At 42.6% G+C, this 459,639-nt stretch overlaps 1 protein-coding gene across 2 annotated transcripts; it reads left to right on the plus strand.

The window, feature by feature from the left end:
* Positions 1–14,503: 14,503 nt before the first annotated feature.
* LOC140199600 (myosin light chain kinase, smooth muscle-like) lies at positions 14,504–371,428 on the plus strand. 2 transcript variants are annotated; one of them, XM_072261938.1, is made up of 32 exons: positions 14,504–14,618; positions 133,807–133,986; positions 157,132–157,339; positions 174,488–174,530; positions 176,959–177,121; positions 194,234–194,399; positions 197,922–197,943; positions 198,113–199,068; positions 205,283–205,486; positions 213,110–213,244; positions 232,559–232,711; positions 251,910–252,047; positions 255,478–255,675; positions 262,808–263,054; positions 267,049–267,129; positions 267,476–268,275; positions 268,699–268,815; positions 269,318–269,404; positions 287,892–287,942; positions 290,644–290,771; positions 292,107–292,260; positions 325,006–325,305; positions 325,788–325,820; positions 325,902–325,995; positions 326,086–326,289; positions 333,365–333,582; positions 338,330–338,453; positions 348,737–348,889; positions 349,040–349,163; positions 356,920–357,055; positions 363,202–363,333; positions 366,640–371,428. In XM_072261938.1, the coding sequence occupies exons 2-32, from the start codon at positions 133,822–133,824 to the stop codon at positions 366,879–366,881; spliced, it is 5,976 nt and encodes a 1,991-aa protein (XP_072118039.1). In that variant the 5' UTR covers positions 14,504–14,618; positions 133,807–133,821; the 3' UTR covers positions 366,882–371,428. The 2 variants fall into 2 exon arrangements, with proteins under 2 accessions (XP_072118039.1, XP_072118041.1); XM_072261940.1 differs by lacking the exon at positions 14,504–14,618 and adding an exon at positions 15,344–15,361.
* The last annotated feature ends 88,211 nt before the right edge of the window (positions 371,429–459,639 follow it).

The following is a 459,639-nucleotide window of genomic DNA, read 5'->3' on the forward strand; positions in this document are numbered from 1 at the left end:
ATTGTTCCTGTGATGCTGAACAAATCTGCTATGTATAATTCTTATTCTTGAAACTTTTGCTTTCTGTAGCTGTATGAATTCCAGAAAGATATGCTGCCAGTGTTCCAATTTTTATTTTTCAAGCTTACCAGTTTGAGTATTATCTGGACTGAGTTACAGATGTCAATTTTTTTCCCCTTTTTTAAAAGAAAAACATACTAATTATTTTGCTTCCTTTGGCACTTTACAATGAATACCTATGATTACACTGACAGAATTAATAACAGGACAAAATTGAATATTATTCATTTGCTCAGCACTGATAATCCAGTCAATTTAATGGAAGGATTCAAAAATATTTATAGTCCAACTCAATTTTTCATTTGATTGGAATTCCATAGTTTTTACCTAGTTTGGCACTTTCTATTTGTACTTAAATGTGCATTTATTTTCTTTCAGTTATATTACTATTCCCCAATATTTATTGTAACTATTATGGAGAAAATGAATACTTTATCACTGAAAGATGAACACATTGGAATCAGGATTGGTATTATTTAAATAATTTTCTGAGTGATTGACTCTTTTATCCAACAAATAATTATGGATTTTTCTTCGAAACTGGGATCTGGTTGATAAACAGCAATTGTTGCTCTCAAAAGACAGAAAATTACTATTGGGCTAAGTTGTTAATAGAGGATGTTTGTAACAGAATGAAATACTATATTAGACACAATGCGCAAGAACATATTTTACCACCGAGATACTCTGCAAACAAAACAAAGTGGACCTGATTTTATCAACCATTATGGTATGATTTTTAAAAATGTAAACTATGCTGTGCAATCTGTTCTTTTTCAGAAAGGATATGACCAAATGAAGGTGCATTGAAGGAATATCAATCTAGTTATTGTACACCTTTTGAATAAGAATTTTGGTAAACTCCACCACTTTGGTAATGTGGCTATGAATAGACTATATACTGCAATTGGACATCAGGATGTGGCATTAGATGACCAAAATTAATTAACAAGCCTTATTTTTCTGAGAGTGCAAATTAAATTGACAGCCTATTGGTTACATCTGTTAAGCAGAATTTATAAATATGAAGGTAATTAGAATAGACATTACTGATCAAATGCTGCATTCAAATGTTACAATGCTTTCTCCTAAGTGGTCAAATGAGCCTGGTACACTATATTTAATAAGAGTTAGACGGATCTGTGAAACTGTTTCCCTTCTGCAGTTCTAGTTAACCTTTTTTTTTAAAAACCTAGAGATGATTTCTACAGCATATTTGCCCAGGTAATGCCAGTAGAGGAGGAGTAGATTGGTTAATGCATAGATGACCGGGTCAGAGTAAGCATGCCTTGTAACTAATGGACCATGGTTCAGTTTTTGACTTTCAATTATTTTAAGATTTCTGTAATGAGCTAGAGGAGGGGGCAGAGTGTATTGTATCTAAGTTTGCCAATGACATTGAAACAGGAGACACGACATGTAATGACAATATTGCAACACTGCAAAATGATGTGCAGCTAGGTTGAGTGGGTGGACAAGATCTTGGCAAAGTGAGCTTAATGTGGTAAAATGTGAGGTCATACATTAAGTGGAATTTAAAGGCAGATTATTATCTAAATGGAGAAAGATTGCAGATAATGAAAATAAAGACACCTCTATGTTCTTGTCCATCAATTGCGAAACATTAGCTGGAAGCAATGGACTTTAATGCAAAAGGATTTGAATTCAGAAATGGCAAAATATTGTTATAATTATGCTAGGAGTTTTGCATCATCAGAGCATTTTGTGCCTGTTGTTATTGAAGTTGCCACACTGCATTGTATATTGCAATGCTCTTGTTTTCTCAGATATGGTGTTCTTGATTGGAAATGGTAGAATTTCACATTTCTCTAATGTTACTAGTGGCTGTGGCCAGTTCTAGTAACAATTGTCCCCTCTGAACAAACTTATTTATTCCGTGTTTGATCTCAAGATGTGTCCTTTTCTCTTGCTTTAATGATCTTCATTCTTCCCTGTCAACAGTTCAAAAGGAGAGAAGTGGGTTGTCAGTTGCAACTGCAGTCCTTTCTCTTTGCTGTCAAGGTATCAGACAAAATATAGATTTGAATAGTAAAGCTCGCAATTATAAAAAAAAACTTCTAAGTTATGAAATTGAGCTTGGGTATAATTAAAGAAAGCATAATATTATAATCCAAAGTTAAGTAATAATTAATATTAGAAAATGAATTTCAGATCCCAGATCTGCTAACACCATTTACATGGGGGGGATTCTTTTCATGGACCCTGCACCTGGTTACATCTGGTGCATGGTCTAAGATTAGCAATTTAACAGTGATTATAGAACTAAGGATGCAATTGGAGAGAATAAGGAGCACCAGGCACTCGAACACCAGGTTAGGAAGTGGAGAAACAGGAGGTAGGTGTCATGAGCACTAAGAGCAGGCAGGATCAAGGTAATAGACACAAAGAGATCAGTGTGGAGTATGCTAATTTTCTTTGGCATTTCAAGATGAAGAAGGAAGTAGTGTTGTGCTCTCCAAAAAACATAAAGGTGGATTCGTCACCAGGGCTGGCTGGGGTATGCCCCTAAATTATTGAGGTGGGTAAGAGATGAGACTGCTGGGCCTTGCCCAATATTTTCGTGTCCTCTCTAGCCACAGGAAAGGTCACAGGGGAATGGCAAGTAGCTAATGTTATTTCTTTCTTTTTTCCAAGAAAGGAAATGGGGAGAATTCTAGAAACTATGGATTGGAGTGTCTCATATCATTAATAGGGAAGTTACAGGAGGGGATTCATAGAGATAGGATTTATGAGCAATTGTAAAACCATGGCCTAATTACAGATAGTCAGCATAGCTTTGCGCAAGGCAAGTTGTATCTTGTAACTAGTGTATTTATTTTTAAAGGAGGTGACAAAAGTGATGAAGCTGTAAATGTTGTCTACATAAATTTTAGTAAGACATTTGCAAGGTCTCTCATGGGAGGCTCTTTCAAAAGATAAAGATGTGATCTGAGAATGGGTGAATTGGCTATTTAGCTTCAGAATTAGAAGACGGAAGGTAGTGGTTGATGAGACTTACTGCAGCTGAAGGTCTGCGACTAATGGTGTTTCACAGGGGTCTGTACTGGGATGCCTGAAGATGGGTGGTGTTGTGGGTAGCACAGGAGGTTCTCAAAGTAATCACCAAGATGTACATCAGTTGCAGATGTGGGTGGGGAATTAGCAAATGGAACTTAACCTGGTGAAATGTGCAATAGTGCAGTTTGGGGGATCTGTGTAAAGGGATGGGTGGCATCCGTTAGTCTCGCGAGACCATGGATCTGCGCCTGGAAAGTCTTGCTTCAGTCTCTCCAGGACGCAGGCCTGGGCAAGGTTGTATAGAAGACCAGCAGCTGCCCATGCAACAAGTCTCCCCTCTCCACGACACCGATGTTGTCCAAGGGAAGGGCAAGGGCTGATACAACTTGGCATCGGTGACATCACAGGAGTTGCCAGAGCGAGGTTGAAGGCAATGTCGGACTGTCTTAGGGACTCCAGCTCCGGATTTGTCCTCAGGGTTTACTCCCGGAGCCTTTCCCATAAGTGGGTATGGCCGCAAGGCAGCGGAGTTTGAAATCAGAGTTTTTCCTCTCAGATGGACTGCCTTTCCAGGCTGACGAGCTCCATCTACCCGAAGCGCTGCTTTTAAGGCACCAGGACCCGACTTCACCCCTTCTCCTGTCAGTAGAAACAGTTCCACCGGGCTTAGAGGCTAAGCCACAGGAGATGGACTTGGTTGTCAGAGGCTATTTGAGGTGCATGCCGTGAGGAGCACTTTTAGGTAGTGGGAGCTTGTCCCCACTACCACTCCTCGGCTTGACAACCAGAGACAGGACAGAGTTAATTGCTGTGCAGAATGATCTTGGGGTCTAAATCTGTTATGGCCATGCACTTTGGTAGAAGGAATAAAGGTGGACATAGAACATAGATCATAGAACATAGAAAACATATAGCACAATACAGGCCCTTCAGCCCACAAAGCTGTACCAAACATGTCCCTACCTTAGAACTACCTAGGCTTTACCCGCAGCCCTCTATTTTTCTAAGCTCCATGTAGCCATCCAGGAGTCTCTTAAAAGACCCTATCGTTACCACCGCTGCCGGCAGCTCATTCCACGCAGTCACCACTCTCTGCGTTAATAAAAAAAAAACTTACCCCTGACATCTCCTCTGTACCTACTTCCAAGCACCTTAAAACTATGCCCTCTCATGCTAGCCATTTCAGCCCTGGAGAAAAGCCTCTGACTATCTACACGATTAATGCCCCTCATCATCTTATATACCTCTATCAGATCACCTCTCATCCTCCGTCGCTCCAAGGAGAAAAAGCTGAGTTCACTCAACCTATTCTCATAAGGCATGCTCCCCAATCCAGGCAACATGCTTGGAAATCTCCTCTGCACCCTTTCTATGGTTTCCACATTCTTCCTGTAGTGAGGTGACCAGAACTGAGCACAGTACTCCAAGTGGGGTTTCACCAGGGTCCTATATAGCCACAACATTACCTCTCAGCTCTTAAACTCAATCCCACGATTGATGAAGATCAATGCACCGTATGCTGCCTTAACCACAGAGTCAACCTGCCCACACTGCCAAGGAGTCTTACCATTGATACTATATTCTGCCATCATATTTGACCTACCAAAATGAACCACCTCACACTTATCTGGTTTGAACTCTATCTGCCAATTCTCAGCCCAGTTTTGCATTCTATCAATGTCCTGTTGTAACCCCTAACTGCCCTCCACACTATCCACAACACCCCCAACCTTTGTGTCATCAACAAATTTACTAACCCATCCCTCCACTTCCTCATCCAAGTCATTTATAAAAATCACAAAGAGTAGGGGTCCCAGAACAGATCCCTGAGGCACACCACTGGTCACCGGCCTCCATGCAGAATATAACTCATATACAACCACTGTCTGCCTTCTGTGGGCAAGCCAGTTCTGGATCTACAAAGCAATGTCCCCTTGGATCCCATGCCTCCTTACTTTTTCAATAAGCCTTGCATGGGGTATCTTATCAAATGCCTTGCTGAAATCCATATACACTATATCTACTGCTCTTCCTGCATCAATGTGTTTAGTCACACCCTCAAAAAAAAAAAAAAAAAAAAAAAAAAAAAAAAAAAAAATTAAATCAGGCTTGTAAGGCACGACCTGCCTTTGACAAAGCCATGCTGACTATTCCTGATCATATTATGCCTCTCCAAATGTTCATAAATCCTGCCTCTCAGGACCTTCTCCATCAACTTACCAACCACTGTAGTCTATTTTCTAAATGGGGAGGGGGAAATTCAAAAATCAGAGATCTAAAGGGACTTGAGAGGTCTTGTGCAGGATTCCCTAAAGGTTAACTTTTCAGGTTGAGTCAGTGGTAAGGAAGGCAAATGCAATGTTAGCAATCACTTTGAGAGGACTAGAATAAAAGAGCAACAATTTGATGCTTAGGCTTTAAGTTATTGTGAGCAAATTTTTGGGCCCTTTATCTAAGAAAAGGTGTGCTCTCATTGGAGAGGGTCCAGAGGAGCTTCAGGAGAATGGTTCTGGGAATGAAAGGGTTAATGTATCAGGAACTTTTGATCACTCTGGGCTTGTAATAGCTGGATTTTGGAAAAATGGGGGAGGGGAAGAGAGGGGATTTTCATTGAAGCATATTGAAAGGCCTAAACAGAGTGGATATGGAGAGGTTGTTTCCTATAGCAGGTGAGTCTAGGGCTAGAGGGCACAGCCTCAGAACAGAGGGATGCCCATTTAGAACAGAGTTGAAGAAGGCTTCATCTGAGGTAATGCATTTAATTCTGAGTCTCTCCATTATAGGAAGGATGTGGAGACTTTGGAAAGGGTGTAGAAAAGTTTTACCAGGGTGCTATCTGGCATAGACGGTATGTGCTCTTAGGAGAGGTTAGACTAATAGGAGTTGCATAATCTTGAGCAACAGAGGCTGAGGGGAGTGCTGATAGAGGTTTATAGGTTTAGGAGAGGCATAGAGTAGACATCCAGTATCTTAAGGTTGAAATTTCTAATACCAGAGGGGGTATGCATTTATGCATTTAAATCTAAGTCACAACTTTGAATTCTGATGCTCCTTCACTAGTGTTTAAGCATTTTCTGTCTTGATGCTAGCAAACGAGCCTTTTCATTTCTAGACATAACATTAAATCTCTGGTAATCACTAGGAAAATAAAATCAAAAGACAATATAGGAATGATTTGTTCTGTATGAGGGACAGTGCTGAGAATTATTGAGGTTGGGAAACACTGAACATAAGAAGTATTGCTATCTGTTCTTCAAACCAGAGTAGCTAGTCCAGCAAGAGTAATCCTCTAGTCTTTACACAGGATCATTTTCCTTGGGTCCCAGCAGCTTTTGACTTTAATTAGTTTTAATTCTGTGATTTGATCATTCTCTGCCCTTCAAGCCAGTTTCTCACTGTAATGCCCTGAATTGTTTGGCCTTGCTGCATTTACTTCCTTTTTGGTGATCAAAAGCAAAGATTTTGTTCCCACCAAATTGTTTACTAATTTTTGTTTTAGAAATCAGGCCTTGAGAATTAATAATTGCACATTATCACAAAGCAATCTTTTTTCTGATAGAATATAGCAGGTCATGGTCAAGCTGTTATCTCAGGAAACGGAAAGATAATTTTTTTTTCCTGGGACTGATTTAGGTGATTCACCATAACTGAAAGTTCCAAAAGTTGTTTTCTGTCTTCTCCGTATCTCTAATGGCAGAATATCACACTAAGCTTGCCATGTTCTCTCTAATTTCACTGTTATTTGTTTATGCTAGCAGAGGGGTGTTGGAAAAATCAGAAGATTTTGTGTTTTAATTGTCGGAAGTATTAAATTTAGCTGGAAATATAGATGTGACGTTGATTTTCAGTTCCAGGCATGCATTGTGCAATATTTTCAGCTACGATGCTCCTAGATCCAGTACTTGACAAGCCATAGTAAAATGCATGTTTCTGCACTACTTTGTAAATATACAAAATGTGTCTTGATTTGTTAGATATTGGCATGATTACAAATCACTAAAGATAATTTAACTATCAACAATCTTTTTCCTTTAACTAGAGTTAGTTGTACAAGGATTAACATTGTGACACCATAGGAGCTTTGCACTTAGCTCCTATTAATTGTACTTTGTTAAGACCATAAGACATAGGAACAGAATTAGGCCATCTGGCCCATCAAGTCTACTCTGCCATTCAAAAGACAATGTAGGAATGATCATGGCTGATCCTTTTTTTCTATCTCCTTCTCAACCCCAGTTCCCAGTCTTCTCTCCATAACCTTTGATGCCTCGTCCAATCAAGAACCTATCAATCTCTGCCTTAAATACACCCAAAGACCTGGCCTCCACAGCTGCACGTCGCAACAAATTCCACAAATTCACCACCCTTTGGCTAAAGAAATTTCTGCACATCTCTGTTTTGAAAGGGCGTCTCTCTATCCTAAGGCTCTGCCCTCTTGTCCTAGACTCTCCCACCATGGGAAACATCCAAACATCCTTTCCACATCTACTCTGTCTTGGCCTTTCAACATTCAAAAGGTTTCAATGAGATCCCTCCCTTCATTCTTCTAAATTTAGGATCTATTGATACATAAATCTATCAGCCCAAAAGATTCACTGTGGTAATTCAGTGACTGACAGGTTGAGCAAATTATCTTTATCCTCCCTGGTTTATGGAAAACTAATTGGTGAACCATTGAGATGTGAAAATGATGAACACTTTATTTTCTAATTATTTTTAAAATTTTAATGTAGGTTAGATTTGTTTTTAACATTTTGCAAAATATTAGTATTTTGGGTTATCAAGGAATTTTAATTAATCAATTTCATGTCCCCACAACTAAATTAAAACAGTAGTATTAACAAATTACAAAGCAATTCAGCTTTTACAATGATGTTTCTTGGATGAAATATACATTTACTTTATTGTAAAACTGTTAGTGTTTTGTCCCATTCTTCCCCAAGGAAATAATTAATGAATTCAGGAGAGGGAAACCAGAGTCCATGAGCCGGTCCTCATTAGAGGTTGAAAGGTGAAGAGGGTCAGCAGCTTTAAATTCCTAGGTATTGTTATTTCCGAGGACCTGTCCTGGGCCCAGCATTTAAGTGAAATAATGATTGCTTTCTTTCTTGCTGCTGCCATCAAGGAGAAATGTACAAGAGCCTCAGGACTCGCACCACCAGGTTCAGGAACAGTTATTACCCCTCAACCATCAGGCTCTTGAACCAAGGGGGATAATGTCACTTGCCCTATCATTGCAATGTTCCCACAGCCTATGGGCTCACTCTCAAGGAATCTTCATCTCATGTTCTTGATATTTATTGATTATTATTATCATTATTTATCCTTTTTGCATTTGCGCAGTCTTCTGCACTTTAGTTGAATGCCCTAGTTGGCCAGACTTCCATTGATTCTGTTATGGTTAATATTCTACAGGATATTACTCATTTTCTTGTGGGCATACTCAATAAATCTGTCGCTTGAGTAAGCCCACAAGAAGATGAATCTCAGGGGTGTATATGGTGACATACATGAACTTTTTATTTACTCTACTTGCATTTTTCACTCATAAGTTTGGGAAAAAATAGTTTTCCAAAGTATTTCTTTCAGGGAGGGTGGTTAATATTTTCTGGTAAAAATATAATGTTGACTGTTTGTTCATTTCTGTAGATACTGCCTGGCCTGCTGTGTTCCTCCAGCCCTTTGTATGTGTCTTGCTCTGGATTTCCAGCATCTGCAGATTTTCTTGTACAAGGAGAGTGCACAGTAAAGAAAGATAGCAATGGGATAGCTGAGCTAGAGATGGGAGGAGTCAACTGATAGCCCATAGCTTTCAATTGTTGCAGGTTCATCAAAGAATGTTATTTTGTTTTATTGGAGCAGTGGTTACTTTGAAAATATTATGGGTGGGGCATTTGAAGCATCTCGTACAAAACATTGTGTAACAATGCAATTATCAAATTATTTGTTTAAACAGCAGACATTTTGATGTTTGGTGAGGTCTGGAAGAACTTGGTGATACCATTGAACAACTAAAGTGACAACATTAATTTTATAGAGAAAACGTAGAGGAGATTTACAAGGATGTTGCCTGGATTGGAGGATGTACCTTATGAGAATAGGTTGAGTATACTTGGCCTTTTCTCCTTGGAGCAACAGAGGATGAGAGATGACCTGATAGAGGTGTATAAGATGAGAGGCATTGAATGTGTGGATAGCCAGAGGCTTTTTCCCATGGCTGAAGTGGCTAAATGAGGGGGCTTAGTTTTAAGGTGCTTGGAAATGGGTACTGAGGGGATGTCAGGGGTAAATTTTTTCACATAGAGTGGTGGATGTGTGGAATGCACAGCAGGCAGCGGTGGTAGAGGTGGATACAATAAGATCTTTTAAGAGCCTCTTAGATAGGTACATGGAGCTTAGAAAAACAGCACTAGGGAAATTCTAGGCAGTTTCTAGAGTAGGTTACATCCTTGGCACAACATTGAGGGCCGCTAATGTGCTGTAGATTTCTAAGTTCTATATGGGGTCCCAGAGAAAGAACACATTTTTGAAAGCATAATCTGGACCAAAATTTTGGTTTAAGATCTCATCCTGGCCATTATAGAAACTCTTTAGAACCTTGATTAATGGTAGGATTAATGGTAAATGCCATGGCATTTTTTTTTTAAAAAGTTTGGGGGCCCCATGCTTTGGTGCTTGACTGAGCTGATAAATGTTTCACAAAACCCATCAGAATGAAGATTTGTGCTCTGTTCTTTTAAAAAAAAACTCTAGTTTATTCAATCGAATATTGCTGAAAATTGATGCAAGGCCCAGCTGTATTTATGGCTGACACTGAATGTTGCTTCCTCTGCTCGGGCAGCTAAAGTGATGGTATAACTTGTTTTTTTTTAAAAAAAAAAGCAATGGGAGGAACCAAGGTGAATCCAGATATTTGTAGGAAAGAGATTAAGAAGCAGGATCTCAGTGGGAGTAAACTCTGGTAACTGTGATTTACACCAGTGGGTGTAACCTAGGAAAATAAAGCAAGTGACAGCATGGATGGAGAGTTGTTGGAAGGAGGGAGGGCTTTAAATTCCTGGTGCACTGCGACCAGTTCATTGGGAAATGAGCCTTGCATAAGCCAAGCATGATGAATTTCTGTAAAGACTGGACCTGTATTCTGAGGAGTTTGTTTGCTGCTTCTGTTGAAGTAGCTAAAATTAACTTGACAGTGAGATTCAACTCTGAGTTCAGATTAGAAGGGAGAAAAGATGAACTAGAAGTAGAAGGCAGAAAAATAACTTGTTTACTTTGCCTTTCACAAGGATTGGAAAATGGATAGAAATGAAGTCAGCCTGTTATATGCCTAAAAGCAAGGAGATTAATGAAAAGGGAAGATTACTTCATGGCTCTGAAAGACACAGGAAATGTATTTTGACTATGCTTGAAGCATGGCTAAAAGAGGGGCAGGAAAGTTTACATTCCTGGTGACAGGGTTTTCAGATGTAAAAAAAGTGGGAGGGAACAAAGGAGGGGAGTGGTGATATTGTTGAAAGGAACAATTACAGCTGTGAGAAGGGATGATATGTTTGAAGGATCATTGATTGAGCTTGTATGGGTTGGATAAAGAACAAAAAGGGTCTTTCATACCATTGGGAATGTTCAATAGACTTTCAAACAATTAGAGGGTGTCAGAGGATCAAATCAGTGAGCACAAAAACACTTGATCAGTAATAGAGGGGAAATTCATTTACTCTAATATTAACTGGGATACGGTGAGTGGTCAAAGTAAAGAAGGCTCAGAATTCCCAATTATGGAGGAATTTTTTTCAGCCTGATAAGAGGGAGGAATTTTGGATTTAGTTTTTTGAAAGTGAAGCTAAACAGGTGGAAGGGGTATCAAGGGAAAGCATTTTTTGTAATAATAATTTTGTTAGATTCAACAGTCATGAAAAAGATAAATTAGAAACAAATGTTCAATCTAGACTGAATGTGAGGCCAATTTTACTGAAATGAGGAGTGACATTGCAGAAAAGTATATAAAACAGCTAATGTAAGATAAATCTGTCTCGGAGCAAGGAAAGACACGGGGAAGAGTTTCAGATAGTGACTGAGACTGTCAACTTACAGCTGACAAGGTGCACGGAAGGTAAGACAAAGTAAAACAAAATTGTTTGTATGCCACTGAGAACTTGATGAAACAAAGCCTGGAAATGTTTAGCAAAATCTATAGGAGTGAATTGAAAAGGAAAATTATGAAAGCACTATGGAAAAATATTGCCAAGTATAATCGTAGAAAATTCATAATGTAAGGAAGCATTATGGCTTATTACAAAACAGAAAGCTAACCTGAGTTAAAGAATGCAGTTAAGGTTCTGATGAACTTATTGCCTAAAAGTGGTGTTTCACGGGGGTCAGTTTTGGGACCGACTCTTTTTGCATTATGTGTCAATGATTTAGTTGATGGAATTGTATGGCCTTGTTGCAAAGTTTGCAGATGATACACAGATGGGTGGAGAGGCAGGTAGTTTTGAGGAAATAGAGGCTACAGAAGAACTTGGACAGATTAGAAGAATGGGCAAAGAAGTGGCAGATGGAATACAGTGTCACAAAGTGTATGATCTTGCACTTTGGAAGAAATTAAAGGGTTTACTTTTCTAAATGGAGAGAAAATACAAAAATCTGAGGTGCAAATGGATTTGGGAGTCCTTGTGCAGGATTCCCTGAAGGTTAATTTGCAGATTGGGTCTATGGTGAGGAAGGCAAGTGTGATGGTAGCATTCATTTCCAGAGGACTGGAATTTAAAAGCAAGAATGTAATGTTGAGACTTTATAAAGCACTGGTGAGGCCTCATGTGGAGTATTGTGAGCAGTTTTCTGCCCCTTATCTTAGAAAGGATGTGCTGAAACTGGAAAAGGTTTAAAGAAGGTTCACAAAAATGATTCCAGGATTGAATGGCTTGTCATATGAAGACTGATGCCTCTGGGCCTGTATTCACTGGAACTCAGAAGAATGAGGGGTGACCTCATTGAAACCTATCAAATGGTGAAAGGCCTTGACAGAGTGGATGTGGAGAGGTTGGCGGGAGAGTCTCGGACCAGGTGACACAGCCTCAGAATTGAGGGGTGTCCTTTTAGAAAGGAGATGAGGAGGAATTTCTCTTGCCGGAGAGTAGTGAATCTGTGGAATTTGCTGTCACACGCAGCTGTGGAGGCCATTTTTTTGTGCATATTTAAGGCAGAGGTTGATAGATTCTTGATTGGTCAGGGTATGAGGGGATACTGGGGAAGGCAGGAGACTGGGGTTGAGAGGAGAAATGGATCAGTCATGATGAAATGCAGAGCAGACTCAATGGGCCAAGTGGCTGCACTCTGCTCCTAGTCTTGTAGTGTTATTCCCAGAAGAAGGGGATTTTGTTAATATTGTCATTGAAGTGTGAAATATTTGATAAATATAAAAAAGGGAAATTTTCCAAAACATTTTGAAAATGGCAAACATGCAGACAGATGAAAGCCTATTAAAAGGAGAAAATTACAAAGGCTCCAACAACAATTTTTCTATCCTCATTGGTTCCTGGAGTGGTGCAGAGGACAGTACAAGTCCTAATGTTGTACTATTCTTTAATAAAGGCATCCATGAGTCTTGCAAGACCATGGATCTGCATCTGGAAAGTCTTCACTCTCCAGGGCGCAGGCCTGGGCAAGGTTGTATGGAAGACCAGCAGCTGCCCATGCTACAAGTCTCCCCTCTCCACGACACTGATGTTGTCCAAGGGAAGGGCATTAGGACCCATACAGCTTGGCACCAGTGTCGTCGCAGAGCAATGTGTGATTAAGTGCCTTGCTCAAGGACACAACACGTTCCCTCGGCTGGGGCTCCAACTCACGACCTTCAAGTAGCTAGTCCAATGCCTTAACCACTTGGTCACGTCCCCACACCTCCTTTAATAAGCAAGGGTTAATTTAAGTAATTAAAGGCCTTTAGTTAACTTTGGTGCTATCAAAGTAAATGTATCAATTCTGAAGGATAGTAAAAACTTTCATGTAGAAATTCTTGGATCATTTCATAGATGTTCAGTTGCTGCCTGTTGAGTATTCCAAGCATTTTCTATTATATTTCAGATATACAACTTCTGCAGCTTTCTGATGTTTAAATAAGTTAGTGTCAGACTAATGATTGAATTTTTTAAAGGAGATGATGAGGATGGTGGATGAGAGGGGTGTTTTTGATTTGGTCTGACTGGATTTTTTGCAAGGCCTTTGATAAAGTGCCTCATGACAGTCAGTACTCCAGGTTGGCAACCCCTGGCTTAGAGGATACAAGCTAAAATGTGGACAAGTGGAACAAGCTCAGGTAGGAATCGTGGTCAGCCTGGACCATTTGGGTTGAAGGGCCCATTTTGGTGTTGTGTGACTCTGTGGCCAACCAGCATATTTCTCTGGAAGTGAGAGGACACTGACACGCCAGAGGGAAACTTGGGGTCACAGGGGGAACATTGCAGCCTCCACACTGACAGCACCGGATGTCAGCCTTGAATATGTGGCACTGAAATGAGGCAGCAGCACTACCCGCTGCTCCATTTGAGGTACAAGGCAAAGACAAACGTATGCAAGATACTGAGGTGTGAGGGAGCAAAGGGATTCTGAAATGTACTCCATATCTCCATGAATGTAGCAAGGCCAATCACTAATGTGGGTGAAATGCATTGCGGTGCGTTTCTAGATTAGTAGGCAGACTCTACTGAAACTGGAGTGAACATAGCAATTAGTTCTGCTCGCAATATGGCAGGAAAGATGCGATTACCATGAAAAAGGTGCAAAGAAAATATGGACTGGAAATTGTTATTGCAGATCAAGACTGGATAAGCTGGAGAGGTTTTATCTGGAATAACACAGGCGGAGGTGAGACTTGATTACATCAAATAAGATGTACGCATGCACGACCCGCAGACCTGGCGAGTAAAAAGCTGGGTAGCGCATTTGAAACAGCGGGCTGAATGGCCTCTTGCGATGTAACGATTCTACATTCACTTCTGTTAGATGTGATATTTTCCCGTGCACCTCGTGTTTTGATATTCTCAATTAGTTGTATGTTGCGTCGTTTTTCGCGTGCTGGTGGCTGGTGTTCTCTCCCGCTGTCCTTTGCTGTTCGGCTGGTGCTTTGGTGTTTCCTATTGTTTGAGATATCGGGGTTTGATGTCCCCTTCTCTCAGCAGTGCTCTGTTCTGATATCCCCCTTAGACCCTGTGGCTCTGCGTTCCAGTGCAGAAACCTCGTCTTCAGTTTGCCAGACGGTCTGTTTCCTTTGATAGGAAAATACTGTCAAATTCATGTAATTTTTTTTTCCGCTGAAAGTCCGCTGCTTTCCGCAGAAAGAGGACTTGTATTACCTTATAAGGCTGACAGTAGCAAAAACTCGAAGGCGGCCAGAAATATTGTGGGTGCAATAGATCACGGTACTCTGATTCCTTTCTGCATCCCAATTGGACTCCAAGAACACGTTGGGTTAGTTGATCGCGTGTAACTCCTCAGTAAAGCGCAAAGTGTGGACGCTCTCCGCTGGAACCAGCGGTCTCTCGGTAAGTAAAAACTCCTTACTCATTTAACCAGCTATAGCTCATGGACGATGGCTCAGTAATAAACTATTTTAATATTAACAAGTTTGAGTTTGCTTTTTCAAACCAAGGAGACTAGGTATTTCTTTTTCTTAAGAAAACATTGTTTGCGCTCCGCGTTTATTCGAACTCGTGTCAGGAATCGCAGGTGTGGACCTGAGAGTTGTACTGTGCGTGTTCTGATATCCTAGGCTTGAACTGTCAGCTTTAAACATTCAGTAAAGTCGGCAGTTCGATACATTTTCCCCGATTCCAGCTGAAGATTTGTGGAGGTGAACACCGAATGGATCTGGTCGGAACATTGAGATTCCTGATTTGTGTAGAGTACCGCTGCCGGCAGCCCGAGGAGGGGAATTTTGTTTTCTCTCTTGCCCGTTTGTTTCTGGCAGGTCCCGAACTGCTAACCTGTTGCTACCGCAACAAACGCGATCCCGCCGTATTCCACCCACAGTTTTGACCGCAATCGCAAGAACAGTACCGTAGCAGGCAGTGGGTGAAAGTTAGTGTGGCTACTGAACATTGCGTTCTGCACCGGATAGCCAGTCACTGAGAATTTGTGTGTACAGGGGCATCGTGGTGATTAGCGACAGCCAAGGTCAGCCGCCGTCCACTCCCACTGAAATCTTACTGCGCTGGTCTCAAATCTCGGAGCTTTTCGAACCTGCTGGAGTTTCGCGGAGAGGCAGCTGACAGTCAAGAAATTCCTGGTGCGTCCTTCGCTAAAATACAGTGTGTTCAGAGAGGGTTACTGTGTAGCTGAAAGAAAGACCAGGTTTCCTACCAAGTGGCCCTTTCCAGGAAAGTGAGGTTAGCGTTTACTTAAAATGCGGTTTGATAACCGTGAATGTTTCAACAAAGCAGTCGAAACGATTCCATTCGTTTTGTTTATACTTCGCTTGCGGGGGTATAAAACTTCACAGGCTTTATTAAAAGCACATTTGTCAACACTTTGATGGATTCGGTACTCGCTATGAGGGATTTGTCAGTAACTTATTCAGTTCATGGGGGGGTACTAAAGCAGCGCGGACGAATGTAATAGTTTTGTTGGATTTTAACCTTTAATGATACTTGGTAACAATACAACCTCCCTCACCGTCGTTGTTGTAGTGTACTTGCCGCCAGCAAGCCAGAATGGGGTGAATGAAAATCTCATGGAACGTATTAGTCATAGTCATACTTTATTAATCCCGGGGGAAATTGGTCTTCGTTACAGTTGCACCATAAATAATAAATAGTAATAGAACCACAAATAGTTAAATAGTAATAGTATTCTGTTCCCCAAGACAATGAGAGGTTCGGGCGTGCAGAAGGGGCATTAATGTTTCGGAGGATTTTTTAAAAAAAAGTTTTCCCATTTTCCTGTACTAGAGGTTAATACCATCTCGGTTCTTGTACTGAAATTAATAAAGAGACTTAAAAACATTTGAGTCTTCAGCAAAAGAACTTGTATAATCGAATACTGAAGAGATCTTGGATACTGTAAGCAATTGAAAAGCAGTTATGGTGACTGGATTTTTCTTTTCCGACTCGTAGTACTTTTTGAACTTTTCAACATATTTTCGCCTCTCGACTTGACTTCATTCCATTATTCCTTATCTGGGGAGACAGGTGAAGTGCAGTTCCCGGTCTCTCACTCGCTCTCAATCAGCTTCCAAGGGGCGGTCCAGAAACTGGCCGGTCCCCCTCACTGCGAGAGAGCGAATCCTCGCTTGGCCGCTTTCCCGATACAGTATCAGCGTTGCGATCTCGCGCCGGAGCTGTATCCTTCACCCACACGTTTCTGTACTGCATTCTTGCAAAGTCCTTACCTGGGATGTGTATCTGGATTCGGTTTACAGAGAAACGCCCTACTTCTGTGGCAGAACGCATTCTCTTTTGAATTACTATCAGGCAGCTCATTCTTACTGATGGTAAAGGAAGGGTATATTGTTTGTCTTGATGGGCAAATATGAGCAGATTGCTGTTGCAGAGTTCTCAAATGTGAAGATGATAGATACAATTAAGAGGTTATGACGTTTAAGTTGTCGAAAGATCTTGGTTTGGTGATTTTTTTTTTAGGACGGGCTGCTTTAATTCAAAAACACGACGAAGTCTGCAGATGCTGAAAATCCAAAGCAACACACACAATGCAGGAGGAACTCAGCAGGCCAACTTCATATGGATATTAAGTTGGGGCTGGCGACCTTCATGCCCGAGAAGGAAGTGGGAGGACACCAGAATAGAGGTGGGAGGAGGGGAAGCTCTAACTCAAGCTTTTCATTTGTTCATTACCATATTTCAGCTCAGTGCAATTTGTATGTAATACCTCCAACATGTGGATTGGTTATGGATCTGATTTGTGTTCCAAGAAATTACCTGACCAAAATTAGCACAGTGATACAGTTGTCAGGTTTTCCTGGTCCATAAGGCTGAATATTTTAGGAAGTGCTGAGGTCAGGAAAGACAAGCAGTTTTACTTGCAGGTGGACATCTAAGGGTGGAACTGGTTGAAACAGCGACCAAAGCTCTCTCTTTTTAGAGGCACAAGCAGAGTAGGGAAGTCAATAACAATTTACACCTAGTGTAGTGGTGGACATAAATGCAGGGGAAAAGGGATGGAAGGGTTATAGGAGATCACCTGATCACCCTGACTGGAGTCAGACTGTGGCTCTCTTCAGTTGCTTTTGCCTATTTTAGAGTTCTGTTCCAAAAATTCTTTGCTCAATATCAATGCTTTAGGAAGTCATTGTAAACTATAATGGGAAACCTGTACAGTATTCTGGGCCCTACATAAAATTCTCACTTTTGGCAATGTTGTCTGATCATTGACCAGACTTGATAAACCATGTAATATGTGGACAAGACCTCTGCTATGGAGAAACCCATGACCTCACTCTAAAGTATTGGGAGGTTGGGCTGATTCTGTAGAGCAACTGGATGCTAATTTCCCACCGTCATCTTTGGATTCAACACATCGGGGAATTAGATTCAGGCAGATATTTCATAGAGTATTTACTAAGAACCTGTATGTTTGTGGTGTATCTTGTGTTTCAAGACATCTGATAGGCTGCTGAAGAACTTTCCAGATACACTCACTACTTGCAGTGTAGCAAGTGACTGCAGACAAATTTTAGCCTGAAAAGTTAATGCAATAGATGGTTGTGGAAGAAACTCAACTGCAGAAGATATCCAACATTGGTTGAGGAAGAGGTGTTGAACAGGACAATGAGAGGACCTCTTTTTCTCCAGAGTAATGCCTTGCTGCAGTTTGTTTAGCGAAATGAGTGGGTAGTACTTTGGTTTAGTACCTGGCATAGCCATCCCCACAGTAGACTCAGTTTTTCCCATCTCTGGTGGTCTCCCATGCTGCTAATTGGCTATTTTTAAATCATTATTCCTAGCAAAAGGGAAATAGCAAGAAATTGTACAAGGAATGTGCTCGAGGGAATTGCTCCCAAATCACCACATCTTAATCACTGAAGCCACAGCGAAGCATCTATTTCATCACTAACCTTCATAGCTTCTCCAGTTGACCAGCTTCAGCCCCAGCAGGAAACTTCTATCCCTACAAATAAGGTCTGATGCCTGATTGATGGTCACAATATTTCCTCTGGCTGTGATGCATATCTGAATCATTGGTTCAAGATGCTGAAAGTATGTTCCATGCTGAACATGGTAGATAAAAAGCCAGGGCTAAAACATTACCATCATATACTGTACCACATTGCTGAGCAACCAAACAAAAATATCTCTGGAGTCTCCTTAGTCCCTTAAACTATTTGTGACTGCCCCAGGGACGCTTCAATTACAGCTTTCAATTTGGAAGTAGTACATGCAGGGATGTACTTACCTGTTGCTACATGTTAACTACCTCCCTTTTAAAAACCACCGACATGCTCTAATAAACAATAAAGCCCCAACGGGTTTGTACAGTTCCCTTTGCCGAATAGGAAAACAACCAGCTATTAAAAAATAATGTAATCCTTCCAGCAAATTAACTCCATTTAGAGTGATGCAGTTCATACTTCTATGTTAAATGGAATAGAATTTAAGTGCGTGCAGGTAAGTTTCTTTGGGCAAAAATCAGGCTGGAGAAATGACTGAGGTGACAATGGGGGAGTACTTTGTGATCAGTGACCATTGTTCTTCTAGTTTTAACTCTGTTATAGATTGGGACCGATCTAGTCCATGTGTTCATGTTCTAAATAGGGGCAAGGAAAGTGTTGGTTGTATTAGACAGGAACAGGCAAAAGTTGATTGAGAGTGGGTGAGAAAGGGACATTAGGTAATTTGTGGCTTTTAAAAGTGGGATACAAATTCTGGTCCTGCATTTTCCTGTCAGATTGAAGGGAAAGGCTGGTAGAAGTAGGGAGTCCTGGATGATGAGGGATATTGAGTCCCTGGCCAGGGAAAAGGAGGCATGGGTCAGGTACAGGTAGCTGAGAAAACTGAATCCCTGGAGGAGTATAGGGAGTCAGGGATATCTAAGAAGGAAACAAGAAAGGAAGCAGGAAACAGCTTTGGCAGAGAAGATTAAGGAGAATTCAAAGAGATATGTATATCAATGGAAAAAAGAGTAAGTAGGGAGAGAATAGGGCCACTCAAAGACCCAAATGGACAGCTATGTGTGGAACAGCAGGAGGTGGGCAAGGTTCTCAATGAATATTTATACTGTTTTTCTGTGGAGAAGACCAGAGCTTTGAGACAGTTAATAAGGGTGTATTAAAGATCGTCTTCACTGCCATGGAGTAATGCTTGGCATCTTAAAATGTATGAAGGTAGGTAAATCTTCAGGATCTGATCAAGTATATCTCTGAGAACTGTGGAAAGCTGGAGAAAAAAATTGCAACCCTGCCTGAAGTCTGCATCATTATTAGCCACAGTTGAAGTGCCAGAAGACTGGGGAGTGCTTAGTTTGTGTCTTCACTTAAGAAGGGCTTCAAAGAAAAGCCTGAGAACTATAGATCAGTAAACCTTACATCAGTGGTAGGTAGGTTACTAGAAGGGATTCTGAAGAGTAAGATATACATGCACTTAGATGGGTTAATTTTGGATAGTCAGCATGGAATTTGAGTAATCATGAGGGCAGGGTGGTAGACATAGACTATGTGGATTTCAATAAGGTCTTTGACAGTGTTTCACATAGTAGGCTGCTATGAAATACATGGCATCCAAGGAGAGCTTAGATAATTAGATACACATTGACTTAATGGTAGGAAGCAGAGTTTAATGGTGGAAAGTTGTTTTATCACACTGGAGGCCCATGGAAAATGATCTCCATAGATCAGTGCTCGGCCCGTTCTGATTTGTCACCTATATCAAAAATTTGGATGAGATGTACAAAACATGGTTAGCAAGATTGCAAATTACACTAAAATTGGTAACAATGATTATCATGAATTACGGTGGGACCTTGATCAGTGGAATAAATGAGCCAGGGCATCTGAAATGGAATTTACTCCTAAGAAGTGTAAGGTTCTGTTTCTTTTTTTTACAAAGACAAATTAGAGGGACGTGGGAGTACAAGTACAAAATTCTGAAAGTAGTGTCACAGGGAGAGAGGGTGATGAAGAATATGTTTGGCACACTGACCTCCTTCAGTCAGTGTACTAAGTATAGAAGTTGGAATGTTCTGTTCAGTTTTGGTCACCCTGTGACTGGATAGCTGCCAGTAAGTTGGAAAGAGTGCAGAAAATGTTTGAGGATGTTGCCAGAACTTGGAGGATTGAGTTATCGAGAGGTTAAGCAGCCTAGACCTTTATTCATTGGAGCCTAGGAGAATGAAGGATGATCTGTCTATAAAATCATGAAGTCTATTTTTCATAGTTGGAGAGTCGAGGACCAGAGATCATAAGTTCGAGATGGTTGAGGGAAGCACATTTACAACAAATAAAAGGCAGTTAGACAGATGCATGGCTAGGAAAAATTTGGAGAGAGATGTGGGACTAGCCTCGATGGACATTTTGGGCACCATGGACCAGTTACGCCAAAGTGCTTCATACTGAATGTACTTTGACTCTGATTTCACACTGTCATAAGAGAAGAGCACTCATTAGTAACAATTATAATTAGAAATAAGTCTTACAAACTACATAGCATGTTGATGTTTAGGGTTGCTATTAGTCCATTTAATCTCTAATGGGACTTGAGTTTCCATAACCAAAAATTGCATGAAGTTTGTTTCCGGATCCTCATAAGATGCTTGATACCTCTTCCTTCACTTTAAATGTTCAGTTATGTAACTTAGTTTATAGAGTTTCCACAACATAAAGTAGGTTAAAAGGTTGGCACAACATCATGGACTGAAGGGCCTGTAGTGTGCTGTAATGTTCCATGAATCTATGAATTAGGAAGTCTGATGTTTTGCTCAACCTTAATCAATTCTCTTAGAAACAAAAGGCCGATTGTATTCCTCCCCTTCCTATGGGAAAGTAATAACTAAGGTAGCTGATTCAAAGACTTCTCATGATGTACCTAAGCCAAAGAACACTGGAGGTGTTAACTTGCAGTGTTTTACTGGTCAAAATCTGCCCCCACAGGCAAGTATTTTTCAAAGTCTGAGATTGGTTCTGCAAATGTTAATTCTTGATTATGCTGTTGATACTCACTGCGGGACCTGATAGGAAAAGATGGTAGCAGCATGTGTTCTGGCCTGAAGAAGCTTTGAAAAATTCTAATATTCCCTTTGGGACCAGGAAGAATTCCAGGGGTCAAAAGGAAAGCCTATTGTGCTCTTTATTATGGTTGACTCTGGGGGGCGGGGGGGGGGGGGGGGAATGCTCTCTTCACCTTGGTCCAAGATCGCTTGCTGCCCTGTCAGCCTCTTGCCAGTCCCACGGTATCCATCGGACATCAAGCAAGGGAATGATGTTGAAGGATTATAATAGAATAGGCCTCTCATGAATAACCCTTGGGCTTTTCTAAGTCCACATGGCCTGAGTTAAAATCTGTACCTTGACACCATTGTTCTTTTAATCTTGTGTAATAAATAATGTGGAAGTATTACACTTTAATTTTGTGCGTTCTCTTGGAATGTTCGACATTTAACCTGGATGTTATTTGAATGTGACAGTAAAGATATTTGGATTGCACAGATAACATTTTTGGAGCACCTGTGTGGCCATTGATCTATGTGTTGGTATATGGCTGAGTGTGAATGTTGCCCAAAATAAAGATATAATTTCAGGTGCTTTAATTGTTAGAGGATTCTTCAGTTTAATTTCAAGCTACATTCAGATCAATGGTGCATAGATAGGAAAGTTTTGCTCTTGCTAGATATTGAGATAAGAAACATGAATATTAAAGATGCATTTTAAGTTCAAATAGTAGAATACACTTAGCGATTTAGGAATGTGACTGAAAAGATGGGATTTGTTACTAGACCCACAGTGAGAGCCTATTTCACTGACAATCATAAACCTTTTCAAAAAATGTTTACTTGGAATAAAAGGAACAAGTAACTGGATAAGTAACTGTTGACAATTTTTAATGTTGTAATGACTCTACTATGTGGAAAATGAATGCCTTACAAGTTTCCAGGACTTTCCAGTCAATAATTACCATTTACTCACAGTCTACAGACATTAATAAACAAATCTTGTGTAAACATTGACAGTGTTTGTCATTTACAAAGTAATGCAAGGAAATGGGCAATTGTACTCTGCTTAATACACTTACTGATGTATTAGCAAAATAACAGCATTTATTTCATATACCAGTTCCTTATTTAGTTTATATTTAAATTTGGAAAGCACACAACAAATAAATCTGAAACTCGGTCATGAACATAGAAACGTTGTGATCACTGTTGTCAAATTATTTTGTGATCCTTTCCATTTACTAATCACAGATCGCCTACCTGTTAAATTTTTCAAAAGGTTCACTGTTGGTGATAAATATTTTTGAGCAACAGCAAATAAGATGCTGTTCTGTTGTAAATTTCAGTTAGCAATATTCTATTTGCATCTGAGGAAATTTTGTCTATGGCACATGTATAGACTGCAGCACCAATAGAGTCAGCATTCTAGGCAAAAATGCTATAAACTACAGAGCTAATGTTATATTAATTATTTGCAGGATATGCATGTCACTGGCAAGGACAATATACACTTCTAATTGCCCTTGGTAGGGAATTGCCGCCTTGAGCTGCAGTAAACTTCCTGATGAAGCTAATCCCACAGAACTATTGGGCTAGAGGGTTACAGGATACAGATGCAATGATGATGAATAAAGGATGTTAGCCTTCCAATCACAATAGTGTGAACTTGGAAGGCAATTTTCAATTGGCCGTATACCCAAACCCATGTACCTGCTGCCCTAGTCAGTCTTGGTGGTAGATTTCTGAATGGACATTGAACCCATGAATGCTACCTCATTACTTTTTTTTTTGCAGTACTTCAGAATCAGGTTTATACAAAAGTCTGTCAATTTTCCTTCTCTATTATCAAGCATTGCATTGTACTGTTGTTGCAAGGTTGCCATATTTTGCCAGTCCCCCCTCACTGCGAAAGGGGACGACTCGTCACCTTTTGTTAAAGTGAGAGGGGGAGAGAGAGCCTGTGACATGCTGAATTGTAGGCTGAATGATTAGATTGTGTTGTACTGCAGATCATAGTCTTTATCAGGGGCCTCGCTACCGCGTGCATGGTGGGTGCTGATGCTTTTTTTGTGGAGCTGGGGGAGGGTCGTTGCTTTGCTGCTAATTGTGTGGGGGAAAATGGGGCTCTAACATTTTAACTGTCATTTCTTTGAGGCACTCTTCTGTTTTCATGGATGTCTGCAAAGTAAGAGAATTTCAGGATGTATATTGTTTACATTTCCCTGATAATAAATGGAACTAGTGATATTAAAACTGGTTCTGATTCTGATAGAGGTCACAGGTTTGGGAAGTGCAGACATAGCAATCAGGGCAGGTAACTATGGTGCACACCACAACCACTGTGTGCTACTGGTGGAAGAAATAAAGATTTGCTGTGTGGGTGGAATCAAACGGGTTGTGATTTCAAGCTTCTTAAGTGTTGCACTCACACAGGCAAGTGGAAAATGGTCCAAGTGGCTCCTGATTTGGCCTTTTAGACAGGGAAACCTGGAGGTGAGCCACTTGGTACAGAATATGGAACCTTTAATCTGCTCAGCTGTGGTATTATTTAGCTGATGTGGATAAATTTCTGTTGAGTGATATTAATTACCATTCCATCTCCTTCACTCCAGTCTCAGAATGCAAGTGGTGGGAGATTCAGGTTTGACGTTGTCTATGGTAGAACATCAGCAAGACATGGATTAGACTCATAACATTTGGAGATGGTCATTCTTTAGAACTTTTGCAGCATGATATAACTTTTTGTTTATCAATAATATTGCATAGGCTCGGGCAGGTCAAAGGCCTTTTTCTGGTCTCCACTTGGAGGGAATTGTATTGAATTAGCTGGTGATGACTGGGCCAGGATCTGCCCTGAGGAACTCATGCTTAGTCTTGCTGGAGTGTAAGTGATTGACTTCCAACGAAATAGATTTTGATTGCGATAGGATAGCAGTCAATGATGGATTCTTTTGGTTTTCAGCATTCCTTGATGCCCAATTGAATCAAATGTAACCTTGAGTTCAAGGGCAGCTCTTTTTCATCCTAGGCCTTCAGCCTCAAATGTCGACTGTTCGTTCACATCCATAGATGCTGCCTGACCTGCTAAGCTCCTCGAACATATTGTGTGTATTACTCTAGATTTCTGGCATCTACAGTGCCTCTTGTGCCTTTTCAATCTCCATGTGGAGCCCAACCCTTTTAAACACAACTATGTGTTTGGTCTGGACTAGCTATGTATTCTGGGCTGGGGTGGGTCAGGGCATGCTGAGGCATGCTGTGCTGTGCCATCCCAGCTCAGTCCTTTATCGGAGTCAGAATTATTTGTTTAGTATTGCTGCATAGGTCCTCTTCTAGATCAACACTTAGTACCTTCCACCTGTGTAATGTCCTGGTTAAAATTTCTTCTCTTATGCTGTAGATATTTCATTTTAGAATTTCTGTAAAAGCAGTATGTTCTGCTGGTAGACTGTGTTGATTTTTTGGCTAAAAGATCAGGGGCTGTGATATCCAACTTGGGCATGTTGTCAGCCAATCAGGATGTTGGAAATGGGAGAAGGTTCCAGAGAGAACTGGTGGGGGGGGGGGGGTGAGATTTGAGGTGAACAGTGTGGCTCATGGGGTCTGGGGTGGGGGGGAACAAGAGGGAAGATGGCTGAGGATGCCTTGGGAAGGAGTGTTCACCCTTGCACAAAGTGCTTTGTGAAGATGAATGGCTTCAAGGAGGAAGGGCCAATACTCCCGAGAAGGTGGTGTGTGGTTTCATGCAGACCTTGGGTCCAGTGCATGAGTAAAACAACAACTTCAAGATGAGCTCTAACTTATACGTGCATATTCCTACTGGGTTAACTGAAATGGCCCTTTTTTATTTTTTTTTTCCTTTTTCCTACTAACTGGTTGAATTAAAGCTGAAATTTGTAAATATACTTAATAATTTTATGTGGAGTACAATCTCTTATTTCTTGCCGACTGACAATTGTGTATGGGCAGTATTTACACAGCATTCGCTCAAATCGAGGTTTCTTTAATTAGAACATCATGACGGTCCTGACTGGTTGAACCCCAAATCATACCCCAGATGTGTATTGTTTATGCAAGGTGGCTTTCTCACTGTGGAGCCAAGCGGCCGTTAGTAGAGCTGGCTAAAGAGCCAAGTTAGCATACCAGCTCAGTTAGGGGGTTACACCTTGAGCAGATCAAAAGCACATTGGAAATTGTTATATCTACTCAATGATCCAGTCAGATTGGATGTGGTCTTTTTGGTAATGACAGAGTGAGGGAGATGCCAGCCCCTGAGATTAAAGGTTATGATGTCACTTCTGCTCTTGTCCCAGATCGCCTCTTGTACACCAAGATCTGAGCCTATAATAATAAACTTTGTGATGATGATCCTTTGAAAGATTGCTGTTGGGTTGTGGAGTGGGAGGATTACTCCACTTAGTCAGCTCCATCATTAGCAATAGCCTCCTTAGTACCCAGGACATCTTCAAGAGGCAGCATCCAGCATTAAGGACCCCATCATCCAGGTCATGCCTTGTTCTCATTGCTACCATCAGGAAGGAGGTACAGAAACCTGAAGCCACACACTCAATGATTCAGGAACAGCTTCTTCCACTCCTTGAATGGACGTTGAAGCCATGAACACTACCTCATACTTAGTTAATTTCTATTTTTTGCATTCCTTATTTAACTATTAATATATATTTACTGTAATGCAGTTTTTCTTCTACTGTTATGTATTGCATTGTACTTCTGCTGCTGCAAGGTCAACAAATTTCGCAACATTTGCCAGTGATATTAAACCTGATCCTGATTAACATCGTTTTCAGTAGTGGAAGGTTAAACCCAAATGGAGGTCAGAATTTTGAGCTCGAGCAAAGGTGCTGCTCCTTGCAGTCTGGATGTGCTGTTTTGCCTACTTCCTAAGAATGCTTGCACACATGCAAATACATTCACCACTGTGGCAATTGCCTGAATATATGGCAGATTTGTGGCATGCATCTGTTTCGATTTTAATCCCTAATTTGCAACAGGATGGCAGAATTGCTTCCAACACAATTTCAAGGCCGAATTTCATTTGCCTTTTATTTCTGATTTCCTCCAATCAGCTAAAGTCACAGGAAATGGCTGCTGTATTTAAGAATTTTAATATTAATTATACATTACAAATCAAAAATTCTTTTCAATCTTCTTTAAATATGTGTAAGTATATGGAGACTTTTGACAAATCCTTAATCACAGTAAAAAGAGGAAAGACATCAAATCATTTTTCTAAAACATTTCTCAATCCAAGATTGATTCTGATTGTTGAACATGCATTTTAGTTAAGGAAATATTTGTCCTAGAGAAGCAGCCTTGACTGACGTGAATGTGAAGCGACCACACGCATGGTGAAAGATCAATTATCTTATTTTTAATGGGATTTATAACTACAATGCTACAATGTGTGAATTTATGTTTCCATTTGGTGATGCAAGCAAAATAGGTCATTGTGCTGTTTGTATTTGATGTCATTATAACAAAGTGACATGCATCTGTTCCTTTGTTCTACCTCTCCAGCAACCAGAATCTAATGTCTCCTTAATCCTGATTGCTTATTATGCCAAGCATATTTAAATACACTTGATTTCACTGTTGTAAAAGACCACCTGAATTTATAATGTACTGCCTTTATTCTTTTATTTGAATTCTTGCTGGGAAGGAACAGCACTGTGGCCAAGTCTGGAAGAAAAATGACCATTAGTGTTGCTAAATTTCATTGAAGTGTGTAATGTCTGTCTGCATTGTTTCTGCATCACTGTTCCCTTCAGAGACAAATTGCTGATAAATCACTCTGGTGACATCTAACCAACCAACTAGGGTGCTTCAATATTTATTGCAGATTCTTAATCACAGAATTTAGCATCAACATATGTTTGCAACTTTCTATAATGAGCTACAACAAAAAGCTACATTTGGTATGTGACTATTATGATCATTCCTCTCAAGATACTCAGGATAATTTTCTTACCTTCAGAGTGAGTTTAGTAATAATGTGAGTTTAGTAATAATGAACACTTTAAATCAATTAGAATATTGCAATCTAGTGAGTTATTTTTGAAAACTGTCCTAGACAGTTTAGTATGCTATTAACAATTAGCCTAGTAGGTTAGAGAGAGGAAAAACTGTGGAGAAGATGCCATGCCTATTATTAGTTCATAGTTAACCAGATTCAGATAATGCTCTAAATGGAGATCTTCATCACAATCCTGATAAACTTGAAATGAGCCAAATCGATCAGTTTTATTTTTGTAGTATTCATGATATTAATTCTGATCAAGTTGTGACACAACCCTGTGCATTATTGTTGAAACATTTTTCCTGGATGTGACGTTGATCACACGTTTGAATCTCTCCAACGTTTTTATTCAATATCTCTTGTTTTTGTGAAGGGCATTGATTACATTTTTGGGTAAATGCCAGGTACTGAGAGTACTCAAAATCAAAAAGACTTGCAAATGCTGGAAATCGATATAACAGAAAATGCTGGAAATTCTCAGATGATCAATTGAAGGCTATGGGAAGACGCAGTCAACGTTTCAGGCCACAGCTCTCTTCAGTGGATTGGTGGCCTTTCTGTACTTTGCCCTACTGGTCAGTGTCCATGTGAGCAGTCATCATAAGACTATTCTATTCTGAAATGGACTTAGTATAATTTAAGTTTAGATATATCTTAACTCATTCACTTCCAACAAAAGTAGCTCGATAGCTGTAAGGATGGAAAACCATGGCTGTTCTAGTTTTCTTCATAATTTTCAGTGACGGGGTTACAAAAATGAGTCTCTGAAAATGCAAGGAATCGTTCAAAGTAAATTTATTATCAAGATACATATGTCACCATATATATCCCTGAGCTTCATTTTCCTCTGGGCATACTTGGCAAATCTATAGAATAGTAACAACATCAGGATCAATGAAAGATTAACTGGAGTGCAGGTGATGACAAAATAGTAATAAATAATGAGAAGATAAAGAGTCCTTAAAGTGAGATCATTAGTTGTGAGAACATCTCAATCGATGGGCAAGTGAGTGTAGTTACCCCTCCTGTTCAGGAGCCTGAAACCAGTGGTACAGGTCCTGAGGCTCCTGTACTCTCTACCTGATGGGAGCCACAAGAAAAGTGCATGGCCTGGGTGGTGGGAATCTCTAATGACACTGCTTTCCTATGTAGTGTTTCACGTAGATGTGCTCCAGTGGTTGGGAGGGCTTTTCCCATGATGTCCTGCACCAAATCCACTACCTTTTGTAGGACTTTTCTATATGAAGGCATTGGCATTTCCATACCAGACCATGATGCAGCCAGTCAGTACCCTCTCCACAACACATCTATAGAAGTTTGTCAAAGTTTTAGATGTCATACTGAATCTCCGCAGACTCCGAAGGAGGGAGAGGTGCTGCTGTGCTTGCTTCACAATTGCACTTGGATGTTGGGTCCAGGACAAGTCCTCCCAAATAGTAACATCCAGGAATTTAAAATTGCTAACGCTCACCACCTCTGATCCTCTGAGGACTGGCTCAAGGACCTCTGCTTTCTCTCTCCTGACATCTACAATCAGTCCTTTGGTCTTACTGACATTGAGTGAGAGGTTGTTGGTATGACTTCTGTATGCTTTTTTTTGTCACCACATCGGATTTGGCCTCAATGTGATGTCATCACCAAACTCGAACCTGACATTGGAACTGTGCTTAGCTGAAGTCGTAAGTGTAAAGTGAGTAGAGTAGGGGATTAAGCACACAGCCTTGTGGTGCATCTGTTCTGATGGAAATTGTGGAGGGGGTGTTGTTGCCAATCCGATCTGACTGGGGTCAACAACTGAGGAAATCCAGGATCCAATTGCACAAGAAAATATTGAAGCCAAGTTCTTCAAGCTTATTGACTAGCTTTAAGGGGATGATGACTGAGCTGTAGTCAATGAAGAGCATTCTGCTGTATGCATCCTTGCTGTTCAGGGGTTCCAGGGTTGAATGAAGATGACATCTGTAGACCTGTTGCTTTAGTAGGTAAATAGGAACAGATCAAATTTATTCCTCAGGCCGGAACTGAAATGTTTCATCGCCAACCTGTCAAAACATTTCATCACTGTGGGTGTAAGTGCTACTAGGCAATGGTCATTGAGACGAAGCAGGCATATGTCCTTTGAGTCTTTCCTACCATTCAGAAAGATCATAGCTGATGCGGACTTGGCCACTGCTCCATTTTTCTGCCTGTTCCCCTTCACCCTAGACTCCCATATTTATAGTTTTTTGAAAAAAATATCTCAGACTTGGATATCTTCAATGACTCTGTCTCCACAGTTCTCCAGAGAATTCAAAAGATTCATTTTCTTCTAAGAGACAAAATTCCTGCTGATCACATTAAATTTGTGACCTCTATTCCAAAAATACAGGGGGTGGCCCGGTAGTGTAATAGCGAGTGTAAAGTGATGACAGTATCACTGAGCAAGCTCAACTCTGCTGTTGTCAGTTAGAACTGTTTAATACACGGGGACCATGTGGGTTTCTTCCAGATGCTCTGGTTCTGCCCCCCCACCCCACCCTCACCCCTCCCATTCCAAACACTGAGACTGTTAACCTTGGCCGTACTTGTGGGCTGCCCCAGAACATCACAAAATGTTGCAAATTTTGCATTTCACTTTCTCTTTCAATGTACATGCGACAAATAGCACAAATAAACCTTATCTCTATCTTTAATTTTTGAAAGGCTTAGTGTAATTTTTTAAAAAGAAAATGAGCGCAAATGACAATATCATTGTGCTGAAATTCCATGCCGGCTAATTTGCATATCAGCAGAAGACTGAATTGGGCTTATTTTGTTGATTGAGTGCCTTTCAACTGGAATGAAGAAGAAGAAGAAAACATACTGCACAATATAGGCCCTTCGGTGCACAAAGCTGTACCGAGCATGTCCTTGCCTTAGAAATTACCTAGGGTTAACCATAGCCCTCTTATTTTTGTAAGCTCCATGTACCTATCCAGAAGTCTCTTAAAAGACCCTATCATATCCCCCTCCACCACCATCGCCGGCAGCCCATTCCACGCACTCACCGCTCTCTGCGTTTATATGAAAAAAACAACACTTACCCCGACACCTCTTTTCTACCTACTTCCAAGCACCTTAATACTATGCCCTCTCGACTAGCCACTTCAGCCCTGGGAGAAAAAGCCTCTGACTATCCACTTAATCAATGCCTCTCATCATCTTATACGCCTCTATCAGGTCACCTCTCATCCTCTATCACTCCAAGGAAAAAAGGCCAACTTCACTCAACCTATTCTCATAATGCATGCTCCCCAATCCGGGCAACATCCTTGTAAATCTCCTCTGCACCCTTTCTATAGTTGCATAGAATATAGAATAGTACAGCACAGTACAGGCCCTTTGGCCCACAATGTTGTGCTGACCCTCAAACTCTGCCTCCCATAAAACCCCCCATCTTAAATTCCTCCATATAGCTGTCTAGTAGTCTCTTAAACTTCACTAGTGTATCTGCCTCCACCACTGACTCAGGCAGTGCATTCCACACACCAACCACTCTCTGAGTAAAAAACCTTCCTCTAATATCCCCCTTGAACTTCCCACCCCTTACCTTAAAGCCATGTCCTCTTGTATTGAGCAGTGGTGCCCTGGGGAAGAGGCGCTGGCTATCCACTCTATCTATTCCTCTATCATGTACACCTCTATCATGTCTCCTTTCATCCTCCTTCTCTCCAAAGTGTAAAGCCCTAGCTCCCTTAATCTCCGATCATAATGCATACTCTCTAAACCAGGCAGCATCCTGGTAAATCTCCTCTGTACCCTTTCCAATGCTTCCACATCCTTCTTATAATGAGGCGACCAGAACTGGACACAGTACTTCAAGTGTGGCTGAACCAGAGTTTTATAGAGCTGCATCATTACATCGCGACTCTTAAACTCTATCCCTCGACTTATGAAAGCTAACACCCCATAAGCTTTCTTAACTACCCTATCCACCTGTGAGGCAACTTTCAGAGATCTGTAGACTTGTACCCCCACATCCCTCTGCTCCTCCACACTACCAAGTATCCTGCCATTTACTTTGTACTCTGCCTTGGAATTTGTCCTTCCAAAGTGTACCACCTCACACTTCTCCGGGTGGAACTCCATCTGCCACTTCTCAGCCCACTTCTGCATCCTATCAATGTCTCTCTGCAATCTTTGACAATCCTCTACACTATCTACAACACCACCAACCTTTGTGTCGTGTGCAAACTTCCCAACCCACCCTTCTACCCCAACATCCAGGTCATGAATAAAAATCAAAGTAGAGGTCCCAGAACAGATCCTTGTGGGACACCACTAGTCACAATCCTCCAATCTAAATGTACTTCCTCCACCACGACCCTCTGCCTTCTGCAGGCAAGCCTGTTCTGAATCCACCTGGCCAAACTTCCCTGGAACCCATACCTGCTGACTTTCTGAATAAGCCTACTGTGTGGAACCTTGTCAAATGCCTTACTAAAATCCATATAGATCACATCCACTGCACTACCCTCATCTATATGCCTGGTCACCTCCTCAAAGAACTCTATCAGGCTTGTTAGACACAATCTGCCCTTCACAAAGCTATGCTGACTGTCCCTGATCAGACCATGATTCTCTAAATGCCCATAGATCCTATCTCTAAGAATCTTTTCCAACAGCTTTCCCACCACAGACGTAAGGCTCACTGGTCTATAATTACCTGGACTATCCCTACTACCTTTTTTGAACATGGGGACAACATTCGCCTCCCTCCAATCCTCTGGTACCATTCCCATAGACAACGAGGACAGAGGCTCAGCAATCTCCTCCCTCACCTCGTGGAGCAGCCTGGGGAATATTCCGTCAGGCCACGGGGACTTATCCGTCCTAAAGTATTTTAACAACTCCAACACCATCTCTCCCTTAATATCAACATGCTCCAGTACATCAACCTCACTCATATTGTCCTCACCATCATCGTTCCCTCTCATTGATGAATACCGAAGAGAAGTATTCATTGAGGACCTCACTCACTTCCACAGCCTCCAGGCACATCTTCCCACCTTTATCTCTATCGGTCCTACCTTCACTCCTGTTATCCTTTCTTTCTTCACATAATTGAAGAATGCCTTGGGGTTTTCCTTTACCCTACTCGCTAAGGCCTTCTCATGCCCCCTTCGTGCTCTTCTCAGCCCCTTCTTAACCTCCTTTCTTGCTTCCCTATATTCCTCAATAGACCCATCTGATCCTTGCTTCCTAAACCTCATGTATGCTGCCTTCTTCCACCTGACTAGATTTTCCACCTCACTTGTCACCCATGGTTCCTTCACCCTACCATTCTTTATCTTCCTCACTGGGACAAATTTATCCCTAACATCCTGCAAGAGATCTCTAAACATCGCCCACATGTCCATAGTACATTTCCCTGCAAAAGCATCATCCCAATTCACACCCGCAAGTTCTAGCCTTATAGCCTCATAATTTGCCCTTCCCCAATTAAAAATTTTCCTGTCCTCTCTGATTCTATCCTTTTCCATGATAATGCTAAAGGCCAGGGAGTGGTGGTCACTGTCCCCCAGGTGCTCACCCACTGAGAGATCTGTGACCTGACCCGGTTCATTACCTAGTACTAGATCTAGTATGGCAAACCCCCTAGTTGGCCTGTCCACATACTGTGACAGGAATCCATCCTGGACACACTTACAAACTCTGCCCCATCTAAACCCTTGGAACTAATCAGGTGCCAATCAATATTGGGGAAGTTAAAGTCAGCCATGATAACAACCCTGTTATTTTTGCACCTTTCCAAAATCTGCCTCCCAATCTGCTCCTCAGTATCTCTGCTGCTACCAGGGGACCTATACAATACCCCCAGTAGAGTAACTGCTCCCTTCCTGTTCCTGACTTCCACCCATACTGACTCAAAAGAGGATCTTGCTACATTACCCACCCTTTCTGTAGCTGTAATAGTATCCCTGACCAGTAATACCACCCCTCCTCCCCTTTTCCCCCTCTTTCTATCCCTTTTAAAGCACTGAAATCCAGGAATATTAAGAATCCATTCCTGCCCTGGTGCCAGCCAAGTCTCTGTAATGGCCCCTACATCATAATTCCATGTATGTATCCAAGCTCTCAGTTCATCACCTTTGTTCCTGATGCTTCTTGCATTGAGGTACACACACTTCAGCCCTTCTGTTTATTCTGCTTCTCTTTTCTGAAAGCCTTTCTATATGTTAGATCCGGCTTTAGTCCGTGCACTTCTTTCACTGCTCTATCGCTCCGGGTCCCATCCCCCTTGCAAATTAGTTTAAACCCTCCCGGACCATGCTAGCAAACTTCCACATCCTTCCTGTAGTGAGGCGACCTGAAATGAGCACAGTACCCCAAGTGGTGTCTGATCAGGGTCGTATATAGCTGCAACATTACCTCTTAGCTCCTAAACTCAATCCCACGATTGATGAAGGTCAATGCACTGTATGCTTTCTTAACCATGCAATCAACCTGCATAGCAGCTTTGAGTGTCCTATGGACTTGAACCCCAAGATCCCTCTTATCCTCCACACTGCCAAGAGTCTTGCCATTAATACCATACTCTGCCATCATATTTGACCTACCAAAATGAACCACCTCACACTTATCTGGGTTGAACTCAATCTGCCACTTCTCAGTCCAGTTTTACATCCTATCAATGTCCCGCTGTAACCTCTGACAGTCCTCCACACTATCCACAACACACCCAACTTTTCTATCATCAGCAAATTTACTAACCCATCCCTCCACATCCTCAACCAGGCCATTTATAAAAATCACGAAGAGTAGGGGCCCCAGAACAGATCCCTGAGGCACACCACTGGTTACCGACCTCCATGCAGAATATGACCCGTATACAACCACTCTTTGCCTTCTGTGGGCAAGTCAGTTCTGGATCCACAAAGCAATGACCCCTTGGATCCCATGCCTCCTTACTGTCTCAATAAACTTTGTATGGGTACCTTGTCAATTGCCTTGCTGAAATCCATATACACTACATCTACTGCTCTACCTTCATCAATGTGTTTAGTCACATCCTCAAAAAATTCAATCAGGCTCGTAAGGCACAACCTGCCTTTTGACAAAGCCATGCTGACTATTCCTAATCATATTATGCCTCTCCAAATGTTCATAAATCCTGCCTCTCAGGATCTTCTCCATCAACTTACCAACCACTGAAGTAAAATTCACTGGTCTATAATTTTCTGGGCTATCTCTATTCCCTTTCTTGAATAAGGGAGCAACATCTGCAACCCTCCAATCCTCCGTAACCTCTCCCGTCCTCATTGATGATGCAAAGATCATTGCCAGAAGCTCAGCAATCTCCTCCCTCACTTCCCACCGTAGCCTGGGTTACATCTCATCCTGTCCCGGCAACTTATCCAATTTGATGCTTTTCAAAAACTCCAGCACGTCCTCTTTCTTAATATCTACATGCTCAAGCTTTTCAGTCTGCTGTGTCATCCCTACAGTTGCCAAGATCCTTTTCCATAGTGAATACTGAAGCAAAGTATTTATTAAGTACAGCTGCTATCTCCTTCGGTTCCATACACACTTTTCCACTGTCACACTTGATTGGTCCTACTCTCTCACGTCTTATCCTCTTGCTCTTCACATACTTGTAGAATGCCTTGGGGTTTTCCTTAATCCTGTCTGTCAAGGCCTTCTCATGGCCCCTTCTGGCTCTCCTAATTTCCTCCTTAAGATCCTTCCTGCTAGCCTTATCATATTCTAGATCTCTATCATCACCTAGTTTTTTGAACCTTTTGTAAGCTTTTCTTCATGACTAGATTTACAACAGCCTTTGTACACCACGGTTCCTGTACCCTACTATCCTTTCCCTGTCTTATAGGAACATACCTATGTAGAACTCCATGCAAATATCCCCTGAACATTTGCCACATTTCTTCCGTACTTTTCCCTGAGAACATCTGTTCCCAATTTATGCTTCCAAGTTCCTGCCTGAAAGACTCATATTTCCCCTTACTCAAATTAAACGCTTTCCTAACTTGTCTGTTCCTATCCCTCTCCAATGCTATGGTAAAGGAGATAGAATTGTGATCACTATCTCCAAAATGCTCTCCCACTGAGAGATCTGACACCTGACCAGGTTCATTTCCCAATACCACATCAAGTACAGCCTCTCCTCTTATAGGCTTATATACATATTGTGTCAAGGAACCTTCCTGAACACACCTAACAAGCTCCACCCCATCTAAACCACTTGCTCTAGGGAGATGCGAGTTGATATTTGGGTAATTAAAATCTCCCACCACAACAACCCTGTTATTTTTACACCTTTCCAGAATCTGTCTCCCTATCTGCTCCCCGATGTCCCTGTTACTATTGCGTGGTCTATTTAAAAGAAAATAACCGGTAGAATTATTGACCCCTTCCTGTTCCTAACTTCTACCCACAGAGACTCAGTCGACAATCCCTACATGACTTCCTCCTTTTCTGCAGCTGTGACACTATCTCTGATCAACAGTGCCATGCCCCCACCTCTTTTGCCTCCCTCCCTGTCCTTTCTGAAACATCTAAAGCCTGGCACTCAATGTAACCACTCCTGCCCCTGAGCCATCCAAGTCTCTGTAAGGGCCACAACATCATAGCTCCAAGTACTGTCCATGTTCTAAACTCAAACAACAGGAATTCTGCAGATGCTGGAAATTCAAGCAACACACATCAAAGTTGCTGGTGAACACAGCAGGCCAGGCAGCATCTGTAGGAAGAGGTGCAGTCGACGTTTCAGGCCGAGACCCTTCATCAGGACATGTTCTAAACTCATCTGCTTTGTTCATAATACTCCTTGCATTAAAATAGATCCACCTCAAACCATTGGTCTGAGCACGTCCCTTCTCAATCACCTGCCTATCCTCCCTCTCACACTGTCTCCAAGCTTTCTCTATTTGTGAGCCAACCGCCTCTTCAGTCTCTTCAGTTTGGTTCCCACCGCCCCCCCACCACAGCAATTCTAGTTTAAACTCTCCTCAACAGCCTTAGCAAACCTTCCCGCCAGGATATTGGTCCCCCTGGGATTCAAGTGCAACCTGTCCTTTTTGTACAGGTCACACCTGTCCCAAAAGAGGTCCCAATGATCCAGAAATCTGAATCCCTGCCCCCTCCTCCAATTCTTCAGCTATGTGTTTATCCTCCACGTCACTCTATTCCTATACTCACTGTCACGTGGCACAGGCAGTAATCTCAAGATTACTACCTTTGTGGTCCTGCTTCTCAACTTCCTTCCTAACTCCCTGTAGTCTGCTTTCAGGACCTCCTCCCTTTTCCTACCTATGTTGTTGGTATTAATATGTACCATGACCTTCCCACTTCAGGCTATCGTGGATGTGATCATAAACATCCCGGACCCTGGCACCAGGGAGGCAAGCTACCATCTGTGCTTCTTTCCTGTGTCCACAGAATCGCCTGTCTGACCCCCTAACTATACAGTCCCCTATCACTGCTGCCAATCTCTTCTTTTCCCTACCCTTCTGGGTTGGGTATGTGTTGGGCTTTCGAGTAATGGTGTTGTCTGTTTATCTAAGAGGTGTGTCTCACTTTTCTGGTGATTGAGGATTGCTTAATGAGAGTAAGCAAGTTGCCAGCAATGGGTATTCTGCTTAGTCACATTCACCCTTGTAGAAGGGCACAGTATAGAGCAGGGCAGATACTATTCATCGGCTTCTGGGACCACCTTAAAGCAAAGAGCTGGAAATGTAGGAGATGCACATTTCAGCATCAGCAACATTTACTATCCGTATCTAGCTGAAGTTGTGACTCAAGCTCCAAGGAGCTTGAAGTAGACGGAAGCACCAGATTTCTTTCCTGGAGCTGATGTCAGTGGACACATAGGACAGGGGCAGACAATACCTGTGGCAACCATGGTGCCACATTAAATGAATCCCTTCTGCCTGCACCGACATCCAGCGCAGACTCAACATCTAGAAAAGCCCTTCAGGCCAATTCACAACATGTGGAGATCAACAAAGTTCTGTTGTATTGTGTTGATTTGTGCCCAGGTTCAGTAAGTGGTGGTGGCACTTAACCTGACAATGTCAGTGTAGATATTTTAACGGAGACATGTTTTCATCTTATTGATTCTGCTCAGCTAAGTCTTGGCCCACCCAGAAAATCCAAACACAACGGACATCCTATGATAAATTGGTGCTTTCTCCTTGATTTTTATCCTGCTGCCAACTATTTACATGTATTGTAAGTAAAACAAACAATTAATTGGGATTGGATGTAGAGATGAAATGGGACTCGTATGCTCAACAGAATGAATTTATACAATGTGAGAGGCAGAATCAAAATAGAAATGGTTATTGCATGCAGGAGAATGGTGATTTCTTTCACAGACAGGGCTGAATAGCATTTGATCTTTCGATAAAATGATTATGGGTCACAAAGCTTTGGTAGTTGCATTTGAAAAGTTGGATGGTTTGCCTGAGGCCAAGCAAGAGTTAAAATCTCCAGCTGCAAAGAATACTTTTTCAGTAGCCTAATGTTGCCAGAGCCCCAGACAGACCTGGATTACAGCTGGCTATAGGCTCAAATGCCAAGGCTGACAGAATCTGACAAATATTTGGCTGCTACTTGGGATGAATATGCAGATATATTTGGAATATGAGCTGAACTCCTCTATTATTATTTCGACGAGATGTATTTTTACTAAATTTGATTTAAAAAAAAAAGTCCATTTGAAAACAAGCGAAAAATGGTTCAGTCAGTCAGGGATAATGGAGAGGGCATTTTAAATAGGAAGAGTGTGTTCAGCCCTCATGCTGTACAATTCACTTCGATCACAGCTATGTGTTTACCACAATCTCACTTCATTACAAAGAGTGCAGATTTTCTAACTTTATTCGTTTGACTGCGCTGCCCTGCAATCTCCCGATCCAATACTAGTCTAATCACAGGACAATTTACAATTACCAATTAAACTACCAACAGGTATGTTTCTGGACTGTGGGAGGAAACCCACGCCATCATGGGGAGATTGTACAAACTCCTTGCAGGCAGTGGCGGGAATTGAACCTGGGCCACTGGTACTGCTAACCACTATGCAACTGTGCTGCCCCACTTATTTGAAGAAATTCTTTCTGCATGGCCCAGATTTAGTCTTAAGGTTGTTCATATACCCACCTTAAGAAGTTTCTGTTTACTCTATGGTGATTGTAATTAGCTGCAAGAGTTGTAATAATAAATGACTTCAGCTTCCCTTAACTCCCATCAAATAATACATTGATAGCCGTTCAAAAGTTGGGGCAATACTGAACCTTTTACTGGGAAAGGAAACAGTTCAAATGACAGATGTGTCACTGGGGGAATCTGTTAAAGACTAGTGATCATAATTCTATTAGTTTAAAAACAGCTATGGAAGTAGATGTGACTGATCCACGAGTTAAAATCTTAAACTGGGGCAAGACAAATGGTGAAGGTATGAGGCAGAACTTGCAAAGATTCATCAAGAGATGTTTTTTTGTGGGAAAAGTTACTTCTAATAGGTGGGAGGATCTTAAAAGTGAGGTAAGGAAGAGTTCAGGGATAGCACGTTCTTGTTAAAAGTGAAGGGCAATTCTGACAGGATTAGGAAACTCTGGTTGATGAGGGATATTGAGGAACTGATCAGGAAAAAGAATGAGGTGTATAACAGGTATAGGCATGAGGATCAAGTAAATCTTTTGAAGAATATGAGGAATGTAGGGGTATACATGCAGGAGGGCAGAGGAGACCATGAGCTCTGTTTGAGAAGGTGAAGGAGAATCCGAAGAAATTCTCCTTAGTATGTTAAGAGCAAAGGAGTAACTAGAGGGAGAATAGATACCCTGTAGGATTAATGTGATTTTTGTGTAGAGCATGGTTGAGGTTTTGAATGAGTATGTATCATCTGTTATTACTGTAGAAAAGTCATGGAAGATGAGGAATTAAGAGAATGAAAAGCGATATCTTAGATATCCTTATTACAAAAAGTGCTAGTGATCTTCAAATGGTGGAAAAATCTACAGGATCAAGTGTATCCTTGGACATGATAGGAAGCTAGGAGAGAAAGTGCAGGGGCCCATCAAGAGATATCTACATCATTTTTGGCAAGGATGAGATACTGGAAGACTGGAGGAAAGCAAATGTTGTGCCTTTATTTAAAAGAAGCTGCAAGGTCAAGCTAAGGATCTACAGGCCAATGGGCCTAATGTCAGTGGTGGGGAAGGTTACTGTGTGGGTTAACCAGTGAAGTGAAATACTTTTAGGTATTCCAGAATTTTTGAAAGTGACATTTGAGGAATGTATATTATTTAAAGTCAATAGAATTAGACTTAGCATGGGTCTTGAAGATGTTGGTGGTTTGTCAATTTTGGAAGCACTTCAATGAAGCTGAACTAAATTGTTGCAGTCCACAGTTTAGTAGAGGAAGTGAATATTTGTGCTGATAGATGGAGTGCCAGTTATATGGGCCACTTCATCATAAATGGATTCAGACCTTTTCTTTAATATTCATGCTAGTCATAGTCTTCCCATTAGCTCTAAAGACAGAAGAACTCTGCAAGTCAGGAGGTGAATTACTTGCTACCGAATTCCCATCTTCTGAACTGCAATTGGAGCAACAATATTTGTTTGGCTTGTCCGCAAGTTTCTGCTGAGTGGAGATTGCCAGAATGTAGGTGGTGGTGAAGCTAATGATTGTATTGCCTTTGACTGTGAAAGAGAGTACAAGACATTCTAGAATACAGAACATAGGACAGGGGCAGACAATACCTGTGGCAACCATGGCGCCACATTAAATTAATTCCTTCTGCTTGGCACTGGCATCCAGTGCAGACTCAACATCTAGAAAAGTCCTTCAGGCCAATTAGCAACATGTGGAGATCAACAAAGTTCTGTGTCCACACCAAGCTGTACCAGGTCTGTGTTCTGTCCACACTCTTGTATGGGTCAGAATACTGGCACATGACAAAGAGTGACCTTGCCAAGCCATTGTTCCACACCAAAGGATCCTCCATATTTTATGGCCACGGAAGAACTCCAACCATGCCATACTCCTTCAGTATCATGAAGAGGACATGGCAATAATTATCATGAGGAAAAGTTGGAGATGAATTGGGCACACAATGAGAAAAGAGGCCAGCTCTATCAAGACAGCACTTCACTAGATCCCTGTAGGGCAGAGGGAATGCACGAAACCAAAGACAACTTAGTGCCATACCGTAGAGGCAGAAGTAAGGACCCTGAGCTACACCTGAGGTATGATAGAGAAGGTGGTTAAGGACAGACAGAGATGGAGGACCTTCATTGTTGCCTCAACGCCAGCGGCATAACTGGCAGGGAGTAAATAAGTTAGTTCTGCCTGTAGGTGATTTAGTTAGAAACTTCTATTGCCTGCCACTTGCATAGCAAGGAAGTTAGTTGCTACTCAAGAGTTCGAATCTGGATGGTTATTATGAATACAAATTAATATTACCCAAAGTTCAGTGAGCACTTTCATTTCTGACATGATAAATGGAAAGGTTATCAGTTTGGCAGCCGACAATGTTTGGTCCTGATACACTACCTCGAGAAACACCTGAATGTTTCCCCAGTGGTGAAATAAGTGACCTCTGGCAAATTCAACCATCTCTCTTTTGGGGAGGTATGATCCTAATATTTTAATAAATAGAAATACTTTTTTTGTAACAGGATTAACTTGGTGAAATCAGCCAGCCTCCTGTCATGGCTCAAAGCAACCCAGTGAAATGTGTAAAGCTGTGTCCCCATCGTCTTCTCCATTGTGTTTTCTATTTGAGGTTCTCTTGGTATTTCTCTAGGCTCTAGTCTTCAGGGCCTTACTGTGGGAACTGATCAGGTACTTGAGTGAGAATAGTTTACATGGCAATGTGAGGAAAAAGGAGGAGAATGTGACTGATGGGATTGCAGTATTTTGATAGACTGAATGGGCACCTTTGAGTTACGACAACTGTTTTTAGAATTATACAACTGAACAAATGCCATTCTAATCCCAAGATGTCTCTGCGTATTACTGCAAATGACTCCTTACACGATAGATTTGAAGTAATACTCGATGCCACTGATTTTTGACTGAGGCACGTTTAGACCATAAAACATTGGAGCAGAATTAGGCCATTTGGCCCATCAAGTCTACTCTGCCATTTCATTATGGCTGATCCATTTTTCCCATCAGCTCCATTTGTCTGCCTTCTCCCTGTATCCCTTCATGCCCTGACCAGTCAAGAATCTATCAACCTCTGTCTTAAATATACATACAGACTTGTCTGTCTGTGGCAACAAATTCCACATATTCACCACTCTCTGGCAAAAGAAATTCCTTCTAATGTCCATTCTAAGAGGGCCCCCTCTATTCTGAGTATGTGTCCTCTGGTCTTGCTCTCCCACCATAGGAAACTCCTCTCCACATCCACTCAATCAGGGTCTTTCACCATTCAATAGGATTCAATGAGGTCACCCCTCATTCTTCTGAATTCCATTGAATACAGGTCCAGAGCCATCAAGTGCTCCTCATATGACAAGCTGTTCAAACCTGGAATCATTTTCATGAACTTCCTTTGAACCCTCTCCAGTTTCAGCACATCCTTTCTAAGATGAGGGACCCAAACATGCTCACAATACTCCAAGTGAGGCCCCACCAGTGCTTTATAAAGTCTCAACATTTATCTATATGATGTGAATAGCATTGTTCTGAAAATTGATGGCTACACTGAAAAGATCATGATGAGACATGAAAAATGCTGTTCTTGCAAATGCTCATTTTTACCTGCTGAAGTTATCTGTCCCCCTTTTGGCAAATTGGTGAAGATTTTAGAATATCAGAGGCAAGTCCATTAATCTTTTTTCTCATTACCTTTCCTGACGTTGTATTTAATTCTTTTGTAAAACTTTCACACTGAGTATCAGGTGTTTCTAATTGAAATGCTACTAATTGATCCACAATTATCTTAGCTTCACTTTTCTTTGGGTGGCTTTATTTTAAAAGTGAATAATAACACACTTTATAGTGCTGGAAAAACATTAACATTTTTTAAAGCCCAGAATTCTTCAGTTGGATAATCCAAAATGTTCCAAAATAAATCTTGCACCGTCACAGCTTGCTACTTTTTTTCTCTTTGAAGCTGTTTAAATTCTTTACTGAAATTCTTAAATGCTCCAATGATCTCCTATTTGGCACATGTGCTGGCTTATTGACTTCAGTTGCAGCTGCAGTCATCGGGAGTTTGTGTACTAATCCTGTTGTAAATACAGTGGATTCTGATTAATTAGGACACATCAGGACCAATACATTTTGGCCAATTAAGCGGCTGCCCCAATTAGCCAAAGTCTCATGGAGATAATTAAAAGGTATAAAAAAGACATAACCATTTAACTAAGTAACTACTTGTGTATGAAAATGAAATACAGGATATTGTGTTCATTATACGTACCGTGGGTTACTAAGAACAAACCATATTCTGGAAGAATAAGAACTAGAACTTTTATTTACAACAGCAAACAGCAACCATGTTTCTTACAGTCATGCTTTCTAGATCATTCTGTCATTTCTGCACATGCTCAGAACTCTGTCCAATCATGTTCTTACACGTGATATCACCACATCTTCCTTTCCTTAAAAAGAAAAACAATTTGCAACATTGATCAGAACAAATACATAATTTAACGTGTCTCTATCAGTCTCTCTGGGGGTTTACGAACACAAACAGACCTTCTAAGTGCTTCACGCAGTTCTTGTGCTTCGTTGTTATTTTCATGTTTTGTCTAGTCTGCATCAGTTAACGGAAACTCTGAAGTTGGCTCTTTCTTGAGGTCTTTGAGATTTCTTCTTAACACTGCTCCTTCTTCTGTTTGGACCATGTATGATCTGGGTTGTACTTCAAGTACTGTAGTTTTCTGAATTTCTTCCACTTCCGTTTGTAATGAAGTATGAATCTTCTTTTCATCTAATTCATTCATTAACTGTGTAATCTCTTTTTTATGCTGAGACTTCATCGTTTCAATAAAACTTCTCAATTCCTTCACTTGTGCTTTCACTTCTTCAATTGGATCCTGATTCTTGTCACTCTTTGGCTTCAGATCAGTATGCTGCGTACATACATCTATTGATGCTTCTGGACACATCTTCAGTGATGTTCCTGGAATCATCGGGTGTTTCGGGTCTTTCAACATCATACAATCTCCTCCAGGTGACCCAGCCGGTGCTGATCAGACCCCAGCTTGTGTCCAGATGGCTAGCCACTTATGACTCCATGGCTCCCCTCTTTTGAGCCACAGCCATCTTGAGGCCCTCTCTGCCGCATCGGTGGTACTGCGGATGGCTCTCCTCTTCCTCTCTCCCTCGATGCCCAAAATGCTGAAGGCTCTAACTAAAGAATGGGCTACGAATCCCCTACAACCAACCTCCACTGGGAGACACCTCGTTCTCCATCCAGCCTGCTGACAGTTGCTGACCAGTCCTGCGTACTTGGAGAGCTTCCTTTCAAAGGCCTCTTCCAAGCCATCTTCGCATGGGCCTGTCAGCTCCAGCAGTACCACTTGCTTAGTAGACTCAGACACTAGGACAATGTCTGGTCGCAGGGTGGTGGCTGCGATATGGTTGGGGAACTTCAGCTGCCCTTCGAGGTCCACCAACAGCTGCCAATCCCTTGCAGAGGTCAGAATGCCTGCAGATGTTCTTTTGGCAGGTATTGGCTGCTCCGCAGCTCTGACAAAGGCAATGGTCTGCTTGGAGGGTTGGGACCGCTTCGCCCACTCAACTCCTGCGCTGATGGCTTCAGCGATGGTCTTCAGGACCTGATCATGCCTCCACCTGTACCATCCCTCACCAAGTGCCCTTGCACAGCCACTGAGGATGTGCTCCAGGGTTCCTCGCTTGGAGCACAGTGGGCACGCAGATGACTCTGCCTTGCCCCATGTGTGCAGGTTTGATGGGCTTGGAGGCACATCGTACACTGCCTGGATGAGAAATTGGATGCGGTGTGGTTCGGCTTTCCAATGATCAGCCCAGGTCACTTTCCTCTCAACCGCATTCTCCCATCTTGTCCAAGCTCCCTGTTGCTTCATTCCCACCACCTTGCAGGCTCTCATCTCCTCGACCGGCAAGCTTGGCCTCTGTCCTCCTGCAGAGGTGAGACTGTGATGGAACACATGGCCCATTGATGCATGTGCGTTACTTCCAGAGGGCAAAATTGCAACTCCTGGTTTTGGTGGCAATGCTTTGTCAGATGCTGGTAACGAAGGGATGGGTCTGGGAGCTTTCTTTATGACTTCTTTTCCTTTTGCCGCATTAGAATCAAATTCTGTTCTCTCTTGCTCTTTCATCAAGTCACTGTATTCTGACTCTGTGTCACTATCCAGGACTGATACTCTTTTCACCAAATTCAGTCTCTCACAGGCAGATAAACCCAGTATTGACTGTACATTTTTGGCACCACCACAAATGAAAGTGTGTGCACAATATTTTTGTGTGATACTTTTGCCACACATGTTCCTTTAACTGGAATGTCTGCACCTGAATACCCAGTCACTTTTATATTTGTCTTATGTAACTTGGGTCTTGGCTTTAATGCATTAAACTCAGATTCTGCAAGAACATTTACTTGTGCTCCAGTATCAAGTTTAAACAGAAAATTGTTTTGGTTCACTTGCAATGGAATAGTCCAGTCATTCTTACTTTGTTTGTTTTCACAAAAGCACATCTATATAAAACTAATCAAGTTCATTTTCAAGCACAGCATTTACTTGTTTTATTTTCTTTCTACTTCTGCAACAGCGTGAAAAATGATTATTCTTACCGCAGTCTTTGCACATTTTCTGATACGCTGGACACTGTTTTGGCCAGTGTTGCCGCCCACAGCAATCACATAGTTTATTTTTCTTAGATGACGTCTTGTTCTCTGTCGGTTTTGCTGTGGTTTTATTATTTTATCTAATACGGGTTTCCCCCGCCATCCGAAGGTAGAGTGTTCCTATGAAACGTTTCGTAAGCCGGAAGGTCGTAAAGTGAAGATGCAATTACCATTTATTTATATGGGAAAAATTTGTGAGCGTTTGCACACCCAAAATTAACCTACCAAATCATGCCAAATAACACATAAAACCTAAAATAACAGTAACATATAGTAAAAGCAGGAATGATGTGATAAATACAGTCTATATAAAGTAGAAATACTTTTCCACAATCATTGCCTGCACTGTTCTTTGTAGTGAAAATCTCACGCAAGTGCTCTCCAGTAACCTTTAAGCTATGAAGCTGCCAAATAATACCAAATAACACCCTAAAAATACACAGCCTATATAAAGTAGAAATTATGTATGTACAGTGTAGTATCACTTACGGGAATCGGGAAGACATTGAGCACACTGATGATGGTGTGTTAGGCTGAGTCGTCGGAGGTTGGGGTGGTGCAGTGGCCCCCGCCCTCCGGGCCGCCGACCGATACCAATCCGCGGAGAATGCAGCGGTAGCTGGGATGCACCCAACACATCTTTAAGATTGCCGATTGCATCGCCTCTGATCTGGGCCGACAATTACGTGCCGGGCGGCATCTAATTAATTAGCTTGTTTATTTCGGCTTTTCTCTTAAAGATGTGTTGGGTGCCTCCCGGCTACCGCTGCATCCTCCGCGAATCAGTATCTGTCCGCGGCCCGGGGGTTGGGGTGATGGGACACTGGGGTGTCATCTCATCGTCGATCAGGGCAGGCAGGTCATCTTCTATGTCTGCCTGCCTTGATGTCGAAGGCCAAGGTTCGTCGTCTGCTGTGGTTGATTGGAAGGCTTGGTTGACTGCTTAGCCTCACGCATTCTTCTACCATACAGTTCTTTGTAAGCACTCAAACCATCTTGCAAATATGCCCTAAACCGACGTACCTTTTCAAAATTAAAGTCATGCTTTATCATTGAAGCGAAAATCTCATGCAGTTGCTTCATGTTCATTTCCCGGACGACTTCACTTTCTGTCCATTCGCTACAGTATTCGGTTTTGATTGTTATCCTTTCCTCTTTCAATTGCATCAGCTCTTCATCTATCAGTTCTTGGTCATGGGATGCTAAAACCTCTTCAACATCAACTTCATCAACTTCCACAAGCCAAACTCACTTTGTCCTTACTTCGTTCACCACGATCGAAACGCTTCATTATGTCTAGTTTTACGCTAAATGTAACACCCTTACGAGTACTTTTAGGCTTTTCCGATACAGTACCTTAGAACTCATCTTGCTAACGGCTGCTCACAGGCACATGTTTAAGCAATGCCTATGAGAATGCAGTTCCGAATCAGGGGAGAGTGGCTGCTTGGGGCGCGCGCTGCCTTTTTTCGTAACAGTGAAAACACCTTCTGTTAGCGAAAACCGGGAACTAATGTAGGTCTTCCGTAACGGTGAGGTTTTGTAAAGCAAACGTTCGAAAAGCGGGGGATACCTGTATGTTCGCACTTTCCATCTACGCAGCTCTCAATAAAAAGCTCTTTTGCCCGTGACATCACAGCTTCCAAAGCCTTGCATAGCCTCAAAGCTTTTTCCAGGTTGATGTCTTGTTCTCTGAAGTCTTTCTCTCAGACCATTATCCAAAATGCCACAAACAATTCCGTCTCTAATGAGAGAGTCTGTGAGCTCTGCAAACTTGCAAGTTTTACTGTGGTGTCTCAACTCCATAGCAAATTGATCGATCGTTTGACCAGGTCTCTGCCAACGTTTGAAAAACTTGTACTGTTCAGAAGTCACATTGCACTTTGGTATACAAAATGCGTCAAATTTGTCCATTATCACTTTTAGATTCGAGTTATCTCCATTCTCAAAGGTAAAATGGTTATATACCTCAATTGCTTTGTCACCTATTACGTGGAGTAGAATTGCAGCTTTCATTTCTTCCAATTTTTCATCTGCTCCGATCGCTGATAAATAAATTTCAAAAAGCTGTTTAAATCTTTTCCAGTTTTCAGCTACATTTCCAGTCAGCTGAAGCATCGATGGGGGTTGCAAAACTTCCATTTTTAAAATTGTTAGCACACCAAAACAATTCGTGCTCTTTTTTTTTTTGATTATCTTCGCTTCTCCTGTGTTAGCGAAACGTATTATTCTTCCAGACTGACTTCTGACACCATGTTGTGTTCATTATACGTACCGTGGGTTACTAAGAACAAACCATATTCTGGAAGAATAAGAACTGGAACTTTTAGTTACAACAGCAAGCAGCAACCACGTTTTCACCATACAAGTTTCTCGATCATTCTGTCATTTCTGCGCATGCTCAGAACTCTGTCCAATCACGTTCTTACACGTGACACATGATATCACCACACAGGCCAAATTAGAATGCTACCAATACCTTTAAAGTTTTATAAAACATGATTAGTTCCTGGTGGTTATTGACAAACGAATTCATCTGCCATGTTGTTTTGATTGACTGTAAATGATCAAAATCAGTGTAGACACAGAGTGTAGATATTGGACTGCCTTCATACAATGCCTTGGACAGCTGCATCCTCCAAATCTTGATTTTCATTGTAACATTCAAGACGAATGTCAATACCTTCAAATTTCATCATGATTCCTAACTTGTTTAAATTTTGAAATTGTTTCATTTTCACTCCCAGCCATGTCTGGCATCTCCAAGTCTGAATGCTGGAGACAACGGTAAGCAAAACAGTTCCTAATTGTCTTACCGCTTACTTCTTGCCAACTATCAGTGACAAAAATCACTGCTTTTTAAACACAAACACTCACAGCTGACGCTGCTTAAAACCTAATCGCTCTAATTACAGTATAGTGTCTAACGGCCATACAACTGATCCAAGTTAGAAACTGTTCGGCGACAGTCTCCCGCCCCAATTTAGAAGCATAATGTCCTATATAATCAATGGGAAGCCATTTTCTCAATTTAGTTTTTGTTCTTTAAGAGATATCCCAAACAAATGGCTGCCCCGCTTAACCTGATGGCCTAATTAACTGGAATCCACTCTATTTTTTAATTGGCAGGATATTTAATTTCAACTGTCATAGAAAATTATATGGAATCTTATCCTGGAATATTAAATTGTAGAAATCCAATGTGATAAAATTGATTCTGGTTTATGAAATGTATGTGGCAACACACACAGAATGCTTGGGGAACTCAACAGGTCAGGCAGCATTTATTGAAATGAAAGCACAGTTGATGTTGCAGGTCAAGACACTTCATCAGGACTGGAAAAGGAAGGGAGAAGATGGGGGAGTAGGGGGGAGGACAGACTGGATGGTGATAGGTGAAACCAGGTGCGTGGAGGAGAGGGGCGATGTGGAAAGAAGCCGGGATATGATAAGTTGTATAGGCAAAGAGCGTCAGATAGAATAAATCGTGAGAGAAAGGGAAGGAAGTACAGCACCAGGGGGAGGTGATAGGCAGGTGAGGAGATGAGGTAAGGGGCCAGAGGAGGGAGTTGAAAAAGCAGAGAGGGGAAGGTAAGAAATTACCAGAAGTTAAAGAAATTGATGTTCTTGCCATCGGGTTAGAGACTACCTGGATGGAATATGAGGTAATGGTGCTCCTGCAACCTAAGAGTGGCCTCATCATTGCAGAGGAGGAGGAGACCACGGACTGACATGTCAGAACGGGAATGAGGGTAGAGATTGAAATGGTTGGCTACTGGGAAATTCCAGTTTTTGCAGATGAAGCTGAGTCACTCAAGAAAGCGTTCTCCCAATCTGACTTTGTTTTGGGTTTTATGAAGGTCTCTGTAATTTGTACTAGTTGTTGTTAGCGTCAGAGGACCTGAGACATAAATAAAAGCATAATTTCATGATTGCAGTTCCAGAATCTAAATGTTAATATGTAACCAAGACCAACCATCTGCAGAACTAAATAAAGGAAGTGGGAAGTGAAGATGTTAAAGAATATTTGAGGTTAACTGAGGATCATAAATCCCTCTTCAGTGGGACAAAGATCAAAAGTTGGATTAACTTCCATAATGCAGTGAACTATATTTTTATTCTATTTCCTGATGACATTGGATCGGTATTTGTGTTGTAAACTATTTTTACCTTTAAAACAACAATGACCTGTTTTTCTCCCCCTGAAAGCAATGATAAAATGCTAATTTTTATCCACAATTGTTTGAATGCCAAGGAAGCAATAGGACATGGAGCGAATCTATCCTTGCAAGCAATGAATGACATCAACAATGTTTTTAAAGATTACAGCACCATAGGAACATAAACAAACCACAAAATGATTGCATGTTCCACTTGAAGAGGACATCATTCAGCCTGCTATCTGCTGATTATAATGCTAGCACAACATTTGGGACCGTATGAAAACTTTGCAAGTAATAAGTTTATTTCTGTAAAGTTCAAATAGTGTTCTGAAATACTGAACGGAATAACAAGGCTGAGACCAAAGTTCAATGTAAATGTATTATTAGAAGTACATGTACGTCACCATATGCTACCCTGAGATTCATTTTCTTGCAAGTGTTAAGGGGGGGGGTGATGAAATACATTTTCAGAAAAGCTATACATAAACAAAACAGGGAGACACAGGCCCCCCCCCTCCCACCAGGTCAGGCAGCATCTATGGAAATTAATAAACAGTTGGTGTTTCAGGACTGAAGAATTCTGACAAACACCAAGGTGCAAAAGAAGACGAGCTGTGCAAACAAAAATAAGACTGAGAACATGAGTTGTAATGCTTCTTTGAAAGTGGGTCTGTAGGTTGTGGAATCAGTTCAGAGTAGCAGTGAATGAAGTTGTCCACACCAGTTCAGGGGCCTGACAATTCTAGGGTGATAACTGTTCCTAAAGCTGGTTCTGTGGGACCTGAGGCTTCTGTACCTACTGCCTGATGGTAGTAACGAGGAGGGGGTATGATAGGGACTTTGATAGATGCTGCTTTTTTGTGGCAGTGCTCCATGTAATGTACTTAATGGTGGGGAGGGCTTTGCCTGTGATGGACTGGGCTGTATCCACCATGGTGAGGATCTAAGCATCAAGTGACCGCCACTTGGGCCTTATAGTTATGAACTGGTTCTAAACATGAATCTCACTGGAATTTTGAAGATTGAGGGGGGATCTTATTGAAACATATAAAATCCTAAAGGGATTGGACAGGCTAGATGCAGGAAGATTGTTCCCAATGTTGGGGAAGTCCAGAACGAGGGGTCACAGTTTGAGGATAAAGGGGAAACCTTTTAAGACCAAGATTAGGAAAACCTACTTCACACAGAGAGTGGTGAATCTGTGGAATTCTCTGCCACAGGAAACAATTGAGGCCAGTTCATTGGCTATATTTAAGAGGGAGTTAGATATGGCCCTTGTGGCTAAAGGAATCAGGGGGTATGGAGAGAAAGCAGGTATAGGGTTCTGAGTTGGATGATCAGCCATGATCGTACTGAATGCCAGTGCGGACTTGAGGGACCGAATGGCCTACTCCTGCACTTATTTTCTATGTCTATGTCTATGAACTATTTGACATTGTTCCAGCAGTGTCTGGCTTTGGTGATTGCTGCCAAGGTTCATCAGATAAGGTTCAGAGAGCAGTACTTGAAAGTCTTCCTCCTTAGCCTAGCATTATCAAAAAAAAATTAAATGGCATTTACTTTTTAATGTTGCCATGCAGTATGGGATGACTACCTCACAGAGTTCCCATACTCAGTCGAATGCCTATAGAGGCACTATGGAATGATACTATAAATTTTACTTTTATCTGCTGCTTCTATCAAACTTCTTTGATGTTACAGTTCTGAGAAAATGCTGCTTTAAAATTTAGCAACAACTACTTTTATTTCTCGGCTTCCAAATCTCCAAATGAGAGCTCAGGGCAATGAGGTCAAAATTGTATCAGTTTGTTTAAGAACTTTATAGCAATGGCTGTCGGAGCCTTGGGTCTTGAGCAAGGTTTAATCGACGCTCTTTGTGGATTGGATTCGGTAGTTCACGTTATGATGTGTTTCTGGTTTCTCATAGCTCCTTTCTTTCCTGTTGCTATTCTGAGTGATTTTGGTCAGGGCAGCCTGCAGTTAATAACCGACATAGCACTGGATTGAACTGTGCTGAACTGAATGTACCTGGACACTTCTGATGATGATTTTGTGGACTGGTGTCTTGTATTCCTTTTTTTTTATTTTGCAGTTTGCACGATTTGTCTTTTTTGAGCGTGGGGGAGGGGTCTGATGTTTGTCTTTGAACGGGTTCCATGGTTTCTTTGTTTTGTGGCTGTCTGTGGGGGGGAACTAATCTCAGGGTTGTGTACTGCATACATACTTCGATAATAAATGTACTTTCAATCTTTAATAATTCTTGAACTTAGAACTTTAAACTATACAGAGGTCACATGCATGAGTGTTTTTATGCAAAACTGAAAAGAAAGTATGAAAGGTTATCTATTTAAAATTTCCAGTAAAGTTGTTAAGAAAGGGACAGAAAAGCGGGTATGAAATGCAGATGCTGATCTAAATCAACTGAATAACTTAAGTCCCATATAACCACTGCTCAGACCGCAGAAGAATTTGAAGATTAATTTTTCTGGCGTTAATGCCAATCTTCAGGGAAGGATAAGTGGAAGGAAAACATATTTATAAAGAGCTATTTGTACAGCAAAAGGTGTCCAGATGCTTCATTGGAGTGTTACTAAACCTTATAAGGAAATATTGAGATAATGTCTTAATGAGGAAGGAGGTTTTTGAGAAGGAATTTCAAAGCACAGCCTTGGCAAATGAAGACATTGCTTTCAACTGTGGAGCAATTTAAACCCAGTGGTCCAAAAGGACAGAATTAGAGGATTACAGAGGATTTGGAAGATGGAACTGAAGGAGATTGCAGTGACTGGCAGGGACAAGGATAAGAAAATCAAGGTATTTATGAACTGTAGGCAATGCATGATGCAGAACTATGCTAGATGTATTTGTTGGAATTGTGTGAGAGTTGTTAACTGAAATAGGATATTTAATTGGGGGAAATATTTTGCACGGATGGAGAATAGATTAATAGACAGGAAACATAAAGTAGGAATAAACAGATCTTTTTCAAATTGGCAGACTGAATCTTACATGGCACTTCCGAGCTCCGGAAGATTTTAATCTACAGTATATCTGAGACAGATAAACAGAGTATGATGTACCAATTTTGTTGGTGATGCAAAGTTAGGGTTAATGTGAATTCCTAGTTCTTAGGCATAAAAGTTTGCACTATGACGGTGACAGGTTAAATTCTCATGCCCTTAGGCTGCCCAAATAAATGTGTCACACAATAACCCACAAGGTCCTACTGTGTGCCCCTGCTGGCAAATGTAAAAGACAGTTTTGTGCCAGGAGTTTCAATCATAAAACTGTAGAAATTTATAATTTAAAGTTGTAATAATTTAACTATATTATTGTTTTGATATGACTAGAGTAGGACTAGTTAAGATTTAAGTATCTTTAAAATTTCAAGAGCTTTTGAGCTGGTGTTCCAAATATCAGAACAAACAAATCACTAAGAACACATGGGTTAGTTCATTCATTCATTCATCTGCATCTAAATCTACTAACTAATCTGATTTTACTGAAGTGTCGGAGCAGATCATAGACCAGGCTGTTTGGTCTCATGCACAGTGTGTACGAATTGCTGCCTCACTAGCAGAATTTGGACATTGTCCAGTGAAGAAAAAGGTGAAGGAGCAAAGTTTACTTTTCTTGCTATTACATAGGAAGTTTTTCAGAGGTACAGTCGATGTTTTAGACCGAGACCCTTTGTGACGAAGGGTCTCGGCCTGAAACATCGACTGTACCTCTTTCTAGAGATGCTGCCTGGCCTGCTGCGTTCACCAGCGACTTTGATGTGTGTTGCTTGAATTTCCAGCATCTGCAGAATTCCTGTTGTTTGTGGAAGTTATTCAGTATCAGGTTTAATATCACCAACATATGTTGTGAAATTTGTTAACCTTGCCACAGCAGTACAATGCAATACGTGATAATATAGGGAAAAAAACTCTGAATTACTGTATCTCAAGTACTTAAATAAAATAAGTGCAAAAGCAGAAATGAAAAAAGTAGTGAGGTAGGGTTCATGGTTTCAATCTTGATTCAGAAATTGGATGGCAGAGGGGAAGAGGTTGTTCCTGAATCGCTGAGTGTGTGCCTTAAGGCTTCTGTACCTCTGTCCTGATGGTAACAATGAGCAGAGGGCATGTCCTGGGTAGCAGAGGTCCTTAACGAAACACACCACCTTTCTGAGGCACCCTTCCTTGAAGATGTCCTGGATACTACAGAGGCTAGCACCTAACTGTACAACTTTCTGCAGCTTGCTTCCATCCTGTGCAGTAGCCCTCTTCCCCACACTCCCACGCACCCCCCCCCCCATACCAGATAGTGATGCAGCCAGTCAAAATGCTCTCCGTGATACATCTGGAGTGTTTTAGGTGACAAACCAAATTGCCTCAAACTCCTGATACAATATAGCCCCTATCTTGCTGCCTTTATAGATGCATCAATATGAGGTTAGGTCCTCGGAGATCTTGACGCTCAGGATCTTGAAATTGCTCACTCTTTCCACTTCTGATCCCTCCAAGGACTGGTGTGTGTTCCCTCATCTTGCCCTTCCTGAGGTCCACAATCAGCTCTTTCGCCTTGCTATCATTGACTGCAAGGTTGTTGCTACAACACCACTCAATTCGCTGGTACATGTCGCTCATGTACGCCCTCTTGTCACCAACTGTAATTCTGCCAACTGTGGCTTTATCATCAGCAAATTTGTGGATGGCATTTGAGCTATGTCTAGCCACACAGTCATGGGTGTAGAGAGAGTAGAGCAGTGGGCTAAGCACACATCCCTGAGATGCGCCAGTGTTGGTTGTCAGTGAGGTGGAGATGTTATTTCCAGTTCACACAGGTTGTGGTCTTCCAGTTAGACGTCGAACATCCAATTGCAGAGGGCCAGGTTTTGTAGCTTTTCGATCAGGACACTAGGAGTGATGGTGTTATACGCTGATCTATGGTCAATAGACAGCATCTTGACGTAGGTATTTGTATTGTCCAGGTGAGCCAAGGCTGTGTGGAGAGCCATTGAGATTGCCTCTGCCGTAGACCTATTGTGACCATAGGCAAATTGCAGTGAGTCCAGGTACTTGCTGAGGCAGGAGTTGTTTCTAGCCATGACCAACCTCTGAAAGCATTCCAATACCCTAGATGTGGGTGCTATTGGCTGATAGTCGTTAAGGCACACAGTGCCTCTTGGGCATTGATATAATTGTTGCCGTTTTGAAGCAGGTGGGAACTTCTGATGGTAGCAGTGAGAGATTGAAAATGTCCTGGAATCACCCAGCAGTTGGCACAAGTTTTCGGAGCCTTGCCAGGTACTCCATTGGAGCCTGCCGCCTTGCAAGAGTTCACCTTCCTGAAAGACACCCTAACATCAGCCTCCAAGACAGAGATCACTGGGTGCTGCAGGGATCCTTACAGCTGTAGTTTTATTCTCCCTTTCAAAGTGAGCACAAAAAAGCATTGAGCTCGTCTGGTAGTGAAGCATCACTGCCATTCATGATGTTGGGTTTCGCTCTTAAAAACAAGAGAAAATCTGCAGATGTTGGAAATCCAAGCAACACACACCAAATGCTGGAGGAACTCAGCAGGCCAGGCGGCATCTATGGAAAAGAGTACAGTCGACATTTCATGCCAAAACCCTTCAGCAGGACTGGAGGGAAAAAAATGAGTAGAGTTAAAAAGTGGGGGAGGGGAGGGAAAAACACAAGGTGATAGGTGAAACTGGGAGGGGGAGGGGTGGTCAAGAGCTGGGACGTTGATTGGTGAAAGAGATACAGGGCTGAAGAAGGGCAATCTAATAGGAGAGGACAAAGGCTGTGCAAGAAAGAAAAGGGGGAAGAAGCACCAGAGGGAGGCAATGGGCAGGCAAGGAGATAAGGTGAGAGAGGGAAAAGGGGATGGAGAATAGTGAAGGTGGGGGTGGAGCATTACCGGAAGTTCAAGAAATCGACGTTCACTCCATTGGGTTGGAGACTACCCAGCCAGAAAATGAGGTGTTTTTCCTTCAACCTGAGTGTGGCCTCATTGCAACAGCAGAGGGGGGCCATGCATAGACATTTTGGAATGGGAATGGGAAATGGAATTAAAATGGGTGGTCACTGGGAGATACCGCTTTTTCTGGCAGAAAAAGTAGCCACTCATTTTAATTCCAATCTTCTTTCTCCTCCCCCCCCCCCCCCATCTTTTAACTCTACTCCATCTTTTGTAGGGTTTGCCAGTAAAGCCTGCTGGAGTTGACGTACATGCCACGTCGCTTCCAACTTCGCTATGAATTGTTCCTTTGCTCATCAGGTAGCCCTCTGCAAGTCATACCTGGTTTTCTGGAACAGACCTGGATCGCCAGACTTGAATGCTATCGATCTAGCCCTCAGCAGACATTGAAGCTCCTGTTAGAACGAGTGTGGTTTAGACCAGTAAAGCAGTGGCCTTGTGGGAATGATGCTTTCCAAATGTTAAAGGCGAGGATAAATGGTGGATTTCTTATTTATTTATTGAGATACAGCACGGAATTGGCCCTTCGAGCCTTGCCACCCAGTAGTCCTCCAATTTAATCCTAGTCGAATTATGAGACAATTTACAATGACCAATTAACCTACCAACTGTCTTTGGAATGTGGAAGGAAACCGGAGCACCCGGAGGAAACTCACATGGTCACCGCAAGAACGAACAAACTCCGTAGTGGCAGCGGCAGAAATCGAACCTGGGTCACCTGCCCTGTAAAACATTGTGTTAGCCACCATGCCGTCCTGTTTGATGGTGTGTCATGGTGACTTAGTGCTGGAATTGCTGGAAGTGAGGGCAAGGGGAATGCTAACCTTTCCTGGGGTCTGGGACTGAGGAAAAAACATGAGATTAGAAATGCAGGAAATTAGAACAGGCACAGTCAAGTTCCATTAACTATGGTTCTGTTCTGATGAAGGGCCACGACCGGAAATGATAATATTCTCCACAAATTCTCACAAATTTGAGTGTTTCCAGTATTTTGTTTTGGAATCTTACATTTCAAAGTTCAAAGTACGTTTATTATCTTCGGGATTCGACTCCTCACTGCCAGCCACAAAGCAATGAAACCCCAGAGAACCCATTTAAAAAAAATCCATGAACAGCCAATGTGCAGAAAAATAACAAATTGTGCAAGCAATAAAAGTAAGCAAATAACATTCAGAACTGGTGTTCACAAAAGTGAATCCATGGGCACGAAAACAGTCATGGCCAATCTAGGAGCCAGTTAGTTGCAGGTCAAGCCTCAGTTCAGCACAGAGACAAGTAAACCTCACCGAGCAGTGAGCTGAACACCAGCCCGTCCCTCTCTTGTGGCACTGATACCCTGATCTTTTCCATCTGGCCCGATTTGTTTAAATCAGCTAAACAGCAGACAGTTCCTCACTGTCAGACCCAGGCCCTGCTGCTTCAATATGCTCTCAGGACCAAAACTGTCATCGTGATTCAGCCCATGCGTGATCATTCCAATTTGGTCTGGTGCCTAAATTGGTCAGACCTTGGCTGCTTCCTCGCTCTTGTGCTTGGGGCCCCACTTCCTCGACTCTTTCTCACTTTGGTCCTGCTGCTTCGAATTGTCTCCGAGCCCACTCCACCACCCAAACATTGGCTCGTTCCCCACTCTCGGGCTTGAGCCCTGCTGCCTTGGTTTGGTCCGTACACGCCGTGCCACAACCATCCTGCATCTTCAGGACTTCAGTTCACACAGCAAATATGCCAGATTGTTCAGGCGGTTCAAAAGCTCAACTCTGCAAAGGAAGTTACAGGCTATTGATTCCAGTGATAGATTCCAAGGAAGAAGTGTGATTAATTAAGTTGTTAATGGTTGGTCTTGCTGTCAACAAGCCGAAACTGTGCTTCATCAGTCCCATCTTAAACTGGAATCATTTCCAGCAACTGCAGTTTTTTCTCATTGATGGAAAAATGTTGTCATTTTGCAAGCAATGGTTTGGAAGGCAGAGGCACAGACAGGTGAAGGAACTAGGAAGTGAGTTGGGATGAAATGTAGTCAATACAGCTGTGGGAGTCAGTGGGAAGTGAGATTGATTAGTCTAGGTCCTATGTACTGGAGAGAAAGTTTGTAAACTAATGTAACATCACTGAAGTACCCAACAACAGGTTTCCAAATCAGGCACAATTCCAAACTCAAGTTATGGTAAGAAATTAACAAGTGGACAGAGGAATGGTATACACAAAATGCTGGAGGAACTCAGCAGGCCAGGGAGCATATATGGAAAATTCCATAGATGCTGCCCGAACTGCTGAGTTCCTCCAGCATTTTGTGTGTGTTGCTTTGGGTCTCAAGCATCTGCAGGCTTTCTCATGTAGAGGAATGATATAATCTATCCTATAGCACAGAGAAATCCCTCAGACAGAAATCTTAACAAAGTGTTAGAGAAGCAAGGGATAAACTGGCATTTCAATTTAAGACCTTATTCTGGTCATCTAGGTGTTTTTCATCTGAAGAAACTCTTGGGGAAAATTGTATCCTCAAAGTGTCAAGCCCAACTTGAAACATCTGGAAAGAGGCATAACCTTCTGGGCCCTGCCTACTTAGTTTTGAGTCTGTAACAAAAATGAAAAGCTATGTGTCAGAAATGATCATACCCAGTCGCATCTGGATTGAAGTAGAACAAAGTCATTGTCTCAATTAGCTCAAGATGCTTGCATTTTAAATATGGATGATTGGCTGGTTCCCAAAGATCCCCTCTGCACGTTAAAATATTTTTTACTAATATGAGTATTATATAATTTACCAAATATTTTCAAACAGCATGCTATTTCTTTTTGCATCCACTTAAATTAAATTTTGTGACATTTGTAAGTTCCCCTTAAATCTGGTGAAATTCACTGCAGAGACGCCAAAGGTCTGATTGTAGGCCTGTCTGCCACATCTTCTTTCTCCATTGTTCAGTTCCATTGACTTCATATGGTATTGCTGCAGGTATAAAATCTTTGGGCAGAATGTCTGTTGTGCAAATGACATGTTTACCCAAAGAGGCAGAATGGGCATTCTGATATTAAGAGGGAAGATAGCACTGGACATCCTGCAAAAGGACCTTACACATGCAGGATTTTGAAAGTTAATTATTCTTACAACTTGATAAAAATCTGGACAACTTGTTTTCACTGCTGGTTGAGTGGAATGCAAACTCTTTTCATTAAATTACACTGCATTGCTTGCTAGGTATTTTAAAGATGTAAAGGTGCATTACTAGAGACAAAAATCATTTTTATTTTGCCGAAAGCATTTTTTTTTTCTGATTGAGAAAGTTGTGAAGAGGATGGACCTCCAAGAGGCCCACAATCTCGTCATTGTGTTTGGAGGCTTGTGTGCTTCAATGACCCAGAGAGCTATGTTGGCTGGAGTCAGGGCCTTGTGCTTTTGCCCTTGGTAGGGTCACCCATGCCAAACAGGCCAAAGGGTAGAGGCCAGACTAAGAGCGGTCCACAAGTCCTTCAGATTCAGGAGTTGAGCTCAGGGCTAACAACCCTGACTGGTAACAGAAAATCATTACAGAAACGGCAACGAAGAATCTTTCTATGTCTGCAATTGTATTCCTGAGTCTTGCATTACTGACAATAGTGAAAACTGAGAGGAAGCTACTGACATGACGAAGGAAGCCCTGAACACTGCCAGACATGAAGGACCTTCATTGCTGCCCTAAATGCCAGTGTCGTAATGGGCAGCAAGTTAGAGATAAGAGGGTGGAGACACAGTATCACTTCAAAATAATTAAATTTTGGGATTAAATTTGCTCTGTTGCAGGCTGCAAAATGGAATTGAAATTGCTTGTATTCCTCTGGTTCTAAATGCTAAACTGAACTTTGAATTCATTGGGAAACATCTGGTACTATTTAGCAGATACATACAGGATAGTAAATTTTCACAAAATAGATTTACAGTTTGCTTTCTGTTGGCATTGGCGATCTTTGATGCAGGAGTCTAGCTCAAGATGAAAGCAGTGTTGCACGATGTAAACCAGCCTTGTGCAATATTATCAGATTATTTTCGATTGTGGATTGCCAAAATAAATTTGTATTATATAACCTCCAAATCACTTCTGTGCACTTTGGGAGTTTACGGGGGTGGGGGGGAGCATGAAAATTCAATGATGTGAAAATCTGCAGATGCTGGAAATCCAAGCAACACAAACAAAATGCAGGAGGAACTCAGTAGGCCCAGCAGCATCTATAGAGACGAGTTAACAGTCAACGTTTTGGGCTGAGACCATTTCATCAAGGCTCAATTCAAGAAAAATTCAACAGCATTTTGGTAACATTTACCTCTGACTGTCAACATCTGAGTGGTCACCTTGGCTCTACTCCTTGGACAGGAACCGATTTACCCCTCTTTCAATATGCACCCCACCTGGTAAAGTCCCGTGGACACAGAGATGAACTTTCCCTCACATTTTAACAGATTAAAAGTGACACCTTAATAATCTTTGCTTCTGTTTCTGCTCTCATTTACACGAAGCATGAATTTTGTAGTAAAATTGTTTCTTTTTAATTTGCAACAGAAGGCTACGGTAGACAAACCCTGTTTAAATGGATGAAGAATGTTTTTCATAATTGGCTCCTAGTTACAGCACTTAATCCTTTATTTTGTTTCAATTCTGTACTTTGATCTGTTCCAATTAAAAAGCTTCACTGTACAGGAATCATGAATACCTTAAATGAAGTTCAAAGAATTTTGGCAGCAGTTCCACAGAGAATGCCAGCAACATCTGAAAGTCCTTTGCAGATATTTACTGCAGGTTCAGTTTCACATGGAATGAATGACGCATTTGATAACATATAGGAATGCACCATTTCAATACCAGTTTCACTTTCTCTGCATCTAATCTGGTAAATTGAATTGACAGATTCTGAACCAGAATTGGGTTCAGCACTGACATGTGGCATGAAATTTGTTTTGCAGCAGCAGACACAGTGCAATACATAATAACTTGCAATAAGAATATCTAAAAATAAATAGACAAGTAGTGAGGTTGGGTTCGTGGGCCATTCAGAAATCTGATGGCAGATGGGAAGAAGCTTTTCCTCAAACATCGAGTTTGCATCTTCAGGCTCCTGACAGTAATAATGAGTAGAGAGAGGGAAAGGAGAGAGAATGCTTGGGGTGAGTGGGGTCTTTGATTATTCTGACTGCTTTACTGAGGCAGCAAGAAGTCCTTAGAGGGCAGGCTAATTCCTGTGATGTGCTGCATCCACAACTCTCTGCAGTTTCTTGTAGTCACGTGCAGAGCAGATGCTGTACTTACTGTTGTGCATCCAAACAGAATACTTTCTGTGGTGCTCTGGTAAAAATTGGTAAGAGTTGCTGGGGGTCAAGCTCAATTTCTTTAGCCTCCTGAGAAAGTAGAGGCTTGGTGATCTTTCTCTGCATGGTTGGACCAGGACAGATTGATTATTGGTGACGTTCACACCTAGGAACTTGAAGCTTTCAACCTTCTCAACCTCACAAACGTTGCTGGAGACAGGAGCATGTGCACCGCCCCATCCCCTTTCTAATGCCAATGATCAGTTCTTTTGTTGACATGGAGGGAAAGGTTGTTGTCATGATGCCATGTCATTAAGTTGTCTATCTCCTCCTGTGACTCATCATTACTTGAGATGTAGCTCACTACAGTGGCATTATCTGTAACCTTCCAGATCAGGGGTTCCTAACTTGGGGTCCCCGGACCCCTTGCTTAATGGTATTGGTTCATGGCATAATAAAGGTTTGGGAACCCCTGGTCTAGATGGAGTTAGAGCAGAATCTGGCGGTACAGTCATGAGTGTACCAGGAGCTGAATATCTCTTCCTCACTGACAATCAACACTGGCGCACCTCAGGGATCTGTGCCCAGCCCACTGCTCTGCTCTCTTCATATCCATGACTGTGTGGCTGGGGTTTAACTCAAATACCATCTATAAATTTTCTGATGATTCAACCTTTGATGGTAGAATCTCCAATGGAGTTGAGGGGACATAGAAACATAGAAAATAGGTGCAGGAGTAGGCCATTCGGCCCTTTGAGCCTGCACTGCCATTCAGTATGATCATGGCTGATCATCCAACTCAGAACCCTGTACCAGCCTTCCCCCCATACCCCCGATCCCCGTAGCCACAAGGGCCATATCTAACTCCCTCTTAAATATAGCCAATGAACTGGCCTCAACTGTTTCCTGTGGCAGAGAATTCCACAGATTCACCACTCTCTGTGTGAAGAAGTTTTTCCTCATCTCAGTCCTAAGAGGCTTCCCCTTTATCCTCAAACTGTGACCCCTTGTTCTGGACTTCCCCAACATCGGGAATAATCTTTCTGCATCTAGCCTGTCCAATCCCTTTAGGATTTTATACGTTTCAATAAGATCCCCCCTCAATCTTCTAAATTCCAACGAGTATAAGCCTAGTCAATCCAGTCTTTCATCATATGAAAGTCCTGCCATCCCAGGAATCAATCTGGTGAACCTTCTTTGTACTCCCTCTATGGCAAGAATGTCTTTCCTCAGATTAGGGGACCAAAACTGCACACATACAGGAATTGAGTAGTGCTGCAGCAACAAACTTGCACTCAATGTCAGTGGGACAAGAGCTGATAGTGATTATCCTTCAGGAAGGGTAAGACGAGGGAACACATACCAATCCTCATAGGGGGATCAGAAGTGCAGAGAGTAAGCAGCTTCAAGTTCCTGGGTGTCAAGAGCTCTGAGGATATAACCTGGTCCCAACATATCGGCACAGCTATAAAGAAGGTAAGACAGTGGCTATACTTCATGAAGAGATTTGGTTTGTCAACTAAAACACTCAAACTTCTATAGATGTGCCCTGGAGGGCATTATGACGGGCTGCATCACTGTCTGGTATGTGGGGGGGGGGGGAGAGAGGAGTTGGGATGCTACTGCACAGGACCAAAAGAAGCTGCAGAAAATCTTAGGTACTAGTCGCTGTAGTACCCAAGACATCCTCAAAGAGAAGTGCCTCAAAGGTGGGGTCCATTATTTAGAAATCCCATTCACCAAGGAGATGTCCTCTTCTCATTGTTGCCATTGGGAAGGAGGTATAGGAACCTAAAGGCACACACTCAGTGATTCAAGAACGGCTTCTTCCACTCAGCCGTATGATTCCTAAGAGGACTTTGAACCCATGAACACTACCTAACTTTTTTTAAAATATATGTTATTTCTGTTTTTGCACTATTTTAATGTATTCAATTATATATTTACTGTAATTGAGTTATTCATTTCATGTATTCATTATCATGTATTGCATTGAGCTGCTGCTGCAAAGTTAACAAATTTCGCGACACATGCCAGTGATAGTAAATCTAATTCTGTCAATGCAGCTGGTGTTTAGAATAATCGTACCAGAGGTGTTGTTGCTTCTACTTGTTGATTGAGGTCTGTTAGTCAGAAATTCAAGGATCCAGTTGTAGGAGGCGGCATTAACTTGTTGGATACAGAGTTTCATGAGTTTGTTTGGAATTAATTAATTTATCTTTCATACAGCATGGAACAGACCTTTGGGCCCTTTTGAGCCACACCACCCCAGTAACCCCAATTAACCCTAACCTGATCACAAAGACCAATTAACATATCCAGCATGTCTTTAGATTCTGAGAGAAAACTGAAGCACCTGGGGAAAACCCAGGCATTCTGCAGGGAGGACGTACAGAGACTCTTTACAGCGCATGCTGGAATTGAACTCTGGCACGCCCTGAGTTGTAATAGCATCACGCTAACTGCTAAACAACAGTCTGACGTAGGTGTCTTGTTGAAAGAACCTCTTGTGTTGAAACAAACCTGTTATGAAATTGAGTTCCTTTCCCAACCCCTTTTATTTTTGTTGGATTTTACTGGCCCTATCTGCTCCTCTCCCTCAATTAGTCATAGAACGCTGCAGTACTGAAATAGGCCAAAGAGAAGATCCCATGAAGATAAAATGGAAGATCCCTTTGTGTATGCTTGTGTGTGAAGTGTATACCTTGTATGAAGGGCCACTGGTTTCAGTAGATATCCTGCCTGCCCACTCAGGAGGTAGGTAAGCTTTATGGACAGTTTTAACAGGAGAAGAACATGTTGTGTGGGCTAATACAAGCTGTTGATTTGTAATCACTCATACAGGGACAAAGCCCAAGGCTACTCTTCCTGAGATCTTCAGTTCATTCATTCAAACAAGCTTTACTTAAAAAGTTAAAACACCAATTGAATTTTAAATCTTTTGAGTGTTTCTGAACATCTACTTTCAATTAGTATTGGATGACCAGAAATTGGTTCATGAGTGGAATATTTTGAAAGTTAGGAACACAGGACGAATGTTTAAACTGACCGAGGTTCACCAGATGGAGTCTTGCCACAAATCAGTGGAACTGAGGCAGCACTTAATTACTCATGTATCTTTTAATATTCTATTTTCTTTGAAAATACTCCTGACCATGAACTTTTCAGCTGAAATGTTACTTTCAGTGAAATTAAGAGATTTTTATTACATTTTATTACATTTACACCAATCTACCAATCATTAGAGGATAGCAGAGAGAGAATGGAATGCTTCTTTTCTGTTTTTGATTAATACTGTTAACAACCATCTCAGATATTTCAGGGAAAGGGAATTATGCTTTGTAGACTTGCATGCAATAACTTGCAAATAACTTACAAATAGTAACTAAACTGTGGAGGAAATGTTGATATCAGCAACTTGTTCCTTTACAAGTGCTCGAAGGTTCAGAGCATCGAAGCTCACTTTCAGTAAGTGGACACATCAATTAAAGTCCTAAGAAAGTAGCTTAATTTACTTGAGCCTGAAATTCTTTTGATACTCCTCTCTACTGTTGCCTCCTGCCTTAAATCAACATTTTTAAATCTACCTCTTTTAACGAAGCTACGGGCACGGTCTCAAATAGATAAATGTCAGAAAATTACTTAAATATTTTTGTAAAAATATGTCTAACTTGAAGGTATTGCAGAAAGTGTGAGTATGAAAGAGAATATTTATCAATTAATTGTTCAAAAGATATCAATCTATCTTCTTCAAATAAATCCAAAAAAGAATTAACTGTGCTTTTTGGAATAATTCCTCAAAATATTCATGGTATTTCTGTGTCTGACCAACATGTTATTGCATTTGTTGCATTGATAGCTAGGAGGGCCATTTTGTTGAAGTGCAAGGATACATCGGCTCCCATTTTTGTCACAACGGTTCTCTCAAGTTCTATGTCTTAGTTTGGAGAAAATTAGAAGTCTGACTTTTGAACCTTTATTTGATTTTGAGAAAAGATGGGGCTCATTTGCTCATTATTATCATTTGAGTTAACTGATATAATTTTTCCACGATCTAATTGTAAATTTTTTAGTATATTTTCTTTTCTTGCTGGCGGTTTGATGTTTACTTTTAGAAGCTTTTTGTATGACGCATGACTCCTGGGTTTTACACCTAATGGGTTCTTTTTCTTTTCTCACTTTTCTGCTTAGTAGGTTTTGTTTGTAATCACAAAACTTTTTTTCAATCTTTAAGATAATGTCTTTTTTGAGACATTGTAAGTGTTGTTACTTCAATGTACTCATGTTATTTTTCCTGTATAATATAACAATAAGAAGATTTGAAAAGAAAGAAAAGTGTCAGAATTTTTTTTCTAATAATAGTCCTACAATTCACCTTGGGACATGTTGCTGGAGGTGGTGTTATTTTTCTCAGATAATGAAAGTCCAAAGAATTTTGGTTTAATTTGGTTATAGATCAGTGGATACTTGTGCAGTCACCCCCATTGTAGGGAAGAAAAATTTGTAACTAGGAATATCCAAATTGGTGAATTTAAATTTGTTTATTACTGCCACATGCTCCAATGTACAGTGGAAAAACTTTATTTTGTATGTCATCCATAGAGACCATTACATTCAACAGTGCATTGAGGTAATACAATACAAGGAAAGCAATAACAGAATGTTGAAAGAAATCTTACAGTAACGGAGAAAGTGTGGTGCAGGTAGCCAATGGGGTGCAAAGCCATGACGTGGTAGACTGTGAGGAGAAGAGTCAAGGTTATCATACTATGGGACCATTCAATAGTCTTGTAACAGTGGGACAGAAGCTGCCTTTGAGCCTGATGGGTATGCATTTTCAGGTTTTTGTATCTTCTACCTGATGAGGGAGATGAGAGAATATCAAAGTCAAGTTTATTGCCATATGAAAAGGTGCCATGTAAAACTTGTACCACCAAATGCTGTAACTAACATTCACAAAAAAAAAGCATAAATTATACTAAGTTTTACAAGGAAGAGCACAGTTGGAACAATGTAAAACAAAGTCATTTTAGTGCAAATTGATCAATGGTCATAATGTTGCTAACTTGCAGTGTATAGGGTTTTGGCAGTTGGCTCGAGAACCAAATGGTTGAAGGGAAGTTGCTGTTTGCTTGATGGGGTCTTTGATTATGTTGATTGTTTTTCCAGAGCAGTGAGAAATCTGGACAGTACATGGAGAGGACTCTGGTTTCTGTGATATGCTGAGCTGTGTCCACAACTCTCTGCAGGTTCTTCTTGACTCAGGCAGAGCAATTGCTATACCAATCTATGCATCTAGGTAGGATTGGTGAGGTCAAGGGCAGGGCCGGATTTAGTGGGGCTGGAGGCCCTGATGGACCCCTGCTGCTGTACCAAGCAAAAAAAGGCAAGAACAAGAGCAAAGGTTGTACCGGTCTAAATATCAAAGATGTGGACCAAGACATGGGTTTAGTACAATATGTGGGCTATAAACTTACAGGCCTTAAGAGGGAGGACAGAAAGTAATGCAGATTCTTTGTTTGAAGGACAGCATCTAAAGCACTCAAAAATTGACCTAGGCTTAGTTGGCTTAGTAAAGTTATGAGGGAGACGAAGTATGATGTACCCAATCTTAGATCTTTATTTAGCTATTGCTGCACATACCATAGGCCTTATTTCTCAAACAATGCCAAAGCATTTTTATCTCGGTGTTTTTCTCAACCGTGTGTTCTGAGAAAGTAAAGTGGAAATGAGAGACAAAAAGGCCAAGAGAGATGGCAGTATGGCAAACTAGGAAACTTGACAATACTCCAACAATCTTTTTGAAAAATGAGATCTAGCACATACTAACCTATTGCTGTGCTGTGTGGCTTGCAGAGTAAAGACCACTTATTACTTACTTGGTTTGTCACTGGAGCCTCGGATAGCCAGTCCCCTCTCGACCAAAAACTTCACAACTGCCGCCACTCTTCTCAATACATCCGTACAGTAAACACATTCTGACTTGAACTGTTTTTGCAGTTCTGTATCTATTCTTCCACTGTTAGACGCTCAGTGGCATATTTCTAGTCGCTAAAGCCAGTTTTGAAGATGGACTGACGGTTACCATCACTGAAGATGCAGCATGCAAAACAAAACACACAGCCGGTGGTAGGGGAATATAGGAGCCATTGCCTTGATACGTACTCACCATTTACGAGCTTGCGTTTGAAGTGAAATTTGGAGAAAAAACGTCTCTGCTGTTTGTATACTTGTTCCAAAGCTTTGATATCCACATCCTTATTCTGGCAGGACTCCGGCCCTTTCTTAGCCCAGTACACTCGGACTGAATCATCTAATGTTTCCTTTCCCCAGCGAGCAGGATCAGTGCTGTAAGGATCCTCAGTAGCGGTAATGTTAACATTAATGGCGGCCCGAGTTGGTTGTTCAGAGGCCTCTGTGGTCGGGAATCCCGAAGTCATGCCCTCTGCCTCTTCAACGTTAGCTGCTGACTGTGGCAAGGACGGTGGTCCTGTGCTAACGCTGGTGCTAGCACTAGCTGTTGAACAAGTCTCCGTTTGTCCACCGGTCTCAGACTGTGACAAGAGCGATGGTGCTGCTGCATCATCGAGAACAGGTTTAAAAAAATTCTGTCAATTTTAATGTCTTTTTTAATGCTTCTTTCTCACAGTCCTCTTTGTCTTGTTTCTTTTTTCTTTTCTATGCTCCACTCTCATATTTTTTTTGTCTGCCATGATGATAGCTACCTATTTTGGGCCCCTCTGCAGCTCTGGCCCCTGGGCTGCAGCCCAGCCTAGCCCTGCCTAAAGTCCGGCCCTGGTCAAGGGGAATTAGCCTGCTGAAGAAGTAGAGGCACTGCTGCAGTTTTTTGTCTGTGGCATTAACATGTTTGGACCAGGACAGGATGTTCATTCCAAGGAATTTGAAGCTTTTAGCCTTTTGACCTTGGCACATTGATGTAAGCAGGAGAATGTCCCCTTTCCTGAAGTTCATGAACAGTTCTTTAGTTTTGCTGACATTGAGTGTAAGGACAGCTTGTATCCCAAAATAATAAAACACCATATCATTATGACACCGTACCACTCGGCTCAAAATCTCCTTTATGTACTTCAACTTTTGTTATTTGGCACGTGGCCCACTGCCATGGTATCATCTGCACTCTTGTAGATGGAGTTCGAGCAGAATCAGACCAAGTAGTCGTGACTGTATGGGGGACTGAGGGTGCATCCTTGAAAGTCATCACACACAAAGTGAGGGAGGAACTCAGCAGGTCTGGCAGCATCTATGGAAAAGAGTGAATAGTCAATGTTTTGGGCCAAAACCCTCCTTCAGGGCATCAGTGTTAAGGATAATCATGGTGAAGGTGTTGCTACCTATCCTTACTGATCCCATTCTGTTGGTCTGTAAGTCAAATCCAGTTACTTTCATACACAGTTAAAAAGCAGGCCCTGCTAATACACAAAGCATGGTAATAACTCATAAACTGAAATTATATTGTCAAAATGTGTCTTAATTCCAAAACCTTTGAGACCTGGCAGAGAGCAATTAAGCCAAGACAATTGCTTGTATTGGCAGCTTTTCCCTTTAGGAAAAAACACTTCATAAAGAGAGTTGTAAAAATCTGGATCTCTCTTCACTTAAAAGCTATTCTTGAAGCTTAGAACTGTCACGAGTTGCTTTGTTTGTAATAAAAGAAAATGATACATAGATCAGAAGCACCAATAGAAATTGCAGAACATCAGGCTATTTAGCCTGCCTTTGCTTCTCATATGCGGATGTTATGTGTCAATATCTATTTGATTAACAGACTTGCATTGCTATATTATTTAGGATTATTCTAACATCAGTTCTCTGTCTTGCATTCTCAGCAGAAGCATGGTAGATTCACATGTGTATTCAGCTATCCTGGATTGGGTGTAGTATAATGATACAGAATTGATTAGAGAGCTTAAGGTAAAGGAACCCTTAGGAGAAAGTGATCACAATATGACAGAATTCATCCTGTAATTTGAAAAGGAGAAGCTAAAGTCAGATGTATCAGTAATCTCATGGAGTAAAGCCAATTATGGAGGCATGAGAGAGGAGCTGACCAAATCTGAATGGAAAAGAACACTGATAGAGATGATGGTAGAGCAAACTGTGGCTGACAAGAGAAGTTATAGCCAATGTAAAAGCCAAAGGGAAGGTATAATAGTGCAAATATTAGTGGGAAGTTAGAGGATTGGAAAGTTTTCAAAAACCAACAGAAGGCAACTAAAAAAAAATCATAAAGAAGGAAAAGATGGAATATGAAGGTAAGCTAATCAATAATATGAGAGTGGATACCTAAAAGTTTCTTCAGATACATGAAGTGTAAAAGAGAGGCGAAAGTGGATGGCAGACTGCTGGAAAATGATACTGGAGAGGTAGTAATGGGGGACCAGGAAATGGTGGGTGAAGGGAATACGTATTTTGCATTAGTCTTCATTGTGGAAGACATTAGCAGTATGCTGGAAGTTCGAGAGGACCAGGGGACAGAAGTGTGTGAAGTTGCCAATACTAGGGAGAAGGTTCTAGGGAAACTGAAGGTAGATAAGTCACCTGGACCAGGTGGACGTAGAGATTGTGAGGCATTAGTAATGATCTTTCAAGAATCAATTGATCCTGGCATTGTTCCGGAGTAATGGAAAATTGCAAATGATACTCCACTCTTCAAGAAGGGAGAGAGGCAGAAAAAAGGAAACTATAGGCCAGTTAGTCTGACCTCAGTAGTTGGGAAGATGTTGAAGTCGATTGCTCAGGATGTGGTTTCAGGGTACTTGGCAGATGATAATATAGGCCATAGACAGCACGGTTTCCCCAGGGAAAATCTTTTAGCATTTTTTTTAGAGAAATAACAATCAGGATAAACAAAGGAGAATTGGTTGAAGTTGCGCACTTGAATTTTCAGAAGGCCTTTGACAAGGAGCCACACTTGATCCTCCTTAACAAGTTAAGAGCCTATGGTATTACAGGAAAGATACTAGCATGAGTAAAGTATTGGCTGATTGGTAGGAGGCAAGGAGTGAGAATAAAAGGAGCTTTTTCTGGTTGGCTGCCTGTGTTAGGACTGCTTCTTTTTATGTTGTATGTCAATGACATGGATAATGGAATTGTGGCCAAGTTAGCAGACAATATGAAGAAAGGTGGAGGGGCAGGTAGTTTTGAAGAAGTAGAGAGGCTACAGAAGGACTTGGATTAGGAGAATGGGCAAAGAAGTGGCAGATGGGATCCAGTGTCGGGAAGTTTATGTCATGCACTTTGGTATAAGAAATAAAAGCATAGACTATTTTCTAAATGGGGGGGAAATTTTTTTCAAAAACAGATGCAAAGGCACTTGGGTATGCTCGTGCATGATTCCCTAAAGGTTAATTTGCAGGATTGAGTTAGTGGTGAGGAAGGCAAATGCAATGTTAGCATTCATTTCAAGAGGACTAGAATATAAAAGCAAAGATGTAATGTTGAGGCTTTATAAAGTACTGGCAAGACCTCACTTAGAGGATTGTGAGTAATTTTGGGCCCCTTATCTAAGAAAGGATGTGTTGGCATTGGAGAGGGTTTCAAAGAAGGTTCACAAAAATGATTCTGGGATTGAAAGGCTTGTCGTATGAAGAGCATCTGATAGCTCCGGGCCTGTATTCACTAGAATTCAAAAGAATGAGGGGTGACCTCATTGAAACCTATCGAATGGTGAAAAGCCTTGATAGCGTGGGTGTGGAGAGGATGTTTCCTACGGTGGGAGAATTTAGGACTGGAGGACACAGCCTCAGAAGGAGGGGGTGTCCTTTTAGAATGGAGATCATGAGGAATTTCTTCAGCCAGAGCATGGTAAATCTGTGGAATTCATTGCCAAAGGCAGCTGTGGAAGCCAAGTCATTGAGTATATTTATGGCATAGGTTGATAGATTCTTGATTAGTCAGGGCTTGAAGGGATGCAGGGAGAAGGCAGGAGACTAGGGCTGAGAGAGGAAAATGGTTCAGCCATGATGAAAAGGGGGAGCAGACTCGAAGGGCCTAATCCTGCTTGTTTGTCTTGTAGTCTTGTATTAGGAGTGGGAATAGGCCATTCAGCCCCTTGTTCCTGTGGTCCACAAATTAATTAGATTATAACCCATCCTCCACATTCCTACCTTGCCTGAGCAACTGTCCAGCCCTGGTGAACAGATAAAAATGAAGAACTATTCCCTGATGATAATATAGTTGATCTTTTTTTCCCAGTTGAATTACCTTATTAATTTTGGGAGATTCACTATTCATTGTGACATTTTTAGTGCACAAAATATTGGGTCCTTAAAGCAACCTGTTTATTGCTTTATTTTATTCAGCTACAAATTGTTTTCTTGATGCTTAATGATTTCCAGCTGTAAGTAGCTGCAAATATTCTGCTGGCAACTGGGCTTTCAGAGGGCTGAGTGCAGGGATGCTTTGTTCTATTACCCTCCGCTCTCCAAAGTATTTCGATTTCCTGTCAAATAGCAGTAACTATATGGCATAAGAAAGATGGAATTTAAAGGTGGTTCTATTTTAACTGCTTTTATTAAGGCCATGACTTCTTGCAATGACTGAGTGTTGGTTTATTTTCTTTTTGTTCTCAACGATGATGGATTTGCAAGGTAATTTCTGATTCTCCAGTGGGATGTGGCATACATCAGTTGTTTTCACAGCAGTAATTAGGCTGATTCAGTAATTTAAAATTCAATCTGTATAAGCTTTATCTGCTCAGACAAAGGAAAGCAATCAATTCCTGTTCAAAAATTTGACTGATTCTATTTAAAATTTCAACCTACTGAGAGTAAAAGCATTGTCCATGTATGTTCCTGTATCCTTAGGAACCGGCATTAAATAACTAGCATTTGTGGGTAGAAGACTTGCTCCTTCAACTTTGAAAAGGACCTGAAATAATTGAAACCCAATGATAAGCTGCAAAGAACTGAAAACATCTCCATAGTGATTTTTTTTTTCTCTTTTATCTAGTTTGCTAAATGGGAAAGCAGCGAATTAATCCAATTTCTTTAGATACTCAAAAAGACACCTTTTGGGGATGAGATTAGTTTTTTTTTGTGACTTGATTGTTATTCACATTGGAAAAGAAGTGATTGACAAACACTGTTGAGAGTAATATGCTGTTGGATCTTAGTTTTCCCGCTTCACATAGCTGGAACTGGTTTGTATCAAAGCTTCAAAGGAAAATGCGTGTTTGGGGTTTTCTTTCTGGTGAAGTGCCATTGTCTTCCAACCTCATTTGTCTCTATTCAATGGATTTGAGGTGACATCTGAAAACCAAATTTGAGTTGCATTTCAAAGTTGCTTGGTTCTTACTCGTAAACAGTCAGACACTATAGACGTTGAATTGTTGCGCCGAGGAATAACCTATGACATGATCACTTTTCAAACGATGACTGAAGTGATTTATTTGAGCTCAGTCATTATTGGCCGTCATGTTGATTGAATTGCCACTGACATTTCCCTGAAGCAAAGATGCTTTTAGAAAACGCCACTGCCAATTTGAATGCACTTATTTTTGTTGCGCGAGGGTTAGAGCTTTCACCAAATTTTCAAATCGAAAGCATTAAGTTGGGAAATGGAGCACTGGTGTTACTGTGTTTTAAAAGGTGGTAAAACCTGGCCTGCAGGCTTCGCCGTCAGAGCTGCTGGCTGACAGATTGCAGCAAAAGTACAGGCATGCTGACCCTTGAGAAATTAATCAGTGTCATTTTATTGATCTTTTCATGGTATTGATGTGTATTGTCATCCACTAGCGGTGAAGCTTTATGTAAGTAAAAATTACAGGGATGATCTTAACACATAAATCCAATATCTTGCAGGAATGCTTGAGATTATCAGGTTTAATTTCTTTCAGAAGTGCTTACTCCTTGCTGAATTATTTGTTATTAACACAGGTCTTGATTCAATTTTTCTTCAAACACATGGTAAGTTCTGTGGAGGCACAAGAGATTGCAGATGCCGGATTCTGTAGTTCAGTAAATCTGGAATCAGTAAGGGCTATACATCTGGATGGTTTCATATTGTGCTCAAAGTCATAGGAAAATGGCCTTGGTGCTGGAGTAAATTGCAACAAGAAGTGACTTCTCCAGGAAATGTATTGGTCTTGGTTTACTACTGTCACATGTACCACAGTACGGTGAAAAGCTCACCTTGTATACTGTTCATACGGATCAAATCATTACATAGTGCATTGAGGTTGAACAAGTTAAAACAACAATGCAGAATAAAATGTAAAAGCTACAGAGAAAGTGCAGGTAAGCAATAAAGTACAAGATCATAACAAGGTAGGTTGTGAGGTCAAATGTCCACCATATTGTACAAGAGGTCTGTTTGAGAGTCTGATAACAATGGGATAGAAGCTGTCCTTGAGTCTGGTGGTACATGCTTTCAGGCTTTCGTATCTTCCAGTTGACAGTGGAGGGGAGAAGAATGAACGTCCAGGATGGGTGGAGTGTTTGATTATGGTGGCTGCTTTACAGAAGCAGTGAGAACAATAGACATAAAGGGTCAATGGTTCAATTTAATGCAGTATATACAATGTATACAGCCTGAAATTCTCACTCTTCAAACACATCCACGAAACAGTAAAAACCCAAATGACAAAAACATTAGAATCCTAAAGTCCCCCCTTCCACCCCCCCGCCATGCTCAAACAGCAGAAAAAGTGTCAACACTCCCCTTTCCCCACCGGCTCCGGCAAAAGCACCAGTCCACACCCCCACCTGCACCAGGCGAGCAATAGCAAAGCTCCCAAAGAGGGTCCATCAAGCAGCTGTCCATCCCAACACTTTGGCATCTCAGACAGATGCTCTCTCACTCGTGTGTGTGAGATATATATATATAATCTCCTTCAACAAACAAGATCAGGGGACCAGCAGCTCACTGTTTTGATGTTACAATCTGGTGCATCACTTGTCCGAATTGGTGACATCGGCGAGGAACAGGTCATCACAGGGCTGCGCCCCGAAGGTGCACACCTTCCAGGCGACACCTGGAGGTATTGAATTGCCAGGCCACGTAAAGAGTCCGAGAACAGGAACCCACCACCCTGGAGAACCATAGTCTGAGCTGCAGCTGTAGGTCACGGACTCTGACAGGACTCCAGTCACCGTCAGGAGGAAAAGCAAGAAGCGTGAGAAAAGTAAAAGCTGTTTCACAGATGAACTGGAAACAATCGCCCGGGTCTATAAAACCATCTGGTGCCAAAACTGGGAGGTCAGTTTCCGTGATGTGCTGAGCTGTGTCCACAACTCCTCCATTTCTGGCAGTCACATGAAGAGCAGATGACATAGTATGCTATTACGATTGCAGTTAGAACCTTCTCTATGATGTATCAATAAAAAGTGGTAAGGGTCAACTGGGACATGCCAAATTTTATCCTCCAGAGGACGTGGAGGAGCTTTGTTAGCCATGACATCAACACGGTTGGATTAGGACAGGCTATTGATTACACTCTTAGCTACTTGAAACTCTCAACCCTTTCAACCTCAACACCTTAATAAAGACAGGAGCATGTGCACTCCCCCCTTCCTGAATTCAATGTCCAGCTCTTCTGTTGACATTGAGATCATAGAGTCATAGAAAAGCACAACACTGAAACAGGCCCTTCAGCCCATCGAGTCCATGCCAAACCATTTAAACTGCCTGCTTCCATAAAGCCCAGGACCATAGCCCTCCATACCCCTACCATCCATGTAAGTATCCAAACTTCTCTTAACCATTGAAGCCAAGCTCAAATGTACCACCTGTGCTGGCAGCTCATTCCACACTCTCATGATCCTCTGAGTGAAGGAGTTTCCTCTTGTGTTCCGCTTAAACTTTTCATCTTTCACTCAAAGCACAACCCCTGGTTGTAGTCCCACTCAAACTCAGTGGAAAAGACTGTATTTACCCTATCCCCCTCATAATTTTGTATACCCCTGTCAAATTTCCTCTCAATCTTCTATATTCCAAGGAATAAAGTCCTAACCTATTCAATTTTTCCTTATAACTCAGGTCCTCCAGGCCCGGCAACATCCTTTTAAATTTTCTCTGTACTCTCTCAACCTTGTATACATCTTTCCTGTAGGTAGATGACCAGAACTACACACAATACTCCAAATTAAGCCTCACCAACACCTCGTGCAACTTCAACATAACATCCCATCTCCAGCACTCTTATTTTGATTTATGAAGGCCAATGTGACAAAAGCCACTTTTACAAACCTATCTACCTGTGATGCCACTTTCAATGAATTATGGATCTGTATTCCCAAATCCCTCTGTTCTACCACACTCCTCAGTGCCTTACCGTTCACTCTGTAAAACCTACCCTGGTTGGTCCTACTGAAGTGCAACACCTCACATTTGTTGGCATTAAATTCCATCTGCCATCTTTCAGCCCATTTTTCCAGCTGGTCCAGATCCTGCTGTAAGCCATGATAGCCTTCTTCGCTGTCCACTACACCCCAATCTTGGTGTCATCCACAAACTTGCTGATCCAGTTAACTACATTATCACCCAGATCATTGATATAGAAAACAAACAACAACGGACCCAGCACTGATCCCTGTGACAGTCCACTAGTCACAGGCCTCCAGTCAGAGAGGCAACGATTTAGTACCCTTTCTGGCTTCTCCCACAAAGCCAGTGTCTAATCCAATTTACTACCTCCTTTTGAATGCAGTGTGACTGAACCTACTTGACCAACCTCCCATGTGAGACCTTGTCAAACGCTTTGCTAAAGTCCATGTAGACAACATTCACTCACTTGCCTTCATCAACTTTCTTGGTAAATTTTTCAAAACTCTAAGATTGGTTAGACACGACCTACCAGGCACGAAGTCATGCTGATTTCCTCAATCAGTCCACATCCATCCAAATATTCATATATCTGGTCCTTTAGAATACCTTCCAATCATTTTCCCACTACTGATGCCAGGCTCAGTGGCCTGTAATCTCCTGATTTATTTTAGAGCCTTTTTTAAAACAGCAGAACAGCATTGGCTATCCTCCAATCCTCTGGTGCCTCCCCTGTTGCTAAGAATGATTTTAATATTTGTGCTAGGACTCTGGCAATTTCAAAACTTGCCTCCCCCACGGTCTGAGGGAACCCCTGGTCAGGCCCTGGGGATTTGTCCACCCTAATTTTCCTCAAGACAGCAAACTCCTCCTCTGTGATCTATATAGGGCTCATGAAGTTGGTGGCATTTTGTCTTTCTTCTGTAGACTGCGTCCCTCTCTCCTGAGTAATTTCTGGTCTTCCAGATGACCAGTATTGTCCCTTGGGGAGGCATGGTAGTGTAGAGGTTAGAACAATGCTTTACATTACAGGATACCCGGGTTCGATTCCTGCCACTGCCTGTAAGAAATTTGTATGTTCTCCCCATGACCGTATGGGTTTCCTCTGGGTGCTCGGGTACCAGTTGGTAGGTTAATTGGTCATTGTAAATTGTCACGTGATTAGTCTAGGATTAAATTGGGGGATTGCTGGGAGGAAGGAAATGAAGGGATGAAGGGCCTCCTCTCTATACCAGTATCTCAATTAAAAAAAAATTAAATCCTTTAACTTATAACACAGCTGTAGAATCCCTTAGGACCATCTTTTAGACCACCTGATATCTTTCTTGCATGTTCTCTTGCATTTCTTGTACTCCATAAGCACCCCATTTGTTCCTCCCTCCCTAGATCTGCAATGCACCTCTTTTTAGTCTCTTAAACAGCACTTCAACATCTCTTGAAAAATAAGGTACCCTACATCTGTCATCTTTGCCTCTTATTCTGACAGGCACATACAAGCTTTCTTCTCTGAAAATTTCACTTTTGAAGGTTTCCCACTTACCAAATACACCTTTGCCAAAAAACAGCCAGTCCCAATCCACGCTTGCCAGAACATCAACAATATTTGCAAAATCTTTGCTATGCACTATTTATACACACAAATGGTGCAAAAGGATTTTTAAATTATATTCTAGAATTTTGTTTAAATGTTGATGTGGCACGTTCAATCTATCAACAGAGGTGTTTGTTGCCATTTAGTGTTTAATAGATTACTAACTATATTGCAATTTTGCTTAAACGTGTGCCAAGCCAGTGTCTGAGCCCAAAATGGGACAATTCTTTTTAGTAAAATCTTCTTGATTTAAACACTGCCAAGCTCCATATGGAGAACAGTAGTGATCTTCAGTCTTGTGGCTATTCCCAGTTGTTTCAATGGGATATCATTTCTCCTGTCCCTCTCTGGGTCAGATCTAATTGGACCCATGTCAGCCTGGCCTGGAGACTGAGAAAGGAAGAATTTTTCAAGCATAAGAACATAAGAAACAGGAGCAGGAGTCGGCCATCCGGCCCATCGAGCCTGCCCCGCCATTCAATAAGATCCTGGCTGATCTGGCTGTGGACTCATCTCCACCTACCTGCATTTTCCCCATAATCCTTAGTTTCCCTACTATGCAAAAATCTATTCAACCTTTTCTTAAATTTATTTACTAACGTAGCCTCCACTGCTTCGTTGGGCAGAGAATTCCACAGATTCACCACTCTCTCTGAAAAGCAATTCCTCCTCATCTCTGTCCTAAATCTACTCCCGAAAATCTTGAGGCTACGTCCCCTAGTTCTAGTCTCACCTACCAGTGGAAACAACTTTCCTGCCTCTATCTTATCTACCGGGTATCCCCTTCATACTTTTATGATTCTATAACATCTAAAAGTTATTTTATTTTAATTTTGCATTGTTGGTGACTTCAGAAAGTTTTGATATATGCAGGGGGTGGGGCCTTGCTTGGCAGCATAAATCCAGTGGCACATTTTCAGCAAGTTCAGCACCTTGCACCCGTCCTTTCCAGTGGGGATGGATGGGGATTGCAGCACTGGAATGTATCCAGTCCAATGCCTCCTCCATAAATCCCTCTCACATTCAGAGATGTATTCAAAGTACTCTGTACTGTATTCTAATCTCTCACTATTGTAACTCTTTCCTTATTAGTATCATGTGTTTGGATTCCAGTATGGAGCAATGCTACTAATCTCCACTTTTGGTCACTGTCATTGAATCCCTAGTTGCCTGCCAACGTATCACCTGGTTAGTGTTTCATTAGGGTTTTTTCTGCCACCTGAATTACTGGTTATGTTCAGCCAACTGAAACATCACCCAGTTAATACTATCAAAGCCCATACCAAGCCCCCAACCTTGATTAACTATTTTGGAAGGCAGTTCACCAAAATCCATTGGTATCAGAACTTCTGAAGCTTAATGACTAAAAGGAATCCAAATCAGCATTCATTCAGGTTGCATTACACCGGTGACTGCTGTTGTGATGTGGTTGGTAGATGAAGCAGTCTACGCCATTGACGGAGGGGTGAAAGATGGGGTTAGGGGTCGATTAAGCTGATTGCTTTATTGAGGAGGGTGCTGAGCTCTCTGTGTCAGTGCTGTGTTCAACCAGGATTGCCAGCGTGTGGTACATGGAATTAAATAATCCAACAGACAAAAGGCCTCAGTCTTGTCAAATCTATCATGTTTGGTAAAGGATGATTCAACAGGTGTTTGGTACAGTGCTGAGGATTGTGACACATGAGGAACATCTTATGCCATCCCTGAATGAATGCTGACTGAGATTCGTCTTAATTGGAGTTGATTCTGACCCGACCATTATAAAAAAAACCATCCACAGAACAAGGAATATTGTTAAAATGCTGTTGTTTGGTACAGTGCTGAGGATTGTGATTGTTGAACTGAGTGACCACTGAACCTGAAAGGTGTTGAGAGTTTAAAATAAATAAAGAACCAGTTTAATCGCTGAAGCTGCTTTTGTCTGCAGATGGTAGCTTGTGAATTAAGAAGGCAAATAATTTAAACTTTAACAAATTTCAACTTGCACAAGAAAAAAGTGATTGTAAGTGATAGTCAGACTCCCTTTGAGAGTACCCAGAGCTTCTCCACGGCAGACAAGCACCTGATGGAACATGCATTTACTTGCTTGCATGGACTCTCAAAAAAACTCAATGCCATGTGGATCAAGATGTCTCATTACGTGCCTCATGTCACCAGCTTAGAGGCCACTCTTTCCAGCATCAGTGTACAGCAGCTGCAATGTGCATTATATCAACATCATCACTTGCCTTGTCATATGAGATGGGCGATTGTAGACTTTCCATGACCACGATTGTGCTTGTCAAACTTTTCCGCAGAAGTGGTTTGCCGTTGCCTTCACCCGCGCAGTGTCTTTACAAGACAGGTGACCCCAGCCATTATTGATGCTCTTCAGAGATTGTCCATTGTAATCTTTGAGGAGGGAAGCAGCGCCTCCTTTGGAAGAGACGCACCTGCACGCTGTTACTCTGATGCATCAATACTGAATGCATTCCAGTAAAGTGACAAGCCAGCACTGCCAAAGCCCTGTCAAATCAAGGCTGACAGTTGCAAGGGAGCATAACCAATTCCATGGTCTTGCCTGCAACTCAAATGCTGTTCTGAGTCATGCATATTTCTCCATTGCTGTTTGGTGGAAAAATTGCTGTTGTTTAATTACAGTAGTAAGAACCCCAGCCATCTCAAAGGCACCCAAGTTTGTGCAATACATGTTTGTTCTGCTTGTGATGGCTACGCCCTGAGAGAACGGAAAAGAAGAGCAGAAGCGTCTGTATTCATTATTCACCTCACAGATGTTTTAAAGAATCCCTTTTTGGCTCAGTATATTCCACACGAACAGCAGCAGTTCAGGACGATGGCATCATCAACCTTTGCAAGGACAATGAGCAATAAATGCTGGTCTTAATCGTGACACCCATAGCCTATGAATCCTTATAAAGAAATTGTTACTTTAATGTCTAATTCCAAATTTTCCCCTCTATGAAAAGCCTACAGAGAAATTCAATCAAGCTTAAACACTCCTAATGTGTTGTTTTCTTGCTTGAAGGGCACTCTCTTTAGATATTGATTACAGACCTATAAATTGGGATTAGTCCAATGTTTTACTTTGTAGAATGAGGATGTCACAGTAGCGATGCCAGCATTTCTATTTTCCCCTGAGCTAGCAAGATGATTAGGAGTCAACCACGTGATGGGTCTGGAGTCACACATATACCATCAGGATGGTAGAATTGTTTCCCTGAGGAAATTGATGAACCAGCAGAATTGCTACAAAAATCCAAATGCTTTATGGTTACTGTTACCAAAGCTAGCTTTAATTCCAGATGTTTTGCATACTTGTATTGTCCAGCTATCATTGGTAGGATTTAAACTTAGAGCTCTAGAGCCCTGGCTGCCTGTTGAATAATGTAATAACTGTGTAAACATTTGAAGTTATTAGTTAAATCCATGATTAATCCTCAGTCCTTGAGCGTACTCAACCATTTAATAAGATAAATCTTTAAAATTTTCAAAGGATTTGCTTCTACCACCCTTTGAGAATCAGATATTATCACTGTCTAATATGATGTAAAAATTGTTTTCTGGCAGCAGTACAGTGCAAAGACACAAAAGTACTATAAATTACAAAATAAGTGGTCTAAAATAAAAGAATAATGAGGCTGAAGTAATAGTCTTATGGACCATTCAGATATTTGATGGTGGAGAGGAAAAAGTTATATATATATTTGCAAAAGTCTTTGACATTTCAAAGTTCCTCAGACTCCTAATAAAGTAGAGCTGCTGAAGTAGCACATCAATGTATTGAGCCTGGGAGAGATCCCCTGAGATGCTGGCACCCAGCAACCTGATGCTCACACTTTCTACCGAGGACTGGTGTGTTTTCTCCTTTCCTGAAGTCCACAATGAGTTCTCTAGTCTTGCTGTTGTTGAGTGCGAGGTTGTTGTGACACCATTCAAGCAGCCGACCTATCTCACCGCTGTTCATCTCTTTGTCAGCATTTGATATTTTACCAACAGACAGTGGTAAAGCTATCATATTCCCAGATTTCAACGTAATTCTACCTTTCTTGATGAAAGTTGGAAGGCATTATTTTTTACATAAGGTAAACTACATATCAATGTTAAATAAAATAAAATAATTATGATTTTGCTCTTCTTTACAATTTGCTTAATACATACCTTGCTGCATGGGAATAGGCTGCCATGTGTTCTGTTATTACTTGATTTGATTTAAATTTATTTATTTCTCAGTAGTTCTGCCCATGACGAATAAGAGAGAGAATTTTTAAAAGATATTCATGTTCATTATTGGAGCCTAAGCACATAAAGCTATTGTGTGAATATTAACATCTTTGTTGTTACATTTTTGGTCACCGTATTTGACACGTTGCTGACGCCCTTTAATTGGTCATTCCTCAATGCCTATTTTAAACTGTGATGTATAACTCCTTGGAATTTAATCAAAATTACTTGGGAAAACTACCAGCCTGATTATTTTTATCATTCCCTATTGCACGTCCACGTCTCTTTCTTCAGAATAGAAGTCTTTTTTCCAGACCTTTCAAAAGGCATCAATTTCTTGTTCTGATACAGTTCCACAGACAAAATCACTACCCTAGAAACTGAAATCAGTAATGCTGCCACTTTTTTTGCTTAGTTTTCTCCTGTGAATTGGAGGCTGAGGCTTTGAAGCCTCTAATATAGTTCGGAAAAACTAGGGTTGTTTTCTCTGGAGTGCTGGAGGCCGTGGAGAGACTTGATAATAAATTTATAAAATCTCGAGAGGCAGAGATAGTAAATTAGACATTTCCCAGGATTGAAACGTCTAATCGCAGAGAGGATGCGGTTAAGGTGGGGTGGGGGGGGGGGGGAATGGTTGAATAAGATGTGTGGGCAGGCAAGATTTTTACACAAGTAGTGGATGACTGGTATACACTGTCAGGGTTGGTACAGAGATATGAACCATGTGCAGGTAGAAGGGAGTAGCTTAATTGGTATCCTTAGCTTAAAGAGCTCAGTGTAACATTGTTAGCCAAAGAGCCTGTTACTGTGTGTCTTGTTCTATGTACTATGAGTGGGAGTGAGGAGTGGAGGTGGATGATGGAGTCCCTTAACGTCCCTTCTGGACTTTTAATACTTCTGCCACCCCAGCTCCCCAAAACTCTGAATAAACCTTGCCATCCCAAGCTCACTCCAACACCAGAGAGTCAGGATCGGGCCCTGAGTTCCAGGGCCACACGATGTCCTCTCGCTGACCATCCAAATAGCCCTGGCCCCTGATCCAATTTTTTAACTCTGGTAGATAAGATCCTCCCACTACTGCTTAGTAACTTCTTGAATCCAACACCCCCCCTCCCCCAGCCCCAATTAGAGATATTTCTGGAAATGCCTCACACCCAGTCAATGCTGAAGAGCACTGGAGCCTAACCCCTTTCTCTATACTTGCTTGGCCCTCCGCAATTCTCCCCCACAACACACATTGCTCTTCACCCCCACTCCTGCTTAGCATCCTCTCCTGGCCTCTTTCTTTCCTTGGTGACTCAGTTCCAGACATGAATCTTCCTCCCTTGCTGCTAATCTGCCTCGGTTCCAAACCGCGTATTGTATATTCCAATAACATCATTCTTTCAGTAGCACCTGGAGACTTCCTCTTTGACCACAGCCACAACTGAAATTTGCTGATACCTCTGCAACACCAACTTGAGGATATTAGCACTTGGCAAAACAGCTAAGATTATTATTCATGAGTGCATCTTTGGTCCTGAATATTATGATACATTGGGGCAGAATTGGGATGTTTGGCCCTTCGAATCTGCTCTGTCTTCCCATCATAGTTGATTTATTATCCCTCTCAATCCCATTCTCCTGCCTTCTACCAGTAATCTTTGACATAATTACCAATTCAGGAACCTATCAATATTCACTTTAACTATACCCAATGACTTGAACTCCAATGCCTTCTGTGGTAATGAATTCCACAGATTCACCACCCTCTGTCTAAAGAAACTCCCCTGTTCTAAAGGGACGTATTCTGAGGCCGTGCTCTCTAGTCCTAGACCCCTCCCTCCACCCCACTACAGGAAACATCCTCTCCATGTCCAGTCTGTCTAGGCCTTTCACTATTTAATAGGATTCAAAAAGATCCCTCCCTTATTCTTCTAAATTCCAGCATGTTTAGGCCCAGAACCATCAAACGCATCTTGTACATTAACACTTTCATTCCTGGGATCATTCTTGTGAACCTCCTCTGGACCCTCTCAAGGCAGCCAACTTTCCTGATAGCTACTCTGCTTCTTGTGGTCATCAGATTTCCTACAGAAAACACTGCACATAGACCAGCACCAACACTCTTTAATGACTTTCTTTTTCTTGATCTAATTACAGACATCCCACCTCTCCCGGAAGTTCCGGGAGATCTCCGGCATATTGATAGCGGCTCCCTGATGCCTGGAAATTATATGCAATATCCCGGAAATTGATTTTTTTGAGAGGGAAAGCGAGCATCCTGATTGGTCTCTCTTTGTGCTAAGTAGCCCTATCAGTTTTCTCTGTGGGCGGGCTTTACAGTCAACCTCAAAAATAATGACAGTGTTGCTCACTGCACTGTTTGCAACAGTGACTTTTCTATTGCCCATGGTGGGTTAAAATGTAAAAGACATGTTGAGGTGAGTTTAACAGGTGTCATTCGGTCATTAGCATAGCTAACGTTATTTAAACTAGCTGGCTGGCTGCTAAGGAGCTACTCTATTGATGTCCTACATGATGAGGCCAAACTCCCTGCAGACTTAAAGTTGTAATAGAATAAACATGATAATATAATATAAGTACATATTTTAATGTCACATTTTCTGCATATACCCAACCTGGTTTACAGATTAGACAAAATCACTAAACAAAGTATTACATACACCCTTGGAGGTCGACTGGGGGGTAGGGGGGGATATGGGGTTGCGGAGGCCACACGGTGCTACCTCCCTGAAATTAGTTTTTGCAGGTGGGATGTCTGTAATTATAACACCTGTCCTAACTGAATCAGAATTGGATTTAATATCACCAGCATACGTTGTGAAATTTGTTGTCTTTGTGGCAGCAGTACAATGCAATACATAATAGAGCAAAGAAGGAGTTACAGTGAGTGTATATATATATATATATATATATATAAAACACAAAGAAGTAGGGCAAATAAAAAAAAGGAAGTGAGGTGGTGTTCATGGGTTCAATGTCCATTTAGAAATCAGATGGCAGAGGGGAGAAAGCTGTTCCTGAATCATTGAATGTGTGTCTTCAGGTCCTTGTACCTCCTTCCTGATGGTAGCAATGAGAAGAGGGCATATTCTGGGTGGTAGGGGTCCTTAATGATGGATGCTGCCTTTTTGAGGCATTGCTACTTGAAGAGTAGTGAACTCAGCACAGACTGAAAGTCAAACAAGGGGTGTAAGAGTATTCTCATTCGTGTGGCTCATCTGTTGACTAAATCATCAGGAGGCTTTGACTGAGATGTTCCACATTTTTTGTTAGATGCTATACATGGGGAAAACTGAGGACCCTAATATCTTGAGCATGTGTGGGAATTTGAGGATAAGTGTGTGTGTGTGTGTGTGTGTGTGTGTGTGTGTCTGTGTGTGCGCGTGCTCTAATACAAAATGTATTTAAACATTTTTTAAAAATCCAGGATGCAAGATAATTGGAGGTTAAGATTCTGATGCATTTGATATTATTTTCTGATGGAGTGTTAATGATCAGCTCTTCACTAACTTGTCTAATTGTTGATACATGACTCACTCGTGTTTGGTGGAGCTGTTGGTTTTGGATTTTCGGCAGGGGACCTGTCAGTTTTCCTATTCTGGCAATGAACAACAAGAAATGAAGCATGAAGATTGAGAAGGGCAATGCAAAGGACTTTTGTAATGTCACTCATTGTGCAATATAGGAAACATGATTGTCTATTTCAACATAGGTCCCACAGATAGCAAAGGAAAGTGGCAAAATAATCAGATTAACTCATGTTGGTTGATGAATAAATATTACCCAAGGAGCAGAATGTTTCTCTTCCTCAAAAATTGCCAGGTTTTATTTCCACTGGTGGGTTTAGATGGAGCCTTAGATTAATATTTCTTACAAAATTCAGCACCTGTGCCTGAACCTATGCTCTAATCCCTGAGTAGCTCACAAAAATGTCAACGCAAGCCTTTGCAGTGTCAATGTAGAGAGTAAGATGTGACCAATGATACTAAGTCAAGGCTGAAGTCTCTGTCCACTGCTCTGGCAATGTGAACCTATCAGAACAAAATATTTATATATTGCCTTTTATAACCTCGTGGTTCCCCAGAGTATTTTACAGCAAATGAGAATGTAGACATGAAATATTACAGCATAGTACAGGTCTTTCAGCCATGATACTGAGCCAACTTTCAACCTACTCTCAGATCAATCTAGCCCTTCCCTCCTACATAACTCTCCATTTTTCTTCCATCCATGGGCCCGTCTGAGAGTCTCTTAAATGCCCCTTGTACATCTGCCACGACCACTACCCCTGGCAGGGTGTTCCACGACCCACCACTCTCTGGGTAAAGAACTTGCCATTGACCTAACCCTTATACTTTTCTCCAATCTCCAAATGATACCTCCTTGTATTAGCCATTTTGGTCCTTGGAAAAAGTCTCTGGCTACCCACTCTATCTACCCTTCTCATCTTGTACACCTCTATCAAGTCACCTCTCACCCTCCTTTGTTCCAATGAGTAAAACCCTAGCTCACTCATCCTATATATACAAGACTTTCAAGGACTCTTCATCTAATGTTCCTGTTATTGATATTTATTGCTTATTTGTTATTATTTTGTTTGTTTTTGTGTTTGCACAGTATGCTATCTTTTGTACATTAGTTGTTTGTTCACCTTGTCTATGATCTTTTCATTGATTCTATCGTGTTTCTTTGCATGTACTGTGAATGCCCACAAGGAAATAAATCTCAAGGTAGTATATGGTGATATGTATGCACTTTGATAACAAGTTTACCTTGAACTTAGAACATGCTCTGGAGTACAGGCAACATGCTGATAGAACTCTTCTGCACTCTGTTTAAAGCTTCCTGGAATAAGGCGACCAGAACCGAATACAATATTCCAAGTCTGGTCTAAACAGTGCTTTATAGAGCTGTAACATTACCTCACGGCTCTTGAACTTCATCCCCTGACTAATGACATAACATTTCTTAAAAATCCTATCAACTTTTTGCAACTTCAACTGATCTGTGGATGTCAGAATCAGGTTTAATACCACAGGCATATCTCATGAAACTTGTTGTCTTTGTGGCTGCAGTACAATGCAGTACATAATGGGGGGGGGAACATGAATTACAGTAAATATATGTGCAAGAAAATAAAAATAAAAAAAAGTGGTGAGGTAGTGTTCATGGGTTGAATGTCCATTCAGAAATTGGATGGCAGAGGGGAAGAAGCTGTTCCTGATTTGTGGAGTGTGTGCCTCCCTGATGGTGGCAATGAGAGGAGGGCACATCCTGGGTGATGGGAGTCCCTAATGATGTATGTCGCCTTTTTGAGGCGACGCTCCTTGAAGATGTCCTGGATGCTACAGAGGTTACTGTCTTGGAAGGAGCTGACTATTTTTACAACTCTGCAGTTTATTTTAATCCTGTGCTGTAGCACCCCCCGCCCCATCCACATATCACACTGTGATGTAGCCTGCTAGAATGCTCTCTACGGTCAAGGACCCCATCATCCCTCTGTTCCTCCAAACTGCCAGGAATCCTGCCGTTAACCCTGTACTCTGCCTTCAAATTTGACCTTCCAAAATTTGCAGCAATTACTTTTGAAATGTGCGGGTCCTTTCCAGCTTAGGGATGCTCACCCAGTGTATAGCCCGTACGTACAAGCTAATATTTGACCAGCTGTATAGACTGCAGGCCCGCAGGATTCATCTGCCATGTGGGAACTTGGTTTGGAGCCACACTTCTGACTTGTGACCTGTTTGGGATTTAAACAGTTAACAGGAACGGAGCCCTGCCATAACCTGGGGTGTCCTGTAGTGACCGTAGTAACATAGGAAATGAGGGAGTCCACTTCTCATACGAGATACGACAAGCAGCCGTGAGACAATAAGGAATAAATATTGCACAGTGGCAACATCTGCTTCTTTCTTTACTCATGTCATAGTATCCATTACATCCACTGGAGAGATGAGGGAGAATTAGTTGAATGCTCCTTTTGAAAGATGCTACCTCCCTTAGTTCATAATATCCAAGGGACTTCAAGACTTCAAGTCAAGTTTATTGTCATTTTAACTATACCGTCAAACGAGACAACGCTTCCCTGGACCAGAGTGTAAAGCACATTGGTACATATAACACACAATCATTTGGGAAAGTAAGAAATAGCCTGACTGAAATAATCATTGGTACAGAGCATAGGGAAAATAATTGGTGGATCAAAGTCAGAGTGAAATAAGGAAGAAGGAGGAAGGCATCAAAATAGGAATGATGAGTTCCAACCTTGCATTTGGTTCTCAAAAAAATTGCTGCTTAAGTATCTTGATGAGATGCCAGAGGAAATGGAAGTTGCACAGCCAGGAGAAAGGAACAGAGGACTGGATTGCTCCACAAAGAGCCAGTACAGAATACTCAGGCCAAAGAGCATACTTCTGTTTGGAATCATTCTACTATTCTGTGATTCCACTATTTGTATATACAAACTGAAACATAGCTCCAGGAGAAATCAATGGATTTCTGAATCATTGCCTGCAGAAATTGTTTGTATATTTAAATGATTTTAATACTATGAATTGTTTGCATTAATTAATGAAAGCCTCACAGTATTCATACTGATGTTTGAGATACCGCAATTAAAATGATTCAGATTCAGATTCATTTACCGCATGTACGCGTGTCATTTCCATTGACAACCAACATAACCTAAGGACGTGCTAAGATTCACTCTCAATTGTCACCATGTATTCTGGTACCAACATGGCAGAGCACACAAGTAATAACAACTCAACATCAGCTTCAGAACATAGCAATTAAAACACGCAAACCTATTTTCTCCCTACTTTACATACAGACAGGCATCTAACCCCAGCACAGGCTGCCTTCGAACCTCGAACCTGGAGTCCCTGACCCAAGCCTCTGACATCTGGACTTGTCTATTTTAGTCTTTCATCTTCAATCTTCAAGCTTTGGTATCAACCCCGGGACTTGCTAATCACAGGGTTTTGAGCTCCTCTGAGCCCGGGAATAATTGGCATGAGGGTCATTGTGCTTCCTGCTGTCGCTGACCTCTGATGCGGAGACTTGCTGAACTGAGGGTGTCACCAGCCCTCTTTCACAGGCGACCTCGGTCATTGGCCTTGGGGATCATCGGTCTATGTCGGCAACTGCTGAACTGACATCAATCCACAGGGATCACTGGCCTTCTACCGTGGAACACTCTGACTTGAACTTCAGCTCCTGCCCTTGACTCTTCATTTACTGCCCCAGACCTCCAACTCCCCATCCCTGTCCACTAACTCCCAGTGTTGCCACAAAACCGTGCCTATGAGCCGAAGAAACAATCGAGTGAGCCATGACCTTGACAGCCTTCGCAACTCGATGCCATCTTGTCCGGAAGTCTCTGTATTTATAGCTGCAACTTCAGATCATGTGGCTCAGTCCAGTTGTACCTGCTGATGGAATCAACACTTTGAATAATTTTATACAGAACATGAAATACACTTGGCAGTTTTGTGTTTAGATTTGTTTGGTGGCTTATATCTGTATAGTTTAAATACATTCCTTGCTTACTGGGATCCTATTTTTCTGACTCATAAAAAGGAAAATGGTATATTTTGTGCCTAAATTAAGTTTCAAGATTGTTTAATGTATTTTCGGCACTCAAGTATAAAAGAAAATTAAATAATTGTTACTCTAGATCTGATGCAGTCCAAAAAAACTCAAAGATAAAGAACACAATAATAAAAAACACAATAAATATAAATACATAAAATAGCTTATATACATAAATTGATTTTATGTCCATAAAGTGACGTTAAGCACATGAGTGCCTGTACTTAAGATGACTGACAGGAAATGAAGAAGTAGTGGTGGTTGGGGGTGTGGAGCAGTGTTAGAGGGTGACCATATTGATCAGTCTTACTGCTTGGGAAAAGTAGTTATTTTTGAGTTTGATGTTCCTGGCATGGATGCTCCCTCATGGGAGAGGGACAAACAGTCCATTGGCAGTGTGGGTGTGATCCTTCGTGATGTTACTGACCCTCTTCCAGCACCTTTCTGTGTACACATCCTTGACGGCAAGTAGACTGGTGCTAGTGATGCGTTGGGCGGTTTTGACAACCTCGTTGTAGAGACTTCCTGTCTGTCGCAGTGCAGTGATGCAGCTTGTTGAGATGCTCTCCACTGCATATGATGTGAGCATAGACGTGCACAGTCCAGCTCTCTTCAACCTCCTCAGAATAGTGATCTTTTCTGATGGTGTAGAATCTGTTCTGGGACCATGACAGGCTTTGCGAGGTATGAACTCCCAGGAGTTTGAAACTGCTCATTGTTTTCTCTGCTGTGCTGTCGATGTAAAGAGGAGTGTGAGTGGCCTGACTTCTCCTGATGTATATCTTTGAGATTGATTTGTATGTAGTGACATTTACTGTGATTGACTTAAACATGTTAATTTGAGGGTAAAGGACAGTGGTTGATTTCTATCTCGTCTTTGACATAAAACAGCAAATTCTTTTATGTGGATTAATGTGATATTTAATTAGAGAAGCTTAAGAAGCTTAATGGAGTGGATTTCTTTCTCTTTAATCAAATAGTTTGATTAAGAATGGGTTCTATATTCTGATATCCTGAATTCCTCACAGCCTTTTTGCAGATTCAATTCCATTTAATTCAAGTTTAATTGTCTTTTAACTATACATGAACACAGCCAAACAAGACAGTATTACTAGCAACGCACATCAAAGTTGCTGGTGAATGCAGCAGGCCAGGCAGCATCTCTAGGAAGAGGTACAGTCAATGTTTCGGGCCGAGACCCTTCGTCAGGACTAACTGAAGGAAGAGCTAGTAAGAGATTTGAAAGTGGGAGGGGGAGATCCAAAATGATAGGAGAAGACAGGAGGGGGAAGGATGGAGCCAAGAGCTGAACAGGTGATTGGCAAAAGGGGTATGAGAGGATCATGGGACAGGAGGCCCAGGGAGAAAGAAAAGGGGGAGGGGCGGAAAACCCAGAGGATGGGCAAGGGGTATAGTCAGAGGGACAGAAGGAGAAAAAGGGGAGTGAGAGAAAGAATGTGAGTATATAAATAAATAACGGATGGGGTACGAGGGGGAGGTGGGGCATTAGTGCCACCCCCCCCCCCCCGGCTTTCCGCAGAGATCACTCCCTACATTTTAATTCCATGTCCCATTCCCATTCTGATATCTCTATCCACAGCCTCCTCTACTGTAAAGATGAAGCCACACTCAGGTTGGAGGAACAACACCTTATATTCCGTCTGGGTAGCCTCCAACCTGATGGCATGAACATTGACTTCTCAAACTTCCGCTAATGCCCCACCTCCCCCTCGTACCCCATCTGTTATTTATTTATATACAAACATTCTTTTTCTCTCTCTCCTTTTTCTCCCTCTGTCCCTCTCATTATACCCCTTGCCCATCCTCTGGTTCCCCCGCCCCCTTGTCTTTCTTCCCGGACCTCCTGTCCCATGATCCTCTCATATCCCCTTTGCCAATCACCTGTCCAGCTCTTGGCTCCATCCCTCCTCCTCCTATCTTCTCCTATCATTTTGGATCTCCCCCTCCCCCTTCCACTTTCAAATCTCTTACTCACTCTTCCTTCAGTTAGTCCTGACGAAGGGTCTCGGCCCGAAACGTCGATTGTACCTCTTCCTAGAGATGCTGCCTGGCCTGCTGCGTTCACCGGCAACTTTGATGTGTGTTGCTTGGAATTCCAGCATCTGTAGAATTCCTTGTTTGCGTTTTTAAAAAGACAGTATTACTACCGGGTCATGGTGCCAAGACACATTACCAATAGTTACACATAGTAAGCACACTTAAGATCACAATCACGTAATAAGAGACCTGTCCTGCGACACCACCATTTGATGCTCAGTCCTTGCGCATACAAGTCAACAATCTCATTTGGATTATCAGTAAAATACAACAACGCAGAATATACATGTATATAGTCCACACCTTTCCTCCCCTCCCCCCCCACCCCATCCTACTGATATCATCTGTCAACCAGCACCAACACCTGCGAGATGGCACTGGCTTGGAGGTTCAGTCCTCGCATATTCAAACACATATAGAATATTAGTAAAAACACAACCACAGAAATATGTGTATAGTCCAAACCCCTCAGTCCATTTGAAATCTTTAATCACCACAACTGCGCTATGCCAACCCCAGCAGAGAGTCCCCACTCGGACATTCAGCTTCTCCCGGCAGCTGAAAAGCAAGCGATCCCGCAGCTTGAGACCTCGAGTTCATTGGTTCAGCCAAAAAAAAGTGCAGTCCGCCACAACAGAGCTTGTCTTGTGCTGAGTGAAATCCTGGGAGGGCAGCGACGTCCTGCCACACCGCCTCGGTGAAGTGCCAGTGGTTCATCCCCTCATTCTGGGCGGCTGCAAACAGATGGCACCCAGGCTTCAGGCCTAGTCAGCACTACAACCAAGGCCAGGGAGCCCTCCATCCATCCGCCCCTGCGCTCATCTGATAAATCAGCGGCATACCAGATTAACAATATCCAATGGGGTCTTGCAATCACAGGAAAAGCGACCATAATGACCACTCACTATCTGACTGTAAAGGCTGATTTATACTTCTGCGTAGCAGCCTATGCCGTAGCCTACGCAAGTGGCCTACGCCGTTGTGAGCGTTTATACTTGTGCGTTGGTGTGTCTGCATCGCTCTGCAATTCATCGCCAAAACACTAGTTGGCGGTGGGGTTTCTATGCCTCTGTTGAGTTTCTTCGTGTTGAAACTCAACACGAAGAAACCCGAACTTCAAACAATGGCGACTGAAACTGAAGGAGGGTGAATTTTCTGTGCTTGTCCGGCCACTGAGAGGCATGGACGAGGAAATGCATTTCAAATATTTTCGGATGTCGGCAGGTAGATTTGACGATTTGGTTCATCGTCTCCAACCATTTATTTCGCATCAGTGTACGTACAGTATACTTGGAGACCGGCAAGCACCATTCGAGTTTGAGCTTCAGGTGGAAGTCAACAGGCTGTAGCAGCTAGCTACAAGCTGGCATCAAGCACAGGGTCCTCCATAATTTCAGAGGTCTGTAAAGCTTTATGGAAAGCATTGCAGCCAGAGTTCCTTCCCTGCCCTTCAGTCGCCCAATGGGAAGCTATTGCAGTGTAGGAGGAAACGCGATGCTACCAAGCGGACCAATCACATTTGTTGCGGTCTGCGTTGCCGCGTCGCGTAGTTACATTTTTGGGGAGGTGCGCGTCAGGCTACAGCATAGGGTACAGTGTAAGGTACGCGGCTATGCCGTACCTACGGCGTCGATTTGACGCACAAGTATAAATTAGCCTTAAGCCTCCATCGACTCAGGCAGCAGCTCTTTGTGCAGTTCCTTCATTATCTCCGCCAGCGAGCAACTCGCTGATGGTGTAGACCTGCAGTACTTTAAGTTGCTAATGTATAGCAGGCTCTTGCGACCGTTAGAAGTATGTTTAAGTAGAACGGTAGCACCTTCTTTTTGACCCCGTAGAAGCCACTGCGACCAGTCACACTGCCATCTTGCTGGAAGATACAGACATGGAATAAATGCCGGAAGAGAAATGTATGTTAACAGATAATAAGTGCTGGAGGAACTCACTGTATGGCACCTCGGTAGCGTAGCACTGTTACAGCTCGGAGCTCAATCCTGACTTCGCCTGTGAGGAAGTTGTATGTCTTTGCTGTGGAATGTGGGGATTTCCGCCAGGTGCTCTGGTTTCCTCCCACAGTCCAAAGATGTGTTCAGTTAGTAGGTTAATTGGTCATTGTAGATTTCCCTTGATTAGGTTAGGGTTAAATTGGTGGTTTGCTGGTGGCGGGCTTGAAAGGCCAGTAGGGCCTATTCCACGCTGTCTCTCTTAATAAGGGCATAAATTTATGGAAATAAACAGTCATTTTGAACAGCCTTTGGGAGTTCAGGCCCTCTGTGGTCTCTGCTGCTCTCCAACTCTTGCACCATGTGTTCACTTAGAGTCGTGACCACAGCCACGTGCCCTTCCTGGGAAATTGCCTACACTGGCTGACTGCTCATCTTCATAGATGCTGCCTGACCTGCAGAGTTGCTCCAGCACTGTTGTTCCAGATTTTGAGCTTCTGCAGAATCTCCTATGTTTGAGAAATGCATATTGCTGCTTTCACTATCAGTGCACTGAACAGCCTCAACAGAACGAAAGATCTAGCTTCTAGAATGTGTTTATCGGAGACGAATGATTGCAATTCAATCATTCACATTCCGTTTAATATCAAAGAACGTGCACAATATACAAACTAAAATTCTTGTTCTACACAGACATCCACTAAAACAAGAAGAGTGCCCCAAAAGACTTGAGTGACAGTAAAAACGTTAGAACCCCAAAGCCCCTCCGCTCCCACGCACAAGCAGTAGCAAAGCATCGGCCCTCCCCCATCCCAACCCCCTTCCACAAAAAAGCATCAGCACCTTCCACCCGCCAAGCAAGCAATAGTAAAGCTCCCAAGAAAGGCCACGATACCACAAAAACTAATCATTCACCCAACAATTTGACATACCACAGGCTCTCTCTCTCCCTAATAAAGGGGCAGAGAAGAGTCACTTAATAAGAGGGGAAAGATAAACAAAACAACTTGCTTACTTTACGGTGTTATAGTCCGCCATGCCGCTGTCTGCGAGTTTTCCAAATTAGCAACAAACTCTTCCCGTCCAACAAGAGAGAGTGCGATCCGAGCTCAGAGCCTCTGACATCTGATCCACTGTTCCCGATCCATCGCCTTCTCCTGTGACGGTTCAGTCAGTGATACCGGCATAGAATTGGCTCATCCCCATGGCTGCAAACCCTGTGAACCCTGAAGGCGCACTCGTCTTGTAGGCTGCGTCCTTGACATAGCGAGAAATGGCCAGTCGGTGAGCCCCGGCAGTGGGAGCCATCACCGTAAAGAATAAATGTTTGAGTGCAGCTGCAGGTCACGGTCTTCGACAGAACCCCATCCATCTTGAAAAGAGGGGCATCAAAGGTAGAAACAAGCTGTTTCCCCAGATGAGCTCAAAGAAGTCGCTGTCTGGTGCCATCTTAGCTCTTCCCATCAGTTCAAAGGTCATCATTTGAAAGTTGCTCTTGAAGTATCTTTGTCTATTTTATCAGTCCTTTCTTTGTATCATAAAGCTCAGTAAATCTCCTCTTGTGTGCATGATCAGAGTGCAGCTCACAAAGTTCTTCCTCTTCTCTCAAAGTCCAGTTCTCAGGCTGAGCAGAAGTTTCAGAGAAAGAAGACCTCACCCAAACATACACTTAAGTTGAAAGGGAGGAAAAGTACTGCTCAATTTTGTTCTGCAGTTCTTCCAGGTGCTTTTCAATAAGACTCGAGACTTTCTGATCCTTCCTCACTCTCACGCTGAAGCAGCAGTGGAAACATTTCAAGATTTCCTTTTGCAACACAATTCAATTTCCTTTTAAATCCAAGTATTTTGTCACCTGAAGTTAAAGCATCTTCTCCAGGGCCTTGCAGAGACTTGTTCAACTGGTTCATATGATGAAAAATGTCTGCTCAGTAGGCTAGTTACTGCAGCCATTCTTCAACTTCAAAGCACTCACCAAAAGCTGGCCCACTATTTTGTTGAAAGTACTCCTGCAATTCACCTTTCAGCTCAAACATCCTGTTGAGAAATCTTCCTCTGCTAAGCTACCAGATTTCTGAGTGTAGCAGTAGATTGGTGTGCTCTCTGTGCAGGTTCTCATACAGTTTTCCAAACATTTTTGAGTGAACTGGTCTTTGTTTAAGGAAGTTAATCATTTTTTTTTTGTAGCATCATCCAGAACTTTTTTCATTTCATCTCCAAGAGTTTTTGACGTCTGTACCTCTCTGTGAAGAAAGCAGTGTGTTGTGAGGATTTTCTCAGAATTTTCTTTGTTTTACAAGAAAAACAAAACTTCTTATGGAGCCAACCATTGATGGGGCAGCATCAGCACAGATGCCACATAGCTCCTCTAAGACAGACCTCTTATTTCCAGATATGAAGACAAAACATTAAATATATCTTGGCCTTGGTTTATTTCAAGCAGCTGTTTTGCAACAGAAAAAGTTTTCTTGAATTTCACCATCATTTACAAGTCTTATAAATGCTACAACATGACACTTATTGGTGAAATCTGTTGACTCATCAACCTGGATAGAGAAGCTGTTGTTCTTCAGTTTATCATAGAAACATAGAAAACCTACAGCACAATACAGGCCCTTTGGCCCACAAAGCTGTGCCGAACATGTCCTTACTTTAGAACTACCTAGGCTTACCCATAGCCCACTATTTTTCTAAGCTCCATGTACCTATCCAGGATTCTCTTAAAAGACCCTATCATATCCGCCTCCACCACCACCGCTGGCAGCCCATTCCACGCACTCACCACCCTCTGTGTAAAAATACTTAACTGTGACATCTCCTCTGTACCTACTTCCAAACACCTTAAAACTATGCCTTCTCATGCTAGCCATTTCGGCCCTGGGAAAAAGCCTCTGACTACCCACACGATCAATGCCTCTCATTATCTTGTACACCTCTATCAGGTCACCTCTCATCCTCCTTCGCTCCAAGGAGAAAAGGCCAAGTTCACTCAACCTATTCTCATAAGGCATGCTCCCCAATCCAGGTGACATCCTTGTAAATATCCTCTGCACGCTTTCTATGGTTTCCACATCCTTCCTGTAGTGAGGCAACCAGAATTGAGCACAGTACCCCAAGTGGGATCTGACCAGGGTCCTATATAGCGGCAACATTACCTCTCGGCTCTTAAACTCAATCCGACGGTTGATGAAAGCCAATGCACCGTATGCCTTCTTAACCACAGAGTCAACCTGCATCGCAGCTTTGAGTGTTCTATGGACTTGGACCCCAAGATCCCTCTGATCCTCCACACTGCTAAGAGTCTTACCATTAATGCTATATTCTGCCATCATATTTGATCTGCCAAAATGAATCACCTCACACTTATCTGGATTGAACTCAGAACCTCTTCAACATGTGACATGTCATCATAACATCGACTTATCATACTGTTTGAGAGTGGCTGCCTTCTCGCCTGAGCAAATCCATGCGAAAGCCCATTCTTGAGGTACTATGTGTGAACAACTGTACTCTTCTCACGCGTGCAAGGACATGCTGATAGGCTGCAGTCATGGTTCGCCAAGGCTGCAAGGGCTTTCATGTTTGGGTTAACGGTCAGTCTGAAGAAAACAATGCCCCTCCATCAGAAGCCCCCTCGTGGTGTTTACAACCTACTATAAAAGGGTATAAGTCCATTCAATGCTCAAAAAACGCACTTCACACTCCTCATCAGCCTGCCGTCCCCCCTCCATGCAATAGAGCACTCACCAATTATCTATGGCCACTCCTATCTTGTGTCAAAAACTGAGAGTGGACTCAACCAAATAAACACGGTCCTACTGCGCACCGCCAGACTGAGCCGAGACTGCTAACGGGCTGTTCAGTCACTGCCTGCGAAATCCCGGTTGAGAAACCCTGGTCTAAAATAAAGAGAATGACATTTAGAACAGCTGTTTGAGTAGATGTGACGTATTTTCATGTGGTATGGTTAGAATATCAAATTTAGTAATTAATTAATTTAGTTATTTATTGAGATACAGTGCAGAATAGGCCCTTCTGGCCCTTCCAACCACGCTGCCCAGCAATCCTCCAGTTTCAAATCCTAATTTAATCACAGGACAATTTACAACGACCTATTACCTACCAACTGGTACACCTTTGGACTGTGGGAGGAAACCGGAACACACAGAGAAAGCCCACGCGGCCACGGGGAGAACGTACAAACTCCTTACAGGCAGTGACAGGAATTGAACTTTGCTGCCTGGTCTGTAATGTGCTGTGCAAAGCGTATTACCGTTACCAGGTCTCCAAGAATGCGTGGATCAGAGCTGGTTAATCTACTAGAGATAATTAACTAGATAATGGGAGCAAATTGCAGCAGCTTAGAAACAATTTGAAACAGATGCACGTGTTGGCACTCTGTTGGAAATTAGTTTCACTCGGCAACCTCCTGGTATCAGTTAGAAGATGATCAAATTACTCTGAGTCCTTACCAAAGGGTATAATTTTAAAACTGTACATCTGGCAAAATGCCTCATCACCAGACCTCACCGACAGGCACCAAGATCTCGCCTGGCTGGCGGTGAGAGGGGCCTTCCCAGTCAGATCCCTCCTGTATGCCCGGGGCGTTCTCCACACCCCGCTGCCCACGGGAGGACTGCAATGAGGCGAAGTCGGTGACCAACCTCTTCGCACACTGTGGGTTCGCGGAGAAGGTGCGGAGGAGGATGGAAGGGACGGTGTCGAGATTCATCCCCAGCAGCTGCGTAACCGAGGACTCCCTGATTTACGGGCTGCTCCTGGAGACAAACACGGAGACCAATATCCGGTGCTGCTGGCAGATCATCAACTCGGCGAAGGACGCTCTTTGGTCAGCCCGAAACTTGATGGTCTACCAGCACATGGAGATGTCCGTGGCTGAATGCTGTCGGCTGGCACATTCTCGCCTGCAGGAGTACGTGCTGAGAGATGCACTTAAACTTCGTGCAGCCACCACAAAGGCCCGGTGAGGAAGGACCACAGTTTAGGGTTCTTCTCCCATGGGAGTAGGAGGGGTCGAGTGGTGGGGAGTAGACCCCTCAACAATGGTGTGGAAAGGTGAACCAACATAGTGCCACGAGTGGCTGAAAGTGCGGAAAGGTGTAGACCGTAATGGAAACGTTGGTAAAGGAATGAGAATCAACAAATGATTTATTGTAAATAACTCTTTTTTTAATAAGGACTGAGAATCAATAAATAGTTTTTGTAAATAATTTATTTTGGAATATTTCTGAATAAAGTATATTTTTGGAAAAAAAATTAGTGCTGGAATGCGCTTACCCCATTAGCAGTCCCAGGATAGGCTTGCCTGTCCAAAATGTGTTTTAGTAACAACAGAGACAAGACTAAACTTGTGTTTTCATATTTTATGTAAACATAGCTAGTCGCATTGGTTGACCATTCATAAACACCATATTAGCTCTGTTCCTTCAAAGCACTGTTGTTAAATACAAAATATTTAGTTATTATTTAAAACACTCATTTAATATCTACCGAAGAATCAAAGTGTCCTTGGCCTGCCTCATGATATAAATGTCCTTGTCTATAAGGATTATTAGATGAACATCTTTTTGTGATATTTCTGAAAATGTATGATATAATCTGTTTTTGCACTTAATTACAAGCTGCTTGAGCCAACTGCTTTCCTGTTTGTATAATTTCTACAGTAATTTTCTCCATCATACACAGCAATGTTTCCAACTAGGGTGAAGGCATTCACCATTTATCTCCAAGATGGCTGCAGATCCTGGTGTTCCTGCAGAGCAAGCTGGATCAGGCTGCTGTACTAGCATTTCCTGCTACTCTGAGGACTGGAAAACCAGATCCCTCTTGCTAAAGCAGTCGAACTGTCCATGAGTGCCAGGCTCAGGTGTTCAGCAAGAATGCAATGTTTTGCAGCAATGGCAGAGCTAGTTTAAAGGAAGCACTTAGCACCACAGATTTTAAAGGGAGACCCTGCAGACAAATACAATGAGACCCAAAAGAAGGTCTCATTGCAGAAGAATATTCAGAATGTAAGCTAGGGTCAAGATACATCTACTTTGCCAGGTCTCGATTACTACAATTAAAGTTGATGTTTGAAGAGGAAGAGTGGGCTGGTGGGACCATGATTTTCCCTTTTCAGGTCTAGAACATTACCCTAAATGAATGAGAAGGATCCACAAAAATACTAGCGGCTTTTCTCAGTCACATTTTGGAAGGTGCAGGTGCTGGTGGGCACATTTGACGTTCCTTTTCAGGAGAGGAGGAACTACACTGGACTCAGCATAATTTAAACTGTGAATTCTGCAACAGATTCTTGGGAGGGTTTAGTTGGAGTGAGGGTGGGGAGAGTACTCCTTCCCCTCTCCCACACCCACTTCTTTCTCATTCTGGCTTCTTTCCCTTTCCTTTCCAGTCCTGATGAAGGGTTTTGTCCCTGTTGTGTTTTGCAACTCCAGAAACTGATCAAAACAAAAACACAGGAGCCAGCACATTGGTCTACTTAGTGTTTCTTTCCTTTTCTTTGAGTAAGGCACTCACATATGACGTGCTGGCATAGTAACATATGCCATTCACGTACTTCTTGCATATAACCCAAAATGAATTATGTGGACAAAATCTTTAATCCAACAATATATTCATAATATTATACAAAATATTACTATAATAGTAAATATACCACAAAGCCAAAATGTTGACTGTTTATTCCTCTCCATAGATGCTGCCTAACCTACTGAGTTACTCCAGCATTTTGTGTGTGTTATGAACAGATCCTCTAGATTTTTATATGGTCGTTGCCAGAGATCTGACAACTGGCTCCTGATAGAAAGTGATACAAGCCATTTATTCTTTGATTAGACTTTGTGCACAAAAGAGAATAGTAATATCGATTGGTACAACAAAAGTATTATCATTTATAAATGTGTGCAGGAGATATTCTTGCTATGCAGTGATGCCTGTACTACTGGAGTAAGGTAGTCCAAGCATTAGTGTTTTGAATCTTGATTCAGTCAGAGCATTTAGTATCAGAGTTGGGACAACTCTAGTACAAGTTAGTACCAGTTGCATTGTATAAATTATTGGTGAGGCCGTATTTGGAGTACTTTGTACAGTCTTGGTCTCCCAGGCATTGGAAAGACATGGTTAAACAGAAAGTCTGCAGGAAAGATTTATGGGGTCATTGCCAGAACTTGAGGGTCTGAGATATTGTGGAAGGTAAACAAGGTGAGGTTTTATTCCTTGGAATATAGGTAGAATGAGAGCTGCCTTATAGAAATGTTAAAAATTGTGAGAGCCAAGCCTTTTTCCCAGGACAGGGGAGTCCAAAACTAGAGGGCACAGGTTTAGGGTGAGAGGGGAAAGATTTAAAAGGGCCCGTAAGAGGCAGCTTCTTCACAGGGGAGAATATATAGAATGAGTTGCCAGAGGAAGTGGATTCTGATTCTGACAAGGAAGGGAGGGGCTTAGAGGGATATGGGCTGAATGCAGGAAATTATTTTAGCTGGATGGGCGGCGTGGTCAGCATTGACTCATTGGGTTAAGGTGCTGTGTTGCTCAATGACCATATGTATGTTCGTCCATCGTTGACGTCGATGAGGACCTCGACATCATTATGATGGTGTTGAGACTAACACGTAATTTGGATTTAAGTGAGGGAGAGTTGCGCAGCATCAGGCTCACTCTCTCTTCCCAATTCCCATCTGGATCCAGTGGCAAGACAGAGGCGAGATGGCTGGTGATGGGACCAGGTGTAGTGGACGACCAGGACATCTTCGGTGTCTTGTCCTGCTCTACACATTCCATGACACTTGCAGAGACCACCTTCTTGATCTTTGGACCTTCCATTGGTCTAGTCCACTCAATCCGCCGGAGTCTGTCTTCACATGCTGGGATAGACAACTCCCTATCTCACCGAGGGTTTGAGACCCGTCGGCTACCCTCACCTGGTTTAGCCGGCTTGTCGAAGCCGTTGCCCAGGGTGTGGCCGCTGCCGCATGCAGGCAGCTATGGAGAGCCACAGGTGAGAGCTGAGTGCCAGGTGGGGACCAAAGGTGGACTAACCGCCTTGAAAAGGAAGCGACATGTTCCCCCACCAGAGGGGCTACCCCTCCCTGATACCCCATATAACATTTATTCAGTCTCTTCCTTATCCCAATTGAGGATTGTTTTTAGATCCTGATTAGTTATTATGTGTGCAAATAGAACAACTGCAGAACCAAAATGCAATACAGAAGATCTGAATGTTCTACTCATTTCTGTGTTGTTGGTGTATAGGGTGGAGGTGGAGCAGAGGCAAGACAACCAGGAGAATTCCCTGTTCTGTGGGATCTTATACATTAATTAAAGCAGGTAGTCTGGGTGTTTTCTGACTCTGACAAAAAGAAACTTAGTTTTTGGAATAATGCATCATGTTTTATTTCCTTGCCAAGTCTGAATCTATGATCTTCACTCATATAGATGCAATGCCACCAACCAAACCAACATTAGATGTAACTAACTGATTACAATACTCTCAGTTCAGTTGGTAGAATTAGACTGTTGAATTTGCCCAAAACGTTATCATTTGAACTCCCACCTGAGAAAAGCGAGAATGTTTTGAAAATTGACGTCTTTCTTTCCCTTTACTGATCTCACTCACAAGGTGCTTCATGTCTTGGAAGTTGAGTTACATATGAGTGTAAGGAAAAGGAGGAGTGGTATTCCAAAGCTTGGCTAGCCCTTATTCCCATAGTTACAATCATTTACACAGTTTTCAGGAGATGAGGCAAACCAGTTTACTCCCCAGCTAAACATAGGATGTCTGCAGATGCTGGAAATCCAAAGCAACACACACAAAATGCTGGAGGAACTCAGCATTTTGTGTGTGCTGGTTTAACCCCCATTGCTGGAGGGAGGAGAAGATGGCGGCGCGATGCAGTGCGCGTGGCTGCTCCGGAATGATATCTGTATTTGTTAAGTAGGGGACCGTGCACAATTCTGATTTGATGGAGACAGACGTGAGAAGCACGGAGGAACATCTAGAGAAACTTCTGAAGTGCCCGCTTCGCTGCCGCTGCTACTGTGCAATCAAGAATCTCCGGAGGGGAAGGCCCCAAATCCTCGGCTTTGCCTGTTGCTGGCGGCCGGGGCGCTCGGCAGGGATGGTGCCCGGTGCTCGGTGTCGGAGGGCTGGTCGGAGGCTCGAAGTTTTTGGATGACTCAGAGTCTGACTGTGGTTGGGGGTTTCCAGGATGTTGCATCGGCAAGTTTGCGGCGCTGGAAGCTCATGGCAGAGAGAGTTTTCTTCCTTCTACCGTCTGCATGAGATGATGGGACTTTTGATAGACTTTGAGACTTTTTTTTACTGTGCTCGTGCTCTGTTCTTTATCAAATTACTGTATTGCTTGCACTGTTGTAACTATACGTTATAATTGTATGGTTTTTGTCAGTTTTTCAGTCTTGGTCTGTCTTGTGTTTCTGTGATATCACACTGGAGGAACATTGTATCATTTCTTAATGCATGCATTACTAAATGACAATAAATGAGGACTGCGTGTCCTCATTATCTAATCTAAGCCTGTTGCCTGATTCTGCATTGCCTCTCATCAATCAATCCACATCTTCTGCTCATTGCAATGTTGGCCCACGACTGCTATTATCAATCCAGGCAATCCTGCCTTAACATAAACATGATCGATTCTGCAATGCAAGGAATCCAAAGCTGCATACACAAAATGGAAATGAATAAACAGCCCACGTTCTGGGACCCTTCTTCAGGACTGGAAAGGAAGAGAGAAGACAACAGAATAAAAAGGTGGGGGTGGGGCTACTTAAACTGGCCCAGCAGGATTACGGGAATGGCAGGAGGAACAGCGTGCCTAGTATGCAAACAACTACCAATTAATAAAAAGTCAGCACTTAACAGACTCTTTTACTTGGGAGAAAACTCCAAGCCAGTAGGTAGGCTGAGACCTGGTTCCAGCACAAACCATTCGTGGCACAGTCAGGCCAACAGACAGGAGGAGAGCGACTAGAGAGACCAAGCAACCCAGTGTAAATAAATCAGATTCTCATCCTCACATATCTGACCTTGACCTCCAGCTCTTCCCCAGCCCTTATCACCACTCCTAGCTCTTCCAGTCTCTAGCTATTTCCAGCTCCTGATCTTATCTTTTCTTAGGCCTCCTGATCTCAGGCAGCTCACCAATGTCTGTCTCTCCCTTGCCCTTGTGGAATTCTAACTGCCCTCACCTCCCACTCCAATCTCCTGATGCCCTTTGCCCTCTATCACAGACTCCCTCCCTGTCCTTGATCTCCATCTCTCTCCAAGACCTGGGATCAATCCTGACCATGAGTAAAGACTCTGGAGTTTGCACATGCTCCCTGTGAATGCATAGTGCTCTGATGTTTTTGCCACAAACCATGGTGGGTTATTTAGTTACTGCAAATCACCCTTGGTATAGATCAGTGGTAAAAGAATCAAGGGAGAGCTAACAGGAGCCATGCAATTTATTTTTGGTATATCCATCTATGTAATAAGTAAGTCTACATTCCTCCCAATTTTTTTTAATTGAGGAATGACCTTCTGTTTGACTAAGTACTGGGTCAGATTGAAAAGGTCCTGGAGGTGAGAAATGCTTGCTGCCCTGTGAGATTTACTCGTCTCTGCACTGAACTGAGGCAGTGGCCTGCAAGTAACAGGCTTCTGGATCGGCTGTGACTGGCTTTGCGGCTGTGGACTCACTTTCATGAACTTCAGTTCTGAATGTAATTTGAGCAACACACACAAAATGCTGGAGGAACTCGGCAGACCAGGCAGCATCTATGGGGAAAAAAGTACAGTCGACGTTTTCGGGCCGAAGCTCTCGGCAGGACTGGAAGATTTAAATTTCATTCAGGGTAGGCAGCCCTGGAAGAGATTTTGCAGAGTAGTAGTCAAATCACAAATAAGACAAAATCTGCAGATGCTAGAAATCCTGCAGATATGCTGGAGGAACTCGGCAGGCTAGGCAGCATCTATGGAAAAAACTATAGTTGATGTTTTGGGCCAAAACTGGGTCCTGCCAAAAGGTTTTGGCCCGAATCGTCATCTGTACTTTTTTCCATTAATTCTGCCTGGCTTGTGGAGTTCCTCCAGCATTTTGTATATGTTGCTCAGATTTCCAGCATCTGCAGGCAGGTTTTCCCTTGTTTCTGAATGTAAATTGCTTACTTTTAGTGTTTGCATGGTTTTTTTTTCTGCACATTGCATGTTTGATAATCTTCATTTTACTGCGAAGCCTCTTCCAATGATGCCTACACTAAAGAAGTTTAAATCTTCTCTTCGACGGGAGTTCAGTGAAACCACCTCTCACTACTCCCCATCTGTAATTTCTTCGGCTCTTCACCTTTTCGACCACATTTTGACTCAGACTCGCTCCATCCCTCCCCCTCCTGTCTTCTCCTATCATTTTAGATCTCCCCCTCCCCCTCCCCCTCCCACTTTCAAATCTCTTACTAGCTCTTCCTTCAGTTAGTCCTGACAAAGGGTCTGGGCCCAAAATGTCGACGGTACCTCTTCCTAGAGATGCTGCCTGGCCTGCGGCGTTCACCAGCAACTTTGATGTGTGTTGCCTGAAATTCCAGCATCTGCAGATTTCCACGTGTTTGCTCTTTTGGGTTTTCTGATTTTGTTGCTGCTTGTTAGGAGACGAATCTCAAGGTTGTATAATGTATACAAACTTTGATAATAGATGTACTTTGAACTTTTTGAAGAAGGAATTAGCTTCCCATTGGAACAATATCCCCAGGCTAGAAGTAGCATTTTGTAAAGAGAGAGCAGCTGATGAGACTGGAGGGCGTATCTGATTTTGGAAAGTATCTCGAGGGAGTTAATCAATCTTTTGGGTAAAGACAGTACAGTTATCACTATTGTAGAATTGCTAATTTTACTCCATTACCGTATTAGCTTGTGACAATATCTGGAAACAGTGGTGCAATAAGTAAGCATCACTTGGCTGGATAGATATTAAGGAAAGTGTGGCTGTGCTATCTGTTAGATGTATGATCAGAGCTCATTTGTACTGCCATTGAGGTGGGAGAAATTACTTTTATCTTCCAGGTATCCTTTAATTTACAACTCTCCATTATTTCAAATAATTGATCTTGATTGAAGATCCCAATGTGTTTCATGAGAGTTCACATTGGACATTAGTTTCCCAAGCCTTTCTTCTTAGCTCAGCTTTGGACATTTTTTAAAATCATTTGCACAGAATCTAGTCTCAGTGGTTAGGGCCGCAATTCTTAGCCTCCCCCAATCCCTCTTGAGAAGGCAGTGTCTGAAAAGTTCTTATTCGGAATTGCTCATTGTGTTCTTCCTATTCAGAATATCAAAGGTTTAATGTTCTGATGGTTGAAGTAGCATAATACACAGCAGAGCCTGCCCCTGCAACCTCTGTTTACAAAGCTCTGCCTTTCGCCTCTGAACCTGATCCTTAGCCTGATGGACTTGTGTAATTGCTGCATTCATTAGCAGCAGTGATCATCAAGGGAATATCTCTAAATTACGTACTTAAGCCATTGTGTAAGCAGATAGTGGTCAGAAAACATCTCTAAATAGTCAGACAGTTTCATTATGTTAATGTGTCACCAGATTGTGTGAAATTATCTGCAAACTCCATGGACCACATGGATATCAGAAGAGTGATCAAAGCAGGGAAACATTATAGAGGAAGCAGTCGATAATAGGAGATGACAAATTGGGAAAGGGTCATCTAGGAATGAGTATGATGAAAGTTTTAATTATTGAACAGCAGCAAAAAAAATCACAGTGCCCTGGATGTTTTCCACAGATATGAACCAAAGGAAGAGAAATCATGATGCCTTATTACGTCATGAAAGATTTTAACATTGTTGTTGCCAAACAATATTGACTTCATAAGAAGGACACATAGACCTCCCTTACTTTGCATTCTATCCTGGACACCCTTCCAATATCTCAGGGCAGATAATTTATTAAACTCAGTATTGGATATTTATGACTTGCTTCCCCACAAGCCAAGGAGAAAGACAACCAGGTTTCTCCTCTGGGCGGGATCAATGTGTGAGAGGCTTGAACTTAGGACAACATCTCATCTCAATGTGTAGGAGTTAGGACATTCTCAATGTTCGGTCTCGTACTTATTTTTAGTTCTGTCTTCTATCTGAAGCTGACAAGATGGAGTTGTGAGTATTAGTGGAAGCCAGATGCCTCAGATAACCTGAGGAATTGTCAGGGACTAGCAAAGAAAAATGAACTCAAGAACTTAACACAAAGGAAATATTGTTAACTTGTCCTCTTTTGAACCACTCTGGAAGCACTATCCAACCCCACAATATTCCTCTTTGAGTTAACCTGCATTGGGTCCTAAAATTGATAGTTAAATTGACATTGTGATGCTGATGACAGCTTTGAGAGTCAGGTTTGTACTAACTGGCTCCAGTCGGTGCAGATAAAATTTCTCTAGATGACAGCAGTGGCTTCAGGGCAAAGAGAGAATCAAAATTTATTATCACTGACATGTTTGTTGTCTTGCAGTAATTCTACATCTCATGTTCTTTGTTTTTGTTGCTCATTTATTTATTATTACTATTATTATTTTCTTTTTGTATGTGCAAAATGTTGCACATTGGTTGTTTATCTGTCCTGCTGGGTACGGTCTTTCATTGATTCTATTGTGTTTCTTGTACTTACTGTGAATGCCTGCAGGAAAATGAATCTCAGAGTAGCATATGGTGACTTCTTTGTATTTTGATAATAAATTTACTTTGAACTTTGAGCAGTACAGTGCAAAGACATAAGAAAATGTTAAGTTACAAAAATAAATAATCCAAAATAAAGGAATACTGAGGTGGTGTTACAAATTCATGGACCATTCTGAAATCTGCAAGTGGAGAGATAGCTGTTCCTGAATCATTGTGTGTGGATCTTGAGGCTCCTGTACCACCTCCCTGATGGTAGTAACGAGAAGAGGGCATGTCCAAGACGATGAGGGCCCTTCGTGGTGGATACTATCTTCTTGAAGATATCCTCTGGAGAGGAGGATTGTGCCACTGTTGGAGACAGCTGAGTATGTAACCAACTGAAGCCTTTTGTGATCCTGTGTATTCACAGTCTCCATAACAGCTTACAATACAACCAATCAGCATACTCTCCACTGGAGATATTTGTGAGAGTCTTTAGTGACAGACTAAACTTCCTGAAACTCCCAATGAAGTCGAACACTTCATTTTTCCCCCCACCCCCACAACCCACACCTACTTACCTTCTCCCTGACCTGGCTTTACCAATCACCTTCCAGCTTGAATTTCTTCCCCTCCCCCCACCCCCATCCTTTTCTTCTGACCTTTCCCCTTCCTTTCCAGTCTCGGCCCAAAACATTGACTGTTTAATCCTCTCGATTGATACTGCCTGACCTGCTGAGTTTTTCCTGGATTTTATCTGAGTTACTCTGGATTTCCAGTATCTGCAGAATCTCCTGTGTTTAAGAGCAGCTGTCATGTATTTTTCATGATTACATCAATGTACTGGGTCCAGGATCAATCCTCTGAGACGTTGATGCCCAAGTACTTGAAATTGTGATTGAACTTGAAAAGTGGGAGTTGATTGCAATCTTTTGTAAAGCTGTTTTGCATGTTTGATGATTTGATGTGCTGGAGCTTTTGGAAAGCATGAAGTTGGATAAGTCACCGGGACCGGATGAAATGTACCCCAGGCTACTGTGGGAAGCAAGGGAGGAGATTGCTGAGCCTCTGGCAATGATCTTTGCATCATCAATGGGTCGAGAGAGGTCCCGGAGGATTGGAGGGTTGCAGATGTTGTTCCTTTATTCAAGAAAGGGAGTAGAGATAGCCCAGGAAATTATAGACCAGTGAGTCTTACTTCAGTGGTTGGTAAGTTGATGGAGAAGTTCCTGAGAGGCAGGATTTATGAACATTTGGAGAGGTATAATATGATTAGGAATAGTCAGCATGGCTTTGTCAAGGGCATATCATGCCTTACAAGCCTGATTGAATCTTTTGAGGATGTGACTAAACATATCGATGAAGGAAGAGCAGTAGATGTAGTGTATATGGATTTCAGCAAGGCATTTGATAAGAGACCCTATGCCAGGCTTATTGAGAAAGTAAGGAGGCATGGGATCCAAGGGGACATTGCTTTGTGGATCCAGAATTGGCTTGTCCACAGAAGGCAAAGAGTGGTTGCAGACAGGTCATATTCTGCATGGAGGTTGGTGACCAGTGGTGTGCCTTAGGGATCTGTTCTGGGACCCTTGCTCTTTGTGATTTTTATAAATGCCCCTGTAGAAGGTCGTGAGGATTTGGGGGCTCATGCCAAATTTATTCAATTGCCCGAGTAGATATTGGACCGCTGGAAAATAACGTCGAGAGGTAGTAATGGAGGACAAAGACATGGTGGATGAACTGTGATTGAACTTGAAAGTAAGCCAGCAATTCAAGAATGTCAAGGGGTAGAAGTGATTGCAGTTGCTATTAATAAGGAGAAGGTGCTTTGGAGGTTGAAAGGTCTGAAGGTAGATAAGTCACTAGGAGCAGGTGGACTACATCCCAGGGTTCTGAAAGCGATGGCTGAAGAGATTGTGGAGGCATTATTAATAATCTTTCAAGAATCACTAGATTCTGGAATGGTTCCGGAGGACTGGATAATTGCAAATGTCACTCCACTCTTCAAGAAGGGAAAGAGGCAGAAGAAAGGAAATTATGAACCAGTTAGCCTGACTTCGGTGGTTGGGAAGATGTTCATCCATTAAATATGAGGTTTTGAGTTACTTGAAGGTGTATGAGAAAGTAGGCCAAAGCCAGCATGGTTTCCTTCAGGGGAAATCATGCCTGAAAAATCTGTTGGTATTCTTTGAAGAAGTAACAGGCAGGATAGACAAAGAAGAGTCAGTGGCTTTGCTTACTTGTATTCTCAGAAAGTCTTTGTCAAGGTGCCACCCAGGAGACTGATAAGAGCCCATAGTATTTCAGAAAAGATACTAGCATGTATAGACGTTTGGCTGCAGGTGGTGTCATGCAGGGGTCAGTACTGGATTGCTTCTTTTCACATTATATGCCAATGATTTGGATGACGGAATTTATGGCTTTCTGGCCAAGTTTTCAGATGATACAGAGATAGGTAGAGGGCAGGTAGTGTTGAGGATGCAGGGAGTCTGCAGAAGAACTTGGACAGATTGGAACAATGAAAGGGTTGTTGTGTGAGGAGTGTTTGATGACTGGGCCTGTACTCGCTGGAGTTTAGAAGAATGAGGAGGGATCTCACTGGATTATCAAATATTGAAAGGCCTAAATAGAGTGGGTAGCCAGCTGGTGGCGCAGTGACATCAGCGGTGGACTCCGGAGGCGTAGGTTCCCGAGTTCGAATCCAGTCGGTCCGCTCCCGGGCACGCTTTCCATCCGTGCCGGCTTGAGTGTCGAGCTCGCAACTTGGCCTCGTAAAAAAAAACTGCGCTGTGAGAAGGACGTGGGGACCACTCACAGAATCTTTCCTCCAAGACAACCACTTGAAAAGTGGTCACCAAGGCTCTGGCAAGAGTATGGCACACAAAAAAAAGAGTGGGTATTGAGAGCATGATTCCTATAGCAGGTCATTTTAGGTCCAGAGGGCACAACCTTAGAATAGAGGGAAATCTATTTAGCCAAAGGGTAGAATCTGTAGAATTCATTGCCACAGATGGTGTGGAGGCCCAGTCACTGAGTGTATTTAATGTGGAGGTTGATGAGTCAAGGCATCAAAGGTTATTGAGAGAAGGCACTTGGAGGCACATGATAAAATAGGCCATAATCAGCATGGTTTCCTTGAGGGAAAATCTTACCTGACACATCCTTTGGAATTCTTTGAAGAAATAACAAGCAGGATAGACAAAGGAGAATTGATGAATGTTGTGTACTTGGATTTTCAGAAGGCCTTTGTCAAGGTGCCACACATGAGGCTGCTTAACAAACTATGAGCCCATTGTATTACAGGAAAGACTCCAGCATGGATAAAGCATTTGCTGATTGGCAGGAGGGCAAAAATGGGAATAAAGGGAGCCTTGGTTGTAGATGATTAGTACCCAAGTTTGTGGACAATATGAAGATTAGTGGGGGGGCAGGTAGGTTTGAGGAAGTACACAGGCTACAGAAGGATAGACATTTGGAGAATGGGAAAAGAAGCGGCAGATTGAGTACAGTGTCAGGAAGTGTATAGTCATACACTTTGGTAGAAGTAAAGGGAAGACTGTTTTCTAAATGGAGACAAAATTCAAAATTCTGAGGTGCAAATGGACTTGGAAGCCCTTGTGCAGGATTCCCTGAAGGTTAACTTGTAGATTAAGTTTGTGTTAGGGAAGGCAAACACAATGTTAGCATTCATTTTGAGAGGACTAGAATATAAAAGCAAAGATGTGATGCTGAGGCTTTATAAGGCATTTGTCAGACTGCACTTGGAATATTGAGTAGTTTTGGGCTCCTTATCCAAAAGAAAATGTGCTATTATTGGGGGGGATCCAGAAGTGGTTCATGAGAATGATTCTGGGAATGGAAGGGTTAACATATGAGCAGCATTTGGCTCTGAGCCTGTACTTGCTGGAGTTTAGGAGAATGAGGCGGATCTCGTTGAAACCTATCGCATGTTGAAAGGCCCAGATGGAGTAGATGTGGAGAGGATGTTTCCTATAGTGGGAGAGTCTAGGACCAGAAAGCACAGCCTCAGAATAGAGGGATGTCCATTCAGAACAGAGATGAGAGAGAATTTCTTTGGCTAGAGAGTGGTGAATCTGTGAAATTTATTGCCATATATGGCGTTGTGGCCAAATCATTGAGTATATGTTCTGGAGCATGTTGATATTAAGGGAGAGGAGGTGTTGGAGTTGTTAAAATACATTAGGACAGAGAAGTCCCCGTGGCCTGACGGAATATTCCCCAGGCTGCTCCACGAGGTGAGAGAAGAGATTGCTGAGCCTCTGGCTAGGATCTTTATGTCCTCGTTGTCCACGGGAATGGTACCGGAGGACTGGAGGGAGGCGAATGTTTTTCCCTTGTTCAAAAAAGGTAGTAGGGATAGTCCGGGTAATTATAGACCAATGAGCCTTATGTCTGTGGTGGGAAAGCTGTTGGAAAAGATTCTTAGAGATAGGATCTATAGGCATTTAGAGAATCATGGTCTGATCAGGGACAGTCAGCATGGCTTTGTGAAGGGCAGATTGTGTCTAACAAGCCTGATAGAGTTCTTTGAGGAGGTGACCAGGCATATAGATGAGGGTAGTGCAGTGGATGTGATCTATATGGATTTTAGTAAGGCATTTGACAAGATTCCACACGGTAGGCTTATTCAGAAAGTTAGAAGGCATGGGATCCAAGGAAGTTTGGCCCGGTGGATTCAGAATTGGCTTGCCTGCAGAAGGCAGAGGGTGGTGGTGGAGGGAGTACATTCAGATTGGAGGATTGTGACTAGTGGTGTCCCACAAGGATCTGTTCTGGGACCTCTACTTTTCGTGATTTTTATTAATGACTTGGATGTGGGGGTAGAAGGGTGGGTTGGCAAGTTTGCACACGACACAAAGGTTGGTGGTGTTGTAGATAGTGTAGAGGATTGTCAAAGATTGCAGAGAGACATTGATAGGATGCAGAAGTGGGCTGAGAAGTTGCAGATGGAGTTCAACCCGGAGAAGTGTGAGGTGGTACACTTTGAAGGACAAACTCCAAGGCAGAGTACAAAGTAAATGGCAGGATACTTGGTAGTGTGGAGGAGCAGAGGGATGTGGGGGTACAAGTCTACAGATCCCTGAAAGTTGCCTCACAGGTGGATAGGGTAGTTAAGAAAGCTTATGGGGTGTTAGCTTTCATAAGTTGAGGGATAGAGTTTAAGAGTCGCGATGTAATGATGCAGCTCTATAAAACTCTGGTTCAGCCACACTTGGAGTACTGTGTCCAGTTCTGGTCACCTCACTATAGGAAGGATGTGGAAGCATTGGAAAGGATACAGAGGAGATTTACCAGGATGCTGCCTGGTTTAGAAAGTATGCATTATGATCAGAGATTAAGGGAGCTAGGGCTTTACTCTTTGGAGAGAAGGAGGATGAGAGGAGACATGATAGAGGTGTACAAGATAATAAGAGGAATAGATAGAGTGGATAGCCAGCGCCTCTTCCCCAGGGCACCACTGCTCAATACAAGAGGACATGGCTTTAAGGTAAGGGGTGGGAAGTTCAAGGGGGATATTAGAGGAAGGTTTTTTACTCAGAGAGTGGTTGGTGCGTGGAATGCACTGCCTGAGTCAGTGGTGGAGGCAGATACACTAGTGAAGTTTAAGAGACTACTAGACAGGTATATGGAGGAATCTAAGGTGGGGGCTTGTATGGGAGGCAGGGTTTGAGGTTGGCACAACATTGTGGGCCGAATGGCCTGTACTGTGCTGTACTATTCTATGTTCTATATTTAAAGCAGAGTTGATAGGTTCTTGATTAGTCAGCATGCCAAAGGTTACGGGGAGAAGACAGGAGAATGAGCATTCACCACTAAGCACTTCGAAAGAAGAGCATTATCACAGGAAAGCAGCATCCATTGTCAAAGAACCCCACCACTCAGAACATGCTCTCTTCTGACTGCTGTCACCAGGAAGCAGGTACAGGAGTCTCAGGACCCACAACACTAGGTTCAGGAACAATGATTACCCCTCAACCATCAAGCTCCTAAAGCAGAGGGATAACTTCACTTGCCCCATTACTGAGACATTGCCAAAACCTATAGACTCACTTTCAAGGACTCTTCACCTCATATTCTCGATATTTATTTATTTATATTTACACAGGTGGTTGTATTTTGCACATTGGTTGTTTGTCCGTCTGGTTGGGTGTAGCCTTTCTTTGCTTTTTATTGTGTTTCTGGGATTTGCTGTTTATCCCTGTAAGAAAATGAATCTTAAGGTTGTCTATGGTGACAGAAATGTACTTTATTAATAAATTTACTTTGAACTTTGGCATTGCAAGGGATAATAAATCAGCCATGATGGAATGGTGCAGCAGACTCAAGCGGCCGAGAGTCCAAATTCTGCTCCCATGTCTTATAATCTTAACCGCTGAACCAGTCGGGTGCAAACATTCCAGCCTATGTGAATTTCCAATAACAGGAATTAGGAATCCTGTTGATAAGTAAAAATAAAAACAAAATTAAGGTTAACAGCATTTTAAAACATGTTAATTAACTGAAAGATTAATCAGTGCTGTGGAATGGGGTGTTCCAGGAACAAAACACGGGAAATACTTTCCACACATTCTTTTATTCTCAACTCTCCAGTTTCCTTTGTGTACAAAAAAAATGTAATGAAAATGGTGTCAATCAAAATGGAATGATTGGCATGTTGGTTTTAGGGTGGGGGGTTGATGGTGCTGGTATAGGAAACACAAGATAAATTCTAGATATAGAGAGGACAGGAAATTCTCTGGTATTTTGTTTCCTAACAATTTTTCTCAAAGAAATGAAAGGAATTTATTGAAAAATCCTGCAGAATTCTTTTATTTGTTGATGTTTAAGTAGGAATTTTGTTCTGCTTTGTTCACCTCTGCTGCAAAATTGTTATGAACAAAGAAAAGAATTATGGTGCAAAGGTGACCAAAGAAGAGTGTAAAGATTTGGAACCCAATTCATTTTGTGATACTTTAACAGAAAGCACTCACTGGAAGAAGCAAAGACCTTTGACGGCAAGTAGTTAAGTAATTTATCGCCTTAGAATACAACATCACAGGAGGGAGCCCCTTGGCCCTTCATTCCTCTGCTAGTTCTTTGAAAGACCCAAATAAATCAGTCCTGCTTCTCCATTCTGCCCCCTTATCTCCTCTATTTGGTTTCTCATTAGAAAATTACCTTTAAACACGAGATTCTACAGATGCTGGAAATCCAGAGTAACGTACACAAAACACTGGAGGAACTCAGCAGTTCAGGCAGCATTTATGGAAATGAATAAACAGTCGACGTTTCAGGCCAAGACCCTTCTTTAGTAGACAACAGACAATAGGTGCAGGAGTCAGCCATTTGGCCCTTCGAGCCAGCACCGCCATTCACTGTGATCACGGCTGATCATCCACAATCAGTACCCTGTTCCTGCCTTCTCCCCATATCCCTTGACTCCACTATCTTTAAGAGCTCTATCTAACCCTTTCTTGAAAGAATCCAGAGAATTGGCCTCCACTGCCTTCTGAGGCAGAGCATTCCACAGATCCACAACCCTCTGTGTGAAAAACTTTTTCGTCAACTCCGTTCTAAATTGTCTACCCCTTATTCTTAAACTGTGGCCTCTGGTTCTGGTCTCCCCCAACATTGGGAACATGTTTCCTGCCTCTAGCGTTTACAATTCCTTAATGATCTTATATGTTTCAATCAGATCCCCTCTCATCCTTCTAAATTCCAGTGTATACAAGCCCAGTCGCTCCAATCTTTCAACATATGACATTCCCACCATCCCAGGTATTAACCCAGTGAACCTACGTTGCACTCCCTCCATAGTGAGAATGTCCTTCCTCAAATTTGGAGACCAGTACTCCAGGTGGGGTCTCACCAGAGCCTTGTACAACTGCAGAAGGACCTCTGCTCCTATACTTAACTCCCTTTGTTATGAAGGCCAACATGCCATTAGCTTTCTTCACTGCCTGCTGTACCTGTATGCTTACTTTCAGTGACTGATGAACAAGGACACCCAAATCTCGTTGTACTTCCCCTTTTCCTAACTTGACACCATTCAGATAGTAATCTGCCTTCCTGTTCTTGTCACCAAAGTGGATAACCTCATATTTATCCACATTAAACTGCATCTGCCATGCATCTGCCCACTTACCCAACCTGTCCAAGTCGCCCTGCATTCTCATAACATCCACCTCACATTTCACACTGTTACCCAGCTTTGTATCATCTGCAAATTTGCTAATGTTACTTTTAATCCCTTCATCTAAATCATTAATGTATATTGTAAGTAGCTGTGGTTCCAGCACCAAGCCTTGTGGTACACCTGCTATTCCGAAAAGGACCCGTTAATCCCTACTCTTTGTTTCCTGTCTGCCAACCAATTTTCTATCCATGTCAGTATCCTACCCCCAATACCATGTGCTCTAATTTTGCCCAATAACCTCCTATGTAGGACCTTATCAAAGGCTTTCTTGAAGTCCAGGTACACTACATCCACTGGCTTTCCCATGTCCATTTTCAAAGTTACATTCTCAAAAAATTCCAGAAGGTTAGTCAAGAATGATTTCCCCTTCGTAAATCCATGCTGACTCAGACCTATCCTGCTACTGCTATACAAATATGCTGCTATTTCATCTTTTATAATTGACTCCAGCATCTTCCCCATCACTGATGTCAGACTAACTGGTCTATAATTGCCTGTTTTCTTTCTCCCTCCTTTCTTAAAAAGTGGGATAACATTAACTACCCTCTAATCCGCAGGAACTGATCCTGAATCTATAGAACACTGGAAAATGATCACCAATGCGTCCACGACTTCTAGAGCCACCTCAAGTACCCGGGATGCAGACCATCAGGCTCTGGGGATTTATCAGCCTTCAGTCCCATCAGTTTACCCAACACCATTTTCTGTCTAATGTGAATTTCCTTCAGTTCCTCCGTTACCCTAGGTCCTCTGGCCACTATTACATCTGGGACATTGTTTGTGTCTTCCCGAGTGAAGACAGATCCAAAGTACCTGTTCAGCTCATCTGCCATCGGCTCATCGGCTTTGTTTCAGCACCAATTTTTGACTCGCAGACCTGTCCACCTCTCAGATTGGCAATGTCTTCCGTCCCGACAGCTTCCAAGAGGGTGAACCTGTTTTCAAGAGGTACATCCTCTAGGGTCTCCTGTACTCCAAGCATCCATCCCTTCCTCATCGTCGCCCCACCCCGCTTCTCTCTTCTGGTATCTTCGGTGTAACAATCTCGCTGTAGCTACTGTCCAGAAAACTCTCAGTTTCCCGGATGAACCTGGGGTCATCCAGTTGCTTCTCCAGTGCCTCAACATGGTCCTTCAGGAGCTGAACCTGGACACACTTTCCACATTTGTAGCAGCCAGAGGCACCATCAACATCTCTGACCTCCCACATCATGCAAGCGTCACACTGAATCAGTTAACTTGTCATTTCTTCACCACTTCTCACCCTCTCCAACTGTGGCGTAGTCTCCTCCCTCAGCCTCCTCGCTGAAGACTCTCGAGACAGACTCGCACTTTTCTCACAAGGCACTTCCCTCAACAAAGCCGCTCCCCTAGAGCAAATCTTGATTATATTGGTTGATATTTTGACTAATTCTTCAGAACTGGTAAGATGCCAGAATAAAAAGATGGGAAGGAGAGACTAGCTAGAAGTAATGTTTCATTTAATTCATATTTGTTTAGCATTTCAGTGTGTGCATTTCAAATCATAAGAAAGTAACTTGCTAACAAAGATTTCTCATGTATCCACACAGCGTGAAAATTCAACACATTTATTTCATTCCGATCATTTTCTTTAAACTTTCGAGTTTTTCTTATGTCACATAAATCTAACACTTATAATCAGAATATGTCTGAGTAGAATTCCTACATGTTCTACACTGGTAGATCATCAGTCTCATCTCGCCCACCCAGACATATTTTTCTTTAACAAGTCTGAACATTCAACAAGGCCCCTATCTGTTCTAGTCTAATTATCTCTGTGTATCTTTTCAAACATCTTGCACTTCCTGGAAAGGAAAACGTGACTCTTTCAGCTAAGGAGAATTAAGTTGTGACGAGACAGAAAGGCTGGGGACTAGAAAGATTTAAAGAGATAATTCTAAAATTTGGAAGCAAGCTGAAAGTAATATGATTGTCGGTGTTACAACAAACCGAGCAGGGATCTAATTGAGGACTATACCAGATGAGTGAACGGAATGGGCTGGGATCTTATGGAGGACGACGGCAGAAGATTGAAGGGAATAGGCAGGAATCTAATGGAGCACTATGTTAGAAGAGTCGAGGGAATGGGCAGGGAGCTAATGGAGGACTATGTCAGAAGAGTGATGGGTTTTGGCAGGGATCTAATGAGGGACTGTGCCAGAAGAGTGAAGAATTTGTGGGAAATTCGCATAATGGAAGGGTTAATAAAGTTAAGGAAGGACAATACAGCAGGAGATTTACAGTACGATCTGATAATAAAATGAAGTACTTACGGTCACAAGAGAAAATATCTCCTGTTATCATTCCTGGTGTTAGGGTTTGTTCTTTTGTTACATCAGTTTGAACATATTTTGAACAATTATCTACCAATCTAGCTATCAAGTGTATCAGAACGTACTGTCTTTTTACCATGCATATATTTTATTGCAACAGCTAGTTATCTTTTTCCTTTCCATTAATTAATTTTACAGGTAACCGAAAATATGTAGAATTTCACCCTATCCATATCCCTCATAATGTTGTATGCCTCTATAGATCTCCCCCCATACTCCTGCGCTGCTAAGGAATATAGTCCGAACATTTCCCTCAAACTCAAGGCCTGGCAAAACCCTTATAAATTTTCAGATGTTTGGATCATCATTAGCTGCAAACATTCTGTGGAAACTGCAGTATATAACTAGATTAATCTTTTTTGATGACCAATCTAAGGGATTATGCTTGAAGCACTGAAAAAAAATGAATGATGTTATTCTGTAATTTAATCATTTTAATCACTTATTTGTGAGTGGTGAATATTGTTTTATACAGGCCATGTGCATCAATAAAATATGGAGCCTTGTCTCAACAACAACAGGGAAGTTCCACTGATTGTTCCCTGACTCACTTGGAAGTCATCCAAACCTCTGAACATGATAGAATGGTCTGCTTTGTGTCACAGAACATCCTCTACATATTATAAAGATTCTGGTGATTATAGTTTATGATTCAAAAATGTTCTAAGTAAAATCTTCATGCCAAGTTTACAAAGATTATTGCCCTCACGCATTATACTGTTACATAGAGGAAGCACCAAAATAAAACATACTGAATATTGTAAAGTTTCATGTGATTTATCTTCAGTGCACCTTCTGCCTAAGGATGACATCAAATCAAAACTCATAAAATTTAGTTACATGGCAGCAATCTTCTTCCCAGAATGGCCTCGAATGTGCATGTGTAGGTTTGTAGCATGAGTCACCAGGCCACTCCTTTAAATGGAATATGACATTACTGTAATATGCCACATGCTACAGCAATTGGCTGCACTCAGCATTGTTTTGATGTTTTTACTTAGCGCCGAGGAGACGTGCCTTTACTCTTTAATTCCCATAATGTCCAACTGGTTTACAGCGAAACATACCACACTCTTAGTTCTTTAAGACCATAAGACATAGGAGCAGAATTAGCCCATTCAGCCCATCAAGCCACTCCACCATTTGATTGTGGCTGATCCTGGATCCCATTCACCCCTATACACCTGCCCTGCTGGTCCCGGATCCCATTCAACCCCATACACCTCCCCCTTGCCATATCCCTTGATGCCTGACCAATCAGGAATTTATCATATTCCACCTTAAACATACCCATGGACTTGGCCTCAACCACAGTCTGTGGCAGGGCATTCCACAGACTCAGCTCTCTTTGGCTATAAAAATTCCTCCTTACTTCCATTCTAAAAGGTAGCACCTCAATTTTGAGCTGTACCGTCTAGTTCTGGATATCCTCATCCTCTCCATGTCTACCTGATCTAGTCCTTTCAACATTCGGTAGATTTGAATGAGATCCCCATGCATTCTTCTAAATTCCAGTGAGTACAGGCCCAAAGCTGCCAAATGCTCCTCATATGTTAACCCCTTCATTCCTGGAATCATTCTTGTGGACTTCCTCTGGGCTCTCTTCAATGACAGTACATCCTTTCTGAGATAAGGGACCCAAAACTATTGATAGTACTCCAAGTGTGGCCTGACTAGTGTCTTATAAAGTTTAAGCATTATCTCCCTTGATTTTAGGTTCTATTCCCCTTGAAATAAATGACAACATTGCATTTGCCTTCCTTACCACAGCCTCAACCTGTGAATTAACCTCCTGGGAGTCCTGCATAAGGATTCCTAAGTCTCTTTTGCACCTCTGATGTTTGAATTTTCTCCCCATTCAGAAAATGATCTGCTCTATTGTTCCTTTTAGCAAAATGCCTTATCGTTTCCCAACACTATTCCATCTGCCACTTTTTGTCCAGTTTTCCAATTTGTCTAAGTCCTGCTACAATCGCATTGCTTCCTCAGCACTACCTACCCCTCCACCTATCTTCATATCATCCGCAAACTTTGCCACAAAGCCATCAATTCCATTATCCAAATCATTGACAAACAATGTGAAAAGTAGCGGTTCCAATACTGACCCCTGAGGAACACCACTAGTCATCGGCAGCCAACCAGAAATGTCCCCTTTATTCCCACTCACTGCTTCCTGCCTGTTAGCCATTCCTCTATCCATGCCAGTATCTTTCTTGTAATGCCACAGGACTTTATCTTGTTCAGCAGGCTCATGTAAGGCACCTTATCAAATGCCTTCTGAAAATCTAAGTAAATGACGTCCACTGCCTCTCCTTTGTTTCATTTCATTCCAGATGTTTGAGCAAATATGTCAGATCAATATGTATTGACAGCATGACAAGGCCTATCTTTTAAACACCTGGCTTTTGATTTCATTGTTTTGCCCTAAAACCTGAGGGATGTTTGCCATTCCTGAGAATGGTGAGGGTGAGAGCCATTCTAAATGAGGAAGGGTATGAGCATTTTCACTAACAAGGACTTCTCTTGTTGAATCGTACTGATGTAGATTTCAATTCTGGTCATGAACCTCAACGACTCAAAGTACATTTATTATCAAAGTATGTATGCAGTATACAGCCCTGAGATTTGTCTTTCCCGCAGACTGTCATAAAACAGGGAAGAACCATGGAACCGAGCCGTTCAAAGAAAAACATCAAACATCAAACCCTCTTCCCCCCCATGCACAAAAAAATCGTGCAAACGGCAACAAAAAAAATGAGCAAAATCACAGAAGATAAAACATATTTCAGTTCAGTTCAGCTCAGTGTTCATTATCTGTAGGTGCTCTGATTCAAAAATCACCCAAAAGTAGTAACAAAAGAGAGCGACCTGATCTAAAACACATCATAAACCTGAATTAGATTCCAAATCTCCAAACCGTATTGATTAAACCTTGCTCCAGCACCATCTGTCAAATCTCACCATCAGAATGTAGATAACAGGCTCTAACAGTAGCAGCACCATATCTGAGATAAAACTATGATGTAAAAGAAGTTCAAAGAATTGCATGTAAAGCTAACGTCCTTTTTTTCTCTCTCTCCAAATAAGCTACCTGATCTGGTGCCGATTTCCAACAGTTACTCTTATTTTGGCTGTCCGTCAATTCCAGTATTTTATGTATTACAATTGTTTTTTTTTTCTTTCCATTATTCTCTGTTGTCTCCTTGTAGACAGGTTAGCAATAATGAACAAGATTTCACTGCCTTCCCTCCCTCGGTTCCTCTACTGCTCCCACTTTGACATTCACTCTCAGCCTTCGCCATCTCACAGGTCTTCTCTTTATTCTCTCCACCCCTTTCACTTCTCTGAATTTAAAACATTTAGTTCCTAATTTTTGCCATTTCTGATTTTAAAAAAAGTATTTGACCTGAAACCAGCACTGTCTTTCTCTCTCTTCAGAAACTGCATGACCTGCTGAATATTTGCACCAATTTCTGTTTTTACACTCATTAAAATGTTTTCTTGTGATTAATATATCCTATTGAGATTATCTGTGATAGGCAATCATTACAATTTGTGCATCTTTCATGTGAAACTATCTTCTGTAATACTTTTACAAAGGATGAGATCTCCCATCTCCCTTCCCCCAATGATTTCCCACATTCCCGTATATCAATACACTGAATGGCAAAAAAAAAATGAGAGGAGTGAAGATGGTAACCAGAATGGGTCATTGTCCATGTCAGAGATTGACAGTATGAGGGGTGAGCAAAATAGGTTACAGGGATAAGTGAGACACTGTGGTATTAGTACTTTGCGCAATGCTCCAAAAATTGTGGTGACACAGTAGTGTAACAGTTAGCATGAGGCTCTTACAATTTGGGACGTCTGAGTTCGGGGTTCAATTCCTCTGTCCTCTGTAAGAAAGTTTATATGGTCTTCCTGTATACACGTGGGTTTCCTCCGGGTGCTCTGGTTTCCTTCAACAGTCCAAAGACATCCCTGTTAGTAGGTTAATTGGACATTGTAATTTGTCCTGTGATTAGGCTAGGGTTAAATCAGTGAGTTGCTGGGTAGCACGTCTGTTGCCCAGAAGGGCCTGTCCCATGTTGTATCTCTAAACAAATAAATAAATAAGGAACTTTATCTGGCCTCGAGTTCAAAGTTCAAAGTAAATTTATTATTGAAGCACATGTACTGTATGTTACAATATATTGCCTTGAGATTTATTGCCGTGCAGGTATTTACAGGAATAAAAAAAAATGCAATAGCAGAAAAGAAATACACTAGAATTTAATGAAAAATAAACAAAGACTGACAAACACCAACGGGCAAAAAGAAATCAAACTATGCAAATGAAAGTAGTACTGAGAACATGAGTAAATTGTAGAACCAGTTCAGAGCAATGATGAGTCTGATGGTCGTAGGGTAATATCTATTCCTGAACCTCGTGGTTTGGGACCTGAGGCTTCTGCACCACTTACCTGATGGTAGCAGCGAGAAGAGAACGTGGACTGGATGGTGGGTTCCTTGATGATGGATGCCGCTTTCTTGTGACAGTGCTCCATGTAAGTGTACTCAGTGGTTGGGGGAGCTTTGCCTGTGGTGGCCTTGTCTCTGTCCACTACTTTCTGTAGCCTTTTCTGTTTCTGGGCATCAGTGTTTTTGTACCAGGTTGTGATGCAACCAGTTAGGATACTCTCCACTGTGTAATAGATGCTGCTGATGTCTGCATCTTCATTATCCAGGCGTCCCAGAGCTGACTGAATAGCTAATGAAATGCCTCTTGCTGTTAACCTGTTGTGACGGGAGGCAAATTGGAGCAGATTTGTATCACTTCTCAGACAGGATTGATATGCTTCACAACAAACCTCTCAAAGAACTTCTTCACGGTGGGTGCCACTGAATGATAGTCGTTGAGGCAGGATACCACACATTTATTGAGTACTGGGATGATTGAAGCCTGCTTGAAGCAAGTGGCTACCTCAGACAAGCAACATGTTACCAGCTTGATGTCATCACTGAACAGACTATTACAGTACCTTCTGTGGACAGGGTTGCTACCCAGGGGAAGTCCAGTATGTGGCTCCTCAAAAGTAAATCTGTGTGGATAGGAAATAACATTTCCACCTGGCTGACAATCAATGGGTGTGTGCTTAGCCTACTGCTCCACTCTCTCTACACCCATGTCTGTGTGGTTAGACACAGCCCAAAGGCCACCTATAAACTTGCTGAATTTCAGATGGTGACATGAGGGTGTACAGGAGCAAGATACATCAGAGAGTTGAATGGTGTCACTACAACAACCTTGGACTTAACACCAGTAAGACTAAAGAACTGATTGTGGACTTCAAGAAGGGTAAGATGAGGAAACGTACACCAATCTTCACGGAAGGATCAGAAGTGGAAAAAGTGAGCAATTTCAAGTTCCTGGGCGTCAATATCTCTGAGGATCTAACCTGACCCAACATATTGATGCAGCTATAAAGAAAGCACGACAGCGGCGATATTATATTTCATTAGGAGTTTACAGAGAAATGGCATTATTGTTCATTTATGTACTATTTGCTTTTGATTTACCGTACTACAAACAATTCTCAAGATGATGGCAACATTTAAATATGTTCTCTTATACTGCATTTCCCAAATTTAACTGTGCTGGGATAAATCACAAGTGGCATTGCTGACATCGTGGTGGTACTTTACTGCTTTATTCATAAAGGTCGTCAATATGATTTTGAATATGATCAACCCAAGACTGTACTGTGGTAAACAGTGAGTGATGCTTTTCATTAAAAATGACTTTATCGCTGTAGAGGAGTGCACGACTGTGAATTAATTTGATTTATTCCATACAGTGTCTGTTATGTTAATAAGAAATTAATTTATGTCTCTGAGCTTTACTGTGTTATGTAGTTTGCTCTTGTACGTATGACAACATTTGAGACAGGGACTCCTATGAGAGACTGAGGAAAACGAATAACGTGGCAAGGTGAAGTGAAAACTTTGGCCGCTAGGGCAAATAAGGAACCAAAAGCCATTAGCATTATTGTACAGTGAGATAGGATTTATTAATGACCACAAAAACACCTTGAGGTTGCAGCAATTGTAATATAATTGAATTTTATGTTCATTTTGAGGTTAAGAAGAGTGGGTCCAGTCTGTACTAGAGTGGATTTAAATAGACAACTGAGTGGTATTTCAAGTTTAAATAAGAATTAAGGTTAGGGTTATGAGCACATTACAGCAGAGCTAGATAACATGAAATAAAAGATTAAGGGATCAGTCAGTCGTGAAGCAATAGTGGCCTTTTAAGTGAATACACAGACACTGTCCAACAAGAAGCAAAATATCCAAGTGGACCCACCATAAGTGTAATATAAAACTCAAGGAAATAAACTTCTGGCAAGAAAATTGAATCAGAAACATATTACCAAAATAGCCAGATCAAAAATCTCAGAGATGCTGAGGGATATGGGTGCAGCAGGTTACCAAGGAAGCTAGGAAAATATTGTTAATTGCTAAAGAAATGGAAGAAAAGAACACATAGATTAGACTTTTATACAGAGCATTGGTGAGGCAACATCTGGACTTCTGTGTACGAAATTGGTTACTTAAGGAAGGATAATAATGTATTGGAAAGAGTTCTGGAAAAACTTACAAGAATGGTTATCTTATGGGGAAATGTTGGATACGCTGGGGCTGTTTGTCTGGTGTTCTGATGAGTTAGAAGGGACTTAATTGAAACATGTGAGATTCAATGATGTCCTTATAGCTTGAAAATGGAGAGCATGATTTCTCTGTGGGCAAATCTAGAACTAGGGTCATGCTTTAGAAAATTGGAGCTTAAGAAAGATGAGGTAATTTTTTTTCCTTTAGCTAGCCATGAATCTTTGGCTGATGGAAGCAGGTTGTTTGATTATTTTTAAGGCAGACACATTTTTGATGAGCAAGAGGGTAAACGGTTACTGGAAAAAGACCCGAAATGTGAAGCTGAAGTTACAATCAAATTTCAGTGCTTGAGATGCCATTCCCTTCTCTCTGTAATTAAAAAAAAAAGCTGAATTCTTTCCTGTGTGTGTGCACAGAGCTCAGTGATCTCTGTGCTGCCAGGGCCATGTGATATGAATATATAGTTGCTGCGTGGAAAGATCTAGTGACCAGGAAGCTAAGCGTCAGCATTACCTGTACTGTACCTCGACAGAAAGAGAGAGAGATCCACGCATGAGGGCATTTTCAGATGACATTCTGGAAAAATGCTACATATGGTTTACTGTGTTATGTAGTTTGCTCTTGTATGTATGACAACATTTGAGACAGGGACTCCTATGAGAGACTGAGGAAAACGAATAACGTGGCAAGGTGAAGTACATATGCTACACTGATGGTTTTTGGAAACCTCTAAATTAGGGTTTCCCAATCTGGTGTCCATGGACCCTTCGGTTAATAGTAAGCATTTTTGACATAAAAATTGTTGGGAACCCCTGCTCTAGATGAACTGTTTGTAGACAGATACGTCTTGGCTTCCTGTCTGACAGTCCTTGTCCATCCCAGCCACACCTATCATGAAGCCTCTAGGTGCGTAGACTTAGCATTAAGATGCCCATTAAATGAATACTTTATTACCTTCATGCTTGGTGCAAGCACTCTGTCGTACTTGGTGGAGCTTGTGTAGTGTTTGAGCAGTTTGCAGTGCGTTCTGAGGCTGTCCATTGAGCTCCTCCAATGTCAGGAGAGCATCACTTTGAGTAGCAAGAAAAGTAAAAATGTAGTGTGATAAATTATTAGTTCAATTAGACTGTTGGGTGGAGCTGTGATTTGGACGAGGCTGTTGGTGGAGCTGGGATTTGGACGAGGCTGTTGGAGCTGGGATTTGGACGAGGCTGTTGGAGCTGGGATTTGGATGAGGCTGTTGGAGCTGGGATTTGGATGAGGCTGTTGGTGGAGCTGGGATTTGGATGAGGCTGTTGGTGGAGCTGGGATTTAGATGAGGCTATTGCGTGGAGCTGGAATTTGGATGTGGCTGTTGGTGGAGCTGGGATTTGGATGAGGCTGTTGGAGCTGGGATTTGGATGAGGCTGTTGGAGCTGGGATTTGGATGAGGCTGTTGGTGGAGCTGGGATTTGGATGAGGCTGTTGGTGGAGCTGGGATTTAGATGTGGCTGTTGCATGGAGCTGAGAGTTCAATTTTTTCTGTATGGAGAGAAACATGAATTTCAAATTTAGTTGTCCAGTGCAATGAAGAATTTGATGCCAAAATAATTGCTAGCATGATTTATACTAGATATTGTGTGTTTGCTTTTGAAGAGGAGAACACGAGCATTAAAATACATTATAATGTTTTGTAACATTTACTTTCACATTTCAGTGTTTTCAGATCATGTGCTGAAAGAAATTCTAATTTCCCTTTAGTACTTTTGCCAATTATTCTAAGCCTGTTAATGGCGCATTAACAAATAACTTAAATTTCCTTTTTAAGTTTGAAGGGAAAATTGGGTTGGAAAGTTAATAATATGCTACCTCTTTCTGACCTGCTAAGGAAAAGCTGTTTCCACATCTGTCGTGTGATTCAGTAGATGCTCCTGGTTGTTCTTTTTCCTTGCCATATAAAGGGCATACAGGAGTGAAATATACTGGCTAGTTGAATGGTGCCACAGCAACAAACTTGACCAAAGAGCTGTTTGTGGACTTCAGAAAGGGTGGGACGAGGGAACATGAATCAATCCTTGTAGAGGGATCAGAAGTGGAGAGAGTGATTTCAAGTTCCAGGGTGTCAAAATCTCTGAGAACTGAACCTGAACGCAATATATCGATGCAGAAGCCAAGACAGCAGTTATATTTTATTAGGAGTTTGATCAGATTTGATTAGTCAGCTGAAACAGTCAAATTTCTATAGATGTACCATGGAGAGCATTCTGACTGGCTGCACCATGATCTGGTATGTGGGGGTGGTGGGGGCACAGGATTGAAGGATGGTCAAATTAGTCAGCTCCATCATGGGTACTAGTCTCCGTAGTATCCAAGTCTTCAAGGAGCGGTGCCTGAGAAAGTTGGCATCCATTATTAAGGAACCCTATCACCCAGGACATGCCCTCTTCTCTTTGTTACCATCAGGTAGGAGGTAGACAAGCCTGAAGGCACACACTCAGCGATTCAGGAACAGCTTCTTCCCCTCTGCCAACCGAATAGATGGACATTGAACCCGCGAACACGACTTCACTTGTTTATTATTTGTTTTTACACTATTTAAAATTTAAGTATTTAATATACATATACATACTTATTGTTATTTATTTATTTTCTATATTATCACGTATTGCATTGTACCGCTGCTGCTAAATTAACAAATTTCATGACATATGCTGGTTTTGATTCTTCTTCATGAATTATTCAACAATACCTTTGTAATGCAAAGTTCTCTGATATTTTTGAGAAGCTTCTAAACAATCTTTTCCTGCTTTGAAGACATTTCATAAGCCTTTTTTATATTATTCCAGTTGTCTTTTGAACCAAAGTTTATGAAACGCTTTTATTCCAATCTTGAATGCTGTGACCCAGGACTTCAGAGGCTGGGCTCAGTTTGCTGGCAGCTATTTAAGGGGAATCTAATAAAATTCCATGCTTAGCTCCTCATGCAATATTTTGCTCTCCTCGTTACTCATTCAAATATTGCCACTGCCCTGTGGCTGACATGATTTGATGATGTTATGTCATCAGTACTGTAAACCTGTTTCCCATAGCTGTCTCACATCGTGAACATCAATTGTAAATGCTTTACTGAATAAAACCTTATGAATTTATCAATGACAAATTCCAGAAAAAAAAAGCAAGACCATAAAATAAACTCGGTGGCCACTTTATCAGGTGCACCTGTACTCCTGTGTCAGTCAGTCGGTGGGTGCCATTCCAAATCCGGGGTTGATGGCTATGCACCTCCATCTTCTTCGATCTTGCGCTCTTTTTCTGGTCTCAGCGTAACTCAAGAAATTCAGAATTTGAAGAAAATACGAAGTTTAAATTGGTGACAGAATAAATAAGGAGGTATCTTAAGTCTGTAGTTTCAGTGCAAATCTATAGGGAAAATAACAGCTGAATTCCTTTATTAATTCATCATACCCTGTCTTGGATCAGAATGCAGTGGCTTGATGGTACCAACTGCAAGGCTGTTTGCATTCATCATTTTTACTCTGGGGAAGAGGTTCCCAACTCTTTCTATGCCATGGGCCAATGCTGTTATGCAAGGGGTCCATGGATCCCTACTGAGAACCCCTTCTCAAGGAAATTAACAACAGTTCCAGGCTTTAAGGCATTTGGAGTTTTGTCAGAGCTGGTGTTAGTGACTCAGTGCGCTTCACATACCGTTCTGATTTCTGCTTGTGATGTGCTGTCCCATAATTACTGCTGAGCAAACTATCTGGCCATAAAATAAACCAATTTTGTGCAAAGCAATTTCCTCCTTTGAAACCGACAAAATATAGGGGAATTCAAGCTATTTTCTCTCATAGTTTGGCTCCTACTTTAATCGTTTAAGTATGTTCTAATCTCTTTTCACACTCTAATGTTTAGATAGCTAATTACAATTGCACCCTGTCGCATTGCTTGTGTGAATTCTTTGATGTAATTGGTTCCTCAAGGCCTGGTGCCAGGCAAAAGACCTCTTCCTTAATGTCAACAAGACGAAAGGGATGGTTATCAACTTCAGGAGATCTCATATCACTCACCCCTCCCCCCCCCCCATCCCCTTTACATCAGCGACTCAGCGGCAGAACTGCACGCAGTTTCAAACTCCTGGGAGTACATGTCCCAGAACACATCCTACACAGCTCACCGACACTGATATACTCTGAGGTGGCTGGAGAGAGCTGGACATTGCACGTCCATACTCACCTCATTCACGCGATGCACATCACAGCTTGGTACAGAAACTACACTGCGGCATTCCAGAAGGTTCTACCACGGATAGTCAAAACTGCCCAACGCATCACTGGCACCATCCTACCTGCCTTTGTGGACACGCATACAGAAAGGTACCGGAAAAGTGCCAGTAACGTCATGAAGGATCCCACACACCCTGCTCGTGGACTGTTTGTCCCACTCCCTTCAGGAAGGAGGCTGTGTATCATCCATGCCAGGATCACCAGACTCAGAAACAGTTCCTTCCCCCAAGCAGTAAGGCTGATCAACACCCCCATCCACCAACTCCACCACTGTGTTATTATTTCCCGTCAGTCATTTTATTGTGTGTTTTTGTTATTGTGTTCTTTATCTTACAGGGGGTTTTTTGTGCAGCATTAGATCTGGAGTAACAATCATTTCATTCTCCTTACACTTGTGTACAGGAGATGACAAACAATCGTGAAAAAACACATCTCCATGGCGGGATGCCAGAAACCCCTCGAAACTGACACCACACTGTGGCGGGCTTTGGGGAAAAGTTCAGAGGCTGAAAATGCAAGAACCTTGTGGAAGCTTTTATTGAATGTCAGCAGCAATACATTGTTAACTGTAAAATCTGGGTCAATGTACTATTTCCTTCATTCATGTCTGTTTATTTTGCCTTTGCCCCTCTTGACTTTTACATTTTACTTTCTGAAGCAGTTATTTTTTTTGAAATTTAATCTGTAACAGATGGAGTATAAAGGCAGGAATGAGTAACCTGGTCCCAATTCAATGCCAATAATTCATTGGAAGGATTGTGCGAGATTCTGTCAGCTCCTTGCAAATACGTACATTTCTATCAAAGATGAGGTTAAAGACTCTCATTGCTGGAAAAACAGTCCTATGTATTATATATCCATTATAGCTGACAGTTCTAGGTTGCATCTGAGCTTTCAGATCAGCATCAGAAATTGAGGGATTTGCTTTCTGTGTTTCTGTGAAAATTTTCCCTGAATTCTTCAATGAAATATTTATGTGGATTTCCTCTGTGGAATGTGTTTTATTGATTTGCTTAATGGAATATTTTTCTGGAATTTGTTGTTGACATATTCATAAGGTTACATGAATCAGGTTTTCCATATTCTGTTTCTGAAATAACTAACTGGGTTCAGAAAAAGGCCATGCTGCATTAGCATTAGTACAAATTAATGGTCAATGATAATTAATGTTCACATCAGCCCTGGTATTCCAAAATCATCCAGATTCGCACTGAGCACTTGCAACATCTGGCTGGAATTGGGTGTGGGGCCCTCAATAATCAGAAACATAGCTTTACTATTTAAACTTCTCCAATCCAGGTCAGTTGGACAAATTAATAAAATGTAAATGCTTAACCTTTCTGCTAGCACAAAATATGCTTGATACATTGAAGCATAGTTGTCTGTTGTAATTTAATAATACAATAGCAAATATATAAACCACCATCAAATCATAGCAACACACATCAAAGTTGCTGGTGAACGCAGCAGGCCAGGCAGCATCTGTGGGAAGAGGTACAGTCGACGTTTCAGGCCGAGACCCTTCGTCAGGACTAACTGAAGGAAGAGTGAGCAAGGGATTTGAAAGTTGGAGGGGGAGGGGGAGATCCAAAATGATAAGAGAAGACAGGAGGGGGAAGGATAGAGCCAAGAGCTGAACAGGTGATTGGCAATAGGGGATACGAGAGGATCATAGGACAGGAGGTCCGGGAAGAAAGACAAGGGGGGGGGAAATCAAATCATAGGATGTGATTACACTGAGAAATTAGAAACATAGAAAACTTACAGCGCAATACAGGCCTTTCGGCCCTCAAAGTTGTGCCGAACATGACCCTATCTTAGAAATTACTATGCTTACCAATAGCCCTCTATTTTTCTAAGCTCCATGTACCTATCCAAAAGTCTCTTAAAAGACCCTATCGTATCCGCCTCCACCACCATTGCCGGCAGCCCATTCCATGCCCACTCCCTGATTAAAAAACTTACCCTGACATCTCCTCTATACCTACTCCCCAGCACCTTAAACCTGTGTTCTCTTGTGGCAACCATTTCAGCCCTGGGAAAAAGCCTCTGACTATCCACATGATCAATGCCTCCCGTCATCTTATATACCACTATCAGGTCGCCTCTCATCCTCCGTCGCTCCAAGGAGAAAAGGCCGAGTTCACTCAACCTGTTTTCATAAGGCATGCTCCCCAATCCAGGCAACATCCTTGTAAATCTCCTCTGCACCTTTTCTATGGTTTCCACATCCTTCCTGTAGTGAGGCAACCAGAATTGAACACAGTACTGCAAGTGGGGTCTGACCAGGGTCCTATACAGCTGCAACATTACCTCTTGGCTGCTAAATTCAATTCCACGATTGATGAAGGCCAGAACAAACTATGCCATCTTAACCACAGCATCAAACTGCGCAGCTGCTTTGAGCGTCCTATGGACCCGGACCCCAAGGTCCCTCTGATCCTCCACACTGTCAAGAGACTTACCATTAATACAATATTCTGCCATGACCTACCAAATTGCAGAGGAGGTTCACCAAGATGTTGCCTGGATTGAGGACTTTAGCTATGGAGAGGCTGGGCTTCTTTTCCGTGGAGTGAAGGAAGTGTAGGTGTGACCTGGTTGAAGTACGGCAGATTATGAAAGGCATAGATAGTGTAGATTTTTGTACAGAATTGTCGATATCCTGAATGCAGTAGAAGAGGAGTCTGTGGAATCAGATCCAATTACTATGTTTAAAAGATATTTGGACGGGCATTTAAATACACAAAGCAGAGAAAGACAGACTCCTAAAATGGGCAAATTGGATTGCTACAGATGGGCAAAAAGATCAGCATGGATATGGTGAGCTGCTGTACAAATCCATCATGCTGCGATTGTTAAATTAATTCTGAATATTTGATTTAAAATTTCCAGTTCTATGGATGGGTCTGATTTCAAGTATGATTTACTTGTTGTAAAGCATTATGACAGATTATGAAAGAAACTTGATTAGTGATGGTCAAATATGTACTTGAAATTCATCGATCAGATATGGGTCCCATTCTTGTCTCTCATCAGGCTGCCAACTGCTTCCTTCTGAGGTAAAAACCAACCAATCTCACAGCAGGCTAAGACACAAAGACAAACTAGCACAGATCCTTCAGAAGGATTGTGGAATTTTGGCTAAGTTCTCTGCAGTCTGACAGCAGATCTGCACATTGTGTCTTCAAGTCTTCCCGGGCACTATGGAAAACAGATTTTATTACATAAATGAAAAATTGGCTTTTGCTTGTCTACTGGAATCCAAATTAAAAGAGAACAGAAAAGCAGTTACTGAGTGTTTTTCAAGACATTGTTGTTGGACATAAAACGTTGAAAATGGAAGTCAGGCTGACAGTGCTGGGAAAGGCATGTTTGCCAAATCCTGAAGAGTAGATAACTAAGCACTGAAAAGATTATTTTTTGGAATTTCAGCAACTGTATAATAGATTACTGATTGTTTTCCAATACAACTTTCATAGTAAAATATAATGCATAGTATCGTTTCCCACTGTTCCAGAACTGACTTGGGAACAAATCAGCCTCAAACTTGATGAAGATACCCAAGGAAAAAAAAGGAAATTTTGAGAGCTGATAGTCATTGAGCAATTTCCAACATTTTTAATCCATATGATTGCTTTCCTGAATTATTTTAGATACTTTCTATAATTTTTATGCAAGTTTCATTATGAGTTTATGCAACCAAATTCGATTTGAATTTTGTATTGATATATTACAGTAGGAAATTGTTGCATTTTGGCTGAGGAGCATTTCAAAAGGACAGAACAATTCACCTTCTGTAGGATATGCATATGCATTTCACACTCAGAGTTGACCTAATTGTGCAAAGTTTAAAGGGACAGATTTCACTTCCCCTTTATTCTGTTCCTCCTGGAATTTTGATGTTTTCTTTCATGGTTTGAACAAGCAAGATAAAGACAGATGAAAGGATTATTTATGTCTCTTTAATGTGGCAATTTCAATCGCAACAATTTGTTCCTTTGTGTAAAAGTAGGTACTTTACAGTCGTGTGTTCAAATAATAAATAGATATTGAGTCATAAAAAGGAAACATGAAAACTGATAAAAGTTAAGCCAAACACTTGGAATTTAGGGGCTAACTTAAAGGAGAGAGAGTGTGGGAAAGGGAGAGGGAGTTAGAGAGAGGGAGTGAGAGAGTGAGGAGAGAAAGAGGCATCTGCAGATGGAGCACCTCCACTCCATCTGTCAAAAGTAGAAGCTCTCATTACACAGTTGAATTCCGATTCCTGTTCTGACATGTTGATCCATGGCTTCCTCTTGTACCACAATGAAGCCACCCTCTGTGAAGGAGCAACATGTTATATTCTGTCAGGATAGCCTCCAACCAGATGGCATAAGTATGGATTTCTCCTTCCAGTAACATTTTCCTTCCCCCTCCCTCCTCCTTCTATTCTCTGAACCTAGAAACACAGAAAACCTACAGCACAATACAGGCCCTTCGGCCCACAAAGTTGTGCCGAACATGTCACTACCTTAGAAATTACTAGGCTTGCCCATAGCCCTCTGTTCTTCTAAGCTCCACGTACCTCTTAACTCGTACCTCTTCTCACCTGCCTATCAACTCCCTCGGGTGCCACTCGTTCTTCTCTTTCTCCTATGGTCCAATCTCCTCTCCTATCAGATTCCTTCCTCTCCAGTCCTTTATCTTTCTACCCACCTGGCTTCACCTATCACTTTCTAGCTATCCTCCTTCTGCTCCCTCGACCTTTTTATTCTGGTATCTTTCCTCTTCCTTTCCAGTCCTGCAGAAGAATCTCAGCCCAAAACGTTGACCATTTGTTTATCTTCATGGACGCTGCCTGACCTGCTGAGACCTCCAGCATCTTCTGTGTACGTTGATCTCCAGATAAAGTTATCCATGGGCACATAAAGCAGAATAGGCCAAACCTGGAGAAACATAACAATTTCAAGCTATACACATCAAAGTTGCTGGTGAACGCAGCAGGCCAGGCAGCATCTGTAGGAAGAGGTGCAGTCGACGTTTCAGGCCGAGACCCTTCGTCAGGACTAACTGAAGGAAGAGTGAGTAAGGGATTTGAAAGTTGGAGGGGGAGGGGGAGATCCAAAATGATAGGAGAAGACAGGAGGGGGAGGGATAGAGCCAAGAGCTGGACAGGTGATAGGCAAAAGGGGATACGAGAGGATCATGGGACAGGAGGTCCGGGAAGAAAGACAAGGGGGGCGGACCCAGAGGATGGGCAAGAGGTATATTCAGAGGGACAGAGGGAGAAAAAGAAGAGTGAGAGAAAGAATGTGTGCATAAAAATAAGTAACAGATGGGGTACGAGGGGGAGGTGGGGCCTTAGCGGAAGTTAGAGAAGTCGATGTTCATGCCATCAGGTTGGAGGCTACCCAGGCGGAATATAAGGTCTTGTTCCTCCAACCTGAGTGTGGCTTCATCTTTACAGTAGAGGAGGCCGTGGATAGACATGTCAGAATGGGAATGGGATGTGGAATTAAAATGTGTGGCCACTGGGAGATCCTGCTTTCTCTGGTGGACAGAGCATAGATGTTCAGCAAAGCGGTCTCCCAGTCTGCGTCGGGTCTCGCCAATATATAAAAGGCCACATCGGGAGCACCGGACGCAGTATATCACCCCAGTCGACTCACAGGTGAAGTGTTGCCTCACCTGGAAGGACTGTTTGGGGCCCTGAATGGTGGTAAGGGAGGAAGTGTAAGGGCATGTGTAGCACTTGTTTCGCTTACACGGATAAGTGCCAGGAGGGAGGTCAGTGGGGAGGGATGGGAGAGACGAATGGACAAGGGAGTTGCGTAGGGAGCGATCCCTGCGGAATGCAGAGAGAGGTGGGGAAGGAAAGATGCGCTTAGTGGTGGGATCCCGTTGGAGGTGGCGGAAGTTACAGAGAATAATATGTGGGACCCGGAGGCTGGTGGGTTGGTAGGTGAGGACCAGGGGAACCCTATTTGTAGTGGGGTAGCGGGAGGACACATTTGAATATGGCCATGAGAATTTAAAAATCGGGAGCCACTGTAGCTCAGCTGACACAAGGGTTTGGGAATATTGGAGGGACAGAATAGTTTTGGATGAAGACCAGACTCCAATTTATGGAGGTTAAAATATAGCAGATCAGCCAGTAAGTATTGTAGTGGTCAATTTCAGGAGGACTGAGAGCATAGATGAATGTTTTAGCAGTAGCTGAGTTGAGATCTGATATGATTACCATGATGAGTTATAATAATGAAGTGATCTGTGGTAATTAGCACAACATTGGATCAAATAAAAATGGTAGAAGAGAAGGTGTTTATCAACAGTAAGAAAAGATATTTAGTAATTTGCTATTGCAGTATATTATGGTAATTTTAGAACTACTAATTAGCTGAGGCACGTTCTTGTTTATTTTCAGGTGTTTACATATAACATATTAACTAACACCTCTTTCTCATCATCAGATTGTTTAACCAACCATGGGAGATGTTAAGATTTCTCAAACTACCACTCGTATTTCCAAAACAACTCTAACATTGGAAAGACCTCAAGGGGACAACTACCCACCTGAAGTGCCTGTATTCACATTGCCTCCAAGAAATGTTCGTATTCCCATCGGTGGAACAGCCAGATTCGATGGAAAGGTATGTCAGTCTGAGTTATGCTATTGGATTGGTACTTTTAGGTGAATGCACTGTGTTTGTGGCAGAGTCATAGAAAAAGTACAGCATAGAAACAGGCCCTTTGGCCCATCTAGTCCATGCTGAAACATTTTAAACAGCCTACTCCCATTGTCTCCATGCCCCTACCATTCAGGTACCTATCCAAAATTCTCTTAAACATTGAAATCAAACTTGCTTGTGCCATATATGTTGGCAGCTTATTCCACTCTCCCAGGAACCTCTGAATGAGGAAGTTTCCCCTCATGTTCCCCTGAAACTTTTTACCTTTCACCCTTAACCCATGACCTCTAGTTGTAGTCCCATGCAACCACAGTGGAAAAAGCCTGCTTGCAAATACCCCTCATAATTTTGTAGACCTCTATCAAATTTCCTCTCAGTCTTCTACCCTCTAAGGAATAAAGTCCAAACCTATTCAGTCTTTCCTGATAACCTAGGTCCTCCAGACTGGCAACATTGTTGTAAATTTTCTCTGTACTCTTTCAACCTTATTTTCATCTTTCCTGTAGATAGGTGACCACAACCACACACAATACTCTAAATTAGACTTCACCAACGTCTCATACAACTTCAACATAACATCCCATCTCCTGTACTCAATATTTTAGTTTATGAAGACCAGTGTGCCAAAAACTTCCCTTAAACCTTATTTTCCTGTGACATCACTTTCAATGAATATGGACCTGTATTCCCAGATCCCTTACTTGTACCACACTCTTCAGTGCCCTACTGTTCACTGTGTAGGATCTACCCTGGTTGGTCCTGCTGAAGTGCAAGGCCTCACACTTGTCTGCATTAAATTCCATCTGCCATTTTTCAGTCTATAAGATTGGGTAGACATGATCTCCCACACACAAAGCCATGCTGACTATCCTTAATCAATCCATGTTTATCCTAATACTTATATATCCGGTCCTTAGAATATCTTCCAATAACTGTCCACTACTGATGTCAGATTCACAGGCCTATAATTTCTTGATTTATGTTTAGAGCCTTTCTTAAACAGCAGAACAACACTGACAATCCTCCAATCCTTTGGTATCTGTACTGTCGCAAAGGATGATTTAAATGTCTCTGCTAGAGCCCTAGCAATTTCTGTGCTTGTCTCCTGTAGGGTCCAAGAGAACAACTTGTCAGGCACTGGGGATTTCTCCACCCTGATTTGCCTCAGGACAGCAAACATCTCCTCCTTTGTAATCTCTATAGGGTCCATGAAGTCAATGCTGCTTTGCCTCACTTCTATAGACTCAGTGTCTCCTTCACCTTGTCTGCTAGAGCAACTCCATGCCATCTGTTAACCCTCCTGATTTCTTTCTTAAGTGTTTTCTTACCTTTCTTATACTTCGTAAGCACCTCATTTGTTCCCAGTTGCCTGTACCTGCTATGCAGCGCCATTTATTCTTAACCAACGCCTCAATAACTCTTGAAAACCTAGATTCCCAACACTGACGAAGGGTCTCGGCCTGAAACGTCGACTGCACCTCTTCCTACAGACGCTGCCTGGCCTGCTGCGTTCACCAGCAACTTTGATGTGTGTTGTTTGAATTTCCAGCATCTGCAGAATTCCTGTTGTTTGCGTTTAAATTCCCAACACTTGTTACCTTTAACAAACACAAGAAAATCTGCAGATGCTGGAAATCCAAGCAACACACACAAAATGTTGGAGGAACTCAGCAGGCCAGGCAGCATCTATGGAAAATAGTACAGTCGAGGTTTTGGGTGGAAACGTCAACTGTACTTGTTATCTTTCCCTTTTATTCTGAAGGCCACATACAAGTCTTGTACTCGCAAAACTTCACATTTGAAGGCCTCTCCCTTACCAAGTACATGTTTGCCAGAAAACAGCCTGTCTCAATCCACACTTGCCAGATCATTTCTGATACCAAGGTGCACAAAGGGTGTCACTCAGGCAAGGCAAGGGCAATGGATGAGATGGGATGGAGTGGAGAAAAGAAAGATCTCCTGGAAAGAGCCGTGGGAGATGGGGACATTCAGAGCGAGCTTCACCATCAGGGCTGCCTATGATGTCTTGCCGTTTCCCATGAATCTCAGCCAGCGGTATGGAGAGGACCCCACATGCTCCCTCTGCCCGACTTCAGCAACACTAAAACACACTCTGGTGGTCTGCAAGACCAGCCTTACTCAAGGCCGATACACCTGGTGGCACAAGCAGGTGCTACGGTGTCTTGCAGCAGTGCTGGAAAGTCGGCGGATGAGCGTCAACGCTCTTCCTCCCCTTCATCCCGCTGGCCGTTAACAGCATTTGTACGGGAAGGTGAGGGTCAAGCCAGGCTCAATACATCAAGACCAGACACCAGGCGGCTAGGCGGGGCACGTGATTGGAAGATGGTGGCAGACTTAGGCCATAGGCTCTGTTTCCCAACTGAAACTGCGGAAACCAACCTCAGAGCAGACCTTGTGCTATGGTCAGCCTCACTCCATCTCGTTTGCATCATCGAGCTTACAGTGCCCTGGGAGGATGCAGTGGAGGAGGCCTACGAGCGCAGGAAGCTGGGCTTGCAGCCGATGCACAACAACCTGACTGGAAAGCAAGGTCCGACCAGTCGAAGTAGGCTGCAGAGGATTTGTAGCCACATCAACATCAAGGCTACTCCGGGAGTCGGGAGTGTGAGGGAAGACACACCGACAAGCAGTCACAGACCTCTCCAGAGCTGCTGAAAAGGGTAGTCAGTGGGTCTGGATGAAGAGAATTGGTTCCATCTGGGTCCCCAAGTGAGTGAAAGGCATCTAAGGGGTGAGCCTGGGACACTGGGATCCACTGCTGAACCCTCTGGAGGTGTCGTGGGCCTACCAGCGAAACACCGAGGAAAGAGGTCACCCACTTGAAAACCCAGAAGATGCCACCACTCACTGGGCCACCCCACAGAGTCTAGGCAGCAGGTCTCAGGAGTGCACATAACATCTAGTCCTACATAACATAACAACAAAATTGTCCTTTCTCTAATTTAGAATCTCAATCTGCGGCTAGACCTACCCTTTAGCATTTTTGAAACTAATGGCATTGTGATCACTAGATGCAAAATTGTTTCCCTACAGAAATTGCTGTTTCTGCCCTGTCTTGTTCCTTAGCAGCAGATCAAGTATTGCACAATCTCTAGTTGGGACTTCTTTGTACTTTCCTGAACGCATTTGACAACCTCTATAGTCAATATGTGGAAAGTTAAAATTACCTACTATAACAACCTTATGTTTCTTGCAACAGTCTGTGATCTTTACAAATTTACAAGTCTAAGTCCTGGAGACTGTTGGGTGGCCTGTAATACAGCCCCATTAATGTGGTCATACCTTTCTCATTTCTCAGTTCCACCCATAACATCTCACTGCACAAGTTCTGCAGTTTGTCTTGACTGAGCACTGCTGTGACATTTTCCTTGACTAGTAACAGCCCCTCCTCCTCTAATCCCTCCCGCTCTGTCGCATCTGAAACAATGAAACCCTGGAATATTGAGCTGCCAGTCCTGCCCCTCCTGCAATCAAGTCTCCCTAATGGCTACAATATCATAAATCCAGGAGTTGAGTCATGCCCTGAGCACATCCACCTTTCCTACGATACTTCTTGCACTGAAATATACGCAGTTCAGGACGCTAGTCGCACCATGCTTAACCTTTTGTTTAAACTCCACCACTAGCAAACCTTCCCATGAGGATATTTTTTCCCTTCCAGCTCAGGTGCAAACCAACTCTTCTGTACTGGTCCCACCTTCCCTGGAAGAAACCCAATGATCCAAAAATTGTCTGCCCTCCCTCCTGCACCATCCCCTTAGCTACATCTTAAACTGTATAATCTTCCTGTTTCTAGCCTCATGGGTACGTAGCACAGTTAGCAATCCTGGACGTCCTACCCTTTAACTTAAATCCCTGAACTCCCTTTGCAGAACCTCGTCACTCGGCAAAAAGAAAAGAGAATTCCTGCATTTGCCCAACTTCAACAATTCCCAAAAGTGCCATTCAAATCTGGTCTACTTACGAAGCAATCTTCCAGCACATGATCATCTAAATGCTCAATGCTGGTCAGTCCAGTTAAATTATAGAACAAGTAATTATAAAATACAGTAAATTGGACAAAAAGAGACATTATAACTACAATGCATCATTCCATATGACTAATTAAACATTATAACTTAGCTTCTTCACACTTTTTACACATTATTTTGGTTTAAATTACTTGGCTCAGCAATGCCTGAGTAAAAAAGTATACTGCATTTTTTTGTCTACGTGCAATTATGGTTGAATAGGATAATCCCCGAGAAATTCCTGGAGATCACAAATTACTTTCTGGCTTACCTGTCACAGTGTGTTTTTTTGTTCTGAAATGCAGTCTTTTCAAATAGTGGGCATGTAGGCACTTGGCTTATCCAATTTCATCAGTCATGTATGGAAGTTTGCAATGAAAAACATACCAGTACGATTTTTCTTTGTATATGTGACTTATATGCATGCTATCAGACAGCAATTTAGATGTCAAGTTTGAAGAGTTCGATATGGTTTCAGAGAAAGTTTCAGATAATTCTGTAATGGGCTCACATTGAATGTGCTGTTCAGAATCAGAATTCTCAGGTAGTTGTTTCAAATTGATGTCCAGAAACATCTCTCCTAACTTCGACAGAATTACAGCAAGATTCAATGAAGAACAGTATGTTTCACGTCACTAGGGACAAATAATATAATTTTTACTGTATAAAATTACAGTGTATTTAGCTGAGATATTCTAGAAAGTCGATTAATCGCTCTCTTACCCATATAGAGGGCATTCTGTCTTCTTCTTTGTGTTCTACACCTGGAGTTCAATGGCTGTTTATAAGACCCTGTACCATAGTACGTCTCCAATTGCCATAGACATGCATCTACTCAGTCTGACTAGAATTTCTTTCTTTTACTTTATTTTAGCCAATTCTCTTTTAATCTCCTTTTTTTTCTATTGGCTGTTCATTTCTCCGTATTGTATGTCAAAGAGTTGGAGTCTTTGAAAACAGATTTATATTTATGAGCATCCAACAATATTTCTGTGGCCCTGCACCTTAAGAAATGTTTGCAATTTTTCTCAGTTATTTGACATAAAAATGATCAAAAATTGAAATGTGAGTAGGCCACATGGTCCCTCGTTCCTGCTTCACCATGCAATAAGGTCGAAGCCGGGTTTTTATCTTTGCACCGTTTTCCTGCATGAATCACAAAGTCCTTGATTGCTTTGACATATAAAAATCAATTGCTTCCTGAATTTTTCTTGGCATCCATATTTAATATCTTAAATATATTTGCCAGTCTTTAATGAACAAAGCTCTAAACTCTGGAGTAGTTTCCTGTTCTATTATGGATTTAATGTGAATGCCGGCAAGAAAATGAGTCTCAGGGTCATATATAGTGACATATATAAACTTTGATAATAAATTTACTTTGAATTTTGAACTTTGAAGCTTTCCACCTTATCTGTTTCCTTTCCTCTCCTTAAAACCTACATTGTTAATCAATCTTTTGAACATTTGCCCTAGTATCTCCCGGAGTACATTCCTGACTTTTTTTCTCATTTGTCTGATTTTCTGTTCATGTGTATACTTTTACTCTTCAATCAACACACACAAAATGCTGGTGGAGCTCAGCAGATCAGACAGCAACTCTGGAGGGGAGTAAACATTCAACATTTTGAGCAAAGACTCTTGGAACTATGGAGGGACCAAGACCCCTAATCAGAACTGGAAAGGAAAGAGGAAGAAATTAAAGCTGCTGAGTTCCTTTAGCATTTTGTATTTGTTGCTCTGGATTTCCAGCATGTGCAGAACATCTTGTGTTTATGAATTACTTTACAATCTTTCATTGGAATGAAATGGAAAATATGTGTACCAAGTATCTAAAATGAAAGAGATTCCGCAGGTGCTGGAAATCTTGAGCAATGAACACAAAATTCTGGAAGAGTTCAGGAAGTTTGGCAACATCTGTGGAGGGACATACAGTCGATGTTTTGAGCCAAGACCCTCGATCAGGATGAAGAAGGGTCTCAGTCTGAAACATCAGTAGGTGATTTTCCTCCCAAGATGCTGCCTGACTTGTTGAATTCCTTAACCATTTTGTGTGTGTTGCTCCAAATATCAAAACATAATTTAGATTTAGGCTGCTGACTTAAATTGAACTTAGCCCATCAGGAAAGTCAGAAGGAGCAGAGGCATAAAATCAGTTGCCAGAGTCTGGATTGATGTTTGTTGATAGAATAATTTGATAAATACTAATGAAGAGCAGAAATTGACATTCAGAACTGTTGACTGGGTTTGTGGCTTTGCCCTATGTCATAGATTTCCAGAGGCTTATGAATGGGTAGACTTGGATAAGGGACCTGTGGGAGAGTGGGAAATGTGAGCCCTGAGTAGAGTTTGAGAAGTGCAGCTCAGCTGGACATATCAAGCTGATCTGGTGCCTCAGCCGTAACCGCCACCTTGAGGTCAGCGTATGTGCCTTTGTCCTTGACACTCTGGATCTTTGGGCTTGGTAGTGATGACTGGCCCCCAGAAGCTTGATCACCCTGCCATAAACCCGACAGCAGAGCTATGCCTGTCAGAGCAACCACTGACTTTAAATTTACCATTCACCAGCAGGTAAAACATTAAAATTGAAACAAATAATTAAAGAACAAAATACTTAACTTCCAAGAACATTATAAAAGTGCTTAGGATTAATAATAAGTCCACTACTAGACTTGCATAATTATTGAGCTTTAAGGAAATATGTAAACCTGCATGTGAAAGCAAGTTCCAGTTTATCACAGCATGTGCGTGGAAGTCCAAGTCTGCCTGTTTTTTCAAAAGTTCCAATCGGAATTATTGTTTACAACCGACACAACTTTCTCCATAAGAAAACGCTTGATGTGTTCTGGAGCGTGCATAGCAACTTAACTTGTAGGGTTGTGTTAAATATAAGTATTTTGTATTTAATAAGGCACACACTCAGCGATTCAGGAACAGCTTCCTCCCTTCAGCCACCCAAATCCTAAAAGGACATTGAATCCTTGAATACTACCTCACTTTCTTAATATATATTATTTCTGTTTTTGCATGATTTTTAATCTATTCAATATATGTATACTGTAATCAATTTACTTATTTATTATTAATTTTTTTCTTCTATATTATATATTGCATTGAACTGCTGCTGCTAAGTTAACAAATTCCACAACGCATGCTGCTGATTCCGTACGTATATTTAATTAGCTTAATTGGCAGAGAACTTGTTTTCATGCTCTCTCTGCTCCTTCCCATTCCCATCCTCGCCCCTTCAAACATGGGATTTCTTGTTGCTAGACAGCAGGTAGTCCTGATGAAGAGTCCTGGCCTGAAACGTCGACTGTTTATTCTCACTCATAGGTGCTTCCCGACCTGCTGAGCTCCCCCAGCACACAGTGTGTGTATATCTTTTTGCTTTCTCTACTCAGGGTCTCCCACGTAGATTCTAACGGAGCCCGTTCCTCCCCAAGGTTGTGCCACTCAACAGCTGTAGAATTTCAGCCACCATGCACTTCCCCTTTAAGCAATGAGAGTTGGTAAAAGCAGTGTTTCCACTTATTATAGAAACCCACTGGTGAAACAACTAGTCCAGTAGTCATTGCCCGGCAACCTTGAGGTTGCTATGTCATCCACATCCCATTCAATCTCTCTAGGATAAATTACCCCTTTCATTGGGGGTTTAGCCTAGATATGCACCCAAGAGGAAAATAATACTTCTGTTCCTTTAAGTGTGATTTGAATTTTTGCCTTCCTAAAATTCTCTGGAGCTTCCGCCTACAATATTTTCAATTGCTTTTGTACAGCTTTTCCTATTTGTTCACTTCTCTCTTTCATCATACCGACAAAATGGATGTCATTGTTTACCCTGAGGAAAGAAAGGAAGGAAGGACGAATTGCACAAAGATCAGTTTGATTGCTTTATTGAAATTGTCGGTGTTGGGCTCTGGTGTTTGGTGATCTCGAGGCTGAGCGGTATGCTTGGGATGTTGGAAATACAACGTAAAAACAGACTGGATACGTTGCTGATCCTCATTCTGCTCAGAGAAACAGAGCTTACGTTCAGGTTTTCTTGAAGTTTTGACTCTATTTTACTTTCCATTGAAGTGCCCTGAGCAGCTGATTATTTCCATGCAAAATCAAACTGCTGATGGAACTTGGTGGACCAGGCAGCATCTGTGAAGCGAAATGGACAACCGACATTTCAGCACAAAAAGTCAGTTGCATATTTCCCTCCTCAGATTCTGCCTCTGTTTTTTGTTCCAAATTCTAGCATCTGTAGTCTCTTGTGTCTTCTGATTAGTCCAAGTATTTTCCATTTTTATTGCAAAATCACTTTACATAATATTGAAGACACCATAAAACTTGTCTTAATTAAAATGCAGGTTTTATAGGCAGTCCCATATAAGGAAGCACCTTGTTTTTTTGTCTGACTTTTATTTTAATGAACTTGAGGGAATGATTTAAACTCCTATACACTTGTATACTGAAATATTCACATAATGCCAAAAAGATTTAATAATGACCATTGGTAACAAAACCAGTTCTTTGTTTGAATAAATCTTATAATTGGGCCGTTTACTAGTAACATTATCTGGAGTTTGATTAGACACACTTGTCATCTTTAGAATGATGAATAGTGAGGTAAGCGCTTTGATATTCCTCAGCAGTCTGGCAGGATGAGCTGTGTAATCACCACGTTGAACACAACAGTAAATCCTGATGCTCTATAAAACGGTGTAACAGATCTGTTTTGTTCAAGAAAAGGTTTTGTATTCTCATCACGCATGAGAAGTTTTCCACTAAATTAGTTTTAATTGCCTTCATCCATAAAAATATCCATTAATATTTTTAAAAGTGTACAACTGTGTGGGTAAGTCATTAGTAAAATTAACTGATAATTTCTTTGTAAGTTAAGGCATCTTTTCATTAGTCATTTTAGGGTTTATTTTGGTGGAAACCATTGTCACCACATTGAAAAAGTAAATGTGCCCTCTATTTAGCTTGTTTTTTCATGTCTTGTTGATGGAACGGTACAGTGTCAATTTTAATTCTTTCAAATTAGCACTAGTCATTACTCTTAAGTTGTTCTGTTTGCCCTCATTGTTTTGGGCCTCTCCTCAAACCACTTGCTTGTCCATTTGAAACCGAAGGAATACCATGTTCTGAGGAATCAGTTCACCCTTTGATTTTTAATCACGCCTAAGTTCTTCAAAATCAACAGTTGGAAGAAATAGAGAAAAACCATTCAGAGTGCCATATGGGGGAAAGAGCAGAGTTTGCAGGGATCAGGGGTGACTTTGAAGAGTCCGTATTGAGTGCATGTGCAGTCTTTTTGCCCTTCCATGGAGCTGCCGTGCATGCAGAGTTGGGAATGGAAGTGGATGAGGCTACGATCCCAGCTGCTTTGGAGACAGACCAGAATACAAATCTAGAATGATAGAACCTCTCAGGGGCTGCTGCAGGAACATCAGAATGCATCTTATTAATTATTCATTTATGGAATGCACCTTCTACCTGGTCAGAAAATAACAAAAAGCATTTATTTATATGTGTTTGTGCAAATCTTCAAGTCAAGTCAAGTCACTTTTTATTGTCATTTCAACCATAACTGCTGGTACAGTACACAGTAAAAATGAGACAATGTTTTTCAGGACCATGGTGCTACGTGAAACAATACAAAAACTACACTGAACTACGTAAGAAAAGACACAAAAACTACACTAGACTACAGACCTACCCAGGACTGCATAAAGTGCACAAAACAGTGCAGGCATTACAATAAATAATAAACAAGACAATAGGCACAGTAGAGGGCAGTAGGTTGAGGAGTCTGGTGGCTCCTGATGGGGGGGGAAGAAACTGTTACATAGTCTGGTCGTGAGATCCTGAATGCTTCGGTGCCTTTTGCCAGATAGCAGGAGGGAGAAGAGTTTATATGAGGGGTGTGTGGGGTCCTTCATAATGCTGTTTGCTTTGCGGAAGCAGCGTGTGGTGTAAATGTCTGTAATGGCGGGAGGAGAGACCCCGATGATCTTCTCAGCTGACCTCACTATCCGCTGCAAGATCTTGCGATCTGAGATGGTGCAATTTCCAAACCAGGCAGTGATGCAGCTGCTCAGGATGCTCTCAATACAACCTCTGTAGAATGTGGTGAGGATGGGGGGTGGGAGATGGACTTTTCTCAGCCTTCGCAGAAAGTAGAGATGCTGCTGTGCTTTCTTTGCTATGGAGCTGGTGTTGAGGGACCAGGTGAGATTCTCCGCCAAGTGAACACCAAGAAATTTGGTGCCCTTAACCATCTCTAAGGAGGAGTCGTCGATGTTCAGCGGAGAGTGGTCGCTCTGTGTCCTCCTGAAGTCAACATCCTCATTGGCCAAGACCTGCCACAGGGAATCGCAATGTGTACAAAATGGATAATAGACATTTCCACCTCAACTGGTTCCAGGCAAAGAACAATGCTAGCATCACCACTATCAAGGAGCTTCAGTACGTCAAAGACAATGCCATTACCACACACACTGAAGAAGACCTGCAGTTTATCCTGAACACCTTTGCCAAGGCAAATAGGGCCCTGGGTCTTGTCTTGAATTTTAAAAAGACACAGGTCCTATATCAACCATTGCCTAATATATGCAACCCTTCATGAAAGTTGAAAACGTTGATGACTTTCTCTACCTTGGCAGCATTCTCTCCTCAAAGGCAGGCATTGACTCAGAGATCAACCACTGCTGGAGTGGCACTAGTGGAGACAATGCAAGATTAAGGAAAGATTCTTTGAAGATCATGACCTACAGGTCCAAACAAAACTTTTGGTCTATAGGGCAGACATCCTTTCAACATTATAGTATGGAGCCGAATCATGGACCTACAGAAGGTGCCTGAAAGCCCTGGAACAATAACTCCAAAGATCCTTACAAAAGATCAGCTGGAAGGATTAACACCAGCGTGCTGGAAGAGGCCAACATGAATAGTATCTCTACCACGATAAAGCTATAACATTTCTGATGGATTGGTCACGTCATTCGGGATGCCTAACTCGCACCTCCCTAAGCAGATCCTTTGCTGGCGGTCGAAGGAAGGTCAGCGAGCAAAGGAAACATTTCAAAAATGACATCAAAATCAGCCTGACAAAATTCACCATTATTTTTGAAAACTGGAAAGGCATTGCCCCAGGTACACCAGGAGGAAATCTGTCCAAGAGGGTGCTGTGCCACGTGAGAGCAGCCTCTGCTGTGCCGTAGAGAAGTGGCAGCTGCGAGAGGAGAGACTGTTAAAAACCAAAAGACCCAACTGCTGACCACAGCCACCACTTCCTCTGTCCCACACTGCTCCAGAATATGTGGATCCCAGATCAGCCTGAGGACCCACCAACAGGTAATACCTCAGGGGAGCATGATATTCTACTGGAGTGATCGCATGGCTGCTACGAATCATATTTCAAAGTCAGCATCAACTATTTGCTGATGTTCTCCTTTTGGAAAGCAAACTCAGATGTTGCCTTAGTTCATCTTGTAATTTCCCAGTTCCCCTCAATGGGTAAATGCCGTTCTGCCACTGATTCCAGTGCTTTTCCTAAATCCATAAATGTAAGGAAATTCTGTGAATTGGTGCCTGTTTGGTGGTTGTTAAGAATAGATGCTTACTCTCTTTTTCCAGAACTAATTTCTGATGTCCACCCAGTGCAGTAATTGGAGCTTTCTGCCTTTGTACACAGCACCTCTGCTCATTAAAATGAACAAGCAGAAATGTTAAGTTAGGGAGCACAGATTGAAAATCAAGAACCTAACTGTTAAGCTAACACTTATTCTTCTACAGAGTCAAATTTCATTTGAAATGAGTAAAGAAAGGACTGACTACACTGTAAAGTGCAAAAATAGCAGTAACAATTGGACTTTTCTGGAAAATGCTGGTAGTTGGAAGTGCAAATGTTGGCCTTCACCTGCTCGAGGTTTACAAACCCTGGCCTTCTGAGCTTCTGCAGGCAGATTCAGAGGTTCTGAGCGCACTGACAGATTTGGATCAACAGACCTGTTAGTTTGCTCCTCAAATTAAATCCACCATGGCTATTTGTTTATTTATAAATTGATTGATTGGGATACAGGATGGAATAAGCCCTTCAAGCCGTGCTGCCCAGCAACCCCCGATTTAACCCTAGTCTAATTATGACACAATTTACAATGACCAATTAACCTCCCAACCGGTACGTCTTTGGACTATGGGAGGAAACCCAAGCACCCGGAGGAAACCCAGGTGGATGATGTACAAACGCCTGACAGAGCGTGGCGGGACATTTTGCTGACATTCATGCTGAGGAATTGTTTTTTGAATCCTCTGGCAGGTCAGACTTGGCCCAGGATATGACACCTGGACAGGTACACTACCTTTGTGACTCACTGTTCTCAAGTGAGCACGTATGATCAGTGGTGGAGAATTCACTTCACCAAGCACATGCTACAGTCTGCTGAACTTGTGCCCTGGGACCGTTGATAAAAAGAATACTTATTCAGATGGAGCCGAAAATCTGTGATGAAATAGCAGGCCTTCATGGTGGAAGAGACAGTGAAAGAGCCCACTTCAGCCTCTTAGTAGGATGATGCTATGGAGCACTTCAGGATATTGTTCTTGGTCAGACCATGTGACCAACTTCAAGGCTCGTCAAAGTGAATCCTTCACTACATCCATACAAACAGTGGATGGTAATCTGTCCAGTGCCAAGATACGATGACGTGCATCTCAGCTCTGGCCTTGGAGCACATCACTCATCTCTACCAAGCTACTGCCTAAATGAATTGTTAAACTGAATGCAATGAAAAGCTGCATGATTAGGAAGTTCACCATTGTCACAGAGGCAAGTACCCATACATTCTACCCAGCCTACCGCTGCAGGATCGGCTGTGGAGCAAGTCAGCAACTTTAAACTCCAGGGCATTAACGTATTGGAAGACCCGTCCTATGCCTAGCTCATAGATGCAATCACAAGGGAAGTGCCCCAGCATCCGTATTTTTGGGAGGTTAAGGAGGTTCAGCCTGGCAATGAACACTCTAACAAACTTTTGCAGAAGGTGTCCTGACTGCTTGCATCACGGTCTAATGCGGCAATTTGAATGCGCAGGAACGTAAGAAGCTCATGGACTCTACCCATTACATCATGGGCACACCCCTCCCTACCATGGGCAGTATCTACAGAAGGTGTTGCTCCCCGAAGGTAAAATCCATCTGGGCCAAGCCAACAGGCAGGAGATATGGAAGTTTGATGTCCCACACTACCAGGATCAAGGACAATTTCAATCTTCAACCATTCAGTTCTTGAACCAACCAACAGAACCCTAATCAATACACTTTAACAATATTATGAGCATTTAGATCACTTACACCAAAGTGGACAATTTTTTGTTTCAATTGTGTCCTTTCTTGTAAGATTATATATAATTTCAGGTCAGCTTGTTTTTCTTGTATTGCTTCTATGATGCTATGTGCCTATATTACTGCTGTAATGAAGTTCTTCATTACATCCATGCATACATGTACTTGTGCACAGAACAAACTTGACTTTGACTTTGCTTCATCTCAGGGAAGCACTACGCAGCTGAATGTATCTGTCAGTGTCTTTAATATGCTGATATCTTTATTGAACATGCCACTCCACACTAATCTACCAACACTTAACTTCTTCACAGTTAAAAAGATACTAATTAATCATTCCTCCAGCATTGTGCTGATATTCTCCCACATAAGCTACACAGATGTAAAAGAAGATTCCATTTCAGGATCTGAGGGCACTGGTAGAAATAATGAAGGAATATTGCACTGTCAGGAGCGCTGTCACTCAGACAGGAGGTTAAGCCAAGCCTCTACTGTCCCTCTAGGTGCTTGCAACATACTTCATATCAATTGTTGAAGTCATGGTATCATGGGCATAAAAAAAACCCCTGACAGATGCCACAGATTACTTGATTAATTATCGCACGGATATAAACAGGACTTTACTAAAGCTAAAAATCAGTTGTTTTCCTTGAAGAACATTGAATGCACAAGGTGCGGTATAAATATGAGTTTTTTTTTTAACCCTTTGGTTTTGCCTGATAAATAATGCTCCCAGGCTTGGCTCCTGTAGGTTTGGAGTATCAAGCTTCAGATTTCACAGATGAAAATGTTCAGCAAGTGTAAGATCATCAGTTCTGTGCCAAACCTCACCAGTGACAGAGCGAGCATTCTCTCAAATCTGCAAGTGCGTGCAAAACTTTGCGTAAAAGGATTTAGAGACTTCTCCTTACTCAGCATAAACTGCCAGACTAAAAACCCTCTTCCTGAACTCAAAATCCTTTTGTTTTTCTACAGGAGATTGCATTTTACTGTTTTTTTAAGAAAATATTCTGTAGGATGATGTAATTGGGAGAAATGTACATAATTCACAACCACCAACATTGAGTTGGGGTTATGCATTAAGAGCTGGTCTGATGCGATGACGTTGTTACATAAGTGGTTTTAGCGAGCTTTTGTGTGTAGGTTTTGGGAGTTGAATAGAATGTGTTACGGGTTTCATTAAACATAAGACGCCTCACTTCATTTTATTTGTGGACACCTACATTAGTGATCCTGATGCTCTTATTGAACATGTCGGCCAACGCAGTCGCTTTGAAACTGCTGGACGTTTGGGAGCAAAATGCCGTCGCTTGGTTCAACCAAGCAGAGGCCCAGTTAGCTTTGCGAGAAACCTGCGCAGACAACACCAAATTCTACTACGTGGTAGCGTCGCTGAGCGATTCCATGGCTGCGAGGTTGGTGAGGCGGCTTGAACACCCGTCTGAACGTGATAAATACTGATCACTGAAAACTCACTTTTGGACTATCGGAGTCTGAGAGCACCACACTGTTGCTCTCGATGCCCAGCCTCGGCGATGTTAGCCTTCCGAGCTAATGGACCATATACCGTCTCTCCTGGGAAATCAATGTCCGTGTTTTATTTTAAAGAATTCTTCATACAGTAAATGCCTGATCCAGTATGCAGAGCCCTCGCTAATGCACCTGTGATGGACGACAGGGAGCTTGCAAAAAGGCTGATGGTCGACACTCAGCTAGGCAGCAGTGCATCATTCTTCCTCCTTTCTCTACCTCAATAAGCCCAACATAAGTGTGCCCACGGCTGGAAGAAAGACGACGTTGGGCCTGTGTTTTTACCATGCTCACTTCGGTACAAACACTATGAAGTGCCAACCGCCTTGCAGCTTCAACAGCACCGGTATAGCGGGACATCAGAGATCTGTGAACACCATGAGTTCCAGCTGCCAGGGTCGTCTATCACAGACACCCTTTCAGGGCGGTACTTCCTGTGTAACCCGGGTGCTCAAGTAAGTGTGCTGCCAGTATCCCCTATAGATGAGAAGGCAAAGAGCAACGCAATATAGGACCCTGGTCAGTTACAGCTATATAGGACCCTGGTCAGACCTCACTTGGAGTACTGTGCTCAGTTCTGGCCGCCTCACTATAGGAAGGATGTGGAAACTATAGAAAGGGTGCAGAGGAGATTTACAAGGATGTTGCCTGGACTGGGGAGCATGCCTTACGAGAATAAGTTGAGTGAATTCGGCCTTTTTTCCTTGGAGCGACAGAGGATGAGAGGAGTATAAGATGATGAGAGGCATTGATGGTGTGGATAGTCAGAGGCTTTTTCCCAGGGCTGAATGGCTAACAGGAGAGGGCACAGTTTTAAGGTGCTTGGAAGGAGGTACAGAGGAGATATCAGGGGTAAGTTTTTTGTCCATGGAGTGGTGAGTGTGTGGAATGGGCTGCTGGCAATGGTGGTGCAGGCAGATATGATAGGGTTTTTTAAGAGATTCCTGGACAGATACATGGAGCTCAGAAAAATAGAGGGCTATGGGTAACCCTAGTAATTTCTAAGGTAAGGACATGTTCGGCACAGTTCGGCACATGTAGGGTGTGTATTGTGCTGTAGGTTTTCTGTGTTTCTATGGTTCTATGCAATCTCACTGGAGGCTGCCAACGGCAGCAGGATCCATACTTACGGACACGACGAGTGACACTCTGCTTCAGTGGGCAACGTTGCACATGGGAATTTGTCCTGGCTAAAGTAACTAGACCTTGGCTCATTGCAGATTTCCTGTCTGTTCAAGGACTGGTAGTCGATCTTAGAACTGCTGGTTTGTGGATATCAGGGACTTTGGATCGTTACCCTGCTGCCCTGGTAAGTTCACCACAATGACTGTTAAGCGCATGTGAGTTTACTCGACTGCTAAGCGAATTCCCAGACCTCATCAAGCCCATATTCTCCACTGCAGTTGCAAAGCATGGGGTCGAACACCACATTCCCTCAACTGGCCCGCCAGTTAATGCCTGCGTGCGTAGACTGGATCCAGAAAAGCTGGCAACCGTGAAGGCTGAGTTTGCCAACATAGAAAGACTTGGAATTGTACGTCGGTCGAATTGCCCCCGGGCTTCACTCTTCCATATGTTCTCTAAGTGCAGTGGTGGTTGCTGCCCTTGTGGCGATCACCCCCACCTTAATGTGGCCACCACCCTTGATCTTGGCCCACCAAGATTTGGAGTATGTTGCTGCCATGCCCCTCCAGCCATAGAACACAGGACCCAAACCAAACAACTTCCCTGAGCTCCAGTGCCAGATGTAGGGTAACGTAATTGGAAGAAGTGTACATGATTCTCAACCAACCATACTGAGTTGGGGTTCCGCTTTAAAGGGCTGATCTGACATGATGATGTTTTTATGTAAAAGGTTTTAGCGCACTTTTGTGTGTAGGTTTTGGGAGTTCAATAAAATGTGTTATGGGTTCCATTAAACATAAAATGCCTCTCTTCATTTTATTTGTCGAAACCTACAATTGCTACTACAGTTAAAGTGTACTTTTTCTTTCACATGTGGTTCTACTATTGTCGGAGCCTATAATCTACGTTTTGGTGGTGTGTTTTCGGGCTGACTGCAAGGGGGCTCCGTGACGTTTCTGACTAAACAGGTAACCTGGAGGCCAAGGAGCCTGGAGATGGGTTGATTCCATTTCCCGCTGACAGAAGTGTCAAGGAAGATTGAAGTCATCGAGGCAAGAGCGGGAGGCGAGCTGGTGCTCAACAGCATCTACCAGCCTCTCTCTCTCTCTCTCTGCTGCTGGAGGAAGGTGCTGTGTGTGACGGTCTCTCTCTCTCTCTCTCTCTCTCTCTCTCTCTCTCCTTCTCATCCACTGCTCCCAGAGGAAGGTCCCTGCATTCAAATGGTCTCTCTCTCCCTCTTGCTCGATGCTGCTGGCCGATTGTGCCGGAGTCCTGGGTCTTGTGCAAGGTGTAATCGACATGGTTTGTGGATTGCCCTCTGAAGTTCATATTACGGTGTGTTTCTGGTTTCTGTCACTTTTGTTTGGTTGCTATTTTGTGTGGCTTTGATCGGGGCAAACCGACTCTGTGGCCTGAAGTTAACGACTGACAAAGAGGTAGATTGAACTGAAATGAATATGCCTGGACTGGTTTGATGACTTGTGGTTTGGTGTTTTATATTCTGTGTTTTCATTTTTATTTTTGCTGTTTTTGTGATTTGTTCTTGTTTTTTGCCCGTTGGGGGTTTGATATCACTCTTTGAACATTCCATGACTTGCTTTCACCATTCCGTGGCTGTGGGGAAGACGAATTTCAGGTTGTTCATCACATATATCCTTTGATATAAATGTACTTTGAATCTTTGAATTATTGTCCATCCCCACAATTGCCCATGTATTGGTAATTAGACCCGTCAGGAACACCAGGTATTGAACTGATCATTCCATGCAGTTTCCTTTCCAGAGTGAATTGGAATATGACTGGTTTGGAAAATCTGTCTTTCATTTCAATGTTAATTCAGAAAAATTTCACTTCCATCTTAAATAACATATCAAGTAGATGCTATATATATATATATATATATATATCTAGTGTGTGCTTCTGCGTGCCCAGTATATCTACTCAATCAATTCTAAGATAAAAGATATGTCAGTGTATGATAATTGAAGTTAAAACAAAAACACAGGGTCATCTTGGAAATGATACTATTTTTCTGAATCTATTGAGCAATCCAAGAGCATGAGTGTTTTCAATTAAGCGCTCGAGAATATCAGTGGTTATTTTCATGGTACTTAACATAAATATTGAATTATATGTACTAATGCTGTGCAGAACAGTATGATATAAATAGTTTAGTTGTTGAAAGGTTTCGTGTTGGCTGTCTGGGAGGGTGCCAATAATCTTTGAGTAAAACTCACTTTCTGTTGTTTTGAAGTAATTTTGAGTATCTGACAATGAAGAGGAATTTATATCTATGGTGTGAGTTCTAAATAATTACGAACCGGTAGAATAATTGTGCAAAAATGGTAATAGTAATCCTGCTGGTGCCCAGTGCCTATTTTCACATGGGGAATATAAGTAGGCCATCTGGTGGTGGGACCAAAGATTGCAATGTGTTGAAATGTGAAGCAACATCCTGACTTCAGGTACAAGAATTCCTATTGGCTGATGGAAGACTTAAAAGATATTTGAATATTGCAGCAGAAAGGCCATGGATGTTTGTGCAAGATGGACCAAATGGCCTTTTTATGTGCTGTAATGTTCTATAATTATTCTCAGCAGTACACCAAACCTACTCCGAATATGCCCTAACTAAAATCAGTAGACATGCAAGACACTCAGCTGATCAAGCAGCATCAGTAGAAAGAAGCACCACTGGTGTTTCAGATCCAGGACACTTTGGCAGAACTTGGAGAGAAAACAATAGTCTGAAAGTGGGTAATTATTATGTGTAGTATCTGTTTCCTTCAGAATTCAATTACTAAATTCTCATAGGAAAATGCTGACCACCTTTCAGGATAGTCCAATGTGCAGTACAGATAATGAAGTAATTTCCAGGTGCAGCCTTACTCAGCTCATGCAGATCCATGATGTCCAATTTCCAGCGTCGCAAGATTTTTGGCTTACATTTCTGATGGAAATTATCACTGAAGTAAACGAATAAGTCTAACAAATGGGAGATGCTGTTGGATTACTGCTACAACTAGTTACTACTTTGTGCTTGTAAAATAGTATTTCAACAGCTATAGACACATTTTCACCTGCTAAGCAAATCCAGAGAGGTTCTTCAATTGGTTTTGTTCTTCCTGACTTTTCAAAGATTTTCATACTTAACCAATGGCTGTTATTTGTCTGATTTCTGGCACTTCTTCGGTAGGGTAGTTTTGAATGATCATGTTCACACCACGAGAGCCTGCACACCTCGATTAAATGTATGGGTGTTTGGCAGGCAGGATTGTCCGGGAGATGTGGGTAGATAGCCAAGAGAAAATGTCTTCTTCAAACCCCAGCTCCTGGTGGCATGATGGGGAAAAGCACGTAACACTTCTAATAAAATGCTAACGAATAGAAATTCAGGGCACATTTATCTCTGGAATCTGAATTTGTCTGTAAAAATCTGTTGGTTCATGGCTGGACGTATTGCTACAATGAGGCCGCAGTCAGGTTGGAGGAGCAACACGTCGTATTCTGTCTGGCTAGCCTCCAACCTGATGGCAAGTTAGATTTCTCTGACTTCTGTTAATTTCTCACCCTTCCCTCCCTCTTCTTCCATTCCCCACTCTGGCTCCCTCCTACCTCTTCTCTTCTCATCTTCCTATCGCCTCCCTCTGGAGTTCCTGCTCCTCCCCATTCCCCCATGGTCCACTCTCCCCTCCTATCAGATTCCTTCTTCTCAGCCTTTTCCACTTGTTATTTCAATCCCCACCCCACCCACCTGATATGGCTTGATTCCTGATATCACCTGATATAGGTGATATGGCTTCACCTATCACCTTCTGGATCCTACTCCTTCCCCTCCCCCCTCCCCACCTCCTCCTTCTGGCTTCTTCCTCCTTCCTGTCCAGTCCTGATGAAGTGTCTTGGCCTGAAATGGCAACTGTCAGTTCCTTTCCATCGATGTTGTCTGACCTGCTGAGTTCCTCCAGCATTTTGTGTGTGTTGCTGTGGATTTCTAACATCTGCAGAATCTCTTGTGTCACAGGAAATGATGTAGTTTCTAGCCGACAAAAGGAGCATGCAATTGCACCTCAATTATTATCAATTAGAATAGGAATTCCCAACCTTTTTAATGCCATGGGCCCCTCCCATAAACCGAGGGTTCTGTGGGCTGCAGACTGGGAACCTTTGAACTTGAAGGGACTTGGTAGTGTAGGCAATAGAAGATCCGACACTAATTCTAGGGCAATTTCACTTCTAATGTCTGCTACAGAGTACTTGCCAGATAATAGTGGAATTGGAACTTACTCCATTTAACTACCTGAAATGACAATGACTTAAAAAAACCTTATATGGTAAATTTCAGTAGACCTATGAATCATGTTGTTCATCTTATCATTCAATCATAGACCTTCATGAATGATTATCAAGGCCAGGAGTAATTTTGAAGTTATATAGATGTCTGGTGCGCATAGACATCTATTATTATAAATGAACCAAGTTCAGTCAACTTAAGTTTTCTTTTCAAAATTGTAATTAACGTTGCTCAATATAACTGAGTGGAGGATTAGACAAGTCAATGAGTTGGATCAAGTTTAATCAGGCTTGGCACTAGTACGTGCTTTCTTCGGAGCATTCTCTGTGGCTACACTTGCCTTTCTGACTATAGAAGTGACTGCTCTCAAAGTGGGCTTCTGCAGACATCCCGTGAAGCAGAGCTGGCCACAGTCAGAAACTGGTCCCATCCCATAGCTGGCCACAGTCAGAAACTAGGCCTATCCCATAGCTGGCCACAGTCAGAAACTAGGCCCATCCCATAGCTGGCCACAGTCAGAAACTAGGCCCATCCCATAGCTGGCCACAGTCAGAAACTGGTCCCATCCCATAGCTGGCCACAGTCAGAAACTAGGCCCATCCCATAGCTGGCCACAGTCAGAAACTAGGCATCGTGGCAGATCTTGAGGCTCCAAACAGCTATTGACATTCACACAGCCGTTCAGATATATATAATAAGTTCTGTAGAATAGCTTGAGTTACTAGAAATAAATTACAAATGTGAAGGTGAGTTTAAAATGAAGAAGAATAAATAAACCACTTAACCATGCTTACGTTTGAATGGGGATGAAGGACTTCTGCCAGATGTCCTTAATGTCAGGTATAATGTTCACCTGTGCCCTCAGATCGGTACATTTATGCTTCATTCTGGACTCTTTGTTTAATGGTATTGGTTCATGGCATTAAAAAAAGGTTGTAAGTTCCTGATTTGGAGAGAGAGCATAGTAACAGGTCTCTGCAGTCCAACAACCCGCACCACCCAATTACTCCCATGTGACTGATTTATCTGCTAACCCATACACTTTTGAAATGTGGGAGGAAACTGGAGCACCCAGGGAAAACCTACGTGGTCATGGAGAAAACATGCAAGCCTCTTACGGGTAGCAGCAGAAATAAACCTAGGTTGCTGGCACTGTGCTAACAGTAATACTGCCATTCCGCCCTTTTGAGGAGGACATCATCAGCAATCCTCTGTGGAGCTGCTGATGATGGGTGTCCTGAGTATTGGATGTAATGTCCAAAACGATTCCTTTGAACGTAAGTATGATGCCTCTCCAAAAAGTGATCAAAGGACTTCTTTTCCCGTTACTCTTTGTGTTTGAACATGGAACATAGAATAGTATAGCACATTACAGGCCCTTCGGACCACAATATTGTGCTGACCCTCAAACCCTGCCTCCCATATAACCCCCCACCTTAAATTCCTCTATATACCTGTCTAGTAGTATCTCAAACTTCACGAGTGTATCTGCCTCCACTCAGGCAGTGCATTCCACTCACCAACCACTCTCTGAGTAAAAAACCTTCCTCTAATATCCCCCTTGAACTTCCCACCCCTTACCTTAAAACCATGTCCTCTTGTATTGAGCAGTGGTGCCCTGGGGAAGAGGCGCTGGCTGTCCACTCTATCTATTCCTCTTATTATCTTGTACACCTCTATCATGTCTCCTCTCATCCTCCTTCTCTCCAAAGAGTAAAGCTCTAGCTCCCTTAATCTCTGATCATAATGCATACTCTCTAAACCAGGCAGCATCCTGGTAAATCTCTTCTGTACCCTTTCCAATGCTTCCACATCCTTCCTATAGTGAGGCAACCAGAACTGGACACAGTACTCCAAGTGTGGCCTATCTGAAATTGGCCTTATTGTTGTAAGGCCAATCTCAGGTGGTGATGAGGGCATACAGGAGTGAGATATGCCAACTAGTGGAGTGGTGCCACAGCAACAACCTGGCACTCAACATCAGGAAGACGAAAGAGCTGATTGTGGACTTCAGGAAGGGTAAGATGAAGGAACACATACCAATCCTCATAGAGGGATCAGAAGTGGAGAGAGTGAGCAGCTTCAAGTTTCTGGATCTCAGAGGATCTAACCTGGTCCCACCATATTGATGTAGTTATAAAGAAGGGAAGACAGCAGCTATACTTCATTAGGAGTTTGAAGAGATTTGACATGTCAACAAGTACACTCAAAAACTTCTATAGTTGTAGTGTGGAGAGCATTCTGACAGGCTGCATCACTGTTTGGTATGGAGGGGGTACTGCTCAGTACTGAAAAAAGCTGCAGAGGATTGTAAATCTAGTCAGCTCCATCTTGGGCACTAGCCTACAAATTACCCAGGACATCTTCAGGGAGCGGTGTCTCAGAAAGGCAGTGTCCATTATTAAGGACTTCCAGCACACAGGGCATGCCCTTTTCTCACTGTTACCATCAGGTAGGAGATACAGAAGCCTGAAGGCACACACTCAGTGATTCAGGAACAGCTTCTTCCCCTCTGCCATCCGATTCCTAAATGGACATTGAAGCTTTGGACACTACCTCACTTCTTTTTAATATACAGTATTTCAGATTTTGCACGTTTTTAAAAATCTATTCAATATATGTGCTTGATTTATTTATTTATTATTTATTTATTTATTTATTTTCTCCCTGCTAGATTATGTATTGCATTGAACTGCTGGTGCTAAGTTAACAAATTTCACGTCACATGCTGGTGATAATAAACCTGATTCTGATTCTGATCATCACAGTTAATAGCGTTTTTTTTTTCAGGTCAGGGGACATCCAGAGCCTCAAATCACATGGTATAAGAACGGTCAGTGTGTCCCAAAGGATGGCCGGTACATTATAGAACAAAGTCCACGTGGGACTTTTAGCTTTGTCATTAAAGAAGTGCAGAAAGAAGATGCCGGGAAGTTTACTTGTGAAACTGCCAATGTCGCTGGGGTTCGACAAGTAACTGTGGAGTTAACGGTGAACGGTAAGTTTGTTTAATTGATCTGTTGGAAAAGCAATTGTTATTCAAAATAGATCAAAAGCTCTAGCAAGCAACAGTCAGCCCTCTGCAACTTGTGAGCTGCCATGCACAGTTCCTCAGAGCAAGGTTTCATTTTGTTATTCCTTTTGGAGATGTTTTAAACAATAGTACTTCAGCCTAACTTTGCACCTGTACTTCCTGCCCGTTACACCACCGGTGTTTCGGGCAGCAATGAAGGTTCTGACCATGCCATCGCACACAGATGTAGAGGATTCTTCATTGCTGTTTCTGTAACAATTTTGTTTTACCAGTCAGGGTTGTTGGCCCTGAGCTGAACCTTCACACTTGGAGGGCCAGCGGACCACTCCTTTACCCTTTGCTCTGATTGGCATGGGTGACCCTACCGAGAGCCAAAGCACAATGCCGTGACTCCAGCCAACATAGCTCTCCTGTATCATTGGGGCATGCAAGCCTCCAAGGTTGGGGTCCTCTTGAGAGTACCTTGTACCTGTAGGTACTGCATGTTTCAATGGGAATCTTTCAATAAGGGATTAGACAAGATATAAAAGGCAGAAAATAACTGATTTCCGGTTGAAGATGATGTTTTCTCAAATGTATCATAAGTTGAAAATGCAGCAGACAAAAAACCACATCCTTCCTGTTCAACACACAAAAAATGTTGGAGGAACTTGGGGGTGTCAGGCAGCATCGACGGAAATGGACAATGAGGCCCTTCAACACAACTGGAAATGAAGGGGGAGGGTTTCAGGGTAAGGCAGGGGAGGGGAAAAGAGGGCAAGCGAGGAGAAGGTGATAGGTGAAGCCAGGTAGGTGGGGGAGGGTAGATAAAGTAAGAAGCAGGGAGGTGATAGGTGGGAATGCAGAGGGCTGGAGAATAGTGATCGTATAGGAGAGGAGATTAAGAGAAGATAGGACAAGGCATTTTAAATGGGCTGGCATAAAGTAGAAGGGCTGAAGGGTCTGCTTCTGTACTGTACTGTTCTATAACTCTGACTCCAGAAGAGTGGCGCATGGGAGAAAGGGAAGGAGGAGGGGCACTAGGGGAGTTGATATGCAGGTGAGGAGCAGAGGTAAGAGGCCCCCTTTCTGTTTCCCATATTGCTCAAAACAACTATTGGGTTAAGTCACTGAATCACTGTGTGGCAGCCCAATAGTTGTCTTGAGCAGGAAGATAATACTGGATCAGTATGTTCTACTAAATAGACTTTGCAGGAGGGAAGAACTTTCCTCTGCACAATAAGGAGGCAGAGAGCGCATAAAGGTTACAGAAATGGGTCACATGAGAGGAGCCTGAAGCTGGGGGGAAGGGGCTTTGTGTCCAGGGTCAATGATTGGCGATAGCTGGAATGAGTCAGGGGACTGTGATCAACAAGGGTTGAGCGGAGAAATAAAGGGAATCAAGCAACAGCAGCTAATTAAATCCCTCAAGCAATATTCCAAACCACCTTGAGTGACAATGACAATTTATACTGTGGCTGAAGGCAGCAATCAGCTGACTGCAGTGAGGGGAGTCAGTGGGATGTGCATATAGGCAGGGTGGGTGGGAAGTCAGCACTGTGGTGGCGGGCTGGGAGGGTGGCATGATGGACAGCCCTTATGGAAATAACTTAAAGGAGACCCACCCAGGATGGTCCCTCTGAATTACCCAATTACAGAGTCAAAATTGTGACATAAACCTGGGTGGGTTGTGAGTGACCATCGATAGATCCACTTTGGATCAACATGACTTCATTGCTTCGTGTGGTGTTCTTAACAAGTTGCACGCGGGATTTTTGACATTACCTGTATCACCAATGTGGAAAATACTCTACAGTTCAGCCAGGTCTAATCTCAGGATTGATATATTTCACACCACAAGCCATGTAATCATATTGTACTCCAGCCAGTGCCAAGAAAGGAAGCTTCACCCAACCCCCAACAAAAAGAATAATCAGTACCTTCCCATAAAATACCTACATTCTTTTAAAAAAAAGGAACCAAAGCATCCATTTAAAGAAATGTGGGTAAAAAAAAACAGCCAAAGCAGCCATTTAAATCCCTCAAGCAAGTTTTGGACCAACTTGAGTGAGAATGAAATCAACTTATACCTCTTTAGCAACCATACATGGAAGGCATTCCAAGGTGCCTCACAGCAATGTCAGTGAACAAAATTTGAGACAATATTACTTGAGGTCAGGCAACCAACATTCTGGCAAAGTTTTGAGGTACGTCATAAGGGAGGATGGAGAGTTGGCAAGATGGTGGGTCCAGAGGGGGAATTGGCAACTGGGATTCTTGGCTCTATTAAACATAGAAACATAGAAAATAGGTGCAGGAGTAGGCCATTCGGCCCTTCGAGCCTGCTCCGCCATTTATTATGATCATGGCTGATCATCCAACTCAGAACCCCGCCCCAGCCTTCCCTCCATACCCCCTGACCCCCGTAGCCACAAGGGCCATATCTAACTCCCTCTTAAGTACAGCCAATGTACTGGCCTCAACTGCTTCCTGTAGCAGAGAATTCCACAGATTCACCACTCTCTGAGTGAAGAAGTTTTTCCTAATCTCAGTCCGAAAAGGCTTCCCCTTTATCCTCAAACTGTGACCCCTTGTTCTGGACTTCCCCAACATCGGGAATAATCTTCCTGCATCTAGCCTGTCCAATCCCTTTAGGATTTTATACGTTTCAATCAGATCCCCCCTCAATCTTCTAAATTCCAACGAGTACAAGCCCAGTTCATCCAGTCTTTCTTCATATGAAAGTCCTGCCATCCCAGGAATCAATCTGGTGAACCTTCTTTGTACTCCCTCTATGGCAAGCATGTCTTTCCTCAGATTAGGGGACCAAAACTGCACACAATACTCCAGGTGTGGTCTCACCAAGGCCTTGTACAACTGCAGTAGTACCTCCCTGCTCCTGTACTCAAATCCTCTCGCTATAAATGCCAGCATACCATTCGCCTTTTTCACCGCCTGCTGTACCTGCATGCCCACTTTCAATGACTGGTGTATAATGACACCCAGGTCTCGTTGCACCTCCCCTTTTCCTAATCAGCCACCATTCAGATAATAATCTGTTTTCCTATTTTTGCTACCAAAGTGGATAACTTCACATTTATCCACATTAAATTGCATCTGCCATGAATTTGCCCACTCACCCAACCTATCCAAGTCACTCTGCATCCTCTTAGCATCCTCCTCACAGCTAACACTGCCACCCAGCTTCGTGTCATCCGCAAACTTGGAGATGCTGCATTTAATTCCCTCATCCAAGTCATTAATATATATTGTAAACAACTGGGGTCCCAGCACTGAGCCTTGCGGTACCCCACTAGTCATCGCCTGCCATTCTGAAAAGGTCCCGTTTATTCCCACTCTTTACTTCCTGTCTTCTAACCAATTCTCCATCCACATCAATACCTTACCCCCAATACCATGTGCTTTAAGTTTGCACACTAATCTCCTGTGTGGGACATTGTCAAAAGCCTTTTGAAAATCCAAATATACCACATCCACTGGTTCCCCCCTATCCACTCTACTAGTTACATCCTCAAAAAATTCAATGAGATTCGTCAGACATGATTTTCCCTTCACAAATCCATGTTGATTTTGTCTGATGATTTCACCGCTTTCCAAATGTGCTGTTATCACATCTTTGATAACTGACTCCAGCAGTTTCCCCACCATCGACGTTAGGCTAACCGGTCTATAATTCCCCGGTTTCTCTCTCCCTCCTTTTTTAAAAAGTGGGGTTACATTAGCCACCCTCCAATCCTCAGGAACTAGTCCAGAATCTAACGAGTTTTGAAAAATTATCACTAATGCATCCACTATTTCTTGGGCTACTTCCTTAAGCACTCTAGGATGCAGACCATCTGGCCCTGGGGATTTATCTGCCTTCAATCCCTTCAATTTACCTAACACCACTTCCCTACTAACAAGTATTTCGCTCAGTTCCTCCATCTCACTGGACCCTCTGTCCCCTACTATTTCTGGAAGATTATTTATGTCCTCCTTAGTGAAGACAGAACCAATGTAATTATTCAATTGGTCTGCCATGTCCTTGCTCCCCATAATCAATTCACCTGTTTCTGTCTGTAGGGGACCTACATTTGTCTTTACCAGTCTTTTCCTTTTTACATACCTATAAAAGCTTTTACAGTCAGTTTTTATGTTCCCTGCCAGTTTTCTCTCATAATCTTTTTTCCCCTTCCTAATTAAGCCCTTTGTCCTCCTCTGCTGAACTCTGAATTTCTCCCCAATCCTCAGGTGAGCCACTTTCTCTGGCTAATTTGTATGCTGCTTCTTTGGAATTGATACTATCCCTAATTTCTCTTGTCAGCCACGGGTGCACTACCTTCCTTGATTTATTCTTTTGCCAAACTGGGATGAACAATTGTTGTAGTTCATCCATGCAACCTTTAAATGCTTGCCATTGCATATCCACCGTCAATCCTTTAAGTGTCATTTGCCAGTCTATCTTAGCTAATTCACATCTCATACCTTCAAAGTTACCCCTCTTTAAGTTCAGAACCTTTGTTTCTGAATTAACTATGTCACTCTCTATCTTAATGAAGAATTCCACCATATTATGGTCACTCTTACCCAAAGGACCTCTCACGACAAGATTGCTAATTAATCCTTCCTCATTGCTCAAAACCCAGTCCAGAATAGCCTGCTCTCTAGTTGGTTCCTTGACATGTTGGTTCAAAAAACCATCCCGCATACATTCCAAGAAATCCTCTTCCTCAGCACCTTTACCAATTTGGTTCACCCAATCTACATGTAGATTGAAGTCACCCATTATAGCTGCTGTTCCTTTATTGCACACATTTCTAATTTCCTGTTTAATACCATCTCCAACCTCACTACTACTGTTAGGTGGCCTGTACACAACTCCCACCAGCGTCTTCTGCCCCTTAGTGTTACGCAGCTCTACCCATATCGATTCCACATCTTCCTGGCTTATGTCCTTCCTTTCTATTGCGTTAGTCTCTTCTTTAACCAGCAACGCCACCCCACCTCCCCTCCCTTCATGTCTATCCCTCCTGAATATTGAATATCCCTGAACGTTGAGCTCCCATCCTTGGTCACCCTGGAGCCATGTCTCTGTGATCCCAACTATATCATAATCATTAATAACAATCTGCACTTTCAATTCATCCACCTTATTACAAATGCTCCTTGCATTGATACACAAAGCCTTCAGGCGCTCTTTTACAACTCCCTTAGCCCTTATACAATTATGTTGAAAAGTGGCCCTTTTTAATGCTTGCCCTGGATTTGTCGGCCTGCCACTTTTACTCTTCTCCTTTGTACTTTTTGCTTCTACCCTCACTTTACACCCCCCTGTCTCTCTGCACTGGTTCCCATCCCCCTGTTGTGAACTAACCTCCTCATGCCTAGCCTCTTTAATTTGATTCCCACCCCCCAACCGTTCTAGTTTAAAGTCACCTCAGTAGCCCTCGCTAATCTCCCTGCCAGGATATTGGTCCCCCTAGGATTCAAGTGTAACCCGTCCTTTTTGTACAGGTCACGCCTGCGCCAAAAGAGGTCCCAATGATCCAAAAACTTGAATCCCTGCCCCCTGCTCCAATCCCTCAGCCACGCATTTATCCTCCACCTCATCGCATTCCTACTCTCACTGTCGCGTGGCACAGGCAGTAATCCTGAGATTACTACCTTTGCGGTCCTTTTTCTCAACTCCCTTCCTTTCTCCTTTCAGGACCTCCTCCCTTTTCCTACCTATGTCATTGGTACCTATATGTACCACGACCTCTGGCTCCTCACCCTCCCACTTCAGGATATCTTGGACACGATCAGAAATATCCCGGACCCTGGCACCAGGGAGGCAGACTACCATCCGGGTCAGGGAGGCAGACTACCATCCGGGTCTATTGATTCATTCTTTGTGATAATGGCATCAGGAACTGTTCTTGAGAGCAGACAGTGAGCCACCTTCCTGAATGGCTGCTTTCCAGAATGTCTTCTCGATCTGGACTGCCAATAAGTCCTCTATTCATTTCACATTTTAATTAAACGAGCCCTTTTTACACTCACTTTGAAAAAGTACCACAATAATTTGAGATAATTGGTAATTCCTGAAACTATTGCCTTCATAACCATGATCTGCAGCACTGAAATGATTCAACTCCAACTGTTTCTCAAGCATTTTACCAGTACCTAAAATTACCATTGTAACAAACATACAGTATAGTGACAGTTGTTTATAACACTTAAACTTGTGCTTGGAAGTAGTAGTCATACTTTATTGATCCCGGGGGAGATTGGTTTTCGTTACAGTTGCACCATAAATAATAAATAATAATAAACCATAAATAGTTAAATAGTAATATGTAAATTGTGCCAGGAAATAAGTCCAGGACCAGCCTATTGGCTCAGGGTGTCTGACCCTCCAAGGGAGGAGTTGTAAAGTTTGATGGCCACAGGCAGGAATGACTTCCTATGACGCTTTGTGTTGCATCTCGGTGGAATGAGTCTCTGGCTGAATGTACTCCTGTGCCCAACCAGTACATTATGTAGTGGATGGGAGACATTGTCCAAGATGGCATGCAACTTGGACAGCATCCTCTTTTCAGCCACCACCGTCGGAGAGTCCAGTTCCATCCCCACAACATCACTGGCCTTACGAATGAGTTTGTTGATTCTGTTGGTGTCTGCTACCCTCAGCCTGCTGCCCCAGCACACAAAAGCAAACATGATAGTACTGGCCACCACAGACTCGTAGAACATCCTCAGCATCGTCCGGCAGATGTTAAAGGACCCCAGTCTCCTTAGGAAATAGAGACGGCTCTGACCCTTCTTGTAGACAGCCTCAATGTTCTTTGACCAGTCCAGTTTATTGTCAATTCGTATCCCCAGGTATTTGTAATCCTCCACCATGTCCACACTGACTCCCTGGATGGAAACAAGGGTCACCGGTACCTTAGCTCTCCTCAGGTCTACCACCAGCTCCTTAGCCTTTTTCACATTAAGCTGCAGATAATTCTGCTCACACCATGTGACAAAGTTTCCTATCATAGCCCTGTACTCAGCCTCATCTCCCTTGCTGATGCATCCAACTATGGCAGAGTCATCCGAAAACTTCTGAAGATAAGACTCTGTGCAGTAGTTGAAGTCCGAGGTGTAAATGGTGAAGAGAAAGGGAGACAAGACAGTCCCCTGTGGAGCCCCAGTGCTGCTGATCACTCTGTCGGACACACAGTGTTGCAAGCACATGTACTGTGGTCTGCCAGTCAGGTAATCAAGAATCCATGACACCAGGGAAGCATCCATCTGCATCCCTGTCAGCTTCTCCCCCAGCAGAGCAGGGCGGATGGTGTTGAACGCACTGGAGAAGTCAAAAAACATGACCGTCACAGTGCTCGCTGGCTTGTCCAGGTGGGCGTAGACACGGTTCAGCAGGTAGACGGTGGCATCTTCAACTCCTAGTTGAGGAGTTTACAAGCTTACAAGTGAAATTTAACAGGCATTTAGCTCTTCTTAAAATTTTTTTTATTTATTTATTGAGATGCAGTGCAGAATAGGCCCTTCCAGCCCTTTGAGCCGCACCACCCAGCAATCCCTGATTTAATCCTAGCTTAGTCATGGGACATACTTACAATCACCAACCAACCTATTAACTGGTACGTCTTTGGGCTATGGGAAGAAACCGGAACATCAGGAGAAACCCTCAGGAAGGCCATACAGTCTCCTTACTGATGATGTTGGAATTGAACTCTGAACTCCGAACTCTGACACCCCAAGCTGTAATTGTGACATGCTAACGGCTACGTTACCGTGGTGCCCGTACCATACTTTTGGAAGTATGAAACTACTGTTAATGAATGCAAAATATTTACAAATTTGATTCCTAAATCATAATTATGTGAAGATGGTAGCAGAAGAATAGTACAAATTATTATATTTAGAATATGTGAAGTGTGTTGTTAGATAATGCCTTTTAACTAAGACTATATGACTTAAGAGTACAGTTCTACTCATGCCTTTGTGTTTTGCCTGAGCTGTTCCCTCCTCCATCCACATGCTTATGAAGGTTTCTGTCTACTGTTTTCCAATCTACTGCTGCAGTGCTCTCTATTGGTGGATTAATATCATTGAAAACAAACTTGTTTGGACAACAGTTTCCATTTACTTAATAATGTCAGAAACATTGCCATGTGCTTTGGGTGTTAAATTTGGAATAAAGGCTGAGGAAGTTAAGGGATAATAGAGAGCTTGGCTGAAAGGATAACTTTGGGAGCTTTCTGGAGATTTAGTTTCTAATTTTAATTAAAATTTCTGAAGTTTTCTTCAATTTCCTGTGAGCACTAACTTGTGCTATTTCACTCTCTCTAAGTAACCGTTCTCATGCTTAAAGTAATGCCCACAGCTGAATTTGACCTTAACAATATGCCCTCTTTTGCTGGAGTCACCTGCAACAAAAAAATCATTGACTGATTTCCAATTGTTCAGTTGCTTTGGCTACCTTCCTTTAGTCCTTCAGTTTTGTACTTTAATCCTCCTTCATCCCTTGTAATATATTATATAATATTTTGCTATATTGTCACTTTTCAAAAGTATTTATAGTTTTGCTAAACTGTAGTGATTAAGCTTTTGCTGTTCAGTTCAGAAATGAATGGTTGTAGAGTGGTAGCTGATCTTGAACCTTGTGGTTCAGGTTCATGGCAGATGCACGGCAGCTCTGACAGGGTCTGCAAGACATTACTTTCTACAAAGCAAAACCCAATAGCATGAATGGCAGCGATGCTTCACTAGCAGATGAACTCAACGCCTTCTATGCCCACTTTGAAAGGGAGAACACAGCTACAACTACGAAGATCCCTGCTGCACCTGATGACCCTGTCATCTCTGTCTCAGAGGCCGATGTTAGGCTGTCTTTAAAGAGAGTGAACCCTCGCAGGGCAGAAGGTCCCGATGAAGTACCTGGCAAGGCTCTGAAAACCTGTGCCAACCAACTAGCAGGAGTATTCAGGACATTTTCAACCTCTCACTGCTACAGGCAGAAGTTCCCACTTGCTTCAAAAAGGCAACAATTATACCAGTGCCTAAGAAGAATAACGTGGGCTACCTTAATGACTATCACCCGGTAGCACTCACATCGACGGTGATGAAATGCTTTGAGAGGTTGGTCATGACTAGACTGAACTCCTGCCTCAGCAAGGACCTGGACCCATTGCAATTTGCCTATCGTCACAATAGGTCAAAGGCAGAGGCAATCTCAATGGCTCTCCACACGGCTTTAGACCACCTGGACAACATAAACACCTACGTCAGGATACTGTTCATTGACTATAGCTCAGCATTTAATTCCCATCATTCCCACAATCCCGACTGCGAAGTTGCAGAACCTGGGCTTTTGTTCCTCCTTCTGCAACTGGATCCTCGACTTCCTAACTGGAAGACCACAGTCTGTGAGGATTGGTGATAACATCTCCTCCTCGCTGACGATCAACACTGGTGCACCTCAGGGGTGTGTGCTTAGCCCACTGCTCTACTTTCTGTATACACATGACTGTGTGGCTAGGCATAGCTCAGATACCATCTACAAATTTGCTGACGATACAACCATTGTTGGTAGAATCTCAGGTGGTGTCGAAGGAGTGTACAGGAGTGAGATATGCCAATTAGTGGAGTGGTGTCACAGCAACAACCTGGCACTCAAAGTCAGTAAGACGAAAGAGCTGATTGTGGACTTCAGGAAGGGTAAGACGAAGGAACACATACCAATCCTCATACGGGGATCAGAAGTGGAGAGAGTGAGCAGCTTCAAGTTCCTCAGTGTCAAGATCTCTGAGGATCTAACCTGGTCCCAACGTATCGATGTAGTCATAAAGAAGTCAAGACAGCGGCTGTACTTTATTATGAGTTTGAAGAGATTTAACATGTCAACAAATACATTCAAAACTTCTATAGTTGTACCCTGGAGAGCATTCTGACAGGCTGCATCACTGTCTGGTATGGAGAGGCTACTGCACAGGACCGAAAGAAGCTGCAGAAGGTTGTAAATCTTGTCAGCTCCATCTTGGGCACTAGCCTACAAAGTACCCAGGACATCTTCAAGGAGCGGTGTCTCAGAAAGGCAGTGTCCATTATTAAGGACCTCCAGCACCCAGGACATGCCCTTTTCTCACTGTTACCAGCAGGTAGGAGATACAGAAGCCTGAAGGCACACACTCAGTGATTCAGGAACAGCTTCTTTCCCTCTGCTATTCGATTCCTAAATGGACGTTGAATCTTTGGACACTACCTCACTTTTTTAATATACAATATTTCTGTTTTTGCACATTTTTAAAAAAATCTATTCGATATATGTAATTGATTTGCTTGTTTATTTATTATTATGTTTTATTTTATTTATTATTTTTTTTCTCTCTCTCTGCTAGATTATGTATTGCATTGAACTGCTGCTGCTAAGTTAACAAATTTCTCGTCAGATGCCGGTGATAATAAACCTGATTCTGATTGATTCTGGTGTTGGATTCTGGCTTGGACTTAGTGAAACTATATCAGGAGCAGGCTTTGGACTGGTAATTTTCCTCTTGTGCTTGAAGGAATCTCTGACCAATTATCATCAACATGTCACCTGCAGTACCAGAGGTCCCAACACACTCGATCACTGCTACGCAACCTCAGGAATGCCTACCGTTCCATCCCTAGACCTCATTTCAGGAAATCTGAACATCTGGCTGTCCTCCTATCTGCATACACACAGAGGCTAGAAAGCAAGGCTTCAGAAGTAAGGGCAACGAAGAGGTGATCGCGGGTGCTAGAGAAGAGACTATTGGATTGATTTGGGTGGACCTGACTATGTTCAAGGACTTAGGGGATCTGAGTGAATATGACATCATTATCACAGACTTTATAAAGTCAGTTGTGGATGAATCTATCTCCACAAAATCATTTAGAGTCTTCCCCAAACAGAAGACTTGGATGAACCAAGAGATCCACAGTCTGCTGAGGGCTCAATCAGTGACATTCTTTTCTGGAGACCAAGTAAAATATAACAAGGTCCAGGTATGACCTCTGGAAAGCCATCTTACATGTGAAGTAGGATTCTGGACAAAAATTGAATCACAGGAGGATGCTTGACAGATGTGGCCGGGCTTGAATGCTATCACCTCCTGTAAAGTAAAACCAAGCAACATACTGTATAAGACAACAAGGTTTCACTCACAGATGAGCTCAATGCCTGCTCTGCTTGCTTTGACCAACAAAACATGGAGGCATCTTCAAGAACTCCCACAGCCTCCAGCGACCCTGTGTTTTCTTCTGAATTACTGACTAGGATCGAATCCAGTTTGCCTGTCATCACAGTAGGTCTATAGCAAATGCCATTTCATTGGCTCTTCACTCTACCCTGGAACTTCTGGACAATGAAGGTGCATATATCACGTTGCTCTTCAAAGACTAGAGCTCTGCATTTCATTCTATCATCCCCTCAAAATTAATAAGCTTCAAGACCCTGACTTCAATACCTCCTTGTACAACTGGATCCTTGATTTTCCTCACTTGCTCAGTCAGTTCTCCTTCACAATCTTCCTCAGCACAGATGCACCGCAAGGCTGTGTACTTGGCTCCATGCTCTACTCAATTTGTACATATGACAGTGAGGCTAAATGGAGCTCCAGTGCCATGTTCACGTTTGCTGATGACTCCTCTGTTGTTGGCCAAATCGAAGGTAATGACAAGTCAGCATATAGGAGGACTGGCTGAGTGGTACCATAACAATAACCTCTCACTCAATGTGGAAAAACCGAAGAACTGATTATTGACTTCAGTAGGAGGGACCCAGAGGCCCATGAGCCAGTCCTCATTGGGGGATCAGAGGTGGAGAGGGTCAGCAACTGTAAATTCCTCGGTGTTATCATTTCAAAGAATCTCTCCTGGTTCCAGTATGTAAGTGTCATTACAAAGAAGGCAAGATGGTGCCTCTACTTTCTTAGAGGTTTTTGGAGATTCTGCATGTCATCGAAAACTTTGACGAACTTCTCTACACGTGTAGTGGAGAGTGTATTGACTAGTGGCATCATGGCCCCATATGGAAGCACCAACACCTTGAATAAAAAGTGGTGGATACAGCTGAGTCCATCACAGGAAAAGCCGTCCCCACCACTGAGCACACCTACAAGGAGCCCTGCCACAAAAAAGCAGCATCCACCCTCTCGGAACCCCACTATTCAGAGCAGGCCCTCTTCTCACTGCTGCCATCAGGAAAGAGGTACAGGAGCCTTGGGTCCCACATCACCAGGTTCAGGAACAGTTGTCACCCTTCAGCCACCAGGCTTCTGAACCAGTTTGGATAACTTCACTCACCTCAACAATGAACTGATCACTGAACACGACCTATGGACTCACTTCTAAGAACTCTACAACTCCTGTTCTTTGTGTAATTCAATTATCTATATATTATTTATTTTTCATATTTGCACTGTTTGTCTTCTTTTGCACATTGGTTGCTTGTCAGTCTTTATAGTTTTTCATTGATTCTGTTGGATTTCTGTGAATACTTGCAAGAAAATGAATCTCAGGGTAGTATACTCTATAGTGACATATGTTATTAAAAAAGCATTCCAAGATGGTGCTGGTTATACAAGGCGAGGCTTTGCAGACAGCTCACCAAACTTTTAGATATTCTTCTTCTGAACTACATTAGCTGCAATCTGCAGCCTGAGATTTCCCTTTAAATAATGTACTTCTGAACTGTCGAAACAAACCAGTTATTTTAAAATCTCCTGAAGGACTTGGTGGACATGACTCTCAGGAAAGTAGTACAACACCTTTAAGCAGGCAAAGATCAAGTCATCATAATGGCCAGAGAAGGGGAGGACTCCAAGCCAGACTAAAACACTGAGGTGTAAAACTTCCTCTGCGCAGCATCTTGTTACCAAATTTACAGTCAGTGGAAAACAAGAAAGAGGACCTAAGGGCAGGATTGCTGTATCAGAAGGAAATGAGGGATTGCTGCATTCTCTGTTTCACCAAGACATGGCTCACTCTGGACCCACTGGATACAGGTCTCTAACCCAAGGGGTTCTCAATCCACCTGATGGCCAGAAATGCTAATTTAGAGGACGTAACAGTTAGTGGCAGTCTGCCTTTTATGGTGGACAGGTCAGGGTGCTCAGACATACCAGTCTTGTTGCACTCTTCTCCTGATCTGAACGTCTAATAATTAAGTGCCGTCCGTTCTAACAATTGAGAGAGTCTCTTCCATGATCCTGACCACAGTTTACATACTGCCAATGACTAATGGTAATATATTGAGTGCTGCAATTAGCAAACAGAAACATCCTACCCTGACATCTTTCAACTCATTGTCAAGGACTTCAATGAGGCTTGCTTGAAGTGGTCTCTGATCAGTTATCATCAGCAGATCACCTGCTGCACAAGGGGTCCTCTCACACTCAACCACTGCTACACTACCGTAAGGAATGCATACCTTTCCATCCCCAGACAGCATTTCGGGGGATTTGATCATCTGGCTGTTCTTCGCCTACCTGCATACAGACAGAGGCTAACGAGGAAGGCTCCAGAAGTAAGGATAACAAAGAGGTGGCTGCAGGAGGCAGAGGAGGGGGGTACAAGATTGCTTTGACTGGGACTGGGCCATGTTCAAGGACCCATCAGAGGATATGAACAAATACGCCACAGTTGTCATGGACTTCATAAAGTCAGTTGTGGCTGAGAGTGTCCCCACAAAATCATTCAGCCTTCCTCAATCAAATGCTCTGGATTAATCAAGCCATCTACAATCTGTGGATTGCCAGATAAGTGACATTCAGGTCTGGCGACCAAGTAAAATACAAGAGGTCCAGGTACGACCTCTGGAAGACCATCCCACACGTGAAATGGGAATTCTGGACCAAACTTAGATCACAGAAGGATGGTCAACAGCTGTGTGGCAGGGCTTGAATGCTGTCACCTCCTACATAGTGAGACCAAGTGACACGTGTGAACTCAAGGTTTTGCTTTCAGATGAGCTCAGTGCCTTTTATGCTGGCTTTGACCAACAAAGCATTGGAGGAACCTTCACAAACTCCCACAGCCCCCAACGGCCCTGTGATTTCAGTCTGTGAGGCCGACATGACAGCTTCCTTCAGGAGGGTGAACCCAAGGAAAACATCTGGCCAAGACAGTGTAACTGACTGAGTACTGAAGACTTGTGCTAATAAACTTGCCCGAGTGTTCACTGATACGTTTAACCACTTGCTACGAAAGTCTAGGGTACAGTCCTGCTTCAAGCAGACTTCAATTTTACCGGTGTCCAAGAAAAACATGGTAACCTACCTCAATGATTTGCATTCAAAAACACTCCTGCCTGAGGAGTGACTTGGGTTCACTCCAGTTTGTCCACCGTCACAGCTGGTCGACAGCAGATACAATTTCATTGGCTCTTCACTTATCTCTGGAACATCTGGACAGTGAAGATACATACATCAGGATGCTCTTCATTGACTACAGCTCTGTATTCAATACTATCATCCCCTCATAACTAATCAATAAGTGCCAAGACCTAGACCTCAATACTTCCTTGTCCATTTGGATCCTCAATTTCCTCACTTGCAGATCCCTGTCAATTCGGATTGGCAACAACATCTCCTCCGCAATCGCCGTCGGTACAAGCGCACCACAAGGTGGTGTGATTAATCCCCTGCTCTACTCGCTTTGCACTTTTGACTGTGAGGCTAAGCACAGCTCCAATGCCATATTTAAGTTTGCTGAAGATGCCGACATCGTTGGCCAAATCAAAGGTGGTGACAAATCAGCATATAGGAGGGAGATTGAAAACCTGGTTGGGTGGTGCCACAACAACAACCTCTGACCCAGCGTCAGCAAAATCAAAGAGCCGATTATTGACTGCAGGAGGAGGAAACTGGAGGTCCATAAATCAGTCCTTATCAGGGGAACAGAGGAGGAGAGGGTCAGCAACTTTAAATTTCTTAGCATTATCATTTCTGAGGATCTGTCCTGGGTCCAGCATGTAAGTGCATTTGCAAAGAACGCATGGCTGTGCTGTTACTTTCTTCGAAGTGTGCGAAGGTTCAGCATGTCATCCAAAACTCTGACAAATTTCTGGAGGTGCACGGTGGAAAGTATACTGACTGGTTCTGTCATAGCCTGGCACGGAAACACCAACGCCCTTGAATGAAACGTCCTACAAAAAGTAGTGGATATAGTGCAATTCTTCATGGGTAAAGTCCTCCCCACCACTGAGCACATCTACAAGGAGTGTTGTTCCAGGAAAGCAGCATCCATCATCAGAGACCCCCACCACTCAGGCCATGCTCTTTTCTCACTGCTGCCATTTTGAAGGAGGTACAAGAGCCTTGGGTCCCACACCACCAGGTGCAGGAACAGATATCAAATCAAATCAAGTTTAGTTGCCATTCGAACCAAATGAGATAGGGTACCTCAGGGGCCAAGGTGCACAAACATACCTGCACATTCAGAGTCATGAGAAAGAGGAAAAAAGAACATAGTTGCATAAAAAAAAAACAGAAATTTTAGACCAGGTTCCTGAGTTCCAAGTTCCAAGTCCCACAAATTAATGGTTCCCGGCAGTTCAGCCTGTAATTGCAACCCCCAACGGAGCCCGGACACCACTCTACAATGCAAGCTCAGGACTGAGGGCTAGTTCGAGTTACAACTGCAGAGACACTGCCCCCTCACCACCTGACCCCCACAAAACAAGGGAAGCAGGCCTGCAGCAACCAATGTCCAGCAGGCTCTTGCAATTGCTAAAGAAGTGTCCAAGACGGTCACTCAGGGTTTCACTGCACGCCACTTCATGCCAACTCGAAGGCACCAACTCCAGCACCTCCAAGTAGCACGCAGCAGCATGGTCTGCTCTCCCGAACCCAATCCGGTTTCTCCTGCAACCTGACAGGCCAGCTCAAGTCCCCCGGCCCAACAGTCCAATTTGACTTCCTCCCCAGTCCCACGAGCCGATTCAATCCCCTGGCCAGCTGACTTGCCTTCTCCAAACCACCGGCCAGCTCTCACAACACCTTGTTTTCGACTTCAAACAGTGAGCAGCTCACTGATGCGATAGACCTGCTGTACAAGTGGTTATTGGAGTAAAGAATAGTCTTACTATGTACAAAAACACATTTAACAAGGAGAAAAGCACCTTCGGTTGGCCCCCAAGAGGCCACTGTGTGTACACGCGTCACCATCTTACCGGAAGCTATTACCCCTAAACCATCAGGCTCTAGACCCAGAATGGGTAACTTCACTCACCCTAACACTGAACTGATTCCACAACCTGTCCACTCACTTTCAAAGACTCTACAACTCATGTTCTCAGATTTATTTATTTATTTACTTCTTTTTGTTATTGCACGATTTGTTTTCTTTTGCCCATTGGTTGTCCATCTTTGTTGTCCACAGTTCTTCATTGATTCTCTTGTGTTCCTTTGTATTTACTATGAATGCCTACAAGAAAATGAATCTCAGGGTAGTATATAGTAACATATGTACTTTGAACTTTTGAACATGTACATACTTTGATAATAAATTTTCTTTGTACCTTTAAACCTTTGACACAGTCCTTGCGGCTTTTCTCTTCCAATTGCCTCAGGTGGGCCAATTCTAATTTCTTGGTGCAAGTTATGACGCAAGAAACAATGCGTAGTCACTTGCATGCATTTCTGTCATAGCTTAAGTACTAGCAGGGGGTAAAAAGTAACGAAGAGAGAAATCTGTGCAGAATCTTTATAATAAGCTTCCTGTAATGTCGTCAAGTTCTCTCTATTTTGCTTCTGGGGTTTATCAGTGTTTGTCATCACAGATGATAATTTTGCACAGGTGTGATTTATGAACTGAACTCCTGCAGCCAGGACTGTCATGCCCGAACTGATATTTAATATTTAAACTGCTGCTTCCACCTCCACGGTCCTTAACACTCAGGGGAAAAAAGTGAATGAGGTTCCAGTTGAACACAGCTCCTAGCATCCAATTTATTTTGCAACTGAGGGCAATTGATTGTTGAAGATCTAATGTTTCAAATCTTAAATGCGTAATTTTCTTCATTTTTAATTGATTTTTTTTTACAGTAGACTACGATCAAGCTTTGAAAATCTTAATGTCAAGACTTCTTCTTTATAAATGATACTTTCTTTTTAACAGAGGAAACCGGCAGGAAATCCGGATGGTCTTCCAGCATCTCCAGGTATATGATTATTAATGCACTGCCAATTAATATTGAAGAAAGTTGAAGATTGGGGATTGATCTGGGGATCTCCCACTTGACAGGAGTGAGATGGGTGGGACCTCAAAATATCCAGAGACAAATTGGTAATGGCTTTAACGTGATTCCCCAGTACACCCTGATAAAGGTAACCTTAAAATTTGACATATTTGACTATTAACTGATGTTTTATGCTTTTCTGCTAATTTCTTAATAATTTCCAAGTACTTACCCTGAATCTTCACAATTTAAAGCTAAGTTAATTACATGAAGCTTTGCCAAGGGCATTTGGGAAGTACAGTTTTATAATATAAAGACAACCAATGTTAATATTTCATTTTTCATACCAAAAATTATGCAAATTGCTAACATTCCTGTCACCATCTTTACTGCATGTGATATTTGTTAATTTACAAGTACTAATGTGGCATTAGCATTTTTTAAAACATGTCCAGGAAATCAAAGATATCGATCAAAAAAGATTTTCCTCTTCTGTGCTTAGATTAGCAGGTCCCAATTACATTTGTCAATTACATTAAGGTGCAAATTTACATTTGATAACCAATCTCCATATTTTCCATTGGTCTAAAATGTATTGAATGAGTCAGACTTCCTGAATACTTGCACCCAAGTGGTTTGTCTCCATCTGTTATTACATCTCCAGTGTTTAGTAATGCCTTCACAATGATTGTCAGCACTTAAGTTCCTTTAAGGTTTGTGACCGTATTCCCCCATTCTGGTGATTTATGGCCTTGCAGTCTAATTATATAACTTGCATTTGTTATATCTTCTGTGGTTAATTCGCTTTTGAGGAAAATAAGCTGATTATGTCTGCCCTTGTGAATATTTGAGAGAAAATAATACTCTGTTTACTGCCCTGTAATCATATTCTATTTCAAGTCAGTTTTCATCTTCTATTGTCCTGCCTCTGCTTCAATGTAATTAAAACAGAATTAAGTTCTTCATGTTGCACTTTATATCTGTCACTATGACCTTTACTAATTCTTTCTTTCCTCCATTCATTCTTTTTCTTTTCGAAGTGGAGACATAAGAGACTGCAGGTGCTGGAAATCTGGAGCAACACACAAAATGCTGTAGGAACTCAGCAGGTCAGGCAGCACCTATGCAGGGAAATAAAGAGTCGACGTTTCGAGCTGAGACCCTACCTGAATTCTGCCTGAATTGTGGAGTTTCTCCATTGTTTTGTTCAGATTATTCAGATTTACATTGACTCTTTGACCAGTAATTTGTTTATTCATTACTCATAGCTATTTCGGAAATAGTTTTATCTCTAATTATAGAAGTAAATAGCTTTTTTAAGAAAATAAAGGCAAACCAAATTTGTAGTATTTCAAATTTTTATGTTAAAGATGAAGCCAATTGTTAAAATTATTAATGCTGATTAAGTCCATCTTTACAGCATGTTAACTTAACATCCTACCCATTACACCACTGGCATTTAGGGCAGCAATGAAGATCTTTCATCTCTGTCTGTCCATACCGATGCACACAGCTATATAGGATTCTTCATTGCTGTTTCTGCAACAAATTTTTGATCAGTCAGGGTTGTTAGCCCTGAGCTGACCCCCCCAGACCTGGAGGACCAGTGGACCACTCTTAGTCTGGCCTGTTTGGCATTAACCCTACCAAGAGCCATAACACAAGGCCCTGTCTCCAGCCAACATAGCTGCCTGGGTTATTGAGGCACACAAGCCTCCAAACCCTACGACAAGGTTGTGGTCCTCTTGGAGTTTTACAGCATGTGGAGTTTGCTAATCTATTAATAGTAATGTAGCATTAGTATTTTCAAAATTAGATTCTGCAAAGCTGCTGTTTGGACCTTTGAAACGGCAGCAAGTTAACATGACACAGTGGTTTAAGTGGGAGATATTATTGGGAGTGCTCCTGCCAGGACTGTGAGGGAAATTGAAGGTAATGCAGATTCCAACAGTACTTCAGCCATTTTTATGGTATTCCCAGTTTAACGAGCTGTTTCAGGTAATCTTGTGAGGTATATTTAATTATAGGTTCTACTAAAAGCTGTTTTTATTTAAGTTTTACAATTGCTGCTTACACCATTGAATAGAGTTTTAATGAGACTACTGTGGTTGATGGGACTACTGTGGTTGATGAAACTACAAATTTATAAGCTTGCTACATTTCCATTGGAACTTCGATAATTGGTTATGGTCAAGCCAGGAAATAAATTCAAATTAATGCATCACAATTCATTTTTGCTAATTCATAACAGAATGTTGAAACTAAATATTAACTATATTAATCCAAATGACATTTACATCCTCTCAAAAGTTTTTTTTTAAGTTGGAACTTGGTCATATCAAATTACTTGTTTGCCTTGCTACAATTTTGTTTGTAAAAGTTTAAAGTATTGCAAGTATTTTATTTGCAGTCGATATTCTGCACCATCAATTGAAAACAGGCCCAGTATCTGGGGTGAAAGCCCTCCAAAATTTGTCACGAAACCAACACGACAGATTGTCAATGAAGGGCAGAATGGCAAATTCTCCTGTAAGATAACAGGACGGCCTCAACCTCAAGTAACCTGGCTGAAGGTAAACCAAGGTTTTTGTGTCTCCTAAAATATTGAACATTAAGAATATAGTACTGTCCAAAAGTCTTCGGCACTCTTGATTTTTTTAATATGGCTTCCATAAAGCCCTGACTCTCAACATCATTGAGGCTGTCTGGGATTACCCAAAGAGACAGTGAGACAAGTGAGACAGCCAAAGTCTGCAGAAGAACTGTGGCAAGTTCTCCAAGGTGCTTAGAATAACTTACCAGCCGAGTTTTCTTATAAAACTGAGTGTCAGTGTCCCTGAGAGAATTGATGCAGTTTTAAAGGCAAAGGGTGATCATACCAAATATTGATATGATTTATTTTTTAAGACCTTAATATATATGAGCAGAATTAGGCCATTTGGCCCATTGGTACAGCCCTTTTAATGTTTACTGCTCTTTAGCGTAATTTTTTTTGATATTTAGAGACTTTTCATCTCTTTATTTTTGAAAGCACCTTCATTTTACAGATTTTATTTACATGTGTCTAAGACTTTTGCACAGTAGTGTACATCCTTATGAAATAAAATGTGAAATATATTTTTGAAGAATTATATGGTATTTCTGTTCAATCTAACCACTGCTGATATAACAAGGGGGAAAGTGGCAAACACTGAGCAAGCCAGGCATAATCTCTGCAAGAAGAGGCAGTGTTAATGTTTCTGTTTGAGACTCTTCATCAGAAATGAAAAAGTGAGAAAACAACTTTTAGTTGTGGAGAAGTTGGCAAGGAGTGGAAAATACAGGACTGTGCTAAAGTCTTAGGCATATTATATATAGTTAGCGTGTCTAAGACTTTCGCAGAGTACTGTAATTGTCAATGTGGACTGGAGAGTGAGTTTGTAAATCTGGCAAGAGCAAAGGATGTTGGGAATGACGAGTAATCCAGGAGGGTGTGAGACAGGTGGCAGAGAAAGTGTGCCGGGGCGGGTGGTGGCTCGAGTGCAGACACACCCAGCACTGAGGTCATTTGATTCCAAACAGTTGGTTTATTGGAGCCATAGAAAAGTACAGCACAGAAACAGGCCCTTTGGCCCATCTACTCCATGCTAAGCCATTTACACTGCCTATTCCCATTGACCTACACCGGGACTATAGCCCTAGAATCCATGTACCTATCCAAACTTCTCTTAAACTTGAAACTAAGCTCACGTGCATCACTTGCACTGACAGTTCATTCTACACTCTGACAACCCTCCGAGTGAAGAAATTTCCCCTCATGTTCCCTTAAACTTTTCACCTTTCACCCATAACCCAAACTCTAGTTGTAGTCCTACCCAACCTCAGTGGAAAAAACCTGCTTGCATTAACCCTATCTATACCCCCAAAATTTTGCATACCTCTATCAAAACTCCTCTTAATCTTCTACATTCCAAGGAATACAGTCCTAACCTATTCAATCTTTCCATATAACTCAGACCCTCTAGACCCATAAACATCCTTGTAAATTTTCCCCGTACTCTTTCAACCTTATTTACATTTTTCCTGTAGGCAGGTGACCAAAACTGCACACAGTACTCCAAGTATGGTTTTCCATAACACGGACTCAACCTACAAATTGACCTTCAGGGAATCCTGCTCAAGGGCTCCCAAGTCCCTTTGCAACTCTGATTTTTGAACTTTCTGCTTGTTTATAAAATAGTCTATGCCTTTATTCCCGCCACCAAAGTGCATTACCATACACTTCCCTACTCTGTATTCCATCCATGCCTTCTTTGCCCAATTCTCCAATCTTTCTTCGTCCTGCAGACATCCTGCTTCCAAAAAAGTTCAAAAGTAAATTTGTTATCAAGGTACGTATGTGTCACCACACAATGCTGAGATTCATTTCCTTGTGGGCATACTCAACATATCTATAAAATAATAACCATAACTGAATCAATGAAAGGCTGCCCAGCTAGGGCAGTCAACCAGAGCGGAGAAGACAACAAACTGTGCAAATAAGAGAGGAGTAATAATAATAAATAAATAAGTACAAAATATCCAGAACATGAGATGAAGAGTCCTTGAACATGAGCCCATAGGTTGTGGGAACATATCAATGATAAGGCAAGTGAAGTTGACTGACATTATCCCCTTTGATTCAAAGGCCTGATGGTTGAGGGACAGTAACTTCTTATGAAACTGATGGTGTGAGCATTGAGTCTCCTGTACCTTTTTTCTGATGGTAGCAATGAGAAGAGAGCATGTCCTGGGTGGTGGGGGTCCCTAATGATGGATGCTGCTTTTCTGCTACAACGTTTCATGTAGATGTGCTCAGTGGTTGGGAGGGCTTTCCCCGTGATGGACTGGGCCAAATCCACTACTTTTCATTTAATTTTCCGTTCAAGGGCATTGGTGTTTCCATACCAGGCTGCAATGCAACCAGACAATATACTCTCCAATACTCATCTATAGAGGCTGGTCAGAGTTTTAGATGTCATGCCGAATCTCCACAAACTCCTCAGGAGGTACAAACACTACTGTGTTTTCTTCACAATTGTACTACCTGCTCCTCCACAAGTCTGGTTACAAAGCTGTTAATTCCATTATCCAGATCATTGACATACAACATGGAAGAAAGTGGTCACAACACTGCTTAAGGCGATTAACCAAGAAATAACTGAGGCTTGTAAGGAGGCAACGGCAGTTGTCATGGGGGATTTTAACTTCCACATAGATTGGGTGAATCAGGTTGGTCAAGGAAGTCTTGAGGAGGACTTCATAGAATGCATCCGTGATGGCTTTCTTGAGCAGCATGTTAGTGAACCTCCAAGGGAAAATGCTATCTTAGATATAGTCCTGTGCAATGAGACAGGTAAGATTAACGATCTTGTAGTCAGGGGTCCTCTTGGAAAGAGTGATCATAATATGATTGAATTTCACATACAGATGGAGGATGAAATAGATCTAAAGCCAGTGTGTTATGCTTAAACAAGGGAGACTACAACAAGATGAGGGAGGGGTTGGGTAATGTGGATTGGGAGCACAGGCTATTTGGTAGGACAGTTGAGGAACAGTGGAATACTTTCAAAGAGATTTTTCACAATGCTCAACAGAAGTATATTCCAGTCAAAAGTAAGGACAGTAAGTGTGGGGACAGCCAGCCTTGGATAACTAAGAAAATAAAATATAGTATCAAATTAAAAGCTCATGTGTACAAAGTCCCAAAGAGTAATGGGAGACTGGAAGATTGGGAAAACTTTAAAAAGCAACAAAGGACAACTAAACAAGAAATATGGAAAGGGAAGATAGAGTATGAAAGTAAATTAGCACAAAATATAAAAACATAGCAAAAATTTTTATAAATATATAAAGCGGAAGAGGATGGCTAAGGTCAACGTAGGTCCCTTGGAAGACGAGAAGGGGAAATTGATATTGGGTGAGAAGGAAATGGCCGAGGCATTGAATGACTATTTTGTGTTGGTCTTCACGCTGGAGGACACACCTAATATGCCAAAGAATGATGTTATGGATGAAATGGGAGGTGAGGACCTCGATACTAAAGAGATAGTGATAAGCAAACTAGAGGGCCTGAAGGTAGGTAAGTCCCCTGGTCCTGAAGGGATACATCCCAGGGTGCTGAGGGAATTGGCGGAGGTTGTAGTAGACATGTTGGTAATCATTTACCAAAACTCTGGGAAGGTCCCAGCGGACTGGAAGACAGCAAATGTCATGCCACTCTTTAAAAAAGGATGTAGGCAAAAGACTATAGGCCAGTTAGCTTAACTTCTGTAGTCGGGAAAATGCTTGAAGCCGTCATTAAGGAAGAAATAGCGAAACATTTAGAAAGGAATGGTTCCATTAGACAGATGGATTCAGAAAGGGCAGGTCCTGTTTGACAAACTAACTGGAGTTCATTGAGGACATAATGAGTGCAGTGGATAGAGGGGAACAGGTGGATGTCGTCTACTTGGATTTCCAGAAGGCTTTCGATAAGGTGCCGCACAAGAGACTTATAAATAAGATATGGATGCATGGAGTTGGAGGAAGTGTATTGGCATGGATAGTGGATTGGTTAACCGATAGAAGGCAGTGAGTTGGTATAAATGGGTGTTTCTCCGGTTGGCAGTCAGTGGTGAGTGGGGTGCCGCAGGGGTCAGTGCTGGACCCGCAGCTGTTTACCATTTACATTAATGATTTAGAAGAGAGGACTGAGTGTGATGTAGCAAAATTTGCTGATGACACTAAACTGAGTGGAAAAGTAAATTGTACAGAGGATGTGGAGAGTCTGCAGAGGGATATAGATAGGTTAAGTGAGTGGGCCAAGGTCTGGCAGATGGAATACAACTTTGGTAAATGCGAGATCATCCACTTTGGAAGGAATAATAGAAAAGTGGATTATTATTTAAATGGTGAAAGATTGCAGCGTGCTGTTGTGCAGAGGGACTTGGGAGGGCTTGTTCATGAGTCACAAAAAGTTGGCTTGCAAGTACAACAGGTTATTAAGAAGGCGAACGGAATGTTGGCCTTCATTGCTTGAGGGATTGAATTCAACAGCAGGGAGATCATGCTGCAACTATACAGGGTACTGGTGAGGCCGCACCTGGGGTGCTGTGTGCAGTTCTGGTCTCCATATTTGAGGAAGGATATACTGGCTTTGGAGGCAGTGCAGAGGAGGTTCACCAGGTTGATTCCAGGGATGAGGCAAAGACTATGAGGAGAGATTGAGTCGCCTGGGACTATACTCTCTGGAATATAGTAGAATGAGAGGGGATCTTATAGAAACATACAAAATTTTGAAAGGGATAGATAAGATAGAAGTAGGAAAGTTGTTTCCATTGGTAGGTGAGACTAGAACTAGGGGACATTGCCTCATGATTCAGGGGAGAAGATTTAGGATGGAGATGAGGAGAAACTGTTTTTCCCAGAGAGTGGTGAATCTGTGGAATTCTCTGCCCAGGGAAGCAGTTGAGGCTTCTTCACTAAATATATTTAAGATACAGTTAGATAGATTTTTACATAGTAAGGGAATTAAGGGTTATGGGGAAAAGGCAGGTAGTTGTAGCTAAGTTTACGAACAGATCAGCCACGATCTTATTGAATGGCGGGGCAGGCTCGATGGGCCGGATGGCCTACTCCTGCTCCTGTTTCTTATGTTCTTATGACCCCTGCAGAACGCCACTAGTCACTGGCAACCAACTAGAAAAGGCTCCCTTTATTCCCAGTCTTTGCCTCCTGCAAGGAAGCTAATCTATCCATGCTCATATCTTTCCTATAATACCATGGGCTGTTATCTAGCTAAGCAGCCTCTTGAGTGGCTCTTTGTCAAATGCCTCCTGAGAATCCAAGTAAACAACATCCACTGACTCTCCTTTGTCTATCCTGCCTGTTATTTCCTCAAAGAATTCCAACACCTTTGTCGAGCAGGATTTCCCTTTAAGGAAACCATGCTGACTTTGGCCTTTTTTCTATTATGTGCCTCCAAATACCCTGTAATCTCATCCTTAATAATGGACTCTAACATTTTCCCAATCACTGAAGTCAGGCTAACTGACTGCAATTTTGGCCTGTCTTCTGCTTGGCCTTCTTCAGAGTCACGGTATACACTGCATCTACTTGTATACCACTTGCCCCATCCTCGGTATTATCACTCCAGTTCCCAACTACCTGCCAAATTAGTTTAAACCCTCCCCAACAGCTCTAGCAAACCTGTCCGTGAGAATATTGGTCCCCTCGGTTTCAGGTGTAACCCATCCCGTTTGTACAGGTCATAGCTTCCACAGAAGAGATCCCAGTGATCCAGATATCTAAAACCCTGCCCCCTGCACCAATTTCTCGGCCACACATTCATCTGCTGAACCATCCGATTCTCACCCTCAATGGCACGTAGCACAGGCAGAAATTGAGAGATTACTACTGCTTTTTAGCTTTCTATCTAACTCCCTATGTTCTCTCTTTAGGTTCAGCTAGGCAAATTAATGTGTTGGTGGAGAGGTATTCACTGGGCCTATAGGGACATGGATTTGTAAAGCATGGAACAGACCCTTCAACCCAAGTCATCCGTGATGATCAACAATTTCTCTCTGAACCAGTCCCATTTGTCTGGATTTGACTGATATCCCACAGGAGATGGTGTGAGAGCATAAGTGTGGAAAATAGACAAGAAATAAGCAAAGGCTTTGTCAGTTGTGGTAGAGGGAAAGTTTAGTTCCCTTTAACAATCCTACTGTGCAGATTACTTGCATTCCTGAAGTTACTTTAGCCACTATTCATACATGGATGGAATTGATTTCCTTTTCACTGAATAATTGTTATACATCAGTCTGATCACCAGGGGGCACCAGAGTCTTCTAGACTCTAATACATTGCCACCTCTGCCTATTAGTTGCTTATTTTCCTCTGATATTATTTTAGTTTTCAGTGCACCTGTGCCTTGTTTTGTCTCCCTATTTAAGTTGCCTGTTTGTCTTTGCTCAGTCTTGAGTTTACCTTACCATGTGTGAAATGAGTCATTTTGACATTTCTCGAGTCCTAGCCTGTGTTCTAGCCTAGCCTGCTGTACTCACCGTACACCCATGATTGTGTAGCCAAGTTTCCATCAAACTCAATATATAAGTTTGCTGATGACACCACAATTATCTCGGGTAATCTCGGGTAATGATGAGTTTGAGTACAGAGAGGAAATTAAGAACCTGGTGGCATGGTGTGAAGACAATAACCTATCCCTCAACGTCAGCAAGATGAAGGAATTGGTTGTTGATTTCAGAAGGAGTAGCGAACCACACAACCCAATTTACTTCGGTGGTGCGCAAGTGAAACAGGTCAAAAGCTTTAAGTTCCTCGGGGTCAATATCACAAATGACCTGACTTGGTCCAGCCAAGCAGAGTCCACTGCCAAGAAGGCCCACCAGCGCCTTTACTTCCTGAGAAAACTAAAGAAATTTGGCCTGTCCCCTAAAACCCTCACTAATTTTTATCGACACACCATATAAAGCATTCTTCTAGGGTGCATCACAACCTGATATGGAAGTTGTCCTGTCCAAGACCGGAAGAAGCTGCAGAAGATCGTGAACACAGCGCAGCACATCACACAAACCAATCTTCCGTCCTTGGACTCACTTTACACCGCACACTGTCGGAGCAGTGCTGCTAGGATAATCAAGGACACGACCCACCCAGCCAACACACTTTTTGTCCCTCTTCCCTCCGGGGGAAGGCTCAGGAGCTTGAAGACTCGTATGGCCAGATTTAGGAACAGCTTCTTTCCAACTGTGATAAGACTGCTGAACGGATCCTGACCCGGATCTGGGCCATACCCTTTGCACTACCTTACTTTCCATTTTTCTATTTTCTATTTATGATTTATAATTTAAATTTTTAATATTTACCATCAATTTGTAGTCCAGGGAGCGGGAGACGCAGAGTCAAATATCGCTATGATGATTGTACATTCTAGTATCAATTGTTTGGCGACAATAAAGTATAAAGTATTCTCTACAAACCAATCCACAAGAAAGATTCTTTGTTCAACTCCATCCTTGTCCCCAGTCTCCTCTGTGCTTGGGTCCACCTGGTCGAAGCCTCTCCGGAAGATGGGCAACTTCACCATATCAACCCCAGGTCAAACCCAGCCTAGTAACCACCCCTTGTAACAATAATACACAAGTTCTATCCAATTTAGTGTATTAATTGATGTGCCAAGTTTTCCCTTCTCCCTCTGTCCCTCTGACTATATCCCTTGCCCATCTTCTGGGTTTTCCCCCCTCCCCCTTTTCCTTCTCCCTGGACCTCCTGTCCCATGATCCTCTCATATCCCTTTCACCAATCACCTGTCCAGCTCTTGGCTGCATCCCTCCCCCTCCTGTCTTCTATCATTTCGGATCTCCCCCTCCCCCTCCCACTTTCAAATCTCTTACTATCCCTTCCTTCAGTTAGTCCTGACGAAGGGTCTCGGCCCGAAACGCCGACTGTACCTCTTCCTACAGATGCTGCCTGGCCTGCTGCGTTCACCAGCAACTTTGATATATGTTGCTTGAATTTCCAGCATCTGCAGAATTCCTTGTGTTTGTGCCAAGTTTTAATTTGGTTTCTGATGTTTTGACATTTTAAGATAAACTTTTATGGGTTTTATTCATTCCCTACAAGGTTCTGAAAACTTTAGTAAGATCATTATCCAAAGTAAATTTATTATCAAAGTAGTACTGTTTGTGTCACCATATACATTTTCTGAGATCCATTTTCTTGTGCGCATACTCAATAAATCTGCAGAATAATAAACAGAGAAGAATTAATGAAAGGCTGGCCAACTAGAGTGTTCATAATCTCAAATCAAAGAAAACTCTACATTCCAGAACCTTCCATAGCCAGAATCATTGTTGCTTGTTATACTGCCAAGGGCAAACAGTGTTTGATCAATATGATTACATTTTTAAATGAGAGACGATGAGGATTATGCAGTTTGTGGATTTTCAGAAGGCTTCTGATGAGCTCTGCAACTAGTATTTCACTGAGGTTGATAGAATGCATGAGTTATAGTGAATGGTTGTTTTTTGGACAGGAGGAAGGTGAATAATGGCATTTCCTAGGGTTTAGTATTGGGCCTTTGCTTAGTCTGATCTCTATTCATGACTTGTGGCTCCAGGCCACACTCAGTAAATTTGTCAATGACACAAGACAAAGGAGAAGAGAATTAAAAGTGAAACAGGGTTGAATTCTCACTCAGTCTGGAGTCTGCAAATGTGGCGGAGGAGGCAGGTTCTATTGGAGACTACAAGGGACAGAAACTAGTTATATTTTAATGTAATTATATAATAACCCTTATCGTTTGTAAACTGCAAAGGGATAGATAACGACTTACAAACAGTGGGTCAGAGTCTGGGCATCCTGTTGTGAGTAACTCACCAGCAGACATCCCAGTACTTTCCCACCATTTGCAAGGCATAGTTTGGAGTGTGGCAGAACACTCTGCACTTGCTTGTGTGAGTACAACTCCAATAATGTTCAAGACTTTGAAAACATTCAGCCCATTTGATTGGTACTCTGACCAAGTACTGAACACTTATTCCCTCCACCATGAGGACACACTAGTTGCGTTGTGTGCCTGCAGTTGTTCACCTGGGACAGTACCTCTCAGGCTCCCGACCCGTAGCTAAGGTCAAGGTCGGAACCTGTATGTTCCCCTCCTGATCTGGAAATATATGGGAAGAGTTTATTTGAGATGGTGGGGAGATTGTTTAGATTACTGGGTCTGACTCCTGGAATTCCTTGAGGAACAGCATGGCCAAAGTGAAGGACTACTGTGTTTCAAGACAGTTTCTCACCATCACCCTACTTGTTGGGGGCAGTCAAAACCCAGAAAATTATATCAAACGTGACAGGATTCTGAATGGGATCAAACCAAGTGGCTGCTGTGAGAGGAGAAAGAGGTGATAGTGTTTGGGAGTTGGCATCTTGTGTCTTTGTGATTGGTGGTGAAGAATCTACTTGAGGGGGTTGGGGTGGGGGAGGGATTGTTCTGAATTTTGGGCTGCAGAGAAAGGACTGCAGACATATCCGGTGGAAGAAAGCTCCATTCACTATTGCTGTTTTTATTGGTGTTCCTGCAGTGGATCCAAGATATGGGGGTGATGCTTGTGAAGCTGACAATCTCAGCAATCACTCTAAAGATCTGAGCCAATGTATTTATGGAGCCCTTGACATATTTTCCCATCTTACTTTTTCCAGAAGCACTTTCAGGGAGCCAGAATATTTTGGGTTTTAAGTGTGATTCATTATTCACAGTTAATTCCTCCATTAATCCAAGAATAAATCAGCCAAAGGGGAATGCAAACTAAACTAAGAGTTATCTTTCTACTCTGTGCGGACTTCTAAGTCTGCAGAAAAGTGTGTGCTAAATATCAGTGGGTCTCTCGGTAAATCAGCAAATTGGGTGAGAAACCTTGAAGGGAAATTTAAATGAGGCTTGAGAAGTGATATGGCCTGGGTCTCATTTTTTCTGTAGTAGGTTCTATTTCCCTTATTCCTCTCAGATCAAAGCCCACGCAGCGTTAAAACTGGAGCCAAGGGCACTTTCTTAAAATGCTGCATAGTGTTGATATTTACAATTACTGCTCATTGTTGCTGACATGAACGGGAGTATGGAATCTCGGGTCAGGGAATGCCCATTGAATTCCAGACTATTATAAAGATTTTGATGATATTTAAAAGATAATGGATAATGGAGAGTGGGGAACACTTTTTTAAAAAATGGATCCTCCCTTTTGGGAAAAATACTGTGTAACTTTATAAATATTGCTCAAATTTAAACACACATCTTTGAACTGGAAGAAGTCCAGAGAGGCTCAAGATTTAATGTCAGCAATGACTCAAGTGAAAAGCTAGGACAGCAATTTTTAACCAACCTAGGATCTGGATCAAGGTGATCTACATTATTGACCAAAGACTGTAACTCAGTCCAACAGTAGATTGTGATTTTAAAGACCATAAGAAAAAGGAGAAGAATTGGGCTGTTCAGTCTATCGAGTCTACTCCACCACTTCATCATTTTCTTCTCAACTCCATTCTCCTGCCTTCTCCCCATATCCTTTCACACCCTAATCAAGAACCTATCAACCTCTGCCTTAAATGCACCCAGTAACCTAGCCCTAAGCCAAAGAATCCCTGAGATTCATTGATATATTGATCTGAAGTTTCCAGTGGCTATCTTACAGAACAGACCAGGTCATTATAGTTGGTCATTTCATGTAACATTCTTGGAGGGACTTTTTAAATTCACACTTTGTTAATATAAAATAAACTTTGAGCATTCTGCTACACGTTCCTTCCCACTTAACCAACCGTGATAGAAAGTCATGGTTGCTAACCAAGTCTATCTTTCCTTTTCACCTCTGCTATACAGATGTTCTAACCCAAGCAGACATGCCTGTTTAAATGAATAGTGCTGGTTCATTTTAAATTTGATTGCCTCGGTAAAGTACTTCATTTTGGAGGAGAAATGAGGGCTGGTTTTTAAGATGTTGCAGATGTCTGATTGGTTCCATTGTGGAGTACCATGTGTAAGAGGGTGTTTTTTGATGCTAATTCTGTCACCTGCTTTATTGGTGTGCACAGTAAAATCTGTAGAGTTGATGGCTACTGGAAGTTTACAGAGTTGACAGATCATGATATCAGTCGCAGCCTAATTAAACTGAAATGCAACATTCCCACTGAAACTGTGCTTTATGCTTGACTGTCTGCAGAATTCCAGTAACAAGAGAAACTCTTTATCAGTTCTGTTTAAGGGGATCGTTCATGATTGCAAGTTGGCTTCTTATTGATTTTAGCTGGCGGTTGTTAGGATTCTTCAAGGATTTGTTCTGAAATTCATTAGAGCGGCAGAATTCTACCGGGAATGGTATTCTGGTGCTGACAGACTTTGTCTTGATTTAAAACCTTCTACACGTCAATCGCTCCCTGAAATGACTGCAGCAGGAAGCGTTCTTAGTCTGATGAATAGAGTGCAGAAGAGCAGAGCCAGCTTCTGAAATGGATGGTGGGGGGTGGGTGGGGGGGGGGGGGAGAGAGCATAGTAACCAAAGGTGCACAGGGCACAGTATCAGTGATCTGTACAAAAGTTAATCTGTTCAACAAAACAGCAGACCCAGGAAAGGACGCGGCCAGCAATGCCAGTTCTGGGCACCATAAATCTTTCTGCTGGAGAGAGTTAATGTCTGGTAGTTTGCCATTCACTGTTGCATTAATAACACTGTTAAAAGAGCAGCAACTACATGTCATTTTCCCTTGCCAAGGAACACTAGGTAGGATTCAGTGGGTCTGCTTCACTGCTATATTATTCTATAATTGCCATAGGATGAAGATATTATTAGAACATAGAACATTACAGCACAGTACAGGCCCTTCAGCCCATGCTGTCATGCTGACCTTTTAACCTACTCTGAAATCAGTCTAACTCCTCCCTCCCTCTGCTTTTCCTTTTTTTTTGGCGTGTGCGTGCGTATGTGCGTGTACGATGCTGACGGGACGATGTCTTTTTTCATGCCTTTACAAGGCGTGGAGCGAGAGAGAGAGAGAGAGAGAGACTGTGTGGCGTGCCACTCCTCACACAGACATTTTGCAGTATTTCTCCCTTTATTTTACAAGGTCGAGTTGCAATTTCGACGCTCAACCTGGCATGGATGGAAAGCGTACTCGGGAGCGGCCCTGACTGGATTCGAACCCGGGAACCTCCATTCCAGAGTCCGGTGTTGATGTCATCGTGCTACCAGCCGGTCCTCCCTCTGTTTTTCTATCATCTATGTGCCTATCTAAGAGTCCCTTAAATGTCCCCAATATATTTGCCTGTGCCACCACCCCTGTAGGGGTGTTTCATGCACCCATCTCCTTTGTGTAAACAAAACGTACCTGACAACAACCTCCCCCCCCCATACTTTCTTCCAGTCACCTTAAAATTATGCCCCCTGGTTTTAGCCATTGTTGCCTTGGGTAAATGTCTCTGACTGTCCGCTCGATCTATGCCTCTTATCGTCTTGTACATTTGGTTTCTAGGGATTGGGCAGCATTTGAGACCAGTGTTGGAGCTGGGCTGGTGAGATGTTGACAGTGAGTGCACAGATTGTGTCCAGTCTCGAGGTCATTGAATTTCCTGTAGTACTACATCCATGTCTTTGAGGCACAGCTATGGTATCTCCTCAAGTACTGACTCATCCTTCACTCTGTAGGCCTGGAGAGCCTCTTGGCCTTCTCTTGACTCATCTCAGCCTGCAGAAAGCTCTTTAATGCACTGCCAGTAAAGCACAGAGCCTGCTGTCTCCCATATTGTGCCATTCTTCAAATTTCCTAAATAATAGTTCCCAAATGTCTGCCAGTTCCATTTTATATGGTGCAGACAGACCTCAAGTCCTGCTGGTTGTACTTAAACACTGCTGGCCACTTACATAAATGGAAAACTGAGGTGATAACTTAATGGTTAATGCAGGCTGCAGATGGCAGTCATGTGAAACACGTAAAACGGCAGCTGGATGAGATCTGTATTAAAACCAGCAGGCGTGGCATAATTGTGCATTGGGATTATTACTCCTGTTTTCAGTGGCCAACCAAACTAATCCCTATTATGCTTTTTTAATGTGAAACCAAAGCACAAGGCTGATTAACTATTTAATTATATACAATGCTTGTTTTAATGCCTGTGTAAAACTTTATTTTCACATTGTATATTTAGCTGGATGTTGGAATCCCAGCTGTACAGAGTTAACAGATGGCATATTTTCTACAGAGAGGAACTCTATTGTGCGTTTTTTGTTTTCACATCTGTAATAAACATGTTTCAAGACTTACTTAACCTGGAGTACTTCAGGTTAGAGAGAAAACTGTAGATCATGTTCATAAGTCCATAAGATATCTGGGTAGAATTAGGCCACTTGACCCACCGTGGCTCCGCCATTTCATCATGGCTAATCCCACTTTTCCTCTCAGCCCCAATCTCCTGCCTTCTCCCCATATCTCTTCATGGCCTGACCAATCAAGAATCTATCAACCTCTCTCTTAAATGTACTTAAAGACTTGGCCACCACAGCTGCCCATGGCAACAAATTCCACAGACTCGCCACTCTCTGGCTAAGTGAATTCCTCCTCATTTCTAAAAGGATGCCCCCTCTACTCTGAAGCCGTGTTGTCTGGTCCTAGACTCTCCCACTATAGGAAACATCATCTCCACATCCACTCTGTTAAGGACTTTTAATATTCGATATGTGTCAGTAAGGTCACTCCTCATTGTTCCGAATTCCAGTGAATTCAGGCCCAGAACCATCAAACGCTCTTCATATTATAAGGCGTTCAATCCTGGAATCCTTTGTGCGAACCTCTTTGAACCCTCTCCAGGGTCAGCACATTCTTTCTAGGTTAAATGGCCCAAAGCTGCTCATGATACTCCAATACTTCATTAACAAGCAAGACTTGCAATTCATCTATGCAACAAGACAAGGATCTATTTCTGTTAGTTGTGCCAATGCTGTTAACAGATCCATGTGTTCTCTTGCTTGAACAGTGACATAATTTACTGGTTGTCATTGTCCGTGTTCATGGATGTTTTGCTCACTTGTCTGGTGAAGCAAGGTGTTAGTATAACAAAATGGGTGTACAGATAATTTTGTTAGGAGAAGTCTCCATGAGAATCTGTGTTAAATTATCTTCTCCCTCTTTGCCAAGTATGACTTGCCAGAATATTGTGTCTTTTCTGAGTCTGCTTTTGAAGTCCACTGGGAGGGTCAGTTTGTCTTGCTGTGGAATACGGGGCAGATTTTTCAAAGTCAGAAGTTCTTGGCTCCATTCGCAGTTTCCAACGTTGCAGCTCTGTACTGATGATAGCATGCTAGCTTTGTGTTAGAGTGAGCTGGATAATCAGGAGATACTCACTTGCCCCACAGGGAGTATCGCTGAAATGCCGAACAGGCGTATTCTTGATGGTAAAACCATCCCATTAAGGCAGTATTCCTATTCTTGTTTGCCCTTCCCGGCAGGGGTGTACCAGTCACCTTGTCCTGTGAGTTGGTCTTCTCCTGCCATCTTACTCCGAGCGATATTGAGAACAAGACTTCTGAGTTTCTGAATGATGATTGTAGGGTGGCCTCTCGATCTGTCACTGTTGGGATTGCCCGCGGTGGTGCTGACTTTCCAGGTCCCAAACTACATAGAGTTGAAGGTGTCTCTATATAACTTCTTGTAATGCAGGTGCGCATTGCACACTAACCGCCACACAGACTTGAAAGAGCAAAGCTTGATGCAGTCTGAGACTGAAGCCTGAGAAGGCAGGAGATTGAGCTGTGCTGTGAGGACATTAACACACGTGATTAAGAACCAGTCCAAATGGGTGGGCTCTGGTTCAGTTTCCTTTCCCACTTGCTGCCCTCACCTTAACGCCTCCCTGTTCCTTCATTATCCTCCCAACACCCCTCAAACTCTTCTTCTCCATTGTAATCACTCTTTGCTCTGGCTGGCACCCTTCACTTCAGGGCATTCCTTCGCTTGTTCTTCTCAGGCACTCTGCTGTCCACTCTCACCCATATCTCATCCACCCAAATTGGTCCCTGCTCACTCCCCCCCGTCTTCATTCCTGGGAGGAAAAGAAATGTAATTCTCACTGCAAGTATGCTGGGCGTGGGGCAGGGGTGCGGCTTGGCGGATGCTGGTTGAGGGGAACCACGGTAAGAAGCAAATGGAACAAGGGGAAGCATTGTAGGAATAGTGAAAGAGTCAATAAATTTGCAGCTATATTTCTTATTTATTTATTGAGATACATGGAGTAGGCCCTTCTGGCCCTTCAAGTTATGCCGCCCAGCAACCACCCAATTTTAATCCTAGCCCAATCACGGGAGAATTTACAATGACCAATTAACCCACCAACCAGGACGTCTTTGGACTGTGGAGGAAACCGGAGGAATCCATGCACTCATGAGGACAACATACAAACTCCTTCCCGAAAGCGGCAGGAATTGAGCCTGGGTTGCGGGTACTATAAAGCGTTGTGCTAACCACTGTGCTGCCCCATCGATACATGCCTGCTCCATCTGTGCAGCCCGATGCCGCGCTTGTGCCCCCACGTGGCAGGTATCTTCATCTGTTGGAATGACAGGCACCGATCTACAAGAAGAACCATGTTGATCGTCTCCTACCATCCCACAAGGATAGCTCCCCCCTGACGGTGTGCCCACCCCAAGCAGCAGCCGCCAGGGTGTCTGTCACAATGAACATTTGTGAAGAAGCCTTTGGTTTCTCCACCACAAAACACCAAGACTGGTTTGATGAGAATGACCTTCGAGTGCAAGTGCTACTAGAAATGAAAAGTGTTCTTTCTTGGGAAGCAATACCCGATGAAGAGACGATAGATGAAAGAGTGCTGAGATCCAACAGTAGGCTAATGGCCATGACATCAGCACACACAAGTCTGTCTGCAGCCTAATTATAAAGCCAAGAACATACAAAGATAAATAAGAAAGCAATCAGTGCCTTTGAAGTATTTCTTAGAAGGAATACTTCAAAGAACTCCTCATCTGTAACTCAATCCTTGACCTGGGTCTCTTTGATTTAATTCCACAGGCTATCTCAACCAGCCCAGACTGTGATGAAGCCAAAATAGTTCCGCAGAAAATCAACAGTGCTTCATGTAGACTGTCTCCCTGCTGGATTTCTAAAACCTGGCAGAGAGGAGCTTCAGTCACCAATTCACATCCTTGTCTCTTGTATCTGGGAAGAGAAGGAGCCTCAGAGACATCATAGCCATGATCACAGTGACAAATGCAACTCCAGTATCCACAAAAGTGTCTCTCTACTGTGTGAGGAAAGTCTCCTCAACCACCAATAATTATCTGAATTACGGAGTAGATTCCATCATTTGGAGGCTCAATAAATATGTTTATCACAAGTCCACCAAGAGAAATGCAGGAAGTGTTATCAGTCATTATATTTGGGCTCTTCTGACCTGAATAAAGTCTTTGACTGTCAATCAGTACGGGTTATGAAAATCCCTTCTCAGATTTGGCCACCCATAGAAATTCAGTTCCATCTTACATCAGCCATGTGATGCAAGCCATGATCTTAACAAAGGGCCCCACAGCAGATCCAACCTCTGTGCAGACTGGCGATGAGCAAATTGACTGCAGTAGCTCCCTCACTACCCACTCAACCACCAACCCGCCTTGCACAAGATGCCCTACCTGTGGCAGGGTCTGAAGGTCCCACGTAGTCTTGATAACTGAATGACCACCTCCTGTGCCATGACAAAATAAACCTAATAACTTCTAACTTCTGATATCAGTCCGATTCTCATGATTGAACATTTTCTCAGAAGATACATTCAGATTATTTCTGTAATGTCTTTACATTGTGTGTATTGTAGTCTTGGCTATTTAAGATCATGAAAGAAGATAGGAAGTTAAAAATATCCACGGAGTATGCGACAGAGCTCCAGGCAACCCTGTAGTCAAGTAAATGACCATGGAGTAGAAGGATTAAAAAGCTGATAAGGGTTAAATTTGGTTAAATTAAGACATGTTGAAGTAATCCCAACTTTGAACAGTGTGAGGGTAACTCTGGGATAATAGTGCTATTAAATAGATGTTAAATACCTTAAAATAGATGAAGTAATTATTTGGTTAATGTGAAAATACACTTCTTTTGTTTTTTGTTTTCCCTAGAATAATGTGGAGCTGCAACACAGTGACCATTACAACATGTTTGAGAAGTCTGGGATTCACTTTTTGGAGATCTGCGCTGCACAGGCAGAGGATGCTGGGAACTACACGTGTTTAGTGATAAATAGTTCGGGGAAAGCAATGGCCACTATTGAGCTCGTAGTTCAAAGTAGGAATATTTTCAGGCTATTTTTCAAAATATTGTTTTCCTGAGTTGTCATGCTTCAATTTTGAAATCTATCATGTATCTTAAGCATTGATGTTTCAATTGGAAAGACCACCTATATTTATAAATTTGAAATTGCTAAATGCCTTGAAATAAATAATGAATTGTTTCCTCTGACTTTAATATTTCTATCATACCTTAAATCATTGTTAAATAACTTCATTAAGACTTGGATATTAAGGCTTACATTGTAACTGCATTTCACATCTGGAACCAATTCAGAGAATTTTTTTTTCCTTTAATTTTGAATTTTGAAACCTTAAGCTTTCTTAACCTTAACATAAACAAGAGATGTTGCAGATGCTGGAAAGCCAGAGGAACACATAGAAAATGCTCAAAAATTCAGCAGGTCAGGCATCATTTATGAAAGGAATGAAGAGTCGACGTTTCAGGCTGTGACCTTTCATCAGAACTGGAAAGGAAGAGGGAAGAAGCCAGAATACGTGGGTGGGGGAGGGGAAGCTGCCAGGTGAAGGGAAAGGTAGGTAAGTGGGGGTGAGCTGGACGAAGTGAGAAGCTGGGAGGTGATAGGTGGAAATAGTAAAAGGTTAAAGAAGAAGGATAGGAGAAGGAAAGTAGACTTTCTTATTCCTGATGTGCACTAATATGACCTGGACCAAGTGAACAACAAAAAGATATAAATATACATTTGCGCTTTACTGGACTGCATGTGCCCTGAAATAAAAAGCTCCATGCTAACTCTTTTGTTCCTGCCTAGTGTACATTTTGAGTCAGTCATCCAGAAATGCTTGTCCTCATTTCTTGCAATTTCAACACACATTCTGAAATAGTAGATGGTTTCTGCCCTAGAAATAATAATCGGTGGTCTAGATTATTCTCTATAAATCAGAGAAAGTTCTTGTTAAGTCAGTGGGACTAAAGGTCAATAAGTCCACCATAGAACATCAGACACCATAGCATACAGCAGACCATTCTTCCCATCATTGTTCCATCATCTTTGCCAATCTCCATTTTTTTAGAGTTAGATATGGCCCTTGTGAGTTAGATATGGCCCTTGTGGCTACAGGGGTCAGGGGGTATGGAGGGAAGGCTGGGGCGGGGTTCTGAGTTGGATGATCAGCCATGATCATAATGAATGGCGGTGCAGGCTCGAAGGGCCAAATGGCCTACTCCTGCACCTATTTTCTATGTTTCTATGTTTCTATCATGTCTGTGCTGACAGTGGTGCCAGTCCAAATGATTCCCAACTGCCTGTATATGGGCTATATTCCTCGTCTCCTAACTGTTCATGTTCCTGTCTGAAAACCTCTTGAATGTTGCTATCAGGTTTGCTTCCACCATTATCCCTGGTATCAATCACTCTCTTTGAAGAAGAAAACTTGCTTTGTAAATCTCCTTAAATTTTACCCCTCTCACCTTAAAAGTATGCCTTCTAGTATTTGAGATTTCCTCCTGGGAAAAGGATATCAACCTTATCTATACTTCTCACAATGTTATAAGCTTTTATTAGCTCTTCCCTCAGCCAATGACTCTCCAGAAAAGACAATTCAAATTTGCCCTTCTCACCTGACAGTTTGTACTCTCTACAACAACCTGGTGAACCTCTTCTGCACCCTCTCCAAAGCTTCTATCCTAGGATCTCCTTCCCCAGGTCATAATAGATACATTGGTTGTAATCTACCGACATTCCCTCAATTAGCTAGCATCCCAAAGCAACCTAAAACTCCAAATCTATATCACCTGACTGTCCAGCATTTTGTGTGGATTTCCAGCATCTGCAGCGATTCTCATAGTTAATATATAATCCTAGTTGTGGAGAGAGATAGAAAGCAGAAAGTTTTCAGTCAGCATGGCTAATATGTGGTATTGAGGAAATTCTAGAATTTATTTTTGAGGAGGCAATAGCTAAACATCTGGAAAATCAAATGGCAATCAAACATTTTAATGAAATGGTCACAAGATTGATTCCAAGAATGGTATTTGAGGACAAATTGGGCAAGTTTAGATTAACTTCATTGGACAGTGGAAGCCAAAACCAGCTCCACCAAATAGTTGCACCAAGTTGTTAATTTCTAAGACTGAAATTTTAAAATTACAAGATGTTCTACAAATCCATGTATATATACAATTAAATGGTAGATTTAAATATGTGCTTGATTATAATCAGAGAAATCTTTCTGCATGCATTATTATGATTGACCTGAGCTCAGCCAGCTATGAATTTGCTCTTTATTTTGTTTGAAGCTCACTGTGAGAGTTGGCAAATACATTTCAATTGAAAAGAAGAGTAATATTAACAACCATCATCTTCTCCCTCAAGCCCTGCCTTCTCTTGCAATCTTTTCACCTAACTGCTTTCTGAGAGACAGTTCTAAGTTCTCCTAAAGAGAAAATTGAAGTCTCTAGCTTTGTTTTTGTTTCATCTTGATGCTGGTGAAGAAACACTCTCATTTCCATATGCTATTCTATATCCTACTGTGGTCTTTTTGATCACAATTCCTTCAATTTCACATAAGCACTGAAAATTCAGCAGGTCAGGCAGTATCTGTGGAAAAAGAAGTAGAGATGATTATGGTCTTTGATGTGAAGCATAAATTCAGTTATTCCTTTCATTGATACTGCCTGATCTGCTGCCTGTTTCCAGGATTTTCTGTTTTTTTTTCCAGACTTCCAGTACTTTTGTTTTTTTTTTTAAATCCCTCAGTTGTTTCTCTTGGAAATCATCCTGCATTCTTGAGAAGGCTGATTCTTTTTAAACTTACAGCTGCTGTTCTATTGACCAAATACTGCAACTTTCTTTGGTACTTGCTCTGCCATGCATTTTAATCTTTACTTATCAAGATTTTCCAGTATACCTCAGACATTGCAATAGAAATATCAGCTGCAGGTCCAGTCCACAAAACTCTGACATTATTTCAGCTCTAAAGATTAAACCCTCCTTACTCATGACAGCATGATATACTAATCTTTCTAGTAGTTATACGGTTAGATTCAGGTTTTATTTAACATACCAATAAGTATAGTTGTGGCAGGCACAGCTACTGTCTTTAGACTAAAATCAAAAGCCAGTTTTGTTTTGAAATTATGAATTTATTTATCCACCTATTTGAACTGATGCAGTTAACTGAAAGGAGGATGGATCTCCAGTCTTTCTCAGCCAATTTCCTTCAGATAGGTATGCCTGTTTTATCTATAATGAGCTTCATTTTGTAATCAGATCTTCCACGTTTTTCCAAGTAACTCACATTTTAGAGAAAGAACCATACATGGCCACATCTCCCAAACTGCAAGAGCTGGATAAGAAAACAAGAGCCTTGTGACTACAATTTTCCCATAGATATTTGCACTGCTAGAGAAAAAAAAATGCGTCTAACTATGTTAGGAGAATTGTTTTTCTTCTCTGCTTCAGAATGTGTATTTATACATGAACCTCATAATGAAGCAGGCAGACATTTTGCTTCAATAAAATAATGTCCAAGTTAATTTCCATTATTTTCTTTTCAGGTAAAGACTCAGAAGCTAAACCGTAAGTATATTCTAGAGGAAAAAAAACTATTACAAGTTCAAGATGTGTTTGAATAATTGTACATGTCAAAGTCTCTCATAATGCTTAGCATTTATTAAAGAAATAATGTTTTACTCTGAGGGGGAAGAAATACAACAACGAAGTAACAACACTTTGTTTCGATTAATAGTGCATCAGTCCATCCAAGAAGCAATGGAGCTGAGATATTTGAAATTCTGGAATCTAAATGCACAACTTCAAATGGCATCCAGGTGCAAAAGATGGTGAACAAAGTCACTGTTTTACCTAATGAAAGCTTAAAAGTGGCAAAAAGCACAACAGGAGTTTTTGAGAAGGAGAAGCAGAACCTTAAGACTGAAGAGAGGATGGACATAAAGCAGGAAAACAAGTCTCACCCAGAGCCAAACGCAGAAGACAAATATGCCAAGCTGCACCAAAAAGCAATAAATAGCCTAACACTTCAGGAACCGCAAGAAGAAAGAAAGAAATTTTCCATTGAACAGAAAGCCCAGAGCACTACTATAACCCCTAAAGCACAACCATCCCAAAACAGTAAAATAGTGTCCAAATGTCAGACCTCCCAGAGCCTGAGAACAACCCCTGAACAACACATGTCCCAAATTATCACAACAACTAAACAACAGTCATCCTACAGTCTTATAACAACACCTAATGAGCAAATGTCCAAAAGCATTACAACAGTATCCAAAGAACAGATGCCCCAAAGTGTCTCAACAACTCCCACCCAACAGAAAGCTAAATGGACCATAACAGGGCCCACCCAGCAGAAGTCTGAAAGTTTTACAGCGGCTCAAAGTCACCAGAAATCCAAGAGCAGTACATTGCTTCAATCGTGCATGATAGAGGAGCAGCCCGTCGCCAAGACAAAAGATGTTCCAGGAAGGCAGATAGAAGAATGTAAGACCGCTGTTTCACAGATCAACGTAGAGGGTTGCAGAACCATGCAGCATTCACAAAGAGGGACTGGCAAACCTTCCCAACAGGAGGAAAACAAGAAGATCACAGACCGAAAATCACTAATTAGAGAATCACCCCCGGACTTCCTTATTTGTCCTCAAAGCCAGACAACACTAGAGGGTGAAGAATTGAAGTTCAGATGCAAAAGTAAGTGAATTAATGAATGTATTTCTGTGGCCTATCTTGGCAAATAAGAAAGGATAGTTTTCTTTAATTTTGCCAAGTCCGGAATTAAAATTAATTAATTAATTAAATTTGCTATCAATGCAGAGTAGGCCCTCCCAGCCCCTTGAGCCATGCCCCCCAAGCAGCCCTCGGCAAACAAGATTAACCCTATGGGACAATTTACAATGACCAATTAACCTACTCAATGCACATTTAGACTGTGGTGGGGGTGGGGAGGGGTGGAAGATCCTGAGACCCTGAAGAAAAACGCAAGCATTACACAGGGAGGACGTACAGAGACTTTTTACAGAATGGCGCCTTAATTGAACTCTGAACTCCAGAACACCCCAAGGCATAACAGCCTCACACTAACCACTATGTTGCCATGGTACCCAATGTGTTACACACTTATTTTCAGTGATGTTCACATACAAACACGATTTTTAAACTCTCAGATATTGTATATTTCTATCATGTGTGGCCTGTTGGACAAATGGGATGCATACTATCTTCTTGTACAATCTTCAGGGCAATAGCCATGCAGATAAATTTAACCATTGGCCTATTGGCTGTTATTTAAAGCTACCTTTGGCATCATATTTATGTACAGGAAAATACAGTACTGTGAAATAGTCTTGGATAGATATCTTTAGCTAGGGTGCCTAAGACTTTTGCACAATACTATATTTGTCAAAGTGGAGCAGAGAGCACGTTTGTAATTCTGGCAGAAGCAAAAGGTGCTGGGAACGGTGAGGGTGGAGCACCATGGGTGGGGTGTGGAGCACAGGTCAGGGAAGTGGGCAGGGGGTGGTATGGGTGTAGACACAGCCAGCCCTGAGGCAACAGGTAAGGTCACTTGATTGCAAATAATTGGTTTATTGATCATTACAGAGTGTCTCTCTGGTACTTTCCTCTTCCCCCCCATTCCCCTCTCCCTGCCCCCTTCCCATTCCCCTCTCCCTCCTCCTTTCCACTCCCCTCTCCCTGCCCCCTTCCCACTCTCCCTGCTCCCTTCCCACTCTCCCTGCCCACTCCCCTCTCCCTCCCCTTCCCACTCCCCTCTCCCTCCCCTTCCCACTCCCTTCTCCCTGCCCCGTTCCCACTCCCCTCTCCCTGCCCCCTTCCCACTCCCCTCTCCCTGACTCCTTCCCACTCCCGTCTCCCTCCCCCTTCCCACTCCCGTCTCCCTCTCCCTTCCCACTCCCCTCTCCCTCCCCCTTCCCATTCCTCTCTCCCTGCCCCCTTCCCACTCCCCTCTCCCTGCCCCCTTCCCACTCTCCCTGCCCCCTTCCCACTCTCCCTGCCCACTCCCCTCTCCCTCCCCTTCCCACTCCCTTCTCCCTGCCCCGTTCCCACTCCCCTCTCCCTGCCCCCTTCCCACTCCCTTCTCCCTGACTCCTTCCCACTCCCGTCTCCCTCCCCCTTCCCACTCCCGTCTCCCTCTCCCTTCCCACTCCCCTCTCCCTGCCCCCTTCTCACTCTCCCTGCCGCCTTCCCACTCCCCTCTCCCTGCCCCCTTCCCACTCTCCCTGCCGCCTTCCCACGCCCCTCTCCCTGCCCCTTCCCACTCCCCTCTCCCTCCCTCCTTCCCACTCCCCTCTCCCTCCCTCCTTCCCACTCCCCTCTCCCTCCCTCCTTCCCACTCCCCTCTCCCTCCCTCCTTCCCACTCCCCTCTCCCTCCCCCTTCCCACTCCCCTCTCTTCCCCTTCCCACTCCCCTCTCCCTCCCTCCTTCACACTCTCCCTGCCCCCTTCCCACTCCCCTCACCCTCCCCCTTCCCACTCGCCCTGCCCCTTCCCACTCCCCTTTCCCTCCTTCCTTCCCACTCCCCTCTCCCTCCCTCATTCCCACTCTCCTCACCCTGCCCCCTTCCCACTCTCCTCTCCCTCCCCCTTCCCACTCCCCTCTCCCTGCCCCCTTCCCACTCCCGTCTCCCTCCCCCTTCCCACTCTCCTCTCCCTGCCCCCTTCCCACTCTCCTCACCCTGCCCCCTTCCCACTCTCCTCACCCTGCCCCCTTCCCACTCTCCTCACCCTCCCCCTTCCCACTCTTCTCTCCCTTCCCCTTCCCACTCCCCTCTCCCTGACCCCTTCCCACTCCCGTCTCCCTCCCCCCTCCCACTCCCGTCTCCCTCTCCCTTCCCACTCCCCTCTCCCTGCCCCCTTCCCACTCTCCTCTCCCTGCCCCCTTCCCAATCTCCTCTCCCTGCCCCCTTCTCACTCTCCTCTCCCTGCCCCCTTCCCAATCTCCTCTCCCTCCCCCTTCCCACTCCCCTCTCCCTGACCCCTTCCCACTCCCGTCTCCCTCTCCCTTCCCACTCCCCTCTCCCTGCCCCCTTCCCAATCTCCTCTCCCTGCCCCCTTCCCACTCTCCTCTCCCTGCCCCCTTCCCAATCTCCTCTCCCTGCCCCCTTCCCACTCCCCTCTCCCTGCCCCCTTCCCACTCTCCCTGCCCCCTTCCCACTCCCCTCTCCCTCCCTCCTTCCCACTCCCCTCTCCCTGCCCCCTTCCCACTCCCCACTCACTGTTCCCTTCCCACTCCCCTCTCCCTCCCCCTTCCCACTCTCCCTACCCCCTTCCCACTCCCCTCTCCCTCCCTCCTTCCCACTCCCCTCTCCCTCCCTCCTTCCCACTCCCCTCTCCCTCCCTCCTTCCCACTCCCCTCTCCCTCCCTCCTTCTCACTCTCCTCTCCCTGCCCCCTTCCCAATCTCCTCTCCCTCCCCCTTCCCACTCCCCTCTCCCTGACCCCTTCCCACTCCCGTCTCCCTCTCCCTTCCCACTCCCCTCTCCCTGCCCCCTTCCCAATCTCCTCTCCCTGCCCCCTTCCCACTCTCCTCTCCCTGCCCCCTTCCCAATCTCCTCTCCCTGCCCCCTTCCCACTCCCCTCTCCCTGCCCCCTTCCCACTCTCCCTGCCCCCTTCCCACTCCCCTCTCCCTCCCTCCTTCCCACTCCCCTCTCCCTGCCCCCTTCCCACTCCCCACTCACTGTTCCCTTCCCACTCCCCTCTCCCTCCCCCTTCCCACTCTCCCTACCCCCTTCCCACTCCCCTCTCCCTCCCTCCTTCCCACTCCCCTCTCCCTCCCTCCTTCCCACTCCCCTCTCCCTCCCTCCTTCCCACTCCCCTCTCCCTCCCTCCTTCCCACTCCCCTCTCCCTGCCCCCTTCCCACTCCCACTCTCCCTTCCTCCTTCCCACTCCCCTCTCCCTGTCCCCTTCCCACTCTCCCTGCCCCCTTCCCACTCCCCTCTCCCTGCCCCCTTCCCACTCCCCTCTCCCTGCCCCCTTCCCACTCCCCTCTCCCTTCCTCCTTCCCACTCCCCTCTCCCTGTCCCCTTCCCACTCTCCCTGCCCCCTTCCCACTCCCCTCTCCCTCCGTCTTCCCACTCCCCTCTCCCTCCCCCTTCCCATTCCTCTCTCCCTGCCCTCTTCCCACTCCTCTCTCCCTCCCTCCTTCCTACTCCCCTCTCCCTCCCCTTCCCACTCCCCTCTCTCTTCCCAGTCCCACTCCCCAGTCCCACTCCCCTCTCTCTTCCCCTTCCCACTCCCCTCTCCCTCCCTCCTTCCCACTCCCCTCTCTCTTCCCCTTCCCACTCTCCTCTCTCTTCCCTTTCCCACTCCCCTCTCTCTCCCTCCTTCCCACTCCCCTCTCCCTCCCTCCTTCCCACTCCCCTCTCCCTGCCCCCTTTCCACTCCCCACTCACTGTTCCCTTCCCACTCCCCTCTCCCTCCCCCTTCCCACTCTCCCTACCCCCTTCCCACTCCCCTCTCCCTCCCTCCTTCCCACTCCCCTCTCCCTCCCTCCTTCCCACTCCCCTCTCCCTCCCTCCTTCCCACTCCCCTCTCCCTGCCCCCTTCCCCTTCCCACTCTCCCTGCCCCCTTCCCACTCCCCTCTCCCTCCGTCTTCCCACTCCCCTCTCCCTCCCCCTTCCCATTCCTCTCTCCCTGCCCTCTTCCCACTCCCCTCTCCCTCCCTCCTTCCCACTCCCCTCACCCTCCCCCTTCCCACTCTCCCTGCCCCCTTCCCACTCTCCCTGCCCCCTTCCCATTCCCCTCTCCCTTCCTCCTTCCCACTCCCACTCTCCATGCCCCCTTCCCACTCCCCTCTCCCTCCCCCTTCCCACTCCCTTCTCCCTGCCCCCTTCCCACTTCCTTCTCCCTGCCCCCTTCCCACTCTCCCTGCCCCCATTCCCACTCTCCTCTCCCTCCCTCCTTCCCACTCCCCTCTCCCTCCCTCCTTCCCACTCCCCTCTCCCTGCCCCCTTCCCACTCTCCCTGCCCCTTCCCACTCCCCTCTGCCTTCCTCCTTCCCACTCCCACTCTCCATGTCCCCTTCCCACTCCCCTCTCCCTCCCCTTCCCACTCCCTTCTCCCTGCCCCCTTCCCACTCCCCTCTCCTTCCCTCCTTCCCACTCCCCTCTCCCTCCCTCCTTCCCACTTCCCTCTCCCTCCCCCCTTCCTACCCCCTCTCCCTCCCCCTTCCCAACCCCTCTCCTTCCCCCTTCCCACCCCCTCTCCCTTCCCCTTCCCACTCCCCTCTCCCTCCCTCCTTCCCACTCCCCTCTCCCTTCCCACTCCCCTCTCCCTGCCCCCTTCCCACTCCCCTCTCCCTCCCTCCTTCCCACTCCCCTCTCCCTCCCTCCTTCCCACTCTCCTCTCCCTGCCCCCTTCCCACTACCCTCTCCCTCCCTCCTTCCCACTCCCCTCTCCCTTCCCAATCCCCTCTCCCTGCCCCCTTCCCACTCTCAGTCCACAATGGAGACACGTGTCAGGATCAGGCTTATCATCTCTCACTTCTGTCATGAAATTTGCTTTTTTTTTTGCAGTGGCAGTACAGTGCAATCCATAAAATTGCTCCAGTACTGTGCAAAAGCCTTAGGCACACACCCTGGCTATAAACGTGCCTCACACATGCACAGTACTGTATAGTGGATGTTTGTAATGCCATGACTTGCATTTGATAAAGACAACATGACAATTGTTCACGTAGTTTCAGTCCGAAGCAAACACAACTCCCCAGCTTCATAGAAACATAGAAAACCTGCAGCACAATACAGGACTTTGGCCCACAAAGCTGTGTCGAACATGTCCTTACCTTAGAAATTACCTAGGGTTACCCATAGCCCTCTATTTTTCTAAGCTCCATGTCCCTATCCAGGAGTCTCTTAAAAGAACCTATCGTATCTGTGTGTAAGGCTCACTTTTTATTGAAGTAGCTGATGACAAACCAGTGCAAATGTCACAACTGCCAAAAAAGAAGTCGCAGTGTTAGAGTCACAGAGGAATAAAGTTGTAGTCATAGCGATGTACAACAGAGAAATAAGTCCCTTACTTCAATGTGTCTATGTCAACCAACTTCACTTGCCTGCAGTAACTCTATATCGCTCTATGAAATACCTGTCTAGAAGCTCCTTAAATGTTGGTACTGATCCGACTTCCACCATCGCCTGTGGCAGCTCATTCCAGATGACAACGATTCTTTAAAAATTAGTCCTCAGAACTTTAAAATTCTTTCCTTTCACTTTAAGCGTATGCCTTCTAGTTTTGGACTCCCCTACTATATGTCCTCTCCATGCCCGTCATAACTTGATGTACTTCCATCCTGTCACCTCTCAGCCTCCTTTGCTCAGGGCAGAACAGGCAAGTTCTCTTTATCATTTAAGCTAGTGATATGGTCACTATCCTATCCAATAGCTCCATAATCTCAGGACAGTTATATGGTCTTTATCTCCTCAATGCTCCCTTGCTGACCACTCCGCTTGAAGGCCTCATGACAATAAAAAAAACCTGCTTTATTTCCTTTTGAAAGTCAGCTTGAAACCTAATGTAAATGATTATCCAAGACAACTTGAACATAGCTGGTGTTAGAAATCATTATTTATAATTTCACTTGGAACTATAATCTTTGAAATACAAACAGGAAAAGTTGGTAACACTGAGCAGGCGAGGCAGAGAAATTTTAAGCTGTGGCAGCAAAGGATGGAGAGGGGAAAGAAGTCCAGTAGTGATGGGACCAACCGGAGGAAGGAAGTAAATGCCTGGGAACAGAAGGTACCTCTGGAGTCAATGTAAACAAGAAACAAGTTAAATCTGAAATAACCAGAAGTTGTGAGAGATCAAAAAGTGAATGCTGGAACTATGAGATGCAAGACTGGAATAAGTGATTATCTGCTTAATGAGATGTTTGTGTTCTACAGTCACAGGAAGCCCGAAACCAGAAGTAAAATGGGCGAAAAACGGAATCTTACTTCAAGGGAAACCAGGTGTTAAAATATATGAAGAGGATGGAGTTCAGCATCTTTGCTTTAACAATATCAGTGTGTCAGATAGTGGTTCCTACAGCTGTACAGCATCAAACAACAGAGGCCACGTTTCAAGGTGCTGGACTTTGACTGTAAAAGGCAAGTAATTTAGTCCCATGAAAGTAATATGCCTTTTGTTTCAATATAGTTTCTGATGTTGTGTGAGGGATTAATGTTATACTCAATTGGTTGTAGTATTAGAGAGACTGGAAACCCTAAACTTGAGCCCAACGCTGGGAAGTTATTAATGACATTTAAAATCTTTCTGGTAAGTTATCGGCTAAAGGACAAGGACCAAAATATTGCTTCAAGAGGTTCAAGGTTGTGATAAGTGTCTAATGGGTTGATAAACATGTTGTTCCTTCAAACAGACTATAAGAGTTTGCTCTATAAGCTCCTGCATCCCATGTTAAGTACTCGAAGATCAAAGTGGGAGTCCATGTGTAGAGCCAAAAGCGATCGGGGAGGTCTTAAATGCATTTTTTTTTTGCATCTGTTATTTACTCAGGAATGGGTACAGAGTCTATAGAAGTAAGGCAATACAGCTTCAACTTCATGGACTCTATACAGATTACAGAGGAGGAGGTGTTTGCTGTGCTGAGGCAAACTAGGGTAGATAAATCCCCAGGGCCTGACATGGTGTTCCCTTGGACCCCGTGGAAGGCAAGTTCCGAAATTGCTGGGACCATAGCAGACATATTTAAATCATCCTTAGTGACAAGTAAGGTGCCTGAAGGTTGGAGGGCAACCAATGTTGTTTCACGGTATCAGAAAGTCTCTAAAAATAAATCAAGAATTTATGGGCCGGTGAGCCTGTCATCAGTAGTGGGAAAGTTATTGGTAGATATTCTAAGCCATTGGATATATAAGAATTTCGATAGACAAGGAATGATTAAGGATAGCATGGCTTTGTGCATAGTAGGTCATGTCTAACCAAACTGATGGAGTTTTTTGAGGAAGTCACTAGAAAGTTGATGAAGGCAAGTGAGTGGATGTTGTCCACAAGGATTTTAGCAAGACCTTGGACAAAGTCCTGCATGGGAGGTTGATCAAGAAGGTTCAGTTGCTTGGCATTCAAGATGAGGTAGTAAATTAGATTAGACATTGGCTTTGTGGGAAAAGCCAGAGTGATAGTAGATGGTTGCCTCTCTGACTGGAGACTTGTGACTAGTGGAGTACTGCAGGGATCAGTGCTGGGTCCATTGTTGTTTGCCATCTATGTCAATGATCTGGATGATAATATAGTAAACTGGATCAGCAAATTTGCAGATGACAGCAAGACTGGGAGTGTTGTGGACAGTGAGAAAGGCTATCATGGCTTGCAGTGGGACCTGGACCATCTGGAAAATTGGACTGAAAGATAGCAGATGGAACTTAATGCAGACAAGTGTGAAGTTTTGCACTTCAGTAGGACTTACTAGGGTAGGTCTTACACAGTGAATGGTAGGGCTCTGAGGAGTGTGGTGGAGCAAAGAGATTTGGGAATACAGGTCAATAATTCATTGAAAGAGGAATCACAGGTAGATGGGGTCATAAAGAAAGCTCTTGTCTCATTGGCCTTCATAATTCAAAGTATTGAGTGCAGGAGATGGGGTGTTATATTGAAGTTGTAGGAAACATTTGTGAGGCCTAATTTGGAGTGTTGTGTGCAATTTTGATCACCTACCTACAGGAAAGATGTAAATAAGGTTGAAAGAATACAGAGAAAATTTACAAGGATGTTGCAGGGCCTGGAGGATATTGAAAGATTGTAGAGATTAGGACTTTATTCCTTGGAACATAGAAGATGGGACCTCCATCTTCCAGGACGTGCCCACTCCTCATTGTTACTGTCAGGTAGGAGGTACAGAAGCCTGAAGACACACACTCAGCGATTCAGGAACAGCCTCTTCCCCTCTGCCATTTGATTCCTAAATGGACATTGAACCCGTGAACATTACCTCCACATTTTTTCAAACTATTTCTGTTTTTGCACTATTTTGAATTTAGCTATTTAACATACATGTATATATTTACTGTAATTGATTTATTTATTTATTCTATATTGTTGTGTACTGCATTGTACTGCAGTCACAAAGTTACAAATTTCACTACATATGCCGGTGATATTAATACTGATTCTGATTCTGATATTGAGAGGAGATTTGACAGAGGTATACAAAATTATGAGGTGTACAGATAGGTAAATGCAAACAGGCTTTTTCCACTGAAGTTCGGTGGGACTACAACCATAGGTCATGGATTAACGGTGAAAGGTGAAAAGTTTAAGGGGAACGTGAGGTAACTTCTTCACTCAGAGGGCCATGAGAGTGTGGAACGAGCCAATGGCCCTACAACCATAAGGAACTTCCAACTAGTGTTCCCTGGTATTTTCATTAGGTCTGGAATGAGCCGGTAGGCCTCTGCACTTGGAAATTCTTCAGGGATTCCCATCATTCTTCTCATCAATGGTGGGCTCTCTACATCTTAATTTTGTTCTTTGCAATGGTGAGAAGCAAATTGTCCTTTCAGAGAAATGCAGTTCGAACTCCTCAGCTTGAGTGCCAAAAGGATTGTGTTCGATTTAACTAAACATTCAGTGTAACGTCCAAGGATCATTAATGTCTTGTCATGAAATGAAATACCTTTATTGTCATTGCATAGTACAATTTGTCATGCACCAATACAGCGGAAATGAGTTTGCAACTCTCGCACTCAATGCTATAAAACAGCAAATAAAATAAGTAAACAATAAATAAAATCAAGTAACCAGCCAGTATAAGCAACGTCCAGCAAAACAAAAGCACAGCTCAGATGCATGACAGCCGTAAAATCAGTACTAAAGTAGCAATGTAACCAATTTATGGGTGATGCTTGATCGATTGGTTCAGATCAATTATAGCTCTGGGGAAAAAGCTATTTTTCAGTCTGGAAGTGCGGGCATGGAAAATCTTATAATGTCTGCCAGATGAAAGAAGTTCAAACAGATGATTGCATGGGTGTGTATTGTCCTTAAAGATGCTTGTAGCTTTCCTTAGGCAGCGAGAGCTGTAGGTATCCTCCAGGGCTGGGAGCTGTGTCCCGATGATCTTCCGTGCGCTAGAGACGACCTGCTGAAGTGCTTTCCTATCAGCTGCTGTACAACTGAGATACCACACAGAGATGCAGTATGTTAAGATGCTCTCTATGGCGCAGCGGTAAATGGTCACCAGCATCTGTTCAGGCTGACCAGATTTCTTAGAACGGAACAACTCTGGACAGGCCAATTAGCCCATAGTGTTGTGCCGATCTTAATACTGAGTTATACTAAATGTCCTCCTGCTGAGTATCATTGATATCCCTCTATTCCCTACATATTCAGGAGTATCTAAAAGCCTCTTAAATGCCATCAAACTGCCTGTTTCCACTCCTACCCCTGGTAACTCACTCCAGGCTCCTACCACTCTCTGTGTAAATCAAAGTTCAAAGTAAATTTATTATCAAAAAACATATTCTGTACAATGCCATTTCCAACCTTGAGATTCATTTTCCTGCTGGCATACTCAATAAAACTATAGAATAATAACCATAACAGAATCAATGAAAGACCGCTCGACTTGGGCTTTCAACCAGAATGCAGAAGACAACAAACTGTGCAAATACAAAAAGAAAAAAATAATAATAATAAATCAGCAATAAATATCTTGAACATGAGATGAAGAGTCCTTGAAAGGAGTTTATTGATTGTGGGAACGTTTCATTGATGGGGCAAGTAAAGTTGAGTGAATTAACTTGCCCTTCACAATTTAAAAGAGCGTCTTCTGGTGTTTTGTATTTCTACCCTGGGAAAATGATTCTGACTGTCTACCTTAAGTATCTAATAATTGTAAAAAGAACTCCCTCAGATCTCCCATTGGCCTCCAACATCTTAGAAGAACAACTCAATTTTGTCCAACCTCTCCTTATAACTCATACCCTCTAATCCAGACAGCATCCTGGTCGACTGTTTCTGCAGCCTTTCCAAATTTTTGCTCCTTATCTCTTCTGAAGAATATTAAATATTTTAAATGGTTTACCCTGCATTAAAATAGTACAGGAATGTAGCAAGTATGCATTTTCTCCAATATCAGTCGCATCAGTAATTTATGTGCAACAACTACAGTATTGTGCAAAAGTCCGAGGCACATGTATGTTGTACTTATCATTTTTCTTGCCCCTTACAGGTGGTGCGTATGTGTATTTTCCCCTCAATCTCAGGTCCTCTACCAGAGGCCTGGGAGCTTGCGGGTATAGCACAGTATCTTTGCTGTTCCTAGGGTACGCTCTTCTGGACCGAGATCTCAGATGTTGTTCCCAGGATTTGTTGGAGCCTGGTGTTACAGCCAAATGGTCCTATCACCACTGGGATTACTCGAACTTTAACCTTCCAGATTCTTTCTATCCGGTCTTTCAAGCCCTGGTATTTCTCCAGCTTCTAGATAGATAGATAGATATACTTTATTAATCCCGAGGGAAATTGGGTTTTGTTACTGCAGCACCAACCAAGAATAGAGCGTAAATATAGCAATACAAAAACCACAAACAATCAAACAACAAAATGCAAACTATGCCAGATGGAAAATAAGTCCAGGACCAGTCTATTGTCTCAGGGTGTCTGACCCTCCACGGGAGGAGCTGCAAGTTCGATGGCCACAGGCAGGAACGACCTCCCGTGCTGCCCAGTGTTGTATCTCGGTGGAATGTGGCCGAAGTCCAACAGTAATAAGTTCAATATCCGGTCTACAAACACGTTCCTCGATCGTAATATGACCCGGATTGCACCATCTGTTGTTAACCAGAACAGTAAGCACCCAACTCCTTTACGCTTACCGCTCTCAGTGCACTTCCGGTCAGCCAGAACGGTCTGGAAGCCGTCCATGGAAAAGTTTTGATCAGGTATGTCCTCGTGCAGCCACGTTTCAGTAAAACACATAACACTGCACTCTCGAAATGTTCTCTGACTCCTGGCCAGCGCCGTGAACTCGTCCATTTTATTACCCACCAAACTCCTCTTCTCCATAAGTCTCTGTTCTCTCCACCCGGTCCTCTTTCCTCAACTTTGTGATCCCCCTCTGCATCCTCCATGTGTTTTCCTCCAGATTTCAGCAGGGGTGTCCACCGCTCTGCTCGCTAAACCAGCCGGCATTAGCGCAAACAGCTGGTCCCTGGCATACACAATGCGACCTTGCTTCTGTCCCGTGTGTCGGGATGTAACTATTTCCAGTGCTAAAAGCCCAAATAAAACTGTCTCTACCAGGATGTTAGAGAGGGTGCAGCTTCAACGTGTTACCGTGAAAAAAAAATACAGAAAATAACGTAAGTTAAAAAGTAAGAAGAAGAAAGTAAGAATACTCATCCTGATGTTACTGTCATTCAGGACTGCTATTACTATTGCTCTCTTCTGTTCTTTGTCCAATATCACTATGTCTGGTTGTTTGGCCAGTACCTGCTCATCAGTCTGTATTTGGAAGCCCCACAGGATCTTAGCTCTGTCATTCTCCATTACCTTCTCAGGTGTTTCCCATTTGGATTTGGGAATGTCCAATCCATACTCAGTGCAGATGTTCCTGTACATAATTCCTGCAACTTGGCAGTGCCGTTCAGTGTATTCTGCCCCTGCTTGCATCTTGCACCTTGCTACTACGTGCTGGACGGTTTCAGCGGATTCCTTGCAGAGTCTGCATCTCAGGTCTTGTCTGGTGTGATAGACCCCTGCTCTATTGCTCGTGTGCTCAGCGCCTGTTCTGGTGCAGCCATGAGCAGTGTCTCCGTGCTGACTGTCAGCCCTGTCATTTCCAGCCACTGGTTGGATTTTCTTATGTCAGCCGCCTCTGATATCTGGTGATGATACATCCCATGCAGTGTCTTGTCCTGCCGTGGCCTCTGGTCCTCTGGCTCTGCTTCACCCGCTTCCATCTCTATATCCCCTGCCTGCTGTCTGAGGTATTCTCCTAAGAGGTCGTCTTAGGAGTCATCTTCCTGACATACTCATGGATGTTTCAGATTTGTTCCAGGACTGTGGCCTTGACACCTCCAAGTCCTTATTCTGGCGAGAACAGTCGCTCGGCAATGGACTTTGGATGGAATCCTTCATGTATTATTAGTAGTTTCTGGGTCTCGATGTCAGTGGCTTCCAGTTTGTTCATTGGCCAGCAGACTGTTGTGGCTGGGTATCTGATGACTGGTAGGGTGAATGTGTTGATGGCTTTGATCTTGCTCTTCCCATTCAGCTGGCTTTTTAAGACCTATCTCACTCTTTGGAGGTACCTGGATGTTGCAGACTTTCTTGTGTCCTCGTCGTGGCTTCCTGCAGGATCCCCAGGTATTCATAGCTGTCCTGTACATCTGGTATGTGACCTCCAGGTATCTCGCTCCGTCAGTCTTGTTGAGTTTGCCTCTTTTCACTGTCACTCTGCTGCACTTTTCCAGTCCAAATGACTTCCCGATGCCCCTGCTGTACACCCTTGTCAGGTGGATTAATGAGTCAATGTCGCTTTCATTTCTGGCATAGAGCTAGGGTGCCTAATACTCTAACACAGTCCGGTATTTGTTGATGTGGAGCGGAGAGAGAATGTGTAAATCTGGTGGGAGCAAATGATGTTGGGAATGACGAGGGCGGAAGGGAGGGGTGTGTGTGACAGCTGACAGAGAAGAAGTGCCAAGGGCAGGGAGTGGCAGAAACACCCAGCCCAGAGTCACCAGACAAAGCAATTTGATTCCACGCAATTGGTTTATTGACCATTACAGAACATCCTTCTGGTTCTTCCTACACCCTCCCCTCTCTGTTCCTCTTTTCCCAACCATGATTTCCTTCTCCCTGCCTCCTTCCCACTCTCAGTCCACAATAGAGACCCATATCAGAATCGGGTTTATTGTCACTCACGTGTGTCATAAAATATATTTTTTTTTCTTTTGCAGCAGCAGTACAGTCAAGTTTATTGTCATTTAACTATATACATGTATACCATCAAACAAAATAATGTTTCTTCAGACCAGGGTGTAAAGCACAGTAGTACAGATAACACACAGTAACTTAGGAAAGTAAGAATAAAATCTACAAATGAATTACACGTAACTAAACAAAATAAAGCACATAAATTTAAATATTGTAAGGTACAGAACAGATTAACCGGTGACGCTTTGAATTCGATGCAGCAGAGAGTTCAGAAGCCTGATGGCCTGAGGAAACGTTGATTTCCCATCCTGACCATTCTTGTCTTTATGCATCGGAGTCTCCTGCCTGATGGTAGAAAGTTAAAGAGGATGCTGGATGGGTGGGTGGGTCCTTGATAATACTAAGGGCCCTGCGTGCACTGCATTTCTGATAACTGTCCTGGATGGATGGTAGGGAGAATCCCCACGGCTGTTTCACAGTCCTTTGTAGGAACTTCTGCTCGAGTGCTCTCATACCAGATGGTGATGCAGATGTCAGGATGCTTTCAATGGCGATCCTGTAAAAAGTCAATTAAGATGGGGGTGGGGGGTGGGCAAGCTCGCTTGTCTCAATCTCCTCAGGAAGTGAAGGCACTGCTGTGGCGCCCTATCCTCCTTATTCAGGGAGGTGGCACTGAGGGACCAGGTGAAGTAATCCATTCTATATACTGTGCAGTACATAAAACTGTTAGTGTACTGTGCAAAAGTCTTAGCTATATGTACCTATAATTTTTGCATGAAGAAAATTTATACACACCTTAATGATGGATTACTTTGATTAATCAATTCAAGGCTCCAGGGCCAAGGAGATGCCACCAGTTTTCACAAGCAAACTGAAAGATTGCACTGTGAGTGAGGGCCAGGATTTTGTGCTGGAATGCTCTGTGGATAGCAAGTCTCAACCGCGGATCACTTGGCTTGTCAATGGTAAGAGAAACATATTTAGAATAAAATCGAAGCAGTATTTTGTAACCGTTCAGGTCTGAGATTGAAGTTCAAAATCAAAATATGCTTGCTTAGTTTGTGATTTTGTAAAGATGATCACATTCCTCTATGTATGATTGAATTGCCTGATTATAGGTCTATGTTACAGGAAAATAGGTTGACTTTGCATCTGACACTGTTACAACAACTTGGGAAATAATCCTCAAATAGTTGTTAGAGAAGACATGCACCAAATGGACTACTTCTGCACCATAAATTGTGATGATTCTGAATTATTGTTCCTCAAATCATTTGGTGATCTATACCTTATTTAATATTTATTTTTGAGTGCAGTGGCAAGATTGGAATGTGTAATTTTTAAAAATTGACAGAAAATGATTGCATTCTGTTGCAAAAATCTCACCACTTGTAATAATGATCAGAGAGGTACAGAGAATCTGTATTTACCAACAAGTAACTTCTCTTGTTTCAACTAAAAAGCACGTGGGTTCAGAAACTATCTCCCTGTGTGCAACCTACTAGAATTTTCAGACTCTTCACAAACAGTCAATGAAGAGAAAAGGTATTAACCGGGGAAGGAGTCTACGCTGGCCAGGCGATCCTTGTGGTCCCGATCTCCACGTGTCCATGGGGTCCTCCTTATCTGCATTGGTTTGTCTCTGGCTGCTGGAGAGTTAACACCCCTGTGTATTTGGAGCTCCTGAGTCTTATACTGTTTCTCATCAATTGAACTGTTGGATCTCCATCCCATTGGCTGAAGGTCACCTGACCTACCTGGGTCACCTTCTTACTGGTCATTGTACAGGGCTACAACCAACATTGTTTCATGGCTCTGCCCACCCCTGCCTTGTGTATTTGTGCCTTGAACTGACTGGTTTTGACCAGTTAAATGAGGCAAGCCAGACAGTCTAACGAGATTACAGGTTGCTTCTTTGGTAGGTCTGGCAATTTACGTAACAAGTAGATACTCATCCGAGAATGGTCTCCACAGTTGTGTCCGCATTCAATTGCTCTGATTAGATTGTCCCAGAATCAACAATCAGTTCAGAGTCTGCACCTTTTACATAACAAATAGCTACAGTACTTGTTTTGAGAATAGTCTCAGGTTTAGCAGATCATTACCTGAAGCTTCCTGTGTCCACATTCAGTTGCTCTGATTAGATTATCCAAGAGCAAGATTCAGTTCAGAGCCCACAAAATGGGAGAAACAAAGAAAACTGGTTTGTCTACTCCCCCTGTGCTTGCTCAGACTGGCCAACATCTCCCCTCCTCTTAGTCCAAAGATATTTATCTAAGGATCATTATCCTCCTCTCATTCAGTTGACTGCCCAGAGGACTGCCATGGAACCCCAGTAGGTGTGCAACACTTGCATTCTATAAATAATATTACCATTTACTAACTAAATTCACCCACTTTATACTGACAATCATCTCTGCTGTTTCATGAAAGCATTTTCCTCGAGTTTTTTTCCATTATTTCAGCAATATCATGTGTTGGTGGGTTACTTAAGGATATCATGATCTCATGATAATCTCATGATATTTGCCAATGTTATGAACCCTTTTCCAAGAGTAGGTTGAATTATTTCCAGTTGATATACATTGAGCAATACAATTATCAGGGTATATAAAATTGGTATTACAGAAGCATGTGATACTATTCTCACCTATGGATGTATTTGAATATTTGTTCCCAAATTCCAAAACTTAGCCCAAAAGCCCGGGTCACTCAATATTTCATTTGCCTTACTAGCATGTGTTTTAATTACTTTAGTGTGCTTAGTCCATTGATGGATTATCTCCCTTGCCTCCTCCACAACATGTGTCCAGTCTGCAGTCAAGTGAGGAGTTGGTAGCAACTCAGTAACAACATAGTCCCACAGATATTCATCTGCATTAGTGAGTTCGATCTTGAAGATCCCATTCGTTACTGTGTCTCCTGCTGGCTGAGGTAAAGTCATCCCCCAAAGGCCAGGTCTAAAGTCACATTTCCTGTGGGACATTGTGACTTTCCAAAGGGCATTGTTTCCATCCCTTGCTGTAACTGGTGGCCCCTGTTGCTATATAATAGGTCTGTCCCACCGAAGCATATTGTAAGAAAGACTGATTATTCACAGGCAAAATAGGCAAAGAACTATTTTCATAAGTACTGAAAGCACAATTTGTAAGCTTCTACTTTGTCACTTCTTCTAGACAAGACCAGTGGTCTCCCCCTTAATAAATCGATCCCTTTCCCAGTACCATTCATAACAATATCATGTGTTGGTGGGTTACTTAATGATATCCATGTATTCTCATGATATTTGCCAATGTTATTAACTCTTTTCAAAGGGTGGGTTGAATTATTTCCATTCCGGGGAATGCGGAATACTGCTCCAACATAAAACCTTCCTTTACCATCATCCCAGGTACCCAGTACTCTGCTGGTTATTGTAAGGCTTCTAATATGACACAATGGCACCCTTGCCCCAATCCATTCTTTTAGATGCTCATCTGAAACCCAGTTTGGTACTTGATATGCATCCAGCTGCAATAAATTAGTGCAGTCATGGTAAGCAACAATTAGCATATGTAGCACAGATCTCAGTTTTACGCATTTCCTTAGACATCAGGTCTATGCGGTCAATAATCAGATTTGTTGTATCTTGAAGAGGCTTCAGAAATTTAACCACATCCAGAGCTACGTGGGATGCATCTCAACCAGTCTGATTAGTTTGTACCTGATCTTGGTAATTCTCCCCAGTAATATCCCTTATTTTCTGCTGGAGGGACTGTATCTGGGTTTCTAATTCTGCTTATATCTAGGGTGTTGGCCTTGGCTAGCCCCGATGCATAACCTGCTCCCACTAATTCCAATAGTCCTCTTTTCCTTATATTTTTGACTGGCTTAAACTCACTCCTGCTTCGTTGTCTCCCAAGAAAGTGAGTATATAATCATTTAGTTTTAGGTGAGCACCATTCAGACACTGTATTTCAGTTAGGTAAAGATTACCTGCATATTCTGAAACCCTGGTACCAAAGTGACAAGTACCCCTGTATCTTCTAACACTAATCCTACCCCGTTTGTATTACACTGGGTCGCACTACAAGGCAGTGAATACGAGTGTCAAGCTGTGATAGTAAATCATCCCAAGGGTCCATTTGTAAACCAAAAAGGGAGGGGTGGAAGCAGATCAGATAAAGTAATGACTGAGAACAAAGACAACAGGCTTGTCTGTCTTCCCAGTCCTTGATTAGACTTTCTCCTGGCCAACAGTTCTAATGAAGAAAATACCTGAATTTTTTTGCAATAGTGGAAAATGATAAAATTTAAAACTGGTGCATTGTGTGTTTACTTAAGAATGAATGTGTTCAACACAAGATCTTTACCTGTTTATCGTTCTTTCCTGCAGTACAACATAATGTCATAACTTTTCCTTTACATACTGCCACAATCTTAACATGTTAGTTTTGCTTTGAGGTTTAATCAGGGTTCCTTTGATTAAGATTTCATTGATAAATTCATTGGAGGTTCAAATAGAAATGTAAACGAGACAAATTCAAAAAGACCCGTGTCTGTTTTTTTTGCTGTTTTCTTGGCTTTAAGGCAATAATGAACTCCAATGTTCTGATCTGAAACCCTTGACTATAAGAGCAGTAGCTTTTATGAACTTAATGAAGAAATTTCCATTTGGAGTAGTTCTAAAATGATGCCAGTAGACATCTATCGTTCATTGAGAAACTGAGTACTTTAAGGAGGAAACCTTCGTAGTACTGTATCAGAACAAATTACCATTTTATAGTTCATCTCTGTTTTACCGAATTGATTCTTGTATCACACAGACTTGCAGTTCATTGAGACAGTTTGGATGACTGACTTATCAGGTTATTGATTCTTTCACTCTTTCTGCAAGAAGACAACAAACAAAATCCTTGAATTCAGATAAATGCAAAATGTAATGCCATTAGGTGTTAGATTTGCATATTAATTATAAATTTTTTCTCACTAAGATACTTTGCTCAACCAATTTATTTCCAGCTGATAATATCTTGTTGAATATCCTGCAATCATTTTAACTTCTATGTTCCACAATTTCAAACATGAGAGGCCTTCTGGTGTGTAGTTCTTATGATTGCTCATGGCAAGATTGAGGATATGCTGTCAGAGAAAGATGGGAAATTTATCTTGGGTTATGAACAATGTATTTCTACTGTTAAAGAGTAAGTTTACATAGTGTAACTGGTGCTTTCTTCAGGATAACCAAATTCCATTGCTTTGCCACCCAAACTGCATTGAGTAGATCAACTAAAATCACATAGACAAGCAGGTGAGGACAGCATCAGTGGTGGAGGAAAGGAAACCCCATTCTTTTACGACGGAAGGTATCCCTGATGTTCTGGAAAGGAAAGTCTCATCCTGAGAACAGTTGCGGTGGAGACAAAGGAAGTGGGAAAAGGGATAGTACTTTTACCGGATCAAGGTGGGAAGAGGTATAGTCAAGATAGATGTGAGAGTCAGTAGGTTTGTAAAAGATATCAGTAGAAGTTTATTCCCATACATGGAGACAGAGAGATCAAGAAAGGGGAGAGAGGTGTCAGAAATGGACGAAGTGAATTTAAGGGCAGTGTGGAAGTTGAAGGCAGAGTTGATGAAATTAACAAGCTCAGCATGGGTACATGAAGCAACACCAATGTAGTCATCAGAAAGAGTTGTGGGGCATTGCCTATGAAGGCTTGGAACATGGACTGTTCTGCATAGCTATCAAAAAAGTCAGCCATAGCTTAAGTCTGTGCAGGTGTCCATGGCTACACTTTGGGTTTGGAGAAAGTAGGAGAAGCCAAAAGAGAAATTGTTGACTGTGAGGACCAGTTTCACCAGGTGGAGGAGGAGGATGGTGGAGGGGAATTGGTTGGGTCTGGTGTTGAGAAAGAAGCGGATAGCTTTAAGGCCTAGTTGATGTGGACTAGAAGTGTATAGGGACTGGACATTCAATCCAATTCATCTGTTAATGGAAAATGTGTTCTTCCTTTTTATGTAATACTCTACTACAACCTGTATTAAATTTTATAAACAATTCCTTAAGGTACTTCGCCATTTCTAAACTTTGAGAGTGAAGTCTAGGAATAACAATATAATAAACCTCAACCTTGTACTGTGATGCCTCAGAAGAGGCAAAACAAAGTTGGTACTTTTCAATATCCTCAAACAATATAGCACAGGTTAATTGTTCTGCAAGTTTAATACAAATGTCAGGAAGCTTTTCTATGTTGGGATACTGTGAACAGTGCTTGAATGCATTGCCAGAAAGACATCTTGAGGCCAGTGCACTAAAGTAAATTATATAGGGATACAGTTACAGGAAGCTGATAAGGTTAGTAATCTTGAGGAATGAGATCAAATGCCAGTCTTGTGGCTTCGATAGTTGAGCTACACAGTAGCGAAGTGGTTAGCACAACACTTTACAGTACCAGTGTCTGTAAGGAGTTTATATGTTCTCCCTGTGACCAAGTGGGTTTCCTCCGGGTGCTCTGGTTTCCTCCCACAGTCCAAAGACGTACTAGTTGGGAGGTTAATTGGTCATTGTAAGCTGTCCCATAATTAGGCTCGGATTAAATCAGGGGTTGCTGGGCAGTGTGGCTCAAAGGGCCGGAAGTGCCTATTCTGCACTGTATCTCTAAATAAATACATATTAAGTAACAGCTAATTTTCACCCCTTGGTTTTATTGTTCTGAGCCATAGAGCAAATAATAACTCTAGATAGGTAATGAGGGTAAAGTACCATCTCATTCTCTATGCGTAGATGATCAAATTCTGGAAAAGTTGCCAGTACCAGACCAGAAGCTTAAAAGTAATTGGCATCTTAGGGATATGAGAAGAAATTTGGAGACAGGTGTTAGTTTAAATAAAGGCCCCAATTTTAATACTGTTTAGTGAGAGGAAACACGGGCAGTATTAGCTCCTGTAACTGGCTTCCATTTGACTGGCAGTTTTCCCACTCACGTGGGGGGTCAGGCAGGTTGCCAACAGATTGCACACACTTTCCACCAAGCCCCTTGAGCCTTACTTTGAAGTGGAAACATTCTCCTTGAAGAACGGTTGCAATTCCTGCTTGCACTTTTTCATAATCACCTGTAGAACACACTGTGCAGAAAGTCAAATTGAAAATCACACCTGAAGTCTTTGAAATCTTGCTCTGGAGATCCTCATGGAGGCGTTGTTCTTCTGTAGCAATAGGGGAAAACCCACGGTCACTTTGGATGAAGGGGCACTTCAGGGCATGAAGATGGCAAGATGGGGGAGAAGGCAAGAAATTGGGGCTGAGAGGAGAATTGGATCAGCCATGGTGAAATGGTGGAGCAGACCCAATGGGCCGAATGTCCTGATTCTGCTCCTATATCTTATGGTCATATGGCAGGATTAGGTCTGCATCATCAGGTTCGTCCCAGGATTTGGGATTTGGGACTCAGTCAGGAAAAAAATATGATGACTTCACATCAGCAGGAAAGGTATTTGTTCGCCTTTGCCTGACGATCGCTTTTACAATTCTGGAAAATGATTCCTTCCGCTCTATTGTACCGGTTGGAGTAATTCACAAGGGAACACTGTGCCATGCCAATCTTTTTACTTCAAACACATTAACCCACTTCACCGGTAAAATAGGAATACTCCCAACACCAGTACCAGATCATCCTGCATTTGCACAGTCACCTTGCTGACTACAAACCTCCATGTTTCCTACATATTCACCGCTGCCTCCTCCATATTCCAGGTTGTTTTTTCTCATCCCCACAGCAGATGGTCTATGTGCATGGCCCTTGGAAATCTCCAGAGCAGCACATACAAAATGCTGGAGGAACTCAGCAGGTCAGGCAGCTTCCTTGGAAATGAACGGACAGTTGGTGTTTTGGGCCGAGACCCATCTTCAGGACTGGAAAGGGAGGGGGGGGGCAGACGCCAGAATTAAAAGGTGGGGGTAGGGGAAGGAGGCTAGCTGGAAGGTGATAAGTGAAATCAGGTGGGTGGGAAAGGTCAAGGGCATGAGAAGAGGGAATCTGATAGAAGAGGAGAGTGGACAACAGGAGAAAGGGAAGGAGGAGGGGATCCAAGATGAAGTGATATACAGGTGAGAGGGAGGTAAAAGTTATAGTGGTGAATAGAGGGGAGGGGGGAATTAATTTACAGGAACGAAAAATCAATATTCATGCCATCAGGTTGGAGGCCACTAGAGGGAATATTAGATGTTGCTCCTCCACCCAAGGGTGGCCTCACCCACTGTGTTTTGCAATTACCATTCATTAGCTCTCACTGTTGCCTTCTGGAAAGCACAACTGATGTGAGAAGGAAAATCAAGATGAGGGGTAGAATTGTCAGCACCATCTCCCTTGTCCAAGCAGAGCAAGAAACACTCTCAGTGACCAAGTCAGAAATGTAAGTGCTGGTGAAGGTGGGATGACTCATCAGAGTAGTGTATCTGGATTTTATTAACCCTATATTCAGCTCAACAAATATACACTTTACTGTTTTTGAGATACTTTCTTAAAAATTATTTTTTAGCTGTCCAGATTTTATTTTCAAATCTACCTGTTGTCCCTTTTCACACACCAAGAGGTTCATCTGGGGGGAGAGATTCCTTCTGTGGCTCTATCATTGGGCTTTCCCAGTCATCGGCTTGGACACTGGCCCTCCGGGTGCAGAGGAGCATACGTGTGCTGAAATGGCCAGCATGCGTGAATGGATGTAGGAGGTAAAAGCAGCTTAGCGCGAAGCTCCCCGGAGGGCACGGCCTCCTTCCTGCTCCACCAAATGATCATTGGCCCCATCAGGGAAACATAACAAAACATAACATTGCAAATTGAAGAACACAAGCCTTCCTGTAATTGTGCTCAGTGCACCTGTAGGGCATTTTGTATGGAAGTGCATTTAATAAACAGTTTTAAAAATGTATTGTTATATTACTGTTTGGTCTTATCTGGGATGGTGATGTACTGTGACAAAGCAATAAGGAGTTCTTTAATAAGTCTGTACATGGTTTAAGATTGGAAAGAGGCAGTGGTAAACAAATTGAGAGCTGTGAGCAGCCGGCCTTTCATCTACTGTATAGGTCCTTTTGGAGGAGGTTTCAGAGGAGTGTAATCACTGCTTGGAGACCTTGCCTTCCCTAGACTGAGCCAAGTGAGTGTGCCTTGGTCTTTATAGCTTTGTTGGTGAGTCAACCATCAACGAGCAAACTTCCCACTCATTCCACTGTCTTCGGATATATCCATCTTGGTTCCAGCAGTCTGCAAAGCCTACGGTTGCTCCTTATTTTCAAACTGTTACTCTTTCCAAATGAAGCAAGCAATGATAATCCAGTTGTGCTGATAAGCACAGAATGTTTACTGAGAGTGATAAGACAGAAACAAATCGGCAAACTTGGACTCTCTCCCGGAAATCTAATCCACAAAAAAAACCCTACAATTCACAGACCGTTGTGCATATTTTCAATAGCTTGACTAAACACCAGTCCCAGCTTGTTTTACTGGCAAATCGGGAAGGTGTAATAGGCTGGGGGAGTCAAAAAGGAAATCCTGGAACTTGCCAGTAGAGACAAAGATGGACTCTGACAGACCAGTAGTGTTTCCAATGGAAGCGATCAGCTGGTTGCATTGCATTCCCAATGTTCACATCTGTGCACTGCATTTTGGACATCAGGAAGACAGGTGCTGACACATCTGACCCCTCCTCTGCCTTTGTGCTCACCTTTTAAATGTGATGAGAGTTTCTGCCAACACCGCACTGTCAGGGAGTGTGGTTTCAATGCCTACCACTCTTAAGGTGAGAAGTGTTTGATGCTGTATTTCCCCCTCAATGACGCTGAATGTAATGACAGGCTTAGGTAGGGTAAGTGCAAGCAAGCATTTCCCCCTCATGCTGGGTGAGACTAGAACTAGAGGTTACACGGTTAGGGTGAAAGGGGAACCCGAGGGGTAACAATTTCACTCAAGTGTGAAAGGAGCCACCAGCAGAAGTGGGAGATGCAGGTTCAATTGTAATGTTTAAGAAAAATTTGGATAGGTACGTGGATGGGGGAGAGGTTTGGAGGGAAATGGTCCAGGTGCAGGTAGATGGGAAATAGGCAGAAGATCAGGTCAGCATAGAATAGATAGGCTGAAAGGTATGTATCTTTGCTGTAGTATCTTATGACTCTATTTCAGTCCTTAACTGTTGACCCTTCAGCTAAGTTTTCACATTCATATTTCCTTATAACGAAGAGGGAGGCCATTCTGTCCATCTAGTCTATGCTGCCTGCTGCAATCGAATCCATAGGACCATAAGACAGAGGAGCAGAATTAGGCCATCTGGCCCATCAAGTCTGCTCCGCCATTCAGTCCTTGCTGGTCCTTTTTTTTTCTCTCCTCCTCAACCCCAGTTACAGGCCTCCCGGTAACCTTTGATGCCATGTCCAATCAAAAACCTATCAATTTCTGCCTTAAATACGCCCAACGACCTGGCCCCCACAGCTGCATGTGGCAACAAATTCCACAAATTCACCACCCTTTGGCTGAAGATATTTCTCCACATCTCTGTTTTGAAAGGTCACCCCTCTATCCTGAGGCTGTGCCCTCTTGTCCTAGACTCCCCACCCCCATGAGAAACATCCTTTCCGCATCTACTCAGTCAAGGCCTTTCAACATTCGAAAGGTTTCAATGAGATCTCCCCCTCATCCTTCTGAATTCCAGCGAGTACAGACCCAGAGCCATCTAACGTTCCTCGTATGATAACCCTTTCATTCCTGGAATCATCCTTGTGAACCTAATCTGGACCCTCTCCAATGTCAGCACATCATTTCTAAGATGAGGGGCCCAAAACTGTTCACAATACGCAAGGTGAGGCCTCATGAGTGCCCTATAAAGCCTCAGCGTCACATTTTTGCTCTTTATTCTAGACCTCTTGAAATGAATGCTAACGTGGCATTGGTTTTCCTCACCTCCGACCTGACCTGCAAGTTAACCTCTAGGGTGTTCTGCACAAAGACTCCCAAATCCCTTTGCATCTCAAATTTTGGATTTTCTCCTCGTTTAGAAAATAGCCTACACATTTATTTCTACTACCAAAGTGCATGACCATGCATTTTCCAACATTGTATTTCATTTGCCACTTTCTTGCCCATTCTCCCAATCTGTCTAAGTCCTTCAACCATCCTACCTGTTTCCTCAACACTACCTGCCCCTCCAACAATCTTCATATTATCTGCAAACTTGGCAACAAAGCCATCTATTCCATCATCTAAATCATTGATTTACAGCAGTCCCAACACTGACCCCTGTGGAACACCAGTAGTCACTGGCAGCCAACCAGAAAAGGATCCTTTTATTCCCACTGGTGGGCACGTGGCCAAGTGGTTAAGGCATTGGACTAGTGACCTGAAGGTCGTGAGTTCGAGCCCCAGCCAAGGGAACATGTTGTGTCCTTGAGCAAGGCACTTAATCACACATTGCTCTGCGACAACACTGGTGCCAAGCTGTATGGGTCCTAATGCCCTTCCCTTGGACAACATTGGTGTCGTGGAGAGGGGAGACTTGCAGCATGGGCAACTGCCGGTCTTCCATGCAACCTTGCCCAGGCCTGCGCCCTGGAGAGTGAAGACTTTCCAGGCACAGATCCATGGTCCCGCAAGACTAACGGATGCCTTTATTTATTTATTCCCACTCATTGCATCCTACCAATCAGCCAATGATCTAACCATGTAAGTGACTTTCCTGTAATACCATGGGCTCTTAACTTGGTAAGCAGCCTCATGTGTGGCACCTTGTCAAAGGCCTTCTGAAAGTCCAAATATACAACATCCACTACATCTCCTTTATCTATCCTACTTGTAATCTCCTCAAACAATTCCAACAGGTTCATCAGGCAGGATTTTCCCTGAAGGAAACCATGCTGACTTTGTACTATCTTGTCCTGTGTCACCAAGTACTCCATTGCCTTATCTTTAACAATTGACTCTAACATCTTCCCAACCACTGAGGTGAGGCTAACTGCTCTATAATTTCCTTCCTGCTACCTTCCTCCTTTCTTAAAGAGTGGAGTGACATTTGCAATTTTCCAGTCCTCTGGCACCATGCCAGTCCAATGATTTTTGAAAGATCATTTCTAATGCCACCACAATCTCTAACGCTACCTCTTTCAGAACCCTAGGGTGCCGTTCATTTGGTCTGGGTGACTTATGTACCTTTAGGTCTTTCAGTTTTTTAAGCACCTTCCCTCTTGTAAAAGTAACTGCACTCACTTCTCTTCCTTCACACACTACAACATCAGGCATACTGCTAGTGTCTTCCACAGTGAAGACTGATGCAATATACTCATTTAGATCATCAGCCATCTCCTTGTCCCCCGTTATTATTTCTCCTGCCTCATTTTCTCACGGTCCTATATCCACTCTCATTTCTCTTTTATTTTTAAAATACGTGAAAAAACTTTTACTATCCACTTTGATATTATTTGCTAGCTTACTTTCATAATTCACCTTTTCCCTTCTAATAGTTTTTTCAGTTGCTCTGTAAGTTTTTTAAAACTTCCCAATCCTCTATTTTCCCACTAATTTTTGTGTTTTGCTGAATCCCTTTCTCATGCCCACAAACACACCACTGATTGTACCATCAGCCAGTGATAGTTCATAATAATCAATTAATCAAACAGTCACCGTATGCTGAGATCGTGGGAGAACTCCAGAACACTGATGCGAGGTGCATGCAGTTACAAGGAGAATATACAAGCTCTTCAGAGACAGGACCGGCAATCTGAATCAAATCGGGGTTGCTGGAGCTATGTGTCAGCAGCACCCCTGGGCCACTGATGTTCTGCCTTCCTTAATGTTCAAGTTCATCATCATTCAACTGTACACATTATACAGCTAAACGAAACGATGTTCCACTGGGACCAAAGTGCACAACACAGTACATACAGCACATAAAATAATATTAACACAATGGTATTAACAGATAAAAATTATCCTGGGGATGTACAAGTTGACATGGAGTGCATATACAGCTAAATATATAGATGTATATTACTACGTGCACTGTTATAAATAATGTGTACTGGGTAGTAGCAGGGTGCTCAGAAGTCTCACAGCCTGGGGGAAGAAGCTGTTACCTAGCCAGGCGGTCCTTGTTTGTATAGGATGATAGGAAGTCAAAGAGATGGTGGCATGGACGGGAGGGTTCTTTGACAATGCAGAGGGCTCTGTGAAAGCCTGTCCTGGACTGGGGGGGCAGGGGTGAAGAGAGAGACCCTGATGATTCTGTCTGCAGTCCTCACAATCCATTGCATTGTCTTATGGTCAGATGCCTTGCAATTCCCATTCCAGGTGGTGATACAGCTGATCAGGACACTCTCGACGGTGCTGCAGTAGGATGTGGTTAGGTGGGGGCCGGGAGCCTCGTTTGCCTCAATCTCCTCAGGAGGCAGAGGTGCTGCTGTGCTTTCTTGACTAAAGAGGTGGTCTGAGGACCACGAGCAGTCACCTGTGATGTGCACGCCAAGTAACCTGGTGCTCCATGAAGGAGCTGTTGATGTGCAGTCGGGAGTGGTCATCCTGAACCTCCCTGAAGTCCACAATCATCTCTTTAGTCTTGTCCACATTAAGGTTCAAGTTGTTGTGTTCGCACCAGTCCACAGATGTCCTACCTCCTCTCTGTATGGCGACATTTCGCTGTTGCTGATGAGGCCAATGACTTGCGTCATCTGCGAACCTAATGATCTGTTTAGAGCTGGGTCTAGCAGTGAAGTCATGTATCAGCTGCGGCTGAGTATGCAGCCCTGGTGATCACCAGTGCTCGGTGTGAAGGCACCAACACGGAGTGTCTGAGGTCTCTCCATCATGAAGTCCAAGATCTAGTTCCAGAGAAAGGTGTTGAAACCCAACAAGGACAGTTTACCCACCATCATCTGAGGAAAGATCATACTGACTGCTGAACTGAGGTCAAAGAACAGCATTCTGACTTAGGAGGCACCGTTCTCCAGTTAGGACAGAACTGAGTAGAGGACAGAGGCTTCAAGTGCAATTTCCATTAGTCAGTCTTTCAAACCTGTAAGGGATCAAGGTTTCATGGACAAAATCTCTGGGATCTCCACATTAAGCAGATGTTCACTGTTACCTAGTAATAATGCTGCGTGTTGACACCTTTGTTACTTTCAGTGTAGCAAAATCTTGGCTTCATGCTTCGTGCTATTTTAAATACCAAAATATTGACTATTTATTTCCATAGGTGCTGCCTGACTTGCCGTGTTCCTCCAGTATTTAGTGTGTGTTGCTATAAATACATCTGTTTCATTTACTTCAGAAACCTGCCTCTTCTATGTTAAACCACGATATGTAAATTATGCCCCTGTGAAGCTCATCTAACACTGATTTAACCCCTGCAGTTTGATTTCATTCCATTGCAATAAAGGAGTTTTTTCAGGGTGTGCGTTAATTATAGATGAATCCACTTCCACAAGTTCAGTGTAATAAGGATAGATCACAATCAACCAGATTTAAAATGACATTTACTTTTAAATATATTTTTGAAAATTTGTTTAACATTGACCTGCTTTAAAGTTCCATAAATTCTTTTGCCTGAGACGCTATAAAGAAAATTTCCCTTAGGTTCACACGTGAATATCTTCTCTTAGTAATAGGCACCACCAAAAGTAAATTGGATGGTTCCACTACTCAGTACAAGGAGTTACTTTGTAAGGTTTTTGGTTGTCCAGAGACTTGGAAGGAATGCTCGAACTCTTACAGCGCAGGCAGACATTACAGGTCATTTTCAACTACAAACAGGAATACAGAATAGATGCTGGGTAAATGCTAAGTGCTTGAGCTTTAAACTATTTTAAAGACGGAAGGATGAAAGTTCAATTTCTGTTGGGACACCAAAACTATTGAAGCTCAGGTCACTGGCAAAGGAAACCAAGGCGGGGAACGAAGAATCAAAGAGAAGGATGTAGAAAGGTATCGAAAGCCTTGGCTGTTCATTGTTAAGACACAGATTTTTGGAGATGAGTCCTAAGCATCTGGTTAACTGAGCAGGCACTTAAAACTCTAGAGCAGTTCTTTGTCCTCAGAATGTTTGTAGGCCTGGGCTGGATTTTATTTTATTTTTATTTTTATTTTTGTTTCATTGAGATACAGCACAGAATCGGCCCTTCAAACCTTGCCACCCAGCAATCTACCAATTTAACCCTAGCCTAAGCACGGGACAATTTACAATGACCAATTAACCTCCCAACCGGTACGTCTTTGGACTGTGGGAGGAAACTGGAGCACCCGGAGGAAACCCACACTGTCATGGGGAGAACGTACAAACTCCTCACAGGATGTGATGGGAATTGAATCCGAGTCACCTGTACAGTAAAGTGTTGTGCTGCCCTATGAAAGGAAAACCAAATGCCTCATGCTTTCTCACGTGTATAAGTGTAAGCTGACCTGCTGCACACAAACTGGAAGGCAACAGAATTAGGTGTTTTAAATAATGTAAAGTGTATTTAAAATCTAATCGTACTTTTGGATTAGTACCCGAGACTATATGTGAATCTCTGAATAGTGATCGCCAGTATAGACAGACCAAGTCTTTACATAATTGAGACGTTGTTTATCTGACGAGTCTTGAGAAGGGCATGAGGGGTAATGTCACCCACAATTGAGACTTAAATGGCTGTTGAGGTCTAAGTGTAGAAGTTAATTAAAACAAGTCAGAAGGTTAATTAAAATGACAAATAGAATTTTGGCCTTTGTCTCAAAAGGGTTGGAACACAAATGGATAATTTAGCAAGTTAGTAGATAATTATGGACATCTCTCTGAAAGGAAGTTCAGAAGAAACCACGTATGGTTCCATGGGAGGGACAGCTAAATTGAGAGTACTGGACATATAATTGGAGGCAATTTATTGATGTGGTTAAGTAATTAGGGATAATGGGAATTTCCCACAGAGGAGATTAGTCCAAAACATTGAAGCTCATGGGAAGCAGGAAAATTTGATTCAAAATTGGCTTGATGGCAGGAGTTGTTTTTGTAATTTGATGCCTATGACTTGTGGTGTCCCAAAGGAATCAGTGCTCAGATCGTTGCTGATTGCAATGTTCATGAATAATTTAAAATTGAATGTAGGAGGTGTGATCTGTCGGTTCCTGGAGGACACAAAGGCTGACTGTGGACTGAAGCTATAGGGTGATATTGATTTTTTGGTAATACAAGTTCAGGTTCAAGTTTAATTGCCATTCAGCCCCACAGATGAATACCATCCCAATACATAATGGGCGGGTTAATTGGTTGTTGCGAATTGTCCCGTGAATAGGTTAGGGTTAAATCGGGGTTGCAGGCAGTGCAGCACGAAGGGCCGGAAGATCCTATTGTGCTCTGGATCTCTAAATAAATAAAACAAAACTGCGTTCCTCTGGGGCCAAGGTATAAAACAGTACCAATAGTCGCACACAGCACAAAAAAACTCGCGTAATTAAACATGCAGTCGCCAAAAAAAAAACTGTAGCTGAAGTCTCTGAGTGCCATGGGCTGTAGATCGATGGTGCATGAAATGTTGTCCTGGAGCCATGTTTCTGCAAGGACAAAACCAGAACAGTTCCTCATCATGTGCTATCGAGCAACCTGGTAGTGGGGTAGACCTGTAGTACTTGATGATCGTAAAAAGAACATAACAGGCGAACAATAAGACCCTTGTTTGGACCCAGAGAAGCCTCTGGGTCCGAGCACACTGGAAGCTGAGAAATTACAGACATGATATATTCAGATAAATATGTGGTGATGCATGTTGAGAATATCAATGAGGCTAGGACATACAACATACAAGGGTAGGGTCCCAGGTAATATGGAAGAGCAGAGGAATCTTCATGCTTAAGATCTGGAAGGTGGCAGTGGAGGTAAATAACATGGTTAAGAAGGCATCTGGGGAGTTTGGCCTTCGTGAGTGAAGGCATTGAATACAAGAACAAGCAGATTATGCTCCAACTTTGTAAAACATTATTCAGACCTGAGCTGGAATACTGCAGGCAGTTCAGACATCACACTGTAGGAATGATGTGATAGTGTGGTAGAGAGGGAAGGGACAATTCACCAGGATATGGCCTGACAGAGAATGTTTCCATTTTTCAGTGAGACAGGAGAAGTTAGGCCTACTCTTCCCTGAGTGGAGGAGGTTAAGAGAGGACATGATTGAGGCATATAAAATAATAGGTGGTACAGGTATGATAGACAGTGAGAAACCTTTCCCCAGATCAGAGGTTGAAAAAACTAGAATATAGATCTAGGGTAAGGGTGTAAAAGATTGTTCCAGAACTCAGGGAAAGGTGAGTGGCTGGAAAATACTGTCTGAGAGATTGGTGAAAGCAGAGTGGCTGACAGCATCTGAGAGGTGTATGGATAATTGCTTGAATCACCCAGAAGGCTGGTGAGAGTTTGGGGAGAGTTTAAACTAGAGTTGCTGGGGGGTGGGAACCAAACTGAAGAGACGGAGAAAGGGGCAGTTGGCTCACAAATAGAGAAAGCTTGTAGGTAGTTTGAGAGGGAGGATAGACAGGTGATAGAGAAAGGATGCACTCAGGCTGATGGCTTGAGATGTGTCTATTTTAAAAAGGAGTATCATGAACAAAGCAGATAAGCTTAGAGCCTGCATCAGTACTTGGAGCTATGATGTTGTGGTCATTAGAGAGACTTGGGTGGCTCAGGGGCAGGAATGGCTACTTAAACGCTTTCCTAACTTGTCTGTTCCTATCACTCTCCAATGCTGGTAAAGGAGATAGAATTGTGATCGCTGTCTCCAAAATACTTTCCCACTGAGAGACCTGACACCTGCCCAGGTTCATTTCCCAATACCAGATCAAGTACAGCCTCTCCTCTTGTAGGCTTACCTACATATTGAGTCAAGAAACCTTCCTGCCAGGCTTTAGATGTTTCAGGAAGGACAAGGAGGGAGGCAAAAGAGGTGGGGGCATGGCTGCTGATCAGAGATAGTGTCACGGCTGCAGAAAAGGAGGAAGTCATGGAAGGATTGTCAACTGAGTCTCTGTGGGTGGAAGTTAGAAACAGGAAGGGATCAATAACTCAACTGGGTGTTTTTTATAGACCACCCAATAGAAACAGGGACATCGAGGAGCAGATAGGGAGACGGATTCTGGAAAGGTGTAAAAATAACAGGGTTGTCGTGATGGGAGATTTTAATTTCCTAATATTGATTGGCATCTCCCTAGATTGAGGGGTTTAGATGGGGTGGAGTTTGTTAGGTGTGTTCCGGAAGGGTTCCTGACACAGTATGTAGATAAGCCTACAAGAGGAAGGCTGTACTTGATCTGATATTGGGAAATGAACCTGGTCAGGTGTCAGGTCTCTCAATGGGAGAGCATTTTGGAGATAGTGATTACAATTCTATCTCCTTTACCATAGCATTGGAAAGGGATAGGAACAGACAAGTTAGGAAACCGTTTAATTGGAGTAAGGGGAAATATGAGGCTATCAGGCAGGAACTTGGAAGCATAAATTGGGAACAGATGTTCTCAGGGAAATATATAGCAGAAATGTGGTAAATGTTCAGGGGATATTTGTGTGGCATTCTACATAGGTACGTTCTAATGAGACAGGGAAAGGATGGTGTGGTACAGGAACCGTGGCAGTTGAAAATCTAGTGAAGAAGAAAAAAAGGCTTACGAAAGGTTCAAAAATCTAGGCAATGATAGACATCTAGAAAATTATAAGGCTAGTAAGAAGGAGCTTAAGAATGAAATTAGGAGAGCCAGAAGGGGCCATGAGAAGACCTTGGCGAGCAGGCTTAAAGAAAACCCCAAGGTATGTGAAGAGCAAGAGGATAAGGTGTGAGAAAATAGGACCAATCAAGTGTGACAGTTAAAAAGTGTGTATGAAACCAGAGGAGGTAGCAGAGGTACTTAATGAATACTTTGCTTCAGTATTCACTACGGAAAAGGACCTTGGCGATTATGGGGATGACTTACAGCAGACTGCAAAGATTGAGTATGTAGATATTAAGGAAGAGGATGTGCTGGAGCTTTTGGAAAGCATCAAGTTGGATAAGTCACTGGGACCAAACGAGTTATACTCCAGGCTACTGTGTGAAGCAAGGGAGGAGATTGCTGAGCCTCTGGCAATGATCTTTGCATCATCAATGGGAACAGGAGAGAATCTGGAGGATTGGAGGGTTACGGATGTTGTTCCCTTATTCAAGACAGGGAGTAGAGATATCCCAGGAAAATACAGGCCAGTGAGTCTTACTTCGGTGGTTGGTAAGATGATGGAGAAGATCCTGAGAGACAGGATTTATGAACATTTGGAGAGGCATGATATGATTAGGAATAGTCAGCATAGCTTTATCAAAGGCAGGTCATGACTTATAAGCCTGACTGAATTTTTTTGAGGATGTGACTAAACACATTGATGAAGGTAGAGCAGTAGATGTAGTGTATGTGGACTTCAGCAAGGCATTTGATAAGGTACCGCATGCAAGGCTTATTGAGAAAGTAAGGAGGCATGGGATCCAAGGGGACATGGCTTTGTAGATCCAGAACTGGCTTGCCCACAGAAGGCAAAGAGTGGTTGTAGACAGGTCATATTCTGCATGAAGGCCGTTGACCAGTGGTGTGCCTTGGGGATCTGTTCTGGGACCCCCTTCTCTTTGTGATTTTTATAAATGACCTGGATGAGGAAGTGGAGCGAAGTGTTAGTAAATTTGCTGATGACACAAAGGTTGGGGGTGTTGTGGATAGTGTGGAGGGCTGTCAGAAGTTAGAGTAGGACATCAATAGGATGCAAAACTGGGCTGAGAAATGGCAGATGGAGTTCAACCCAGATAATTGTGAGGTGGTTCATTTTGGTAGGTCAAATATGATGGCAGAATATAGTATCGATGGTCAGACTCTTGGCAGTATGGAGGATCAGAGGGATCCTGGGGTCCGAGTCCATAGGACACTCAAAGTTGCTGCGCAGGTTGACTGTGTGGTTAACCTACCTGATCATCTGTCTAACCCTTCCTTTCTGCACAGCCAATAACCCCCCAATTATCTAAGAGTCTCTTATATGTCCCTAAGGAGGTAGATGTTGTTCATTTTTCCAAAAGTGCTTATTCAGTTTGCAAATAATTTAACAGGCTACAGTATCTGTAAGAATGTATTTAAAGAGCAATTGTAGTTGGGTGTAATGGAAGCAGATTTTGTATGGCATTTGAAGGAATATGGGGCTTGAAGTGTTCAGTATGATTCTTTAATAAAACAGCTACATGGTTCCCCTTCAGGTCAGTTTCTGTGCGGTTTCAAATTTCTCTCCTTAATCCACAGACAAACCCATCCAGTACGCGCACAGCACGTTTGAAGGTGGCACAGCAAAATTATCTGTACAAGATGCTTTGCCAGAAGATGACGCTGTTTATACTTGTGTAGCAGAGAACAAATCTGGAAAGATATCTTGCTCGGCTAAAGTGACGGTAAAAGGTAAGGGAATCTGCAAATCCATTTGCTGCAAGATAGGCAAAGATGATAATCTTACAAGTTAAAACTATCTAAGTATTCCATGTAAGAGTAACTAGTCCATCATTCTATTATTCAGTGTTCTTTTTTCATCTTTCCAACATAATTACTTACTCTTCAGAAAGGGGTTTGTTTCAGATGTACATTGGGACAAGACAGTTTCAGTGTTCCCTTTCCAGGGTGGAGATGTTAAAAGGCAGTAACAGAATAAGATCTTCTTCATACTATTAAATAGCAATCCTAACTATCTACAGCAAGTTTAACTGCAAATTGTTATGCAAGTGTAGCAGAGTTTCCACTATAATGAGATAGGACAAATAACCCAGTAACTTGTTATGTGCTATTCCTGGGATATCTCTTGCACATCACAAGTTCCTGGACCATCGCTTGGCAGCGCAGTTGGTGTATCTGCTGTGCAGCTCCGGTCATCCAGATTCAATACTGATCTCTGGTGTTAACTGTGTAGAGTCTGCACATTCTCCCAGTGCCAAATTGGATTTCCCAGCATTCTTTGGTTTCCTATAGATTTCTATGGGAAGGAGAAATTGATATTTCTGCCATCAGATTGGAGGCTACCTAGACAATACGAGTTGATGCTCCTTTAGCTTAAGGGTGGTTCCATTGCGGCAGAAGAGGAGGCCATGGACCAATACGTCAGAATGGGAATCAGGATAGAAATTAAAATGATTGGCCACCAGGAAAGTTTGCTTTTGGCAGATGGAGCAGACTCATTCTAAATCCTAATCAACACCACCTAAATTAGTTACAGTTAATTCTCTTAAATGTGGCATTGACTGTAACAATGGTATTGTTGATTTTGATTTTCTTTTGTGAAAAAAACTTAAATTTCGTTGTTGTTTCTGGAAGGTAAGTGATCAGAAACTGTCTGCAAGGTATGCAACTGACTGACGCAGACCAACTGCTAACAAGCTTATTTGCACAACTTTGTTCCAGCCTTCCTCTTACTCTTCCCTTTCCTTTAATCAAACTAAACATTAAAAATATTTTCAGTAGTCCTTGAATTGCAACAATAGCTTCAAAAAAACTTTCACTTACTCCCAAACATTCCAAAGGCTATATTTGGAGTTGTTTGTATGCTTTAACTTGCTTACAAAGCTTCCTGACTTAATCTGCACTTCAATACAAACTTTCAGAAGACATCCCATGATTGATGTCGGAACTGTAAACTCTCAGAGTGAGATAAAAAACCACCTTGTTTATCATTTTAAACCCCTTTTTGGTAGCTTATTTATAGATATAAGTTTACTTTCAGCCTGATTCTATGTCTGATATGTACAAAGACTTGTCAGAATGCCAGCATTTTTCCACACAATATTTTCCTTTTATGTAGCCACTTCTATCTATTCAGGTTCTTTCAGGATTATTCCTAGACCTCTAACTTGTTGTCCTTCGCTTGCAGCCTCAAATATGTTCCATTTTCCTTCAGAACGAATTCCTTCTCATATACTTTATACCTAATATAATCATGATCATAATATGAGACACCTCAGGATAGTGTCCAAAAGACAGAAGCTGAACAGTGACTAAAATTTGCACTGAGGCAAGGTTCAAAGGTTCATTTTATTATCAAAGTATGTATGCGGAGTACAACTCTGAGATTCGTCTTCTCTAGATAGCCATAAAATGCAGAAAAACCATGCAAGTTGTTGAAGCCCCCCTCCCACATGAAAAAGAAAAAGAAACAAAATTTGAAACCCCAAACCCCCTAACCTCTCCCTCACACTAAATCTAACAGATCGCCATCCAGACACGGCAACTAAAACATCATACCTCTAACCCCCAAACCCCTCCCAAGCAAAAAACCAACAGCAACAACATATTGAGGTTGACCTCAATAGAGTGAAACAGAGGTATTGCCTATTCTAAAATGCAATACTCATTCAGAAATGAGTTCGTAGAAACAGTGGAATGAGTTCATGGATAGGTATTGTCTGTGCATTGTAGCAAGATAACTGAAGCTGAGTTGACCTGGTTCTCGAATGGAAGAAACATATAATACTGTGCAAAAGTCTGAGGCACAAGTACTGTAGCTGTGAGCAGATCCTATTCATCCTGGTCAATTAGATCTAATATCGGCAAGAGGTTTGTTGGAAATGAGAAGTTCTGATAGAATTAAGAGGGGAATGACATACCATTTTGTACTGAGCTTGGGTCTACTTGTACCCACCAGCTAAGACGATGGTTTGCATGGCATCATGAAGCAGGCATCAGATAGAGGTGAATTTCTGGTCCATAGCCCCACTTGAATGAAAGAGCAAAAGCTTTTGGGATGCTGCTCTTTGCATTTATTTTGGAATGGACATCAAATCTACACTGCGGATCAGGGGACTTTGATTATGCTGGCTGCTTTACTGAGGCAGTGAGAAGTACAGACAGAGTCCATACAGACATTCATCCTATGCACAAACCCAGAGATTTGAGAGTGGTGAAATATGCCCTTTCCTCAGATCTCCCAACAGCAGTGATCACAGAGAATGTGGATTGGCGAGAGGATTGCAGAGGTAAGTGAAGGATGGTCGGGTGGGAAGTTGAGGAGGTGGTTGCACAGTGGATCTTGGAGAGAAGGTCATGGGGATGTGCTCAGAGGGAGAAATAAAGTGTCAGCGAGAGAATCCTGGCAGGGGACAAGCATGGAGACTGAGCCGTGTGATTGAGGATTCAAACAGATGATCAATACGGAGAATTGGGCAAATAATGGAAGGAGGGGTTGGCCAGAGCATCATAGTGGTTGAGGGAGGTGAGGCTGGTGCAGAGTGGATGAGGAGGGCAGAGACAGCCGCTAGTTCTGATGGAAACCTAAAGGAGACATATTTGGTAGCAGATGGTTTCCAGGTATATTTCAACTCTTTAGGTGAAACAAGTGCCTTCCTTAATTAAGGCATGCTTCAATGGTCTAGTGCATCTGGTAGAACTAAGATACATCAGTCAAACATTGTATGTCATGTAATATCATTACACACACCTAGCAGCCTCATTGTGCTTGTACTTCACCTGCAAGAGAGTGCTCCCCATAACTGGATTGATAATGTTCCTGAGAAGCACAGTAGAGAGTTACTATATAAACACCTTGCTGTTGTTTTTGAAACCTGAGGAGTAATCTGAAAGGAACATTTACGCTGCAGTGTTCAGATGAGACTGTGGACTTCATCACGTAATTTCTGAGCTGCCCTGCAGACAGTGGAGACTGCATCAAGTAATTCCTCTTCCCACCCTCACTCAGGTGCCATCTGTGGTCACGTGGTCATTAGATCTGGGCAAACTGTGTATAACCTGGTTTCTGCCTTTCCAAAGGCAAGTGAGAAGGGAAGGCTCGTGATCTGATCCTTTCCGACTCTCCATTCCCAGCTCCCCTCATTTCATCCGTCTCTTTCCCTCTCTCACTTGATATTCTTGCTTGATTTCATCTTTTGAAAAAAAATCCGACTTGCCAGCAATTCTGATAGATGCTTTACAGGCCTTGGTTTCTTCACCACCAAGCCATCCTAAGTGCATTTGTCATAATATCCAATATTTTATATTGCCATAAATTCACTATAGTTCATTTGACTCTTGTCAGGCTGGAATTTCTGCTGCATTTGTTTACTCAGAATGTTAGCCAAATAATCTGAAGCAATGCCTCAACTAATGCTATCAAAATATTTCTGCAAAATGACTTTCCCAATATGGAGTGAAAGGCATTTCTAAAGGGCGGTGGAAAATGGACAAGCTATTACTGGAAAGACAAATTCCACTTCCGTTAATCAGAATTATTATTTTTTAAAGATTCCTGTTTGAATAGTTAAACAATTTCCTCTATAATAGCTATGCAAGGGAAAGCTGCAATTAAACTGGTAATTTAATTTTGTTTTGGTATGTTGAGATTTCTGAAGCAATGAATTGCCGGCAGTTACTCTGAATTCCCAATCACTTCAGTGCCAGTTTGGGATATGGGTGAAAAGACAAACCCTTGACTTCTTGACATGGTCCTTACAGTACTGCACATCAGTGGTAAATGTCTGTTCTCCGAGGACACTTAATCCTAACAGCCGCAGTGTTATTTCACTCAAACAACTTGCCATATCTCAGTGTTTTTGCTGTGTCAAGCCACTTTATGGAGTTTTCATCACGTGATTGCCTCTCTATCCATTTCATTTTTAGTCAGCACATCACTTTAAGTAATACGCAATTCCCTGTGGTAGATTATTAGTCATTTTCAAGAGGAAATCTCACCAGCAGGTCCTGAAGCCAAATCTGTTTGATAAGGGCTGCTTTTGATGGAGTCACTCTCCCGTCCTCAAGCAATGTCACATAGGTGTCATTTTGAAAATTGACAAGTAAATTGACTTATTTCAATGCCAGACACAAGTGAAATCAGTAACCGCTTTTGGTTTGATTTGTGAAGTCTAAATTATTGTGCAATTATGGGATATTCCAACTTTTGATGGAGAGGGTTCAAAGGAGGTTCACAAAAATGATTCTGGGATTGAAAGGCTTGTCATACGAAGAACGTTTGATGGCTCTGGGACTGTACTCACCAGAATTCAGAAGAATGAGGGGTGATCTCATTAAAACCTATCGAATGTTGAAAGGCCTCGACAGGGTTGATGTGTAGAGGATGTTTCCTATGGTGGGCGGATGTAAGATCAGAGGACACAAACTCAGAATAGAGGGACATCCTTTTAGGACGGAGATGAGGACGAATTTCTTTAGCCAGAAGGTGCTAAATCTGTGGAACTTGTTGCCATAGGCAGCTATGGAGGCCAAGTCATTTGGTGTATTTAAGGCATTGGGTATATTTTAGGTTCATGATTAGTCAGGGGATAAAAACATAAGACATAGGAGCATTAGGCCATTCAGCCTATCGGCATGAAGGGAGATGGAAAGAAGACAGGAGATTGGGACAGCGAGGGAATATGGATCAGCCATGATGAAATGGCAGAGCAGACTCGATGGGCCAAATGGCCTAATTCTGCCTCTATATCTTATGGGCTTATGATCATCAATAACTAGACCTCACATACTTATTTTTAACACCATAATCTTCAGGGCTGGTGATCATTAAGAAAACATTTTTGAAAGACTATTATGGAAGTATTTCCCTTGTCAATTGCTTTGCATCCTGCCGTTATTCTGTCATCATTCTAAACCCAGAAATTTTATATGTGGCCACCTGAAAATAGTATGTCATAAGATTCTCACACAGCAATTTGCTCTCTACACCACTGGTTTTGAAAAGGCACCCTCTATTTGGGTGCAATGCATGAACATTTAGTAAAAACTTTGTTATTGTTAAGAATCACTATACAAAATGGAGGTCTTAAAGAAGACCTGGCTTTTACTGCAAAACTTCATTTTTTCGCTGTAGGTATTCATTCTTGGATGTTACAGAACACACGAGTGCTTCTCCTGCAGTTCACAAGCTGTGACCTTTCCAGCCCAGCAGATGGCACTAACTTCTACTCATTTCTAATTATCAAACGTTCAGACCTAACTGTCTCTCTCAACACACCCAGTTGCTTTGCCCAGCAGAGAGAAAATAAGTCAACTGTCTTTCCCCCAGATGTCTTCTTATATTATTTTAGATATACAAATAAGTTGTAGAAACATTGTGGGAAAACCGGATGATTCTCGGAAATAAATGTTGCTCTCTTACAGAGAACTATCTAAAGTAAAGAGCTCAGAGATTATTCCCGTACATAAGAATGAGTATTAGGGTGGTTGATTAGAACCAGTACTATCTGTCAAATTGTTCTGTTTGTATGATATATTGTAATATTGTTTTGCTGTTGCTAATTATAAACAACATCTGTTATTTCTGCAATTGACTGGTTCCAATACACATTAAATAATTTTTCTCAAGGCATACAGTGCTCTTCAAGCGTAATATAAAATGACAATAGTAGTGCTAAAATATGAAAATACCAACTTAACCAAGGAAATGGAAGGATTTGTTTCAGCCACCCACATTGTTGTTACCGGGATCATGGTGGTGGTTGAGTTTAAAATAAACAGTCCCGTTAGAATCTTTCAGTATAGAATTTCTGAGGATATACTTAGGTAAACTGCACAAAATAACTCTAATCTGCACATAGCAGTCTTGTTAAAGCAAATAACTGCAATTGTAGTGGATATTTTGCTGAAAAAACTGACTCTCATATGCTAAATGTTTCGATGTTGGTTCCAACTTTTACCTTCAACTCGATTGGGGAAAAAAGACAAGAGGAAGGACCACTCAACGTACTTCTCAAATGCCTGTGCCACAAATTATGAAAATACACATTGCTGTATTTTCAAAGCCACTATTCCCTCCTGCCATTATCATACTAGCCCTCTTCCCCTCCAGCCGTTTTGGGAATGCCACTGCCAGAAGGCATCTTAAAATGGAAATCAGTTTGAAGAAGTACTGAGAATATTTCACTGATAATCTATCATCAAGATTAATTGGAGTTTAGAGTACTCTCCCTCTTCTGAGCAGGAGAGTTCACGAAGAGTTAAAGCCTTATGCTCAGCACATAATGCCTATTATCCTCACTGCCAGTACTGCATTCAAATACCATAAATGGTCAATTGCAGCTGCTGAGTAAGATATGCTTAGGTCTTTCTAGTATGATCCCTCCAGTAATAAAATAACTTTCTCTCTGAATTGTCAGCTGGTGCCATTGTTTGGCAGGCGATATTTGAAAATGAGAACCTATTCAGGTTTCCAAACACTCTCTCTAAGTGCTTGCTGTTAGCATAAATGAGATTTCACTTCTTCAGGCATCAGCAATTCAAAGTAACAGGATCACATCTTAATGTTTGTGCAACATTGTAAGAGTATGTCAAATTATGTCTCTTAGCTTCATTATTAATAACAACAGGCACGCACCTTGGAAGCAATGCAATTGTAAGTGAGTGACTTGCAGCTCAGTATAAAGACTCTTTCCTATTATGTCAATCTAATGATTATGTAGTCACCTTTTAAATAAGCTAATTTTGGAGCTTGCTTCTTACTTATTAGAAGTTGAGACTAATGGGCTGAATTTCTTTTGCATTTCTAAGAATGTCCAAGAAGACCACAACCTTGTCATGGTTTGGAGGCTTGCTTGCCTCAATGACCTGGAGGGCAATGTTGGCTGGAGTCAGGGCTTTATGCTTTGGCTCTTGGTAGGGTCACCCATGCCAAACAGGTCAAAGGGTAGAGGCCAGGCTAAGAGAGGTCCACCGATCCTCTGGGTTCGGGGGTTCAGCTCAGGGCTAATTAGCCTGACTGGTAAAACAAAATTGTTATGGCAGCAGCAATGAAGAATCCTACTACATCTGTGAGCTACAGTATTCCTGAGTCTCCACTTGAGACTTGCATGACTGACAGTAGTGAAAACTGAGTTATTCACATGATGAAGGAAGCCCTGAACACTGCAAGAGATGCAAGAGATGGAAGACCTTCATTGCTGCCCTAAACACCAGCGGTGTCATGGGCGGTAAGTAATATTCCATGTCAACATCAAGCAGTTCCACGTGGGGTATAATATGGCTATATGGAGAATTAATTTAGTGAATTCTTAATGTCATTGTGTTGGTGCGTGGCCAAGTGGTTAAGGCATTCATCTAGTGATCAAAAGGTCGCTAGTTCGAGCTTTGGCTGAGGCAGCGTGTTGTGTCCTTGAGCAAGGCACTTAATCACACATTGCTCTGCAACGACTCCAGTGCCAAGCTGTATGGGTCCTAATACCCTTCCCTTGGACAACATTGGTGGCGTGGAGAGGGGAGACTTGCAATATGGGCAACTGCCGGTCTCCCATACAACCTTGCCCAGGCCTGCGCCCTGGAAACCTTCCAAGGCGTAAATCCATGGTCTCGTGAGACTAACAGATGCCAAAAAAAATGTCATAGATATTAAAAGCTTCTGATTGTCCACTTCCCACATTATGTTCTGTAGAGCACCAGTTTTACAGTTGAAGCCAGACATGGATGCCAAACAATTGCCATGGTAACAGCAATCTAAGTTGTAACCAGCAGCATGATGCAGAGAAACTTCCCAAAAAATGGCTTTAAACAAGGACTGCCAAATGGACTTGCGGGTAGGGTTTTTACTCCCATCCCTGTCAGCTTCCCATCTTCTGAGAAGTGACAATCACAGAATTGGATAAATGTTAAGTCTGCTGTATGTCTCAAATAGTCTTTTCCTAACGTTTCTAATGATAGTTGTTTCTGACTATTAGACTCTGAAGAAGTGTCATTGATCTGAAATAGAAGCTGCTTCACCTCTGCCTTGATTTTTGGTTCTGGCTTTATTTTCAATCAAGACATGAAAACAACAGATTAAGCTCAACATGAAATACTCAGCGTAATTAGTTTAGATTTTGGGAACAAGGCAGGGAGTATCAGTACCTGGTCTGAGCAGAGGTACTTTCTAATCACCTTTGCATAAAGTGTCACTTCAATAAATCTATTAAGTCATCAGTATCCTGAAGAGACTCTTCAACCCTACTTTTTAATAACAGTTGTAGGTTGCTGCTCGGGAACCAAATGAATATTTGCCTATGCAGTCTCAATGATAAAAGAACCCACATTCAAAGCAATAACTTTGATAAATCGTAGTGTTGTCTGGTAATTGTTCAAGAATTCTTCTACATGGCTTTCTGTGCCTCAGTCCATCCATAACGCATATTTAGAAGTATATTTGAGTTGGCAGGATTGACGATCCTACCAATTATTCATTGAACAATTATTAAGTTCAAGTTTATTGACACAGGCAGTCGCACAGTACATTAAAACATGACAAAATAAATTAAATCAACTTTAATTAACAAGTTATACATAACCAGCATGGCTAAATAAACAGAAATTGACATAATGACATGTGCAAATTGAGGGAAATGTATTCCAAGGCAGAATTAACATTATTCAGGCTGGTTCAAGACCCAACAGCAGTGTGGAAGAAGCTGCAGTTGAACCGCGAGCTCTGGCTCTTCAAGCTCCTGTATTTCCTGTCTGATGGAGCAACGAGAGTAGGGTATGGCCTGGGTGACACTGGTCCTTAATGATTGCTGTCACTTTCCTGCAATATTGCCTATTGTAGATGTTCTTAATGCTGGGGAGAGCTGTGACTAACGAAGGAACTGGCTGAGAAAACCTCTCCCCATGGCCTTTTGTGTTGCTGTGCGTTGGAGTTTTCATACCAGGCCACGATACAACCAATCAAAATACATTCCACTCTGCATCTGTAGAAATTTGTCAACGGCTTTGATGCCATAACAAACCTTAAATTTTGAAGAAAGCAGTCTTCTTCGTGGTCACATCAGTCAGACCCAGGATAGACCCTCTGAGATGTTGAACCCCAGAAACCTGAAGCTTTTCATAATCAAAATCCTCAGATCTGCTTTTCTAAAATTCTTGTCTTCCATCCATTTCATAGCATCCAATCATGCAGTAGTATTTGTATGAAAGTCACTTATGTTTGATAATGGTGAAAGTGCTGGGTGAATTAATTCAAAGCCCCAAGTATTTAAAGCAAATTCTGTTCTCCCATGAACCAATGTGTAAATTATTGATGACATAAGTACGGGCAGCAGGCAGCTATCATTTATAACATATAATTTCAGGTGAGAATGTTAATATTCACTTAACAAATATCTCTCTGTATATAATTGCCATTCTTTTTCTACCTCCCCCTCACTCTCTCCCCCCCGCCTCTGACACCACCCCTCTCTCTCTGGCCCCATATATCTCTATCTCTATCTCTCTATCTATCTCTCTCTCTCTCTCTCTCTGGCCCCATCTCTCTCTGCCCTCTCCTATCCCCTCTCTCACCTCTCTTCTCTCCCCTCTCTCCCCTCTCTCCCCTCTCTTCCCTCTCTCCCCTCTCTCCCTCTCTCCCTCTCTCCCTCTCTCCCCTCTCTCCCCTCTCTCCCCTCTCTCCCCCTCTCCCCTCTCTCCTCTCTCTTTCCCCCTTTCCTCTCTCTCCTCTCTCTCCTCTCTCTCCTCTCCCCCTCTCCCTCCCCTCTCTCCTCTCTCTCTCCCTCCCCTCTCTCCTCCCTCCTCCCTCCCTCTCCCCCTCCCTCTCCCCCCTCCTCCCTCCCTCTCCTCCCCCTCCTCCCTCCCTCTCCTCCCCCTCCTCCCTCCCTCTCCTCCCCCTCCTCCCCCTCCTCCTCCCCCTTCTTCCCCTTCCCCCTCTTCCCCCTCCCCCTCTTCCCTCTCTCCCTCTTCCCCCTCCCCCTCTTCCCCCTCCCCCTCTTCCCCCTCCCCCTCTTCCCCCTCTTCCCCCTCCCCCCTTCCTCCTCTCTCCCCTTCCCCCTCTCCTCCCCTTCTCCCCTCCCACCTCTCTCTCCCAACTCTGTCCCCCTTCCCCCCACCTCTCTCCCCCTCTTCTCCCCCACCTCTCTCCTCCCCAGCTCTCTCCTCCTTTCTTCCCCCTTCTCCACCGTCCTTGCCTCCTCTCTCACCCGCATCTCTCTCATACTGCCCTCTCTCTCCCACCCCCTCTCCCCCTTAACTAATCATGAACCTATCAATTTCTGCTTTAAATATATCCAATGACTTGCCTTCCACATCTGTCAGTGACAATGAATTCCGCAGATTCAACACCTTCTGGCTTAAGAAATTCCTTCTCATCTCTGTTCTAAATGGACGCCTTTGTGTTCTGATGCTGGATCCTCTGGTACTAGACTTCCTCACTATAGGAGATCTCCTCTCCACGTCCACTCTATATAGGCCTTTTAATATTCTATCGGTTTCAATGAGATCTCCCCTCATTCTTCTAAAGTTCCAACAAGTACAGACCCAGAGCCATCAAACATTCCTGTGTTAACCCTCTCATCCCCAAAGCCTCCTCTGGACCCTTTCCAATGCCAGGATATCGTTCCCTCAATACGGGGCCCAAAACTGCTCACAATGCTCCAAGTATGGTCTGATCAATGCTTTATAAAGCCTCAATATCACATCCTTCTCTGTCATTCTCAGTATACCTGCAAACCAGTTTCCAGTCACCAAACATCAGCGTGGTGTCCATTTAATGCCCATAGTTTACTGACTGCATGGCAAACGGAGCCCACACCAAAAGATAGTTCAGGATCCTGATAAAGGTGTTTCCCTGAACCAGTGAGGGAACCCATTTTATCCTTGTGACAGAGCCAGGAGATGCAATCTTGCTCCTGGAGGAAAATTTAAACAAGAAATGTGGGGTTAGTTTGTTTTTACACAGAGGAGTGGTTGCTGCCTAGGGAATGTGGAGCAGGCAGAATGGTGCATTTAGAAAGGCATATGTATATGCAGAGGATGGAAAGATATGGATTGTGTGCAGGCAGATTGATTTAGTTTGGTGTCGTGGTCAGCACAGACATTGTGAGCCGAGGGGCCCGTTCCTGAGCTATACTGTCCTACATTCTGTGATTATTACCATTCTCCTGTCTGGAGCTATGCTTTTGCCACTGGTATTCCCTCAAAGGGCCACCGCTTCATGCATAACTGTCACCTTGCTGATTGTTAATGAAGTAGAATGGCAGCTAAAGACAGCAATTGATACGTTTGACCAGATCCTCCTTAAGCAATAATTTGTGCATTCACAGAAGCAAATTGGAAACTGCACCAGCTGGTCCTGGGTATCCAGGGAGAAGGCACAATCCTTGCCCTGTCACCATTGCCCCTCAGTGATTCACTGTCAGCTGTCTGGTTTGCAAGGGGGCTTGGGGCTGCAAATAGCCACCATACTTAAAATGCCACATCTTCATATGAAGGTTTAATGTGTCTGAAACATTTTCACCAAATTGTTCAGTATGTTCTGAAACTGCTTCCTGTTTCCTAGTGTCTGAATCCCAGCCCTCTGTTAGACTTTTACCAGAGCGTTCAGTTTATGCTTCAAGCTCCACAGAAAGGGGGCACTGAATATTCTTTTTTCTCTCCCTCTTCTCTTGTTAATAACATCTAATTTATGCTGCATGTGATTTAACCAGCAACAAAGAGATGAAGGTTGCATCCTGCCATGATTTAAAAATCTATGTTCTTGTTTTTAAACTATTTTGTAACCATACACTCACCCTGATTGTGTAACTTCCTCACTCTCCACATGATATTTGTACTCCTCCAGTTCTGGCCTCTTGAGCATCCCTGTTTATAATCACTCCACCATCAGGAGCAAAACATTTGCTGCCAAGACTCTAAACACTGACTTCCCCTCCCTGTCCTGAATTTTTTGGCCTTTCTACCCCACGGTCCAGATTTAAATCTCCTTCTTTTTCTCTGGCTCTGTTGCATTTAGCATGAGTAAGAGTAAGGGTGATGGTGGACTTCAGGAAGGGGAAGTCAGGAGAGCACACACCAGTTGTTATCGAGGGGTGAGCAATTTCAAGTTCCTGAGTCTACATCTCTATTCCGGGCCCAACATATTGATGCATTTATGAAGAAGGCAGGCCAATGGCTATGTTTCATTATGAGTTTGAGGAGATTTGGTATAGCAACAAAGACTTCAGCAAATTTATGCAGATGTACTGTGGACAGTATTTTGACTGGTTGCATCGTCACCTGGTACGGTAGCGTCGGTGCTTGGCATCAGAAAATGCTGCAGAGGATTGTAAACTCGGCCATGTTCATTATAGGCATGAGCCTCCCACTGTTATGGTTGTTCTTAATAAAGACAAACTCATCTGGGTAGAAAACTAACATATTGTTTATTTACAGAATGGCTTCAGCTCAACCACATTTTACTCAAGACACTCCAAGAGCATGTGTGACCCGTTCACCAATGTCAGTTCTGAGTTCCGGGTGAACTGCCCACGCAGTAGTTCATTATTATCCATACACATAATAAAACATCTTCTCCCTTTATAGAAAAACCAAACATAAAACTATGTCCTCATAAACCTGCAAGAAATACAAATGTTTTCCAACAAAGATATTTACATTAACGTCAATTGTAATGAGCAAATAATGTCCCACATTCACTCAGACACACTCAACCTGTCTCTGTGGTGGCTTAATGATCCCTTCTGGACTGTTATTTGTTTCCACAGATGTCTTGCTTTCACCTGCTGCATTAATACCAGTGTCCTTTTGAGAACTCTGATCTACGTGCTCATTTCTTTCGCATCCCTCTGCCAAGATCCTATCTGTTCATCTCTGTTCTTGTTCTTGCTGTGTGACCATAATTCACTCCACGTGCCTCATAATGGAGCCCTGAACTATATCCATGTGATCAGTGAGTCTGTGCATAAGTTTCAACTGACTCTATCTCAATTCACAGAGCTCCTTCTGCCAGTTGCATATCATAGATAGCAACTCCTCCTGTTGGTTTGTGTTGAACTGATGCTGTTGTTCTGACCTTTGGGTCTGTGTGGTTGCCATGTCTTCCTTTTTATTTTTCCTCTTCAACTTTGGAGAGGATTGTGGAGATATTTTTGATTTCCAGTCTTCAAATAGAAGTCAATGAGAGACAGATTTTGAACCAAAGCTGCATGATGTGGAAACAAAAACAACAGGAATTCTGCAGATGCTGGAAATTCAAGCAACACACGTCAAAGTTGCTGGTGAACGCAGCAGGCCAGGCAGCATCTCTAGGAAAAGGTACAGTCGACATTTCGGGCCGAGACCCTTCGTCAGGACTAACTGAAGGAAGAGCTAGTAAGATATTTGACTAACTCTTCCTTCAGTTAGTCCTGACGAAGGGTCTCAGCCCGAAATGTCGACTGTACCTTTTCCTAGAGATGCTGCCTGGCCTGCTGCGTTCACCAGCAACTTTGATGTGTGTTGATGTGGAAACAAGATTGGTGACATCTTCATGAACATTCTGTTCAACACTGGTATCCTAACTGTCATGCTGGTGTAGTGAGTATAGATGTCAATGGAAAGTGGAGTTCTTGTGCTTCTCTTGCATAACCTCTCTGGATCTCTCACTGATGCTGTTACAAGTTTCTCGAGTTACACAGGAAAGCATCCGAGTCCCTCAAAGACATCTGTGTACTCTTCCATGAGTGAAGTGAGATCATCTTTGTTCTGTGAAGCTACAGTGAAAACTCTTTTCACCAGGTTGAGCTTTTCACATGCAGTCAACCCTAATAGTGGCTGTACCCACTTTTCAACGATCAGTAGCGATGCCTTTCGGTTCTGCCCCTTGTGCTTGAAGGTCATTATACAACCTCCTTTTACTGGAATGTTCTTTCCAGTATAGCCTGTCACTTTTAACTTCACTGGGTTAAATTTGCTCTGTACTTTGAGAGTCTTGTAATCATCCACAGAAAACAGTGTTACCTGGGCTCCGGTATCAAGCTTGAATGGAATTACTGTCTCATTCACAGTCACTGGAACAATCCATTCTGTTTTACCAGCACCCGCAGTCTGTAGAGAATCCACAAAGACTTCCTCCATTTCCTCAGCAACTGGGTGAACTTTCCCTTGGTAGCTTTGCAGCACTTTGCAAAATGACTCCCCTTACCACAATTATTGCAGGGTTTTCCATAGGCGGGACACTTTTTTAGGATGACCCTACCTCCACATTTGCTGCATTTACTGTTTGATCCTACCTCTTCACTATACTGTTGCTTTGGGAAATGCCTTGTGCTCTGCCCCTCTATTTTCACAGCATGCTCTGATGTTTCTGACGTGTTGGTCCTTAGCTTGTGCTCATGTGGTCTCCATATTCACAGTCTTTTCTAGTGTCAAATCTTTTTCACTGAGCAAGCTTTCACTATGTCCATTATCTGGGATACCACAAAATATTTTGTCTCTAACTTTATTGTCTCTCAAATCTCCAAACTCACAGGACTTACTCAGCGTGTGAAGCTCAGCTAAGTGTAGGTCAAAGCAAACACCTTGTTTCTGGTCTTTCAGACATGATGTTCTTAATTGGGACAAAATATTCTTCAAATTTTGTCAACAGAGTGTCCAATGTAAACTCCATCTCATCAATTTGAAAGCTGTAATCGATGTCCAAAGCATCTACATCAATTACATGCAGAAAGATATTCACTTTCAATTTTTCATCCGCATCTCCAGCTCTACTGACCGCTAAGTATATATTAAGTCGCTGTTTGAAGTATTTCCAGTTGATGGTTAAATTGCATAGCCATGGAAGGACTTAGATTATCTATTACAGAATTTTCAGCTCTCATCTGATATTTTCTTGGTGAATGCGGTGAACACCAGCAACTTTCAGACACAACGTGCTCTCTGGGCAGCAGCTTCTCTCCATTGGAACTAGCGTCTCTTTCTCAGTCACTCTTTACGCTCTGTGTTTAGACCTCACACCAACTTCTGACACCATGTTATGTTTGTTCTTATTAAAGACAAACTTGTGTGGGTAAAAAACTAACACATGGTTTACTTACAGAATGGTTTCAGCTCGAGCACATTTTACTCATGATACTCCAGCCTGCCAAGAGCGTGCGCCACTCGTCCACCAACGTCACTCCTGGTTCCGGGTGAACCACCTGCTTTGCATGCTGGGAACTGTTGCTCTTTATTGCGCTCACACATAATAACACACCCACCAGTGCGTGATATCTTCAATAGGCAATGCCTAAGGAAAGCATCATTCATCGCTAAGAACCTTCACCATCTAGGACATGCCCTCTTCTCATTGCTATCATCAAAGAGGAAGTATAGGAGCCTGAAGATGCACATTCAAAATTTAGGAACAACTTCTTCCTTTCTATCATCAGATTTCTGAGCACTCCATAAACCATGAACACCATCTCACTTTTTTAGTCTTCTTGCACTATTTGTTTATTTTTTATTTCATATTGAAACTTATAGTGCATTTTTATATATTGCACTATAGTGATGCCACAAAATAACATCTAGCAGTGATAATAAACCTGATTCTGTTTGTGCTTTTTCTTTCAATTTTGTTTGACAAAGGCACCCTTATTGTGTTAGAAGTACTACTCTACAAATACAGCTTGTTATTATTGTTCCTTTTTGATCCCTTTCCAAAAAGGTGAAAGATGAGCTCCTAAGGATCATTGATACGTGCAAGCATGCACTTTTCTTTATAATGTCTCCTGCAGTCTGGAGGATTGGAAATGGGCACAGTACCTTCTGTTTCTGGAGTTTCAAAATCAGTTGTGTTAATGTATAAATGTACTGGCTTTCAGGTACAGATAATGAAAATGAAAGTTGAGTATGTGACTGTTTTATATTGAGGGAGTTTTTATCTTCTCCTGGATAAAAATATAGGCCCGTTCATCCTGGCCTTACGTGGATGGACAAAGGGGAGTCGAGACTTTTCAGTTAGATTTGTCTGAGGGTTCACAATGTCACTAGTTGTAGAGGACATGAAGATTATCCCTGAGCTACATTTCCCAGTGAGTAAACCTGAACTAATTTCTGAGAGCTGTTCAAGCTGTTTTTATCACAACAGTTGAATTTCAGGATTAAATTACTCCAGATTCATGGACTCTCAATCGTGTTTCCATCTGATATCATCCCATCATTTGTGTCAGATTTATAGCTCCAGATATTCTGGATCCCTTTCTGAATGACAGCACAACAAAACTTAAAGTGTACCATTAATAAATAAGCAGCACTAGTGTAGTCTTCACTGTCCAGAATATCTTAAAACTTCACAATTCCACAAAAGAGATCAGCATACATTTTCCAGAGCCCATTGTTTCAAGATCTTTCTTGGGAGTTGTAATTGTCATAGCAAGGAATACAAACATTTTTGTAATCCTCTTCATTGTTTTAATTTTTCAAACACATCTCAGTGGTGTTTCAGAATCGTATGCTTTCATCATTATCATTGAAATTAAAGGAAATTTGCTTCATAGCTTTCATCCAGGTAAACTGTCCTCTGTCGTAAATGATTCATGAATGTTGGAGTAAAGGAGTCAAACTGAAGAATTTACAATAAAGCAATTAATGTTGGTGACATTAATCAGGTCAGGCCTAAATTGCTCCAATGCTAAGCAATGGAGTTCATTTTAGCAGGGAGGCAACCTGAAAAATTGTGACTCAAGGTTATCCTGGTGCAGGGGTTGGTGATACACTTGGGTAAATGAAGAGAGATGTGTGAGGGTGGGGGTGGGAGGAAGGTTAATGAAGAGAGATGCAGGTTGGAAGGAAGGTTAATTAAGATAGATGGGGTGGAGAGGAAGGTTAATGAAGAGGGGTGGGGGTGGGGAGGACGGTTAATGCAGAGAGATGTGGTGGGGGTTGGGAGGACGGTTAATGAAGAGAGGTGGGGATGGAGTTTGGGAGGAAGGTTAATGAAGAGAAGTGGAGTGGGGAGGAAGGTTAATGAAGAGAGATGGAGTGGGGTTTGGGAGGAAGGTTAATGAAGAGAAATGAGGTGGGGTTTGGGAGGAACGTTAATGAAGAGAGATCGGTGGGGGTGGGGAGGAAGATTAATGAAGAGAAATGGGGTGGGGCTTGGGAGGAAGGTTAATTAAGAGAGATAGAGTGGGGTTTGGGAGAAAGGTTAATAAAGAGAGGTGGGGGTGAGGAGGAAGGTTAATGAAGAGAGAGGGTGGGGAGGAAGGTTAATGAAGAGAGATGGGGTTGGGAGGAAGGTTAATGAAGAGAGATGGGATTGGAAGGAAGGTTAATGAAGAGAGGTGGGGGTGGGGAGGAAGGTTAATGAAGAGAGATGGGTGGGGTTTGGGAGAAAGGTCAACGAAGAGAGATGGGGTGAGGGTGGGGTCTGAGAGGAAGGTTAATGAAGAGTAATGGGGTGGGGTTGGGAGGAAGGTTAATGAAGAGAGGTGAGGTTGGGAGGAAGGTTAATGAAGAGAGATGGGGTGGGGAGGAAGGTTAATGAAGAGAGATGGGGTGGGGAGGAAGGTTAATGAAAGATGGGCTTGGGAGGAAGATTAATGAAGGGAGATGGGCTTGGGAGGAAGATTAGTGAAAAGAGATGGGGGTGGGGATTGGAAGGAAGGTTAATGAAGAGAGATTGGGGTGGGGGTTGGGATGAAGTTTAAACCCTGGGCTGAGTAAAAGTGATTGGGACAGTGGAGAGCTTAGGCCTGTGCTGGGATGGGATTGCTAGCTAAATTGAAGTGATCTGGTTTCAACGCATGAGCTGCTATTTCCCGCTGCCTTGCATCATGAAATAACTTTTATTCCCATTTCTAATTTATCTGTAACTGCCTAAAATACATGTCCTGGCAACATTTGAAACAAATGCCGGTTTTAAGTGCACTTGGGTTTCTCTCAGGTTCCTCTCATCTCATTTCTTGTGATATTGAAGGAGGCTATTTCATACATGAAGTTCGTACCAGCTGTCAGAGCCATCCATTCCATTCCTCCACACGATTCCCAGTGAACCATTCCCTCTCTATGTCCATGTTTCACCATTCCCCCAACAACCCTACCGATTCTCTACTACCCAGCTATACTGGGGCAGTAAGTAACCAATCAGGTTAGTTTTCTGCAACCACAGGGTAAAGACCCAATGGTTACATGGAGATTGTACAGGTGAGGTTTGGATCAAACTCAGTCACTGGAACTATGTGGCTACAGCACAGATTGCTGCACTATTGTAACGCCAAGCGCAGGCCAGAAATCCTGATCACTTTAAAAGCACTTTCCACGTGAAAATTGTACTGTCAAAGTGTCTGCTAATAGAGAGGAGGATTGAGGAATATGCTGATGTCAAAGAGTGACAGGTCAGCTAGATAACACAAACAAAATGCTGGAGGAACTCAGCAAGTCTCGGCCCAAAACATCAGCTGTGTCTTCTTTATGGAAAAGAGTAAACAGTTGACGTTTCAGCTAAGTCCTGCTGAGTTCCTCCGGCATTTTGCGTGTGACGCTTTGGATTTCTAGCATCTGTAGAATCTCTTGTGTTTGCAAGTTATAAAGATGTCATGTTTTGCATACTGTTTATACAGATTAGGTTATTACACCATACATCGAAGTAGGAGGATAGGGTAAACTGATAGCAATGCAAAATAAAGTATAACAGCTACAGAGAAAAGCATGCAGTGCAGGTAAACAATAAGGTGCAAGATCACAACGTGGCAAATTGGTCAAGAATCCAGTGCACTGTACGTGATTTTTTTTTAATCACTCATGAGCTTCCTCATTGAGAACAAGATGGTTTAAGTTCAATATTTTTACGAGCAATTGAACTTTGTTCCTGCTCGTGATTCACTCTTTAGAAAGTCTCTAATGGATTGTCATAAATTTAATTGTGTAAATGGGATTAAAATTGTATATGCAATTTATGGGTTTTTTTTTTTGCAAACAGAGAAAAACATCACCACAAAGGCTGAGGGTGCAAGTCTCCAGGAGTCCAAGAAGACTTTTGCCCCGATCTTCCTGAGGGAGCTGACTGACATGCAAGTCATGGATGGGAGCCAAGTGAGAATGACTGTGGAAGTGGCAGGTAAGGTATCAATGAACCTCAAACCCATCCATCAGGAAAGACGACCAAGGTTGAAAAGTTCACTGGGGTAAACTTGTGCCAGAATTCTGCTGCTGAGTCCATCAAATGCAGATTGAATACATTTCATGGAGGGTGGCCACAAGAAAGCAGCATCCATCATCAAAGACCCGCACCATCCAGGTCATGCCCTCTTCTCACTACTACATTCAGGCAGAAGGTACAGAAGCCTTCAGTCCCACACCAGTGTGGATAACTTCATTCACCACTACTCTGACCTGATTCTATGACCTGCAGACTCACTTTCAAGGTCTCTTTAAACTCATGTTTTCCGTCTTATTTTTATTTGCATAGTTTGTCTTCTTTTTGTGTGGGCACGTGACCAAGTGGTTAAGGCATTGGACTAGCGACCTGAAGGTCGTGAGTTCAAGCCCCAGCCGAGGCAACGTACTGTGTCCTTGAGCAAGGCACTTGATCACACATTGCTCTGCGACGACACTGGTGCCAAGCTGTATGGGTCCTAATGCCCTTCCCTTGGACAACATCAGTGCCGTGGAGAGGGGAAACTTGCAGCATGGGCAACTGCCGGTCTTCCATACAACCTTGCCCAGGCCTGCGCCCTGGAGAGTGAAGACTTTCCAGGCGCAGATCCATGGTCTAGCAAGACTAACAGATGCCTTTATTATTTATTGTCTTCTTTTGCCGTTTGTGTTTCAGTTTTTCTCTGTTTATGTATAGTTCTCTCAAAAATTCTATTGTATTTCTTTTTTCCTGTAAATGTCTGCATGAAAACATATCTCAAGTTCGTATAAGGTAACGTGTATGTACTTTGAACTTTGATTACCTGCTATTGCTGTAGAAAGTCATGCAGGAACAGACTTTAGGCAAATGAAACACAGCCATCACCAGCTCCAGCCGGATACCTCAAAACACCAGTCAAATCTGGACGGTTGAGGAAGGTGGGTATGATTGGTGAGGGGATAATGAATGCAGTGTGCAGTTAGGTTCCTCTGTGAGAAAGTGCTAGTGATTTGAGGGGCCTCTGAATAAATGGAGCTGCTACCGGAAGACCATGTCACTCCTAACTGTGATCCTCATTACTGAGTATGACCCACTTTCTCTAAGATTGCACTGGTATTCTTACTAAGGGCTATTGAAAGGGACATCTTGGGCTTTTCTTCCTGCTCTATCTCAGATCTAATTTGCATTGAGATTACTTGTGGGAGCACAAAATAGCCCAGGTCTCGGAAGGTCACCCAGGATGCTAGTGTGGTGCTAGGACAACTGTGCCCCTGCATTCAAGCAAATCTGCTGTAGGTAAATCAACCAAAGTTAGAAAGGGAGAAGTTAGCTACAAATCACAAGAATAAACATGGACGGACAAGTGAAGTAACTTGATTTTGTAATATGATTGTAATTACATGGTGGGAGGCATTATATTCTAATTCATGCATAGTCTTAAGTTAACTTTGTAAGTAATTAAAGATGATATGTCCTGGTGCCTAAGAAAAAGGAGCTCTTTACCCTCAGTAAGGGAGTGAGATAGGGGTTGTGAGGAGTTCACACTGGACAAGAATATGTACAGAGCTAGTATTGTGTTTTGTTGTAGATATCACTTTGTAAATATTGTCAATTTTTCACTATTTTCACTAATTTTTGTAAGTTTGTTTTTTGACACACCTAAGAGAACAATAAATTATGAAATTGTGGATACAGGTGCAGACAGTTGAACATTCATGTCCCAGTGGGACCCTTTACTTCATTTCTGCTCTCTGACTTGCTTTTGGTTTTGTGCCTTTAAAGTTAAAAATGAAAGGCATGGGTTGCCCATTATTGTTCGAAATTCTGTGAGTAAGGCAGAGATGAGCAACGTGCCCCTGACAATATCATTCAGATTTGAACGCTATCCGGAAGCGAGTCATAACAATAAGTTCAGCCAAGTCCACTTTTGTGATGGGTAGGATTTCAGCAGGGAATTAATATAGTCACATTAAAATGTATGTTTTAGTAAGACTGTAAGACATTGGAGCAGACTCCACTGTATTGAATATGACTGCATTGCCCCCAGTGCAGTCTCAATGCTTAAAAATTGAATGCAAGTGGCTCCAGTTTCTAAGCTAATAACCATTACTTGCTTTTGTGGATTTGTGAACAGCAGACACTCTGCTTTTACTGACATTCCTTTCGTCTGAAGACTCCAGTACCAAAAGAAAATGGATTTGTCACCTTTGCAGCATCAAAAATGATGCTGTCTGAAAGTCAGCACCAGGAAATGAACTAACTACTGGTTCTCTGATGAAGCAAACGGCACGATAACAGAGCTCATGCCCCAGTAAACGGGTTAGGATCTTGCCTATTAGCGCAAGTATACATTTCTCATGATGTATCCTTGCGTTGAAAGTTTGTTTCCCATATCCATTTCTGTCAGGTAGCATAAATAGAAGAACAAAAAATCTTATCAAGCTTTCTACTTTGTGATGAGCCTCCAAAGGAAAAATTCCAGAATGTTAACTGTTGCTAAAAATGTAAACTATATGGAAATAGTCAAAAATAGAGACCGCTTAATAGCTGAACAGAAATTCCCAGTCTTCCAAAAATCTGCAATAAAAAGCCAAGTGTAAACTTATTTTGTCTACTGTATAAAGTAGCCCAAATCCACTTCACAAATAATGGTCCAAGTCTCACATTCAGAAAATTTGTTGTGGAACCTCATTTGAATAAGTTTTCCTTTAAATGTGGAATTTAACAAGATAGAAAGTCTTGCCTTTGCTCTGTGGAATTTGACACTGCTCATCTTGCATTATACATTCACACGTTGATTTTCTGAACGTGACCACAGTAAAATGAAGCTCTGCACAGCAAAAGAAAAGTGAGACGATGGTGTAATAGTTAGAAACATCTATAAGAAGCTTCAAGACCTCAAAAGAAATGGCAAACAAAAAAACTATGCAATGAAAAATAATATCACAAATAATACTGTAAATGTGAAATGGTGAAATCTGGTTGTGTGATAAACTGTCAATAAAAAAGTTAATCTAATAAAATCATCAAGTTCTCACTGGAGATCAAGGCAATTGTTGACCAATAATAGAAATGGATTTAAAAATAGTGTGGAATTTCTGACAAATCTTTTAACACTGCCTCAAGAATTTAGGAAGAATTGAATGTTGAAGTACTATATTCAACTCCATGCACCAAATCTGTCTTTATCAAGGTCATTAATGTTATCATTGGCTGTAAGGCTATTGACTGTGGAACAAAAGTTAAATTTAGTTAGTATTTTAATAGAGTTGATACAGTGTAGGAATGAGATTACTATCTTTCAGAAAATAGTTTCCATCAAGTTGAAAAACTCTAATTTGCAAAATATTTCTTTGCTATGCTTTTTTTAGTCTACTTCTGTTAATTCCAATAAATGTGTCGATTTTATCAGCCAATCCACCCCCTGAAGTTATCTGGCTTCATAATGGGAAAGAAATCCAGGAATCAGAAGACTTTCAGTTTGAGAAGAATGGAAATGAATATAATCTTTTTATTCATGAAGTTTTTCCTGAAGATACTGGAAAATACACGTGTGAGGTCTGGAATGATATTGGGGAAGTCCAGACTCAGGCAATGCTAACTGTACAAGGTACTGTTCCCTCAGATCTGTATTCCAACAGTTAGAGAATCTTCTCCTTCTATGTACTTTTGTACTTTTGCACTAACCTTTACACTTTAAAAGGATGGTGGTCTTTGACAACATCATTAAAAGCAGAGGATGCATAACAATTCAGATGTGTTATGCCAGAAGATGAAGGTTTTATGTTATATCAGAAAACTAAAGTTTCAAAATGCTTTTAATTTTATATCATAAATAACTGGATCTGAAAATAATGCAACCTCTTTCACACTTCAGTAATCTGTAATATTATGTTTATCCAACGACCAGAGATGAAGTAACTTTAGACAGTGCAGAATTTAAGCCATAGTGAAGATTTTGGCACAATACCATCTCCATCAGTTTAATGCTGAAATTCGATGTAGGATTTTGGGGATATAGTGGCTCAATGTTTGTTACTGGATTGATAACCCACAGGCCTGCAAACATGATCATTAAAGATGTGCTCACATCCCACTATGGGCAGCTAGAAATTTTAATTTGAAAAAAGTCTGTGCTAATATTTAAAAATCTTGTTATCATTAATGGTGACTATAAATTATAGAAATATAATTGGTCTCCAGTACCACATTCCCGGTAATGTAGTTCAGAGGAGGAACTTCACGGTCCTTTCACAGTTTCAAGTATATGAGTTGTATTTATTTTATAAGTGAGAGGCACAGACTGCTTTAGGAATTATGATCACTGCCTGTGGAAAGTGGTTCCTGACAGCTGTAGCTAGCCTAGGCTGAGCCTAGCTCTCAGGATCTGTCTAAAATGCTAAAAGAGCATCAATAATCTCATCAAGGTGATCACAGTTGACTAGGTTGCAAGAGCTAATGCATCGATGACTGCGCTAGTGCTGCCACAGACAATGTTGTTGGGAGTAGGCGATGTAAGATGTATTGTGTCACGAGTTAATTTGTTTCTCTACAGCACTGATGTGATGCTAGCATTTACCATTCTGGGACTCAAAATCCCACTTTCTTTTTCCCTGATACATCAAAACATGCTCTTTAAAGGGATCACCAGCTATATGCAAGTTATTTGTGGATTGATTTCTTTTGCCTCAGTTCTCATCTGTTTACTCCCTAGAGTTCTTTGAAGTTGCTAAAAATCTGTAGCAAGTATTGTGCCAGGCACTTCAGGAATTTGTGCTGACTTCAAAGCTTTTGGTCAAATCAATTACTCCCGGACGAGCATGCAACAGGAGGCAATCCCACTGGAGCACAATATGACTGGGAGAATGAGCAGAGCAGATAAAACGGGCTGAGTTAAGAGATGGGGAGAGCAAATCCATCTGGGAGGCATGTAGCACAGGGCAAAATGCTCAGAAGGGAAGGGAAAGTGACAAAAGAGGCAAAACTGATTGGGCCATAGAATCAGAATCCGGTATAATATCAGCAGCATATGTCAAGAAATTTGTTGTCTTTGTGCAACAGTACAATGCAATACATACTAAAAACTGTGAATAACAGTTAACTATAAATTATTAAATAGTTAAATTAAATAACAAAACAAAGTGATGTGTTAGTGTGCATGGATTCAATGTCCATTCAGAAATCGTGGCTGAGGGGAAGATTCTATAGATTTGCTCAGTATGCCCAAAGGAAAAGGGATCTCTGGGTTGTATGTGGTGACATGCATGTACTCTGATAATAAATTTTACCGTGAAGAAACTGTCCCTGAATCACTGATTGTGTAACTTCAGGCTCCTCTACCTCCTGGAACAGAACAGGGATCTGTTCTGGGACCCCTACTCTTCGTGATTTTTATAAATGACCTGGATAAGGAAGTGGAGGGATGGGTTAGTAAATTTGCTGATGACACAAATGTTGGGGGTGTTGTGGATAGTGTGGAGGGCTGTCAGAGGTTACAGCGGGACATTGATGGGATGCAAAACTGGGCTAAGAAGTGGCAGATGGAGTTCAATGCAGATAAGTGTGAGGTGGTTCATTTTGGTAGGTCAAATATGATGGCAGAATATAGTATTAGTGGTAGGACTCTCGGCAGTGTGGAGGATCAGAGAGATCTTGGGGTCACTCAAAGGACACTCAAAGATGCTACGCAGGTTGACTGCATGGTTAAGAAGGCAGACGGTGCATTGGCCTTCGTCAACCATGAGATTGAGTTTAAGATGAGTCAGCATACAGAGAGGAGGTGCAGCAGCTAACGGACTGGTGCAGAGCCAACAACCTGTCTTTGAATGTGAACAAAACAAAAGAGATGGTTGTTGACTTCAGGAGGACACGGAGCGACCACTCTCCACTGAACATCGACGACTCCTCCGTAGAGATCGATAAGAGCACCAAATTTCTTGGTGTTTACCTGGCGGAGAATCTCACCTGGTCCCTCAACACCAGCTCCATAGCAAAGAAGGCCCAGCAGCATCTCTACTTTCTGCGAAGGCTGAGAAAAGTCCATCTCCCAACCCCCATCCTGACCACATTCTACAGAGGTTGTATTGAGAGCATCCTGAGCAGCTGCATCACTGCCTGGTTCGGAAATTGCATCAGCTCGGATCGCAAGACCCTGCGGCGGATAGTGAGGTCAGCTGAGAAGATCATCAGGGTCTTTCTTCCCGCCATTAGAGACATTTACACCACATGCTGCATCCGTAAAGCAAACAGCATTATGAAGGACCCCACGCATCCCTCGTACAAACTCTTCTCCCTCCTGCCATCTGGCAAAAGGCACCGAAGTACTTGGGCTTTCATGACCAGACTATGTAACAGTTTCTTCCCCCAAGTCATCAGACTCCTCAATACCCAGAGCCTGGACTGACACCAACCTACTGCCCTCTATCGTGCATATTGTCTCGTTTATTATTTATTGTAATGCCTGCACTGTTTTGTGCACTTTATGCAGTCCTGGGTAGGTCTGTAGTCTAGTGTAGTTTTTGTGTTGTTTTATGTAGTTCAGTGTAGTTTTTGTACTGTTCATGTAGCACCATGGTCCTGAAAAACATTGTCTCGTTTTTACTGTGTACTGTACCGGCAGTTCTGGTCGAAATGACAATAAAAAGTGACTTGACTTGACTTGACTTGAAGAGCCGAGAGGTAATGTTGCAGCTATATAGGACCCTGCTCAGACCCCACTTAGAGTATTGCGCTCAATTCTGGTTGCCTCACTACAGGAAGAATGTGGAAATCATAGAAAGGGAGCAGAGGAGATTTACGAGGATGTTGCCTGGATTGGGGAGCATGTCTTATGAGAATAGGTTGAATGAACTCAGCCTTTTCTCCTTGGAGCAACGGAGGATGAGAGGTGACCTGATCGAGGTGTACAAGATAATGAGGGGCATTGATCGTGTGGATAGTCAGAGGCTTTTTTCCAGGGCTGAAGTGGCTAACACAAGAGGGCATAGTTTTAAGGTGCTTGGAAGTAGGTACAGAGGAGATGTCAGGGGTAAGTTTTTTATGCAGAGAGTGGTGAGTGTGTGGAATGGGCTGCCAGCAGTGGTGGTGGAGGCGGAAACGATAAGGTCTTTTAAGAGACTCCCGGATAGATACGTAGATCTTAGAAAAATAGTGGGCTATGGGTAAGCCTAGGTAGTTCTAAGGTAAGGACATGTTCGGCACAGCTTTGTGGGCTGAAGGGTCTGTATTGTGCTGTAGGTTTTCTATGTTTCTATGTTTTTCTTTCCTGACTGTAACAGTGAGAAGAGGGTACGTCCTGGGTGATGGGGATCCTTAATAATGAATGCTGCCTTTTTGAGGCATTGCTCCTTGAAGATGCCTTGAAAAGGGCCTGTATCCATGCTGTATTAGTGTATGACTGTGCTGAAGGTATTTCGGACCTGTGCTCAGGGAACGTTTCTCCGCCCCTTAGTGAGGGAATCGGTGTTTAAAAGATATTTATATTCTCAAAAATATACTTTACTCATGGAGGAACTTAATTTATACATTTTCTTTGGTCCAGATATATCCATGTTAGGCTGGTATATCCATTCCTCCATCCGACCTCACCAACATAGACTTTTTATTCATTTCTCATCAGCCTGTTAAGCTTCTTATTAAATGCAGCTTTGCTTTTTTCTCTAAGCTTTTATTGTGATTCCATGCTTTATCTTCTTGCCATTGTTTGGGTGAGAAAGTTTTTGCTGAAGGTGGCACTGGATTTATTAGTAACACTCTCCCATTTTAACCTGTTCTGCCTTCACCAGCAAGCACAGACATTTCCTTCACGTAAAAAAAAAAACAGGAACTGCTGGAAATAAGTAGGTCAGGCAGGATTTGTAGAACAGAAAACTCAATGAACGTTTCATGTTGAGGATCTTTCATTGAAAGTTTGTTGCACAGAAACATTAAATCTGCTTTTCTCTCCACAGATGCTGCCTGACCTGTTTTTTTTCAGTTTGTAAGCCAGATATCCAGCATTTGCAGTTTTGTATACAAATTTTCAATGTTTACTTCATGTCTGAGCCCAGAAAATATCTTCAGTCCTGTACCATGTCCCATCTGGGACTTTGCTTTCCAGAGGCTTGACCGTTTTAACCGCTCAGCACTGGAATCTGCTGATACTTTCTATGTCTTCACCATAGCTTTTTTAACCTTTCTATAATATGGACATCTAAATTCAAACCAAAGTTTAAATTCAAAATATTTAATTATTCCCTGTCAAACACAACTTGGAGCAGGGTTTGGTTTCCCTTAGTCAACCTTTTCATCTTGTGCCACAACAGTTAATGATATACGCCAGGGGTCCCCAACCTTTTTTGCATTGCGGACCGGTTTCATATTGACAATATTCCTGCGGACTGGCTGACCCGGGGGGGGGGGGGGGGGGTAGGGTTGCCAACGGACAAGAGTAGCAGTCAAATATGTTGTTTACCCTGAGAAAGACTACAATGACCATGAAGCCTTGCACAGGCACCAGTGCGCATGCGTGTACGTACCGATCTTCAAATCGTTTCTGGTGATTCTGTTCGGGAGGGGTTAATCACGACCGGAATATAGGTGATACGTGGCTAATACACTCAATTTTGTTTCTAAAAGGGTTTATCTGATGAATTTAATATTAAACACACACCGCATATTTTCCTCGCATGAATATAGTGATAAGTCAATTATCAGGGGAGGACAGGGGAGTTTGAAGTAAGTGTTGAACGAACTTCCAGTAGAAGTGGTAGAAGCAGGTTTGATATTATCATTTAAATAAAAATTGGATAGGTATATGGACAGGAAAGGAATGGAGGGTTATGGGCTGAGTGCAGGTCGGTGGGACTAGGTGAGAGTAGCGTTCGGCACGGACTAGAAGGGCCGAGATGGCCTGTTTCCGTGCTGTAATTGTTATATGGTTATACAGGTCACTTACAAGTCAATAGCATCATAACATTTTAAGTAATGTTTGGATATTAAACACACAGCACATATTTTCCCTGTATGAACATATAAAATCATTGCAACACACCAATATCGCTGAATCAGTGAGAGCCCTGGGCTTCTTTCCCTGCAACAAGACGGTGCCATCGAGGGGTGGTGGAAGACAACGATACTCGAAGGAGGTTCCTTATGTCCAGTCTATTCCGCAATTTAGTTTTCGTTGTATTCATTGCAGAGATACGTTGGAAATGGAAGCAACGTTTTCAGTGCTTCCGTGGCTATCTCAGGATATTTAACCTTGACTTTGATCCAGAATGCCAGCAGAGATGTTATGTCAAACACACTTTTCAGCCCGCCGTCATTTGCAAGCTCGAGGAGTTGATCTTCTTCCCGCGCTGACGTGGATGTCGCGCGGGTTGACCTCGCATGCGTAATGGCTCAACAGTGGGCGTGGCAGGGAATGAAGAAAGGTGCAGCTGACTTCTATTGCCAAATCATATTGTTTCCTCGCGGCCCGGTAGCACATGCTTTGCGGCCCGGTACCGGTCCACGGCCCGGTGGTTGAGGACCGCTATACGCTTCAAAACCAAGAGTTTTACATTTACTAACAACTTCTTCCCCTCCATCAGATTTCTGAATGAACCATGAGCCTATAAACACTACTTCATAATTCTGCTCTCTTCTTTACAGTATACAGTACTGTGCAAAAGGTCTTGGGTATATAAGACTTTCGCTCAGTACTGTATTTGTCTCTGTGGAATGGAGAGAGGGTTTGTAAATCTGGCAAGAGCAAAGGATGTTGGGAATGGTGGGATGGGGCACCACAGGGAGGGGTGAGGGATAGGTGGCAGTGAAGGAGTGCCAGAGGCGGGGGTGGTGTAGATACAGACACGCGCAGCCCTGAGACACCAGGCAGTGTCATTTGATTCCAAACAATTGGTTTGTTGATCATTGCAGAATGTCCCTTTGGTGCTTCTGCTCTTTCCCCTTTCCTTTCCCCTTTGCCCAACCATGAGTCCCCTTTCCCTGCCCTTTCCCACTCTCAGTCCACGATAGGGACCCACCTCAGAATCAAGTTTATCATCATTCTCATAGCTCATGAAATTTTTTTTACAGCAGCAGTACAGTGTAATACATAAAATTACTGCAGTGCTGTGCAAAAGTCTTGGGAATCTAAATCTTGTGCCTAAGATGTTTGCACAGTTCTGTATGTGTATATTAAATATATATGTGTATTTTTAAATATAAATATATATATTTCTTATTGTAATTGATAGTGTATTTTATGCATTGGACTGTATTTCTGTCACAAAACATATGACTAATACAAGGGGCATAATTTTAAGATGATTGGAGGAGAGTATGGGTGGGGGTTGTCAAAGGCAGGATGTCCCAGCACCTTCCACTCCCTGTGTATAAAAAAAAATCAACCTCTTGCATCTCCCCAAAACTTTCCTTCACTCCTTATAAACTGATACTTTCCTTTTAGATTAACTACATTTTTAAATTATGGGGTTGCTGCAAATTTATAAATTCTGCCGCCAATCCACATGTGCATGTTGTTCATGTAAACTTGTGGCCCCAGTGCAAATCCCTGAAGAAAATGATTTTTCTATCCCATTGTTTTGTTTGCTTGGAGATCAAACTGAGATATCAAGGACTTGAGGACAATTCTACAAGTTTGGCTTGTCTACTATATAGCATGGTACTCATGTACAGAAATCGTCTGTATCTATGGCATGATAAAATGATCATTTCCTCATAGACAAAAACCATAAACATCTCCTCTCATTCTGCAGAGCCTCAAAATGGGACACAGCCTTGGTTTATCAGCAAGCCGAAAGCTGTAACTTCATCTTTAGGTGAACGTGTCCTTGTTTCTTGTGCCATCGCTGGAGATCCATTCCCCACTGTGCAGTGGATGAAAGATGGGAAGGAGGTTGTAACTGATGAAGAATGCAGAATCCTTCAGAATGACGATGTGTTTACACTATTCATCAAGAGCGTCCAATTTCACCATGCAGGTCGATACGAAATACGGCTCAAGTATGTTTTCAATGCATTCTTTATAAGTCTTTAGCAATTAAAGCTGTGCAAATCTTTATTGTGTTTTCATTGTTCATGGAACAAATGGCGGAATTCTTCTCCTATATCTTATGGTCTTACTGGGGAGAAGGCGGGAGACTGGGGCTGAACAGGAAAATGGATCAGTCATGATAAAATGGCTGAGCAAACTCGATGGGCCGAATGGCCTAATTCTTCTCCTATATCTTAAGGTTTTATGGAATAATCACAACTGGGCATAAATGAAGTACTTATTTTCTTCTAAGTAGTGCAAAGTATCCATCTGTTTAACTTAATTTACTGCAAGTATGAAAGATGTTACTGAACTTCTGAGGGTGCTTCCACACTGAATGCATTGTTCTTCCTCAGTATTTTGTAGCTAAACTTCAACAGATGGTAAAGGAATCAGCGGACACAGATTAGGGCAAGAAAGAAGTAAAAGGGCAAGCAAGATCAATCTTTGAGTGGCAGGGCAGGCAGGAAGGGCTGAATAGCCTACTCTTGCTTCTATTTCTTACATTTTTATATTCCAGTTGTAACTATAATGCTCAACTAGGAGAACTGCAATTAGTCTAGAAAGTTTGTGCTCAGATTGGTTTGGCAGGTGTACCAACTGGATTTAAATTTCATTTAGATGGTCACACGTAGTTCTTCTTCAACACATATCAGTAGGGCAAGTTGTGAGGAAATTGCACAGGAAATGCCTTTCCTTAAAAGTCCCACTGGAACTAAGAAGGTATAAGAGACAGCCTATAATTTAAACAGGCTTCTCAAAAGACCCAAAACTTTCACTAGGATCAAGTATCTTCTCCAGTCTGATCATTGCAATAGGAACCAATAAGTTTACAGCTGATTTGATTTTCCAGGGGACTCTACAAAGGGCAGAATAACTAGAGGTAGGAAAGCAATCTTTAACGTGACAGGGCGAAATTACTTGGCCACTATAGCAATACAAATAACCGTAGTCCTGGAATTTACAACAAGATTTCTGTGCTTGAACTTGGTGTTACTATATTAACCCGAGTGAAATAGAGGGCAGGTGTATATGCAGGAAGTGAAATTTAACCTCTTCTATGGATAAAGACAATATGCATGTTCTTAACATAATTATTGAATACTGGTGCCCATCCTGTGCAGTGTCTCCTTAGTGATTTCCAATGAATATATAGTGTTGCTTCTGTTACATCTGTTTTTGCTCCAGATTTCAGCATCTGCAATTTTATTTGTTTTCCAATATGTAAAGTTCCTTTTATATCGACACACGCATGCATAAATTGTTGTTGTTCCTCTTTGCACGTTGTGGTGCATTGGGGGGCAACCTTGGCCTTTGTCTGTTTTTACAAGGCCAAGTTGCTAGCTCAACGCCTAACCCAGCACGAATGGAAAAGCATGCAAGGAGCCAGCCAGGTTCGAACCAGGGACCACTCACCTCGAAGTCCAGTGCGGATGCCACTACGCCATCGGTCGGCTGATGCATAAATTAACATTTATTTACTTAAAGACATTCAGCATGGAGTAGGCCCTACCGGCCCTTCAAGCCATGGCCGAATCATGGGAAAATTTACAATGACCAATTAACTTACCAACCAGTAAGTCTTTGGAAACCAGAACTAGAATGGAAGAATCACAGGGAGAGTGTACCAACTTTTTACAGACAGCGACGGGAACTGAACCCGGGCCACTGGTACTGTAAACTGTTGTGCTAACCACCGTGCTACCGTGCACGCCTAAATTCAATTCACAATTGGAGAAGTATTGATTACTCCCCAGTTCTACTGAGTAGTTATTTACACCATGGTAGTCTCATGTTTAAAACTGCTGCTTTCAATAAGGTTCCCTGTGTTAATGCTTCTCACCTTGTGGCCCCATGTTTACATCTAAGCAAAACGCAGATAGCCAATGTCAGATGCCTACGCAGTTAAGCTCAAGACAGTATGACTCATATTTCCTGAGTTGGGATGTGAATGTCCAGCATTTCCTGTGCAATCTTCCCATTGTCAATTTGCATGTGAACCTTTATATGAGGTTACCGTTCTGGAGATGTGCAACAGTAGAGTTGGTGCCTTTGGAAAGAGTCAAAAAAGTGTAGCAAAAAAAAGATCAGAATAATAATTCATTTTGAAAGCATGTAAACAAATCACAAGAATGCATCTGATAAATTTGCTTTAAAGACAGCTATAGTGTTGCAAAGTATGGAAATAGCTTTGACATTATAGAGAAGGAAGTGAAAATCCAAAGGTCACCTGCATTGCCCCTGAGAAAAGGGAGTCAGTTTGCTGTGGCTGGGGAAGGCACCTTGCATTGGTTTTTTAACACCTACACTTGCTTTATTAGGGAAATGGGCACCCTCTCCTAATTTCATTTGGGTGAATAACAGAGCACATGAACTGTACCAGGTCTTGAGGGCCTAACCAAGGATTTTTAATGGGACAAAAATCAGCCAGTAAGCTTTACCAAGGGGACATTTTACCATAAAGTGCAAGTGATTGTTGCCACAAGCCGCCTCCTCCACCAATAGGGCTTCCCACATGTTTGCATTACTGCTGAATTTTGATAGATCGCCTTAAAGTATAGTGAGTTTATCGTTCCAATTTTAGAACTGCACAGCTATAAAGCTAGTTGACTTGTCAAAAAATAAACAAATGGCAGAGTTTACATTTTCAACCATATAGTTCCCTCACTATTACTCATTGCAGTCATACTTCATACTGAAATCAAGAAATCCTTAAAGATTGGCGGTTACGAAACAGATCTTCATGAATCAATCAGCTCTTCCTCAATCAACTCTTCCTCATAGTTCTGATGCAGTGTCACACAGTGCTACTGGACAATACTGAAATATCCCCAAATCTTGTACAAAATCTTAACCATTGTCCAAGCATAAGCAAGGTTAGCAATGATTGAATATGGGGCCTTCAAAGGTTCAAAGGCTCATTTCATTATCAAAGTATGTACATAGAATACAACTATGAGATTCACCTTCTCTAGATAGCCATAAAATACAAAAAAGCCATGGAAGATATTGAGGCCTTCCTCCCGCATGAAAAAGAAGAAACGAAATTCGCAATCCCCAAACCAGCAATCGCTCCCTCACATAAAAACTAACAGATCGCACACCCAGACACAGTAGCTAAAAATCAAGCCCCTATCCCCCAAGTTCTTCCCACGCAAAAAGACTGCAACATTAACATCAAACACCTAACCCCTCCCACAACCAAAAATGTGACATATCACCCGCCTGCAATTCGACAACAAGAAAAGACTGAGAAACTGAAGGAGACCAATAGAAATTATAATCCTCACCAATAACCACGTATGTCTTGGAATTGCAGAAACATCCTCCATCAGCATCAAGGAGAGCGACAGCTCGAACTCAGTCCTTCCCTGACTGTGTTGTCAGCCATTTCAGAGAGCTGCAGTTGTGAAGTAATTATGTAAATTAAAGGTTGAGACAAATGAGAGTGAAGGGTTACGGAGGTCAGACATAAAAGTGGAGATGAAGCTAACAACCATAGCAACGATACTGAATAGTAGAGCGGCGGGGAAAACCAAGTGCTTCTGTTTCTTGTGATCTTTTAATCTTACTGAGCAGTTCAGAAAGACAGAGGTTGTTGATGGGCCTATCCCTTGTTACTTTTAATTGTTAATCCATAAAACACTTGGTCTCAGAGTTTATTTCTTTTGCTAGGGAAGAGAACAGCCTGAGAGTATCCCCTTGCACAAATCTGATTCAGCTAATTGCAGAAGGATTATTTTCCTTTGATAAGCAGTCAAATATTTATGCACTAGCTGCTCTGCATGGATGTTGTTTACAGTGATTGAGAGATAGCAAGTATTTATAATCTCTTCATTTAAACAGAAAGATTCAGAGTTGAAAAAAGCTTTTGTTACATCCTGTTCATTCTTGTTGTATGTTTTCCATGCATTATTGAACCTAACTTCTTTTCTCATTTTATTTCTTTTACATCAACATCAGGAACCAGGTTGGCAAGTGCAGCTGTCATGTGTCCCTGGTGGTCAAAGAATTCTCCCTTTCCCGAGAAGACGCGAAGGAAGAGTAAGTATGATTCCCACATTGCTTGGGACAGTTCTATTTTTGCACTGCCTATACTGAAATCAGTTAGTCCAGTTTGGAAAAGATTCAAAACTAATCCCCAAAAGTGTCCAAAGAAATTGTTTACATCACACAGCTGTGCCATAGTGTATAGACCAAGCAGTCTGTCTCACTTTTTTTTTATGCCCTTACATGGTCATTGAAGTCATCAGTGATGTAGTATAGCAATAGATTGTATTCGTGTAATAAGCCTTTCCCTTTTATAAACATTCTTGTGTCAAGCCTGGAGCTGTTCTCCAGCTTCCAAACTAACCTCCTTTTAATTCTTTCCTTTCATTGCTGGTGGCAGTAAGGCGCAACTGAATGTCAGCATCTCTGAAAAGGAGGAGGGTTCCAGTGATGGCATAGAGGATTTTGATAGACGGGGTAGTGTCAAGAAGAGTATTGCAGAAACTAAAGCAAACACTAACAACGATCAAACATTCCGTGGAGTACTTAGGAGAAAAGTCGAAACCAAAGAGCAGTCTGCAGAGCAACTCAAAGAGCAGGAGGCTGAGCAGAAAGACTTCCGCTGTGTTCTGGGGAAGAAAGTTATCACCAAGAGCTTTTCCGAAGAGGAACTGAAGGAACGGTCAGCAGAGCAGATGAACTTCCGAGACTCTCTGTCCAGACATGTTAAAGCAACTAATTCTTTTGAAGAAGAAAAGAAAATTTCAAGCCCCCAACAGATAGATTTCCGGGCAGTCTTGGGTAAAAAGAACATTTCCAAAACTTCACCGCAAGAAGTGATCACACCAAAGCAAGCACAGCCTGACTTCAGGAGTGCTCTGGACTCAAAGAAGAAAACTTCCACTGAAAAAGGAACAAGTAACAATTCTGACAGCAATCAGCCTGTAAAAGTGGCTTTAAACGATGGTGGTGATTGTAAAGATGGATGTTCATTTGTTGATGGTGGGCTAATTGAGGAGAAATCTGAGAGCACAGACAGTGCACCTGTCTTCAAGGAAACATTAAAGGATACTCAGATAACAGATGGTGAACGTTTATTGTTGCAATGCCGGGTAGTGGCCAACCCACCCCCTGTGGTCACCTGGACTATAAATGGAAAAGCTATCAAGTCGTCCAAGTTCATTAATGTGTCTCAAGAAGGTAACTAACTTACAAAATTAGAGAGAGTTTTAAGATAATTCCTAACAGATATACCTAAAATCAGCACATCGTGCTTACAATTAAAATTAACTTTTTTCGTAGAATTTATTAATTAAGTTACATTGACTAACTTACTAACAGAACTTTTACCTTCATTCAATCTTTTAAAGGGCTGGGCAAGATATTTGTGGGTTACTTTTTTCTTTGACATTACACACCAGTAATATAATCTGAAAAGAATATTTAAAGCAAATTTTATGACCTTATTGTAATAGTCTTTTGCAGAGCTTAGATGGTTTTTTCCATATAAATCTGGAGTTAATTAATATGACCTCAGAAAGCGTGTAAAGGTTGAAGTATATTTGAATCATAGTTTAAAATCCATGTGGCTAGTGAACTCTCATCAGCTTTTATTTGTGTCAGGGTCACTTTGTACACTTACAATTGAGGAGATTCTGCCTGAAGATGAAGGCCAGTACAGATGCATTGCTGAGAACTCTGCAGGGAAAGTGGAGTGTACTTGCTCGGTTACTGTGGTTGGTAAGAGCATTCGGCAGCCTGAGAACTCACAATGAAAAACATTCCCCTCATGCAATGTTGTTTGTCTTTTCTTCCTGTCATTAAACTGGAACAACTAAAAACAAAATTCCTTCCACTAGTCTGTATCAGAAGCAAAATGCCTATGCAAGAAAAAAAATGCTCCCTTAAGATCAACATTCAACATTACTGGACCGAATAGAAGTGACTTTTAGCAATTATATGTAAGATGGCTAAAATATCATAGCATATTAATGAAACGTGTGAAAAAGTAATTTCTTGACGTAAAATTGTCATGATATACTCAAAAAATTAGGCAACTTCCTCAGTGTTTCCAAACAACCAATTAAAATAAAATTGGATTCATTATGCAACATTGTTTTTGACTTAAGAAAAGTTATCTTCAAAACAATATGTTTTCTACTACTCAAATAAAGCAGAGCAAAGCAGAACAGAATGTTATTTGTCATTCAGTCCAAATTATCTTATAATTGTTGTATTTCAGATGTAGCTGAACCAAATACTCCTAAACCCACTGAGAAAAAGTCAAAGACAAAATCCATTCCTAGTCCCACTTCAGAAACAGATTGTGGTAAGTAAAGATAATTTATCCAACCTGTTTCCAAATAAGGAATGGATTGGGCTTTCAGCTATTTTCCCATTAATTGTAGACTATTCGCTAAAGAAGATGTCATCTGTGATGGTGATATATTATGTTGGTTTAACCTTTGGCGCAGGATATGAGAATTTCTAAATTGTAGCACAAAGTATGCTATGAATGCTAAATATCAAAAGCTAATGTAGAGCAGTTTGAAGTTAACTGTCCAGACTCCATATTTTCTTCTTAATCTTATGAATTAAAATGTACTTTTTTTGAAAAAGATACAAATGTGGATGAGAATTTTTTAATGTAAAATGTTTATTTCTTTTAAAGACTTTTCAAGTAGGGATATTATTCTTTTATAGAGTTCATAAATAATCTTAAGCGGAGGTCTTTAAAAAGAAAGGGGATACCAGCATAATTTGTTTCTCTGTGGCATTGGAAGTAACATTACTTTTCTACATTATATTAATAACTCCAGGTTCAAACTTATATAACCTATGTTGAGCTGTTCTAAATTATGATGAATTTTAACCGAGCAAGTTCATGACATTCATGGACTAAATAATGAAACATGTTTACATTAAGTACTTCGTTTATTTCAAAATAAATGAATAATAGAATTATGGAGCGTAGAAGGAGGTCTATTGGCCCATTGCCCCTGTACTGTTCTTTAGTGAAGCTAGCAAATTGATCTTACAGCTTGGCTCTTACTCCTTAAAATGGTTTTCTGTTAAACTATTTATCAAATTTCCTGACTCTCTTCAGGCAGTACCTTCCAGATCACAGCTTGCATGGTGGAAGCTGTTCTTTCCTCATTCAAGTTTTTGTTTCCCTAGTCACCTTAAATTGTGATCCATTGACTACTGATCCATTTGTCTCGGAAAATTTCCCATATTTAATCCATTGAACTCATTCATCAGTTTGAACACCTCCATCAAAATTCCACTCAACATTTCCATGTCCCAAAGGGAACAACCACAGCTTCTTCAGTTTGTCCAGAACACAAAAGTTCCAAATCCACAGTATCATTCTGGTGAATAACTTCTGCACTTTTCCTGAAGCTTTGCCAGCCTCCATAAAGTGTGATGAATAAATAATCCAGGTGAGATTAATGAATATTTCACGCAATTTAGTAAAACATCCTCATTTATGTTTTCTTTTGCTCTTTTCAAACCTAGGACTAACAAATGCTTTTATCAGGTTACTCAACATATTACCTTTCCTTCAAAAGTTTGTTCGTTCATATCTTTGAGTCTTTCCCTTCTTGTACCCCATTAAAATTACTGGTATATTGGTTTATTATTGTCAAATGTACTGAAGTACAGTGACAATTTCATTTTGCATGCCACCCATGCGGAACGTTTCAACACATCAGTGTATTGAGGAAGTACAAGAGAAATGCAGACTTAGTGTTACAGTTACAGATACAGAGTGCAGAGCAGGCAGGTAATAAAGTGCAAAGTCACGACAAGTTAGATTGTGAAGTCAAGAGTTCACCTTACTGTACAAGCTCTATTCGCTTTACACTTATGACTGAGTAGCCAAGTACAGCTCCAATGCCATATTTAAGTTTGCTGACGGGAACACTGTCGTTGGCTGAATCAAAGGTGGCGATGAATCAGCGTACAGGAGAGAGATTGAAAAACTGGCTGAGTGGTTCCATTAGAACAACCTCTTATTCAATGTCAGCAAGACTGAGCAGCTGATTATTGACCTCAAGAGGAGAAGACTGAAGATCCATGAGCCAGTCCTCATCAGGGGATCAGAGGTGGAGAGAGTCAGCGACTTTAAGTTCCTCGGTGTTATCATTTCAGAGGATCTGTCCTTGGTTCAGCACATAAGTGCAATTATGAAGAAACCACATCAGTACCACGTTAGAAGTTTGCGAAGATCTGGCATGATATCTGAAACTTTGACAAACTTCTATAGATATGTGGTGGAGAGTATATTTGACTGGCTGCTTCACAGCCCAAATGGAAACCCCAAAGCCCTTGAACAGAAAATCCTACAAAAAGTAATGGATACCGCCTAGTCCATCGCAGGCAAAGCCCTCCCCACTATTGAGAACATCTACATGGAGCATTGTTGCAGGAAAGCAGCATCCATCAACAGGGACCCTCTCCAGCCGCCCAGGTCATGCTCTCCTTTCACTGCTGCCATCAGGAAGAAGATGCAGGGGCCTCAGAACTTTCACCACCAGGTTCAGGAACAGTTACTACCCCTCAACCATCAGGCTCCTGAACCAGAGGGGATAACCTCACTCCACTTCACTTGCCCTATCACTGAACTGTTCCCACAACCTAGGGTGGGCTTACTTTCAAAGACTCTTCATGGCATGTTCTCAATATTTATTCCTTTTTTTTATTGTTTTGCATTTGCAGTTTGTTGTCTTTCGCACACTGGTTGTCCATTCTGTTGGGTGTGGTCTACTATTGATTCTAAAATGGTTTTTTGAGAATTCCCACCAGAAAATGAATCTCAGGGTTGTATATTGTGACACATACGTACTTTGATAAACTTACTTTGAACTTTGAAGACATCCATTCAATAAGTTAAACCAACTTATTTATCCAGTGTCCCTCAGTCTTGTGACAGAAGTGAATGATTTAACATCTTCCTGTATTAAATTCCATTCTTTGATCATTCTCACATTGCTTGAAGACTGTCAGGATTTTGTGTCGCCTGTGAACTTTGAACTTGCACCCTGAATATCCAGTAAGAGAGATGTGACTCTGAAACTGATCTCTGAGGAACATCAGAAAACCATGGAAACATTATGACCCTGGAGGGCGTGTCAGTCATGTCAATCCCTGTTGGAAAAAGAACCATATATGATTATCCACCACTACAAATTCACGTCTAGCACTCTTTTGGATAGTAAGTTCCAGACCCTTACTGCCCCCTGGGTGAAAATATGTTTTCTTATCTTCCCTTCCCAGCCTCCTATTGCATATTTTCTACCTACAGTACATCCACTTATTTTGATCCCTCAGCTAAGATAAATAGGTTGTTCCAAATCACTCTAACTAAATCCCTCATAATTTTATAAATCTCGGAAAAATCCCCCTAATGGCCTCTTCTTAAAGAAAACAACTTTTTCTCATAGCTAGAATGTTCTGGTCCTGACAGCATCCTCATAAATCCCCTCTGCAGTCTCTGCAGTGCATCAAGTCTTCCCGGTAATGTGGTGACTCAAACTATACAGTGGTCATCTCACAGCTGCCCCCACTCTGACAGTTTATTGACTATTCACTGTAACTCTTTGCCATTTAACCTTCAGCGAATTTAGTATTTAGTATCCACTCAGTATTTTTAATTGCATTTTTTATTTTATTGGTTGGACTATCATGCTGTTGTTTGGGCGTCTTTTGAAAGTTCCCTGTGTTACTGCACTAAACCGAACAACTGTTGAAAGGTCTCAACAGAGTGGGTGTGGAGAGGATGTCTTCTATGGTGGGGGAGTCTAGGAATTCAGAGGGGCGTCCATTCAGAATGGAGATGAGGGGGACTTTTCTTTGCCAGAGAGTGGTGAACTTGTGGAATTCATTGCCACAGGCGGCTGTGGAGGCCAAGTCATTGGGTACATTTAATGCAGAGGCTGTTAGATTCTTGATTAGTTAGGGCATGAAGGGATACTGGGAGAAGGTGGGAGTTTGGGGCTGAGAAGAAAGTAGATCAGCCATGATGAAATGGTGGAGCAGACTTGATGGGTAGATAGCTAAATTCTGCTCTTCAGTCTTACGATCATATGGTCTAAACAGCTCAATCTAGTTAGGCAACCAGGAATCCACAAATCTGCTCACAATGGAAATCTGGAATAAAAACAGTAAACGCTGGAAATACTAACAAATGTAAAGAGTGAAAAAAGAGCTAAGATCATCATCAGAACATTAGTGTTCTGCTATTTCTTCAATAATCTAGGACACACCTCTTCTGTTGACTTCCTACCTGTAGCCCTGACTCTAAGCACATTAATCCAATTGCACTGTTCTCTGGAAACACAGGATTGCAGAATTAACCTTGTATAGCAACAGTTGGACAGCTTTATGGTGTAACAAATCTTAATTCATGTGGAAATTGTATTTCTGTTCAAATGAAAAACTGTTTAGAATGGCTTTATTGGCAAAAAAAAATGCGCATTGAAAAGGTATCAGCCATTGACCAATATTATCAAACATGTTTTAGTACATTTAACTGTTCAATATCCCTTCAAAGAGAAAGACCTTCACTTCATCTGTGTTATACCTGTCAATTAACGGTAGGGGTCCGTGGGGTAAAAGAAGTTGGAAACCACTGTACTACAGCACCATCACTGCAGAAGGTTGAAACTATGCTGTGCTATTTCCAGAATGGGTGCAATGACACCTTCAGTGAAAAGTGGAGATTATCTGCGCAGTGGGAGAACATTTGGTGCATCTAAGCAATACTGGTAAATAAAAGAATCTTTCCAGCCTGTTCCAAATTTTCATTTCTTTGTCTAGTTAGCCCTGTCTCTTTTGCAACATGAAGCACTCATCCAATGTATGATGAGGGCATCTGCAATCTCTCTCTTAAACATTGTAAGCTCCAGGCCTCCACAGTCCTTGGGATGAAAAATTGTTCCTTTGCTCCTCTCAAAACCATCTTTCAGTTATCGACCGATAAGGAAAATAGCTTCTTTTGCCACTCTGAAGTAATTTTATACACCTCAATCAAATATTTATTTAGCTTTTGCTGATTCGGTGGAAACTATTTCTGCTCAGCCAGTTTTTCCTCATAGTAAAATTCTATGTCTTAGCAATGTCCCTTCTGTTCCCATCTATATTCTATTCTTCAATATAAATATTTTATAAGTATTCTATTTTATTGCCCTCTAGAATATTCCTTCTAGTTTTTACTCCCCCACTTTGTTATTCTGGCTTCTCCCTTCCTTTCTAGACCTGATGAAGGGCCTCAGCCAGAAACGTTGACTGCTTAGTCCTGTCCATAGGTGCTGCCTGATCCGCTGAGTTCCTCCAAAATGCTGAGTGTATTACTCTGGATTTCCAGCAACTGCAGAATCTCCTCTGTTTGAAATTCCCTTCTGACTTTCACAAGCTTTCTGAGAACTACACACGGGTGTAGTTATGTTGTAAACAGTTCGAGCATGAGTCTGTTCTTGTGTTATCTTCCTTAACCACCAGAGTATCCCGAATGCTTTCCTAACCACCTTACTTTTCTGTTCTGCTACCTTTAAGGGGCTATGAACAAGCACTTCAAGAATCCTTAGATATTTTCCGTACTTTCTGTTTCCTGTTATTTATGAATCTCCTTTTGTATGCTCCCCCTGCCCCCCGAATAAGATATTACCTAACTTCCCTCCAGATTGAGTTCCATTTTCAGCCTAGCCAATACTCTCCATTGATATTTTCTTGAATTCCTTCTTCGTTTGACTAACGTGAAGCACTTCTTTGAATAGAATACTTGCAATTGAAATTTGATGCAATTGAAATTTGCAAGCAAATTTTCATACGGCTTGATCACTTTTTAACCAACCACTCTCAATTGCACAGCAATGGTTCTGCCATGGAGAAGGTGAAGAGCACAAAATTACTTGGTGTGTACATATGGACGACCTGTCTTGGACCCACAGCATATCCTCATTAGTCAATAAGGCACAGCAGCGTCTGAGGAGATTGAGGTTTGCAAGGCCCCCGTCGTCATTCTAAAAGCTCTGCACAAGTGCACCATCGAGATTGTCCTGTCTGCCTGCATCATTGTGTGTTACAGAAGCTGCAAGGACTGCAAGACCTTACAGAGGATAGAAAAATCTGCTGAGAGGATCACCGGTGTCTCTCTCCATCCTATTAGTGATATTTTCCATGAGATGCTATACGAAGGGCCAGAAGCATTGTTGAAGATCCCTACCACCCATCACACAATCTCTTTGACCCACTACCATTAAGAAAGAAATAGAGGAGCATCAGGACTAGGATTGCCAGACTGGGTAATAGCTTCTTCGCTCGGGCTATGAGATACCCTGCCACCAGTAAGGTCTCGTTACTAGGACATTGAGCAGTTTACTGGTTACTAAACTGTTTACGGTTTACCTGTGCTGCACACTACATGCATTTGGAATTATATTGTCTTAACTTATTTGTGGTAGTATTTTGTTCTATGTGCTGTATGTGATGTATGTACAGTCAGATGGCAATAAACTTGAACGATCTTCCTACTTCTTTGGGGCATGGGTAGGGTGAAAGGGACACAGACAGGGTGAATTCACATATTCCCAGCGAAAGGGAGACAGATTTAAAGAGCATAGGTCTAAGATGAGAAATTATTTACTGCCTCTCACGCCACTGGCACTTAGGGCAACAATGAAGGTCCCCCATCTCTGTCCGTCCTTGGCCATCTTCTCTATTGTGTCCCAGGTGGGGTTCAGTGTCCTCATTTCTGCCTCTACTGTGCCAATGAGGTGCTGTCTTGATGTTGCGGTTGGCCTCACTTCTCCTTACATGCCCAATCCATCATCTTCAATGTTTTTATGATCGGTGGGGGAGTGTAGAAGTGCAATTAAAAAGGACCTGACGCAGAACTTCTTCATGCAGAGGGTGGTGAATACATGGAACAAACTGCCAAGTAGAGGGGGATAAAGAGGGGCAGCACAGTAGAATAGTGGTTAGCACAACACTTTACAATACCAGTGACGCAAGTTCAATTCCAGCCAATGCTTGTAAGGAGTTTGGACGTTCTCCCTGTGGATTTCCCCTGGGTGCTCCTGTTTCTTCCCACAGTAAAAAGGAACAAGGTTAATTGGTCATTGTAAATTGACCTGTGATTAGGCTAGGGTTAAATTGAGGTTTGCCAGATGGCACAGCTTGAATGGGACAGCAGGGCCTGCTCTGCACTGTATCTCAATAAATAAATTAATAAATTAATTAAATAACAACATTAAAATGATATTTCAGGAAGCACATTGAAGGGAAAGATCAAGAGGGATATTTACCTAACTCAGGCAAACCAGTTTAGCTTAAATAGGCACCTAGGTCTCCATGGACAAATTGTGTTGAAGAGCCTGTTCCATGCTGTATTAGTTTAATACAGCCCAAATGAAATTTCAAAGAAACAAATTAACAAACTGGAATGACTCAGGAATTGTGATCACTCCTGGTGAGGTAGATCGCCTGATTGTAATTCCATCTCTCGGTTGACTTGTCTGTGCAAATACAACCAACAATGGCATACAAGAACATAACGGAGGCTCAGGCGTGGACCTCCCAACTGGTTGTGCATTGGTTATGTAGTGCCAAGAACAGGAACCTGGCCCATGTGCATTCCATATCCTACAGGAGGGGTGTAGTCTCACCTAGCAATGCCACATTGAATCAGATTTTTCTTTTTAAGTTCATACTTTCTCTGAACCATTGACCTAAACTCCATAGTTTAATCATTACATATATAACCTCTCTTAATATATGGAAATATTTTCCTGAAGGGAAAATCTTGCCTGACAAATCTGTTGGAATTCTTTAAAGAAATAACACGCAGGATAGGCAAAGGAGATTTGGTGGACATTGTGTATTTGGATTTTCAGAAGACCTTTGACAAGGTGTCACAAATAAGGCTGATAACAATATAAGAACATATGGTATCAGAGGAAAGATTCTAGAATGGATAAAGGAATGGCTGATTGGCAGGAGGCAAAGAGTGGGAATAAAGGGAGGTTTTTCTGGTTGGCTGCTGGAGACTAGTGGTGTTCTACAGGGGTCTGTGTTGGAACCACTTCTTTTTACATTATGATTTGGATGATGGAATTGATGGCTTTGTGGTCAAGTTGAGGATGGTACCAAGATAAGTGGAAGGGCAGGTAGTGTTGAGGAAGCAGAGAGGCTACAGAAGTACTAGGAGAAGGGTCAAAGAAGTGGCAGATGGAATACAGTATATGGTGATACATTTTGGTAGAAGAAATAAAAGTGTAGACTATTTTCTAAATGGAGAAAAAATTTTAAAAACTCTGAGATGCAAAGGGATTTGGGGGTCCTTGTGCAGGATTCCTTAAAGGTTAATTTGCAGGTTGAGTCGGTGATGAGGATGACAAATGTGATGTTAGCATTCATTTCGCGAGGACTAGAGTATAAAAGCAAGGATATAATGTTGAGTCCTAATGAAACACCACTGAGGCCTCACTTGGAGTATAGTGAGCAGTGTGGGGTTCTTACTTAAGAAATGATGTGCTGACATTGGAGAGGGTCAAAGGAGGTTCACAAAAATAAGTCCAGGATTGAAAGGTTCATCATACGAGGATTGTTTGGTGGCTCTGGGCCTGCACTTACTTGAATTCAGAAGAATGAGGGAGTTCTCATTGAAACCTGTCGAATGTTGAAAGGCCTTTATAGAGTGGATGTTTTCTATGGTGGGGGAGTGTGGGACAAGAGGGCACAACCTCAGAAAAGAGGGATATCTATTTAGAGCAGAGAGGAGGAAGAATTTGTTTGGCCCGAGAATGGTGAATCTATGGAATTCTTTCCCACAGGCGACTGTGGAGACCAAGTCATTGTGTGCATTTAAAGCACGGGTTGATAGATTCTTGATAAGTCAGGGCATGAAGGGATATGGAGAGAAGGCATGAGACTGAGGCAGAGAGGGAAATGGATCTGCCATGGGTGAAATGAGAGAGCAGATTTGACAGGCCAAATGGCCTAATTCCACTCCTAAATCTTTTGGTGTTATTGTCTATGGAATAAAAAGTTGATGTTTTGGGCTGAGACCTTCCCTCAAGAATCCATACATGCTGCCTGGCCTGCTGAGTTCCTCCAGCATTTTGTGTGTGTGGCTTTGGATGTCCAGCATCTGCAGAATTTCTCATGTTTATAATACACAGAATGTTTCTTTGTTTCAAAGCAGAAATGAGCTCCCTATTTAATTGTGAAGTGCTGTGGTGTTAATGGCTGTGAAATAACTGCTAAGAATTCCCTGAAATATTTTTGGACGGTAGGTTGAGAGTTGCACAAATTGTGTATTCTAGCACTTCTCTGGTAGATTTTTATTACTGTTTTCAATACGACCAAAAAAGGACATATCTGAAGAAGTATTTTTAATCTTTACATGCCCCCACAAAATGTGAGCAAAAGGCAAAGTTAGTTCACTAAACTATTCCAAAGATATTACATGGCCAAAGTGCTAATGACATGGACACTTCAAATGGAAGATGATCTTTCAGTTAAATAGTTTAATAGAGAGAAATAATGCAAAGCCAATGATGCCTGTCTTTAGTTTAAATGCTAGCAACAAGGCTCAGTTTCCCCTCTGCCAGATGTTTTGTTTCACTTATATTTGGTCACTTTGTGATAATATCACAGTCGGTCCCCGATTCACAAGATTCATCTTATCTAAAGGAAATTAATTTTACGTTTTCTTTTAAAATGGAGTTGGAGGAAAAGAAGAGTTCAAGGTTTGAAGTACATTTAATGTGCACTGTCTTCAACCTTGAAATTCATCATCTTACAGTCAGCCACAGAAACAAAGAAGCCCAAAAGAACCCATTAAAAAAGACCACCAGATTACCAATGTGCAGAAAAAAAAAAAGGACAAATCGTGCGGACTAAAATTCATGAAAGTGAGTCCTCAGCCAAGAAGCCAGTTCATGCTGGAGCCGATCCAGGAGCCCGTTAGTTGCAGGCCAGAGCCTCAGTCCAGTGTAGAGATGAGTAAACCTTGTGGAGCAGTGAGCTGAAGAGCAGCCTATCCCTTCCCTTCCCCCAACACCCCAACCCTTTCGATCTGGCCCTGTGCTTAAATCAGCCAAACATTGTCTCTTTCCTCGCTCTTTGACCTGAGCCCCACTGCTTGGATTCAGCCCCAGTTCTGCCCCAGCAATGGTAAAACAATCAAGTTTTGTATTTTTTGAGAAAAGGATATGAAGTGGCTTAATTTCAAAATGTTTTTCTTGGTTCACTTTTGTTCTGGCCAGTTTTACACTTTTTTTTCCACAGAATTTTCAATTCATTATTAACAACAAAGTAAGACATGATATTTTAATTCCCTTCTGTAGGCATAATTGTTCCTCAGACCTGACACATTGACCTATTAGAAGATTCAGCTGAAACTAATTATCCTAACACACGCAAGTAATTTAGAGACAAATATTTATCTGAGTTGGTAACAAACTTTTGAGGGAATCTCTGAGATCTGGAGAGAGGGCCTTACCCATTTGTACAGATGTTAGAGAAAATGGAAAACTGTGTTGTTCAAAGTGGTGGTCTTACTTATGGATCGACTTAGAGGCCACATTGCACTTAACTGAATAATTAGTATCCACGAAACATCAGCATCATTCATGCTAACATATTAAATGTTTTGTGAAGAATTGGAAAACAACAGTGGCCTTGATTGATTTTCCAGGAACAACTGACTCATCTTAAAACTATCCTTGTAGGGATAGTGAACAGGTTATATTTCAATCGTATACTCAAGACTTTTCCCAAACAGAACTGCTGGTTGCAATTTTATCATTACATGCATCCATAGTCAAGCTGCTAACAAGCTTTGAGACCATCTTTGAGGTTTGCAAAGGTCATTGTACCAAACACTTGGCCCAACTTGTAAGGAGAACCCTAGTTAATTTAGAAGCTATCCTAAAAAATCTAAATGATTGCATTGGTTTTTAAAATAGACCTGGTTGGCATGGTGTCAGAACATGAACATTAGTAGAACAATATAACTTTACTCTTGTGAAGTATTAGATGGTAGGGTGCATTCTGATGTTAAATTGTTTTTATTAACAGTCAGAAACATTGACACATAATACAGTCCCCATAAAAAGAATCAAATACTTTTACCAGTTTTATTCAATTCTCTGTTCAATGGTAGAATGCATAAAATTGCAAGGAATATGCCTAGAATTACAATGTTCTGTTTAGACAAGGGCAGTCAAAAATCAGAATATGTATTTGTTTTTCATTTAGGTGAATACAATAGTTGCTAAATAATGTCTAAATTCACTTTAATAAACTGCAAGTCCCTTGCACTTTCATTACTAAATATGGAAAGTGAATTCTTACATTCTGCAGTAGAATATAAAAGTGGATAAGTCTCTGGGTCCTGACAGGATATTCCCTAGGACCTTAACGGAAGTTAGTGTGGAAATAGCAGGTGCTCTGACAGAAATATTTCAAATGTCATTAGAAACGGGGATGGTGCCGGAGGATTGACATATTGCTCATGTTGTTCCATTGTTTAAAAAGGGTTCTAAGAGTAAACCTAGCAATTATCAGCCTGTGAGTTTGACGTCAGTGGTGGGTAAATTGATAGAAAATATTCTTAGAGATGGTATATATAATTATCTAGATAGACAGGGTCTGATTAGGAACAGTCAACATGGATTTGTGCGTGGAAGGTCATGTTTGACAAATCTTATTGAATTTTTTGAAGAGGTTACTGGGAAAGTCAACGAGGGTAAAGTGGTGGATGTTGTCTATATGGACTTCAGTAAGGCCTTTGACAAGGTTCCACACGGAAGGTTAGTTAGGAAGGTTCAATCGTTAGGTATTAATATTGAAGTAGTAAAATGGATTCAGCAGTGGCTGGATGGGAGACACCAGGGAGTAGTGGTGGATAACCGTTCGTCAGATTGGAGGCTGGTGACTAGTGGTGTGCCTCAGGGATCTGTGCTGGGTCCAATGTTGTTTGTCATATACATTAATGATCTTGATGATGGAATAGTAAATTGGATTAGTAAGTATGCAGATGATACTAAGATAGGTGGAGTTGTAGATAATGAAGTAGGTTTTCAAAGCTTGCAGAGAGATTTAGGCCAGTTAGAAGAGTGGGCTGAAAGATGGCAGATGGAGTTTAATGCTGATAAATGTGAGGTGCTACATTTTGGTAGGACTAATCAAAATAGGACATACATGGTAAATGGTAGGGCATTGAAGAATGCTGTAGGGCAGAGGGATCTAGGAATAATGGTGCATGGTTCCCTGAAGGTGGTATCTCATGTGGATAGGGTGGCGAAGAAAGCTTTTGGTATGCTGGCCTTTATAAATCAGAGCATTGAGTATAGGAGTTGGTGTGTAATGTTGAAATTGTACAAAGCATTGGTAAGGCCAAATTTGGAGAATTGTGTACAGTTCTGGTCATCAAATTATAGGAAAGATGTCAACAAAATAGAGAGAGTACAGAGAAGATTTACTAGAATGTTACCTGGGTTTCATCGCCTAAGTTTCAGAGAAAGGTTGAACAAGTTGGGTCTTTATTCTTTGGAGCATAGAAGGTTGAGGGAGGACTTGATAGAGGTATTTAAAATTATGAGAGGGATAGATAGAGCTGATGTGGATAGGCTTTTTCCAATGAGAATGGGGGTGATTCAAACAAGAAGACATGAGTCGAGAGTTAGGGGGCAAAAGTTTAGGGGTAGCATGAGGAGGTACTTCTTTACTCAGAGAGTGGTAGCTGTGTGGAACGAGCTTCCAGCAGAAGTGGTTGAGGCAGGTTCGATGTTGTCATTTAAAGTTAAATTGGATAGATATATGGACAGGAAAGGAATGGAGGGTTATGGGCTGAGTGCAGGTCGGTGGGACTAGGTGAGAGTAAACGTTTGGCACGGACTAGAAGGGCCGAGATGGCCTGCTTCCGTGCTGTAATTGTTATATGGTTATGGTTATTTTTGTACTAAAATGAGGTGTGTTGGAGAAATTTGGAATAGAAACATTAATCGGCGACTTAGTGAAGTTTACAGGAAGGTGAATAGATAGAAAAATGTATTCTTCTAGCAGTTGGCCAATAACATAGATTATTAGGCCTAGAGGGGAGCATTTCAAAGATTCAAAGTACATTTATTATCAAACTATAAATGCAGCATATGAACAGAAATCTTTGTCTTCTGTATGGACAGCCACAAAACAATGAACCATGGAATCAACCCATTCAAAGAAAAAAACATCAAACCTATCTCCCCACACGCAAAAAAAAATTGCACAAATGGGAACAACAAAGAGCGAGAAAACAGTGTATAAAACCCAAAATCAAAAGGCATATTTCCATTCAGCTTAGTGTTCATTATCTGCAAGCCACCATTCATATCTCTGAAAGTTTACCCCTCTATCTGAAAAAGAGACTGATTTTATCAGGAAGATAGATGGCTCTTAAAAATGAAAAACTTAGTAGGTGACAGACAAAGAGCAAGGGTAGAGGACTCTTCTTTCAAAGAGCTAGCATTGGCATGACACACTGTATGGATTCCTTCAGGTTCTCTCATTTTTTTGGAAACTCCTTAAGATTAGCTTGTTTCAGCTCAGCTGAGGAATGGGACAATAGAATGGGAATGGCTCTGCAAGACTGGTATGGACTCATATTCTACTGTTCACTGATTCTGTGATTCAGTGTCGGTCAGGACCGAGCCAGTTAAGGTGTTAATCAAGTCAACCGCCCATGATTGGAAAGTTTTGCCTTGTCCACACCGTACTAATGGCTTACCTTAACTTTCTTCTGCACTCTAAATGCGATGCCATACCTTTTTACTAAAATATTGTTCAGCTGCATCAAATGAGCCCTCCCCTTGAACTGTTCCATGTATGGTCCCATCAGTAAGGCCACTCCTATAGTGTGTCCTTGCCGTTCATGACTGTGCCTGCAGCAGTTCACATTCCAAGGCATGGTTTGAGAGCAAGCATCACGTTATTGCTGCTCATGGATGCTGCCTATTTCAGGTCTGTTCTTGGGCTCTCAGGTAGTTGCTGTACCATCCTGCCTAAGGAGGGTGGCCCTGCTGTGATGGTGAGGTATTGGCCCGAATTGAAGGGGCACTGTGTGTGGACCCATGTCTTATTGGTGCATTTGGTGCATGGCCTTCAAGCAATTTATAGTGCATGATTTTCAAAGTGCCCTACACTTTTCAATCAGGACTACCATATGTGTGCATTTAAAATCTGCAAGTAGTCATGCTGTAATCATACAAGATGCTTTAAATACTTGGGAACTCTAAGTTAGAAGGAAATGAACAGGTCACACAATGGTGCAGGTGGTCAAACCTCTGCCTTACAGATCTATCCTGAGTTATGGTGCTGTCTGGGTGGAGTTTTTCCATTGTCACTGTGATTGTGTGGGTTTCTGGGTGCTTCAACTTTCTCGCAAACCCCAAAGGTGTGCTGGTTGGTAGGTTAATTACCCCCTCCCAGCATACAGTAGGTTTGTGGTAGTAATGGAAAGGAGTTACTGGCAAAAGGTTACCGGAAAAAATTCTGGGGGAAAGAGATGGTGCTGTCAGCCAATATGGACTCATGCAACGAATAGCTTCCATGGAATATGGACACATGGAAACATTGTACCAGAAGAAAACTTTTGAAAAGAAACTTCAGGTTAATACATGAACCATCCGCAGTTGAGCAACACAAACAAAATTCTGGAGAAACCCAGCAGGTCAGGCAGCATCTATGGAGGGAAATGAGCAGTTGACGTTTCAGGCTGACACTGTTCATGAGGACCATCAGGCCTGAAGCATTGACTGTTTGTGTCCCTCCTGGCCTGCTGAGTTCTTCCAGCATTTTGTGTGTGTTGCTCAAGATGGCCAACACTTGCAGAATCTCTGAACCATCTGAACGTGTGTGGTACTTTCACTCTGCAGGTCTTCAACATTTGATATCTAACTTACGGCCGCAAGTTGAGAGAAGCATGAGGGATACAGGAATAAATAAGGAAACTGCAGGCCTGGAGGAATATCTTCTGTTGTCACTAAACCAGTCACAACAATCCTTAATATTGTTTGTAATTGATCTAAAGCAGTTGTAATAGTTCAAATATTGGCCTTCTCACAACATGCATCTGTGTTTTGATCCCACATGTGAAGATCTGGGTGCTTTAATATCTTAAAGTACTATGCAAGTACAAGTTATACTGGTAATAGCTGGAGTTTTCATAGTTTCACATTATGAAAATACAGTAAATGAAGATTTCTCAACTTCTATTCACTTCCAAATCTGGGTCTTCCCCCCTTGCCCCTGTATTTGGAGTATACATGTACATACAATTGAATGAGGAGAAACTTCTTCACTCAGAGGGTCGTGAGAGTGTGGAATTAGCTGCCAGCTCAAGTGGTGCATGTGAACTCAACTTCAATGTTTAAGAGAAGTTTGGATAGGTACATGGATGGTAGGGGTATGGAGACTATGGTCCGGGTGCGGGTCGATGGGAATAGACAATTTAAATGGTTCAGCATGGACTTGATGGGATGAAGGGCCTGTTTCTGTGCAGTACTTTTCTATGACTCTATGATGCATTATGCCAGTTTAAGATTATGGTGAGATTGGGCATGTTCCGAAAGAACTGAATTGAATTTAAATTTAATTGAATTGACTTTATTTCTTACGTTCTTCACATACGTGAGGAGTAAAGATCTTTACGTTATGTCTCCATCTAAATGTGCAATGTGCAAGTTATAGTAATTTATAATAAACAGTATGTACAACAGGACAGTCAATATAACATAGAAATACAATTGTGTCAGTGTAAATTAATGTCTGATTGCCTGGTGGAAGAAGCTGTCCCGGAGCCTGTGGTCTTGGCTTTAATGCTGTGGTACCGTTTCCCGGATGGTAGCAGCTGGAACAGCTTGTGGCTGGGGTGACTCGGGTCCCCAATGATCCTTCAGGCCCTTTTTATGTGTTATCTGTTAAAATTTCCTCATATTTCCATTTTAAATCAGCACATATTGCTAGAGTTTGAAATGGTGTTTTTAATCAGATTGCTATTGTCGCCAACCCTTGTCCCTTTAAACATGTAAAAACATGTACCTTCCTGACTGAGGTAGCAAGTTTTGAAGTGTATTTCTTTGGGTAGGTTGCTCGCTTCCCATGCAAGAAATCTTGTCTCGGCTTCTATTCAACACACACAAGCTGCTGGAGGAACTCAGCAAGCAGAGCAGGCCAGACAGTCCTGATGAAGGGCCTAGGCCCTTGTATGGACAAGAGTCCCTACTCTTGTTTACATCTGCTGATCTTTCTCTTGCTTGTGATCAGCTTCTGTTCGTTAGATTTTCAGTTTTGGAGGATGGAGTTGGAATCAAATCCATGGAAAGTACACTCATTAATTGACTTTTCATCATGGTTTTACACACAATAGTTTTACAAAAGCAATCAGCATTTCAGAAGTTATATTTTTTTTAAAGATAATTGAGTAAAATTTTTTGAATGTGATAAAATGTTAATCAAAATTCCTTAAAATTTTAATGAATACTGGTGTGAACTGATTACTTGGTATAGCTGCTTGAGGATCGTGGTCTCTTTAAACCAACCAGATGCTGAAAACAGTCTCAGTCGTGGTCGAGGAGGGTTTTGACCTGAATTGTCAGCTGTTCCTTCATTACACAGATGTTGCTCAGCCCACTGAATTTCTCTAGCAGATTGTTTGTTCTTGCAGAAATACATTTTTTTCTCCTTGTCTTCACTTAAAATAAATAAATTTGGATAGCATTAATTATTTCATATAAATAAGAAGATGGTAACTTAGAAACTTAAAGCAAAGTTCAAATATGATGCTGCAAGAGACCATAAGACATTGGAGCAGAATTAGGCAAGTCAACATGTTCCACCATTCCATCATGGCTGATCTACTTACCCTCGCAATCCCATTCTCCTGCCTTCTTTGTGTAATCTTTGACACCCTGACTAATCAAGAGGTGTCAAACGCTTCTTTAAATATACCCAATGCCTTGACCTCCACAACAGTCTGTGGCAATGAATTCCACAGACTCACCATCTCTGGCTAAATAAATTCCTCTTCAATGAACATCCCTCGAGGCTGAGGCTGTGCCCTCTGCTCCTAGACTCTCCCACTATAGGAAATAACCTGTTCACAACCATTCTCTGTCGGCCCTTTAATATTCAGTAGGTTTCAGTGAGATCTCCCTTATTATTCTAAACTCCAGTTTAGTACAGGCCCAGAGCCATCAAACGCTTCTCGTACATTTACACTTTCATTCCCAGAATCATTATCATGAACCTCCACCAGATCCTCTCCAATGCCAAGTGTGACCAGACCAATGCCTTATAAAGCCTCACCATTAACTCCTTGCTTTTATATTCAAGTCCTTTCAAAATCAATGCTAAAATCATTTGCCTTCCTTACCACCAACTCAACCTGTAAATTAACCTTTAGGAAATCCTGCACAAGGACTCTCAAGTCCCTTTAAGCCTCTGATTTTTGAATTTTCTCGCCATTTTGAAAAGTCTACTCCTTTATTCCTTCTACCAAAGTGCATGGTCATACACTTCATGACATTGTACTCCATTTGCCAGTTTTTGCCCATTCTCCTAATCTGTCTAAATCCTTCTGTAGACTTCTTGCTTCGTCAACACTGCCTCCACCTAGCTTCCTATTGTCCGTGAACTTGGCCACAAAGTCGTCAATTCCATTATCCATATCAGTTACATATAAAGTGAAAAGAAGCGGTCCCAACACCAATCCCTGGAGAACACCATTAGTCACCAGCAGCCAACCAGAAAATTTATTTACATATTTATTTACTTCGAGATCCAGCATGGAATGATTTTACAGCCTGTTGAGCCACGCTGCTCAGCAACTCCTGACAACCCCGATTTAACCCTTGCCTAATCAATGGACAATTTACAATGACCAATTAACCTATTAAATAGTCCATCTTTGGACAGTGGGAGAAAACCGGGGCAGGTTCCACAGGGAGGACGTATAGACTCTTTACAGAAGACGCCAGCATTGAACTCTGAACTCCGATGCCCTGAGCTGCATAGTGTTGCACTAAAGCCCCCCTTGATTCCCAATCTCTTACTGTCGGCCAATCTTCTGTTAATGCTAGTACCTTTCCCGTGATACCATGGGCTCTTATCTTCTTACGCAGCCTCCTGTGCAATACCTTGTCAAAGGCCTTCAGAAGATCCAAGTAAGAGGTTTAACACTATCCTGCTAGAAGGCAGGTCTATACAAATACTGAGTCTTTGAAACGCAGTCGGGAATAGAACCTAAAAGCCAAGCAGTAGTTGCTTATAGCTGTGCTCGTGAATAAAATTTGGCAACAACATTCACCCAAGGTGAATGCAATCTATTATTAAGGATTCCCACCACCCAGGACATGCCCTGTTCTCGTTGCTGCCATCAAGAAGGAGGTACAGAAGCCTGAAGGCACACACACAGTGATTCAGGAACAGTTTCTTCCCCTCTGCCATCCAATTTCTAAATGGATATTAAACCCATGAACACTACCTCACTCCTTTTTTTAAATTTCTGTTTTAGTACTACTTATTTTAACTTAACTATTTAATATACATATATATACTTACTGTAATTCAGGTTTTTGTCTACATTGGTCATCGTACTGCTGCCACAAAGTGAACAAAGCTCACGACACATGCTGATGATATTAAATCTGATTCTGATTCTAAGTTGGCCTTTTCTTTAACAATATACTTAAATGCGTTGTAACATGCAGCACCATAAAAGACTCATTTGTGACTTACTTTAATAGCTTACCTTTGTTATTTTCTTTTAGTTGAAGCCACCATTAAAAAGAAACCGACTCCCAAAACTCCTCCCAAACCAGGTAAGATGTTTCATTTCAAGGAGCAAGTTTATCTTTGTCTTCTTTTACTTTTTGCCAAACTGTCATTTGGCATACTGTTCATTCTCAGACTAAGTTGAGATTTTGCAACCTTGTATAATTCAAAATCTTACCCTTACATCTTCCTCCCTTTCTCTGGTCTCTTCCAGTGCACTAGCAAAGGTACACACGCCTAACGAAAAACAAGATTGCTAATTTCCATGTGTTTGCAGTTGTGGAAAATTGACTTGAACTTATCCCAGCTGGATAATAATTTATGATTGATTAAACAAGCAACATACATTTTACAAACTATTTCCTACTTAGTTATCAGTTTAATAAAATATGCTTGATCAGCTGTAGTGTTCTGGAGTATTGGTTCACTAAATCTACCATTAGTTTTTGAACTTCAGGGACTTAGGCCTGAATGTTCATAAGGAAATCTCTTGTGGCTACAAGATAATTAGCTTTTAACACTGGTATGTGGGCAAGTCATGAAATAATTCTGCTTTTTTTTCCCTCATTAATGAACTTAATCTCCTTTTTTATAGTTAATGATCTTAATGAATAGTCAAAGGAAAGGGACAGCTTACTTTGTTATTTTGTTCTTTCATTGGACTTCCATGGCCCTGGCTAAGCAGGCATTTTTTGGTCCAATCTTCAAACTGGAGTTAAAATAAAGATAACATAAAGTTTGGACTAAAAATAGAAATGTGGAGCATGTTATTCACTGCCTTAAGGAGTAAGAATATGGGAGATTCAATGAAATCATTGCTTTTTAGATACATTTCTAACAATGTCACATGAAGGCAAAAAGATATGCTTTTTAGGACTAACCCTTCTGAGGAATACTTCCATTTTATTCCAAATATTCAATTTGATTCTCCTATTTTCTGATGTTTGATATTTCCTATTGATCCTTTGTTGCTCTAAGAAGATATTGAATATAAGAACATGAACTGGAGCTGTAGTCATTAGAGCACTATTGGAGCATTGGGCCCCTAGCTAGACCATTCAATTAGATCATCCTTCACCTTTTACCTTGGGGCCTTTCCTGCACTAACCATATTGTGGGTTATCTTTTCTGAAAATGGTGTGGCAGAACTGTTGGATTTTCTAGCCCCTTCAGAGGGCAATTAGCTACAATGGTGTGGGATTTTAGTCACATAAAGTCAAGGTAATTACATCTATGTAAAAATAAAAACTTTCAGATGTAGTCTGTTATCATTGCTACTATCAATTGACCTCACCTGGTGTCTCAGGGTTGGGTGTGTCTGCACCCGCACCATCAAACCCCCACACTCCTTCTCTGCCACCTGTCCTACACCCCTACCGTGCTGCTCCTCGCCACTCCCAACATCTTTTGCTCACATCAGATTTACAAACTCACTCTTCACTCCATGTTGACAAATACAGTACTGTGCAAAAGTCTTAGGCACCCTAGCTATGTATATGTGCCTACGACTTTTGCACAGTACTGTAACATTTGTTTGCAAAATCATATTGTAATATGTTTTTCATGTGATCTTGGCTAATAAATTTATTATGTGAAATTGCTTCAGCTGCAAATGAAGCCATATAATGATGTTTACTTTACCAGAATATTGATTAAAAGACAAATGCTGAGTTGTGCTGTATTAGATGAAAAAGAAGTACAAAAAAAAAGCTGAAAAAGCTCGTCTTACCTGTAAATTTTCGAGGGCAATGTGTTTATCCTAAGCTTGTTTAACCATTTGAAGTCTAATGAAATATTCAGGATCAGGCTCACTGATATAGACTAGCATGCAGGTTGAAGTCACTAACCTTTTCCTTTCTCTTTTGCACTTTGTTGCAGAGTTTTTTTTAAGCTGAGGACAGTTTATAATAAATTCAAATAGTTTTTCTTAGTATTGCATTATTTTCACCCGACAGGAGGATTAGATTAGATTATGAAGACACGTAGTCCTCTTTTATTGTCATTTAGTAATGTATGCATTAAGAAATGATACGTTATTTCCTCCGGTGTGATATCACAAAACACAGGACAGACCAAGACTGAAAAAACTAACTAAACCACATAATTATGACATATAGTTACAACAGTGGAACAATACCATAACTTGATGAAGAAGTCCATGAGCACAGTAAAGTTCAAAGTTTCTCAATTGTCCCACACCTCACGCAGATGGGAGAAGGAAGAAAAACTCTCCCTGCCATGCCAACCACAATCCGACTCTGAGTCATCCGAAAACTTCGAGCTCTGATCAGCTCTCCGACACCGAGTACTGAGCGCCATCTCTGTCCAAACGATTCAACCTCCTTCACGGTCGCTAAAAGCAGGCAAGGCCGGGGATTTTGAGGCCTACCCTCCAAAAGATTCCCGACCACACAGTAATGACAGCAGCGAACGGGCGTTTCAGAAATTTCTTCAGATGTTCCTCTGTGCTTTCACGTCCATTTGCCATCAAATCAGAATTGTCCATGGCCCCTATTTAACGGATATGATATCATTTTTCACCGGAGGGCTGCGCACACGCAGGCGCGACGCCATCTTCTCCTCCCGCCTTTATAGGTCAGAAGTTATTAATCAGGAACCAAATTACAGTCTTAACCTTTTCCAGTTTTACTGTCAATATGAGTATTTTTCTAACTACATGGACATGAAGTAGTCACCCACAGCAACCGAAATTTCCTAATCTTTCATTATGATGTTTATTTTCAACAGCTATTCCACCGCAGATACTCCAGTGTCCTGGAAGCATGAAAGTCCGTGCTGGAGAATCCGCAGAGCTGTTTTGTAAGATTGCTGGAACACCACCACTCAGCTACACATGGCTAAAATTTAGAAAACAGGTAATCTTCAATCCTTTCACTTAAATACTGGCTGCTTCTGCCTGAAAGGACATGCATGTTTGATTAGTAAAGTTGAAAAGAGTTGCATTTATTGTCTTCTGAACAAGTAGCTGTGTGCATGCACAGGGTACGTGCCGCTGTTGCTGCTGCAGTGACGTTTCTGGTTGGACTGTGCTCACTTGCAGTCATGCATACAATGATAAACTTGACATTCAGCTTTCAATAGACAGCTTCACACAAAGAAAAACATTAATTAAACATAAATTATATACAGTTTTACAGGAAAGAATGCAATTCGACTGTGGAAAAAAATGTCCATTGTTGTGCAAAATGATCTGTTGTGTATTTAATATTTCAGTAATATTTGAGTAATGTTCTATGTACTGTGTGTGTGTGTGCGTGTGTAGTTTGATTAAGCATTCTTGTTCATTTAAATGACTAATTCTGGATTATGTGTATAAAAACACGAATTGCTTATGTCTTCACCCTACCACATTATATGCATTCCTCACTTAAAGAAAACTCGGAAGTTAGACCCACATTTTGGACTCCCGTGTTTTCCTTTGAATTAGTTTACTGTTTTGAATTTACAAAACGTAATCTGATCAAAATGGTGATGGTGTTGCCGTGCTGAGGTAGTGATGAGGGTTGTGCAGATTGCTTCAAAAACTGAATGGTTGATGGGAAGTATTTCTTAATCCCCGAGACCTGGGGCCAATCCTGCTGTCCATGTGGAATATGTACATTTTGCACGGGTTTCCTTTGTATGCTTTGTTTCTCTCCAGTATCCAAAGATTAGGTTAGTTGACTACTGTAGATTGCCTCTGCAGTATAGGGAAACAGTAGAGTTTTGTACAGAGCTGATGCGTAAGTGAGGAGAATAAAATGCTAACGGTGTATAAATACGTCTAAGAAGCCCACAACCTTGCCGTAGGGTTTGGAGGCTTGCGTGCCTCAATGAACCAGAGGGCGATGTTTTCTGGAGTCAGGGCCTTGTGCTTTGACTCTTGGTCAAAGAATCCCATGCCAAACAGGTCAAAGGGTAGAGGACAGACTAAGTGTGGTCCACTGGTCCTCCAGGTACGGAGGTTCAGCTCAGGGCTAACAACCCTGACTGGCCAAATAAAATGTTACAGAAGCAGCAATGAACCTTCATTGCTACCCAAGTGCCAACGGCATAATGGGCAGTAAGCAAGAGGGAATTGTGTCAATGGATTACTGTGGACTCGGTGAACTGAAGGGCCTGGGAAACATTGTGGAGTTTTGTCTCAGGTTCACTCAGCTAAGATAATGGAAAGTTTTCTCTCTTCATCCCTTACTTTGTTCCTGTTTCAGATTAAAGAAAGTGATCATATAAAAATAGAAAATACTGACAGTAGCAGTAAGCTAATCATCTCTTCAACCAAGCATGATGACTGTGGCTGCTACAACTTACTGGCCGAAAATAAGATAGGAAGCAAACAAGTTCAAGTTAACCTCACAATTGTAGGTAAGTGAATTAAGTGAATCACCCCAACAGCCTTTTCAATGCAGTTGGCGTAATGGCCATGTGTGTTCATTAATTGTTACAATGTTTGTAGATTTATTAGAATGGATATTTGTCTGGAGATAAGCTCTGTGCTCAGCTTTTGTGAGGTTAGGTAAAACAAGAACGAAGGGTTTCCTGAATGCCCTGTGGAACTGTATACTGCAATTGCAGAAGTGTATGTTCCACCAGTTGGCAAATTGGTAGTGGAGATTATTCAAGGCAAATCCGTTTTCCAAGTTTGGAGCTAAATAGATTAAACAGTTGTTAAGGGGAATGGGTGAAGGAGTAGCATTAGAGACTGGTCACATCATTGATGTCGTCTCAAAGTACAAAGTAAATTTACTATCAAAGTACATATATGCCAGCATATGCAACCTGAGATTCATGTTCTTGTGGGCATTTACAATAAATTCAAGAAACGTAGTAGAATCAATGAAAGGCCACATCCAACAGCAAGGACAAACAACCAGTGTGCAAAACACAACAAACTGTGCAAACGGGGGGGGGGGGGGGGGGGGGGAGGAAGGACATAATTAATTAATTAATAGATACATCGATCAATCAATATAATGGGACCTAATCACAGAGGCTGGCCCATAGTTATTTTCTATCACCTTAATAGCAGCAACTATAACTAATTAATAGTTCATTATATCAATTGATGTCAATTTGCAACTTGGGAGCTGCTACCAGAGGCTATTCTCTCCCACAAGCCTGCATTACCATCAGTTAATTGTAGCTGATCTATATTTTAATTCTATTTATCTTCCTTTGTTCAGTGTTATTTCCACACTTCCCTAACAGAATTATGTTGCCTTCAAGCTTTAATATTCCAGTAGACTCAGTCGCTCCAGGCTTTGACCAAGCATTTCCAGATTTCCATCGCCCTTTATGTGCTGCTAAATGGCTCAGGTCTGTTTATATGTAAAATGTTGCAAATACTTGAAATCTGAAATGAAGCAATCAGTACAAGAATTCAGGGGAATTCAGACAGCATAGTCATAGTCATAGTTTATTGATCCCGGGGGAAATTAGTTTTCATTACAGTTGCACCATAAATAATTAAATAGTAATAAAACCATAAATAATTAAATAGTAATATGTAAATTATGCCAGGAAATAAGTCCAGGACCAGCCTATATTGGCTCAGAGTGTCTGACCCTCCAAGGGAGGAGTTGTAAAGTTTGATGGCCACAGGCAGGAGTGACTTCCTATGACGCTCTGTGCTGCATCTCGGTGGAATGAGTCTCTGGTTGAATGTACTCCTGTGCCCAACCAGTACATTATGTAGTGGATGGGAGACATTGTCCAAGATGGCATGCAACTTGGACAGCATCCTCTTTTCAGACACCACCGTCAGAGAGTCCAGTTCCATCCCCACAACATCACTGGCTTTACGAATGAGTTTGTTGATTCTGTTGGTGTCTGCTACACTCAGCCTGCTGCCCCAGCACACAACAGCAAACATGATCGCTCTGGTCACCACAGACTCGTAAAACATCCTCAGCATCATCCGGCAGATGTTAAAGGACCTCAGTCTCCTCAGGAAATAGAGACGGCTCTGACCCTTCTTGTAGACAGCCTCAGTGTTCTTTGACCAGTCCAGTTTATTGTCAATTCGTATCCCCAGGTATTTGTAATCCTCCACCATGTCCACACTGACCCCCTGAATGGAAACAGGGGTCGCCGGTACCTTAGCTCTCCTCAGGTCTACCACCAGCTCCTTAGTCTTTTTCACATTAAGCTGCAGATAATTCTGCTCGCACCATGTGACAAAGTTTCCTACCGTAGCCCTGTACTCAACCTCATCTCCCTTGCTGATGCATCCAGCTATGGCAGAGTCATCCGAAAACTTCTGAAGATGACAAGACTCTGTGCAGTAGTTGAAGTCTGAGGTGTAAATGGTGAAGAGAAAGGGAGACAAGACAGTCCCCTGTGGAGCCCCAGTGCTGCTGATCACTCTGTCGGACACACAGTGTTGCAAGCACACGTACTGTGGTCTGCCAGTCAGGTAATCAAGAATCCATGATACCAGGGAAGCATCCACCTGCATCGCTGTCAGCTTCTCCCCCAGCAGAGCAGGGTGGATGGTGTTGAACGCACTGGAGAAGTCAAAAAACATGACCCTCACAGTGCTCGCTGGCTTGTCCAAGTGGGTGTAGACACGGTTCAGCAGGTAGACGATGGCATCCTCAACTCCTAGTCGGGGCTGGTAGGTGAACTGGAGGGGATCTAAGTGTGGCCTGACCATAGGCCGGAGCAGCTCCAGAACAAGTCTCTCCAGGGTCTTCATGATATGGGAGGTCAATGCCACCGGTCTGTAGTCATTGAGGCCGCTGGGGCGCAGCGTCTTCGGCACAGGGACGAGGCAAGACGTCTTCAAATAATAGTCATAGAAACAGGCCCCTCAGCCCATCTGGTCCATGCTGAGCTATAAATCTGCTTAATCCCATTGACCTGCACCCAGACCATAGCCCTCCATCCCCCACCCATCCATGTACACATCCAAATTTCTCCTAAACGTTGAAGTCAACCTCAGAGGCATCACTTCCACTTGCAGCTCATTCCACACTCTCACCTCCTTCTGAATGAAGAAGTTCCTGCTCATGTTCTCCTTAAACATTTCACATTTCACCTTCAACACATGACCTCTAGTTCTAGTCTCATCCAGCCTCAGTAGAAAAAGCCTGCTTGCATAAATCCCTCATAATTTTGTATTCCTCTGTCAAATGTCTCCTTCTTCTGCATTCTAGTAAATAAAGTTCTAACCTATTCAACATTTCCCTGTTATTTAGACCCTCAAGTCCTAGCAACATCCACGTACACTTTCTGTGCACTTTTTCAATCTTATTCATATTGTTCCTGTAGATAGATGACTAGAACTACTCCAAATTAGGTCTCACCAAAAGCTCTCTATATACCTGCAATGCCATTTTCAAGGAATGGATGGAGAAAAAAAAAATCAGAGTTAATATTTCAGTTGAATGGTCAAAGTTATCTTAAGCATTTTTAATTTTAGTTTTAATTATTGTGCTTTTACAAGAGGAAATGATTTTGTTAATGAAAACTACTAGTTGTTTCAAATAATTTGATACAATCACTGCTAAATGTCTTGTCAAGGGAATACAAACTGTGTAGACAATTGGTTTTCAAAATTTAATCCTTAAAACCTCACTGTCATTTTGGTACATGTGCAAAATACTGCTTAAAAAGCTGGTCAATCTTTCTTGAGGTTCAGTGCCCAAAATTAAACAGATCTTTGCATGCGGTCTGATCAAGGGATAAGAACAACTAAGTTATATATTCATCACTGCAGAAGGCCTGTCTCCTTGAAATAAACATCTCTGTGGCTTCATGTCTTTTGTCAAAGTGAATCCTCTCATTCAGTTTTGCTGCCTTAATTTATTCATTGGTCCGTGCCTTTACATATACGTGCTGGTTCTTACTGCTCTGCTTGTTGATTTGATATGAGTTCTCTAGTTCATACAAAGCTGACATTCAAAGAACACAATTTTGCAGTTTGTGATGGTTATGTCTTGGCATTGTTTTCTTGTTGCAAAAGTGAGGTTACAAAATAGACCGTTTCACTGAACGCGACACAGACTGGGAGACTGTTTCACTGAACACCTACGCTCTGTCCGCCAGAGGAAGCAGGATCTCCCAGTGGCCAGACACTTTAATTCCACGTCCCATTCCCATTCTGACATGTCTATCCATGGCCTCCTCTACTGTCAAGATGAAGCCACACTCAGGTTGGAGGAACAACACCCTATATTCCGTCTGGGTAGCCTCCAACCTGATGGCATGAACATTGATTTCTCTAACTTCCGTTAATGCCCCTCCTCTCCTTCTTACCCCATCCCTTATTTATTTATTTGTTTGTTTGTTTATTTATTATTTTCCTTTCTTCTCTCTTTTTTTCTCTGTCTGTCCCTCTCACAGTAACTCCTTACCCGCTCTCATCTTCCTCTGGTGCTCCCCTCCTCCTTTCTTTCTTCCCAGGCCTCCTGTCCCATGATCCTCTCCCTTCTCCAGCCCTGTATCCCCTTTGCCAATCAACTGTCCAGCTCTTAGCTTCATCCCTCCCCCTCCTGTCTTCTCCTATCATTTCAGATCTCCCCCTCCCCCTCCCACTTTCAAATCTCTTACTAGCTCTTCTTTCAATTAGTCCTGACAAAGGGTCTCGGCCCGAAACGTCGACTGTACCTCTTCCTATAGATGCTGCCTGGCCTGCTGTGTTGTTTGAATTTCTGCAGTTTTCCTTGTGTTTGCAAAATATGATATCTTTTCTTTTTTTAAAAAATAAGAATCGTGCTATTATCATGGATGGTATTTCCTATAATCCACTGGTTTGCAAGACCCAATGATATAGGAGAAGAATTAGGCCGTTTGGTCCATTGTTTGTGACTCATTTATTATTCCCCCTGAACACCATTTTCCTGCCTTCTCCTGATAACCTTTGACATCCTTCCTAATCAAGAACCTATCAAACTTCACCTTAAATATACCCAATGACTTGGCCTCCACAGCTGTCTGTAGCAATGAATTTCACAGATTCACTACCCTCTGGCTAAAGAAATTCCTCCTCATCTCGAAAGGGGTGTCATTTTACTCTGGAGTTAGACCATAAGACCATAAGACACAGGAGCAGAAGTCAGCCATTCGGCCCATCGAGTCTGCTCCGCCATTTTATCATGAGCTGATCCATTCTCCCATGTAGTCCCACTCGTCCGCCTTCTCACCATAACCTTTGATGACCTGGCTACTCAGATACCTATCAATCTCTGCCTTAAATACACCCAATGACTTGGCCTCCACTGCTGCCCGTGGCAACAAATTCCATAGATTCACCACCCTCTGACTAAAAAAATTTCTTCGCATTTCTGTTCTGAATGGGCGCCCTTCAATCCTTAAGTCATGCCCTCTCGTACTAGACTCCCCCATCATGGGAAACAACTTTGCCACATCCACTCTGTCCATGTCTTTTAACATTCAAAATGTTTCTATGAGGTCTCCCCTCATTCTTCTAAACTCCAAGGAATACAGTCCTAGAGCGGACAAATGTTCCTCATATGTTAACCCTCTCATTCCCGGAATCATTCTAGTGAATCTTCTCTGTACCCTCTCCAACGTCAGCACATCCTTTCTTAAATAAGCAGACCAAAACTGCCCACAGTACTCCAAGTGAGGTCTCACCAGCGCCTTATAGAGCCTCAACATCACATCCCTGCTCCTGTAGAAATGAATGCCAACATTGCATTCGCCTTCTTCACTACCAACTCAACCTGGAGGTTAACCTTAAGGGTATCCTGTACGAGGACTCCCAAGTCCCGTTGCATCTCCGAACTTTGAATTTTTTCCCCATTTAAATAATAGTCTGCCCGTTTATTTCTTATGCCAAAGTGCATAACCATACACTTTCCAACATTGTATTTCATTTGCCACTTCTTTGTCCGTTCTTCCAATCTATCCAAGTCTCTCTGCAGACTCTCCGTTTCCTCAGCACTACCGGCCCCTCCACCTATCTTCGTATCATCAGCAAACTTAGCCACAAAGCCATCTATTCCATAATCCAAATCATTGATGTACAATGTAAAAAGAAGCAGCCCCAACACGGACCCCCGTGGAACACCACTGGTAACCGGCAGCCAACCAGAATGGGATCCCTTTATTCCCACTCTCTGTTTCCTGCCAATCAGCCAACGCTCTATCCACGTATGTAACTTTCCCGTAATTCCATGGGCTCTTATCTTGTTAAGTAGCCTCATGTGTGGCATCTTGTCAAAGGCCTTCTGAAAATCCAAATATACAACATCCACTGCATCTCCCTTGTCTAGCCTACTGGCAATTTCCTCAAAAAATGGTAATAGGTTTGTCAGGCAGGATTTTCCTTTAAGGAATCCATGCTGAGTTCTGCCTATCTTGTCATATGCCTCCAGGTACTCTGTAACCTCATTCTTGACGAACGACTCCAACAATTTCCCAACCACCGATGTCAAGTTAACAGTTCTATAATTTCCTTTTCGCTTCCTTGTCCCCTTCTTAAATAGCAGAGTGACATTTGCAATCTTCCAGTCCTCTGGAACCATGTCAGAATCTATCGACTTTTGAAAGATCATCGCTAATGCCTCCACAATCTCCACAGCTACTTCCTTCAGAACATGCGGGTGCATTCCATCTGGTCCAGGAGATTTATCTACCTTTAGCCTATTCAGCTTCCTGAGTACTTTCTCTGTCGTAATTGTGACTGTGCACACTTCTCTGCCCTGACACCCTTGAGTGTCCGGTATACTGCTGATGTCTTCCACAGTGAAGACTCATGCAAAATACTTGTTCAGTTCCTCTGCCATCTCCTTATCTCCCATTACAATTTCTCCAGCATCACTTTCTATCAGTCCTATATCTACTCTCACTTGTCGTTTACTCTTTATATACTTGAAAAAGCTTTTAGTATCCTCTTTGATATTATTTGCTAGCTTCCTTTCATAGTTAATCTTTTCCCTCTTAATGACCTTCTTAGTTTCCTTTTGTAAGGTTTTAAAAACTTCCCAATCCTGTGTCTTTCCACTAATTTTTGCTTCCTTGTATGCCCTCTCCTTTGCTTTAACTTTGGCTTTGACTTCTCTTGTCAACAAACGTTGCATCCTTTTTCCATTCAAAAATGTCTTCTTTTTTGGGATATACCTGTCTTGCACATTCCTCATTTCTCGCATAAACTCCAGCCACTGCTGCTCTGCTGTCTTTCCCGCCAGTGTCCCTTTCCAGTCAACTTTGGCCAGTTCCCCTCTCATGCCACTGTAATTTCCTTTACTCCACTGAAATTCTTTGTAGCTGCATCAATATGTTGGGTCCCCTCAGACACCCAGGAACCTGAAGTTGCTCACTCTTTGAAATTCAACAAAGTGTCCATTGGTGATGAACTATCTGAGCAGTTCAGAATCATATATGAGTGGTGATGGTTGCTTTCACTGTTGCAATAACCTGTAGGCTGACTATAAAAGCTTTGATCTTATCGCTCCCTGCGTGTTGTTCATTTTTATTAAAAAGTAATTTCAGGAATTTTAACTCTCCTTTATTTTCATGTTGTGTTAGAAACATCAGTTGTTTCTATTCAAGCTAAACAGTTGAAACCATTTTCAACCTGTCTTGTGAGGCACAGATGAGATGATTCCTGACTAATTAATTGGTACAACCACACTTGTGCATTGTGTTGCTTTATGATTTAAAAAAAATTTCTTCAGAGATTTTTCCACCGAGAGAGTGGCCTATAAAAAGAAAACTGCTTCGAACAATCTCACAGTGAGCAGTAATAATTGTCAGGAGCTGTAAACTGTTACTGTTGGAGGGAGACTTCAGTTCTGGCCTTTTATGGTTTCGGTTTCTTCAAATGATTTATTTAAAAAGAATGGTGCTGCCAATAGTCTCAGCGTGGATTTTGTCCAAGTTGTCTTGTTGTCTACTAAGTGCCTTGATGGCTGCATAGCCCAGAGAGGGAAATTGCATTGGTTAGTATGTGTCTGCTCTTCATCTGTTGTTCAGACATCTAAATTATCCAACAATTGTGAAAATGCAGAAAGCTGGCCACTTATTAATGAGTAATAATTTATCAAATCTGGCTTTGTTGAATTTGATAAACTTGATAACCATTAAAATAAATTATTTGTTCGTTTTGTGGCATGCATTTACACCAGGCTTAGTAATTTCTGGAGAATTTGTTGGAGCTGATGAGTGCTATGAGGCTGGATTCTTTTCCCAAACACTCAGCTCAAATTATTCTTTAATATAAACTGCTGCAAGAGTGATTTGATAGCAGTATGGCAAAGTCCAGGGGTACTGGTGAATCATGAGACCAACAGCATCTTCCCTTTCACCAGAGAAATAGGGAATTAAAGAGACAGAGGAATGGGGGAGAAGGAAATTGATGAATGAGAAACAAGTGAGATGCTGAAAGGGATATGAGGTAGTGGGAGTTGTCTAAAAGAAGATAAAAACAGACAGTAAGGAAAGGAAGTAAAGCATATGAGTTTATAAAGAAGAACTGCCTGGAAGCCTTTCCTGGCTGCATGCCTGAGAATACATGGATTTGGACGTTCCCTTGTTGGGCCTCCAGGGTTGAGTGGCATTTCAGGCCACCATAAAATAGCAGTCCTGACTTGCTGCCGAGAGTTTGATTCAGTGCAAGAGACAGATGCTAATGTTTCTTAAAGCTGGGTCTGTGATCAAGGTGATCAGTTTCCTTAACGTGCAGAGCTAGCAGTGGCTACACACACCAGAATGCCTGCCCAGCTACGAAATAAGATCACCAGATCAGGGTTGCTTGGTAAAACTGAGCTGGTGAAGCTTGCTCACCATGTTCAATCGTGACCCAAGTTCGAACACTTCTAGTCCATAACACCACTAAAGCATGGCACAGGATGATGATTAGTTCCAGACCACACAGCAACCAAACATCTGTCTGCCATTTAGTGACGTGACCTTAGCCCTAAAAATAGAATAGTTCACACAAAACACAGCACTGTGGAAATATTGGTTCTGCCTTATGGTGAAAAGTGCCTGTACTCGTTCCATCACCACCCTCACACCCGACCCCTGGACCCCTACCTCTTCACAGACACGGCCCATCATATCTTTACACCGGAGCTGAAGAGTCAGATTGGTTACAAAAAGGAAGTACTAATGGAAGTAATTTCCAGAGGTCAGTGACACACAAAATAAATGAAGATCTCACTGAGTTTACCAGGTCTGTCTCTGATGCTCATAACTGACACAGGAGACCTTGAAACAGACACGTGCACGCCTGATTGGTGGTTCTTCCCCTGAGCTTTGTACGGAACTGTTGAGGAAAATGAGTGCCTGAGGCACCTAGAGGCATGAGTGGCGTGGTGGGGTAGTTATCTATGTGTGCACATTGAGCGGTAAGCACTGCAGAGCTAGTTGATTTTTGAGCCCCCATTTTCGGTGGATTGAAGGGTCAGTAACCAAAGAGTACAGGCTTCCATAAATTGATCCACATTAGAAAAATCTCTTCTTTGGTAACAAATGGTTAATATCTAGAATTCACTGCCTGCTAGGATAATGGAAGGAGATTCAGTAGCGTTCTTCAAAAGGAAGCTGAGAAACTATTCAAAGGAGGAACATTTGTATGGAAATGGAAAAAAAGTAGGCTACTGGAGCGCACTGGATTGTTTTTCAGAAGAAGGCACCATAGTATGTAGCGAATGGAGCTACCGTGCCATGACTCCAGTGACCTCGGTTCAGTCCTGACCTTCATCCTGCAGAATTTGTTCATTCTCCTGGCGACCGTGTGGGCTGGTAGATTAATTAGCCACTGGGTTCAATCCTGACCTCTGACATTGTCTGTGTGGAGTTTGCTTGTTCTCTCTATAACCGTGTGGGTTGGTCAATTAGTTAACAACCAGGTTCAATCCTGACCTCTGACATTGTGTGGAGTGTGTATGTGGGTTAGTAAGTTTATTGGCCACTGTAATCTTTTTCGGGTGTATCAAATCTGATGAGAATGCAGGGAGAATGAAATGGGGTAGTGTAAGAATAAGTGATTGACGCTGGGTACAGATTCAGTGAGCAGAAAATCCCGTTTCTGTGCTGTATCTGTTTTTGACTCCATAAGTCATAATACAGTCTCAAAGATCTGAAAGGCTTCCTTCTGTGCTGCAAAAGAAAATGATATAATGGTATAGGCCTTAAGTGCTCCAGAACTACTGGAGAAGTTTGCAAAAAGAAAACCTGGCTGAATGCAGTCCAAAGGTAATCAAGATACATTTAGGTCTGAACTTTATAATTTTGCGAACAGTCTATGTTCATCATCAGTACTCCGCAGAATCAACAGCAACTAGAAATTTCTGCTGGTTGCACTGGTGGCATCTCCATTGTTGACACGAATATGGAGATTAGTGAGGTAGCATGATCTTAGGCGAGTTAGTCAAAACCTAGGAAATGACCTTACCCAAGATCTTGTGAAAGTGCAGGAACTGCCTTCTCACAATGAAAGAAGGTTGTTCAGAGGATCACCAAGAATAATTCATTGTTTTCTTAATGAAAAAGATCTAAAGTAATTTTATATGACTAAATTTGAAACATCTTTTGAAAATCTTTCCAAGATTTTTTTACATGGCTTGGGAAACTGGAAACATTTTTTCAAAGTTTCTCAAAAATTCCAGAAGGCTCACTAAAGTTTTAAACTTTAAAAGTTTATATACAAGTTTCTGACATAATATGAGCACTGTTGACTGCTTTTGTTAATTCACACCAGGTTTTGGGATGAGTCAGTTTGGTTCAGATATTGTGGCCAGTCCAGTCTTGACCACTTCTCCTCTGTCACCTTGTGGCCATACAAAATAATGAGGTGAAAGGAAATGTAGTCACAATCTGCCTGTAGACTGACATGTGTTATCAGCTCTGCACTATCAAGGAAATCTAGATCATAGATTTGTTAGTGTCTCATGAGTTGTGGGGAAAATCCAAGAATAATTGTTATTCCTTTTGGAGAAATAAACAACCGTCATTAATATACAAATCAAAAGAATGCTCTCCTGTGGTTTCCGGTGTGGTATTAACATTTGTCAAAGGACAAGAAGATAAATGTGACTTTTATTAATTTTAATAATATTTTTAGAATATCATGAGATGTTATATTAGTAGCACCATGTTGAGATGCATCAAATTGGTCTGCCTGATAGGGAATAAAAATTCGAAGGAGATACTTCAGTTTATCCTTTCTGTGACCTGATTGTAAATGGCAATTCAAGTCAAAGCTTCCATTTAAACAGAGACAAGTGTAGTAGGTATGCAGGCCAGATACTTTCACTTATTTAGAATGAAACAGGAGACCATTCAGCCCTTTAGTTCCATGCCAGCTCTCAGCAACTCAAGCCAATCAATTCCGCTCCTTCACTTTCTCACCCAGAGTTCCCTCTAGACCAGGAGTTCCCAACCTAGGGTCCATGGACCCCTCGGTTGAAGGCAAGAGTCCATGGCATAATAAAGATCGGGAACCCCTGCTGTAGATTTATAACCTAATCACTTTCATACTTCTATCAACAGTAGCCAGTTAATTAAGCAGAAAATCACTGGAATGTAGGAAGAAATAGGAGCATCCACCATGTGGATACACGAAACTGTACACAAACTCTACACAAGCAGCAAATGAGATCAGGATCAAATCTAGGTCCCTGGAGCTGTGAGACAGCAGTATTAACTGATGCACCACCATGTTGTCCACTTCTGTGTTCCAGCCAAAGTCATGGGCTTCATTGTAAACTCAGTCAGCTCCTTTATGGGCACTAGTCTCCGTAGTCCTGAAGAAGGGTCTCAGCCTGAAACATCGACTGTTTACTTTTTTCTATAGTGTCACATGACCGGCAACAATGAATATAGAAATGAGTCCGGTTTTATAAACAAATAAATATTTATTAAACTCTGCTCAACATTAGTAAAAAGATAAACAAACGAAAACCTTAACCGGAAGTAAACTGCTATGTGGCCGTTTAACAAACTGCCAAACTCAGTGCTAGTTCTTAAAATGGTAAATGCGAACACAGTATTAAAGTGGTAAATTGGAACACAGTTCTTAGAATGGTAAATTTGAAAGTCCAAGAGATTTATACAGTCAATTAGGAGAGAGTTTCCTGAAGTAAAGAACTCCTCGAGGACTTGACGTTACTGCTGGTCCCAGCCGGAACCTGCCTCGTCCGCAGAATTCATGACGATGGAAATGAAACCGTTTAAAGGAACTGACCTTTTCCTCTGTAGAATAGACACTGCACAACCTTTTCTGCTTTAGCAGAGGTTATTTCATGCAGATCACTCTTTCTTGAACGAAGATTCAATAATGGTTGATCCTCTCCAATACCGCCGAACGATATCAGCTTTACTCGACTCCTTCAGGTTCCGTACCTTAGTAATGTCCTCACTCTCCAATACTACTGAAAAGGTACAGCTGGCAGCTATTGGTGAAACTGCCGGCCCAACACTTCTGTACCTTACAGTAGAAAGTAAAACTCCGTTTTAAAACTAAACTGCGTGATGGGACGAATACGCAGCATAGCGGAGTATCTGACTGACAATCTAACTGAAAACTAACTGCGTCACCAGGGGTCTCCCCTTTATACCTGTGGTGGACACGTCATCACGTGACCTCACATCGGTGGGAAAATTACATCAGGTGACCTCCAAAAGACCATTACATCATGCTCATCAGCTACTCAATTACATCATGGTCATAAGACAGTCACAAGATATCCATGAGGTATGTAACAATAGATAATGACTGGCTGCTGAATTCCTCCAGCATTTTGTGTGTGTGTAGCCTTTGTTGATCCAGAACATCTTCAAGGAGCGATCCCTCAGAAAGGTGGCATGCATCATTGAGGACCCCCATCACCCATGTCATGCCCTGTTCTCATCGCCACCATCAGGGAGGAGGTAGCGGAGCCTGAAGCCAAACCCTCTGCCATCTGGTTTCTGAGTGGACATTGAACCCATAAACACTACCTCACTACTTTTCTTATTTCTATTTTTGCACTACTTATTATACGTATATTTTTTCTTCTATTAACTTTGTATTACGTCATACTGCTGCTGTAAAGACAACAAATTTCACAACATGTGCCAGTGATATTAAACCTGATTCTGATTCTTTAGAAAAAATACCAGGGAAAAGAACACATCCAATGACTTTCTGCATTTAGCTACATATGCTGTTGGATATCTACCAAAAATAACAGTGGAGCATTGTGTCTTTGATCACTGAAAGCTACAATTAGATAAACATCTTCGAAAGAAATGCAGCAACAAAGATATAATGATATACCTGATGGAAACCTGTGGTTTGCTCTCACTAAGCGCAGAAAATTGTAATTATGTATACATATCGAACTTCCCTTCTGAAACTGGAACCAAATTTCAGAAGCAGAAAATTACCACCTTCTGAATTTAGAACCAGGATCAGGTTTCATATCAATGACATATGTTGTGAAATTTGTTATTTTGCAGCCGCAGTATGTTACAATACATAAATTAAGAAGTATAAATTGCAATAAGAAAGATTTATAAAAATTAAATTAATTGAGTAGTGAAAAGGGAGAGAAAAAAATACTGAGGTGGTATATATGGGCTCATTGTCCATTCAAAAAATCTAATGGCAGAGAGGAAGAAGCTGTTCCTAAAATGTGAGTGTGTGTCTTCAGGCTCCTATACCACCTCCTTGATGGTAGCAATGAGAAAAGTGTGATGGGGGTCCTTAATGATGGATGCTGTCTTTTTGAGGCATCACCTTTTGAAGATGTCCTGGCTGTTGGAGAGACCAGTTCCCATGATAAAGCTCCCTGAGTTTACAACTTTCTGCAGCCTTTTTTCCAATCCTGTGTAGTGGTCTCTCCATACTAGACAGTGATGCAAGCAATCAGAATGCCCTCCACGGTACATCTGTAGAAATTTGCGACTGTGTTTGGTGACAAACCAAGTTTCTTCAAACTCCCAAAGAAATATAGCTGCTGTCATGCCTTCTTTGTAATTGCATCAATATTTTGGGCCCAGGATAGATCTTCAGAGAAGTTGACACCCAGGAAATTGAAACTGCTCACCCTCTCCACTGCTGATCCCTCAATGAGGACTGGTGTGTGTTTCCTCGACTTCCTTTTCCTGAAGTCCACGATCAATTCCTTGGCCTATTGTTGTGACGCTATGCAGCCAGCTGATCTGGCTCATTCATGTACGTGTCCTTATCACTTTCTGAAACTCTGCCAATAATTCTGCAGGCAAATTTATAGATGGCATTTGAGCTGTGCCTAGCCACACATTCATGGCTGTAGAGATGGCAGAGCAGTGGTCTAATTACACAATCTAAAAGTGGCCAATGTTGATTGTCAGTGAGAAAGAGATGTGATTTCTGACCTGCACTGACTGTGGTCTCATGGTAATGAAGTCAAAGATCCAATTGCAGAGAGAGAGAGGTACAGAGGCCTAGATTTTGGAATGTTGATTAGAACTGAGGGTATTGTGTTGAATGCTGTAATCAAACAACAGCACCTTTTCATCAGTATTCCTATTATCTAGGTGATCCAAGGCTGTGTGGAGAGCCGGTGAGATTATATCTGCTGTAGACCTTTTGTGGCAATAGGCAACTTGCAGCATGTTGAGTTCCTTGGTTAGGCCAGATTTGATCCTGGCCATGACCAGCCTCTTAAAGCTTTCATCACAGTCAATGTGAGTACAACTGGGTGACAGTCTCTGAGGCAGCTCACCCTGTTTTCTTTGGCACTGGTTTGATTGTCACCCTTTTGAAGCAGGTGGCAACAGTGAGAGATTGAAGATGTTCTTGAATACTGCTGTCGGTTGGTTGGCACAGGTTTTCAGTGCTCCACCAGGTCCCCCATCAGGGCCGGTCACCTTGCAAGTGTTTACCTTCTTGAAAGATATTCTGCCGTCAGCCTCTGAGACAGAGATCACAGGGTCACCGGATGCTTCAGGGATGTGCACAGGTATAGTTTTATTCTCTCTTTCAAAGCGTGTAGAAAATCCATTGAGTTCACCTGGGAGTGAAGTGTCACAGCCATTCATGATGTTAGGTTTCACCTTGTGGGAAATAATGGCCTGCCAATCCTTCCGGAGCTGACGTGCATCCAATAACATCTCTAACTTCAAAATTGTTTTTCTGATCTTAAGTTAGTCTCCATCAGTTGTACCTGGATTTCTTGTATAGTTCCGGATCACCGGTCTTGAATGCCACAGATCTAGCATTCAGCAGACTACAAATCTGGTTCATCCACCACAGCTTTTTTTTTAGGAATGTCAGGTATGTTCCCAAAGGCACATACTCACCTACACAGGTCTTGATAATGTGTGGCGTATTCATTCAAATGCGAAGATGAATCCCTGAATATTGTTCAGTCCACTAGCTCAGAGCAGTCCTGTAGGTGCTCTTCCATCTTCCTTGACCATACTTTGTTAGCCGGCACCACTGGTGCTGCGGTCTTTAGTCTCGCCTACATGCAGGGGAGTAGAAGTACAGCCAAGTGATCGGACTTCTCAAAGTATGGGCGTTGGATGGTACGGTAAGCATTCTTGATGACGGTATAACAGTGGTCAAGTGAGTTGGCTCTTCTGGTTCCACAAGTGATGTGCTGGTAGTTGTTCAGAAACTTCTTCAAGCTGGCGTGGTTGAAATCGCCTGCAGTGATAGAAGGCATCGGTGCGCAGTTTTGTGATGGCTAATTATGTTGCTCAGCTCAATTGGAGCCTGCCTGGTGTTGGCCAGAGATGGAATGTACACTGCTACCTGGATGACAGCAGAAAACTCCCTCAGCAGATAAAATGGACAGCACTTGACCACTAGATGTTTGAGGTTGGGTGAACAGGATTGAGACAGAACCACTACTTCTGTTCACCACGATGTGTTAATCATAAAGGATAATCCACCTCAACAACCTTTTAAAGACTTAGTTGTCCTGTCTTTTCACTGGCAGGTGGTAAGAGTGAGCTCCCTCACCTCTGCCCCTCTGACCCTCAATACAGATGCCCCTCATGGCTGTGTACTAAGCCCCCTCCTTTACTCTCTGTATACCCATGACTGTGTCACCACCCACAGCCCCAATCTGCTAATTAAATTTGTTGACGACACTGCATTGATTGGCCTAATCTCAAACAATAATGAGGTGGCCTACAGGGAGGAAGACACAGTGGTGTCAAGAAAACAACCTCTTCCTCAACGCCACAAAAACAAAGGAGCTGGTTGTGAACTACAGGAGGAATGGAAACAGGCTAACCCCTGCAGACATCAATGGATCTGGGGTTGAGAGGGAGAACCGCTTTAAGTTCCTTGGCATCCACGTCACCGAGGATCTCACATGGTCTGTACACACCAGCTGTGTGGTGGAAAAGGCACAACAGTGTTTCGTTCACCTCAGACAGTTGAAGAAGTTTGATGTGGGCCCCCAAATCCTAAGAATTTTCTACAGGGGCACAATTGAGAGCATCCTGACTGGTTGTATCACTGCCTGGTATGGGAACTGTACCTCCCTCAATCGCATGACTCTTCAGAGAGTGGTGCGGACAGCCCAGCGCATCTGTAGGTGTGAACTTCCCACTATTCAGGACATTTACAAAAACAGGTGTGTAAAAAGGGCCCAAAAGTTCATTGGGGACCCGAGTCACCCCAACCACAAACTGTTCCAGCTGCTACCATCTGGGAAACAGTACCGCAACATAAAAGCCAGGACCAACAAGCTCTGGGACAGCTTCTTCCACCAGGCCATCAGACTGATTAGTTCATGCTGACGCTACTGTACTTTTTTGTTATGTTGACTATCCTGTTGTACATAATATTTATTACAAATTACTATAAATGCACATTGCACATTTGAACAGAGACGTAACATAAAGATTTTTACTCCTCATGTATATGAAGGGTATAAGAAATAAAGTCAATTCAATTCACTCAGCTGCATCACTGCATCCGAAATGGCCCATGTTCTGTGAAGTAAAATACACAGTAGTTCCTGATATCCCTCTAGTACTGCAATCTTGCTCTGAGGTCTTCAATGTTATTTTCCATAGACTGTCATTCCAGAGAGTGTTCTCGTGAGCCTCATCTGGAGCCTCTCCAATGCCAGCACATCTTTTTTTAGATAAGGGGCAAAAACTTCTCACAATACTCCACATGCAGTCTAACCAATGAGTTTACATCCTTGCTTTAAATTCTAGTCCTCTTGAAATGAATGCTAACATTACATTTACCTTCCTTGCCACCAACTCAGCCTTCAAGTTAACCTTTAGGGAATCCTACACAAAGACTTCAACGTCCCTTTGCACCTCTGATTTCTGAATTTGGTCCCATTTAGAAAAGAGTCTACGTCTTTGTTCCTTCTACCAAAGTGCATGAACATACGCTTCCCTACACTGTTTTCAATCTGCCATTTCTTTGCCCGTTATCCCAATCTCTCCAAGTCTTTCTGCACTTTCCCAACTTCCTCAACACTATCTGCCCCTCTGCCTATCTTTGTAGCATTGGCAACCTTGACCATAAAGCCATTACTTCTATCATCTAGATAACTTGAAAAGAAGCGGTGCCAACACCCACCCCTGAGGGACACCACTAGTCGCCGGTAGCCAACCAGAAAGACTCCCACTTTTTCCTACTCTTTGCCTCCTTTCAGTCAGTCAATCATCTAGCCATGCTAGTATCTTTCCTGCAATACCATGGGCTCTTAACTTGTTTAGCAGGCTCATATGTGGCACTTTATTAAAGGTCTTCTGAAAATCCAAATAAACAACATCCACTGACTCTCCTTGGTCTACCCTGCCTGATATTTCCTCAAAGAATTCCAACAGAATTATTGATTGATTAACATTGAATGATTTAAAAGAGAAAAATGTGTTTGAATCCCAAGTGATGGAATAAAACACATTGCTAACTCCCAAGACAAATGCCAAGTTAGATTTATACATTATTATATTTAATATATTCTCTGAAAACTCCAAGTTTATTGCTACTCTGGCAGTTGGCTAATTGGTGAGCCAAAGAGAATCAGATATTTGCCTGCACACTAAAGATCATGAATAGTAATATTTCAGTGTCTTTTAGATTCCAAGTTCAATTTTGCTTTATCAGCTCCACAAATAAGCCAGGAATGAGAACAATCAAAGAACCTGCTACCTTGAGCTGTATTCTAAATACAGTACCTCACCATCACAACTTATCCTCCTTCCTTCATCTTCAGATAACCATCCCCTGCACAGAAAAATCTATAATATAAAGATGTATTCTCTAATGTTTATTGGATATATGATGTCAAATATATAGCTTGGTCAGAAGTCCATTCTGCCTCAAATAAACTGAAAGATTATGTGTTTTTTTAAATCATTAAACTTCCATTGAGGCTTTTTGTTTCCTTCCATTTCCTTCTCATGGATGACCTGCTTTCACTCCAGGAGTAGAAGATATCTTTATACTTTACTTTATTGTCGCCAAACTAGAACATGCAATCATCACAGCGATATTTGATTCTGCGCTTTCCGCTCCCTGGATTACAAATATTAAATTTTTAAAATAACAAAAATTAGTAAATATTAAAAATTTAAATTATAAATCATAAATAGAAAATAGAAAAATGGAAAGTAAGGTAGTGCAAAAAAACCAAGAGACAGGTCCAGATATTTGGAGGGTACGGCCCAGATCCGGGTCAGGAATATCTGCACATGAATATTTTAATGTGGGATGCACATTACACCCCAACCACAATATACTTTTGACAGAGTGATGTTGGAGTTTATCAGCTAGAAGATAATTAGATAGGAGGCACTGTTGTACAGAATCACCCCACACTGTCTCACTATATGCACTAATGGACAAAGAGGAGATCTTGCCCAGACTATGCCATGGCTCCTTTAAGTATATTGTGTTGCACAAAATGGTGGTATATCAATTGGGACATTTTTCTTGTACACTTTATAGCTGATGTGGCTCCAGAAGACCAGACTGAACCGAAAGAGAAAAAAATGGCAAAGGGAAATTGTGCTCACCTAGATGGAAGGAGGAAGAATTCAATATTAAGCTAAAATGAGCCCAGATGGAATATATTGTTTTTCATGGATTTAAAATGGCAGGCAACAGGGAGGTCAGGGTTACACAGCAGAATGAATGCAGATGCTTCACAAAGTGATTAGCTAATCTGCATTTGCTTTCTCCTAAGTACTGGAGACCGCACTGTCAGCACTGAAAGCAGTGCACTAATGTGGGACATGTGCAAGTGATTCACTGCCTGGAAAGAATATTGGGAAGGAAAGAGATGAAATGACAGGTGGTTTACCTCCTACAGTTGCAAGGGAAAGTCCCTGCAGAATTTGAATTGTTTTTCATCAATTTAAGTAATTAATGTGCTATTGACTTTAAAGAAATATTACAAAACCTTGCTCAGCTGAGATGCATACTGAACTTTTTTTAAAAAATCAGATGAGATGTGTTTGCAGCTGGGTTGGGGGGGGAAGAGAAGATTAATTCACCACAAATTTAACCCATTTTATTCACTGTACTAATATAAACCTGCTGAAACCTGTTACTGTTGGGACACACAGGACTTAGAGAGAGTCAGTCAAATTGCGTCTCACATTCTAAGTTTCTTTTAAAGCAAAAGCACAGCCTGAAATGTTGGTATTCTTCCACCTCATATTGCTTTATGAAGGAAGAACAAGGCAGGGGTGGGGCCGATGCTGGAAGGTGATAGGTAGAACCAAATGATACCAGCAAGTGGTGGAGGGAGGTATGAGTAATGGTGAACAAAGGTGAGTGTATTTGGGAGGAGAACACCAGGGGTTACCTGAAATTGGAAAACTCAGTGATCATCCCATTAGGTTTCAAGCTACCCAGATAGACTATAAGATGTAGTTCTTTCAATTTACATTTGTGGTTACCATAGCAACGGGGAATGCCTAAGATGGAGCATTCATTGGGGGAGTGGGAGGAAGAGTTAAACATGAATACCACTGGAAGTTTAAGATACCTTTAATGGACAGGGCAGGTGCTTTTCAAAACAATTACCTAGTCTGCACTTGGTCACTTAAAGATAAAAAAACATATTGAGAGAGAAGGCTGAAAGGAGTGCAGGGGAATCTCTACCTCACCTAGAGGGGCTGTTTAGGTCCCTGGATAGTGATGAGGGAGAAGGTGATGGGAGAGGTGGTATACCACCTCCATTTGCTGTGGAAAGTACTAAGGGGAATGGGGAAGATTGGGTGAGAAGATATGATTGGAAAAGGCAGACAGGGAAACAGTGGTCCCTGTGGAAAGCAAAATGAAGGAGAAAAGGGAAGACGTGATTCTGGTTGTATCTGGTAATTATAGCTAGAAACCCTTCTTATGAAGATGTAAAACAAACTGTACAGACAATGGCTTTGCCAAATTCCTAAAATTGTTTCAGAATTTTAATAGAAGAATAGGAACTACTTAAAATGTGTGTTGCTTTCTTGTGTATAAAGTGGGATGGTTAGCAAAGTTTTTCAAAGTCTGGAGAGAAAATATCAGTAGCTCTGCAACACTATCCTTTGATTGCATGTCCCCTGTGCCTTATCTTTTGATGATTTCAACAGTGTGTATCATTTTGTACTCCAGAACTCCAAATGGCTTTGAGCTTTAGAATGTGGTATCTTTGGCTTTCCTCATTGCTGTGGTGAGAGCAAATAACTTTAATGTACTGAATCAGAAATTGCACTTAGGGGATCTGTAAGAAACCAAATCAACAAATACATCATGTTCATCAGATAACCACAATATCTATTCCTGTTTATCAAGAAATAAGCTATAGTATTTATTGACATAAATACAAATAAAATAAAATAAAATAATTTGTATGAATGTTCTATATTGGAGACCAAGTTGGGTGATAATTACCTCTTTATGACTCCCTTATAGCAAAAGTTCAAAGTAAATTTATTACCAAGTACATGTATGTCACAATATACAACCCTGAGATTCATTTTCTTGTGGGCAATCATACTAAATACAAGAAACACGATAGTATCAATGAAAGACCACACCCAACAGGGCAGGCAACAACCAATGTGAAAAATAACCTGTAAATACAAAAAGAAAGAGAAAGAAAAAGAAATAATAATAAATCAATAAGCAATAAATACTGAGATCAAGAGCTGAAGGGTCCTTGAAAGTGAGTCCATTTCAGTGATGGGTTGAGTGAAGTTAACCCCTCTGGTTCAAGAGCCTGATGGTTGAGGAGTAATAACTGTTCCTGAACCTGGTGGTATGGGTTCTGAGGCTCCTGTACTACCATCTTGATGGCAGCAGTGAGAAGAGAGCATGGCCTGGACAGCGCTCCATGTAGATGTGCACAATGGTGGGCAGGGCTTTACCCATGATGGACTTGGCCATATCCATTAAGTTTTGAATGCTTTTCTCTACAAGGGCAATGGTGTTTCCATACCAGGCTGTGATGCAACCAGTCAATATACTCTCTACCACACATCTATAATGTTTGTCAAAGTTTTAAATGACATGCCAAACTTCCAAGAAAGCAGAGGCACAGCCGTGCTTTCTTCATAACGGCACTTACATACTGGACCCAGGACAAATCCTCTGAAATTATAACACCAAGGAACTTAAAGCTGCTGACCCTCTCTACCACTGAGTCCCCTGATGAGGACTGGCTCATCTACCTCTGTTTTCATCCTTCTGAAGTCAATAATCATCTCCTTGGTCTTGCTGACACTGAGTGAGACGTTGTTGTTGTGGCACCACTCATCCAGATTTTCAATCTCCCGTCTATATTCTGATGTGTCACCACCTTTGATTCAGCCAATGACAGTGGTTTGTTGGCATACTTAAATGTGACATTTGATCAGTGCTTAGCCTCAAAGCCATAAGTGAGTAGAGCAAGGGACTATGGGAAGGTATCAGTAAAGGATAAGCACAAGAGGGCATAGTTTTAAGGTGCTTGGAATTAGGTTTAGAGGAGATGTCGGGGTAAGTTTTTTACGCAAAGAGTGGTGAGTGTGTGGAATGTGCTGCCGGCGGCAGTGGTGGAGGCGGATATAACAGGGTCTTTTAAGAGACTCCTGGATGAGTACATGGAGCTTAGAAAAATGGAGGGCTATGGGTAAGCCTAGGTAGTTCTAAGGTAAGGATGTGTTCGGCACAGCTTTGTGGGCCGAAGGGCCTGTATTGTGCTGTAGGTCTTCTATGTTCTATGTTTCTATGACTGAATATATAAGTGTTTGGATGGACAGAAACTGGGGATATTCAACATGGCTTTGTGCATGCTAAGTCATGTCTAACCAATCTTAGAGGAAGTTACAAGGGAAGTTAATGAAGGCAAGGCGGTAGCTGTTGTCTACATGGACTTTAGTAAGGCCTTTGACAAGATTTGAGATGTTGGTCAAAAAGGTTCAGTTGCTTGGCACTCAAGATGAGGTAGTAAATTGGATTAGACATTGGCTTCGCAAGAGAAATATGAGAATGTTTGTAGATGTTTGCCTTCCTGACTTGAGTCCTGTAACGAGTGGAATGCCACAGGGATTGGTGCTGGGTCCTTTGTTATCAATATCAATGATGTGGATGAAAATGTGGTTAACTGGATCAGCAGATTTGCAGGTGACACCAAGACTGGGAGCATGGTGGACAACAAGGATCAACTTACACAAGAAAGGCATTAAGAATAAGCCAGGAAATTATAGGCCAGTGAACCTGGCATCAGTAATGGGAAGGTATCAGTGGACAACAAGGAAGACTATCAAAGCTTGCAGTGGGATTTAGACCAGCTGGAAAAATAGGCTGAAAAATGGCAGATGGAATTTAATGTAGATGGATAATGAGGAAATGGCCAAAGCTTTGAATGGCTATTTTGTGTGTGTCTTCATAGTGCAGGTCACTTCTAGCAGGCTGAAGAGAGATGATATGGATGCGATGGGAGACGGGGACCTCGATACAATAGCTATCACTAAAGATGTAGTGCTGAGCAAACTTGCGGGCCTAAAGATAGACAAGTCCCCTGGTCCTGATGGAGTGTGTCGCAGGTTACTGGAAGAAATGGCAGAAATTATAGCAGAGGCATTGGTGATAATTTACCAAAATTCTCTGGACTCTGGGTAGGTCCCAGTGGATTGGAAGATGACAAATGTCACACCACTGTTCAGGAAAGGATGTAGGCAAAAGGCAGGTAACTACAGACCAGTTAGTTTATCATCTGTAGTTGGGAAAATGCTTGAAGCTATCTTTAAAGAAGAAATAACAAGGCATCTGGAAAGAAATGGATCCATCGGGCAGACACAACATGGACTCAGCAAAGGCAAGTCCTGTTTGACAAATTTACAGAAGTTCTTTGAGGATGTAATGAGGGCAATAGACAGAGAGAAACAAATGGATATTATTTACTTCGATTTCCAGAAGGTATTTGATAAGGTGCAGCATAAAAGACTTATCCATAATGAGGCTGAGGTATTAGCATGCATAGATTGGTTAACTAACAGAAAGAAGAGAGTTGGGCTCCATGGGTGTTACTCTGGTGGTGAGCAGTGTGCCGCAGGGGACAGTGCTGGGTATGCAACTGTTCACGATATACATTAACGATCTGGAAGAGGAGACCGAGTGTAGTGTATCTAAATCTGCTGATGACACTAAATTGAGTGGAAAAGCAAATTGTACAGAAGATACAGAGAGTCTGCAGAGAGCTACAGATAGGTTAAGTGAGTGGGCAAGGGTCTGACAGGTGGAGTACAATGTTGATAAACGTGAAGTCATCCACTTCGGAAGGAAAAATAGAAGATCAAGTTATTATTTAAATGGTAAAAAACTGCAGCATGCTTCTGTGCAGAGGAACTTGGGAGTGCTTGTGCACGAATCACAAAAGGTTGGTTTGCAGGTGCATCAGGCTATCAAAAAGGCAAATGGAATGTTGACCTTCATTGCTAGAGGGACTGAATTTAAGAGCAGGGAGATTATGCTGCAACTGTACAGGGCACTGTAGAGGTTGCACCTGGAGTACTGTGTGTAGTTCTGGTCTCCTTACTTGAGGAAGGATATACTGGCTTCAGAGGCAGTACAGAGGAGGTTCACCAGGTTGATTCCAAAGTTGAGGGGGTTAGACTATGAGGAGAGATTGAGTTGCCTGGGACTGGACTCGCTGGAATTCAGAAGAATGAGAGGAGATCTTATGGAAACATATAAAATTATGAAAGGGATGGATAAGATAGAGACAGGAAATTTGTTTCCACTGGTAGGTGAGACTAAAACTTAGGGACAAAGCCTCAAGATTCTGGAGAGTAGATTTAGGATGGAGATGAGGAGGAACTGCTTTTCCTAGAGAGTGGTGAATCTGTGGAATTCTCAGCCCAATGAAGCAGTGGAAATTACCTCAGTAAATATATTTAAGACAAGGTTGGATAGAGTTTTGCATAATAGGGGAATTAAGGGTTATGGGAAAAAGGCAGGTAGGTGGAGAAGAGTCCATGGCTAGATCAGTCATGATCTTATTGAATGGTGGAGCAGGCTCGACGGGCCAGATGGCCGACTCCTGCTCCTATTTCATATGTTCTTATGTTTTGGCACATTGGCCTTCATAAATCAATGTATTGAGTACAAGAGCTGGGATGTTATATCAAAATTGTATAAGACGTTGGTGTGGCCTGATGTAAATAAGATTGAAAGAGTGCAGAGTAAGTTTACAAGGATGTTTTCAGGATTTGAGAACCTGATTTATAGAGAAAGGTAGAATAGGTATGGACTGTACTCCCCAGAGTGTAGGAGATTGAGGGAAAATTCCACAGAGATATACAAAATTATGAGGGGTATAGATAGAGTAAATGCATGCAGGCTTTTTCTCTGAGGTTGGACGAAACAAGAACGAGAGGTCATGAGTTATGGGGTGAAAGGTGAAAAGTTTAAGGGGAACATGAGGGGGAACTTCTTCATTCAGAGGGTAGTATAAGAGTGGAATGATCTGCCAGCGTGAGTGATGATAGCCAAGTTGATTTCAACATTAAAGAGAAATTTGGATATATTCATGGATGGGAGGAATATAGAGGCCTATGGTCTGAGTGCAGGTTAATGGGACTAGGCAGATTAATGGTGCGTCACAGACTAGATGGGCCAGATGGCCTGTTTCTGTACTGTAATGTTCTATGACTCCATGACTCTATAATGTAATGAGGCCTAGGACTTGAAGATTAACGATTAGTTTTGAGGGGATGATAATATTGATTGCTGAGCTGCAGTCAATGAAGAGCATCCTGATGTCTGCATCTTCTTGTCCAGATATTCCAGAATCAAATGAAGAGAAAATGAAATGGCATTTGCTGCTGACCTGCTGTGATGGTAGGCAAATTGTAGTGGATCCAAGTTGCTTCTTAGCCAACCCCTCAAAGCATTTCCTTACAATGGATGTAAAGCTACTGGATGATAGTCATTGAGGACAGGTTAACTACTTTCTCAGGCACTGGTATAGTTGAAGGCTGCTTGAAGTAGGGAAGTAGGTGGATTAAAGATAAGTTAAAGATATCGGTGAACGCTCCAGCTGGTTGATCAGCACAGGACTTTAGTACGTGGCCAGGTACCCCATCTGGGTTGGATGTTTTCCATGGGTTCACCCTCCTTAAGGATGTTCTCACGTCAGCCTCAGAGACTGAAACCACAGGGTCATTGGGTCTGTGGGAGTTTGTGAAGGTACCTCTGCGATTTGATGATCAAAGTGAGCATAAAAGGCATTGAGCTCATCTGGGAGTGAAGCCTTGTCACCTATGTCACTTGGTTTCACTTTGGAGGAGGTGATAGCATTCAAGCCTGTTGAGCATCCTTCAGTGATTCAAGAGTTGCCACTTCACACAGTGCAGCACAAAGAAAATAACCGTATAACCATATAACAATTACTGCACAGAAACAGGCCATCTCGGCCCTTCTAGTCTGTGACGAACTCTTACTCTCACCTAGTCCCACTGACCTGCACTCAGTCCATAACCCTCCTTTCCTTTCCTGTCCATATATCTATCCAATTTAACTTTAAATGACAACATCGAACCTGCCTCAACCACTTCTGCTGGAAGCTCATTCCACACAGCTACCACTCTCTGAGTAAAGAAGTTCCCCCTCATGTTACCCCTAAACTTTTGCCCTTTAACTCCCAACTCATGTCCTCTTGTTTGAATCTCCCCCACTCTGAATGGAAAAAACCTATCCAAGTCAACTCTACCTATCCCCCTCATAATTTTAAATACCTCTATCAAGTCTCCCCTCAACCTTCTACGTTCCAAAGAATAAAGACCCAACTTGTTCAACCTTCCTCTGTAACTTAGGTGATGAAACCCAGGTACCATTCTAGTAAATCTTCTCTGTACTCTCTCTAATTTGTTGGCATCTTTCCTATAATTTGGTGACCAAAACTGTACACAATACTCCAAATTTGGCCTCACCAATGCCTTGTACAATTTCAAAATTACATCCCAACTCCTATAATCTATGTTCTGATACCAGCATATCTGAGGCCAGCATACCAAAAGCTTTCTTCACCACCCAAAATAGAAAAGATAAAGAACAAATAATAATAATAAAACACAATAAATATAAGGTAGCTTATATACATTGATCGTATGTCCATAAAGTGACACCAGGATGTACATAAGGTGACTGATGGAAAATAATAATGTGGTGGTGGAGTTAGTGGGTGGTGGTGTTGATCAGCCTTACTGCTTAGGGAAAGTAACTGTTTTTGAGTCTGGTGATCCTGGTGTGGATGCTACGTAATCTGTCTCTTCTGGAAGTGGGATAAACAGTCCCTGAGCAGGGTGTGTAGGATCCTTCGTGATGCCTTCCCGGCACCTTACAGTATATATGCCCTTGATGGCAGGTAGGCTGATGCTGGAGGTAGATTGGGCAGTTTTGACTACCCATTGTGGAGACTTTCTGCCTACTGCCATGCAGTTTCCATACCAGGCAGTTAAGCAGCTTGTTAGGATGCTGTCTGCTGACCATCTGTAGAATGGTGTGAGTACGGATGTACAAAGTCCAGCTCTCTTCAGCCTCCTCAGAAAGTAAAGGCATTGGTGAGCTTTCTTTACTGTGTAGGAACCACTTTCTTTACTTTCTGGGACCATGAGAGGTTGTGTGTGATGTGCACTCCCAGGAGTTTGAAACCACTTCCACTGCTGTGCTGCCAGTGTAAAGGGGAGTGTGAGTGGTACGAGTGCTCCTGAAAACAATAACCTTTTCCTTTGTCTTGTTGACACTAAGGAAGAGGCTATTTGCCTGGCACCAGGCCTCGAGCTCTTCCACCTCCTCTCTGTAGGCCGTCTCATCGTTGTACGTGATGAGCCCCACCACATTCGTGTCCTCAGCAAACTTGATGATGTGATTCCCTGGGTGTTTGGCCATGCAGTCACGTGTGAAATTTTTTTCAGCTGCTAATTCTCTCCAGGCTTGTTCTGCACTTTTTCTTGTGGGGTATCATTAAGTGAATTGTGCTTTCTTTTACAAACACAGACAAAAGATATTTGTTTAATTTTCCTCGTATTTCCTTCTTTTCTAATATTTCTCCTGTTCAGCCTGTAAGAGAAACCCCATTAACTTGTGCTAATCTTATACTGTTACATATTTATGGAGGCTGTTACTGTCTTTTTATGTTTCTCACTAGATTGGTCTCATATTCCACCTTCCCTGTACTATAAATGTCATGTTCTCTTCCTGAAATCTGAAAAGTTTCCAATCCTCAGGCTTACTGCTCTTTTTGGCAACATTAAAATGATTTTGCTTTGATCTGGTACTATATTTGTTAGCCAATGTATGATCAGATTCCAGTGGCTTTCCCCCTTAAAATGTTGTAAACTCTGACTCAAATTGTCTTCTGCATTTATATTTCTCCCCTGCAAACAGACATTACTTTTGCCTGTCTCACTCCCCTCCATTGTCCTTTCTTTATGCCTTTCTAAATTTCTCCTTGTATAGGCTCTCCTGCACCTTCAACACCACACCCCCCCCCACCCTCATTCTCACCCCACTTACTTTGGTTGAATGCTCATCTACGATCCTTTGTACTCACTTCTCTGGGACCCAGTTCCCACCTCCATTCAAATGAAGCTTGACACAATGGAGGGCTCCTCTTCTTAATGTCCCATTAGTTGTTTTCTACCATACTAATCTATAAGCCATGCAATCACATGGTGTGAGCAGAATTATCTGCAGCTTAATGTGAAAAAGACTAAGGGGCTGGTGGTAGACCTGAGGAGAGCTAAGGCACCGGTGACCCCTGTTTCCATTCAGGGGGTCAGTGTGGACATGGCGGAGGATTACAAATACCTGGGGATACGAATTGACAATAAACTGGACTGGTCAAAGAACTCTGAGGCTGTCTACAAGAAGGGTTAGAGCCGTCTCTATTTCCTGAGGAGACTGGGGTCCTTTGACATCTGTCGGACGATGCTGAGGATGTTCTACGAGTCTGTGGTGGCCAGCGCTATCATGTTTGCTGTTGTGTGCTGGGGCAGCAGGCTGAGGGTAGCAGACACCAACAGAATCAACAAACTCATTCGTAAAGCCAGTGATGTTGTGGGGATGGAACTGGACTCTCTCACGGTGGTGTCTGAAGAGAGGATGCTGTCCAAGTTGCATGTCATCTTAGACAATGTCTCCCATCCACTATGTACTGTACTGGTTGGGCACAGGAGTAAACTTAGCCAGAGACTCATTCTACCGAGATGCAACACCGAGCGTCATAGGAAGTCATTCCTGCCTGTGGCTATCAAACTTTACAACTCCTCCCTTGGAGGGTCAGACACCCTGAGCCAATAGGCTGGTCCTGGATTTATTTCCATCTGGCATAACTTACATATTATTATTTAATTACTTATCGTTTTATATTGCTATATTTATACATTCTTGGTTGGTGCATCTGTAATGAAACCCAATTTCCCTCGGGATCAATAAAGTATGTCTATCTATCTATCTATCTATCAATTGAATCTGATTGAATCTGAGTTAGTGGCGGAGGCAGATACACTAGTAAATTTGAGAGACTACTAGACATGTATATGGAGAAATTTAAGGTGGGGGGGTTATATGGGAGACAGGGATTAAGGATCGGCACAACATTGTGGGCCAAAGGGCCTGTACTGTTCTATGTTCTGTGTTCAATGTTCTATGAATCTGTGTCAATTTGCATGTAACCCATTGACTCTAACACTGTTGCCCTGACTTTGAAACTGAAACCTAACAGGGCATACTTATAAACACAAAAAAACCTGCAGATGCTGGAAATCCAATGCGACACTCACAAAATGCTGGAGGAACTCAGCAGGCCAGGCAGCATGTATAGAAAAGAGTAAACAGTCAACGTTTTGCGGCAAAACCCTTCGTCAGGACTGGAAAAAAGATGAGAAGTCAGAGTAAAAAGGTGGGAGAGTGGGAAGAAGTACATGGTGATAGGTGAAACCAGAAGAGGAGGGGGTGAAGTAAAGAGCTGGGAAGTCGATTGGTGAAAGAGATAAGGGGCTGGAGGAGGGGTAATCTGATAGGACAGGGTAGAAGACCATGGAAGGAAGAGAAGGAGAAGGAGCTCCAGAAGGAGGTGAAAGGTTAGGAAAGGAGATGAGGTGAGAGAGGGAAACAGGAATGGGGAATGGTGAGTTGGGGGTGGGGTAATTACGGGAAATGCGAGAAATCAATGTTCTTGCTATCAGGTTGGAGGCTACCCAGACAGAATGCAACACGTTGCTCCTCTAACCTGAGTGTGACCTCATCATTGCAGTAGAGGAGGCCATGGACTGGCATGTGGGAATGGGAATGGGAAGTAGAATTGGAATGGGTGGCCACCGGGAGATCTTGCTTTTTGTGGTGGACAGGGCAAAGGTGCTCGATGAAACAGTCTCCCAATCTACGTCACAGTGGGAAGCCAATACTGGGAGCATTGGATACAGTAGAGGACCCCAACAGACTCACAGGTGAAATATCGCATCACCTGGAAGGACTGTTTGGGTCCCTGAATGGGAGGAGGTGACTGTTTACTCTTTTCCATTGACGCTGCCTGACTTGCTGAGTTCCTCCAGCATTTTGTGTGTGTTCCTTAGGGCATACTTATAACAGAACCTCCTTCTAGTCTTATCCACTGTATGTAGGTGTTTTCATCTGGTTCTTGACAACTGAATCTTTCCCTTCTCATGTCAAGTTCCTCTCCAAACCCAAGAAGCAACCTTAAAACAGTTTAGTGTTTACCCAAGTAACTATAATGACCTCTGTAGCACAATACACCTATCAATTCCTCCAACTTAAATGCCTCTTGTACCTCTGCCTATGCTCTTTCTGCCTGCTGTCTCTGCTTTTATTCAGACAGGCTGCAAGAAATGTTTCCTACTGGACCAGTGTGAGGGCAGAGACTATCTTCTGAATCTCGATACCTAGCTCACTCACAGTCACCCTTCCTGTGCAAGTGATAACTAGTCCTGCCACATTTAATTTTGGTGTGATTCCTCTTGAAAAAAGTGTAATAAAGTTGCCATGGAGTCGTGCAGCCCAATATAGAGGCGTTTTTGCTTAAGTACATTAACCCCCTTTGCCTGCATTATGCCTTCCTGTGCCTTGCCTATTTAAGTGCCTATCTGAATGTCTCGAATCAGAAATTGAATCTGATTTCACAGTTTCCTCTGACAATGTTCCAGATATCAATTATTCTCTGTGTCAAAAAAATTTCCCTTCCTTAAAACTCCTTTCTCTCATCTTAATTCTATACCCTCTGCATTTTAAGACCCTTAGCATGGGAAAAAAGTTGACATCAACCCTATCTAAGACTCTTATAATTTTGTGTACTCTATCAGACCACCCCCCTCTCCAGGAAAAATAAACCCAGCCTGTCCAATCCCACTCCATAGCTAAAGTCATCCAATCCAGACAACATCCGGATGAATTTCCTCTGAACTCTCTCCAATGCATCCATCTTCCTAATGGATAAATGGTGCAATCTCTGACTCCAACTCAAGAGCTTTGAGTTTGTTTATTTCGTGCAGACGTGGTCACTGGGGATCTCAATAGTTTCCATCTGTTCCTACAGACTTCTGACAACACACATCACCTATTCTGCTCTGCCTACCTTATTTTAATTATTTATTTAGTAATTCAGTTAACATTTGAATATTAATAATTGCTAATCATAATATTATCTAGCTTTGAAACTAGCATCCTAATTAAGTTTTGAATAAATTTATATGGTGGTTCACAAGGGAGCCAAGGGAGCCGGCTGGTGGCATAGTGGCATCAGCGCCGGACTTTGGAGCGAAGGCTCCCGAGTTCAAATCCAGCTGGCTCCCTTGCATGCTTTCCATCCGTGCTGGGTTGAGCGTCGAGCTAGAAACTCAGCCTCGTAAAAATAAGAAAGCCTGCTAAAAAAAAGTGTCATGACGGCATCCCGATGACTCCACTCGGAGTTAAGGGCCGCCTTCTTCTTCTTCTTCTTCTTCCTCTTCTTCCTCTTCTTCCTCTTCTTCCTCTTCTTCCTCCTCCTCCTCCTCCTCCTCCTCCTCCTCCTCCTCCTCCTCCCCTCCCCCTCCCCCTCCCCCTCCCCCTCCCCCTTCCCCTTCCCCTTCCCCTTCCCCTTCTCCTTCTCCTTCTTCTTTCATCACTTAAGACAACCCCTCAAAAATGGAGGAATGTGCAATGGAGAATATATTAATTGGCTGCATCAAAGCATGGTATGGAAGCACCAATACCCTAGAATGGAAAATCCAACAAAAAGTAGCGGATATGGCCCAGTCCATCACGGGTAAAGCCCTCCACACCATTGAATGTATTTACATGAAACACTGTTGCAGGAAAGCAGCATCCATCATCAGGAACTCCCACCATCCATGTCATGCTCTTTTCTCACTGCTGCCATCAGGAAGAATGTACAGGAGCCTTAGGACTCTCATCACCAGGTTTAGGAACAGTTATTACTCCTCAACCATCAGGCTCTTGAACCAAAGGGGATAACTTCACTCAACTTCACTTGCCCCATCACTGAAATGCTCCCACAACCTACAGACTCACTGTCAAGGACTCTTCATCTGATGTTCTCAATATTTATTGCATATTTATTATTATTATTATTATTATTAATTTCTTTTTGTACAGCTTGTTGTCTTCTGCACACTGGTTGAAAGCCCAAGTTAGTGCAGTCTTTCATTGACTCTATTATGGTTATTATTCTATTATGGACTCATTGAGAATGCCCACAGAAAAATGGATCTCAGGGTTCTATATGATATATATATATACATACACACTTTGATAATAAATTTACTTTAAACTTTCAACTGATCTTCCCAGATACAATACCACAAATACTGAGCCATTTTTCAATACTTGATTGCCAGTGCAAGTGAAAACTATAAATTTCCAACAATCAAACAGTAAAACAAAATTAAGCAAGCAAATATTGAAAATGAAATCAACCCTTGATTTATCAAAGCCCACAACTCATGGTCACAGGCTCTTGGTGGGTAGGACGACCATTGTACAACAGACTATGCTAGAGCAGATTCCTGAAGATGGCAGGACGGGTTGAAAGGGGAGTTTAAACAGTCCAGAGGTTCATGAATTTTATGAGCAAGGACTAATACAAATGCCAAAATGCATGTTGAAGTTTTATGAAGCACAGTTTCAAAGACCTCTAAGCTAATGTGCCCCATTCCGAGCATTGCCCTTCAGCAGAATGTGGTGGCCTTCTAGCAGATGGAAGCAAAACTTACTAGAAAAAGAGTGGAAGGGATAAAATGACAAAACTGGGTTGTTCTGCTGAGAGCAGAACACTGGAGGAAAGTTGAGGAAAAACCATAAGTAGTGAATATATTTATTTTATTGCGAGCTGCAATGCGAACAGGCCATTCTGACCCAATAACCCGCACTGCCCAACCTAACCCTAACCCTAACCCTAACCTAATCACAGAACAACTTACAATGACAATTAACTGACCACTAATAGGCCTTTGGACACTGGGAGGAATCTGGAGCATGAGAAGCAAACCCATGTGGTCCCAAGGAGAACATTACAGGGAGTGGCAGGAATTGAACCCCGGGTCGTTAGCACTGCAAAGCGTTACACTACCCGCTACGCGACCATACTGCCCCATAAATAACTGGCGGGAATACGGAGCGAAATGTGAACTTTCTCTCAGTTAAATTTTGTAAACTTGACTGGAGTCCTGCTGCTGACGTCTCCTCTTTCCCACTCACAGATAGACCAGAACCGCCCGCGGGGAAGCCGTGCTCCTCCGATATCCGTAGCTCCACTCTGACACTGTCATGGTACGGCCCCACGTATGACGGTGGCAGCATCGTTCAGTCATATAACGTGGAAACTTGGAACTCAGAAGAGAAGCAGTGGACACCCCTGACCACCTGTCGCAGTACATCCTGCAGTGTGCGTGATCTAAGCACTGATAAAGAGTACAAATTCCGAGTCCGAGCTGTTAACGTTTACGGCACTAGTGAGCCAAGTCAGGAATCCGATTTGGTCAAAGTGGGAGTAACAGAAGGTTAGCTCTACCTTAAGGGCACCAAAGCAAGTGCACAATCTTTACTTACTCGTGGCACATTTGTAAATATTACGGGGATATTTTCCTATCAAGCTTTCTGCATTCTCGCGAGATGGTGTTGTTTTCATCTGTATTTATTTTTTTTATAATGTTGCTTTCCATTCCGTTGTGCTGAGAAAGATTGCTAGAACCAAATTCTGGGAGTTTTTCTGCATGAAAACAAGTCTTGACCGTCATTTTGCTTTTCTTCCATTACTGTTCCTCCTGACGGTGCCATGATATTAAACTTGACCATCATAAACTGTGATCTGAAACTAAGAGAGTTAGAGTTTCATCACACTCTTTATTTTTAAGAAAAGCTTATTAAATACTTAATAATTTGGGGATTTATTAGCTGTCACTTGTATTTATATTTTTAAGCTTTGACATATTTTAGACATTCAATTACAAAATGATCTAACTTTGACTTATTTAATTTTAAGAACACAAAGATGAAGTTGATCTTTCTGATGATGGTAAGCATATTTTTATTTCTACTCATTTGCAAAATATGAATAAAGCTTGTGCTGCATTATACAAAAATAATTACTTTTCAGATGAGAAAGAAGGCGAGCCAGATTATCGACATGTAACAATCAACACAACTGAGAAGGTTGCAGAATATTATGACATACTGGAAAAAATAGGAACGTGAGTGCCTCTGCTTCTATTTTGACCCTTACGTCACCCTTCCTTGTGATCAGCACCAGTGTGTAAGAACCATTGTCAACTTGTTTACAGGGGAAAATTTGGACAAGTCTTCAAACTTGTTGAGAAGAGAACTAAAAAGGTTTGGGCAGGGAAGTTTTTCAAAGCTTTCTCTGCGAAGGATAAAGAAAATGTGAGGCAGGAGATCAGTATTATGAATTGCCTACACCATCCAAAACTTGTTCAATGCGTTGATGCTTTTGAATCAAGGTCGGACATCGTTATGGTTTTGGAACTGTAAGTAATGACAATTTCCTTTACTTGATTCATAATCCTGAGCGTGGTAACAAAAATCGTTAAGTAAAGCATGCAAATTATATGATTCATACAGTGCAATAATGCAATGTGATGTTTTCCAGCACAAATAATGAACATCTACAGATTTCAAGTCCAGAATGAGATTAATAAAGCCTTTTAGCGTCTGGACGTTACGCATATTGCTGAGGCTTCAATTGAAAGTTGGGCAGGACTTGTCATTGTGATCAGAATCTACTCAGTCTCCAGAGTGTGTGTGAGATTTTAACTCTCAGCCTCAGTTAAGCTGTACTGAACTGTATCCCACATGAAGGATGCTGACAGTGATGGGTATACAGTGCTTGAGTGAGGGGGATCTTTGCTAGTCCAGTGGAGAGCTTGGAACTCTTGAGTAAAGTTGAGTTTATTGTAACACACACAAATACCTGTACACACAGGTGCAATGAAACCTTTACCCGCGGCAGCATCATAATATCATATAAGCAGCAATCACAATTCTTACCAAAAAAAAACATATTTAGAACAAAAGCAAGTCAGTTTTAGAGCAAAGTGATCGGAGTAGTTATATCACAGCGTTGCTAAGCTCTAATGATGAGTAGGGTTTTGCTGGTTGGCTTAAAAACCAAATAGTTGAAGAGAAGTAGCCGTTCTTGAACCTGGTAGTCTGGGACTTCGGGCTTCTGTTTGATGGTAGCTGCCAAAGATGACATAGTCCAGATGGTAGATGTTTGATGATGGATGTTGGCTTCTTGAGGCTGCATCTTCTGTAGATACTATCAAGAAAGATATGCCCATGGTATATTGGGTAGAGTTCCTCTTCTCTCGGCACCATGATATGACCAGGCAGGATACTTCCAACAGAATATGTGTAGAAGATGGTATGTCCAGCGACATGCCAAACCTCCTTAGCCTCCTAATAAAGACGCTCGCACACTTTGTGTGCTGGGCCCAGGACAGGTCATTCTCCTATAAAGTGAAAAAAGGAATCCTGATGTAAAGCCTTTTAAAAATTACTTGTCCCACCGCTGCCTGTAAGGAGTTTAGTACATTCTCCCTGTGATTGCCTGGGTTTCCTCTGGGTGTTCCAGTTTACTCCCACCGTCCAAAGATGTACCGGTGAATTGGTCTTTGTAAGTTGTCCCGTGATTAGGCTAGGGTTAAATCGGGTTGTATAACGTGAAGGGCTGGAAAGGCTATTCCACGCTGTATCTCAATGAATACTGATTTTCTTTTTTTTAAAAAAACCTGCTTTGGATGCTTCTCATCAGTTTTCTGGCAACATTTCTTTCATTCCAGCATCCCAATTTGTTTTAAATTCACACATTGTGGCACAAGTTTGGAATGATGAGCATCAATTATGAACAGTAAATGCTCATTTTATTTTACTGCACCAGTGCTGCAATAAAATACAGCTGGTAGTGAGAAACCCTTGGGAGTGAGAGGCTCTGTGAGCTGGGCAATTAACGATCCTGCGACCACAACACCTCCACCACCCCTGTGCTGATCAGCTTAAAATCCTGGCTTTGGATTCTGAATTGCAGACAGCAATATCGTGTGCCCCATTACACTATGTTGAAACCAATACACGGTATGGGAGATGTGGGAAAATGTTCTATCAATAGTAAATCCAGAGAAAGTCACTAAAAATACAAAGTTTGAGAGGGTGAAGTTTTAAAACATCTTTTATTTAAATAAGATTTTCAGAGGTGAGAAAATACTACTTTTAAGCACCTGATTAAAAGTCTCCGCCCAAAACGTCGACTGTTTACTCTTTTCCATAGATGCTGCCTGAGCTGCATTTTGGGTGTGTTGCTTGGATTTCCAGCATCTGCAGACGTTCTCATGTTTGCGATTCGACTTTTAATCATTGCTTCAAAGTTTCAAAGTACATTTATTATCAAAGTATGTGTATAGTGTACAACCCTGTGATTCGCCTTCCCTCAGGCAGACACAAAACAAAGAAACGAAGAATGGTAGTGTAGTGCTTAGCACAGCACTTTACAGTGCCAGCGACCCAGGTTCAATTCCCGCCACTGCCTGTAAGGAGTTGTACGTTCTCCCTGTGACCACATGGGTTTCCTCCGGGTGCTCCGATTTCCTCCCACAGTCCAAATACCTACTGGTTGGTATGTTAATTGGTCATTGTAAATTGTCCGTGATTAGGCTAGGGTTAAATTAGGGGATTTCTGGGTGGCGCAGCTCGAAGGGTTGTAAGGGCCTACTCCGCACTGTATTTCAATAAATAAATAAATCTGTTCAATGAAATCCCCACACAGCAAAGACCATCAAATACCCAATGAGCGAAAAAAGAACAAACCACGCAAACAGCAAAAAGCAAGCATTCAGCACACTGAACACTAAACATCAAACCGCAGAATCCCCGAAATGGTCAAAGGAGCTAAGGCTACTGTCAGTATATCAGGCGCTGTGTCAATGGCGCATAGAGCCAGTCCGTCGATCAGATTGCGCAAATGGTAAACAAAAACACATGGAGCATGAACTGCAGAGTCCTCAAAAGTGAGTCCACAGCTCAACAGAAAAGTAAATTGAAGAAGATTAAAGTTTTGACAGTGCTTACTTTCAGGAGTAAAATTTATTTAGCCTGCGCACATTGGTGAGGAATGAAATAAATCTGTTATAAGAAGTCATCTCAACTTTGCGCTAATCTGGCTGTCATTTTCTGTGGTTCTGACGTCAAAGTTCGCTCATGAAGTATGCAGATGATACCAAGATAGGTGGAGTTGTGGATAATGAGGTAGGTTTTCAAAGCTTGCAGAGAGATTTAGGCCAGTTAGAAGAGTGGGCTGAAAGATGGCAGATGGAGTTTAATGCTGATAAATGTGAGGTGCTACACTTTGGTAGGACTAATCAAAATAGGACATACATGGTAAATGGCAGGGCATTGAAGAATGCAGTAGAACAGAGTGATCTAGGAATAATGGTACATAGTTCCCTGAAGGTAGACTCTCATGTGGATAGGGTGGTGAAGAAAGCTTTTGGTATGCTGGCCTTTATAAATCAGAGCATTGAGTATAGGAGTTGGGATGTAATGTTGAAGTTGTACAAGGCATTGGTAAGGCTAAATTTGGAGTATTGTGTACAGTTTTGGTCACCGAATTATAGGAAAAATGTCAACAAAATAGAGAGAGTACAGAGAAGGTTTACTAGAATGTTACCTGGGTTTCATCACCTAAGTTACAGAGAAAGGTTGAACAAGTTGGGTCTTTATTCTTTGGAGCGTAGAAGGTTGAGGGGGGACGATAGAGGTATTTCAAATTATGAGAGGGATAGATAGAGTTGACATGGATAGGCTTTTTCCATTGAGAGTGGGGGAGATTCAAACAAGGGGACGTGAGTTGAGAGTTAAAGGGCAAAAGTTTAGGGGTAATATGAGGGGGAACTTCCTTACTCAGAGAGTGGTAGCTGTGTGGAACGAGCTTCCAGCAGAAGTGGTTGAGGCAGGTTCGATGTTGTCATTTAAAGTTAAACTGGACAGCTATATGGACAGGAAAGGAATGGAGGGTTATGGGCTGAGTGCAGGTCGGTGGGACTAGGTGAGAGTAAGAGTTCGTCACAGACTAGAAGGGCGAAGATGGCCTGTTTCCATGCTGTAATTGTTATATCGTTATATGGTTATATGATTCTGGCATTGACGTGTTGTTCCAAGATAGATGAAAGTTAGCTCTGCATGGTATCTAAGCCATGCCATATATATTGGTTGAATGCTTTATATCACTAAATGCAAATACATTAAAATATGTCCCATTACCCACTGTTAGTATCCATCATTTGCACAACTCACTGCACATAGAAACATACAAAATGTAATTGTTTATTGGCAATTAAATAGCTTTCCTTTTATTAGAGGTATGTAAACCACCTTACTTCCACTCAATTGGCAAATAATTTAACGTTTGCCTGAGTTGTTACATCATTGTCAAATTTCGTCAGTATAGTTTCGATGTATTTTTAAGTCTGTGTATATTTTGCGTTAATCAGGCATCTTGGGCATAACAATAAGGAAAGAAGCTATTGTTTGCTTTGAATTCAGAACTGAATCTATATAAATAATCATAGACATGAGGGTTTAATGTAACAATGTAGTTTGAATGCCTTTTCTCCCCCATGTTTCATGCATTCTGTGGGGTTTTGGAAGATGGTAACCAGTAGCTCCACTATTTCCAAAAGTACCTTTCAAAACCCAAGGAAACATGTCACCAACTCCTGGGGATATATCAGCTTTCATTACCAGCAATTTCTCCAGGACTATTTTCCAATTATCTGATCTAATAATAATTTCAATATATAATTTGAGATGTAAAGTTCTACAGATGTAAGGCCCTATCTTCCAGTTTCAAAATCAATTCCCCCAATGTTTGTTCTTGCTTATTTATATATGTTGAGTTATTTTATTTTTGCGTGACAACTTTCAAGTTCCTTGCATTTACACAACACAGTGAAAATAGGTTCGTTGAGAATTGATGGGAGTGAGGTCATCTGAGATTAGTGGGAGTAAGATGTTTACAAGTTTAAGAAGTTTGCTCTTCCAGTTTCTGCAACTGGAAAGACGTGCAGTATTTTTCCAGTCTGCCCACTCAGAACGTAAAAGAGTAAAGCACAGAAAGAGGTCCTTCACCTCACAATGCTGTGCCAAGCTAATTAAACTAATAATTAAATGCTTTATGAAACAAATACCTTCTGCTAAATCCATCCACTGATATGCCTATCGAAAAGTCTATTTAAGACCTCGATCATATTTCCCTCTGCTGTTACCACAGCAGTACATTCCAAGCACCCACCACTCTCTGTAAACAAATATCTTGTCCTGCATACTTGCTTTTAAAAATGAAATCGGAGGGAAGTTTTCATTCCCTGCTGCATCCATGTTAAAGGCTTCTTATGGCTACACAGGCATTCTCGATGGGATTGCCTTTGCATGACTTTGATTCATCTTGGAGGAGGAGGAGAAGCAGCAAGACCCACAGGCAGGCACAAAGGAACGCTGTGGAGCAGAATGGATACTCTCCAATATTGTCATCCCGTAGAGAAGAAACAAGGGTTAATATCTGGATCCTTCTGAGAATGTGACTGATTTGAATACACTTCATCAAACAGACAGTGGAAGTTCTATAGATTCAGGATCAGTTCCTGTGGATTGGAGGGTGGCTAATGTTGTCCCTCTCTTCAAGAAGGGAGGAGAGAGAAAACAGGGAATTATAGACCGGTTAGCCTGACGTCAGTGGTGGGAAAGATGCTGGAATCAATTATAAAAGAAGAAATTACGACACATCTGGATAGCAGTAACAGGATCGGTCCGAGTCAGCATGGATTTACGAAGGGGAAATCGTGCTTGACTAATCTTCTGGAATTTTTTGAGGATGTAACTATGAAAATGGACAAGGGAGAGCCAGTGGATGTAGTGTACCTGGACTGTCAGAAAGCCTTTGATAAAGTCCCACATAGGAGATTAGCGGGCAAAATTAGGGCACATGGTATTGGGGGCAGAGTACTGACATGGATTGAAAATTGGCTGGTTGACAGAAAACAAAGAGTAGCGATTAACAGGTCCCTTTCGGAATGGCAGGCAATAACCAGTGGGGTACCGCAAGGTTCATGCTGAGACCACAGCTGTTCACAATATATATTAATGATTTAGATGAGGGAATTAAGAGTAACATTAGCAAGTTTGCCGATGACACAAAGCTGGGTGGCAGTGTGAAATGTGAGGAGGATGTTATGAGAATACAGGGTGACTTGGACAGGCTGGGTGAGTGGGCAGATGCATGGCAGATGCAGTTTAATGTGGATAAATGTGAGGTTATCCACTTTGGTGGTAAGAACGGGAAGGCAGGTTATTATCTAAATGGAGTCAAGTTAGGAAAAGGGGAAGCACAAGGAGATCTAGGTGCTTTTGTACATCAGTCACTGAAAGCAAGCATGCAAGTACAGCAGGCAGTGAAGAAAGCTAATGGCATGCTGGCCTTCATAACAAGAGGAATTGAGTATAAGAGCAAAGAGGTCCTTCTGCAGCTGTACAGGGCCCTGGTGAGACCACACCTGGAGTACTGTGTGCAGTTTTGGTTTCCAAATTTGAGGAAGGACATTTGAGGGAGTACAGCGTAGGTTCACAAGGTTAATTTTCGGGATGGTGGGACTGTCATATGTCGAAAGATTGGAGCGACTGGGCTTGTATACTCTGGAATTTAGAAGGCTGAGAGGGTATCTTATTGAAACATATAAGATTATTAAGAGATTGGACATGCTGGAGGCAGAAAGCATGTTCCCGCCGATGGGTGAGTCCAGAACCAGAGGCCACAGTTTAAGAATTAGGGGTAGGCCACTTAGAATGGAGTTGAGGAAAAACTTTTTCACCCAGAGAGTGGTGGATATATGGAATGCTCTGCCCCAGAAGGCTGTGGAGGCCAAGTCTCTGGATGCTTTCAAGAAAGAGATAGATAGAGCTCTTAAAGATAGCGGAATCAAAGGTTATGGGGATAAGGCAGGAACTGGATACTGATTGTAGATGATCAGCCATGATCACAGTGAATGGCGGTGCTGGCTCAAAGGGCCGAATGGCCTACTCCTGCACCTATTGTCTATTGTCTATTGTCTGTTGTCCTCCTGTCCTCAACATAAAGAGAGGCTGCAGCTCCAGCCACAGTATCTCCATCCTTCATCTTAATCTATGTTATCTAGTTGGTCAGCTTCCAGCTATAAGCAAACAAGATCCATTTTTCTCCAAGTCTCCATACCTCTGCATTCAGTGATTTGTTGGAACCCATAACATTTTATCATATTCTTCTTTGGCCTTTTGCCAAGTTCTACTATCAATTGTTTGTCTGTGTCAAGCTTTCTGATAGGAACTAAGGCAGGTTTAAATCAAACACTCACACATCACTTCTCTGTATACACTATTAAAGTTAATGGAACCAAATCTCCACATGAGTATGTAAGAATGTCTCTCAATATAATCTGTCAAATAATAGACACAATGTACTAAATAACTTGCTCCTCTCCACTGCGATTTTAAATTACTCACAAATGTCTTGTCCCACAGAGTTTCAGGAGGGGAGCTTTTTGAGAGAATAATCGATGAGGATTTTGAGCTGACTGAGAGGGAGTGCATCAAGTACATGCTACAAATTAATGAAGGGGTGCAGTATATTCACAAGCAGGAAATTGTACATCTGGATTTAAAGCCAGAAAACATCATGTGCGTCAACAAAACCGGAGCGAGGATTAAACTCATTGATTTTGGACTTGCTCGAAAATTAGGTAATAGCTTCACTCAAATGTAGTTTTAATAATTGTGTTGAGTTTTTTTATTGCTTGCTGATGTGAATCTGTGCTTGAGTGATCGTGCTGGATATTGGCAGATCGCAGAAACGACTTCACTGTTATCGTAGTTTCATGGTGGAAAGGTATGAGCTCTTACCCAAGTAGTATTATTAATAGTGACTCTTTTAATGTCACTGTAACTATTTGGGATTCAGTCAATTGCAAAGGGCATAGATGACTTAAACAGGTCTTGATTTCAAAACCCTAATATTTGTTCTATTGGTCCACTGCCTGGAGAAAGTCAAATAATTAAGATAATATAGGTGAAAATCATTTGTAACATTTAATGTTTTCTCTACCTTTTAAATAGATCTCAATAGCTGACAAATGATACACCATAGGTGTAGAAGGTAACAGTCTACTGAGTTTTGATCGATTGCTTTGTGGGTCATTGTACTTCAACCACAGGAGAGCAAACTCACATCAGAATCAGGTCTACTATCACCAGCATATGTCATGAAAATAAGTTGTTTTGTGGCAGTAGTACATTGTAATATATAATAGTTTTTAAACTATAAGTTATAGTAAGAAATATATATAAGTAATGATGCAAAAAGTGAGAGAGAAAGAAAAAAAATGGTGTAATGTCTATGGGTTTATTGTCCGTTCAGAAATCTGATGGAAAAAGCTTTCCTAAACATTGAATGTGTGTCTTCAGCTCCTGTATCACCTCTTTGATGGTAGCAATGAGACAAGAACATGTTCTGGGTGAAATGGGTCCTAAATGATGGATGCCACCTTATTGAGGCACTGCCTCCTGGAGGTATCTTTGATGTTGGCGAGGTTTAAATCCATGATGGCGCTGGCAAAGTTTACAGCTTTCTGCGGCTTCTCCTGATCATGTGTAGTGGCCTGTCCCCACTAGACGGTAATGCAACAAATTAGAATGCTCCCTATGGTACATCTGTAAAAATTTGCAAGAGTATTTGGTGACATACCAAGTCTCCTAAAACTCTCAATGAAACGTAACCACCGTTGTGCCTTCTTTGTAATTGCATCAATATGTTGGGCCCAGGACAGATCTTCAGAGATGTTCACACCCAGGAAATTGAAACTGCTCACCTTTTCCACTGCAGATCCCTCAGTGAGGACAGGGATGTGTTCTCTTGACTTTCCATTCCTGAAATCCACAATCAATTCCTTGCTTTTACAGATGTTGATTGCAAGGTTGTTATTCCAACACCACTCGATGAGCTGATCTATCTCGCTCCTGTATGCCCCCTCGCCACCATCTGAAATTCTGCCAACCGTAGATGTGTCATTGGCAGATTTGTAGGTGGCATTTGAGCTGTGCCTAGCCACACAGTCGTGGGTGTAGAGAGAGTAGAACAGTGGGCTAAGCACGCATCTTTGAGGTGGACCAGTGTTGATTGTCAGCAAGGAGGAGATGTTACTTCTGATCTGCACTGTGTTCCCCAATGAGGAGGTCAGGGATCCAGTTGCAGAGGGAGGCTCAGAGGACCAGGTGTTGGAGCTTGTTGATTAGGACTGAGGATATGTGAGGATTACTGAGCTGTGATCAATCAATAGCAGCCTTTCATCAGTGTTGCTTTGTCCAGGTGACCCAAGGCCGAGTGGGGAGCAAGTGAGGTTGCATCCACTGTGGACGTATTGTAGCAATAGGCAAATTATAGTGATCCCAGGTCTGTGCTTAGGCAGGAGTTGATTCTGGCCATTACTAATGTGTCTCTGAGCACTTCATCACAGTAGGTGAGAGTGCAATTGGGAGACAGCTCACCCTGCTCTTCTTAGCCACTGGTATGATTGTCACCCTTCTGAAGCACGTGATAAATACCTCCCCAGCTTAATGAAAAGCTGATAATATTGCAGCCCAGCAGCCCGCTGAAATGAATGAACTCTTCCTGTTAAGATTTTCATTGTCGGTGCAGTAGATCCCCTGAATTTTAGAAGATATTGTGTACTCCACTTCTTATGCTGACTCTTTGTTTCCCAGCCAAAGTTTTGACAAATGATCAGAGGACTCTTCAAAAATTCTACCTCTACAGGTTTTCATAAAGTTACCAAGGGGGATTTCCTTAAAGACCCTTCCTTACTCTGTTGCGCTGTGACCTCCCTTTCTGTTTCAGAGGCACCCCCTGCCCCCCCCAACGCACTCATTCTGTGGGCTGTTTCAAATACCTCTCACAGTCCCTTTATCAGATCGAGAAATAAAAACTTCATTTGGACCAACACACACAAAATGCTGGAGGAACTCAGCAGGTCAGGCCGCATCTATGGAACAGAGTAAACAGTCAGGTTGTCGAGCCAAGGCCCTTCTTCAGGTCCGACGAAGGTTCTTGCCCTGAAGCATCGACTGTTTACTCTGCTCCATAGATGTCGCTTGGCCTGCTGAGTTCCTCCAGCATTTTGGGTGTTACTTTGGATTTCCAACATCTACAGATTTTCTCTTGTTTGAGAATCTTTATCTGGAGTATCCTGCATTTCCCTTCCCTGAGGCTTTCCCCATTCTGGTCCTTGGAGGGTTATTTTTTAACCATTCTCTTCCTTTGGTTTCCCACCCACCATCCCCCGTCCCCACCTACACTCATCCTCCTGTGTCCAGGAACGTCTTCCGTTTCCCTACTTAGAAGTCAAATCCCGTTTCATACCTTTGAAATGTTCTTCTCTGCTTCCTACACTTTCTGTTTATAAACAGAATGCCCACTGATCTTTGGCTAGACTGTGGTGTTTAAGCAGGGGAAGCCAGAGGAAATTCCCAGACTTCGGCACTACAAAAAGAAGACGGGTGTAGCTGTACAAACACACCTGCTATCTGCAAGGTCCATGCAGTTACCACAGTACAACCATCTAGTATGCTGTGTATGTTCACTTACACTTAATTACATAGAGCTTCAGCCCACAATGTTATGCCAACCCATACAAACATACTCCACAATCAGTCTAACTCTTCCCTCCTACAAAGCCCGTAACCCATCCATGTAACTATGTCAGAACTTTTAAACTGTTTCTTCTGTATCAGCCTCTACCACCACTCCTGGCTTTGGGCACCCACCACTCTCTGTATATAAAAAAAAACACCTTGACTCTGACGTCTCCCCTAAACTTTCTTCCACTCATCTTAAATGAATGTCCCCCAGTATTGGCCATTGCCATCCTGGAGAAAAGATGCTGCCTGTTTACTCTGTCTACAATTACTTACTTGGGCCCACTGTTCCCAGTGGAACACAGGTCATCAATAACCTCCCGTCTCCATCATACTCTGAAGTCAATGGTATGGCTGGAGTTCGTCAATGCTCCTGTAATCCACTGAACCCACTGTACGGGGGATTGGCCTATACAACCTCACCAGAGCCCCGTTAGCCAGCCGCACCCAGTTCCACCTCTCCCGACAGGGACGTAGGGTTGGACTTTGAGAAGATTATTCTGTCTATGCCTCTCACAATCTTGTACACCATCCTCTGTCACTCCAAAGGGGAAAGCCCGAGCGCACTAACCACCTTCTATGCTATATCTTTCTCATCCCTCCTTCTCAACATGTCCTCACGTTCTGACACTAAAAGTACTTTCTGCTACCCTTTACCATTTCCATTCAGATTTTTGAAGTTCAGGTTCAACAGATGAAAGATATTCAACAGGTGATGCAGCATCTGAGGAGAGAAATGCAGAGTTAACTTTTCATGTCACACTGAAGGGTAATGAGGTTTACCTCTCTGTCCCTCTCTGTCTCTCTTACACTGACACTTTTTGACATTCTCTCTCTCTCTCTGACACTCTCTAGCACTGTCCCTCTGACTTTCTCTGACACTCTCTCTCCAACTCTCTGACACTCGCACTCTCCCTCTCTTTCACTTTCACTATCACTCTCTCTTTCTCTTTCTCTCACTCTCTCACTTGCTCTCTCTCACACCCTCTCTCCCTCTCCCACCCACTCCCTCTCACACCCTCTCCCTCTCTCACACTCTCTCTCTCACACACACTCTCTCTCGTGCTCTCTCTCTCTCTCGCACTCTCTGTCTCTCATGCTCTCTCTCTCCCATGCTCTCTCTCCCATTCTCTCTCTGTCTCCCACTCTCTATCTTCCACTCTCTCTCCCTCCCTCTCTCCCTCCCTCTCCCTCTCTCTCTCCCCTCTCTCTCTCCCACTCATGCCCTCCCTCCCACTCCCTCCCTCGCGCGCTCTCTCTCCCACTCTCACTCTCCCACTCTCTCTCTCCCTCGCACTCTCCCTCACACTCTCTCCCTCCCACTCTCTCTCCCACTTTCTTTCCCACACTCCCCCTTTTCCCCTCTTTTTCTCTCCCAAGCTGTCTCTCTCCCACTCGCGCCCTCCCTCGCACTCCCTCCCTTGCACTTTCTCTCTCTTGCACTCTCTCTCTCACTCAGTGTCTATGTGTGTCTCTCTCACACACACGCACACTTACTCCTGAATATTTTCTAGAATATGGAGATCTTTTTCACTTTGAACTGTTAGTTCAAAATCACTATCAAACTAATTTGATGAGTGCTTTTATGAGTCTTTCAAACAAATGTGTTTCATTTGTTTGTTTTCCAGAATCAGGTGTGCTTTCTGTCAGCTGTTTTATTTTCATTCCTTCTTCAAGAAGTGAGACAAAGCATGCATTTTAATCCAGTATGGACAGTAGACTGAAACCTTTGGTACTGTATTGACAGACTTTATAAGGAAATATTGACGTATAACTTGATTTCTTTGCTGTTTCTTCCAGAAAGTACATCCTCTCTAAAGGTTCTATTTGGAACTCCTGAATTTGTGGCTCCTGAAGTTATCAATTATGAGCCAATTGGGTATGCAACCGATATGTGGAGCATAGGAGTGATCTGCTACATCTTGTAAGTTAAGTCATGTTATGAACCACCTTATATCACTGATATATTGAAAATAGACACAAAGATCTTTTAATTTTTTTTGGTCCAACCTTTTCCTCAAACATATGTTAAATTATCTCTTGGGAATAATGGAGATAATTCTCATAATCACTGCTTGGAAGGTGGTTTGAGAGTGAAGTTTCCCACCTTTGCAAACCCGCCTTACCTGTATCAAATTGAAAATTTGATGGGTGTTTCAAACAGATGAATAAAAGAACTAATAATCGGTTCCAGAATTTCTGATTCTAGATTAGTTTGATGTGTTCACTTTTAAAAATAGACATTGAGTGTACCGATGTAAATAGTATGCTTTCCTTCAACTAGGCAAACCAGTTCTATATCTTCTTGGATGAGTTATTGATATCTTCACTTCTGGTTTCTCTAGAAGCCTTCAAACTTACCCTTCAATGAGACAAAACCCTATACTCAGCACTGTAAAGGCAGATTCTGTTTCTATCTTTTTTGGTATTTCTTTTGTTTTAATTTCATTTAAACTTGTGATGAGGATCCCACTGACGACACATGGTTTGTTGTTGTTCTAGAAAGTTTTAAAAACCAGTCATGTAAAGGACAGCAGACACAAGGCAGCTGCAATAGATAAGGAATGTCATGTTCCCTCATGTGAAGGACTTCTGTGAATCATTCAGATTTTCTGCAGTCCAGCTGTTTAAATTTTATCTGGTTCAGCCACAGTTATCAAATTGATTGAATGCAAATTCAGAAGTTGTTCTGGAGAATTACAGTTCCCCTTCATTAGCCTTATGTTAACTTTGTCATACTTTGGTGTCAAAGAGGTGTTTTAGGAAGGATAGTTTACCAGTTATTGAACTGTTTTTGATTATGAATGATTTCTAATGTATCTAGACTACATTATTGGTTCTATGCCCAGTGTTGAGTTCAGTGTTCATGCTTGCAAAGCCATGTATAGTGTAGGAATTTTATTAACTAAAAGAATGGTCTCAAAGGAATGAAGTTCTTTCATGAGACACATAAACATGCAGCCAATAGACCAGTGAGAAGATGCAAGTTCTGGACAGTATTAGCTTTAGGGAACAACAATTCAATCCTTGGGAGAAATATTTGTTCTAAAATTACTTGAGATATTTCCCTTACTTAAAACTGTAAGAGGGATAGATAAAACCTGAGCCATAAGAAAAATATTGATTATTTATAATTTTATATATTTGAATCTAAGGATATAATGTCCCTGTTGCTAACGTTACTGCTCCTAATCATCTATTATACCTACACAAAATGCTGGAGGACCTCAGCAGGGCAGGCAGCATCAATGGAATAGAGTAAACACCCTGATGAAGGGTCTCGGCCCAAAACGTTGACTGTTTACTCTTTTCCATAAATGCTGTCTGGCCTGCTGAGTTCCTCCAGCATTTTGTATGTGTTGCTTGGATTTCCGGCATCTGCAGATTTCCCTTCCTTATAAATATAAGGCCGGAAATTTTTCAGCATTTTCCCTAAACAAAAAGAAAACATCTTCAGCATTCCAATTTGTCTGAGCTGATGAGAAACAGGGAATCTAGGACTATGGTGAAAGAAGATAACAAATTGACCCATCTAGTTCATTAAAGCCCTTCAGGGGAGGAAATCAGCTCCTGATATGGCCTGTGTGTGACACCGAACTTGCAGTAATGTGGGTGACTTATCAATGGCCCAATAACCCCAGTTGTTGACTCCAGGCCCCATGAAATTTTATGGCATCTGGCCATATGTGAATAAGAAAACTTAATCTTAAATACCATGTACTGTTTCCTTCAGCTGATGGATCAATGCTTTTCTTGATTGCAGTAAAAATGAAAAAAAGCATTGGAAGTTGCAGGAGCCACAAAATGAGTAGTCTTCAGTTAAGATCACCAAAAGGAGCCTCTGATAGCACCACTGATGTAGTTGCTATTTTGGGTCAGTAGCAGGGGATAGGACAAACATACTTAACCTGGTGGTTTGCCTATCTACCCATGACACAATAATGAGTACATATAATGACATTGGTGAAGGTGAATACCACACTGTCACTGTTGAACTAGTGTCCCATCTTCACACTAATGGCCTTCTTCATTGTGTTGTTTGACACGAATGAAGTGCTTATTAGGATAGTCTCAAAATAGAGATGGTTCCTTCAGACTGGTCCTCAATAAAACGTGTGGGCCATCAACACAGCAAAAATATCAGAACCAGAATTACGCTGTTCCATGCACTCGTCAATGAGCCCACCACCTTGCCTTGCCTCGGTTCTGCAACATCGAATTGCCTCCATATCCAAACAGAAGTTACAGACTATTTTTTGAGATGATCATTTGCCAGAAAAAGTGTGGTTAACAAAGTATTCAAAGCTATCCTTGTTTCATCAGCCACCAGCCAGAAGTCAAAGCTTGTAGCAAATATGGCCATGTTCAGCCAAATGTACGGACTCAATAATGCACCTCAAAGTTCAAAGTAAATTTTGTTATCAAAGTACAAATATGTCACCCTATACAACCTTGAAATTCATTTTGCTGTGGGCATACTCAATAAATCTGTAGAATAATAACCATAACAGAATCAATGAAGGACCACCCAACTGCGGCATTCAACTAGAGTGCAGAAAACAACAAACTGTGAAAATACAAAAGAATAGAAATAATAATCAACAAATAAGCAATAAATAATGAGAACAGGAGACGAAGAGTCCTTGAAAGTGAGTCCATTGGTTGTGGGAACAGTTCAGTGATGGGGCAGAAGAAGTTGAGTGTAGTTATCCCCTTTGGTTCAAGCGTCTGATGGTTGAGGGGTAGTTACTGTTCCTGAACCTCAACTTCTGCCAAAAATCACAACCATCACAGAAGCCAGTCTTCAGCCATTTCAATTCACTTCATGTTACATCAAGGAATACATGAAAGGACTGGATTCAGGACTGAACAACCACAAGCCTGTAGTATTAAGGACTTGTGCTCCAGATTCAGCTGTGTCTCTTGCCAAGCTGTTCCTATAACGTTCAACTCCTCAGCAAGTGAAGCAGTGCATGGCAGCACACAGCAGGACCTGGAAAACATTCGAGTAACATTTACACCACACAAGAGCATTTGCAGTAGAGTCTAATCACCAACCTTTGACAATCAATTGTATTCGCATGACCAAGATGCTGACCATAAATATCGTGCATGCCATTGTAGACCAGAAAATAAACAGGACCAACCAATTAAGTAACATAGCAGCCCAGAGGCTGGATGAGTGATTCACCTGACTTCCCAAAGCACATTCCATCATTTACAAACCATCTGCCAGAAATGTAATGGATCTCTCCATGTACCCAAATGGGTGTAGGTGCAACAACAACTCTTCACAGCATCCTAGGCAAAGTGACCTGCTTGCTTGGTATCCACTTCTCCACACTGGTTGTACAGTGGCTGCAGTACATTTCATCCGCAAAACGCACTTGAACATTGGCTTGCTGAAAACTACTCCAAAAGAAGGAGGAGGGATTCAGTCACTGAGATACAACTGCCTGCATGTTTCCCCACCAAGCTGTGTACCATTCCAACTTGGAAATTTGTTGGCCGTCCTTGTCTGTGATTTGATCTAAATCCTGGAACTTCTTGCCCAACAAAAGGAGTATTTTTAGCAGAACTTTCGGAATTCAAAAAAGCAGCCTGCCACCACCTTTTCATAGGCAATTAAGAACGAGCAATGAAACAGATCTTGCTGGTAATACCCAGATCTGGAAAAATAAATACATTTTTTAAAGCCCATTATTTAACTGGGCTTATTTCACCCATACCAACTGCTTTCTGGGCAGAGAACATCAGTAAAATCCGATTCCGTGGCTATATACTGAAAAATCTCCCTGCTGAAGATAAATGCCATTAGTATTTGCCCTCACCCAGACAGCATAAAAAATTCTTCCTGCAAGGTGTTGTGGAGCAAGACAAGATAAGACACACAGACAGTTGTCAGCTTTCCCCTAACAGAGCTTGAAATGGTTTGAAAGACATTAGCTTGAAACCTGCTGGGAAAGTAATGCTCAACGTAAAGGATGGTTCAGTAGTAATGTGCAAAATCCCACAGGGATTGCCGATCACAATACCTGGTACTGTAGGCTTGTACTTTGCTATCATTAGTCATGCCGAGACTCTGAGAAACTCACAGTTCACATCCTAGAAATAGCTGCATTAACGATGCGAACAGTCCAAACCCACCAAAAACAGATTGTTAGCACTGGTACTTCCCCATGGTTTTCACTTTATGAGAAACTGTGTTGGCAGTGTCATTAACGATTTCAATCAAAAATCAGGTTTAATATCACTGGCGTATATCGTGATATTTGTTAACTTTGCGGCAACGGTACAAGACAATGCATGATAAATATAGAAATGAAGAATTACAGTAAATATATATATGTGTATATTAAATAGTTGAATTAAAATATGTTGTGTTCCTGATTCAATGTCCATTTAAAAATCAGATGGCAGAGGGGAAGAAGCTGTTCCTGTATCATTGAGTGTGTGCCTTCAGGCTCCTGTACCTCTTTCCTGATGGTAACAATGAGAAGAGGGCATGTCCTGGGTAATGGGGGGTCCTTAATGATCGACACTGCCTTTATGAGGCACCGCTCCTTAAAGGTGTCCTGGATACTTCAGGCTAGTGCCCATGATGGAGCTGACTGAGTTTACAACTCCTTGTAGTCTCTTATGATCCTGTGCAGTAGCAGCTCTCTCCCCCCCCCCCGTACTAGTCAGTGATACAGCCTGTCAGAATGCCCTCCCCCGTACATCTGTAGAAGTTTTCAAGTGTTTTAGTTGACAAACCAAATCCCTTGAAACTCCTAATGAAGTATAGCCCCTGTCTAGCGTTCTCAATGTGAATCGCTAAGTTGGGACCAGGTTATATCCTCAAGGACATTGACACCCAGAAGCTTGAAATTGAACATCATCATTGAACTATATCATCCAATAATTCAAATATCAGTCACAAGGTAAAGCAGTAATTTTTGCAAGAAACGGAACATGGAAGCAAAGAAGTTGCATAACTCTTTACCTCAATGGTTATGCGGAATTCAGTCTACATATAAAACTGAGAAGCATTTGTTGTCTTTGGCTTGATCAGTTGTGTTTTAAAAATATTTTGGCAAGCTTTAAGCAAAAGGAAATGATGTTTATATGTCCATTTGCTATATTTTTAATCTCTCAAAAAAGCAAAGTGTTTGTGATCTTCAGTTTGAAAAAGAGCCAAGTATAATTAAAAGGGCATAGGAGTTGAAATCAAGGTAAATCATGTAAATAGGATGAAGCTGATAATAAACTTGAGATTAGTCAAAAACAAACTGGAATTGTGAGAAATATGGAGTGCTAGAGTAGGGAGCTGGTGGCATGCAACCAGTGCCAGCTGTTCCTTTTGTCAGTCTGAAGATAAATCAATTTATTTTTGCATTCTGGATGGAAAATTGTTTCCATAGTAAGTAGATCTACTCCTACCAGTTATTCACTTTAAAAGGAGAAAAAAGGAGCTGGTTCTCATTCCATATTTATACGCTGTGTGCCAAAGTAGATTCAGTGGACTTGATAAAGCAAAGTTGCACTAACTGTACTAAGAACTTGTCACATGGAAAATCAATTTTTCATGCCATAAGATTTTGTGATTCATTTAACGTTATAGTGGTAGGCTAAGTTGCAAATAGCTTGCTCAGAATAAAACTAACATTTTAAATACATTCTATTTCAACTCAGGTATTCGATTGTATAGAAAAAATTATGGTCCTTTTATCTGGAGCAGGGGTTCCTAATCTGGGGTCCACAGACCCCTCGGTAGATGGTAGGGAGTCCATGGCCTAAAATAGGTTGGGAACCCCTGATCTAAAGATTGTACACTTGTAATTCCCAGATATATAATCAATAGATTCTGTTGGTTCTAAACTGAAGTCCATTCCTATGATTTTGAAAAAGTATTTTCTTTCACCTTCAAGTTTACTAAATAAGGAATTGGAAGCAGGCTGCTTTGTAGGAGCTGTGTTCAAAGAAAGCTGACAATCCAACAATTACAAAGCAAATAAATAATTGTTATGAAGTAAAATCTGAAGCAGTATATTGAATGAAAATATTAAAAAGTTCCTTGTAATGCTTTCAGCTGAGTAACAGTTCTGTTGGTTTGTTAAAGAAATAAACAGATGTGTGTAAGTTTATACAATATGTTAGTCCCAATCCATAGTAAAACAGCTATCACTTCTTCAGTAGGTATTCCAGCTTACTTATCTTATTCAAACTCTGAATCATCAAAATAAATAGATTTCAAAACTGCATCAAAAGTCAGCCTACTGTTTGGAAATATTTACACGGTGAAAAACACAAAATTTATTGTTCTTGTGTGGTTAATGCCAGCAGCCTCATCTCAAAAGAACAAAATCTTTGATTCAGTGAAGAAATAAATCTGAGAAGAGGCATTTGAAAAGACTGAAGGATCAAATATAAGATTTGATTTACAGTAGTCTCAGAGTTGCTGACTTGGTCTGGTGGTAGCCATGTTTTCAGCTGCAATGGCCTGAAAATCAAAAATTCATACCCTTAAACTCTACTTCTTTCTCTCCTTCCCTCTTCAAGAGGAGACACCGGATTGTGTTGAGGGAGAGAGAGTTTAAAAGAAGCGAACAGGGACAGTCAGTACACCTTGTGCACCACAGTCCGAAGGAAACACCAGATTGCATAGAGGGAGAGAGAATTTAAAAGAAGGGATCAGGAGCAGTTGGCACAATTTGTGTGCCACAGTTCCCAAGGAGATATTTGATTGTGCAATAATTAGGCACTTGGCAAGGACCAATAAAAAGAAGTTAGGTTTAAGCCGAGCTGCCATTGTGGGGGTGGCCAGTGTCTGAGTGTGGAGTTGAGGTTTTGGCTCATCGAGGCTTTGACAAGGACAGGTATAGGCCATAGGTAGATTTTTTTTTGTTATCTATTCTTTCTTTATTTCTTAATGCTCCTCTGCGGGATGTGGTAAGGCAGGGAGACCTCCAGTGTCCCTGATGACTACACCTGAAAGAAGTGCACCCAGCCACAGCTTCTAGCAGACCATGGAAGCTGAGGGGGTGATGGACAGGACCCACAGAGACGTAGATACACCCAAGGTGCAGGACGCAGGGAACTGGGTGACCATCGGAAGGGGGAAGGGGAATACTCAGCCAGTGCAGAGTATCCCTGTGGCTGTTTCCCTCAACAACAGGGATACAGCTTTGGATACTGTTGGTGGGGGTTGGATTACCTAGCCAAGGGAAAGCACAGCAGTCAGGTCTCAGACTCTGGCACTGAGTCTGGCTCTGTGGCTCAGAATAGAAGTGGGGGGCGGCAGGGAGGGGGAAGAAGAGAGCTGTAGTGATAAAGCATTCATTGTTTCGGGGAACAGAAAGGAGGTCGTGTAGGCGAGAACGAGATTCCCAGGTGGCTTGTTGCCTCCCAGGTGTCAGAGCCAGTGACATCTCAGGTAGAGCCTACAGCTTTCTTCAGTGAGAGGCTGAGCAGGAGGAGGTCATAGTTCACGACAATACCACTGACAAGAGTAGGAGGGGTGACAAAGTCCATCAAAGTGAGTTCAGGGAGCTCTATGTACAGGGTTTTGACCTCAGGATTGCCACATGCTAAAGGCCAAAAATAAGAAAACCATATAGTTTTACACTGGCTAAGGAGTTGGTGCAGGAGGGAGGACTTCAGATTTTTGGATCTTTGTGCTCTCTTGCAGGAAAGGTGGGGCCTGTACTGAAAGGATGGTTTGCACCTAAGCTGGAGGAGGGGCTAATATCCTGGAGGAATATTTCAACATTTCAGAGAAATTGTGTAGAGTTACATGTATGGGAGGGATATGGTGTGCCAGTCGATGGGACGAGGCAAATTAATGGTTTGACATGGACCAGATGGCTGAGGGGCCTGTTTCTGTGCTGTACTGTTCTATTACTTTAATGCTCTATAAGTACCCCTTAAAGGCAAGCTATTGGTCATTTGCCTTAAATCTTCATATGGGTTGTGCCCGTAGGACATTTAGCAATGTTAAAGTTACTGTAGAGGTAAAGGTAGTGTAGAAGTTTTTTTTTATTGTTAATTCACAATTTTAACATTGTTCCCTCCTATTTGTGTTGGGCATGTGGCCAAGTGATCTGAGTCGACGCTCCCCCCCACCCACCCATAGGGTGTTATTTTTGTTTACCATATTGAAATTTTCAGACTAAAATTGCAAAAATGACATCTGCATTATTATGGAGGACTGTATTTTGGAAATAATTGGATGTTTTAAAGTTCAAATTTTAATGTTACAGTTCAATGGCATAAAACATGTAGTATGTTGTGGTCAGGCCACATGCTGGGCATTGCTATCAATTCTACTCCCTGAGGAATAATTGGGGAAAAAAAAGAGCCACAGGATTGGTTCCTGACATTGGAGGGTTGGGAGTGATGAAAGACGAGAGGAAATTGGCCTTAGCACCTTTGGGGAAAGAATGACTTATAGAGGAACCTACAGAGCACACAAGATGGCAAACGGTCCAGATGAAATAGATCTGAGACAATATTTCAAATTGAAGTACGACAGTTGGACAATGAATCAAAAGTTCAAAATCATTAGTTGTAAATACTGTAGGAAGTTCTTCACCTTCCTCCTTAATAATTGGCTGAGTTAGTAAATATTGACCATTGTGAATAAAGTTGTAAGACCATAAGACAGAGGAGCAGAATTTGACCATTTGGCCCATCGAGTCTGCTCACCATTTCATCATGACTGATCCATTGCCCTCTCAGCCCTAATCTCCTGCCTTCATGCCTTGACCAATCAAGAGTCTATCAGCCTCTGCCTTAAATATACCTAACGACCTATGCAATACAACCGTCGCCACCCGTGGCAACGAGCTCCACAGATTCTCTGGCTAAAAAAATTCATCCTCAGCACTGTTCTAAATGGACATCCCTCTAGTCTGTCCCCTGGTCTTTGACTATCCCACCACAGGAAATACCCTCTGCACGTCTACACTATCAAGTCCTTTCATCATCTGATAGGTTTCAATGAGGTCCTCCCTCATTCTTCTGAGTTCCAGTGAGTACAGGCCCAGAGCCATCAAACGCTCCTCATGTGACAAAACTTTCAAACCTGGAATCAGTATTGTAAACCTCCTTTGACCTTCTCCAACGTCAGCACATCCTTTCTTAGATAAAGGGCCCAAAACTGCTCACAATATTCCAAGTGAGGCCTCACCTGTGCTTTATAAAGGCTCAGCTTTACATTCTTGCTTTTATATTCTAGTCCCAGAGTAGACAACATAGACCAAAGATCCAAAGGTCCAATTTAATGTCAGAGAAATGTATACAATATACATCCTGAAATGCTTTTTCTTTGCAAACATCCATGAAAACAGAGAAGTGCCCCAAAGGATGAATGACAGTTAAACATAAGAGCCCCTCAAAGTCCCCCCTCCCGCACGTAAGCAGCAGCAAGCAATGAATCCCCCTCCCCCACCAGCAGAAAAGAGCATCAGCACACATCAGCAATAGCAAAGACACAGACTTGAAGTTACCCCAAAGACTTCACGTTTCACCCACATTCGACATACCACAGGCTCTCTGTCTCCCTAATAAGGGAGAAGGAGGTGTCTCCATTTTTCCCAGCGAGCGGAGAGACATAACAGACAACTCACTAGTTTATGATGTTAAAAGTCCGTTACATCGCTTTTTCCAAGCTCTGTTCCCAAAAATCGCAAAGATCCCTGGTCTTTGGGCACACAGCAGTAGATTTTCCAACTCCTCCGGCGACATATGGGTTTCCTGCCGAGACACCAACCCTCGATCTGCTCGTCTCCAGAGCCCCAAGATCTTAGGCTTCCAAATCTGAGCCCGACTCTCAGGCCAAACCCTTGGTGTGCTGAACAATGGCCAGTCCTGAAACCCTGAGGACGGGTCCCATTCCTGCAAAGAACTGAAGTCAGCGTGTACCCCCAGGTCAGGGTCTTCAAAAGAACTCTGAAAGGGAAAAATAAGAATATTAAAGATGAAAATACAGGTGCTTCCGAAGGTGCAAGCAAAGGTGTTGCGTTTAACTTTGCCCCACCTCCCAGCAAAAATAAATTAAATTAACAGTTTGGGTCAACTTTGAAATCTGTTCATCATTTCATTTTTTTTCCATCATCTCTAAAATTAGGTTGAATAGCAAGACCTTGTTAATTTTGAATGATTGCATCTTAATAAATAGTCATCTTTAGGCTCTTAAATCAGTTTGTTTTTTATATTATGTCCTAGGGTCAGTGGACTTTCTCCTTTCATGGGAGATAATGATAATGAAACTCTGGCCAATGTAACTTCTGCTACCTGGGATTTCGATGATGAAGCATTTGATGAAATTTCAGAAGATGCCAAAGACTTCATTAGTGGGCTACTGAAAAAAGACATGAAGTAAAAAAGAGTTTTGTCTGTATTAACTTGGCTTTAATTTTTAATTTGAATGAATAGTTTTAAAAAACTTTTTCAATAGTAATATTGAATTTGTTATAAAATCAAGGTAATGGTTTTTAAAAAGCTATAATTTCTTTCATATGTTGCTAGACAGCGTTTGAACTGCGATCAATGTCTTGAGCACAAGTGGCTGAAAAAAGATGTTAAAAACATGGCAGTAAAGAAACTTTCAAAGGAACGAATGAAGAAGTACATGGCCCGGAGGAAATGGCAGGTACTGCTGACAAAGTAAATGTTACAATTTAATCACAGAAAAATATCCTCCCGATCTATAAAGCCAGAAAATGCTGGTCAGGATGCAGGTTGTACATTTAATTGAATTTTACTCATTCATTTCTTCTTTTCAGAGGGTACTGAGCCAAGTTGTTCATATAAATGACAGAACACAAATTAGTGCTTTTCAGTCCTGCAGCCCTCTGACATTTCATGCATATAGTCTTTCATTATGATTCATGAGCAGTCGATAGGCTGGCATCAGAGCTCAATTGTGCTGTTCCAACCCCCACCACCCAGGTCATGCTCCCTTCCTGCTGCTGCCATCAGGAAGAAGGTACAGGAGCCTCAAGACTCACACCACCAGGTTCAGGAATAATTACTACCCTTCGACCATCAGGCTCTTGAACCAAAGGGGATAACTTCACTTGCCCCGTCACTTGAACTGATCCCACAACCTATGGACTCACTTTTAAGGACATTTCATCTCATGTTCTCAATATTTATTGCTTATTTATTTTTTTATTTATTATTTCTTTTTCTTTCTTTCTTTTTGTATCTGCATAGTTTGTTGTCTGTTTCACACTGCTTGTCCGCCCTGTTGGTGGAGTCTTTCAACGGTTGTCGGATTTATACCAGAAAATGAATCTCAGGGTGATATATTTGTAGTTTGATCATTTTGAACTTCTGAACCTTGATATCCACCCGTTTTTTTTTTGTTTAATTGGAAGTAGACAGTAAACAGGAACAACCAGTGCCTTCTCTCTCTATAGATTACAACACAGAAGAGTGCAGAGTTTGAGTTAAGTTCTTGGCCTTGTTTGGCTTGTTTTGTGAGAGCTGCTGAATGAAACATTTCTGATTTAAAGCCCCATTATGAAACACTCCCACTTCAAGCAATAAATAATGAGATAGGCAGAGAAGTAGTACCTGACTAATGTCCAAAGCAACCCTCCAATGATAATTATTAAGTTTTGCGTGGATTGGCCAGGGTTAGGAACGAAGTTTAGATAGCAATCCGTGCCACGCCTTTTACGGGAATTGTACTTCAGCTGCCAAGGAAATTAGAGGACAGTGGCATCTGTTGTAAACACCAGTCTGCTTTCAGTTCAGTAAAAAATGTATTGCAACATATTGGATTAGCGCTGCTTCCCAACCCATTGGCTGAGGAGCAGTGAACTGTTTTTAGCCACTGGATTGCACTGAATGCTGCCTGAAGATCTTTACACCAGTTCCAAATCAAAAAGATCAAAAATTATGAAAAGCAAAAAAGTAGATAAAATGTTAAATTTATTTAAAAACATGAAGCTAACATTCACCCTTTACAATGTGAACGAATACCATATAAATGAAGATTAGTGACCTCAGTTGAATCGGCTTTGGTAATCTCACCAACTGTGAATGGTATGAGGTACACCTCGACCTTTGGATTAGAAATTCAGAGAATGCCTCTGTCATCTTGTGCATCTGGTCTCAGGCTCATTCCTGACTCTGCACTACACCGTGTTGTAATGAAATCACCGAAGCTTCTTTCTTGTAGCCATCCAGCTTCTCAGGAAAAAAGGTCACTCAGTTGTAATACCCTGTACAACATCCACTGAATGGTCTTTCCTGCTCTCCTTGTTCTGTTGATAATTATTGAGTCTGTTCACATTTATCTAAGTTTGATGATTGACATAGGAACATATGACCGTTCTGCTAATTGTTGATTACGCATGGCTGCTTGCACTATTGCCGTATAAATTGTTGGTTGCTATTGTGTAGTCTGCTCTGGTATTGTCTGTGTTTTATGCTTGCCACTGAACCACAATCAATTCTGGTACGATTCCCGTACTGGGACTAAACTGATTCTGATTCTGAATGACCCGCTGCATAGACTGCAGACTTTGAATCGGCAGACCATTGTCAGCATGAGGCTGCCCCATTTTGCAGTTGAGGTATGCCAAGCATGGCTTAAAATGTCACCCTGATCACACTGATATGGAGTATACTATGAGCATATTTCTGCTGAATTCACTGAGTGAGATTCTGTGTTTGGAATGGATGGCTCATCACCCATTAAGATATATGATAGCTCATTGATTTTTTTTTGACAAACCAATTGAAAAGTCATAGATCTATTTCATTGCTTTCACTCTTACTGAAAGTCTAATCATAGCAATAACATTGTACTGTGCTACCTTGTTTTACTGGATAGCAGCTTAAACTGAAAGCTTATCTGGCGTCATGCCACATTCAAGATCTATTTTCTCCCCTTATACAATAATAAACAAATTCCTCTGCACCATCAGTAACCTTCTGTTTTGCCTGCAAAAGGCATGTTCTCTATTACAGATGGGAGATATTCCTTGCCCTTTTTTCTACCATTGTGTATCTTATTAAAATAACATACTTTTTCCTATGGAGTGGTCATTATAATACACTTCCGCTGCAGAATATTAAGATTTCCTGCTCGCTATTCGTGTCAATATTGCTTCACTTTACATTTTAAGCTGTTTCATTCCACCCTTTAATTATTCACACACTTTTTTCACTTATGTTTTAAATTTTCCCTTTCCTCATTCTTCTCTGGTGATTAATGAATAAATTGTCAGAAGATGTGTTTGATATAAGACGGATATAGGGAAATGCTAATTAGTGTGGCCCTATAGACATTTGTAGAAGGAATACAAAACTGCAATGAACTTGATTGAAAATACCTAGGTACAGAGTTCCCCCGCCATCCGAAGGTAGAGCGTTCCTATGAAACGGTTCGTAAGCCAAAATGTAAAGCGAAGAAGCAATTACCACTTATTTATATGGGAAAATTTTGTGAGCGTTCGCAGACCCAAAAATAACCTACCAAATCATGCTAAATAACACATAAAACCTAAAATAACAGTAACATATAGTAAAAGCAGGAATGATAAGATAAATATACAGCCTATATAAAGTAGAAATACTTTTCCACAATCATTGCCAGCACTGTTCTCCGAAGCAAAAATCTCACACCAGCGCTGTTGGCAAAAACACTCTCCAGTAACCTTTAAGCTATGAAGCTGCCAAATCATACCAAATAACACGTAAAAATACACAGCCGATATAAAGTAGAAATAATGTATGTACAGTGTAGTATCACTTACCGGAATTGGGACAGCGCAGAGCACACTGATGATGGCGTGTTAGACTGAGTCGTCGCAGGCTGGGGTGGTGCAGTGGGCCCCACCCTCCAGGCCACCGACAGATACGTTGCCGCAAAGCATGCAGCGGTAGCCAGGAGGCACACAGCACATCTTTAAGAAAAAAGCCGAAATAAACATGCTAATCAATTACGTGCCGCCCGACACGTAATTGTTGGCCCAGATCAGTGCCGATTGCCGATTGCATCGCCTCTGATCTAGGCCAACAATTACGTGTCGGGTGTCACCTAATTAATTAGCATGTTTATTTTGGCTTTTTTCTTAAAGATGTGCTGTGTGCCTCCCGGCTACCGCTGCATTCTCCGCGAATCGGTATCGTCCGTGACCTGGGGGTTGGGGTGGTGGAACCCTGGGGTGTCATCTCGTCTTCTGTTTCCATTAGGGCAGGCAGCTCATCTTCTCCTATGACTGCCCACCTCGATGTCGAAGTTCGAGGTTCTTCGTCTGCTGTGGCTGATGTGGAAGGCTTGCTTGACTGCTGAGCCTCGCGCATTTTTCTATCATACAGTTCTTTGTAAGCACTCAAACCATCCTGCAAATATCCCCTAAACCTACGTACCCTTTCAAAATTAAAGTCGTACTTTATCATTGCAGCGAAAATCTCACGCAGTTGCTTCACGTTCATTTCGCTACTGAATTCAGTTTCGATCGTTATCCTTTCTTCTTCCAATTGCATCAGCTCTTCATCTATCAGTTCTTGGTCATGGGATGCCAAAACCTCTTCAGCATCATCTTTGTCAGCTTCCACAAGCCAAACTCACTTAGCCCTTGCTTTGGTCACCACGATCAAAACGCTTAATTATGTCTAGTTTTATGCTAAGTGTAACACCCTTACGAGCTCTTTCAGGCTTTTCCAATACCTCAGAACTCACCTTGCAAACGGCTGCTCACAAGCACGTGTTAAAGCAATGCCGTTCCAAATCCGGGGGAGAGCGGCTGCTCGGGGCACGCGCTGCCTTTTATCGCACGCTGATTTTCTTCGTAACAGTGAAAACACCTTCTGAAAGTGAAAACAGGGAACTAATGTAGGTCTTTCGTAACAGTGAGGTTTCGTAAAGCGAACGTTTGAAAAGCGGGGGACACCTGTACTTAAAACCTTTAATTTTGACAGAGATCCAGGAGGCCAAATAAAACTGTTGTTTTAATAATTATTATTTTTAATAATGATCATTTCCATAGGAGTTGATCCCAAACTTCTTCTCCTAAGGGCACAAAATCACCAGAGTATTAACCCTGTTCATACAATACTTTCATCCATTGATGAGGTGCATGTGGGATCAGGGTAATTTTCTGGCATGATCTGATAATTGACTAACAGGCATAAAGTAGAGAATAGGAATAAATGGATATTTTTGGGGTTTGGAATTTGTGACCATTGGGTGCCAAGACCTAGGCTATTCACAGCCTCTGTCAGCAACTTGAATAAAGTGACAAATGTTATTTATCGAAGCTTGTTGAGGGTATAAACCTGTGTGTCATTGATGGTTATAAAGAGGGCGCAGAGAATTTCCAGGTGTATAAATAGATAAAGAGGGTGAACAAGGCCATGGTAGATAAAATATAAGGAGGAAAAATATCAGGTCTTCAACTTCAGTAGGAAAAATAAGTAAAGAGTTTTTAATTGGTGAGAAGTTGAAAAGTCTCGGTGTCAGAGGAGCTTGGCTGCCATTTTACATGGATCACTGAAAGTTAACTTTCAGATAAAGCAGCCATGGAGAAGGCTGCTGTTCACACTGCTGTTCATGCTGTTTACACTGCTGTTCACGCTGTTCACACTGCTCATGCTGCTGTTCATGCTGTTTACACTGCTGTTCACGCTGTTCACACTGTTCACACTGCTGTTCACGCTGCTGTTCATGCTGTTTACACCGCTGTTCACGCTGCTGTTCACGCTGTTTACACTGCTGTTCACGCTGTTTACACTGCTGTTCATGCTGTTCATGCTGTTCACACTGTTTACACTGCTGTTTACACTGCTGTTCACGCTGTTTACACTGCTGTTCACGCTGTTTACACTGCTGTTCACGCTGTTCATGCTATTTACACCGCTGTTCACGCTGTTCACGCTGTTTACACTGCTGTTCACGCTGTTAACGCTGTTCACGCTGTTTACACTGCTGTTTACACTGCTGTTCACGCTGTTGTTCACGCTGTTTACGCTGTTCACACTGCTGTTCACGCTGTTTACACTGCTGTTCACGCTGTTAACGCTGTTCACGCTGTTTACACTGCTGTTTACACTGCTGTTCACGCTGTTAACGCTGTTCATGCTGTTTACACTGCTGTTCACACTGCTGTTCACGCTGTTGTTCACGCTGTTTACGCTGTTCACACTGCTGTTCACGCTGTTTACACTGCTGTTCACGCTGTTAACACTGTTCACACTGTTTACACTGCTGTTCACACTGCTGTTCACGCTGTTGTTCACGCTGTTTACGCTGTTCACACTGCTGTTCACGCTGTTCACACTGCTGTTCACGCTGTTTACACTGCTGTTCACGCTGTTAACGCTGTTCACACTGTTTACACTGCTGTTCACACTGCTGTTCACGCTGTTGTTCACGCTGTTTACGCTGTTCACACTGCTGTTCACGCTGTTTACACTGCTGTTCACGCTGTTCATGCTATTTACACTGCTGTTCACGCTGTTCACGCTGTTTACACTGCTGTTCACGCTGTTAACGCTGTTCACGCTGTTTACACTGCTGTTCACACTGCTGTTCACGCTGTTGTTCACGCTGTTTACGCTGTTCACACTGCTGTTCACGCTGTTTACACTGCTGTTCACGCTGTTAACGCTGTTCACGCTGTTTACACTGCTGTTCACACTGCTGTTCACGCTGTTGTTCACGCTGTTTACGCTGTTCACACTGCTGTTCACGCTGTTTACACTGCTGTTCACGCTGTTGACGCATGAACGTGTCTCAGGATTCAGCTGAAACCGTGTCATCAAGGTCGTGGTTTGAAACAACAGTGGTCGGAGTACAGAGAGGAAGTGGAGCAGCTGGTGGACTGGTGTGAGAGCACCAACCCAAGTGTGAATGTGGAGAAGACCAAGGAACGATTGTAGACTTTAGGAAGATGCAGATGATCCATCCCCCTCTGCGCATTCGTGACTCCTTTGTAGAGAGAGTTAAGTGCACCAAGTTCCTGGGAGTTCTCATCACGGATAACCTCACTGGTCCCTCAATATCACCTCGCTGAATAAGAAAGCACAACAGCGCCTCCACTTCCTAAGGAGATTGAAGCAAACAAGGCATCCCCACCCCCACCTTAACTGAATTTTACACGGGCACCGTTGAAAGCGTCCTGACAAGATGCATCTCCATTTGGTATGGGAGCAGCCAAACGTCAGACTGGAAGCCCCTACAAAAGACTGTGAGAATGGCTGAGAGGACCGTAGGTGTCTCCCTGCCATCCACCAGGAGCACTAAAAACACAGGGCCCTCAGTACTACCATAGACCCACCTATCCATCCAGCATCCTCTTTGACTTCCTACCATCAGGCAGAAAGCTCCAATGCACAAAGACAAGAATGGTCAAGTCGGGAAACGTTTTCTTCCTCAAGCTTTTAGGCTTCTGAACTCCTTGCCGCATTGAAGTGATCACTAGTTAATTTGTTCTGTGCCCAACAATATTTAACTTGCGCGCTTTACTTTGTTTATTTATGCATAATTCATCCGCAGGTTTTTATTCTTTCTGAAGTGACTGTATGTCATGTGATTGTTATGTGCATTATTGTGCTTTACACCCTGCTCCGGAGAAACATTATCTCAATTGGCAGTATACATATATATATTTAGTTAAATGGCACTAAACTTGACTTAACTTGCTATATTGATTTTTGTTACAGTAGGGTTTGAGTACCAGAGCAAAGATGTCATATCACAATTATATAGATCCCGCTGAGATTGAACCTGGAAAATTGTGCACAGGTCTGCGGTACCCACCGAAGGAGAGGTGTAACTGAGAATGAGGGGGCGCAACAAATCCTGAAACAGTGGATTTGTATAAGAAGGACAGATGAAGCAGACTATTCCTATTATGTACTGAGTTTAGAAGAATGAGAAATAAAACATGCAAATTTCCTGCAGGATACAAACAGGAATGATGTGTCCCTTGACTGGGGTATCACAGGCCAATAAAGGGCCAGGCATTTAAGACAGAGATAAGACATTTCTTTGTACAGATGATAGTGAATGTTTGGGACATTCATTTCAAGGGAGTTGTGGAGCCTCCGAGTATATAGATTTTAGGATGTTAAGGGATCAGAGAAAGTGAGCTGTGGGTGAAAGATCAGCAACTGAATCAAACCGCACTGGGAGTATTGTGAGCAATTTTGGGCCCCTTATCTAAGAAAAGATGTACTGGCATGGGAAAGGGTCCAGAGGATATTTGCGAGAATGATTCCGGGAATGAAAGGGTTAATGTATGAGGAGCATTTGATAGCTCTGGGCCTGTACTCTCTGGAGTTTAGAAGAATGAATCTTAAAAACCCATTAGCTTGTAGTAGATGCATCTTCCCACAGAAGTTGTGAGTAGGAATTTCTCATCAATGAATTCTTCTTAAATTTACAGAAAACAGGTCATGCAGTCCGAGCAATTGGCCGACTCTCCTCGATGGCAATGCTTGCTGGCCTAAGTGGAAAGAAATCTTCACTGGGAAATGTACCCACCAGTCCTACAGCTTCAGAGGAAAAGCCAGAAGCTGAAGGTAATAAAATATTGGCTTTAAGACAATATTCTTTATGGTTTAACCATGTTTCCATTCTGAGCAAAGATAAGTAACAGTTTAACACCTTGAGAGTCGTCTCCTAACAGGCAGCCACAAAACAAAGAAACCCAAAAGAACCCGATTAAAATAAGAGGACCATCGAACATCTAATGTGCAAAGGAAAAAAAAAACAAATCATGCAAGCAATAAATGCAAGCAAATAGTATTCTGAACTGAAGTCCACAGAGACAGTCCCTTAATCCACGTAGACCCTTAGTTCAGCGCAGAGCGGGGCAGTGAGCTGAACCAGCCCGTCCCTTGCCTCAGGCCCCAAAACCCTGACCTTTTCAATTAGGCCCGACACTTAAATTGTCCAGACATGGGGTTCAGTTGCTCTGATACACTCCGGGGCGTGGACCTTGCCGCTTCGATTTGGCCTGTACCCGACCTTTCCGATTCAACTTAGTGTGTAAATCATCTAAACTTTGGGTTCAGTTGCTTTGCTACAACATCTAGCCAGTAACCAGCTGAGCAATAAGCCTTTGGTAAACACATAAAACATGGTAGTGTAGCGGTAGTGACAGCACCTGTGGTTCAATTACCTCCGCTCCCTGTAAGGGGAGTGTACGTTCTCCCCGTGCCTGCGTGGGTTTCCTCCCGTATTACAGAGACATAGTAGTTAATAGGTTAATTGGTCAAATGAGTGTAATTGGGCAAAGGGCGCGTGGGCTAGAAGGGCCTGTTACTTTATATAAGTATAAAATAAATAAAAACTGGAAGTTCACATTAATTAACACAACGGATCTGATAATGCAAGGATGTTGCTAATGAGTAGAAGGAAGTAATATTATCACCCAGCCAGTACTTGAAGTGTGCATAGACCGTGTGGCATTCTGGAGTTCCGGACCATTGGGAGTGGGATAAATCAGTAAACTATAAAGTGGTCAGTCCACTCCTAGAATGTAGCTAAGAAGTGAATAAATATAAGACATTTCTTCCAACCTAAATATTACATTTTAAATCTAAGATATTTTAAGAGAAAATTGTCCAAAAACAAATCCCAAAATAATCCAGTTTGGCAGAGAGTAGATGGGCCGAAGGACCTGCACCTGTGTTGTCATGCTCTATCGCTCTATGACTCTAATCAGGCACTTGTAAGTTTATTACCAATGTAACCCTAACCCTAACCCTAACCCTAACCCTAACCCTAACCCTGAGATTCATTTACTTGTGGGCATCCTCAAAAAATCCAACAACCATAATAGAATCAATGAAAGACTGCACCCAACAGGGTGGATGACCAGTTTACAAAAGACAACAAATTGTGCAAACTCAAAAATAAATAAATAGTTAAATAAGCAAGCAATAAGTACTGCAAGCATGAGATGAAGAGTCCTTGAAAGTGAGTCCTGAGGTTGTGAGAACAAGTCAGTAATGGGTCAAGTGAAATTATCCCCTCTGATTCAAGAGCCTGAAGGTTGGGGGGTATTAACTGTTCCCGAACCTGGTGGTGTGAGTCTTAAGGCTCCTGCAGCTTTTTCCTGATGGCAGCAGCAAGAAGAGAGCATGACCTGGGTGGTGGGGATCCCTGATGAATGGATGCTGCTTTCATGCAACAACAGTCCGGTTAGAGATGTGGAGAGCTTCACCCGTGATGGACTGGGCATGTTGGGATTTTATTAGTGGTAGACTATCATACTTACAGGACTATTAACACAACAACAGACTTTTATTTCAGGTGGGACCCTTCATCAGAGCATTGGGGGGAGAAAAATCATTTAATAGGCAGCCCCAAGGGTTCTCTTCCTGAGAACTGTTTGTAAGATGGATTTTTTTGAGAGTCCAGAAATAAACACAAATAGTTGTGGTCCAGTGAGATGGGGAGAGAAGGCACAAGGAAACTGTCATCCCCACCCAGCCAAAGATGCCTTCAGCCCTGCAGCAGGCAACAAATCCATCTGCTTCCTATCCCTCAGTTTCCCAAACACTCGTAACACAGGGAGGGTCTGCAGTCAAAATTATACAGTTAACTCCAATAATACTAATGATTCCCAATTCCTTACTGCTTCCCCTCTCCCAGTTGCTCCACCTGTCAATTATCCACCTCAGTACCTGGTCCCACCTATTCTCTTCCAGCCCCTGCCTCACCTCTCCCTCTTACCTCTTTATAATAGCTATTTGCCGTCTACACTCTCAGTCCTGATGCAGTATCAACCATGCCTTTTCCTGTCCCACTGAGGTTTGTGTTTTGCTCCAATCCCTGCATCTGTGCGGTCTCTTCGACCACATTTTTTTTTCAATGTTATTTTATATATACAGCGTGGCAGTGTAAGAAAGAAGTTTCCAATGAACCTAACCAGTTTTAATGAAGCGGGAAAAATACAAGCTCTCTGGACCCCATCTCTAGCCACAAACCTATCCGCATTCTTAGGTCCCAATCCCAGTTCCAGCCACACACCCAAACCACAATCTGCACTCCAACCTTAGTTGTACTCTGGATGTGGGGGTCACATTCCAGACCAATAAATGAGTTAGATGTCCGATTATTGTATATTTGTAATTTTGACTGACAATGCTTTTATTTTAATGATCTGGCAAAGTCTCCCGCTTGAAATCTGAACCTTAATCTCCTTTCCACGTATTCACTGGCCTATTGCGCATTTTAGCCAGGCTGTGTTTGATTCTGAAATGTCTGTGCTCTAACCTTTCAATTTTCTCAGTAGGTTTCAGGTAATTGTTGTAGAATCCAAATTTTCTAAATAAGCAACAATGTTAATGTTGAGTAAAAATGATGCTGCTATTTTGTTCAAGCAATGTGACATGCGAACCCATTATTTGAAGAGATTAAGGAGTTGTGTATGTTTTCTGTTAAGGTTTGAGGAATTAGAAGGCAGGCCAACAATTCCAACGTTCATAACAAAGTTCAGTACAATTCCACCATGCATTAATATACAGAAAGCTGTTAAAACACCATCTCTGGAGGCTGTTAAAGGTTCACTCTTAGCATAATGCAAGACAGACCACAGATGTTGCTCTTGGTTAATGAGTCCTCAGATTTCCTTTGCCTTTCACTTTGACCAGCAGATGACGAAACTTGAATTTGTCTGGTCCATACGATAGCATTATCATCTTGTGTGCTGAAATGGCCCCTTCTCTCTCTCTAATATTATATATTTAATTTAAAACTTGTTGGCACCTTTACATACTTTGCCATTATTTTATTGATAAAAAAGTGTAATTATATAGAAACCATAGAAAAACTACAGCATAGAAACAGGCCTTTTGGCCCTTCTTGGCTGTGCCGAACCATTTTCTGCCTAGTCCCACTGACCTGCACACGGACCATATCCCTCCATACACCTCCCATCCATGTATCTGTCCAATTTATTCTTAAATGTTAAAAAAAGAACCCGCATTTACCACCTCGTCCGGCAGCTCATTCCATACTCCCACCACTCCCTGTGTGAAGAAGCCCCCACTAATGTTCCCTTTAAACTTTTCCCCCCTCACCCTTAACCCATGTCCTCTGGTTTTTTTCCTCACCTTGCCTCAGTGGAAAAAGCCTGCTTGCATTCACTCTATCTATACCCATCATAATTTTATATACCTCTATCAAATCTCCCCTCATTCTTCTATACTCCAGGGAATAAAGTCCTAACCTATTCAACCTTTCTCTGTAACTGAGTTTCTCAAGTCCCGGCAACATCCTTGTAAACCTTCTCTGCACTCTTTCAACCTTATTAATATCCTTCCTGTAATTTGGTGACCAAAACTGAACACAATACTCGAGATTCAGCCTCACCAATGCCTTGTACAACCTCATCATAACGTTCCAGCTCTTACACTCAATACTTTGATTAATAAAGGCCAATGTACCAAAAGCTCTCTTTACGACCCTATCTACCTGTGACACCACTTTTAGGGAATTTTGTATCTGTATTCCCAGATCCCTCTGTTCTACTGTACTCCTCAGTGCCTTACCATTTACCCTGTATGTTCTACCTTGGTTTGTCCTTCCAAAGTGCAATAGCTCACACTTGTCTGTATTAAACTCCATTTGCCATTTTTCAGCCCATTTTTCCAGCTGGTCCAAGTCCCTCTGCAGGCTCTGAAAACCTTCCTCACTGTCCACTACCCCTCCAATCTTTGTATCATCAGCAAATTTGCTGATCCAATTTACCACATTATCATCCAGATCATTGATATAGATGACAAATAACAATGGACCCAGCACTGATCCCTGTGGCACACCACTAGTCACAGGCCTCCACTCTGAGAAGCAATTCTCTACTACCACTCTTTGGCTTCTTCCACTGAGCCAATGTCCAATCCAATTTACCACCTCTCCATGTATACCTAGCGACTGAATTTTCCTAACTAACCTCCCATGCGAGACCTTGTCAAAGGCCTTACTGAAGTCCATGTAGACAACATCCACTGCCTTCCCTTCATCCACTTTCCTGGTGACCTCCTCGAAAAACTCCAATAGATTAGTTAAACATGACCTACCACACACAAAGCCATGTTGACTCTCCCTAATAAGTCCCTTCTATCCAAATGCTTGTAGATTCTGTCTCTCAGTACTCCCTCCAATAACTTACCCACTACCGACATCAAACCTACCAGCCTATAATTTCCCGGATTATTTTTCGATCCTTTTTTAAACAACAGAACAACATGAGCCAATCTCCAATCCTCCGGCACCTCACCCGTAGACACCGACACTTTAAATATATCTGTCAGGGCCCCTGCAATTTCAACACTAGTCTGCTTCAAGGTCCGAGGGAATACCCTGTCAGGTCCTGGGGATTTATCCACTTTAATTTGCCTCAAGATAGCAAGCACCTCCTCCTTTTCAATCTGTACAGTTTCCATGATCTCATTACTTGTTTCCCTTAATTCCATAGACTTCACGCCATTTTCCCTAGTAAATACAGACGCAAAAAACCCATTTAAGATCTCCCCCATTTCTTTTGGTTCCGCACATAGCCGACCACTCTGATGTTCAAGAGGACCAATTTTATCCCTTACAATCCTTTTGCTCTTAATATACCTGTAAAAGCTCTTTGGTTTATCCTTCACTTTGACTGCCAAGGCAACCTCATGTCTTCTTTTAGCCCTCCTGATTTCCTTCTTAAGTATTTTCTTGCACTTTTTATACTCGTCAAGCACCTTATTTACTCCCTGTTTCCTATACATGTCATACAACTCTCTCTTCTTCTTTGTCAGAGTTGCAATATCCCTTGAGAACCAAGGTTCCTTATTCCTATTCACTTTGCCTTTGATCCTGACAGGAACATACAAGCTCTGCACTCTCAAAATTTCTCCTTTGAAGGTTTCCCACTTACCGATCACATCCTTGCCAGAGAACAACCTGTCCCAATCCACGCTTTTTAGATCCTTTCTCATTTCTTCAAATTTGGCCTTCTTCCAGTTCAGAACCTCAACCCTCGGACCAGATCTATCCCTGTCCATGATCAAGTTGAAACTAATGGTGTTATGATCACTGGAACCAATATGATTTTAATCCTACCAAATGTGATTCTAAATATGATTTAACAAAAGAGTTTTCATGACATATTAATAAAGAGTACCCAGAGAACTTAGACTGAATTTTTCCCAAATATTAGCAAATAGGAGACACTATAACTAATGTCACACATATCTTGCATTGTAGTTTTAGTCAATTATGATAGAAGTATTACACCCCTCTAATTTGTGCTGCCAGGTTCAGTTGATTTAAGTAGTCACACATCATTTGAAGATGAGCTTCTGTATTGCAACTGTGTCCAGAATCTATCTGTAAGACTATATTGCCACCAAATGGAATTTCAATTTGTGAGCTTCAGAAACTTTCTAATGTTACAAATTTATTATTTCCACTTGATAAAATTTCACTTCCCTGCCAATGGATGAAGGAACAATCTTAGCAGAATCAGTTATAACTTGGCACTGGATCATTTACTGGATCGGTAAATACGGACCAACAATAATAGTTTTGTTTTTATTCAAGTTCTGAAAAAATAATATATACATGCTTCAGTTATTACAACATCTGGCATCTCTATAGAGATAGGTGTCAGGGTTTCACATGGTTACCAAAAATGGAAATTCAGTTTAATTGCTTTTATGTTTCCTTATCTCAGTTCAGGATCCGAATGTGCTTCTTGAAGCAGTTTCTGAAGAACGGCAAAACTTTAAGCCATATTTCTCCAAGACCTTTGAAGACATCGAAGTTATAGAAAGCAGTGCAGCTCGATTTGACTGCAAGATTGAGGGTAAATTCACAGATCCTGATTCAAAGTCAAACTTATTGCACAAGAAAATGTATAGCATAGGTGCCATGAAAAAGTTACTTGCAGCAACGTCACAAACACAAAGCATCTTATAAGCAGCTTTCACAGGAAGAACAAATTAATGATATGTTGTACACAAATTTTACAAGAAAACACAGATTTAAAAAAAAAGTCTGTTTAGTGCGCGGTAGTGTGGGACTTCAGGCTCTGTAACTCCTGCCTGATAACAGCTGTGAAAAGATGACATGGTCACGATAGTCAGGATCTTTGATGATGGATGTTATTACAGTAATCGGGAGGGATGTGTCTGTGATTTACTAGGCAGAGTCAACTTCAGATTCATATGAATAACAGTGATATCAGTAGTTTGCAAGTTTTTTCAGCATAGATTTTCATTGAAAACCACAATATTTTAATTATCCTTGTTAGTGAAGGCATTAATTTTTATTGGATAGACATTTTGGGTCCTCAGGTTCATGCCAAATGTTGAATTGGTTCATATTTGCTTTTGGTTCAATAGTCCAGGTTGTGCAGTGGAATCCCTGACAACACTTCCCTGCATTAGAGCCAGAAAGTTGGCATTTTATTGCCGGTTTTCTCCTCAAGAAGTTTGGCAATAGGGAGGGAAGGTAACGGCATAGACAATGTTCAAAACAAGGAGAAGATCCAAAAGTCAGAAGTGCAAAGGGACTTGGGAGCCCTCCTGCAGGATTCCCTCAAGGTTAACTTGCAAGTTGAGTCAGTGGTGAAGAAAGCAAGTTCAATCTTGTATTCATTTTGAGCTGACTAGAATATAAAAGCAAGAATGTAATACTGGGGCTTTATAAGGTATTGGTCAGACCGCACCTGGAGTATTGTGAGCAGGTTTGGGCCTCTTATCTAAGAAAAGATCTGCTGGCATTGCAGAGGGTCCAGAGGAAGTTTACGAGAATGATTCCAGGAATGAAAGGGTTAACATTTTGAAGGCTCTGAGCCTGTGCTGTCTGGAGTTTAGAAGAATGAGGGCAGATGTCATTGAAACTTATCAAATATTAAATGACCTAGATAAAGTAGATGTGGAGAGGATGTTTCCTATCGTGGGTGAGTCTAGGACCAGAAGCCACAGCCTCAGACCAGAGGGTCATCCATTTAGAACAAAGATGAGGAGGAATTTCTTTAGCCAGGAGGTAGTGAATGTGCGGAATTCATTGCCACAGATGGCTATACAGGGCAAGTCATTGGGTAAACTTAAAACAAAGATTATTAGATTCTTGATTAGTCAGAGAGAGTCAAGGGTTACAGACAAATATCAGGAGAACGGGGTTGAAAGGGATCATAACTCAGCGATGATGGAATGGCAGAACAGGTTCGAAGGGCAGAATGGCCTAATTCTGCTCTTCTGTCTTACGGTCTACGTTGTGGAGTTACTCGTCACTTAAATGGGAAAACTGCTTGAAATCCTATCCTAGATAAAGACCTGGTACTGGGAGATATAACCATTATCTTCAAAGGAGGAAAATAGCTGCAAAGGACTATTGTTTCAGTTCATTTATTACTTCAATTTATTAATACTGTATGTTTTAAGATTATTTAGTGTGTTTGTTTATTTCTTCACTTCAATAAGACTGTTCTGAATTTGAATATTTTTTGAATGTACCTGAATGTAAGAAACATTCAGTATAATATTTCTTATTTCTAAACATTTTAATACTGAGAAAACAGATTGGTCAGGTTTAGCCAGCTGTCAGTGTTATTCTTTTAGTTGTTTTGTGGGTTTCTGTTCCCCCACTATCAGCTGCCCCTACTCCCCGACCCTCCTCCCCCAATTCTCTGCCTGTTGTCATCATGCCAATAATGCACAGAAGTCACAGGTGGTGTAATAGTCTCACAGACTAAACAAGCAGCCTGTTCTTCACAGTTTGCAAGTTTTAAACCTGGTTTCCTTCTGATCATTCGCTGCAGTTAGCATTGTGTTATAACTTAATTAACTTGCCCTATGCATTGTTTCTTGACTTTACACCATGTTGTATCTGTTCACAGTGTCCCTGCTCAGTGCTCACAAGTGTTAAAATGCTCAGCCTCCTCAGGAACACTGCAAAAGGTCCCATCATTTAAAGCTTTCCACTATTCATTTAATCTACCTCAAAAATGTACATTTTTAATTAACGTATTTTTCTGGTAACTGAAAGATTTGATCATCTCCTTTCTATATTAATGAATTTCTTTAAGGAATCTAAAAATAAATATTAAAATTCACAATAATCTTATCTGCGATAATTACACATGCATGAATTTGGTAAAAAAAATAGTTCATTTTGTAAAATCCCTTGGCATTGTGTACACTCCATCAAAACCTTCTGTGAGAAAGTTAAATTCAAAGGTTCAGAACTTCAGAGTAACAGAATCCAAAGTAGCTGAAGTAGATCTTTCCATCCAAAGTATCACTTTCAGAGTCATTATTCAAAGTAAATTTTATTATCAGAGTACATATATGTCACCATATACAACCATAGTATTCATTTTCTTATGGGCATACTCATCAAATCTACAGAAAAATAACAACAACAGGATCAATGAAAGATCTACCAGAGTGCAGAAGACAACAAACTCTGCAAGTGCAAATATAAATAAATAGCAATAAATAATGAGAACTTGAGATAAAGAGTCAATAAAGTGAATCATTGGTTGCAGAAACATTTGGATGATGGACAAGTGAGTGTAGTTATTCCCCTATTATTCAAGAGCCTAATTGTTGAGGGGTAGTAACTGTACCTGAACCTGGTGGTGTGAGTTCTGGGGCTCTTGTACTTTCTAGCTGATGGCTGCAGTGAGAAGAGAGCATGGCCAGGGTGGTGGGGATCTCTGATGGTGGATGCTACTTTCCTGTGACAGCATTTCATGTAGATGTGCTCAATGGTTGGGAGGGTTTTACCCGTGATGTACTGGGCTGAATCCACTACCATTTGAAGGATTTTCTGTTCAAAGGCGTTGGGTTTTCCATACCAGGGTATGATGCAACCGGTCAATATGTTCTCCACTAAACATCTATGGAAGTTTGTCAAAGCTTTAGATGTCATGCCAGATCTCCACAGACTCCTGAGGAAGTAGAGGCACTGCCATGCTTTCTGTGAAATTGCATTCACGTACTGGGTCCAGGACAGGTCCTCTGAACTAGTAACACCCAGGAACTTAAACGCATGTGCGTACTTGTAAAATAAACCTATCACTAACAACTGCTAAGTTAGTTATGCCATGTAACTGGTGTATATGAGCATTGTTCATAATTTGACAACGAAATCTTCTTCACAGGTTATCCTGATCCAGAAGTTATCTGGTATAAGGATGAGCAGCCCATCAAAGAATCTCGTCACTACCAGATTGAATACGATGAAGATGGGAACTGCTCTTTGCTCATTTCCGATGTATCTACACGTGACGATGGCAAATATACCTGCAAGACCATCAACAGCTTAGGAGAGGCTACCTGGACAGCTGAACTCATTGTGGAAATGATAGAGGAAAGCAAGATGAGTAACGCTGAATCAAAGTAGACGGGTTGCTTGAAGAGATATGTTTGTGTCTGATGGTATACTGTTACAACAATTTAAAGGAGCATAAGGGGGTTGATTATGCAAAGTTCTTCCTTAATTCCCAAGACATGGAAGTTGCTTATGGATATATTTATGTATGCACTCTGTGCCAAAGAACCATGGGAGACTATGCAATCGCACCCACAAACATACAGTAAGTTTAGAAATCACGTGCTCACCTAATGACAGATATATCCCAATTTGAATACCACTGCAAACATATTATATACTCGTGGTTCAGTTTCACCCACATTTACCAAATAATGACAATAATCACTTAGGTTTTCGGAGAAATTTGAACCTGGTTTCTAAAATCTGCCAACTTAATTTTTTTTGGGCGCTTTAACTCAGTTCTTTGTGCATCCCCTAGTTGTTTGTACAGATGTTATGAGAAGCCAATTGGTGACTCTTAGTTAATGAATTTCATCCATCTTCTCGATTTGCAGATGTATGAAACTCGCTGCGATCTAAGGATATTTTAAACACAATTTTGTTTACATTACACTGCACCTTTCACGCGTAAGTTTTCACGTTGCTTTTTAAATGTCAATTTAGTTTATGGTTTTTGACAATAAAGTAAATGCTTTTAATGGTTTTGTGGTAAAGACTCAGAAGGGAGCTGAATGCCAGGATTTCTGTTCAGCATTCATTTTGTTATTATGAAACACAAAAATATAGCCCTAGGTTATTACATCATAAAAGAAAAAGGATGCAAACTTCACAGCAAGGGGACTGGTTTATATGTCTTGCTGTTTGAAAATTCAGCGGGAAGTTATTCTAAACACCAGTCCCGCTTGATAAAGCACATTTTGAATAAGAAACTAGAAGACTTCAAAATCAATTTGATTCTTATGAACTGTACATAAAGATAATGCCATACGACATCACAAACTACCTTATGCAAAGTACTCAATAATTGCAAATACAGCTTGAAAGTATGACTCAATCTCAAATGAATCTAGGTCCACAGTAACAATAAATGCTACCTGATGAAGATTTTGGTGGTACCTTAAAAAGGAACTGCTCCCAAATTAAAATGCCTTAACTCTTAGTGTTTCATCCATGGAACCTGCCTAATAATTAGCGCAAGACTAGTAACCCCTGCCCTTCTCCCATCCGGTTCGATATTTTAGTGACAAGTGTATCTCATTTCAATTTTTCCCCATTTTAATTACCTTCTGTATTATTTGGTGTTAGAAGTTTTTATGATCTTTAAAAATTTCATTTTTCACCTCTTGCCAGTATTTTCCTGCACTATTCTTCCTTCTGCTCAATTGTAACTTGCACTGGCCAAATTGGAAAGATATTCCTTTGCATATTCCAAGTATAACAAAATCTATTGGAAAAGTTCGATTTAAAGGCAGATTTCAAACATTACAGAAGCACATATTGCTGAAGTATTTGCCTCGACACCCTGCACTGACTCCATGTACCTGCCTGGATATATCAGAGAGAGATCTCACTATCTGTCTCTTGTGCTCAAGAACACCTGGCCCGTTGCTCATTCTAAGTTAATCTGTCAGCAACATTTGGAGTATAAATAGCTCTTATTAACACAGGGAAGCATACCTCAACAAGATGTTTTCATGATACCTCATCTTTCTCATACATTAGAGAGGTTATCTGCTGCTTCAGGAAGAATGCAGTGCACATGGAGATGTTTGTGAGGGACAGTAAATTAATTTTATTTTCCTGTGGAGAAGAGGACTCACTTGTCGATGTTGGCTCCTTTCCACCGCATAGCAGGTTTTCTTTGACTGCAATGGTCAATAGTTGACAGCTATGAGCTCAATGAGACGTTTCATATCAAATCTTGACCTCCATGTATTGAAAGGAATATTGCTTCCAGTCAGGATGCAAATTCACAACATGAATGCCATTGGAGAAGGCATGAAGAAACTATTATCCTTTCACAGTATGGAAATTGATTGGGCCATGAAGAGAAAGAATTGTTAATAGCTAGATTTTCCACAGAAACATGCCTTTGAACTTCAAAATCAGAGCAAACACTAACCATCCCCACACTCTCCTGTACCTTTGTGAACAATGATTCCAATTTTAAGACAGTGTCATAAAGTTTTCTTTCAACTATTAGCTGCAACTTTTAACGGTGTTGAGTTGTTTAATTTTCCATCTCTAATTGAAGCTGTTAGGGGTTAAGCTTTTCTGGTACAATGTTACATTCAGTTCATATTGCTAAAGAGATTCTTGTTAGAGCAGTCAGTGAGACACATTCTCTCTGCTAGCTGAGGCTAACCTATATCATAGGGCAATTAATTATTTGTACTACCATTAGGAAATTAGCACTGAGGTGTCAACATAAGAGCAACTACACTATAGCCAATGTAAACTTGATCCAAATAGCTTAAGCCTTCCAAGTTTGAAATGATATTGTATCAAGAAGCCACAATTTTTGACCCTGAATTAGATGCAAAGTGTTGGTATTTTAATTTTTTAAATCATATTTATTTGAGATCATACTGTGCATGATACATAGTTTGTGAAATGGAGTAGAAAAATGAATTTTTGCTTGAACAATAGACAGTACAAGTCAAGTGAGTTTTTAGGGTTTTTAAATGTTTTAAATATTAGGTGTGTTGCCTTGGCAATGCCAGTTTTTATTTTGTTTCCATGTATTTATGGTGCAACAAGTAAATTGCTCAATATGGTAACAGATTAATTTACATAATATAAACAAACACCAAATAATATGGATTTGAGTTATCAGTGTGCAGATTATGGTAGGTTAGGTTAGGACTATGATGGACTACTTGGCCACTGTAAATTGCTTGAAGAGTGCACGTGTGATAGAATTCTGGGCCAGGGAGGAGGTAGTTGCAGTTGATAAAGATGTTAGGAGAATTTTAAAAAAGCATTAAATAAGTCAATGGGCAAGCAGCCTTTGTATGGACCAATACCATTAAGCAATGGGTCTATGGACCCCAGATTGAGAACCCCTACTCTACAGCTACATACAAAAGTAAATCTTTATAAAAATACTTTTATAAACCACATTCAGATCCTACAAATTTTAATGCTATCTCTCAATGCTGTAGAATTCTTGTCTTAGCCTTTTCACCATTTCTTAATATTCTATGGTCATTTAAATTTCTATATCATGTTGGACCTGATATGTTTGTGAAGCAATACTTGCAGGACAGATATTAAATTGAATGCTAAATGATAATTTAGAGATTTATAACGTCATTTAAAATATAGTAAGAACACAAAATGCAACGTGGATCACTATTGACCACTGTCTCTGCAAATGGCTTCTCCAAAAACAGTTAGCTTCCATCCATTGAGTTTGAATGTCCTTGCACTAACGCTTTTCATTGCATTTCAGTAGTACACAGCACTTGAACTGAACGCAAACGTCCTAGTTTCTGGCAAGTTCATGAAGGGAAGAAGTTGGAACTCTTTGACTGAATGATATAATACTTAATCATCTAATATCAGATTTATATTTTCTACTCTACTGAAGATGAACACACACACACACAACAGGAGTTTGGCTTTTTAAGAAATGGTATATAACTCACATTTACTGGCCTTTAGTTATGAATTCAAAGAACAAGCTTCATGTTTTTGAAAAATCTAAAAATGCTTATGATAAACAAAATACATTGTTTTACAGTTCACCATGGTTCAATTATATTTTAATTCACATTTTTACAGGTATATTAAAAAAGGAGTTAGATCTAGAGTTCTTAGTGATTAAAGAGTTATTGGAATATGGAGAGAAGGTGGGTACAGGCTATTGAATATGGATTATTAACTACGATCATATTGAACACTGTGGCAGGATCAAAGGGCCGAATAGTCTGTTACTACTTCTAATTTCTAGGTTTGTGTAAATAAAAGCATGCACTTTACAACACATGACAAAAGTGGGTATAATATAGAGAAATATTCGATGATCCACAATCAACTTAACTCTATGCATTTGAGCAATGGTAGGTCCAGGCTGTGTGTCTCTTTGCTTCAGCTAATTTTTAAAATAAATATTTTGGTTTGACTAAAAATCAGTCAGGTTGTGGCAGACCTAACGTTCTCTGTTTTAAAAAGACTGCAATGTATATGGCATTATCTTAAATATTAACAAATCAAAAAGTAGATATCTGTAATGGTAATTTGGAAAGCCTTTATTTCAGATTTGGCTGTAGTTTGCAGTTATTCAGATTATTTCTCCAAACCTTTCACAAATTTTAGCCTTGAACAAATGACCAATTAAATCAAATATTCTATTTTGCTCTCATACAGTTTAATAAATACAGTTATGGATTTAAAGATTTGTGCTATTTTATCACCATAAAATTAATTCAGTCAAGTGCAAATAAGAAATAATTTTAACCATAAACTAAAATTGAAACATAGTTTGAATTTGATAAAATACATTTTACATGATAACCAATGAAGTCGGTATAGACGATGTTACAATGTTTATGATGCTAACGGCTACCAAATGTTTGTAATGTGTAAAGCAGTTATTAAAAAAGTGAACATTACTTTGGTTTTTTATTTATGATTACCTCGAAAACATTGGCACCTTTTGGTCTGTTGCATGTTTCCTCAATTCCCCCATACCTTTGTCAAAATCATGAAAAGCATAAGCAATAGAAACTGGGTTTGGTCTCTCAGTCTCACATCTGCCCTGCACTTAAGAAGATCAAGGCTTCAGCATCATACCCATGAACTCATCCCATATCCCATCATTCCCTTTGTATCTAAAAATATTGAAGATACTCAGTCACTGAGCCTTTGCAACCCTGCTGATCAGAGAATTCAAAAGATTCACTTTTCTTTGAAGAAATGTCTTCTTCCTTGTGCTGAAATGCTAACCTCTCACCTTGAGCCTGTGATCCCCAATCACGCCTCCAATTAGGGGCTACATGGCCTCAACATCTACCCTGCTAGGCCTTTTAAGAAGTTTGCTTGTTTCAATGAGATCACCTCGATTTCTTTGGCACTCGAGAGATTAAAAGGCTATTTTGTACTGCTTTCACCTCTCTTGAATGTACAGTATTGCTGTGTGAAGCAGGAGGGTAGCTTTACATACTGTACCAAGCCCTTGCACCTTACTCAGCTGGACAGCCACAAAATTACACATTTCTTTGATCTCAAAATAGATCAGATTTTATATTTTAAAAGTCCAAAGGTATTGTAAATTTAATTTATTGTAACCATCTTTGGAACAATGGATACAAAAATACCATACAAAATGTGTAATGCCCAAAAGATTGCTGTCATTCGATGGTGCTTTCTACACACTCTGGTAATATAGAGCAGCCAAAGTTGACAGACAGGAACGCGGACCCCTACTCGTCTAATGCCCATAAACATCATCGCTCTGATGACCTTGGTTGATTCTGTTTTCCTCCTTCCTGCATCTGGCATCCTAAAGTTCAAAGTACGTACATCAATTATCACAGTGTGTACAGTATACTATATACAACCATGAGATTCACCTCCCTACAAGCAACCACAAGACAAAGAAACCCAACAGAGCCCATTTAAAAAAGACCATCAAGCACCCAATGTGCGGGGGGGGGAGGGGGGGGAACGAATTGTGCAAACAATAGAAGTAAGCAAATAACGTTCCGATGGTCATGAAAGTGGGCCGTAGGCAGAAAACCAGTCGTCGCTGCAGCCTGTTAGCTGCAGGCAGGCCACAGACTCAGTTCGATGCAGAGACGAGTCAACCCTGTGCAGCAGTAAGCTGAACCCCGGCCTGCCCCTCTCCTCTGGCTCTGACCCCACGACCTTTTCAATCTGTCCCGGCACTCAAATTGGCCAGACAGCGGGTTGATTTGTTAATTGTAAGTCGGTGACATCTGCTCTGTCGAAATCAATTAACATGGTGCAGACTAATGATCTAATCTGGGGCCATGCTAATCTGTACTGAGTTGAAACCACTCAGTGATTTACCGGTTTGTACAATTTTTGCATCTGTGATCTTTTTCTAATGTTTCCAAAAAGTGACAAGCATTATCGTTGGCAAAATCTCCCCTGAGGATGCTGGGAGGCTGACCTGCAGTATCCTTATCATTCAGCATCCCAGCCCTTCATCTCCCAGTTCCCTGGCAATTCCAATGCAAGGTCAGTGTCGGCCCTTCATAAATCCAGGTATTGAGTACAGGAGATGGGATGTTACGTTGAAGTTATGTAAAACACTGTTGAGTCCTAATCTGGCGAATTGTGTGCAGATTTGGTTACCTACCTACAGAAAGATATAAATAAGGTTGAAACTGTACAGAGAAAATTGACAAGGATGGTGCCGGGACTGGAGGACCTGAGTTATATGGAAAGATTGAATAGGTTAAGACTTCAGTCCCCGGAAAATAGAAAATTGAGGGGTATTGTTGGGTAAATGCAAGCAGGCTTTTTTCACTGAGGTTGGGTGGGACTACTACCAGAGGTCATGGGTTAGGGGTGAAAGGTGCGAAGTTTAGGAAACAGGAAGGAAAACTTCTTCATTCAGAGGGTTGTGAGAATGTGGAACGAGCTTCCAGTGCAAGCTCAATTTCAATGTTTCAGAGAAGTTTGGATAGATAGATGGATGAGAGGGGGATGGAGGGTTATGGTCCCAGTACAGATAGACGGGAGTAGTCAGTTTAAATGCTTGGCAGAACTAAATAGGCCAAAGGGCCTGATTCTGTGCTGTATTTTTCTGTGGCTCTATGACTCTTTAAATTTACTTGGGAGGTTCTTCCACCACTGGTGACTTACAAAAGTTATCCAGCATTAACTTTGAATGTGTCAAAGTCCTGGTAGGATACTAATGTGGCATGATTGTACCCCATTTACACCACCACAAGAGACTTCCTGGGCTGACAAGCATAGCCAATAGCCCACTGCCTACACACTTATCCAGAGTTTCCCTGATTCTCATGAGATACATGTCACTGCTGCCAGGTCACACCAAATGTGAAGCCAGTGACAGCACAAGTCTTGTAAAATCTTAAATCTGCAAATGGAATTACTCAGACAATATGTCATGCAGAGAACAATAGGAGTAACACTTTCCATCATGGACGAAGGTTAAGTTCAGCTGCCTTCCCTAGGTAACTGGTAGAAGTGCAAGTCAAAATCAGGGCCGTAGCTGGACAAGAACATCTCGTTATCTCAGATTTAACAGAATACAAAAATCATAAATACATTTCTATGTTTTTTTTAGATTAGATTAGATTATGAGGATGCGCAGTCCTCTTTTATTGTTATTTAGTAATGCATGCATTAAGAAATGATACAATTTGTTCCTCCAGAATGATATCACAGAAACACAAGACAAACCAAGAATAAAATAACTGACAAAAACCACATAATTATAACATATAGTTACAACAGTGCAAAGCAATACCATAATTTGATGAAGAACAGACCATTGCACGGTAAAAATACATCTCAAGGTCTCTCGAAGGTCCCATCATCTCACGCAGACGGTTGAAGGGAGAAACTCTCCCTGCCATGAGCTTCCAGCGCCGCAAACTTGCCGATGCAGCATCCTGGAACAACCCAACCACAGTCCGACTCTGTCCATCCGAGAACTTCGAGCCTCCAACACCGAGCACCATCTCTGCCGAGCGCTTCTACCCCAGCCCCGGCAACAGGCAATAGGCAAAGCCGAGGATCTGGGGCCTTCCCCTCCGGAGATTCTCGATCGCACAGTAGCAGTGGCAGTGAAGCAGGCATTTCAGAAGCTCCTCCAGATGTTCCTCCGTGCTTCTCATGTCCGTCTCCATCAAACCAGGATTGTGCACAGCCCCTATTTAACAAATACGATATCAATTTGGAGCGGCCACGCGTGCTGTGTCGCACCGCCATCTTCTCCTCCCCTCCCTGGTTAACATTAAATTAAGATCTTATTATGTAGAAAGGACCCCAACATCAGTTTTATCGATAAAGTAATTGAAAAAAATTAATAAATAAAATAGTCATACAGATTAATCTTTCATGAAGGATGGTATTCCTATCCACATGAATGTGGCTGTTCCTTGTCCAGCACGGAATATGTTGGAACACACACTGCAGTTAATGCAACATTGCAAGTTCGATCACAAACTAGAAAATCTGCAGGCGCTGGAAATCCAAGTAACACAGGCAGCATCTATTCAAGTTTATTTATCATTCAACCATACATTAATATAACCAAACAAAACACAATACCAACAGCCCATATGGTTATGGTTTCAGAAAAGCATACAGTCACAAAGAGAAAAAATAACATAGCCCCAGTCCCTGAGCAGCGTGACTGTAGATTGAAAGTAAGTTGTCCTTGTTCTTCCACCAAGTGAACACCAGAGGGCAGCACCAATGGGATGTGCAAGCCCCCAACCCAGTACAGATTCCACCCTACCTCGGTATCCTTCTCCTAGGTAGCTACAACAGGCGAATTCTGTGTCACAACTGAATTGGTCTTGCCAGTGAACCAGTGAACCGGACTTGTAGTATTCTGCGTTACCAACATCCAATGGGGTCTTGTGATCCCAATCAGAACATCTAAAGGCTGATTTATACTTGTGCGTACGGGCTACGCCATAGACCTGATTTATACTTTTGCGTAGCCCTACGCTGTAGCAAGCATGCGTAGTTGTGTCTGTGTCGCTCTGCAATTCACTGCCAAAACGCTAGTTGGAGGTGGGCTTTCTATGCCACTGTGTTGAGTTTCTTCGTGAGAGAGATGGACGAGGAAATGCATTTCAAATATTTTCGGATGTCGGCAGGTAGATTTGACAATTTGGTTCATCGTCTCCAACCATTTATTTCACATCAGTGTACAAATGTGGCGGAGAAAAGCAACCGGAAATGCGTATGAGGAGATGCAATGCTACCAAGCGGACCAGTCACAGTTGTTGCGGTCTACGTCGCCAAGACACGTGAGTTACATTTTTGGGGAGGTGCACGTCACCCTACGGTGTAGGGTACATGGTGTCTACGGCGTACATTTGACACACAAGTATAAATCAGCCTTAAGACAATTACTCGCACTGTGCGCCTTCTCGGAACAACAGTACGCGACAAGTCCAGGCAACAACACAATGACAGTACATAATAAATCGAGTAACTCGCTGATGGGATAGTCCTGCAGTACCTGGTGTTCTTAGTATCCAGCAGTGACTTGCAATCATAAAAAAGATGTACAAGATGAATTGATGCACCTTTGATTGGAGCGTGCTGTCATCTTACTGAAGGTTCACAACAGAACCAAGGACTAGCCATCAGCACAATCCAGCTGTTCTGTGCGACCAATGAGTAAAAGTGTCCCTCGCACGTACCCTCGTCTCCTCCGTCACTGGCACACCGCTCCCTCCTTATTGTATATGTACCAGGACACCTGTGAGCAACCATTGCCCGGACACTGGATGCAGTATCTGCCCGCTATGGCAAGCTGAATCACTGAGCAGCATCTGGCCACAAATACTTCCAGCAGCCGCCTGAGCTTTCTAAAATGTTTCCTAACGTTTATACCTCCTTAGTTTTAAACTATCTTTCTATGCCTCTTTATGTAGAGTTAATTCCAAGGTATTGGACAATGGAACACGGGAGTTGTGTGCGAAGTTCAACCCCAAAGAATGCTTTTGGAACTGAAGGACTGTCACACTCAGCAATGGCAGCAATTCTGTCCTTTGTATCCTGTCTGTTTACAAGTCTGAGGACAGAATACACAACCTTAGAGAGGCCCAGAAATAAAATCTTCGGCCCCAAATAGCAGAGGAAGAACGAGGAGAAATCTGGAAGTCTGTCTTACCTTTTCTACTTGCAGGACAGTGAGTAAGGCCCAGCTCAACATAATCAATGCAATTTGTTGCATACTGCTTAGTTAACAAATTCCATCTCTCCTAATTTTGGTTGCCTTGCGGGATAACGGGAGATGGATTCACTGCACAATAGCCAGTCCATTAACTCAACTGTCCAGCAGGACGTATGGTCAGAATAGCCTCGCTGTTTTTACGGATCCCTGTCAAGTGTACTGAATAGGCAGCAACCTCCCTCACCCCGCAATAAGATTGTTAGTACAATTATTTAGAGCAACAACAAGGTGGCCCAGTAAATAAAATGTTTGAAACATATGCAAGAGGAATGGTGATATATAGATTCTCCAAAATAATTGAGAAATGCCACAAATTCTGCAACATCGGATTCAAATGAATATTTTCAAGGTCCATTCCAACTAAGAACACTCAAGAGAGTTTTAAACGCTCAATTTCCTCGACTTAACTTGTTCCAGAGTGCTGGAGTACCAGACTGTGACCACCAGATGTCCTCAGAGAGCTGTACTAATCATTACACAGACTTTCCACAAAAACCTTTGGATTTTACATTTGGAAGTCGTGTTCACAATTACTCGCACAAACTATTTTAAAGAGTTGAAGAGCCATTGCTGACATAAAGACGAATCATTTTACATGGCATGGAGACACACAAGACCACAGATGCTGGAATATGGAGAAATTTGAAGAACTCAGTGGGCAGGACATCTTCTGTGGAGGGAGGAAGTCCTCCAACATTGTGTGTTGCATTGTATACAACCAGTGGAGTTGAAATGTATGGCTTATCAGCATAGCAAAAACAGATTCAGTGCTAACTTTCAAGAGGTAACTTGTAAAAGGTTCTGTAGATTTTATTGTATTTCTTTATTATCCTGTAAATGCCTGAAAGAAAATGAATCTCAAGGTAGTATATGGTTACATTACATACTTCGATAATAAATTCACTTTGAATGTTAAGGCAGTTGCTGCGTCTTGGAGGAGGATTGGGAGAATGGGATTTACATGTTGCTCTTTGAAAGAACCTGTGCAGCCCTCCCTCTGTGCTGCACCATTCTATGAAGTTATCAGTAGTATTGTATCTGGATCTTTCTGTGGTCATAGGTGTTGAGGTAGCATGGCTCTAAAATTCAAAACCAAGGGTGAAATATGGAATGAAACTTATTTTTTGAAGAAATTAGATTAGATTAGATTATGAGGACACACAGTCCCCTTTTATTGTCATTTAGTAATGCATGCATTAAGAAATGATACAATGTTTTTCCAGAATGATATCACAGAAACACATGACAAACTGACTTAAAAACTGACAAAAACCACATAATTATAACATATAGTTACAACAGTGCAAAGCAATACCGTAATTTGATAAGGAACAGGTCATGGGCACGGTAGAAGTCTCAAAGTCTATCGAAAGTCCCATCATCTCACGCAGACGGTGAACCTCCAGCGCCGCAAACTTGCCGATGCAGCATCCTGGAATCATCCGACCACAGTCCGACTCCGAGTCCGTCCGAAAACTCCGAGCCTCTGACCAGCTCTCCAACACCGAGCACCATCTCTGCCAAGCGCTTCGACCCCGGCCCCAGCAACAGGCAATAGGCAAAGCCGAGGACTTGGGGCCTTCCCCTCCAGAGATTCTCGATCACACAGTAGCAGTGGCAGCAAAACAGGCATTTCAGAAGTTTCTCCAGGTGTTCCTCCGTGCTTCTCACCGCTGTCTCCATCAAATCAGGATTACGCACGGCCCCCTAGTTAACACATAGGGATATCATTTGGAATGGCCGCACGCGCTGTGTCACACTGCCATCTTCTCCTCCCTCCTTTCAGTTATTCAGTTATAAATCTGACATTGACAACATTGAGAAGGACCTGAATTTAAATAGTGAGCAAAAGCCACTGGTAGATAATTTACCCAACTTTCCAAAAACATTGGTTAAGGTTTCCAAATGTTGTATAGTGGATTCCCCTTAATTGGGATTTATCAGGACCAGCACATTTTGGCCCATTTATGCAGCCATCCCAATTAGCTGAAGTTTCATAGAAATAGTTAAAAAGGTATAAAAAGAACTATTGTTTAACTGAATACCTTTTACGTATTTAAATTAAATACAAAACAAATTAGAGCACTACCAATACTACCACTGTACTATATAACTGTGTAATTGATATCGACAGGAATTCATCCAGTGTACACTGCCATGTTCTTTTGATTGACTTTCAATGAACAAAATCATTGCAGACACCTAGTGTAGATAATGGACTGCCTTCATACCATGCTATCGATGGTTGCATCCTCCAAATCTTCATTTTCATTGTAACGTTCGAGATGATTGTCAATACCTTCAAATTCTTCATAGTTTCTAACTTGTTGAAATAGTAAAATCGTTTCATTTTCACTCTTAGCTGTTTCTAACATCTCCAAAGCTGAATGCTTGAAACTGCAGTGAGGAACACAGTTCTGAATTGTCTTGCTGTTTATTTCTCACCAAATATCACTGACAAAAATCACTGCTTTTTGAACACAAGCACGTGCAACCAAAACTAATGAAAAAACTGCTTGCTCTAAGCACGGTGCAGAGTCTCACGGCCACATGACTGACGTTAGAAACTGTTCAGCAACAGTGTCCTGTCCCAATTAATTAGATTAGATTAGATTAGATTCAACTTCATTGTCATGATGCCGAGTACAGATACAAAGCCAATAAAATGCATTTAGCATCTGACCAGAAATGCAAAGAATAGTGTTACTTACAAAATAACTGCGAATAAAAAAAGTGCTACAGCACACAAATATAAAAGTACTGAGACAGTACAATATGGATGCAGTACTGTTTAGCTGTGACGTGAGGTTCAGCAGGGTCACAGCCTCAGGGAAGAAGCCCTTCCTGTGCCTGCTGGTTCTGGAGTGGAGTCTCCAGTAGTGCCTACTGGATGGGAGGAGAGTAAAAAGTCCATGGTTAGGGTGAGATGCATCCCTGATAATGCTTTTCATCTTGCCGAGGCAGCGTTTATGGTAGATGTTCTCAATGGTGGGCAATTGGGTGCCGATAATCCGCTGGGCAGTTTTCACCACACGCTGGAGTGCTTTGCGGTCCGATACGGGACAATTGCCATACCACACTGAGATGCAGTTGGTGAGTATGCTCTCAATGGTACAGCGGTAAAAGTCCATCAGTATCCTGGGACAAGGTGAGCTTTCTTCATGCTAAAGGGCGTAGTGTCCCAAATAAACAAAGGGAATCCCAGTTATTTACTCAATTAGTTTTCGTTCTGTGTCCCAAAAAGTGGCTGCTCTGCTGAACCAATAGCCCAGTTAAACGGAATCCACTGCATTTTAAAACAAGTTCGCAGCAGTGAATTATTGAGCAGGCACAGCGTTATCATTTAAAACCTGTGGATAGAAAGTGAGAAACTACTCCTGCTAATAATTAGCTCAAGCAGTGAAATTAAATACATACCTGGTGATGTGGTTTAAACAAAACATAAAAGAAGCACTGTGTGCTTATTAACAGGTTCCTCAAGGTTGTTAGAGCTGGGTGTGGTAGTGGGGATAAGCTCCCACTACCTATTAAGTGCTCCCAATGGTGTACATCTCCAATAGCCTCTGACAATCAGGCCCGGCTCCTGGCCTTCACACATGACTTAACTACTAAGCTCGGCAGAACTGTTTCCTCTGACAGAAGGGGTAAAGGCGGGTGACTGGCACCTGAAAACCTGTTGTTTTGGGCAGATGGGGCTCATCAGCCGTGGTTGATAGCTCATCTAGAAGAAAAACTCTGATCTCATACCTCGGCTGCAGCTATACCCACTTACGGGAAAAGCTTCGGGAGTAAACGCTAACGAAAGATCTGGAGCTGGAGACTCTAAGGCAGTTTAGAGGTGTCTAACGCTGACTGGCAACTCCTGTGATGCTGAATTGCTGGACTGGTGGTGTAGTGGCATCAACACCGGACTACAAAGCAGATGGTCCTGAGTTCGAGTCTGGCCCTGTCCCAACCTGGGCAGCAGCAGTATCTGCGCAAAAGAAAGGCCTGGTAATCCACTTATAGATAGATAGATAGACATACTTTATTGATCCCGAGGGAAATTGGGTTTCGTTATAGCTGCACCAACCAAGAATAGAGCATAAATACAGCAATACAAAAACCACAAACAATCAAACAACAAAATGCAAACTATGCCAGATGGAAAATAAGTCCAGGACCAGTCTATTGGCTCAGGGCGTCTGACCCTCCACGGGAGGAGCTGCAAATTCGATGGCCACAGGCAGGAACGACCTCCCGTGCCGCCCAGTGTTGTATCTCAGTGGAATGTGGCCGAAGTCCAACAGTAAAAAGTTCAATATCCGGTCTTCAAACACGTTCCTCGATCGTAATATGACCCGAATTGCACCATCCGTTGTTAACCAGAACAATAAACACCCAACTCCTTTACGCTTACCGCTCTCAGTGCACTTCCGGTCAGCCCGAACGGTCTGGAAGCCATCCATGGAAAAGATTTGATCGGGTATGTCCTCGTGCAGCCCCATTCCAGTGAAACACATAACACTGCTCTCCCGAAATGTTCTCTGACACCTGGCTAGCACCGTGAACTCGTCCATTTTATTACCCACCGAACTCCTCTTCTCCATAAGTCTCTGCTGTCTCGACCCGGTCCTCTTTCCTCGACTTTGTGACCCCCCTCTGCATCCTCTGTGTGTTTTCTTCCAGATTTCAGCAGGGGTGTCCGCCACTCTGCTCGCTAAACCAGCCGGCATAAGCTCAATCAGCTGCTCCCTGGAATAAACAACGCAACCATGTCCCGCTAATGAGACGTGTCAGAATGTAACTATTTCCAGCGCTAAAAACCCAAATAAAACTCTCTCTACCAGCATGTTAGAGAGGGTGCAGCTTCGACGTGTTACCGTGAAATAAAAATACAAAAAATAACACAAGTTAAAAGTAAGAAGAAAAGAACAAGAATACTGATCGGAACGGCTGTAACAGGCTGCATGCATGACTGGCGCATGTGCACAAAATACTTCCGTATCTTGCCTTGAAAACCCTATGGACCCTATGGTCCATGAGGTCACGAAGAGTCGGACTTGACTTAACAACTGAACAACAGCAACAAATTGGTCTCTACTGTTCCTCTGGGTTCATCAGTTACGTGGATAGGGGGTGCTTGCTACATGGGCACCAGCTTACTCTCCATATTGTACCACCCAGGCTTATACCCAGTATCTCGACAGCTAGTACTCAACACCCATGGTTGACCCTGACTGACGGAGACTTAAGACTTATTAACAGAATGAGAAGAAAATAGGTCTTGCTGTTCCTGGAAAGCATTAACATGTCAAATCATACTCCGAATGGTATATGATAAATTGTTCTGTAAAAGCTGAAGTAATTTATTCCATTTGCAATGAAATAATTGTAAATCAGACTTTTAGATCACATACTGGAAAAACTTACCGCCCTGTTGTAGAAGCACCATCATCAAAAGAAATATAACAAGTCTAATTCCACCCCATGTCCAGAGGCAAATGTTTAGTGAGTAATAAAAGTGATTGTGCCAACATGATGCAAGATCCTGGCCCAAAATGAACATCTCTTTGGCTCCACAGATGTTGCTCGTCCTGCTGAGTTCCTCCAATGGTTCGTTTCTAAATTTACCCATGTTTTCCGGGAAATGGTGCAACTTCAGGCACTCTGAGTAAAAGCATTTTGTGACTCCAACGTCCCTCTGATTCAAGAAATTTCTGACCTTCACTTCGCTCAATTTAAGTTGTTAAGCTCCTGACACTGGTTGCCCAACCAGGCAAATTACCAAGGAAGTCTTTTTCTTTACCTTTGGCAGTATTACAAATAATTTGGACAATGGCACTAAATCTTCATGGCCTTCAATGCTCCAGTTTAAATGGCTCCCATATCGAGATTTATTCATGTCTGGTTAATCAGCACAGAATGCTCTATAGTTTTAAATTCCTTTCTAGAATGAGGCATCCAGGACCGGGTGCAGGTTTTAATCATGACCCTACTAATTATTTACTTGCATTCCTAACTATCTTCTCTTTTCCCTTGTATTTTTACCTGTTTTTTGAAATCAGAATCAGGTTTAATATCACCAGTATACATCATGATATTTGTAGTCTTCGTGGCAGCAGTACATTGCAATACATAATAATAGAAATATTGTGAATTACAGTAAATATATACATATAATAGTTAAATTAAATAAGTAGCGCAAAAATAGAAAAAAAACAGCAGTGATGTAGTGTTCATGGGTTCAATGTCCATTCAGAAATCAGATGGCAGGGGGGAAGAATCTGTTCCTGAATCGTTGAGTGTGTGCCTTCAGGTTTCTGGACCTCCTTCCTGATGGTAGCCATGCGAACAAGGCGTGACCTGGGTGATGGAGGTCTTCAATGAAAGGCATTGTCTTTCTGAGGCTCTCCTCCTTGAAGATGTCCTGGACAGTATGGAGGCTGGTACCCATGAAGGAGTGATGGAGCTGCTGAGTTCACAACTCTCTGCATGCAGTTTATTTCAATGCTGTGCAGTAGTCATGTCTACAGTGATATGGATCACTTTTTATGCATATGTTTTAATCAAGTGATAGCTAATCTCCAAATCTCATTATTCCCCCTACCCCGTTATATGGCTTTCCAGACTTTTGATCAAATTGTCTGACACCTAGCTGCCCATTCCTTGAAAATGCCTACCAATCTCATTCAAAGTTCAAAGTAAAATTTATTATCAGAGTACATACACATCACCACATACAACCCCGAGATTCTTTTTCTTGCGGGCATACTCAGAAAATCTATAGAAGAGTAACTGTAAACAGGATCAATGAACAACAAACTATGCAAATGCAAATATAAATAAAGAGCAACAATTAATGAGCATGAAATAACAAGAAAAAGAGTCCTTAAAATGAGACCATCAGTTGTGGGAACACCAGAAAGAGAATGAATGTCATTTTCCCCTTTTGCTCAGGAGCCTGATGGTTGAGGCGTAGGGACTGTTCTTGAACCTGTGGGTGCGAGTCCTGAGGCTCTTGTACCTTCTCCCTGATGGCAGCATTGGCCTGGGTGGTGGGGATCTTTGATGATGGATGTTCCTTTTCTACAGCAATGTTTCATGTAGAAACATAGAAACATAGAAGATAGGTGCAGGAGTAGGCCATTCGGCCCTTCAAGCCTGCACCACCATTCAGTATGATCATGGCTGATCATCCAACTCAGAACCCTGTACCTGCCTTCCCCCCATACCCCCGATCCCTTTAGCCACAAGGGCCATATCTAACTCCCTCTTAAATATAGCCAATGAACTGGCCTCAACTGTTTCCTGTGGCAGAGAATTCCACAGATTCACCACTCTCTGTGTGAAGAAGTTTTCCCTAATCTCAGTCCTAAAAGGCTTCCCCTTTATCCTCAAACTGTGACCCCTCGTTCTGGACTTCCCCCCAACATCGGGAACAATCTTCCTGCATCTAGCCTGTCCAATCCCTTTAGGATTTTATACGTTTCAATCAGATCCCCCCTTCAATCTTCTAAATTCCAACGAGTACAAGCCTAGTTCGTCCAGTCTTTCACCATATGAAAGTCCTGCCATCCCATGTAGATGTGCTCAATGATGAGGAGAGCTTCACCTGTGATGTACAGGGCTGAATCCATTAACTTTTGTAGAATTTTCCACTCAAAGGTTCAGGCCGTAACACAGCCAGTCAGCACACTCTCCACCACACACCTGTAGAAGTTTGCCAAGGTTTTTGATGACATGGCGAGACCCCACAAACTCCTGCAGAAGTAGAGGGCTGTCGTACTTTCTTCACAACAATATTTATCTGATGGGTCCAGCAGAGGACCTCTGAGATAGTGACACCCAGGAATTTAAAGTTACTGACCCCCTCCACCTCTGATCCTCTGATGAGTATTGGCTAATAGACCTCTGGTTTCCCTCTCCTGAAGTCTACAATCAGTTCCTTGGTCTTATTGACATTAGTTGAGAGATTTTTGTTACCACACCACTCACCCCCCGTTTGCTGTTTCATCACCACCTTTGATATGGCGCATAACAGTGGTGACATCAGCAAACTTGCCTGTGGTGTTGGAACTGTACTTGGTTACTCAGTCATAGGTGTAAAGTGAGTAGGGCAGGGGGCTAAGCACACATCCCTGCGGCACTCCTGTGCTCATGGAGACTGTGGAGGAGATGGTTTTGCCAATCCAAACTGATTGGGGTCTACAAGTGAGGAAATCCAGGATCCAATTGCACAAAGGGGGTACTGAGGGCCAGGTTTTGGAGTTTTGAGGGGATGATGGCAGTAAATGCTGAGCTGTAATCGATAAAGAGCATCCTATTGTGTGCATCTTTGCTGTCCAGATGTTCCAGGGTTGTGTGAAGAGCCAACGAGATAGCATCTGCTGTAGACCTGTTGCTTCAGTAGGCAAATTGGAACAGATCCAAGTCACCACTCGGGAGCTGATATGATTCAACACCAGCCTCTCTAAGCACCATCACCGTGGATGTAAGTGCCACTGGACAATAGTACTTAAGGAGGATTACAGTGTGCTTCTTGGACACTGGTATAATTAAAGCCTGTTTGAAGCAGGTGGATACCACACACTGCCAGAGCGAGAGGTTGAAGATATCCATGAACACGCCAGCCCGTTGGTCAACACAAGTCTTCAGTACTTGGCCAGGTTCTCCGTCCGGACCAAATACTTTCCTTCGATTCACTCTCTTGAAGGCAGCCCACACATCATCTTCAGATACTAAGACCAAAGGATCATCGGGCTTCCTCCCTGTTCTGGTGGTCAAAGTGAGCATAGAAGGTATTGAGCTCATCTGGAAGCAAATCCCTGCTGCCCCTGTGTCACAAAATTTAACTGTGTAGGAGTTATGGCATTCAAACCCTGCCACAGCTGTCGAGCACCCCTCATTGGTTCCATTCTAGTCCAGAATCCCCACTTTACCCTTGAGATGACTTTCCAGAGATCATAACTTGTAGCATTCTTGGTCGTCAGTCTTGAATGTCTCTGATCTGTCGGTCAGCAAATTCCAGATTTTATGGTTCATCCAGGGCTTCTGATCAATTTCATCTCAAACAAGAGAAAATGTCCAGATGCTGAAAATCCAAGCAACACACACAAAATGCTAGAGGAACTCAGCAGGCCAGGCAGCATCTATGGAAAAGAGTAAACAGTCGACATTTCAGGCCGAGGCCCTTCATCAGGACTGGAGAAAAAAGAAGAGGTCAGGGTAAGAAGGCAGGGCAGGGGAGGAAGAAGTACAGGGCAGTGGGTGATAGGTGAAACCAGGAGAGCGGGAGGGGTGAAGTAAAGAGCTGGGAAGTCAATTGGTGAAAAACATACAGGGCTGGAGAAGGGGAAATCTGATCGGAGAGGACAGAAGGCCATGGAAAAAAGGTGAGGGGGAGGAGCACCAGGGGGAGGTGTTGGGCAGGTAAGGAAATAAGGTGAGAGAGGGAAATGAGCAAGGGGAATGGTGAAGCGAGGGAGGAGCAATTACCAGAAGTTCAAGAAATCGACGTTCATGCCATCAGGTTGAGGGCTACTCAGACGGAATATATGGTATTGCTCCTCCACCCTGAGTGTGGCTTCATCACGGCAGTAGAGAAGGCCGTGGACTGACGTATCGGAATGGGAATGAGAAGTAGAATTAAAATGGATGGCCAATGGGAAATCCCACTTTTTCTAGTGAATGGAGCGTAGGTGCTCTGCGAAGCGGTCTCCCAATCTACGTTGGATTGCACCAATATACAGGAGGTCACACCGGGAGCACCAGATACAGTAGATGACCCCAACAGACTCACAGATGAAGTGTCGCCTCACCTGGAAGGACTGTTTGGGGCTCTGAATGGTAGTGAGGGAGGAGGTGTAGGGGCAGGTGTGGCTCTTGTTCTGCTTGCAAGGATAAGTGTCAGGAAGGAGATCAGCGGGGAGGGGCAAATGAACAAGGGATCCCTGCAGAAAGCAGAAAGTGGGGGTAGGGAAGGATGTGCTTGGTGGTGGGATCCCATTGGAGATGGCGGAAGTTACAGAGAATTGTGCGTTGGACACATAATTCTGGTGGAGTGGTAGGTGAGGACAAGAGGAACCCTATCCTTGATGGGGTGGCAGGTGGAAGGGGTTAGGGTAAACATGTGCGAAATGGGAGAGATGAAGGAGAAAGCAGCATTGATGGTGGAGAAAGGAAAACGCCTTTCTTTGAAGAAGGGGGGCAACTCCTTAGCTCTGGAATGAAAAGCCTCATCCTGTGAGCTGATGAGGCGGAGACAGAGGAATTGAAAGAAGGGGGTGGCATTTTTACAAGTAACAGGATGGAAGAGGTGTAGTCCAGGTAGCTGTGAGAATCAGTGATTTTTATAAAAGATATCAGCAGATATCTTTTATAAGATGAGATAGAGACAGAGAGATCGAGAAAGGGGAAAGAAGTGTCAGAAATGGTCCAGTTAAATTTGAGGACAGGGTGGAAGTTGGAGACAATGTTGATGAAGTCTACAAGCCTAGCATTGGTGCAGGAAGCAGCGCCAATGCAGTCGTCAATGTAGCATAGGAAAAATTGGGGAGTGATACTACTCTAGGCTTGGAATATAGACGGTGCCTGCCAATCTCATGTTGGGGACAAGTGGGAAGTCAGCCATGGATAGTTAAATAAACTTGTGCCGATAGAATAACCTGGCTCTTTTCTTAGAGTAATTTTTGAACTGAAGTCAACATTTAAAATGAGTGTAAGACCTCTCAAATGCTGCCATCGGGTAGAAGGTACAAGAGCCTCAGGACTTGCGCCACCAGGTTCAAGGACATTTACTACCCCTCAATCAACAGGCTCTTGAACAAAAGGGATAACTACACTAATTTACCAATCCATTGAGTTGTTCCCACAACCAATGATCTTACTTTAAGGATTTTTATCTCATTATCGCATGTTTTGTTGTCTATTGCCATTTATTTATATTTACATTTGCACTGTCTGTTGTCTTCTGCACTCTGGTTGATCTTTCATTGATCCTGTGACAGTTAATATTCTATAGAGTTGCTGAGTATGCCCACGAGAACCTCAGGATTGTATATGGTGATATATATGTACTGATAATAAAATTTACTTTGAACTTTTAATTTTGACTTCTGCCAAAAGCACCGGGCTTTGCTGGAATATATTTGGTACACAGCCGGTTTAACCACCCCTTGAGGGAGGTGCAGCCAAGATTTGCCCAGGTCCTGTCTCCCTCTCCTCACTGTGGCAGGATGAGAGTGCAATTTCAAATTTCGGCTGCTGAGGGATCTAACAGCTGACACTGTCGTCTTTAAAATGTAAATTAGCCTCCAATAAAATGTGAGGGTGGGGCTTTGCTAGACTGCCTTTTTAATTAGCAGCATAAGCAGGCAGGTTAACAATCTGCATGTATTATTGTGCAGCTTCTAGGTATGGTTAACCTGCAAGAATCTGCTGCAAACAACAGGGGAGAAACATCAGAGTGGTATGTTTTTTTTGTCTTTGAATATCTTTATTGATCATTCATAAAGACATTGGGGATGGGTTAAAAAAACACTTTCTGAACGAGCAGACCAATTGGAAACAGACAGATTTTTTCTTGTCAGATTCCTTCCCTGAAGCAATTAGCTTTTTCTAGAAGGCTTTCAACTGAACTCCCAACCCTCATTATTAACAGCTAACTGGTAATAATCTGGTCATTTTACAATCAAGGTTTGGCCATTTAGAAAAAGGCCACGATTTCTCTTCACAAACAAGAGAAAATCTGCAGATGCTAGAAATCCAAGCAACATGCACAAAATGCCGAAGGAACTCAGCAGGCCAGACAGCATCTATAGAAAAGAGTAAACAGTCGATGTTTCAGCCTGAGACCTGAAATGTTGACTGTACTTTTTTCCATGGATGTTGATGGCCTGCTGAGTTCCTCCAGCATTTTGTATGTATTGCCACAATTTCTCTTGTATATTTTCTTATCACCCCTAATTTAAGATAGCAATCCTGCATTCTTCTTTTTCACTCCACCAGAAGAAATAGGTTGCACTTACAGCTTCCTGACACGTTTGTAGAGAAACAGTCCAGTGCACACGTTGGTACATTCCTGACTTCTCCATCTCTATTCTAATTGCAGGACCAAGATACATTTTGCACGCAAACCTTCAACATTACGTCAGTCAGCTGATGCACAGAATGCGCCCCATTCACTTAAACAGAGTCGCTGACCTGTGAGGAAAAGATAAGCAATTTTTAATTTTTGTATGTTCAACTAATCACTGGAATGGCTTTGGCAGAACAAGCTGTCACAGGGCCATCAGGATGTCTGCAACTGATGCCTCAGCTCGCACTTTCTGACTGCCTCATGGTTTGGCCACAGCCTTGAGCCTCAATGTGTCCGGGAGCTTCATAGCTGCAAAGCTAAATAACACAAAGCAGGGATTTAGCAGGAGTTGAACAATTATTGCCTTTGTTTCATCCTGATATCACTTATCTACAAACATCTTATTCTTGACCTTAAGGTATCCCTTAGTGTTATGCTTTGTAACTTCAAAACATTAAATTAATTCAAAGAAAATGCATGGAATCAGAAAATATGTGTGTAGCTTCATCTTTAAGCAAGGGATACACGTGTCAGGTGGTAGTGTGATGACATGTGCAATTAACATATTTTTACATATAACTAATTAATTATTTAAATAAACGAATGCTGAATTAAATAATATATATGTACAAGGTTGCTCACATAGTAAATATACAACACAGGATGAAGGATAACAATTCTGTGAATCCTGAGGTGATTACAGAGGTCTGCGGTATATGGGGACAATCTCACAGTTCACTCCAGGTAAAAGCCATCCCAGCACACCCTGATTCATCCCCTCAGTGTATCTGGAGTCCACTAGAGGCCCCCAGAGCACCTCCTGACTTTATAAGTAAACGCCCGAGGATCTGAGTTCCACTGCCGGCGAGTCGCCACCAGGAAATCTCTAGAGTGGCTTATTCCCCGCCCACTTTTGGAAGCACTTCTATCAGTCCACTTCTCAGTAATGAGCGTCTGATGGAAATGCAATGCTCGTTGCTGATCCCCTGAGTGCAGGGGAGGGAAAGGATGGCAGTTGACACATAGAACATAGAACAGTACAGGACTTCTGATGCACGATGTTGTGCCAATCCTTTAACCTACTCCAAGATCAATCTAACCCTTCCCTCCCACATAGCCCTCCATTTTTCTTTCATCCGTATGCCTATCTAAGATTCTCTTAAGAGTGCCTAACGTATCTGCCTGGGTGCAAGAGTGGGTGAGTGGGAGAAACTGGGCTTGTTTTGCTGTTGTTTTATCGACGTTTGTTGTGACCTGACTCTGTCATTCTGCCGAGCATGGTGAGCATATTATTTTGGTGCCGAAACACTTGTGGGCTGTCCCCACACATCCTTGGGTGGGTTGGTTTCTGGAGCAAACACTGTCATTTCACTGTGTGTTTTGATGTACTGTACATGCGACAAGTAAATCTGAATCTGAAACTGAATCTTAAAGACATGCTCTCCAATCCAGGCAGCATTCTGGTAAATCTCTGCACCCTCTCAATAGCTTCCACATTCTTCCCATAATGAAGTGGCCAGAACTGAACACAGTACTCCAAGGCAACACTCACAAAATGCTGGAGGAACTCAGCAGGTCAGCTAGCATCTATGGAAATGAATTAATGGTCGACGTTTCTTGCTGAGACCCTTCTTCTGGACTGTACTCTAGTCAGAGTCCTATAGAGCTGCAACATTACCATGTGGCTCTTGAACTCAGTTCCATGACTATGAATGCCAACTCACCATACACCACCTTAAGCACCCTAACTGCAAACTTGAGGGAATCTGTGAACGTGGACCCCAAGATCCCTCTGTTCCTCCACACTGTTAAGAATTCTGCCATTATCCCTGTGTTCTGCCTTCAGGTTCAATGTTCCAAAGTGAATCACTTCACATTTTTCCATCTGCCTCTTCTCAGCCCAGCTCTGCATTCCCATCAATGTCCTGTTGTCACCTATGACAACTTGCTTCCCGTCTCACTTCAATGTAGTTCTCCAAGCAGAAAGGATCAGAAACTTGGTTTTATATTTTTCACATTGTTGTTCTTTTGCAGCAAATGAATGGTTGTTGATGTTATTTACTGTGAATACGAGAAAATATATAGATATCATAAACCCAGCAATCTCGATAGAGAGTAATGGGAATGAGAAACAGAGCTTCCATAACAGCTCATCTAAATGACTGCACTTCTAAACACACCCTGCGGTACTGCGCTCGGTCGCAGATAAGGTAACAGGAAAAATATTGAAGTCTCTGTGAGAGGCTGCCTTCAGCTTCAGAAGCTGTCCGCTCATTGTTCTAAGCTCAAAGTAATGTATTATTAAGGTACATATATGTCACCATATACAATCCTGAGATTCATTTTCTTCCGGACATACTCAATAAATCCGTCATAGAATAATAACCATAATAGAATCAATGAAAAACCACATCAACTGGCTGTTCAAGTGTGCAAAAGATGACAATATGTGCAAATGCAAAAAGAAGGAAATAATAAATAAATAAATACATACATACATATTGAGAACATGAGATGAAGAGTTCTTGAAAGTGAGTTCATGTGTTGTGGGAACATTTCAGTGATGGGGCAAGTGAAGATGAGTGAAGTTATGCCCTTTGGTTCAGGAGCCTGATGATTGAGGGGTAATAGGGGTTCCTGAACCTGGTGGTGTGGGTCTGGAGGCTCCTGCACCTTCCTTCCTGATGGCAGCAGCAAGAAAAGAGCATGACCTGTGTGGTGGGGGTTCCTGATGATGGATGCTACTTTCCTGCGACAATGTTTCTTGTAGATGTGCTCAACAGTGGGAGGGCGTTACTTGTGATGGACTGCCACTATTTGTAGGATTTTCCATTCAAGGGCATTGGTGTTTCCATTGAGAAAGTGATGCCAAAAGCTCAATGCAGTCTTACTTCCTTACTCTTGAACTACACTCTGTCAGATACATTTCTAATGGACATGGCATTGTTTATTTAATGTGAAGTTATAGCAACATATTTAAAAACAGCTAAAGTATTTCAATTTTTATTTATTCTCCTTTTCCTGGTCTTCACTTCAGTTCTTTATAATCTGGGATGGGGGAGAATGATAGTGGGTATCATCTCCTACTACCTATTAAATGCTCCCAATGCACCTCAAATAGACTCTGACCTTCATTCATGGCTTACTGACTAACCCTGGCAGAACTCTTTCTACTGACAGAAGGGGCAAAGGATCAGCAAATTTGCAGATGATACCAAGATAGAGGGCAAAGTAGACAGCAAGGAAGAGCTTGCAGCAGGATCTAGACCAATTGGGAAAATGGGCTGAAAAACGGGAGATGGAATTTAATGCAGATAAGTGTGAGGTGTTACATTTTGAGAGGATAAATCAGGATAGGATTTACATGGTGAGCAGCAGGGCACAAAGGAGTGCAGTAGAACAGAGAGATCTGGGAATAGAGATCCATAATCCCTTGAATGTGGCGTCACAAGTTGATAGAGTCATAAGGAAGGCTTTTGGCACGTTGGCCTTCATAAATCGAAGTATTGAGTACAGGAGTTGGGATGTTATGTTGAAGTTGTATAAGATGTTGGTGAGGCCTAATTTGGAGTATTGTGTGCAGTTTTGGTCACCTACCTACAAGAAAGATCGAAAGGGTGCAGAGAAAAGTTGCAAGGATTTTGCCAGAACTTCAAGATCTGAGTTATAGAGGAACATTGAAAAGTTAAGGCTTTATTCCCTAGAGTGTAGGGGAATGAGTGGAGATTTGATGGAGGTATACAAAATTATGAGGGGTATGGATAGAGAAAATGCAAGCAGGTTTTTTCCACTGAGATTGAGTGAGATGAGAACCAGAGGTCATGGGTTAAGGGTAAAAGGTGAACTGCTTAATGGGAACATGAGGGGGAATTTCTTCACTCAGGAGCTAGTGAGATTGTGGAACGAGCTGCCAGCAGAGTGATTGATATGGGTCTGGTTTCAACATTTAAGAGAAATTTGGATAGGTACATGGATGGAAGGGGTATGGAAGGCTATGGTCTAAGTGTAGGTCATTGGGACTAGGCCGATTAATAGCAGATTAACTAGATGGGCCAAAAGGCCTGTTTCAGTACTGTAGTGTTCTATGACTCTAGAATAGTTTTGTGAACCTTTTCTCATGTTAAGTTATTTCTCTGAATGACTTTTATCCACATTCTTTAAACTACAGCCTGGCCTTGCTCAAACAAAACAACATAATTATTGCACACAGACAAAATATTTATTTTTATTCCAGTGTACTTCAGTCTTTGGTTGAAGGTCACAAGATCAGGATCATGAGTACGACTAGGAGCACAGCTAATAGCTTTTTACAGCACTGTGCAACCTTGAGACCAGTAATAACATTTCCATATCAGTGCCAAAACATATTAGCTTTGCAGGAACATTTCTAGGTCAAGTCCATTTCAGAGTTTTTTCTTTAAGCTGAGCCCCAGCAATGCAACTAGAACAAAGAAGAAGAAATCAATCAGACCAAGCCCGTCAAAATGCCCCTGGGCTGACACCCAGCCATTGGTAGAGGAGTAGAACAAGGTGCTTTCTCATTTTATGAGCAGTGTAGGGAGATACAGCCGAAGCAAAAATCATACACAGAAGTAATATTTTATCTTTAAAAGCAAGAGTAACTGCACAGAATGCTATAAACAAAATCTTAAACCGTATGCTGGTTTTAAATGTGCTTACGGAGATGGAGACGTAACGTAAAGACTTTTACTCCTCGTGTATGTGAAGGATGTAAGAAATAAAGTCAATTCAAAGTTCAAAGTAGAATATTATTGTGGAAGTAAATAAATGTCACCATATACTACCCTGAGATTACTCCCCAGTCCTCAACTCCCCAACTCTTCCTCCGCCACATTGACAACTGCATTGGCACTGCTTCATGCACCCATGCTGAGCTCATCAACTTTATCAAATTTGCCTTTAACTTCCAATCTGCCCTTAAATTCACTCGGTCCATTTCTGGCATCCCCTCCCCGTTCTCAATTTCTCTGTCTCCATCTCTGGGGCCAAACTGTTAACCAACATCTTTTATAAACCTACCAATTCCCAAGGTTAACCCTGTTTCCACCCCATCTCCTGTAAAAATACTATTCCCTTTTCTCAGTTTCTTCACCTCTGCTGCATCTGTTCCCATGAATGCAGAGGTGTCCTCCTCCTTTAAAGGATAGGGTGTCCATCCCTCCGCTATTGAGGCTGCCCTCACACACATCTCACCCCATCTTCCCGCCACGTGATTGAGTTCCTCTTGTCCTTACGTACCACCCCATCAGCCTCTGCATCCAACTCATCATCCTCCTCAACTTCTACCATTTCCAAAGGAATCCTTCCACCAAACATATCTTTTCCTGCCCCAATTCCGCTTTCTGCAGGGATCCAGACATCCCACCTCTCCCGGAAGTTCCAAGAGTCTCCCGTATATTAATAGCAGCTCCTTGATGCCCGCAAATTATATATAATATCCCAAAAATGAGAGGGAGAGGGAGAAGGACAGCAGGATTGAATCGTGAGCGGGACTGAGATCGAGAGCGGGAGCAAGAGCAAGCATCCTGATTGGTCTCTCTTTCTGCTAAGTAGACCTATCAGTTTTCTCTGTGGGCGGGCTTTACAGCCGACCTCTGTCACTCCATCAGTTCAGATTCGCGTCCTGCGCCGCCATGGCAAAATGTTTCAAAAAAAGAAAATATAAAACGCATTTCACCCCAGGCTACACTGAAGTGTACCCCTGCCTAATAGGGGTCAAAAATAATGACAGTGTTGCTCGCTGCACTGTTTGCAACAGTAATTTTTCTATTGCCCATGGTGGGTTAAAATGTAAAAGACATGTTGAGGTGAGTTTAACAGGTGTCATTCATTCATTAGCATAGCTAACATTATTTAAACTAGCTGGCTAGCTGCTAAGGAGCCACTCTATTGATGTCCTATGTGATGACGCCAAACTCCCTGTAGACGTGCTTAAAGTTGTAATAGAATAAAAAGATGACTCCATGATAATATAGAAGTACACACTGTATTTTAATGTCACATTTGCTGCATATACCCAGTTTGCAGATTACAAATTGGTTTACAGATTAGACAAAATCACTAAACAAAGTATTATATAAGACAATATAATAAGGATACACCTTATGCTTTTATTTCTTTTAGAGACCACAACATATTAGGGTGTTGCATGGAGCGACTGAGGAGAACCCAAGAGCAGGACACTGGCACGTCGGCTGAGTTGGGGATGCTGGCATAGACGTGAACGTGGAACAGCAAACCAGAGGAATCTTGACAAGGGGACGGGATCTACAGGGACTATCTTGAAACTAGAGCAGAACTCGGAACTAAACTTAGAACTACCGGTTCTAAGCAGACGAGAGGACGAAGTATCACACAAGAATAGACCAACAAACTGGAGACCCGTGTAGTGATGCCATCGTACTTATTTCACAGTCTCTGATGCAAACCAGGTGTACCGTAATTAAGGAAACTAGCAGCAATTGGAAATCTAATGGCTGAAATTAGGGCATAATCAGGGAGAAAGGAGCGTTAAAGGGGAACAACTAAACAGAACCATGACATAGGGAGGCTAATCGCAGGGAAGGCTGCTCAAGTATTTCACAGTTCTTTTCAGCAGAGCCACATCACAGTACAAGGAAAGTTTGCAAAAGAAATAGAAAAACTATTTGCATCAGCATTGAAATTGCCAACAAAATACCCAACTAGGAATATATATATATAAATATATGTAAATAGTTTCAATATGTATCAAATAAATTGTTGTGTTCTTTCATAATGAAATGTCCCGTATACATGCACCCTTGGAGCTCGACGGGGGGAGGGGGGCTATGGTGTTGCGGGGGGGGGGGCAGGGGTGCTATTTCCCTGAAACGGTGGTGCTATCTCCCTGAGATGAGTTTTTGCAGGGTGGGATGTCTGGGGATCACTCCCTTTGCAATTCTCTTGTTCATTTGTCCCTCCCGACACTTAACCCTGCAAGTGACCTAAAGGCTACACCCCTTCCTCACCTCCATTCAGGGCCCCAAACAGTCCTTCCAGGTGAGGCAAAACTTTACCTGTGAATCTATTGTGTCCAGTGCTCCTGATGTGGCCTCCGCTACAATTTACATATTGTAAATTGGGGTCTGCTTTGACAAGCACCTCTGCTCCATCCACCGCAAGAGGACTGCCTGGAGACCAAAGATTTTAATTCCAATTCCCGTTCCCATTGCGCCATGTTGGTCCATGGCCTCCTCATGTGCCAAGATGAAGCCACCCTCAGGGTGGAAGAGCAATGCTTTATATTCTGTCTGAATAGCCTCCAACCTGATGGCATGAATATTGATTTCTCCTTCCAGTAAACAAATATTTCCACTCCGCCCCCTCTCCCCACTTCCTCTATTCCCCATTCTGATCCTTTACCTCTTCTCACCTGCCTATTACTTCTCCCTGGGTCCCCTCCTCCTTCCCTTTCTCCTCTCCTATCAGATTCCAGTTCTTGACCTTTCCCACCCACCTGGCTTCACATATCACCTTCCAGCTAGCCTCTTTCCCTTCCCCCAACTTTTTATTCTGGATTTTAGATTAGATTAGATTAGATTATGAGGACACTCAGTCCTCGTTTATTGTCATTTAGAAATGCATGCATTAAAAAATGATACAATGTTCCTCCAGAATGATATCACAAGAAAACACAGGACAAACCAAGACTAAAACTTACAAAACCACATAATTATAACATATAGTTACAACAGTGCAAAGCAATACCATAATTTGATAAAGAGCAGACCATGGGCATGGTTAAAAAAAAGTCTCTAAGTCTCGATAGCCTCATCATCTCAAGCAGGCGGCAGAAGGGAGGAACTCTCCCTGCCATGAACCTCCAAGCACCGCAAACTTGCCGATGCAGCACCATTGGAAGCACCCGACCGCAGCGGACTCTGAGTCCGTCCGAAAACTTCGAGCCTCCAACCATCCCCTCTGACACTGCCTCTCCGAGCAGCAACCTCTGCCGAACACTTCGATCCCGCTCCGGCTGCCAAGCAACAAGCAAAGCCGAGGACTCGGGGCCTTCCCCTCCGGAGATTCGGGACAACACAATAGCAGCAGCAGCAAAACAGGCCTTTCAGAAGTTTCACCAGATGTTCCTCTGTGCTCTCACGTCCGTCTCCATCAAATCAGGATTGTGCACGGCACCCTACTTGACAAATAACAGACATCACCACCGGAGTGGCCGCCGCGAGCTGCGTTGTGCTGCCATCTTCTCCTCCCTCCATCCTTTTCAGTCCTGTAGAAGAGTCTCAGCCCGAAACATGGACCATCTATTCATTTCCATAGATGCTGTCTGACCTGCTGAGTTCATCCAGTCTTTTGTGTGTGTTGCCTCAGATTAATTTTCCTGTGGGCATTCACAATAAACACTCAGAAACACAATAGAATCAATAAAATGGCACATAAAGACTGACAAACAACAAATGTGCAAAGGACAAATTGTGCCGATCGAACAAGAAAAACAAAATAATAATAATAATAAATAAATAAGTAATAAATAATATTGAGAACAGGAGTTGTAGTGTCCTTGCAATTGAGTCCATAGGTTGTGGAATCAGTTGGGACCTCAGTGTTGGGGTGAGCTAAGTTATCCACTCAGATTCAGAGGCCTGACGGTTGAGGGGTGATCACTGTTCCTGAATCTGGAGGTGTGGGACTTAAGGTTCCTGTACCTTCTTCCTGATTGTAACAGCTAGAAGTGAGCATGACCCAGATGGTAGGGGTCCTTAATGTTGGATGCTGCATTTCTGCAGCAGTGCTCCCTGTAGTTGTACTCAATGGTGAGGGGACTTTACCTGTGATGGACTGGGCTGTGTCCATCACCTGTCGTAGGCTTTTCCATTCAGGGGTATTGGTGATTCCATAAATGTCCGTGATATATGCTCTCCACCGTGCATCTATAAAAGTTTGTCAGAGTTTCAGGTGACATGCTAAAGCTTCACAAGTTTCTAAGAAAGTAAAAGTGCTGTTGTGCCTTCTTATAAACAAAGCACACAATTCAATAACTCATTTCTTTTGAGTTGACAAAAGCCATTCGCTCACCAATGCTACAAAAAGCTTGTGCACTTCAAGCTGTCAGATATTATTAAACGTGACCTCTTAGTGGTAAAAAGGGAGAACTGACATTATTCCATAGCACTAACAATCTTAAATTTTAAATCCTTTTTTATGGGACTATTGTTACTGAAGTTTTCTACTAAGCTGTCTAATCAATGAACTACTTTGCATTCGGCAAATGCTGTTACTGATCACACCCAAAGTATTTGCAAGTAAGCACTGATCCACTTTTCGAAAAAAGAAGTGAAAAATGGGAATAAAATGACAGCACAAAGATTCCAGGGTTTTTGAATGTAGATAAGACAATGGGGGGAAATACTGCGTCTAGGCCGGTTTTGAAAAAGATTGGGTTCCAGTTTTATTAGTATAATTCAATAAGTTGTGGGTGTTCAGAGAGGAATGATGTGAACAATGAACTCATTCACCCCTTCTCCTGCTACCTCATGTCTGGCATGTTAACAACAGCACTCGGTGTATCCTTGTATCCATAGCAAAATACCTAAAGTACCTGGACTATGTTCTCAGGACTGGGATGTTTCTAATAAGTACATATTTCACTCAAGTGTATGATGAAGACTTCCCACTTAGTTTTCACCTTCCCCAGCTCTGTGTCTGCTGAACATAATAGCAATGACATCAGAATGGAAACAGCATACTTTGAATTTACCAAATGATGTTACACTTGGCAACACGGACACTATAAGTTTTGCATAACAGTTAAAGCTGGGATGGGGGTGAAGTTGGGAATGGGAGTAAAGCAGAGGAAAGGGAAAGGCTTGAGAATTGGGGAAGTGGTCAGAGTTAGCAGCTTTTGGTGTTAATGCCCCCAGAAAATGTCACAATAGAGATACAGAGAAAAGGGAACAATGGGACTTCTGCAGAATTAAAACTCTTAGTTGAACAATTTAAGAATATTTTAAACAGATAAGGTTTACATTTCACACTATCTTTGCACAGGAACCTAGAGCATTTTAGTGAACATTAAAAGGCAGAATTTGGAAATGTGTCTGCTGTTAAACCTACAAGATGTGTCACTCCTCACTGGCATTGTGAAGGACAGCATTCTAGCACTCTAGCACTCTAACGAAATATGGGAAAGTGAAGAGGCTGTTCCTTAAGAGGATTAACATTTCCATGTTAATGATCCGTGGGGAAAGAGGCATTAAAGATCCTTGAAGATCTTCAGTTCTCACAGCAGCTTGAGTCTATTGTCGTTTCAACCTACAGGTGTGGAGGTCATTGGTGAGTTGAGACATAAGGATGACATTAGGCTTAATACCTTGGTCTCTCTTTCCTCAGGTTCTGCCTAATCTGCAGAATACTTAGAGCATTGTCTGTTTAAAAAAGATTTCTAGCATGATCCATGTTTTGATTTTGTTAAAATCTATTTGACCTGTTCTTTTCAGGGATTTGTGATCCTATGCTCTAAGAAACCTCACTTCCTCGACATCTTTCATTATCCTGCCATTTATTGTGCAGCCCATGGCTTTGCACTTCTCCAAAATGAATTCCAATTACCATTTTTAATTGTCTGACTTATCGATTTGTTGATATTTTTCTCTAGCCTACCATTTTCTATCTCACAATCAACCTCACTGCCTGAACCTTCTTGAAACGGGCCTTTGTGGATAGATGAAGTATTGATGGGGCCATGACAGATATCTGAGAAGTCAATATTGACCCGCATTGTCCAGTGATGATGCTGCATAAGCGAGTGGACTCCTTACCAATTATTGTAGATAATAGTTCAATAATGCATCTGCTGCTACAGTTCTTGGGCATTTTCAGAACTTGTCTTGTAAAATTAAATGGCTCTGTCATTCTGGGGTCATTTGTCAATGGACAAAGCATGGAATCGTCTGATTTAGTATAAAGCTCGTCTATTGTACTTAACACATTTATATATAGTGAATTCCACATTTTGGATGTTACTGACTGTAAGGGGGTTTCGACTTTTATCTTACTGCGGAGGCTAATTAAAATGGCGTCTTTGTTATGTTAATCTGGGGAATGTGGTTTTGTTGTGTTAAACGCTGAGAAAGTTTGTGCTAGCAGCTTGTTTTTCCTTTAGAGTGTGATAAGAGAATGCTATTAACCAATTGGGATAGTTGTTATGGTTTTGGTGTGTTTGAAGATACTGTATGCGCGGGGTTTTGGGGCAGAAGGCGGGAAAGCGAGACAGAGGATGGACGAGGTGCTGTGAGTCCGCTAACAGGGTCGGACCCCGAGCGGGACATTCGGCGAGGAGACGGAGACGGACTCGTGTGGAGCGTCTGGTCGACCACCGTTGTTGGACCCAGGCGGCCGGTCGAGGTGGTCCGAGGAGGTCGCAGGGTGAAGATGAAGGTCATTGAGCTCCAACGGTTTTTGTGCACGAAGAGATTGAACTTTGATAAGTGTGGCGCCTTTTATTTTCCTTTTATATTTTATTCTCTTTTAATTATATAGTTCCAGTAATATCTATAAACTGTATATCATTTAATTGCATCTGGTGTATTGTCTGTTATTTGGGCAGGGTGGAGTACCTCACACAGCATCCACACAAACTAATTACCCAGTTTGCCAGGGCCAAGGCTGTTTCACTAGACGACAGCGAGCCGAGCGACCCTAAGGGTAGCCAGGGGGGCTACATGACAATGACACAGGGGACAGAGAAGTTGAGCATATTTGTGAACTGAACAGCCACTATCATAACCAGATCTGTAACCGGTAGGCATCAATTTGCAAGTGGGGAATTGCTGCAAGGAAACACACACTGTCCGGTCTGTAAATCAGATGTCAGCAGATGTGTTCGGGATCCTTCTGGTGCTGTTCTTCCCACTTCTTCCAAAAGAGCAACCTAGAAGAATTCCTGTGGAGAGCATCCAGAACATTATTGATGACTGTAAAGCAAAGTTGTTATTAGCCAAAGAGCTACAACAGGTGTTGAACCATCAACTGGCAATTAGCAAGAATATTGAAAACAAGCGCGCACGTGCACGCAAAATTGTTTAGCAAAAGCTGTTGAAAAGGTCGATTGCTGTTTCCAATCTTTGAACTTAGTATGCAAGTATGCAGGCAGGTAATTGCAACGGTGGCATTGCACCTGAATACATAAAATGACATCAAGGGCATCGTTGGAGCATTTATAATTGAAAACCATTAAGATGACAGGCATCTTAAAACAGCAGAGAAAAAAAATATGCCAGCTTTAATGTTCATTTCTCAGGTGCTTATTTTTCACGGATTTTTCAAGTAAAAGAAGTTGGAAAATCAAGTCCGTCCAGTCACAGGAGTTTTTAATTTATTTTTTAATTAGACACACAGCCCAGTGACAGGCCCTTCCAGTCTGATGAGCTGGTGCTGCCCAATTATACCCATGTGGCAAATTAACCGAGTAACCTCTATGTCCTTTGAACGTGGGAAAGAACGGGAGCACCCAGAGGAACCCAACGCGGTCACGGGAGGGGGATCGTACGGACTCCTTGCAGACAGCAGATGAATTGAACCTGGGTCTGGCACTGTGTGGTTTTCCGCTAACTACAGAACTCCTGTGCTACCTGGGTTGGGAATGATGCCAGTAAAATCTGAACAAAATTTATGAAATTGGGATGAGAAGTGGTCATTCAAGCTTATATATATAGGCAGGTTAGTGCATAAATCCAAATCTGATCTGATTGCTTTGCTCTTCCACATTCATAGAAACATGGTCGTTTGCAAAATTAATAAGTTATAATTTAGAAATGATATATAATGACATTTCGGGACAGATGCTGGTAATATTAAACCTCATTTTGATTCTGAAATTTATAGACCAAGAATGAATGTCATTTCCCTTCAGGAACACAACTTCCTTCAATGAAGGTGGTGGAACTGGAATATGAATTAATACTTAATTTGGTTTCAAAATAGTCTTCTCCATAACTAGACAGAAGCTTTTCTGGAGAGATTGAAATGCTTGACCTACCAAACAGAACTATGTTTAAAGCTCAAAGTACATCTGTTATAGAAGTTTGTATATGTTATACGACCTTGAGATTCACCTCCTAACAAGCAGCCACAAAACAAGGAAACCCAAAAGAAATCATAAAATGAAGACCATCAAACACCCAATGTGTAGAGAAAATAAGCAAATCGTGCAAACAATAAATGTGAGCAAATTGTGTTCTGAACTGAAGTCTGGCCCTGACGAAGGGTCTCGGCCTGAAATGTCGACTGTACCTCTTCCTATAGATGCTGCCTGGCCTGCTGCGTTTACTAGCACTTCTTATGTGTGTTGCTTGAATTTCCAGCATCTGCAGATTTCCTCGTGTTCAGTTGCTTTAAGCAAGTTTAGGCAGGAATCCTTCCTGTCTCTTTCTCAAATCTTGAATGCTGCATTCCTGCGTAGCAACGTTTGATCAGTCTTTCCTTTTGTCTGGGTAAAGAGAAGAGTCAGTACTGTACAGCAATACACAGGTTTCATTTTAAAGCAGGTATGGTAGCTAAAACAGAAAATGTTTCAATTCGATAGAAGATGGAAATTTTTAACATTTCTGGTCAATATTCAGGATGATCTTAGTCATTATGTTGTAGGAATTTATTTATGTGCACTAACATTAGATAAACACTTGGTATTTGAATGATATGTCTCTGCCTGCAATTTCTGTTTAGTCGGTAGCACATTTATTTTAAATAGTAGACAGTGGGATATTTAGCTAATGTTTCAATTGTTTATCTACTATTCTTGGCAACTATATTTTCAAACATTTTTAAAACAATGCAAAAACATTCTGTTCTATTTTTCACTGCAAAACAAAATGTTTTTCGTTGAAGTTTGTGTGAGGCTAACTGTAATGCATTTAATATTTGAGTGATCTTGTGTATGTATATTGTTTGCTTAAGTAGTCTTCATTTAAATAATTAATTACAAGTCATATGTATAAATACATGAATTGCATGCGTCATCACACTACCACGTGACATATGCACGGCTTGCTTAAAGTAAACTCGAAGTTAAGTCCCTGACTGCCGGCGTCTTTATTTGAATTAATTTAATGTTTTGAAGTTACAAAACATAACACTAGCAATGCTCTCTCGTTCATCTATCCTCATGGTACTCAGAGAACCCACGTACTTCCTTTTAACAGGGATTCAGGGGTACGGGAGCGTGAGCTGATGCAGCAAGTGAGGGAGCTGGAAGAGAGAGGAGGACAAGGCGAAAGATGGCTTCACTCTAGATACCACATGGGAGCACGTCCGGGTTTCACACTGAGCATTAATCAGTTAAGTTCAGAAGCATGCAAGTGAGGAGGGGTTGCACCATGTCCTAGCACACGGGACCTGGCACCGGGTATATAGAATGCATTGAGAGGGCTTTTCAGTGGCAGGGCAGAAACAGCATACCCCACCACACCTGGACCGCTATCATAATGGTGCCTTTATGGTCAGATTATCAGCATGGTACAGAAGCACACTTGGTGAAGCAACACACACAAAATGCTGGAGGAGCTCAGCAGGGCAGGCAGCGTCGACATTTTGGGCCGAGACCCTTCGGCGGGACAGCAGAAAAGAAGATGAGGAGTTAGAGTTAGAAGGTGGGGGGAGGGGAGGAAATACCGCAAAGTGATAGGTGAAACTGTGGGGGAGGGGAAGGGTGAAGTAAAGAGCTGGGAAGTTGATTGGGGAAAGAGATACGGGCTGGAGAAGGGACAATCTAATAGGAGAGGACAGAAGGACATGGAAGAAAGAGAAGAGAGAGAAAGGGAGAAGCAGCAGAGGCCGGCCCCAACATCACTCTACAATCCTGTGTCTCCCGCTGCCAGCTCTTGGGTCCTCAGAGACTCCATCTTCCTCTTACCCACCTTCCCTGAACACTCCACCCCCCCCTCCTCATCTGAACTACCAAGCCTCTTCCCCCCTCTGATCCCAGCTCTCATCTGTGCTGGGTTTTCACAATCTCCTCCGACCATACCTCTCTGAGGGAAAGCGTGCTGCCCTCAGTAAGAGCCTCACCTTTATCCCGCTGTGCCCACCCCTCAGTGAGTTCTGCACCGCCATGATGCTGAGATCTTCTTCCTTTGTCTCTGAGCCTGTTTCTTTGGCAAGGACTCTCCATCTTGCACCGATGACCATTTCTCCCATCTTCAATCATCCTCCTCTTCATGGACACCCTGCTCTGATCTTCTGCCTGCTCTGGATCTTTTCATTGCCAACTGCCGATGGGACATCACTGTCTCAACTTCACCATTCCGACCTACAATTCCAAAGTCACTCCTTCAGAACTCTCAGCTCTCCACTCCCTCCGCACTAATCCTAACCTCACCATCGAACCTGCAGATAAGGGGGTGCTGTAGTAGTCTGGCGACTAACGTCTACCTTGCTGAGGCCCAGTGACAGCTTTCAGACACCTTCTCTTACTTACCCCTCAGACAGGATCCACCTAAGGAGCACCAGTCCATTGGCTCCCACACACTCACTGACGCTAACTTTGGGGATCTCCCATCCACTGCCACCAACCTTATAGTTCCTGCACCATACAACTCTTGTTTCTACCTCCCACTCAGATCCACAAACCCACTTGTCCAGGTAGACCCATCGTTTCAGCTTGTTCCTGCCCCACTGTACTCACATCTGCATACCTCGACTCTGTGTTATCCTCCCCACCCCCATTCAGTCCATTCCTACCTGCTTCCATGACACTTCACATGCTCTGGATCTTTTCAATGATTCAAAGTTCCCTGGCCCGGAGCATCTTATTTTCACCATGGATTTCCAATCCCTATGCACCTCCATCCCCCACCAGGAAGGCCTCAAAGCTCTCCATTTCTCTCTGGACACCAGACCAAACCATTCCCCTCCAGCACTGCTCTTCTTCTGTCTAGCGGAACTTGTCCTCACTCTCAATAACTTCTCCATTTGCTCCCCCCATTTCCATCAAACAAAAGGTGTAGTCATGGGCATTCGCATGGGTCCCAACTATACCTGCCTTTTTGTCAGCTACGTGGAGTAGTCTATGTTCCAAGCCTACACTGGTGTCACTCCCCACTTTTCCTACACTATATCGATGACCGCATTGGTGTTGCTTTCTGCACCCATGCCAAGCTCATTGACTTCATTCACTTTGCCTCCAACTGCCCTCAAATTTACCTGGTCCACTTCCAACATCTCCCTCCCCTTTTTCAATTTTTCTGTCTCTATCTCTGGTGTCAGTTTACCGACTGATATCCTTTATGAACCCATTGATTCTCACAGCTACCTGCACTATACCTCTTCCCGCCCTGTCACTTGTAAAAATGCCATCCCCTTCCCTCAATTCCTCTGTCTCCATCACATCTGCTCTCAGGATGAGGCTTTTCATTCCAGAACAGTGTAGTTCTCCTTTTTCAATGAAAGGGGCTTCCCTTCCTCCACCATCAATGTTGCCTTGAACCGCATCTCTCCCATGTCACGCACGTCTGCCCCCACCCCATCCTCCAGCCACCCCACCAGCGATGGAGTCTCTCTTGTCCTCACATACCACCCCACTAGCCTCCACGTCCAGCAAATAATTCTTTGTAACTTCTGCCATTTCCAACAGGATCCCACCAGCAAGCACATCTTCCCCCACCCCTATTTCTGCTTTCTACAGGAATTGCTCCCTACGCAACTCCCTTGTCCATTCGTCCCTCCCCACTGATCTCCTCCTGGCACTTATCCTTGCAAGCGGAACAAGTGCTACACCTGCCCCTACACCTCCTCCCGCACTGCCATTCAAGGTCCCAAACAGTCCTGCCAGGTGAGAAGACGCTTCAACTGTGAGTCTGTTGGGGGGGGGGGGGGGGCGGGGTCATCTACTATATCCGGTGCTCCCGGTGTGGCCTCCAGTATATCGGTGAGACCCGATGTAGATTGGGAGACCACTTCACCAAGAACCTACATTCCGTCCCCCAGAAAAAGCAGGATCTCCCAGTGGACACCCATTCCCATTCCAATATGTCTATCCATGGCCTCCTCCACTATCACAATGAGGCCACACTCAGGATGGAGGAGCAACATCTTATATCCCATCTAAGTAGCCTCCAACCTGATGGCATGAACATCGATTTCTCAAACCTCCAGTAACAGCCAACCTCCTCCCCCTTCACCATTCCCCATCCCCTTTTCCCCCTCTCGCCTTATCTCCTTACCTGCTCATCACCTCTCTCTGGAGGTCCTTTCCCTTTCCTTTCTTCCATGGTATCCTGTCCTCTCCTATTAGATTCCCCTTCTCCAGCCCTGTATCTCTTTCACCAATCAACTTCCCGGCTCTTTATTTCACCCCTCCCTCTCCCGGTTTCACTATCACCTTGTGTTTCTCCCTCCCCTCCCCACCCACAACCTTCTAACTCCAACTCCTTAGCTTTTTTATCCAGACCTGCTGAAGTGTCTCGGCCTGACACGTTGGCTGTACACTTTTTCCATAGATGCTGCCTGGCCTGCTGAGTTCCTCCAACAATTTATGGTTTCCAGCATCTGCAGGTATTCTCTTCTTTGTTCTAGTAAAGCAACTACCTTGCAGCAGCAGAGACCTTAATGTACAGGATATATACATACTGGTGTTGCATTTCATTTAAATAAATAGATCAGGAATGCTGTGTATTATCAGTGTAGCTGATATGAGAGATCACAATATATCACCTAGGCTCTTCTGCTTGATCACTGGTATGGAATCATGTTTGGAGAGGATCACTTGGTTCACATTGAGCCAGTGGATTTTCGGACTACCTGCTGAGAAACCTCTCTCCATCAGGGACTCCTCTGCTGCCTTGGTGGGCAAAGCCTCTTTCCTCCACTCAGATGGGAGTTAAGGCTGAGCTGGGAGATCTCCCTGGTGGTTGTAATGGTTCTCCTGCTGGTCCTCACGCTCTGGAAACGTAGAGGAGACTTGACCCAACAGCAGGGCAGTGGAGACAATTCTGCAATGAGCGATAAATTTAATAATAGACTGAAAAACTAACAAGCCACAAGTGTCCATTTTTAAAAAAAAGAGAGAATATATATTAAGCACAACAGACAATAACTGAAGACTAGGAGCAACTAGCCGAGGCTGGCTGGTTTGATGAGAGAACAAGGATTGCGAATGACAGCTGGGTTTAAATAGGCTGCAGGCAATGAGATGGAAACAAGAGGCAGCTGACTTCTGTTAGCTGGGTGGAGACTGGGAGGAGCCTGCATGTGCAGGCCTGACAGGAGACCTCCACCCCCATCCCATGGCCAGCTTGCGACAGCCCCGGATGTCCGGTGGAACACCTCAATGAGCAATGGATCCAAGCTGTGACTGGATGGCACCCAAGATCTCTCCACTGGGCCGTACCCTTCCCAGTGAACCAGGTACTGCACTCCCCATCCACGATGACCTGAATCAATCAACTAGCGATTCATGTACACTGGACCCACTTTCACCATCCTTGGTTCAGGAGATACAAGTTCAGGTGGTCTGGGTAGTCCAGTCCATGGACAATGGGCTTCAGACAGGACACACTCGGTGTGAACTTGAGGGATGATGGCATCTGGAGACAGTAAGTAGCTGGACTGATGTGGTGGGACCAGTGAACTGCCTGCAGGATTCAAAATGCACGGGCAGTTGTTGGGTGGACAGCTGAAAGTCTCCAGGCCTGGGCATTGACGACAGTTAGCTTGGAGGCAGTAGGTGCAGTTGGCAGCTAGGATGGTCCTCCATGCACTCTTCCACACAATATGACATCGAGCAACCAGGGCCCTGGTGGATGGGATCTCCATCATTGGCTCCTCCATAGGGAACAATGGGAGTTGGTGGTCATGAAGAACTTCAAATGGTGGCACATTGTGCCTGTGGCAGAGGAGGTGTGTAGATTATGGGACGGCTCTGCACATTACGGCATCTCGGAGAGTTCAAAAGATGAGTTGTCTACCCAGGATATGCTCACCGACCTCAAAAGCCTCATCACTCTGGTCCTCCATATTGACAAGCGTCTGATGGAACGCCCCTGCCCCAGAACATCAGACTGCATTACCCTCATGATCGGTGCCTCCAGAACCCAGGCTGTTGGGATAAGCTCCCTTAACACCCTCCCCCGCCCCCCCCCCCCCGAGTACAAATGTCGACGGAGAAGCAACTCGTGTGCTTACTACGGAGCAGCCAATCACCCACGCGTCAAATACCCCCTGTGTCTGGGGAAACAGCACCACCAGGTACAGATGAAGGGCCTTTTATCTGGTAAGCTTCCAGCAGCCCCTCACTCCAGCACCATAGCCCAACCTTTTCTCTCTCTCTTCTGCTCCACATTCCAATGGCCCTATGCACACAGGAGGCTCTGGCGGATTCAGGCACAGCGGGCAACTCTCTGTTCCAGACTCTGTGTGAGAAAACAGACTCCCAACTGAGCCTATCTCTCACCTTTCTGCATCATGACCACTGACGGCTGTTCCTTAAGGTCTGGGATTGTCAGACCCTGCACACGGCTGGGGCACATGAGCATTAAAGAACACCGTATGTCCATCCAGTTCCTCCTGATTGACTCACCCAACACTCCTCCCATCTTGAAGGTCTTGAATGGCTCTCCATTCAAGACCTTCACTTCATCTGGTCACCCAGATCACTGTTGAATTGGTGTCCCACCTGATGAACCAGCCAACCTCAACTGGTTGCTCCTAACCTTCAATTACCTTGTTGCCTGTGGTGCTTAATATCAGTTCTCCCTTGTTTTGTGGAGCCCCATAGGTTGTTATTTTGCAGTCTATTATTAAAGTTACAGTTCATCACTGAAGCATCTCGACGGCTCTGCTTTTGGGTCAGGCCTCCTCTGCATTTCCTGACACTGAGGCCTCCACACCGCTCTTTCATGTACTCTCTGCAATCTATAGTTGGCGATGTTGTGCAGAACGCAGCCAACCACAATGAGGTCTCTGCACCTATTGGGCATCCGCAGACTGATCTAGGCAATGGCACCTCAATTTGAGGGGGAGTGATCTTCTCTACTACAGTCCTAGTACCTTGGTTTCACTCAGCATCCTTAAGTGTAGAGATTAGCTCAGGGTACCTCTGGATCCTTCTCTCAGGGCAGTGATGACAGCTGAAAATAGCCAGGAGTGCAAACTCCCTCAGAATGAAGTAGTCATGGGAGCAACAGGAAACATGTTCATCGTCGAGAAATTCCTCTAACAGTGGATGACCTAATGTAGAGTTAGGGCGTAGAAACCCATAATGTTGATGAAAAGGTCCCAGCTATTAATGGGAATCCTTCTGGGCAAATGAGTGTAATCAATGGCTGGCTTCATTTGTGTGAATTCACCAGTGCTGTCAAATTCCAGTGCATGAGATCTCACCAAGATCAAAATAACTGAAATTCCTCCTTTATGAGCAGGGAACCTTGACAACCTCTCTGATGCAGCAGGAAGAGGAAACCTGAGATGCCTAGAACAGGTCTGTTCCGGTTGGATGGACTGTTCCAGTGACCAACAGGTTTAAGGTTCACAATCATCTTATTCTCTAAAGCAGGGGTTTCCAATCTGGGTTCCGTCGACCCCTTGCTTAACGGCGTTATTCCATGGCATAAAAAAGGTTGGGAACTCCTGCTCTAGAGAGAGAGAGAGGGAATAGTCCAGGCGTCATAATGTGAATGAAAGTCATCCGCAGAACCTCACATATCCATGTGATGGCTGCCTTTGAGAACTGCAGCTTGTAGAAATGTCGCTCTTCAGGTAGTTGGAGGTAGGACAGTGGTAAAAGCCACTTCAGATTTTTGCCTCCTGTTGCCGGGCCCCTGATGGAACATGGCTGCTCACTCAGACCCAAAGGGAATCAACGATATACTTCCAGTCTGGATTGGACCAAGTAAGTAACTATGAGTTTAGGTCAAGGTGTGCTGTATCAGACAACTTCAGACCTTCACCCAGGTTTAAATTACTTCATATATTCTGTTCTCAGTCAACGTGTTACATACTCAGATATTTCTCTGCAAATATATTTAGTTTGCTTTGGGTCAGATGTGGAAAAACAATAAGTAGTTGAAATGAATATGGTTTGGACTGACCATAACTGATTTGATTCAGGTCAGGTTTCAATCCAAGCAGACTACGCAGATGTCTAAGGCTAGAGGTTATAGGTTTAGGTTAGGGTGTAAGAGGTTGGATGGAGATCTATGGAACAATTTTATTGCCAAGGAGGTGGTTGAAATTCTTGGAGTGGGCCACTGTGCTGGAAAAGTCCAGCACAAACCATGATTAGGAAATAATTATGATTAGGAAACTTCTAGACAAACACATGATCACCAAGGCATGTAAGGTTATGGATCATGTGCTGGTAAATGAGATTAGTATAGGGGTACATTATAGTCATTATGGACATGGTTGGCTGAAGAACCTGTTTCTGTGCTGAGTGACTCTGTGACTCAGACTTCTAGTATCCCAGCTATTCTGAATAGTCAGTCTCAAATCTTCAATGATGGAGTCACACATTGAATGCAAATTAAATTCTGGTAAAAATATCCCTTTTATTTAATGCACACAGTGAATTTTGACGGGTGTTTGAGCAGTCTGCAGTCAGCTCCAAAGTCAGATCTCCCAATGTCAACAAAGTATCTCTTTAAAGGAAGAAAATGCCCTCCCATTTTCATCGACAATGTCAAACGACGGTTGTGGTTGGAATCTGAGCTCCAGATTACATCAGTATGGCACTTGGATGTGATTGTGACCACTTAATTCATTAGTATGCTTCTAACATCAGGTTAAAGTTGGGTGTGTTCATATTATTCATCCCAGTGTACTCGTCTAATTTTGTGCCTGGTGCAGCTCAACTTGAAATTATTGGTTACATGATGTATCTGTACTCTGGAGTAATCATCATATAGCATGCAGATAAACATCACTAAGTAATCTATTTTCTAGGTTCTGGAGTCCCCATGACCATCAGACCTTCTCTAGGGAACAAATGGTGACCATGTATCAGAAAGATCTGAAAGCCAGTTATAGGCCTTGAAATCATGTTACTAATTGCGAAGTAATGTGCTTTTTGCCATTGAATTGCAGATGTAGTGGGTCATATGATTCACAACAAACAACCTCTTTTGGAGTAAACAGTCCATTTACACAGTAGTTTATTTATTGAACAAAGAAAGATACTTACTATTCTTCAGTAGGTAAGATAGCAAGATAATTACTTCAATCCTACTTGTTGAAAGTGGTTTACCAGGAAAAGAAATGTAATTTCTCAGAAAATTGTGGTAATTGAGGGATAGTTATATATAAATTTATGCTCAAAGGCAAAATTTATGTCCAATATGTCAATAACAGAAATGTGGCCACCAAGCTTGATTGACATGGGAATTACCCAATCAATCTCTCTCTGGCTGGCTAAAGCACTGTCACCAAATGCAGCCATAACAAATCCCTCCTCCCTGGGGGCTTGTTCTTGCCAACAATATCCATGAACTCAGGGAATTGGGCTATATTGTGTGTTTTCGTTTGACTGTATGTTTACTGCTATCTCAATGTGCTAGGTGTGACTTGTGCTGTGTGTGACTGTTGATACCGCGTTTTGCACTTGGCCCCAGATTAACAGTGTTCCACTTGGCTGCTTTCATGGGTTGTCATGTATGGTTGAGTAACAATCAAACTTGAAATTGAGCATCCAAAAAACTTTGTTCCAATGATGCTAGGACTGTGAGTGAACGGCTGATTTTTCAGAGCGAAGGGAGTGTTTTACTACTCGGGGTAAAAGAGAGGCGAGACTGCGCAGGCACATGACGTCAGCCAGTGGAGCACGAAAGGTTTAAAAGGAAGACCGCCATATCCAGCGGGCCATGGAGTGAGAGGTGGCAGTTATCGGGCCTTGGCTCAACAGGCTTAGATGGTAACGGGAAGAGGCTAGATAAATTTACCTGTGTTAATTGCGGAAAGGAAGTAGTATGAGTGTGAGGCCAGTTTTCTGTGCTTGGTGTCGGATGTGGGAAGTCCTGGAGTCTCCCAGCCTCCCGGACAGCCATATCTGCACCAGGTGTGTCAAGCTGCAGGTCGTAAGGGACCGAGTTAGGGAACTGGAGATGCAGCTCGATGACCTTCGCTTGGTCAGTGAGAGTAAGGAGATGATAGAGAGGAGTTACAGGCAGGTGGTCATACCGGGGCCCTGAGAGACAGACAAGTGGGTCGCAGTCAAGAGGGGGAAAGGGGAAAAGTCAGGTACTAGAGTATACCCCTGTGGCTGTACCCCTTGACAATAAGTACTCCTGTTCTCCTGTTTGAGTACTGTTGGGGGGGGGGGGGGTGCGACGGCCAACCTGGGGAAACCAACAGTTTTCACACCTCTGGCACAGAGTCTGGCCCTGTGGCCCAGAAGGGTAGGGAAAGGAAGAGGAAGGCAGCAGTGATAGGGGACTCTATAGTTAGGGTGTCAGACAGGTGATTCTGTGGACGCAGGAAAGAAACTCAGATGGTAGTTTGCCTCCCAGGTGCCAGGGTCCAGGATGTTTCAGATCGCATCCAAGATATCCTGCAGTGGGAGGGAGAACAGCCAAAGGTTTTGATACATATTGGTACCAATGACATAGGTAGGAAAAGGGAAGAGGTCCTGAAAAAAAGACTACAGGGAGTTAGGAAGGAAGTTGAGAAACAGGACCATAAAGGTAGTAATCTCGGGATTACTGCCTGTGCCAGACGACAGTGAGAATAGGAATAGAATGAGGTGGAGGATAAATGCGTGGCTGAGGGACTTGAGCGGGGGCAGGGATTCCAATTTCTGGATCATTGGGACCTCTTTTGGGGCAGGTGTGACCTGTACAAAAAGCACTTGAATCCCGGGGAACCAATATCCTTGCGGGGAGGTTTGTTAAGGCTACCGGGGAGAGTTTAAACTAGAATTGTTCAGGGTTGGGAACCGAACTGAAGAGACTGAAGAAGAGGATGTTGGCTCACAAATAGAGAAAGCTTGTAGACAGTGCAAGTGGGAGGATAGGCGGGTGATAGAGAAGGGACGCGCTCAGACCGCTGGTTTGAGATGTGTCTATTTTAATGCAAGGAGTATTGCAAACAAAGTGGATGAGCTTAGAGCGTGGACCAGTACTTGGAGATATGATATGGTGGCCACTACAGAGACTTGGATGGCTCAGGGACAGGAATGGTTACTTCAAGTGCTGGGTTTTAGATGTTTCAGAAAGGACAGGGAGGGAGGCAAAAGAGGTGGGGGCTGGCACTGTTGATCAGAGACCGTGTCACGGCTGCAGAAAAGGAGGACGCCATGTAGGGATTGTCTACGGAGTCTCTGTGGGTGGAGGTTAGAAACAAGAAGGGGCCAGTAACTTTACTGAGTGATTTTTATAGGCCACCCAATAGTAACAGAGATATCGAGGAGCAGGTAGGGAAACAGATCCTGGAAAGATGTCATTATAACAGAGATGTCGTGATGGGAGATTTTAATTTCCCAAATATCGATTAGCATCTCCCTCGAGCAAGGGGTTTAGATGGGGTGGAGTTTGTTAGGTGTGTTCAGGAAGTTTTCTTGACATAATATGTAGATAAGCCTACAAGAGGAGAGGCTGGACTTGATTTGGAATTGGGAAATGAACCTGGTCAGATGTCAGATCTCTCATTTTGGAGATAGTGATCATAATTCTATCTCCTTTACAATAGCATTAGAGAGCAATAGGAACAGACAAGTTAGAAAAGCATTTAATTGGAGTAAGGGGAATTATGAGGCTATCAGGCAGGAAATTGGAGGCTTAAATTGGAAACAGATGTTCTCAGGGAAAAGTATGGAAGAAATGTGGCAAATATTCAGGAGATATTTGTGTGGAGTTCTGTACAGATACATTCCAATGAGACAGGGAAGTTATGGTAGGGTATAGGAACCGTGGTGTACAAAGGCTGTAATAAATCTAGTCAAGAAGAAAAGAAAAGCTTACAAAAGGTTCAGAGAGCTAGGTAATGTTAGAGATCTAGAAGATTATAAGGCTAATAGGAAGGAGCTTAAGAAGGAAATTACGAGAGCCAGAAGGGGCCATGAGAAGGCCTTGGCAGGCAGGATTAAGGAAAACCCCAAGGCATTCTACAGGTATGTGAAGAGCAAGAGAATAAGACATGAAAGAATAGGACCTATCAAGTGTGACAGTGGGAAAGTGTGTATGGAACCAGACAAGTAGCAAAGGTACTTAATGAATATTTTACTTCAATATTCACTATGGAAAAGGATCTTGGTGATTGTAGTAATGACTTGCAGCAGACTGAAAAGCTTGAGCATGTAGATATTAACAAAGAGGATGTGCTGGAGCTTTTGGAAAGCATCAAGTTGCAGAAGTTGCCGGGACCGAATGAGAAGTGCCCCAGTCTACTGTGAGAGGCAAGGAAGGAGCTGAGCTTCTGGTGATGATCTTTGCATCATCAATGGGGACGGGAGAGGTTCCGGAGGATTGGAGGGTTGTGGATGTTGTTCTCTTATTCAAGAAAGGGAGTAGAGATAACCCAGGAAATTATAGACCTGTGAGTTTTACCTCAGTGGTTGGTAAGTTGCTGGAGAAGATCCTGAGAGGCAGGATTTATGAACATTTTGAGAGGTATAATATGATTAGGAGTAGTCAGCATGGTTTTGTCAAGGGCAGGTCATGCCTTACGTGTCATACGGAGGTGGCTAGGAACAGACCCAAGTGCAAGACACAGACACTGAAGTACTAGGGACAGGACTAGGATACAGGGTGAGGGCAAGGACATGGACATGAAAACCGGGAACCCGGAACAGGACTGGACAAGAGAGCTAGGAGCCCGGGCTTGGACTCCGAGCCAGAGACTGGACAAGAACCAGGCTCTTCTGACTCGGACCCCAGAACTAGGCAAGGACAAGGCTTGGCAGGCAGGCAGGATGAGGTCAGGCTTGAGGCTAGAGGCGAGGCTTGGCAGGAGGCAGGAGGCTGGGGTCTTCAGGCTTGAGGCTGGAGGCTACAGACGAGGCTTGGCAGGAGGCAGGAGGCTGGGGTCTTCAGGCTAGAGACTTGAGGCGAGGCTTGGCAGGAGGATGGAGTCTTCAGGCTTGAGGCTCGAGGCTGGAGACTTGAGGCGAGGCTTGGCAGGAGGCAGGAGGCTGGAGTCGTCAGGCTCGAGGCTAGGCAGGAGGCTGGAGTCGTTAGGCTCGAGGCTAGGCAGGAGGCTGGAGTTGTCAGGCTCGAGGTTAGGCAGGAGGCTGGAGTCTTCAGGCTCGAGGCTTGGCAGGAGGCTGGAGTCATCAGGCTTGAGGTCAAATATGATGGCAGAATATAGTAGTAATGGTAAGACCCTTGGCAGTGTGGAGGATCAGAGGGATCTTGGGGTCCGAGTCCATAGGACACTCAAAGCAGCTGCGCAGATTGACTTTGTGGTTAAGAAGGTGTATGGTGTATTGGCCTTCCTCAATCGTGGAATTGAATTTAGGAGCCGCAAGGTAATGTTGCAGCTATATAGGACCCTGGTCAGACGCCACTTGGAATACTGTGCTCAGTTCTGGTCGCTTCACTACAGGAAGGATATGGAAGCCATAGAAAGGGTACAGAGGAGATTTACAAGGATGCCTGGATTGGGGAGCATGCCTTATGAGAACAGGTTGAGTGAACTCAGCCTTTTCTCCTTGGAGCGACGGAGGATGAGAGGTGACCTGATAGAGGTGTATAAGATGACGAGAGGCATTGATCATGTGGATAGTCAGAGGCTTTTTCCCAGGGCTGAAATGGTTGCCACAAGAGGACACAGGTTTAAGGTGCTGGGGAGCAGGTACAGAGGAGATGTCAGGGGTAAGTTTTTTACTCAGAGAGTGGTGAGTGTGTGGAATGGGCTGCTGGCAATGGCAGTGGAGGCAGATGCGATAAGGTTTTTAAGAGACTTTTGGATAGGTACATGGAGCTTAGTAAAATAGAGGGCTATAGGTAAGCCTAGCAATTTCTAAGGTAGGGACATGTTCGGCACAACTCTGTGGGCTGAAGGGCCTGTATTGTGGTAAAGGTTTTCTGTGTTTCTATGACTGGGAAGTTGTTAAAGTTGCTCTAAAATAGTACTCAGAGACATGGAGTTGTACAGCACAGAAATAGACCCTTTGCCCCATCACGTCCTTGCTGACCTTTTTGCCGATTTATATTAATCACATTTGCCCACCTTAGGTCCTCTAGGCCTTGCCTATTCAGCCTCTGTCTAAATGTCTTTTAAACATGATGATGGTATCTGATTCTGGCAATGAACTCCAGATATCCACCAATCTCTCTCCCTGTTTTTAAAAAAACACTCCCCTCAGATTCCTGCTTCTCACTTTAAACATATGCCCTCTTCTTTTTGATACACTTGTAATTTTATATTCCTCTATCAGGTCACCTCTCAACATCCTCCCCTCCAGGGAAAACAAACACAGCCTCCTCAAAATCTCACCAAAACTAAAATCCTCTGATCCAGAAAAAAGATCCTGGTGAATCTCGTCTGTACTCTCTCCAACTCAATGACATCCAGCTTACAGTATTTCATTCAGGACTGTACATAATATTCCAAGTGCAATCTTATCAGTGTTCAATAAAGTTGAAACATAGTGACCCAACTTTTATATTCTATGCCTTGATTATGCCATATGCCTTCTTCGCCCCATCACCATCAACAAATCAGGGAAATATGGATGAACCCCAATCCCCAAGGTCTCTCTGTTCATCAACATTCCTTTGCACCCTACCCCTATGTAAGTCTCCATGTTGTTTGTGATACATATTGATACTGTAATTTGAATATGAATGTAAGAGGTGTTAAGGTTTGTAAGCATACTGCATTAAATTCAGTATTAAATTCCATCTGCTAATGCTCCACTCGACTGTCCATCTGATCTATATTCTACAGTAGCTCTGGACAACCCTCCTCCTCATACATGACACCATCAACTTTATGTCATCTGTAAGGAGACAGATCTCCCCCTGAATTCACACCTCGCTTGGAGGAAGCATCATAAACTGCCACAAACCGATGACTTCAGTCTCTGAGGCCGACTGAGAACATCCCGAAGGTGGGTGAACCTCTGGAAAACGTCATGTACCTGGCCGAGTGCTGATCAACTGGCTGGAGTTTTCACTGACATTTAAGCTCTCACCTCAGCAGTCTGAGGTGCCCACCTGTTTCAAGCAGGTTTCAATCTTGGTGACCAAGAAGACGTGGGAACCTGCCTCTCAATCATTGTCATTCAGTAGCATTTATATTCACTATGACGCTGTGCCTCGAGAAGATGGTCATTGAGCAGATCAACTCCCACAATAAGAGTGGTCTGGATCCACTCCAATTTGCCTACCGTCACACCAGGTCAACAACAGATGGCATTGTATTGATTCTTCACTCAGCTCTGGAACATCCTAGACAGCGAAGATACATACATCGGGATGCTCTTTATCGATTACACCTCAGTATTCAACATTATCTTCTGCTCAAGACTAATTAATAAGCTTCAAGACCTTGGCCTCAATGCCTCCTTGTGTAAGAGGATCCTTAATTTCCTCACTTGCAGACGCCAGTCAGTCTGGATTGGCAAAAACATCTCCGCAATTACCAACAGCACAGGTGCACCACAAATCTATGTGCTTCGCCCCCTGCTCTGTTCATTTTATAGTTATGATTGTGAGGCCAAATACTGGTCTAATGCCGTATTTAAATTTACTGACAGCCCTACAATTGTGAGCCAAATCAAAGGTGGTGTCAAATCAGTATATAGGATGGAGATTTAAAATCTAGTTGAATGGTGCCACAGCAACAACCTCTCACTCAACATCAGCAAAATCAAAAAGCTGATTATTGGATACAGGAGGCAGAAATCTGGGGTCCATGTGCCAGTGATCATTAGGGGATCAGAGGTGGATAGGGTTAGTAATTTTAAATTCCTTGATTTTATCATATCAGAGCATCTCTCCTGGGATTAGCACGTAAGTGCCATTTACGGCAGCACCTCTACTTTCTTAGTAGTTTGTGCAGTTTCAGCATGTCACCTAAAACTTTGACAAACTTCTATAGATGCACAGTGACTAGTAGCATCATTGCCTGGTATGGAAATACCAGTGCTCAAGAATGGAAAAGTCTACAGAAAATGGCGGATACAGTCTAGTTCATCGCAGGAAAACACCTGAGCATCAAAAACACAGCTTCCGTCAGCAAGGGACCCCACCATCCAGGCCATGCTCTCTCTTCACTGCTGCCATTGGGAAGGAGTTACCGGAACCTTGGGTTACAAACCGCCACGTTCAGGGACACGTATTATCCTTCAACCATCAAGAACCTGAACCAGCGTAGACCACTTCACTCACCACAACTCTGGACTGATCACTGGACACAACCTTTGAACTCACTTTCAAGGACACTGCAACTCGTGTTCTCAGTATTATTACTTTCTTTATTTGGTGTTAATTTATTATTATTTGTTTTCGTATTTGCACAGTTTGTCCTCTTTTGTCTTAACCTTCTGGACTGGTCTTCAGGTCAAATGACTTACTCCTGTCCAAAAAGACAGCATCTATCACTCTGCCTTCATAATTGTTTTAGTTACCTCTGCAAAAAGCTCAAACAAGTCAGTGACACAGAATTTGTTTCACATAAAGCTATGCTAGGCATCCCCGATCTGATCTACCTTTCCAAATGTACATAGCTTTTAACCCTTAGAGTTTTCTCCTGAGGCTGAACAGACTGTAGTTACCTGATTTTGCTTATTTTGTGGGACTTTCTGTTACCAATCTGCTTTTATCTTTCTGTCTAAAGAAATGTAATATCTCTCAATGTCTTGTACTTAGCCTCATCTCCCTTGCTGATGCATCCAACTATGGCAGAGTCATCAGAAAACTCCTGAAGATGACAAGACTCTGTGCAGTAGTTGAAGTCCGAGGTGTAAGTGGTGAAGAGAAAGAGAGACAAGACAGTCCCCTGTGGAGCCCCAGTGCTGCTGATCACTCTGTCAGACACACAGTGTTGCAAGCACACGTACTGTGGTCTGCCATTCAGGTAATCAAGAATCCATGACACCAGCAAAGCATCCACCTGCAACGCTGTCAGCTTCTCCCCCAGCAGAGCAGGGCGGATGGTGTTGAATGCATTGGAGAAGCCAAAAAACATGACCCTCACAGTGCTCGCTGGCTTGTCCAGGTGGGTGTAGACACGGTTCAGCAGGTAGACGATGACATCTTCAACTCCTAGTCGGGGCTGGTAGGCGAACTGGAGGGGGATCTAAGTGTGGCCTGACCATAGGCCGGAGCAGCTCCAGAACAAGTCTCTCCAGGGTCTTCATGATGTGGGAGGCCAATGCCACCGATCTGTAGTCATTGAGGCCGCTGGGGTGTGGCGTCTTCGGCACAGGGACGAGGCAGGACGTCTTCCACAGCACAGGAACCCTCCGGAGACTCAGGCTGAATACATGGCGAAGTACTCCACGTAGCTGAGGGGCACAGGCTTGAGCAGCCTTGCTTGGGTTGAGATGTTTCAGCTGTCTTCTCACCTGTTCTCACCTATTAAGCACAGTCTTAATAGTTTTGACCATAATAATCCCTGACTAAGTTGTGAGGAGGAGGTTTCTGAAGGGGTATTAACATATTAGTTTCCGGCAGGCCAATAAACATTTGGTTAAGAATTGCCTGTTGTAGTATTTAGCACCACATGATCGGCAGGGTCCTCCATTTTCATTCACTTCCCATAGCAAAGTTCAAAATGCATTTATTATATAAATATGTATGCATTATACAACCTTGCGATTTGTCTCCTAACAGGCAGCCACAAAACAAAGAAACCCAAAAGAACCCATTAAAAAAAAAGACCGTCAAACACCCAATATGCTGAGAGAAAAAAAATCAAATCATGCAAACAATAAATGCAAGCAAATAGCATGCTGAACTGAAGCCCATAAAGAGAGTTCATCCCGAGAGTTCAGCACAGAGAGCTGAACCTACCCATCCCCCGCATCAGGCCATGACACACTGAAAGTCTCAATCTGGCCCGGCGCCTAAATCTTTGTCCAGACATCAGGTTCAATCGCTTTGATACACTCTAGGCCCGGACTCCACCACCTCAATTTAGCCTGTTCCCAACCATCCCTATTCAGCCCAGTGCTCGCTTCAACAAAAATTGTAGACTTTGTGCCTGATTTTCAATTCTGTTTCATCTTTGATTGAAGGCAGTCACATACGTATGACAATCATATGCAGGCCTATTTCTGACAGGTGAAGGCATTGTCAACTGGATAGGGCAGTAAAACAAATACATTGTCTGCTTTATTGCCAGGTCATACTATTTACCCGGCCCTGTGCAAAGTTTTTACTTTATCATTCACTCAATCGTTCACTAATTTAGTAACTCACACTTCATTCACTTCACATGTTCACCCTCTCACTCACTCAATCGCTCATTTTCTCACTCACTCAATCACTCACTTTCTCACTCACTCAATCGCTCACTTTCTCACTCACTCAATCACTCACTTTCTCACTCACTCAATCGCTCACTTTCTCACTCACTCAATCACTCACTTTCTCACTCACTCAATCACTCACTTTCTCTCTCACATTTTCTCACTCACACTTACTTAAACTGCTTTCTGATACTAAGTCCAAGAACTCTGCTTTTGATCCATCCTACCATTACTCTCCAATCCCAGACTTTTGCATGCTGACTTCCATCCAAGTTTTGTAGCCTGGGGAAAAGGACACACTCAGGACAACAAATACTGTTTTTGGGTTTTAATTCCTTTATCTGTTTTAGATGTTTTAGTGCCGGAAGAGGATCTCTAAACAAGACGAACAAATTTACAACTGGTTCCTGCCGTTACAATCTCAGTTTAACTTTCGATCCACACTCTTGTGTATTGACAAATTGTGTATGCAGTACAGGTGTAACAATACATAAAGCAAACCGCACAAAACTAATACAGTACTAATACAGTAGTGGCAATTCTGAAGGAACACAATACAAACAACTTCAGAATCCCACCAACCCTGTACCTTATACATAGCAGCGAAAGTGTAAGCAAATGAATCTCATCTAAGACGTCTACTACTTTTTAGTACACACGTGCTGAACTTCCAAACAGAGACTAAACATTCACGTTACGCAATCAGTCATGATACAACAAAGTTAGACTAAAGGTTCACTTTGGCACAACTTTGACAAGGTATTGCCTGGTAGTTAAATTACAGGAAGACTGACCTACTTGGCTGGTAAGGAACTTTGCACAAGTCACGCTGTGCAGCGCCGATGCCTTCACTCGTGAAAATCTGAAGCATCCACATGTAAAACATGTCAAGTTACATGTTTTCTCTATTCGCCAACAAGCATAAACGAATTCACATGGATATCATCGATTAACACTCACCTTTCCTTACCATGCCCAGTATCTTTGGGAGGAACTTAATCCCAACGCCCCACCAGCTTCTTCTGCCGGAAACAAAAATGGTCTCCCCACTATCCCGTGCATGCATAATGATATCACCATCTCCACTGAAAGGCACAGACAACTATTCTAGCATTACCTGGATGGATGCCTAAGTACGCTTTTAACGATAATGAATAATATTCGACGGCCACACAGTTAAACAAGTTTAAAAAGAACAATTTGCACTCTCACGACCCTATTCAAACAGGCTTTTTCACTGTGTCTGATCACACCCTTTGCTATTCTGCAACTCCTGGAAGAAAACGAGGTTTGTGGGTTTGTTCCAAACAAACCATTGAAAGACTGACTTCAGGGCAAAAGATTTGCATGTGGAACCATTCCCACCCTGGGCATATTCTCTTCTACCCCTTCCCATTGGGCAGAAAATTTAAAAGCCCAAAAACATGTACCACCAGAATCAAAGACAGATTCCATCCCGGTTAGACATTTTGTACAACAAAATGGGTTCTTGACCTCACAACCTACCTTGTCATGGGCTAGCACCTTGTTGCTGCTTGCACTGCACGTTTGCTGTAACTTTAAAGTTTATTCTGCATCCTGTTACTGCATTTCCCTTGTTCTATCTCGATGCACTGATGTGGTGAAATGATCTGTATGGGTAGCAAGCAAAGCAAAGTTTTTTTCACTGTACTTCAGTACCTGTGATATTAATGAACTGATATACTAATTGACCATATTTCTATGACAACCCATCTGGCCACCACGCAGTGATGCAGCATATTTGGATGCTCTCTACTGCGCATTTGTAGAATGATGTGAATGAAGAATTACGTGGTCCAGCTCTCTTCAGCCTCCTCAGAAAGTAGAACATTAGTGATTGCGTATGATGTGTTCCAGAACCAAGAGAGGTTGTGAGAGACGTGCACTCCCAGGAGTTTGAAACAGCTCACAGTTTCCACTACTGTGCTGCCGATGTAAAGAGGGGTGTGAGTTCTCCTGAAGTCGATAACCATCTCCTTTGTCTTGTTGACAATGAGGAAGAGGTTATTTGCCTGGCACTAGGCCTCAAGCTCTCCCACCTCCTCTCTGTAGCCCACCTCATCGTTGTTGCTAATGAGCCTGATCACAGTTGCACTGAAATATAGAAATAAGAAAGTCTTGTGGCCTTGGTGAGAATGCATCTGGAATATCATATACAATTTTGTTTATTTTATTATTCTAGTTATCCTAAGGAAGGATATAATTGACTTAAAGGAATGCAGGTTCTCCCTAAGGATGATGGGATTGCAAAAGAGACTAAGTAGACTGAGACTATTCCCTGCAATTTAGCAAAATGAAATGAGATCTCATCAAAACATCCAAAATTCCTAAAGGACTTGATTGGATAGGTACAAGGAGAAGTCAAATGGATTCCTTATGTATTACTTTATATGACTTCTTTGGCACCCATTCCAGCCATGATGCCCACCTCAGAATGGTGTCCATTGCTGTATCATTCTTGCCTTGTTTTTCTGATATATTGAACGTGACATAGGTAATGACTAGTTTGGATATCATGCAACCAAAATATAGATCAGAAAACCCCAAACAAAATTAAATTTATATTGCTCACATGAAAGTGATTAAACTAGGGAAGGACGGGGACTGACTACAGAAAGCTGGCTGATGTTCGTTGGGCCAAATACTGTCCTTCAGTGCGTCTATGACTCTATGAAAGGGTAGTCCGTGAAGAGTTGTACCCACTGCAGATAGCAGTTTGTTGCCATGCCATCTCACCTTGCCTCAAGGAAGTTATTTTTTTAAGACACTTACTGTTTTCCAGCAGTCTCAGTCATTCACTCAGTTATCCAATTCTTCCCAGTTCAGACCTTTTATACATATGTGAATCATAGACATATTTTCCAATGTGCACATTTGTGGTTGAATTTTCCTGCCTGGTACTCATTTCCTTGTCAAATTTCATATTTCATTAAAAGACCATTTTCGATCTCCTGGGTGTTGAGTTACTATTTTGTTTTGTACTATTTGGTTTCCTCAAATTTGCCGATGTCTAGGGGCCCTATTCTCTGCTTAAAATAGGGCAATTGGATCATATTTTCCATCAGACCTGACCTAAGCCAAATTTTTCAATTTCTCAGTCATAAAGAATATTTTTGCTGGCTGTGTTATTTATATTGAGCCAAGACATATAGACTTCCAGCAGATCTTTTATATGTAAGCATATATATAAAGGAATATAACTTTTTCACAAAATATATTAATGGAAGCCAACATTTTTGAAAGACAGTAGCAATACACAGCTTTGATGTAAAATGATCTCCCAATGCTCATTTTAACAGTTTATATTTGATGTCATGATATACTATAGTAAAGCAAAATTAACAATGGAATATGCAGCACATAGGCTTCATAGCAGAACACAAGTGTAAACTTTTCCTCAAATCATTTATTTCAGGCAATAGATGAGGCATATAAAGGACAGTCAAGTGTTTGGTGTGATTATACGTGTGTTATTTCTACATGCATTTGTAGCAGTTGATAGGGAGAAACTTTAAATAATGAGTTAGAAGTGAAATACTAGTTTATTCAATAATAATACTAAAGTTGCAGAATAACTACATTGTTTTTAATGTTGCTGGTGACTTCCAGATTTGTTGATTGGGTCTGGGGATTGAGGCATGCATTAAGGAAAATTCATTTAGGTCATTTTCTAGCACAGCAGGCAGTCAGAATGGAAGTCATAAAAATGTTAAGAAAGTAATGCAGCACAATAAATGCAAATGTACTGCAAAGGTATTAGATGAAATATGTGATGTTTCAGCAGATCTTCCATTACTATGGCAAATTGAATGCTGGGCCATTTACTAACAACAGACCATCCAATTTTCTAATGAACAATGCATTACTTTGCTTCTGTGCTGGAATTGTGATAAACCACAAGTACATAAAAATGAAGTGATGTCAATAAGCACAAAGGTTTTTTGGTAATTGTTGTTTTATGCTTATTAATCTCTGGCTCCAAGTCAGTCTTCAAAATTCCCTCAATTCAACCATGGAACTTTGACTTCAGTAACAGTTTCCTTCCCTTTCTAACATTTAATGCACAAATTTAGGTGGGTAGGTCTGGATGGATGACTGAATCCCAGAGTAGTTTTACATCTAGAAGGTCCACAACCAATGTGGTCTCATTTTGGCAGTCGGCAGTCATCGTAATTACGGACTCCTGCCAACCAATCATTCACTCTTCTCCCCTCTCCTGTTGGGCAGAAGATACAAAGTTTGAAAGTATGCTCCACCAGACTCTTGGGCAACTTCTACCCCACTATTTTCAAATTGCTGAACGGACCTCACATATGCTAAAGACGAATTCCTGATCTCCCAAAATATCTTTGTTGTGGGCCTTGCATTTTATTTGTTTACCTGCACTACATTTTCTCTGTGGTTGCAACACTACATTCTATGAATTGTACTTCATCATACCACATCAATATAGAATCAGAATCAGAATCAGAATCCTTTATTATCGCCAAGTACGTGGACACATACGGGGAATTTGATGCCGGTTTCCCTGAGCTCTCGCTGTACAGAATCAAAAAGCAAAGAAAACAATAATGCAAATAATCGTGAACTATATACAGTGAGGTATACCAGTGTATGTACAGGTGGACTTGGTTTATAATAGACTAAAATTCAAGTGTTCATAAGACTGATGGTATACGGAAAGAAACTGTTCTTGTACCTATTTGTCCTGGCATACAGTGATCTAAAGCGCCTACCAGAAGGAAGGAGTTGGAACAGGTGATGTCCAGGGTGTGATGGGTCTACAATGATGCTGCTTGCTCGCTTCCTGACTCTAGATGCGTATAAGTCCTTGATCAAGGGCAGCTTCACACCAATAATCCTTTCCGCAGCCCTGACGGTTCTTTGGAGTCTATTCTTGTCTTGTTTGGTAGCTGATCCAAATCAGACAGTGATGGACGAACAGAGAACAGACTGGATTATTCCTGAATAGAATTGAATCAGCAGCTCCTGAAGCAGGTTGTACTTCCTGAGTTGACGTAGGAAATACAACCTCTGCTGAGCCTTTTTGATAAGCGTGTCCACTTCAGGTCCTGGGAGATTGTGATACCCAGAAACCTGAAGGTCTCCACAGCAGACACAATACTGTTGAGTATAGTGAGTGGGGGGAGTACTGGGGGGCTCCTCCTGAAGTCCACTGTCATCTCACAGTCTTGAGCGTATTTAGCTCCAGATTGTTCTGACCACACCAGAGGGCCAGCCATTCCACCACCCGTCTGTATGCAGCCTCATCACCATCTCGGATAAGGCCAATGACAGTTGTGTTGTCTGCAAATTTCTGGAGTTTAACAGATGGATCCTGTGAGGTGCAGTCATTAGTGTAAAGGGAGGAGAGCAGTGGGGAGAGCACACATCCCTGGGGGGCACCGGTACTGATTGTCCGGGTGCTAGAAATGATGCTCCCCAGCCTCACTTGCTGCACCCTGTCAGTCAAGAATGAGAAACAGAATCAGGTTTAATATTACTGGCATATGTCATGCAATTTGTTGTCTTTCTGGCAGCAGTACATTGCAAAACATAATTCTAAAACATATAAATTACAATAAGAAGTGTGTATATACAAATTAAATTAGTGCAAAAAGAGAGGGAATAACAGTGAAGTAGTGTTCATGAGTTCATTGTCTGTTCTTCACCATCTATTCAGAAATCTGATGATGGAGAGGAAGAAATGTGTGCCTGGAGGGGAGAGGAGGTCCTGGTGGGGCTGAGCTTTGTGGAAGTGTGGGCCCGGGTTTGTGGGGATGTGGAAGGTAGGGGTAGTGTTTGGGGACAGAGGAGAAAGGGGTGTGGAGATCAGGGCTAAGTTTGGGGGATAGTGGTGAGGGGCTGGAGTTGAGAAGGTGGTAGCAATGAGGAGGGAATGGGGTCCTTAATTTGATTAGATTAGATTATGAGGACACACAGTCCTCTTTTATTGTCATTTAGTAATGCATGTATTAAGAAATGATACAATGTTCCTCCAAAATGATATCACAGAAATACAAGACAAACCAAGACGGAAAAACTGACAAAAACCACGTAATTATAACATATAGTTACAACAGTGCAAAGCAATACCATAATTTGATAAAGAACAGACCATGGGCACAGTAAAAAAAAAGTTTCAAAGTCTCTCAAAAGTCCCATCATCTCATGCAGACGTTAGAAGGAAGAAAAACTCTCCCTGCCATGAGCTTCCAGCGCGCAAACTTGCCGATGCAGCACCCTGGAAGCACCCGACCACAGCAGACTCTTGAGTCTGTCCAAAAACTTCGAGCCTCCGACACCGAGCACCATCTCTACCGAGCGCTTCGACCCCGGCTCCAGCAACAGGCAATAGGCAAAGCCAAGGATTTGGGGCCTTCCCCTCCGGAGGTTCTGGATCGCACCGTGGCAGTGGCAGTGAAGCAGGCATTTCAGAAGTTTCTCCAGATGTTCCTCTATGCTTCTCATGTCTGTCTCCATCAAATCAGGATTGTGCATGGTACCTACTTACAAATACGATATAATTTCGGAGCGGCCGTGCGCGCTGTGTCGCGCCGCCAACTTCTCCTCCCCTCAGTGATGGAATGATGGAAGCCGCCTTTTTGAGGCCTTTTTCCTTGAAGATGTCCTGGATACTGACGAGGCTAATCATGGAGCTGGCTGAGATTACAACTTTCTGCAGCTTTTTTCAATCGTGTGCAGTGGCTCCTCCATGCCAGATGCAACGAGTTAGAATGCTCTCCTCAGTACATTCGTAGAAATTTGCGAGCATCTTTTGTGACATATCAACTCTCCTCAAACTCCTAATGAAATATAGCTACCGTTATGCTTTCTTTGTAATTGCACCAGCATGTTTGGCCCAGGATAGATCTCCAGAGGTGTTGCCACCCAGGAAATTGGAACTGCTCACCCTTTCCACTTCTGATCTCTCAGTGAGGACTGCTGTGTGTTCCTTCTACTTTGCCTTCCTAAAGTTCACAATCAATTCCTTGGTCTTACTGATACTGAGTGCAAGGTTGTTGCTGTGACACCACTCAACCAGCTGATCTATCTTGCTCCTATACGTCTCATTGTCACCAGATGAAATTCTGCCAAACAATAGTAGTGTCATCGGCAAATTTATAAACGTCATTCAGGCTGTGCCTAGCCTCACAGTCCTGGGTTTAGAGACAGTAGAGCAGTGGGCTAAGCACACATCCTTGAGGTACGCCAGTGTTGATTGTCAGCGAGGAGGAGATGTTATTTCCAATCTGCGGAAACTCTGATCTCCCAATGAGAAAGTCAAGGATCCGGTTGCAGAGGGAGGTACAGAGGCCTGGGTTTTGGAACTTGCTGATTAGAACTGAGCTGTAGTCAATAAACAGCAGCTTGACATAGTTATTACTGTAGTCCAGGTGACTGAAGGCCAAGTGAAGAGCCAGTGAGATTGCATGCACTGTAGACCTATTGTGGTGATAGGCAAATTGCAGCGGGTCCAAGACCTTGCTCAGGCAGGAATTGATTCTAGCTATGGCCAATCACTCAAAGCACTCCCATCATAATAGATAACTGGTCGATACTGCTCTCCTTGGCACCGGTACGATTGTAGGTCTTTTGAAGTAGGTGGGAACCTCCAACTCCAGCAGTCCTTGAACACTTTTGCCAGTTGGTTTGCACAGGTTTTCAGAGCCCTACCATCAGGGCCTGACACCTTGCGCGGTTTCATTTATCATGGTATGATGAATGTGGATGACATGCAAACAAAGGCATTTTATTGTATCTCAGTACACATAATAATCACAAGAAGTCAATCCAATCCTAGAGAAAATCCCTAAATGAGATCAACGGTTATATATTACCTTTATTGCCTTTACAAGGACATTTGAATGGGTAGATAAAAATTGTTTCCTAAAACTGCTGAAGGAAATTGGCTGGCTGCCAAATCTGTTCAGTGTGCTCTGTTCCTTTCATGACAAAGGAAAGGTGATTATGACAGACCCCACTGCAGGATTACACACAATTGAGTTCTCGTGCCAACAACCTTTGGCATATTCCTCTCACTGCTGCTGTCATCTGCCTTCAGCTCATTCACACAATGTGTCTATTTTAACAGCAGAGCTAATGGAAGGCAGATTAGCTCTAACTGGTTGAGAACCAAGATAAAGAGCTGTCAGGTCTTCATCAGGAAACTGCCTTGCATTCATGATGACATCCTATCATCCCGTACAAGAAGCATGCTAAGCATTTGATGCATTGACATTTCCACACCTCCTCGAATTCTGGACTGAGCATCCACAGCCGCAGGACAGAGGTCATGGACAGAGACAGTGCCATACCAGCAACTGTGGGCGGTAATCATATATTACAGACTATTGTTCACATCTTCACATTTTGAGGCTGCATGCTGAAGAGAGATTTGTCAATTGATGCTGAAATCAACACATAACTTTACAGAAATTGCAGCTGAGTAAGACGGTTATGGCCTAACGATAAATGAGGGAGAGAACACCAAGTTCACCAGGTTTTTATCCTTAGCACACTTTTTTTGTAGTACTGATGTCTTCCTTCTATCGTAACTCCCAACTCCACCCTGCTTTTTCCCTCACCTGGCTCAATCTGTCCACCATCCGTCAACACCCCCTCCCCTCTCCCCAATTCCTCAATTAACTCTCCCTTGCCACGCGAATCTTCTCTTTATACTAGGTCTCTCCCCCTTCACTGTCAGTCCAGTTTCAGGGTTTCAACTCAAAACATTGACATTTTCCTCCCCTCACAGATGCTGCTCAGCCTGTCCAGTTCCTCCAGTAAATGACAAATGTGGACTCTGTTCTGGTGGACGGGATTAGTATAGATAGGTACTTGAGGGGTTTGAGGAGATTTCGTATGTCACTTAACATACCCATACGTTCTGCAGAAGAGCATTCCTGGCTGGCTGCATCACTGTCTGGTATTGGGGTGGGCTGGGGTGGGTGGATGGTTACTGCACAGGATTGAAGAAAGCTGCAGAGATTGTAAACTTAGTCAGCTCCTTCATGGGCACTAGCCTCCGTAGTATCTAGGACATCTTCAAGGAGTGAAGGCTCAAAAAGGTGGCGTCCATCATTAAGGACTCCCACCACCTAAGTATCATTGCTACCATCAGGAAGGAGGTACAGAATCCTGAAGGCACACACTCAGTGATTCAGGAACAGCTTCTTCCCCTCTGCCACCTGGTTTCTGAATGGACATTGAACCCATGAACACTACCTCAATACTAATTTTATTTCAATTTTTTACACTAATTATTTAACTTATCTATTTTATGTATACACACACTTACTGTAATTCACAGTTTTTTCTCTATTATTAGGTATTACATTGTGCTGCTGCTGCAAAGTCACAAACTTCACTGGATATGCTGGTGATTTTAAACCTGATTCTGATTCTGCTAATCAGCATGGATACAGTGGGCTATAGAGACTGTGTCTATGCTGTATGACCTAATGACTTTTTTCTCCTACTCTCCCACCCAACTCACATATTCTCCATCTCCCTAAAATGCATAGTGATATCATAACCATTAACTTATGACACAGTTCAGAAAGTTATTATTTATAACAATATTTTGGTTTAATGATATTTCAAAACATTATCTGGAGTAAGGATAACAAAAAAAAGGCAAAATGAGTGCCAGATTCATCTCAGTCCATTTTCAAAAAAAGAACCGAGTGCGATTGTAATTACATCAAATCCTTATTTTATCATTGAACCCACTGTAGTCATTCTGCTCAGTTATTGACATCAATGGAAACACTGTATTTTTCTTTGCCACACAGTAATCCTTGTTTGGTTTAGCAATCTTTTGCTCATATTAACTTGCTCTGCAGAATGACTCATGTTCCTTGTTTATCTTTGCTTTGTGTTCTGAACACTGGGCTAAAGTTTGCAGGCTTCTCTTAAGCTTTTCAAAATAAACAGAGGCGCAAAAACACAATTCACAAATAATTTGTTACAAATGACAGGGCACTTGGACCTCAAAGGTGATTAGGGAGCACAGAAGAGATGGTAGACAATGGTACAGAAGAAGACGTTTTGAAAGGAGAATGTCTAACTTCCAGAATGTCAAACCTGGCAAAATCTGTCTAAATTTTTTTCTGCAGTTTTTTCTGTTTAATAACATCTTTCCAAGAGCAAAGCAGTCAAAGCAGAATGAAATATTCCAAGTGTGGCCTCACCTGTGTCCTGTACAACTGCACGATGGCAATCAAACCAGAATGTAATAATCCAAGTGTGGCCCCACCAGTGTCCTTTATAACAGCACCATGGCTTCTCAACATTTACACTTAACTTCAGAAGGCCAGCATCCCTAAAACCTTCTTCACCATCCATAGAAACCATAGAAACATTACAGGCCAGAAACAGGCCTTTTGGCCCTTCTTGGCTGTGCCGAACCATTTTTCTGCCTGGTCCCACTGGCCTGCACCTGGACCATATCCCTCCATACTCCTCTCATCCATGTACCTGTCCAAGTTTTTCTTAAAAGTTAAAAGTGAGCCCGCATTTACCACCTTGTCCGGCAGCTCATTCCACACTCCCACCACTCCCTGTGTGAAGAAGTCCCCTGCTAATGTTCCCTTTAAACTTTTCCCCTTTCACTCTTAACTCATGTCCCCTGGTTTTTTCTCCTCTTGCCTCAGTGGAAAAAGCCTGCTTACATTCACTCTATCTATACCCATCATAATTTTATATTCCTCCGCCATCTCCCCTCATTCTTCTACGCTCCAGGGAATAAAGTCCTAACCTATTCAACCTTTCTCTGTAACTGAGTTTCTCAAGTCCTGGCAACATCCTTGTAAACCTTCTCTGCACTCTTTCAACCTTATTTATATCCTTCCTGTAATTAGCTGACCAAAACTGCACACAAGACCCTGTCTATCTGTGACTCCACTTTCAAGGACCTGTAGTCGTGCTGATACGCGACTAGTGAAAGCAACGTACTGACTCGAGCAGGGTCTGGTTGAACCATTTACTGTTTGAATCGGTGCACGTTTAAGTAACCCGCTCCCATCATCCCCCGCCCTTTGCGGGGCGGAAGCGACATCGGCTTCCGGGCCGAGGTCTGCCCTGCACTCAGAGCCCTTTCGGTTGCCGCTGGCTGCGGGCTCGCCAGTGACTGCTGGAGCCAGTTCACTTGCTGCGTGGGCGAGCCGCCATATGACCCCCCCCCCCAAGAACCGGCGATAGGAGGTGCAGAGTCCACAGCCTGCACACTCTCAGCTCTTTAAGGTGGCCAGCCTCGATATCATGGTGTCATGGTCCGATCTGTGAAGTCCGTATTCCGGTTCACGGTCCGGTCCATCGACCCGTGCTCCAGGTTTTCCTATCTACTCTCTTTCTGTTCTTGTTGAGCTAACTGACGCAGCTGATGCTCATTGGGGCTGGCTGCATAAATACCTTCAGAGACCCAGGCGTGGCGGCTGGATTGTTCTTGTCCTTACTCCTTGTATTCCTTGCTCTGCCTTCTGTTTCCTCGCCTGAAGCCTTGCCTTGTCTTGCCGGTAACTCTCGTCTCGCCTTGCATTGCCTGAAGCCTTGCCTTGTCTTGCTGGTAACTCTCGCCTCATCTGGCCTGCAGTCTTGTCCTGGAGCCACCCTGTACCTAGCTCCTTTCCTGTCCCTTGCCTCCGCCAGGTAAGCTAGGAAGTCTTGCACCTGCGGTTGGTTCTGTCCCTTCCTGTCCCTTGCCTCTGTCGGGTGGTGATCCGCGCCCTGCCCACGTGATCCGTGCCCTGCCCTGGAATACCGTGCCCTGCTCCTGAGGATCCTGCCTAGCCTCAAGCCTGTAGACTCCAGCCTCGCCTTGCCTCAAGTCTCCTGCCTCCAGCCTCCAGCCCAGCCTCGTCTCGTCTCCTGCCTCCAGCCCAGCCTCGCCTCAAGTCTCCTGCCTCCAGCCTCCAGTCTCGTCTCAAGTCTCCAGCCTCCTGCCTCCAGTCTCGTCTCAAGTCTCCTGCCTCCTGCCTCCAGCCTCGTCTCGTCTCCTGCCTCCAGCCCAGCCTCGCCTCAGGTCTCCTGCCTTCAGCCTCCAACCAAGCCTCACCTCGTCTCCTGCCTCCAGCCCAGCCTCGCCTCGTCTCCTGCCTCCAGCCTCCAACCAAGCCACACCTCGTCTCCTGCCTCCAGCCTCCAGCCTCACCTCAAGTCTCCTGCCTCCAGTCTCCAGCCTCACCTCACCTCAAGACTCCTGCCTCCAGCCTCACCTCACCTCAAGATTCCAGCCTCCAGCCTCACCTCGCCTCAAGACTCCAGCCTCTTGCCTAGCCTCAAGCCTGAAGACTCCAGCCTCTAGCCTCTAGCCTCTTGCCAAGCCAAGCCAAGTCTCTAGCCTCTAGCCTCTAGCTTCTTGCCAAGCCAAGTCTCTAGCCTCTACCCTCAAGCCTCAAGCCTGAAGACTCCAGCCTCCTGCCTCCTGCCAAGCCTCGCCTCTAGCCTCAAGCCTGAAGACTCCAGCCTCATCCTGCCTGCCTGCCTACCCTCGACCTTGCCTAGTTCTGGGGTCCGAGCCAGAGGCAAGACCCAGGTACTGGGTCCTTGCCCAGTCTCTGGCTCGGAGTCCATCCTGCCTCCTGCCAAACCTCGCCTCTAGCCTCAAGCCTGAAGACTCCAGCCTCCTGCCTCCTGCCAAGACTCACCTCTGGACTCAAGCCTGAAGACTCCAGCCTCCTGCCTCCTGCCAAGTCTTTCCTCTAGCCTCAAGCCTGAAGACTCCAGCCTCGTCCTGCCTGCCTGCCTGCCAAGCCTTGTCCTTGCCGGGTTCTGCGGTCCGAGTCAGAGGCAAGACCCAGGTACTGGGTCCTTGTCCAGTCTCTGGCTCGGAGTCCAAGCCCGGGCTCCTAGCTCTCTTGTCCAGTCCTGGTCCAGGTTCCTGGTTTTCGTGTCCATGTTCTTGCCATCAGCCTGAATCCTATTCCTGTCCCTAGTACTTCAGTGTCTGTGTCTTGCACTTGGGTCTGTTCTTAACCACCTCCGTATGACACATGGGTGTGATACCGCAACCGGGCGTTCAAGGTCTAGATGCTCCAGTTTGAGACGGTCAATGGTAAAAGTCTCTTCACGACCACCGATGTCGAGAACGCAAGTCGCTCCATTATGGTGCACCACCTTGTAGGGTCCTTTGTATGGTCACTGCAGGGGTGGTCTGTGTGCACCTCGGCAAATGAAAACATACTCGCTCTGTTGTAGGTCCCTGGGCACAAAAGAGGGTGTTGTTCCGTAGTGGGACGTCGGGACTGGAGCAAGTGTTCCAAGCCGCCCCCGAAGTTTAGTTAGGACCCCAGCAGGTATGTTCTGCGGACCACGGGGTGCTGGGTAAACAAGTTCGGCCAATGATGCGGCCAGGTCCTCCTTGGGTGCCGTGCGGATGCCAAGCAGCACCCAGGGGAGTTCATTCACCCAGTCTGGCCCTCGGAGGCGTGCCATCAGGGCCGACTTCAAGTGCCTGTGGAAACGTTCCACCAGGCCGTTAGACTGCGGGTGGTAAGCAGTCGTTCGGTGGAGCTGGGTTCCAAGGAGCTGTGCCAGGGCAGACCACAAAGCCGATGTGAACTGTGCACCCCTGTCTGAAGTGATGTGGGCTGGGAGTCTGAACCGTGCCACCCAGGTGGTAATCAGGGCTCTGGCACATGTCTCCATGGCCGTGTCAGCGAGTAGGATAGCTTCCGGCCACCTTGTGAACCTGTCCACCATGGTGAACAGGTATCTCACTCCTCTCGAAAGCGGCAGTGGGCCGACGATGTCCACATGGACATGTTCGAACCTCCTATGTGTCAGCTGGGAGGGTTGCAGTGAAGCCCTCACGTGCCTCTGGACTTTGGAGGTTTGACAGTTCGTGCATGTCCTTGCCCAGTGCCCGACCTGCTTGCATAGGCCATGCCACACAAACCTATCTGCGATCAGTCGGATGGTCGCCCGGATGGAAGGGTGGGCTAAACCGTGCAAGACGTCGAAAACGCAGTGCCTCCAAGCAGTCGGGACAATGGGCCGAGGTTGCCTGGTGGACACGTCGCTAAGGAGCTTCTTACCTTCGGGCCCAATGGATATGTCTTTGAGGCGGAGTCCTGAGACAGCGGTTCGGTACGCCGGCATCTTGCCCCCCAGCCGTTGCACCTCAGCTAACGCCGCATAATCCACCCCTGGAGACAGAGAGTACACTGATTGGACAGAGGTTCGTGACAGCGCGTCTGCCACCGCGTTGTTCTTCCCGGAGATGTGCTTGATCGTGATGGTAAACTCGGAGATGTACGACAGATAGCGTTGTTAGCGGCCTGACCACGGGTCTGACACTTTGGCAAACGCGAAAGTGAGGAGCTTGTGGTCTGTGAAGACCATGAACTCCCTCCCTTCCATGAAATACCTGAAGTGCTGGATGGCAAAGTACAGGGCCAGCAACTCCCTGTCGAAAGTGTTGTACTTAAGTTCCGGGGGTGGTAGGTGCCAACTGAAGAAGGCGAGCGGCTTCCACTGACCTTTGATGAGCTGCTCGAGCATGCCGCCAACTGCCATGTTGGAGGCATCCACAGTGAGGGCAGTGGGGACGTCGACCCGGGGGTGGACTAGGAGTGTGGCATTTGCTAGCGCGTTCTTGACGTGTTCAAAAGCCTCCTTCACCTCCTCTGTCCAAGTGACCTCTTTGACCTTGCCGGACATCAAGCCAAAAAGAGGCCGCATGATCCGGGCCGCTGAGGGCAGGAAATGGTGATAAAAGTTAACCATCGAAACAAATTCCTGCAGGCCTTTAACAGTGCTGAGTCTGGCGAATTGGCAGATGGCCTCAACTTTTGCCGGCAGAGGAACAGCTCCATGGCAATCGATCCGGTGTCCCAAGAAGTCGATGGCGGGTAGGCCGAACTGGCACTTGGTGGGGTTGATAGCCAGGCCGTAGTCGCTTAGGCGGCGGCAGAGCAGGCGTAGATGTGCTAGATGTTCCTGGCGGGAGCGGCTGGCGATAAGTATGTCATCCAGGTAGATGAACAGAAAGTCCAGATGTCACCCTACTGCGTCCATTAGGCGCTGGAACGTCTGTGCCGCGTTTTTGAGCCCGAACGGTATCCTGAGGAACTCGGAACAGGCCAAAGGGGGTAATGAGGGCCGTCTTGGGTACATCGCCCGGGTGGACTGGGATCTGATGATATCCTCGGACCAGGTCAATCTTCGAAAAGATGTGCAGGTTGGCCGGAAAATCCTGGACGTGTGATACCGGGTAGCGATCGGACGTGGTGGCGTCGTTCAGCCTCCGATAGTCGCCGCACGGTCTCCACCCTCCCGCGGATTTAGGCACCATATGGAGTGGGGAGGCCCACGGGCTGTCGGAATGCTGCACAATCCCCATCTCCTCCATCTTCTTGAGTTCCACCTTTGCGAGGTGGAGCTTGTCGGGCGGTAGCCTGCGGACCCGGGCATGAGGGGGAGGTCCCTGTGTGGGGAAGTGGTGCATCACGCCGTGCTTGGGGTTTGTTGAGGAAAACCGCGGAGTGATGATAGATGGGAACTCCAATAGCATTCTGGCAAACTCGTCGTCAGAATAAGTGACAGAGTCCAGGTACAGGGCCAGTAACCTGGCCTCACCAAGGGAGAAAGACTGGAACATCTTCGCATCGACCAATCGTCGTTCCTTCAAATCCATGAGCAGGAAGTCCGCACCCAGCAATGGCTGTGATACTGCGGCCAGCATAAATGTCCATGTAAAGCGGTTGGAACCGAACTGCAAAGGGATGGTTCTTGTGCCGCAGGTGCAGATGGTGCTGCTGTTGGCTGCCGTAAGTTCCGGTCCTGTTCTCCCAGTTCGAGTATCGTGGCTCAAGGGGGGTAGGACACTGATTTCCGCCCCCATGTCCACCAGGAATCTACGCCCGGAGTGCTTGTCCCAAATGTAGGGGATCAGCTGCTGTAGCCATCAGTGACGGCTGGTCCTGGCGTTTCCCTGGAACGAGCATGGCGGTCGGCAGCGGTGGGCTCCGGTCTCCACCTTTGATGATAAAAACTCCAAGACTCAGAAGTGGTGCCGTCCCTTGGTGTGGGTGTTCAGTGCTCCGCTGCTGGGGTGTGGGAGGGCTGGGCTTTCGGCCATGCTGTAGCACTAATTCCGATGGTGGTTCTGCCATTTTGTCTGGCGTGCCAAAGCACGTCCGCGCGGGCAGCCACCCCGCGCAGGTTTCTAAAGTCTTCATCTGCTAGCAGGAGGCGGATGTCTTCTGGCATTTGCTCCAAGCAAATGTTCAAAAAGCAGGCAAGGCTTATGGCCGTCTGCCAGTGCTGGCATGTCGCTCATCAGGGCTGATGGTGCGCGGTCACCCAGGCCGTCCATATGCAGTAGCCCCGCGGCCTATTCGTGACGGGAGAGGCCAAGTGTGTAGATTAACAGGGCCTTGAGTGCCTCGTACCTGTCTATTGCCGGGGGCTGATGCAGAAAGTCAATAATGCGGCCCACTGTCTCCTGGTCAAGGGTGCCCACCACGTAGTAATACCTGGTGGCGTCTGAGACAATTTGCCTGACCTGGAACTGGACCTCTGCTTGCTCAAACCAGACCAGGGGTTGAGTGGTCCAGAAGGTTGGCAGTTTAAGGGAAACTGCATTCTGCAGAGCTGAGTCGTTCATGTTGGGTCCAAATGCTGTTGGACCGTCGGGGTCACCGATGTAGTCAGCTGATACGCAACGAGCGAAAGCAACACACCAACGTCAGCTTCTGGGCCGAGGTCTGCGCCGCACTCAGAGCCCTTTCGGTTGCCGCTGGCTGCGGGCTCGCCGGCGACTGCTGGAGCCAGTTCGCTTGCTGCGTGGGCGAGCTGCCACAGAACCATGTACTTGTGCTCCAGAGTCCCGCTATTCTACAACATTCCCCAGGGCCCTGCCCTTCACTGTGGAAGTCCTACTTTTCAAAGTACAACACCTTGCACCTTTCCGAATTCATTTGCCATTCCAAGATACCCCCTGTAATTTTTGATGATCTTCCGCATTGTCTTCTACACCTCCTATATTGTCAGTTGCAAACTTCCTAACCCAACCTCGTATACTCATATCCAAATCAATGATATAGATGATGACCAACAGAGGGCCCAGCTCCGACCCCTAAGGCATACCACTAGTCATGGTCCTCCAGTCTGCGAAACAACCTTCTACCATCACTCTCTGTTTTCTACCATCAAGCCAACTGTGTATCTAATTAGCCAGCTCTTCCTGGCTAACCTTCCAGAGCAGCCTACCATATGGAACCTGGTTAAAAGGTCTTACTGAAGTCCATATGAACTATGTCTCCCACCCCACCCTCATCAACTTTCCTAAACCCATCATCATGTTAATACTGACCTAATTAACCTGCCTTTCCAGATGTATATATACCTTGTCCCTCAGAATCCTCTCCAGTAACTTCCCTCCTACTTAGACTTAGAGATCTATAGTTCCCAGGTTTTCCTTTCCAATCTCTCAAATAAAGGCACAACTTTAGCCCCACTCCAGTCTACCAGCTAACTAAGATGCAAATATCTCAGCTAGGGCTCACAGAATTTATTCTCTAGCCTCTCACGGTGTGCTTAGATGTACCTGGTCAGGAGTATCTTCATAAACATAAAACATCCAGCACCTCCTCTACTGCAATATGCACTATCCCCAAGGCCTCCCATTTACTTTTCCTAGTTCTGCAGTCTTCGTATCTTTCTTAAATGGAGGAGAAATATTCATTAAGGACCTTTTCAAACCCTGTGGCTCCCCTCACAGAGATGCCTCCTTTGGTTTCTGAGGAGCCCTATTCTCTTTCTAGTTACTCTTTTCCCCTTAATATACTTACATAATCTTTATGGATTTTCTGTAATCTTCTTTGTCAAAGCTATTTCATGTCCCTTTTTTGAGCTCCTGACTTCCTTGACCTCAGTTATCTGCCCCCTCCTTTTTCCTGGCCGTGACCTCAATATCCCTTGTCATACAGAGCACCCTACTCCTACCAACCACTCTAACAGGAACATAAAAATCTTGAGCTCTCCCTCTCTCATCCTTAAAAGCCTTCCAACTGCTTGTGGTCCCTTGTCTGCAAACAACCTACTCCAATCAAACTTCGCAAGCTCCTGTCTCATGCTGTCAAAATTTGCTTTGTCCCAATTTAGAATCAGAACCTGTGGACAAGTTCTGTTCCTTTCCGTAACTATCTTAAAACTAATAGAAGAATTGTCACTGGTCCCAAAGTGCCCCCACTTTCCCCACCCTATTACCCAGGAGTAGATTGAGCTTTGTCCTCTCCCTAGTAGGGCCCTCTATATATTGCCTAAGGAAACTTTCATGAATGCTTTGAGCAAATTCCATCCCATCTAAACCTTTAATACTAGGGCAGTCTCAGTCTATGTTAGAAAAATCAAAATCACCTACTATTTCAACCCAAATATTCTTACTACTCTGCATAATCTCCCACATTTTTGTTCTTCTAATTCCCGTTGCCTACTTGTGGACCTACAGTCATCCCCATCTTATTTCTCAGCTCCATCTATAATGAATCTTCAGTAATTTAAACTCTGACTACTGTTGTGACCATCCCCTTAATCAAAAATGGAACTCCTCCTCCTCTCTTTCCTCCCACCTAAAGCACCTGTGTCCTGGAACATTAAGCTGCCAGCCCTGCCCCTCCCTTAGTGATGTTTCTGTAATGACTATTATACACTAGTCCCATGTAGCTAGCTGTCCAAGCCCCAAGTTCATCTGCCTGACCTGTCATTGAAATAAATGCAATTTAATCCAATAGCCTTTTATTGTTCCCGCCGTTTTCCTGTCCCTGACTCCTGCCTTTCATTTGCCCCCCATCTCCCCCCACCCCGATGCTTTGGATCTCATCCCTCCCCCACAAAGCTAGTTTAAATCAACCCTAGCAACACCAGCAAATCTGCCTGCCAGAATATTGGCCCCTTTGAGTTCAGATGTAATCCTTTTTGTACAGGTCACCTCTGCCCCAGAAGGGATCCCAGTGGTCCAAAACTATGAAACTTTGCCCCTTACACCAATTTTTCAGCCAGAAATTCATTTGCTATATCCCCCTATTTTTATCCTTACTTAGCACTAAATGTTTGTCTTCTGATTATTTTAACTACATGTATGTTCATGCCAAAAGTGCAGATGATCTTTTCCCAAGAATTCCGCCGGTGTGTTGGGGTTGAACTTGAGTTGGATGACATCATGGGCCAAAGAGCCTGCTCTTGTAAGGTAACTTACTATGAACATTATTGCTTGTACTGTGAGTTCATAATGACCTACCTCAAAGCAATAGCAGTGGGAACAAAGTTCGAAGTGAAAGTCAAGCCTATTTTATAATTTTGTTGGAACATCAAACAGAGACATGCAGTACTTATTAGGAAATACAAAACTTTAGAAATTTAAGTTTAAGAAGTACTGTATAATTACATTGTTCCTGATTTAAAGTGGTCCATGCAAATGCAAATCAGCCCAGACAAATACTTCAGCATTGATTGTTCAAAGCATTTCAATGTTTTGTTAACTATTATGCATAAAAAAAATAACTTACATAAACCTGATGACAGATTCTGCTTTAGTATGTACAGAATTAGTTCAACAAAAAATTGAGTATTAATTTTATTAAAAATAAGTGCCTAGAAATTTGACCAAAAAAGTACTGTCATTTTTTTAGGGTTACATGTTGGAAAGTCAGAACTCCAGAACTCTTCCTGGGCAAGTCAAGCTACTCAAAAGGATGCTGTTATGATTTTCTCTTGCATCAGAAGAAACCTAATTGAGAAACTGAAAGACAAAATCTCTAGATGCTGGAAATCTGAAATAAAAACAGAATGTTGGAAATCTGCAGCAGGAGAGAGAAAGAGAGTTAATACTTCAGGTTCATAGCTGTAACACTCTCCCCCATCATCTCACCTCACTGAGCTCCTGACTCCTCACTAAACTCCATCCCGTCCGCTAATCCATTGACAAAACTTCCATTATTATGAAACATTCCCAGTTCCTAATTACTGGATTACTATCATTACTTTAAATTTCTTGTGTTTGGAATCTTATACTTCTAGAACAATTGATTTTAATCCATTTTGTTTTAATTACAGTTTTTCTTGCCTAACAAGAATCTGTGTGGGCTTTTGATGTTATTTAGCAAAGCTGAGAAAGGAAGCTCCCTTCAGATTCCCTTGTCCATCCATCCTTCCCCACTAATCTCCCTCCTGGCACGTATCCCTGCAAGTGACAGAAATGCTACACCTGCCCATTCACTTCCTCGCCCACCTCCATTCAGGCCCCAGGCAGTCCTTGCAGGTAAGGAAGCACTTCACCTGTGAATCAGTTGGGGTTATCTCTTGTATCTGGAGCTCCAGAAATGCTCTCCTTTACATTGGTGAGACCCGAAGTAAATTGCGGGACTGCTTTCTCAAACACCTCTGCTCCATTCGCCTAAAGTGGAGTTTTCCGGTGGCCAATCATTTTAATTCTTATCCCAATTTCCATTCTGACATGTCGGTTCATAGCCTCCTCTTTTGCTACAAAAAGGCCGCTCTCAGGGTGGAGGCTCATATTCCGTCTAGGTAGCCTCCAACCTGATGGCGTGAACATTGATTTCTCCATCCGGTAATTTTCTTTTCTTTTCCCCTCCCCTTCCCTCTTCTTCTATTCCCCAATCTGACCTCTTACCGCTTCTCCTCACCTGCCTATCACCTCCCCATGGTGCCCCTTCTTCTTCCCTTTCTCCCATGGTTCACTTTCCTCTCCTATCAGAATCCTTCTTCTCTCACTCTTTACCTTTTCCACCTACCTGGCTCCCCTACCACCTTCTACCTTGTCCTCCTTTCAGCACCCCCCCCTTTTTATTTTGGTGTCTTCCCCCTTCCTTTCCAGTCCTGATGAAGAGCCTCAGCCCAAAACACTGACTGTTTATTTATTTCCATAGATGTCGCCCAACCTGCTTGCTCCTCCAGGATTTTGTGTGCGTTGCTCTGGATTTCCAGCATTTGCAGAATCTCGTGTTTACAAGGTGTTTGATTCAACTCTATATGAATGTGAAAGAAAATAGAAATATTTTAAAGAAAGCGGTGAAACTTAACTTGATAATCAAAAATATTTCAAATCAGGATCAGATCAAGTATTGACATCTGGGTCCTACCTCACGTTTGCACAATCCATCCTTGTGATTTTAAGGATATTGGGCAAAGATGAGCAGCAGATTGGTAATTTAGTTAAATGAGGCTGGCAGGAATTGATTTAACATGCTTTTCAGGGAAATGGTAGCTGGCCAAGTTTCTTGGGAAACCTATTGGCTGCAGATAAATGTGGAGAGCCTCAATAAAGAGAATTAGCTAACTAACAGCAAACAAATGCAAAATAAGTGGGTCATTTTCAGACTGGCAACCTGTAACTAGTGGGGTGCCACAAGAATTAGTGCTAGAGCCTCAACTACTTATAATATTTATTAATGACTTAGATGAAGGGACTGATCAAAATTGATCGATAAACTTGGATCCTTGACTTGCTCACTTGTAAACCCCAGTAAGTTTGGATTGGCAACAACATCTCCTTCATGATGTCCGTCAGCACTGGTGCACCATAAGGCTGTGTGCTTAGTCCCCTGCTCTACTTGCTTTACACAAATGACTGTGTGGCTAATGCCATATTTAAGTTTGCTAACGACAGTGCTATTAATGGCTGAATCAAAGGTGGTGACGAATCAGCATATAGGAGGGAGATAGAAAATCTGGCTGAGTGGTGCCACAACAACAACCTTTTACTCAATGTCAGCAAGACCACGGAACTGATTCGTGACTTTAAGTGGAGGAAACCGGAGGTCTGTGAGCCAGTCTTCAGGACGTACATCACCAGGTTCAGGAAGAGTCATTACCCCTCAACCATCAGACTCTTGAACCAGTGGGACAACTTCACGTGCCCCATCACTGAACTGTTCCCATAACTTATTGGCTCACCTTCAAGGATTCTTCACCTCAGGTTCTTGATATTTATTGCATTTTTGTTTATTATTATAATTTCTTCCTTTTTGTATTTGCACAGTTTGTTGTCTTTTGCACATTGGTTGCTTGTCCATTCTATTGGGTGTGGTCTTTCAGTGATTCTATTATTGTTCTTGGATTTACTGTAATGCCCACGAGAAAACAAATCTCAGGATTGAATATGGTGACATAAACAGTATGTATTATGATAATAGATTTACTTTGAAATTTGAACTGTGTGTGTTGTAACCAAATTTACTGGTAGTATGAAAGGGGAGGGGGCAGAAAGAGATCTCAAAGGGACTTAGATCAATTAATAAGGTCGACAAGATTTGCCAGGTGAAATATATTGGTGGGGAAATACAAAGTAACACACACTCAGTAGGTCAGCCAGCATCTCGAGAGGGAAATGAACAGTCAGTGCCTCAGCCTAAAACCTTTCAGGTCTTTGCTCAAAATGTCCACTGTTTATTGATGCGGCTTGACCTGCTGATTTCTTACGGCATCTTGTGTGTGTTTCTTAAGATTTCCAGAATCTGCAGGATCTTTTGTGTCTCTGAAATATCAAGTTACTTATTTTAGTAACAAAAATAAAATAGAATATAGTTGAAAGTGAGCAGGGTAAGGTTGAAAGGAAATGTGCAGGGCAAGTCTTTTCACACAGAGAGTGGTAGGTTCCTGGGACATGCTGCCAATGGTCATAGAGGAAGTAGATTCAATACTGGTGTTTAAGAGACTTTCAAATAGACACGTGAATTTGCAGTAAATGGAAGAATATGGATCACATGCCAGCAGAAGAGATTTAGTTTAATTTGGCATTATGTTTGGCACAGAAATAATGGGCTTAGGGCTTATTCCTATACGATACTGTTCTGAGTTTGATGTTTAAGTGGAGAGGGAAAAACTACAAGGGATGATTGATAAGTTCGTTGCCTAAGGTAGAAGGAGTCAATTTTAGAAAACCTAGCACATTTATTTTTCAACATAGTCCCCTCCTACATTTACACACTTAGTCCAGCGGTCATGGAGCATATGGATCTTGGATCTCCAGGAAGTGTCTACAGCAGGGGTGCTTGATAAGTTCATGGCTTAAAGTAGAAGGAGATGAGTTATACCGCTCTCGTTACATGCACATGCAGTTCAACTCTTTGAGTGATTATGCAGAAAGTTTGAAGTTAATAACTCATCAGGGGTTATTGATAGGTTCGTGGCCTAAGGTAGAAGGAAATGAGTTATTAACTTCAAACTTTCTGCATAATCACTCAAAAAGTTGAACTACACGTGCATGTAACGAGAGCTGTATAACTCATCTCCTTCTACCTGCGGAAAGATGTGCTTGGTGGTGGGATCCCATTGGAGGTGGCGGAAGTTACAAAGAATTATATGTTGGACCCAGACACTTCACCTGTGAGTCGGCTGGGGTGATATACATTCCCATTCTGATATGTCTATCCACGGCCTCCTCTACTGTCAAGATGAAGCCACACTCAGGTTGGAGGAACAACACCTTATATTCCGTCTGAGTAGCCTCCAACCTGATGGCATGAATATTGATTTCTCTAACTTCCACTAATGCCCCTCCTCCCCTTCACACCCCATCCCTTATTTATTTATTTAATATATATATTTTTCCCCTTTTTTTCTCTCTCTCTCTTTTTCCTCCCTCTGTCCCTCTCACTGTAACTCCTTGCCTGTTCTCCACCCTCTGGACTCCCCTCCCCCCTTCTCTCTCTCCCCAGGCTTCCCGTCCTATGATCCTCTCCCTTCTCCAGTCTGGTGTCCCTTTTGCCAATCAACTTTCCAGCTCTTAGATCCACCCCTCCCCTCCTGTCTTCTCCTATCATTTCAGATCTCCCCCTCCCCCTCCTACTTTCAAATCTCTTACTATCTCTTCCTTCAGTTAGTCCTGACAAAGGGTCCCGGCCTGAAACGTTGACTGTGCCTCTTCCTATAGATGCTACCTGGCCTGCTGCGTTCACCAGCATTTTTTGTGTTGCTTGAATTTCCAGCATCTGCAGATTTCTTCGTGTCTGCGTAGATAATGGGATTGGTGGCTTTGTGGCAAAGTTTGTAGATGATAGGAAGATAGGTGGAGGGGTAGGTAGTGCTGAGGAAGCAATGCGATTGCAGCAGGACTTCTTGGAAAAATAGGCAAAAAAGTGGCAGATGGAATACAGTGTTGGAAAATGTACGATAATGCATTTTGGTAAAAGGAACAAAAGTGAAGACTATTATCTAAATGGGGAGAAAATTCAAACATCAGCATGCAAAGGGACTTAGGAGTCCTTGTACAAGATTATCAGAAGGTTAACTTACAGATTGAGTCTGTGGTAAAGAAGGCAAATGCAATGTAGGCATTTATTTCAAGGGGAATAGAATATAAAAGCAAGGAGATAATGCTGAAGCTTTATAAGACACTAGTCAGGCGGCACTTGGAGTATTGTCAAGAGTTTTGGGCCCCTTATCTCAGAAAGGATGTATTGTCATTGGAGAGAGTCCAGAGGAGTGTCACGAGGGTGATTCTGGGAATGAAGGGGTTAACATATGTGGAGCAGTTGGCAGCTTTGGGCCTGTACTCACTAGAATTTAGAAGAATGCGTGGGGATCACATTGAAACCGACCGAATGTTATACGGACTAGATAAGGTGGATGTGGAGAGGATGTTTTCTCTGGTGGGGATATTCAGAACTTGAGGGGAGACTTTTTAAAAAAGAAGTAAGGAGGAATTTTTTTAGCCAAAGAGTAGTGATTCTGTGGAATGCTCTGTCACAGAGTGCAGTTGAGGCCAAGTCTGTGGGTATATTTAAAGCAAAGTTGATAGTTTCCCGATTGGTCGGGGCATCAAGGGATATGGCGAAAGGGCAGGTATATGGGGTTGAATGGGATCTGGGATCAACCATGATGAAATGGCGGTGTGACCTTGATGGGTTGAATGGCCAAATTCTGCTCATATGTCTTATGGTTGTTGTTGTGGCACCACTCAGCCAGATTTTCAGTCCCCCTCCTATATGTTGATTCTTCACTGCCTTTGATTTGGCCTATAACAGTGGTGTTGTCAGCAAACTTCAATATGGCATTGGAGCTGTGCTTAGTCACACAGTCCTAAGTGTAAACTAGTTAGAGCAGGGTCAAACTCAGCTCCTTTAGGAAATATACACATAATCTGACATGCAAGTTGGCCCAATGTTGTGGCTTGGGTTGAAAGGTTGAAATATAAACTCTGCAAAATTATTTGAATAACCCAGAGTTCACCTGGTGTTTTGGTCCAATTTTATTCCAGTAAAAATGATCAGCAATGATTTAAATTGCTTCTGTGGGATTTTGCTGTGTACAAAAGAACTACTGTTCTTATCAACTTAACAAGTTAATATATACCATAAACTTAATTCATCAGGCTATCCTGAGAAAGTGAGAAAGTGAAAGTTATTACATAGTTCCTTAAAGAGCAAAGATTTTCTTTCCGTTGGTTCACCCCAACTTTTATCATTATGGTTATGAGTAGCATTCCATAAGCCAACTGAGTGGTTTAATCTAATGACGCATTTTGATTATGAAAACACTTTGAACAAGTGGGACAATAACATCGTTTCAATTAAAGTCAATTTTTATTACCCTGATGACTGAATCATCAGTCGGCACAACTGAAAACCATTTCTTGGAAGATAAAAAGTAACTTCCTGTCAAGGGCTATATATTAACGTTTTACATCATGACATTATATATTTAAGAATTATTATAGTATAACGATCATTTATGTACTTTGTAAATATGGCATGATTAATCTCTGTGTACTTCTGGTTTTAAAAGATTTTCTCCATCGTAAAAGTTAAATAAGCTATGAATAATTTACTCCAGACAAATAGCTGTAATTTTGCATTTGCAACCAAATTATCTAATTAAGAAAATTATAGGGCACAAAGTTTAATGACTATTATTTCTTAATTACAAGTTGTAGGATTTCAAGCTGTTTATTTTACTAAAAATATTCAACGTTTTCTCTCTATCTACTCTCTGGAGCAGGAGAGGGACAGATGGCCACTCAATCATTCATCGATTAATAGAGAAATATAGTGCCCACAGGTCATCAATGCCCAGGTTCTATCGCTTACGTAACCATTTGGTCAAATCAGAGTGGCCGGTCAATTTACCAATCTATATGTCTTTGGGGTGTGGGAGGAAAGCAGTGGAAGCCTATGAGGTCATGGGGAGAACATGCAAACTGGACGTACAGAGTAGCGAAGGTTAGGATTGAAACCTAGGTCTTTGGCATTTCAAGGCAGCAGGGCTACTAGCTGTGCTACTCTGCAGATAAGTTCTTCAATGTTGATCTTGGTGTTGTATACAGTTTCCTGCTTGGTCACCATAGCAGCTGTCACTGTATGGACCAAATATCTTGCCAACTGAATGTATTCCATGAACCAGCTTCCACAGTTCACTGGGTGCAGGGTTCCAAAGCAATCTAGTGACGGAAGAAAATACTTCCAAGTTCTGTTTTAAGTAGATCATCCATCAGTTCTAGATTTTTTTCAATGGGAAACACCCCCTCAAACTCCTTCACAACATTGTATGCTTCAATAAAATGAACTCTAATTCTCTTAAACTCCAGCAAGTATAGGCTGTGCCTGGTCAAATATTGCTCACCACCATGGAACCAATGGGCAGTCCTTCCAGGTGAGGCGACACTTCACCTGTGAGTCGGCTGGGGTGATATACTGCGTCCTGTACTCCCGGTGCTGCCTTCTATATATTGGCAAGACCCGACGCAGGCTGGGAGACCATTTCGCTGAACACCTACGCTTTGTCCACCAGAGAAATCTAGATCTCCCAGTGGCCACATATTTTAATTCCACGTCCCAATCCCATTCTGATATGTCTATCCACGGCCTCCTCTACTGTCAAGATGAAGCCACACTCAGGTTGGAGGAGCAACACCTTATATTCCGTCTCGGTAGCCTCCAACCTGATGGCGTGAATATTGACTTCTCTAACTTCTGCTAATGTCCCTCCTCCCCTTCACACCCCATCCCTTATTTATTTACTTAATATATATGTTTTTCCCCTTTTTTCTCTCTCCCTCTTTTTTTCTCCCTCTGTCCCTCTCACTATAACTCCTTGCCTGCTCTCCACCCTCCGAGCTCCCCTCCCCCCTTCTCTCTCTCCCCATGCTTCCGGACCCATGATCCTCTCCCTTCTCCAGTTTGGTATCCCTTTTGACAATCAACTTTCCAGCTCTTAGCTCCATCCCTCCCCCTCCTGTCTTCTCCTATCATTTTGGATCTCCCCCTCCCCCTCCTACTTTCAAATCTCTTACTATCTCTTCTTTCAGTTAGTCCTGACGAAGGGTCCCAGTCCGAAACGTTGACTGTACCTCTTCCTATAGATGCTGCCTGGCCTGCTGCATTCCACCAATTCCATTATCTAAATCATTGACGAACAATGCAAAAAGAAGCATTCCCAATACCAACCCCAAGGAATACCGCTAGCTACTGGCAACCAACCAGGAAAAGCACCCTTTATTCTCACTTACTGCCTCCTGCCTCACAGCCATTCCTCTATCCATGCCAGTATATTTCCTGTAACACCATAGAAGTTTATCTTATTAAGCAGCCTCATGCGTGGCACCCTATCAAGTACTTTCTGAAAATCGAAGTAAATGACATCCACAGCCTCTCCTTTTTCCATCCAGCTTGTTACTTCCTCCAGAAATTCTAACAGATCTGTCAGGCAAGATTTCCCTTCACAGAAACCAGGCTGACTTTGACTTATCTTATCATTAGTCTCCAAGTACCCTGAAACATCATGCTTAATAATAGACTCCAACATATTCTCAACCACTGAGGTTACGCTAACTGGCCTATAATTTTCTTTCTTTTGCTTTTCTTCCTTCTTAAAGAGTGGAGTGACATTTGCAATTCTCTAGTCCTCCAGGACCATGCCAGAATCAAGTGATTCTTGAAAAATCATGACCAATGCGTCCGTTATCTCTTCAACAACCTCTCTTAGGACTCTGGGATGTAGTCCATCTGGTCCAGGTGACCTATCCACCTTAAGACCTTTCAGTTTGCCTAGCACTTTTTCCTTTGTAATAACAATGGCATTCACTCTTGCTCCCTGACCCTCATGGACATCGGGCATACAGCTAGTGTCTTCCACAGTAAAGACTGAAGCAAAGTACTTATTATGTTCATATGCCATTTCTTTGTCTCCATTACTACCTCACCGGCATCATTTTGCACTGGTCCAATATCAACTCTCACCTCCCTTTTATATAACTGAAAAGAACTTTTAGTATCCTACTTTATATTATTGGCTAGTTTGCCCTTATATTTCATGTTTTCCCTTCTTATGGCTTTTTAGTTGCCTTTTTGTTGGATTTTAAAAGCTTCCCAATCATCCAACTTCCCACTCACTTTTGCTACCTTATAGGCCCTTTCCTCGGCTTTTATGCAGTCCTTAACTTCCTTTGTCAGCCACGTTACCTACATCTGCCATTTGAGAACTTCTTCTGTGGGACATATCTATCCTGTGCCACGGGTTTGAGCCTATCTAGGCAACCTCTTACTCAATGTCTGCATGACCAAGGAGCTGACTATTGACTTCAGGAGGAGGTAACCAGAGGTCCATGAATCAGTCCTCATTAGAAGATCAGAGCTGAGGCAGCAACCTTGGTGTTGTCATTTTGGAGGACCTGTCTTGGGACCACCACTTAAGTGCAATTGCAAAGAAAGCATGGCAGTGCCTCTACTTCCTTAGAAGTTTGTGAAGACTCGGTATGGCCTCTAAAACATTGTCAAACTTTATTAGAAGTGTGGTGGAGAGTATATTGATTGGCTGCATCACGCTAATGCCCTTGAACGGAAAATCCTACAAAATGTAGTTGATATGGCTCAGAGCATCACGGGTAAATGCCTCCCCCACCGTTGAGCACATCTACACAAGCATGGTTGCAGGAAAGCAGTGTCGATCATCAGGGACCCCCATCACCCAGATCATGCTCTCTTCTCACTGTTGCCATCAGGAGCCTCAGGGCTCTCACTACTAGGCTGAGGAACAGTTATTATGCCTCAACCATCAGGCTCTAGAACAAAGGATATAACCTCATTCAACTTCAGTTGCCCCATTATTGAAATGTTCCGACAACCAACGGACTCACTTTCAAGGACTCTTCATCTCATGTTCTCAGTAGTTATTGCTTATTTGTTTATTATTATTATTTCTTTCTTTTTGTACTTGTCCAGTTCGTTATCCTTTGCATACTGGTTGAACATCCTAGTTGGTGCGGTCTTTCATTGATTCTGTTATGGTTATTATTCTGTTATGGATTTATTGAGTATGCCCATAAGTAAATTAATCTCAGGGTTGTATTTGGTGACATATATGTACTTTGATAATAAATTTACCTTGAACTTTTTGAACTTAGAACTATAGAGTGTTCAAGGGGTTCAAGAGAGATATAGAGGACCTATTATTTAGGGAATACTCTTAGTTAAATTTGTAAGCATTTTCAGAATTGCATCCTCTTCCTTTGCAACTGAGTTCAAGGTTTGCTAATCTAGAATAGTTATTTTTATCTGCTTGAAAGTATATGTAATCTTCTCAAAGAGTAAAGTAACTTTATCATCTCTATCATGTTACAATGTTGGTATGAAGTATGTGATTAAGACAATTCAGCACATCACTGGGACTCAACTACTGGACCTGGAGACAATCAATGTCTACAGCGTGCTCGTAATGTCAGTAAAGACCCATCCCATGCTGGAAACTGTCTGTTCAATCTCCTGCCATCTGGTAGAAGATACAGAAACATCTTAGCCAAGATAGTAAGACTGAAAAACAGCTTCTTCCCGGGGGTATTGTGCAGTTGAATAATGCTACACTCTGGCTTGCTAATGGTCTTTGTTTGTTATGGACTATCAAAGTCACTTGATCATGTAGATATGGGGATATTTTATGTTTCTTAAGCCGTGCCACATGCTATATAAATATCTATTTTACACAGACTGGAGAAGCACCGCAATCTCATTGTTTTGAGCAATGGCAATGAAGTTGTATTCTATTCTACTAAGGATCTATGTTTATTCATATTAAGGTAGTTATAGTCATTAGAAGATGCCAATGAAAATGTTGCATCCACTGGAGAGGAAATTATGATTAAATATTTAACCTGAATTATCAGATGGTGCAGCATGTATGGCATATTTTGACAAACGCTGTTGCTTTTGGTAATATTTTAAACTAAGGAAACTGCAGCAAGTGAATCTGAGAGGAGTCATTGCGAAGGAGTTTTGCAGCCCGTCCACCTAAACCAGGAGAAGGTTGCATTGATCTAAGCACCGAACAGATTTGGAAAGATAGAGTATGGCCTCAGGCTGGGCAGTGGAGTACAGGCCCAGAGCGTATCACTGCGGCAGTGGCCAGGTCCTAGCGCCGGGCATGACTCGGTTCTTGGATGATTTAAACACTGGCCCAGATAGATCGACAAGGCAGGGTGTTGAGACTGGAGGCAAGGGTCGAGCCGATTCCGCTCACTCTTCCACCACATTTACTCCTCTTTCTGCGGCGCTGAGGTTGTGAGACTGCTCTGGCTGCTACACGGTTTGTGCCTGCGAGTTTCGCAGTGATTTTCTATGATGAACGAAGACCGAGGCTATGGGCCTATTCTGGCTGCCCCGAGCTCCAGGTCCGAATTTGGTTCCGAATGCTGTTGCTTGCTTTTATTGTTTGCATGATTTGTGTTTTTTTTTCTCACTTTCTCTGCACATTGGGTGTTGTTTTTTTTTAAATTGGGTTCTGTTGGCTGTCTGTAAGCAGACAAATCTCACGATTGTATAATTTATGCATTCTTTGGTAATAAATATACTTTGAATCATTTGAGGGGTCATTCCCAGTCAGCATGAACAAGGTGTGAATGAGTAAATGATATTGAATGTTATTATAACGGATATGGGGAAAGATGCGATGACTAAACCTCTATTCAATGCAGTGACGTCATTAGATGTACACCTGATTCTGAGAAATAAATGGGTGTGTTTACATGGACCCTGTCAATTTTCACAAATGAAAATGATTGCTAGCAAGATGCAATCTGGTATTATCTAATTTTACAGAATTGGCATTGAAAAAATTGGCAGTTTTGCAATCTCATATCTAGGTAATGCAGTTTGTTTCCTGCGAATATGATTCTGACAGAAGCAGATAAGACTAGCAATTAATCATGACTTTCTGGTGGCAATGATCCTTTAGTCCTTCTGAAATAATTGATGAAGTTCATTATCAATCCAGATGACAAGTGGGCATGTTTTTGATAACTTTATCCTGATTAAATTGTAAGACTATTCAAATTCTCAAATACGGGATAAGAACTAATAGTCGTATAGAAACTGCAAGTTCACAAAAATAGCAACACAATTAATAAATCAATAACATATTTTTAACGAGGATCAATTCAGGACAGCACCTTAAGATATTGGCAAGAAATTTAATTATGATTGTTTTCATGATAGAAATACATCATAATATTTATTGTTAAATGCAATTCATTTGTTCATTTTGTGTCGTGTCGTATGACATAGGCAATCATGGTCTTTCCATTACCATGATTCTTCTTGGAAAATTCTTCTACAGAAGCAGTTTGCCATTGCCTTCATCTGGGCAGTGTCTTTACAAGACAGGTGACCCCAGCCATTATCGATACTCTTCAGAGATAATCTGCCTGTTGACAGTGGTCACATAACTACGTCTTGTGATCTGCTCATACGACCATCCACCACCATCTCCCATGGCTTCATGTGACCCTCATCAGGAGGTGGGGGGAGGCTAATCAGATGCTACACCTTACCCAAAGGTGACCTGCAGGCTAGCAGATGGAAGGAGTGGCTTACACCTCCTTAAGTAGAGACGTATCTCCGCCCTACAACCATGAGCAACCCTAAAGAGAAATTGAATCATATGTTTCATAGTTGTGCTGTCCCAACAAAATTGATTCCACTCCAGGTTTCACATTTTTGCAACCAATTCTTCTGGCTAAGCTCTTTCGGTACAGTGATAGCATAACAATGTGGAAAATTGCCAACCTACTTCTTTCAATAAAAACTGGAGAACTCATTAATCATTTCCCAATCAGCCTACAATATTGTCAGTATAATAACAGGAAGAGTCATCAGTAGTGCTGTCAAATCACATTTAATCAACAATAATCTTCTCAGAAACATTCAAATTCACAGGGATTATTCAGCTTCTAGATCTGATCATAGATTTGATCTGTACATAAAGGGCTGCAATCCAGAGGGCTGATGAGAGCAACTAACATCATCATCAAGGAAGCATTTAACCAGCTATGGCATCGAGGATCACCAGTAAAACTGAAATCAATGGGGATCAAGGTGAAAATTGTTCTAGTGGCTGGAGTCACACAAGTAAGATGGTGTGATTGCTGAAGTCAGTCATTCTAAATCAGGATTTTTTTTCCAATAGGAGTGAGTAACTACTGAAGGGAAGAACTAACTGCCTGATAATTAAAATCATTTCCATTATCTTCATTATCTAAATGGGGGCGTTGGAAGAACTCTTTCTCCTGGGCTGGATATGAACAGATTTCAAGAAGATTTCATCAACTTGACACCATCCAAGACCACACAGTCCACTTGATAGGTACCCCATCAACCACTCTAAACATTGGTCCACTCTCCCACAAATGGCTGTAGCGAGGACCAACTACAAAACACATTACAATTACACACTTAGGCTACTCTGACTAAACCTCCCAAGTCTATGACTTCTACCACCACGAAGGACAAGGGCGGCAAGCACGAGGGAACCACTGCCTGCAGGTTCCCTCCTATGTCACACATCATCCTTATTTGATCTGGACACATTGAGCTGAATGTCCAAGTACTGCAGAGTCATAGAAAAGTACAGCACAGAAACAAGCTCTTCAGCCCATCTAGTCCATGCCAAAACCATTTAAACTGCCAAATCCCATTGACCTGCACCAGGACCTTAGCCCTCCACACCCCTACAGTCCATGTACTTAACCAAACTTCACTTTAACGTTGAACTATACTGAAAATATATATGGTGCTTTCTGAAGATCTTGTTTGCTGTTTCGTAATGCCATCTCTCTTCATTGCTGAGTCTGTATCGTTCCTAAAAAGCAATATTAGGGGACTTCTTACACCAGAAGAACTGCAACAAGAAGCCTGTTCATACTTTCTTAAAGGCAATTAGGAAATGCATTAAATGCTGAATATGTTGGTGACTTCCTTATTCTGAGAAATGAAAAATATAAAATAAATCACAGATGATAAAGAGGACTTATTTTTAATATATCAATGGTAGGATAACAAATCTAACAGCCCAGTAGTTTCTCAATGGTGAACTGGGGAGTCAGCCAAGATTATGTGTTCAATTGCCTGGCGTAGGACTGGAATCCTCTGAGTTAACAGTGAGAGTGCTTTTGGTGAGCCAAACCTGAAACCCCTCAGATTTTTATGGGGTGGTCATCAAATCATTATGCCACAGCAGATGAACTGAAAGGGTATCTGGAAAAATCTGAAGAGCTATCATCATCATCATCAGGTGCCATGCCCAGTTTGAGCTTTGACTGCCATGGCCCACACACTCCTGTTTCGGGTCAAGTGGATCAATTCATTGGTATTCATTTCCAGTTCTCTGGCTGCTGTCTCCATCATCATTTGTCTTTGCCTTCCTTTTGCTTTCTTCCCTTCAATCTTTCCCATAATTACGGTGCATTCTAACTCCTCTTTCCTAATCACATGTCCAATGAAGTTACATTGCTTTTTCATGATCTCATACATTATTTCACTCTTTGTGCTTGCTCTGTTCATGACATCCTCATTAGATATTCATTTTGTCCATGATATTCTTTGCATCCTCCTCAAAAACCACATCTCTGCTGCTTCAATTCATTTCCTCATGTTACTAGATATTGTCTAACATCCTTATCCATATAACATAACTGGATAAACGTAACATTTCAGTACTCTGAGGCGGGTTGTCATGCCTAGTTTAGTATTGGTCATCATACTCTTCATTCTCGTAAAGGTGTCTTTTGCCATCCCTATTCTTCTTTTGATGTCCATGTCGCACCTGCCATCTGATGTCACCCAGCTTCCTAAGTAGCAAAAGTTCTGTACTTGTTTTATGTCTTCCCCGTTTATCTTCAACCTGCAGACAGGAATCTCCTTCTTTTTGGATATCACCATACATTCTGTCTTTTTGCAATTGATAGATATACCCATTTTTGCACTTTCTTCAACAACTATATCAATTAAGTTTTGTAGTTCTTCCTCCGTACTTGCAATTAACACAGTGTCATCCGCATATCTGAAATTATTGATGTTTTCACCGCCAACTTTGATTCCCAAGATGTCTCTTATTTTTTTATAATATTGTTTCACTGTACACATTAAACAAATCGGGGAGAAAACACACCTTTGTCTAACGACTCTCTTGATTTTCGTAAACTGACTCATTTCTCCATCATGAGGAAATCTGTAGGTTCTGGAATTTCAAGCAACACATATAAAAGTTGCTGGTGAACGCAGCAGGCCAGGCAGCATCTATAGGAAGAGGTACAGTCGACGTTTCGGGCCGAGACCCTTCATCAGGACTAACTGAAAGAAGAGCTAGTAAGAGATTTGAAAGTGGGAGGAGGAGGGGGAGATCCAAAATGATAGGAGAAGACAGGAGGGGGAGGGATGGAGCCAAGAGCTGGAAAGTTGATTGGCAAAAGGGATATGAGAGGATAATGGGATGGGAGGCCTAGGGAGAAAGAAAGGGGGAGGGGTGAAGCCCAGAAGATGGGCAAGGAGTATAGTGAGAGGGACAGAGGGAGAAAAAGGAGAGAGAGAAAAAGAATATATATAATAAAAAAAACAGATGGAGTACGAAGGTGAGGAGGGGCATTAACGGAAGTTAGAGAAGTCAATGTTCATGCCATCAGGTTGGAGGCTACCCAGATGAAATATAAGATGTTGTTCCTCCAACCTGAGTGTGGCTTCATCTTGACAGTAGAGGAAGCCGTGGATAGACATATCAGAATGGGAATGGGATGTGGAATTAAAATGTGTGGCCACTGGGAGATCCTGCTTTTTCTGGCAGACAGAGCGTAAGTGTTCAGCGAAATGGTCTCCCAGTCTGCGCCGGGTCTCGCCAATATATAGAAGGCCGCATTGGGAGCACCGGACGCAGTATATCACCCCAGCCGACTCACAGGTGAAGTGTCGCCTCACCTAGAAGGACTGTCTGGGGCCCTGAATGGTAGTGATGAAGAAAGTGTAAGGGCACGTGTAGCACTTGTTCCGCTTACACGGATAAGTGCCGGGAGGGAGATCGGTGGGGAGGGATGGGGGGGACGAATGGACAAGGGAGTTGCGTAGGGAGCGATTCCTGCGGAAAGCAGAGTGATGGGGGAGGGAAAGATGTGCTTAGTTGTGGGATCCCATTGGAGGTGGCGAAAGTTACAGAGAATAATATGTTGGACCCGGAGGCTGGTGGGGTGGTAGGTGAGGACCAGGGGAACCCTATTCCTAGTGGGGTGGCGGGAGGATGGGGTGAGAGCAGATGTGCGTGAAATGGGAGAGATGCGTTTGAGAGCAGAGTTGATGGTGGTGGAAGGGAAGCCCCTTTCTTTAAAAAAGGAGGACATCTCCTTTGTCCTGGAATGAAAAGCCTCATTCTGAGAGAGATGTTCCCCTCCCTCCATCATCAACTCTGCTCTCAAACGCATCTCTCCTATTTCACGCACATCTGCTCTCACCCCATCCTCCTGCCACCCCACTAGGGATAAGGTTCCCCTGGTCCTCACCTACCACCCCACCAGCCTCCGGGTCCAACATATAATTCTCTGTAGCTTCCACCACCTGCAACGGGATCTAGTACCTTTGTCTTTCACAAAACCACATTGTTCTTTACCTATTTCAGCTTGTATCTTACTTTTAGCTCTTGTCATCAAAATTCTTAGAAGTACCTTAGTAATATGATTCATTAAACTTGTGGTCCTATGTAGTTCATATTCTATTGCTCCAGGTTTCTTTGGAAGAGTGATAAATACTGATTTTTTCATCTCTTCTGGTATTATTCCAGTCTCATAAATGTCATTGATTAAATCAGTAAGTTTTTCAATTCCATAACCTTCAAGGGCAATAATTTGTTCTATTACCAATTCATCAGGACCTGCTGCCTTTCCTTTCTTCATTTTATTTATTGTCACATTATTAATACATCTGTGCAGAAGGCAGGAATACCAGGCTTCCCAGGATGCCTTGAACATTCTAGTATGAACTGGCATACCATCCAGGAGTCGAAAAGTTTGAGAAGAAATTTGGGTGTAGTTTGGGATGATCTTGCAAATGCGTATGGTTCTGTTCCCCATGCCCTGATGGAGTTTGCGATGGAATTCCTGTGGATTCCTGCTAAGGTGAAGAACTTTGTTATGCAGTACTACAACGATTTCTGGATGAGGTTTTCTACTCAGCAGTTTACAACTAGGTGGCAGAGCTTGGATGTTGGAATCCCAATGGGATGTGTGATTTCACCCATCCTTTTTGTGTTAGCCATGGAGGTCATCGTGAGGGCTGCAGAATCAGTGGGACCAGGTGTCGCACTAGATGGCGGAGGGGGGTTACCACCAATACGAGCGTTCATGGACGATCTCACCCTTTTGGGTCCTAGTACGGAGGCAGTGGAAAGTATACTATCTAGACTCGAGGAGCTAATGGATTGGGGAAGAATAAGGTTCAAGACCAAGAAGTCCAAGAGCCTCGTTCTTCGGAGAGGAAAGCTGGTTGACTTTCATTTCACCCTTTGTGGAGAGGAGAATCCATCCATTCAGGACCAACCAGTTAAGAGCCTCGGGCGATGGTACACAGAGGAGTTGAGAGACACCAAGAGGGTTCAAGAGACAGGAGAACAGATCAGCAGAGGTCTGATGTCTGTCGACAAGTGTGGCTTGCCTGGCAAGTTGAAGTTGTGGTGCTTGCAGTACAGACTGATGCCATGGATAATGTGGCCACTAACTGTCTATGAAGTGGCAATGTCCCATGTTGAGGCAACGGAACAGAAGATCAACAAGTATGTGAAGAAGTGGCTTGGAGTACCGAGCAGCCTCACCAATGTTACAAACCACAGTAGCCATACAAAGCTTACCATCCCAGTGCAATCCCTTGTTGAAGAGGTCAAGGTAGTCAAGGTAAGATCATTCTTGATGCTTCGAGACTCAAAAGACCCTGTCATCAAGAACATTCAGCCAGATGTGAGATCAGGCAGGAAATGGTCAGCCCATGTAGCAGCTGATGAGGCAGAGTCTAGATTGAAGCACAAGGAGACAGTTGGGGCTACTCAGCTAGGCCACCAGGGACTTGGATGGACAACCCACAAGTGGTGGTCATCTTCTACAGGTAAGGAGCGCCGTGAGCTTGTAACACAAGAAGTACGAGAGGTAGAAGAGGAGAAGAGGTTAGCTAAAACAGCTGGCCTGGCCAAACAAGGGGCTTAGACCTGGTGGGAAAGTGTTGAACAATGACATCTATCTTGGAATGTTCTGTGGCAGATGGAACCACTCCGCATTTCTTTTCAATGCAGAGCAGCGTACAACCTGCTCCCAACACCTGCCAACCTCAGCACCTGGTATGAAGATAAGACAGACAGGTGTGCTGCTTGTGGTGAGAAGGGAACACATCAACATATTTTGAGTGCATGCAGAGTCAATCTTTCCAGCAGCATGTACACTTGGAGACATAACAACGTTCTCAAAGTTGTAACAGAAGCGGTTGAGCAGAGAGTACTGCAGCACAACTTATCTCATGCCCCATCCTGCACAGAACATTGCATATCATTTGTGAAAGAAGGCTCCAAGTCAAGGGTGTACGGCGCAAGCCCATAATCAAGCATACTTTCTTCAGCCAATGATTGGTGTGTCAAGGCCTGGATGGGAAAGGCAGTTTCCTGGAGCAAATAGCTTTCACCACATTGCGTCCAGATATAATCATATGGTCTGACACCAGTAGAGAAGTGGTTATTGGTGAACTCACTGTCCCCTGGGAAGACAACATTGATGAAGCCCATGAGCGCGTTAACCAAATATGCAGAATTAAGATCAGAGTGCAGAGACAGAGGGTGGAAGGTCTCATGCTATCCATTCGAAGTAGGTTGCCGTGGCTTTATCGCGTTCACTTTCCAGAAGTGGCTGTGTGACCTTGGCTTCACTAGAAGAGAGATCAAGTCAACCAGCAGGGCTGTAGCTGAGGCAGCAGAGACAGGATCATCATAGGTGTGGACCAAGTACGTCCAGAAGGGCAGATAGTCGGACAGTGTATACATATCTTGCAAACCCTTCAGTAGTTGCATAGACACCTGAAGAGTAGACTATCTGTTGGATGGAAGCGACCAACAACTCTGATAGAGGCAGGTGCCAAGTTTTTAAGCTCGCCAGTGGGAGGTGGTGCTTTAGCACTGCTGGCCCACCACCTCGAGGGAGTCTTGATCATAAGCGGGCCGAAACTCCTGAAGACAGGTGGGAGATCAACTGATGATCCCACTGGTGATAGCACAGGACAGTTAACATCTTAGTCCACGTGTATTTGCAATTCAATTGCATTACGAACTTCAGATTTTAAAATACTTGGACCTTCAATGTTCTTCTTAATTTCTAGTTTTTCGCCTCGATCATCTTCAAACAATTCCTGAGTATACTCAGTCCATCCGTTTATAATCTCATCTTTTTCCATGATAATGTTACCGTCCTTTGCTTTCAAACATCCACCTGAAGAACAGAGGAGCTTTTTAACCAGCGATATTCTTGATTTGTTGATGTGACCTTTTTGGATCAGTAATAGGGATTCTTTCTAGTTGCTCACGTACCTGGTTTAACCATTCTTCTTTGGCTTTTTGACATAAGCTTTTAACTTTTTTATCTAAGGATTTATATTCCATAGGATTTGCTTTCTTCAGTCTCTTTTCTTCCATTAGGTTTTTGATTTCATCTGTCATCTATGTTTTCTTTGTGCTTTTTTCTTTTTTAGGAATCACTGACTTTGCTGATGCTACCAAGGCATTCTTCAGTGAGTTAAACTTCATTTCTACATGATTGCTATCATTTTTAACAGATTCTATTTCTAGACTTCGAAATCTATTCCTTACTTCAATTGTAGATTTTTGTCTTCAGTTTTCTTCTTTAATTAATTGTGAGTAGAAATATGTTTATCATATTACTTTTTTTCATGAAGAGCTATATCTATATGAAAAGAAAGTAATATAATAAACACATTTCTTATATTCGGTATTTTTCTAGATGTGGCCTTTGAGAAGTACATGATGGGCCACCACCTTGATCTGCTCCAGTTCTAAAGAAAGTATTTCTGCAGTGTTCTTGTAGGAAGCTCCAGAATTTAAACTGAGTGAAATAAAGAGTGAAATATTTCTAAATCACAGACCCTTTCTTTCTTGGTGGTAGAGATCACGGGCA

This window comes from Mobula birostris, chromosome 6 (assembly GCF_030028105.1).
Source record: "Mobula birostris isolate sMobBir1 chromosome 6, sMobBir1.hap1, whole genome shotgun sequence".
Classification (NCBI taxonomy): domain Eukaryota; kingdom Metazoa; phylum Chordata; class Chondrichthyes; order Myliobatiformes; family Myliobatidae; genus Mobula; species Mobula birostris.

What these genes read in the sequence shown, in the direction of transcription:
- LOC140199600 (XM_072261938.1), top strand. Translation starts at nt 133,822, where the DNA reads ATGGGAGATGTTAAGATTTCTCAAACTACCACTCGTATTTCCAAAACA. An exon ending in CACTTCAGAAACAGATTGTG is followed by an intron (nt 269,405 to 287,891) that starts GTAAGTAAAGAT and finishes ATTTTCTTTTAG; the next exon opens with TTGAAGCCACCATTAAAAAG. An exon ending in CTACTGAAAAAAGACATGAA is followed by an intron (nt 348,890 to 349,039) that starts GTAAAAAAGAGT and finishes ATATGTTGCTAG; the next exon opens with ACAGCGTTTGAACTGCGATC.